Raw genomic sequence first — 448,930 nt, 5'->3', positions numbered from 1 at the left:
GAATTTTGTTGCCCATGCAAACATCAGTATCAAGTGCACTCCAAAAAAGTAATGCAAATTGTTTTGTAACCTTGGTAAATTCCCAGTTCCCTGTTCTTTTAGGTATTTTGACCAAACTTTGCATGAAAGATTCATTCCATGCTCAGGAAACAGTATCTTCGGGGCAGGATTCAGAAGATCTTCACAACAGTAATTCTCAGGTAATGTTCTGAGGCCGTCAGTTTTGGAATATAAACCAAGAGCACCATTACAAAGAGTAATGGTAATATGCATTACAAAGGGTGGATCTAGGTTTCCCTAGTTTTCTATATCTTGTCATACAAGAGTAGGTGGCCTCGGAACAGTGTTTCTAGCTAATCCCTACATTATAAATACTACTTATTCACCAAAGAAAAATCCATATGATCTCGGTCCTGAGTGGCGATAAAGATGGTTGAAGCTCTCTAAAGTATGGGCATCTGCTTAGAATCTTTCAAAAAGCTAATCAACCTCTCCCGGAGTTTCTATTCCCAATCAGGGTACTTCAGTTGTTAATTAACCATCTTTAGGATACTGATTAAAAACAGCACGCATACATCTACTGTTTTAAGTATTTAAAATTAAATTACGAATGATATTTTCATACTGCCACATTCTGTCCACTTGGCCCTACCAGGCTTTAAAGTTCAGGGTAAGGATGACCCTGTAACTATAAGCAATCTGGATTTTCCCAGAAAGTCATGACTTCAAATATTCTGGCCCTTTGTCCCCATAACTACTTCCATTCTGACCACATTTCCATATTATTTTTGTTCAGAAAATAAAATCACCACAGCCACAGCAAGATCAAGGGCAGAAAATTACATTGCCTATTTGGCCTAGAAACTACAGGGAGGATTTAATTGGAAGCAGACCTATGTCTGTAGTGCCTCTGGGGTCCAGATAGAGGTAAATACAGATTCTCCAAGGAGAAATATGGCCTCAACCTGGCCCCAAACCTCCCATAAACAATGTCATAAATATGAGCTCACAAGAAAAATGAATAAATCACAAAACACATTAGGATCAATAAAATGGGTGAACTGTTCTTTTGTTATTTGTAATTTAAATGTAAAATACATGTGAGTGCACATAAAAAAATCACAGATGAGGCTCAATTCGAAGATAAAACACCTCAATAAAAAAGTGGAGGGTGAGGTGCCTGGGTGGCTCAGTCAGTTAATTGTCTGCCTTGGGCTCAGGTCACAATCCTATCTATCCCGGGCTCAGCGAGGAATCTGCTTTTCCCTCTGCCCCTCTCCCTCCCCCTGCCCCTGCTCTCTCAAATAAATAAATAAAAACTAAAAAAAAGTGGAGGGTAAATAATTGAACTGATCTTTTATCTAAGAAGATATACAATGGAAAAAAAAAGATATACAAATGGCTAACAAGCATGTGAAAATATGCTCAATATCATATCATTAGGGATGTGTAATACCACAATGAGATATTATTTCTTTTTTTTTTTTTAAATTTTATTTATTTATGATAGTCACACACAGAGAGAGAGAGAGAGAGAGGCAGAGACACAGGCAGAGGGAGAAGCAGGCTCCATGCACCGGGAGCCCAATGTGGGACTCGATCCCGGGTCTCCAGGATCGCGCCCTGGGCCAAAGACAGGCGCTAAACCACTGCGCCACCCAGGGATCCCGAGATATTATTTCATATTCTCTAGAATGCCTATAATAAATAAGACAGCAGGATGCCTGGGTGGCTCAGTGGTTGAGTGTTTGCCATAGGCTCGGGGCATGATCCCAGGGTCCTGGTAAAATAAATTAAATAAATAAATAAATAAATAGGACAGATAATGCCTGTTGTGGTTAATTTTATGAATCAGTTTGGCCATCTCTGGACCTCTTCAAGTTTTGGTAAAACATTACTCTGTGTTTTGGATGGGATTTATATTTGAACTGAGATACTGAATAAAGCAGACTGCCTCTGTAATATAAGTGGGCCTCATCCAATCAGGTGAAGGCCTGATTAGGACAAGAAGGCTGATTCTCTCTGGAATAAGAGAATTCTTTTTACCTGACTATTTTTGAACTGAGACAGCTGTTTTTCCTCACTTTCAGACTCAAGCTAAAATATTGACTCTTTCAGTGTCTTGAGCCTGTTAGGATTCAGACTGGAATACCACCAATATATGTATCCTAATGGTTCTGTTTCTCCAGAGAACTCTGACTAGTAACAGATTTTGGAACCATGAAATGGGATGCTGATGTAACAAATACATTAAATTTTGTATAAGTGGCTTTGGAACTAGGTAGTTGATATAGACTGGAAGAGTTTTGAGGTGCATGCTGGAAAAAGCCTAGATTGCCCTGAAGAAACTATTGGTAGAAGTATGGATGTTAAAAGTGCTTCTGATGGGATGCCTGGGTGGCTCAGTGGTTGAGTATCTGCCTTTGGCTCAGGGCATGATCCCCATCCCAGGATCGAGTCCCACATCAGGCTCCCTCAGGGAGCCTGCTTCTCCTTCTGTCTATGTCTCTGTGTGTCTCATGAATAAATAAATAAAATCTTTAAAAAAAAATAAAAGTGCTTCTGGTGAGTTCTCAGATGAAATGAGGACCATGTTAATGGAAACTGAAGGAAAGATGATCTTTGTTATAAAGTGGCAAAGAACCTGGCTGAATTGTGGTCTAGTATTTTATAGAAGGTTGAACTCATAAGCAATAAACTTGTTTATTTAGTTGAGGAGATTTCTAAGCAAAATGTTGAAAGTGAGACCTGGCTTCTCCTTCCTGCTTCTAGTAAGTTGGGAGAAGAAAGGACTTAAAAAAGGAAAAATTAAGCAAAAAGGAACCAAAACTTGAAGACTTGGAAAGTTCTCAACCTATCCATATTGCAAAAATGAGAAAGCTTGTTCTAGAGAGAACATCAAGGGTGTAGCTAGATGATCCACCCCATTAGGAGATTATCTATGATTAACCATGGGGATAATCAGCTATCTCAGCAGAAGCTAGGAGTAAAGATGGGATTATACCAGCAGAGACACTGCCAGTTTGGACCAAAAGGAAGAGACTGGATGAAAGGAAGGCTTTTGGATTTCTGGGACTCTAGAAGACAGGACAACAGAGCTATTCAACATGCTTTATCCTTTAAGAAGAGGGAAGAATAACCCCAAAGGTGGCTCAGAGATCATCAGGACTGGCACTCCCACCACAGCCTGGGAGGCAAAGCTGTTTCTTCTTCAAGGTTCACAGCTGGAGAGGAATATGAATCAACATCAGTTGTCACCTATATCTGATTAGATAATATCCTGATGAGACTTTGGACTGGGGTTAATGCTAGAATGGGTTAAAACCTTGGGGGAGGGATACTGGGATGAAGTGAATGTATTTTGCCTGTGAGAAGGACATAAATGTTGGGAATCCACAGGGCAGAAGTTATGCACTGAATTTTGCTCTCCCTAGATTCATATGTTGAAGCCTGACTCGGAATGTCACTGCATTTGGAGACAGGACAGAGGTAATTAAGGTTAAATGAAGTCATAAGGGTAGGGGCCCTATTCTGATAAGATTAAGAAGAGGAAGAGACACCAGAGATCTTTTTTTCTCTCCATGTGAGCAAAGAGGAAAGGCCCTGTGAGGACACAGCAAGAAGGTGGCTGTCTATAAGTCAAGGAAAGCTCCCACCAGAAACTGAGTTTGCCAGCACCTTGATCATGGACTTCTTTTTTTTTTTTTTTTTTAAGGATTTATTTATTTGAGGAGCACCTGAGTGGCCTAGTTGGTTAAGCATCTGCCTTTGGCTCAGATCGTGATCTCAGAGTCCTGGGTTGGAGCCCCGTGTCCAGGTCTCTGCTCAGCGGGGAGTCTGCTTCTCCCTTTCCCTCTGTGTGTACTCTCTCTCTTTCTTAAATAAATAAATAAATAAATAAATAAATAAATAAATAAATAAATAAATAAATAAAATTCTTCTAAAAAATAAAAATAAATTTTAAAAAGAGTTATTTGAGAAAGAGCACATGAACACTAACGGGGGGAGGGGCAGAAGGAAAGAAAGAATCACCAGCAGACACTGAGCACAAAGTTGGCATGGGGTTCAATCCCAGGACCCTGAGATCATGACCTGGGCCAAAGTCAAGAGCAGGCTGCTTAACCTACTCAGCCACTCAGGTGCCCCTTGATTGCAGACTTCTACACCTCCAAATCTGTGAGAAATAAATAGACTGGGTGGAAGAAGCACCACCCTCACCACCCCTCCTATTTGTATTTTGCCAGGGCAGCCCTAGCTGACTAATACAATAATAAATGTCAACAAGGATGTTGAAGTGTAAGTGCAGTGCCTGACATTAAGCTTTTGATTGTTGAGGTGCCCATTTCAAAGACATGCTTCTCAAACAAACATATTACCACCTAAACAACTAGGTAAGGAGCCCGCCAACTCCATCCATGAAGTTCCCCTTTAGAAAGCCTTATGGAGGGATCCCTGGGTGGCGCAGCGGTTTGGCGCCTGCCTTTGGCCCAGGGCGCGATCCTGGAGACCCGGGATCGAGTCCCACGTCGGGCTCCCGGTGCGTGGAGCCTGCTTCTCCCTCTGCCTGTGTCTCTGCCTCTCTCTCTCTCTGTGTGTGACTATCATAAATAAATAAATAAAAAATTAAAAAAAAAAAAAAAAAGAAAGCCTTATGGAGGGACACCTGGGTAGCTCAGCAGGTAAGCGCATCTGCTTTCAGCTCAGGGTATAGTCCTGGAGTACTGGGATCTAGTCCCACGTTAGGTTCCTGTATGGAGCCTGCTTCTCCCTCTGCCTATGTCTCTGCCTCTCTCTTTCTGTGTCTCATGAATAAGTAAAATCTTTAAAAAGAGAAAACCTTGTAGAACTATGATTTCTTAAATGCCTCCACTTTTCCCTTCCCACACCTTATTTTCTGCTCTTCTGTTTTGTTGTTTTTTAATTTTTTGAAAAAGATTTTATTTTTTAAATTTTTTTTTTAAATTTTATTTATTTATGATAGTCACAGAGAGAGAGAGAGAGAGAGAGAGAGAGAAGCAGGCTCCATGCACCGGGAGCCCGACGTGGGATTCGATCCCGGCTCTCCAGGATCGTGCCCTGGGCCAAAGGCAGGCGCCAAACCGCTGCGCCACCCAGGGATCCCTATTTTATTTTTTTTAATTCATGATAGAGAGACAGAGAGAGGCAGAGACACAGGAGGAGGGAGAAGCAGGCTCCATGCCGGGAGCCCGATGCGGGACTCGATCCCGGGACCCCAGGACTGCGCCCTGGGCCAAAGGCAGGTGTCAAACTGCTGAGCCACCCAAGGATCCCCATGAAAAAGATTTTATTTATTTATTTTATTTTTTTTTAAAGATTTTATTTATTTATTCTTGAGAGATAGAAGGAGAGACAGAGCCAGAGACACAGGCAGAGGGAGAAGCAGGCTCCATGCACCGGGAGCCCGACGTGGGATTCGATCCCGGGTCTCCAGGATCGCGCCCTGGGCCAAAGGCAGGCGCCAAACCGCTGCGCCACCCAGGGATCCCTATTTATTTATTTTAGAGTGTGAATGAGAGAGAACACAAGCCAGAGGGAGGGGCAGAGGGAGAGGGAGAAGCAGAATTCCCACTGACCAGGGAGCCTGAAGTGGAGCTTGATCCCAGGAGCCTGGGATCATAACCTGAGCTGAAGGCAGACACTTAATTGATTGAGCCACTCAGGCACCCCTAAGATTTTAAGTAATCTCTACACCCAGTGTGGGGCTCAAACTCACAATCCTGAGATCAAGAGTCTCACACTCCACTGAGCTAGCCAGACACCCCATACTCCAATGTTTTAAATTCATCAAATAAAGAGCAAACCCACAAAACGCCAGCACCCCACCCTAGATCCTAATAAAGGCAGAATGCCAGGTTCCCACGCCTACCCCATCTCTCTCCTTCCTTTCTTTTCTCTTGACCTTGCTGTGTGGCCCTCAGGCATGCTGTGTACCCTCCAGGATTTGTGAGTAATAAGCTTTGTTTTTTTTCAAAGTCCCCCAATGGTTGTTGCCGAGATGGGTCTTACAATCCTAAGAACCATAAAGGTTGGTCCAGTCAAAACATTGGCTCTGGTCAGGGAAATGTCTGTGGGGGCTTGCCACAAGTAGTACAATAAATGCCAGGTGAGTGCCCCCAGGCATTCCTAGCTGATAGCACCACTATCAATAGGCTAAGACTGACACAAAACAGATGTGGCAAAACCAGAGCTGTAATACATTGCTCCTGGGAATGTAAAGTGGTGTGGTCACTTAGGAAAACATTTGGCAGTTTCTCAAAAATTTTAACAAAAATTACTGTAAGAATCAAAAATTCAACTTCTTGGTAACTACCTAAGAGAAATGAAAACATATGTCCACACAAAGCATGCATGCAAATGTTCCTAGCAGCATTACTGATGAGAAACAGACCTTAAAAACAACCTAAATATCCATCAGCTGGTGAATGAATGGATAAACAAAATGTGGAATATCTAAACAATGGATAAATTCAGCAGTAAAAAGGAACAAACTATGCTATATGCCATGGATGAACCTCAAAAACATTAAGTGAATCACACCACATATTGTATGATTCCATTTATATGAGAAGTCTAGAAAAGACAAATGGGTAGAGGTAGAGCGTAGAATAGCAGTTGCCTAGGGCTGGGAGTAAGTATTAATGGACCTAAGGGATCTCATTAAGGTGATGAAAATGTTCTAAAATTGATTCATAGTGATGTCTGTACTACTCGATAAATTTACCAAAAATTATTGAGTTGTAAACTTGAATAGGATCAATTTGATGATATGTAACATACACCTTAAAAAGCTGTTTTAAAATATACACATTAGGGATCCCTGGGTGGCGCAGCGGTTTGGCGCCTGCCTTTGGCCCAGGGCGCGATCCTGGAGACCCGGGATCGAATCCCACGTCGGGTTCCCGGTGCATGGAGCCTGCTTCTCCCTCTGCCTGTGTCTCTGCCTCTCTCTCTCTGTCTCTCATGAATAAATAAATAAATCTTTAAAAAAAATAAAATAAATAAAATAAAATAAAATAAAATATACACATTAGGAAACAAGCAGAGGGATGCCTGGGTGGTTCAGTGGTTGAGCATCCGCCTTCAGCTCAGGGCGTGATCCCAGAGTCCCAGGATCAAGTCCCACATTGGTCTCTCTACATGGAGCCTGCTTCTCCCTCTGCCTGTGTCTCTGCCTCTCTCTCTGTCTCTCATTAATAAATAAAATCTTAAAAAAAAATAAAGAGGAAAGAGAATATTTAAAGAGTTAAATGGCTGAGAATTCTTCAGAATTGATGGATACAAATCTTTAGAATCAGAAAGCCCAAGGAATCTCAAACAGAAAAGTAAAAATCTACACATAACATCATAGTTGTACTGTACAATATCAAAGCCAAAGAAAAGATCTAAGAAGAAACACATACCCCCAACCCCCGGCAAAGAAATAAAAATAAAAAAGACAAAACACATTCCCTACAAATGAAAGAAAATTGGCTCAATAGAAAAAGCCTGGAAGACAGTGGTATTATATAACCACAGGCCCAAAAAGTTAAAGGAAAAAAATAACAACAAATTGTTGTCAACCTAGAAATTGCATACCTAGTGAAATTTTCTTTCCAGAACAAGAGAAAGTTAAACATGAGACAAATATAAAAGATTCACCTCCAACAAAACACTAAAATGAAGAAAAATGACCCCAGAGGAAAAATTTGAGATGAAAAAAGAATCATAATAAAGTACTTGGCTAAATAGTAATAATAATGTGGGTAGCTCAACATCGATTCCTCAGAAGGCAGAGTCTAAAATAAGTTTAAGTGCAAGAATTTTACTGGTGTGTGTGTGATCCCAGGGAACAAGAGTGAGGGATGTAGGAATGATGTAGGGCAGGAGAACTCATTCAAGGATATGATTAATTTGGCCACAGCTACAAAGGTCTGGTTGCTCCATCACTCAGGACCATTTGAGAAACCATATGAAGTACATATCGCAACTACTTATCCTGGAGAATGTTCACGGGGAAAGCAAGTGGGATGCACGTATCCATTGATTCTCTCCTTTCCCTTGGTTGAAGGCTCACCTCAAAGAGCCTTATATATTCTAGGCGCACCATGGTTTCCGTGCTCTTCTATGCCTTGGCATCAACACAGATGCCTCAGGATAGGCAGGAGATGCAGAGGACAAACCTGAAGCTAGACATTATCAGATTCAATCTGTGTAGACCTGGTGAGTGCCCACAGAGATGTTCACCACAAAGCTGGCTATATAAGGAGAGAGAAAGCTGAGAGGATCTGTAATGAGGCATAGAGGGGTCCAATACAGTGAAGTTTAAAAAAAAAGTAGAGCCAGAAGGTTAAGAAAAATAACATATAAATCAAGAGAGGGGTAATTAGGATGAAAGCATTATAAAATTCTGGAGGAGGGTAATAATAACTCTGCACTCTGTAAGTATGCATATTAAAAATTTTAAAAATAATTTTTATTGGGGGTGCCTGGGTGGCTCAGTTAAGTGTCTGACTCTTGATTTTGGCTCACGTCATGATCCCAGGGTCATAAGATCCTGCATGGAGCCTGCTTAAGATTCTCTCTCTCTCCCTCTGTACTTCTCCCCTACCCTGCATACTCTCTCTCTCTCTTTTTTTTTTTAATTAATTAATTTATTTATGATAGTCAGAGAGAGAGAGGCAGAGACACAGGCAGAGGGAGAAGCAGAGGGAGAAGCAGGCTCCATGCACCGGGAGCCTGACGTGGGACTCGATCCCGGGTCTCCAGGATCGCGCCCTGGGCCAAAGGCAGGCGCCAAACCGCTGCGCCACCCAGGGATCCCCACTCTCTCTCTCTCTAAAAAAAAAAATAACGGGACACCAGGGTAGCTCAGCAGTTGAGCATCCATCTGCCTTCAGCTCAGGGCATGATCCTGGGGTACCGGGATCAAGTACCGCATCAGGCTCCCTGCAGGGAGCCTGCTTCTCCCTCTGCCTGTGTCTCTCTCATGAATAAATAAATTAAATATTTAAAAAATGATAATATTTTTATTGAAGTATAATTAACATACAATTTAAATTTTAATTAAAAATTGGGGTATAATTGACATAAAACATATTAATTTCAGGTGTACAACATAATGATTTGATATTTGTAGACACTGTGAAATGATTACACAATGTCTAATTAACATTTTTCACCTTACATAATCACAAAAAATAATTTCTCTTTCTTGTGATGAGAACTTAAGATTTACTTTCTTAGCAACTTTCAAATATGCAATACAGTATTATTAACTATAATCAGAATATTGTACATCCCATGACTTATTTATTTGATAATTTGAAGTTTGTACATTTTGACACTCTTCATCTATTTCTCCTAACCACCAACCCCTCTGCCTCTGGCAATCACATCTGTTCTCTGTATCTATGAGCCTGTTTTGTTTGTTTTTAAAGATTTTATTTATTTATTTGAGAGAGAACACAGCAGGGGAAGTGGCAGAGGGAGAGGGAGAAGCAGACTTTCCAATGAGCAGGGAGCCTGATGTGGGGCTCAATCCCAGGATCCTGGGATCATGACCTGAGCTGAAGGCAGACAGTTAACCAAATGAGCCACCCAGGCCCTTTGCTTATTTTTTAGATTGCACATATGAGATCATATGGTATTTGTCTTTCTCTGTCTGACTTATTTCATTTAGCATAATACCCTCCAATTCCATCTATGTCATCACAAATGGCAGGACTTCTTTTTTTATATTTGAATAATATATATGTATGTATATGGAATTGCTGGATCTTATGGATCATGTGCTAGTCCCATTTTAAGAAAGAAATAAAATGCATAAATTCCCAATCAGTATGAGGAAAAAGCAGAAAAAAAGTCAATCCAAACAAAAAGTCAAGAAAGAAAAAAAATAAATCACAGAAAAATCTGGACAAAGAGAAGGCACAAAATACATGGTAGAAATAAATCGAACAGTATTAGTAATGATGACAAATATAAATGAACTTAACTTTCCAAATGCAAAGATTATTAGGCTAGATTTAAAATACAAAATCCAGTGATACAGCATTTGATAAATATTAGAGATAGACATAAAACATAATAGAGAAAGACTGAAAGTCAAATGCTAAAAAAAAGAAAAAAGAAAAAAGTTGGTGCTGCTGTATCAACTTCACACAAAATAACTTTAAAGCAAAAGTATTATTAAAGCAAAAGTATTATTAGAGAAAAAGTGGGTCAATTAATGATGAAGGATTCTGGAGTTTTAACAATTCTCAATTTATATACACTTAACAGCATCAAAATATGTAAAACAAGAACTGATGAACACAAAGAGAAATAGAAAAATCCACCAACAAACTGGAAGTTGACAATATACATCTTTCAGTAATTGAACAAGCAAACCAAAAAAATTCAGGAAGGTTAGAGAAAACTGGAATAACACAGATCACAGGCTTTATTGGTTTTATGTGCTTGTTGTTTAACAAATATTCATATAGAGTTTATTATGTAGCAGGTGCTATTCTAACAGAACTTTTGTCAAGAACTGGAAAGACAGGGTTCTGATCTGAATACCTTCCAGGGTCAAGGTGGTATCATTGATCACTTCAGCTAAATTCAGAGACAAATTTCATAGCACTTCCTCTCACAGGACAACTCCTATTGTGAGGATAACTCGCCACAGAATCCATACAAATAACAAGCTAGTTATCTCCAAGTAATAAAGGACAGCCTCATTCTGAAGGAATCTGCAGAGATCTAAGAGCCACGTGATCTACTGGTGTTCTTATGGTGTCTTATCACTCACCATAAAGTGCAAGTCACCATGATTTGGAGAAGCAGGCAAGTTAATGCCTGGCTTCCATGTACCAAAGGTGTTCATGGTGCTCCTGGAAAAAAGAAAAAAAAAACAGCATGATTTACAATTGCTGGGCCCCCAAGTAGGACCCTATATCAGTCAGGGGTATGGGTTGACACTATCTCCACTGTGTCTTCCCCACAGGATTGTGATCCTTCTGTGTGATCCTTCTGGGTCTTAGTGTTCTTCCAAGAATTGAGTCTAGCCCTTGTTTTTGGAAGGACTGCTTGGGGTCAGTCAGTCTTTACCTGTCTACACCACCAACCAAGTGGCATTTGTCCATCCATTCAATGAAATGACTGATCGATGACTAGGGGAATGATGGTGATATCCAGAGGTGCTGATAGGTGTTTTGTGTGGAAGGGGCAGAAACTAGGACCTGCTTCTGCTTTTTCTGATTGACCCTAGCTAAGATGGAAGAGAATGGTAATGGAACGGAAGGCCACCTCAGCAGTCAGTTCAGTGTCAAGGGCTTGCAGCAGGTGGCGAGAAGCAGGGTGCTTTCCTTTATGGGGAAGGTCAAGAGGCAGTTCTGGAAGACAAAGATGATTAACATCCTACCCTCTCCTACACCTTGCAGGGGACTGAAGTGTTCCCTCCCTGGTGCCTAATTCATTATTCTCCCTCCACTCTGTTCCATTCCAGTAACTATAAACTTACTATTTGTCACATCCAGACCATTTGTCCAGAAGGATCAAGTACAAGAGGGACAAAGGTGTTTTTAAAAAATTTAAGCAGTTCTGTTCCTAATGCCTGAATAATTTCTTTCACATCAACTAGGGACAAAGGAAACACCTAACGATCCCATTATTAATTTATCAGGTCCAGATATCTTAATACATATTTATGTTGTCACCGCTGTATAGCCATTTGAAAAAATAATACACATAAATTGAAAGAAAAATAATACTGTTATTCTATTTTTAAGTAACTATCATTACTTGCTAATGGGATGTGCTAGGTGCTGTATGAGTTCTCAAACATTGGCATCAGATTGGGTACTGCCATGCTCGTTGATTCCACATTGATGTTCACCCAGTAAGTGCTTTTTATCACAGCAACTGCAGAAAATCCAACTTTGCAATGCTATGACATTATTAATAGGATAATAATCCCATGTTGCAACCACAATCCACCTTGTACTAGTAGTTCACACAGTTTCCCTCAGATGTCGAATATCACTGTGCTTCCCTTTAATATTTAAAATATTCTCTGGTGGTCCATAGGCTTGCTACTACAGCACGCTGGTGTGTGGTGGTCTGGGTCTCACACAGAATTGTTTAGTTTGGGGCACAAAATTCTTGGAGGGAAAATCAAAATCAGATTGTCATACTTGATATTCCTTAATAGTGTAAATGTTAATAAACTGTATAACAAGTTAATATTTTTATTTTATTTTTAAGATTTTATTTGTTCATGAGAGACACAGAAAGAGAGGCAGAGACACAGGCAGAGGGAGGAGAAGCAGGCTCCATGCAGGGAGCCCAGTGTGGGACTCGATCCCCGGAACCCGGGATCAATGCGTGAGCCAAAGGCAGGCACTCAAACCACTGATCCACCCAAGTGTCCCACAAGTTAATATTTTAAAAAACCTGATAATCAGCATTAAATGTGAATCTCATAGGCTCCCTTGTGGCTGGGCAGCCAGCAGAGGATGAAGCTACCAGGTCTGCTGGGGTTGCCTTTGGGAGAAAGAAAAAAACGTTGCATGTACCAGGGAATCTTAAATTCTCAAAACAGGTCTGTATAACACGCCACCTTTTCATCCTGATTAGTATCAGGGAGTGGCCAAGAAGAAATTATTGCTTTCTAAAACAGTCAAATTTAGTGACCACACTGCCTTACTAACACACCTGAACCAGGAGGAGCTGATGGAGGAAGGGTCAGAAATCATTTTGAGTTGATTTTTGAAGAATGCATTCCAAGGCTCTACAATCCCAGACGCCTGTGGATGGTGGATAGTAGGAAGGTCCATCAAATACCTTGAGCAGCTTGACAGCCCACTGCAGTCAAAGGTGCATGTGGTCAGACTGCAAATATCCGGAAAGCCAGAAATAAAACAAATAACAGTTTCAAGTGCTACAAGGAGCTAGACTCAACATGGAGGCAATATTACAGCCTGAAAAATGATCAACAGTGGTGAGCCACTACCAGTAGCCCCAGGAGGGGATCAAATGTCCCATGGACTCAACTGCCTCACCCTGTGCAAGGGGGCCTCCCTTTCCAAGAGACAAACAGTTCAACTTTTATCATGAGTGGCGGGCCTGGCATGCAGTAATGGCCAGTGCATCTGAAATAGTCTTTACCCAATGCCCAGTCTACGCCTGTGGGTGTGCTGCGTGTCTGGTTTAATGATGGGTCCAGGCAGCAAAGTGGCTGTCTGAGCCATGCAGGCTGGGTCTGCAGCTTGACTTGGGTTGGTCTCAGATGATGGGCCCTCATCATGAGCACGTACACGAGTGACCCAAACAGTTTCATCAGTAGCCATGATTTGTTTCCATGGTTCATGCTCCCAAAGAGGGAAGAATCTGCCAGTCTGTAGTTTTCCAAGTGGCAGACCAAACAGCTAGGACATTGTCAACAGCCCAAGAGGCAGTAAAAAAATGTAACAAGGTTCATCAGGGAGCACTGGCTGGAGCTGTGAGGACGGCTTTGAGTTCTGACCATCGAGAGGAGTGAGCACATCTGTTTTCCATTCCACGTATCTGGCACCGACACTGACCAGCCACAGCAGCCCAGTGGACACCATGGGTTTCAGCTGAGCCAGACCATCAGCACACTGGACCCAGGCATTTAGGGGAAGCTCTGTGGATTGAGAGCCCTGCTGAGCAAATGGCTTTGCTTCAGCTATGGAGTGGAGGGATAACCTTTCCTCCAAAGGGAGAACTGCCTCTTCTTCATGTAAAGCTGAAAATGCCACCAAGGCCAGGCAGCTGCAGACTTGAATATACCATTTCCATCAGACAAGTGAGGCCGTCAGGTCCCTTCCCACATTATTAGTTGTTGAGTCTAATAAGTTAACCTACCCTCTCAGGATAACAGTCACAAGGCCTCGATGGGAGTGTGTTTTAGCACCATCAGGTGTTCAGATCTGACAAGAACCCAAGAGATACTAAGAGCTGCTTTTCAAAAGAGGTGTACCTCTTAGCCACAGGAGGGAGGCAACTCCTGGTGGAGGCAGCCTCCCTGGAAAGTGATCAATCGGGAAATTGATCAATCAGAGAGACTTTTAGTTTAAAGGGGTCATAAGGTTGTGGAGTCCCCAAAATGCTAGCACTTCTCTGATGCAGAATTCCCAATTGATCTAATCCCTTTGGACATTTATGAGCATTCACAGTGCGTTCATGGAAAACACAAATGCCAATTACACATGCAGTAGTGAAAGCCACTGGAACAGTACATTGACTTGGCCCAAAGCCCTGCCCACAAGGTCAATGAGATCCTTTCTTCTCTCCAGAAAAGTGAGGGACATTCTTCCCTTGGGAGGAAATGAGACTTGCAAAGTACTTTCTTGCAATTGCTCAGAAATGTGGAATAATTCTTTAGCACATACAACCTACATTAGTAATAGCCATTTTTTCCTTCTTTCAACAAACATTCATTTGGTGCCTGTTATGCACAAGGAACTATTTCAAGTTCTGGGGATACAGTAATGAACAAAACAGTTTCTACTGTCTCATAGCTTACGTTCTAGGGGGGAGTATCAGGCCAGAAAAAAAAAAAAGGAAATAAAAACATGTCTGAGGGTGGTAGATGCTATGGAAAAAAGGAATCAGGAAAAGGGGCACTGGGAGTGTCAGGGTTGGGGCCTCGCTAATTGCTGTAGTGAGGTCAGGTTACTTAGTCTCAGCAACCTGAAGGACTGAGGATATGGGAGGTGAAGAGATCCAGGGAGGTGGGTTCTAGGCAGGGGCGAAATAACACCAAGACCCTAAAGCTGGAGTCTGCCAGCTTTGTTTCAAAAGTAGCAAGGCCTGTGCAGCTGGAGTTGATTGAGATCACAGAGGAAACGCGAGGATCCATGAGGTCTTGGCAGGTTGAACAGACTTGGCTTTAACTCAGAATGAGGTAGAAATGTAGCATGATATGGCACATTTTACCAGGATCTCTCTGGCTGTGTGTTGAGAACAGACTGGTGGTGGGGTGGGGTAGGGTGGGGGTGCAGTGCAGAGGCAAGCAGATTGTTCAAGAGGCAGTCATAAAAATCCCACAAAAGAGGATGCTAGTTTGGTCAAGAGTGATAATGCTGCAAGTGTGGTGAGAAGTGATAACATTCCAGATAAATTCTTTTTAAGTAAGATTTTGAAAAACAGAAGCATAACACCATTATCATAGCTTAAAAAAACTAACAATATTTAATATTATCACATATCTAGTCAATATATAGGTATACAAGATTACCTCATGAGTTTTTTTTTTTTTTTTTTTTTTAACACATTTGTTAGAAATGTCAAAGATAGGGGCATCTGAGTGGCTCAGTTAAGTGTCTGCCTTCAGCTCAGGTCATGATCCCAGGGTCCTGGGATCCTGCCTTTAGCTCAGGTACTCCCTGCTCAGCGGGAGCCTGCTTTTCTTCCTCCCTCTGCCCTTTCCGCTCTGCTTCTGCTCTTCCTCTTGTGCTCTCTCAAAAATACATAAATAAAATCTTAAAAAAAAAATCAAAGATAAAGCTGGGTATTAAAGCAGTGAAAACAGATTTTATTCGGTAACTACTGACAATAGCAAAGAGCTGAGCTCCATTCTGATTTGTGAAGAGACCACAGGGCATTTTAAAGGGAGAATGGAGGCAGGGGGGTAGAGCAGGGCCTCACGCTGAAAATTACAAAGAGTTGGTCACTGTAAATGTGATTAGGGCAGCAGTGTCAGCTAGCTGGCAGTTAGGGAAGTTAGGATTCTATCCTCCCAGAGACAGGGAGACCAAAAACTTCTCCTTTCTGATTAGACTTCAAAAAAATGGCTTTCAGGTCCTTGAAACAGATATTTGGGAGTTATAGAGGATATACATAACTCTCAAAGGGACCAGGAAGGATTTACAATTGCAAGCCCTTTTTAGTGAGTACTCAGAAAATGAGGTGGAGCCGATGTCAGGTGTTTGCTATGACAAATAGCATTTTTTTTTTTTTTTGGACAGCTCTGAGTTTTTCCGAACAGGAACTCAGAAAGGACTGGGTTGTCCTGGGGGTCAAGCCTTAAGCTACTAGAAGCCATACTGAAGTTTGGTCAATACTTTTACTTAGGGCAGGAAGTCTTCGCTTTGAGAAATTATTGCAGTTTTCAGAATCTCTATCAGATCAGATCACATAACTGATTGACATTCTGTTTAAAATTTTTTAACCTCTAGGGTCCTCCTTCATTCTTCCCTTTTATCCCTTACAACTTGTTTGTTGAAGAAACAGAGTAATTTGTCCTGTAGACACAATCAAGTCTTTGCTGGCTGGACTCTCATGGCTTATTTTAACAAGTTTCTTGCTCCTTATATTTCCCCAAAATTGGTGCTTAGGGTTGAGCGGCCTAGTTGACATACAAAAAGAGATGGGAGGGTAGGCAGTTGGATGTAAGACTGGGAGACAGGAGAGATCCAACTGTCGACAATAAATTGAAAGTCATAAACAGAGAGAGTTTAAAGCCAATTCCAGATGTGATTGCTGAGGGAATGAGAGGACAGGAGAAACCCTCTAAAGGTTTGGAGGTATGGAGGTGGGGCAGTACTGGGAAGGATGAGGAGCACGTCCAATGTGAGGGTAGTGACCCCGAACCAAGAAAAGAAGGTACTTAAGGAAGGAAGGAGTGCTCAACTGTGTCAAATGTGGTAATGGATTCCGGATTCCATCAAGTAAGGATTGCAAATTTACTATTGTTCAGTAAAGACGTCACTGGTGACCTTGAGCTGTTTGGAATGAGTTCAAGAGGGAATGAATGAGAGCAACTGGAGACAAGTAAAGACAACTCTCAAGAAATTTTACTGCAAAGGGAAGCAGAGAAAAAGATTAAGTAGAGGCCAACTCGACCTTGAAGGAAAATTTGTTGTTTTCAAGATGGATCATAAGAGCCTATATATATCCTGTGAAACTGATCTAATAGAGCAGAAAATTGGAGTGCTGTGTTAGGGGCGTTGCTGGAGCAACATCCTTGGAATAGGGAAGAGGGGATGGAATCTGGTGCCCCAGGGAAGGGTCTGGTCTCAGGGAGGGGCAAGACAGTCCATCCATAGTAACAGGAGGCGAGGCTGTGCCCCTGGACACAGATGCAAATAGACCTGTGGATGCTGTAGAGAGAACATGTGTTCTAAGTGCTTCTACTTTCTTAGTGCAGTAAGAAGCAGGGTCGTCAGCTAAGAGTGAGAAGGGGAGAGGTGTTGCATGTTTGAGGATGCAGGAATAGGGGTTAGCTGTACTCTCTCAGGAGTGAGGAAAAGTAAATAGACAAGGGAAATGTAGACTATTGGTCTTAAAATGAGACCATCAGCTTTGGCTGTTTCTCCAGCCAAGTTTAAGCTCTCAGGGGAAATGCAGTATAGGCAGAGATTTAGATTTACCTAAAAGTGGGATTTTGTCCAATTAATAAGACAGGAGAGAAAGGGCAAGGGCACAAAGACTGTATGCAAGGAAGTAGTTATAATGACCCCATGTGATATCTACACACGCAATTGAGGGTTTGCTTACGTAAGTGACGTGCCTTGGAAGCTCTTCCCTGGCACAAATAGGACTAGCAGCCATTCAGTTATAATTTTTTTTTTTAAGTGGACTCCACATCCAGCATGGAGCCCAGCATGGAGCTTGAATTTATGACATGAGATCAAGACCTGAGCTGAGATTAAGAATTGGATGCTTAACCAACTGAGTCACCCAAGGTTTCCCTGTTCAGTTATTATTACAGTAAGTTAAATAGATGTGACCGAGGCTGCTCATCATTCCACAATTTCTTGTTTCCTTCTTCCGTGATCATGAACCTTGAATCTTAGAAAGGTATATGTTTATTCAAGACGAAGACCACATTACTTGGTCTCCTTTAAGCCCAGAGGTGACTATGTCTCTACTTTTTGGACAAAGATATATAATCATCAATATTATGAGACTGCTCCCAGGAACCTCCCTAAAAGGAGATATGATACATATACATACCTGTCATTTTGCAAGGGGGGGGGCATGAACTTTTCTTTTATCTGGTTGCCTGGGGTGGGGATGCAATGACTAGAGCTCTGCTCTTCTGCTTAGAACATGAGGATGAGATCCAGGCCCAGGCACCATAGGGAGATAGGCTGAAGGAACCGTTCATAGGCCCTTAGGGCTTTGTGGCACTGAGCTACTATACCAGCTCAGACTGTGCATCTCTAAAGTTTTACAAGAGAGAAATAAAATTCTATCTGTTTAAACAATTGCTTTTTTTTGGGAGGGGGGAGTGCCATTTCTCATACCTGAATCTAATTTTAACTGATACTTTGGGGGAACATTTTTTTTTTTTAAGATTTATTTATTTATGATAGACAGAGAGAGAGAGAGAGAGGCAGAGACACAGGAGGAGGGAGAAGCAGGCTCCACGCCCGACGCGGGACTTGATCCCGGGACTTCAGGATCGCGCCCTGGGCCAAAGGCAGGTGCTAAACCACTGAGCCACCCAGGGATCCCCTGGGGGAACATTTTTAATGAAAGAAACATGGCTATTTCAAATATTTTAACTTGACACTTAGAAATGGGATATTTACTCACTGGTCTTTTGGTGTAGGGACAAGTCCTTTTCTTTGAGTAGGGTTCCACTAATTAGCATTCCATGGAAACTACACATGCCCATAATACACGGCTAAGATCACATTTCATTTTCTTCAAAAGCAGAATGCAGTGGCAAAGCCTTAGGGAATTTGTGAAGCCATGTGAATGCAGAAGTACCCTGGATGTTTACAATTACCCTCATTTTACGTCTTCCTTGCCAACACTTTAATTCAAAAGTATTTTTTATTGACTCACCTTTCCTCTTTCGTGTTTACTTTGGTTTAGGAGAACTTTGTTTTAGCACTTACATTTCATCAGTTTATATAAGATTAAATTAAATATTTATCTTATTTTCATCAAAAATATTTTCTCTTAGCCCTTATATTTTATTAGTTTATGGAATGTTTGAGTTATGTAATTACAGCAGAAATGAGCTGGAGAAAACACAACTGACTTTTGGGAAGCACATAATCAACTGTGGGAAACAGCACGTTCTTCGTGGGAAGAACCCTCTCTGATGTTTGACAGAGGGATGAGAGGGAACATCAGTTTTCTATCCTGTTGAGTAGGGGTCAGATTTGCTACTCACCATCTTTTTTTTTATATAATTTAAAACAGAATTTTGATTATACATTTAACTTTATAAATGCATGAGCAACTCTTACACATGGTTGATGGGCGTGTGAACAGGTATGAGCATTCTGGAAGGCAGTATCTATCAAAGCCCTTAAAAACATCATAGAACTAGTGTGCCTAGGTGGCTCAGTTGGTTAAGCATCTGCCTTTGGCTCAGGTCATGATCTCAGGGTCCTGGTATCGAGCCCAGCATCTGGCCCCCTGCTTAGCTGGGAGCCTGCCTCTCCTTCTGGCTCTGCCCCTGCTTGTGTTCTTTCTCTGTCTCAAATAAGTAAACAAATAAAACCTAAAAAAAAAAAAAATTTAAAGTCATAAAACTGACTCAGCAAAGCCATTTTTAATAAAGAATCCTAAGAAAATAATTGAGACATTTCCAAAAGATTTTCTATGATTATCTTGCCCTGGGGAGAGGTTTAAGAGCCACATGGAGTATGGCTAGTGTTACATACTATGTTTTCATTTGGAATAAACTGTTTTTTTGTTTTGTTTTGTTTTTGGAATAAACTGTTTTGAAGGAATGAATCAGAACTTTAGCTTTGGATTGACAGCATAACATGATCACTGAAAGCTTTTATTAAAGCTTTTGGAACCTTAAACTGACTGTGGTGAGTAGTGCCACCTGTTAACTAGGATTAGGAAGGGAATACATTTCCCCAAATCTCTTGTGCCAGAGTTCTGGATGGGAGTTCAGTTCCATGAACTGAGATGTGGAAAGTGGAAGTGCAGCTACCTTCCTCCCACTTCAGCAGTTTCCTACTCTGAAGCTGTGAGGTTGGACTCTTCTCTTTCCCTCACACCTCACCTCTAGTCTATCAGCAGACCAAGCTGGCTCTACCTTTGAAATTTAGAATCCAAGCACTTTCTGGCACCTCTGCTGTTCCCACTTTGGTCCACACCACATCTGTTGCTGGATGACTGTAGCAGCCTTCAAGTCAGAGTCTCTGCTTCTACCTTTGCCTTGACACGGCAGCTAAAGCAAGCCTTTAAAACCCAGGTAACACTTGTGACAGCCAACCATTTTACTTAGAATCCAGCCCAACTCCTCTTAGTGTCCTAAGCCCTGGCTGACCTGGACCACCCACCGCACACCTCCTCTGCTACCCTTCTCTCTCCTGTTTATGGCTCCAACCTCCAACCTGTTTCCTTTGCCTCTGCCCTTCCTGATTCTAGCTGTCCTCACTCTCTATGGATCCTGCCAGTTCACTTCCTTATCTTACTGTGACATGATGATCTAACTAGACTCCCCCCTACCTTCAAAACAAATTCATAAGCACCTGTTACCTTCTAAATACCATGTAACTTACTTAGTCTTATTGTCTGTCCCCCTCACTAAGATGAAAGTTCCGTCATGACAGAGATCTTCCTCTTTGGTCACTGATGTATCCTAAGTTAAAATGTGCCTCGCACCAAGGAGGCACTGTATGTGGGTTTTTTTTCCTCAGGTGTCCTAGGGTCCAGTCTTTAGCTCTGGGGTTCCCCAGAGGCAGTTGAAACTGGGGATTTCATTATCACTGGGCTGCAGCTATGCAGTGTTCTGTAACTCAACAGCTCCATAGCCGGATCCTCTACCCACCCAACTATGGGAGAGGTTGTAGCTCCTCTGGTGGGAGTTCTCTAGTGTCCCAATTCCTGGAGGCTCCACCTATTACTTAGTCCTCCAGCTTTCCCAAGAGCCTATAAACACTTACTTTCCTGTATTAAACTTTTCTGCTTAGAATAATTGGAATGGTTTTAATTTTTCCACAGAACACTGAAAAATACACAGGTAGTTGTCAGACCAATGATGATCGAGACTGCATTTTTTTTCTGACTGGGTCTTAGATGTAAATGAGCCAAACAGAAAAAAGCCTAGCCCCTGCCTCAGTTCTTGGGGAGTTGGACCAGTGACTGCTCCAATACAAGGGAATAAAAGAAATGCTTCAGAGAAGCTAAGTCAGAAGTTGGCCACACAAGGAGTTACTAGAGTTGGCATTCTCGCTCCATTTTTTTCGAGGATGCCCCTGAGACCCAACCACTCTCCCGCCTCTACCCTCTATTGGTGGAACTTTGACAGCTGAATCATATCTGAGGAGCTCTTAATACCACGTCTGTCACTAGCTACAGCGATCTGAAGAGGGGGAAATGCCCCTACTGTGAATGTCCTGCACTAGGATGGGGGTGGGAGCAAAGGAGGAACAGGCAGTGGATGTCATTTTTTTATATCATGCATAAGACCTAAGAAATAAGCATCTTTTCCTTTAAAGAGCCAAGTGGTAAGTGATCAATTCAACTGGACCAGGGGGTTAGGTCTAGGATAAAAGACCTTGTCTTTAATTCATTCAACTAGCTCAGACAGATCTTAAGTACAAGATGCTTATTAACAAAGAACAGTATATATTTTTAAGATAAAGCACATGATAAGACAATATTATATCTAGCTCTGTCAAAGAGACACAGAGGCAAGTCTCTTTGGGCTTCTGAAGGATATTCCTCCCTGAGAGCACAATGAGGAGAAAGTTCCTTGACTGCTATCTACTTTGCTTCCTGCTATAGCTCTGGACACTCATTTGAAAAAATGAAGCTGAGCTATAGCAGCCACTCTGCAACACTGAGGCTAGCAGAACAAACAGATCTAAGAAAATCTTGATGATGTTTTGGCCACCACCCAACTCTGGAGCCATTTATCTCTAGACTCCTCATTACAGGCGATAACTGAGCATCCTTATTGCTTATACCACTGTCAGCCCAGCTTCCCGTTACACTTATGCTGATCATACTCTGTGAGAAGCACTTTTCTGTCAGGCACCAAATAAATGCTTTATTTTCACTCTAACTTAAAAACCACTCTATTAAAAGGCCACTATTACATAATTTTTATAGAAAATAAATAAAACTGAGCTTAGGGAGGGTAAGTAATTTTCCCCAAGGTTTACCAGTGGGGTTGGATTCAAACCCAACCCTGACTCTAAATCCCACACTGTGCCACTTTCCTCACACAGTTTAAAAAATTAACGAGTCTATAGTTCTCCCTTTTAGAATCGCAAAAAAAATGCCTACACACAGATGCAGGTAGTAATAAATTTGCATGCATTTGCACTCACACATAGCAATTTTGACTTTAGGCTTTTTACTTCCATTATTTGCATTTATTTGTTGGTAGAAATGTATGCTTCAGAGACTTGGTCAAGAAAGCAGACTTGTTTCATCTTTTTTCCACACTTTCACTGATGACATCCAATCTGTGAATCAGGGATACACAGACAGGTCACAGGGACTCTGATGCAGGGTCATAATAGTTAATCCCCAAGATACTTGAGATGGATAATGTGAAAGTAGTACATGTTCTTCCCCAAGCTTTCTCGGGGGAGTCAAAGAGCTAAAGACTGCAAAAGACCAAAGAGCTAACAAGGCAGGGACTCTGAGTTGACCCAGAAAAGCAGAAGAGTGTTTTTGAACCAAAGAAACAGAAGAGAAACTGAGGATTGCAATAGAGGTGTACTGGCAGTGCTTTAGCTTCTGAAAGCAGCACGGGAGCCCAGAGAACAGAGCTCAGCCTTCGAGCAAACAGAACTTCTACATGTTCCCACAGAAGCCTTCTGTCCCTTGCAATAGGAGAAAAGAACAACACTACCAACAGAGCTCCCATGAGCTCTGAGCTACAGAAGGGACAATGTTCAATCTTCCTTCATAGCTGCTGGCTAGGTATGCAGTTTGAGGGGCTGGGCACAGGAATACCCCAGCTGTCATGAACAAAATCAGATTCACAGGACAGAAAAGTGAGACTAAAGGAAGGAATATTCATCCAAACCTCTGGGGCCACCTCAAAGTCAGGAGGAGGTACTCTTATGGAACCTGTGTGGTCCATCACTGTTCCAGAGGCGGTTGGCTAAGCTCACAGAAAAGGAAGCTGTGACATTGGCATCGAACAACCAGACACTGCTGCAGGCAGCCTTTCCTAAGCTCTAAGATGCCTCCTGCCACTGAACCAGGGAGAAAACCCAGCCCCATAGGCAAGGGATGAGGGAAGAGCAGCTGCTCCTCCAGGAATGACACACTGAAAGGATCAAGAGTGTGATGACCTGGTAAAAGGAACAAAGTAATAGACTCATGAACTAAAAGGCCACAGTGGCCAGCTGGGATTGGGATGCAGACCTGGTGATGGCAGGACAGGAAGTGGGGGGGGGGGGCTCTCAAATTCAAAACTTTTGAAATGGGAGGTCATCTCTCAAGTGTCGAATAAGTTGTTATGCAATAAATCTTTAATTGCCATGTTACCAAGGTTGTTTTTTTCAGCAGTATTTGAGTGTGGTCATAATTCTGAGTACTCACAGGATTCTTTTGGGAACTATTTAAATGGAAGCCAAAAGAGTACTGCTAGACATTGCATGGCTTGTGGGGAAGGGACAGGGGATGAGTTCTGGGGCCTTGTTTCACCAAAGGCAGGTGTAGGGTGCTGGGGGGCAGTCTCTGACTTCACCTCTGGTAGAACTATAGCTAGCACCTCACCAAGTAAATAGGCAGTACTTGGCTAAGAGTGCTCAGGAGAAGACGGGCAGGGAAGGGCCTGGACCTGTACCCTCAGAGCTTCAGGCCCAGGGGGATTGTAAGTGCAGTCAGGAGGTCAGGACAAAGCAGCTCTATTCATGTCTTTGAGAGATTCCTGGAATCTCTATTTTGTTTGAAAACAGACTCAGGCAAAGGGAAGGGAAACTAACATTTATTGAGTGCCCATTGTGTTGATCTGGCCTTGTGCAAGGAGTTTTCACCTACAACATTCCACTTAATCCTCACACCAACCCTGTGAGGTAGGTATTGTCCTCATTTTTGTCCCATGAGGAATATGAGGCTGAGAAAGGTTAGGTAGTTTGTCCAAGGTCACACAACTAGTAACTGATGGAGCTGGGATTGAGCACTGAGTCCCAGACTCAAAATTCCCAGCTCTCTCTCCAACACTGCTTCTTGGGAAAGAGGAGGGAGTAAAAGCAGCAGCAGTCCTTACGCTTCCTACCCTGAGAACAAGACAGTCAGCAAGACAGGAGGAGCCTGGACTTTTCCATAGACCCTCCCCTCTCTACCTGGGGAGGGTGCAGTCACTCGAAGAGATAAGACATAAATATAAAAATAAATAGAAGGGACAAGTCCCCCAGCAGCGAGGATGTGCAGGATCCATGCTGTGGGAAGGCCACGGTGCCATTCACAGCTGCCGTGGGAGGAAGCCATGTGGGCCCCGTGGGGAAAACTGGGACAATGGCTGCCAAAGGCTGGAGTGGGTGGGCTAAACAGGCCCCTTCTGGGTCGCACAGATTTGAGAACAAAACGTCTGGAGCAGGCAGCCGTGGGCACAGTCACCATCATCCTCCATCTGCTCATTTTACCGGTGTTTGTGATCCAAGAGGGACTCAAAATCAGGGGAACATACAAGTTTGTGCTTTATGTGTCCCAGGACTGTCATCTCACCGGTCCTACTGTCGCCAAGGCCCACGGATACCAGCTCCTGCCAATCAACAAAAACAGCGATGAGAACCAAAACCATACAGCCCATTCCTCAGCCCTATGATTTAGGAGAATCCCAAGAATGCTTCTCCCCTAGTTAGCATGGACTCCTCAGCACTCCTTACCTCTTAAAGAGCCCCTACCATGACCCCACAGGCTCTCACCTGCAGGAAGGAGCAGGCGGTTCCCATCGTCACATCTAGAGTCACCTTGCCCAGGAGGAGCTGCACCTTTCCTGACTTGCGGATGAGCAGCTTGCCAACCTGACCCTCGGTCAAGTCAGCCAGGGTACAAGCATTCTCTGCCAGCCTGGCTTCCTGCGGAGAGAATCAGAAGATGGAAACAAGATAAGGAGCTTCTTCCTCCAGCCTGCATGAATGATACCGTTTCCAAAGGAAGGGGTCAGCAGCAAAGATTAGAATGAGCTCCCTAAGAGGGCCTTTCTTCACAGCTTCCTGCCATTGGCCAAACAACAAAACCCAAAGCAAACAAATGGACAAATAGACAAAATATTGATCACTGCTGACGCTGAGTGATGATACATGAGAATTCATGTTCTCTCATCTGTGTACACACAAAATATTTCATTGTAAACAGTAAAAAAACATAACAGGGGTTGAAGTACAAAGCCTCAAGCACCTTGTGGGTGGGTGGAATGAAAGCGTATTATTCTGGCATTTCAGCTTGGGTGGCACCCCTTTGCTTCCACAACAGATGGCTGTTTCCTTTCCTGGCCCCCTCGGTGCTTCCACAGAACTCATCCATGCACATACCCGGTCTTTCTCCTGCTTTATGACCACCATCTGCCCATCCTCAGTCTGCACCTCTGTCTTGATAGGCTTGATGTCCTGAGTAGGTGGCTGGCCAGGGAGTGTGTCTGGCAGTTGAAGGAATAGCAGCTCTTCCTCCTGGGTCAGGCTCAGCTCCCTGAGCAACTCTGCCACAGATATGTCTTTTGGGAGACCCGGGGTCTTTCTGGCTGTTCTGGGAGGAGCCTTCATCTTCGCCTCCTCCTCCTCATCTCGGGGCTCCTCTTTCACTGCCCAAGGAAACATAAATGGAAGAGCTATGAAGTAGCCATCTTGCAGTACCCATCCCTTCATTCCCAACTGCTTCATTGTCACTCAGCCATGAAGCAGGAGAGAAGCACTGGTATGAAGAAGGGTCCAGGAGTTGTGTGGCTTATCAAAAAGGAGTATCTGAGGCTAGGCCCACAGATCCATGTCAGCATGAACTTTCTGAGAATGAGAATTTAGTGTCCCTGTTCAGGTCATGTACCTCACAATTGGAATGGGGGAGGACCCGCTTATGAGTCTGGGAGATTCATTCCTAGAGAGGATTCCTGGGGGGCAGCCACAGGGAAGGAGAGGAGACGTTAATGGACAGAGTACCTTTCACAACAGGTACATCCACCTCCATGTCCTCTTCCTTGGGGCCAGCCAGCCAAGGTTTAACATCTGGCTCTTCATTCTCTTCCTTAAAGAGCCACCCTGAGTGAGCCAGCGGCAGCTGCACAGGCATGTTTCGAGTGTCATTCCTCAGCCCAGGGTCATCGATGAACTACCAGGGAAGAGTCAGGGGGTCACATGGTCTGGCTAGCATGCACACATACCTGGACTGCAGCCCACCTCAGCTTTTTCTAACTGAAGATTCCTGCTGCTCACAGGCTTCTAGGACATCAGAGAGCTCTTCTTCCCCCAAGCCTGGCTCCCCAGAAGCCCACTCTGCCCAGCCTACCGGTACCTACATCATCCTTCTCCAGCATGCGCAGGATCTGTTTTGTTTCTTCGTCTGTCTCCCTCTTCTCTTTTTTGATGTTGATGATATGAGAGGGCCCCATGTCTGATACATCCACTGTCTTATCCCAGTTCCCTGTGGGAAATAACTCAGTTCACCAGGGGCATGGAAGAGGCCAACAGCAAGGAAAAGCACACAGAGAGCAGGGAAATCTTACTGCCCTTGCCCTTCTCTTGGGCAGTGTGGACTGAAATCTATGGATTCCTTCTTCCCGGAACCCCAGAAGCTTTGTACCCTTTTTCTTCATCATTTCAGCTGGGCCCTGCTCAAAGATGGAGTGGGACTGGATCACTTCTGGGCGGCCTCGGCCCCGTCCATGCCCGTCTCGCTGCCGGTCTCTATCCCTGTCACGCTTCTCTTTCTTGATGGCCACTTCTTCCTTGGGCCTGGAAAAGAGAATGGAGGAAGGGAAACTGCTCACTCACTCTGCCTCAGAGAACTGGTCTTACTCTGACACACACTCCACTCTACCCGAGCAGAGAATCAAGAGCCAGTGACTGTATCTGAAGAAGCAGAACCCAATCCTAAGTCTAGCACCTTTTCTACTTCCTTGATGGGGCAGTTTCCTTTCAGTTCACTTTACTTATCTTCTTGCTTGAGAGTATATAACAGGACTACGACTCAAAAGTTGAATTACAGAGACTGCCCCTAAATGTGGACTTCTCAGTATTGCTTAAAAGCAAAAAGACTGCAATACAAAAGAATATAAGTGAGAACTGAACACATTTTTGTCTAAATTAGTGTCTCTCAACTCCAGCCGTAAAGGATAATCATTCTCTTTCATCGCAAAAAAGTTAAATCACCATTTCCAGAGATGGACTTCCAGGCATCAGTATGTTTTTTAAAACTTGCACGTTACAATCACCTGGAAGCCAGGGTCAAAACTCACTAGTGAAAAAAAATACACAAATTTAGATTTCTGAGCCACGTACGTAGTTATTTCCCAAAAGACCCAAATTCAGAGCAATAGGGGAAAGTTGTGTTATTTTTTTTTTTTTTAAGATTTTATTTATTTATTCATAAGAGACAGAGAGAGAGACAGAAGGAAAAGCAGACTCCATGCAGGGAGCCCGATGTGGGACTCAATCCTGGGTCTCCAGGATCACACCCTGGGTGGAAGGCAGGCACTAAACCGCTGAGCCACCCAGGCTTCCCTGTTTTATTATTTTAAGAGATTTTATTTATTTATTTATTCATGAGAGACACAGAGACATAGGCAGAGGGAGAAGCAGGCTCCTGAGGACTGGATCCCAGGATCACGCCCTAAGCTGAAGGCAGATGCTCAACCACTGAGCCACCCAGGTGCCCCAAGGGGAAAGTTTTTAGAAGGCTGAGCTACTTACTCTTCCTTGATTTTCCGACTGATGATATTTGGGGTGAAGGTTTTCTGAAAATAAAATATGAGTCACTGATTTGTTAAGTTTCCCAAAGTACAGAGAAAAATGAAAACTCTCAAAAGGGATCTTGTATGGACCAAGACCACCACTCTACATTCCCTACTGTTGTAATGGTTTACAGAAATAGGCATGTGCTTAAAAGGGATGAAGATCCTGTCATGATAGCAGTGGACTTACACACTGAACAGGGCACCAAAACCCCATTTAAGCTAGTGGCCTCAGCTTCTGCCCTCTGAAAGGAGAACCCTGAGCACTTCTACAATTTATTTATCTAATCTCACTTCTTGTCAAATCATTGAATATCACAGGAAAGAGCTCTCGCAGCAAGCCTCAAGTACAAAGTCCGCCTGCACCCACAAACAGATACAGCTAGACTGCCACCAGCATTTCCCAAGGCAAACAAGTCTTTGAAAATTGGCTGCTTTATGCTTCTGCTACATCACCACCACCAGCTGCCTCCCCTCCCCAATTTCGGGACGATCTTAACATCTATAGTGATAAACACGACAGAAAAGAACACAGAGCCTCCAAGGCCCTGCCTAGAATTCATTACACTCTAGATCACAGTTTGCTCACCATAATCCATGGCAGATACAGAACTCTCTAAAATTGAGGGCAAACTTTATGCCTGCTGGCTCTCAGGGGTTTCTTAAAGGTATCCAAAACACATTTTTAAAAAGTAAATAAACATTGCCCAAGTTGCCTGCCCTTCAGCCGTTTCTGAGAACCACGTCAAGGTCCTGCACCCGGTGTCTAGACTCCCTAGAATCTGTCAGCAGAAGTCTGGGGACGGGGTTTCCCTGGGCCCAATACAGAGCCTGGCACACGGCGGGCCCCACGCCAACGTCAGGTGAACCCCAGGGTCCTGGGATTCGAGGTAGCAGGGTTTCTTCAGCAAGGCGCCGTCGGGTACCTTCTTGACTCCCCCGAGGGTGAGGTCCCTGGAGCGGATGGAGGGAAGGCGACCCGGAGTGAGTGGAGGCGCCGGCCGCCGCCCAACAAGCCCCCGGCCCCCAGAGAGGAGGGGGCGGGGGCCTCCCGGGGCGCTCGGCTCGCCCGCAGCGTTTCCTTGCGACATTTTGCCTGGGAGAAAAGGAGGAAAGGGGCAAAACAGAGTCACTCGAGGGGGCGGACACACGGACCCGGGGCGGAACCCCACCCACGTGGCCTCCCCTAGTCCGGGCGTCCCTCCCTCTCCACGTGGCAAGGCTCCCCGGACCACCCAGGTGGAGCGCCTGGCTCGCCCTCCGCCCAGGCTCCCGGCCAGGCACGAGGCAGAGGCGCACCCCAGCGTACCCGGGCGGCGGCTCCGCACCACGCGCGTCCCGACTTCACCTCCGACGCGGCCCGCAGACCGCCCCGGGTCTCTGCGCCGGGCGGAAGTCGGCGTGGCAGGGCCCGGGCGCCGCCATCTTGCCGCGGGCCGGAAGTGAGGTCAGGGGGCGGGGCCGGGCCACAGTATTTATCCGGCGGCGCCTCGCTCCCCTCCGCCTTCTCTTCCCGGTTCTTCCCGGAGTCGGGAAAAGCTGGGTTGAGAGGGCGAAAAAGGAAGAGGGGTCTGGTCTGGGTTACGCTGTGGTGCCGCGCTTTGGGGGCTTGGCCCGGGCGGAGGGGGTAGCGGCGCTCAGCTCCGGAGTCCGGGGGGGCGGGTGGGGTGGCCTCGGCGGCCGCCACGACCCAACCCGGGGATTCGCCGTGGCGGAGCTTCTGGGAGCAGTGGGGTCGCGGCTCGGGACGGGGCGAGGGGCGAGGGGCGCGGGGCCGGGAGCGAGACCCGGGCGCGGGGCTGGGGCGCCCTGGGCCCGGCCGAGCCGCGGCTGTGGGCTCGATGGTGACCTTGGAGTGGTCACTGTACTCTGGGCTGCGGCCTCGCCCGCGCTCGGGGGTCCTTGGCCCGAGGTAGGGCTGCGGGTAGGGTCCCGAGGTGGGGCTGCGGGCGCTGCGCGAGGGCAGCTGCCGCGGGCTACCTGGGTGCCTAACCGCGCCCAGCGTGCTGGCTGCAGCACGCACCCGGCTCTGGACTGCCGACCCTTGTGTGCACTCTCGTCCCAAGCCCCGAATTGAAAAATGAAGTTTGCTCCGACTGGGAGGGACGAATTTAAAGAACTTTTATGGTGGCTCCGACATTAACATTAAAAAAAAAAAAAAGCCTTTACTGTTCTCTCCACCCCCAAACCATGCTAAATAAATAAATAAATAAATAAATAAATAAATCCCACGTAACATTGCAGAAAGTTTGAGGGAAGGAAAAGCAATTCTGCTACAATTCCACGTAGAATACTACCATTAAAACTTTTGTAATATATTGCAATCGCCTTGTAGAGCTGTCCTATTGTACCACAATTTTGAAGCCCTTTTGAAGTAACATTTCTTTGTTGCCGCATCAAATGAGTAATAATTCTTGGTGGCTGTGTCATGATTTGCCTATTTTCCTGTTTGGACACTTAGATTCACCCCCACCACCACCACCCCCGCTGTTGTAAATAACGCTACAGTGAACATCTGGTGCATTTAACCTTTTTTTCTTCTTTTGGAATCCATCCCTAGGACAACTTTTCAGACTCGTGATAACTGGCCAAAAGAAGTTGTACTTTCTTTTTGAAGTAAAGTTTTTGAGGTAGTAGATACACATGCAGAGTTTGTTTTTGTTTTTTGTTTTTTTGTTTTTTGTTTTTGATTGATTGATTGATGTTTAGAGCAAGACAAAGAGAATCCCAAGCAGACTGCACTGAGCGTTGACCCTACCCAGAGCTTGATCTCATGACTCTGAGATCATGACCTGAGCAGAAATCAAGAGTTAGATGCTTAACAAACTGAGCCACCCAGGTGCCCCAGATACACATGCAGTTTTAAGAAATAGTACAGAGATCTCAAGTTTTCCCCAATAGAAACGTATCCTAAAACTATAGTACAATATCACAACCAGGGTATTGACATTGATACAGTAGAAATAGAAAACATTTCCATCAATGCAAAGATCCCTTTTAGTTGCCTTTTAATAGCCACACCTCCCTCCCTTTCACCCACCCCTGGTAACCACTAATCTGTTCTTCACTTTCATACTTTTGTTATTTCAAAAGGGGAACTCACTCAAAAATGGAATTGTTCAGTATGTGATCTCTTGGGATAGTTTGTTTTTTTTTTAACTCAGCATAATTTCTTGAAGATTATTCAAATTGTTGCATGTATCACTAGTTCCATTTTTATTACTAAGTATCCATGGTTTGTTTAACCATTTGCTCTTTGAAGGACATCTGGGTTGTTTCCAGTTTTTGGCTATTATGAATAAAGCCCCTATGAACACATGTGTACCGGTTTTTGTACAAATGTTTTCATTTCTCTGAGATAAATGCCCATGAATGCAACTGTTGGGTTGAATGGTAGCTATATGCTTAGTTTTATAAGAAACTGCCTGGGGCACCTGGGTAGTTCAGAGGTTGAGCGCCTGCGTTTGGCTCAGGTCATGATCCTGGGGTCCTGGGATCCAGTCTTGCATCAGGCTTCCCCCAGAGAGCCTGCTTTTCTCTCTGCCTCTCTCTCTGAGTTGCTCATGAATAAATAAAATCTTAAAAAAAAAACCAAAAAAAACCTCTGCCAAACTATGTCCACAATGGCTATACCATTTTGAACATGTACATTTTGTAGTTCTTCATCTGTATTGCTAAATTGCTTTTGAAAAGGGCCATGCTAATATGCATCACCACTAGGAATATATATAGTATGTAAAATATGTAAAATTTTGCCACATCCTTTTGAGTATGGGCTTTTAAATTTTTAAACTTTTTTTTGCCAATTTCATAATACATACCTATTAAGTTAACATTTTTTGTATTGGTTTCTTTTTTTTATTTTTTTTAATTTTTATTTATTTATGATAGTCACAGAGAGAGAGAGAGAGAGAGAGAGAGAGAGGCAGAGACATAGGCAGAGGGAGAAGCAGGCTCCATGCACCGGGAGCCCGACGTGGGACTCGATCCCGGGTCTCCAGGATCGCGCCCTGGGCCAAAGGCAGGCTCCAAACCGCTGCACCACCCAGGGACCCCTTGTATTGGTTTCTAACCAGACTTTTTCCAATTTCTTTTCTCTGTATTGGTTTTATGGTAACCAAACCTAACCAAAGGAAAATGCTTCCTGTCCCCTACAGAACTGACCTTCTGATTGGAGCACTAGATGAAATTGCTTTGATTTCTCTGGGCTTTGAGGTCACAGACCTTTTAAGTATCTCCTAGGTTTTTGTTTTGTTTTGTTTTGTTTTGTTTTGTTTTGTTTTGAAGATTTTATCCATTTATTCATGAGAGACACACAGAGAGGCAGAGACACAGGCAGAGAGAGGAGCAGACTCCCTATGGGGAGCCTGATGCAGGACCCGATTTCAGGACCCCGGGATTATACCCTGAGCCAAAGGAAGACACTCAACCACGGAGCCACCCAGGCATCCCTGTTTTTTTATTTTTTATTTTTTGACAAAGATGCTTATTCATTGTAGAAAATTTGGAAAATTTTAACAAGCACCCAGAAGAAAATGAAAGTCATCCATTTCATACTTGAAGTTTTTCTATGCATGTGCCTTTTTAAAAACTGAGGTGTTTTACATATGGCTCTATGATCTGCTTTTTTCTCTTAACAATATACTACAAACATTTTTTGAGTTATCGAATATTCTTCTAAATTATTTTTTAGTGGCTAAATAGTACTCCACATTGTTGTCTTGCACCATAATTTCTTTAGCCAGTTTCCTGTTAACCAGGAACCCAGTTTCTTTCCTGCAATGCTGATTGGATTTCTGCAAAATTTTTCACCCCAACAGAACAAGAAGAGAGCAGACTTAAATCAAGACTTCTATCTTTAACATTTTGGGGCTTGCTTCCTAACCACAATTACTATAATTTCCCATTAAGAATATTCTCCATGTTCCCTCTAATTAGGCTAATATGCTTTTGGCACCATTCTCCTTTATTTTCCCTTCTTTTTTTTTTTTTTTTGAGAGTGCGCACCTGCAGGGAGGTGGCGGGGATGGGAAGTGGGGGATAGAGAGAGAGAATCTCCAGCAGACTCTCTGCTAAGGGAAGAGCTGCAGGCTTGGCACAGGGCTTGATCTCATGACCTTGAGATCATGACCTGAGCCAAAATCAAGAGTTGGAGGCTTAACCAACTGAGCCACCCAGATGCCCTCCATGCCATTTTCTTTCTTTGCTCTAACACTTCCCTCTCTGTTTTCTTCTGAAGGGTGTACATTCTTTTATCTAGCCTCAAAAGAAACTAGTAAATCCTTACCAGCTGAACCCCATATCATTGCATCTGTGATTCTAACAGATCTTAATTGTTGGTAATAACATTTTATTTCCATGCATTTCATGGTAAAGGTGATAATCTCATTGTTGTCTGATGACTTTATGAAATTATTCGTCAAACTCATAAGAGCAAATATAGTTTTTTTGGTCCAAATGCAGAATTTGGAATGTGTAAACAGATTTTGTCAAAAGACTGTTTCTGTGAACTCTTGTTGGGCATTGGGAATACCAAATGAATAAGGAACTGTTTTGAATATGCATCAGTAGAATAAAAGGAATGTGTGGTATGATAATGCTATCCAAGGTCCAGCCATTACATGTTCTCTATGAGCAATTTCTCCTTTCTGTTTGCATCATTTTGCAGATCATTATTTGCTGGTTCCTCCTCATCTCCTTGACCTCTAAACATTGGAGAGCCCTAGGATTCAGTCACCAGAACTCTTCCCTTTTTCTCTATACTTACTTCTTTGGCAATGGTTCAGTTTCTCAGTTTCAAACCCTGTGCTGAATGCTGATGACTCCTCCGTGCTTATCTCAATATGGACCTCTCTGAATGCCAGATGTATATCTCTGCCTATCCCACACTTCCACTTGGATATCCACAAGGCATCTCAAACCTATGTCCACATCCAAACTTATGATCTTGCTCTTCAACCTACTTTGAAATGTTCCCCATCTCAGGATGTGGCAACCCCATCCCTCTAGCCATTCAACTCAAACATTTTGCAGTTATTCTTTCCTCCTGTCTTTCTCTCCTGTCATTTTTCTTTTCTTTTTTTTAAATATTTTATTTATTTATTCATGAGAGACACACAGAGAAAGGCAGAGACATAGGCGAGGGGGAAACAGGCCCCCTATAGGGAGCCCTGTGTGGGACTCCATCCCAGGATTCCAGGATCACGACCTAAGCCAAAGGCAGATGCTCAACTCTTAAGCCACCCAGTCTCCCCTTCTGTCATATTTTTCATCCAGTACATCAGCTTTTCCAGGTATATCCAGAATCTTACCACTTCTCACTGCATTCACTGACATGCCACCCTGAACCTGGCCACCATCTTTTTTTTTCTTTTTTCTTTTTTGCTGTGATTATTTTAATAACCTCCTGACTGATCTCCCTGCTTCCACGTGGGTCCTGTCAGTTTGGTTGCAACATAGCATAATTAACATATTTCACATCAGGTCACGTATCTGCTCTCAACTTCCCAGAGGCTTCCCATTTAAGAGTAAAACCCAAAAATTTTAGGCTGGTCTACACAGCCCTACATAATCTGTCCCTCCACCTACCATCTCTGTGTCCTTAACTCCTACCACACACCCCTCACTCACTCAGCTCTAGCTGCACTGCTCTCCTTGCTGTTTCTAGAACAATGTAGCATGCTCCCTTGTCAGGGCCTCTACATCTACTGCCTGGATGTCCTTCCCCCATGTTATTCTGCATGACTCCTCTCCTCTCTTCAGTCAGGTTGTTTTCTATCCCAAAGTCACTTTTTTTAGAGAGAGAGGCAGAGACATAGGCAGAGGGGGAAGCAAGCTCCCTGCTGGGAGCCTGATGCAGGACTTGATCCCAGGACCCCGGGATCATGACCTGAGCCAAAGGCAGATGCTCAAACACTGAGCCACTCAGGTGCCCTCTCCCCAAGTCACTTTTTCAAGGAGGCTTTCTCTGATGGCATCATTAAAAATTGTAACCTCCTCATGACATTCCCCATCCCTATTTACCGACTTAATTTTCTCCACAGCACTATCACTTAATAGACTATAAAGTTGGTTTGTCTCTCTGTCTTCCTCCCCACCAGAAAGTAAGCACCATAAGAGCAGGGACTTATTTTCTTCCTCCTCCACTACCATATTCTCACTGCCTGAAATAGTGCCTGACAGAGTCAGCACCCAATAAATTTTTGTTGAATGAACGAATGAATTCCAGTTTGTGTCGAGACCAAGTAGCAAATCCGGATATGCACTAGAGAAATAAAAGGATGGATTGTTTCTAGGTGGATTGTGCCAGTGATTTAACTTTAGCACCACTGATGTAAAAGCCATCCTAGCATTGCACATCCATATGTCTTCTCTATAGGTTCTCTATATCCAAGTTGCTTAAAGGAGTAACTGAGCAAATACTGAGTGACTGGAGGGAAGGCTTTGCAGCACGGCAGCAGTCAGTGTAAGTCTAAGTCTTGTCCTCAACATCTTGCCAGGAAGTGCCCAGTGGTATTCCATAGCTTCTATATTATACTTTTCCCCTTTTGGTATAGCTCGGTGACTACTCAGTACCATGGACTCATCCTATTAGTCCTTCTACCTCTCATTGAACTGGTGATTCTTTCTTCATTGTTCTTGGTCTTTGCCCATGAAGTTTCTTTTTGCTCCTTCAACATTTCATTAGTGTCTCTTCTCTTGCTTTTCAGTGTGCTTAAGTATAATTCAGCATTTTGCCAGTCTTAAAATTGTTAAATAGTTAAGTAAAAAACAGCTAAAAAAACCTTGAAAAGTTCAAAGTGGTGAGGGTTGTAAGAGGTCTAAATGTAATTTCAAAACAATAAAGTAAATAAATGCTGAGAAATCCATACAGTTCTTATACACAGTCACTAGCCACTCCTGTCATTGCTAACACATGTAAACAAATAAAGTGGTTTTTATGAGCTTTCTGGATGTGTCTGTATTCATTAGCCCTTGAGATCCCCACACTTAGCTCCACCATGAAGAAATATATGTAAACATTTTGAGTCTACAAAATTCACAAACAATATTAAGACTGTAGATCTTTTTCACTTACAACCTCTATTGCCTCATTCTATATCCGTTCTGTGTCCTTCTACCATGAAGAACCCAGCCCTTGCACTCAGACCTGAATTTGAATCTAGTTTTACTTCTTATAGACTGAGTCTCATTTCCCACCAGCGGCCCTTTTTTTTTTAAGATTTTATTTATTTATTCATGAGAGACACAGAGGGGAGGGGGCACAGAGACACAGGCAGAGGGAGAAGCAGGCTCCATGCAGGGAGCCCGACGTGGGACTCGATCCCGGGTCTCCAGGATCACGCCCTGGGCCAAAGGCAGGCACTAAACCGCTGAGCCACCCAGGCTGCCCCCAGATTATTTTTAAATAGGTCACAGCTATCATGTCATTCACCCATAAATATTATAGTATGTATCTCTGAAGGATATTCTTTTAAGAAATAATAATAAAATATAATTATCAGAGTATCATCGCTAAATATTATCAAATACCCCCTTAGTATTCAAACTGCCCAACTGTCACATAGTTTTTTTTTGTTTAACAGTTTAAGTCAGTATCCAAATAAGGTCCATACCCTTGAATATTTTATTGGAGATATATAATTAAGATGTGGGAAAAGTTTTGCTGTAAGAATGTCCATTTTAGTGTTATTTAGAATGGAGAAAAAGTAAAATAACCATAGTAGAGTAGGGGATTGGTATGTTACCTGACAATAGAACATACACAGCAATTTAAAACAATACTGCAGAAAGACTATGTAATGAACAGAAAAGGTATTGGTAAGTGAAAAAAAAATAACAGGTTATACGACCATATTTACACTTTTGTTTTTTTAAAAAGATTTTTATTTATTTATTCATGAGAGACACAGAGAGAGAGAGGCAGAGACACAGGCAGAGGAAGAAGCAGACTCCATGCAGGGAGCCCACTGCGGGACTCAATCCCGGGTCTCCAGGATCACGCCCTGGGCTGAAGGCGCGGCACTAAACCGCTAAGCCACCCAGGCTGCCTACACTTTCTATTTTTGTTAATAATATATATATATCTCATGTGCCTATTTCTGAATGGGGAAATGAATGATTTTAATTCTCTCTTCAGTGTTAGAGTTAAATTTTCTCATTCTTTTATAGTGATCATGTATTCCTTGTATAACAAAAAGCTATTAAAAATAAAAATGCAGCAGAAGGGCATCTTGGCGGTTGTCTGGTTTCATACAGAGTTAGTTCTATTTGGCTTGTTAAGCTTTCGTCTTACCATGTGTTTTCTCATGTGATCTGAAGAGAAGTCCTCAGAGGCAGGAAGCAGCAGAAGCCCGGCCGCAGTCTGTGCCTTTACCTGAGGCTATCACACATCTCCACAAAAGCACATTCAGATAGCTGCTGTTCACCCTTGGGACACATGATCTCATGCGGACTCCGCATGCCATCCTGGGAAGGTGGGAGGCAGAGGTGTGCTAGAACACGTCTTCCTTTTAAGAGGGAAACCGAGTTGCAGAGAACCTGACTTTTTCTCATCACCCCTTGGGTTAGCTGTAGGGTCAGGTTTGGGTCCAGATGGCTGGTGCTGGCCATAACCGTGAGATTACGTTTTGCATCCTTTCAGAATTGCAACATTTTAGTGTAGGTGTGCGAGAGGCGGGACCTGCTTATGTTTGGCCCAGGGAGTGCTTAATCCTGTCTCAGTGTAACGCACCACACTGCATTCCATGGTTCAGGATCTGACCCAACTTGCTCAGGTTCTCCACACCCATTTGGGAAGGATTGGCTTCTGCTTGTCTTTGCTTTCTGTAAAATATTTACGTTCTGTCCACTGTCACCTCCTCTACCTTTTGCCACCTGCCGATGTCTGCAGCCCCCGAGTCCTCTTGGTGAGTGTCCCTTGCACTCAGCTCATGCCTTCTATGGTACTCTGAGGCCATCAGCCAGGACCTGTGTGATCTGTCCGCTGCCCCTGCACCAAGTCCTCCCCACCCCACCCACACCGGGCTCCTGCTTCCACGGTCCCCTCTTGGCTGTGCTCTGTCTATATTCAAGCTAGTTCTGACTCTTTCTTCTCCAAATCTTTATGGGCACCCTGCAATTTAATTATTTCTTGTTCTCTACATGCACCTTCCTCTCCCCTAAAAAAAACAAAAAACTGTGGAATCCTTGCAGGCAGACGCTATCAGTAATGATGGCAATGACAACAGTTCTGATGGGTGTCGGGGTCCTTCTTGTGTACCAAGCCCATAGCCTTAGTGATTTACATAATTTCTCATCCAGTATTTATCTCATTTGGCAGATGAAGAAATCGAAGCTCTGAGAGGTTGAGTAACTTGTCCAAGATCACTCAGCTAGAAAGTGATAGAACAAGAATTTTAACCATATCTGCCTGGCTGTAAAGCCCATGCTTTTCCCACACTGTGCACTCTCCTTGTCACTGCTGTTGTTTGATTCAAATTTCCTTGAGTGCTCTTCACAGTGGCATCCCTGGCGTTTTCATTTGGTGGTAGAAAAGCCACTTGTCAATAAGAGCAGATAGTACTCTCTCTAGCCCAGATGGTTGGTTGGGATGAGAACACTCCAAGCTCTCTGTGTGTTTTTCCCACCCCCACTTTCTTGCCTCTACACACCCTTCTCTGCCCTACAACCTCTCTCTCTCCCCCGTCTCTTTTCCTGGGGCACCTGCGCAGCCAGAGGACTCTCCCTAGATGATTGGGGATCCCTGGGGCTGCAGGTCTAATATCAGTTGATAGAGTTGATAAGAAAATGGAGTCATGGGTCAGCCAAAGTCCCGAAGGAGAGAATCCAGACTGAAGATGGAACCCCCTCATGCCCCCAACTGGACTCTTTCCTGTTTCAGCCCCCTTACCCTTCCCCCAGTTAGGATCCTTGTTTTGGGGCTCCCAAGCCTCTGGGCTCAGCCCCACCCCTTTCCCAGCATCCTAAAGTTTAGGGGCTGCATTCAAGTGAGAGATTTCCAAATAGAGGTGTGTTGGAGGGACTTCTTTGGAGGCCAGCTTGTCCTGGAAGAACAGGGGAAAAGTGGCAGCCACCGTCTCTGACTCTGAGGACATCAGCGGAGCTTCCTGGGAGACCCTCTGCCCTTTCCCCTCCCACCAGCCCGGGCGAGCAGGGACCAAGCTTGCTTATTGTCACCTGACGCTGGGCAGCCACTGATCCCATTGGTGGAGCCAGATTCGGTCTGGCTCTCTCGTTCTTCCTCGCCTTCTCTGCCTCTCTCTCTCTCTCTCTCTCTCTCCTCCACGCTGCTTTGATTTCGCTCTTGCCTCTCCTTGCGCACGGCCGGGAACATCGCCTCTCCGGGGGCAGGGGGGCAGCAGCGGTGCGCTGCGGAGCCGGGCAGGAGCTGCCTGCGGGGCATGGAAGAAGCCTCTCTGGCGGCCTCGACTGGAGCGAGAGGAGCGAGCGCGCGCCGCTGCCTGTGACCCAGGCGTCGCCGCTGCCCCTCTCCCCGGGGGAGCACATCCACCCAGAGTCTCTCCCTTTCCTCCCTTCCAGGTCGTCCTCTGCAGAGCCCAGTGGAGCCAGGTGAGTGCCCTTCCTCCTCAGAGCATCCTGCTGTCAATACTGAGAGGGACTCAGGTGGCAAGGGGCTAGGAGCTGGGGGCACCTGGGGCCTGCCACTGCCCGCGGTGCCCACCTGGACTGCCAGGGCCAACGACCTTGTTCCCTGTCCCCTGTCCCCCCCAGGGCCTTGGCAGAGGGATTAACAGCTGGATCCAGTCCCTGGGGCACCACAGTTAGTCACCCCGTGACCATTCTGCTGCAGTCAGTGATGCCCACAGGGACAGTGGGGTGGGGGAAGATTTCCCCGTGGCTCGCGGGTGGCTTTTTTTGGGTGGCTTTTCTGGGTGGGTGAAGGGTGTCGGTGTGTACGGCATGGATGCACGCTTGCGAGGAGACTGGAGGTTTGCTTGCGTAGATAGTTCTGTATGCACGCACTTATGCTCTTGTGTGGGTTTCTACTGCCGTGTGGCATGTTTAGGGACATATGTTTCCTGTACACGTGAGGTGCATGTGTGGGGGGATCACTTATCTGAGTAGCCTCTGGCTTATGTGGGTGGGGGCAGTGCGAGGCAGTATATTTCTGGGGTGGACACATCACTTGTCATGTGTGTGGGAGTACATGTTGAGGGAGGGAGTGCATGTAACCAAAGGTTTCTATGTGGGGAGGGCCAACTGCAGAGCAGAAGCGGGGAGGTAGGTGGAAAGTGTGGGCAGACCCACGTAGGTGTGCAAACCTGTTGGCATGTGAGGGATCAGGGCTGGCAGAGTGTGGCTAGGGACAAACCACATTTTCAAAGTCTGGGTCTTTGATCTTGAAGAAGATCTGAGAGAGGATATCAGAATATGGGCAGAGGTTGACATATGTGTGAATGTACATGTGTGTGCAAGCTGATGTATGGGTTGTATGCCATCTGTGGAGGTAGCACACGTGCATCTTGGTGCCTGTGGCTTTCTTTTTTCCCCAAATATGGCTTGCGAGAAGGTGTGTGTGCATATGTGTGTGTGAGCCTGTGGACTTTAACATGTGTGGGTCTATGTGGAGGTGACAGCTTGTAGAAGGAAAACTGTGGGACATTCTTAAAACGTGGAAGGTGGTAGAAGTACCAGAATGCGTAGGTGAGTGCATGGGACCGAGAATGTCTGAGAACGTATGTGCAGCCCTGCGTGGCAGGTGCGGGTGGGCACATTCGGTGCATGTGTGTATGCGTGTGCACTCATGTGCCTGCCTGAGTGTGGGTGTGTAAATGCTTGTCTTGGCAGTGTGGGTGTTTCTCAGGTGCTGTCTCAACCTGTCCTTCACACCCTCACCTTCCCCACTCACCTGGCCTTAGAGAACTGGGGCTCACACCCACCCTCAGCCCACTCTGGCTTTGCTGTTCTCTAAAGTGTCATTCACGACCACTCTCCCAAGTGAGCACCGGGGAGTAACCTCAGCTCTTGTAGAACTGTAGAAAGGAGAGGAGGAACCGGGTCCTGGACGCCCCCCCCCAAACATGGCTACCCCTGTCTCTGGGGGAGACTCTAAGGAGAGGAATACTGAGGCAGGAATAGGTACCCCCCTGTGGGGTAGGCATCAACTGAATCCCGTGTGGGTGGGAGGTGGTCACTCAGGCCCTCTCTGGGGTGGGAGTGTGTCTATGTTGGTGTGCCGTGTCGGTGCATGTGTGTATGTGCATGTGGGTGCATGTGTGTGTCTTCCTGGGGAGCTCCTCACTGGGAGCCCAGAGGATGGCAACTCCCCAAGTCTCCACATCTGTCCCCGTGAATTGTAAACTGGTTTATTATCATACAGTTGTTTCCCCATCCTATTCTGCTTTATTTTGGGGTGGACCAGATAGCACCCCCATGCTTGTTTACCGTAGGATTCTCCGCGCACAAGCCACTGACATTTGGCTGAACTTCACAACAGGCAGGCTCATGCTTTAGGATAGGAAGCCAAGGTGAAGCAAGGGCTCAGGGGACACCCCAGAACAGGTAAAGGCTGTCACCCATATCCTTCCCCCTATGCCTGTCACTCAGGCAGCCCACGGATGAATTTAGAGGTACCAGGCTCACAACAGGCTTAACTGACAGGCAAGTGTGGGTTGGATCTTCTGGAAGCTATAAATAGAAGTACCTGCTTTCGAAGGCACAAGGTACCCTCACCCTTAGCGCCTGGGCAAAGAGAGGAGAAGAAGCTGAAGCGGGAGGAAAGGAAACAACATTCCAGAAAGCTGAGGTGTGCTGGGACGGGGCTTGAGAAAGAACTAGGAAAGCATGAGCTCCACGGGGCATTAAGCAAATGCCCGGGAGCAAGTCCAACCCACGTTCATGTTCTTGTCCCAGACACAGCCCCGCCCCTCCTGGTCCCTCCTCCACCCTGTTCCCCAGAGCTCGTGATCCAGGCCACAGTCAAGGGCAGAATCTGTTCTTCCTCACTGAAGCACAGGTGAGTGCCAGCGGTGTGGTCCTTTCATACCTGGAAGAACAGCCTCGAGTAGAAGCCATGGGGTAAGAGAAGAGGAAGGTGAGAGAAAATGTGGTTACTTGAAAGGGAAGGATAGAAGGAAGAAAAATTAAAAAAAGAAAAAAGAAAAATAAATGGCAATAAGACCATATACACCTACGCATATACAGATGCCACACATTTCACCCACACAACATGCACACACACACACACACACACACACACACACACTTACACACTCACATGAGGGGATACAACCTTTGCTTAATGATAAAGAGCTTGGGCTCTGGAGTCAGATATGAGTTCAAATCACTGTCTAGCTGCATGACCTCTGGCATCTTAGTATCCCCCCCCAACCTCAGTGACCTCATCTGTAAAATGGGGATAATATTAGTCCCTACCTATTGTGAGGGTTGCAGGAGATGATGCTCAGGCAATCATCACCACATATTGGCCTGTCCTAGATGCCAAAGGTAAAAGGAATTATGCAAACGTGTCAAGCAACAGAGGATCAGCTGAAAGGAAAGAGTGATAGTTGAAAAGTCACAGGTGGAAGAAGAGCTCTGGCCCACATTGCCCCCACCCACCACTGGTATATCCACGTGCATCTCTGTGGTGCTTTGGACTCCCAGCCCTGAGGCTTGGTGACCCTCCCCTAGCCACCCCTAGGCTAGGAGGGAAGCCTGAACAACCTGGCACCCTTGGCCTCTTGGCGGCCAGGGCCCTCTGCCCACCTCAACCCTCACACAGGTCTCCTCAGTGGGTGCTTCCTGCCTCTCTTACACCGCCTCATACGGTTCTCTCCACCCCCACCCCTTTCTCTTTTCACGCCTGCTGGCTGAGGGCCCCCCTCCTCGGCTCCATCTGCTGCGAATCTGTCCTGCCCGGCGTTTGCAGCATTCCCACTGCCTCAACCACCTGTCAGGTGCCGTCTGCTCGGCAGACCCCTCTGAGGAGGGCCAAGAGCCCTGCCCCAGGGGTGGGGGACACCCCATCCCACCTTCCATCCTACCTCTCCATCTTTGCGTGCAATCTCCCCGTCAGATGGCATGAGGCAGGTGCAATTAGTGGCTTCCCAAGGTTCCAGTTTGCAAGGGATGTTGGGAGCAAGACATTCCAGAAAACTCAGGTGTGGGGGAAGGGGCTAATGCTTCCTCTCCCCTCAGTCCCCACAGGAGCCAAGCCAGAGGGGAGCATGGAGCTGCTGTCCACACCCCACAGCATCGAGGTCAACAACATCACCTGTGACTCCTTCCGCATCTCCTGGTCCATGGAGAACAGTGACCTGGAGAGGGTCACCCATTACTTCATTGACCTGAACAAGAAGGAGAACAAGAACTCCAACAAGTTCAAGCACCGGGTGAGTGGAGGGGGTGCAGGGGGTATCTGGCTCATCACCTCCTTGAAGGAAGCAGGGTAATGGAATGCTTGTGGGCGATAGTCAGGAGTCAGACAGGTCTGGTCCAAACCCAGGCGGTCCTCACTGTGTAATCTTAGGAAGGTTATTGAGGCTCTCTGAGCCCAAGTCCCTTCACTGATAAAAAGGGAAGAATAATGCCAGCCCCCGCAGCTTGTGAGAGGCTTCAGTGAGGTAATGTTTGCGTAGTGTCTGGCTTGGGGCCCAGTCACCGTGAACACCATTATCGGCAGCATGACTGGGGCTTTAGACAGAGCGGGAAAACCCGAGGGGGGCCACAGACATAACACCAGGGGCTGGCGTCAAAAAGGCTACGACAAAGCCCCCAACTCAGGAAGCCGCTTTGTTGTTGACCATGTGGGCAACATGGGCTATGGGCAGGGCTGGGACCCTTTGCTCCATCCTGAGTGACTGCTCTTGGGCCCCTGTAATCCTCTCTGCCTCTCTGGCCTCTTGGTGGCTAGGTTGATGAGAGCAACATGGGAGAGTCCTCTGCTGGCTGGGGTGTCCTTTCCCTGGGTTAAAGCTGGTGTGGGGGTGGGTGGGAAGAAGGCTCCCATCTTCTCAAGCTGGCAGAGAGGAAGGGGGAAGAGTGAGGTGGGAAGGAGCTGGTTCCCACGACGACTGCATCATGTGGGTTACTCACCCTCTCTCTCTTTGGAACTGGCTCTCCCGATCTGGGTGTCTTTTGGCAGGCCAGTTGCCACGGTGACGTGAATGTTCAACACCACCCCCTTAACCCTCCCCCCCAAAGAATAAGGCATATTTTCCCTTCCTCCCTGGCTCTCAGCATTTGCCGTTGCCGTGGAGACGGCACTGCAGTGTGCAGAGCTCTCGAAGTCTCCCTCGAAAAACGGAGGTCTCGCCGCCCTCAACTTTTCGGCCTCCGCCCCCGTGGCCTTTCTCCTTAGTTCCCAAGAGAACGGGCATCAGGGGGCGTTACGGAGGGGTGGAGGCTGGGGGGCATCTGAGCGGCCTTCCCAATGGCCACTGCTTGCTTCCACGGGAAAATGGTGGCCAGGGCACTGAGCCATTGAATCTTGGAGATCTTGGCCCTCCTCAGGCGGCATAGGGGCCATCTGGGGAGTGTGCGGCCTGGTGGAATGCCAAGGTTGGGCGCGACCCCCCAGTCTGACTCTTGGCTCTCTGCATCCCGTTTCTCAGGATGTCCCTACCAAGCTTGTGGCCAAGGCCGTGCCACTGCCCATGACAGTGAGAGGCCACTGGTTCCTGAGCCCCCGCACAGAGTACAGCGTGGCAGTGCAGACCGCCGTGAAGCAGAGTGACGGGGAGTACCTGGTGTCCGGCTGGAGCGAGACGGTCGAGTTCTGCACCGGGGGTGAGACCCTGCTGTCCCGCTGCTTTCCCACATCTGCTTGAGTTACGGTCGGTCGGGAGGGGCTTCGTCTTAACCCAGCAGACACTTCTGAACACCTGCTGTCCCAAGGCACCATGCTTAGGCCACCAGGGAGGCACAGGTGGATGAGACCCAAACGGGCCCCCACCAAGCCCGCAGTCTGACACATCAGCACTACTAATCATGTGGGCAATACCACTTCCATACAGTGATGGAGTTACTTTTCTGGCTTGAGGCAAGCATACTTTTTTGAATTGTAGTAAAATACAAACACAAAATTTCCCATTTTAACCAGTGAAAGGTTAAGTAGTATTAAGTATGTTCGCATTAGTGTGCAAATGATCTTCAGGAATTTTTCATCTTCCCAGACTGAAGGTCTATCCCCACTGCACCACAGCTCCCCTTCCCTCCTCCCTTCAGCTTTTGGCAACCCCCATTTCATTTTCTATCTCTGTAACTTTGACTACTCTCCGTATCTCACGTGAGGAGAATCATGCAGCATTTGTCCTGTGACTGGAGCATTAGCTCCATTATTTCACTTAGCATCATATCCTCAAGGATCATCCATGTTGAGCATGTGTCACAATGTCCTTCTGTTAAGGCTGAATAACATCCCATTGTATGTATAGACCACAATTTGTTTATCCATCATCGGTAGATGGATGCTCAGTAGGTAATAGTAATAATCCCATTTGCTTACTTGAGCCTCCACTTAGCCTGGGAACGTGACCCCTACTCAGGGGTCCTGCAAACCCTCTTAGAATTTAGTTGGCAAATTGTGGCATGAACAAACACTGTGCTTAATGTGAACCTGGTCATGGACGACCCAGGATCTGCCCTACAAATATTCCACTCTTCTGGTGTCCATAGTGAGAAGTGCTCCAGATCTCTCTCTGTCACAAGGAAGGGGTAGGGAACATTCTCAGCCCCGGGCCTCTGAGGCTGCTGGCTCCATCCTCTGCCAAGGCCCATGCCCTAAGTCTCCTTGAGTTACCATTCTCTTTTGAGCGGTGCTTTTTCTTAGCTCGGCTGCAAAACCCCACTCTGGTGGCGCTCCCACTCCTTGTGGGGAAAGCCTCTTAGTTTACCCCCAGAACTCCACACGTAGTGGGAGTTTAACTTAAACTGGGGAGCTGGGGATGGCTGCGGTCCAGTCCCCACCACTACTCTTGCCAAACCCAACACCCTGGCCAGGGCTGCATCAGCAAGGAGGAAAGGGCACCTTTTTCTAACTTGTACAAAATCTCTGTCTTGGCTGGCAGCAGCCCTGCCTGGGCACCAGGGCCCCAGACTCTGGCCCTGGCCCTGGGAGGTGTCCAGTTTTACCATCTTGTATCCAGCCTTCCCTGCTTTTCCTGGGGTGCCGAAGCAGTCACCGCCCTAGACCCCACTCTGGCTAACCAGGCACGTCAGTGTTTTTCAGGCTTCTCATGAGCCCCGCCCCCCATAATTACAACTGGCTTCCATGTGGTTGTTATGGACAGCCTCCTACCTGTGGCATTTGCCCAAAATCCCAGATCTCCTTAGGGGACCTCAAATTCTCTTCTCTCAGTCTTTCTTTTGCTTGCTGATCCTCTTCACATGAGGATGGCCAGCAATTACAGCTTCTGGGGCCCCTGGTACAACTGTCTAACTGGGCAGCCCCTGCCCCTTTCTGACTCAGAGAGCTTGAGCTTCTGGCAGTGAGAGTACAGAGGTGATAAGGACAAACAGCATCCATCTGGGCCACCTGGCCTGTTCCTGTGTGGTCCAAATTGCTGTGACTGTTTGATGTCCCCTTTGGCTCTGAGGACAGAGGTGGGCTGGCATGCTGGGTGTGCAGTGGATGAATGTTGGGTGGATGAGGCTGTGATGTCCAGCCTGGCCCTGGGCTTACCAGCCTGGACTCTTGCAGATTATGCCAAGGAGCACCTGGCCCAGCTACAGGAGAAGGCTGAGCAGATTGCAGGCCGCATGCTCCGCTTCTCTGTCTTCTACCGCAACCACCACAAGGAGTACTTCCAGCACGCCAGGTACAGCGTGGCCCCAGCCGGGGCCGTCTTCCTCCCGGGCTCTGCTTTGCCTGTTTGGCCCTGGCTGTCTGATGTCATGCCTACCTTGTCGTTGCCAGATCCTCCCACAGAGTTCCTATAGCCTCTAATCATGGACTGGCTCTGGGGGTGCTGGCTCTGGGGGTGCTGGCTCTGGGGGATATGGCTGGCTGCTTGGAATTGGGCTCCAGGGAACAAGAGGGCTCTAGGGATGGGGCTGCCTGGGGGAATCATGCTGATGGGCCTGGATGAATAAGATCTCAGGTTTGCTCCTCCTTTGGGATAGTTCCTTTCATGGGGTTTTAATGCCAAGGGCCAGCCATCTCTAAAATTTAGGCCCTGGGTCCTAGGAGGAGGTGTTGAGGGGAGCACAGGATAAGAGGCTTCTGTGCATGAAGAGCTATAGTTTTCAAACTGTGCTGTAGAGACTGGAGCCTCCAGGGAGGTGTCTCAGCATTTTAGGGGGGTATAGAGGAGTTGTCGAGAAAATTAGGGTGAGGCTTGGTGAACCCCATACCTATCATTCTACTGGAGCAGCTTCAATTTCACTGCCTATGTATAATTTCCTTTGGGGAAGAAAGGGAGGAGCCCTGTGGTCCAGAAATATTTCATCTAGTTGATGATCTGATTCAACCCACTCAGCCTACAGATGGGGAGCTGAGGTGCAGAGAGCCAGTAAATCACCAATCTCCTGGGACACCCAGGACATGTCAAGGGTGAACCTGGGTCTGGGGTTGCCCATCCTCCCCAGGCCTGCTGACACCGCCCCAAGTCCATGTCCTTCTAAGGCTGGGCTAAGGCAACCTAGTGGTCTCACTGTCTTTGTCTTTACATTCAGCTGGGGTGGGTGGTACTCTGGCCCTATGCCAGGGCAGCAGGAATCTAGTGGGGGTCTTTGATTTTTGTACTAAAGAGAGGCAGTGAGGTGAGTGGTGAGCACACTGGCCCAGTTTAAGCTACTCTGTCGGCAAGCAAGCAAGAGACAGAAAGGGCCCATATGTGCCACGATATAAAGATGAATAAAGGCGGAGTCCCCCCGTCTTGAAAACTTCAGAGTCTATCAGGGGACAGTCCAGACAGATGGAATGTAATAAGTATGTGTGATTGCTGAGTACAATTCAGTTTCCTCACAGAGTAGGCAAAGTTCTGTTGAATACAAGTGCCTGATGCTCCTGGAAGATTTTAGAGAGGAGGGGACACCTGTGCTGGGGATGGAAGGATGATTAGGAGTTTGCCGGGCCAGGTGAAGAGAGGTGGGAAAGGCAGTCCAGGCAGAGGGAAGAGCACTGCAAAGGCACAGAGGCAGGGAAATTGGGGTTCACTTGTGACTGGAGGATGTTACTTGTGGGTGTGGGGGTGGTGGGAGGTGGGGTCAGGAAGACCAAATCTTGATGGCCTTGCTTTTCATGAAAGCCCCATCAAGGGCTTTTTAAGGTAGGGAATGGTGGGTTCAGACCTCTCCTCTGTGAAGGAGTGGGCTGCATCGGCCCATCTCCAGGGCTCTCCCAGCTCTTACATTCTGGAATGTTCTATTTGCGACTGGTGGAGGCGGCAGCTGGTGGGAGAGCTGGGAGCTGCACTGGCTCCCTTCTCAACCACACACAGCAGCCAAGCCTTAGCCTAGCTAACCAGAGGCATTTTCTTTTCCCTTTGGCATGATCCCCCGGGGGTGGGTAGGACCCACTGCGGGAACATGCTACAGCCCTACCTGAAGGACAACAGTGGCAGCCACGGCTCCCCCACCAGCGGCATGCTCCACGGGGTCTTCTTCAGCTGCAACACAGAGTTCAACACAGGCCAGCCACCTCAGGACTCCCCCTACGGCCGCTGGCGCTTCCAGATCCCCGCCCAGCGCCTTTTCAACCCCAGCACCAACCTCTACTTTGCGGACTTCTACTGTATGTACACAGCTTACCACTATGCCATCCTGGTGCTGGCTCCCAAGGGCTCCCTGGGGGACCGCTTCTGCCGTGACCGCCTGCCCCTCCTGGACATTGCCTGCAACAAGTTCCTGACCTGCAGCGTGGAGGATGGGGAGCTGATCTTCCGCCATGCCCAGGACCTCATCCTGGAGATCATCTATACCGAGCCCGTTGACCTGTCCCTGGGTACCCTGGGGGAGATCAGCGGGCACCAGCTCATGAGCCTATCCACTGCTGATGCCAAGAAAGACCCCAGCTGCAAGACCTGCAACATCAGTGTGGGCCGCTAGGGACTCCTGGGGAGCTGGGGGGCTAGGGAGAGACGACAGGAAGGGTGGCGATGGGTGGCATAGGTTCAGGGAGTTGGCTTTCTCTCCCTTGCCCCCCGCTCCCTCCACGCCACCACCTCCCCCTTTCCCACCCCTGGCTCTGGAGTCAACAGAGGGTGTTCCCTAGGTAGGCGTGGCCTATTCACCCCCGGTGGACTTGGAAAGGCTTCTTAGCCTCCGCAGGTTGGTGTAAGGAGGGTAGATTTCTGGAGATTTCCCCATTCCTGGTTTCCCTGTCCTGCTGTTTCTTGCTTCATCCCAGCCTCCACCTCACGGAGACTTGCAGCCTGGGGGCTCTCGCTGAGCAGCCTTGACTGGACGAAGCCCACGTGTGGCTTGCCCACCCCCAGGTGCACTGCAGAGAGCTGCGGGGTGCTCCTCTGCAGCCCCGCCCACCCCACTCAGGGCCACTCACAGAACACCCCACCCCAATGTGCTGGCCCTGGGGGCTTCCCACTCCAGGCCTGGCCCTGTCCCCCTATACATAGTCTCCTGCACCGCTCTGCCCCCCAGCTGCTCCCTGACCCCCAGCACCCTCTTCCTGCATGGGGAGAGCTGTCCCTCCCCCTACCTCCACCTGCCCTCTAGAAAGGGGCTGTCTTTCTCCTTTTGGCTTTGGGGGCTCCGGGCTGTTGGGACTTTGCCTTTCTCCTCTGGAGATGATGAATATCCCAGCGAATCTTCTCCTTTGCTCAGAGTACTGAGGTCTGCAACGGCGGCCACTGGGGTCGAGGAGGGGGAAAGAGACCCCTGAGACCCATAGGTACCCCTTCTCTGTCTGCCAGAAGTGGGCCTCCTCGAGCCCTGAGGGGACCCAGCATTGAACTAGAAGAGCCCTGGCACCCTGCCTGACTGTGCGCTTTGCTCGCTCTGCCTCGGTGCCGTGACTGCACTGTGCCCGCCTGTGATCTGGACTGTGGCTCCCCTGCCACCACACCTCACGCTTGCCCACTGGCACTGTCCGCTCCCCACCGCGAGCCTTTTGGCGGAGAGCCCCTTCCCTGGGGAGTTCTTGGTGAAGTCTTCCTGGGCCTCCCAGTGTTTTCACCTATTTCCTCCTTCGGTCTGGGTCATGAGGGTAATAAGGGTGGACCCCTGAGATAAGCGGACCAGGTCGGGGTCTGGTGGAGGTGTGGATGGAGGCCGATAGCTGTTTGGGGGATCATGGAGGTGACATCAGGTAGAGTGACAGCCAGATTTCCGTAATGAAGTACAGAAGGGGCCAGAAGGCCAACAAGGCCATATCTCAGTAAGAGCGCAGGTGGGACAGCTGGTCGCCTCTTGTATAGCCACAGGGAGTGGTGTGGTCAGCTGTCTCTGTGGCATGGAGCAGGTCTGGGGGCCCTGTGAGATGCATGGAGGAGAGGACACGGGCCCCTAGGCCTTTTCCCCTTCTGCTGACAGCATTGCTGGGGGGGGGGGCCCACTGCTCTCCCCTGGCCCTCTGTCTCCCCTGAGCTGGGGGCACACCTGCCTGTGTTGTGCTTGCGACTTGCATCAATAAACCACCATGGCCTGAGAGCCCCGACTCTCCTTGAGCTCTGGGAGGGGTGGGGTAGGAAGGTTGTACAGTCACAGAGGAACTCAACAGGGGATGTCCCCCAGGACAAGACATCTGGAACTGTCTCTGAGGGTGTTCGAAATCTTGCTGGGGTGGAAGGGCCCAGAAAGCAGAGCCATATCTCTAGCTTGGAAGGGACTTTGGAGGTCTTTTTGGTACTACCCTGCACTTTGCAGAAAGGGAAACTGAGTCCTCTTAGAGGAGAACCTGTAGCAATATGGAGACCTCACCAAGGTCCCCTGTTTGGAGCCCTTCCAATGCAGCAGCCTGCCACTGTGTCAGACCCAGATGCTACTGAATTTCCCTCCCCCAGAGCCCAAACGTCCCCTCCCCAGCAGGGCTCCTCATTTGCAGATCTGAGTCACCTCTGTGTCTATTATTATGGACTTATTAAAATTATCCTCTGCCAGAGTAGAAAAGCTCCAGAAAAATTAGAGTCACCTCAATGACACTGCCTGGCTCAGGACCAAATGAACATGTGTCATCCAGAGCTTGGGGCACAGCCTCCTGGGATCTGGGAAAGCTGAAGGGCAAACGACCACTTCCTGAGGTCCTACTGTGGGCCAGCCATTTGACCAAGTCCTTTCACACACAGCAGCTCATGTGGTCTGCACAACAGCCCCGCTCTGTAGTATTCCCATTTAACAGATGAAGAAACTGAGGCACAAGTTACAAGGCTTGCCCTTGTCTTACAGCTGGTAGGCAACAGTGCTTGGATTTGGTTTGGAAGCTGAACCTTCCCTTCCACTGTTCTGTCTCCCCTAGTGTAGGCCAGAGGCCACCCAATCAGTAAGACCTGGGCAGGCTGGTCTCAACCCCTGGCCTTCTCAAGGGTATCCCCTCCCCATCTCTTCTGGCTGACCGAGGCTGTGCCTTGATCCTGAATAACACCAGGGGGGGCTGTGGAGTCACAAATGCCAAGGAGCCTTCTTCTAAAGGTATAGTGGGCAGCTGGGTGGCCAGAATTCCATGGATGGGGAGTGACTTCCAGGGCCCATCCTTCTACCTCTGGTCGGGACACCCCCACCTCACCCCAGAGGGGCTTCAGAATCCTTCAGAGGTGCAGGATTTAGTCTTCTTTTTGTGAATGCTCTGGGCTTCTTAGGGAAATTTGGCTCCCAATGTCCTCTTAGTGGGGGATGAAGGCAGTTAACTGAGGTGGGGGTGGGGGTGGAGCCGCACGCAGGTTTCTCCAGAGAACTTGCTTCTCCTTACTCTGTCCAGTTGGTGGCTCTCCGGTTGCTGCAGGCGCCTGTCAGAGCTGGGTCAGGACTCTGGCTGGAATCTGCCCTGAGGTCCCTTCTGGCCTGTGTTCCTCTAATCTGACCTGGTGGAGGAAGAGAGGCCTACGTGCCAGTGAGTGCGCGCGCACCAGTGCGGGTGTGTACACACACACACACACACACACACCACCTCCCTAGGCTGGATTTAGAAGACTCATGGCTGCCACAGAGAGCCACAAAGTGATGGACAATCCTGGACTGCAGCTGCCGCTGACCAGCTGAGGGGCCCCAAGTTAGTCCTGCTTCAATGCAGGCAGGGAGGGAAAATGAGGCAGTGGCCACAAAAGGGTGCCTGCAGATTACAAGTGGGGTGTTCTGCTGTGTAGGCAAATACACAGACACACCCAACACATACACATGGCCACATGTGCTCATGCCCCCAGCTCTCTGTCTCGGCCTCTCTTCCCCTGCCTAGTCCTTCCCTACTGGGCCAACATCTTTCTTTTAATCTTGGATGAATGACAGTCTCCCCAAGGTAGTAGGAGGAGAGGTGCCAACTCTGAGGACCCTCACAGTTTCATAAGGTTTTGGTCTGTGTCTCTTCTCCATGTTAGGAAAAGAGGTGGCTGGGGTCCCAAGGAAAGGGATGAGGAGGGACCATTCCCCCAAATAGAGGGAGGCCTTCAGGAAGCTGAGCTGAGGTGATTGGCCATAAAACAGCTTGGCCACAGCATCTGGAAGAGATTGGAACCAGATGTTCCTGAGATGGGGGAGGGGAGGGTGTGGGGCCAGGAGGAGGCTGGAGCAGGAGAAGCAGGCTGGTCAGGAGGAGGCTGGTTTTGAGGGGGGGGTGGCTCGTGGCTCTCTGGGGAAAACATCTGGCTGCCCTTCTCCCCACTCCCCAAGTCAGACACTACTATTTTTGCAAACTGGAGCAGCAAATCTTTTCACGGATTCTAGAATCAGCCTTGTGTGTAGGGACAGTCAAGCACAGGGTGTGACTTGGGAGGTGCCCAGAAAGGCTACCAGCTAGCCAGAAATGTCTCCTGCTGCCTGCCCCACAAGCCCCGCCTCGCTGTGGGCTAAGCGTTGCCTTCTCTGGCAGGAGTACTTCTGCCCTAAGCTCCTAATACTTGACTGGAAACTAGCGTACTCCGAAGTTTCCTTTTTGCATAGAAAGAGAGTAGTCCAGGAACTGGAAAACTGTCTGGCAGAGGAAAGGAAAAGAAGGTCCATTTGCAGAGAGCATCGTATTTGCCAGGCGTCATGTCAGGATCTCCTCAAAGGGCATCTCATTCCTTCCTTGAAACCCTGTAAGATGTTGTCATTCCTTGTGTCTAGATGAGGAAACAGGCTCAGAGAGGTTAAATGACTCACCCAGGGGCACACAGCCACCAAATGGTAGACCTTGTGTTCGAAACCGACTATTGTTTGCATGCAAGCTCATGACCTTTTCATGACAGAGAAGCATATAGGGTTTAGGGGAAAGGGAAGGGAAAAGGAAGAAAGAGGAGTAAAGTGGCAGTGTAGGACATGTGACTTCCCTCCTACTAGAGTTGAGCCACACTTGGCCCTAGACGCTCCCCACCCCCACCACTGCTGAAGAATCCCACTCTCTGGCTGCTTGGAGACTAGTCCCTGGGTTTTCTTGTCTGCCTCAGTGGTGGCAGGAAGGGGTGCTGGGGACAGGGGAGAGGCTTAGGGAGCAGAGGCCCAGGGAGGAGACAGCTGGCCAGAGCCCCTGGGTAAAGGATGCCAGAGCCATATCTCCTGACTGCCAGGCTAACGCTGTTGTCCTGGCCTCTGTGGGTGCTCCCGGAGGGATCAGTCTGAAGCTCCAGGGTGTGCACTTATCTCAACCTGGGAGCACAGTCTGGGGCAGGTCCATCCCGGCTCTTTCACTGCTGGCCACGCACTCAGGACCAAAGAGATCCTCGGTCCTTCACTATCCTGAAGACAGTTGTAGGCAAGGATGCCTTCCTTTGACATGCAGTTGGTCTAGTCTAGAACCCTGAAGCAGCCAGAAGGTGAGGTAGGTGGAGCTCTGGGAGCACAGGAATTAAGTTCTGGAATATGTATCAATGGCCTGCACCTGGCACCTGAGCAGGCTCCACCACCCCCAGAGGCAGCCTCTGAAGACAGGCCCAGAGAAGACAGGGAGGGCGGATCAGCACAGTCCCTGAGTCATTAGAGGGGTCTGAGTCTATGGTGGTGATGGAGTCTTGGGACAGGGGACTGGGGTGGCTGCATGAGCTGCCTCTGGCTGTGGCATTACTGTTCACAGAGCCCTTATTCAGGATGGAGGACCAGGGACTGGAACCCTTATGTCTGGATGGGGTTAGGATCTTGGCTCTTTCTGGATATGTGGCTTATGAATGGCGAGTATGTCCTCTGAGCTTCAGAAGAACCTGGAAGGCTGGTGCGGAGAGGTGTTGACCACTGACTACAAATTCTGCTGTGGAGGAGCTGATGCCAAGTTGGTTGGCAAAGAGTCTGGGTGAGATGCCCGGGCAGCTCCAATGGTTCGGGGGCCTTTCCATTCTGCTCATGGCCTCCAGGCTGTCCTGAGCACTAAGGTCAGAGGAGATGGAGTAGGGAGGGGTGGCTGTGATGTCACAGCCTGTGACCTCATTGGGACAATAGGCAATAACCCCTCAGGCCATCACCCCTTCCCTTACAGGATTTTAAGGGCTCATCTGCCAGCAGGACTGGAAGAGAGAGCTGCAGCCTGACAGTGGGAGCAGGCTGGCTTCCTGGAAGGAGAGGGTCCTGCCTACACATCAGATGCCAGCAACGTGTCTGGTTTCCACTACTGCATTCTGCTTACAGGGCCCATCTGGGGTGCACCGTGCTATACTGCTGTCTGGGGGTAGGTCCCCTCCCACAGTCCAGATAGCATCTGGCACGACATGTGCCTCTGCAGTAGGGAGGAGCGTAGGGCCGGTAAAAGACCTATAGAGCCACTGAAGGATCTCAGGGAGCCCCAGGGCTTGGAGCAGGATGCCTGGCTCTCTCTGAAATAGAGTGGCCAGCCCAGGCATAAGAACCTGGGTCCCCTCTCTGCTTTCTTGCCCTTTGAGATCCTTGTAGAGAAAGGGGAGAGGTTCCTCTGAAAGGAGGGAGCAGAGATGTGGCTTCTGTCCTCCTGGCCTCTGGGAAACAGGTCTGGGCCTCACTGCCGGCTGGAGGGGGAGGAGGCAATGGCAGGAAGGAGGAGGCCAGACAAGACACAGCCTTGGGAGAGGGGGCCAGAGCTGGAATGTTTGTTCAGTGGCTGCTGAGTGTCTGGCTCTTGTCTCCATGAGAAGAGAAGGACCTGCAGGGGGCCAGCACTTGGTGTTTGACCTTCAGGAAGGCAGAGTTTCGGGGCCAGTTAGTGGATCTGTTCAGGCTGATGCCAGTCTGGCTTCTGGTGGGCTCCCCTAGGACACCCTCCAGCCCACCCACCCCTTCCCCAGACAGAGACAGAAAACCCGGATGGACACCAGCTGGGCAGACACATGCTTGTCCCCTTTTACATACCTCCCCCTCCCCGCCCCCAAACAGCCTCTTTACAGAATGTTCCACTCCTCAAGTTGTGTGGGAGGGCTCTGAGCACTGCGTGTATGCTGTACGCCTACAGGCTGAAGTGTGCGAGGCGGCTGTGTTTGTGTGTGCCCGAGTGTGAAATCACACCCTCAGGGGTCCTGGAATCGAGGGATGGAAGGGCAGCCAGCGAGGCCAGGTGTCCTGGCTGTGGGCCGGTCCCAGACATGGCAAGCCGGCACATCTGGAATGAGATGTCCCACCCCCCCCCACCATCCCAGACAGCATCTGGCACAAGACACTGGCTGTAACACTTTCAGTTTATTGGCTGGGGTGCCCTGGTGTGGCTGACCAGCCGCTGGGCCTGAGAGAAGCCCCGTCTTGTTTCTGCACCCCCTCCCCGGCATCTCCCCACCGTGGCTCCTGTGGGACTCAGATGGAAACTCACGCCCCAGGAAGCGGGGAGGTGGAGGCTTAAACAAACCAAACCGAGGTTGGAGAAGGGGTGGGAAATGTACGTTACAATGAAGATATGCCACCGGCTATACACAATACAACGCGCGTAGAGCGAGCAGAGGAGATGGGCAGGTCTGCTGACACCCTCCCCACCAGGCCAGGCCCCCAGAGAGGACTGGCCACTTCAAGTGTCTCAGTGAAAACTCTGGCTCCCTGGCCCTGGTCCCCTTGCTCTGCTGGGGGCAAGGAGGAAGGGATCATGTGGAAAGGGCTCATGAAGGAGTCCAATTCTCCTGCCTCCTGAGGTCAGCCTCACCTGGACCATTGGCCTGCAGGTCCTGGCGCCTGGGGGAAGGGGATGGGGTGCCCACCTCCCGCCCACCTCCCACTGTCCAGTCCAGGTGACTGAGGGCAGCAGGCCTCCCGTCCTGGCCCCCGTGGGAGGGCAGTGGTCATTTCCTGCTGTGCAGTGTGTCCTGGAACTTGGTGCTGGTGTACCGCAGGTGGAAGCCTTTTTTGGTGATGGTGTCATCTGAGTGGAATTTCACCAGGACAGAGTCTCCCGCCGAGTACACCTCCTCAGGAGGCTGACAGAGGAAAGAGATGGGCATGAGGCTGAGGCTGTTGTTTTTCCTCCCCAGGATCCCCCGCTCTAAGGAAGGCGGGCGGCTCCCAGAGATTCACCAGACTCCCTCAGCCCCTTGAAGCAGGAGAAAGACTATTGCCAGTGGGAGTTTAAGGGGGTGCCTGGAGGAGGGCAGGAAGTGGGGCACAGAGGGGCTTGTCTTAAGTTCAGAGTCACACTTCATTCTAAATCCAGTGCTGGGCGCTCGGGTGGCTCAATAGTTGAGCATCTGCCTTTGGCTCAGGTCGTGATCCTGGGGTCCTGGGATCCAGTCCCACATCGGGCTCCCTGCGGGGAGCCTACTTCTCCCTCTGCCTGTGTCTCTGTCCCTCTTTCTCTGTGTCTCTCATGAATAAATAAATAAAATCTTAAAAAAAAAAAAAAAACCCAGTGCTGCTATTAACTAGTTAGTTGTGAGGTCTTAGGCCAGGCTCTGCCCCTCTCTGGGCCTCATTTCCTCCAAGGGCAAAAGGGGGGAAACGCTCCCTGCTCTCCAAGCCTAGAAGGGCTGGTGGGGGCTTGAGGAGAGAGCAAAGGAGAGGGCAGCTGTGAAAGGGTTTTACAAAGAGACTGAGTTCTCCTAGACGCTGCCTTTTCACTGTCCCAGCTGTCTCCTGGAGAAGGTGGGATAGCTGGGGCCCCCAGCTAGAGGTGTGTGGCCATTCCTCGCCTGTCCCCCTCCAGTTCTGGCCATGATCAGCTTCAGATGATGCCTCTTCCTAGGCCCCTGCAAGCCCCTCCTCACGGCTGTGCACAGGCCCTCAGAGGGAGAGTTACCAGTGCATCGGTCCACAGATGCCCTGGCTCTCAGGGCATAGAAAGCATTATTTCCGAGAACCTTGGGGACATTTCCAGCAACCCTGCCAGGAAGCCCTGACGAGATTGGGTTCCTTCCCCAGGTCCCCTCCCGCTGGCTCCAGCCTGGTGGAAGTCTCTGGAAGAAGCCACCTGGGGACACCGGATTTGATGTGCAGCTCAGTGGAATGTGCCAGATCAAGGGCAAAATGGGGAGGGGGTGCTGGCTTGACAGCCAGGGGATTCCATAATGGTGAGCCAGGCAGGCTGAGAGGCCTGTGTGCTCTGCTCCTGCTCTACCTCTCCACCTCCCGACCCAGTCAGAGTCCTACAATGGCTGAAGCTCTGTTCTAAGGGCACATTCAGCTGGCTGATGCTGGGTCCAGCAGATGCTGCAGCTCTGGGAAGCTTAACCCTTCTTAGGGTGCCCAGGCTGTCCTGAAGCATGGCCATGAGAGAGCTGAGGGACCAGGGAGGTGATGGAGGGAGGGCGCGCATGTGCCTGTGTGTAATGGAGAGGGAGAGATGCTATTATCTCAAGGGGAAAAGGATTCACAAAAACAAAAGAAAGAAAAAAAAAAAGAAGCCACAACCTCTGACTGAGAGGAAAATAAATCCACCTTTGTGGTTTTCCCGTGGCCTTGGGTAAAATCCCATTGAGCAAACTTTTGCCCACGGCCTCTAAAAGTGCCATTTTTATGGACGACGAAGCAATGTTCAGCATCTGCTTGGACAGTAGCTCCAAAGGCTTTGGGACCGGCTGGCCTCCCACCAAGAAGAGAAACTTGGCAGTGGAAGAGATGAGGGTGTTTTTATGGCTCGGCCAGAACGACTGGTTAGCACAGTTCGGCTCAGGCCCCAGAATCCTGGCTCTTGCCCCAACCTCTGCCCCTGCCCCTCAGCCCTGGTAAGCTAGCTGCCTTGGGACTGGAACAAGGGATGAGGGGGGCAGAGGGAACTCCATCCTTCTCCCCAGATGCCAGCTACCCTGTAGGTCCACAAAACCAGTGCTGAGACAGCTTTGGTCAGGGCAGGGCCTGTCCCAGAGGCCACCGTAACCACAGCATTGGCCAAAGAAGGACCAGATTTCCTGGGTGGGGATGGCCCAGGCCAGAGCAGGCCTCTATGAGCCACCACCCACCAGGCCGGGTGTCCCAGGTCCTGCAAAGGGCCAGGCATGTGCTCCCACCCGTACTAGCACCCCCGAGCTGCAGAGGCAGGGCCGTGTGGGTGCTGGGCTGGGGGTGGGGGGGTCTCACCCCTGAGCCGCAGTAGCGTCCCAGTCTGGGCGCTGTGCTGTCATAGCCATCGAAGAGCTCCATGTAGTCGTAGCCACAGTCTGTCTCCTCCTCCACCTCGAAGGTCTGGAACACCAGCTCCACGCCGTAGCCTTCTTCTGCCACAATGACCCACTCGCAGTCCACCCCCCCTGGGTAGTTGTTGTCGCCAAACTGGGCGTGGGAGTAAAGATCCTTGGTCTTCACCTCTGCCCGCACCTGGCCTCCACACTCTGCGGGAGGACGACGAGGTCAGCTGCGGCTCCCCAGGCACCTCCAGGAGCTGAACCCCCGCGGCTAGATGGAAGCCCTGGGGGAGGGCCACACGGCTGGTGGTGGGTGGCTGTGGACCTGGCCCAGGACAGGGCCCACAGCAAGTGCTCTCCTGCTCCACCTCCAGATGGATGCCCGGGGACACAGGGGAGGGCATGCTTGTCCAAAGAGGACATTGCTAATTTGCTCCAGCTGATGGCCTCCATGGAAGAATGTGGGTCCTCTGCTGCCAGAGCTTCCATTCTTAAGAGAGAAGAACTACATCTGGATTTTCTGCGAACACTTCTGATTTTTAAATGTTGGCTCAAATGTGTAAAAAACACAGTGTGGGCCAAACAGAACAGGTCTGAGGGCCAGATAGAATTCCGGGCCTCCAGTCTGTGATCCTCTACTGAGGGGTGGAGGAGAGTGCACAGGGCAGGGCCTGGGTGTCTATCCTCCTTGGGAAGCCCTCTGGCCTCTGGGACAGGCCAGGGGCTTGGTGCTCATGTTTCCCTGGGGGCTTGGGGGTGGGGGGGCGGGACTGGGCCTGAGGCAGGGCCTAGGTTGCAAGGGAGGAAGGGAGGCTGTGTGCCCATCAGTCCCGGGGACTCCCAAACAGGGGGCTCGAGTCCCACAAGGAGCTTTTGAAGCCCTCATCTGACACCCCTGGTCTGATGTGCCAGGCCTCCTGAACCTGGGCTCCATCCGCTCTCTGCTGCTGCTTTGTTTCGACGTCACGGCTGTCCTCACACACCTATTGCTCAAGCCAAAGGAAATGACCTGTGGTCACCTGTATACACCCAGAGTTCTCCAGGGGTTGTGGCTGTGCCTGGGGCTCCTCCCCCTGCTGGAATGACCCTACCAACCACCTTCGGAGCTAGAGCTTATCATGTTCTATCTCATGCTGGAGTCATCTGTGCACGTCCCATCTCACCTCTGGACTGTGAGTTCCTAGGGTGGGTGAGGGGCTCATGCCTCATTCATCACCATGTGTCCCTCCAAGTCTTGCATGGGACCACAGCTCAGGAAACAGTTGTTGAATCAATGGACAAGGGATCTCTAAGTAAGCCCCTCCAGGGCTGGGATGTTTGCTTTGTTTTTGTGAGCAGCACTTACAACATTGCCTCAAACATGTTATGGGTTAATAAATATCTGCAGAATGAATGAACGAGTGACTTTTGGGGGTTGGAATGTGGGTGGGCTGCTGCATGGTCAAGTGTCCTACAGCTGGGGACTCTGGGCCTTCCCTCCCCATCCCTGGGTTCCCCACCCACTGTCGTCACTGCCCTCTGTTTTCCAAGCCTCCCTCCCCTACTCTCCCTTTAGTGGTCGCTCTCCGTTCCCCTGCCCGGTGCTCAGAACGCAGTCTCTCTCCACCCAGGCCACAGGTTCAGTCCAGCTGCCCTGTCACACACTCTTCATAACCCCCCTGTAAACCTCCTGAGCCTGGGCCTGCCTCTGAGACCAGGATCAGCAGATGCTTGAGGGCTGCCCCGTGCCCTGGCCCGAGGTGGCCTCACCTGTGGAGTGGGATGCCTGGAAGCCCTTCCTCTGGACAGAGTTGTCAGAGTAGAAGCGCAGGAACATGCGGCTGCCCGTGGCCAGGACAGGCTCAGGCTTCTTGCTCCCACAGAAGCGGCCCAGGACAGGGGCCTTTGCGTCACGTCCGTCATACACTTCCAGGTGGTCATAGGCACACTCAGGCTGGGACTCAATGTCCATCTCCATGAAGGTCTGGAGGGCATGAGGGAGGATGGCAAATTCAGAATGTGGCTGCAGGGTGGGGGGCAGCAGGTGGTCCCACATCTAGGCCTCTGGACCCCAGCTCCTGGAGACCCAGGGAAGCCGTCCCTGCTGGTGGTACTATGGGTAGCAATGAGGGAAGACCTGGGAATGGGCCATGGGAGGCACACCCCTATGTGCACTGGGGAAGGGCTGCCGTCCAGACGAGACTGGGGTCTTACTCGGATCCTCACAGGGATGACAGCCCTGTGGGCTCAGCCAGGCCACAGTCTGCAGTCTGCATCACTCTGAATTTCCTAGGGTTTTGGAGCTGATAGGAAATAGGTGGTGGCCAGATGGCAGAGAGGAGCAGGAGCACCCATGCAGGCTGGGGTGTGGGCACCTTACCAGTTTGACACGGTGGCCGGGGGTGCTAGAGATAGCCCAGGTGCACTCCTTCTTGCTGGGATATTTATCGGGCCAGTTGGGGCTGGTGATGGTGCCACTGGTGGATGTCACCTTGTGGTCACAGCCGGCTGTGGGGAAGTGAGGGGAAGGGGATCAGAAGGACCCCAGTGCTCCAATGCCCCCTGTGAAGAAAGGAACAAAGCCCTTCTCTCCTGTCCTCCTTGCTTCTCTTGCTCCTTACCTACAAACTGATGGAAGGCTTACATGACTTCTTTTCTGCTCAGTTACCTATGGCCAGGGAAATCTAGCTGCTTGCTTCCAAGCAAGGTCCTGCCCTGGCAGCTTCCACGGAAGCTACCCTCACAGGTGCCCCTGTGCAGATCTTTGGATCTTTGAGGCCATCTGGTCACACCCTGTCTGCTCTCCACGATGCTGTCATCCTCTGGTCTCCTGCCACATCTCCACAATCACAGAAGACTTTGACACCTGACTCAGTTCTCTGGTCACTCCTGCGGCCATCCTAGGTGATGTCAGCAAACACACTGGCCTCTCTGTCTCTGATCTTCTCATCTCTCCTGGTGCTTATCTTCTTCCTCTCGAGGTGGGCTTTCCATCCCCCACCATTTCCTTGTGCTTCCAGTATCACGTCTCTGTGACCACCTCCTGTTCTTTCATGGTGCCGTCCTTTCACTGCTTCTTCAGCTTTAGAGAGTCCTCCGTGGCCTTGATCCTTCCTGCTTCTCCCAATATTTCCTCCTTGGTTGACTTAACTTACTTCCCTATCTGACTGATCACGTGGCCGATCACCCAACTATCATCAACATGCTGTTCTCTACTATACCATCTTGGAAAGCCCCATCTGTGGCCCCAACCACTGGGGACCCAAACCACTAGATACCCTTGGATCTGTCCTTCACCAGCTCCACCTCTCACCTCTTCAACAGTTGGCTCTAAACAATCAGCCCTCCTCCCTCCCAGAAGATCAGCTCTCCTCCTGCCTCCCTGAGAAAATCAGGGCCTCAAATATGAACAATTTTCCCTTCCTGGCCCCTACCTGTAAACTCATTTTCCCCTTTCCTTGTTTCTAAGAAGGCGTCCCTCCTTCTGTGACCTGGAGCTCATTGGCACCCACCTCCTGGATACCCTTGAACCACAAATTATCCACTCTGAGTCTCTGTTCCAGCTCTGCCAGCCCATGGACCTTCCTAAGGTTTGCCCCATCCTGAAATAGCTCTCCCATGGCCCTACATTCCCTCCAGCTACTGCCCATCCTCTCTCCTTTTCTTCTCAGTTGACCTTCAAGAAAACTTGCTGTCACCACATTCTCACGACTGAAGGCTCCTTGATCCATTGCAATCTGCCTTCCACCTCTGAAAGCGTGGCCTCCCAAACACATTTAAAAGCTGATGCCCATTATTTATTATCATCCAGTCTGACAGGTCCCTCAGGGAAAAATGGGCAGCCTCTGTCCTGCGGGCCAGGGAGGAGAAAGGGATGGGTGGGCGCCTATGGTCAGCAGCTCACAGGAGGAACGAACACACAGCTTCGAGGCCCTGAGAGCAGCGTGTGGGCTGTGCAGAGGCCCCGGTGAAGGCAGGTGGAGCTTCTGGCTCTCTACATTGGACCTGTGGGCTATGTCCATCATCCTTCTGTGGTCCCCCATGGCCACGCTTACTGCCTGCCCTCATTTCTACACCTCTCTTCCCTCTAGCTTCTGGATGCATGCCCGCTTCTCCCCCAGCTAGATGGCAGCCTCCTTGGGGGCAGAGGGATTCCTGCCTTGAGCCCCCTGCCGAACTCTGCACAGCACTGCACCCTTGCAGGGATTCAGGAAATAGTGCCTTGTCATTCTCCTAGCTTTTGAGTGGGGCACGGTGAATGCTTCTCAAGTGACTCAACGCCACGTACAGGCTGTCTGTCCAGAAGTGTGAGCCCTCTCCCGGCTTCCCGGCTACCCAGTCAGTGCTAATGTGCTCTTTTTCTCACAGTACAGAGAGAGAGAGTGCACTTTGGACAACCTCGGAATAAGGTCCCCTCCAGCTAAAAGACGTGAAGTCCTTGTGAGTCAGGAAGTCCATATTCAGGGAGCCTGAAGGGATCGACTTGGAAGCTCTTGAGCGCTGCTGAGTGCTTAAATTCTGTATATTTTAGCCAGGAGTTTGTATGTTTATACCTTGGTCATCCACCTGATAACACTGAGAAGAGGCATTTGCTCTAAATGCCTACGTGAGACCTATAAGACTTTGCATGCTGCAAAGTAGGTCCCATTGTTTATCACCTCATGGGTGAGGAACCTAAAGCTCAGAGAGGTGAAGGGACTCACCTAAAGTCACACAGACATTCAGTGGCAGAGCCAAGTCTACGTTGTGCTACTGGGATAGTATGTTCCCAGCAGGCAGGGAACACAATAGAATTAATGACTTGGAACAGGCCAGCGTTGTATCAAGTCCAAAGAGGTATCAGATGATATTGGTGATGATAAGAGAGCTGTTTCCAAATATCTGCAAGGTTTTAGTGTCTGGGAGGCAGTGACTGTTCTGAGTGTCCTCCAGGGGTCAGAAGTGTGACCAGTACGGGTGACACACGTGACTGTGCTTGCTGTGAGCCAGTCACTACTCAGAGCACTGCGGAGAGCCCCATGTCCTGATGAGGTGGGTCTGTTACCACCTAGGGGTCACACAGCACACAGAGGCACTGGAGGGTGGGCAGCTGGCTAAGCAGCAGGGCTGCGCCAGGGAGCCTGTGCTCTTAACCGCTATGCCATCTTGCCTCTGCCACAGGAAGGTTGTTAGGAAGAGAGGGACTTGGACATTGATTTTGAGAACTAATCTGCCAAATCAGTCTCAAATAGAGGCCGAGGACAGGTGTGAGCCCCTCCCTTCCTGATGGGCACAAGCAGATGGAAGTGTGGGAGTCTGTGGACCAGGTGGGAGGTCAAACACGGTGACCTCAGAGGCCACTCAAGTCCTTGAGCCTACATGGAGCCTGATGGTGATGGTGATGGCAACTCTGCCTCCCCGTGCCCTGGTCTCTGGTCCTTGGGGCGCCCCCTCCCTAGGGCTCTGGGGGCCGCGTGGGCAGTGCTCACCTTCCTTGCAGTCGTGCTTGTTGTCGTGCAGGACGAAGCCGCTGCGACACTGGCACTCGTAGCTGCCGAACGTGTTGACGCAGTCTTGCTGGCAGCCTCCGTTGTCCTTGGAGCACTCGTCCTTGTCTGCAGGGGAGCACACAAGGCGGGCCCGGGTCTGTGCAGGGCTGGGGGCCAGGTGGTCGCCCCAGGGGAAGCGGGAGGCTGGCTAGGCTTCCTCCCCCCGGGAGCGCAGGGAGGGGTGGCCCCGGCCCAGGTGGTGGTGGTGATGGTGGTGGTGGTGGTGGTGGTGGTGGTGGTGGGGTCCAGGGTGGTGCCTCCAGCGGAGCCAGCCAAGTGGCCCAGCTGTGGGGAGAGAAAGTAGAAGTGGGGTGGACGGAGGGCCGGGGGCTGCAGCTGACCCATGTGGGCACCCTCTACCATTACCTGCTTACTGGACAGACGGACAAGTGGAAAAACAGACACACGGACAAGCAGACTGCAAGAGAAAGGGGCAGGACGCGAGGGTCCCTCTTTTACTTCACAACAGGAAATGTCACAGACACCATCAAAATGGGAGGGGGTAGGGTGGGGAAGGTCCCCTGTCCACGGGAGTGGGGACAGGGGAGAGGAGAGCACCAGTTCTGTCCGGCCAGAAGGAGGCAGGCCGGAATGGCAGAGCGGAGGTGGGGGGTGGGCGGGCACTGAAGCCCCCATCCCATTCCGTCCAAGGTGAGGTTCCTGAGTAACAAAGGGTCCGGGAGGCCTGGCAGGCCTCACTGGGGGGTCCGGTTTCTTTTCTGCACTCGGAATTTGAGCTGGTGGGGGCGTCCCCGAGGGGGCTGCAGAGCCGGCCTCTTTTCTGAAACGAGAGAGAGAAGGAGAAAAGGGACCGAGGGGTGGGGGTGGAGGGCAGGGGCCAGGGAGGGAGAGCAGTGAAAACCAGCCCGGGCCTTGGAGACAGATTCACGGGGCAGTGCAGGAAGGCAGTGGGACATACATGCAGACGGCCATGTCCGGCGCAGCCAGGTCAAAAAGGAACAGCAGGTGGGAAGAGGCACAGCGACAGGGGACACACAGGGAGATAGCCTATGGCAGGAAGAGGGCCTGGAGGGGTTTGGAGCCGCTGTCCAGGAGGTGAGAGGTGGTGCTGGGAAGGACAGATCTAAGAGCATTGAAGGTTTTGGGTCCCCAACAGTTGGGGCCACAGATGAGCATGGGGCCCCCACCCCAGGGAAGGAGAGAGACAGATCTCCAGAAGAGGGGGGCATCCCAGGGAAAGGGTGGGCCTGGCTGAGAGCTCCGCTCTCTCATTCTGGCTGCTGCCACTTAAAGTGTGCTTAGACACACACTCACACTCACACCAACAAGCCTGTGGACACAGGATCCTCTTAGGGATGCATGGTTGTCCCCACGCGGCAGCATGGACACGGACCCACAGGTACACACACACACACACACACACAGGCAGACACGGACACTACATTAGCCATCTACCCATCTGTGTACATGAGCACACAAGAGATCCACACTCCTCACTCCCCTATCTGTGTGAGGAAGCACGCACAGGTACAGAAACATAGGCACCTTCAGAGGCCAATACATGGGCACAAAGGCACACGCAAATGCAAAGACCACGAGCTCATCAGCAGATCGGTGGACTCGAGTGTGTTCACACATGCGGCTGCTCAAGCGTGGGTCAACCTGCACACATACTCTCCCATGAGAACACACATGTGTGCACTGACACACGGAGAAACACACAGTCCCAGGCATGCGTATGTCACACCCACATATTCTCTGGGCTGTCTGTGGTCACCTGGCACAGAGGCAGGCATTCAGGGTAGGTGTGTAGATTGAATGGACACCCAGAATTCCAGAGGGGAACCACAAGGTAGAAGAATGCCCTCTGGCATTGAAATGGTGGGGAAGGGGTCCCTGACAGAGGGAGCCTTGTTCCTGGTCTCCATCAGTAGAGGGACCTGAGGACCTACTTCTTGGCTCCATTCTCAGGTGGCCAGACCCGTTGGGGCCGGCAGGAACTCAGGGTTAAGAGGTGGAGTCCCCAAGTCTTTCCCCAGGGCTCCTTATCAATTAGAGCCCCACAGGGGACCCCGGCTGAGGACCTTGTGGAAGCTGCCTTAGTGCCGGCCCCTGCTGGAAGGTAGGGGTGAGGGGCACGCTATGACTCCTCTTGGAGGTTTACCCAGGAACTCGCCTGTGACTATGCTGGGAGCTTCAGAGGCCCCAACTCATGAACTGAGCCAACATTTCCCAGAAGCGTTTGGCTCTCCATGCCTTCTCATACTTGGACTCTAAATACCTAGTACAGTGCCTGGCACATAGGAGGGGTAGAAGAAATACTTGCCCGTGAATGATTGCGTGGGTAAGTGGGTGGCTGAATGGATGAGTGACAGAAAAGTGAGCCCTGCGGAAGGCCTGCTTTAGCGTCCCGGGGCAGGGCTTGGGCATGGGTGGGGGTGGGAGTGGCAGCCTCACCTCGGAGCCAGGGGAGCAGGTTGCAGGGGGGGGACAGGAGCGGGGAGAGTGGACACGGGCCCGGACAAGGAGATGGCACTCACCCTCCAGTGCCAAATGCCCCGGAAGGTGGCTGGGGTCAGACTGAAGGTCTTCAGGCTCTTTCTTCTCCTTCTTGTCTTAGGGTCTCCTCGCTGGGTGTCCCAAAAGTCCAAAGAGCCCCCCTCCTGGGGGGCCAGAGTCAGATGCCCCCTGCCCTGAGGGCTCAACCTTGATGCCCACCGGTGAGGGTCCTCTGCAGGTTTCTTGTGCTGCAGGGCAATGCCTGTGTATGCACGTGTGTGCGTGTGCGTGTGTGTGCGTGTGTCTATGCGGGGCTGAGGGGCGGCTGGCCCAGTGTCGTGCCAGGGCAGGGCAGTACCCAGGGGTGGAGAGCCCTGGGCTCTAGGCCTGACAGGTGTGGTGTTGGCCCCCTTCCCCCCTCCAAGACTGGAGCAACAGAAGGGCAGGAAGAGACGAGAGTAAGCAGGTAATGGTTTCCCCAGGACTGAGCCCACCCCTGAGTAGGTGATACAACCCCTCAGCCCTCGGGTGAGCACCTGTAGGATTTCCAGGTGGGCACAGGGAAGAAAAGGATTTGTGTTGCAAGGGGAGGGGTCTCAGCAAGCAGTGGGGCACGGGGCGGGGGGACTTTAAGCAGAGCAGGTTGGCTGGTAGTGCCAAGCAGGGACCAGTGCACAGGGGTAGTGCATGGCATCCAGGTGGGGCAGGCAGGGGTGCAGGGCCACGACATAGGGGGCTCGAGGATGCAGGACCCTGGGCAAAGGAGGGGAGAAGGAAGGCAGCGTGGACTCGGCCATGGGCTTCCTGCCTTCCTGCCACCCCATGCCCGGCCCACCAGGCCTGCTGGGGATCAGGATCCCTGGGCCACTCTCCCATAAAACCCATTACTCCAGCCACTCCCTCTGCCTCCCACTCCCCTCAACTCTTCTTCAATTTCATGGAGTTCCCACCCCACCCTATCTATGTCCCAGGTCCAACTGCCTCTGAAAGACCACCAGCCTCACCCCAGGATGAGGACAGAGGGATGACTAAGGCAGGGGAAAGGTCTCTTGGGATCCCTAGAGGTCCAGCTCAGAGAGGCTGACTACCTTCTAGGCCACCCAAAGATGAGGCCATTGAAGGGACTTGACCTCAAGCCTTCCATAGGACGGCTTGCAATAAACACATGCTGGCTGGATCTGAGTCCCTGACGGGTGGGAAGGCTTGGGTGTTGAAGAGAGGGAGGCTCCTCATCTTTTCTGAAGGCCCCGGCATGAACCCATTTGGCACGTGGAGGGTCTGATTAGAGATGTGGCCACTGCCAGATAATCTGCTCCACACAGTCCAAGGCAAACACTCTCCTCTTTTGTGTGTACCCTGAATTCTCTGTCCACAATGAACTCCCTGGTCCCCAGGCCTGCCCTCTCTGGGGCCTTGTCATCATGGCTCCTGATACCTGGAAAGCTCTTTCCTTTCATGGGTATGCCTATGTCCTGCCCGTCCTCAGGCTGCCTCCCATAGAGCCCAGAGGATTCAGGAGTAATGGGGTTCAGGAATGGAGGGGCTGGCCTGGTGGTGGAGGGCTCGTGGGGGGAGCAGAGGATAGACCCTGTGGGCCTGGCAATAGGGAGGGCTAGCTAGAAGGCATACAAGTGGCAGGGAGGAGGGGAGGCAGGCTCAGAGCTGGGGAGTCTGGGTTACCTGAGAAGAAGTGAGCCTTGAAGCCCTTTTTGGAGACTGTGTTGTCAGACTTGAACTCCACACGCATGTTGTTGTACTGGGAGGTGATGACCTCAGGCTTCTCAGAGCCACAGAACTTCCCGTGTAGCTTGGAGTCGGCTGTAAGCCCACTGCGGACTTCCACGAAGTCATACTTGCACACCTGCAGAGCAGTGCAGCTCCAGGCCTGCCTCCTCTATGTAGTTTCTCCTGACCACCCCTACCTGGGAAGGCTTCCTGTTCTGTGGGTCCTTTTGTCTTTAGTTACAAAATCTAACAACTCAAAAAGGTTCCATGTCACCCCCATTCGATCCTCTTGTGCTCTCCACATGAGCCCCAGGTCTTGTCTCACTCCTCATTGCCACATGTATGCTCCCTGGCCTTGAAGTCCTCCTCCCTGACCCTCCCCTGCTTCCTGGAATTGGGAGAAGTTTCTCCTCCTCTACATTCTTTGGGTATTTCTTTATAGGAAAGGAAGCTGGCTCCCACGCCTTCAGACCTTCCTGCGTCTCCTCAACCCAGTGGGCACTTACGTCATTGCCCTCGGTCTCAAAGAAGTCGAATTGCAGGGAGATACGGTACTGGGTGGGGGCCACCAATTGCCAGATGCAGTTTTTGTTAGGGGGGTACTCCTTGGGCCAGCCTGGGCTGGTGATGGAGCCATTCAGCTTGGTGAGGAATCCACCACAGGCAGCTGGGGGGAACAAGAGAGGAGACATCACCCACCAGGAGTCCCCACTCTGGGGAAGGGCCAGAGACATGTGCTGGGTGCATTAAGGAGATGTGGATCTTGGATTCCCTCAGCCCTGGGGCTTGTGTGTTGTCTCTCAGGAATGAGAGGGAAGCAGGCAAGGTGAGGAGGGCATCTTCAGAGTATGAGGAATTGAGGACACATATGTGTGAACACTTCTACTTTCTCTGCCACAGAACAGCCAGGACATCTGCTGAGAGGGAAGAGGGTGAGTGAGGGGCTCAGGCACGGCTGGGTCCATGGGCAGCGAGGCCTGGAAGCATGGAGAGGCGGGTAGAGAGAAGCTGCCCAGCAAGATCGGGCTGAACTGGAGGCACTGGGCAGGGAGTCCCCTCACCAGCTTGTTACCTCGGCTGAGTATTGGGAGAGGCCGAAAAATCAGTGCCTGAGAACAGTGGTTTCCAAATTGGGGATCATGACCTTGTGGAGGGTGATGAGATTTGCCAGTGGGTCAAGGTCAGCATTTTAAGTGAATAAAAATGAAAAAAAAAAAAAAAAAAAAGACGAAAACAACCCTGAGTGCATCCCACTTCTGGTTAAGTGTGTATTCCTTGTCTGCCAGTAGTGAAGAAAGTGCTAGGGAATCCTAGCTTTTGCAGGGAGGGTGTGACCAAAACATGAGAAATCTTGGCTGGAAGGCTTGGGTTGTGGGGCAGTGTCGGGGGACACTTACCCTCACAGCGGCGCTTGTCCGGAGCTAGCTCGTACCCGGGGTCACAGCTACACTTATAGCTGCCCAACGTGTTGAGACACCGCTGCTCACAACCCCCGCGGTTGGGCCGCGAGCACTCGTCCACCTCTGCCGGTTGGAAGGAGAGGGGGTCAGTGACTTCCAGGCCAGAGCCTGGGTCCCTCCTCATGCCCTCTGCTTGCGAGTCAAGTCCAGGGTCCCTCAGGCTTCCTTCCCGTCCAGCTCCATTGCAGGGGCCAGAGGTCAGCTGTGGACCACTCAGTCCCCAGGGGATCCTGCTAATGAGAGCCCCAAAGGGACAGGTGGTGGTGGACCCCACAGAGCCTTCCTCTGACGACAGTGATGCCTCTTATATACCATTCTCTGGCTAAGTGCTATTTCTTCATTTCTCCATTAATCCTGACAAGACCTGTGATGAAGCTACTGTTGTTATCTCCATTTTACAGATGAGGAAATAAGGTTCAGACAGATTATCTCCCCACTATGACACCAGTTAAAAAAAATCCACACTGCCTTCTTCTTCTCTAAACTTTCACAGCACTTTCTGCCTCTATGGCTCATTGGTATTTCTTTTACACAAACTTTTGGACTTTAAGGCAACTCCCGAATTATTATTTCAATTCATAGTTAAGCACTTATCATGTGTTAGCTACTTTTATATAAGTGTGTCATTTACTCAATGAGATATGCAGTGTTTCAGCGGGGTGGACTTTTTCTCCCCAGTTAGGCCATAAATTCAAGGGCAGGGCACCAGGGTCTATGCATCCCTCATACAGACTCTGTGTTGAATGCGTAAATAAAGAAGGCATGAACTCACTGCAGCAATATCACAACAGTCAAGGGGTAGAAACAGCCTAAATGTCCATCAAGAGGAGGATAAAGAAAATGTGGTGTCAGATGGGAAGAATTAATACTGTTAAAAAGTCCATACCACCCAAAGCAATCTACAGATCCAATACAATCCCGATCATAATATCATTTTTCACAGAGCTATAACATGTGATCCCGAAATCTATACAGAACCACAAAAGATTCCGAACAGCCAAAGCAATCTTGAGAAAGAACAAAGCTAGAGGTAGCACCCTCCCATATTCCAAAGTGTACTACAAAGCTATAATCAAAAATAAATAAATCAAAACAGGTGGTACTGGCACAAAAATAGACAAATAGATCAGTGGAAGAGAATAGAGAGTCCAGAAAAAAAATATATGGTCAGTTATTCTATGACAAAGAAGGGAAGAACGTAAAATGGGGGAAAGACAGTCTCTTTAATAAATGGACAGATCGGACAGTTACATGCCAAAGAATGCAACTGGACCACTTACATTATACACAAAAAGAAACTCAAAATGGGCTAAAGATATAAGCTATAAAACCTAAAACCATAAAGCTCTTAGAAGAAAACATAGGCAGTAAGCTCTTTGACATTGGTCTTAGTGTTATACGTGTATTTTTGCTCTGTCTCTTTAGGCAAGGACAACAAAAAGCAAAATAAACAAATGGGACGATGTCAAACTAAAAAGCTTTCACACAATGAAAGAAACCATCCATAAAATGAAAAGGTAACTTAACGGAAAAGGATATTCCCAAACATTATATGCAATAAGCAGTTAACATCCAAAATATATAAAGAATTCATAAAACTCAATATAAAAAAAACCTATTGATTTAGAAATGGTCAGAAGATCTGAACAGACATTTCTCCAAAGAAGGCTTCCAGACGGCCAACAAATACATGAAAAGATGCTCCACATCACTCATCATCAGGGAAATGCAAATCAAAAGCATGTTAGGCTGTATCACCTCACCCCTGTCAGAATAGATAGTATCAAGAAGACAAGAATAACAAGTGTTGGTGGAGGATGTGGAAAAATGGGAACCCTTCTGCACTGCTGGTGGGAATGCAAATTGGTACAGCCACTGTGGAAAACAGCATGGAGATTCCTCAAAAAATTAAAAATAGAATTACCATATGATCCAGCAATTCCACTTTTGGGTGTTTATCCAAAGAAAATGAAACACCAATTTGAAGAGATATAGGCACCCCCAACGTTCACTGTGGTATTACTCACAACAGCCAAGATATGGAAGCAACTGAAGTGTCCATCGATAGATAAATGGATAAAGAAGATATGGGATAGCCACACGGTGGAATATTACTTAGGCATTGAAAGGAATGAAATCTTGCCATTTGTGACACCATGATGGACCTAGAGGGTATTATGCTAAGTGAAATAAGCTAGACAGAAAAAGAAAAATACTGTATGATTTCACTTACATGTGGAATCTTAAAACAAAACAAGGGCAGCCCGGTGGCTCAGCGGTTTAGCGCTGCCTTCGGTCCAGGGCCTGATCCTGGAGACCCGGGATCAAGTCCCACATCGGGCTCCCTGCATGGGGCCTGCTTTTCCCCCTGCCTGTGTCTCTGCCTCTCTCTCTCTGTCTCTCATAAATAAATAAAATCTTTTAAAAAATAAAAATAAAAACAAAAACAAAACAAATGAACAAACAAGAAAAATAGAAACAGGCTTGAGTGCCTGGGTGGCTCAATGGTTGAGTGTCTGCCTTCAGCCCAGGTCATGATCCTGGGGTTCTGGGATCGAGTCCCACATCAGGCTCCTTGCAGGCTGTGTGCAGAGAGCCCGCTTCTCCCTCTGCCTATGTCTCTGGCTCTCTCTCTCTCTGTGTCTCCCATGAAGAAATAAAAATGAAAATCTTAAAAAAAAAAACAAAAAAAAAAAAACAGAAACAGACTCACAGATACAGAGAACAAACTGATGGGTACCAGACAGGAGGGGCTGGAGCGATGAACGAAATAGGTGAAGGGGATTAAGACATATGCTTTTCTGGTCATGAAATAAGTAAGACACAGGGATGTCGTGTACAGCATAGGGAATGTAGTCAACAAGATGGTAACAACATTGTAAGGTGACAGATGGTAACTAGACTCACTGTGGTGCCCATTTTGTAATGTACATAAATGTTGAATCACTATGCTGTACTCTTGAAACTAAGAGGATATTTTATGTCAATTGTCCTTCAATTAAAAAATGTGTTACACAGGGGAATATTATTCAGCCTTAAAAAAGAAGGAAATTCTGTCATATGTAGTATGGTAGATAAATCTTTAGGGCATTATCCTTTTTTTTAAGATTTTTTATTTGAGAAAGAGAGAGCATGCATGAATAGCAGGGAAGGGGAGAGGCAGAGAGAGAGTCTCAAGCAGACTCCCTGCTGAGCACGAAGCCCGAGACACAGGGCTCCATCCCAAGACCCTGAGATCATGACCTGAGCTGAAATCAAGAGACAGACATTCATCCAACTCAACCACCAGACGCCCCTTAAGGACATTATGTTAAATAAAATAAGTCAGTTACAGAAAGACAACTACTGCAGGATTCCGCGTACATGAGCTATCTAGGGTCAAAGAGGTAGAGTGGAATGGGAAGTTGCTAACCAACAGGCATAATAAAGTTTCAGTCAAGCAAGATGAACCAGCCCTAGAGATCTGCTGTACAAGCCCAGGTCAGCAATACCGCACAGAACACTCAAATGTGTTCAGAGGACGGGTGTCACGCTAAGTGTTCTTACCATAATACAATACAGTTTTTAGAAGTAAAAGAAGGAATGAAGGAGATGGATTGGCCCTGGGGGGCTGGCCAGTGGGGAACAGGGAAGGAGCACCTTTGAAGAAGTTGACAGCAAAGCCAGCTTTGTTAATGGATCCGTCGGAGACGAATTTGAGCCAGAGGCGGCTGGACGTGCTCTTGATGTCATCTGGCTTCTCGTAGCCACAGTAGCGCCCGATGAGGGTGCTGGTCTCACTGTGCCCGTCGCGCACCTCCAGGTAGTCATAGGCACAGCTGTCATGGCGCTCGATCTGAGGGTCGGGAGCTCGATCAGTTGGAGGAGCTCCGGCCGCCAGGGCCCAACACCAGGAAGGCCCCGGAGAGGTGGGACTGAGGGGTCCCTGACCTACCTCAAAGGACTGGAAAGTGAGGCCCACGTGGAAGCCTTCAGACACCTGGATCCGCCAGATGCAGACTTTGCTGGGTCGGTAATCGTCGGGGTAATTGGGCGACTGGATGTGGCCATTGTCCTTCTTCACATCTCCCCCACAGATGGCTTTGGGGACACAAAGTGAGGTCAGTTGGGGGGCTGTGCCCAGCTCAAGGGCCCCTCTCTCCCCTCCTCCAGACCTTCCCACGTCCCCCCAGCTTCTCAGTGTTCCCCCACCACCACCCCTCCGCCACCCAGGCCTGGCCAATCCCACCGGGGATCTCTGCTTCCTCCCTCAAGGGCCCTCAACCTTGCCCCTTGGGCGCCAGGATGCCCAGGGACCCGATATCTGACTCTTCCCTCGTCACTCTGTCTCCTACCTTCGTAGACAGCGAAGAAGCCCTTCCCAACCCAGTTGCTGCTGCTTCGGAACTCCACCCAGAGGCGGCTGTCGGTGGAGACAATAGGCTCGGGTAGTTTGCCCCCACAGAAGCGGCCTGTGCAGACAGTGTGGACAGAGGGCAGTGAGGCCTGAAGCGGGGTGCTCTCCCCTCCCTGATCCAGGGGCCTCAGGGTCTCTGGCCCTGCTCTGCAGTTGGCACATGATCCCAAAACCCCGCAGCTGGCCTGAATCTGGTCGAAGATCCAGTGTGGCCTTGAAGAGCAAGAGAGTACTAGACTTCTAGAGGGTTCTGTCCACTTGAGGGATGGAATATGAGTTCAGGGAGGAATAACCAGCTGTATCTGTGTTTTATTTACTTTTTTAAAAGAGCATCTTACCATCATTACTTTTCTCATTTGATCTCCACACAAACAAGTCATCACCAAGAATGAACACAGTTTTCTTTGTACATTACAAATGTTTTCATTTGATCACACGCACAAGATGTCAGAGGACCCCAAGTAAATCCTACTATCTAGTGACTGGGTCAGAAAATATCCCCTTTGAAATAAAACCAACGAGAATCCATGTAAGCAGATGCAGTTGGTCTTTTGTGGAATTCTTTGTAGTCAAGGGTCAACTGGGGATGACTTGTGTATTCCAAATAAGATCGGGTGTTTCCCAACCTTCAGCAACGGACAGAGGGTGCTGACCTAGGAATGTAAGTTATGAAAAAGAAAGTGGAATCTTGGAAACACTAGCATGTCTGCAGGAGGAAGCATTGAAATGATGGCTGCTTTGGGTGACTAATAAATATTCAAATATCAGAAACTGGGGGGAAAAGAGATGGTTAGCAATGATTCATCAGCTTGCATCAGGCCCAGGCTGTGGAACAAAGGTTCTAATGCTAATGAGCAGTCCTGGGCTACTTAGGAATTTGTCCAGATTGGAAGAGGAGAATTCATGCAGCTCCACAGGCTTGAAGCAGAAACCTCTCTTGACCCTAATTCTATGGCATTAAAGCACCTTTTGTCTTATGGTTCTGACAACTCACCCCCCGCTTACCAGTCCCCTCTCCACCAAGTGACAAAATAGCCTGTGCAAACAGGTTGGGGCCACTGGGCCAGGTAGGTAGCCCTTTGTAGTGTGGCAGGCTATATTATGGGCCAGACCTTGTAGAGAGAGAAAACTGAGCCTCTGAAATTGCCCAGATGAAGAAGAGAGCCTGGAATTGTGGAGTTGCACCTGTCTGTCTCCCTCTGTCAACCTGTACGACTCCCGAGACCCACACATTGAGAGTCACCTCTGAGGGAGGCCCAGAATCTCGTACCAAGGACCCTGAGGTCCAGATCAGGGAAGGTACTTGCCCAAAGTGCACTTAGTGATACACTTAATGATGTATCACTAAACTAGAAGGCACTAACTCCATCAGGACTCTTGGCTTCCACACCAGAGTGACCAGATCACCCTTGGCCAAGCTTTGGGTTCCACGGGAGGATGAAGAGAGTGTGAAATAAGTAGTTCTAAGAAGGAATTAGCCACATTGAAAAGCCTTGCATAGTGAGGGAAATTGTCAACAAAACAAAAAAGCAATTTACTTAGTGGAAGAAGATATTTGCGAATCATACATTGGATAAGGGATTAATAATCAAAATACATAAAGAATTTACACAACTTAATATAAAAAAATAAGCAATCCAATAAAAAATGAACAGAGGACTTGAACAGACATTTCTCCAAAGAAGACATACAAATGGCTAATGGGCACATGAAAAGATGCTCAACTAATTATCAGGGAAATGCAAATCAAAACCACAGTAAGATGTCACCTCACATCGTCAGATTAGCTAGGATCAAGAAGAAAATGATAACAGGTTTGAAGAAGCAGTGATAGGAGAGCCCTTATGCACTATTGGGGGGAATGAAAATAGCATGGAAGTTCCTCAAAAATTAAAACTAGAACTACCGTATGACCCAGCAATTCCACTTTGGGGTATTTATCTGAAGAAAATGAAAACACCAATTCAAAGAGGTATGTGCACCTTCATGTTCATTGCAACATTATTTGCAACAGCCAAGAGATGGAAGCAACTGAAGTGTCCCGCTGTAGATGAACAGATAAAGAAGATGTAGGATAGCCTTACGGTGGAATATTACTCAGCCACAGAAAAGGATAAAATCTTGCCGTTTGTGACAACACGGATATACCTAGAGGTCATTATGCTAAATGAAATACTGTATGATTTCACTTATGTGTGGAATCTAATAGCAAAACAAATGAACAAACAAAACAGACTCAGATACAGAGAACAAACTGAAGGGTGCCAGAGGGGAGGAGTGGGGGCAGACAGACTAGTTGTAAAGGGATTAGGAGATTCAAGTTTCCACTTGGTCTTAGGCAGAAGGCTGAGAAGCCATATGAGCTTTCGAGTATAAAATAAATAAGGCATGGGTATGTAAATAGGGCATGGGATATATAATCAATAATATCATCATAACAATGTATGGTGACAGATGGTAACTAGCCCTATCCTGGGGATCATTTAGTAACGTATAAAAATATCCAATTACTATGATGTCCACCTAAAACTAAGAGGATAATGTATGTCGATTAGATTGCAATTTAAAAAAACCCGAAGGGCTCAGCCGCAGAGAGGCAGGAGGTGGGTTGGTGCCAGTTACCTCGGAGGGGTGCCTTCCTCCAGAAGCCGTCTCGGACCTCCACGTAGTCATACCAGCACAGGCGGCTGCGATACAGATCCATGGACGTGAAGTTCAGAATGATCTAGAGGAAATGGGAAGAGTAGGAGGGTCACGCAGCCCCCACACCTTGCCAGCTTCACCTGCCAGCCCACGTGGCGGCCTGCCTGCCCCTACATGGAATAGCGAACGGGTCCAGAGGATGTGCTCCCAGCATAGAAACATCACTCCTCTCCCCAGCTATCTGCCAATGACAGCCAGTGTTCTTCTTGGACATCCCGGTTCTCATTTTACCGATCCCCTTAGTGAAGCCATTGCTTCCAATTACCCCTGGCTCTCCTGGCAGTCAACTGAAGTAACTCCAATCCCAGCACCTTTAGAGGGGTGAGATCTCAGTGACAGGAAGGGCCTGGGAGGCCTGTGGGTACCAGGAGCTCTGAAATGGGAATGGAGGGTCCAGAGAGGAGAGGAAGAGAAGGACCAAGTCACCTGTCATCCCATATTTAATGAATGCTGTTTGCAGGCAGGGAGTCATGCTGGCTGCTGAGGAGAATTCCAGATCTGAATCTTTCCTGTGAGTGGGCTTAAGGTCTGTCCCTGCCAAGGGGCTTAGGATTCAGGAGGATGTATACACATGAAAAGCTCACTTAAGTGAAAAAACTCAGATCCACACACACACAGGCCTGGGTTAGAATGTCACCTCTGCATTTCCTGCTGAGTCCTTGGCTCCATCACCTGACCAATCTGTCCTCAGCGGCCTCGAGCATAAAATGAGGAAAGGGCATCTCGCCCTGACGTAGCACCTCACAGCTACAGGAACTGCCTTAAGTGCCTTCTGAGCACGAACTCAACAAATGGTCAAGTAATACTGGAGGAATGTTCGACACTTTGATAAATACTCTCCCCAGCAGGTGGGCATATTAACAGGTAGAGAAGCACACTTTCCAGGCGGGAAATTGCTTTGGTAGTTTCCAGAATGCATCCCAAAGCCTTTTGTGTATTTAGAGTCCAACAAGTAGGGACTCCAGGGAATGGTTCGTGGTGACCTGAGAAGTATGTACAGAGGACAAACGATGGCCCAGAGGGCCCACCTGTTGTTAGATCTAGCTGGCTTCCCCATTGGAGAAAAGGGAGACAAGGAGATGTCTCCCCTCCGGCACGCTGCAGAGTTGGAGGCTGTCAGAGCAGAGGCAAGAACAGTCTATTGCCTGTGTCAATGTTGCAATGGTCAATGTTCAGGGAAGAGCTCTGGCTGGAGGTCACTCCCTGACACTGACCCCTTCAGAATTCTTGGTGATTTCAACATCCACCTAGACGACTATTCTGGTTTCCTGGCCTCTCCACCATGACTTCCTCTCTCCACTTCTTCTCGGCCACACATGGCACATCATGCCCTACACTTTGTTATGATCAATAACTGTGCATCCTCCAACACATAATCTCAGGTTCAAGGACCCTACTCTCCAACCACTTGCCCCAACCTCTCCTTGATCACCCACTCTATACACTGAGTCCAACAACTCTTCCAATTCACCATGACCATCAACCTGAGCCAACAAGGTTTTCCTGCCTTTTACCTCCACGTACTCACATCTCTCCTTGACTAGCTTGGAACTCACAGCCCATCCTGCTTCTTTTCTTATGACTTGTACATGAACTGAAATGTGTTTGGGGATGTGTTTATGAATTGTGGCACTCTGAGACGTACTGAGGAAGATCATGTTTAGAAAAGTGCACTATATTACTCTTGATGCTAATTATTAGTCATCATTGAGAGTTGTTATTATGAAGATAAAAGTCCTGACATTTTTTGGAAAACTGAAGTTGAAAATTTGTTCTGGCTCTTGCTCTGGAGACAGACAGTGTGTCCAACATTTCATCTTTCTAGAAAATGACCAAAGTAGGACACAGAAGAAGTAGTAAAGGCTGGGGGCAGTCACCTCACTTCAAAGCAAATCCATGGTCTACCTTTTTCATCACCTCCTAGCGTAGGACCTCAACCCTCTTGTTCCTCTTCTTCATCTGAAAACTGCATCCCTGGTTAAATTCAACTTTCTACCTATTCTATGCCTCTTCCCAGATGGTCAAAGGTCATGGCAGAGAAAATACAAGCGTGTTGATGGTCTCATTTGAAATGTGAGACTGGTGACCTCCACTGGGCCCTCTGTGATGCCAAGATACTCCTTTTACACCTTCCCCGTCTCTCCTCGAACCACCTGTTCCTCTTCTTGATTCTCAGTCCTGGCCCTGCCATCATCTTTTTTCAAGATTAGTTCAGTAGTCTCCACTCTTGATCTTGCTTCTCACCACAGCAGACCTTTCATGATGTAATCAGATCATATCCTTTAATGCATGTTACTCAGAGTAACATCCAAAGTCTTCACCGTGTCTTCTAAGGCCATCTGTGGTCTAACTCCCTGCTATCTCTCTGACTCCATCTCCCCTCAATTTCCTCCTTGCTTACTTGGCTCTGGCCACATGGGCCTTGCTAGTCCTCAAATGGACCACTCCAGCTCCCGCCTCAGGATCTTTGCACTTGCTGCCTAGAAGTTCTTCCCAGATATCTGCCCCATGTGCTCCCTCTCTTCCTGCCCATTTCTACTCCAGCTCACTTGATATGAATGAGGCCTTCCCAGACTATCCCACATGGAACAGTAACCTCCACCTCCCTCCTTTATCTCCTACTGCTAATTCCTTCATGACACTTATTACCACCTGACCTGCTGAATGTACTTTTTGTTTGCTTGTCTGTCCCCCAGCCCTGCGAAATTGTAAACCCTGTGAGGACAGGAATTTTGTTTAATTCATTATGGAATCTTTGGTGCATGGCACGTAGTAGTTGCTTCATAAAAATTTCTTGAATAGAATTTTGCTTTTTGGAATCTTTTTTACAGATATACTCGCCCAAGTGCATAAAGCTCTAAGTTTTGAGATGTTTATTGCAGCATTTTTGGTAATACTAAAAACTTAGAAAACACTTAAGTGAAACATCCATCAATAGAGACCTTCAGGTGATGGCTAAGCAGTGAAGAGAAACGGGGATGACAGCTAAGCAGCCATGAAAATGTCTGAGGTCAAACTTGACGTGTGGACAAGGAATCATGACCACAATTCACTGCTGGGGAGGAGGGGTATCCCTGGGTGGCTCAGTGGTTTAGCGCCTAGGGCATGATCTTGAAGTCCAGGGATCGAGTCCCACATTGGGCTCCCTGCATGGAGCCTGCTTCTCCCTCTGCCTGTGTCTCTGCCTCTCTCTCTCTCATGAACAAATAAATAAAACTGAACAAATAAATAAATAAAATCTTTAAAAAAAACAAACAAAAGAAAACCACCAATTCACTGCTGAATGAAAGGCAAGTTACATAAGACCATACATATCCATACACCCAGTACACACATGCTTGGAAGGATCTAGAAGGAGGTAGCAGGTTTACCAATGCCTAGTTGTCTCTGAAGAGTGGGATTTGGAGGATCCAGGGGGAGAATATTCACCTTTTTACCTTATGAATTCCTCTATTTTTCAAAATCCTTACAACATGGATATGTCATCTTTATATCTGGCAAACAACAAAAATATCTTTTAAGGAGTTGCCGGATGGAAGAAGGAATGCAAAGGGCCCAGTGAGAGCCCTCTGGTTCCTCAATTTATTCCCTTACCACTATTCCATGTGGCCCACCGAGTCTGCCAATCGATGTGCTCAGCAGCTGTGCTCAGAACAGCAGCAACTTTCCCTTCATCCTTGGAAACAACTGGCTCTGTCCAGGGCGGATGAACTCACACCCTCTGCAGAAACCACACCCAGCCGGCGCGACCCCACAGGGCCCACCAGAGACTTCCTCCATGGCAGAAGGAGCCAGGGGCCATCTTACTCAGGAGGAAGAGACCTGTGCTGGCGGTTAGGGGCATCCTCCAGGGAGGCACAGCCGTGGCTATATTGAGATCAGAGATGTCTAATTAAGAGTTGTAACAGCTCCTGTCATGTGGAGACAGCTGTGCTCTGGTGGCAGAGGCACTGCCCTTTGCCAAAGAAAACCTGGTCGGCTCCACCACTTCCTGGCTGGTGACTCTGGGCCTGTGGCTTGCCTTCTTTGTGCCTTGGCATCTTTGTCTAAGACTTGGAGGCGAACCTAAGGAGCTGGGGGATTAGGAGATACAGCGTGCAGAAGCTCCAAGTGCACTCTTCATATAGGAAGTACTCCTCACAATTGTTGGATGCCATCAAGGGAGCCATTGGGACAATACGTCAACTCCTGGGGACCCAGAACCTGGCTTCAGTCTGCCTTTGCCAGACCACCTGAGGCTCATCATTTAACACCTCTGTGCCTCCATTTCCTTATTCGTAAGATGGTAATGGTAATAGTGCCTACCTCATAGGACTTAGGAAATTAAGTTAATATACGTAAAGTTTGGAACACTGACACACGTATGTGTCACACATACAACATACATACAAGCCATGTATATATACTAAAGGGTATGCCACTCAGAAAAAGTTAATTTCACTACCAGAGTTGAGTTTGCTTAAGATTTTGAAATTTGAAATAGTTCACGCCAGAATCTGGAAGTAGGGATGCCTGGGTGGCTCAGTGGTTTGGTGCCTGACTTTGGCCCAGGGTGTGACCCTGGAGACCTGAGATCGAGTCCCACATCAGGCTCCCTGCATGCAGCCTGCTTCTCTCTCTCTCCCTGTGTCTCTGCCTCTCTGTATCTTTTGTTAATAAAAATAAATAAAATCTTTAACAACAACAACAACAACAAAAAAGAATCTGGAAGTAGAGGGAGACGGATGGGAAACCCAGGGAAGAGGACCAGGGATTACTCAATCGGGCTCCCCGATCAGTGGGGAGTCTGCTTCTCCCTCTCTCTCTGCCCTTCCCCCTTCCTGGTGCTCTCTCTCTCTCTCAAAGAAATCAATAAAATCTTAAGGAAAAAAGACTGCAGAATGATAATAATAGCTAGCGTTGATTGAACCCCCACCACGAGCTAGGCACTGCTCTAGTCACTTCACATCCATTAATTCATCTAATCCTCGTATCATCAGCCCCATGAGGAGTCACTACCAGCATAGGCCCACTTTACACATGAGGGAGGCAGAGTGGTTAAGCAACTTCCTGGAGATCGTACACGCAGTAAACAGCACAGCAGACCTGAGTCAGACCCAGGCACTCTGGCTCTTACACTTCCATCTTTAACCACCACTCCATGTGGCCTCCCTAGGCCTGCCGCTCAATTCTGCCCAACAGCTGTGCAAAGAATGAGGGTCAGCTTTCCCTTCACCCCGAGAGCCCCGCGCCCTTCAGCACAGGGAAGCAGGGACTCCAGGGAGGGTCCGGGCCGGGCCCTGTAGGGCAGGGAGGGCTTGTTTCTGCCCAGCTGTGGAACGGGAGGTGGGGGTTGAGGAAGGCATTCCAGGGGAGGCGGGATGTGGGTTGGATCCTGAAGAACAGGCAGGCTATCAGAAGGCAGGGATGGGAGTGAGGGTGGACACTGCTGGATCCAAAGGACATTTTCAGCTCTTATCTTCTTGGCTCCTCTGCAACAATAGACCATGGTCTCCTGAAATTACTTTCCTGCTCATAAGGAGCTGGCTCCGTTGCTTGGGAAACACTGTAAGTCCTTTCTGGGGCAGCTGCTAATGACGCACAGTATAGAGACGTGAGAGCCCTAAAAGAAGCCTTCCAAAGTGGCTCTTTCTTGTCTGATATATCCTTACACAACTGTCTAAGAAAAAATTTACGTGTCACTTGAACTCCTGGCCATAATCGAAGTTGAGAGCAGGGAGAAACAACCTCTCAGCATAGAAGAGACATCCAATTGCACCCACAAATGCAGGCAGGTTTACTCAAGGGTGACTGTTGAAAGAGCGTAGACTTTGGAGTCGGACAGTCCTGGAACTGAACGCTTGTTCCACCACCACTGTCTGTGTAAACTTGGGCAGATTTACTCAGGCCCTCTGAGCCTCGACATCCTCATCTATACAGAAGAGATGATAGCACTGGTGCCACAAAACTGATATGAGGAATAATGAGGTCATGCACCCAAGATGCCTGCTACTTGACTTATGCCTGGTACATAATGGGTACACAGCAAAGAATGGCTGCTGTGATGTCATGATGCCATCTTCCCTGGCTCCCCAAGGTCTGTGAGCCCTTAAAGGGCTTCTGCCCCCAGAGGTCCATCTTCGACTCACTTACAACTCTACAATTTCATCTAGGACTGTGAGTTTTACTTTTTCTACTTCTGCAACCACACACTGATGGATCTGGAATCTTTCTCTGTAGCTTCCTTTTCTCCCTGGAGCTCCAGGCAGGCCTCTGAAAAAAGATGGGGAGTCTCCTGGGAGAGGTGGAGGAAGAGGCCCAAGGCACAGAGAGCCTCCTGGGACTGGGCCATGTGTCTACAAGAGATTAGGGCCAGCCCACTCCAGCTTGGAAGCACAGGGAAAGAAACTGATCCTGACCAAGTTGCCATATCCCTGCTGACCCAGCAAATCTTCTGAACAGGAAGGACAGCAATGCTCTACCCTACTCTATGTTCCTCAGGGCCAGGACTTTCCATCCTCCAGTGCTGGGTGAGTAGTGGTCACACACGTCTGTGGACAGGCGCTTTAGCAATTGTTGCTATGGGACAGGGCTTTAGAATACACAGTATTGCAATCACGGAGTTTTGTGTCATAATCTGTTTTCTTGGTCAAGTTCCTTAAGTTTTCCAAGTTTGTTCTCTCATATGCAAAATGAAGATAACATTAGCACTGGCCTAAAATGCCCTTGTGTTAATTACAACACATAACACATAAAGAATTTAACACATGCCTGGCTGATCCTGTGCTCAATAATTGTTAGTTGTTGGGGGTTTTTTTTTTGTTGTTGTTGTTATCTGCTGTGAGATCTCCAAAAGGCTGCAGTAGTGGAGACCTTCGGCAGAGGATGAAGGAGGCCAGGACAAGTCAGAACAAGACAGGAAAAAGGACAGCAATTTTTAAGTTTGATTCTGAATTTAAAAAAAAAAAAAAAGAAAAGAAAAGAACAAGGAGGGGATGGGTTCATTTTTGAGGGAAAAAGAATGTTAACTGAGAGAGGTAATGGAATTACTCAATCCTCAATAGAAGTCTAGCACAAATGAGAATGATATTCAAATCACAAAAAATAAAATAGGCACAGTTGGAAAGGAAATGGAAACTGCATCATATTGGAGGAGAGTCAGCGAGCACCTCTTTAAACCGGCTTTTGCCTCTAGGCTCAAAAATGACATCAGAGGACACTCAAATAACTTACAGATGTGATCAGTGTCTGTAATCTTGAGAACTCAGAACAAAAGCTTTGCCAATTTTCGAAAGGGGTGTGCGTGCGCGCGCGCAGGCGCATGTTGGAAAGAGGGTTTGGAAGGAATTCTGGGAATTGCAAACCACGGAGTTGAATGTCAATCTCCAATTAAACAGATGGTCTGCCGCCATTTAGAAAAGAGATACTTGATTAACAGGAACTAGTTTGGGTTCACTTGAAACAATGCACATCAGACAAACATCATTTCCTTTTTAAAAGGTGTTTTACCAACTGGTGGAACAGTAGGTTTGATTTGGTAAGGCAATCTGTCTACATACTCAGCCTTTATCCCTGCTACTTTCTGTACCAGGGATATAAAGACGACAAAGGCGTGGTCTGAGAAGCTCACTTCCCAGTCAACAAGGTAGTGACTTGTGGCTGGATGGTAGTGACATTAAGTGGTGTCATAGCCAGGAATAACTTTGCCCAAAGTCTGCAGATGAACCGTGTCAGCTCTGAAAGGGATCTTAGATCTGCTTTGATTCATGTCATATTCAATGTTTTGATCAAAGACCAGGTTCCATGCAGCCCAGATGGCTCAGTGGCTTAGCGCTGCCTTCAGCCCAGGGCGTGATCTTGAAGTCCCGGGATCAAGTCCCACATCAGGCTCCCTGCATGGAGCCTGCTTCTCCCTCTGCCTGTGTCTCTGCCTCTCTCTCTCTCTCTCTCTCTCTCTATCTCATGAATAAATAAGTAAAATCTTAAAAAAAAAAAAAAAAAAAAAGAAAAGACCAGGTTCTGAAGACCCAGAAGACATGCTTATCAAGAGCTCGGGACAGAGAAAGGGATGGCTACCTGCTGAATGGTGGAATCGGATTCCAAATGGTCTTGTGAGCTGCTGGAATGAACACTGTGATCAGGAATAAAATCTAGCTGGGCTCCAGACTGCATTATAGTACATTAAGTACCATGTACCAGTCAAGGGAAATAAAGTGTTAAAGTTGACTCTTGGAAATGATCAAGAGGCATGGAAGGACATGGAAAGTCCAGGGGTGGGTGAGAGGTCAGGATTCGACATGAAAACCCTGTGGATGAATCTGAGGAGCACTTGGAAAAGTGCCCTGGGGTAGCAAGCACTCTGTGTGGGTCAGCCTTCCTTTACAACTCGTGGTGGAAAGCCCTCCTCAAGGTAATGCTCCTTTCTTGTGGGGTGAGTGGGTCTATGTTCCCTACATCTCCACATAGTCGACTATGCTCTCATGCTCTGGGGTCCTGGCAGAGGCGGGCATGCATGGTTACCTTCTCCCCAGGCGTGACTGAGATGCGCCAGACGCAGTGCATGTGGGCAGAGTAGCCATTGGGGTACTCAGGGGAGGAGAAGTTGCCTGTGCTGTCCTGTAGGGTCTCTCCGCAGGCTGTCAACAAAAGGAAATGACTCAACTGCTGGCTGCAGACACCCAATCCCCCCAACCTTCTGGCTTCCCTCCCTGATCCCTGGCATTCTTTGGGGGACAGAAGAACAGCTGAGGAGAGGGGGAGTCTGGGATGGTCCTGTCCATTTAAGGTCTGCTCCTTGCCTCTCACAGAGAAGCTCACACTATCTGACCTCTCTGGCCTAGTGCTGCAGGATGTCAAGGCAACATGGTCCAGAGTTAAGGTCAAGCTCCTTTGATGGCCTCACTCTACCTCACTCTCTGGGAAATGCTCTGCTGGTCCTCTTTACTGCCCCTGCTCCCTATTCTCCCAGGACCCTGGAAGGTGTGTGGGGCTCAGCATCTCACCCCCTCCCGATCCCAGCCCTGGTTTGGTTCCTTAACTAGAACACTGCCCCTGCCTGGGTGCCCACACCTCCATCACCAGGCAGCCTCTGGCCTTCTTTAAGAGTTACAGCTTTAACTTCCTCAGCCCCAGGCCCTGGCCACTGTCTGCCTCGGGCTCTGTCCTCCCCACCTCCCTGTCCCATCCAGACCTGGGCACTTGTAGAGCTTGCGGGCCTGGGCAATGTCCCCCTTGCTGAGCCGGGTCCTTTGGCCAATGGGAGGTTTCACCCCGTTGACCTCGTACTTGGGAACAATGGTGTCCAGGAAGATGCCCCTGAGGAGGAAAAGCCCATCCTGGGTGAGAGTCTGATGGAAGGAGGGGTGGGGTGCCTGTGTGTACCCAAGGTCATGACCCTGCCAGAGCCCAGACATTCCTCAGTAGGGTCAGGGACGGGTGGAGATAGCTCACCCTGTCATTATGCTGCCCACTGACCAGCTGCCACCCTGCTCCGTGGCAGCCACACTGCTGGAGCCTGGGGGAGCCCCAAGAATACTCTGGGAGGTCAGAGACACAGGTTCCACATGCCCTGGCCACCTGGTGCTCCGGCTCAGTCTGGGTCCCGTCCCCAGCCTCAGGACAGCTTGGGACCCTGAGTGAACTTTGTGTCCAGCCTCATCCAGCCCCTGCTTCTGTGGCTCCTAATGCTGGTTCAGCTGTGACGGAACTTCTCCTAGGACTAACAGGGCCAACGCTTCATCCTCCTGGCACAGGCTGCTTTTGACAAGTTCTACTGTGGCCAGACCAGATCCTGGGGACAGCACCACAACTCCCGGTCTATCAGTGTCTCCTGTCCCCCCATCCCCAGTTCCTGCTTGCTAAGTCCTGGGTGTTCCCATCTGGGAGGGGCAGCACCGAGGGGAAGCAGGCGGCTCTTCACCTCCCCAGGGCCCCTGACTCACACCCAGCTGGGTGGAACTCGGCAGGGGGTAGGGTGGGATGTGGTGGGAAGCTTCCAGGGGAGGTCTGTGGCTGTGGGGTGGGGGTGGGGGCGGGCAGGATGACCTCAACATCCTTCCTTGGTCTCTGTGCCCTCAAGTCTGGAGGCAGGGAGACCAAGGAGGGCTACTGTTTGTGGGACACAGCAGGAAGCAGATAGAGAGTGAGGAGAGAGGTAGGCATGGGAAAGGCCAGCCTGGGAAGGGAGCCTGAGGAGAAGGAAGGAGGGGCCAGTTCCTACACTCTGCTGAGGAAAAGCTGTGGGTGCGGAGGCTGGACCGCTACCTCTGAGGGTTCTGGCTATGATTTCTGGGAACGTGGGCCCAGGAAAAGGAGGAAGTGTGTGTGGGCTTGTGAGCAACGGAGAGAGGCTAGTCTAGGGAAGGAACCAACCTTTGTACGAATCAGCCAGTTATAAAAAGGCAGACCGATGAGAAAGGATGCCCCCAATTAGAAAACTGTGCCTCTTGGTGCACAGATGAGGAAAAAGCTTAGCTTCCTTGGGCTGATGTGGTTCTGCAGCCATGGCATATATATATATGTATATGTATATGTATATGTATATGTATATGTATATGTATATATATATATATGCCCGGCAAAGTAACTGGATTTCAATCCCCTGGGCCAGGTGCCCTCAGAGTACATGGTACTAACCTTCGTGAGTCCAGGCCATGCCATGGACCCACCATGGAAGGGGATAACAGGGCAGTAGCTCCTACAGGTCCTCTGCTTAGGGGCTGCAGCCACCCAGAAGCCCACTCTTATCCTTGGTGAATGCCCCAGCAGGGCAGCACAGTGCCAAGTGAGAGGCCCAAAGAGAATGGCCCACAGAGGGCAGGACTGGGCTGCCCCTGAGGAGGCCAGGCCCTATCTCTCACCTGGAGAATGTGTTCCGGGCATAGTGCATGATACTGTCGAAATCATAGGTCTCCCCCAGGGACTCCACCTCCTGCAGCTCCATCTTCAAGAAGTTATACTCCTGCCCTGCGAAGACCAGGAAAAAGGTGTGGGGGGTGGGAGGGGTGGGTCTGTGTGGGATGCAGTGCCACCTTTTCAGGGTGGGGAGTGGGGTCCTCCCTGTACTTGAGAGGTGCCCCCCTACCTGAGGGTCCAGGGAGCAGCCAAGGGAAGCCTGGGGGGTAGGGGCGGGTCTCTAGAAGAGTCTGTCCAGCAGAGGGGTAGGGTCAACGAGGACTGGCTGGAGGGAAGGCTCAGGGAGTATGGAAAGGAAGCACCCATTTCTAGAACCACAGGGAGAGGAAAGCAGGGAAGCATGGAGGAGGCCTGGGGAGGGAGGAAGGAAGCAGAGGAGGGAGGGGAGAGGCAGCCAGGAGAAACAAGAAAGAAAAAACCCTTAGAGGAGAGACCAGGCAGAGGGCAGAAGACCGGGGAAAGTGAACAGAAAGGCTGAGGTGGCATGGGGGATGTGCCAATTCCCCGCCTGCCTCCCCCACCCCAGGCCAGATGGTTTCTGTGTCCAGGACCAGGCCTCTCCCAGCCCCCCAAGCAGCTCCACAACTGATCAGTGGTCTCAGAGCTGCTCTGGGCAGGGTAAAGCTGCCCCAAGGCAGGGACCAACTTGGGCCTTGGGCAAAGGGCTGCCCACTAAGTGGACTGACCAAGAGTGAGGGCTCCAAGCAGCAGCTCCCACCCCCACCCGAGGCCCCGGAGGGCCGGCTGGGGCAGGTGTCAAAGTCAAGGTGCTACCTGGCTGGATGTTTTCACGCACGATGGACACGTGGCGGTCCCGGTCTGGCCGCGTGTGCTCGTGCCAGAAGCCGATGACGTGGCCCAGCTCATGGACAACGATGCCAAACTTGTCACAGTTCTTGCCGATGGAGATGGCCTGTGGGCCCCCGCCACGGCGACCCACGTAGGAGCAGCACCTGGAGGGCGGGGCCAGCTCAGGGGGGCGGTCCCGAGCTGGGGGAGTGCATCCACTCAGGGGCCGGGCGAGGCTGCCAGGGCGGCGGGGCAGTGAGGCGCGTGGGGAGGGATCTGAGCGCAGGATGCCCAGGCTGTGTGCAGGGGTCAAGGCCACAATGGGGGTGGTTCCTGGGGAGATGCCCCAGGATGGGGGATGGGGGAGGGGGTGGAGGAGAGACAGACGGCGCAGTGTGTCAGGCCACGTCGGGGCAGCAGCAGTGCCCAGGGCAGGATATGGGTTGGGGTGATGGCCGACGGTGCTGCGCCCAGGGGCCCCTGCTCACCCGCAGGGTCTGTAGGTGAAGACAATATAGCTGTCCTCATCAGTGCGCTCCAGGAAGGTGACACAGGTATGCTTCTCCCAGTGCCTCATGGCTTGCCGGAAGACCGCCCTCTGGCTGCCTGCCAGGACAAAGGGGGCCAGGTGGTCACAGTGTCCAAGGGCGCCCATCTCCACCCATTGCTAGGGTGTCAGCCTCTCCTTGCAGAGATAGGCAGAAGGCACCACTCATACCACCAGGCACAACCCGGCTGTCCCGCGGCCAGGCCCAGAGGCAGCTTCAGCATCACACTCACCAGTGAAGTTTCCCCCAATGACAAAGGGGATGACCCCATCGGGCCACACCCGCTCTGGTCTGGATGTTGCTGCCCGCCGGCTCCGGGACCTGCTTCTCCATCTCCCGCGGCTTCTCCTCTGCAGCTGCCCACTAGTGCTCTGGCAGTTGAAGGCAGAAGAGTTTCCTGGTGTTGGAAGACGACCACAATAGTAGTAAGTGAATGAAGGGGAGGAAGGGGAAACAGATTATAATCGATCCTCATTTTGGGGAGGATTCCATATTCGCCCACTCACTAACATTTATTTGTAACCCCCAAATCTATACCCTCAACTCTTTGATGCTTATTCGCTGACATGCACAGAGCAGGGAAAAGTATGAGTCATCCACATACCCAACCGAGGTGGAACAAGGTGATGCTTTGCCTTCTTGTTTCAGCTGTCATACTGTAAACAAGCATCTTTTTCGTAGTCTATTTAGTGCCACTTTTTTTTTTTTTTGCATTTGGGGGCTTTTTCTTGGTGATATTGCTGCTTAACATGACTCCCTACCGTCCTGACAGAGCTGAAGCACTGCAGTGCTGTCTGGTGTTCCTAAGTGCTAGAAGGATTTGATGTGCCTTATGGAGAAAATACATGTGTGTTACATAAGCTTCGCTTGGTCATGAGTCATAGTGCTGCTGGCCATAGTTCAATGTTAAACGAATCAACTATGTATTAAATAAGGGGTCTTTAAATGGAAACACACATAAGACAGGGTTACATGCTGATCAGTTGATGAAAATGTTATGACAAGACGCTAGCAGGAACTGAGCATGGTATTTCTCCTAGGAGTGATGAATGGCTCAGTATTTGTTAATTCAGTGGTCGCAGTGACTTTATAGAACAAGGTTATTCTATAGCTCTATTCATAACTACCATGGACAGCAAGAATTTACCATAAATGAAAAAGAGAACCATACTATACTCATTTCTGAGGAACTATAGGGGGTTGGTACTAGGAAATGTTCCCTTCTCACCTAATAAAGCTTCTTCCTTGTGGAGCATACAGAACTTGATGTCTTTAAGTGTTCCCAAACACATGTTCTCATGTGGACTAGTAGCTCTCTGGGATGCACTGGGCAAGTGCCACTATGTATATTTGACAGATGAGGAAACTAAGGTCAAAGATTTGCCCAAAGTCACCTGGTGGGTTCGTGGCAGGCCCAGGTGCTCCAGCTCCTCCATTCTGCTTGTACCATGTCTGCTCATCCCCCCTCAGGCCAAATAAGCCTTGCTAGTTATCAGGCCACCATGTCACCCTCCACTGCCAACTGTTCTGTGGGGTAGTTTGACCTTTACTCCATGGCTGTGCATGCCAGGATCCTCCCTCATGCTAGACAGGACAATTGCCTGGCACCAGCAGAATGTGTGCAGAATGGGCTCTAGGTGAGAATCCCCATCCTTGGCAATGGGGCATTACCTGTAGGCAGCCCCATGTTCCAGAGCAGTGATAAGGCTGGACAGAACTGAACCAGCCCATGCCCTGATTCCTCCTGTTGTCTCACCCATTCACAAGTGCCAGGTAGGTTGCCCATTCCTTAGGTCACACCTAGAGATAAGAAGGACGCATCCCTGACCTTAAAAAGCTTTGGGTCTAATTGGAAGGATAGACATAGTTTAAAAAATCATTGAAATATGCTTCGCCGAGTAAGATAGTAATGTGGTAAACAGAGAGCAGAGAGAGAGAGAGAACAAAAGGAGGTATAACCATGCCTGGATGATGACCAAGGAAGGTTTCACCACAGAAGCTCTGGAGATGGGCTTCAAAAGATACATAAAAGCTTGCAAAGTGGGAGCACGAGAAGAAGCCAGGAGGGATTGGGGTGTTGAGCAAAGAGCCTCAGATTTGGAGTAAGAAGGCCTGGGTTCCTTTCCAAGCTCTGCCACTGACCAGCTATGTGATCTTGAATGAATAGTGTGACCACCGTGAGTCTTAATTTCTGTATCTGCAATGCAGGAGTTGTCCTGACATCTAACTTTGAGGGTGGCAGGGGACAGTTAAGTTAGATAATGCTTTTGAGAGTACTTCATAAACTGTAAGCAAAAAGAATCTCAGTTCTTAGTTCCTGGGTTTGTCTATACTTGTTACTTCTCTGGGGAAGGGATAAAGATATCCCCAGGGAAGATAAGCCATTATGCTGGGTTCAAGCTCATAGCCTCTGTCCTGAGAAAGCCTGGCTGGGAAACAGGGAGATTCCTTGTTTCTCCAATTCTGGAACCCATTTCTGGGACATAGGAAGGCCAGCCTGTACCCAGTGTACCTGCAGTTTTGATGGAAGACCTGTGGGTTGTACGCTGCCTGAGATCCGCAGCCTGCTGCACCTGGAAGGCTGTCAGGTCCTCCTCATCCAGGGCAATGTCCCCAAGGAAGGCAGCTAGAGAGAAAAGAAGAGGCTGGGGGAGTTAATCCTTCCACCCAGTACTGACAGCCTCAACCCCACGGGCCACCCCCGTGGCAACGTTAGTCTTCAAATGCCTTCTGAGGAAGAAGGGAGCGGTGGACTGGCTTTGAGGATCACTTTGGAGTTGGGAATCCAGCCAAGCTGATACCCACCCCCTACCAGAGGAAGACACGGTTGTGTCACCTTTCCTATCACTCTGTAGCAAATATTTAGTGAGCCCCTTCTGTGGACCAGGTACCACTCGAGTGATTAGCAAGACAGAAGAGGTCCCTGCTTGCACAGAGCTAACCTTCGACGACACATAAGTAAACAAACACTGAACTCGAGAATTCCAGATGGCGATGAGTGCTATGAAGAAAACAGAAGGGGGTCAGATAATAAAGTGTCTACTCTGTGGTGCTATAATCATAAAGCTGTGCTGAACATGTGGTATTCACTCAACAAATGCCATTTCAATTAGATCGAGGGGAGGATGTGAATAAAAACTGGAGCAGATAGGCATATTGGGGAAACCAGGATGTAACAGGAGCTGCCCAGCTAGAGGAAGAAGTTGAACCGTACTCAAGTGACCTCTATTCTGAGACTCAGGGTCCCCTCCTCTGGAGGAAGAAAGGCCTGGGGCAGGGAAAAGCCCCCTGAACAGGCCATTTTGATTTCTGGGCCTGGGGAGAGACGTTTTTGGGGAAGAAGGGCTAAACAATCTGCCTGCCTGTTGGGAGCAAGCTTTTGTAGAGTCAGCTCTACAGAGTGAACACTCTAGAAGGAGCTCAGAGCAGCTTCATGCTGGCTGGGCTGGGGGAGGCGGGAGGCTGAGTTGGATGGAGGTGGAGCTCCGAAGCTTCCCTGAAGCTCCACCCATGGCAACATCTGCTTCTCATCCCAAATGCTACACAGGCCTGGCGGCAGCATTACACAAATTGTTTTAACCTTGACGCCTTGCACACAGGTTTCTCCTCCCCAGATGGCCTGTTGGGTGGACACACACAGACACACACATACTTCATCATACAGAAACAGACACATGGTGACATCCACAGCCATGCCCTCAAACACAGACTCTGTTTGAGTCACAGAGATAACCCCCCTCACCCAAGCAGTGCCTGCATCGCCCTGGCAGGTGGAAAGCACTCCAGAATGTTTGTCTGGGTGAAGTATTCCATCGATATTCTTTGGCCCTGCAGACACATGCCCATAGACACATACTCTGATGCAACATAGACCCGGATTGACAGAACATGGGGGTCCCTCTAGTTATCCAGGCCAAATTCCATTTTACAGATATGGGAACTAAGGCCTGGAAGGGAAATGGTCTCCCACATTGCTAGTCGTTAGAGAGGCTGGAATTGTAACTCAGGCCTCCTGATTCCCAGTCTGGCACCCAATGTACTCAAGTGCATTACCGCTGTAGAACCCATTTTGTAAATAGTTATCCACAAAAACAGACACACAGACACACAGACACACAGACACACAGACACACACACACACACACACACACACAAATACAGTCACAGGCAGTTCTAAAAAACACACATGCACAAGCTCCAACACCCACAGGCAAACTGCAAGCTCCAAACCCATTAAGCAGTAATGGTAGCAATAATGACACCTCATGTAAATGTTGAAATCCATGTGGTCCTTCCCAGTTGACAGAATGTTTTCATCTTAACAAATTCATTTAATCCTGGCCCACTAAGGGCATGCTTGTTAAGTCATATGCCACATGTGCACTTGCCTAGGAGTGTGCAATTACAAACCCTTCAAGAGAGAGTTCGAGAGTGGCTAGATTCCAGTCCACTTTCCTGACTTTAGAGATCAGAAAACATGGGCCTAAGAAGGGAAATGACTTGCCCAAGGTCACCAGAATGTCAAGTGGCCCAGAATGTCTTCTACCACATGAGATAGATTCTTTTCCGTAAACCATCACCATTGGTGGCCTTGGCCTTGGCCTTAGCAACTGATTGGACATAACCAGAAGATGTTTCTTAGATGACACATAAATGACATAAATGTCACGGGGTGAGAGGTACACTCCAAGAAGGCAGTGTTTGGCTCCTCCACGCTAGCATTCATAGAGGCACACACATGCCACATGAATACCCTCACACCTTCCCATACTTTACACCTTTGCACAGACCCTGGCACCTCCAGGCTCATGTGCCCACACCCATGGACACCATCATATACATATGCGGCTGGACATTTAGACTCATCTTTGGGCATTGCAGCAAAAAGCAAAATCTTTGCAGGCAGACAGGCCTGGCTTTGAATCCTAGCTTGGCTACTATTAGCTGACAAGTCATATCAACTCTTCAAACTTCAATCTTCTCCTACATAAAAAGGAGCTAACAATAGCATCTGTCTCCCAGGATGACTGCCTGAAATAAGGCCTGTAAATAAAGCACCCAGCACCCAGCCTGGAGCACAGTAAGCACCCACTAAATGGCCACTGTTAATACTACCCCAGTAACAGCCCTGTAAGCTCAAGATCAGCTCTCTACTTTCCAAGGGCATATCGGTTCACCGACATTGGCCTCCTGGCTGAGTGAAGCCCCAGAGTGCTCAGAAGCTGAACCTCGAATTCCAAGTACAGAGGCCACAGAACTGTGCCGGCTTGGGAGACCAGGGCAGTGTGGGGGGGTAGGGGGGGAACAGGGCAAGCGGAAGGCAGGACAGGCCCTAGGCTGGCCACAGAGCTCTTCTGCCGAGAGGGCGTCCTGTGGTGGGGATGTCATGGCTGAAGAATGTGTGGGAACAGAGTGGGGGTTGGGGAGACACGAGCGGGGGCGGGGGGGGGGGGGGGCGGGAGGGTTGTGTGTGCAGGGAGCAGGAGAGCCTTCTGGCCAGGAGCTGAGGCTGGAGGCCCTGCCCATTTGGGATTCTCTCATGTGGAAGCTAGGGAATCTGGATGCTGGAGAGTCCAGGACACCCCCCTCACCGCGCCCCATTACCCGGAAGGAAGCCCTGGGGTCAGGGTCAGGGTAGTTGTTTTCAACACAGGATCAAAAGTTTGTTTTGTTTTCTGGCTGTAAACCAGCCAGGAGCCCTCATGGCCACTCCATAGCCAGGCTGGGAGCAGGAGAGGAAAGAAAAGAGCAAAGTGGATGCCATGTTCCCATCCTCCAGGTAGGCCTCTTGACTCTGGAGTCTCCTCCCCTGGTGCATGGCCAGGCATCCCCTTCTGGGGAGCAGGAAAGGAGCTCACTGGTGTGATGGAACCCCAATGCCGTGTGTACAGGACATACACATGCCCCATCACACAAATGCAAGCTTCTAGCTGGGGGAGAACACGCTTAAGCTCCCACAAACATGTACCTGTGTTTAATCACATCTGTACGTTTCTACACAGGTGTGTACTTGTGCACACCCTTGCATATACTCAGGAGTACCTGTGTGCACAGGTGGATGCACTTACCCGTAAAGCAGGGGTACACCCACAAATGTGCCCAAACACTCTCTTGACTACTTCTTTGTAGCCCTAGTGCTTTCAAACACACAAATAATTGCATGTACACATTTCACACACCATACCCTCCAAAGAAGGGCACGCTTAGAAATGAATGGAGGGTGGAGAGAGAGAGAGAGAGACAGACAGATTAGCTGACTCTCCTGGATATCCTTAAGAGGCCCTTAGTGGCCCGAGTGACACATTCTACTCCCTCCTCATCCTCCCCCAATGTCTTCTCCCAAGATCTCTGGAGAAACTAAAATTCCTGAGAGTTCCTTCTTTCTGGATAGTCCCATTGGTCCCCTTGTATCTGGAGCCCAGGGAGATTCTAAGTCTTTTCCACCTCCCTTAGGGCACCTAAAAGAGAAGGTGACTCAGGGAGCAGGGGCATAGGTGGGTGGGTGACTCATTTAGAGTGTCTGGAGGGGGAATGTGGTCCAGTAAAAGAAGGGATTGCTTCTCAATCTCCAGACCTTATGGCTGAGGCCCCCTGAGGTCCAAACCCGGGCTACAAGGCCCCTGGGATGGGGACAGTGATGAGGGTCGGTAAGCTCCTACCCCACCTCATGCCTTAAAGCAAACCTCAGAGCTGTCAGCTGAGGCCAAAGTAAGATCTTCATTGATTCAAGGGCGCAGTCCCCATGTGCTTCTCTGCCTATGGGAGCAATTGGGTCTCTCCCAGAGCCCTGAAGGTCACTGCCAAGTGTTGTGGGGCAGCCACAGAGAGCTGAGAATCTCAGGGAAGGCCTTCCTTGATGGTTTGGCATCCAAACATACAAGAAATCAGGGCTGACTCGCAATCTCCCTGGGCAAGGGGGAGAGGAGGAGAGGGGGTGGTGGAGAGTAAGAGCTTGCATGTGCACGTGAGAGTGTGCACACCAGAGTGCAAGCTTGGTGGAACCAGCCCCCAGCACACACATAAACCAACTCTTGCTTCCCGCCTATTGTTCTAGTGTTGCCCAGAAGATCCAGGAAACTCTCCAGGGTACCAAGGGTCTTAATTTTGCCTTACTGTCCTCAATTTTGCCCTAACTCTGACAGTAACTACAGGAGATAATCTCAAATTTAGGAGTCTGGTTATCCTGAAAGGTGAGCCAGAGGAGTCAACAGGGGCTTACATTCTTGGTCCTCTGTGTGCAAGGAGAAGAGGAGAGAGCTGGAAAAGGTCAAGGGAGCAGGGGTAAGCAGGTATATCAGGTGCATCCAAAGGAGGTAAAGGCAGGCACCATCACGTCTAGCATATGGATGTCAGTGCTCAGAGGAGGTGAGAGGTCACAACAACACAGAAAAAAGAACCTGGGGACTTGAGGCTTGAGGATGTTGATGTGGGGTCTCAGGGAGTCAGGGCAGAAGTAGGCCTGGGGGCACCAGTCACACCCAGGAGGGAGGCCTGATCTGACCCTGAGTCTTGGCCTTGTCAGGCTCTGGGGCCCTCTCGGCCCACCCCCTGGCCTGGCCCAGCTCCCCACCAGCCTCACTTCACCCCGGTGCAGAGCTTTCTCCAGAGCCTGTGTTTGAAGTTCCAACTCAGCCAGCCCCACCCTAGCATGAAATCTGAGACTGGGGATCGAGCCCTCAGCCTCCTGCTGCCTCCTCCAAAAATCACTCCAAATCCATCCAGTGGTGAAACACATCAGATTGATTTCCTTCCCATTCTTCCGGGCCTTCCCTCTGCCATGAGGAACCCCCAAACCTTCCCAGCCTGCTGTGATCACTGGTTCTCTGCCACCAACCACCACTAGGACTGCAGAGGGGCCGGAGGCTCCGGGAGCCTTTAAGTCCTTTCCCTCCAAGGTGGCACAGAATGCATCTTGGTTGACACGGTCGGTTACATCCCCACGTGTCTTGTACCCCTCCTGGACTGGAAGCTCTTTGAGGGCAGGGGCCATCTTCTTCTGTATCCCCCATAACACAAAACCCAGGGCCTGGCACATACTGTTAGCATTCCGTACATCTAGATCAGCTGAATGAATAAGTGTCCCAAGGACAGGGACAGGGAGACACTCCCTTTTCCTGAAAACCAAGCCCATTCCCTCAGAAAAAAATGGAGTGTGTGAGGCACAGAAAGCAAACAGGCAAGAGAGCAAACACTTACTAAGCGCTTACTTTGCATTCATCTCTAGTAAGTGTTTTACGTATGTTCTCATATTTAATCCTCACCACCAACTCTACAGAGAGACATATTATCAGTTCCATTTTACAGGTAAGAAAAGCAAAGTTCAGAGATGATAATTAACATTCCCCAGGCAGTAGAGCTAATGAGTTGTAGGTCTAGGATTGACAGCTTAGGTCTGCCTGCCTCCAAAGCCCAAGCTCCATCCGCTTAGCCTCGTGCCCACCCCAAGCCCAGGGAGAAAGATGATGGCTAACGTCTGCTTTATCCACAGCCCAGCAAGGGTGGAGAAGGGCTGAGAGATCTGGCTTTTCCTCCTCCCACTGGAAGAAGGGTCTCCCTATTTTGGAGCTGGCTGTGATCCATCCACCCAAAAGAGTGGGGGAGCCCAAGGCCAGGACCACAGTGACCCCACCCCTTTTGCCACATACAGGCATTCCTAGAACTCTAGGGACTGGGTCACTACCCCTGGCCCCAGCTACTTGGAGACAGGCTGAAATCAGAGGCAGGAAGTTGAGGAAAGGTTCTGATACCTTATGCCCTGTGTGTTGTTCTCTTGTCCCAGGCAGCCTGTTCAGGGTCATCTGATTAGGCAAATGGCCTGAGTGCCTGGCCATCTGGTCACTCCAGGGGCAAGACCCCTCTGGGCCCAGTGGGAGTGAAAGGGTTATATTGGGTCTTCATGGACAAAGAACACACACACACACACACTCCGGGGGCCCTGAGCTCAGCTAATTAGCCTCCAATGTCTGTGGACTAAGAGAGCTGATACACAGTATTTGAATTCTCTGTTTTCCCCCTTTCCACCGCAACTTGGCCTTGGTAGGTACCTCTGGCGCATTAGGGCAGAGGTAACCCCCCTCCCTGGCTGGCTTCTCCAACTTTGACAGCTGTCTCCTCTGTGCCAGAAGATTGCTGTTCGGTGAGGGTGGTGGGGGTGGGGAGAACCATGGGATACCCAGGGAGCATGACATCAGAGGATTCCTTGGAAAACTTTCTTGTTTCACTTGGGCTGGGTGGGGGCCTCTGGAGACTCGCCCCTGGGAGCCCCAGGCCTCCCGCACCCCGTGGCAGACAGATGTGCAGCCTGGGTGCAGCCCAGACAGGCTGGAAAACACCAACGTCCTGGAGCCCACGATGGGGGAGAAGGGAAAAGTCAGGCGCGGGCACGCGCGCGCGCGAACACACACACACACACACACACACACACACACACACACACACACACGGGAGTCTGGCCAGAAAAGTTTCCTGCAGGAGGAAAAGCCTGGACCCAAGGAACCTTCCCCAGGAGCCCTCTCGGAAGAGAAGGCAGTGGCAGCAGCTTCCACGAATAGCAGCGAAACTTCAGTCCTAAAGTCCCCCAAACTCCCCCCTCCCTCTCTCCCTCTTTCTTTTGTTCCCCGCTGCATTGCCAACCAGGCAGCTCCCGGCTTCCCACACTGGACCGTCCTCCCCCAAGCGCGAACCCTAAGCAGCCCGCGCCTCCCCGCGGCGCCCGCCCGCGCCCCGGCCCCCGCGCCCCCGCGCCCCCGCGCCCCGGCCGGCCCGCGGGGTGGGGGGCGCCTACCCGCCTTGCAGGGGTCTTTGTAGTTGACGGGCTCCGAGTCGTCCTCCTCCCCCAGGTCATAGGTGTAGTCGGCCAAGTCGAGCGGCCGGCCGGGGCGCGGGAGCAGCAGCAGCCAGAGCAGCAGCGGCAGCGGCAGGCGGGCCACGCCGGGCATGCTGGAGGGCGCGGCGGCGGCGGCGGCGGGCGCGGCGGCGGCGGGCGCGGTGGCGGCGGCGGGTCGCGCCCGGGCGCGGGAGCCGGCGAGCGGGGAAGCGGAGGACTGGCGGCGAGGGAGGGCGCTCCCCTGCGCTCGCCCGCGCGCTCCCTCCCGCGGCCCCCCCGTGCGCGTCCCGGTCCTCGCCCCCCCTTCCTGTCTCCCGCCCCCTCTCCGGCCCGGCTCCCCGGCCTCTGTGCCCGCGCCTCCAGCCTTCTCCGCTCCCTTCCCGTCTTTTCCTCTTCCCTTCTCTCCTCCCTCCCGCTCCCCCCCCCTTTTAGGGAAATGAGCTCGCTGGAGGGCGGGTTTTCGCCCGGAGCTCGGCCCCCTCGGGTCCGGGACGGCGCACGGCCGGGCCGGGCTGCGCGCCAGCCGGGGGCGGGGACGGCGCGGACGGCGGGGAGGGGGCGCGGGCGCTCCCGGGGCGCGGGCCGCGGGGCCGGGGAGGGGCGCGGGGCCCCGGGGTGCCGGGCCGACGGCCGCTCCCGCGAGGGGCCCTCTAGCGGCGGCCTGTGCGCGGGCGCCGGGCCCGGCCCTCCCGGCGGCGGGACGCGCTGTGGGGTCGCCGCGCCGCTGCCGCCCGCCGCGTCCCCCGGGTCTCGGGCCGCGCGTCTCCGCCCGCGTCTCTCGGTCTCTGCCCTCGCCGGCCTCGTCTCTCTCGCTCTCTTGCGGTCTCTGGCCGTCTCTGTCTCTCCTCCTCCCCCGGGAGACACCACTGGAGGGCGCCTCAAGCCCGCGGATTGCCCGGTGCCCTGGCCGCGGCCCCCGGGTCCCCCAGCAAGCCTGGGCGGAGGGGGCAGGGGAAGCCCCTGCGCGCCCCCACCCCGGGCCCCACCCTCCCCGCCGGCCCCACCGAGGGCGGGACGAGGGCGAGGGCTTGGAGGATGGAAGAGCCGCACCCTGTATTTTTCAATCAGGTTGCTTTATTCTCTCGTGGTCGGAGCCCCGTGTGCCCAGGAGCCGCAGCTCCTGCCCGCTCCCACCTCTCCCCACAGCCCCCACTTCGCCAGCGCTGGTCCCTGTGGTGTGGGCAGGAGCAGCCTCCTGCGTCTCTGCAAAAGACCCTTTGAGCGTGGATCTTCCCTCCTCACCTGGGGCTTCCGTGGGTCCTGAGGAGCAAAGAAACACAGTGTATCGGGGGAGGGGGAGGGGCTGGGGGACAGGGAAGTGTATGACCCTTCCCTCCCCAGAGCTCCCAGGATGATCTGGCTTAGTGGGTCCCCCAGCTCCGGGTCAGCTGACATGGCAAGGTGGGGCGGTCCTGCGCGGGCCACTGCTGCTCGGTGCCGGAGGTCACACCTGCTCACCTGAGGGGTCCTAGATGTAGAAGAGGGGCACCTCACCACACAGGGTGCTCACTGTGGTGCCCAGGAAGTCCAGGGGATCCCCAGGGGATGCTGAGCCAGCATCATGGCCCTCCTCCTGTCCCAGCTTAGAGGTAGACACGGCTGGCTTGACCTAGAAAGAGCACCTGATTTGGAGCCTGGGAACGGAGTTTCTGTCTCACCTGTGGTCCTTACGGTGGGACCTTGGGCGTGTCAGGCCATCTCTCTGGGCCTTATAAAAGCCTTGCTTTCTTCACCAGTAAAGAGGGCCTGTGCTGGAGTCAGAAGCCCCCAGGTGGTGAGGTTCAGCTGAGGCCAGCAGGTTGGCACAGGTAGGGAAGGGGTGGTACAGGTGAGTCTAGAGAGGGCACTCACCTGGCAGCCCACAGACAGGGAGCAGCGCTTTACAGGTGACAAATTGCTGTCCTCCTCAGATGCTCCTCCCAGCAGCCCTGGGAAGGGGACGACCCACCTCTTCTCACTCACACACCTACCTGGAAGTCCTGAAACTTTCTAGTGAGAGCCTCAAGACTTGGGATGTTCTCTGGAGCCATCTTCATGATGTAGCAACAGGTTCCCGGGGCTGGCTTATAGGCAATCAGGAGCTGAGTACACGAACCCCAGAGTTCATTCAGGAAGGACCCGTCTTGCTCACTCCCTAACCCTGAGCCTGGGCCATCTTCCTCTGGGCTAGGCACCCGGGAGAGTCATATTGGAATCTGGGGCTCAGCCTGGGGAGGCAAAGGGACTAGGAGCCGGGGAGAGATGGGTGTGCATGAAGTGACACAGCTCGGTGGGTCCGGCAAAGGCTTGTCATTGGCCCCCATCCCCAGGGTTGAGAGGTCCAGGTGTACCCACCCGCTGGTAGTCATACACTACGATGCCAGTGGAGCCAATGGAGAAGGTGGCAGTGGTGCCCACACGCTCCTGCAGGGCCAGGCGCTGCTGGGCTTCTGGCCCCCCCATGCTCATCTCTAGGACCTGGGGGAAGTCATAGAGTGGTGGCCTGGTATTTCTCTTTCCCCACACATCCCTTTGGTGCCTACCTCCACCCTCAGCCCTCTTTACTAAAGTGCAATCCCCTCTTCCCTGAGAGCTCAGACAGGCTGGGTGGGACAGGATGCTGCAAGGAACAGGTGGCCATGCCAGCCACAAGCCTGGTGGAAAAGCCCAAGCCCCGGTTGCTACCTGGTTCCTGCTTCTGGTCCTTTCTCAAGGCACCCCCTGCCTCCTCCTCTCCATTCCCATCAAACACTTCCCTATCTGCCAAGCCCACCCCAAGCCCCTCTGTTTCACAGGTTCTGTACCCACAGCCCACTCCATTCTAGGCCTGCTCACCATCTCAGTGTGTTTCTGGCTCATGTGAAGACCCATTAGCAGAGCGCCGACAATCACCACGACCACAAGGACTATCACTACTACGATGATGAGAAGGCGTTTGAGGGACGAAGGGAAGCAGGGGATGCCGAACCGGCCCCGGGGAGCTGCTGAGTAGTCCTGACATGGTGGGGCAGGCAGGGAAACAGGTACGAGGTCATGAGGATGGTCCCTCCTCTCCCTGCACAAGCTGGGCACCCTCCCACAGCTGGACACCAATGCTATGGATGTGCAGAGGAGGGCTGAGAACAGAGAAGGCTTCTTGGAGGAGGTGGCCTGGATTCCACCAGAAATGCTTAGACGTGTAGTCTAGCGTGGAGAGACCCAAGGGAGCCTGCCTCACCAGACTCGTCTCTTGCTGTTTCCTCTGGACCCCTGGCACCCCAGCCATTCCCATCCCTCTCTATTCCCCCAAATAATCTGTGCTCTCTCACACCTCCCTGCCTTTACACACGCTACCCCTTCTTCCTGCCAGTGCTTGCCTCCTCCACCTAGTGAGCTCCTTCCTACCTATTCTTCTGGAGCCAGCTCAAATGTCATTTTCTCTGTGAAGCTTCCTGTGACTTCCCACATTGCGGCTGCTTACTCGGTGCTCTCTGCAGCCCTTTGCACTGACCACTGTTGTGCCTCTCGGCCCCTCATGTTGGAATGATTGGTTGCCATGTCCATCTCCCCAAGGGACTTCGTGGTTGGTGTCCCTGCCCTAACTTAGCACAGTCCTAGGTTAATTAAGTAGATGAAGTTGGATGAAGAAACAGGCTGAGGAGGGTTGGATGAGGCAAAGCCCAGCTCACCGACATATACACACACACAGTCATACTCACCGGCGGGCTCTCGATCAAGACCTCCTTGCTGCCCACATCCATCTTGCTGCAGGCGCCTTCCCCTCTCATCTCCCAGATGGGACCTAGGATCTTATATACGCCGGTAGGGAGAGGGGACAGAAGTGAAGGACCCAGTCTCCTTCTGCCAGCCAAGCCCTTGACTTTGAAACCTGTTTGTTCCTGGCCCTCCAGAACTGAGGTCCTGATAAGCCAGCTCAAGAGCGCCTGAGGACCCCTCAGCCCTGGCACATGAGTCCTCTTGGCCTCGGTGAGAGCAAAGCTGGGTGCGCTGAGCAAATTTGCCCTTGGGCAATCTGCACCTCTCTCCGTAGGTGTCTTCCTGGCATTGGCCGCCTTTCTTGCTGGCACCTGCCCCTGCAGTTTTGTGGCTTTCCCTGTTCTTCTGCCAGGTTGAACCTCTCAGGCATCCAGGGGTCTGACCCAATGTGGAGTCCAGCACACTTCCCGACAGAATTTTCCCTGTGTCTAGGGATGAGCTCCAGGGAGAGGAGTGAGGAGGCAGAGCCTGCAAGCCCAGGGGGCACAGCTGAAGGCAGGTGGTGCTTTGGCATCAGTGTGGGGGTTCATCATGGCCATTTCTTGAAGAGCCTCACATTTTCACTTCCAGTACGCCACCTGCCTGGCCTCCTCCCACACATCTGCTACCTAACCTCAGACTTGCCTCAGTCATTCTTTTCCTGATCCTGAAGACTCTGTCCCCTCTGGCTATAAGTTTTTATCTACCAATATGTGGTTTTTCATTCTCTGCTATGGGCTGGTTTGTAAGCTAAAGGCCTTTCCCCCTGCTTTTACTTTTTTTTTTTCCCCGCTTTTACTTTTATTTGCATCCATTTCATGCTGAATTTATTTCCAGGCCATACATTGCTGTTTCTCCAGCTTCTTGTGGGATATCTTTCTCATCTGTGCAAACTCCTCTTCTAGTTTGGGAACCATCTGCTCTGTTTCAGTAAGGATCATCTCGATATGGCAAGGAGGGCTTATGCAGGGGTTAATCTGACCACAAGCTCTGTAAATTTAGTGGCTCATTTTGGGGCTTTGTTCACCTGAATGTGCCCGATGACCAGGGAATCTACATCTAAACCCTTAGGTTTAGCATTACTCTACATCTTTAAGCCCATGCAGCAAAAATTCAGCACTCTTTATAGGCCACTGACACCATGCCCTGCCCCACCGTTTGGCCTGGGCCCACCTATCGGCCCCACCATGATGATGATGAAATGGCACACATTGCTTCTGTAAAGGGACATCCTTCAGATACTTGATGGCTTTGGGGATAGACATAGCCTTGGTGACCTGGGCAGCTTCATGAGTGTTCTTAAAATGAATGTGAAGATTTGAACTTCTGGATTTGAATGATTTTGTGGGGGTTTTTGCATCAACTGAATGGTGAACCATTTTCAGAGATCAAGCTGAAGGCTTTTGATAGCAGATTCCACACCTGACACTTCTTTCTTGTGCCCAAACAGCTCTGCATGGGCCTGGGTATGGTGACCCACAGGTCCCAATCTCCTCATTCTTGAATCTCACCTGCTTGGTGCTGCCTCTGACCCTGTTCCTCTGTGTTCCTCTTTTTATAGCCTTTGATCCTAAATTTGCCCTAAGAATGCTACTCACCCCAATGTGATCCACTTTCTGGACCTTCTACTTCTCCCTTCCATCTCTTTACCTCCTTCCTCAAAGCCACTTCTATTTCTTTGTTATACTAAGTCAAATCCATGAGTGGGTGCAGCCTTTCTCTTGGGTTTTCCTCCACTCGCCGGGTCAAGCGGTATCTACAGTGCCTTTACCTTGGAACTTTCACAGGTGTCTAAGTCAGATACCTACCCTTACTCTTCTAGGCCCAACTCCCTTATCTTCCTGCTACTTTACTTCCAACACTCCACCCCAGGTTCTGTCCCTGGCCTGGGGGCTCCCTCCCACCTTGGCCCTGCCCTGAGGTCATGAGCTGGTCCCCAGCTCTCTAGCCTTAGCCGGTTTCCCTGCCCCCACAGGGACCTCCTCTCCACCAGGAGAGCCTTCAGTCTCCGGGTTGCACAACAGCATGGCATCTGAGCTGAGAGTCCCTGAAAAGCTCAGGGAAGGGGATAGGGGAGGGAAGGGAGTGTTTGCTCCCACCATCCTCTTCACCCTCCTCCCCAGCTGCCCCTTTAAATATTTGCCAAAACCTCTAGCAGCAAGTGTCCTAGGAGGAGTGTTGGGGAAGGGTGTCCAGGGAGGAGGGGGAAACGTCCTCCTCTCAACTGTGCAGTCTCAGCTGTGTGCAGGTGCCAGATGTAGGAGACAGCTGCCTGTGGTGCCCACCCCTGCCTGCCCCCAGCGCCCCCACTCCCGCCCCAGATTGTCCTGGCAACGCTGGGATTGATTGGCTGACTCACACGCACTGGGCCTGAGCCAGGTGGGCAGCGGGCCAGTGGGAGAGCCCAGGAGGGCTGCAAGCATCTCGGGGTCCCTGCGGGCATCTCAGGGGGCCGCATGGTCCAGCTGTGGAGCTTTCTAAGCAGGCGCTGTGTGTAGGGCTTGCCATCATCAGCTGGTGCTGAGAAAGGAGTCTCTCTTGGAAAGAAGCCTCTGCTCTCTCAGGTCCTCAGTCTCCCCGGCAGGCTGCTCTTAGGCTGTAATTCTCACAAGCTTTATGGTTTTTCTTTTCTTTTTTATCTACTTGTTTTTGCCTGTTTGGAGGTTGGGATAAGAAGGTTGCCCTCAAGTTTCATAAGGGGAGTTCATATGCTAGCATCAACCTCTCTGGCACTGACCCAGTGGAGGTCTTGGGGTCCTCATCCTTGTTCTCACGAAGCAATGTGGGACCTGTAACTGGGCATGGATAGCTGTCACCTCGCTACCCCCATCAGCCCTCTGTTGCAAACTTCTCACATCTGGGCCTTTACTTAATTCCCTGAGGGCCATTTCTCCCTCCTGGAAATCCCACCCTCAATGCCTCTCCACCTCTCTGAGTGCCACCAACCCTAAAAGGTCAGACAAGAGCCAATGGCACCTGCTCTGTGACAGGCTACGGTGCCTCTTCCCTCCTCCAAAATCTCCCAGCCTCCTGCTACCCTTTCACTTGCCACTTAGCATGCACTGCTGTTCTCATCAGCTGTGAGGGTGCTTTTTGTTGCCCTGTCTTCCCTGGGACTGGCCCCAAGACCATGGTTTCCTGAGGCTTCTTTGTACCTGCTGTGGGGCAAGGAGTATGCACACAGCTAACATGTAATTCTATTCAGTGCTGAGACTGTCACCAAACATGCAGGAGCTCCTGGAGAGTGGTCAATGTTCATTCCATCAGTGTGTGAGGTCTTAATGCTTGACCGACCAGCTCTGGGACCCCGAATGCATCTTTCTTTCTGCCTTTCCAGGCTTTAGTATGTTCAGCTGTTAAATGGTACTAGTCTGCCTATCCTGTCCCCCCTCAGACAAGCTGTTATGATGATCCAACGACATCAATCCAGTTGACATGATTATCATCTACTTCGTCTCCCAAGTACCTCTTCTCACTAGCTGAGAATAGGACCCAGACTCCCCCTTTCTGTCTCTGGGAGGACCATGGGTGATGGAGAGCCCTACGGTAGCCACCCCTTCTGTGTGTACCTCCTCTTTTTCTCCTTCCAGCTCTTCAGCTGCAGTGGCTGGGACAAGATTCACTCTGCCCTTTGTGTGCTGGGCAGAGCTGTGCCAGGGACGGGTGGGGACGGTTGCCCAGCTGCCCTAGCGGCCCTCCCCACCCCCCATAGCTTTTCTTTCCACAAGCTGGCATGCAGAGGGCTGCACGGGCAGCTGGATGGGCAGTGACAAGTGAGGATCAAAGGGAAGGGGCATCCCTGGCTGAGACAACATGGACAGACGTAAGCTCCAACTAGAGAAGCCTCTGCTGGCAGAGGCTGGGGACAGCTGGGGACACATCCTAAACCCAGCAATCTATTTCCTGGCCTGATATGGAAAGAGCACTAGACTGGGAGTCCATTCACCTGACTCCCAGCCTCCCCTAGTCCTGTCCCAGAGAACCTTTGGCACAGTCAGTCCCACACACAGACCCTCAGGGAGGTAACATGGCATAGAGCAGCAGTTCTCAAACATTTTGGTTTCAGGACTCCTTTATATTCTTAAAAAATATTTAGGACCCCAAAGAGCATTTGTTGATGTGTGTTATATCTATTGATATTTACCATATTAATATTTACTGAGAAATTTCAAAGTGTCAATTAATTAATGAAAATTGTAGCAATAAACCTATTCTATTTTTAACATAAAAACATATATTAAAAATTATTTTACAAAGTCAAAAATTAGAGATTAGAGTATCATTTCTTTACATTTTTGCAAATCTCTTTATTTTTTTAAGGATTTATTTATTTAGAAAGAGAGAGAGCCAACATGTGCACAGAGGAGGGGCAGATGGAGAGGGAGAGAATCCTGAAGCCGACTCCCTGTTGAGTGCTAAACCCCACACAGGGCTCAAAACCAGGACCCTGAGATTAAGACCTGAGCTGAAATCAAGAGTTAGCTGCTTAACTGACTGAACCACCCAGGCACCCTTTGCAACCCTCTTAATTTCTGGCTTAACAGAAGATACATCATGTTGCCTCTGGGAAATTCCAGGGTACTTTGTTTGTTTTAAAGATTTTACTTATCCATTCATGAGAGATATATAGAGAGAAGCAGAGACACAGGTAGAGGGAGAAGCAGGCTCCCTGCAAAGAGCCTAATATGGGACTCAGTCCCAGGACCCCAGGATCATGACCTGAGCCAAAGGCAGATGCTCAACCACTGAGCCTCCCAGGTGCCCCCCCCCCCAGGTACTTTTGTGATCGCGTGAAAGTGAAGAAGTAAAATTATATTTTAACATTCTTAGGACAAGGGGAAGCCTGGGCGGCTCAGCAGTTTAGCACTGCCTTCGGCCCAGGGCGTGATCCTGGGGCCCCTGAAATCCCACGTCAGGCTCCCTGCATGGAGCCTGCTTCTCCCTCTGCCTGTGTCTCTGCCTCTTTCTCTCTCTCTGTGTGTCTCTCATGAAAGAAAGAAAGAAGAAAGAAAGGAAGAAAGAAAGAAAGAAAGAAGAAAGAAAGAAAGAAACAAAGAAAGAGAAAAATCTTTTAAAAAAAAATTCCTAGGACAATTGTTTGACCTCAGTGATCCCTGGAAGGTTCTCCTGGACTCCACTTTTATTTTATTTATTTTATTTTATTTTATTTTATTTTAAGATTCTATTTTTTTTTATTTTTTATTTATTTATGATAGTCACAGAGAGAGAGAGAGAGAGAGAGGCAGAGACACAGGCAGAGGGAGAAGCAGGCTCCATGCACTGGAAACCCGAAGTGGGATTCCATCCTGGATCTCCAGGATCGCGCCCTGGGCCAAAGGCAGGCGCTAAACCGCTGCGCCACCCAGGGATCCCAAGATTCTATTTATTTATTCATGAGGGACACACACACAGAGAGGCAGAGATACAGGCAGAGGGAGAAGCAGGCTCCCCACAGGGAGCCCCACGTGGGACTCGATCCCAGGACCCCACGATCATAACCTGAGCCAAAGGCAGACACTCAACCATTGAGCCACCCACGCGTCCCTGGACCACACTTTGAAAATCCCTGGTATAGAAGTACCACGGTGAACTTTGGCAGAGCGGGTTGAGATCCCTGTTCTGTGGCTTTCTTCGGGCGCTACCAGTCTCACATCTCTTCTCTGTAAAAGGGGATTCATATCATCCACTTCAAAAGGTTGGCAGCGTTAAGTGCATAGAGTACACAACACACAGTAGATGTGACATCAAGCTCGTGACTGCTTTCCTCCTCGTTTGGGCCTGTTTCCTCATTTGGGACATAGAGCTGGACCAGGAAACATCCAGGGCTCTAGGAAGGTTCAACAGTTTACGGTTGGGTAGGGAGAGATGTTCCAGAATTCCACACACTCCAACTCGGTGACAACATTCCCCTTTTCAGCGCAGAGAGAAACAAAGGCACATTCTGTTCACGGGCTTGTGGAAGCACATGTGAACACAGCTACATACGCATGTCGCTGATGGCACACCCGTGAACTCTTCTTGTTCAGAGGACGTGTCCCCTGAAGGCCACGACAGATACACGGGCACACAGAGGCACGCGGATCCACAGCGCGGAAGTGCGTCCTGGGGGAGCGCGTGCCCCCGATGCGCACAGGTGCACAGTCATGCGGTCATGGGGTGCACACGTACGCCTCGCACACCTGCACTCGCGACAGTCTCACTGCGTGCCAGCCAGCCAGGCAGATGGCCCCAGGGACCGCCCCTAGGGCCGCCGGCGGCCAGGGCCGCCCCCACCCCTTTCCGGGGACTCCCCACCCCTCCGCCCTGCGCGCGCCCCCGCCGGTCAGCCCTGGCTCGGCTCCGGGCCCGCGCAGCTCTACCCCGGCGGCTGGCGGGCGCGAGCAGGGGAGGGGCCCGAGCCGCCCGGGCCGGAGGACTCCGCTGTGCGCAGCGGGCGGCGGGGCCCCTGGCTGCGGCAGCGGCGGCGGCGGCGGGCGGCGGCGGGGAGGCGCAGCCGGCGCGGGGTGGCCGAGAGCCGCGGGGCGGGGGCCGCGGCCGGTGGCCCGGGGCAGAGCTTGCAGGCAGCATGGCGGGGCTGCGGGCCGGCCGGGGCTCCGGGCTCGGGCTCGGGCTGCTGGCGCTGTCCGCGCTCGGCTGCTGTCTGATGCTGCCAGTCGGCGCCAAGAGGCCCCCCAAGACGCCCCCCTGCCCGCCCAGCTGCTCCTGCACCAGGGACACCGCCTTCTGCGTGGACTCTAAGGCAGTGCCCAGGAACCTGCCCTCCGAGGTCATCTCTCTGTGAGTGTCCTGCCCTGGCTGGGGAGGTGGGGGAGCCCAGGGAGGCAGCCAGGCTGCAGCCGCTCCGAGAGCCCCTGGGGAAAACCCTTGCTCCCCCTCTACAAAGTGCGGGGAGCGGGAGGACTTTGGGGGGTCCTCGGGGACTGGAGATTCAAGGCATCAGCCAGGTGGAGAGTTCTGTAGTCATGCAGGCTCAGCAGCCATGGCCGGGGAAAGCAGGAGTTTGTGGCCAAGAATGAATCATCACCACCGCGGGCAACAATGAGACCTACTGTGTGCGGGGCTCTGGGCGCGGGGGGAGGGGTTGTTTACAAGGGCATGTGGGCCCCTGCCTGTGATGTCACACCAAGGGCAGAAAGGCTTTTTGTGGGGGGAGGGAGGGTGGAAGCAGGGGGAGGGGTGGAAGTGAGATACACCCACAGGGTGCCCTGGCACGGGACAGCCGCCTGGGCTTCCATTCACTCTGCGCTGGGCCAGCCAGCCTGTCACTTGCAGTCAGTGGCCTCAGGGACTAGGTGGGGTGTGTGGTCCTTGAGAGCAGGATGCTAACCTTCTGGGGTGAGCATCCCCGGTGCCCCATCCCTCAACAGCACCCAGCACAGAGTGTTTGGATGATCTTGAGGGTGTGGGTAATGGAAGCTTCTTTTGGCTGAAGGGGAAGCTCAGCCTGGGGCCACTGGTGTTCAGAGAGGCAGGAGGTGAGCACAGTGATGAAGAAGGCGATGAGTTTATGAAGGGAAGAGAAAGATAGCCCCAGGTAGGGAGCCCAGGCTGGTGAAATGGGAAGTTTCCAGGCCAAGTGTGCATAGAACCATCGCCCTGTTCACCTTGTGTGCCCCCTCCCCCAGTCCCTGCATAGTCCCCACTGTACTGACTCCAGTGTCCCCTGCAGGACGCTGGTGAATGCTGCCTTCTCTGAGATCCAGGATGGAGCGTTTTCCCACCTGCCACTGCTGCAGTTCCTGTAAGGACAGGGCCTTGGGAAGGGCCAGTAGGGGGTAGGGCAGCAGAAGGGCATGGACACCCCCCCTACCTCCATCCCCCTTCCTCAGACTGGGGAGAGAAGAGCAGATAGAGCAGATGCAGGTAGCCACTGCGGATTAATGGATTAATGTACAGGTGTCCCTTTTCTTCCCTGGATGGGATAGCCACCAAATGTGGATCTGCCTAGAGTCAGGAAGGGTACAGGGAGTGGCAGTGGGGAGAAGGAAGGTGGGGGGTTGCATGCAAAAGCCAAGAGTGGGTATTTGGGGCCCAATTAGGAATGGACTTACTTCCTCTGGAGAGCCAAAGGAATTGGGTGTGCAGTAGCTTGGGCTGATGCCAGAGGGTGGATACTGCAGGGGAGAGGGGTCATCTCAGAGACAGCTGACCCCAGGGAGCAGGGTTTGAAGAAAGAGCTGGGGGTCGACAGGAAGGGGCGTGTAAGGGTGTGGAATTTTAACAGAGCTGCTTCTGCTTGAGGCCCCAGTCGCAAGAGAGAGTACCTGTGAGTTACTCCAACTCCTTTTCACTGCAAGTTATCCTAAAACCCACAACCAGGCTGAGAGGGACTGAATGAGCTGGGGTGAGGGTGGGGGAAGAAGTGGAGACAGAGACAGAGAGACACACAGTGGGGAAGGACCCAGCTTGATAGGAGTGATCTGCCTGAGGACAGGCTATTGGCTGGTCTTGCTGCAGGGCTGCTCTGGGGTGGGGGTGTGGGCCAGGTGGGACTCTGTGGGGCAGCATGGCCTTGGAACTGTGAGGAAGCGCCAAGGGGAGGCAGCAGGCTGGGGGCTGGTATGATGGTCACACCCTTGGAAGCTCTAACTCCCCCTCTGTCTCTCCAGGTTACTCAACTCCAACAAGTTTACTCTGATTGGAGACAACGCTTTCACAGGACTGTCACACCTCCAGTACCTGTGTGTGGCAAGGAGCCGGGCAATGGCAGCTAGGAGGGAGGAGGGAGCCCCAGGCCTGGGTGCGGTGGGCTGAGAGAGCAGGTTGAAGGAGGAAGGCTGGGGGGAGAGGGGAGGGAGAGCCTTTGAATCCTCTGACTGCAGGACCCAAGCTGAGGGTCATTGCATCCATCCCTCCGCCTAAACCATCTACCTGAATGCCCTGTCACCACAGGCTTCATGTCACCAGAATCAGAATGGAAGCCTGTCTCAGGACCATGGGCAGGAATCTAGGTGGGACAGAAGGAAATAGCTGGTTGGGGGTCTGGGATCCTAAGTGGCATCTAAGATGAGTTCTCATTTTCTCCAGCTTCATTGAGAATAATGACATCTGGGCACTCTCCAAGTTCACCTTCAGAGGACTCAAGTCTTTGACACACCTGTGAGTACATCATGTCCATACACACATTGGACCAAAGTCCCATCTCTCCTGTGGCCTTTGGCCTCAGTCACAATCTTCAGGTGACCCAGGGGTCTCTCTTGCAGATCACTGGCCAACAATAACCTGCAGACACTGCCTAGAGACATCTTTCGGCCCCTGGACATCCTGAGTGACTTGTAAGGCTGAGCCCTACATCTTTTGACAATGCCACAGAAGGGTGTGTCGCTGGAGGGAGTGGTGTGGGAGTCAGAATTGGGAAGATCATAAGGTCTTGAGAGGCTGGGAGTGCTTGGGTTTGGGGATGCCTTTTAGAAGGCTAAGTAGCTACACAACGCGCGCGCGCGCATGTGTTTATAAAAGACATATATGTATGTCTTTTAAATATGTGCTTTTTAAATGTATGTTTGATTTGAACATACATTAAATACATTAAAGTCCTATAGCATGGCCACAACCATTAATCAGTATTCACACAAGAAAACCCAAACAACCCAGGATTGTAGAAGGTTTGAGGAATTGAGATGCAAGTAGGGTCTGAGATTGGGCCCCTACTCTGCTAGCCAAGCATGTGTGCATGGGAGTGTGTCTAGCCCCAGGGGATCTTTTCCCCAACCTTTGCAATGAGCAGCAGCCTTGAGTATATCTACTTCCAAAAACCTAGAGAGCCTGGGTGGGCAGAGCAGCTGGGAGCCTGCTCCTCTCTCTGTTCCCTCCATCACCCTCATGATCCAGGGACCTGCGGGGCAACTCGCTCAACTGCGACTGCAAGGTGAAGTGGCTGGTGGAGTGGCTGGCACACACTAACACCACTGTGGCCCCCATCTATTGCGCCAGCCCTCCTCGCTTCCAAGAGCACAAGGTGCAGGACCTGCCACTGCGGGAATTCGACTGCATCACCACGGGTAGGATGTGCTCCCGGCAGCCCTCCCCAGAGCAGCTCCACAGATACTGCTGGAAGCACCCCCAATCCCCAGGCCAGCCACCCATTCCCCCAACAAGCTCTTACTTACCCTTCTTCTCCCCACCCCTCACCTCTTATCCCTGCAGATTTTGTGCTGTACCAGACCCTGCCTTTCCCAGCAGTGTCAGCTGAGCCCTTCCTTTACTCCAGCGACCTCTATTTGGCTCTGGCCCAGCCAGGTGCCAGTGCTTGCACTGTCCTCAAGTGGGACTATGTTGAACGGCAGCTTCGAGATTATGATAGAATCCCAGGTACCTACCCCCAGCCTGGCTGTGGTGGCTCCAATTTAAGGAGGCAGGGAGGTGCTGGGCTCCATCGTTCCTCTCCATTGAATTCCTGTAGGTAGAGGCATAGATGAGACATGATCTCTGCCCATAATAACTTCCCAGTCTTTGGGGAGAAGCCAATACATACACAGATAACATCCATATAATAGGTGGGTATGAGGAGGGAGATATGAATACGATGCTCTGAGATCACAAAGGAGAGGCCTACCTTTGAGGTCAATCAAGGAATGCTTCCTGGTAGAGGGGATGCCTGAGCTGAGTCTTGAACGATGAGGGAGAGTCGGAGGTGATACCTAAATGCCTGGCTTAAGTAACTGGGTGGTGCCAGTGAACCAAGGAGGAGATAGGAGTGGCTAGTGAGTTCAGCTTGAGGTCCACTGAATTTGAGCTGAGTCTAGAAGGCGGAGTTCAGAGAAAAAATGTGGGAAGGATATTCTGGCAAAGATAACAGCATGAGCAAATTCAAGAAGGTGTGCAAAAGCTTAGTACATGAGTGCGTGCCTGTGTAAAAACTATAAGCATCTCATATGACTATAGCATAAGGTTCAAGGTGGAGAGAAGCAGATGAGACCCAAGAGACAGGTTATGCACAGGTTTTGAGCAGAGTGTGTGAACCAAACCAAGGTGTATTTTAGAACACTATGCTGTATGGAGAATGGCTTGGCACTGGGTAAGACATGTGGGCACACCATCACGGGAATGTGCTGGAGTCTGGGCTGGGGCAATAGCACTGGGGATGGAAAGAGATATTTAGAATGGAGGAGTGAACTGACACAAGAGGAAACAGAAAATTTAAATTATCTCTGAAAGGACTCAAAGTCCTTATAAAAAAAGAAACCCGGGCAGCCCCGGTGGCTCAGCGGTTTAGTGCCACCTTCAGCCTAGGCCATGATCCTGGAGACCTGGGATCAAGTCCCACGTCGGGCTCCCTGCATGGAGCCTGTTTCTCCCTCTGCCTGTGTCTCTGCCTCTCTCTCTCTCTCTGTGTCTCTCATGAATAAATAAATAAAATTTATTAAAAAAAAAAAAGAAAGAAACCCTTCACCCAAAAGAAGACTCCAGGGCCAGATGGTCTCCCTGGTAAATTCTAGAAAACATTTACAGAAGAAATGACAGCAATCCCCCACACACTGTCTTAGAAAGCAGAGGGGAGGGTTGACAGGACTCGAGGCCGACCAGCTGTGGGGGAGTGAGGGACAGGGAGCTGTGGGGAATGGCTCCAGGTTTCTGGAGGGGGTGATGAGTAGAGCCACAAATGGAAATTGAGTACACAGAGGAGCACACAGATATGTGCCTAGTCATGGCCAGCTGGAATTTGAGGTGCTCTTGTGAGCGTGGGCATGGAGGGTCTGAACTGCAGCTTGGGAGCTAGGGATCATGAGGATCTGGGCAGGTGGACCAAGGCTGTGGAAGGGATTTGGGGTGATTGCCAGAGCCTGAGGTTCAGCATCCGCTTTCTTGCTAGGGAGAGGTGAGGAGGAGAAGGGTGGGTAAAGCAGCACTGGGAAGGAGGAGAGGAGAGGCGATGATCCGGGACACCAGGACAGGTGAAGTGTGTCCCCATGTGCTTCGGGTACCTGAGAAAGGGCCATATCAATCTGGTTATTGAGCAAAAGTACATTCATGCAGACATCCTTGTGCATAAAAGTCCTTTCAAAAGTGGGAGTGCTTAGGAGAATGTGTTTTCATACACAACTATGCAAAAATCAAACTGACATTGGGTATACCTGGGCTCTGTCACCGGGCTGCAGATGGGATCAGACTCTTCCTCTTCCCCTGTCTGGCATCTGGCCAGCCGGCTAGCTTTGGGCAAGTCACTTAGACTCTGAGCCTGCTTTTTTTCTTTTTTAAGATTTTATTTATTCATGAGAGACACAGAGAAACAGGCAAGGGGAGAAGCAAGCTCCTCACAGGGAGCCCGATGTGGGACTCGATCCTGGATCTCAGGATCATGCCCTGAGCCGAAGGCAGATGCTCAACCACTGAGCCACCCAAGTGTCCCATGAGCCTGCTCCTTTCGATGTGAAATGGGCAACATAATAGGATTCATTTCAGAGTTGATTAAGTGAAGCGATCTGTTCACACTTAGCACAGTGACTTCACACAATAAAAATTCAACAATTGACATTATGGCTAAACAACTGGTCAATATCGAGGGGCACCTCTTTTGTGCTCAGTTTTAGCTTATGTTTAAACCTTAGGGGCAAGGGTGGAGAGACAGTGATGCAGAGACAGATGACTAGCTGTGAAAGGCGGCTGAGCTTCAGGGATGCTGTAGTGGAGAGCCTTAGTTCTGGGCCAGGGTCAGAGGGGACTGACCCCCTTTCCTGAGGGCTTGGCACAGGGTGGGGGTCTGCGGCTGCCTGACACTCCCTGATGCTGCCTCTCCTTGTCCTGGCAGCCCCCTCCGCGGTGCACTGCAAGCCAATGGTGGTAGACAGCCAGCTGTACGTGATCGTGGCCCAGCTGTTTGGTGGCTCTTACATTTACCACTGGGACCCCAACACCACGCGCTTCACCAAGCTGCAGGACATCGACCCACAGCGTGTGCGCAAGCCCAACGACCTAGAGGCTTTCCGCATCGACGGCGACTGGTACTTTGCCGTGGCCGACAGCTCCAAGGCGGGGGCCACCAGCCTCTACCGCTGGCACCAGAATGGCTTCTATTCCCACCAGGCCCTGCACGCCTGGCACCGAGACACCGACCTGGAGTTTGTGGATGGTGAGGGCAAGCCACGGTTGATTGTGTCCAGTAGCTCGCAGGCACCTGTGATCTATCAGTGGAGCCGCACCCAGAAGCAGTTTGTGGCTCAGGGTGAGGTGAGCCAGGTGCCCGATGCCCAGGCTGTGAAACACTTCCGTGCCGGGCGCGACAGCTACCTGTGCCTCAGCCGTTACATCGGCGACTCTAAGATCCTGCGCTGGGAGGGCACCCGCTTCTCCGAGGTGCAGGCCCTGCCCTCCCGGGGCTCCCTGGCCATGCAGCCCTTCCTCGTGGGTGGCCGCCGCTACCTGGCACTGGGGAGTGATTTCTCCTTCACGCAGATCTACCAGTGGGATGAGGGGCGCCAAAAGTTCGTGCGGTTCCAGGAGCTGGCTGTGCAGGCCCCACGGGCATTCTGCTACGTGCCTGCGGGGGACGCCCAGCTGCTCCTGGCCCCCAGCTTCAAGGGACAGACGCTCGTGTACCGGCACGTAGTGGTGGACCTCAGTGCCTAGAGCGGTGCCGAGTCCTCTGGGCGTTCGGGTGGCCCCTGGAGGCTAGCATAGAAGTCTCTGTGTGAGCAGCATGTGTGCCCATGTGAAGACACATGTAACCAACCTGCATACGTGCCCTCACAGATGTCCCCCGTGCCCCCCGTGAGCATGGGCACACACTGTGCACTAGCCCAGGGGAGCCGCTTACCGTAGTTGTGACAGCATGAAGATTTGTATATGCACCAGGCAAGCCGGCGGCCCTGTGCCCTCTCATGTGTGGGCACATGTCGGCCCCACACCCCTACCTAAAGGCCCCCTGGCCCGTGATCTGCCACTTTCCCATGCTCCGGCCCCAGGGGAAGAGTGGGAGGGGCAGAGCCACCCCCTCCTCCTGTTTTTCGGCTTATCTTCTCAGCTCTCTGGCCTCTCCTTGTCGGTGCTCCAGGTGTGTGTTTATCTACTCATGCTCCGCATTGCAGCCCACAGCCACATCCTTCACCCTACTGGGTTCACTCACCCATGCTGTCCTCCTTGTGCATGCACCCAGGGACGCTAATGGACACCCTCAGTTACACATGCACACGCACCTGTTGACATTCCCACTTCTGTGTGCATATGTCCAGATTCAATGTGGCCTAAGGATGGTCTCCTTCATCACCTTGACTCTTTTCTTGGAGAAGGCACACAGCACCTGCCCTCCTCTGCTCATCCCTGGTGTGCCTACCCTGTAGCTGATAAGGATGGGAATGGTGGTGCCTGCCTCTGAGTACCAGCTTGGTCTCCTGGGGGCAAAGCCCCTCTGCCCAAAGCAATAACAAAGCAGACCCTGAGTTCTTCTGGGGGCCCTCTCTGTTCTCACTGGAGTTTCCTGCTCTGAGCCTGAATCCAGCTCACCTGTGGACAGGAGACCACCTGGAAAAAAGCCTTTCAGCTCTTCTTTACTGTAGCTGCCCCAGCTTCAGACCACCCATTGGTTCAGCCCCACCTCTGGGCTGTGGTGGGTTCAAGAGCTGGCCACTCCGGGGGCTCTGCAAGTACCTGGGCCAACTGGGTGGGTGCCAAGAGTGGAATGGGGCTAGAGAGCATCTTAGGGATCCTAGGGCTTCTCCGATCCACAGAGGCAGGCCGCAGGCATTGCCTTTTATTGCAAGCTGAGCGATAGAGGGGGTGAGGGTCCGGTAGAAGCAGCACCTGGGAGCCAAGCTTCTGCTGCCCTCTGCTGTATGCTGGGAATAGACAGCTCTGAGCTGCAAGGCCAGTGGAGAAGGCATGGGGTGGGGAAATTTCTCTGCGTCTAGACTGTGTGAGGGCCTACTGGTGGCAGGATGCCCAGGAGCACTCAGGGGCAATGTGATGATTCACTGCTGCAAATAAAAATTTCCCACCCCATTACTGACTCTCAGGTGTCCAATGGCTACAGTGAGAGGCAGCTGTTTCACTAAGAACAGAGCCAGGGCTGTGCTCTCTCTGTCCCTACTGTTTTTAGGGGGCCAGCATCAGCATTCAGACCCCCTTCTTCCTTGCTTTTTTCCAGAGGTGCAAGTGGGTACCCCACGATCAGCTGGTCCTGGGGTCAGGAGTTCATGGTGATGACACTCAGGTGCAGAGCAAGTGTGACTACTACCTGAGTCTACCACCTGGGGCTGATTCATGACCCAAATGTTCTTCCTGGAGCTCCCAGTCTTGGGGCCCCACCGAGACTACAGAAGAGATACAAAGCATGCAATCCTGTCCCTCTGTCAGGTCAACTCCAACCAACATGGCCAAAGACAAGCGCAACAGTCCCTCTCCTCACCTCTCCCCTCCACTCCACTACTGCCACCCTTGCCCTAGGTGTGAGATTTCAAGCAAGTCCACTGAGTTCCGTGGCCCTTGGTTTCTCCTTCTGTGAAGTAGATAAAACCTACTCTGTCAACTCTTAATTCTGCTACTTAGCAGCGGGCGTGGCCTCAGCCATGTTATTCCACCCATTTGTATCTCCGTTTCCTCATCTATAACATGTGGATAATCAAGACACCTAGCTGACACGGTTAGTGTGAGATTTACATGCATGAAATGTATAATATATTCGTATATGGATAGCCCATGGAATAGTGTGTCTGACACAGAATTGTGACTTGTATTGGTCCTTGGGACTCCATGAGATGCAGAGGTGGCTCAGAGAAGGGTACTTAGTGGGAAAGGAGGCTGATCTTTGGAGAGAACTGCTGTCTGTGGACCTGGGTTTCTTATCCATCAGTCTCAGAGCCCCTGAGCCCTATGTCTCACCTGTAGCCTCAGGTGCCCAGACAAACCTGCCCCTGGCTGAACCTCATAATGGTGAATCTCACAGGTGCCATGTCTGGGGTTCCACCTCTTGAAACCATATCCATATGCTCTTGGCTTAGCAGGTGCCTCACAGGTCCCCCAGCCACACTATCCTGGGAATTCCTGCTCTGCTTTCTCAAATGGGGAATGGCCCTTCACTCTATGCCAGGGAGAAGTTGCCAGGGGAAGTGGGTTGAGCCTCCCAGACACATTGGCACTCTGTTGCCCGGTAGAAAGATAAACATCATTCTGACTGTCACTCCCCCTAGGACTCCTTCCAGGGGTGGGAGACACTCCTCCTCTTGAATGCCACAGCGAATGAGGCCTGCTGTATGCCTGCCTGGTCACCTGCCCTGGGGGTCATCTGTGTGTCCAGAGAGTTGCTTAGCAATCCAGTGTAGCTGGGTAACTATGTCAACATCTCATGACCAAAGGCCATGAGAGACAGAGTCCACTCACTCTGCAGAGCTGAGGATGACACCCCTCAGCTCCCAGCCGCACACCCCTCCACGCTGGGCCCTGCTCCCAGGAGCACACCTCTGATGTCCATTAGATTTCCTATGCCATCAGGAGGACCAGGAGTCTCTATGTGAGAGACCTTCCCCTCCAGGGTGGTCTTTTGGGGAGAGAGGTCTTAAAGTGGGCACAAGAGAGCTCTTCACCAGCAAGTGAGGGTAGATGCTGAGGTCAGGTCAGGTGACTCTGGAAGGCAGCCAGGGAGGACGTGGTTCTGCAGCAGGGACCAAAGGGCCCGCAGTGCACATGCACACAGCCCAGGCACCCTTATCTCCCGAGGAACGGGTGCTCTTCCCTCTACCGCAGCCCCCTGCTCCTCCTGAGCTGGCCCCCTATGGAGTTACCACATCCTTTTTTCTAGGCGCAGATTTTCACAACGTCTGTGGCTAGAGATGGAGGGTGGGACTCTGGCTCTTGGAGTTTCTTGTTCTTCCAACATAGGGTAGGAGCGAGGCCCAGGGTGAGGGGGTGGTTAGATGGGAAAGAGGGAGGCCTCAGGGAAGTTTCTCCTGTGGGTCAGTTTCACTGCTAGCTCTCACACCCCACATCACCAATAAAATGGATGATAGTAATTAAGACTACATAATTACCTTGTGTTTATTTATTCCCAGGAAGCCTCCTTTCCCTGGCCCCCATCATTATTTATTCCATCCTCTCAATAGGTGATGGGAGTTAACTATGGCTCTAATAAAAAGTAATAACTGTTCAAGTTTCCCATCCCCATGGTTCTAGGTAACTCTGCTGCCAGCCCTGTGAAGCAGGGGGGAGGCTGCGCAGGGTGAAGGGCACAGTCCCCATTGTCAGCGGGAGGAATGGGGCACTGTGCAGAAGAGATACAAAGCATGCAATCCTACATACAAAGTTCTGGAAGCCACCAAGCCTGCCTTCTCCTCTGAGCCTCCCACTTTCTTCCCCATATACACCTGCCCCTGGAGGAGCTTCTCCGTTCCCTCTCGCCTTCCAGAGCTGTGTTCAGAAGACTGATCATTCTGTCTTCATTCACCCATCATCCAGCAACAAATGCCACTAGATGATGTTACTTTTCATCAATGGTGAATAAAAGGGGGGGGGGCAATCTTTGCAAGACCTTGCACACAAAAATTAGCTACTAAGTGGCAATTGTTGATATGATTCAGCTCTCGGGGACATTTGTGTTCTGTCCTCACAGAAATAGGTGGAATTTCAAAGGTCTGGTGAAGAAGGCATGGGTGGGGGGTGGGGGCTGGGGGCTCTCTGTCCAGAATGTCTCGTGGTCAGTCCGCCCAGGTATGTGCCTCTGGAGAGGTATCCCTGAGAGAAGTCAACTCCTGAAGCCCACTCTTCGGGGTGAGTCTCAAAGGGATGATGGGCCACGCATGTGACGACAGCTCCCCTCTCCCACTTCCTCCTGCTTTCTTTCTGGGTCATCTCAGCGTCACGGAGGCGCTTATGCATATCCTGCCCCGCAGCTGCGAGACCTGGCTCGGCCCGCGCTCCGCCAAGCCTCCCTCCCCTTGTGCGTGAGCCTGGAAGCGGGATCCTGCACCCGGCCCAGGACTTTTTCCCATTTTACAGAAGGGAAAGATGAGGCAAAAGGGGGAAGCCAGGGAAGAGCCGCGAAAATTGTGGAGTCCAAGTTTCCTCCTCTGCATCTTTTTTGTTGCGGTTTCCCACCCCTTGATCTTGCCAGTGCCGGCGGGCTCCTGGGCCCGCGGGCCCCCACGCACGACGGGGAGGCGGGTCGCCCTTTAAGGGGCGGGCCCCCGGCTTCCTCGCCCTCGCCCCGCCCCCTCCGGGCCGCACTGCGCCTGCGCCGGGCGCCGGAGCCCAGGGGTTGGGCAGCGCGCAGTTCCGTGCAACTTTCAAGCGAGTTGCAAACTCCGCCCCGAGGCCGGTACCGGTGGCCCCGCGCCGCGAGACCGCGGGGACCGGGGCGAGCGGAGGCCGGACCCGCCCCGCGGCGCGGCCGGAGCCCGACACCTGTTCCCGGCGCGGCATCCGCCCAGGAGCGCGGCGGCGAGGGAGGACGCGCCCGCCCCGGGCTCCCGAGTCGGTGCCCCCGAGCCCGGCCTCCGAGCCTCGGCACCGGGCTCCCCACTCTCCGGCTCCGCGCTCCGCAGACTCAGGGGCGGCCCGAGCGCCCCTCTGGTTCCCGCGCTTCCGCCGAGCCCCGTCCCAGCCCCGCCTGAGCGTCCCTCTGCTCCTCTTCTTGGGGGATCCCCTCCCCCTTCGTCCCCGAGGCTGCAGGATGGTGTCCTGGATGATCTGTCGCCTGGTGGTGTGAGTATGGGTGCCTTCCTACAGCTGCTATCCCCAGGAGCCCCAGCGCTCCTGATCTGGAACACGGGGACATCTGATGGGAAAGGGGCTTCCTGTGGGGCTCCCTCAACACTCACCGTGAGGGTTAACGGACCTGCGGGCCTGCACGTGCCATGGGGTACCCTGGCTTGTCCTCCAGCCCTCAAGCCTCCTTGGTTTGTGGCCACCCCTCCCGCAGTCACACACACCGCAGACAGGTGTGTGGGGCAGAGGACTTCAGGCCGACCTGCAGTCCCTTAGCAAACACAAGGTGTTGTGGCACGTCATGGGCGGATGTTCCAGGTGCCTGCTTCCCTTCTGAGCAGTCACCTGACTCACCATCCTGGCCTCAGCCTCCCCATTCTGGCCTCTTCTCACCTTTTAGTACTCCATCTGGCTCCAGTATTCCTATCTGCAACCTGGCAGTGCCAGGTCTGGTGGCCGTGGACCTGATGGCATGTCCACGGGAGCGGACAGCCTGGTGCTCTCACCAACTCAGCAGCCTGCCTCCCACCCACCTGTGTGCGGCTGTGTGTGTTCCCGCTCGATCATGCACCCATAGGCCACTGATGCAGGCCCAGGCAGGCTTGGGGTGTTTGTAAACAGCAGGGTGGGGAGGTGGCCTCCAGGGCACTGACTCAGGCACACATTGTGCAAGCCAAGCGGGAAGAACAGGTAGGCCCTTGCCACTTCACATCTGTGAGGGAGGTGGCCACCTGGTGGGGCAAGGAGGACAGGATGCTGCTCATATTCCCCCTCTGTTTTATGGGCTGCTCTTCTAGGCTGGTGTTTGGGATGCTATACCCAGCTTATGCTTCCTACAAGGCTGTGAAGACCAAGAACATTCGTGAATATGTGAGTGTGGCTTTGGCGGGAGGGCTTCATTCAGGTCTGGGGGGACTTGGCAAGGTGGGAGGGTCTGAACTGGCATCCCCTGCCTCCAGGGCATAAGCAGGTGGCATATCCTAAGCAGAGTGGGTGTGGTTGGAAGGCAGGCGATTGGGGTGCCCATGCAGAATCGTGTGGGTGAAGCTTCTTGGGGGTGGGTCCAGAAATGAGTGGCAGTTTCTCAGAGGCAACTCTAGGGCCAACTAGTTGCCAGGAGAATGCAGCAGGACAGGCTCTCTGGAATCTCTGGGTCAGCCTAGGACAGGGGAGTTGGCTCTGCAGGCTCAGCTGCTGGCCTCTGACACCCCCACCCCCACCCCCAGGTCCGATGGATGATGTACTGGATAGTCTTTGCACTATTCATGGCGGTGGAGACCTTCACAGACATCTTTATTTCCTGGTATGCATGCAGGGGGCCTATGGGCTGTGGGGAGGTGCTGGCCCACTCAGCCTGGCTCCCTGCTGACCTTGCCCACCCTGTCCTCTGACAGGTTCCCTTTCTACTATGAGATCAAGATGGCCTTTGTGCTGTGGCTGCTCTCACCTTACACCAAAGGGGCCAGCCTGCTTTACCGAAAGTTTGTCCACCCGTCCTTGTCCCGTCATGAGAAGGTACTTCGGGGGGAGTCATGGAGTGAAACGTAGGGGTGGGTGTGAATGAAAGGACCCTGGACTCGGGGTTCAGAATACTGGATGATATCTGGGTTCTAATCTGAGTCCTGTTGCCCTTAGCTGTGGGACCTTGATAGAAAGTAGCCTTTTTCCTCTTTTGCGATAATCAAATGGGAGCACATGTGAATGTGCAGAGCTGGCAGTTGTTTTGGGGACAGTGGGAGAAGGCTGAGCATGGTCATCCCCTGAGGTGGGGGAATGGGTGGGTGGGGAGCCCTGCCCTTGGTGTGGTTGCCAGCGCCCTGTAGGTGGGGGTGGACAGGGAGGCACAGGACGCAGTGGCTTCTCTGGGTCTGCGGAGGAAGGATGACTCCCACTGTGCACCTGAACTCTTCCCCCTTCCCCGCCCTCCACAGGAGATTGACACCTGCATCGTGCAGGCCAAGGAGCGCAGTTATGAGACAATGCTCAGCTTTGGGAAGCGGGGCCTCAACATTGCTGCTTCGGCCGCTGTACAGGCTGCCACCAAGGTGACCTGGGCCCCAGCCCTCCAGCAGCCCTCCCACCCCCAGTGCCTTCTGGGGGAGTCCAGCTCTCTGTCAGGGAGCTGGGAGAGAGCACCAGACCATGCCAGGGGACAGGGTAGGAGGTGATGGGTGGGGTGTTGGCCAGAGGATGGAGCTGGGCCAGTGACCGCGAGCGGTAAATCCTGCTCTCTGGGCCTTCATTTCCTGTTGGCAGCACAAAGACATGGAGCTAGAAGGTTACTAAGTTGCTTTCAGTTCCGAGGCCAGGGCCCCAGTGATGACCTGCCAGTCAGTGCTTAATTTCCCTGCACAGCTGCCCTGGTTCAGACCTGGGAATAGAGGATGCTGCTAGGATCCCCTGCTCCATCCCTCCAGGTGATGCAGCAGCTCCCCCTCTCTTGCAGAGTCAGGGGGCACTGGCCGGAAGGCTACGAAGCTTCTCCATGCAGGACCTGCGCTCTATTCCTGATGCCCCTGCCCCTGCCTACCAGGATCCCCTCTACCTGGAGGACCAAGTACCTCTTCGCAGGCGACCCATCGGTGAGTAGGAGAGAGATCTGGAGCTGTTTGTTCCAAGAGGGATGCTCCTTCCATTTGAGCTGTGGCTTCCCTGGGGATTAGAAGAAGGCGTGGCTGGGCCCCAGGCCTTCAGACTGTGGAAATGCCCAGCTTTGGCTCCCTGGCCTCTCCCTCCTCTATTCAGGGTACCGGGCAGGGGGGCTGCAGGACAGCGACACCGATGATGAATGCTGGTCGGATACAGAGGCAGTCCCCCAGCCACCTGCCCGGCCCCGAGAGAAGCCTCTCAACCGCAGCCAGAGCCTGCGTGTGGTCAAGAGGAAGCCGCCCGTGCGGGAGGTCAGTGGCCAGGAAGGTGTGAGGGAGGCGGGCTGTCCAGGGACTTTGGCCTACACCTCCTCCCGTTGTATCTGCTCTCTCCCCTCAGGGTACCTCGCGCTCCCTGAAGGTTCGGACAAGGAAAAAGACCATTTCTTCAGACATGAATGGCTAGGATCTGCAGAGCCTGGCCAAGTCTTACCTCTTGCCTTATGGGGTACCAGGGACTGCTTGGAGGGGGTGACTGGGTACACATCTGACCTGCCTACACCAGCTGCTCAGGCTGTGTCCTCCTGGCTCCTGCTCTCGGTTAGGGGCTGGGGCGGTGCACAGGGATATACCTGTGATGTACCAAAGCAGGCTGGGCCCATGATTCTATTTATTGCCTTTCTCATCCTTATACCCTCTTGGGTGTGTGGGACCAGAGCCCTTCCCAGACCTCTGCAAATGAAGCCAAAAGTCCACCCAGCTGTGTTCATTCCTTCCTGTCCTTCAAAGTACTTGACAGCCTCCTCTAAGGCCCTGTGTGTGTATGTGTGTGTGTGTGTGCGCATGTGCGCGTGTTCCCTGGTTGTGTTTTGTGTTGGTGAATGAGGTCAGGTTTATGCACATTTTGGTAAATAAACATATAAAAGTGTTCTGTTTGTCCTGGTTTTATATTCCTGGTCCTCACAGTACACAATGCTAAACAGCCTGTTACAGGCCAGTCCAGGCCTAGGATGAGGGCTAAAAGGACAGACCTTTTGGGGCCAGTCTCCTGGTGGGGGCACGTAGCCATTGACATATAGTTGTGATGTGGCAAGTACTGTCACAGGAAGCTCTTGGAGACTTCTGAGAACACAGATGGGAGACTAGGGCTGGTGGTGGGGAGGACACCCCGGAGAGGGGTCAGAGTCTGAGACTATAAGCGGAGGAGATGGCATTGGACCTTGATGGGAAGCAGAAGGTAGTGGGAGCAGAGGTGTGGAGGGAACTCTGGGCAGCACAGTAGTTTCATGGGGATTAACTGGAGCTGTAAACAGTTAGGCCTGGGGAGACCAACTGCCTCCGTGGGCCCTCAGGGGTCTCTAGGAGGCAGCTCTAGGGGCATTGAGTTCCTGTAAACATCCCAGATGGCATTGGGAGCATTGCATGTCTTCGGAATGGCCGCGAGAGGGCAGCAGCTGCCAGGGTCTGGGCTGCCCCTAGCTTCCAGGTCAAGGAGGGTGGGGTTGGGAGTCTGGCCAGAGCCCTGCCCTAGAGGGGCCTGGCCTCTGGCTGGCCGGCTGGCTGGCTGGGAAACGATGCAGAATTCTGGTCTGGACTCCAATGGCCCTCTCTGCTGCTCCTTCCTGTTGTTTGTGGTCATTGGTGCCCTCTGCCCCATGCATGGAGTCTCCCCTGTTCTGAGATCCAGGCTCTTTGCCCCAGCTGACTCTACTCCATCCCCTATGCTAATCCCTGGGGCAGCCTCAATGGCTTTGCCCTCCCCTGCCCCTGGGTTCTGGTCTCACCACACTATCCCAAGGCTGCTCCCCTCGGCCACCCCATGCCTGCTCTTCCTTCCCACTTTTGATTAAGCAAAGAGGTGGATGGGAAGAGGGGAAATAGGGTGGTCACCCTGAGTGACCTGAAGAGTATGGATTAACTCTTGGTGTGGGGATTATCTGGGTTTTATTTGGGGAAGGCACTTAATCGGCCGGAGTGGTTTAGCCCCTCACATATTGGTGTTCAGTGATTTCCTATCTAGGTGTTCCCTTGCATCGTGGTGTTGTCTCATCTCTTCCTTTGTTCATTCAGAAAACCCCTATGGAGTATTTCCCGGGTACCAGGCACGCTTCAAGATACTCAGGATGTGGAGTCTAGGAATAGCTGGTATCTCAAACATGACTATCCAGCGGCTCTTGCTTGGAGCCCCCAACATACATTCACTTAATCTTCACAGCAACCTCCAGAGGCAGGTACTATTATTATAACACCCATTTTACAAATGGGAGAACAGGCACGGAGAGGGCAGGTGATCTGCCCGCGGTTACACAGCTAATAAATGGCGGAACTCATCTTCGAACCAGGCAGTGTGGCTTCATCACTGTGTGTGTCTAAGTAGATGAGAGGAGGCCAGAAGAAGGAGACAGAGCTGTATTGAACACCAGTTGTGCACCCGGCCTTGTGCTGGGCATTTCATAGAGATGGTCTCCTCGAATCTTCCTGACAAGGCTGCAGGTAGGGCTTAGGCCCATTTCACAGATGGAAAAACGGAGACTTGGAAAGATGAAGTAGCTTATGCCTGGTGAGGCTGCCTGTGCATGGGGGCCCTGTCTCATGAGGCAAGCTCGCCCAGAAGTTGCTGTGATAGACATGGAATGGCAGGATCCACACCCCGGAACCCCGGGGGTGCACAAGAGAGGAGTATGCAACGAAGGAGTGAATGAAACATAAGCCCAGAGGAAAGGGCACTGGGGGGAGGCCTGAAGCTATGGGGTGTTGACGCTGCTGAAGCTTTGCTTGCTCTCATTCTGAAGATGGGCTTTAGAGTGGGCAGCAGGGTCCCCCGGGCCCCTGGGTACAAATGGTGACAGTTTTCTTAGGCCCAAGATCTTCACCTTCCCCTCTCCCAGCCTCCTGGCTAGCCTGGCTGCCCCACAGCTCCAAGGCAGTGCCTTTCCTGACTCCTGGGCGCTCACGTAGGCACCCCCCACCCCCACCCCGCCACCTTTGCTCCAGCTGTATGAATCTCCTGCCCTCTCGACAACCTTTCTTTCCCAGCCCCCATAGCCTTCCTTAGAGACCTGCCTTCTCCAAGAAGCCTTCCCTGACTGGCTAACCCCTTCTCAAGCTCCCAAGGGTCCTGATCTCTGGCCTGCTCCCAGTCCTGGGGACACCGTGGGCTGTGCCGGTATGCCCATCACCCTTCCCTCCCCACCCAGCTGGCCTCCCCTAAACCTGACTTGCTTTGCATCTGCCACCTCTGTCAATCTATTAGCTCCATGCTGTTGCCCTCGCATGGTCTTCCTCTTCTACCCCATTCTCTGTCCTGTTCCTATTTGCCCTGTGATCCCCACTCAGACACCACCTGTCCCAGGAAGCCCTCTGTGAGCACACCCCCTGCCCCTTTGGAACTGATTGCTCATCCAGACCTCTCCATATCTATTCTTACAATCTGTTTTTGCCTTGAGCACATTAGATTTTCTCCCCCTTTCATTGTGACTCCATAAAGAACAGACTTGCATCTTACTCACTTTTGTATCCCAGCCTAGAACAAATAGTGGTTTAGTCAAAGTGAAATATTGTCATACATGCGTGGCTCAGTGGTAAAGGCTCACTTATTTATTGTCTGACTTGTGAGCCCAAGCATCCCCTCCTCTGTGAAGTGCCCCCTGTCCCGACTTCCCTGGAGTGGGACCAGAAGTACCCTGCTAACATGCTGACTCCCATAGTCGCCACATGGTGCCCAGCATGGAGCCTGACACAGAAGAGGCCCCAGCAACTGTTCAATGGTGAAAGAACAAATGCACGAATTGAGTATAAGCTCCTCGAGGGAGGAGACAACCTTGCACTTTCATCTCTGTGCACTGTGTCTCCTTGGTAATGCCAGGGTCTGTATAGCACACATTTGCCAAGTGGCTGCTGTAGTTACATGGGTTCCAGGACATTCTGAAGCCAGAGGGGAAGGGCCAAGGGGAATTATAAATTCTGGAGCATTTCTGGCCAAGCATACATGCCTTCCTGAGACTGGAACATTGGGTGTGGGCTGGGCTTCCCTTGGAGCCCCCCATATCCCTCAGAATCACTGAGACATCTGCCACCACTGACGCTTCTTCCCTCTGCAGGGGATTCCAGGCCCTCAGGCCCCAGAGGCTCTGGCTTGCCCCTGTCCCCCTCAGCCTTCCATCATCCACCGCTATGCCCAGGCAGATCAAGGCGGGGCCTCTGTTCCAACTGGCCTGGAGCACGGATGTGCTGGGCCCCCAAGCGAGCTCTGGGCACTGAGAAGGGAGATGTCCCTGGGAAGAACACACTTCTGCTTGGCCTTAGGCACGGGCCTCCATGGGTTTGCACCCTGGGCTTACCCTCCAGCTTCCCCATCCACCTTGCCTGTTTGAGGGTCTCCTCCATCGCCTCCCAGGAGCCAGCTGTGTGTGGTCCTGAATTCCTGGCCTCCTCTTTTCTGCCTCCACACCGCCCCACCTGCCTTTGGACCTCAGATGGCTCCCTCCCCCCAACTCCTTGGCTCCCTTTGGCCTGTGGCCCTTGTGTGTCCAGGTCCCCCTTCCTGCCCCCGGCCTCTGTGTGCACTCGGTCCCCACTGCCATCCTCCCTGCCACTCTTGGGCGGCAGGTAGTCAGCCTCTTGTTCCAACACTGCCCTGGCCCAGGCTGAGTTGGAGAGTCTGGACTGGCACTGCCCCGCCCATGAGGGGGTTGACAGGAGCACCCAGGCTCTCACCTCTTGTCCTAGATAGACATCAGGGGCTGACCAGGATGCCTCATAGCTGGGTAGGGGACAGAAACCCCAGCAGAAAAATGAGGCCTGCTACTCAGAAAATCCTGGGTGCCCCCCCCATCCCACCCCCCCTGCCCCACCCCGCCCGGAACTGGGTTGCTAGGCAGAAGGTCCTGAGCCTGGGGCAGAATGAGGTAGCTCTCTCTACCGGGGTGGTTAGACTGCAGGGGAGGGGAGGTTGGGGGAGGGAGGAGGGGCACTGGGGAGGTGCGGACTGAGAAGAGGAATTAGGTCAGGGGTGTGGGTGGGTGGGCATGAGGGGAGGGGGCATCTGCTCCAGAGCTTCCTCCTGGCTCCAAAAGCATCTCAGATACTTCCCTTCCTCTCCCCCTCACCCCAAGTCCTGGGAGAATTCTCCCCAGTATTCCCCCTCCCCCATGCCCCCTGGTCCAGGCGTTGCCACAAGGGTGGGGGGCGGGGTGGGGGGAGGCCAGCCTCAGCTGTCTGAAGGATGGAGGGGCTGGGGAAGTAGGGCTAGGTGCCCAGACGGCCGCGTGTGTGGGAGGGGATGTCCTCAGATGCCCTCCACCCGGCAGTCCCCGCTCTGACGTGGGTGCCCCCCCCTCTCCCCGCCCGGATTAGTGGCAGCTTGGCCTGACTCTCCGGGGCTCCTTCCCCCGCCCCCGCCTGCTGCCCTCCCCTGGGCAGGGGGCTGTTCCACCCGAGGGGCACTGTGCTTGCCCAGGTAAGGGGCTCTGGGGACAGCGTGAGGGCAGCCGGCTCGTGAGTGCTGTTGCGCTTGTCAGCACGAATGTGTGTAGCAGTGTGTGTGTGTGTGTGTGTGTATCTGTGTGTATGTGTGTGCAGGGCGCGTGAGGGGTCGGTGTGAGCCCAGGGTGGGCCCCTGCGCTTCTGGGGGTGCTGGTCAGCTTGCCTTTGTCCGTGAAGCCAGCATTGTGTCCACGCGTGTGTGGCTTTCCTTCTGTGTTTGTATCTTTTGTGTGTCTCCTTAGATCTGCTCCGTCCTCAGGCACAGAAGAGCCGGCTCCAAGGGCTCTGTGGGCTGGTGGCATGGGCTGTGGAGCAGGATGGGCAGCTGGGTGAGGGCGGCAAGGGCCTTCTCCCTCGACCCCCCCATGACCCCCCAGGCATTTCAGGAGCCTGTCCTGAGAGTCCTGTTGGGGTCCAGAGACGGTGACCTGACAAAGCAGACATGGCAACTGGGGTTGAGGTGTGGGGAGATATCTGTCCTGCTCCCCTGGGACAGTCCCCAACTCCTTTGGGGATAACAGTGACAGGCCCTCAGGGCCCAGGACTGCCCAGGCTCCCACCCTGCTCTGCCCAGCCTCATTTAGGCCCTCAGCTGATTAAATCTACCCCCAGACTCTCCCACGAGCTTTGGCTGCCAGAGGACACAGATGGGGGACCACAGGCACACCCCACCCCCCTACCCATACCCTGGAGCCAGCCTTGTGTGTGTGTGTGTGTGTGTGTTTGTGTGTGGTTGGGGGGTGGGGATCTGGGGCTTGGGGCTTTGGCATCACAGCGCTCATTAGACCCTCCAGGATCATTTCCCCTGGTGCACTCAGGTCCAGGCCACCCCTCAGGGGAGCTGGGGGAGGAAGGGAGTGTTAATAACTCAGTCATGTAAACAACCCCTACCAGCCTGCCCTGCCACAGAAGCGGCCTCTGGGGGGAGGCGGAGGGGCTGAGCAAGTCTATGCCAACGTGACCCAAGTCCTGCCCGGTGCCCCTTCTGGCCTTCTCTTCTTGGGCCCCCTCCTCTTCTCCTCAACTGGTAACAGGATTCCTGCCTGTCTTTCAGTCTCTTGGGAGACAATTCCCTCCTAGCTCTTCATGGCTCCTCTCTCCAGGGATGGTAGTGTGACTTGGGACCAGGCTGGAGGCAATTCCAAAACTCATCCCTTCCATGGGATGGGGGGTCGGGGGTGATACTGCCTCTGTCCCAGGCTGGGTGAAGGTAGGCCGAGGATGGCTTCTCTAGGGAGGCAGGGGAGTTGTAGGGTGGGAGGTGGGGGCCTGCAGGGAAGGGAAGCGCCCGTTGGGCGTGTGGGTTTCAATGTGTGTCTGAATCTGTCTGTGTGTGTTTGAATCTGTCTGTTTGTGTCTGTGCTCTGGAACCACCCCCGCAGAGGAGCCGGGATGCTTCCTCGGGTGGAGGGTGCCCTGCTTTCCCATTTCCTCTCCTCCTCTCTGCTCCCTCCCAGGAGCCACTCCCATGGGCTCCTCTCCAGTGCTGGGCCTGGAAGCACTAGGAATTGGGATGGGACGGACCCCCCGGAAGACCAGGCTGGAGCAGGTGTCGGGGCTCCTCTGGTCCCACCTCCTCCCTGGACACTTGGTGAACCCTCGGCCCTGAGAGTAGGGACAGAGGAGAGCCTAGGTCTCCTCAGAACTGCTGAGGCAGACTCGGTGCCTGCTATTGGGCCCTGGAAGGGGGCTTGTGTCTAGAATGGTGAAGAGCAGCGTGGTGGGGTGAGGCTGAGGCAGGGCAGACCTGTGCCGGCGGGGTGTGCGGGAGGGAGTGCGGGAGCTGGAGGACCACAGGCAAGTGGTCCAGGAGGCACAGGGTCGGTGGCGCGGGCCGGGCGCCCATCACTGACCCGTGAGAACCCGACTGCCCCTGCCAGCTCCCGCACTGCCCCCTCCCAGCCGCCCCGCCCTAGCACCCCGGGGGGCACCCCGCCCCACCGTGGCCCGGTCCGGCCCCTCCCGCCCTTTGCTCCAGTTCCCGGGCTTGGCACCTATAGTGGGGGTGCTGCCCGCCTGCCAGGCTCCGGGGCCGGGCCCACGGGAGGGTGGGGCGGCTGGGAAGCTGGCACGCTGCCCCGGGGGAGCCTCTCTCGGCAGGCGCCCGGGTGCCGCGGGGGGGAGGGGGGAACAAAGGGCTCATTCTCCCCCTGCGCAGCCGGTGGCATCGCCGGGGCGTTGGCGGAAGCCCCCGGGGCCCGGGAGGGGGCAGGCCCAGGCGGGGCCGCCGAATCACGGGCTCCTGTTTCCCGCAGGGTGCTGGAGGAGGAAACCGGCGGAGCAGCTTCCCCACTCTCAGTTGCGCGTCTGGCGATGGCGATGAGAGGTCCTGCTGCGCTGCCCGCCGCGCTCCCCCTCCACTAGCCGCGCCGCGCCGCGCCCTCGCCGGTGCCTCTCTCGGGACCCGGGATCGGTCCCGCGCTTCCAGGCACGACCCCCTCCCCCGGCCTCTCGGCCTGCCCCCTCTCGGCGGTCTCCCACCCGGGGCGCGCGCTCCCCCCGGCCCGGCTCCCACTCTCCCCCCGGGGGCACCCGCTCCCCAGCCCCGGCCCGGCCCTCCCCGCGGCGCAGCACGGAGTCTCGGCGTCCCATGGCGCAGCCCACGGCCTCGGCCCAGAAGCTGGTGCGGCCGATCCGCGCCGTGTGCCGCATCCTCCAGATCCCGGAATCCGACCCCTCCAACCTGCGGCCCTAGAGCGCCCCCGCCGCCCCGGGGGGAGAGCACGCGAGCGCGCTGAGCGGAGCGCGGGAGGACGCGTCCTCGCTCGCCGGCCGGGAGGCCCCGGAGCCGGCCCATGGGGAGCGGGCGCCCGGCCCCGGCCACCACGCCCGCCGCCGCCGCCCGCGCCCGGCCCGCCGAGCCCAGGTAAGCGCCCGAGGGGCCGCACGCGGCGAGGGCGTCCCCTGCGCTTGTGCGCGCGGGGCCGCGGGGCCGCAAGTCGGGGCGCTCGACGGGGCCGCACCGCGACGGCGCGGCGGCCCCGAAACCAGAGCGACCTCGGCGAGCGGCCCCTGGGCTGCCGCCCCTCTCCCCTGCGGCTTCCTCGGCCGGCCGAGGGGCCCGCGCTGGGAGAGCGCTGCGGCTCCGGTGCCACCTGTCGCCCTGGTCCCTTGCACGCACGTTCAATTTTCCCTCCTTTGCCTCTCTCTGGGGCCCAGCCCGCTTTCCCCGCCTCCTTCCCTCCCTCTGCCAGGCTGCAGCTACCAGCGGCCGCCAGCGGCCCTGGCACTGCCTGCTGGACCGGAGCAGCTTGACCTGTCCCAGCTGAGGCCTCTTAATCCCCCTCTCCTGTGCTGGCTCTCTCCTTCCCTTGGGGGCTGTGGTGGCCCCAAGCAGTTGTCCCGGACTCTGCTTCAGAAGCCAAGAAACCGTGGAGAGCTGGGAAGAGGCACCCTGGGGACTGCCCAAGTGTAGGGAGAGACACCCTGCCTGGCAGCTCTCCCCAGTGACTCCAGCCCTCCCTGCCTGCACTTCCCACCTCTACAAGCTTGAGTGGCAAGCAGCTCCCCCAGCCCCACAGAGGGGAGTGTGGAAGGAAGCCTCTGAGACTGCCAGTTTCCAAGCCCTATTTTACACAAGGGTGCTAGAGGCCCGGAGGAGGGATGTGACTTGCCCAAGGTCACATAGCAGATGCTGAGTCAGGGCCAGGATCCAGCCTTTTGGCCCCTAGTGAAGTACCTTAAACTCACCTCATGTTTTGGGTTCTTGCCCCTTGCCCTTCCCCCACGGCTCGTGACCAGGGTCCAGGCTTAGCAATGCAAGGCCATGTCATCCTAGAAATGGTGGTCTCCACTGAGGGGCTCTGGCCCAGGTGGGTTGTCAAGTCCTAGTCGTTTGGGGGAAGGGGTGACCTCCCCACGCTTGAGCATCCCATCTAGGCAGGTCCTTCGAGTTGCATGTGGGCAGGCATCGTAGAGCCTAGCTGTAGGCTGACACTTGCCTTACTGGTTTGAGCTGCCTTGGTGCTGCCAGGGCGGTGCCTACTTGGTACCGGGTGGTAGGGTGCTTGGGGCGCGTGCTTAAGACGCTCATGGTTTGTTGGTTGCGCTCCAGGGACCCCCTCTGGGAGAGCCCCATGAGGGCAGGAGAGTGATGGAGAGTACGCCCAGCTTCCTGAAGGACACCCCAGCCTGGGAGAAGACAGCCCCTGAGAATGGCATCGTGGGACAGGAACCGGATACTCTGCCTCGAGATGGCCTGCGCCGTGGGGCACTGTGCCTGGGAGAGCCTGCTCCCTTCTGGAGGGGTGTCCTAAGCACCCCAGACTCCTGGCTTCCCCCAGGCTTTCCCCAGAGCCCCAAGGACACGCTCCCGCTGGTGGAGGGAGAAGGCCCCCGCAATGGGGGAAGGAAGGCCAGCTGGCTGGGCAGCAAGGAGGGGCTGCGCTGGAAGGAGGCGATGCTTACCCACCCACTGGCACTCTGTGGCTCAGCGTGTCCGCCTCGCTATGGCCCCCTGATTCCTGAGCACGGTGTTGGCCATCCCAAGAGTGACCCTGTGGCCTTCCGGCCCTTGCACTGCCCCTTCCTTCTGGAGACCAAGATCCTTGAGCAATCTCCCTTCTGGGTGCCTACCTGCTTGCCACCCTACCTGGTGTCCAGCCTGCCCCCAGAGCGTCCGTGTGACTGGCCCCTGGCCCCACACCCTTGGGTGTACTCAGGGGGGCAGCCCAAAGTGCCCTCTGCCTTCGGCTTAGGCAGCAAGGTGAGTGTTGGCGCAGAGAGGGCACCTGGGGCCTCGGCCATGCGAGGTAGCTCAGGGACCCCTGAGCAGCCCTGCCAGGGTCATACCACTCTGCTCCTCCATTCTCACCAAAAGATAAGACAGCACCTGAGGAGAGGAGCCTGTCAGCTCAGACACAGTCAACCCCAAGCAATTCCTCCTCTGAGTGATTCCATTTCACTGAGCCTTCCCTGCCTTTGGGCCATTTTAGGGATTGACTCACTTATTGTCCACTCAGAACAAGGCCCTGGGAACTGTGGCCTCGGAATATGCCATCTCATCCTGGGGTCGGGGGGGTTTGGTGAGAGCAGACAAGGCCCTCTGTCTGGGAATGGGATGCACAGGTGTCCAAATGGCCTGTGTCTATGGCACACACACCCCTCCCCCGCAGGCAACCCACCTCCATGCCCAGGAACAAGATTTTTTAAAAAAATATTTTATTTATTTACTCTTGAGAAACACACACACACACACACACACACAGAGAGAGAGAGAGAGAGAGAGAGAGAGAGGCAGAGACACAGGCAGAGGGAGAAGCAGGCTCCATGCAGGAAGCCCGACGTGGGACTCGATCCCGGGTCTCCAGGATCATACCCTGGGCTGAAGGCGGCGCTAAACTGCTCAGCCACCTGGGCTGCCCCCAGGAATAAGATTTAAAATATTTTAAGAGCAGCCTGATGCTGGACATCAAACAATCTGAATAGATCCTTGGAGGCCCTTCTGTGGTGGCAAGCACGAAGCCTTTAGTTGCTGGGTTTGTGCGAAGGTCTAAGAAACCCCGGGGAGGGACCCTGGAATAGCCAGGGCGGTGCGGCCGGCGGGGCGGGGGGTGGGGGGCACTTAGGGAGAACCACCTACAAACCAGTATTGAGTTCTTCAGTGTTTTTACGACCCTTAAGGCCACACAGGCACACACCTGCTGGTTGTGGGTTCTGCTCGTCCTTTGAAGCATTAGGATCAAAATCAGCACTAGCTCTACCCCTTCTCCTCTCTTTAGGGCTTCTACCACAAGGATCCAAGCATTCTCAGGCTGGCAAAGGAGCCATTGGCAACTGCGGAACCTGGCTTGTTAGGCTTAGCCCCCGGTGGGCATTTCCAGAGAACTGGGGAAGTGGAACGTCCTTCATTCCACCAGAGAGACGGAGAGGCAGGAGTGGGCAGGCATCAGAATCTTTGCCCATTTCTCCTGGGGCATCCAGACGCTGTTCCCCGGACCCCCTGGCCCACTCGTCCCCCGGGCCTGGTTCATACTCTTGGCAACGTCTGGGCTGTACCAGGGGATGGGAGCCTCAGGAACCAGCTGGGGCCATCAGCCACATCAAGGTGCCCCTCTCCTGGGCCTCCGACCACCCAGGTGGGCTGTTGCTCATCTCACCCACGTGCTAGAGATGGAGGTCTTAGCCCCTGCGGGCAGTGCCAGGAGGGCCCGGACGGGGGCACCATCGGGCCCAGTGAATCCATCGAGGAAGCAAATAAGGCCTCTGGTCCCAGGGCCTGCCCACCCAGCCACCACACCAAGCTAAAGAAGACATGGCTCACACGACACTCTGAGCAGTTTGGGTGTCCAGGTGGCTGCCCTGGGGACGACGAGAGCCCATCTGCCCAGCCACATGCCCTCAAGAGGGCAAGCAGCCCTGAGGCCCAGGAAGCAGGTGGAAGCCCAGCTGCCAAGCGCCCGCCCGACCCTTTCCCGGGGAGCACGGGGCAGGGGGCCAGAGCCTGGCAGGAGATGTTGGACTCATCATTTGGGAACCAGATGGAGGCGGAACAGCGTGATGACCACAGAGGTAAGGGTGCGGGGCAGCCCCACCTGGGAGGGGTCGGCCAGGACTGGGGCTTTACAGGGAAGTGGATCATTAGGCCCTTTATGAGTGGATCACATAAGTTGTCCGGTTTCCCACCCGGGTGTGGTGGTTCTCTGGGAGTTCCTTAGCATCTACAGGCCAGAGCCTTCCAGCAAGTGGCTTCTTATTTCCATCTGCCTCCTTCCAAGCTGCGATGTGTCGGTGGCAGTGTAACAACACAATTCAGAGCATGGGCTCTGGAGTCAGAGTGCCTGGGTCCTGACTTTGCTGCCTGGTGCTTTGTGACCTTGAGCTAGTTACTTCACCTCTCTGGGCTTCAGTTTCTTCATCTATAAAATGGGGATAAAGATGGCATCCACCTCATAAAGACTGCTGCAAGATGAAATGGTCTAATTCACATAAAGGGCTTTGAAGAATTCCTGGCACTTTAGTGAGCAAGCACTCAGTAAACATTCATCTGTGTGATTGTGCCACACCTGGGGCGGTCTGAGGGACTGGCCCTCCTGAAGGACCCCTGGTCCTGCCCCAGGAGCAAACAACTACTCCCTTGGCCCGCCGGATCATGGAAACTCAGTTTGGACTCCACCAGCAGTAGGACTTGGGGCACCTCCTGGACCGTCTGTCATGCTGTGCTCTTCACGGAGGGTTCCAGCACAGCAGGCCCCAGTCTCAGCTCTTCAGGATCACTTCAGTTTCTTGGCGTCCTGGACCACTGGGCCTGGATTGGAGCTCTCAGTGGCCTCACCCAAGCACCCCTGCACCTGGCATGGGTCTGTTGGAGCTCTCACAGGCCTCTGCCCGGGGGGAAGCTGTTGGCCCCTCTCCCTTCTTGGGTTACTGCACCTGTGGCCTATGTTGAAACTCTCCAGCCTTCTCACCTTTTGGCACCCTCTGTCCCATGCCAGGATTGTCTCCTCTTGTTGACATGAGGCCAGAGGTCTCACTAAGCCCACTGCGGAGCTATCCAAAGTCTGCACTGACCCAGGGATGCCTGGCTGGCTCCGTCCGCGAAGCATGTGACTCTTGATCTCAGGGACATGAGTTCAAGCCCCGTGTTGGGGCATAGAGCTTACTTTAAAAAAAAAAAAAAAGATGTAACAAAGTTTACAGTGACTGGATCTTGCACTTGGGGACTTGGGGCAGGATGATCATCCCAGCTGCTCCAATCTTGCACAGCAGACCCCTCCTCTGGGCCGTCAGGCCGGGTCAGGGCATTCCTAGGCTCCCCCATCCAGCCCTTTTTGTAAAGTTTCTGACTGCCAGGTTCACTTTCACTAGCTCCCAATCAGGCTTTGTAGACCAGGGCCTAGGGGCTGGGCTGGCTCTGCCTCTGGGTGGCTGGGTGCTAAGGGCCTGGGGTTCACCTAAGCTCAGAAGCCCAGACTCCTGACCAGCTTCATTGTCTCCTCAGGACCCCAAGATGGCAGGGCCAGCATCCAGGACCTGGGGCTTCAGGATACACCTTGTTCGGCTCCCCTGGCAGGCATGGCTCAGTGCCAAAGTTGTACCCATGCAGCTGGAGAGGCAGGAGGGCTAGCCCGCCACTCCCAGCAAGTGCCGAGGTGAGCCTGTTGCCCCTGGGTGCCCCCAGCAGCCTCCCAGTCGAGGCTCCCTCCTTACTTTCTGGTGCCCTGTCTCCAGGTTGCCTCTGGGAGGGGAGCAGCAGCAGGAGGAAGACTCAGCAGCCAGCTCTGAGGAGGGAGGAGGGTCCAGCCCTGAGGCTGGGCTCAGCAAGGGCCTTGCCAAGCATCTGCTGAGTGGTTTGGGGGACCGACTATGCCGCCTGCTGCGGAGGGAGCGCGAAGCCCTGGCCTGGGCGCAGCGGGAAGGTGAGCAGGACCCATGGGCAGGCAGAAGCCCGGGAAGGCTGGATTCTGGGGTGACTGTCTTTTTACACAGAGCATGGGGCCTGCAGAATGTGGACCCCTCCCCCACATCAGCACCATCCATCCTGATACCAACTCAGGAGAGCTCCTGCCCTGCTTTGACCTTGTTCCTGGCTTAGGCTCCTCGTTGACATGAATTCTGAAGTTTCTTGCCGGGGCGAGGGATGTTGGGAATGTGTGAAACTTGGTCCAGTCCAGATACTTAAGAGTTTCTGGGTTTGTTGGGGAAAAGAGACGGAGTGCCAAGTGTCTTCAAGGGCACTGGCAGGTGGGGGCCCTCTCTCTGCGGTTTGAGGCTTTAAGGCTCTGGAGGCTAGTAGGGCCTGGACCCATGTGGAAAGGCTGGTGGGGTGCCAAGCACACAGCGGGTCCCTCTGGCTTCAGGCTGTCCCTCCTTCTCCCTCTACAACCCTGTGTGTGCTTTTGAAAATGTGTACACACACTTGCAGTAAGGTCACAGCTTGATTAGGGGCCCATTGGTGGCTCTCTCCTGTCCCAGAGAGTCCAGCCCCCTCCCCCTCTCCTCAGCTGGTCTAGCCTGCCACTCCCTCAGCCTGGATTCCCAGCACTCCACATCACCCGGTGGCCCATCCTCCTCACATCACCCCAGCTCGTCCATCGCCTTGGGCCTTGGCACTCTCTGTTCCTTCTGTCTGGAATGTCCTTCTGTTCCCTTTCTCCCTGATGAATGAACACTTACTCATCACTTGGGGCCCATTTGTGGAGCTGCCCCACGATCCCCACCCTTGCTCGTCCTTCTAGCCTGTTCTGCTGTAGCATCCACCCTGTGGTGCCATGATCATTGCTACGGCCATGGGACCCGTCTCCCCTCTTGGAAGATGAGCTCTGGGAGGCAGCTCTGAGCCCTGACCAGCTCTGAGTCCCCAGCATTCAGCCTCACACAGGATAGGGTGATCATTGCATGAGTAAATGATCGTGTGCCCACTACTGCGGAGGGCTTAGTCAGAAATGCTGGGTGAGGGAAGGAGTGGCCTCTAAAGTTCCTTCTTCGGGTATACAGAGTCCCCCCTCAGGAGGGAGAGAGGTAGGTGAAGGAATGTGCTAGAAATGGTGTGGTTTGGTAATACAGGGCTATGGGGAAGTCCCTGGGGGCAGGACTTGGGCAGGTGAGGCCTGCACTGTCCCTGGGAAGGATTTCTGGAGACCGTGCTATGGGGAGGTTCTTTACAGAGGCTGTCAAGTAAAGAGGAGTGTCTATAAGGGGCCTGTCTCCCTTCCAGGATGGCCCCGCAGTGGAAGCCGCTTCTACATCTCTCCATCCCTGCCTGGAGGTCCTCAGGAGGGCCCAGTGGCTTGAGCCTTCTCTGACCCCGTTCTCTCCTGTGGTCAACAGGCCAGGGGCCAGCCAGGACAGAGGACAACCCAGGTGTTCTACGCTGCTGTAGCCGCTGCCACCGTGGCCTCTTCAACACCCACTGGAAATGTCCCCAGTGCAGCCACCGGCTGTGCGTGGCCTGTGGTCGCATGACGGGTGCTAGGAGGACCAGGGACAAAGCAGGTAGGAAAGGAACATGGGGCTGAGGGTGGGAGGGCAGAGATGGGGGCCCTCAAAAGGGCTGCTCTAAGGTTTGTGGCCATTTCGGGGCTGCCTTCACCCAAGAAAGCCTGCCTCCCCAACTCCAGCCTCAGCCACCATGGCTCAATGCCCCTTAGAGCAGACTTTTCCCTCTCCTCAGATCAGAGGGCCACGCCTGTGTCCTTGCCCACCCTTAAGAGAAGTCGAGTGCCTACTCTATGCCTCCCACTTTGCTCAGCTTGCACCTTTTTAAACCTTACAACACTGTGAGGTGGGTATTGTTGCCTCCGTTTTCCAGATAAGAAAAACTCAGAGAGGTTAAGTGACTTGTTCAGGGTCACACAGCTAGTAAGTGTTGGGTCCAGGATTTAAACTCCATTAAGTCTTCCTCTTTTCATGGTTCTCAGCTTCTTCTCTCTTGGTTCCACATGGTTGCCCAAGGGCTTAAAATTTCCCAGTGTTCCAATAGAGATAGCCAAAGAGTTGCAGGGTCAAAAATGTTAGAGAACACTGTATTCCACAAGATCATCTCGGAGTTTGGCAGTGCACATAAGCATTTTATTTATTTTATTTTATTTTATTTTATTTTATTTTATTTTATTTTTTATTTTATTTTATTTTTTTCACATAAGCATTTTAAAGGCTCTGTGTTCTGCAAGCAAAGGATCCTATGTTATTCTTGAACTCAAGTGTCCCAGAAAGCCCACTGGATTGTCAAGCCCCTTGATTTAAAGCTATCATGCCCTTGTCCCTCTTTTGTGACCTTAAGCTGTGGTTACCTTGGTTTCCTGACCTGCAGCTTCTTTCTTCCTACCCCACAGGTCCTCAGGAGGAGTCTGTGGAGGAGTGTCCCCAAGAGGCTGGGCATAGTGCCAGCTCCCTGATACTCACCCAATTCGTGTCTAGCCAGGGTGAGCCATCTTGGAGGGGTGGGGCGTGCAGAGGGCGGGGAGAGCAGGGTGGGGAGAGCAGCTTCCTGTCTGGATGCGGCTCAGCCCAGTCCCATGCCCTCCTGCTTGCTGAGGCTGAGCAGCACAGGGATGGCCTCTGTCCACACTCACTACCAAACCCCGTCTCCCCTCCCCACTCACAGCTTTGGCCGAACTGAGTACCGCCATGCACGAGGTTTGGGTCAAGTTTGACATCCGGGGGCACTGCCCCTGCCAAGCTGATGCCCGGGTGTGGGCCCCTGGGGATGGAGGCCAACAGGTAAGAAGCTGAGCGCAGGACGGGTGCTGGCACTAGCCGGTGGACCCCAAGATCGGGCAGTGTGTCTGGAAATTACTGACCTTGGCAGGGTTTCGCCCCTATCTTTTGATGGGGTTAAAGGAGCTACGTAAAATCAAGCTACTTCTCACTTTTCTCCGGGGATTAGGATCCATGGATCAAGCTCTCGCACTGCCCCACCTCAGGATCTGCTTGCTCAGAGCTCCTACCCACTCTGTGCGTGTTCCAGCTTAGCACTTGCCACATCATGCTAGAGCCGCTGGCTGGCGGGTCCCATCTCTCCACTCCCCAGGCACAGGCTCCTGCAGGCGGAGTGTGGGCCCACCTTCTCCGTATGCAGGCACTCAGGATACATTTCACAAAGTTTTCATGAAGTTCATGCTTTTATGATAAAAATCATTCATTCAAGAAATAGTTTATTAAATTCAGTCTGTGAGGGATCCCGGGAGGCTCAGCGGTTTGGCACCTGCCTTCGGTCCAGGGCATGATCCCCGGATCCCAGGATCGAGTCCCACATCAGGCTCTCTGCATGGAGCCTGCTTCTCCCTCTGCCTGTGTCTCTGCCTCTCTTTCTCTCTGTGTTTCTCATGAATAAATAAAATCTTTAAAAAATAAATAAATAAAATAAATAAATAAATGCATTCTGTGTGCCAGACACTGGTACATACCCATGATGGAAAATACAAGCCCATATAAGGAAGAAAACAATAGCCTATAATACCACCCTTCTTATTTTGACATATTTCTTTCCAGTTGCTAGTCTACATATTTGTTCAGTCTGTTTTTGTAGATTTTATTTTATTTTTAAAGATTTTTATTTATTAGAGCATGAGAGGGAGATCACAAGCTGACAAGGTAGAGGGAGAAACAGATCCTGCTGAGCAGGGAACCTGACTCAGGACTCGATCCCAGGATCTTGGGATCGTGATCTGAGCTGAAGGCAGATGCCCAACCGACATCCACCCAGGCCCCCCTGTTTTTATATACTTTAAATCATACTGTGTGTGGAATTCTGTGAGCAACTTTTTCCCACCTAATGTTATATCACATAACATTTTGCTCCCTGTAAACACAATTTTAGAGTCTTGCTAATATTTGTGGGTTGGATTGGATTAAACTATGTTTGCCATTTTTAAATCTCTGGTTGGATTGGGGGGTGGTGGATGGGTTTAACAGAAGGAGCCGACAGAGAAAACTCCCCCCGTTCCACAATCTTCTTGCAACGGGGATACCAACAGGACCAAGGACATCAAAGAGGGTAAGCAGCTCCCCTGGCCCTTGCTCAGATGGTGCAGGGGAGGCTGGTCCAGGGTTGGAGTCCCCGGGATAGATTGGAATGGCCTCAGCCATCCTGTGCCCCCATAATCTCCATCACTCTTCTCAAGTCATCCCAGAGAAAATGAATCTAAATAAAGTGTAGGACAAGTGTCCTCACCCTCTCCAGTGAGACCCCCATGTGAGCCCCTCCTTCGGAGAGGTGGGGGAAGCTGCTGGCAGGCAGGCGGCGGGAGGTGAGCGCCTCCCGAGAGGAGCTGAGCCAGGCGATGCCAGCGAGGAGAGAGACTTGGCCAGGAGATGAGGGCCAAGCCTGTGGGCAGTGGAGCCTTGAGAGAAAAGGGAGGCCCCTCACCATTTTCCTCCCTGCCAGAGACCCCGGACTCCACCGAGACCCCGGCAGAGGATCGTGCCGGCCGAGGGCCCCTACCTTGCCCCTCTCTCTGTGAACTGCTGGCCTCCACTGCTGTCAAACTCTGCTTGGGGCACGAGCGGATACACATGGCCTTTGCCCCGGTCACTCCTGCCCTGCCCAGCGTGAGCAAGGGCACAGAGGGAGGCCTGGGGGCCCGGGGACAGAGGCTGGGCTGGCCCTCCCTGTGGGGTAAGGCAGGTCCTGAGTCATCCAGCCCCTCCGTCCTTCTGTCCACACAGGACGACCGCATCACCAACATCCTAGACAGCATCATCGCGCAGGTGGTGGAACGGAAGATCCAGGAGAAAGCCCTGGGGCCGGGGCTGCGGGCTGGGCCAGGCCTGCGCAAAGGCCTGGGCCTGCCCCTCTCGCCAGTACGGCCCCGGCTGCCGCCCCCCGGAGCTCTGCTGTGGCTGCAGGAGCCCAGGCCTCGGCGAGGCTTCCACCTCTTCCAGGAGCACTGGAGGCAGGGCCAGGTGAGGCTCCTTGCCTCCTGGCTCCCAGTCGTCACGGCCTTGCATACCCTCAGAGCCTCAACCCGTAGGCCCAGCCACACCCAGTCCGTCACCCAGAGTAGGCGTCAGGGTTGGTGGCCCCTACAACATGCCCCATCCTGGCCAAGTTGGGTGCCAGTTCATTCTCCCTGCATCTGTCTTCCTTTCCTCACCACAGCCCGTGTTGGTGTCAGGGATTCAGAGGACATTGCAGGGCAGCCTGTGGGGGACGGAAGCTCTTGGGGCGCTTGGAGGCCAGGTGCAGGCGCTGACCCCCCTGGGGCCTCCCCAGCCCACCAGCCTCCGCAGTGCAACGTTCTGGGAGGGATTCTCCCGGCCTGAAAGTAAGTGTCCCTGATGGGGGGTAGTGGTTGGGAGGCTGAGCCAGGTGGCAGCAAAGCCCCATGGTGACCCTGGGGGCAGCTGGAAGCAGAGCCCTGGGCAGGAACCGGACTCTCTTGCTGCCATGGGGCCAGCGTCCTCTGGGCAAGGAGGTGCCTCTCCAGGCCAATGGCATGTCTCCTCCCCTAGTTCGCCCAAAGTCAGATGAGAGCTCCGTCCTCCTGCTGCACAGAGCTCTGGGCGAAGAGGACACCAGCAGGTGTGTATGGTACCAAGGGCTGGCCCTACCTGCCTAGCCTCTGTCCAGCTCCTTGCCCTCACTTCCCCTCCTCCTTCGCCCTGCACTCCGGGATCCTCAGTGTTCCTGCTTGCCTTTGGGACTGGCCCCAGTAGCGGTGGGCTTCGAGGGGATCTGGAGCACCTGAGTTGAGCCTGCTGGGCCTGACCCCGCCCCCTCCAGGATGGAGAACCTGGCTGCCAGCCTGCCACTCCCAGAGTACTGTGCCCTCCGTGGGAAACTCAACTTGGCTTCCTACCTCCCACCTGGCCCTGCCCTGCGTCCACTGGAGCCCCAGCTGTGGGCAGCCTATGGTGAGTGCCCACTCCACTCCTGCCCAGCCCCTGATCCCATCCATTCCTATTACTTCTGGGCATACGTGTGTCTGCGCCCAAGTCCTGGAGCTGGTGACCAGCTGGTCCCTTCTCTGCCTCATGCAGGTGTGAGTCCACACCGTGGGCACCTGGGGACCAAGAACCTCTGTGTGGAGGTGACTGACCTGGTCAGTGTCCTGGTACGTGCTGAAGCCCCACTGCCTGCATGGCACCGGGCACAGAAAGGTGGGTCCTGGGCCAGAGCTGGGGTAGGGGGGGTACCATCTGCAGATTCTGATGTGATGTTTGTGCCCACCCTGGGCCTTCCTAAGCTGTTTTTCTCCCACAGACTTCCTCTCAGGCCTGGACGGGGAGGGGCTCTGGTCTCCAGGCAGCCAGGTCAGCACCGTGTGGCACGTGTTCCGGGCACAGGACGCCCAGCGCATTCGCCGCTTTCTCCAGATGGTGAGGAAGGAGCCGGGAGCCCTCCCCTTCCCCTGCGCTGCCCTCGTGCTCCCTAGAAGTGGGGGCTCCCAGCCCCCCGAAGCTCTCCCTGTTGTGCGTACCCCATGTGCTCACTCTCCCCACCCCTCAGGTGAGCTGGACAGCTGTGGTTCACAGAGAAGGCAGATTGGGATCTTGCGAGCTGTATGGTGGGGCACACGGAAAGGGCAGGGCCTGAGGAGGGACCTAAAGCCGAAACGAGAGCAGAAGCTGTTGCAGGCTAGGCACCGTGTAAGGGCCGTGGGTACGCTATCTCAGTTCATTGTCTCAACTGCCCTGCATCGCAGGCACTGCTGCTTTCCCATTATGCAGATGGGTAAACTGAGGCTGAGTGGTAGAGCTGAGACCTGAGCTTATGGTTGTTCCCACCCCCAGGTCACTGCGCTGCTCCTCCTGGGGGCAGACAGCCTCCCCAGCATTGGCTCCGGGTAGCAGAGGGTGAAGGGAGGCTCGTCCGAGATGCCCTCCTGCTGCCCCGCTCTCCATTGCTCTACATCTTATGAGGAGGTGTCTTTGGGGTGCTAGCAAGTGAGGGCAGAGGGAGGCAGCATGGGGTAGGTAGAGGGAGAGACTGGACCCAGATAAGGGGCAGGAAAGGAGGAGATGTGGGATACGCAGGAGGCAGGAAGCTCTGGGGGGCAGGGGAGGTTGAAGGCCAGTGTTAAGATTAGGGCAGGTACAGTGGTTCCAAAATCCAGCTGAACCCTGATTGTCCGGGGAAAAAGACGTCCACCAAGTGTCACCCCTGCTAAGGCACACGTGCAGACACGCAGGTGTTAACACGGCTGTCCACCGCCACCCTCCTGCCCACAGGCATGCATATGTGCGGACACACTGACAAACACAGATCTGTAGCTGCACACACAGATGCTGGAACACGCCGACAGAAGCACACCTTCACACACAGATGGCCTCCTCTAGTCTGGGTGTGGTGGCTCTAGGCAGTCTCACAATGGCCAAACCTGATGATTCATGGAGAAGGTTTGAGGGGTATATTCTCACTGGGTGGCCTGGGAAACACTGATCTAGCTCCGGGATGGCCTGTGAGGGCACAAGAGCTCTGGCACCTGCGTGGGGCTGCCCTGGGGTCCGGCCTGGCTCACCAGTCTCCTCTTCCCCACGGCCCAGTCTTGGACCGCTGAGTCCTATGCCCAGGAAAAATTGTTAAGGTTCTACTAAAGAGGTGGATTTGGCTGGTGGCCAGGTGGATCACGATGCTGGCATTCACCTCTGCAGGTACCCCCTGGGCATCTCCTTCTCCGGCCCCCTGTGAACCCCTGTCTGCCCAAGGAGCCCCCCACTCTGGTTGGGCTGATGAAGGCTCCCCTACCCCCCCATAGCATGCCTGCTTCAGAGGCCTCAGCCTGCCAGGCCGGCCTGTACATCCCCGGGGCGTCAGAGCTTCTGTGTGGCCTATGCTGGATCTGGGATCTTAGAAGAATCTGATCGATGCTTTAGGTTGTCTCCCCAGGGACATACAGCCATCTAGTCGCCTACAATTTAGCACACAATTCAGGACGTTCAAGGGACTGCAGGTTAAGAGCTCCTGGTATAAACAGTTTAGGAGTTGGGATCATGCAGTATATCTTTCTGGGGTTTTGGAGAAAGGAGCCCAGGGTCAAGGACGCAGAGACTATTCAAGGCATCTATAGCCCCAAGAAAAGTGGGGGTTTAGATCCCCAGCTTCAGAGCCCCTAATCCTGTCCTCTAAGCTCTTTCCAGCCAAAGCTCTGTTCTGCCGACCTGAGCAGCCCTTGCCCCTCACTACCTAGCCCTTTCTTCCACCCCTATGACCTCCCCTGCCCGCCCCTTGAGACTTGACCACATCAGTCCTTGGCCTTTGGAAAGTCTGTGACCCATCTTGTAGCCCTTTCCTATTTCCCCCACCTTGCTCATATTCCCCCTTTTCTTTTTTGAGGTGTGCCCGGCCGGAGCAGGCAACCTGGAGCCTGGCACCCCAGGCTGCTGCTACCTGGATGCAGGGCTGCGGCGGCGCCTGCGGGAGGAGTGGGGCGTGAACTGCTGGACCCTGCTGCAGGCCCCCGGAGAGGCCGTGCTGGTGCCTGCCGGGGCCCCCCACCAGGTGCTTCCCCCACAGGCCAGGGGCTCTGCAGTGAGCCTTGACCCATGAGGAGCAGGTGGGAGCTGACATCACAGTGCCACAGTGCTCCCCTACCCACTCTGTCCTCACCCCTCCCAGGGCCCTAAGAGCGAGGCAGGTCAGGAAGTCCCAGCCCACTGGAAAGAAAAAGAGAAGCTGAGCGGCCCGGGAGTCATCGAGTCCTACTGGGCTTCATGTCCTAGGATACCCACCCTGCCTGTGCCATCCCCTTGGCCTGGTTTTGGCCATGCCCTTTGAGGTGCCTGGTGCTGGATCCAGGGCCTCTGCTCTCTGAGAGCTGGGCGGGGGTCATTATGGTATATAGACCTTAGTGACAAAAGGAGTAAGGGAAGGATGCATGAGCCCGAGTCTCCACTGACCCCCTGCCCATCTCCTCTCTGGCATAGGTACAGGGCCTGGTAAACACAGTGAGCGTCACTCAGCACTTCCTGTCCCCAGAGACCTCTGCCCTCTCTGCTCAGCTCTGCCACCAGGGACCCAGCCTGTCCCCAGACCGCCGTCTGCTTTATGCCCAGGTGGGTGTGACACTGGCCAGGAGGATGGTTGGGGTAGCATGGCAAATCCACTCTGTGCCAAGCAAGCAGCTCACCTGGGCCTGGGAAGGGCATTCTCGGTGGGAAGAGCTCAGGAATGTGATTGTAAACACCTTGTCTTCTCTCTTTCTTCTAGATGGACTGGGCGGTGTTCCAAGCAGTGAAGGTGTCTGTGGGAACATTACAGGAGGCTAAATAGGGGGATCCTGAGTGTCTGGGGTAGGTTGGGGGGCAGGTAGACCAGGTGCTCAGTCCAGGCACAGCTTTAGCAGAGAGTGACGCTGGGGGACTTGGGGACTTTTGAGCAATCCCTCAAGTACCATTCTGGGCACAGGCAGGCACCCTGTTCCCCACTCCAGCCTCGGCCCCAAAGCCAACAACCACAGTGCCATCGAAGCTTACACCTGCCCTCGCAGGCTGGCACCTGCTCTGTCCCTGCATCCCTCTCCATGGTATCAGGCCCACATCGGGGATGAAAGACCCCTTCTGACCTCTGCTCCCCCCCTGCACCCAGGAGACAAACAGCTCTTCTTTGGGGGACCTCGGGAATCATTCTGGCTTAAGCAACACCTTCTGCTGCGTCATCCCCCTGCTGTCCCACCCGCTCCCAGGCTCTGCTTACACCATCCACATCTTCACTGGGCTCCAGGTTGGCCCTTCGCACTGCAGCCATGCTGAGCAAGGGGCCTCTGAAATCCTGCCCTTTTGCCAGAGAACAGTGTGCTGTGGGAAGGGGGGTAGCATCAGGAGACTGCCCAGGCTTGGCTGGAGGGAATGATACAGGCCCCGTCCCTGCTCCCTCTTCTCGCCTCCCTCCTTCATGATTTCCATTAAAGTCTGTTGTTTTGTGAATGCTGCTGGAGTGGTTGGCCCTGCTCCGGGCAGGCCACATGGACTGGGGAGGGAGGAGACACAAGGAAATGGAGTGTGTGTGTGGGGGGGTGGCATGATGACAGGGACCTCAGACACCCCTGCCTGCTCCTCTTCCCGGGGCCTGGATCCTTCCTTGCCACTGAGAAGCAGTTGGAACCTTCCAGGGCTCCAGAGACCCGGGAACCCCAGCCTGTACGCAAACTGCAGGCTACCCCCGCTCTCCTGTCAGACCTGACCTGGAGCTCTGGGAGTGTGGCCCAGAAGAGCTCTTGCCTAGCTGTCTGCCCTCAGTGCCCGTGGCTGGCCCCAGGCCCGCTACCCAGGGACTGGCTTGCTGCCTGTGACAGTTGACAGCCCCTCCCCACCCCCAGGGCCCTCTGGTGTGGCTCTGCTTGCTCCCCTGCCCTTGTACATCTCAGCGCCAACACGCTCCGACTCTTGTTATACCTAATTGTTCCTGCAGTGGTTTGGGGAATATTTTTTTATGAAATAAAATTTTTTATTATAAAGTTAATATACTTTCAGAACATTTAGAAAATAGGAAAAAATCACCTTAAGCTCAGCTCCACTCACCCCTAACCCAACCACTATTAGCATTTTTGGTGTATTTCCTCCTATTTTTTTCCAAGGAGCTGTTTTATACATGATTGAGTCGGTGTGTTTTGTACTCGGTTTCTTCCTTTTAACACTGCATTGGGGTCATTTTCTGTGTTGCTGCTACCTAACCTTCATTTTAAATGGCTGCTTGTGTTCCCTTCTGTGGCTTTGCTGTGATTCATATAACCATCCCTTGTTGAAAGGAAAAAAAATCGGGTTTCTTCATTGTTTGCCGAGCTAGGTCATTTTCTTTTCTTTTCTTTTTCTTTTTTTTTTTTTTTTGCTAGGTCATTTTCATATTCTCATGGGATAGAGAAAAAAGAAGAAATCAAGGAGCTCCTATACTTTGCCACTGTTCTCATTTAACCGATCTTATTTAATCCTGTTTCATGATTGTGAGGTAGATATTATTTATTTCTATTTTACAGCAAAGGTGAGAGACCGGCTGGGGTTAAGCAAGTCACCCAAGGTCACACAGCAATTTCAGTGGCAGAACTGGGGCTGGAACCAAGCTTCCTGACTAGAGCCTCGTTTCCATTAGTCTCAGCCCTGAAGGGACTTTGCAGATGGGCTTGCTGTCCTCTCTGTCCTCCTTCAACACACTTTATAGCTGATCATGTTCCATGTGGCACCGAGTGACCCATCCCTCCCTACACATCACCTTACATAGCTGTGCCATAGTGTCACCCCAGAACCCCAAACACAGGGTCCTTCCTGTGGGAAGGCAGAGATGGCCTGGTCACCAGGCCTTTCTCTTCTCCACAGACCCCTCTGCCCACCTCCCATCTCATGGCAGCACCCTCAAGGGCATATTAAGTTTGACTCTTGGGGGATCCCTGGATGGCTCAGCGGTTGAGCATCTGCCTTCGGCCCAGGGTGTGATCCTGGAGACCCGGGATCCAGTCCCACATCGGGCTCCCTGCATGGAGCCTGCTTCCCCCTCTGCCCGTGTCTCTGCCTGTGTCTCTGCCTCTCTCTCTGTCTCTCATGAGTAAATAGATGAGATCCTTAAAAAAAAAAAAAAAAAAAAAAAAAGTCTGACTCTTGCAAACAGCGGGTGGACTAAATGTTCCAGGACTGGCCCTGGGCAGGAAGAGCCAGTCCGGGTGGGAGCTGATACTGAGATGACTGGGGGGCACCTGGTGGCATTCTTGTTCGTGGAGGCTCGCCTGTCTCATCTTGGGCCCAGCACTGCCCTTGGGGCTTCTGCTTCTCCCAGCACCCCACTGTCCGCCTTCTGCTCTGGCCCCTCTCACTGGCCCACGTGTCACCCAAGTATGACTCTTGGGGCTGGAAGTGACTCTGGCATGTGGGTAACCAGTGCTGACTTTTTCTTTTTCCTTATAAAGTACATTTTGAGACTTTTGATTCTGAAATGATTTTAAATTTACCGTCGAGTCACTAGTACAGAAAGTTCCTGATTACCCTTGCTCCAGCTTCCTCTCATGTTAACATCTAACACAAACAGACACAGTGATCAAAACAAGAAATCCTTGTCTATACTATTAACCAAGCAACAGAGTTTACTGGGATTTCACCGGTTTTCCACTAATTCCTTTATCTGTTTCCAGATAGGATCCACCTATGTCTGCATCTTACAGATGACCTAGAGGGTCCATGTGGCTCCCCCAAGGCCATCCAGCAAGCTGGGGGCAGGGCACAGGCTGAGCCAAACCTCCCCCACCCTGTACCTTGGGCTACTGCCCTCTTCACCCTCCTACTTTGCAAAGGGATGGCGTTTGTTGCTCTGTAAAGGCCTCTGGAAGCACAGACGCCCTTGCCCCACCCTGCCTGCCCATCCCTGGCCCTGTTTCCAAGGTTGTCTACATTGCCTTCCTGCACATGTGCTCACACGCATGTCCATCCACGTGCTCTGAAATGGCTGCTCCAGGCTTTGCTCCCATGGGTGCTGCGAGTGCTATACTATGGATCTCCCAAGTGTGGCCACTCTTGCCCACCATGCTGTGCAGCCACCCCCACCAGCTGGTGCTCTACCCTCTCTGGGAATGCAAGAGGCAGAGCAAACTTGAACGGAGAACTTTCTTTGTCTCTGGTTCTGAGGGCTTCTCCCTTAGCCCCCCTACCTCCCTCCACCTTTCCTGTGGGTCTGAGGGCCTCTGCTGTCTCAGTCTGGTGTGTTTGGTCTTCCACCCAATGCCTTGAGAAGGTCTGCTTTCTCCTTTTCCCTCAGCACTCCCAGAAGGGCTGGGTACACTGCCTCGAGGGTCCTCTGCCTCGTGTGTTCCTCACCACAGGGGTCATTAGGTCCACTTAACAGGGGAGGAGTGCTTTTCCCAGTGATAATGGGAGCGTAGAGCCGTGGTTTGCTGCAGTCTGCTCTTCCAGGCAGTCTGGTGTTTATCTTAGGCTGCCTCTGAGGCTCTCAGAGCCCTGCCAGACATGACCTCATTCTCTCTCAAATCATCCCTGGGAGGCAGAAAGGAGTCTGGGACCAACGCTATCCCCACTTCACAGATGTGAAAAAGGACGTGTAGATACATACACACAGCAAATATGTTGACAAGTTGCTTTGTGGTCCCTGAGGCCTGATTCTCAGCCCCGCGAGTCCCAGTGTTTGGGAGGAGAGAGGCCTTGGATAGGGCTGGTGGCAGCAGTGTTCACCAAGTGCCTCAAATGCTTGAGGGTCCAGCAGGGACAGCAGGGATGCCCCCCCACCTAATCCAGGGCCCTGCCCCCGGGGAACTTGCAGTCAATTCCCTATGTGAGAGGCACCTAAGGAGGTCAGGCTGGTGTGGCTGGAATTCCTGAGACTACAGCTCTGTGGTGGTCCTGTAGGCATATTTCATGACAGTGGGCCTTTGTGTGGCGGCAACAAGTGCTGTGGCCAGGAGGGCTCACCCTGAGGGCTGGGCTGCCTGGTCATGATGACCTGTACAACAGTCTACAGAGCTCCTCCCAGGACGGTTCACCTCCCTGACAACCCTGTGGAAGAAGGGCTATTATGAGCCTACTCTACAGATGAGGAAACTAAGACCCACGACTCATCCAGGGGCACAGAGCCAGCCCGTGAGCTGCGGCTGGACATCTGGTTCCAAGTCCAGTGCTTTATCAACACGTTCCCAAAAGGAAGCCGGCAGGAGGGAAAGGGGAGACCTAACTGGGAATGAGGAGCTCCGATTCGGCTGCCTTCATAGTTTCACTCCAGCTGGCCCTGCCTTCCTGTCCTAAGAGTAGGTTAAAGGAAGCTCTGAGGAGGAAAGGTCAGTCTGGGAGAGAAGTAGGAACTCGCCAAAACAACCCACACCCTGCTCTCAGAGCGCCAGGCCACCAGGCCTTGTGAGCTCGGTGTGCGGGGAACAAAGCGGAAGGAGCAGGACCTGGTCCCTGCCCTCCCAGGGCTCTCAGTCTGCAGTGGAGAGGGCCCTAAAACTGCGTGGGACATGCAGCGGGCAAGGGGCCAGGACACCGATGAAGGTTGGGCTGGCTGATTACAGGCCCTTTCTGCCCCAAACCCCCTCCTCCCACCGCCAACCACACCTTGACCACCCCAGCCCCGCTCCCTCCCTCCTCTGAGCACCTGTCACACCTCTTGCCCAAACCAATCATTTAGCACTTGGCTTATAACCCTTGAGGGACTTTTCATTATTTGTCTATGTCCACCTCCCCAGGGTCAGAATCCCCTCCAAGGCAGGAGCTAATGCTCCCCCTGCCGTGGAGACATGCGGTACATTTTTAGCGAAGAAATAAGGTTATCTGGGAAGTGATCAATTTGGGCAACGCCACGGTAGGCGTATGAACGGTGGGTCCAAGCCGCGGCCCCTCCCCCACCCTCCGTGACGTCATCTGGCTTGTTGTGACGTCACCGTCGCCGGCTCCTGTGGCGCTCCGCAGCCCGCAGGCTGGATGACGTCATCGTCGGAACCCGCGCCGACAAGTGCTTGCTGGAGGAGTTAGGCTGGCGACTGGAGATGCGCGGAGGGAGGCGAGGGGTAACCGACAGAGACGCAGAAGCCCGGCGGCGGCGCCCAGCGCCCAGCGCCCAGCGCCCAGCGCCCAGGCCCGGCTCCCGCCCGGGTCCTACCCCGCTCCTAGCGGGCTCCCGGCCGGCCCCGCCCCGCGATGACCGACGCGAGCCAGCCAATCCGCGCAGGCCGCGGTGACGCCTAGCCAATCAGCGGGCAGGGCTCCTCGGGCGCTTCCGCGTTCGCGAGCGCCGGGCCCGGGTCGGCAGGGGGAGGGGGCGAGGGCGCCCGACCGCAGCCTCGCCGGCGTCCCGCCCTGCGCGCTGCGGCCGCTCTCCGTCCGCCGGCCCCGGGGGACCCGATGGCCTCGCAGGGCCTGGCGAGGGTGCTGGCGGCGGTGCTGGGGGGCCAGGGGGTGAGCGTGCACGGCTATGATTCGGAGCCGGCCGGGGAGCCCCCGGCGCCGGCGCGGCTGCGGAAGAACGTCTGCTACGTGGTGCTGGCCGTGTTCCTCAACGAGCAGGTGAGCGCAGCCAGCCCCGGTGGGGACGGAGGACCTCCCGGCAGGAGCCACCGCTTCCTAGTGCGTGGTGCTCCCAGTTTTGCAAAGCACTCTCACTCACACTTGCATCCGAGCCTTGAGCCTTGTGCGGCCCAGCCCGGAGCTGATCCCTTTATACAGAAGAGGAATCTGAGGCCCGGAGCCTGTTTCTTCCCTCCCAGTAGGCCTCAGTGTCTCGAGAGGAGGCCTGCCTTATTCCTCTTCTTTCCCCAGAATCGAGCACAGTGCCTGCCCCTAGAGTGCTCAAAGATGTGCCCAGGGTCTCAGAGACCTCCTCTGGGTCCCATGAACAGTAATGGCATGACCTGCACTTGTACTCGGGCCTCCTGTCCCACTGTGCGCTGCTCTTTTCTACTGATCCTTGTACAAGTTGCTGCCACGACAGCTAGAAGGGGCCGGGGCCATAGGTAGGAGTTGTATGGGCTTGGGGAGTGGGTATTTCAAAGCCTAGGCCCCAGTGGGAGGCCCTGCCACAAGCAGTTCGTAAACCACCAGGGGAGATGAGCGATCTACGGAGGCATATAGACAGGAATCAGTGCAGGACACATGGCAAAGCTCCCTGTGGGGCCTAATCCCCAGCCCCTGAAATAGCTCCCAGGAATCTTCACCCCTTTCCAAAACAGAAGTCTGAATGCAAAGAAGGGTAAATTGCAGACAGCTGCGGGCCCCCAGGCACACAAGGGCCAGTCCCCTGGAGAGCTCAACGGTTTGAGGTGTGCACCAGTAAGGGGGTGTTGGGTGGCTGTGTTTGAGATAGGATCTCACCCCCGGGGCAAGGGCAGGTTTGCAGCGGAGCTGTGGTGGGGGTGAGGATCCTCTCTCTCCCCTCAGGATGAGGTTCTACTGATCCAGGAGGCCAAGAAAGAGTGCCGTGGATCATGGTACCTACCCGCGGGGAGAATGGAGCCTGGGGAGACCATCGTGGAGGCCCTGCAGCGGGAGGTGAAGGAGGAGGCCGGGCTGTACTGTGAGCCCCTGACATTGCTTTCTGTGGAGGAGCGGGGCCCATCCTGGATCCGCTTTGTGTTCCTCGCTCAAGCCACAGGTATGGCCCACCTGGTGGCAGTGTTTGGCAGGGGGCAGTTGACACCTTTCCCCTCAGCTTGTCCTCTGGTGCGATGAGCCCCTATTCTGTCCAGGACAAGCCTGGCATCTCCAGATCCCAGCCCCCACCAATCCCATTACCCTGGGTCAGGGTTAGGATCCTTGGGTGACCATTTACTCTGCCGGACCCAGGACTTCTCTCAACAGAGACCCTTTCTCCCACCCCATCCTCGACATCTCCTCCAGGTGGAATTCTCAAGACTCCCAAGGAGGCAGATGCAGAGTCCCTGCAGGCTGGCTGGTACCCACGAAGCTCCCTGCCCACCCCGCTGCGAGCCCAGGACATTCTGCACCTAGTAGAGCTAGCTGCCCGGTACCGCCAGCAAGCCAGGCACCCTCTTCTTCTGCCCCAGGAGCTTCCCTGCAGTCTGGTCTGCCAGCGACTCGTGGCTACTTTTACCAATGTCCAGACAGTGTGGGTGCTGGTGGGCACAGAGGGGATGCCTCACTTGCCCATCACTGCCTGTGGCTTCAGTCCCATGGAGCAAAGGGGTGGCATCAAGATGGCCATCCTGCGGCTGCTACAGGAATGTCTGACCCTGCACCATTTGGCAGTGGAGACCAAGGGGTTGCTTGGACTGCAGCACCTGGGCAAGGACCACGCAGATGGCATCTGCTTGAATGTGCTGGTGACTGTGGCTTTTCGGAACCCAGGCATGCAGAGTGAGCCCCCAAAAGTTCGGGGTGAGAACTTTTTTTGGTGGAAGGTGATGGAGGAAGACCTACAAAGCCAGCTCTTACAGAGGCTTCAGGAATCATCGGTCGTCCCAATCAACAGATAGGAAGGTGCCATCGTGGTGCAAGGAGCCGGGCACCTGTGCCTCACCCCCTACCGTGGCTCTGCCTTCCTGAGGGAGGCAGGAGGTTGGCAGTCAGAAGTCTTGTTGCATTGGGAGCAGGTGATTCTCTTAGTTCTCAGGGTAATTTCCTTTTCTGTGGAACAGGTCCCTACACTGCACCAAAAGGACAGTGACTTTAACCAAACAAGGAGTTCAGAGCTCAAGGATCTAATTACTCTGTGGGCATGATGAGGGCACTACTCCCTAAGGGGAGGAGAGAACTTTCTGAACCTGAGATGGCATCTACTTATCATTTTCCATGCTCCCCTCAGTAAAGGCCTACATCTGGGTTCCAGGTTCTTAGGCACTTAGAACACAGACTGGGTGCGGGGTGGGGGTGGGAATGGGGGGGGGTCATTCCAAGGGAGTGGGCCCCTTGCTGAGTAAATAGGTGGTACTTGCTTTGCCTTCCTGCCTAAATGTGTCTGTGGGGAGGAAGTGAGCAGGAAGCAGGGGACTGCATCAAGAAGGAAGCTCCTCCCTTGGCCCACCACACCCTCCCAGCTCTTCCCAGACAGCAAGTGACTGGGGTGGGCAGGCTTCCTGCCATCCACCATAGCCTCTGTGGCCCACTGGGGCTCTCCTTCTCTTGCCTGCCTGTGTCCACATCCCCTCCAGGGTTTGGGCAGTGAGAACACTGGGAGCTTCAGGTGGGTGAGGAGCTGTAAAGTAAAAGCCAGTCCCACCTCTTTTCCCCTGCTCCTTCCCTGCATCACTCTGTGGGCCACCAGCTTCTTGCCCCTGCCTTTCTACAACTCCAGCCGGAGCCAGACCGAAACCCTTTATTCATTTCTCCTGAGCCCAGCGGAATCATGATAAAAATTATTATTATTAAAAAAAAAAAGAACTTTACTAAAATTTAAGGGAAAAATCATAGGAAGTAAACAAAGAAGATTTATCGTGTGCTACTCACTGCATGTAATACAGATTTCTGGTTCTGGGCAAGAGAACACTTGATTAGACCTTCCTTCTGAGGTAGCTGCACTCCAACACTGATGGACCAGGATAAGGGCCCCCCATCCCATCCTCTCTTGGCTGCCATAAACCCAGAAAGGATCCTAGGGTTATGAATCTGAAGCTGGAGTCTTGTCTTTCTGGCCTTAGGCTGTGGTAGGAATCCTCTTGTCTCCTCTGAGGACAAACATCTCCCACATGATGGAATCAAACCCTTTCACGTTGGTTCACTTCTCTCAGTGTCTGAGGGACCCACCAGTCCATGTCAAAGGGCAGTCTTTGCTCCCACTTTATTTAGCCTGGAGTAGTTTTCAGCCCTGCCCAAGAGAATCACCTGGAGAGCTTGAAAAACAACTTGGGACCCATCCCCCAGAGACACTGATTCCACAGGGATTGTAAAAAGCAATCCGGTGATTCTGACATACTAAGGTAAGAGCCACTCATTAGCCCTAAGTTTTCAACTTGCTCCGTTCTGGAGTTCTCTCAGCTACCTTCCTGAAAGCGTCCCCACACAAATGCACCTAAGGACGAGCTTTTTAAAAATAGGAGGCCCACTACAGCATTCGTACAGCCCACGACATAAACACCCCAAAATGAGACTCGCATACAGATGCTCCAGATGGCCCATTCTTTCCCAGTGTCTCCGAGGCTAGCTGGCTCTCAGCTGTAAGTAAGCTGGGCAGAAATAGTGTTGCTTGGCCAAGAAAGAGCCTGGTTCCTGGCAGGCACTGAGGAACATCAGATTTGCGCTGCCAGAGCCTGTCTCTATTTACCACTACCACTGCCACCCCCCCCCCCCCCCCAGCACACCACCCCCCTCCGCTCCAGTGTTGGAAAAGGAATCTTTCTTGGGGAAGAAGAAGGGCCTGAATGAGCAGTGGAGTCCTGTGCAGGAGGACACGAAGGGACGAAGGGTGCAGAACAGGGGCGCTGTGTCCATGCAACCAAATCATTTATTGCTGTGTCGTCTGGGGGGACGCAGTGCAAATGCTGAAGGGGATGGAGGAGGAGAGGATCTGTGACTCCCGGACGCTCAAACATTTTCTGACTTGGAGAGTGCAGACTTGGAGAGTTCGCCCATGAGCTCGGCTGTCCTGTCCCACGCCAACTCCCACGTGCGCGCACACGCATGCACGCACAGGCACGGTGTCCTTCAGAGCGGCAGTTAAGTCCTCCGCAGCTTGGAGGAATGCAGGAGAGGGAGAGGTCACTGAGTTCCTCCTCTTTCATGTCACCTCCTGGCAACCTGCGGCCGGCTTCTAGAAGCGGCACAGGCAGGAAAAGGAAGCAAAAGAGGCTCTGGCCTGCTCCTCCTTGCCCAGGAGCGAAGCCAGCAACTGCAGTCCTGCTGTGAGGTAATGCCTGGCGCCGCCTGTGTGTTCCTGCAGGTTGAGACAGATTCGGGCCGGGTGGGGTGGCAGCCCCAGCCGTGAAGGGCACGTAGGGAGAACAACACTACAACTGGTTGCCTGTGCCCCAGCACCTCCCCGCCAGGCCTTGGGGGCCTGGGGTCAGGTGGGCGTCCTGGCCTCGTCAGTCCTGAGCTCCCTGGCTCTCCTGGAAGAGTATTCCATCAAGGACACTGCGGCAGGGTGGAATGCTGAGGGCCAGGCCTGGCCTCCCCCGGTCTCTGAGCCCCTCTGCCCAGGTGTGTTGGACCTGCCGAGACGGGTTCAGAGGCGCCAGAGAGAAACCAGCTGGAGCCGGAGCCTGGCACCCAGCCCCCCCACACTTCCCAAGCCCTCTCCCGCCCTGGCTGCAGTTGTACCAAGGCTCTCATTAGCAGCTGCCCCCGCCTGGGCGCGGAGTAGGCTTTGGATATTTGCCACGAGGCGGTTGGGAATTTTGCAACAGTCTCTAGGAGGGCTGGGCAGGAAGAGTGGGCTTCCCTGGCCATCCACTGTGCCTTTGCCACAGGTTAAGCCAAGAAGGCAAGAGAAAAAAATGTCAAGTGTCAGCAGTGTCTGTGGCACCTACTGTGTCAGAGACAGGGCTCCTGCACCCCCATCTCTCTGGCCTGCAGTCCTGACCAGCCTCAGAACCATCACTCACTCCCCTCTGTGCCCCTGGGACTGACCATAGGTCTTGGCCCCGGAAATGGCCCGTAGACACAGAACACGCGAGGGTTTGGGCCTGGCTGCTCACCTGGCAATTACCCAGCTCCCCTGAGAAGGCCCCAAGGACACCATGCTGTCTGGGAGGCCATCTCTTTTGCTCCGTGGCTTCTGGTACCTTGGAGACCCACTCCCCGAACCCAGTCTCATGTGGCTGACAGGCCCGGGTCTCCTGGAGTGAACCTGGAGTGGAAGCCCAGGCCTCCTCAGAGGCAGAGGTGCCTGGGATGTAGAGGAGATGGAGCCGAGCCCCCACCCTGGGAGGCAGGAGGTGGCGGCAGTGCCAGGTGGGAGGCAGCTCTCGGGCAGAGGTGTCCTGTCCTGCTCCTGGCTCAGACGTGCCCTTCTCGGGGAGGGGATAGGTGCAGGTGAGGTCCATGTGGGGGGAACTTGACAAAAGCGATGGCAGCCAGCTCCTTGCAGAATTCCTCAAGAACCACCACACCCTGGAGGAGGGTCTGGTGGTCCAGCCTGAGGGAGACAGCATGGGAGTCATGGCTGGGAGGTGGTGGGAGTGTGCCCAGTATGACATCCCGGTGCCCAGGAGGCACGTTCCAGTGCCAGACTCCTCTGAGTGAAGACAGAGCTCAGCAATGGGCCACCGTCACCCCTTGGCCTGTGTTCCTCCAACTACCCTGGAGCAGTCTGCCTTCCCACCCTAGGGTCCACCCTTGGGCACCCACTGCCCTGGGTTACTTACTGTTCCCCGGGAACCTGACCCATCAGCTGCTTGCGCACCAGGAGCAGTTTGCCTGGGAATTGGGGGACCCTCTGAATTCTCTGCATCAAGTCCCCTATCACCTAGAGCAGGAATAAGACAGGACTGAGGTGGGGGCCAGTGACACTCGTGCAGGGTCCCCTAGCTCTGCCATGCCACGGTCGGTGGGTGTGTGTGCCTGTGCTTTCCCCGGAGCTGTCCGGGGTGCCCACTCCTGCAGCCCTTGCCCCCACCCTCCTTCCTGTTCCCCTCCCTTCCTGCCACCCCACTGGCACACACCCTTGGGCTCCGACATCCTTACCCTGACAAGCACAGAGAACAGACTCCTGCAGCCAGGGGCCAGGTTGATGTAGGGATCCAGGAGGTACTCGTGGATAAGGGGGTGGGGGAAGAGGGCAAGCCGGGACAGGACTGAGGTCACCTGCAGGTTCAGGCTGTATGGCTGTAGGGAACACGGTGGACAAGCCGAGGGTTGGCAGGGGGCAGCGAGCATTTTTTGCACTCCCCCAGCAAGGCGCCTGGCCAGTGTGAACGTGTGCGGGGGTGGGAGTCTCACGTGATGTGTGTGTGTGTCATGGATTCCCTGGGGCTGAGGGCCAGGACATGTTAGGGCGTGTGGGGCAGAGGCAAGACGGGGCTTCCCGCCTGGAGAAGGGGGAGGGGTGGGGGGGTCTGGAGCTGAAGCACCAAAGAGGACTCAAGCCCCAGGGCTGGGCGGCTGTCCTGATGGGCTCTAGAGGCACCTGCCTGAGTTCTCCTGCCGGCCCTCACCCTGTAGCCAGGGCCCAGGCCTGTTGGCTACCTGTTCCAAAATCCGGGACATGCGGTCAAACAGCATTCGGAGGAAGTGACCCTCAAAGAAAGGCCGTTCGGGTTCATGGGGGTCCAGGGGTGTGGGACCCAGGGGCCAGCCCCAAGGGGCTACTCGGGAGCTGCATTCCTGGAACTGAAACAGTGGTGAGAGTTGAGGAGGGAGGCCCAGTGGCCAGGAGGCACCTGCAGACACAGGGAACCACGTGGGAGGGATGGACTCGAGCTCTTGGCAGGAGTAGGGAGCACCCTGGGCAGATCACAGACGGAGGAGGTGGGGCTTATCAATGCCATGACTCTGAGGGCTGAGGAGTGGGCATGGGCACAGGCCTCGACACTCACCAGTCCGTAGGCATCGTGGACGTACGTGTCATATCCGGTCTCCTCCAGGAAAGCTGAGGTCTTGGCTTCCTCAGGAACCAGGCAGAGGAAACTGAGAGACAAGACCTGGGTGTGGAGGGGCACCGCCTGGGCCACCCGGTTCCTCCTTGCTCCACTCCAGCCCCGAAGGCGCACTCCCTCCTGGGCTGTGCCTCATCAGGGCTCTGGCCGAAGATGGAACAGACCTCAAGTGGCTTCGGGTTCCAGAGCGACTCCCTACCTGTTGACGATCTCAGTCACGGCTGTTTTGCCATCCAAGTTGGTGGGGGGGGCCGGGGGGTGCTTTGCAGAGGGTTGAAAGCTGGAGTCGAGGAAGCCGTCTGTGAAGTAGGGGTCTTCCTCCAAATCTCTGTGGCCAGGGCCGGCAAGTGGCACCAGGAATGAAGGAATGAGCGAGCGCGGGGTACTGAGGGCCGTACTGGGTCCCAGGGGTGCGGGGTTTCACTTACACGGTGTCCTCGTAGCTCTCGGGCTCGGGTGAGCCCCGGGCCACATAATGGCGGCCCTCCAGGTAGCCCAGGACCAGGCTGCGGATGATCCGCTCGTGCGGCTTCTGGAGCAGCTCCTCGAATAGCCGCAGCGTGGTGATGCTGATCTGGGTGAGAAAGGGTCAGCAGGAGTCCCTAGGAATGGCTCCCTCGGATAAGGCAAGACCAGGGGTAGCGAGTGGGTGCTGGTGTGGGAGCCAGAAGTCTGCCCCCCGCCCCCCGCATTCTGTCACCAAGCAAATGAGCCAACTGGCGCTTCTGTGTCTCGGTTCCCAGGTTTGAGAAATGAATGGAATAGCAGCCTCACCCAGCTTAGGGGAGCTGTGAGCCTCCAAAAAGCCAAATGAGTATGAGTAGGTTTGGAAGACAAAGTCACCCGGCGAATATCTGATCACAGATGACTACTATGTGACAAAAGCCGCCATGACTGTGTCATGCTTTTTGGGGGGTATGTGTTTCGATGCCTCAAGGGTAGTACCACCCGGTAAGCTAATGCAAGCAGGGAGAAGCCCTCAGGAAATCCCTTGGGTGGGGGCTGGTGGGAGCCAGAAGGACGAGGTGCCCCCCCCCCACCTCACCTCGTCAGAGAGGTGGTCGCAGTGCCCGATGAGGTGAGTGCACAGAGTGCGGGGGCCGTCGTCAGGGGCTGCAGGCTGTGGCTCTGTGCCCAGGAGGAAAGCCACGGCCTCTCGCAGCAGCGCCGGGGAGCGGAGCTGACGCAGCATGGCCGTGAGCAAGGCGGTGGAGGTCAGGACGCTCTGCTCTGAACTACAGGGAGAGAGCACTGAGCCAGGCCTCCTTGGGGTTGAGAGCCAGGCAGGGGAGGGGAGACCAGAGAGGGAGCCAGGGGTGAATGAATGTGAGGATGACAGCACCCTTTCCTGGGTTCCTTATGTCTTGGTTGGTATTTCCCTGCTTGCTCCCTAGCCCTCTGGAGGCCCTGGAGTCCAAGAGCTGGAGGCCTTCGTCAGCCCATGTGGCTCTGAGCCACGTGTGTCAGGGGCCAAACCTGGCAAATATGAACCATGGGACCCACAGACCCATGTGACTATGGCCGAGGAGACCCCCGGCCTTAGGGACAGGAGGGGACTCGGTGGGGTGGGCCAATGGATCCAGACCATGGCCGTGCCGAAGGGAACAGAGACTCACACATGCAGGAGGTGGGGCTGCAGAATCTCCACGAATAACTTCTCAGCCACAGCCTTTGCCAAGGCGTCTGCAACCACCTAGGTGCCAAAGAACATGTCTTATGCACGTTTTACCTCCATGACAGTTTTCCCCTGAGAAACAACTGTGTCCTTGCACAGTGTCTAACGCAACAGGCAGGCTGGGGGCCCTGCCTAGCTCTCAAGAGACCCCTCGGTCCTCAAGGTGGACACGGTGAAGGGAGTGGGGTGAACCGTGCGGCACCCTCCCCCGCCCCCCAGAGAGCCCTGCTGGTGCCGGCTCCTGCTCACCATGTGTGCCTCCGTGATGAGGTGGTCACAGTAATCAAACCAGCCCAAAAAGGCAGCCAAGGCCTCCTTGCCAGGGAAGGCAGCCTCATCAGATGGGGCGCTGGGCAGCCTGAGAGGGAGTGAGGGAGGGGCTATGGGGCCTGCCTCAGGTATGTTCCAGAACCTGGGCCCCTTCTCCCTGCACCCTCTATTGCGGGTGGGGGGTGAGGTGAGGGAGGTGAAGCAAAATGATGTTTCCCTGGAGGGAAAGCCCCAGAAGGATGGGTGGTGCCCTCAGGAAGAAGGTGGCCAGCAGGGGTCCCTACCCTCCTGGAAAACCAGAGGAACGGCTACCAGAGGGCAGGGAGGGCTTCTATCCCCTGCAGCTGTAGCCCGGCTCCCAGCCAAGCCCAAGCGCCTACCTCCAGCTGATACCCTCTAAAGCGGCAATGTCTGCTGGGTCCAGGAAGGTGGGCAGGGCCTGGTACAGCTGGCAGAGATGCTCGGCGACAGCAGGGCAGCAAGGGCTGCTCTGCACCAGGTAGGTGGCAGCTGCCTGTGAAGCCACACTTACCAGGAGCAGCAGGTTCTCCTGGGCCTTCAGAGCCACCCGACCTTTCTGGGGAGATAAGGGGACCGCTTCAGGGACATACATCTAACCCCCAGTCCCCTCCCAGCCACCTGCCCTCCTCACCCCTGCCCGCTCTGTCTCGGCAGCCAGCACCTTGCTCTTGCACAAGCCCATCAGGGATGTGATGAGGTTGCTGTCTGCAGCCCCTCCACCCGGCTCCTCCATCTCGGCAGGCGGCTGGGGGCTCAAGGCCCGGGCCCCACCGGAACTCCTGTCAGGAGCCTTGCTGTGAGGGTCGTCCTTGTCTTGGATGTTGGCTGCCTCTCTAGGCAGGGTGCTGGGTTCTCTGGATGACTTCTTCCTACTGACCATCTTCTTACCCTGCAAAGAAGGTCGGGTGAAGCCAGGTCGTGGTGCAGACCATTCCCCACGGTGCCCCCTTGGGAAGGCAGGATGTGCTGGCTGTCCGGGCCTCAGCGTGGAGCTATAGGGGAAGCTGAGGCACGTGAATACCTGCTCCACCCTTTGCTTCCTCAGAAGGGCCCTAGGGGCTGGCCCTGGGGGTCTGGGCCCTCCCGCTTCTTTTCCTCCGAGATGCTCACTTCCAGGATATAGGTGAGTAGAGCTGGGTCCTGTTGGATCTTTGAGCAGAGGACGGTGGTGAACTGTACCTCCTCCTTTTCTGTCTGGGATCCGGGGACTGTCCCACCAAGTCGGAGAAGCTTCTAGAAGGGAAGCAAATTAGAAGAATGAGGTAGCAGGGAAGAGATGGGGCTTGACCCTCAGACACCCCTTGGTTTCCTGGTCCTTTACCTGCACGGGCCTGTGGACATTGAGATAATGCAGGAGGGGATGCTGCACCTGGGCCAGAAGCTTGCTGAAGAACTGGAATACCTGCTGTCGCATGCCCGGGGGGTACTGCGGGGTCAAGAAGCAGGGTGCCCATCAGGTGAAGCCATGGCTGCTGCCAGGAATGCTCCTCCCCCACAGCCCACAGCACCATCCTGTCTTCTGCCACCGTGAGTCACTTGCCTCACTACAGGCACACCTTGCTTCCAGACCACCTCAATAAAGCAAATACTGTGATAAGTGAATATCCAATAAAGCCAGTAAAATTGAGGTTTTGGCTTCCCAGTGAAGACAAAAGCTATGTTTTTTTACACTATGCTGTCGTCTATTAATTGTGCAATTGCTTTAGTTCTAAAAAGCAACGTATGTAATCTTAATTTAAGATTAATTTCTTGGGACACCTGAGTGGCCTCAGTGGTTGAGCATCTGTTTTTGGCTCAGGTCATGGTCCTGGGGTCCTGGGATTGAGTCTCGCATTGGGCTCTTTGCAGGGAGCCCACTTCTCCCTCTACCTATGTCTCTCTCTCTCTGTGTGTGTCTCTCATGCATAAATGAATAAAATCTTTTTAAAAAATTAAAAACATAAAAATAATTTCTAAAAGATGCTAACTATCACCTGACTTTTCAGTAAGTTGTAACCTTTTTGCTGGCAGAGGCGCTTGCCTCGATGTTGGTGACTGCTGACCAATCAGGGTGGTGGCTGCTGAAGGTGGGGCTTGGGGGCTGTGGGGATTTCTTAAAATAAGACACCGATGAAGCTGGCCACATGGATGGACTCTTGGTTTCATGAATAATTTCTCAGTAGCAGGAGATGCTTTTTGATACATTTTACTCACAGTAGATCTTCTTTCAAATCTAGCGTCTGTCCTCTCCAACCTACCCCTGCTCTATCGACTAAGTTTACGCAATGCTCTAAATCTTTCGTTGTCATCTCAACAATCTTCCCAGAGTCTTCTCAGGAGTAGATTCCATCTCAAGAAACCACTTTCTTTACTCATCCACAAGCAGCAACTCCTCATCTGATCATGAGATGGCAGCCATTTGGTTCCATCTTCAGGCTCTACCTCCAGTTCTACTCCTCTTGCTCTTTCCCCCACACTTCCTCCTCTGAAGTCTTGAACCCATCAAAGTCATCCATGCAGGTTGTAATCAAATTCTTCCAAACTCCTGTTCATGTTGATATTTTGACTTTTTCCCATGAATCACAAATATTCTTAATGGCACCCACGTAGAATGGTGAATCCTTGCCAGAAGGTTTTCAATGGACTTTGCTCAAATCCCTCAGAAGAATCGCTATATATGGCAGCAACAGCCTTAAAGAATGTATTTCTTAAATAATGAGACTTGAAAGTCAAATGACTCCTTGATCCCTGGGCTGCAGAATGGATGCTATGTGAGCAGAAAACAACATTTATCTCAGTATACGTCTCCATCAGAGTTCACGTGTGACCAGGTGCATTGTCAATAAGCAGTCGTATTTTGAAAAGAATATTTTTTTCTGAGCGGTACTTCTCAACAATGGTCTTAATGTTCAATAAACCATGTTGTGATCTGAAGTGCCATCATCCAGGGTTTGTTGCTCCGTTCACAGAGCACGGGGCAGAGTGGACTTAGCATAATTCTTCGGGACCCTGGGATTTTCAGAATGATCAATGAGCCCTGGCCTCAACGTCAAGGCACCCGCAGCATTAGTCCCTAAGGAGGGGTTCGGGCTGTTCCTTGAGGCTTTGAAGCCAGGCACTGACTTCTCCTCTCTCTAGCTATGAAAGTCCTAGCTGGCATCTTCTCCCGATAGAGACCATTTTCTCTACATTGGAAATGTGTTGTTCAGTGTAGCCTCTTTCATCACTTATCCTGGCTGGATCTCCTGGAGAACGTGCTGCAGTGTCTACACCAGCATTGGCTGCTTTACCTTGCACTGGGTTATGGTAGAGATGGCTTCTGGCCTTAAACCTTATGAACCCACCTCTGGCAGCTTCCACCTTTTCTCCTGCAGCTTCTTCACTGCTCTCAGCCTTCACAGAACTGAGGAGAGTCAGGGCCTTGCTCAGGATAGGCTTTGGCTTAACAGAATGTCCTGGCTGGTTTCATCTATGCAGACCATTCAGACTTTCTCCACATCAGCAATGGCTTTCTTATCATTCATGTGTTCACTGTTCACTGGAAGGCACTTTTAATTTTCTTCAACAACTTTTCCTTTGTATTCACAACCTGGCTAACTGGTTGGTGCAAGAGGCCCGCTTTTGGCCTGTCTCGGCTTTCAATGTGCCTTCCTCACTAAGCTTAATCACTTTAGCTTTTGATTTAAAGTGAGAGACATGTGACTCTTCCTTTCACTTAAACACTTAGAGGCCACTGTAGGGTTATTAGTTGGCTGAATTTCAATATTATGGTGTCTCCGGGATTAGAGAGGCCCGAGAAGAGAGAGGAAGATGGGGAATGGCTGGTCAGTGGAGCAGTCTTACATGGGCACTATTTGTAGTACCCTCAATGACAACAACAACATCAAAGATCTTTGATCACAGATCACCATAATGAATATAATAACGAAGTCTGAAATATTACCAAGAATTACCAAAACATAACACTCAGCGGTTGAGCATCTGCCTTTGGCTCAGGGTATGATCCCAGAGTCCTGGGATTGAGTCCCACATTGGGCTCCCTGCATGGAGCCTGTTTCTCCCTCTCCCTATGTCTCTGCCTCTCTCTCTGTGTGTCTCTCACGAATAAATAAATAAAATCTTAAAAAAAAAAAAAAGAAACTGGCTTTCCCACACTGCTGATTCCCCTTCCTGCTTTTCTGTTCTCCATAACCCTGTCATCGTTGAATATACTATGTGTGGGCCGCCCAATTACCCACCTCTCTCTGACTAGAAGTTTTGTCTGTTTTCTTTACCACTGTATCCCCAGCATTCAGGATCCTGCCTGGCACATGCCTGGTTCTTAGCACACCTTCTCCAAATGAACCCTGACTAAACAATGGGCGCAAATCCATGACATGATGGAAACACAGGTGGACGAGCCTAGAAGTCAGAGGGCTCCAGTTTGGGTGGAAGGTTCCAGGGGCACCCCAGGGTCCTGCCCACCTCGGCCTTGCCCAGTGTGCATAGGGTCTCCAGGATTTTGTGTTGCAGCAAGTATTCTAGACAGGGCCCAGCCTCGCCAGCTCCTGTCTGCTGCCTCTCCTCGTACACCAGGATGTCCAGCATCTGCTTCAGCCGCCAGGGAATATCCGTTTTCTTGGCAGGGGTGTTTTCATCTAATAGAGATTCAGGAAATGAGGGTGAGTGGGGTGAAGAGTGGCACTTTGGCTTGATGAGGTCAAGCCCATGGGGTCTGAAGGGTGGAAGGAGACTGAGGGTATCCCTGGAGAAAGGCCAAGTTACCGGTTTGCTTTGAACAAAGACATGGGGAAGTAGAAATTTACAGTTGGTGCCTCTAAACCTAAAAAGACAAAAGATGGGGCACCTGGGTGGCTCAGTGGTTGAAAGTCTGCCTTTGGCTCAGGACATGATCCTGGGGTCCTGGGATCTAGTCTCACATCAGGCTCCCTGCATGGAGCCTGCGTCTCCCTCTATGTTTCTGACTCTCTCTGTGTCTCTCATGAATAAATAAATAAAATCTTAAAAAAAAAAACAACAAAATACCTTTGGGATGAGACCCAGGATACAGCCTTCTGACTGGGAACGTGTACATACTCTAGCACTTTATCAGAGGGAAGTGGCATCATTTTTTCTCCTAACCCTGGGGCATATAGGAGGGTACACCGCCCAGGCTTCAGGCCAGCTCTGGGCCTGAGTGAGAAGCCGTGGGCTCAAGGTTCTCTGTCATTGAATTTAGAAGCTGTCTTGGAGGAGCTTCCTGAGAGGTAAACATCCTGTCCTTTTTACACTCACAAGAGGCAGAAAGGAGAAACAACGTTTTTTTACAAAGGAGAAAAAAATCTGTGCATGACCACGGGTTTGGAGGCAAACTTGTTCCATCATGCAAAGGTCTTGATGGAGAAGCTGGAGCTTTCTTAGTGAGAGTCTCAGGTAGAGAGTATTTGTGTAAAGCAAGTTTTGGTGCTTTGGGACCAGCCTTGGAGCACCCCCTAGCTTTTCTTGAAAGCACTGGCTTTTCAGCAACAGAGCTCACCTCACTCACCCCCATACCTGTGGTCTAGGGACTGTTCTGGAAATTAATGGATTGGGTTCAGGTGAAGCCCCAGGTGGACCTGAGTCAGTTCTGGATCTTTTCCTACATCCTGGTAGATTGGGGCTGTCAAGAGATATCAGTCTAAAAGGTACAGACTTCCAGTCAAAAAATAAATAAGTCCTGGGGCGCCTGGGTGGCTCAGTCAGTTGGGTGTCTGATTCTTGATTTCAGCTCAGGACTGTAAGAGAGAGCCCTGTGTCAGGTTCTGCGCTGGGCCTGGAGCCTGCTTAATATTCTCTCCCTCCATTTCTCTCTGCCCCCTCCCTCTTTAAAAAACAAAAAACAAAAATAATAAATAAATAAATAAATAAATAAATAAGTCCTGAGAATGTTTTACAGCCTGTTGACTATAGTTAATGTATTGCATATTTAAAAATTGCTAAGACTAGATCTTAAAACTTGTCATGACAAGAAAAAAAAATTGGTAACTAGTTAGGGTGATGGATATTAACTAGACTCACTGTGGTGATCACTTCACAATATATCCATATATCGAATCAATATATTGTACACCCAATTTACATGATATAATGTCACATCAATTATATCTCAAAAAAGAAAAAAAGACTTCAGTTTAAAGCAGTTGTTCTCAACTGGGGTGATTTTGCCCCCAGGAACATTCGGCAATGTTTGGAGAAACATTTATGGCTATCGAAATGGGGAGGGGTTGCTACTGGCATCTATCTAGTCGGTAGAAGCCATGGCTGCTGCTAAACATACTACAATGCACCCCCAGAAGCCCTGCGCCACAAATAGTGATCAAGCCCAAATGTCAACTGTTCCAAGATGGAGAAACCTGGTCTAAAAGGACCGGGGCGGGGGGGGGGGGTGTTTCTCAGAAGGCGGGGGTGTTCCTCAGAGTGTCCAAAGACTGTTTTTTAATTTCTTGGGCTAGCTCAGGCTGGAAATACAGTCTTCAGGAAAGGGGTAGACTGGAATCAAACCACAATCTGAACCAGGAGGTAGAAAGCCAGGGATGCAGGACAGGGTTACCTGGCAACCAGCGTGTATCCACCAATACCAACGTACTGACTACAAAGCAGCCAATCAGATTCCACCCCCTCAATGAGTGATCCTGATGGGCCCAGATTACCCAAAGCTGGCTCCCTGAGGTGTCAGCTAGGGAGAAGGACCCAGGCACGGTACATGCCTCAGCTTCTGCTACTGTAAATTTCTATAAGGGACACGCCCTCTAAGTTAGCTCAGGGAAAAGAGGAATTTATTCCATTTCTTTTCTTTTAATCAGTAAGCCCTGAGCACAGGCACTTGGGGACTGCCGGCCTGGACAGTCTGCCTCGCTGGGAGCTAGGGGCGAGTGGAGCTCAGCCTCTGCCTTGCAGTCAGCTCAGGGACATGCACAATTTCACAGTTCCTGCTCCCACCTGACACGGTTCCTCTCATGAAAGATCAGGGTGGGGCCAGCCCCCATTCTCGACTCCTGTGCGGCTGGCAGTTGTCACCTTTTCCCTGCATCTCTGACTGGCATGGTGACCCTGCCCACACCTTCCTCCCCACTGCATGCAAGGCTCCCCCGGCCAGGGAAAATGAGGCCCCACCTGTGCTTTCAATGTAGTAGTGCGTGATGCACTTCCAATGCTCCACGAAGGCCTCTAGCAGGTCAATGCTGGGCTCCCGCTGTGGAGAGAGCAGAGACACAGCCTAAGTGGTCGTCACAGTGATTACGGGCTCTGTTGCCACTGCCACTCGGAGCAGGTGTTCCACCGTCTACCAAGCATTGGGTCGGTACTAGGCCCTGGAGGAGGCCCTGTGATCCAGATTCTCAAAGGGAACAGTAACTCATTTTCTCCAGGACAATCACTCAGCACCTCTCACAGCCCCCTTCTCTCCTGGAAATCCTGTACTCCTACTACATGTCATGATTCCATAGGGCCTGTCCTGGAAGAACTAGGAATATTGGTGGGGGGAACAGACACAGAAATAGATCCTCTCAAGATAGTTATGCTACAATAAAGGGACACAGAGAGAAAACAGGAGAGTACCCCCCAGAACAACAAAATCAAAATGATATGGATGGAAAGCATGGCAATGACAAAGCTTTCAGGTCCTTCTCAATCCGAGAGTCTGCAAAAATCTGTGTTTGAGGCCATTGAAAAGCTTCGTTCAGCCAGGTGTGTAGTGTTAGCATAATATTCATAAAGCATCTTACTTATACCATGCTTGCATCTTTTTTCCAAGGCTGCAGGCTGCCAGAGGAGCTGGGGATACACAGCCTGCAGCCCCAGGGAATTCTATTTTTGCTAGGAGCAAGCCCCAGACCTGCCCCTTTTCCAGAAGTTATCTCTTCATCTCCACCCCCAACAACTGCTTTTTCCAAAAACTCCAAGAAAGAGCATTTGTTCTCTTTCCTTGAAGAGTAAACATACACAGGAGAAAATGCATCATCAAATAGTCACCACAGGTGCTCATTTCCTCCTCTCTGTCTTTGTTCAGGCCGCTCTGCCCAGAAGGCCCTATGTCCCCCTACATTTGCCTAGATCCAAAGGCTCACCAGTGAGGCCCAGCTAAGGGCCACCAGCTCCACAAAGGCCTCACCAGATTTCCTGGACACCTCTCTCTCTAACCTCACACTTCACTGCATCACAGAACTGAGCATCTACTGATTGATTCAGGAAGTATCTTCTGAGTGCCTACTGTGTACAAGACACCATGCTAGATGCTATATGTAATACAAGGCTGCTGAACACCCAGTGCCGGGGAGAACAATATAAAAACCGCCCTGAATAACTCAGCTATAGGAAGAGGTGTGAGAACACAGGAGAGGTAGAAACTGGCCCCTGGGAAGAGAGGGCTGGAACAGAGTAGGCTTTACTGCAGTTACCCTGGAAATAAACCATGAAGAATGGAGCCCGAATTTAATCATTAGAGATGAAGGAAGTTCCTTCCTGCAGAAGGAACTCTGCAAAGAGTGTCTGGGACAAGGATGGATTGAGTGTGTGGGCTCCTGAACATCAAGTCACCAAGTCAGGACTGTTTTTTTGCAGGCGGGGGTGGGAGGGGGTGCAGCTCAAGGACATCTAGCGGTGTTTCAGGCAGAGTCCTCCAAGTCCTCTGACAGTTGCATGTAGGAGATGATGACAAGAACAGTTAGAAGGCCATTATGACAGGAGAAAGAAGCAGTACCACTGAATCAGAGGCCCTGAAACTCTTGCCCCAACCCTCAGCTGCCCAGGCAAGCTTGTCTTCTTTCATAGTTAGTGGTGCGGGGCAGCACCCTTACAGGATCAACACCAAACACACCACCCACATGGAGCCCCTGCCTCTCACCAGGTCCTGGGTGATACTATTATTGTGGGATTAGAGTCACCTCTTCTACTAGACTGTGAGCTCCCTGAGGGCTCGGATTCTGTGTTTTCTAGTTCTGCCTGCCCCTAAAGGGCGCTGTCAATAGTGACTACTCATTCATATTTACTAAGTATCTCAGCAAACTCCCTTAGACATCCTTTCCATAGTTCCTTGTTTCAGGAAAGCTCTCTGACCCTTGACAGGCACTATAATCATCTTCCAGTTCTGCGATGGGCCTTAGGATTCATTTGTAGTCTCCTAAACCCTTGAGCTGGGCTTACAGTGAAAAGGAACAATCCAGTAAGAGTAAGAGACTGGGGTGCACCAATGATCAGCAAACTGTAACAGACTGTAACAAAGTAGACTGTTAGAAGGAAGCAAGGGGAACATCTTCACCTGAATCCACTATTAGCTATTATAACTCCAGAGAAATTGTAGATGATTTATTTTTAAAGAGAAATTATTAATCTTCACAACCTCTGTTAATAATAATAAAGAATATTTTTTTAAAAAACCAGAACAATTGCTGTTCTTATTTTGTCAGAAGAGGGCAGGAAGGAGCACTCTTCCTCCTTGACAAGAAGTCAAGCAACTTGCTGGGGGCAGGGAAAGACCTATGCCCTTGATGTGGGTGGGGGTGGAGGGGAGAAGAGGGGTTCCCCTCTCTCCTGACCCTTACAGGGGGGCCAGCCAAGCTTCTGTGGCATTGTCTATATATCCTATACTCAGGAGCCAAAAGTATCTCCCTTGACCACCAATCTCTCCTCCATCTACGGACGCTGAAGTGCCTGCATTGGAAGCAACAGAAATTCACTTCTGGGGACTAAGACTCTGTCTGGCCGGACTACCAGCCCGGTGTAGGGGGTTTTCCCTGAGAAGCATGTAGCAGTTTGGCATATCACTTTCTAAGATGACAGCTGTTTTGATTGGAAACAAGGGGGAGGGGAAGGCGAAATCATTCTGGAACCCCTCCCCAGGTGGGCTGCCCTGGAAGCACCTGGATGCCAGGAATGCAGCGCTGGGGACAGGTGGGCGGAGCTTTTCACTTTCTTCACAAGTTTAAGGCTGAGACTGTTCTCATTTATAATAAGCTCGGTTTTGGCTCTGGAGCCAATCTGACACGATATTACTAAACCGATCCTTTAGAGGAGGACTTCTGCTTGGGGACAAAAGAACTGTTAACTTTACAGACAGGCTCTTGGCAGGGTTACTTTCAACAGAAGGCGTTGGGCCTAGTCTATCGGAACTGCATGCACTTTTATCTCCCTGAATGCAGCGAACCCTCCGACCAGCCTTCAACCGGAGAGAAAGCCGCAAACACGCCGAGTCTCGGCCCCAGGGCCCCCCGGAGTCCCCCGCTGCTGGCCTCTCCTGACTCAAGGTCAGTGTGGCTAAGGCCTGGGCCGTGCGAGGCCACAGCCTGGGGCGGGCTGTTTCCCGGGCCGGCGCCCACCCACCCCGCTGCGAACAGTCCCGCTTCCCGCGTCCCGGGCCGGGCCGGGCCGGCACTTCCCGAGCCGAGGCTGGGCGCACCCGCGGGACTAAGGTCCTGGGGTTGTCTGGGGCTCAGCAGGAGGCGGAAGGGCACCTCTTTTTCCAAGCCTGGTGACCAGGGGGGGAGGAGCGTGGGGGGAGGAGGAGGGAGGCACCTTGGGGAGGAAAGTGCTGGCTGACGGGGGAGCCCAACAGCACTGAGGAGTTCGGGAACCGGGAGCAAACTGGGACCGCGGAGCAGGAAAATAAACCGGAAGCCGTTGGGGGAAAAGGGTTAGTTAGGGGCTGGGCATGACCTGGAGAGGCCGGGGCCAGGGCGACGGGGAGGGAGGCCACGCGGAGGCGCAGGGAGGACTCCGCGCGGGCCGCGACCCGGGGCAGGGGAGGCCCAGAAGGGCGCCGCGGCCGGGAGCCTGGGAGCCGGGAGCCTGGGAGGGGGTCCCTCCCCCCGCGGGCCCGCGCCACCCACCCCGGCCCTCCGCCCTCCGCCCGCGCCCGCCGCCCGCCGGCTCCTCCCCCGGCCCCGCGCCCGCCCTTCCGGCCGAGGCCCCGCGCGCCCCGCTTCCCGGGCCTCACCGCCCCCACGGCCTCCTGCAGCAGCGCCCCGAGCCGGCTCAGCATGTCGGCGGCCCGGCCCTGCTCGGCTCCCGGGCGGCGGCGGCGGCGGCGGCGGCGGCGGAGCTCGCGGGCGGAGGGCGGCCCCGGAGGCGCGGCGCGGGGGCGGGGCCCTGGCTGACCCGCCCCGCCCCGGCCCGGCCCGGCCCGCTGGGGGGCCCGCAGCAGCACCCCCCCGCCCCCCGGCCCGGCCCGCTGGGGGCCCCGCAGCACGCCCCCCGCAGCACCCACCCCGGCCCTCCGGCCCGCTGGGGGCCCGGCAGCAGCACCCCCCGCAGCATCCACCACCCCCCGCCCCTCCCGGCCCGGCCCTCTGGGGGGCCCGCAGAAGCACCCTCCTGGCCCCCCGCCCGCTGGGGGCCCCGCAGCAGCACCCCCGCAGCACCCACCCCCCCCCCCGCCCGGCCCGCTGGGGGCCCCGCAGCAGCACCCCCGTAGCACCCACCCCCGGTCCCCCGGCCCGGCCTGCTGGGGGGCCCGCAGCAGCACCCCCCTCCCCGGCCCCCCTCCTGCTGGGGGCCCCGCAGCACGCCCCCCGCAGCCCCCCCCCCGGCCCCCCGGCTCGGCCCGCTGGGGGCCCCGCAGCAGCACCCCCCTCCCCGGCCCCCCTCCTGCTGGGGGCCCCGCAGCACGCCCCCCGCAGCACCCACCCCGGCCCCCCGGCTCGGCCCGCTGGGGGCCCCGCAGCAGCACCCCCCCCCCGCCCGGCCCGCTTGGGGCGCCGCAGCAGCACCCCCCCCGGCCCCCCTCCTGCTGGGGGCGCCGCAGCAGCACCCCCGCAGCACCCACCCCGGTCCCCCCGCCCGGCCTGCTGGGGGGCCCGCAGAAGCACCCCCCTGGCCCCCGGCCCACTGAGGGCTCCCCAACCCGGCCCGCTGGAGGCCCTGCAGCACCACCCCCCGCAGCACACCCCCACGCCCCCGTCCCGGCCACCCGGCCCGGCCTGTGGCCCCCGCCCCCCTCCTCTTGCGCTGTCGGGGCGGAGGCCAGGGAGAGCGAGGGGGCCCTTGGAGCCTGAAGCCTCAGCGGAGGAGGGAGGGGCGCCGCGGAGGAGCAGGTGCAAGTTCCGCAGGGGCCAGTCGGAGGAGCCAGGGGCAGCGAGAAGGGCGAGGGGGCCCCGGAGTTTCTTCCCTGAGGAAGGGGCAATTGTGTGGGTCCCGTAAGTCTCTAGATGCCCCAACCCACCCGCCGCCCCCCACGACCAGGAGAGTAGCCCCAGGCTGCACGTGGCTGTGGAGCGCTGAAACAAACGTGCAGGTCCTAACTGCGAGGTGCTGAGGGTAAAATACACGCGGGGTTCTGAAGACTTGCACAGAAAAGAAAATGCAGACTAGTTCATTCGTGGTATTGTGTGTGGATGACTTGTTGACACTGTAATGCATTAGGTCCACTGGGTTAAATGAAGCATATTACTAACATTAATTTCACTTGTTGCTTATTCCTTCTAGTGGATAGGGCACTGGTCCAGCGGTCCTGCAGAGGAAGGCACGGCTGGCCGGTTGTCCTGGCAGCACCAAGGAAAGAAACACAAGGTGGGTGACCCATGTGGAGAGGGCCCCTGCCCCAGAAGGTTGGACCCAAGAAGTAGGCAGGCAGGACTTGTATAAAAGAGTAGGGGTTCCTGGAATGTCTGAGCTACAACCACGGATTTAAAGCCCATTTCCCCTACCACCTCCACCACCACCCTCCACAATGGAAAGATCTTCCTGAGGAGAGGGCTGGTTATCTGTTCCAAATGTATTTCTGCTCAACACATGATGAGTGGGTGAGGGATCAAGGGTTGCACTAGGGAGGAGAGTAGCCTCTACTGCAAAGCTGAAGGATGGAGAGCTGTGGGGTCTTGGGGTTTCATTGCACTCGCCCTGCCCCTTGGGCTCCATTCACCCATCAGGCTGAGGCCCAGGAGGCCCCAAGCGGCCCAGAGATGGCTGTGTACCCTGGAGTGGAGCCTGGAGCCCCAACTAAGTCACCAGGGGGTGGGGACAGACAGGGCTAGCAAATGGATCTCAGTTCTGAGAGCTGCTTGAGAAAAATGAACTAAATAGACCATCTGTAAATGGGCCCCGGTGAGGAGCCCTATGGGAAAGGAGAGGAGGCTTTTAGGCCAGAATGTGTAAGAACAAAGGGAATAAATGAGCCTGTTTTATGCCTATGTTTGTGCACAGAGAGGCGACCTGGAAAGCTGGAGACCTGAGTCTAGTCCTGCCCTGTGGGTTTCTGGGCCTGCTTCCTCCTAGGTCAGGGAAGCAGCTGTATGTATTAAATCAGCTTTTCCCAAATACAGAAGTGCATCAGGAATTTATAACCTTTCATTTGGTTTCACTTAAAATTTTTTATCTTAAAAGTTCTAATAAAAGTCAATGGACACAGTTATATGTGCTATATGCCAAAATAATCAGAGCCCACTGATGTACAGTTGACCCTTGAACAACATGGATGTGAACTGCACAGGTCTGCTGATACATGCATTTTTAAAGATAAATACAGTGCAGTATTGGGTCTGTAATTTCTCTTTTATGATTTTTTTTTTAAGATTTTACTTATTCATGAGAGACACAAAGACAGAGACACAGGCAGAGGAAGAAGCAGGCTTCCCTCGGGGAGCCCAAAGTGGAACTCGATCCCAGAATTCCAGGATCATGCCCTCAGCCAAAGGCAGATAGATGCTCAACTGCTGAGCCACCCAGGCGTCCCAAAGAGAGATATGATTTTCTTTCTTTTAAACATTTTTTAAAAGTTTATTATTATTTTTTATATATTATTAATTACTTAGTAAGATCTATGCCTAACACATGGCTCAAACTCACAACTCTAATATCAAGCATCATATGCTCTTCCAATTGAGCCAGCCAGGTGCCTCTCTCCCTTATGATTTTCTTAATATTTTCTCTTCTCTAGCTTGCTTTACTGTAGGAATACAGTATGTGGTGCATATAACATACGAACTGTGTTAACTATATTACTAAGGCTTCTGGTTAACAGGCTAATAGTTAAATTTATTTGGAGGCAGTCAGAAGTTAAATGCAGATTTTCTTTTTTTTAAGATTTTATTCATTTCAGAGAACGAGAGAGGTAGAGCATGAGCAGTGCGGAGAGGTGAGGGACAAGAGGCAGAAGCAGGCTCCTTGCTGAGCAGGGAGCCCAAGGAGGTCAACGCCGGGCTCAATCCTAGGACCTTGGGATCATGACCTGAGCTGAAGGCAGACGCTTAACCACCCAGACGCCCCTACATGCAGAATTTTTACTGCATTTTCAAACAGACCCCGTGGCAGTTAACTGCCAGATAAGCTCATTTGAGAGAAGACCTGTAAATAAAGCCTTTCCTCCTGTCAATTTAAGTGAGGGCGGAAGGCTATTGCTGGGTGAACTGTTTTTAAATGCGCGAGTCACTAAGCCCAGATCCTAGAAGAGGGGACATTGACACTGTGCTAACTCAATGGGAGGAGTGTGAATGGATTTGTGAGCATTTTTAAAACACCACAATTTTGTGACTACTTATCTGTGTGAATCAGGATTTTCCCGATACTGTGCAGCCAAATACAATAGTGAATTAGCTCCTGCATTTGATAAAAGGGCAACTGTTGTATATAAATCTTGCCTTAAAATTTTTTTAGTCATCAAAGCTTCTTGGTCCTCATTCATTTTCATCATAATTAGCTATAAAATTCACCTTATAAATGTATTCCAATTACTAATAATAAGATTTTTTTTTTAAGTTTGCTACTAAAAAGGTTTGGAAGCCCCTGAACTGAGTGATCACCACAGTTTTGCATCTGTTCACATGCATGTGCCTGCGTACAAGTAAGTGTGTGTGTGCGTGTTGTGGGAAGAGGCACTGAGAGATTCTCCTAAGGTTTTGTTTTAGGGACCCAGCTCCACTTCAAGCCTCTCCAGGTCTCAAGAACTTAAAATCCTTTAAGTCTTAGCATGCAATCTGCCCCCTCAAAAGCACTTTCCAGTGACCTGTGACCAAACACGGCCGCCGCACCCTTTGATGCCCAACAGTCCGGGAGCTCTGCAGACGTGGAGGTACTGGACTTGCTACCACTGTATCCCAAGTGCTGGAACAGGGTAAGCCCTCCAAACATTGGCTGAATACCTGAAATTGCGTACAAGTATGGAGATGATTCCTCTTTCTCTCTCTCCGCCTCATCGGCTGTCCTCCCAGCTACCTCTTGGGAGGCAGCTGCTTATATTGGGGAGTCCTGGCTTAGTAGCCAAGAAATGGGGAGGTCTGTCTCCATCCCCCACTTGTTAACTTGCGTGTGGCTTTAGGCTTCAGGATGAACAGTCTCTTCTACAATGTTCTTTTTTGCTGAGGTTTCAACTGATCTGTGCTACTGACCTCACAGGTTGTTGGAAGGATAAAACAATGTTGTAGATGTATCATCGGAACTCCTACAGCTTAAAACAGTTGTTCATACTTGAGTGATTCTTAACCACTTTGCTTTTGCTTTGGCCAAAAGGGGTGGAGACTCATCCCGGGGGGTAGGACACTTGCATCAGGTCCAGTCCTTAGGTTCGCACTCCAGCTCGCCTGGTCCTTCTGGCCACATGCCTCCTCACGCGCCCACATCTAGGTTCTGAGACTGGCCCCTCCCTTCACAGGCACCCACAATCCTCTTTCCCATCTTCCAGGCAGATCTCCGCACTCCGGGTCCCTGTCTGCTCCCCCTGCGAGACCTTGCCAAGTCAATTACCCCCTCCTCTCTCTCAGCTTCCACCCCACCCATGGTCCACTAGATCTCACCCACTGTTTGTTTCTCCATTGCTTGGTTTTCCCTGCCTGCTCTTCAGCAGTTGGCTTACTGCCTGTTCCTGCATCCTTGACCTTCTCTGTGTGTTTGGCCTCCCCCAGAGAACTGGGAGTATCAGGCCCTGGAGGGTGCAATCTTGTCAGATGCTGGTGAGCTTGACTGCCAAGGTGAGCGGTTAGGCCTCAGCAGAGGACAACGGGCTTGCCCCCGAGCCGGCTCCTGTATTAGTCTCCAGCGTGACCTTCTGTCCTTCGTCCATACTTCATCACGCAGCCCCTGAAGAAGAGGCAGCAGACGGGACCCTGCTAGGCTGGCCCCTGCTTTTGTGGCCAGGGGCTGTGGGAAGGGGCAGTGTGTGATGCCGGCCTCTTCCAGCCCTCTGTGGTCCCCATTTGAACCCTCACCCCCAAGGCTTCCCTCAGCCTGGCATTTCCTCTCCCAAGTGCTCCCAGGTGTTCCAGAAAGAACAAATAGATTTGGGGACCCAATGCAACCTTTTAATTCCAAGCAGAGTCCCCCTCCCACAGCATTATCACACACACACACACACAGTGGAAAGGGGTACCAGGGCCTGAGCAGGAACAAAAGCCAGACCCCGGCAAAAATATATATATAATTATATACACATATGTATCTGTAGAGAAGAGAAGCTGGGAGTGTGATTAAGGGAGGACAGAGAGTTAGGAGAGAAAGCAGCTTGGGGGTGCCCCAATAAATTACATTCTTTAGACAGCATGGTGGGGATGCATGGAAATGGGCAGGACCTGGTGGCCAGGACACAGCCTGGCCTCTTGATCCCATCCAAAGAGAGCCTGAAGGCCTGGGTTCTGCACAGGACCTGGGTGCTTAGAGTCTAGCTGACTTGCCTGGAGGCTGACGGTGGGCCAGGGTTCTGCAACATCTCCACTCTAAGCCATGGCTTCTAGGGAAGCCACAGGGCTGGAGCAAGAGGCTTTGAAGCTTAGGGGTCACCAGGAGAGGAGAGGGTGAGCTGGAGGGCAGGGTGGCTTCATTGTTAGAGGCTGAGCTCAAGCCTGTTCCTGCTAAGAGTCAGAGAAGCCAGAGACCCAGGTGCAGGGGAAGCTGTCCTAGGTGAGGTGAGGAGGCGTGCTTGGGTGCACAGAGTCCTGGGGCTCTCCCTGCCCTCCTGGCTGCTCCCCACTCTCCCCCTCCCCCCGCAGGCCTGAGGGTTGTACCCACCCATGGGTCCAGACTGCCAACATGCCTGACCACTAAGTGCTGCTTTCCTTTCTCCTCACTCTCTTGTGGGGACCTTCCCGTGGGGGTGGGATGGGGGGAGAGGATGCAAACGTTGACTCTGTGTGTGCTGGGCTCCAGACTGGGTCTGCCCTGTGCAGTGAGGACCAAGGAAGAGGGAAGGAGGCCCCTGGCTTTTTATGGGGAAGCAAGTTCACGTCCCACACCCCAGCACTGCAGAGGTCCTGGCTCCCCCTCACCTGGGGAATGGAGACAACCCTACCTCCATCCCCCCCCCACCACCCTGCGCCCCTAAGAGACGATGCTTTGGGGTCTAGTGACCCCAGCTCTAGAGCCCCGAAGCAGCAGGGGAGAGCATCAGTCACGGAGCAGGAAGGATGGTCAGAAGAGAGAAGCCTTTTTCTTTAGTTCATTCCGCTTCCACAGGGCCAGCTTGCCAAACTCTTCAGGGGACATGGAGAATACCCTTGAGAAGTCCTCGGCTGACAGGTGTCTCTGGAAAGGGGACACCCAGAGGCAGCTTAAAGACAGGGGCTGGGGCGAGGCTGGGCCAATGACTAAGGGGGCGCTCACACAGAGGCCCCAGGTCTCCCCCACCAGGCCCACCAGGGAGGCTGCCCCTTTGGAAGCCCCTAGGCCCACCCCACACTTCCTCTGCATACCTCAAGCCTCATCCGATCCACACCTGGAGGCAACTTGGTTCTCCCCTTATTGGTCACCACCAGCATTTCGTAGGGATAGATCTGGGGGGGCGGAGGGGGGCAGAGAGGGGGCAACCTCAGGCTCATAGAGTTTCTTGTCAGTGTAACCCCCTCAATTCCCTGGGCCCCTGATCAGCCTGTAAGGGCCATTGGGGCTCATGCTGTTTTTGCCAACCACTGCCCCCAACTTCCCTGCTGCCCCTCCCGTCAGCGACCCCTTGGTGCATTTGCTTCCCTGGCTTCTCCCCACAGGCTGGCTGACCCACCCCCACTGTAGATGGTTCTGTCCCCTGCCCACCACCCCTGACTCTGCCCCTGCCCCTCACCTTCTGCTCCAGCACACAGGGCAGGGAGTTCCCCCGGTCCATCCTCCCCCTCTGGCCCTCTCCGTTCTGGGGAGACCAAAGCCGCAGTGAGCCAGAGTGGGGCAGGGAGACCTCCCCAGCCTTACCCTGGGCTTCTCTTGTCCTTGCCAGGCAACTCTGTAGCCCCACCTCCCCCAACACCCCTGTCACCCATCCACGGCTTGCTTCTGCTGCTCCATGTGTTCCCCTCCAGAAGGCACTCACCTGCAGGCCTATAGGAGAGAAGAATTATTGTCCAGAGGCGGCTCTAAGGGCAGCAGGCCTCCAAACCTGCCGGCTCAGCCTCCCAACCTCAAGCCACAGCCCTGCCCGCAGCACAGACACGGGCTGCCATGGGGCCTGCTCAGGCCCCTTGCCCAGCTCGCCTGGCATTGGGTGGCCCTGCCTCTCACCTGGACTTCCGGTCTCACTCCCAGAGGGGCTGAATTCTGTGGACTGTAGCTAGAAAGGACACGAAGGGATCAGAAGGAAGGTGGAAAAGTCTGCACTGTTTCCCTTCACTTTAAAGGTCTCTTGCTCCCCCGGATGCCCAAGCAGCTCAGCCCCTCTGAGGTGCCCCGAGGGCACACTCTTCCCTCCTAGTCTGTGATCTCTGGTCAGGGACCTTACCCGGCTCAGAGTGGTCCTGCCATAGGCGGGGAGAGAAGACGACTTGGATGTTCCTGCTTGCAAGGCTGGAAGAGAGCAGGAGGCCCTGTTCAGTGCCTTTGGTCTGACATTCATTCCTGAGAGGGCTGCCTCCCTGGCCTCCCCTGCCAGAGGCAAGGCGGTGAAGCATGGACCTGGGGGGCTCGAGGGGTGGGGGTGCCTACTGGCTCCCAGCTCCTGCCCATTACCTTCAGCAAGCGGCACTGTGCTGAGGCTCTGAGCCATCGCTCTAACCAAATACACATCTGGATGAGATGCCTGAGTGTTAAAATGGATAGTCAGCCAATAACGGCCAGACGATGAGGCTCACCATCATAAAATGACACTATGGGCTACAAAAATATGTCTGAAATTTAGTCAAAATTACTGAATCGTTACAATATTATTATTAGCAATGCTAGTAATCAAATTTCCAATATTTGTTATTTATTACAATGCAGAAATGATAATGTTCTCTGCACCATCAGCTGCTAGACTGTACCAGCAGCCAGTAGACGTCACACTTGTGGAGAGAGCATGTGACTCTTGATCTCGGGGTCCTGAGTTCAAACTCCGCATTGCATGTGAAGCTTACTTAAAATTATATATATAGACTTCACATTTGCAAGACCAGATGTCACCTTCAACTTACACATTTCATATCACTTAACTTTCTTGCACCACAGATTGTAACTCAAGAAAATTGGTTTTCAGTTAACAGGTTTTCCTAAAAAGAACTTTGTAACTAAGATTCTTAGTTTGGCCAAATCTTAAAACTCTTTCATGTCCAAATACTAGAAATCGTTGGCATTCTACGGTGATCATTTGGATAACTATTTTTTTTTTAAAGTGTATGTAAGGGCAGCCTGGGTGGCTCAGCGGTTTAGCACCGCCTTCAGCCCAGGGCCGGATCCTGGAGACCAGGGATCAAGTCCCACATCGGGCTCCCTGCATGGAGCCTTCTTCTCCTTCTGCCTGTGTCTCTGCCTCTCTCTCTTCCTCTCTGTGTGTCTGTCATGAATAAATAAATAAAATCTCTCTCTCTGTGTGTGTGTCTCTCATGAATAAATAAATAAAATCTTTAAAAAACAAAAAACAAAACAATAAATAAATAAATAAATAAAATCTTTAAAAAAAAAAGTGTATGTAAGTAATCTGTACACCCAACATGGGGCTCGAACTCATGACCCCAGGATCAAGAGTCACACGCTCCTCCGACTGAGCCCGCCAGATGTCCTGATAAATGTTTTTATTTGAAGATTTTAGCCTTGATAGATTCAAAACTAAAGGATATACAGATCTGTCTTCTTAAAACACTCTTTTAGAATCTGTGGCTTGGAAGTTTAGTGAGCATGAAATGTATTTTGAGGAACTTGTTTTTTCTTAATATTTTTAAAAATACTTTTTAATTTTGTGCAGGAAATTATCTGTTTCTACAATGATCATTCATTATTGAAGCATTTCACTTTATAAGTATACATTTATATTTCAAGTAGCTGATAGAATTTTAACCAACAAAGCACATAGGAAGATTTTCACTTCAAATTATTTTTAGAATGCTTATTTATGTTTGAAAGTCACCATTTCAATGTTACCATGAAGTTGGAATGACACTCCTGTTCATAATTCTGAAATTGTTGAAGGTGCTTGGGTGGCTCAGTAGGTTAAGTGTCCAATGTGATTTCGACTCAGGTCATGATCCCAGGGTCCTGAGATCAGGCTCCACATCGGACTCCTGGCTCAGCATGGAGTCTGCTTGGGATTCTCTCTCTCACTCTGCCCCGCCCCCTGCTCATACATGTGCTCACTGTCTCTCTCAAATAAGTAAATAAGAAATCTTAGGAAAAAGTTCTGAAATTGTTGAGGTTGATTAGCTATGACCATAACCTATGCAATCATGTGATCACTGGTCACATATAAGATCAGGGATGCCAAAAATGATGATGACATAGACATTTGGCCATTCGACTTTGCAAGGCCAAAATGGAAGTTAAAAAGCTAATTTTGACTAAATAGCAAAATCTGGTGCAACATGAAGATTGAATCCAACTCTCAGGGCATCTCTCCATCTGCTTCTTTCTTCAAACCTTCACTATTCTACATTTTCTAAAAAGGTCCTATTGTAACTCTTCCCACTCATCCTGAAATATCATCCTGGGGACTTTCAGTGACCTGTGCATGTCCATGCACATATGACCCTTACCGCTCCTTGAATCCCACATCTCAGTGGCCTTCACCTCCACCCCCCACAAGGCAGCCCCTTCAAATGGCCACCCCCTGGTCTTGTCTACACCTGCAATACCTTGATGCCTGAAGCCCGGGAATCGCACTTTGCAGCTACCATGCCATACCCTTCCTTATTTGTAACTTCTCCTCAACCTCACTCCCAGCATGTCTGGTCATCGGGGTCTTGATCTCCAACCCCCACCCCCACCCCCGACCTTCGACCCACAGTTAGGTATATCACTACTTTCTCCACCACTCAGCAGCTCCCCTGGCCTCTCATCCCTCAGCACCTGCCTTACAAAACTCTAGCCCTGAATCAGCCAGCGCCTCTCTTGCCTGCAGTCCATGCGGACTATCCTCACTACAGATGAATGCTAGATTATCCTCACTACAGATGAATGCCTTGCGCTGGTTCCCCTTCCCTGCAAATAGGTAGTCTAAAGCTTCCCCAACCCAGCCAGCCTCACCCTGCTTCCACTCAGCAGACAGCCTCAACTTCTCCTGTGATCTGCTCCCAGACCCAGGTCCCCAGCCCACAGAGAAAGAGGCCTTTGGGGCCTGACGCCTGCCTCCCATATCCTGGATCTTGCTGAGGGGAGCACTCCAGGGCATAGCTCCAGGGCTCAGCCCTCACATTTTCCCTTCCCTCTCTTCTCTGCATGATCCCATTTTTTCTCAAGGTCTTGCTACTATATAGAAGCTGAAAACTCAACTCATCCTGCAAGCTTCCAACTGAGCAAGACCTGGCTCCCACCTACAGGTGCCTCAAGCCCAGGATGTCCCAAACCAGTCCCTTCATCCTTCCCCCAAACCCAAGCCAATCCCCGCCCAGCACCCAAGCCAAGATCCCAACTCAGCTCTCCCTCCCTTCCCATGTCCAATCAGCCACTCAGTCCAGTTGACTCCATCTTCTATATATTTCTCAAGCCCACCTCCCTTCTCTGGATCTATGTGTAGTTTTAGCCCTTACCTAGACCTCTGGAAAATGTGGTGGAGTGTCTCAGAAGATGGCCTGCATGTTATCTCCGGGCCTGTGTGCCTTTGAGTCATGGTTTCCCTTGAGTCTAGGCTGCCCACTAAGCTGCTCTGTCCAACAGGACGTAGGAGGAGTGATGCTGTGTGGCTCCTGATGCTAGGCTTTTAGACGCCTCATACTTTCAGCTGGGGTTCTCAGATCTCCCTCCCTCTGCTCCAGCCTTGATGTTCTAGGGAAGTCCAGGCTAGACTCCCATGATTAGAGGCATAATACCCAGATCCCAGGCCACCTTATCTCTCTGGCTAATCCCTGCCACCCTGGGGCACACTCTGGGTTCCTGCAGGCCCTGTAAGCTGGCCAGAATGTTTCCTGTTCCTTGCCTTTGCTCCAGCACTGTCCCCAGTGTCCTCAATGCCCATCTCCACCCCCCTCCCCCCGCCACTCACTTTGTCTTTCTCTTCAAGACCACACATATCACTACCCCTGGCCCTCCGGCCCCAGGCCCTGTCACAGTTTCCTCGAAGCACTCACTGTGTGCCTCTCATGTCACCACAACATTGCCCCACTGCACTGACCCCAATTTCCATGTCAATTTCCCCGTGGACTGGAAGCTACTGACGGACAGTATATTTTTGGACTCTATAATCTCCTGTGTCACCATATATTAGACACTCAATAAACATCTGGTAAATTAAACATAATTTGCTAGTTCTGCTGTAGCTAATCCTATCTTTTATCATCTAGTCTTATTCCATGACTGGTATCCTTGCCCTAAGGAGAGCATGAGTGCCTTGAGCCAGCACAGGATCCTCTGTCCCTTGTACCACAGGAGCACAGTGCCAGCCACACGATAGACAGATTCTGCGGGTGATTCGGGGCCCCATCCATGGCACTCACAGGTATGAAAGGGTGTCCGGTCAGGCAGAGAGCGGGTTTTCCTCCGGATAGGCAGTGACTTTTCCATCTCTTCTTTCAAGATCATCTTTCCCAAGTTGGAAGTAACCTGGGGAAGGAGAAAGGAAGATGCGCCCAAGACTTCTATACTCACTTCTCATCTCCATTGGAGCTGAGTATCCACAGGCAGGACTGGGGACAGGTTTCCCAAGGGGCTGGGGTTGTGCCCCGGAGCCTGTGGGGCCTGTCATTTTGGTCTAAGGCACTGCCGTTCGGGGTCTGGCCACCCTCGAGAGCAAGGAGGCAGTGCTGCTTGGTATTTAACTGTATCTGAGTGGCCTCTGCATCCCAGGTTACTCACCCAGAGCACAAGCCCAGGCCACTGTCACTGGCCTTCCTATGACTCCTGACACCCTCTCTGCTGCCCTGGACGACAGCAGCCTGCTCTCTCCCTGCTCCTCTTCCCATGAATTTAGCCTTCCTGAATCCTGGCACTGGGTTGGGGGAGGGGGGCTTTTCTTTCCTTTAACCCTAAGTTAACTGGTGTTCCCCCCAAGTAGCATGAAGTCCTGGTGTCCCTTCAGTAGCAGCAACTTGGTGTCCTGGGAAGAAGGGGGAATCCCTCATGTTTCTACTAGGAGGTTCTTTAGGACAGAAGAGTTAGAGCCCAAGGCCTTTGGTCCCCAAGAAGACATGGGCGAAGCGAGATGCTACCTTACTGAGTTCCTCTCGTTGACGCTCCCTGAGAGCCTTCATCTCGTCCCCGGAGTCATCATCTTCTTCCTCTTCCTCTTCCTCTGCCCCCCTCCGAGAGGCCTTCCGTTTCCTCCATTCTGTCTCTGGGGAACACCGGCAAAAGCAGGCTCATCAATCAGCCATTCACGTGCCAAGTATTTATCAGGTGCTGCCTTGTGCACCTTCCAGAGAATGCGACAAGCCATCTCGTGCAAAATAAAAGTACCATTCTCTAGCCTTATGGTAAAGCTGAATTGGCGACACTCAGTCACACAACTTAAAGTCACTGGGGGGTGCCTGGGTGGCTCAGTGGTTGAGCATCTGCCTTTGGCCCAGGACATGATCCAGGAGTCTCCGGATCGAGTCCCACATTGGGCTTCCTGCATGGAGCCTGCTTCTCCATCTGCCTGTGTCTCTCATGAATAAATAAATATTTTTAAAAATTAAAAAAAAAAAGTCACTGGGGACCAGGACCTTGCCTCATTCCTCCTTCTCTCTTCCAGAGCTCCTATCACAGAGCCTGGGATGCAGGTGTTTAAGATATGTCTGCTGAGTGGCCAAATAAGTAAATGGAAAGCTAGTGAAAGACTAACAAGCAGCCACATAACCAAGACTAGAGGAATGCAGGGAATAACGGTGAGCCAGGAGGTCAAGAAGGGAGCCAGGAGGTCACGAAGAGAGCCAGGAGGTCATGAAGTACGTAGGGTGGCAGTGGGGAGAGAGAAGGTGGGTTCATGAGTTTCCACAGGGCTGTGAGGCGGTGCCCCGGGCCTCCCCTGCCCCCTCCAGCATGGTCTCCTACCCACGACGGCCAGCGACGGAGGGCACGGCCAATAGTCAGTTTCGATCTTGGCTGGCTGGTTGGGGTCAGGTGGCTGGGCCGCAGGAAACTTGGAGGACTCGATGATGAGGTCCTCGATGAGGTGCTTGCTCTGGGGGCTGCCTCCCGTGGACTCTGCAGGTGGAGGTCAGGGTCAGCCCACATCCTGAGCCAGGCCGACTTAGCCCACCCCAGCCCCCAGCTCTCTGTCCTGTCCCCTGCTCACACCTGGGACACTGTGGGTGTACAAACAGTGCACACAAGAAAGGGCATACGGGGCAGAGGTTATCTGCTGCTACGAACAGCTGTTCTCCCGTGGCCTCCCAGCCCGCAGCGTGAAGGGGCCCAGGTCACAGAGGGGAGCCCTCACCTCTCTGCTTGTAGATAGGTGGCTTCTTGTAGATGTTGGAATCTGGGCGGGTGGTCTCTGTGGACAGGGAGCAAGAGCAGATGAGGAGATGCTGATGGTGGGTGAGGCCGGGTCAGTGAAGAGAAGGGCACAAATGAGATGGTGTGGGGAATTCATGGGCTCCCGCCGAGAGCCGAGACCTGAGACAGAACCTGAGTGCCTGGAACTGTCCCTCAGGGGTTTTGGACTTTTCCACACTTTTCTGGTTGGGTGGGAGGAAAGGCTCAAGAGGTCTCATCATCTTGGGAGGAGTAGGGTGGTTTGCCTGGGGTCTGGGCATCAGGGGTGCAGCCATTCTGTGCTGAGCATATACCCCAGAGAATGGGGGACTGAGAAGCAGCAGCTTGGGTCCCTGTTAGAAAAAGAGGTCCTGGGGAAAGTGTGCAGCCACACTGCCAGAAAACCTACCAGGATGGTGGAAATGGGGTAGGCTGGTCCGGGGGGTCCCAGTGGTTCTTGGGGCTGAAGCCTGAGAGATGGTTCCAGGGGACCGGCTCTCCGCCCACACCTGCAGAGCAGAAGTGTTGTTGACTGGAGCTCCCAGGTCCCCCACCCTACCCTCTCCAACCCATGGAGACACTGCTTCACCTCACACCACCATCTCTGTCCTCCCACCCTAGCATCCCACAAGCCCCCAACCCCAGGGCAGAGGAAGGGTCTCCAAGGACTCAACTTGCTGATGGTGTATGACCCGGGGAGACAGGGTTAAATGAGGTCCTGGGTCAGACAGACAGATGCACCCAGAGCTGGTCGGCGACGGGATCAGGTCATCCCGTGGGCTGTGCATATGTGTGGGGGCGGGGAGCCGGGCAAGTGTCAGGTGTGGGGCAGACTCACCTCTGGGGATGGTGGGGGGGATGTGGATTTGGGTGACAGTGAGCGCTGCGGATGGAGAGGAGGCTGGTCAGAGCCACGAGGGTAGGGGTAAATCCTCATCCCTAGATCCCTGGAGGGGCCACTTCACCCCCCACCACCACCCAAATCTGCACCCTGGCCCGGCCAATTTCTGAGCCACGTCTTCTATGTCAGTCCTTGCCAGTTCCCAGCACTGGCCCTCCATCCATCTCCCTCTTAGTGCTCTCCTGGGCAGAGTCCTGTCTTTCTTGGGATGCACGAAGAAGCCACGGATCTTGCAGCAGTGTGTCTGTGCTCTGGGGGCCAACCGAAGGTGGCTCTGGCCTGTCCACAGAGCCTAGAGCCCAGGGGAAGGACCAGGAGCCACAAGTATCCAGGATGGAATCTGGGCTCCCTGCAGAGTAGTAAGTCTCCCCACAGCCCGCCTCCAGCTCAAGGCTCAGCCATGACACTAGCCCTTTCTGGAACATGGTTTACAGAGGAGCTGCCATGTGTTATCTCCTGCACTCAAGTACTGGGTGAGGGAGGTAGGGGGCGGATGTATCACCTCTATTGTACAGGAGGGGAAACAAACCACGCCTTCTCACAGGTCAGTCAGCTGGGACTTCAGAATCCCAGTGCAGTGTTCCCGAAGGCTTTTGGCAAATTTGCACTTTTTGTCCACTGCCAGCCTTCTCCTCCACGACCCTCCACCCCCTGCTCTGTGAGGCTGCCAATCAACCCGGCCTCCCGGCTTCTCAGCATGGAGCTCCCCTCCGGCCTCCAGCCTGTCCCTGCCTGCCCTCCACGAACACTGGGTTGACCATTGGTTGATTTCTGCCCACGGTTCCCTTTCCTGTTTTGGAGTCTGGCTGCCAGGAAAGGAAGCAGGAGAGGGATTTTGCCTCCTTCCCTGTGTGGCTGGGGGAGCCCTTCCCCCAAGTTCCATCCAAGAGGAGCCTCCCACCCCTCACCTCCCGGCTTCTGGGCAGCTCCACGTGTTCCAGGAGAGAATAGGTAAAGTGGGGCTCATAGATCATGAGGTCAGGCCGCTCGATGTCCAGGATGGCCTTGTCCTTGGGGATGGCAGCCAAGTCCTTGTAGCCCAGCACCTGGTTGTCCATCTTGGCCTGGAGGGAAATGCTAGGAATGGAACAGATGTGCCGAAAGCCTCACCTAGAATCCTGGCCTTACCAGCTAGACTTGCAATTTATCAGGAAGAAAAGGGACAGCCATTTGAGCCATCAGCTCGTATGAGTTAGTAGTGTGTATTTTTTTTTATTTTAAGGGTTTAGAGAGTCACCTTAAAAGATGATAGTCCTTCACCTAACACTTCGGGTACAATGAGGCAGGACCAGACCAGTAGAAGGTGGCGGTGGGGAACCTTCTCTGGGTTTCTGGGTTGTCTCTGCCCACCAGCCCCGGCAGGACGGTCGGTCGCTGTCGTCGGGGAGGCTCTGGGTGAAGTGCCCAGCGGGTCCCCACCCCACCCGCTGGTCCCAGCCTGAGGGTGCTGGTGGCCCAGAGGTACTCACCACGATGCTGGAGGGAGAGCCGGGAACACTGGAGCCTCGGGAGGAGCTGACGCTCCCAGGGGAGGTAAGTGGTTGCTGGGGAGAGTGAAAGGCGGGCGGTGGGGATGAGCGTGCGTGCCAGGGCCGGGCGGGGCTCTCCACCGGGCGGGGGGCCTGGCGGAGGGAGGGGGCGGGGGCGGGGGCTGCCCTAGGCCTCCGGGCCCCGGGGTGCGGCGCTGCGGGCGGCCGGCAGGTGGCACCGTCGACGCCCGCCCCCCCCGCCCCCCCGCGGCCCGGCCCCGCGCACCTTCTGCAGCCGGTCCATGCAGCAGGGAGCTGGCCGGTCGGTCGCCGCGGAGCCCCGTGCGCTCGGGGAGAGGACGCGGCGTCAGGCTCTGGCCGGCTCCTGGGCGCGGCGCGCTCGGGGCCCCGAGAGCAGAGAGTGCGTCCCCCCGGGCTGTGGCGTCCTCATGCCTCAGCGACTGTCCGCGCGTGGAGCGGGGGCGGGCCTGGGGGGCGGGCGCGGGGGCGGGTGAGGGACCGGCAGGGGCCCGGCCTCGGCGCGGGGAAACGCTCGGGCCGCGCTCGGGCCGCACTCGGGCCGGAGCCATTGTTCTCCGGCTGGAAAGGAAATGCCCGCAGGGGTCCGGCTGCCCGGGCGGCCTCCGCGCTCCGGCCCGGGGACACCTGCCCGCCCCGCGTCTCACTCCCTGGCCCGGCCCCTGGCCCACTCCCCGAGCAATCAGCTGCCCGTGGCGCCCCCTCTGCCCCGCAGCCCAGGCGGGGTTAGCAGAGGCACCTGCTCACCCTGCGAGGTGGACAGACCGGGAGGGCAGGATGGAGCCAAACTGCCTTGGCGTGGCGCGGTCAGGTCATGGGGGGGGGGGGGGGGGGACGAGGCCTCAGGGAGGAGGGAGGGGAGGCTGGAGGGAGCCCACATTCCCTGGGTCCCTGCCCCTGTCCTCTGCCCTGGGTTCCTTGGCAGGGAAGAAGGGAGGAGAGGTTGGAGGGAACCCCCAACCCCCGCGTCCCTGTCCCTGTCCCCATCCCACAGTCTGTCTCACTTGACAGAGCCCCCCTTGGGGCCCAGGCCACACCCCAGCTGTAGGCAGGCTTCTCAGGATGCCTGTGCTGACGCTGCCCTCCCAACTGCTGCTTCGCTGCAAGGCAGCACCCCTGAGGTTCAGCAGGAAGGCGTCCCAGCCCGCACTGCTCTCCATTCCTAGACAGTTGGGTCTTGTCTGCTGCAGTAGATTATGAGTTCCCTGGGGCCACAGCCCATGCCTTGGTGTCTTCACCTTCAGCCTTCATTAATTCCCTTAGCACTCCTCCCGTCCCCCCACCCCCTAGTCCTGGACCCGTAACAACCATTCAGTGAATGCCTGGCCGAGCTTCCAGCAATGGTGGCAGTGAGGCTAGCTTTCCATCTGCTGGCAATAAGCCTCCTAGAGTGAAGAGAGCTGATGGCTACAGCAAGGACGGGCAAGAGGCAGCCTAATGTAGTGGTTAAAAGCACGAGCTCTGGACCAGAGTACCTGGGGATGAGTACTGACTCTGCTACAGCAGCTGTGTGACTTTGAGCAAGTTACTTACTCTCTCTGTGCCTCATGTTTCTCATCTGTAATAATGGAAGATAGTACTAGTGTCCATGTCATGGGGCAGCTCTGAGTATTAAATAAGTTATAACATGTCAAGTGCTTAAAACACTATAAATTCTATGTAGAGTATTAGCTATTATTATTTCTATTTCCCCAAGGACTAATCAATTTAGATGTCTATTCCATAGCCATTCTTAACCACAGGGGGTAATGAAAGACTGAGGTCACTAGTGCTCCCAATCTTATCACCTATTACTTTGTATCAGGCCATTCTTTGGCTCCACCACCAAAACCACCTGCTGGCCCCACGAGCAGCCCTCATTTCCACCTTCTGCTTTTGCACATGCCCTTCCACTATTCTCTGTCCACTTCCTTGTCTCCCAGATGCCACTTGTCCTTCAGGGTCGATCCCAGCCTTCCTCTCCTGGGAGGCCTCTCTTACTATTCTAGTCCTTCTGATAACCCTTCTCTGAATTCCAGCAGGACTGAAAAAGAGGCCCATACAACAGACCTTGATTATAGGTTGCCTAACGCAGGAACATGTTTTTTCACTAACCAGAATGAGTGCTAACTTCTGGAGGGCAAAATAACAAAGCAATCACCATCATTTTTGGAATGCTCAAGCTAGGTACTTTGATAAGCACTTATTTTTAATATTTTATTTTTAAGTAATTTCTATACCCAATGTGAGGCTCGAACCTACAACCCCAATATGGAGAGTCACATGCTCCACCAATTGAGGCAGCCAGGCGCCTCTAATAAGCACTTTAAAAGGATGATTTGTTTCATCCCCTCCGACATCCCTATAAGGTAGACCCATTTTACAGATGAGAAGACAGAGGCTCAAAGAGGTTAAAAAGTTGTCCAGAGTCATGAAGCTGAAAATGTGTCTTCAGCACCGGCATGGTTCAAAGTGCCTAGCTAGTACCGTGTCAGGTGCATTGTGGGGATAGAGTAAAACCTGCTACATTTCTCAAGTCTTTTTAGAATTCTAGAGTCAAGGCTTCTCCAAGACAAGCTCCTGGGTCACACTAGGTATTTGGTGCCCGCGGAAAGACTCCATTCCAGACCTTTATCCTTCTCGGCCTTCTTAGCTCTCACTTTGTAATACTTTTATAACTAGGTGTCTGAGGATCAGAATCAACTCTAATACATATTCAAAGAGCTGTTAGCTCTCTTTCACTTCTCTCTGATCTTTACTGTATTGACAGCCATTGTCAAACTAGCTATATACTTGGCTTAGCCTTAGAGCCAAACACTCATTCATTCATGTATCTACCCATCTATCCATCCGTCCATCCTTCCATCCATCCCTTCCTCCTTCCCTCCCTCTATCCATCCACGCATCCACTCATTCCTCCACTTGTACATCCTTCCATCCATTCATCTACTCATCCATCTGCCTATCCACTTATCCGTCAATCCATCCATCCATCCATCCATCCATCCATCCATCCATCCATCCACTAACCATCTACCCCCCAGTCATATATTGCTTTACCCATCCATTCATCAAATACTTCCTGACCTTTCTGCAATAACCACAGACAACACTCTGTGACAAGTCTTATGGGGAACAGAAAGACGAGTCAAGGGATCCAAGCTGCCCAGGCAGAAATGAGGCATGTATATAGATAACTCCCATGCAAAACAGAAAATTACATATGCCAGATAAGATAATAGAAGGAGCCATGAGAGGTCATAGGATGAGGGATCACTCAAGCTGGGGTGTTGAGAAGGGAAAATAAAGAAGATTCCTTAGAGGAGGTATTTGAGGTAGGCCTTGAATGCCCAGTTTGAGTTTATGCAAAAACTAAATAATCGATTATTGATAGAGAAGACAAAATGAACAAAGGAACGGGCCTGAGGTGGAGGGGCAGCACTGGGTCTATCTAGGGAACAGCAAGTATGGCTACACTATAGGGCTCGTGGGGTTGAAATATGTTTGGGCAAGAAGTTGGGAGTCAGATTATGGAGGCCTCCAATCCAGACCAGAGGATTTAGATTGTACTTTATGGACAACAGGGCAATAGAATGCTTAGAAACTTTTTTCAAACAAAGAAGTGACAGATCCAAGCAGTACTTTGGGACGATGAATGTGGCTGCAGCCTGGGAGAGGGGGCTGGACAGGTAGGGGCAGCATGGACAGAGGCCAGCCTGGAAGCTACAGTAGGAGTCCCAGCAAGAGCTCGTGAGGGCCTTGACTTGTGTGTGCAGCCCAAGAGGGAGAGGAAGCAAATGGGAGAGACCCTAGAGGCAGAATGTGCAAAACAGACATGATCCAAAAGCCCCCCAGGGCAGGGGTAGGTGGCTGGCTCAGAGACGGAGGAAGGGGAAGCAGTGAGTTCACTTTTTGCCAGCGTGAGGTGGAGGTGGGTACAGTTGATGAGCAGGTGGGAATGTCCGGGAGGGACAGGAGGTTGAGCCCGGGGCAGGCTGGAAAGAGAGACTTGGGAGCCATTTGACTAGAGGTGGTAGTCTGCACATGAGGTTGCCAAGGCAGAAAGAAGTTCAAAACCAGAATCCTAGGAAACACCTAGGGGACTAGAAGAAATATCATCCCAGATGGCATGAAAGGGACCAGGAAAAGGAGATGGCCAGCTCCTTGGGGGCAGGGAGTGAATCTAGTGGAGGCGATTGCATTATGGAGAGACAGGGTGGGAGCAAGGGGATAAGGAAAGGTCATGAAGCCAAGAGTCTGTGGCCAGAGGAGAGAGGCACTGGAGGGAGTGATGGCTCTGTTTTGGTGGCCTCCAAGCACACTTCTAGAGGAAAAGTGAGGCCTTCTTGTCAGGGAAGGCCTGGCTAGGCCACAGGCAGGGGAGTGTGGGGGGTCGGAGAGCGACTTTGGAGGAGGCCAGATTGGCTGAAGGTGTTTCAGGAAAGGGGAGACTTGAAGATGCTTGTAGGCAGTGGGGAGGAAGTGGGGTCCCAGCAGCAGGAAGGGGTGCAGCCCAGGCTCAAGAGGAGGGCGGGCTCTGGAAGGAAAACTCAGGGCTTCCCTGGAAGGACAGGAAAGGAAAAGTTGGTATCCACAACACAGGGCCCTGTGGCCTGGGCCAGTCCCCAATGGGAGGCCCTTATTTTCCCAGGAAAAATGATAGCGGAGGCCATATGCAGATCTGACAGGTCAGTGGGACAGAGGCTGAAGAGGGTAGAAAAAGTTTGGTGGGGAGGCGGATGGCTGAGCCACCAGGGAGAACAGAGTTTCCTTGTGTCCTGGAGCCTCAGGGTGAGCCTGGCGGTGGCCCTGGCACCCTCCCCTTGAACACCAGTGTGTGTGTGTTGGGGGTATTGGGTGGGGCAATGACTGTGTATCAGAGGGGTCACTGCCCAGTCAAGGAGGGAGGGGAAGGGTCCAGGACTGGCCAAGTCACAGCGATGCGTGATCATGCTCTGCACCCACACTCACACATGCACAAACACTGCCTTCGGGCATCGCCACTCAGAAATGTGATTTGAAATAATGATGTCTCTGCTCTGTTCCCCGGACCCTTCCTATCCAGAGCTGCCTGCAGCCCCAGACCCATCCCCGGTGCTGGCTCACCCCGCCCTCCCAGCCTCAGGAACTCCTCTATCGTGTCCCCTGAGCCACACTCCTCCAGGGCCTGCTGGCCAGTGCCCAGTGCAGTAGGTAGGACACATGCTGACAAACTGACTTCTTACCCTTTTGGGGCACTGCATTTTAATTCAGGGCTTGCCTTAAGAAGTGAAGGTCCTGGCAGCCCAGGTGGCTCAGTGGTCTAGCGCCTTCAGCCCAGGTGAACTCCTGATCCTGGAGTCCCACTTCAGGCCTCCTGCATGGAGCCCGCTTCTCCCTCTGACTACTGTGTCTCTGCATCTCTCTCTCTCTCTGTGTCTCTCATAAATGAATGAATGAATGAATGAATGAATGAATGAATAAAATCTTTTTGGGCAGCCTGGGTGGCTCAGCAGTTTAACGCCACCTTCGGTCCAGGGCATGATCCTGGAGACCTGGGATCAAGTCCCACATCGGGCTCACTACATGGAGCCTGCTTCTCCCTCTGCCTGTGTCTCTCTCTCTGTGTCTCAATAAATAATAAATGAAATCTTTAAAAAAAGAAAAAAGAAGAAGTGAAGATCTTACTGGTGAAATTTTAAGGAAAAGTGTTTTGAGATAGAGTCTCCCGAGAGAGAGAGAGAGAGAGAGAGAGAGAGAGAGAGAGAGAGAGAGATGGGAGGAAGGAGAGAGGGAGGGAGGGAAGGAGGGTTTTCTTGGCTTCTCTCAAATCACATCATGCAGGCAAGTGCTTACTCCACCCTCGAGTGGCCCCCTCCCTCAAAGCTAATTTCCTCTTGAGTCAACACCCCCTGTCCCCCTCCTCCTCCAGTGCTGGCCCTCTCCCCCCTCTGGACACACCCTGTGTCACACACGTACAATGCACTGTCTCCATCCCAGCAGCCTCCGGGTGACAGAGACCAAGAGGGCAGGCTGCAGCAGGAAGGGAGGCCGGGATGGAAGGAAAGGGAAAGAAAGGCAGCAGAGGCGGCCAGCCCAGGTGGTGGGGAGGACCTCCCAGCTGCTCACTCCCATCCTCACTCCTCCAGCCCCGCCCCACCCTCCCCCTTATCTGAGCCTCCAGCCCAGCCCCGCCTCACACTGCCTGCCTGGCATCTGCGTCTCTGCAGCTACTAGACCCTCTGGGCTCTGGGTTGGGGGTGATAAGACCTGAGCACCCATCCCAGCCGGCTTCTGCCCCAGGTAGGACTAACCTGGCTGTGGCTCCCTGGACTGGTAGAAATGAAGGCTCAACAGGCAGAACCACGGCTGGAGGCCTCCAGTCCCAAGCCAAGCACCGTGGGCCATGTGCCCGTTACTGTCCCAGGGACTTCCATACGTCCCCTCTACCCTTCACACGGGCCAGTGCCCTCCCCATTCAGGGACTGGGAACCGTGGCTGAGAGCGTGACTTGCCAAAGGCCACCCAAACACAAGTCAAGCTGGAATCCTTGCCCAGGCCTGTGACGGGTCAAAGCCAATGAACATGCTTCTCAGTAGGTCCCCGAAGGTCCCACTTCAGTCTGAACAAAGGTCCCACTTCAGGTCCCCACTTCAGTGTTGAGAATGACCTGATCTGGTGGGGCCACCCAGATTTCCTGCTCACTGGCCTGGCCTGTGCACAGGGAGCAGGGGGGCTGGGGGTGGGGGGGCTTTGTGCAGCCGGGCAGGGTGCTGCACACAGGAAGCCAGTTATGAAATGAGGCGTGCGGACTGTCCAAGTGGGCCGAGGGCAGGGCGGGCAGGAGCTTGGCCCTCTCTGTTTTCTCTAGTTTCAGCCACAGTGTGGCCGCCTGCCTTGCTCCCTCCCTGTTCCTTGTCCACTCTTTCTGCGTGCCATTCCCCGTTTCTTCTTTCTTCATCTTTCCTCCCTGGGCTCTGTTTCCCTTTCACACTGTCCTGCTCCCGGCCCCACCCCTACAGTTACTGTGGCAACAATTCAATGCCAGAAATAAAGGCAGGATCCAGCTAGGTCACCAGTTCCCAAAACAGCATCCCATCCCAGGGTGGAGTGGGGAAGGGGGGGGCAGGGGCAGACCAGGAGCAGCAGGGAAGACCTGAGGGTGTGTGTGTGTGTGTGTGTGTGTGTGTGTGTGTATAGGGGGCACCCATGCTTGCCCCTAGGGACATGAAAGAGCAGGAGAGGGCTCCCAGCTCTGGGCCAGCGTTCCTGGGGCATCCCTGAAGCCTGTGTCCTCTCTCCCCAGCTCTCCTTTCTCCTTTTCCCTACCCCCATTTTTTAAATCCTGCTCTATCTGCCAGGACGAGGGTTAGGTTCCTCTAATGCCAACACTATATAGTATCCTCTCACACTCTGATGAAGCATCAGGCAGGTGTGGGTGGGCCCCAAAACTGGGTCCCGGCCTAAGAACCCACCTGCTCAAGGCCCTGCCTCATCTTTGCTCCTGGTGGCAGCAGGCCCAGGCCCAGACACCTCCTTCCACTCCTACTTCACACAAATACGCACCTTCTCATCCTGTTTCTCCTAGATCTCTGTTGGGTTTCTGTATCCTTTCTCTATACCTTCCCTCTGAGGAGGCCTCTCTTTCTGAGTCTTCCCCCCCAACTCCTCAGGCTTGCATGGTCCTCAGTATGTTCCTGCTCTGGCCTTTATTTATGGCTGGTCTGGTTGGGGGGTTGTGCTGTCACTTGTACAAGCTGGATTCATAGGGAAGATGCAAGGGTCTTGTGTCCCAAATTTAGCTTTCTGAATTCTGGGGGTATCCCTATTCTGGTGCACACACACACACACACACACACACACACACACACGTGAGCTCCAAAAGAGGAATTCCTACAGACCTGCACCCTTAGGTGAACAGCATGACTCAAGTATTCAACATATGGGGAGGCCGGCAGCACGGAGCCTCACACGTGGACACAGTGCTTCACCCACACAGGCAAGAGCCCACACTGAAACAGAGTTGCAAAACCCATGCACCCTCCTTCCAAGATCACGCCCCCACTCTCCCAGCAAGGCCCCCCCACAGTGCTGCACAGTGCCACTGACACCCACTCACCCCCACCCACTGATCCTCCCTTGGCACCCGTTCTCCACGCTCACAACCACCCGCATCACATGCTGCCATCCCCTCCCCAAGCTGAGCACATGTACCGGCACACACACAGCACCCCCCCATTTACCTATTCCCTGGGGGCTTTCCTGCTCCCTGTTCCCAAAGCCCCACCACCTTCCTTTTCTTCCACCTGCCCCTGCTCCCCTGACTCTCAAACCCTGGCAACACAGTCCTCTGGGAGGGAAACACCAGGTGCATCTGCCCAGGCAGGGGTACAGCTAACAAGAAGGCACCTCTGGATCCTTAGGGCCTGAATGTCTGCTCAGCCCCCAGCCCTTGGAGTGCTTCGGAGGCTGGTCAGGATGGAGCAGGGGTCAGGCCTGTGGCCACACCCTACCACCCAACCTCATTCTGCGTGTGGTTCTCACTGCAGCCTGGCCAGCCTAGGGCTAGAAAGGGGCTCCGGGGTACCTCCCCACAAAGCAGCACACCCGTCACCAACAGCATGCAGGTCTCTGTGTGGACTGGTCCCCTCTCTAGATCTGGGGCTCGCTGGAGGGAGTCTGCCCCCCCTTTCTCTCTTCCCCCCACGTTCTCCCTGTTATTCAGCAAAGAAAGAACAGCTCCCCTGCCCACCTCTGTCCTCCCCATGCCATCACTTGGACTTCCGCCCAGCACAGCTAGGGGAAGAGGGTCCTGGGGTGCCAGTATGAAACACCCCATCCCTTTCCCCCAAGTCAGGTTTGATGAGCTCAAACCCAGCTAGTCCCAGGGTCTGGGACCACTCTCCCACTGAACAGGGGCCATAGCTGACCCCTCCCCAGGGAGTCCCAGCCACCACCCAGAGCCCAAAGTGCCCACAGAGGGGAAGAGAGGTGGGAAACCTTGCCACCTACCTCTTCCCAGACAGTGCGGCCCAGATGCTCTGAGGCCCCCAGGCCAGGCCAGGCAGGCACAGGCCCAGATCCCTGGGGGCTGCCGCTTTTTCTCAAGAGCCAAGGTAACAGGCGTCTCTTCCAGGAACCCAGCCGCGCTTTCCCAGAGCACAAATAACAGGAAAAAAGCCGGCTCGGCTCCGGGGTAGGTGGGTGGGTGGGTGGGGGGAGCTGGCACAGGAGGGGACCTACCCTCTGGGCCCCCACCCCCTCGTCCCCACCCTGCTTCTCCCGGAGCTGGTGCTCGGAGCCTGCGTCTGGCGGGCGGGCCGCTGGCTCCCCCGCGGCACCCCCCACCTCCAGCTGATAGCGTGTGGCCGCCCCAGGGTGTGTGTGTGTCTGCTCTTCCACCTCGCTCGCTGCAGCTCAATCCGTTTCAAACAAGAGGAGCATTAACCAGGCATCATGACGAAGCAGAATCGGAAGCAGACCAGGGGAGCGGCTGGCCTTTCCCCTTTCCCATAGTCCCAACCCTGCGACGCTGCTGCTTGCTCACACACATGCACGCGCGCACACACAGACACACACACACAGCCCCTAAAGCCTCATCAGAAACAGCCAGTTTGAGTTGGGGTGGGGGCAAAAGGGGACTCTACTGATAACCGAGGGGTGACAACACCTCAACACCAGCACCTGCATCTCCTACTCGTCACCTAAAAGCAAGTGACAGAGGCCTCTGGGGGCCCTGCCTCCCTAGGGTGCTAAAGGGCACAGATGTTCAGGGGCAAGGAGAGGGCAAAGATGCCAGAATTGGTCACCCAAGGAAGGATTAACCCCCTCCTGGTGAGGGATGGATGGGAGGATCCTCAGCACCAGAGACTGGGCTGGCCCTGAGGTCACCTGGATCCCCTGGAAACTGTGAGAAGGACCCTGTCGCTCACCAGGGCAGCTGCATCAGAAGGGAATTTCCTGCCCGGTGATGTCCAGGGCCTAGCACAGAACTACAGGATGTGCCTTCCCTGAATGGGAAAACCCTCACCACTCCAGGGCCCTGCCACTGGCCCGTGGTTTTCTCTGGGCTCAGAGCAGTGCCTGGTTCATTTGTGACCCCTGGGGGTAGGGGAGGGAGCCCAGCGGGCTGACCTCAGAGGGCTGACCCTGGCCGTGGCCCCAGCCTCCTCTCCACCTCACAGCAGACTTGCCTACCTAGGCAGCCCTTGCTGTTGCCCTGGTAACCGCTGCCCACAGCCGGTCAGCTGATGGTATGAGCTGTCCTTGGGGAAATCTAGAATCTGGGGAGGAGGCTTTGGGGTCTCTGAGTGGAAAACCACAGGGGAAGGGTCTTTAGGGGGACAGGTGACAGTGTGCCCCGGACCTCCTTCTTGAAGAAAAGAGGACAGGAGGGGACAGGTAGGGACGGGAAGGGAGGCATGTTTGGGGTAGTGGAAGGCAGAGGAGAATGAATTCTGAAGGATGGGCTCCAGAAAGAAAGGAGAAATGAAGAAGGCAGGCAGCGGAGTGGCTGAGGAAGAATCGGGCTCAGCTGCTGGGGAGTGGCTGGGAGAGGGCCCTGCAGAAAGGAACCAGAAATTGTGGGGGTGGGGGAAGAAACATCTGGGGAAAAAAGGTCAGGACATGATGCAGGAGGGGGTGTACCTTTGGTGTGGCAGGACGGGCACCAGCCCTTCTGGGCAACCAGCCCGGCCCCGGCAGCCTCTCGGCTCTCCTCCCGTGAAGCCCACCCTTCCCGCCCCGGCCCCACCCGGTCGGCTCTGCACAGCCTCCTGCCACCCTTCCAGGAGCCCAGCGCCGGTGCCTTTCCATCCCAGCGCCGCAGGATCCCCGATTTTCCCCTTGCTGCCACGTTCCTGCCCTGCTGCCACTCGCCCCCCACCAGACCCCACCCCAGATTTGTCTTCCGGTGCAAGGGTGGCCAGAGGCAGGGCTGGAATGCGCTGTTGCGGGGAAGGACAGCTGTGGACAGGGGCCTGGAAGGAGACTCATGACGAATGGATCGGAGCCTCTGGGCCCGGGAAGAGGAGGACATTCTCTGCGACACGAGCACGTTGGATGGAATGGGGAAGCCAAGCAGCCAGGGGCAAGGGCAGGGGGGAGGGGAGGGCTCTCCGGTACCTTCAGGGGCCTGGGGCGTGGGGCAGGAGCACCGCGGCTTCCTCGGTGACATACACCTCCATCCCTCGGCGCATCTCCTCTCCGCCTCCCGTTGCCAAGACAACCTGCCGGCTCAGCGGCGGCGGCAGCAGGGAGGGGGGAGGAGGCGGCGGTGGCTCCCACTGCCTCCTCAGTGATGGAGGGAGGTGGCCTGAGGTCTGCCTCCGTGCTGGGGTGGGGGTGGGGGAGCTGCCGCCCGGGCCAGGGCTCCCACTGAGTCTCCCCTACCCCATCCGGGAGGCTGTGGGGTTGGCTCCCGGCGCGGTCTCCGGACACCCCTAATTCAGGGCCCGACAGCAGGTGGGCCTTGCAGAGGGACGCAGCACTGGACAGTGTCCCCCATTCCAGGAAGCTAGGTGTGGAGCTGGGCAGGAGTGATCGGAACAGGGAGGGATGACCGTGTAGAAGGGTCAGAGGGTGGCTCCCAGCAGGAGGACAAGGCCCTCTCCACGCCCCCCCCACAAGCATGGCTAGGGTGGACATGGGGCTGCGGGCCCAGAAGCCTGCCCCCCTGTGGGACCTCCGCTAGCACTGAGCACCTCCTCCCAGTCCTAAACCCTCTCTTCCCCTTGACCAAAGGGAAAGTCTTCCAATCCTGCAGAGCCCGGTCCCGCTGCCCCCCACTCTCTAGGAATGTCCTTCCACGGGGTGGGAGAGCCACCTTGTGCAGGAAGAGTCTGCCCCCAGCCAGCCCTGGAACCGAGGGGACTGCAGAGTTAGGGCTCCCTCTGTCGACCTGAGGCGTGGTAGCTGTCAAGGTCATTCCTCACTGAGAGGGATCCTGGTGTGTGTGTGTGTGTGTGTGTGTGTGTGTGTGTGTGTGTGTCTGGGTGTGTGGGTGGTGGGTGTCCACGGGGAGGGCACAGCCAAGCCAGGAGACCCTTCTCTTCGCCTGCCCTCCTCCACCTCTACCTCCCCTCCGGTCTTGCCCGATGGTGGGACTTGCTCTGCCCAGCAGCCCCTTCCTCCTGAGACAGCCCCAGACTCCTCAAGGCCAGTGGCCCATGCTCCCCAGGCCCGATGCCATTGCTTGCCTGCCTCCCCTTCAGGCTGGGGTGGGAGGGGAGGCAAAATCTTCCTCCCAGAACCGGGCAACACTGAACACCTGTGCCGGTTGTCCAGGCCTCAGGGCAGGCTCCCTGGGCACCCCTTGGCCATACCCAGCTGCTAAGGGGACTCGCCTACCTCTCAGGAGTGCCTTGAGGCCTTGAGGATGGCCCCTGCGTCCACGACCAGGGCTGGGGCTCCTGCCCCTCTCAGGCAGGCAGTCCCAGGCCCCAGACACGGAGTCCTTGGCTCCCTTCTGTGGCAGGATCACTGGTGCCAGCTGTCCTGACTGGACTCCGGCCCTGCCACCAGCCCCCTCCCAAGGCCTGCGCGATAGGCCTCTCTCCTCTGCCTCACTCCACTGCCCCTCGCCCCGCCCCATGCCCCAACCTGCTGAGACTGGGAGCACCAGGGACTCTCCCCTCTGCCTGGGCCATCTAAACATTAACTCCCCGGGAGGCTGACTAGGGCACCCAGGCACCTAAGGAGAGGGGAAAGGTGACAAAGAACTGGGCCACGGGAATAAAAGGACGGACAAGGGCCCAGAAGTGACCCTTTCTCAAGAGTTTGGAAGTCACACCCCTCTACCTCTGTGCACTGGACCCTCTGTCTCGTGGACCCCAGACCCTCACCCCCCAGCATGCTGCCATCAGACCAGCCTCTCCACCAAACCCAACCCCACAATTGCACGGTCACTCTCAAAACCCCTGCTGCTACAAAACTTTTCATAATGTGACCCAATCTTTCCTGCCTCTTCTCCAGGCAGACATGCAATTGTAGCCAAAGCCATGGGCTGCTCACTTTCCCCCGAAACACACCTCACATCTTCCTGCCTCAAAGCCCTTTTTTCTTATGCTCTTTTCCCTCTCAGTATTTTCCCTTGAATGTCTTCTCTGCTGAATGAAATCCTGCTCATTCTTTTATTTTTATTTTTTTGGAGGGAGGGACAGAGAGAGAGAGAGAGAGACAGAGGATCTCAAGCAGACTCCCCGCTGAGCTTGGAGCCTCAAGACCCTGAGATCACAACCTGAGCTGAAATCAAGAGTCAGACACTTAACCGACTAAGCCACCCAAGCACCCCTGAAATCCTTAAAGACCATGCAAGCCCCAGCCTTTCCCAATGCCCTGGCCCCATGTACTCTCTCATCCCAAACCCACCATGCCTGGCCGGAAGTGGAAAACATCCCACTCAGGCAATGAAGACAGGCAAGAATCTAGACTGTAATGCTCACTAGCTGAGACCATGGATGAGTTAATATCTCTGAGTCTGAGCTCGCCCACACATGATATGGGAATAATCTCAGCCCCTGAATAACAGGTTACATGTGAGCATGCCTTGCAGGCTGCCTGGCACATCTCCAGAGTTCTGTACACATTTGTGTCCTTATTTCCAATAGCTCCTATCTCCTTTCCCCCTCTTTTAGGATGTACCAAGTGCCTCTTTGCTATCTTAGGTGCAAGAGAGAGATTTCCACAAGTCCTTAAATTTCAAGTGCCTCGAGATCTTGACATCTTTTTTGTTAACTGAAGGGTTAGTACAGTGCTTGTACATTGTAGGGGATAAAGAAATATTTGGATTAACCGCTTAGGACCCGTCCTCACCCACCTCCACCTAAGGATGGAGGTGGAGGCAGGATTCTCGTTCTCATTCTGCCTCCAACTTGAGGGTGTTGGGCCAAAGACTTCTTTCTGGACCTTCAGTTGGTTTAATTCCCTCAACAAATACTTAATCTGTGTAATGTACTCTGCTGGGGGTTACTACGGGGGAAGCAAAGACTGACTACCCCTATACGGAGGCACTTGTTTTGTGCACAACCATTACACAAGCACAAATAAGTACAGTTCTGGACAAGCTGGGATATGTGCCATTAGGCAAGGGCAAGCAGGTGGCCAGAGAGCCCTGTGGCACCAGAGACCACCACTAGCCCAAGAGAAGGGGCAAGTCTACAGGGCAGAGCAGACAGCAGCAGTCTGGGCATGCAAGTGTTCTGGAGAAAGGTGTGCTGGACAGTAGGAACCTCATGATCCAAGACGGGCACGGGGTGTTGGCCGGACAGCCAGGGTTGCTGTTTTGCCAGAGCTCCTGGAGGGGACTTACAGGGACAGGGCTGGGAAGGGAGGTAGAGCAGGATTGCACAGGAGCCTTGAGAATCACGCTAAGGAGTCCACTGGTGATCACATAACATGGGCAGAGCTGTGGTTTAGGGTGGGGTAGGACGAGCAGAACAAACCGTGTGATGTCCTGGAGTGGGTGGGGGTGTCGGGAGGCAGAGACAGGGCTTGGAAAGCTACTGTAGTAACGGAGACGGACCCCCGCGAGGTCTGGCAATGGTGCAGAGTTTCTGAGTTTGGAGAGAAAGCAGCGGTGTGCAAGGGGGTGACAGCTGACGTGCTGCATTGCTAGGAGAGGCTCAGCAGGGAGAACAAGGCGAGGAGGGAAAAGCAGAAATCTTAGGGAATGTTTCTATGAAGAGGAGCCAGGAAAGAGAAGGGTCCCGGTGACAGAGGATGAAGAGGTAGGAAAGAGCTTCAGAAAGGGGGGGGGGGGTCCTCCACAGAGTCCAGGGCTATGGGGCTGAGGACAGCTAGGTCTGAAGCCAGAGAGGTCACTGGCCACTGAAGAATAGGGACAGGGCTCAGGAGAGTGACTTAAAAAAAAGCCAGCTTGCAGGGACCAGAGAGTGAGTGGATTTCCCCCTCTGCCTCACCTGGCTGTTGGAGGACAGGACAGAGGAGGGCAGATCAATACGCAGGCTATTCTTAGCTGGAGGTCTTGGTAAGCCCAACCAGCACAGGATCCGAGGCACCTGCTGCCCTCCCCCTCCACTTGGTCACATCCTCCCGGAGATGGATGCGCTCATCTTGCCCCAAGTCTTCCCCCACCATGTCCACCCCCATCCTCACACTTGCTTCGAACCTTCTGGCACACAGAAAGCAGCCAGGGCGGCTGCAGCCAGCTGCGGGGTGGTCTGAGGTCCTCAGGGGAGCCTTCTCCCACCGCCCCATGTTAAATCCCCTGAGGCCCCATTATCAGAGATCCATTCCTTTGGCCTCTTCCTTTCAGCATCTTTGAAATCATCCCCAGTTCAGGGGACTGAACAGACTTGCCCAGAATATGAAGAGGCCCTCTGGATGTGGAGCCTGGACTTGGCAGAGGCACTGAAAGGTGTGGTGAGAAGGTTGGGAGAGCCAAACCCGAGACCCAAGGCCACCAGCAGGCGTCAGCCCTGCCGGCTCCTCCGGGCTCAGGGCGGGGCTAGGCCCCCTCGGAGATGGCCCCGGCCTCGAGGCCGCCGTCCTCCCTCACCCAGTGCGCTCAGTGTCTCCTCACCAGGTCTCACCTCAGAAGGCAAGAAAGGAAACAGTGAGGGCTTTCTGGAGTCGGCCCCCAGAGGCCTGTCTGTGCTGGGGAGGTCAGAGAGAGGGAGGGAGGGGCCGAGAAAGGCAGAGAAGAAAGCAGAAGCAGGACAAAGGGCTCGGTCCACCTTTGAAGCTGTCTCTAACCCGAGCCAGGGAGGGTGGGGTGGGTCTGAGAGCCCGGCTGGGGGGAGGCAGTCTAGAGTTTTAAAGAATGTCTTAAATTCCTGCGGAAATCAGCAGGATTGTAAGAGCCCCCCCTCCCCAACACACCTCCTTCCCAGCCCCCTGCCCCCCAAGTCCAGACCTCCACACCTGGGGGCCCCAACCCTTTGTCCTCAGGTAATTGCTGGGCGTTGCCTCTGTGTTCAAAATCCCATTGAACTCTCCAGTTATCAGCTGTGGCTCCGGACCACCCTCCCTATCCCCCCCCCTCAGAAAACGACCCCCAACACATCTCCCGCAGTCTTCACCAGGATTAGGGCTCTTTGTGATGGGGTGGGGGGGGGGAGGAAAGCAACCTGGTGCAAAGCAATTATGACAAGCCGGGGGAGAATGTCTGTCCTGCGGCCCGGGGGACCTCCCTCTAGGCTACTGGCTTCTCAATTGCCCAGGGTTGGGGGTGTCAGGCTGCTCCAGCACCAGCAGAGGAGAGGGAGGAGAGGGGAGGGGAGGGAAGAAGAGGGACCCCCCCACCCCACCCCACCCCCACCGCCACCGCCACCGCCTAGGACTGCGGCTTCACCCACCTCCCGTTCTGACGAAACCAGGCTCCTCCCTAACTTCCCATTCGGTCTTTATTTTTAGGCCATTCTTGGGGAAAGTGGGGAGCAGGGAGGTCTTTCATCCTTTTCCGCTCTCTGCATAACACTTCCCTCCGACAACTTCCCAGAAGGAAGAAGAAGGGGAAACTGAGGCCGGGGCGGGGGGGGGGGGGTTGTCCAGCCCCAGAGGAGCGGCCTGGAGGCGGGGTGGGGGGAGCCCTGCTGGGAAGGGCTTTCCCCTCCGCGAGATTAAAAGCCGGCGCAGAGGAGGGAAGGGGCGGCCTCTATGGCCTCTTGGTTCCACTCCCCAAAAGCACACCTGGAGGCGTCTGGGAAAGCCCACCCGAGAAGCCGCGGCGGGGGCGCCCCTGCCCTCCCCCCTCCCCCCCCCCCCTCCCCTCCCCCCGGGCCCGCCGCCCCTAATTGCGACTTCCCCTCAGGTGTGGCCCCCGCCCCCGCCCCCCGCGGGGACCCAGGGAACAAGAGGACGCATTCTCGCCCCCGTCCCCCTTCCTTCCGCCCTCCCGCCCTCCCCTCCCCTCCCCTCCCCTCCCCTCCCCTCCCCTCCCCTCCCCTCCCCCGTCCTCACCGCAACGCTGCGATCCGGCTGCCGGCGGAGGCTGCGGCGTCGGGGGCTCGGGGGCCGGGCCCGCTGCTCCCCCCGCCCGCGGGCTCGGGCCTGCGTCGCCCCAACAGGTAGCTCGGGACGCGCCGCGCAGCCAGGAAACCGGAGCCCGCGCGGAGGGAGGGGCCGCCAGCCTCGGCGGCGCAGGTGCGGGGCCTTCCCGGGCCTCCCCGGGCCTCCCCGGGCCTCCCACGCCCGCGTGCCCGGCGCCCCGCGCTCGCCGCCCCTGCACCTGCCGGGCGCGCCCCGGCCCCGCGCCTCGGGGAGGCAGCTCCTGCGCGCGGCTGGATCCCTCCACTCCGCCTCCAGATGACCCGTTTGCAGGAAAATGGTTTTATTCTGGGGCTCGAAGTTGGGGATGGGGGTGCAGGCCTGGGTGGTGGAATGTGAAAAATGACCATCCCTCCTTTTTTTTTTTTTTTTCCTCTCTCTCTCTTCCCTTTTACTTTTCTTTTCTTTTTTTTTTTTTCCTGAAACACCCGCACAGACAAGTCCCTTCCTACAGTCTGGCCAGGAGGGATTTGGAGGCTGGGGGCAGACTGAGGAAGACTCCGCAGGCAGGGTTTAGAGAGGGCCCCCTCCAGACGGCGTGTGCCAAGGCCGGGAATCTGCTGCCCGGTCCACCTGCTTCGGGGAGCCCGAGTCCCGGTCCCGCTACAGCTCCTGGCCCCGGCGTCTGCCCCAACCTCCACCCCCCAGTCAGGTCTGGGGCGGCTGCCCTGAGGCCCCAGCCCTGGTCTGTGACAGTCCCGCCCCATCCAGCTTGAGGCCTCGCTGCTGCTCCTCGGTCCTCAGGGTCCCCCTTGGGGGGCTCCGGTTCCCTTCCCTCCACCCCAGCCCAGTCTTGGGATTAGGAAGGGAAGGGGATGGGAAGGCTGGTGAGGGGCCGCTGCCCCCTGTGTCCCTGCCTACGTCAGGGGCTGTGGCCTCCGCGTGCGCTTGGTCCGGCGGGTGGGGGCCGAGCCCACGAACTCGAACTGCTTCTGCCTCTCGGCGTGGTTGGGGAAGGGCAGCTGGCCCTGGTAAAGGCGCTTGATGAAGTGGGCCTCTCGCTGGTTCTGGCGGCTGCGAGACGCCTGGCGCGGCCGGCCCTGCCTGGTGAAGGCCATGAACCAGCCCTCGTGCCGTGCATTCTGGAAGGCGGTGTAGTTGTTCTCCAGCACGATCTCCGTGAACACGCAGTCCTTGCTCTTCCCGCTGGGCTGTGGTGGGGGAAGGGGGGGGGCAGTTTGTCCACCCGGCCTGTCTGGCTCATCTGCCTTTTGGACCCGTTTTGTAGGACCAAGGAGGGAGTGACAGGAGCTGTAGGCCCAGGTGAGATGGCCTGGTGAGAAGGTGCCCCTGTTGAAGAGGCCAAGGTGGGAGAAAGGAGCAAGCTTTGCGTGGAGTCAGATCTGAACTTGAATGCAGGCTTTGGCAGTGTTTAGCTATGCTGAGCCTGGCTCCTGGGACGTGGCATCAAGACCAAGGTTATTCTGCAGCTCAGTGCCCACCCCGTCGGCACTCGGGCCACAGGAGTGCTCCTCAATATGGGCAAATGGTACTGCTGGGTGCAGGGAAAGGAGACAACAGTCTTTGATGAAGGGGCAAATGTGTACAGAATAGAGACTGTCAGGAGCCACACAGCCCCCTGTTTGACCCCATCGATAACCTTGACACTATGTCCATTTTCATAGATGAGAAGACTGAGGCTTGACCAAAACTAGCAAATATTTGGTGAGAACAGCCAGAATCGGAAGCCAGGATTGACAAATGCTAAAGGAAATGGGACTCTCTCTACACGACAGGGCCGGACCTGCCACTGCGGAGTGGTCACACTAGCGGGCGGTTACGCAAGTGGGCAGTTAGTGTACCTTGTCCTGGTGGGGGATCCTGTGGACCCAGTGACCTCGGGGGAGCTTGTGGCCTCCTCTAGATGCACACTCACAGCCCTGATCAGCAATTAACCCTCAACACAGGGGGCTGCAGTATCATGGAGGTGCTACAGTGCTGACTCGTTGATGTTGGGGGCATACCCCATAAATCAGAGCCAAAGAGCCTCATGGATCAGTAAGTGTCCTCAGAGGACTTCTAGACCCACTGGAACTCATTTAAATGGAGAAAACAGAGAGTGGCTGAGTGTTGGGGGGTGAGGAGAAGCAGTCCTGGCTTGGGCCTAGTAGAGGAGAGTGGGGTGCTGTGGGGCACGCAGTGAGATTGATTCATTCAGCCACTGCCCCCCCTTTTGCTCCCAGGTCTCACCTTTCCAATGAGCTTGCCCCTCTTGTTCATACAGATGTATTTCTCACTCTCAGCACCCTTGATGCGCACACGGCTTCCAAACGTGTCCGTCTCCACTATGAGTTTGGCTATGATGGGGGAGGGGGAGAGAGACCTCTGTCCATCGGGGATGCCGGCTCAGGGCCCCCCCCCAACCAGCCTGACCTCCGAACTTGGGTGGGGGGCACCGGGAGACCCTCCTCCAAGAAGCCTCTCCCTGCTCTCCCACTCGGCCCTGCCCTGGCCCAGGATCTGGGGATGGACCAGGTTAGGCTGGCCGGTGGTGTGAGTGGCCTCTGGTGAGGGCTGGGTCTCACCAAACTTGTTGCCGTCCTCCGCGGTGGCAGAGATGCGACGCCCGGTGACCTGCACGTGCTTGCCACTGGTCCGGCTGTAGAGCTGGTACTCACGGATCTGCCGCCGGCTCAGCTGGTCGGTCATGGCACCCTGGTCCCTCACGTACTGGTTAAAATTAGGAGACGGGTGATTCTCCCCCTTTGCGGTTACCAAGGGAAAAATAGTGTCAATTTGCTTTGGGTGACACCACCACGGGGCCATCCAGGGGAGAGGGCTGTGGAGGTGAGTGTAATGGAGGCAGGCCATTTGTCCTGGGAAGCAGAGGTGCAGGGGAAGGGTATCTATGGCCATGATCTTCCCAGGCCAGTGGGTGAGCCAGTCATGATCTCTTGGCTCTCCATCTGCCCAGGCTTGGGGGACACTTGGTGGTCAAGTGTAGACCTGGAATCGTGACTCTGGTTGCTGGAAGGAACCTTCATAGTTATGGTACCCAATTTCTGTGTTCTATGGAGGAGGTGCCCTGGGTGACCCAGCTAATTAGAGACAGAAGCCCTGTTGTGCCTCTAGGTTTGGAGCTTGTCTCCTCTCCAGAACTCCAGGGTCTTGACTCCATTCGCCAGGACAACCGGATTTCTCCTTCATCCTCCCCACTGGCCTTGAAGGATCCCATGCCTGGCATAGGCGCAAACACGCGCACGCATGCCCAAACACACATGCACACACAGCAGCTGACCTGTTAGGCTTATGGGGGAGCATTATGGGGAGCATTGTTTGGGTTCCTGCAAGTTTCCCCCCCACCTCCCAGGTATTTCTTTTCAGCACTAACTGTGGAATCCTGAGCTCCTGCCTGGCTTCCCCCTGCCCCTCAACTCTGGGTGCTCAGGGCCCTCAGAGAAGCCCGTCCCCCTTTCACTGTTCCTCCCTGGTCTAGGAGTCAGGGAGGTTGAGGCTGCACAGCAAGAGGAGCCATCAGCAGTGGCCCGGTGGGCGCCAGCCTGTGCCACAATGTAACAGGCTCGTGGCCAGTGGGGGCGATGCTGTTGCCCCCTCCATGCTTTCCGGGTTCCGCCCACACGTGGTGCAAAGCCAGGACGAGTACCTTCTCCGGCCAGTCTCTCCTTCCCTATCTACAACACTGAGTGGGAGAAAAACAGACCACTTCCTGTCCTCTCTCTCCAGTAAGGTGCAGACCAGATGACATTTCTCAGCTGCTTGTGACAGCTTCAACCCTAGACTAAACTGTCTCTCTGTCCACTGGATCCTGCTGGCCAGACTCCCTCTGTCCCACGTCACTAAGGCCACCTTTATCCCAGGCCCAGTCACAGCCACCTAGGCGACCTGGGCCCAGATCAGCATCTGTTCGAGGCCACTCTTTTGTGGAGGGAGGAGCAGGAGCAGGAAGGATCAGCTTTGAGGAAGGGGGCGGTGAGTGCTTGGCTCCAGGCTGACCCTGTAACCTGCTCAGGGTTAACCCTTCGTGTGTGTCACTGCTCATTTCCGACTCCAGAGAGGCCATAGGCTGGGGTGGCCGCTGGGACCCCCACCTATGAGAGCAGGGTCTGGAGCCTCAGAGCAGCAAAGTGTGCCCCGCACCCCATCCTGGAAAAACCTGAGGCAGGCATTTGGGGTGGGGGCCTGCCTCCCTGCCAGTGGGTGGGGTCTGGCTGGCCCGGGACCCTCGGTGGGGTCGGCCTGGCCCCAGCCCCCCAGCCTCCTGGCCCAGGTTCAGGCCCTCCGCCCCTCTTGGCGGGCAGCCTCCTTCTGGCTGTCTGTTCCAGGTCAGGAGCAGGGAGGGCCCCCCCGAAGCCCCCTCCTCTCCTTGTCCCCCTTCAGGCCCTGCACAAAAGCAGCCCCACGCCCCCCCCACAGCCCACAGCCCACAAGTCGCTCTCCCCGCGGGACCTGGCCTGTCCCTTTCATGTTCCCGCTGCGGGGGCACCTCCCCTTCCACTGCTGCAGACAGCTGCTTGTCAGACGGCCCCTCAAGCATGGCTATGGTCCGGCCTGCCGGCCCCCCCTCCAGGGGGGGCGAGGGGGCACTTCAAGGGGGAAAGGACAGCTTTGCCACCTTCCCTGAGTCCTGAATGGGGCCTCAGCCAGGCCATAAACGCCCCGGCCAGCCTCACCATTGTGCTAATTCCCCTTCCAGAACAGGTTGGGCCCACCCCCGGCCCCCTCCCGGCCAGGCTGGGGGCTTTCTTCTTGCTCTCCCTGGATGTGTGAAGCAAAAGGCCTGGAACGGGGGCTAGAGCAAAAGGGGGAAGGGAGGGGGGGGAGTTGTCTCTCTCTCTCCCACCCCCCCACTGCTTCAAAGGCAGCCCCTTTCCTTCTCCCAGAGAAAAGGCATTTACCTTCAAAAAAAGTCCCCACTGGATATGAAGAGAAGCGGGCCTCTGGCCTGGGAAAGCCAAGCGATCTCTCCCCAGAGCGGTTCTGGACGAGTGCATTTTAATAGCTGCACTTTTATGGAGGATCACAAAAAGGGACCGAGCCTCGCACAGGGGGCTGAGGCTTGGGGTGGGGGTATGTGTGCATGGGGGGCTGACACGGGGTGGGGGGAGTATGGAGATGCAAACTCTGAATCTTGTCCCAAACAAACCTCTCTGGGCTTGACCTCATTGCCCTGTAGGTAAGGAGTCACCTCGCCCGGGCTGGGCATCTGACTGCCCACGCAATCCCCAGCACGGTGACTCCCCGGGGACATCCTTGTTGTGGGGACTGGGGTAGCCAGTGGACACACAAGTGGTTTTCAGGGACCTCCAAGTATAAGCCTCACCTGAGCCAGAGCCTCGGCACTGTACCTCCCACTCCAGACTCCATGCATTTAGCTTTTGGGGGAACCCATGTGGCGGGATGGAGAGAGAAGCAGAGACCCCAGGACAAGTAGGGAGGGTCATGGAGGAGGGATAGATAAAGACCTCAGTCAACCCCCAAACCTGCCTTAGCCCCTTCTTCTGGCCTCCAAAGGCTGACACCATTCCCGCCCTCCACCTCAAAAACCATCTGGGTCCAGAGAGAGGCCAGAACCTGGCTCTGTCGGCCCAAAGGAGACTTACCCCCGCCCCAGCTGGGTGGGGTGGGAGAGATGGGGGGAAGCTAGTGGGGTGGGGCGCCCGCCTACCTGGGTTTGACAGCAGAGAATCAGTAGCTGCAGGCACCTGTGTGGGAAGACAAGGCAGGCGCTGGTGTGGGTGCCAGCAGTCAGCCCAGGGCGAGCACCCAGTCACCACCACCCCCGCACCCCCCCACCCCTCCGTGTGGGAGTCCCGGTAAGATTAGGTCTGCCCCAGGCTGGAAATGGCAACAGAACTTCGGCCCAGAGAGGCAGCGCACTTACAGAGTGAGGTTGGGCAGCAGGCGGGTGGCTCCCATCGCCGGAGAGATTTCTTGGGGCGGTTGCCCCCCTGCCCCCAAACTCAGGAGCAGATATGGGCAGTTCCCCAGGGGTAGAGTCCCAGAGAAGCCAAGGTCTCTTCAAGCCACAGGTTTTCAGGGGGGAGAGGAGGAGAGAGAGGGGAGGAGGAGGAGAGAAGGGAGGGGAGGAGGAGTGGGGGAGGAGGGCGTAATTGGGAGACTGAGGTGTGAGGTGTCCACCTTCCCGGCCAGTGAGCCGGCAAAGCAGCCGCTGGCGGGGGCTCCCCGAGCACAGGGGATGGAGCTGCTGGCTAAGGAGGCTGCCCCTGTGGTCTCCCAGGTTTTTCCTGACCCTCAGACCTGGACTGGAGGGCCCCTCCTCCCCTCCCAGGGCCAGCTTCTCGCGCCCTCAGGTCTGATGCCCCACCTCCCCAAGTGGGAGCCAGGTAGCATTCCGGGGCCAGGGGTTGCTGAGTCTGGCTCTGGGGGTGGAAATTCCCAGAAGCAGCCTTAAAAGGAGGAGCCTCCCTCCAGGGGGCAGGCGGTGGGCTTGGCTAGGAGCGCCTGCTTCCACTGCCTCTGTCACCCCTTGCCCCCCCCCCCTCTGCTGTCTGGCCACCAGGATGGAGGTGTTAAGGCTGTCCCGACTGGCAGCAAATAGTGGGTGCAACAGGTTGGGGGCCAGGGATGGGAGACAAGGTGCAGGTAGGGCTGTGGAGGGACCCCGAGGAATCCAGAAAGCTGGCCTGCCGTCTCGGAAAAGACAGACTGGCGCAGTGGCACCAACTACTTGTCTCTGGGCCCGGGACCTTTTTCTCTGAGAGATGCCTCCTCACGTCGGAGGACCGCAGGAGATAACTGCACCTAGCAGACGTCAAAGGCGTCCTATGTCCTGGGCCTCACTCACCATCCGCCGCCCGGGCAGCAGCCACCCCCGGGCCTCCACCCCAGCCTGGCGGCAGCAGCAGCTCCCTGGGGTGAAGTGCCCACCGGCCTCTTCACAGGACCCCTGGTCCTACCCTGCCGGTATTACCCCATTCGACAGAGAAGGAAACTGAGGCACAGGGGTATGTAGTTTGCTCAGAATGACACAGCTAGTGAATGGTAGGTAGATCTAGGTTCCTAAAGTCAGTGCTCTTTCTATTCCACGTGGGTCTCTCTGGAGCCTGTCTGCTGTGTGCATGCCCTCCAGGCTGCAATCACCAAGGTCCTGGAAGCTGGTGACCAGGAACTCTAACTGTTCCTTCCCCACGGAAGGTGGGTGGTGGTGACTGTAGAAGCGAGCTCCTGCTTCTGGCTTTGGGGGGGATCTCTGAGGGAAGCCCCCCAACCCCGCATAGGGAAGCAGAGCTCACACATCAGCTCTGGGCTCCCCGGAGGTCTAAGTGCCCCCAGGATGGAGAGAGAAGGGGAAATGCTGGTGGTGGATGTATTTACCTAAAGAGATGAGCAGGAGGGCGAAACTCTCACCTCCAAGCCTCCTTCTCACCTTCCTGAGCTACGTCAATCCACAAAATTGTCTGCCACCCCTCCCCCCCCACAGACCAGCCCCAAGGCCACCTCCTGGCCACCTCCAGCTGTCCAGCCCCAGCACCTGGCTCCCAGCTCCGCCCCAGTGCCCTGCAGGGGCTCAGGGCCCTGTTGAGCCTGCACTGGCCTGGGGGTGCAGTGGTAGCCCTGTCCCTGGGGGAGTCCAGGGTTGGTTGGAACCATACTGGAATTATAGTGTCAGAACCAGAAGGGGTCTTAGACATTCTGCATCTGGTCCAGCCGCCTCACCCACTGGTGAGGCCCAGGGGGGTCTCGCAGCTAGTGAGTGAGTGGCGTGACTCGGACAAGCTACCAGGTGCCCAGACTCCCAGTCCAGTGCTCATCATTTTCTGAGCATGCCCCAGCCTGAGCTGCTTCTCTGCTTTCGCCCTGACTGATGTTCCCGATCATTTCCATTTTCCACATTTGTTCCCTTTGGGGCCCAATTTAAACTCTGTCTCTTCTGCGGAAGCTCCTGAATCTACGTCTCTGCTGTGGTTGGTGCTTGCTCCAGCTCTGTCTCCTGGGGAGCCTGTGACCTCCCCCACGTCTCACCAGCTGCTAGCTCCCAGGTGGGGGACTCAGGGCAACCCCCTCCGGCCCTCAGTCCTGGGATGACAGGTGAGAGAGCAAGTGCTGGAAGGACAGTTCAGGCTTGGAGTTTGGGGTGGGTGGGTGAGCTGGGGGATGGAATTAAATCAAGAGTCAGGTGTGGGGAGTGCCACCTAGCGCGCTGTCTGGGCTCCAGTCCTCTGCCCTCTGAGCCTGAGTGCCTGGTTCCTGTCGGTGGGGGAGGGGCTTGTTGTCACTGGCCAGCCCCCCAGCCCGGCCTGGGTCTCCATGGTAACAGATGCCAGCAGTCAAGCTTGGCCTTGGGGCTCAGCCAGGGGCCGGTGCCAGGGGGCTCTGGGGCATGGCTGGGTAGCCAGTTTCATGGTGCGACATCTGCTCCTTGTCCCTTCCCATTTGTGCACCTGCAGGCCTGGCTTTCTGACTCAGCTTGCTCCTTTACCCCTATGGGAAGGCCAGTGCTGGGCTCTAAGAGGCGAGGCAGCATGGAGAGTGTTCCATGGATTTTTCTCCCCATCCCCAGGTCCTGTCCTCTCCGGGCTGCGTGACCCACCGCAAGTCCCTTCACTTCTCTGGTGTCAGCTTTCTAATTTATAAAAACAAAATGGCCATTACTGATGCTGTCAAAACTGCCACCACCACGAGCATCAACTGAGGTGGACGCTCCCTGAAAAGTATCAAGTGCCAAAAGAGTGGGGGCAAGGGGCCTAGACCCCCTTATGTGGTCCAGATTCGGTTTATCTCAACTTTGACCCACTCTCTCCCTTGACTAGAGGAGCTGGGAGGCAGAAGGGTCGGGTTCATTAACATTTATGGGGGGAGGTGGCAGGAGGTGGTAAGGGAAGTGAGAAGTAGCCTGGGTTGCCTTGGTTAATCCTCACCCCCCCAGTGCCAAGTTCAACACCCCCCAGCTGAGGCGTCTCACGCCTGCTCCTTCTAACAGCCCAGCTGGTGCAGACACAGAGCCCGCAGAAACCACCTGCAGACCTGCCACTTGTCACCACCTGCTTCGACCCCAGCCCACCCTTTTCCTGTCGAAAAACAGAAGGGCTGGGGCTGGGGCTTGGGCAGGGCAGGGCACAGGGGCCCTTACAATACGGGGAGCCCTCCATCCTTGCTGTGTGATCCCTACTGCCTGCCAGCACTTGGAGATGAAATCAGCTGGTTAGCTGTTCTGGACCCCGGGCCGGGTCTGCTGGGTGGAGGCAAAGGGAAGTGCCCCCTGCGAATCCCTGCTTCGCTAGAGCTGGCTGGGGGCCGCCCCTGCCAGGGTCCCAGCTGCCCGGGGGACGTCATGCCCACTCCTGCTTTCCGCTTCTGAGATGTCCTACGTCTCTGGCTGCTGTGCGGTTCAAGACCAGAGCTGGTGGTGGACCCTGGCTCCTCCACCAGCTGTGCGGCCTTGGGGGCAAGTTGTTTTGCCCCCCTGTGCCTCACTTTCCAGGCCTGAGAAACCGGGTTACTGTAGTGAGGCACTCGGAGCAGCACCTCACTCCCAACACCTTATTACTAGAATCATGACAACTTCCTTTTTGTTCAGGCCTCCAAGCCTGCGCTTTCCTCAGGCCCTTTGCACTCTTGGCTTCTGCTCCTACGAGGGTCCTTCTGGCAGCTACTCACGAGGCCTGCCGCCCCCTTCTCGGCACTCTTCTCCTTTGAGGGACTTCCTCTGATCTCAACGGTACTTCTCCAGCCTGGAAGGGAGCCTGTTTCGTTTCCTCCAAAGCACTGGACAGTAACTGACATTTTCTTGGTGGCTTTGGTTTCCACTAGACTGTACGTGACTTGATGTGAGGGATTTGTCTACCCTGTGTCACGAGGCCATGGTGAACGCCTGCTGCCCACTTGGAGCCAGATGTGAACTGACGTCCCCTGTCACTATCTGGGCGACCCGAGGTCAGTGGCTCATTCTCATTTGTCAGAGGGGGTGCTCAATGCCTACACCCGTCTCCCAGGGTGTAGAGAGCGAGCAACAAGAATGGTTGCCCTACCCTCCTCCGTCTCTCTGGCATGAAGAGAAGCTGAAGCTGAACAGGAGCACTTGGGCCTGGCTGCTGACCTGCCTGTGCAGGCTTCAAAGAGCTCCAACCCTCTGGGGACCCTGCCTAGGGATCCTGGAGAGAGGCAGGGCCATCTCCCCATTGGCCCACTTTAGGTTGGGCCAGTGGGAGTGTGGGGGAGGGCCAGGGAGAAGCCCAGCAGGGACCCTGCAAGTACAACCCCAAGTGGGGGCTCTGTGTGTCCTGATGGGTGAATCAGGCTCCAGGCCTGGGAGAGGGCAGGAGGCCAGAGCCACGCAATGGGTCATTCACCCCCTTGCCTATCCCCCACTGCTTTCCCTGAACACTTTGGTGAACCCTGTTCCTGTGGCTCCCAGAGCTGCCCTGGGAGAGGCCTAGCATGGGAGTCCACCTCCTGTAAGAGGCCCTCTACAGCCTCTGAAAAGCCCACCTCACCTGCCCTGTCTGGGAGGGTTTCCTTGAAAGAACAGGCCTCTGGGCTCCTGCCTGACACAGATCTTCACACAAATGAGCAGGAGCTCAGCCTGAACAGGATGCAAGCCTGGAGAGCAGAACTAGCATCGTGCTTCTGAGGTTCCAGGAGACGTTCTATGGACTTGATAGTGGACAGATGTGGTTTGCACCAGGAGAGAAGATCCTGAGACCAGTCTGACAGGGGCAGGCAGCTCTGGTCCTTTGGTTTGGTCCCTGGAACACCAGCCAGCCAGAAGGGAGTGTGGACACCAGAAGACCCACACCAGCTGGGGCTCCCTTCCTCAGACCAGGGGCAGAAATTTGAAGCTGGGCAAAGGGTTGAGATACTTGTTTCCCCCCCCAAAGCTGGGGGTGGGGGAGGGTGGGAGTGGGTGGGACTTTGAGGATGAAGGAGGGAGATAAAGGAGTAGAGCAGAAGGCAGCTGGCTGGGCCCCCAGGTCGGGGTGTGCTGGCCCGTGGCCGCCCTCTACCGGGAACGCGGGCGCGCTGCAGCCAGACTGCTCGAGGGCCGGCCCCTGGGAACAGATGGCAGAAACAAGGTCCTGGCAAAGCAAACTTTATTAATGGCCCTGAGGTTGGAGCTCCAGGTCCCGCTGAACACTTGAGAGTTGGGGCGAGGGCCTCTCGTGTTGGCCTCAGCAGCTCCATCCCATTCAGACTCAGGTGGAGAGAGGCTGGGTGGGGAGACCTGGGGTCGCCGCAGCCAGGCCACTCCTGGCTCCTCATTTCTTGGATCCTGGCTTTTTAGGTTTGAGTGTGGGTTTGGCCTATGGATAGAAAGGAGGGTGCCAGTGTCCCACTCTCCTTTCCCCCTGGACCCCAGGACCAGCCCCCCTTCTTCTGATACTCACCTTTTTCACAGGACTCTGGTCTTTAAGCCTGGGTCTGGAAGGGGGCGGGGCGGGGCAGGGACAGGGGATGAGGGTGGGAAAGAGAGAGAGCTCAGCCGGACCCCAGTAGCCCAGACCCTCCTAATGCTCATGCTGAGAGCAGGGGGTTGTGGCCTGGGGAGCTGGAAGCTGCAGAATTCACCTCCCCACCTGTCACCTGCCCGGGACCGCTCTCTGTTTTATTTATTTATTTATTTTTTTCGCTGTTTTAAACAAGATGTCCTTTTCTTCTCAGGCTTCCATCTGCTTTCTTTTACTGATCACAAATAGGCCTTTTTCATGGCAAAAGTAATGTTTAACTACATTGCACAAAATACAGCAAATGGGGATTAAATTACTTATTTTCTCTACTTCCTACCAGTTCTAACATTTTGGTGTGTTTCCTTTGAGGGCTTTTTGCTTTGTTTTCTTCTAAAAACATGTGAAGCAACATGAAAATGACTTAATATCCTGTTTTTTAAAAAATTCTATAAGCACTTTCCAGGATGCCATGTTCTCATAGGCATTATGTCCCATTCCATTGGGAACATGTGACATGGCTCCATCAACTGCTATATTGGTAGATATTGAGAATGCTTCCATTTTTCACCATTACTTGAATAATGCAGTGATAAGTTTCTTAGTGCATATCATTTTACCCCTATTTTGGACGGCATCCTTCGGAAGGAAGTGCCATAAGTGGAATTAGGGCAGAAGGTAAGAATATTTTAATGCTTTTCAAAAAAGGTCATGCCAGCCAGCAGTGGCAGCACACCTGGGCACTCATACCCGTGTGCACACACGCCAGGCTCTTTGTAGCCCCATACACCCCCGCTACAAGGTGTCGGCCAAGTTAGTAGATGGAAAGAGTTACCTCACTGCCTCCTCTTCTTTTTCCATCCTTTTTTTCTGGGAACCAAACACAAGCGTTATTGGGAGGGTTAGAGGGTCAGGGGGTTAGGGTGGGCCCAGGGCTGAGCAGACGCCCCTGGCGGGTCCCGTCCAGGCTTCACACACTCAGGCACACTCCACTCGGCAGGGCTGGCCCAGGTTTCTGAGGAGCCTCTGGGGGTCCCTTCCCTCACCTTGGCAACACTTGTCTGCTTCTGGGACGCCAGCCTCTTGACTTGTTTAACAGGGGTCTCCTCTAGGGACACATCTACATCATCGTCGTCATCGTCGTCATCATCAACCTCATCACTGTGACTTTCCTCCTCCTCTTCCTCCTCCTCCTCCTCAGGGTCCTCCTCCTCTTCCTCCCAGGATACGTCTGCAGCGTCTACTAGCATGGAAAGGGGGCAGGGCCGTGGAGCTACAGCTCTCTGCCTAGCTCCTGGTCCGCCCTGGGTCTTGCTCTCAGAGCTGCCCCAGGGAAGCCAGCACCTGCCGCCTCCTATGGACCCTTTCTGACCTTTCTGCCAAAATGAAGGGTAAGGGGGTTGAGGGGCCCAGAACCCCAGAAAGCTTGGGGGTGTGCAGACGAAGGCAGGGGAAGTGGCCAGCTGCGGCTCTGGCTGGGAAGGAGTCAGGATGGTGAGGGCGGATGGGATGTGCCAGCAAAGGGAGGAACCCGAAACAGTAGCCAAGGAATTCAGATCTCATCCAAAGGGAAGTAGAGCCTGCCAGGGTTTTGGGATAGGACAGTACTCTGATGAAAGAGGCGCAATTGGACAGAGAAGGGTATGAAAGAGTCAATAGCACAGTGGTTTGTTGGGAGCCATATTACTCCTCCAGCTTCATGCTTCATGGCAGCTAACATTTTTTTAAAAAGATTTTATTTATTTATTCATGAGAGACACACAGAGAAAGGTAGAGACACAGGCAGAGGGAGAAGCAGGCTCCCTGCAGGAAGCCCAACACCTTGGGATCACAACCCAAGCCAAAGGCGGACGGTCAGCCACTGAGCCACCCAGGTAGGTGCCCCTCACAGCAGCTAACATTCTAAGTGCGGGCTAGTACTAGGCATCATGCAAACTGCTTTTTCCTGAATATCCCATTCATTCCTCACAACTGTTCTTTGAAGATGAAACCAAGTATAGCCCTGCCCCCGTGTTACAGGCAAGGGGACTTCAGCCCATAGAAGCAGGAAGGTAAAGGAGGACTTCCAGTCCAGACTACTGGGAATCATACTGCCTTTAGGGATTTTTACTAATGATTCAAGAATCTCTCTAGTTCTTGGGTACCTGGTCCCTCCTTGGCCCTGTGCTAGGCATTGTACTCTGAGACCTTCCCCAGGTCCAAGCTCCACTTACTGTAACATTCCTGGCCACTGAGGAACACAGGTCCAGAGCCAGCCCGGAGCTGGAAAGTAACTGGAGGAGAAAGCTCCAATCCCATCATGACGACCTGCAGGGGGAGGGGAGAAGGGAGGGACAAGGACAGAGAAGAGAAGATGGACTCACTCAGCCCTGGCAGCTGCAGGGGGTGGGGGTGCAGGTCTCTGGCAGAAACACTCAGAATGTATTCCCAAACCCCGAGTACACACACTTTACAGGTTCTCTGGACCACTGAGGTTATCCCTGGCCTTTCCTGTCAAGGTGGATCCTGTCGGAGAATAATGTGAATCTGATAACCCCGTTCTTGTAGAAGATCACAGACGGGCTTCCAAGCTGAGGGGCAGCTGTTAGAGAGGTCTGATTGCCACAGACTGAATTGTGTCCCCAGGTTCCTAGATGAAGCCCTCACCTCCAGACTGAGGATATCTGGAGCTGGGGCCTTTGAGAGGTAATTAGGATTTGATGAGGTCATGAGAGCTGGGCCCTCATGATGGGATTAGTGCCCTTGTAAAGACCAGAGAGTTCCCTGTGTCTCTCTGCCAAGTGAGAAGAGATAGAGCCGCCAGCCAGCTGCAAAATCTGACCATGCTGGTGCTCTGGTCTCAGACTTCCGGCCTCCAGAACTGTGACAAAATAAATGTTTTTTTTTATTGTTTGTTGTTTAAGCCACTTAGTCTATGGTATTTTGTTACAGCAACCAACCTGAATAAGACACTAAACAAATGAGAAAAGCAGACACAAAGTGATATGAACAGTACGAGTAGTGCATGGATATACATACAAATAAAGTTAGACTTCTATTAAGTGTGGACCATAATTTTCAGTGGATAGTACGATATTTTTCTTTATACTTCTCCAAACTTTCCAAATGTCCTAGAGTATCAATGATGATACTCCTATTTATTGACTTCCTACTGTGTACCAGGCCCAGTGCTAAGCACCTGCCTTATTCACCTAACCCTTCATAGCAATCCTGCAACGGAGGTGCCATGACTTTACAGAGGAGGGAGCTGAAGCTTAGGGAGATTAATTTAGAATTTTGGGCTCATACAGGAAGGAGATAAGCGAGAATTGAAACTCTGCAGCCATCAGCACTTAGAGATGCTGGATAGAATGCACTCCAATGTGGTTATTGCATGGCTGACTAGTAAGACAGAGGAAAGTGGTCCCATGATCCAGGAAGAAGGGCACCATGCACTAGGCCTGTTGCTGTAGCAGCTGGGGGGAAATGCCCCCGAAAACAGCTCTGGCCTGGAGTTTAGACACACACTCAGAGACAGGGGGCAGGGCCTGGGCTCAAGAGAGGAGCGCTGTCAGGAGCTGTTGCGTGGAAGCTAGGACCCTCCAAGGGTTGTACCTCACTAAAAAGCTCCATGTTCAGGGTAAGGGTAGGGGGCCAGAGAATTCCAAAGCAACCTAGTAGGCATCCCCACCCCCCACCCCCCACTCCAATGAAGGAAGGTAACAAAGAAATGCAAGGGTAATAAAAGAAGAGAAACTAAACCTGTGAGAACTTAAAAGCCCATGGCTGTACCTCTCACACAAAGTTTGAATTCACTTGGTGAGGACTACCCAGTCAAGAAGCTGGTCTAAAATCCCAAGCTGGTGATGACATTCCTGGGGCCAATGACAGACACCGACATGAAACTATTTTCTTGGGGCACTGTCAATTATCTTCCCATGGTATTCTTTCAGGGTAAAAAAACAAGACCCTGAAGACAACTCCCCATCTAAAATAATGACAAGACACAATCCTGCTAGAGTGAGCAGAAGGGACAAAAATGACCCCAGACTAGCACAAGCAAGAACGTGAGGTAAAAGGAATAACAGCCTGAACAATTATGAAATCAGGCTGATGAAAATCAAATAAACAAAAGTAGGAATCAGAACCATAAGAATAGGTAGTTTGAGAAATAAAAAGAACCAAATGCAGCTTCTAGACTGAACAGATGGTTAGAAAGCTGAATAAACCAGCTAAAGCAAAGGCCAGGGAATTGGGATCACGCTATGAAGAAGCTGCCCAGTACGCAGCCCAGAAGACAGATGGACAAAATATGGGAGAGAAGCTGAGAGGTATGGAAGACAGAATGAGCAGATCCAACATGCATCTAGTCACAGCAAGGGATGAGAAACAATGGAGTCAATATTCAAAGTGATAACCAAGAGCTTCTGGAAACAATCAAGGACACAGATTCTCATGTCCAGGAAACCTAAGTCCTGAACAGACGAATAAAAATAAACGTACACCTGAACATCCCATTGTGAAATGGAGGGTAGCAAAAACAAAGAGTTAATCTTTTTTTTTTTTTTTAGATTTTTTAATTTATTCAGAGAGAGAGAGAGAGAGATACAGAGAGACAGAGAGAGAGGCAGAGACACAGGCAGAGGGAGAAGCAGGCTCATGCAGGGAGCCCGACGTGGGACTCGATGCCGGGTCTCCAGGATCACACCCCAGGCTGCAGTGGCGCCAAACCGCTGCACCACCCAGGCTGCTCACAAAGAGTTAATCTTAAAATAACTTAAAATCTGTCTTTGGGAAAGACAGATTTCCCAAAAAGGGACAATAACCAGATGACAGAGGGTTTCCACAGCAATATCAGAAGCTAGAAGAATAGAATCATCAAAGTTCTGAGGGAAACTACCTCTGTACGTGGAATTATCATAGCCAAACTACCATGAAGGAATGAGGGTAAAATAAAGATATTTCCAGGCAAAGCCCAACTCCTCCCAGACCTACTCAATGAAGTCTCAAAAAGATGACAATTACACAGCCACTCTGGAAAACAGTATGTAGTTTCCTCAAAAAGTTAAAAATAGAATTATCCTATGACCCAGCAATTGCTCTACCAAGTATTTATCCAAAGGATACAAATATATGATTTGAAGGGGCAGCTGCACCCCAATGTTTAGAGCAACAATGTCCACAATGGCCAAATGATGGAAAGAGCCCAGATGTCCATCGACAGATGAATGGATAAAGATATTTATACACACATACACACACACACACACACACACACACACACACAAATATTACTCAGTCCTCAAAAACAATGGAATCTTGCTATTTGCAATGATGTGGATGGAACTAGAGTGAAATAAGACAGAGAAAGACAAATACAATATGATTTCACTCATGTGGAATTTAAGAAACAAAACAGGTGAACATAGAGAAAGGAAAGGAAAAATAAATTAAGATAAAACAGAGAGGGAGGCAAACCATAAGAGACTGTTAACTCTAGGGAACAGACTGAGAGTTGCTGGAGGGGAGGTGCGTGGGGGTGGGTGGGTAACTAGGTGATGGGCAGGGGCACAGGATGTGATGGTGAAGGAGGGCACAGGATGTGATGAGCACTGAGTGTTGTATGCAACTGATGAATCACTAAATTTTACCTCTGAAACTAATAATACACTATATGTTAACTAAACTGAATTTAAAGAAAAATTTTTTTTAAAAAAGAGGACAATTACATGGAGAGAAAAGAAATGGATACAAGCAGCAGTGATGAGCAAGCACCTTGGTCAACAAAGTAAGCATTACTGTAAAATAAAATCATTCTAGTTAATGACAAGTATGGAGTGGGTTTAAAACAAGCTGAAGCTGGGGCAGCCCTGGTGGCACAGCGGTTTAGCGCCGCCTACAGCCCGGGGTGTGGTCCTGGAGGTCTGGGATCAAGTCCCACGTCGGGTTCCCTGCATGGAGCCTGCTTCTCCCTCTGCCTGTGTCTCTGCCTCTCTCTGTGTCTCAATAAATAAATAAACTCTTAAAAAAAGAAAAGAAAAACAAGCTGAAGCTAAGACATTTCATGATAACGACATATAAGTTAAGAAGAGGGTAACTGGAAAATCTCCCTGGATTGTTTGGGGGGCAAGAATAAAATATTGATTTTAGACTGATCATGCATGATTGTTAAAAAATTAAGGAGAACCAATAAAAATCAGAAGGAGATTCAACAGCTTCCAAACTAGTAGAGTAGGGGAAAAGAAACCTTTACCTACTAAAAGAAAAAGGAGAAAAAAGAAAAACAAAACGTGAAAAAGCAAGGAATGTAGAAGCACAAAGTACAGGTTACAAACAAACCCAAGTATATTAGCATCACAGTAAACATAAGCAGACTATATTGACCAGATGGATTAAAACAAAACATAGCTACTGGGACACCTGGGTGGCTTAGCGGTTGAGAGCCTGCCTTCAGCTCAGGGCATGATCCTGGAGTCCCTGGATCAAGTCCCACATCGGGCTTCCTGCATGGAGCCTGCTTCTTTCTCTGCCTGTGTGTCTGCCCCCCCCCCCTCTCTCTCTCTCTCTGTCTCTCATGAATAAATTAAAAAATTAAATCTTAAAAAACAAAAAACAAAAAAAAAACATAGCTACTTACTGCTTATAAGATACATATCTAAAATATAAGCACACAGAAATTTTGGAGAAAAGATGTGAAAGCATATGTACCAGGTGTGGCAGAAACTTCTCATGGCTCATCCAATATCTATTCTTTCCTTTTTCCATAATAACTATGCCCTGATATTATTCAAATACTGCACCCATGAAGACTGTATCCCGGTTTCCTGTACTGGAAACACAGTTGGCTGTGGCTGTGTTATTAATTTCTGGACCAATGAGTTGTAGGCAGAATTTGGTGGGTGGTGCTTGTGTGAAGACTCTAGAAGAGGGAGACAGAGAACCTAGTAAAGTCCCTTTGGTCTCCCCCTGTTTCTTCTTGCTGATTACTCTAAATGCAAAAGTGAGAGCTGGAGCTACAGCAGCCTTCTTGGACTTTAAGACAATTTTGAGCATGGAAGTTTTGAACCAAGAAGAGAAAGAGAAGACCAAGTCTTTGGTGACCATGGAGCCAGCTTACCGGCCTTATACTGCCTATCTCTGTATGTCTTTTATCCAAGACAGAAATGAATCCTGAATGTTTTTGAGTCCCTGTATTGGGTCTCTGTGATTGCAAGCATACCTATTTAAAACAAAAATGAAGCTAGTTGTACCATCTGGTGTGGGATGCTGGAAATGGAGGAGGCTGTGTATGCGTGGGGGTAGGTGGCATATGGGAACTCTCTGTATGTACTTTCATCTCAACTTTATTGTATACCTAAAACTGCTAAGAAAAAACAGAGTCCTTACAAAAATGAAGTTAGTTGTATTCGTTAGGATTAGGTTTGGTAACAAGCAGCAGAAAACTCAATACCAGGGGCTTATACAACATAGAAGCTCGTTTCCTTGTCACATAAACTAAATCTGAAGATAAGTGGTCAGCTGTGGGTATACTGCTCTTCAATCACCAGGGATCCAGGCTCTTTGTATTGTGTTACTCCACCATCTTTAATACATGGCCTTCCACCTTCTGGGCGAGGATGGCTGCAAACATTCTAGCTATCACATCCATATTCCAGCTAGCAGGAAGGAGGAAAGGATAAAAATGACCACAAGATCCTGGGACACCTGGGTGGCTAGCGGTTGAGAGCCTGCCTTCAGCTCAGGGCATGATCCTGGAGTCCCTGGATCAAGTCCCACATCGGGCTTCCTGCATGGAGCCTGCTTCTTTCTCTGCCTGTGTGTCTGCCCCCCCCCCCCCTCTCTCTCTCTGTCTCTCATGAATAATTAAAAAATTAAATCTTAAAAAACAAAAACAAAAAAAATCATAGCTACTTACTGCTTATAAGATACATATCTAAAATATAAGCACACAGAAATTTTGAGAAAAGATGTGAAAGCATATGTACCAGGTGTGCAGAAAACTTCTCTTGGCTCATCCAATATCTATTCTTTCCTTTTTCCATAATAACTATGCCCTGATATTATTCAAATACTGCACCATGAAGACTGTATCCGGTTTCCTGTACTGGAAACACAGTATGGCTGTGGCTGTGTTATTAATTTCTGGACCAATGAGTTGTAGGCAGAATTTGGTGGGTGGTGCTTGTGTGAAGACTCTAGAAGAGGGAGACAGAGAACCTAGTAAAGTCCCTTTGGTCTCCCCCTGTTTCTTCTTGCTGATTACTCTAAATGCAAAAGTGAGAGCTGGAGCTACAGCAGCCTTCTTGGACTTTAAGACAATTTTGAGCATGGAAGTTTTGAACCAAGAAGAGAAAGAGAAGACCAAGTCTTTGGTGACCATGGAGCCAGCTTACCGGCCTTATACTGCCTATCTCTGTATGTCTTTTATCCAAGACAGAAATGAATCCTGAATGTTTTTGAGTCCCTGTATTGGGTCTCTGTGATTGCAAGCATACCTATTTAAAACAAAAATGAAGCTAGTTGTACCATCTGGTGTGGGATGCTGGAAATGGAGGAGGCTGTGTATGCGTGGGGGTAGGTGGCATATGGGAACTCTCTGTATGTACTTTCATCTCAACTTTATTGTATACCTAAAACTGCTAAGAAAAAACAGAGTCCTTACAAAAATGAAGTTAGTTGTATTCGTTAGGATTAGGTTTGGTAACAAGCAGCAGAAAACTCAATACCAGGGGCTTATACAACATAGAAGCTCGTTTCCTTGTCACATAAACTAAATCTGAAGATAAGTGGTCAGCTGTGGGTATACTGCTCTTCAATCACCAGGGATCCAGGCTCTTTGTATTGTGTTACTCCACCATCTTTAATACATGGCCTTCCACCTTCTGGGCGAGGATGGCTGCAAACATTCTAGCTATCACATCCATATTCCAGCTAGCAGGAAGGAGGAAAGGATAAAAATGACCACAAGATCTCTTTAAGGCATGCCTGGGTGGCTCAGTGGTTGAGCATCTGCCTTTGACTCAGGGCATGATCCCAGGGTCCGGGATCGAGTCCCACATCAGGTTCCTGCAGACAGCCTGCTTCTCCCTCTGCCTGTACGTCTGCCTCTCTCTCTGTCTCTCATGAATAAATAAATGAAATCTTAAAAAAAAAAAAAACTCTCTTTAAGGATACTTTACCACTTCTGCTTACATTCCATTGGCCAGACCTTCATGGCCATGCTTTATTCTCAGTAGCCTGTGGCCCACTAAGAGTCATGAATTCCATTACTAAAGAATAGAGGAAAATGAATATTAAGAGAAAACTGGAAAACTAATAGCAGATGATGTAAGCTCTAATCCACTAAGCATTTTAGGAACAAAGAACCAATGTTAGTTTATGAAAAAGATAATTGCGTAAATCATACGCACCAAGGACATAGTCTAACGTAAGAATATAGCTGCAGTATCAAGACTACAGTATTGGAAGGAGAGACACAAAGATCAATAAAACAGAATACCTAGAAATAGATCCACACAAACATGAGCAACCGATTTTTGATGCAGGTGCACAATTAGTTAAAGGGAGGGAGGACAGCTTGTTCAACAAATGGTGCCAGAGCAACTGGATGTCCAGAGGCAAAGAAGTGAAATCTGACCTAAACCTCACAACTTACACAACAATTAGCTCTAAACAGATCATGGATTTATTTTTTTTAAGACTTCTAAAAATTTATTCATCCATGAGAGACACAGAGAGAGAGAGGCAGAGACACATGCAGAGGAAGAAGCAGGCTCCATGCAGGGAGCCCAATGTGGGACTTGATCCTGGGGCCCCAGGATCACGCCCTGGGCTGAAGGCAGCGCTAACCGCTGAGCCATCTGGGCTGCCCCAGATCATGGATTTAAATGTAAAACATAAAACAATAAGACTTCTGGACAAAAAAAAAAAAAAAAAAAAGAAAAAAGAAAAATCTTTGTGGTCCTGGAACGGTCAAAGAGTTCTTAGGCTTAAAACCAAAAATCATAAAAGGAAAACTGATAAGATGGGCCTCATCAAAATGAAAATTTTTTTTCCCATAAAGGTTCATTGGAAAAGGATAAGAAGACAAGTAACTGGAGAGAAAATATTTACAAACCATAGGTTTGACAAATGACTAGTGTTTAGAATCTATAAAGAATTAGCAAAACCCAACAGGCACAAAACAACCCAAGTAAAAAACAGGCAAAAGACATAAACAGACATTTTACTGAATACACAGATGGCAAATAGACACATGACAAGATGATCTGCATCATTGGCCACTAGGGAAATGAAACTTAAAGGCACTATGAGATGTCACTGCACACATTTTAGAATGGCTAAAAACAAAATAGTGACAGCATTAAAGGTTGGTGAGGATGCAGAAAAAGGCAATCACTCATGCATTACTGGTAGAAATGTAAAATGGTACAGCCACTTTAGAAAATAGTTGGGCATTTTAAAAAGAAAGCATGAAACCACCATATGACCCAGCAATTGTACTCCTGGGAATTTATCCCAGAGAAAGGAAAACTTATGCTTATATAAAATTTTCTACACAAATGTTTATAGCAGCTTTTTTCATAACAGCCCCAGAGTAGAATCAGCTCAGTTTTCCCAGGGATGAATGGTTGAACTGTGGTACAGTGATACCATGGAATAAGACTTAGCAATAAAAAGAATACACAGGATGCCTGGGTGGCTCAGTTGGTTAAGGCTCTGCCTTTGGCTTGGGTGATGATCCCAGGGTTCAGGGATCAAGTCCCGCATCTGGCTCCCTGCTCAGCTGGGAGTTTGCTTCTCCCTCTACCCCTCTCCCCTGCTCATGCTGTCTCTCAAAAATAAATAAATAAATAAATAAATAAATAAATAAATAAAATCCTAAAAAAAAAAAAAAAAAAAAAGAATATACACAACAATTTGGATGAAACTCCAGATTACACTGGAAAAAAAAAAACACAAGCCTGTTCCAAAAAAGTTCCATATGTATGATACTATTTCTAGAACAAAATTTCAGAAATGGAGAATAGATGGTAGTTGCCAGGGGTTAGGGATAGAACAGGACCCAGAAGGGGGGTGGGTGTGGTTATAAAAGGGTGATATGAGGGATCTCTGTTGTTTCCCACAGTGGTGCTAAATATATGAATTTAGGTGATGAAATTGTATTGAACAAGATGGCCTGATTGTATCAATGTCAATATCCTCGTTTTGATGCTATATTACATTGAATGTCATATACTGCAACAATGTTACAGTTTTACAAAATGTTACTTGGGGAAAACTGGGCAAATATACCGGGATCTATTTTTTTTTTTAAAGATTGTATTTATTTATTCATGAGAGGCACTGAGAAAGAGGCAGAAACATAGGCAGAGGGTAGAAGCAGGCTCCATGCAAGGAGCCCAATATGGGACTCAATCCTGGGACTCCGGGACCACGCCCTGAAATTTCCAAATTTGATGAAAACAATGAACCTCAAGGCATTTTATAAATTGCTCAAAACCAGTGTTAAGGATAAAATCTTAATGCAGCCAGAGGGGAAATAAAGGACATTTCATACAGAGGAATGAAGACAAGGATACTAGTAGACTTATCCAAATTATGCAAGCTAGAAGGTAATGGAGCAATGTTCTTAAGTGTTGAAGAGAAAAAAGTCAACCTAGAGTTCTACACAAAGGAATGAAGAGTAGCAGAAATGGTAAATATAACAACATTTTATTCTAATTTCTATTCTCTTTAAAATATAGACTATTAGGGTGGCTCAGTCAGAAGAGTCTGTGACTCTTGATCTCAGAGTCGTGATTTCAAGCCTCATGTTGGGTGTAAAGGTTATTAAAATAAATAAAACTTAAGGGGCATCTGGGTGGCTCAGTCAGTTAAACATTTTATTCTTGATCTTAGCTCAGGTCTTGACCTCAGGATCGTGAGTAAAATATTAACACAGGATTGAATATTTTCCAGACCACAATGAGACAAACTAGAAATCAATAAAAGAATCTTTAAAAATTCCTATTTGGCAATTTAAAAGCATACATATTTCTAAACACCCCAGCGGCTAAAGAAGAAAACTATGAAATAATTTAAATGGAATGAAAATGAAAACTGTACTTATCAACATTAGTGGGATGAAGTCAGAAAGGTGCTTAGAAGGAAATCAGAGCATGAAATGGTTGTACCAGAAAAAGAATAAAGGCTGAAAAAAAAAATCAATAATGTAAGATTCTGCCTTGAAAAACTAGAAAAAGAGGAAATTAAAACCCAAATAGGGGGTACTGGGTGGCTCAGTGGTTGAGCACTTGCTCGGGGTCATGATCCAGGGGTCCTGGGATCGAGTCCCACACTGGGCTCCCTGTAGGGAGACTGCTTCTCCCTCTGCTTACGTCTTTGCCTCTCTTTGTCTCTCATAAATAAATAAATAAACTCTTAAAAAAAACCAAACAAACCCAGAGGGGGTTGGCTTAGCAGTTTAGCGCCTGCCTTTGGCCCAGGGCGTGATCCTGGAGTCCCGGGATCAAATCCTGCGACGGGCTCCTTGCATGGAGCCTGCTTCTCCCTTTGCCTGTGTCTTTGCCTCTCTCTCTGTGTCCCAGATATAAGAAAGGAAATAAAGAACAGAGATCAATAAAATACAAAAGTGAGTAAACAATAAAAGTGAGATTGAAAGCAGGTTCCTGAAAAGATGGATAAAAATATTAAACCTGTAAGCAGATTGTACAGTGAAAAGGGAGAGAAGACACAAATTACTAATATTGAAAACAAAAGAATAGAGTCTACTACAAACTTTACAGAAGAGGAAGGGAATATTATGGACAGCTCTATGCCAACGAATTTGACAACGTGGACAAAACGGAAGAATTGATCGAAAGACATAAAGCTCTCTTAAGGAAAAAAAAAAAACCCAAATTGTCTAGCTCTAGTAAAGAAATTTAACTTGTAGTTAATCAGGTTGCTTCACACGAGTTCTACCAAAACATTTAAGAAAAAAATAATACTAAAGTTACATAAATGGTTTAAGAAAACAGAAGAGGGGGACGCCTGGGTGGCTTAGCAGTTGAGCGTCTCTGCCTTCGACTCAGGGCATGATCCCGGGATCCAGGATCGAGTCCCGTATCAGGCTCCTTGTGGGGAGCCTGCTTCTCCTTCCGCTTATGTCTCTGCCCCTGTGTGTCTCTCATGAATAAATAAATAAAATCTTAAAAAAAAAAAAAAACAGAAGAGGATATCCTCCTTCTCGTTTTATGGTGCCGGTATTCCCTAATACTAAAATCAGACAGAAACAAAAAATGACAAGAAAATTGCAGTCCAATGTTGCTCATAAATATAGACACAAATATTTTTTTCAAAGATTTTAAGCAATCTCTAAACCCAAAACGGGGCTTGAACTAACAACTCTGAGATCAAGAGTCACATGCTCTACTGACTGAGCCAGCCAGGCACCCCAACACAAATACCTGTAACAAAATATTAGCAAATGGAACTCAGCAATACATAAAACTATACCTACCTTCTTGGGATAAATCCCATTCGGTCATGATGTATTATCTTTTTACTTATCGATAGATTGTGAGTGCAAGCCCCATGTTAGGCATAGAGCATACTTAAAATTAAAAAAAAAAACTAAACTAAAATGAAAAGAAATAAAAATTGAAAAATCAATACATGTAATTTGCCACATAACAGGGTAAAGGAAAAAAATAACCTCAATAGATGTAGAAAAGAATTCTTGGACAAAACTTGACATCCATTCATGATAAAATAAAATAAAATAGCTAAAATAGCTCAGGGAATTAGAAGTAGAAGGCAACATCCTCATCCTCATATAGGACATCTATAAAAATCCTTCATCGGGCAGCCCTGGTGGCACAGTGGTTTAGCGCCGCCTGCAACCCAGGGTGTGATCCTGGAGACCCTGGATCGAGTCCCGCATCAGGCTCTCTGCATGGAGCCTGCTTCTCCCTCTGCCTGTGTCTCTGCCTCTCTCTCTCTCTTTCTGTCTCTATTAATAAATAAAATCTTTAAAAAAATTATTTAAAAAAAAATCCTTCATCTGTCTTAATGGTAATAGGCTGGAAGAAGGCAAGGATAGACCTGCTGTTACCACTTTTATTCGACATTATACTCGAAGTCCTCATCAGTGAAGGAAGGCAAGAAAAAGAAATGCAGGAAGTTAAATTGACTTTATTTACAGATGACATGAATAAATCCATAACAAATTCTAAAGAATCAACAAAAAGCTGCTAGGACTTATATGCAAATTTAGCAAGGTCAGATAAGACAAAAAACAATTACATAACTATACTATTACTGAACAATGATAAAATGAAATTTTAAAATGTCATTTGGGTACTTCCTTTTTTTTAAAAAGGGGTTTTATTTATTCATTTTTAAACGTTTAAAAAATTTGAGAGAGAACAAGCAACGATGTGAGCACAATTGGAGGGGAAGGGGTAGGGGCAGAGGGAGAGGGAGAAACTGACTCACTGCTGAACAGGGAGCCCAACCCAGGGCTTGATCCCAGGATCCTGAGACCAAGACCTGAGCCGAAGTCAGATGCTTAACTGAGCCAACCAGTCAGCCGACCATTTGTATACTTTATACTATATACAAAAACAATTCAAAATGGCCCAGAGACTTAATGATAAGAATTAAAACTATAAAACTCCCAGAAGAAAATATTGAATCAAATTTTCATGACCCTTGATTAGGTGACAGTTTCTTAGATTCAACACCAGAAGTACAAGCAACAAAACATGTAGATTGAACTATATCAAAATTAAAAACTTCTGTGCTTCAAGTGACATCATCAAGAAAGTGAGAAGACAACTCAGAAAATGGGAGAAAATATTTGTAAATCGTCTGATAAGGGGCTTGTACGCAGAGTATATAAAAAAACTATGATTTAAAGACCAATATTAAAATATCAAACTCAAACACAATTAAAAAAAATGAATAAACCCCTAAGGAGACAATACTTTGAAAAAGATACACAAATGACGAATCAAAAGAGTCATTAGGCAAAGCAAATCAAAACCACATTGGGGGCACCTGGGTGGTGTAGTCGGTTAAGTATTTGACTCTCGATTTCAGCTCAGGTCATGATCTGGGGTCCTGGGATCCAGCCCTGCATCAGGCTCCTAGCTCAGGGTGGAGTCTGCTTGTCCTTCTCCCTCTGCTCCTCCCCCTGCTCTTTCTCTCTCTCTCTCTCTCTCTCTCAAATAAATAAATAAATAAATAAATAAATAATCTTTAAAAAAAATTAACCACATTGAACTGCCAGTTCACACCCAATAAAACAACAAGTCAAAATTACAGACAATAACAAGTATTGAAAGGATGTGGGAAAATTGTAATCCTCACACACTGTTAGTATTGTAAAATGGTGAGACTGCTTTGGAAAACAATCTGGCAGTTGCCCAAAATGTTATATACGGAAAGCTACCATGTGACCTAATAATTGTACTCCCAGGTACATGATCAAGAGCAATGAAAACATGTTATACAGAAATTTGTGCATGAATGTTCACAACAGTATTCATAACAGCCAAAAGGTAGAAATAAAACAAATGTCCATCAACTGCTGAGTGAATAAATGAAATGTGGTTCATACAATGGATATCATTTGGCAATAAGAAGAAAGTACTGTTGTGTGCTATAGCATAGATGAATCTTAAAAACATTATGCTATGTGAAAGAAGCAGTCACAAAAGACCATATATTTTATGATTCCATTTATATGAACTGCTCAGAACAGGCCAATCTAGAAGGACAGAAAACAGATTAATGGTGGCCTAGTGCTGCAGGGGTAGGAGGTAGGGAGTGACTGCTAGTAGGTATGGGGTTACTTTTTGGGGTGACAAAAACGTTCTAAACTTAGATTGTGATGGTTACGCCACCCTTAATTTACTAAAAACCATCTGACTGTCGACCTTCACAGGTGCAGCTTATGGCACATGAATTATCTTTCAATAAGTACATTAATGCTGTTTTCAATAGCACCCAAATGTTGGGGTAGATTTTACAAAGTATGTACATGACCAGTTCCCTGAAATCTACAAAATAATAGGAAAGTTAAGTTAAAGACATACGTTAGAATGAAAAGTGAAAGACATAAACAAATAGAGAAACATATGTTCAGTTATTAGTGACTCAAAATTGCTAAGATGCCAATTCCTCTCAAAGGAGTCCATAGACTCAATACAACCTCATTCAAAATCTCAACAGACTGATTTGTAAAGAAAACCTACTTTGAAATTTCTATGGAAATGCTCAGGACCTAGCATTGCCATAGCATTGCCAACACAAATTTGGAAAAGAACTACAAAGTTGGAAGACTCACACTAATTTTAAGACTTACTATAAAACTACAATAATTAAGTCACTCTGTTATGAGAGTAAAGGTAAAAAGTAAACCAGTGGAATAGAATATAGAAATATATGCATACATAGGCAGGCAACTGATTTGTACCAAAATCCCAACAAAATTGTATAGTGAAAGGACAGTCTTAAAAAAAAATGTGGTACTAAGCACTGGATATCAACTTGCTAAACTTGTTTCTCTATCCGTACTTTATATCAGGCAAAAAATATTATCTTGAAATGGATCATTGGGGGCACCTGGGTGGCTCAGTGGTTGAGCTTGGCTCAGGTCGTGATCCTGGAGTCCTGGGATCAAGTCCCACATTGGGCTTCCAGAGGGGAGCCTGCTTCTCCCTCTGCCTAGGTCTCTGCCTCTCTCTGTCTCTCATGAATAAATAAGTAAAATCAAGAAAGAAAGAAAAGAAAGAAAGAAATGGATCATTGACTCTAAGAGTTAAACAATAGTACTCCTAGAAGAAAATTTAGAAAAAAACATTTTTGACCTAGTTTAGGCAATGATTTCTCAGGACACACACACACACACACACACACACACACACACACGAACCATATGAGAAAAAAATTTCAGGGGCTGGGTGACTTAGCCAGTTAAGCCTTTGCTTTTGGCTCAGGTCATGATCTCAGGGTCCTGGGATCCAGCCCCACAGCAGGCTCCCTGCTCAGTACAGCGTCTGCTTCTCCCTCTCCCCACTCATGCACTTGCACATGTGCACACTTGCTCTCTCTCTTAAAATCTTTTTTTTTTTTTTGAAAAGATTTTATTTATTTATTCACGAGAGACACAGAGAGAGAGGCAGAAACATAGGTAGAGGGAGAAGCAGGTGCCCTGTGGGGAGCTCGATGTGGGACTTAATCCCAGGACCCCAGGATCACGACGTGAGTCAAAGGCAGACGCTCAACCACTGAGCCCCCCGAGATGTCCCTAAATAAAATCTTTTAAAAAAAAAGAGGAAAAAAAATGTTAAATTAGACTTCATAAAAATTAAAAACTTGTGGCCCTCAAAAAAATGATTATGAAATGCAAAAGCAAGCCATGTACTAGGAGAAAATATATGAAATAAATACATTTTTAAAGATTTTATTTGAGAGAGAGAAGAGAGCACAAGTGGGGAAAGGGATAGAGGGAGAAGACGACTCCCTGGGGCTCAATCCCAGGACTCTGAGATCCTGACCTGAGCTGAAGGCAGATCCTTAACTGACTAAGCCACTCAGCTGCCCCTGAAATAGTTTTGATAAAAGACTTGTATCCAAAGTATATAAAGAACTTCCACAGCTTAATAAGAATAACTCAATTTTAAAATGGGAAAAATATCTAAACAGGCTTTTTGCAAAAGAGGGTTTTTTTAGTCAAAAAAACACCCTAAGAAGTAATGTAAATAATAACCACAATGAGATGCCAATACACACACACACACACACACACACACACACAGGAATGGCTAAAATTAAGACTGACAATGCAAAGTGTTGGTAAGGATGTGAAACAACCGGAATTTTCATTCGTTGCTGGTAGGAATGCAAAATGGTATAGTAATTTGGAAAATAGCTTGGCAGTTTTGTATAAAGTCGAACATATGCAAGAGGATGGGAAGGCGGAATAAAGTTTAATATAGGCTGACTGTATGATCCTGTAATTCTACTGCTAGGTATTTACTCAATTCAGAGGAATGAAATTAACTCAATTTCAGAGGAATGAAAACATACATATGTGCTTACAAATACACTCAAATGCTCATAGCAGTCTTTATTCATGGTAGTATAAAACTAGAAACTACCCAAATATCCATTAACAAGTGAATGAATAAATCTCGACGTATATATGTATTTGTAGAACAGATTATCACTCAGATATAAAAAAGGAGCATGTGATTCTTTCACCAACAGCATGAAGTTCAAAAGCGTTACGCTAAGTGAAAAAAGCTGGGTATGAGAGACCACGCATTGTGTGATTCCGTTGAAATGAAATTCTAGAAACTATAGAGACAGAAAGTAGTAGATCAATGGTTGCCAGAGACCGTGGAAGGGGGAAAGGGCTGACTGCAAAGAGGCATGAGGAAATTTTTTTTGGGGGGGAGTGATGGAAATTTTCTCTACCTTGATTGTCGTGGTAGCTACACAATTACATACATCTGTCAAATGCATCAGGGGGTATACTTAGCATTGGTGAATCTTATTATATATAAATTATATCTCAAAAGAGCAGATACAAGAACTGACTCAAAGAAAGGGAAACATTGAGACCTAAAACTATGAAATGACGATAGTTTAAAATCAAACCAAAGAATAAAAAATAAAATCAAACCAGTCCCATATGGTTTGTTCACTTCCGTATTCACTAATTGTATGTTGAGTTTCTCCAATACACCAGACACTATTACATAGGTAGTGTGGCAAAAGCAATAAATAAATAGGTGGTCTTTGCTGTCTTAGAGTTTATATCCTGGCTGGGGAGAAAGACAAGGCACATATGAAGACTGAGCCAGTGACGGGTCCCATGGGGAGGAAAAGTGATTATGGAAGGATAGGAAGAGGGGGTGCTGTCTGTAGTCAGGGAAGACTTCTTCAGTGAGAGGACATATGAATAAAGTTGAACTGAAGTGGGAGGCAAGTGTGTCCTTAGCACCGGAACAGTAAATGCCAGACTCCTACCTAGGAGGGGGTATGTTTGGAATTTCCAAGGCACAGGCAAGGAAGCCAGCGTGGTTTGAACAGGGTTAGGGAGCAGAGAGTAGCAGAGGTTGAAATTGAGAGAGGTTTTTGTGGGCTAGAACATAAATGATCTTGGATTTCATCCTAAGTGAAATGGGAAACCACTGGCCTAACTGTTCTAGCAGAGAAGCAACATGGTCTGACTTTTAAAAGGATCCTTCTAGGGGTACCTGGCTGGCTCAGTCCAAAGAATATGTAACTCTTGATCTTGAGGTCTTAGTTTGAGCCCCACATTGGGTGTAGAGATCACTTAAATGCTAAAAAAACAAACAAACAAACAAAAGAACCCCACAATACAGGGATCCTTCTGGCAGCTGTGCATAGAATAGACCAGGGGTTGGGGAAATTTTTTTCTGTATTTGATACATATTTAAGGCTTATGAACCATACGGTCTCTGTGGAGATGACTCAGTTCTGCTGTTACCAAGGGAAAATAGGCAGGCATAAGAGTGTGGCTGTGTTTCAATAATACTTTATTTACAAAAATAGGCATTGGGCTGGGTTTAATCCTGCAGTTTGTCGAACCCTGGAATAGACAGACTATAAGGAACCAAGGGTTGAGGTAGGTAGACCAGATAGGAGGCCCTGCAATAAAATTGAGCAAGAGGTAATGGTCATCCAGACCAGGGTATAGAAGGGAGGTGGTCAGACTGGTGTATACTGTCAAGGTAGAGCCAACAGGATTTGCTGATGATATGCAGTGTTTGAGAAGGAAGTTTTTGTCCTGATTAACTGGAAGAGCAATTATATCCTGGGAGAGGATCAGGTTTGGGGGTGGGGGAAGAGATTATAGATAACAATCAAGAGTTTGGATTTGGATTTGTTAAGTATGGGTTATCTCTTAGATACCTATTAAATATATTGAGTTGGACAGAGGATTTGGAGCATGAAAGAGAGTGGCAGAAATAAATACCAGAGTGTTCATTTGCATAAATGGTCTTTAAAACCCTGGCAAGGAATGGTCTAGGGAAATCTCATAGATAGAAGGGAAAAAAGGGTTTGAGGGCAGTTTTACAGATAAACCTCCCGGATTAGGGACAGAGGACATTGGTCTCACATTCACTGTTCCACCACATAGAAGGAGAGAACACTACATCCCCTAGTTCAAGAGGCTAGTATCGCTTGACACCCAAATAAGATAAGTGATGTTGGCCTATAAACTCCTGAGTATATAAGGGATTTTTTTTATATAAGTTTTAATATATTAGCAAAGCAAATGTAGAAATTTATAGTATGATCAAGTAGTGTTTGTCAGGAATGCAAAGTTGGTTGAATAGTATTCTATTAATATAACTTACTACATGAACAGGTTAAAGAAAAAAGAGCTTATGGTCACCTGAATAGAAAAGCATTCGATAACCATTTACGATTAAAATGAAGAAATCCCAGTTTTAAAAGGCAGAGCAGGACTAGACTTACCAAACACGTCATACTTGGTGGAGAAACATTAGAAGCATTCCTTTCAAAATATACATATAGTGGCACCTGGGTGGCTCAGTTAGGCAGCAGACTTTTGGTTTCTGCTCAGGTCATGATCTCAGGGTCAGCCCTGCACCAGCTCCAAGTCTGCTTAAGATTTTTTCTTCCTCTCCCTCTGCCCCTCCCCACCATGCTCCCACACACCCTCAAATAAATAAGCTATAAAAATATACATGATACACACACACACACACACCCCAAGAATGAAACAAGGACATTTACCGTTATAATCTTACCCGATATTATACTGGAGACCCTAGGCAGCATAGTCAGATTAAAAAAAGACACAAAAAAATGCCATTAACAATGATGACTTGCAAAGAGAACTCATGATAAATTATTAGAAAAAATAAGAGAGTTTCTGGATGGACAATCAGTATAGAAGTCATCAACAGTGTCCTCTCACCAGCATCAAAAACTTTTTAAAAAAAGGTGATTCTGCAGAGCGGTGGACTTGCCCAAGGTCACGCAGCTAGGAAAGGGTGGGCTGGGATGGAAGTGGGGCTCTCTGCCTCCTAAACCCAGGGCTCTCGGTTATGGGCTACAGGGCCTCTCTGGCAGCGCTGCCCCCCTGCAGGAGGCCTGTACCCCCTCTTTGGGCCTGTCCATCCGCACCCTGGGGGTGAGGCCCGAGCAGGTGCCCAGGGCGGGCAGTCTCGGGAGCCGGGGGGGAGAGGCTCACCATGGGTAGCACGGAGGCCTGGAGCGAGGCGATGGTGATGGGCTTGGCCTGTTTGTCGTCCGGGCTGGCCGGGGGCAGGATTTCCACCAGGTTCACCTCTTCTGTGGCTTTCTCCCCCAAGCAAATCTGAGGGCGGTTGAAGACAGGCCCCCTCACCACCGGGGGGTCTGGTCCCGGGGAGTCCCCCTCCCCCCCCCCCCCCGCAGCTGTGCAGGCCCCTCGGGCTGCAGGCGCCGCCCTTCCCGGGGGCGGGGGGCGGGGGGGCGGCACCCACCGTACAGAGCAGCAGCTTCCAGTCCTGCTTGCCCTCCTTCTGGGGTTGGACCGTCCAGGTCCGCTTCTCCTGGGTTAGCTCACAGCCTGAGAAGGGAGAGGAGCGAGGGGGCCGGCTCAGGGGGAGGGGGCTCCCCGGCTCTCCGCCCCCCCCCCGCCCCCCCGGCTCGGGGGCAGCCGGGCCCTCGCTCACCCCAGAGCACGGCTGCGGGCGCCTTCCCGGCAGCGCTGCTGCTGCTGCTGAGGTTCATGCCGCGGGGCGCGGGGGGCGCGCGGGGCGCGGGGGGCGCGGGGGGCGCGGCGGCTGTGCGGGAGGGGCGTCCGCGGTGAGCCGAGCCGGGCCCCCAGCCCCGCTCGCCCCGCTCGCCCCGCATCCCCCCCGGATCCCGAGCCCCTGGCCGGCGGGACGCGGGGCGCTGGGCGCCTGGGCGCCGAGGTCGCGGGGCTGGAAAGGGCCGGGTCCCGCCGGCTGTCAGGAGGCCCGCGGGGCGCGGCAGGGGCGCCTCCCAGCCTTAAAGGAGGGCCCCCCTGCCGCAGTCGGCTCCGCCATCCCTCCCCCTGCTGCCCGCGCGCACCTGGCGGCCTGCTGAGGCTCCGCCCCTCCCACCTGCGCGGGGCTCCGCTCGCCGGGCTGGGACCGCCCAGGGCGCTTTGCATTTCTAACGCGCTCGCAGGTGGAGGTGCTGCTGCTGCTCCGGGCCCCGGCCGCGGGCGCCTCGTTGGCGGCCCCTGGGGACCCGCCGGGGCCTGCTGGGGGAGGCTGCCCGGCGCGGACGGCCCGGCCACGCGGGGGGAAGCGGCCGCGAGGCTCCCTGCGCCGCCCGCCCTCCCCCTCCCCCTCCCCCTCCCCCTCCCCCCAGGTGTGGGCCTTTTCCAAGGCCAGGAGGCCCGGACCCCAGGGTCACGGTCCCCAGAGAGGAAGAGCCCTGTTCCCCGAGGAGGATTTCTCCCGGGCCAGCAGGAGGGCGAATGCGTTTGGTCACAGAGGCCGCCGCGGCAGCGGGTGGGGAACGCACGACCCACACCCTCGAGGGGGGCCAGTCCTGGAGCAGCGAGCGGCGGCTCGCAGGGCACAGCGGGGCAGGCAATGTTTGCGTGGGGTGGGCGTGGTGAGGGGCAGGAGGTTTGTCATCTGCCCACAACCCCCCTGTCTCCCTCCTGTGACATCCCTGGGAGTCAGAAGAAAACAGGGATCTCTCTGATTAAGCTCTAATCCCTCCCTCCCTCCCTCCTTCTTTCCCTTAAATGAAGCATAGTTGATCTCATTGCACTTGCATCCTTCACTCCCATCCAGGAAACTTCTCACCTACCTACAGCGTTCAATGCTTTCCAATAAGGAAATGAGAGTCTTGGGCAGCCCGGGTGGCTCAGCGGTTTAGCACCGGCTTTGGCCCAGATTGTGGTCCTGAAGACCCGGGATCGAGTCCCACGTCGGGCTCCCTGCATGGAGCCTGCTTCCCCCTCTGCCTGTGTCTCTGCCTCTCTCTCTCTCATAAATAAATAAGTCTTTAAAAGAAAAAAAAAAGGAAACGATAGTCTTTGCCAAAAATGGTGCTATAGGAACTAGATATATGTCTCTGGAACCTTGACTGGAGCTTCTGCTGTGCAGGAATCAGCTCCTCCTCCCCCTTTTTAACACATCAACTTTATTGAGAAATAATTTATATACAAAATGCATTCGTTTAAAGTGTATAATTTGGGGCACCTGGGCGGGGGGATCAGTGGTTGAGCATCTGTCTTCTTCTGCTCAGGTCATGATTCCAGGGTCCTGGGATCGAGTTCTGCATCAGGCTCCCCACAGAGAGCCTGCTTCTCCCTCTGTGTCTCTGCCTCTCTCTGTGTCTCTCATGAATAAATAAAATCTTTTTAAAAATGTATAATTTGGGGTGCCTGGCTGGCTCAGTCAGTGGAGCAAGTGACTCTTGATCTCAGGGCTGTAGTTTCAAGCCCCACATTGGGTGTAGAGATTACTTATAAAAATAAAATCTTGGAATGCGTGGGTGGTTCAGTGGTTGAGCCTCTGCCTTCAGCTCAGTATGGGATCCCAGAGTTGCAGGATCGAGCCCCCCATCGGGCTCCCCTGGGGAAGACTGCTTCTCCCTCTGCCTGTGTCTCTGTCTCTCCTTCTGTGTCTCTCATGAGTAAATAAATCAAAAAATCTAAAATAAAAATAAAATTTTAGAGACGCCTGGGTGGCTCTATGGTTGAGTGTCTGCCTTCGGCTCAGGCTGTGACCCCAGGGTCTTGGGATTGGGTCCTACGTCCGGCTCCCTGCATGGAGCCTGCTTCTCTCTCCCTCTCTCTCTCTCTCTTTGTGACTCTCATGTATAAATGAATAAAATCTTCAAAAAAAATCTTAAAAAACGCATCATTTGATAAATTTTGACAAATGTATATACCTGCATAGCCACCACCACAGTCCAGTTGTAATTTCCACCTCTCTCCTAAATTTTGTTTCCCATTGCAGTCAATATCCTCACCTTAATGCCTAATTGACATCAGGCAAACACCTGTTTTCTGACACTGTGGATCATTATCGACTGTTCTAGAATTTCATGTAAGTAGAATCCTGCAGGGTCTTTTCGTCTGCCCTATTTGTTGTACAAAATTGTTTGAGACTTATTTTTCCATACTGTTACTTCCGTCAGTAGTTTGTGTTTCTTGTGGAGTAGTATTCCACAATTTGTATACCCAGTCACTGCTGGTCAGTTTCATGTGTCACCTTGGCTAGGCTATCAGAGCCACTTATTCAGTCAAACACCGATGATGATGTGGCTATGAAGGCATTTTGTAGAGGTGATTGACACCTACAACCAGCTGCCTTTTTCTTTTTAAGATTTTTATTTATCCATGAAAGACACAGAGAGGCAGAGACACAGGCAGAGGGAGAAGCAGGCTCTCTGCTGGGAGCCCGATGTGGGGTTCCATCTGGGGACCCAGGGATCACACCCTGAGCCAAAGGCAGATGCTCAACCGCTGAGTCACCCAGGCGTCCCTCCAGCTACCTTTATATAAAGATTACTCCTAGTAATGTGGGTGGGCTTGGTCCAATCAGTTGTAGGCCTCTAAGGACAGAACTGAGGTTTCCCTGTAAAAGTTCTGCTTGTGGACTGCAGCTTCAGCTCCTGCCAGAGAGCTTCCAGTTTGCTTTTTCTGATGACCTGTCCTGCAGATTTCAGACTTGTAGCTAGTCCTCATAACTGCATGAGGCCAATTCCTTAGGATACATCTCCGACTGATACACCTGTTGATGGATATTTGGGGTAGTTTTCAGTTTTAGACACATATTATGAATAAAAATGCTGTGAACATTAGAGAGCAAGTCTTTGCTTGGACATATGTTTTAGTTTTTCTTTGATAAATACCTAGGAGCAGAACTGCTGGATATATTAAACTTTATGTGAAACTGTTAAACTATTTTCTGAATTCCTGTGCCATTTTGCATTTCTGCCAGCAGTGAATGAAAATTCCAGTTGCCATACATCTTCATCAACACTTGGCATTGTCAGTCTTCTTTTTTTCCTTTTTAAAGATTTTATTTATTTATTCATGAGAGACACAGAGAGAAAGAGAGAGAGGCAGAGACACAGGCAGAGGGAGAAGCAGGCTCCACACAGGGAGCCCGATGTGGGTCTCAATTCAGTGACTCCAGGATCACGCTCTGGGCTGAAGGCAGGCGCTGAACCGCTGAGCCACCCAGGGATCCCCCAGTTGTCTTAATCATAGCCATTCCAGGGGACATATACATGTATACAGTGACATCTCCTGTGTTTGTGTTTGATGACAAGTGATGTTGAGCAGCTTTTCAAGTGTTTACTGGTTATTTGTGTACTTTCTTTTGCAAAATACCTGTTTAAATACTTTGTCCATTTTTAAATTGGGCTATTTTGGGTTATTATTAAGTTGTAGGGATTCTCTATACACTTTGGATATCTGTGTTGTGTCATGTATATGCATTACAAATATTCTTTTACTGCTGCCTATGGCTTGTCTATTCTTCATTTTTATTTTATTATTTTTAAAGATTTTTATTTGAGAGATAGAGCACATGTGCACATGGACAGGGGAGAGGGGCGAGAGAGAGGGAGAAGCAGGGGACCCACTGAGCGGGGAGCCCCTACCTGGGCCTCCATCTCAGGACCCTGGGATCATCATGACCTGAGCTGAAGGCAGACGCTCAACCCACTCAGCCACCCAGGTGCCCCTTATCTTTTCACTTTCAAGTGGTATCTTTTGAAGAGAGAAATTTTAAAATTTAACGAAGGCTAATCTTTTTTTTTTTTTTTCCTTTTATGGGGCATGGCTTTGGCATTTGACATCTTTGCTTAACCCAAGGCCGTGAAAATTTTCTTCTAAGTTTTCCTCTGGAAGTCTTGTGGTTTGAGCTTTTACTTTTACATCTGTGATCCATTTGAAGTTAATTTTTGTGTGTGGAGTTAGGTAAGGGGCTAGGTTCGTTTCTTTTTTTCTCCCAAGTGGATCCTCAGTTCCTCTAGCACCATGTATGGTAAAGACTACCCTTTTTCTATTGAAATACCTTGGCACTTCTGTGGAGAATTAAATAAGCATGTACTATTTCTGGACTTTTTTTCTTTTCCGTTGATTTGTCTGTCCTAGTGCCAGCACTATAGTATTGATTACTGTAGCATTACAGTATACCTTGAAATCAGGTTGTTGAGCTCTCCAACTCTGTTCTTCTATTTCAAAATGTTTTAGCTATTCTAGATTTTTTGCATTTCTTTTCTTTCTCTTCTTTTTTCTTTATTTTCTTTCTTTCTTCTTTCTTTCTTTCTCTTTCTCTTTCTTTCTTCCTTTCCTTCCCTTTCCCTTTCCTTTCCTTCTTCATAGAGACTTAGGGAGAGAGGCAGAGACGTAGGCAGAGGGAGAAGCAGGCTCCATGTGGAGCCGAATGCAAGACTCAATCCCAGGACCTGGGATCATGACCTGAGTCAAAGGCAGACACTTAACCACTGAGCCACCCAGGTGCCCCAATTTTTTGGATTTTCAAATAAATTTTAGGATCAGCTTGACAGTTTCTATGAAGAAACTTTCTGGCATTTTTTTTTTTTATATTTTTATTTATTTATGATAGTCAGAGAGAGAGAGAGAGGCAGAGACACAGGCGGAGGGAGAAGCAGGCTCCATGCACCGGGAGCCCGATGTGGGATTCGATCCCGGGTCTCCAGGATCGCGCCCTGGGCCAAAGGCAGGCGCCAAACCGCTGCGCCACCCAGGGATCCCGCATTTTTATTGGGATCTTGTTGAATGCATAGTTCAATTTGAGGAGAAAGACATCACAATTTTGAGTCATCCAAACCATGACCATGTTACCATCTTTCCATTTGTTTAGATTTAGATTGTCCTTTGCAGTGCTTTAAAGATTTTAGTGTACAAGTTTGTCATATATCTTGACATATATCTTGTTAAATTTATTCCTATGTATTTCATGTTTTTGGATGCTAGAGCAAATAATATGTATTTTGAAATTTCATCATTTTTAAAAAAGATTTTATTTATTCATGAGAGACACACACACACAGAGGCAGAGGCATAGGCAGAGGGAGAAACAGGTTCCCTGCAGGGAGCCCGATGCAGGACTCCATCCTGGGACCCTGGGATCATGCCCTGAGCCCAAGGCAGACACTCAACCACTGAGCCACCCAGGTGCCCCTGAAATTTCATCCTCTAATAGCTTATTCTTAGGATATAGAAATACAGTTGGTTTTTGTACACTGACCTTGTATTCTGTGATTTTGCTAAATTCAAATAGTTCTAGTAGCTTTCCGATCCCCAAACTGTGACATCTGTGACTAGTTTCATTTTCTTTTTGATTTGTGCCATTAATGAGTTAAGTGCCTATGTGCTCTCATTAGGACCTGAAGTACAATGTTAAATAGAAGTGGTAAAGCAGGTACCCTCTCTTTCTTCTTGATCTTCGAGGGAACATTCAGTCTTTCACCATTACTTCTGTTGGTGATTAGGTTTTTTTTTCTTTTTTTTTTTTTATTAGGTTTTTCTTAGATGTCTTTTAATAGGTAAAGGAGGTTTCCTCCTAGTCCTAATTTGCTGAGAATTTTTATGCTTATTAAATGTTGTCCTATGGTTTTTGTTTTAATCTACTGACTTGATCAGCCTTTTCTCTCTCATTTTATTTATATGGCTAATTACATTTATTCGTTTTTCTGAATGTCTTAAACCAACCTTGCATTCCTAGGATCATTCCCACTTAGCCATGATGTATTATCCTTCTCATATATTCCTGGATTTAATTCGCTTATATTTTAAGATTTTTTTTTTCGTTTATGAGGGATATTAGTCTTAAGTTTTTTAAGATTTTATTCATTCATGAGAGACACAGGCAGGGGCAGCAGCAGGCTCGGCGCAGGGAGCCCGACGCGGGACTCGATCCCGGGGCTCCAGGACCACACCCCGGGCTGCAGGCGGCGCTCAACCGCCGAGCCCCCGGGCGTCCCTGTTGTTTCCTAAGTGACTTGGCCTGGTACGTCCTAGAGAATGACTGGGGCGTGTGCCCCCGTTTTCCGGGGTCTCGTCCAAGCGCCCGAAGTCGGCGGACCCGAGTCGGCGCGGGCTCCCCGGGGCTCCCCGCCCTCTCCGCGGCCGCCCCCGCCGGAACCCCGATCCTCTGCGGCTCACACGCTGACGGCCACCAGGTCGGCTGACCCCGGCCTCCACCCCTAACGCCCCAATCCCTGATCGACTCCTGCGCAACAGACCCGCCAGCGGGCAGGTGCAACAGGCGGGGCTCGGGCCTGCTCCGCAGCGCAGCCTCGCAGCCTCGCAGCCTCGGGACCCCGAGGCCCCGAGCACCGGCGCGCGGCCTCCCGCGCCCCACCCCGCAACCGGACTCGCTAGTTTTGCGACTCGTCGAGAGGTCTGGGAGCCTCACGCCCCGGGGTCTCCGCGCGGCCCGGGCCCCCTCCGCACTCCCGGAGCAAACCGCGCCGCCAGCCCCCGTCCCCGCAGAGGTCTGCCTCCCCCGGAGTCCTTCCCAGCCGGGGACCGGGGCCGCGGGTCCGCGGGAACGCGAGCCGGCACCGGGCAGGCTGGGCGGGGGTCCGGGGGCCGCAGGGGCCAGCTCCGCCCTCCCCGAGAAGGACGCGCGGGACCGCAGCCCGCCAGCGCCGCCGGCGCTCACGACTGCGCTTGCGCAGGACCGCGGGGTGGGGCGGGGCGATCGCCGGCGCCGAGAGGGCCTCTGTGCGCAGACGCGCCGGGGGCGGAAGGAGCGCGCGGGACCTCTTCCGGGGCAGACGCGCGGGGCGGGGGTGAACTCTTAACCTTTTCCCTTTGCGAGGCCGACGGGTTGGTGTCCGCGGCTTCTGCTCGTTTCCTTTCAGTGGAGGCTTATGGCGACGACTGCGTCCGCTCCCCCACAGCAGGCACCGGGGCGGGGCGGGGCGGGGGGGCTGCGTTGGGCCTTCGCCGCAGTCCTTCCACGAGGTCCCGGCCCGCAAGGGCACGTTTCGGTTGCGGGGACGCGGAGGGCGAGGAGGAGCGCCCGGGACGAGCCTGCGGAGGCCGCGGGGGGAGGCGGGCACCGGGCTTGGGAGCGGGGCGCCGCTGCGGCGCTGGAGCCCGGGCGGCGGGAGCGGTGCTGCACGCTCATTGCCCTTCGACTCGAACCGACTCCGCCTCCGGAGATCGCCTTCGCTTCGACGCGGGAGGAGAGCGCGGGTTTTCGGACTCCGCGGCCCCGCCAAGGCCGCCCCCTTCCGCAGCCGGCGGCACAGCGGCCCGTCGGCCTCACCAAGGCCCGGCGTGGTCGGAGCCGGCCCGGACCGTCCAAGCATCTTACGCTGAAGACTGGGAATCAGTAGCCTTGCCAATGGTTTTTTGCTTTTGAGTTTCCTTTTGTTTCTGACCATCCAGAAGGTATTTGTCCTGAAGTGGATGCTAAGTGTTGGATGAGTGAACAGAGCAGCAGCAGTCAGGCTGCCCGGACACCCAGAGGTTTTCTGGTCCCATCCAGTCTGCTCATGGGATGGGGTCCCACTGTCTAGCAGCCGATTTGTTTAGTTGACCCGGCTCCTGAAATACACCAAAGCGGCTGACCAGTGAATTCCAGGGCATCTAAGAAACACAAGGTGGATGTAATGGGCCCAGGAGACAAGCCACAGAGGCAAGAGTTCTAGGACACTACCTGGCACTTAATTAGCGGATGTATTAATTATGGTTGGTGTGTCCACGTTTATCCTTTCAGCTGTATTTTTTGAAATATCTGAAGTAGGACTTTGAGAGTTATAGCCATTGACACTTTTCAAGGCCTTATTATTAGATTTATGGCTTTTGCAGGTTCCCTGTAATTATCTTTGCTTTCCTGTTTTGCTTTGGCATTTGGCACTGTGGCGGCATTAGAAGACAACGAGCCAAACACCCCGGGTGGGGCACGGGCTGGCAAACAGGATACCGAGAGGTGCTTTGGCTCTGTACACTCAATTCATTTTTTATTTTTAAAAAAGATTTTATTTATTCATGAGAGACACAGAGAGAGAGAGGCACAGGCACAGGCAGAGGGAGAAGCAGGCTCCATGCAGGGAGCCCGGCGCGGGACTCGATCCCGGGTCTCCAGGATCACACCTGGGCCAAAGGCAGGCGCTAAACCGCTGAGCCACCCAGGGGTCCCCTCTACACTCAATTCCTGTTACCTCATGACCACGAACATTTTGGAAGGTGGTCTGTGTCTGCACCTGGTTGAAATTTCACAAAGTGTTAAAATATTTTTCCACTTGGGAGAAGAAAACCCCCACAAGTTCTTAAAGGAGTAAGTTCATGTTTGCAGAATATAAAACTCTTATTTCTTAGTAGGCTGTCACTTGTTATTAGAAAATAAACAATTGGGTGAAAGTCATTACTTCTTAAAATCTAACTGTAAAGGTTTGACCCTGGGCCAAATTCTTCCTATTTGATTTATACTTTAGTGAGAATAAATAACCCTTATTTGGGCAGAACCAACAAAAAAACCACATACATAATGCACATAATACAATTTATGTATATAAAGACTTGAGGTGTTTTGTCAACAGAAGGTACAGTTTGTGTCAGAAAAGTCTAAAGACACTTGACCATACTGCCCAGGACAGCCCAGAAACTAATCTCCTGTTTTTACTGAAAAAAACCCCCACACGACTTCTTGGGGGAAAACCAAGGTTTAAAGATAACTGGCTTTCTAAAGGATGGATCATGTTAAATTGCTGATAATTTGACCAGAAAAAAATTTTCCTATTTGGCTGTTTTTTGGGTGCCCCCTCTTTTCACTGTCAAGAAAGGCACAGCTTCACTGTTTAAAAAGTTTGCTGTGGCTGTGGAAGATTCTACCACGGCAGTTTGTCATGACTAGACTGCACTTTGGAGGCCACCACGTATGGTGGGTTTCTCACCTCTGAAGCTCTTCGTGGAAGGGAAAAGGGGTCTGGGGCTTTGCTGATCAAGCAGCATCTCGGGATAGTTGAGGGAGAGGAGGTTCTTCAAGTACCCGTGGGAAAGTTTTTTTTAAGATTTTATTTATTTATTCATAGAGACAGAGAAAGAGAGAGGCAGAGACACAGGCAGAGGGAGAAGCAGGCTCCGTGCTGGGAGCCCGATGTGGGACTCGATCCCGGGACTCCAGGATCCTACCCTGGGCCAAAGGCAGATGCCAAACCGCTGAGCCACCCAGGGAGCCCCTCGAAAGCTGTTTTTTTTATCTTATTCACCACAGAATTAGAATGCCAGGTCACTGGGGCATGTGACTGGAATGCTTTGCATATTAATGAAGCCTGACCATTTTATATTTCTCAGGCTTAGAGATAGACTAAGATGAATCAATTCTATTTGCCTTCTAGCTATGAGAATAGAAATTTTTGCCTTCAAAATAACTTAGGACCAAGACAGTCCTGAGAAAACAGAAACAGCAAACAAAAGTAGCAGGACATCTAGCTAAGGTGGACAAGAGTGGCAGCTGGTCTGTCAGTGGAGCATCGGTGGAGCTGGGGTCATGATCTTGTGGGTCTCGGGATCTAGCTGAGCCCTGTGTGGGCTGTGCTCAGGAGGGTGGTTCTTGTCCTCTGCCTCTCCCCGCACTTACACTCTATAAAGTGAATAAGAAAATCTTTTTTTTTTTAAGTACCGCTCTAGAGCCTGGGATTCATTGGCTATAAATCTACATTAAGGGACAGATACAGATACAATGTTCCTGGTAATGAAGTTCTCATACCTAGGAACTACAAAGTATGGGGACGAGAAATAGTCATTAACTATGGTGTTCTTCATTGGTAATTCTGGCCCATTAGGGTAGTATAAGGAAAGTAGCATAGGGGGAAAAAAAACCGGATCCTTGAACTTGTCAGGGTTTCAGGAATGAAGCCCAGCCCACATAAGAGGAGCAGATGTCAGAACATTAACAAAGGGGCACCTGGGTGACTCAGTCAGCTTCAGGTTATGATCTCAGGGTCCCAGGATTGAGCCCTGAGCTGCACTCCGAGCTCAGTGGGAAGTCTGCTTGTCTCCCTCTCCCTCTGCCCTTCCCCCTGCTCCCCTGTACAAAGCTCTCTTAAATAAAAAAATTTTAAAAAAGAACATTAACAAAACTGGGCTTTCTATGATTATTACTTCTCTGTTGGTTGCCATGTTATTACCTAGTAGAGGTAGAGTGGCTTCACTTTTATAGCTGTGGACAGGAGCATGTATATCTATCTATAGTATAATCTGCCTCAAATAAAACAATCATATTTTTAAAAGAAATTGAGTCAAATTTAATTGAATGAGAAGCTAATTTTACAAGGGTGAGAGGCATCGGTCATCCACTGGCTTTTTTAAGAATGCATGTTTCAGACATTTTTTGTGTGTTTAGAGTGAGACATGGCCCTATAGACACACTAGACTTGATCGCTGAAGCCGGGTCAGTAGAAACCATTGAAGTTTATTGGCGGTCACAATGCTTACACTGTATGCAGCAAACACCCTTACAAGTCTATCCGCAACCTGATCACGCAAGAAAGGATTCACCACACAGTCGCCAGAGGAGAAGGAAAAAAAAAATTAACAGGCTTGTTTTGGGGGGTAAAGGAGAGAAATAAAGATAAAACCTAATTGATGAGTGTCCCATGGGCAAGAGCTGAACTAGAGATGCGTACAACTAGCAGCAGCAATTGTGGAAAAAGTACAAGGCAAATAGCTTTCTCCATTAATTTTCTTCTGTAGGTTAATTTTTTTTAATATTCAAAACATTTATTATGGTTTTCATTTTATAAAAATGTATATTTTTAAAGGGTTGGGAGATTGTTAAATACTTCATGCTAGGCAGACCTTGTTATTAAGAACCCCTCCACTGTAGTAACTTCCTCCAGTTCATACATTCACAAGTGCAGGGTACATATATAAATATCCACGCGCACACATCCACACACACTGCCTCAAGGGCTGGGGAAGACTCAAAGTTATTGGCCACACAACTGGGCCTCTGGTGGACTCATCCAAATGGCTCACCAGGAGAGCAACTGGCTCAATTCCTTCTCTCCGGTCTCTCCCTTTAACAGAGACCGAGAACCCGAAGTCATAGAGTTACATCCGACTTATAAAAGCAAGAGGCATCTGTCTGAGGATGAGGATAAGCAAAGTGGGAAAAAGGATGAAGCTAAGAACACCAAACACTTTTAGCTGGAGTTGTCTGTCACTGCAAGAGGTCAAGGGACCTAGGGCAGAATCTATGGTTGAAGGGGAAGGATGGTGCTCCGCATGGCTTAGAGTTCCTAATAACAAGGGTAATACAGTAACAGGAAGTGATAATTTGGGGGGCAAGGGAAGGGCAATAAGAAAAAATATACATTTGGAATTTTTACCTTTTTTTTTTTTTTTTTTTGCCTCTCTACACTGTGTCACTAAATATATCTCTGCACGTTCACACATCCTCGTCCAGTAAAGCTTCAGGCCACCAGAATACACATTTTTTCCTCACTCGCATACATAACCCCTCACATCAGCATTGGTGCACTAGACTCTGTAAAAATTTTTCAGTCACACTTTTTGTTTTTAAACTTGAGTCAATATAAACCTTGTTCAAAATGTTATGAAAAAATGTACATGTTTATACAAGGCAGGTTGTGGCAGGACACCGGGGGTTCCCCGCCCCCCCGCCCCCTGGGGTGGCCCCAGGAGGAGGGGCTGGAGTCTCACACATTTGTGTCTCTATCTCCTCCCACCACCCTTCCCACCCAACCCCCCAGGAACCAGCAGCGCCCTGCCCCCTAGTGAGTGCACTCACACCCCTATTCCCTGGGGAAGTAGCCAGTTGACTTTGCCAGTTTCCCCACACCCCTGGAGGAGGGAGCCAGGGTCAGCCAGGCCCTCTCCCTTGTAATTGTTTGCCCCTCTGGGCCAGACCAAAGGGACGCTGCTCTGTACAGGTAGAGTCCAAGGAGGTGTCAGCTCATCATGTCATTGCTATTCACGCCATAAGTGGAATTCTTCATCGAGTCGTTGACTTCTCGACGGAATGCCGACAGGTTCTGGGTGAACCTGCAGAGGGGATGCATGTAGGTTGGGGGAGGAGGGTGGGAGGGAAAGGTCTCCGCCTAAAATATTTCTGGCAGAGAAGTGGCTACTGAGAGGCAGAATATATGAATCTGCTTCTAAGGTCAGTTAACCTTAGTCTTCAGACCCTAGTGGAAAGCTGGGCTAGTTGTGCATACCTTTCTACCTGACAACCTTGTGGCAGACCCAGAGATCTGGTCAAATCTGGGCTTTGAGGGCCATCTCCGGCTCAGGCGTCTCACAGAGGTGGGAAGTAATCCTCCCAAAGTGAGGATATGAAGAGAAGGAAGTGGTCTCAGGGCTTAGTGCCAGGATGTGCGGTAGCTGCGCATGGCTACTGAACACTAGAAATGTGCTCGGTGCAGTTGAAGAACTCAGCCAAATAAAATGAGGTTAAAATTCAGTTCCCCAATTGTACCTTAATTTTAAATTAAAGTGCCAAATTTCAAATTAATTAAATACAATTTAAAAATTAATTCACAAAAGCCTGATACCCAATTCAGTTGACAGCCAGACAACTTCTAAGTGTATACAGGAATCTATTTTGTCAACTGTGTATTTTATGAAGTCTTAGTATTTCAAATGAATATTTAGCATCCTAGCTGGGATGCCCTGTTAAGTGTACAATACACAGGATCTTGAAGACTTAGTACAATAAAAAAGAAATGTTAAAATTCTCAATTTTTAAATATGGATCACACATTGACATGATAATCTGCATATATTAAATGCAATGTATTAAAATGAATTTTGTCTGTTTCTTTTTACCTTTTTTAAAATGTGGCTACTAAAACATTTAAAGTTACTTATGTGGCCTGTTCTATTGGACAGCACTGCTGTAAGATGGCCTCTAAAAGACTCTTAAGGAGTCTCCTGTTTTGATGACTTGAGAAATGGCCTAGGACTTCTCAGTAGGGCCCTCTACACTCACCTGTCTCTGTTTTTCGTAAGAAGATTTCGCTCGATGCCTTCCATCAGGTTTTCGAAACACAGATGCATAGCCTGCTGCTTCTCTGGTGGCTGGCTGTTCACGATACTGTTCCTTAGGTCAGAAAAATACTGCAGGGCAGAGTGAGACATAGTAAGGAGAGGAGATGGGGATTAGCTCTCCCTCATCTGCAGGGCTGAAAGGATGTTCTTCTCTAAGACACAGAATTATCTACCAAATGGGGTACCTTTTTTGAATCAAGTAAGTATTTGCAAGATAATGTACCTTATCTTACTTGAAAATCAAGAGTTTTAAGTGTAAATACTCTAAGGGTCACCTGATCTAGGTTCTTCTTCTTCTTTTTTTTTTTTTTTTTTTTTAAGGATTTTATTTTTCAAGTAATTTCTACACCCTAAGTGGGGCTTGAACCTACAACTGACTGTGAGATCAACAGTCACATGCTCTACCAGCCAAGCCTGCTAGGTGCCCTGATCCAGGTTATTTTTATAGAAACCTCTAGACTTCCTTATGTATGTTTGTGGTAGAGCTGGAACTAGAATTTAGGTCATAGGTGGTCTGCCCTCTAGGTATATATATGTATTTTTAAAGATTTTATTTATTTATTCATGAGAGACACAGAAAGGAGAGAGAGGCAGACAGACAGGCACAGGGAGAGGGAGAAGCAGGCTCCATGGAGGGAGCCTGATGTGGGACTCGATCCTGGGTCTCCAAGATCACACCCTGGGCTAAAGGCGGCGCTAAACCGCTGAGCCACCGGGGCTGCCCCTGTATATTCTCTCCTAATAACACTTCCTCATCCTTTGTCTGAATTGCCACACATGCTGACTTCTAACAGTTCACTGATTATGTGCTGTTCAAAAATGAACAGTGCATACTCAGAAAGTGGGCTGTTTTCTCTCTGCTTCACCATTGTGGGGTGTTCCTATAATGTTTCTTACAGTGCCTTGGAAAATGACAGCCAAACGCGTGTCTATCCATGCTTCTGGCTCTGGGCACCAGAGGCTAGCTCTCTTACCTTTTCATTAAGTAGTATCAAGCCAAGTAGGGGCCGAGACATAGACCACTGGTTCCTACAGTCTTCAAAGATGATGATGTTCAGCACCGTTGACAGCATCTGGAAATGGAGAATCTGAGGCAGTGATCTAGTGTGTAGCTACCCAAGACAGAATTATAGATTCTAAATGAAGAGTCTGTTGGGTTGAAGGCCTCTTCTGTCTAGGATAAGCCAGGCAAATAGTTTATGAAGCTTTATTTTAATCCTCTATTACAAGGTAAATTTTCTATGATATTTCCTGTCCTATTCTTTAAATTGGTTTGATAATTCCTTTAAAAATGGACCTTCCAAGTTCACCCTGATTTTTGTGGGGAATGGGATGGGTCAAACAATGATTACAGTAGGCAAAATCAATTTACACTACAGTTCCCAGGTACTTGTTTCAGAGGAGACAGTTTTATAACATTCTGAGGATATGATGCAAATATGAATTATTTCACGGTTTCTTTAGAGAACAAAACAGACAAAGATGAGATTGGTTAAAATTAATAGCTAAAAGCTAAATAATTCCATTGATCCCATTTCCTTATCGAGTTTTATCTAGTATATTTTTGCAAATCTTGCTTCTGGAAAGATGCTTCACACAAATGGCAAACATATGGTTTGATCTCTGTGTGGTCAGTTATTTCCTTTTATCCTGCATTCTTTTAAAAAAAATTATTTATTTATTCATGAGAGACAGAGAAAGAGGCAGAGACACAGGCAGAGGGAGAACCAAGCTCCATCGGGCAGGGAGCCCTATGTGGGACTCGATCCTGGGACTCCAGGATCATGCTCTGAGCCAAAGGCAGATCTTAGCCACTGAGCTACCCAGGCATTCCCCACCCCCATTTAAAAAAAATACTTATTTACTTATTTATGAGACATACACAGTGAGGCAGAGACATAGGCAGAGGGAGAAGCAGGCTCCCCATGGGGAGCCCAATGTAAGACTTGATCCCAGGACCCGGGATCACACTCTGAGCCCAAAGGCAGATGCTCAACCACTGAGCCACCCAGGCGCCCCTTATCCTGCATTCTTGTTCCCATTTTGCAAATGGGAGTACAAACTTTACAGCAATGGGTGAACACAGTCATTGTACATTGTATCATTTGTAAATTCATGGTATGCACAGAAATGAAGTTGGTTGCAATACTAAATTAAAAATTCCAAGCTGGAGAACTATTACGCCTTTTAAAGAACACACTTAAACCAACAAAAAGACCTCTTGTAGTGGACATTTCTGGGCCTGTGTGTGTGTGTGTGTGTTTGTTTCAGCATGACAGGAAGCAGCTGTTGGCATGTTCAGTGAGATAAACTGGAAGCAGAATTATTTGGACATGTTGTCATTTGTGCTAATTGTTGATTGTGCACACATGACATGTGGAAATGAACTGTAGCAGTGGTCACTCCTTTTAACAGTTGAACTCCACTATGGTGGTGATTTACCCTTGTCAAGCAAGGAAAAATGGTATTTTTTTCCTAAATAAATTTATTTTTTATCACAAAAAAAAAAAAAAAAAAGGCGTAGAGGCTTGTATGATACTTGGAAAAACAATTAAAAACTTTTTTTTCCTTCTTCAGTTTTTTTTCTTTTTTACTTTTTAAAAAATATTTTTATTTATTTATTCATGAGAAACACAGAGACAGAGAGAGACACAGGCAGAGGGAGAAGCAGGCTCCATGCAGGGAGCCCAACGTGGGACTTGATCCTGGAACTCCAGGATCACGCCCTGGGCTGAATGCGGTGCTAAACCACTGAGCCACCTGGGCTGTCCATCCTTCTTCAGGTTTTAAATATCTGATAATTACTCACCAAACTCAAAATCCATGGCAATTTTAAGGCATAAATTTCACTTCAGCAGCATTGGGCTGGTGAGGTGTTAGACTCCTCATTTTGCTTGGCTTCTCCTCTCTGAGAGGTTCTTCAATGCAAGACACCCTACATCACCTCCCAATGCTCATGTTCCTTACCTGCTGGATCATCTCTGGATGCTGCTGCATGATATGCAGAAAACGATCACTCTCCTGGTTTAGGGGTGTCGTCCTCTTCTTGGTGCTCCGTGACAGTTGCTTAAAGAGGTATGTCACGATGTGATCCAGGCAGGAGCAGCAGCCTGTGCATACCATGGTGTCTAAAAGAATGAGGGGCAGGGGTGGATTAGAGCAGGGATGGAACGGCTGATGGCAACATGGGCAACTAAGGGACTGCCCTCAGCTGAGATCCTTTAGAGGAAGAGGTACCCCAGCAGCCTGGGGACTGTCCCAGTTCAGTCAAGGCCTGTGCTTGGGTGCTTCCTGTTGACCTCTTACCTTCATCATATAGCAAGGTCCAATTCTAAGCTTGAAAGTGACCATGTGGTAATAGACAATATAAATTAGTAGTATCGACATTACTGACTCAATGTGATATGGATATAGGTCTTCTGCTTCATAAAAAATGACAAATAATTTACAACCAGCAAGTATTTCTACTGTGCCAAATATTGTGTTAAGGATTTTTCAGGTATTATCTCCAATTTATCCTCCTGAGAACTCCAGGAGGTAGGTGTTCCATTTTACAAATGAATAAACCAAAGTTTGGAGAGGTTATGTGATTTGCCTCCAGATCACACTGCTAATAACTGGACAAGCTGTGATGGGAATCCAAGAAGTCTGAGTTACTGGAGGAAGATCATTAAACCTAGCTTCCTACTGCCTAACAACATTTACAATTTGTTAGAGATACCGTATTCCTTATCATCGAAGTACTTTGCGGGGAGCGTGGAGGGCACATAGGGAGCTGCAGACTCATCTCTGCATTTTACAGAAGGGGACACTGCAGCCTGACTTGTGGACAGAACTCTGACAAGGTAAGGCACAGGCCAGAGGACTAAGGGATAAACCATTAAAGAGTCAACCATTCCGTTTCTGTTTGTGCAGATGTCCCTCCATTTTCAAGAAGCTATCAAACAGCTTTCCAAAGCAGTGTCGGATACCTTGGCTGGACTGTCCTAGGAATGGCTCTACACCCTGCTGGAAGTAAATGCCTGTCAAAGAAGGGGCGTGGAGGTGTAACCCACCACAGTGGGCAATTCTGTGTGTACTTGCAATACATTGTGATTATTTTACAGTTGACTTAATCTTCCTATTTAGGTTTGGTGTAGCCTAACATAAAAAAATGGTTTTTATTCTCTGAACACATGCATACCTACTAAGACTCCTTGAAGGTAGCTCAGAAACAAAGGAGTTGACAGGAACCAGATGGAGGAGGATGAAAACTTGTGGAGCTGTGTGAGCACATTCCATAGCCTCCTTCCACTATCCTCAGGTAAGAATCCAATACTCTAATAGGGCTTGAGGGCCCCTGTGTGATCTCCAGATTTGCCCCATCCACCTCTCTCCCCTGCTCCTCCGCACCAGTGTGCCAGCCACCTGGATTTCCCGACTCCTGCCCGCAGGTGCTAGTACTTGCTCTGCTGCTAGGAAGCCTCTTCACTAACCTGCTAACACCCGTTCAGCTTTTTGGCCTATACTTTGATATCAATGCCTTTGGCCAGCCTTGTTTGACTCAACCTCCTCAATACCAGGAGTTTAGGTATTCTTCCCAACAGCTCTCACAGGACACCCTCTGCATTCCTACTGTAGTGCATAAGTAGGTAAGTGCAGTAAATAGGCACTTATCTACATGTCTATTTCATCTAGCAGATAAAAAGCTCTGAAAGGATAGGGTGGTTATTAATTACTATATCCTTAGTGCCTAGCAGAGTGCTTGGTCCTTAGGATAGGGTCGCTAAATTTTTATGGATGAGAATGTATCCATGGGTCATACATATACCCCAAAGCAGTAACCCTTTTGGACATGGGGGCAAAACTCTCCCTTTCTGTGAAGTGGTAAAAAGCAACCAATCTAGGTGCTCACCAAGTGCAGTAAGTCCTTCAGAAATGGAAGAGAGAATATACATGATGACATGAGGTTCCAGACTTGCAATAAAGTTCATGTGGTCCTGGGTCAGGACTTCCAGTAGTGAATAGTAAGACTGGCTGAGCTTGGGGTAGTCCTGTGGGAGAAGAGGAGGATAAAAGCTGAGGCACTGTTCACCTAAATATTCAGAGAGCAAGATCTTTTTTTTTTTTTTAAGGATTGACTGATTTCAGACAGAGAGCAAGTGAACATGAACTGGAGGGGCAGAGGGAAAGGAGAGAGAATCTCAAGCAGACTCTCCACTAAGCATAAAACCTGATGTGGCTTGACTTACGACCCTGAGATCAGGGCCCAAGCCAAAACCAAGAGTCAGATGCTCAAGTGATTATGCCACCCAGGTGCTCCAACATGGAGAGCAAGATCCTAAATAAAATAGCTGACTGCCTTTCAGATGGGAAGACAAAAGAACTAGCTGGAGCTAGCTTACAGTTTCCCAGAGAAACATTCAATCATAGCGTCAGGCAAAATAACAAAAAAACAAAACCCCAAAACAAAAACATCTGATTGTGATGAGGGGCTTGGATCCTGTCAGTGAAGCTACAGACTTACCAGGAGGTCACTGTGGGGAATAGAGAGGAGCAGCTTGATGAAGGTCTGTAGAGCATTGTCCAGCGCATCATCTCCATAGAGACGGAAGACTCCAAAATTGACGTAACTCCCACTGAGGGCAGCCTTCAGCATGGAGAAGCAGATGGAGATGCCCTTGAGCTTCAGTGCATAGACCTGATCCTTTGGGACCTCTCCTAGTGTCAGGATGCGATTGCCTGAGTAGACAGATATGTGATATATACATTTATTCAACCACATTGTAACTGATAGTTTATGTCACCAACTCAACCCTCTATTCAAAGGCGCTCAGTGCCAGCTGCCTAACCTGGCTGTTGCCAGAGCTTGCCTACACTGCACACAGTGTGGTGACTGCACTGAAATTCACTCCCAAGGTTATGCTCCTCTAAGGCACTTACCATACATTGTTATCATCTTGCTGGTTTCTCTGAAGAGTAAGATGCCATTGGGGGAAGAGACATCAAATTGGAGTCGCTGAGACCTGAACAGAGAACACAGAAGCAGAGGAAGTCAGAGGCATGCTGCTGGAAGACCAGGGTACTTCAGGCTCTCATCTGAGTACTCTGGGTGATTCTTTTTGCACTAAGATGTACATAATTCCTAATGTAGATTAACCAAGTTAAAGATATTTAACCAGTGACAAAATTTCTGTATTGAAGACTGACATGCCAGACTCAGGTTCTGCTTCTCAAATTAAAAACATTTAAAAGAAACAAAAGTGAGGTAGTAGACGAAATTACTCTCTTAAAATTCTCCATTTGATTAAGTTATGGCTTGTATGACAGTCATTTCTTGGTAGTAGTAAATCACGGCCCCTCAGATATCAGCCTACATTTACCTTCACAGGTTCAGTGGCACCTGAGGGTAACAGGAGAAGGGACTGAGAATGCTACAAGAGAGAGTACATAAGGCAAGCATTTTAAACAATTTGAGTTTTGAGTTCCTGATTGTTCCTTCGACCAGAGAACCTCTTCGGTTTTCACCACCTTTTAATGATTTTCTAGATAGTCTTCTGAAGGACTCTAGTGGTTAAAGCCTCAAACCCAGGAGTCTTTCTTGATTCTTCTTTCCTTTCCTCCCCATCCTGGATCCATTAAGGTCTAGCTCTACAACATGCCCCGAATCTATCCACTTCCTATATGGTTCTTCTGCATCCACTCTTGCCCCTCTATGGTCTCATTCTTTAGATAGTACGGGTACTTTTAAGTAATGTAAACGAGGTCATTTTAATCCTGTGCTTAAAATACTTCAGCAGCTTCCCGCTATAATGAGAATGCACGCACTTTCCTCATTACTGCTGTACTAAGTGTCTCCAGAGCTGGGCCTCTGCCCACCTATTTGACTCCTCCTACTCTGGCCTCCCTCATTCACCATGCTCCAACAAGTGGCATTTTTCTGTCTCAAGTCCCAGTGAGCTCATCCCATCTCAGGACTTTTTTGCAGTTGTTTTCACTGTTTAGGATGCTCTTTCACCTTATTTTTGTAGGGCTACTAGAATCTTTCTTTCTTGTCATTCAGATCCTGGCTTAAACATCACCTTTTCTGAGAGGTCAGTTCTCTGACCCTCCTTCAATTCCTGTTATTAACTTCTGCATAGCACTTACCACTATCTGAAATGATTTTTCCATACTCGTTTTACTGTTTGTCTTTCCAAAATGTAACATCTAAGAGGGGAGAGGTTTTGTCTGGCACAACAGCTAGATAAGTGGCTGGCAGAGTAGATGCTCTCAAATATCTATTTTGTAAATGAGTAACTCTTGACTATGAGCCTCCTAGGAGAGAGACTACAGGCTCTATGAATATTACCTACCTCCTCAGTAAGGTAGTCTTAAAGGGAGTGCCATGGCAAGCACCTAAAATTCTAGTGAAGTCAAGGTAATGGATTTTTCTTTTCCTCCATCCCTAAATTCTTGGGCAAATTTAAAATTCAGTATTTTGGGAAGCCTGTCTTACTTTCTAAGTAAATCTTTACCCATCCAGCTGCAATTTGCCAAATAGACACCTTTCTTAAAATGGGGTATTCTAATGAATCTGGCATCACTCTTGTCTCTCTGAAATGTAGTGTATATGACAGCAGTACTAAATGTTAACTTTTATATATGGGTGGGGAAATCAGAATATTGGTTGCCAGATTCACCTCTTGTAAGGATGAGTTATCTTGTGACTTTCCAGAGTCACTTATTTCCTACGAGCAGCTATGGCTTTGTATGGCTGGGACACCCTTCTTTCAAACAAACAAAAATATATACACATTAACTTTTAGAGATGTTTTTCAAATTCTGATGGCAGTGAGTCTTATTATCTTCTACAATCTGCCCAAACATGAGATAAAATCTATTCTCCCAGAATTCTCTAATAAAAGGGCAGTTGTGTCCTTTGAAAATCTTCTTCCTGCTTACCTGTTATGAACTAATTCAGCCATCAGCTTGAGCACAGGTGTAGTGCAGGCTGGATCATGGTACCATAGCTCAATTGCCCGCTGAAGAATTGGCATGTAGGATGGATATCTGTAAGTGAAAAGCTAAGGAAGCATTCTAAATCCAGAAAGGTAGAGAATTGAAAATATTTTTCTGCACTGGGCAAGCACAAACTGTCAAATGGAAGTTCTCCAACTGCCTGTCTCTTGCTTGCTAATCTTGCAGTCTTTCTAACTGTAAGGTGCTAAGGTGACTGTGTGCTCCTGAAATTGTATTAGGCATCTAAAAATGCACTGTCATTTACATAATGACTTTCATCTGAAGAGCATCATGTATCTCATATTGTTATTTATTCTCTTTTCCCTTTTATGACATGAAAGGGAATCAGCTATTTCTGTTATATAACTATTGGATAAACAAAGGCACTCAGCTTTGAAAAGATTTGTTTAAGGTTATGAATTCAAGAAGGTTAGACTTTCCCATTCCTAGGAAAGCCGTCTTTTTTTTTTACTATATTGAGAGGTCTCTTTTTCTGACTGTAGCAAACTTCACGTGCAGCAGTTCTGCAGGCATCTGTATCTGGGACCCAGAAGAGAAAGTGGGAAATGACCTCATTCATTGCCCATCCCTCTGACCCAAGCAGGCAGCGTTATGCCATCACACCACTGTGGAATGGCACCTTACAAGACACAGGACAGGCCTTTGGTGGCAACTCTTTGCCTTCGTTGCTGCCTCACTAATCCTCCCGCGCTCCCTTCCCTGATGACTCCACCACTTGCAGTGGCAAGCTCCTGGTCTGTATTAGGATACATCCACTCAAACAGCATCATGAAGCTGGTCTTGGCATTGAAGGCGAAAGCTATCCCTCTCAGGTCTCTTACGAGGCCAACCAGAGTTCGCTGTAGTAGAAGGCAAAAATATATTAAAATAGAAGAAAAACCAAATCTATAACAATTTGATGGGGATTTCACAAATGTGTAACCAAATTCTTCCATCACTCAACAAATACTCCTTCCCAGATATTCTGAACTGATTTCTTCCATACTAGGATAGAATCTTTTCACTTGGAAAATCAGTTTTGAAAACTTGCTATATACTAAAGAAAAAGCAATGGTTCCTGCTCCACCACAGCAAAAACAGAGGCTAATGAAGTTTTAAAATGTGATAACTCATATGTAGAAAGTAGAAAAGTAAAAAAGCTTGACTTAAGAAGAGTTAGAAAAAAAAAGAAAAAATGGCCAAAAAGTTCACACAAGAGGCAGAAGGACTATGTATCCTAAAGGTCTGGTACCACACCTTATTACAAAGGCATTAATATCATAGGAACTCAATTGCAGACCCTGCTGGAAGACATAGAAGCCTACATGTTACTTCCCCCTTTGCCTGGGGTGTCTGGAAATAAGACTGTGTCAATTCCTGGAGCTGTAAAGTACACTTTCATAGAAAAGACCATACCCTAAGAGCTCAGATACTATGGCTATAGTTACACTGCTAGGTGGCAAGAGGGCCACGGTTAAGATTGGTGCCATCAAGACTCCAAATCCAGGGCAGCCTGGGTGGCTCAGCGGTTTAGTGCTGCCTTCAGCCCAGGGCCTGATCCTGGAGACCCGGGATTGAGTCCCACATCAGGCTCCCTGCATGGAGCCTACTTTTCCGTCTGCCTCTTTCTCTCTCTCTCTCATATGAATAAATAAATAAAATCTTAAAAAAAAAAAAAAAAAGACTCCAAATCCAATGAATGCTCTTTCTCAACAGAACTTTTACTTATCCTATGGGCCCTGAACGGCAGTAAGACTATTTTGAAAGGCTAATAATCATCAATAGGCTCAAGGCACGTTTCAGTGTCCTGACTCATTTGTCAAAAATTATTGCACTTCTGCTAACATAACAGCCCGCTTTAGGCGAAGTTCTGTTCCTAAACTGATAAATAAGTTGTTTTCAAGCCTAAGACGCAGTCACTTAAAAGACTTATTACATGATGTAACAAAGACATGGATAATGTTTGTAGTTCATGGCCCAAATGGTTCTTTTCATTAATTTTACTTGCTTTGTACTAAAGCAATGGGGAAAAGTGCTGCTAAACTAAAGTGATGAGGAAAAGGGTTACTACTCACTAATACCCCTCAATTATCCTTGGTATTGGTTGGTACTCTAGCTCAAGTAACTGATATGCTCCACACTAACCTCAGCTTTGAATAGTACCTATCTCAAGAGGAGAGAGAGCTGGATAAAGTGGTGTTGCTAACTTCCCTTGTGATTTGGAGACAGAAAACAAAGAGGCTTTCTAAAGATAAAACGGAATTTTAGAATATTAGGTAAAGCCTAGCATTTTGGGGGCAATACTTCTGGTTATCTGGTGACTGTAATTCAGCTTCAGTGTCATTATGAACACTGCAAAAATGTCCTACAAATATTAATAGTCTGGTGCTTCTGGTTTTTGTACAGAGACCTACAGATAAGGAGAGCAGGTGTGTGTGAAGATGAGGAGAGCAGAAATTAAGAAATGATAATTCTGAGAGCCAGAAATCAATAACTAAAGGTAACTTTAAAATTCCATATGTATGGAAATTCACAAACCCTTCTAAATGACTCCTGTCAAAGAAGAAATCTTAATGGAAATTAGATAATACAAAGAACTGAATGATAATGAAACATTACATATAAAAAGTATAGACTCTGGAGGCTTAGATTACAAAAATGTTAATATACTTAATGTTATTCAACTATACGCCTAAAAATGGTTAAGCTGGTAAATTTTATGTTACGTGTTTTTTTATTAAAATAAAAAACCAAACAAAACCAAACAAAACCAAAACTGACCTGTGGAATAATATACCTAACAGGGACAGTTGTAGTTTTAAATGATTATATTAGGAAAGAAGGAGGGCTGAGAAGAAGTTAGGATAAAGGAAAAACCCCAAGGAAAATACATGAAAATAAACATAAGGAGTAGAAATAAATGAAATAGAAAATGCAGTTACAGAAAATTCAAACAAAGCAAAACAAAAATTATTATTTTTGTGAAGACTAATAAGATTAGCACAACTCTGGCAGAACTGATATAGAAAAACAGAGAAAGCACTAATAAGCAGTATTAAAAATGAAAAGGGAACATAACTAAAGATATAACAGAAATTAAAAAGGCAATAGGAAAACATATATAATAACTTTATGCTACTACATTTGAAAATTTAGACAAAAAATCCTAAGTGCTGAAGAACACACTTTAACATAAAAATTAAAGACTTTTATAAATAATCTCTACTGGTTCTTCTATTTCAAAATCCCAGGAGTCCAAAGAGATTAAATAAAAAGCAAAATCAGTGGAAAATGTATGGATGAGCACTATTTTCTGCAGTGCTAGCTAATCTAGTTTCTGTCAGGGGCTGCCTAAAAGCAGAAGCTGGTCTATCAGTGGGTGAAAGACTCACCTTTGCCTCTTGCTCGTTGAAACTATTAGTGCTAAACATCTGGGCCACAGCCTCAAACGCTGCTGTGAGTGGCAGCATGAACTGCTCATACTGATCTTCATCCTCTCCTGTAAGGGAAACAACCCTTATAAACTCCAATATAACAAAGTCAAAGCTGCATATGCAAGGGAAGTAAGATGGTATGAAAGGTGAACAGACCCAAGGACAATTCAAGGGGGCCCTTTTATCATCTCCACAGGAAATAGTAGTAATTTCAAGAGTGAAATGTATATACAAAGATAATTTTTAAACTGAAAAAGGGCAGAAATCTTCAGTCCAGGGATGTCCCATATTTTTTTCAGACACTGAACCACAAAACCATAGGTTCCTATGCGTACAAGATAGTGTATTTTTATTTACTTCTCCTTAAGTGAGAGCTAACACTCAGCTGAGAAAGGACTGAGTCTAGTGTATGAAACCTGACGAGACTCATACTTGAATCAGGTGCTTGTGGAGGCTCTCTTCATATTTCTCTTTTCACTGATCTTCCATAAACCTAAAAGGTTTTGTAATATTCTAGAGTAGGATTAAACTTAAATAGCTCAAAATGAGGATGAGAGCATTGAGTTTCAGTCATTAGTTGGATCCAAACTGCTAATACCACAACAGAGCTAGACAGGTTCTTTAGCCCTGTTGAGTTCACATGTACTAGTGAACTGGGGCATGGAAAGTTCTGCTGACTGTCTTAGGTGGCCTTCATTTGGGGTGGAGGGGTTATCTGGCCAAGGAGATGCGTTTAGGACTCTCCATTCTTGATGCTCTGAACTTTCAGAGGAGAAATATGAAGAGGTTTTAAAACCACTGCACATAAAAAAATAAAAAAATAAAACCACTGCACATCAGATGAAAACTGACACATACTGTTTTTCTCTTCCAGTTACAGGGACCATGAGGGCATGATGTGTTCTTGGTGAAATCAGTCTGTTATTTCAGATAGTTCTGTTACTGTTGAAACAACAGGGAAGACCTCCCCCACTCTAGTCTCCTATGCTCAAGTAAGAATTTAGGACAGTGCCAGACTACAGCACAAGCCTCTAGGATTTATTGCAGTACCTAGATCCACCATGAGGAGACGCCCAAGTGCTGTGTAGAAAGTAGTCCGACACCGCATGTCTGTCAGATTGGACTGATTGTTAATACCCAGAAATGAAAAGTGCTCGCTCTATTGAAAAAAAGAAGACAAGTTAAAAAGATAAAGACATGGGTCACAGGCAGAAGGCAAGCCAGGAACTTCAGAATTACTGAGCCTTTTCAAGCTAATGGCTGTATCGTCATTCTTGATTATGAGGGGGATTAAAAAATTTTTTTTGATTATTGTTGTTATCTCCAACTAATTTATCTTTGTATGAGTAGAAGTAGGCAGCATCATCAAAACTCAGATTATCTGGCTCCTGAAGAGCAGCTCAGATGCCAGTTAAGTACATTCTGGCAGGGTGAAGGGAGTCAGGGAGGGGTCTCTGGCTGAGAAGGGGAGGAGGAAGAGCATTATGAACCTCAGCTGAAAACATCTCCTTCATATGGCTGAGGAAGCGTGTGTGGCTGGCTAAAGGAGAACCAGGAAGAGGTGCTAAATCACTCACCGTGTGATTGTTCAGCATGAACTGTACCGCACTAAGCTTCACTAGTTTCCTTACACTACTGTATGTGAAGACAAAGAAAGAAGGTCAAGGAAAGTGTGTACAAATGAAGAATCTTTAATGTAGAATGCAACTTTCTAGGATAAAGTAGTTTCTTTCTTATGAGTTCCATATCCAGATGATCTTATTTTCCTTAAACACTTGAATATAATACCTGCCAAATGAAAAAAAAGATGTGTTCTCTTCTAAGCAGTATTTAACCAATCAATGACAAAATTGACATAACAAACTCCTATCTGTAAGAAAAGAGATAAAACCCAGCAGTTTCCCCCAAGAATATTCTAGGGTAGCTTTTCTTGCTTCTAAGTGAATTAAGCCCTAAATCCCAGTCTAAGGCATGCATTGTGTGTGGTGAATCAAGTTCTTTCCTATGCATTTAGAATGGTACTAGCTATGTACAAACTTTGGGATGATTGAGGAAAAAGTCACTCATTTTTACAGGGTTTAGTCTCTGGCAGACCCCTGGTTGTAGAAGGCTGTCTCCGAGCAATTCAAACTTTACAGCAGATTTGGTCCAAGTCAAGAGGGAGTATAACCACTGCTTTTATTGCAGAGCCTATAATCAGGCTCCTTTTACCAAAAGGCTGACAATCAAAATCAAGATGGACTCTGCATCACTGAGGATGCAAAAATCTTGGCTACAGAGGGTATACTGATCGGACAGATCTGTTGGGTATTTCTGGATCTTAGAAATAACGAGGGATAAATCTGTAGAAACTGTGGGGTGGCTCATATTTGGAGTCTGGAATTATCCCTGGATTCTGTGTGGGTATTGCCTCTGGCTCCTAGGAGAATGGAGTACACATAAAACTAAATTAAAGTGGAAACAGCAGGAGGCCATGATTTGTAAGACAGTGGCAAGCCACAGTTCCTGCTGTGCACAGAAGCTGGCTTAGAAAAGGATATCCAATGGAGAGGTCATTGAGAAGCTGTAGTGTCTTGGAGGTGATTGGTTCACAGCGGCCCCAGTACTTCAGGTTGGTGATGCTGGAGGACAAAAAGAAGAAAAAAAGCAGGAGACACTTTTGATATGCCTGGTTTCCTTCAGGGTTGGGAGAAGAAGAATATCATCCATCAAGAGTCACCACACATCTGCATCACCAATTCACAGACATCACAACCACAAAAAATGGGTATAAAATCTCCGTACTTACATTTGGTTGACTAGAAAAATTATCCTTCAGATAATCTTCACTACTTGGTTCCAAAGCTACACTGGCCCATACCCAGGCCCTTGGAATTCTGGGGCACTCCAGGGCTGATTTCTGCAGCAAGGGTAAGAGATTTCTGCGGCAGTGATAACATGCAGACGTATGCAATTCTGCACCTGCACCATCCACTGTCAGCTGCAGAATTCTAGTAGCCCTTGCTTCCGGGTTCTTGGCTGGCAGAGTCCTTTAGACCCCCTTTGTTTTTTGCATCTTAAATTATTAACCAGCTCATGGATATGAGTGTTTAGGATTGGGATGGCTGGAAGGGGGCAAAATGTCACTTTGCACACAGCCCTGGGTAGAATATTTGGCTCCTAGCGTGTGCTTTGAGATAGTGAGCTCCAGAAAGGGGAAAAATGTGAACAAAGGGGTATAACTTAAAAAACCAACCAACAAACAAAAACAAAACAAACGAAAAAGGGCCAATTAGGAGCTCTAACTTTGAAGACAGTTCAAATAGTACTGTATTTTGCAGATTTAAGGCTCTCAAAGGGTGTGATGCTTCTTGAGAGGAAAAGCCTGTTTTAAAGTGGGGCTCTCCTCCTTGGGCAGGGAAGGGGGGCAAACCTAGTGGAAATCAGCACCAGAAAATGAATGCCCCCTCTGGGCATCCCTGGCAGCAGGGTGATTGGGTGAGAGGCTGAGCACCAATCACTGGGGAGGGAGGTCCATTTTGCTAATGCCATGACAGGGTTTCACCGGTGATTCCAGAAGCTAGAGATGAGATTCCACATGAACAAAATTAAATCCTTGCCTGTACAAGCCTGGAATGCTCTGGGGCCGGGCCATATCTCTAAGCACAGCTTGTCACACACTCAAATGCACAATTTTCTGACGCAAACGATCAATGCTGGAATACCAAGGCACTGGCAGCATAATGCCAATATCACATTTTACAGTTGCAACAGGATTGCAAGGGACTCTTGCTGATGGCAAGCCAAACACTTACATTTTTCCTATGAAGACGCTTAGGACCATAGTTTCATCATTCAAGCCCAGAACTTCTGAAAGTCGGCGGTACAGCTGGTGTTATTAAGGAAAGAGAAAGTAATCAGAAAATATGGATTAGAAAAAAATCACATCCCAACATTGTTTTTATTCTTATTCAGGGGTTAGATGTGGGAAGAAAATGGACAAAAGTGTAGAAAAAGTCTCTGTTGAAGGGATAAGCTAGTTTCTAAGTATTACTTGATACTGGAGAGATGCTGAACTATCTTACCAGTCCCCTTCAACCCTTACATTACAAACTGTCAAAACCTTCTGCTGTTTTGGACATCAATTCACGTACAGAGACCAAGAACTGCCAATGTTGAGATCAACAGATGTTTTGACTGGCCATCTGGTAAGCACGTGGAACACTAGAGAAATGGACCCAATTCTCTGGGTCCCAATCAATCTCTCAAAATTCTACAGATGAAGAAGAGACATTTGGACGCCTGATACTAAAATCTGTGTCTGAACTATTATCAGATGTTTCTCAGTCAGCAATTCCACAAGCATAAGTGAGAACCAAGTGGAGCCAAATGAGAGTCTGTTACCTTAGAGGATTTTTGCACCTGGTCCCCAATGTAGATCTTACGAAACTGTTCAAAAAAGCTCAGCATGGCCAATTCTAGCTTCTCATTACCCGCTTGAGCCAAGCGAGAATCTGTTAGGTTCATCAGCTGGAGCACCCTAGAGGAAGAAGAGCAATGATTCTCTCAACAGCAGGATATCCTGGTCATTCTAGAAGATCCGACCTACCCTCAAGTAGTCCTATGTGTCTCCTCTCCTTACCCATCCTATCTAAAGGGCATTCTCTGCAGGCTCTATGCTCTGCTGAGAGACCAAAACTCTCCACTTCTGACCCATAGGAACCACAGCTGAAGAATGAATATGAATGACTGGTTGGATGTCTAAAAGTTCCAGTTCACGGAGACTGTAGACTGAGGCAGAACTAATAACTGGCTTAAAAATAGTGGGGGAGGGCAGCCCGGTGGCGCAGCGGTTTAGCACCGCCTGCAGCTCTGGGTGTGATCCCGGGGACCTGGGATCGAGTCCCATGTCGGGCTCCCTGCATGGAGCCTGCTTCTCCCTCTGCCTGTGTCTCTGCCTCTCTCTCTCATGAATAAATAAATAAATAAAATCTTTAAAAAAAAAAATAGTGGGGGAAAAATAAAACAATACTGGCACCATGGTAATGGTTTTCCTTGAAACTTTTGGGAGACTAAGTGAAGCAATTTATTTTATGAGTCCCAGTACCGCATCTAAAAGATGAGGGAGACTAGACTAAGCTCATTCTCTTTTCCCACAGAGCCATGAAGGGAATGGATACATGAAGGACAATGTCCACAGGCAGGTAACAGTTCCAAAGACCAAGAACAGATATGTCACCCGTGACTTCATCCCTTTTCCCCATGCCTTTCCTTCCTCCCCAAAAAAGCATATTGGAATTGTGTAATACAAGTGTATAAATACTGAATGAATGTTATTACAAGTGAGTCATTTGTCATTCTGATGATGTGAGAACAGGTAGACTGTTTTTGACATATCACAAGTAAATTAGACTCAGGCATGATGTTGTAACACACAGTGTGGGAACCAGTATCCAAGACACTCTCTAAACTCAATATATATTAAGGCCGCTGCATCAGTAAGCTTATATTAGCTTTCATCCTTATCAAATCTTGGCTCACCTCTTCAAAAAATGCCAATGTGACACGGCATGGAGACTTTGGTCAGGATTAAGGTAGGTACCTAAGGGCAGATGGGCATCTGATAATAGAAAAATGAGGATTTTCAGAAAAAGAATTATGGATTGAAATGCCTGGGAATCAATCTATTTGAAGGCATCATGTTAAAATATATTTATCTCCAAGGAGAGCATCTGAAAGTTCAGAACCTTCAGGGTGGCAGGTCCCCAAGGTTGAAATCTGTTCTCACACAATCCTGTAACATGATCTGCCCTTCTACTTGCATTCCGATAGGAGGCTGCAGTGGGTTGTCCAGGGGCTACTGGATGTGTGACACCATGACAGACTGGATGCAGATGCAGATAGGAGAATCTAGCTGACTTCTGGGCTAGACGTTAAAACAAAGCCACTTTCCTCATTAAAATTTTTTAAAAAAGATTTTACTAATTTATTTGAGAGACAAAGAGAGAGAGAGAGAGAGAGAATGAGCACAAACAGGGTGAAGGGCAGAGGAAGGAGCAGACTCCTCCCCTGATGGGGGAGCCTGACTTGGGAGCTCAATCCCAGGACTCTGGGATCATGACCTGAGCCAAAAGCAGATGGTTAACTGAATAAGTCAATCAGGTGCCTCTAATTTTTTTTGAATAATACTTAAGCTTTATTTATGCTGACATGTAATGGGCTTATTATTATTATTTTTTTTTTGCAGCCTGGGTGGCTCAACAGTTTATTTTTTTTAATTTTTATTTTTAAATTTTTATTTATTTATGATAGTCACAGAGAGAGAGAGAGAGAGAGGCAGAGACGCAGGCAGAGGGAGAAGCAGGCTCCATGCACCGGGAGCCCGATGTGGGACTTGATCCTGGGTCTCCAGGATCGCGCCCTGGGCCAAAGGCAGGTGCCAAACCGCTGCGCCACCCAGGGATCCCCGGACTTATTATTTTTAAGTGAAAATTTTAAACTTAAAAAAAAAAAAAAAAATTTTAAACTTTCTCAGTTTTGCTTTTTATTTTTTAGTCATCTCACTGTCCAACATGGGGCTCAAATTCACAACCCTGAGATCAAGAGTCCCATCCTTTACCAACTGAGCCAACTAGGCACCCCAGTTTTAGTTTTTAATATAGTATCAATAGCTATATTTTATAAATGGAAGCTCTTTAAGATCTTCAATACTTTTTAAGGGGTGAATAGTCTTGAGGAAAAAGTTTGAGAACCTCTGCAGTAGAGTATTAAAAAATCCTGCCTTCTTATTTAAATTTTAAAAAGATTAGAGAGAGAGAGAGAGAGAGAGAGAGAATGTACACAAGTGTGGGGGGGGGGGGAGAAGAGGAGAGAGACAAGCAGACTCCCCACAGAGGGGAGCCCGATGGAGGGCTCTATCCTAGGACCCCAGGATCACAACCTGAGCCAAAGACAGATAACTAATTGACTGAGCCACCCAGGCACTCCCAAAATCCTGCCTTTTTATTTCTATGTTAGGTTAATTTTTAGAATTAAATGTTCACTGTAGGTTTTTAGAAAGATGGATGAGAATCACACAGATACAAAATAACTTGAAATCCTCTAGGTGGAAAAGTGTATGTCAAGAGATTTGAAAGGCTGTAGAAACTCTGTAATTCCATATTTGGTGATATTTGAAGAACCATATTTTCCTATCAGTCTTACTCTGCTATGGCAAAAGCAATCCACATTTCATTAACTCTGAGATGTCCTTAAAGATAAAAGCTACTCTCTACTCTGGTTTTCCTAATTTTGTATCCATTATTTCCTTGCTGAATTACTGCAAATGTTTTCTCAGTATAGACTATAGGTAGAATTTTTGCTGTACTTCTAAAAGTTAGACCTGTAACAGTCCTTCATTTTCATGGGCAATCAGCTTCATGAGATTATACTCTATAAGCAGGGAGGAAAGCATTAATAGAAGCATGCAAAAGTTCTCGTGGTGTTAGGACCCAAAAAGAGGGGTGGCAGTCACACCAGTGAAATGGAAAGTCTATGAGAGCACTTACCGACAGACAAGCTCGCCATCCATAGCATCTTGCTCATCAGTGCTGGCAAAAGATACTCGGCCACCGATCACTGCGCCAATGATGTAAACCAGCCACGTCAGTCTTCCTGCAACAGGAAGGAGATATATTAGTGTCCCCTATAGTGGTCATTTCATTGAAGAAACTTCCTTATGGTGAGGTGCGTTTCTTACTATGAGCTTCTGTAATCTTTAGAACACTATGGCAAAGCCATAATGTCTAACTTTTCTTACCGAGTATTGCTATTACCCTAACTTTGGTAAGGGTGATGTCAAGGGGAAAATTCATTAGATAACCAATGGTCCCCTATCAGACAAAGTCATTATTTTTAAGAGTTCAGTACTTTCTTGAAGTTAAATACATGCATATAGACACAATTTCAGCTACTCTTCCCTAGCCCTGTGGCATTTACTCACAATATTCTTTTGTGTAGAGGGAGGTAATGGATGATGGAAGAGCTCTTTTGGAGGGCAGGTAGGGAAGAGAGGTGGTAATGAGTGAAATGGTACTGACAGCACCGCGTTCCAGGCTACAGCTCCTATCCACTCACCTTCCTGCACTGCAATATCCATTGGGCTCGCGCTAGCACTCTGCAGCAGCTCCTGATAGGACTGGGCAGACTGGTCAAACAACTGCACAAGAAGTGCACATGTCTTCTCGTACTCACAACGCCCAATGGTAGACAGCTGGTCCAGCTGCTGTTGCACCAGGCCTGTATCCTCCAGAGGGTCTTCCAGGCCATCCCTATTCCCAAGGGAAGAAGAAGGAAGGTGGCTTTCTTCAAATATGCCATTGATTACCCCACCACAACAGCGCTCACTCTTCTGCATTTAGCCACCATTGCCAATGACAGAGGCCCATATCCCAATACTAACATTTACCAAGAAAAAAATACAAAAAGTGGGAAGACAGGTGTCTTCACCCTAACGTCTGTCTTCTTTAAGTATATTGTGTTGGTGTCCAGCCTTCTGATCTGAACTCCTGCTCCTGTAACATTCGTCTGCCTCCACCCTCTCAGTCCTATGCTTCCCCCCATGCTCTTGGTTTTTAGTTTCTTGCTTGTTGTTGACTCTAATAACCTTTGGGACTACATATATCCTGTCCCTGTGGTGAGGCCACTGTGGCCAGACAGGTTTTGGAATTCAGAGATCTCCAGATTTTAAAGAGTCAATATGATGCTTCTACCATGTGATACGAACCCTCAATGGACTCTGGTGTATCAAATAAAATATTCCTGTGCCAAATGTAGAACCATCATGGATAGTTATACAAAGCAGTTTTTAAAAAAACTATAAATGGTCTCTTATCAGTGCATGACAAATTTTGCCACCGAATGAGTGTTGATTCCAAACTTATGAGAAAATTTAGTTTTCACATCTTGGATGTTAGACTCGCAGATGAGGCACTATGGATCTATACCAGGTCCTAGCTTCTCTCTAGGCTCCTAGACTTAAAAAAATTGTGTCATACTCTTGAGCTCTTGGTCTATTGCTACATCACAGTATGACAATCCAACAGCTGTAGCACCACTACCATACAACAAGAGTCACAGTTGTGTGTGTACCATGGTCCATACACTGGGCCAGGATACAGTAATTTAATCCTTCTAATAACCTTGCCCAAGAGCACATGGTTATTAATTGGTTCTCTGGGCCCAGAGCCCACACCTGTAACCACTCCTCAACAATGCCTCACTGAAACCAGCTGAATCCTCAGAAACAAACTATGTAGCTGATAGAACAATGCTTTCCAGTGGTCTTCACAAATACTTGGATTCTGAAATGATTCAAGTCATTAGTAGTTGAGCCTATAACTCTTATGACAATTAAATGCACTTGACTCTGAGCCAATTAAGATCTGATTTTTAAAAAAACCCAGACCTTCAGAGTCCAAGTAAATTCCCCTGAAAAACAACCAGCAGAAAAAATATACAAGAAAGGTCCCTAAACAAAGAGTAACTTCATTTATATAGGTCATTTCTGAAAGGGTCTAACATTTCTTTGGGTAGAGATTTCTGGTCCAGTTAACAGTCAAGGTAGATAGAAACCATGCAATTGATAATCAGCTGCCTAGGATTCTTCCCTCTTCTAGTAAGCTCTGGATTGTGTCATCTTATTTATCCACCAATTTCTTCAAGAAATTAGAGCACCTATAACTTATAGATAATTCTTATCATCTATAGCTTATAAATGTTCCTGCCACGTTTAAAAGACATCATCTCCAAGGACAAAGAGAACATTGTTATATAGCTTGTATTCAAAGAGATCGCTAAGGAGGGCAAAAAAGGGGGGCTATGAATCAGGATGCTGCAGAGAAAGCCTATTCTCAGATTTTATGCTCTACCTGCTATTCGGCTGACATGAGGAAATGGCCGTTTAATATGGCGTCAGCTCCAAGGAGGCCCAAGTCAAGTGCGCTCTTAACAACTGGGTGTCTGACCTCTGTCAAGTCTGACACCATGCGGCTGTCTCAGTTTCCTTACCTCAGGATGATGTGCACAGATTCCAAACGGGATGTGATATAGGCTTTGGTGACCTCAGGAGTATAAGTTTCCAGCATGTGGGGCTCTGTGGCTTTCACGTATGGCACAGAGGCTGCCAGCCGCTGCCATAGGCTCAGGAGATAGTGCACACTATTTGGGGCAAATTCCCAGTGCTAAGGAAAATCAAAAGAGTAGGAGGCATATTCTCATTTTTTTTGTACACATTAGTCCCATTCCACTTGACTTAAGAAAAAAAAAAGGGATAAATGCTTATGGGCTTCGTTCTGTGCATGACAACTCATGTAATGTGCTTATTAGTATTTCAGAGATTAACAATCTAATAAAAAGAGCTGTTCTACGCTGGTTGTGTAAGCCTTCCCACAAGGAAAGTCTTGTGTAAGTGGTTCTCAAACATTAGTATCCATGAGAATCACCCGGAGAACCTGTTAGACACAGAGACACCAAGGATCCACCTGGACCTACTGAAGCAAGAAATTATGGGGGTAAAACACAGCACCTGTATTTTTCATCAAACTCCTCAGATGATTTTGATGCAAGTCATAAAATTTGAGAACCACTGTCCTATATTACATGACTATGAAAGAGGCCACTAGCTTTCTCTTTATTCTTCTGTCTGGCTCTCTGTTCTAGTCTTCCCTTTTTAGAGTGATAATGTAAATATTATCCTTGCAGCTCCCACATGCTGCTCTAACCAAACTCCTTGCACTTTTGTTAGGCAAATAAGCAGGCTGCAGTAACTACTCTGCAGGGTTGCCCTAAATTTATATTCATTTTTGCCTGGGGGAAGAAAAGGGAATACAGGCACATCTTGGAGATATCACTATGGGTTTGATTCCATACCACTGCTATAAAGCAAGTCAAATGAACTTTTTGGTTTTCCAGCACATATAAGAAAGTTATGTTTTACACTACAATCTAGTAAGTGTGCAACAGCATTATGTCTAAAAACGATGTACATAACCTTAACTAAAAAATATCTTATTTATTTATTTATTTTCATTTTGTTTTATTTTATTTATGATAGTCACAGAGAGAGAGAGGCAGAGACACAGGCGGAGGGAGAAGCAGGCTCCATGCACCGGGAGCCTGATGTGGGATTCGATCCCGGGTCTCCAGGATCGCGCCCTGGGCCAAAGGCAGGCGCCAAACCACTGCGCCACCCAGGGATCTCTTTTTTTTTTTTTTTAATTTATAAAAAATATCTTATTGCTAAAAATGCTAACCATCATCTGAGCTTTCAGGCAGTTGTAATCACTGGTCACAGATCACTATAACAAATAGGATAAAGTCTGAAATATGAGAACTACCAAAATGTGACACAGAGACATGAAGTGCTATTGGAAAAATGGCACCAACATACTTGCTCAATGCAGGGTTGCCATAAACGTTCAACTTGTAAAAAACATAGTATCATCTGTGAAGTGCAATAAAATGAGGTATGCCTGTATTCTTATAAGTTTAAAACCAATGAGCAAGAGAAGAGGTTCCAACGTGTAGTAAAGAGAGACAAGCAATCAAAGACAAACCTGTAGGCTGGTCACTGTGAAGTTAGCTATCAATCGGATGACCTCAGGATAGTTTTCCACCTTTACTAATTCTCCCAGTTGATAGTTACTCTTCAATCGGGCCAGTAGTCTGCAAAACTCATGGTAATTGTTTGGGTCTGATAAACTCTGGTGACAGCACAGGAGGAAAATAAAATGTAAAATGTGATGCACTATACTTCCAGAATGACATTTGGGATGGCACGAGGGGACAATCATTTAATCTGAGCTACATACCCTCACTTAGAAAGATACATCTATAGAATGGTTTAAAAACAATTTTTAAAGATGTAACTTTTAAAAGAGATGGTCACATCTATTATCTCATCTGTTCTTATCAATCATCCTGTGAGATGAAATTAGGAGCCTCAATTTAAAGTCTGAAATGGAAGCCCAGAGGGATCACATTACTTGCCTAAAGTTGTAAAGCTGATTAATAATAGAAAAGAGGCACAACTGAGGATGTGACTGGTCTGTTTGCTTCCCACTGATCAAAGATCATGAGATTTTCATTTCTACATCTGTCAAATTTATCAGTAAATAAGACTATACTTCAGTGGCAAAGTTACACAAATACTTAATTTATTTACATTATATTATCATTGTTATAATAAGTTTTAAAGATCCTATACTAGTATGTTTATATATTTACTTTATAATCAAACACTTTGGGTTTGTTTGCATATTATACCAACATATTTAACTATTTTCTTATGTTGGTCTTCCTTGATTAGCATACTTTGTTTTGTTCACTACCATATCCCTAACACATAGTAGGTGCTCTACATATTTGCTGAATGAATAAATGTCTTTTTAACAGTCTTCAATAAATGGTGTTGGGAAAACTGGACAGCAACATGCAAAAAGCCGAAACTGGACCACTTCCTTACATCATACAGAAAAATAAACTCAAAATGGACTAAAGACCTAAACATGAGACTTGAAACCATAAAATTCCTAGAAGAAAAAGTAGGCAGTCATCTCCTTGACATCAGCCACAGCAACATTTCTTTGGATATGTGTCCTCAGGCAAGACAAACAAAAAGCAAAAATAAACTATTGGGACTATACCAAAATAAAAAGCTTTTGCATAGTGAAGGAAACCATCAACAAAATGAAAAGATAACCTACTGAATGGGAAAAGATATTTGCAAATGGATATATCTGATAAGAGGATAGTATCCAAAATACATAAAGAACTCATGCAACTTGACAATCTGGTTAAAACATGATGGGAGGATCTGAAGAGACATTTTCCCATAGAGGACATACAGATGGCCAACAGACCCATGAAAATATGCTTAATATCACTAATCATCAAAACCACAATGAGATATCACCTTACAACTTGTCAGAACAGCTAGTTATTAAAAAGGCTCCATGCAGGAAGTCTGATGTGGGACTTGATCCTGGAATCCCGGGATCATGCCCTGAGCCAAAGGCAGACACTCCACCACTGAGGCATGCAGGCGTCTCTTTTTTCTTTAAAGATTTTATTTATTTATTCATGAGATACACAGAGAGAGAGGCAGAAACAAAGGCAGAGAGAGAAGCAGGCTCCATGCAGGGAGCCCGATGTGGGACTCGATCCTGCAACTCCAGGATCATGCCCTGGGCTGAAGGCAGGCGCTTAGCTGCTGAGCCATCCAGGCATCCCTCTTTTTAAAAAGATTTTATTTATTTATTTGAGAGAGAGAAAGAGAGAGAGCGTGTATGTGCTCACACACAAGCACAAGGAGGGGCAGAGGGAGGGAAGCAGACTCCTTGCTGAACAGGGAGCTCACACAGGGGCATAAAAAACAAAGCAAAACAACAACAAAAACAAAAACCCAAAACAAAAAAACCTAAAAACTTGACCCAAAAGACAAGAAAGAACAAGTGCTGGTGAGGATGTGGAGAAAAAGGAACCCTCATGCACTGCTGGTGGGAATGCAAACTGGTGTAGTCATCGTGGCAGACAGTATGGAGGTTCCTCATAAAATTAAAAATAGAAATACTGTATGATCCAGTAATTCCACTACTGGTTATCTACCCAAAGAAAACAAAAACACTAATTTGAAAAGATATATGCAACCCTCTGTGTCCTGTGGCATTATTTACAATAATCAAGCTATGGAAGGAACCTAAGTGTACACTATAGACAAATGAATAAAGAATAAGTGGTATGTGTGTGTGTATATACATCACATACACGTATACCTACATACATGCATATACATACAATGTAATATTATTCAACCATAAAAAAGACCAAGATCTTGCCACTTGTGATTAAGTGGATGGACCTATGGGGTATTATACTAAGTGAACTAAGTCAGTTAAAGAAATACAAATACCATAGGACTTCACTTATTTGTGGAATCTAAAAAATGAAACAAAAGAACAAACAAAAAAAGCTGAGACAGATCCATAAATAAAGAGAACAAACTGAGGGTAGCTAGAGGGGAGGCACTGGGGACATGGTCAAAAATGGACGAAGGGGAGTGGGAAACACAGGCTTCCCACTTATGCAGTGAAGAAGTCACGGGGATGAGGCACAGCACAGGGAATATAGTCAATGATACTGTAAAAGGATTCTGTGGTGACAGATGGGAGCTACACTTGTAAGCATGGCATAACAGAGAATCGTTTCACTACGTTGTACATCTGAAACTAATGTACATTCTGAGTCAACTAACTTCAATTTAAAAAAAGAATTATTACCAAGAGGGACAGAACTGAGTATATTTAAAAATGAAATGCTTATATGGTATTTCCTAGTGTAGAGAAGTAGTACTTTAAAAGAACTAGGCGTTGGCGGAATCTTTGGGACTGAAAAACACAAAAAGGGCAATCAAGTTATGGAATGAATACTGGAATGGGAATATCTCCCTTCTTACCTAAAAGCAGCCCTATACACTTTGGTAAATAATGTACATTAAAAAAAGGAAACAAAAACAAAACCCAAACTCTAGATTCTTAATTTCTTGGGAGAAAAATGACTAGGTCTCTCCTTATTTTCTCGTGTCAAAGTATCCTTCCCCCCAACTCCTGCATTTCTGATGCTAGAGGATACAAGCTCCCCATTTGGGTAAACACTCTCAAGAATCTGTCTACAGATACAGATTCACTTAAATCTGAAGAATGACTCTCTAGGATTTCTGTTAAGTGTGGCCTTTAGATGGATCTCCTTCTGACCCAACAGAAAGGCATATACTAATCACATACACACACACGCACAACATACATTATTTATATATGTATTCAAATAAAAATAAATTCTCAAAACTCTTACCTGTGGGTTTTCCAGTATTCGTTTAACACCATCAACAAGATGTGAGAGAAACTTGGCCCTCTCTGCATTGTTAAACAGGGATCTTCTGACTGAGGCAATCTGTACTAAGCAGGATAATACCTAAAAAGCAGGCACAACCCAAACACAACTGATTAAAAGATGATATGGCTACTCCATACTATCCCCCTCCCCTCCTATAATATTCTTCTTTACATATGCCACTAACTCTATCCTTTCAACCTCTGCTACCATTATAATGATATAGAAAGATTAGGGAAGGTGCAGCCAGCAATACTCGAAAAAGAGAATTAGATACAAGTTACCATATTAACTAGTTAAATTCATAGTCTGGAAATTAAGTATTATTCTTTGACCACACAATGGCTTCTTTGGTTCTTAAGATAGATATATTTAAGGCTTGAAAATACCATACAGTTCATAGTTTAAGTTTTAGTTTTCCCTGCTTCATTAAGACTTTTGGCTAATCAGGTTTTGCCATAATGAAATAACCGAATTAGATCTGTGTCCTGAAAAAGAATAGGCTTTACACTGAAAATATTTTACCCTTTCCCCACTGTGTTAGATATTAATATTGTTTGCCCCTCCAGATCTATCTTCTATCGTTCTCCAGATTGCTCTGTTCCCTGGGAGGTTGACTTCTGCCCACCAGTAACGTGGCCAGAGCTCTGCTGCCCTCTTGCCTCTAGTAGGCTTCAATCACTGCAAAGTACTGGGGAGAGATTAAAGGCAGGAAGAAAAGAGGCATCCCTTCTGGACCTCTGGCTGGGCCATCACTGGCAGTGTCCCCTCCCTCTGCCGTCCAGCTGTCACCAAATCACAGCTTCAGCTCTTTCCAGCGTTTCCTCTTCTTGCCCACTAGGGCTCCCCACTACTGCAACTCCCTAGAGGGTGTACCTCACCTCACCACTCCTTGTTGGATTCCCTTAGTGTTGCCCACATCTTTACCAATTGGCCTTTCACAAACTACCTCTCTTGAGTGAGCTACCTTTTCCTGAAGTAAAACTAAAGATACAAACAATACTGAATTCATGTTTCTACTAGAGCTAAGGTCTACATTTGGAAAAGTACCATAATAACCAGGGAAACAAATACTAAGCAAAACACCCATTACTGTACTGTTTTGTTTGTGTTTCGTACAGTAGCATTTTATACCAATCTGAAATACTAGGCCAGTGTCTTTCAGGACCTGGATGAACTCTGAGATTTGAGGATGGTAATTACTGTTTTAAAGGAGAAATGCATCATTCCAAGAGCTCTCGAATGTTATACAGGATAGTATACAAATGTGCCTTCCCCTTACAGTTTCCAGTTAGCACTCATGTAATACATGCCTGAAGGATATTCAAAAATTTTGGGCAGGATAATTTTTAATTAGATAATACAAGCTGAACCTCCTCTACTGTAGCCTGTGGCTGTTCTCAAACAGTACAGTATAAAGTCAGATTCAAGATGAGACCAAAAGACCCCTGACATCTGCAGCAATTTGTCTTTAGCGGGAAAAATTTAAAGAGAATTAAGACTTTACTGCAAGAATTTTTAGGTCACGAGCTTTACCACAAAAGGCTAGATAACTAACCCTAGTATTCCTAGTATCACATGCTTTACTTGTGTGATTTGGTACAACAAAATGAATGAGCGTAAGGCTCATTCACCATTGCTACTTTCTAGTAGTAGGTTAGCTTTGTAAACTGTGGGCCTGACTCACCAGAGGTGAAAATGAAGGAGGGATGGAATGATACAGGTCAAAAAACAGCTGCAGAGTTGAAGAATCTAAGAATGCTGAAAAGAGACAAAGGAGTCATTACTGAGTGCGTCTGCTCATTGCTAGCGACATACTTACAGCACTATGTATTAGGGGGCACATCCTCTGCTTTTCTCAGTGTTTATTTCCTTTCAAACTGATAAGCTAAAAGGGGCTCTTTGTTTTTCCTGTTTTCTCATTTTTTAAAGTACTAGGTTTTAGCTCCTCTAAGGAGCAGATTCATTCTTATGATTCTCAGAGAACTTAAGACAATCAGGAATGTGTTTAAAGGAAGAAGTTTGATCCTGAAGAACACAAAAACAAGTTCTTTTCTCCGATTTTATGTTTAAATCTAGAAGTGACCTGAAATGAGTAAGATCACAGAAGTCTATAGGTGATGAATGTGAGAAGGTCAAACTCACATCTGTGAGTAACCCAGTAATTCAAAGTTCTCCCAAGCTGAGGGATCTGTAAGATTCATCCAACACTCTCTTTCTCCCTTTTTCAAGACAGATGCTGACCTTCTAGGTTTTCTCTAAAAGCCAGTAAGGGACCGTCAGGGGTTCTTCAGATCGTCCTGCAGACGTTATGCAGGGCTGGGCAGCAGTTTATTCTAGGTGGCACAGTGCTATTACCTGATCTCCAGCTGGTGGGAATCTGTACTGTGCACAGGTCATCTGAGGACTCATCAGTAGAAGTGCCGATGAAATCAAAGTTTAGGCAGTTATGAGTGAGTTTGAGCAGTTGCATGAGCAAGCCATGCTGACTTTCATCATTCAAGTTTAGATTCTTTCCTGAAGCCTGTAAAAATTACCACATAATGAGGCCCAAACAATCACTCCTCTCTTCCAAGCTGGCTGCCAGACTCCTGAGAAGGCTGTTAAGCCAGAAAAGGAGAGGGCAGTATTTCAACTCAACAAAATGATGTTTCCCCTGCAAAAGATGCTGCACTTGTGTCACCTTAATGTCACTATGAAAATCCTAGCTTCTTATTTACTGTAAAAATATAAAATTGGTATTTAAAGAAATCTTCCTTTTGACATGTATTCTTTACATGTTGTACACATAGTGACCACATGGGATTCTGAAGCAATATGGGATGGGTGGGTACTCCATTCGCTATGAGATCCTAGTTAGTTCTAGATGGGGCCTTTGACTTCAGTGACTAGTTGGCTAATTATTTTTGATGGTATTGGCCAGGAGGAGTCAATCTTCAGTTTTATCAAAAGCTTCCCCACCTTAGAGGGTTCAATAGTTTTTTGCCAGGCAGCTTGCCCAACTCGAGGACTGTGGGAATTCTGAGGTAGAACTAGGCAATTGAGGAAAAAAAATGAACATCATTAACTGGGACAACACAAAGAATCCAAACTTGCTTCTAAAAGTCGAAGCATAATGGAAAATGAGACTAAGAATAAACCCCACAACAAACCAAACCAAATAGACAACCCAAAATGAAGAGACAGCCAGAAGCTAACCTCATTTAGCTTTCTATGGGGACAAGGGACCCTTAGAACAGATTGCTATCAATGTGCACGACACATAGGTGAGCATTTCCTTTCTAGTTAAACTCATCCATAAATGGACCTCAGCACCCATTTTCTGTTTTAAAACAGGTAATTTCCTTATGTGGTAACTGTCTGCCCCTTCGGGTTATGAAATCTAGATGGATGTTAAAAATTCAAAACCTACTTTTCCTTACAGATGTTGCTTGTTTATGTGCTGCCTGTAACTCAGCAGGAGGCAGGGGAGCCAGCCGTTTCAGTATGCTAACAATGCAGTCTGAACCTACTTTTAGAGCTCTGAGAATCCAAACACCATAAAGCTAACATGACTTTCCTCCATGCAGGAAGATTTTATGTGGGTATAAAAAAGCAAACAACAAAATCCCAAACTTTGTGGTAAACTAGATTCCTTGGGATACGTGTTCACTTGCTGCACTTTGCTTAGGGGAACAGTTCTGAAATAAGGCAATTCCAATCCCCTCTCTAATGTCTGTGGTCAGTGTGGCACTTCCTTCCACATCCTGGAGACAAGTGTTTCGTGAAAGATGGTGAGAGCTGTACCAACTCTTGAGAGGTCAGCTTAGAGCTGATCTTTAACAGGTCCTCACGCATTCTCATCCTTTCAAAGGGGACTGGGAAGCAGGGCCCAACCTATAATCTCACCTGTTTTAGTAAATTGCAGGAAAGTGTAAAGATATCAAATAACGATGAATCTCGGAAAGAAGAGGCTATTTTTCTGTGCTTGGTTAAAGGATGGGTGGTGTCAGCCTGTGCAGAAAGATAAGCCAATCCAAGTTTTAGAATTAATTGCAAAGAAAAATATTTCATGTAGACTTCAAATAAAGTAGGATTTCTAATAAAATCAACTTACATACAAAACACATTTTTAATGTTTAAACCACTGTTAACTGACGTATAATGAGAGGATGCAAAGGACAATAAGCTGCTAACAGCTAGCCAGGATATGTCTCTAGCTTACAGACAGAAGATGGAAAAAGGGGTAAGCATCTCTACTGCCAAGTTTTCACTTCCTCGGCACTTAGGGAGGTAAAATTTAACCAATTGCTGGCAGATAGTGCTAATTATTACTAGCATGTTATACTGTGGGTTGTCTCAGAAATAGACAGTGGCATTGGGTTTGGTAAACAATCTGCCCAGGGCTAAAGTTACCACAGCATTTCCAAAGCAGCCATTAACCGACAGTCATGAACTTATGCTGACAATAGTCCATAACACCCTCTGCCTTCTCTAACCTATTTCAACACATAGTCTCTACCCCAGAAGTGAGCACTTAATTGAAGGGCTGCATTGGTCTCTCACTTTTTCCTCTGTTCCCCTCTTCTCAGCCAAACTTTAAGGTTTTTTGTGGTAAAAGTCGGTAAGTGGAATATAAAGGGGTTTCAAGGTTACCAGGGAATTTTTATTTTATTTTTTAAAGATATTTATTCATTCATTCATTCATTCATTCATTCATTTATTTATTTATTTATTTATTTATGATAGACACAGACAGAGAGAGAGAGAGGCAGAGACACAGGAGGAAGAAGCAGGCTCCATACTGGGAGCCTGATGCAAGACTCGATCCTGGGACTCCAGAATCGCGCTCTGGGCCAAAGGCAGGCACCAAACCACAACCAGGGTTTTTTTTAGACCAACCACCTACTAAAAGCTTAAATCTCTTCTATATACCAATCAATTTATCTGAGAAGGGGTTCATTTGCTGTTGGCACATTAAAGAATACAGCAAGATTTCTGACAATCAGGTTATAGACTCTCCTTTTCTTTTTAAAGGCTTTATTTAAGTAATCTCTACACCCAACGTGGGGTTCAAACTCATGACCCTGAGATCAAGAGTCAGGTGATCTTCTGACTGAGCCAGCCAGGCACCCCTCCCCTTGATTTTATTTCGAAGTTCAAACAGGGATAACAGAAATAAGCTTTCTGATTCAAATCTGACAACCAAAAAAAAAAAAAAAAAAAAAATTTAAAAGAAAACTAAGTTTGGCAGAGGTTCAAAATACCTCCCGATTCTAGCTTCAGTGTCACTGTGTTACCATAAATGTCTTGGATAGTACGGCATTGCCAGATTATATACCATATTCCATATATAATCATTTACACTGATCATAATACAGAGAATAACTACACACATTAAATATATTACACATATTTCTATTGTTTTATTAAGAAAGACAAATAAAATTTTGGAGTTCAAAATATCAAGACTGGTGTATTTTGCCGGGGGGAGGGGGGGCTTCAAAGAGGAGAACATTAACAGCACAATCTATGTCCTCAGTTAATGCACGCTCTCCTATTACAAAGGTAACAGTGGTTACCTAGTAAATGGTTCAATAGTGGTTCAATAGTAAATTAGTTCAATAGTAAATTAGTTAAGAGTACAGGCTCCGTAGTAAGACTATATGGGTTTAAATTCTGATATGCTTGCTTGCTACCTGTGATACCTTAGGCAAATTATTGACCTTTATGTGCCTCAGGTTCCTTCTCTAGAAAATGGGATGGTGACGGAACCTACCTCCCAGGATTATCGTGAGAATAAAATTAGCTGCTATCAGTAAATTGCTTAGAACATCACCTGCCACACATCAGCAACTCAGAAGTACAAGCTATTATTATTTTGATATTACTGACCATAGTGGGGATCGCATGTGACAGAGAGTTTAAATGGCCAGAGGTTGATGCATTTAAAATAGTACTGCTTCATAGTTAAAATTTCTCAGGGTTAATATACAGATCTGCATAAATATGCGCAATAGCAACAGTGATGCCAATGTAATTCACAGCTTGCGACTGAAGGGTGAGATGTCACAACTAATATTAATAGTGGCCTGTTCAATAATTACAAAATTTTAGCTGGATACAAAAGTAAATGACTAAAAAAAAATAATAATAATAATAGCCAGAGCAAAAGAAAGCCACTGGTGTTTCCTCTGTAGTAACTGTGACATCAAGGACTACTCAAAAAATTATTTGGTATTTAGTAGAATGTTTTATGCATTCTAAAAAGATCACCAGAAAAGTCTTTAATAATAGCATATAGGAATTGAGTTTTAAAGGATTATAAACACATACTAATGTATTTAGCAGAAGTGGCACACAAATGGTTCTGGTTCCAGTTTTGTGATCCCTTTTTTGGATCCATTCTCTTTGATTAGCAAAGCAGTAATTCATTAAGGTTTTGACTTAGGACAGTTGCTCTCAGCTCTCACAATGAACATTAATACCAGCAAGGAGAGCTGGTGGAGGATAAAATGTTCTGGAGACAGAAGAGGACCAGGACATTAAGAATGAGGTAGGCTGCACTTACAGAGGAAAACCCAATGGAACTATTGTTTCAAAGGGCATTAATCACTTACCGCAAAAGCACACAACTGCCAAAAAAGATCATCCCACACATAGCAGAAAACACCAATACTAAGAAAAAATATGGCACTTACTTCAATGAGGAAGGCTGTAGCACTTACTTGATTAATTTCATTGGTTAGCTGAGATAAAATTGTGACGCCAATGATGCAGTATTCAACACTATCCTGGTAAAAACAACGTAAGGCACAGGTTGGTGCGTGTAGCTAGGTTTCAGCCACGGAATTGCAGCCACGCTTTGGAAATGGTGGAATCCTGTGTAGCTACTAAAACCGCCCAGATAAGGTAGTTTAAGGCTGTTGCTTTGCAGGACATAAAACGTTAACTGCTACATGGGAAGGCTGCTAACTTTGACTTCATCAAGACTGAAACCTTTTGTATTTAAAACATACTCATGGCATCATACCACACCCATTATACAAAGAGAAACTGGCAAAATACATCTAAGTTAAGCAATAAGTAGATGTGTAATACAATTCACAAAGAGACCAAAAACTAGATTTACAGAAGATGTAAATAGGAAGTTCACAGAAAAAAAAAAAAGTTTAAATTAACATGAACATTTGTTCTGTCTCATTCATAACTCAAATGTTGAAATGCTAATTCTTTTTACCTATTAAATATTGGAAAAATAAACAGCTGAGTTCCTAGGGTGGAGGTACAGAGGACTAGGCAAGCATTCTTTTAATTGTTGTAGGACACAACTTTTTTGAAGATAATTTGGAAATATCTTTGAAAGCCAAAAATACACATGTCCCTTTGACTGTATAATTCTAAGGCTAGGAAATCACCGTAGAAACACATACTTATTCCACGTATGACAGGTGTAATTATTTTAGGATATTCACTGATGTGTCTACTTAAAGTATAGAACCAAACTAAAGGTCCACCTATAAGACATTAGTTAATTAAGTTATGGTATTTTAAGACTGGCATAGTATATAGGCATTAGAAAAAATGGAGTTTGTCTGTGCTGACATGTAAACATATAAAGCTAAGGAACATTAAAGGTAAAAAAGACATAGAAGAGAATGTATAAAATAATTCCATTTTGTGTAATTAAAAAAAAAAAAGTAGATCACTATATAAGCACATACATGTTGCTTCTCACATTCCTACTCCATCACATATACACATCGTACCTGTAAGAACCTTGTGACGTCTGTGATTGCATTTCTGAAGACGTAGTCATCCTTCTGACAGTCAAACCAGCCCAGTTTTGTGATTCTGGCATATAACTGAATAAGTGCTTGTGTCACAAAAGTAGCCAACTTTGGCCGAGTGGCAAGGTAGTTGAGCACATAGTTCCCTACAAAACAAAAAAATCCACATAATTGGAAATCTCTGCCAGGGAAGGGCACACATCTTTAAATATATTAAACATTCAGGAAATGGTAAATTTAGCTTATTTCCCATGACTGCCTTAGTTTTCTTCTATTATTTTTTTTCTCCCTGCTTTCTAACATGGTGATATATCTAACAGTAAGAATGTGCAAGTCATAATGTAGTTTTAAGCAGAGTTGTAACTGGAGATAAAAAAGAAAAAAAGAAAACATAACCATTTCTCCTAAGTCTCCGTAATTCTTGTTTCTGTTATATTCTCTTAATTCTTAATGCAACTGAGAAATGGGACTTTGAATTTATGATTAGTAGGCTTTTCAATTCAGGATTTTATACCTGTCACAATGAAGACCCTGGAATATGGCAACTGTGAATCTACTCCTAGATAGCTAAATAACATGCTTGTGCAGAATTCAAAATTCTTAACAATATTTTTCTTAGTTAATAGTGGTAGTAGGGACCAAAGGAAAGAAACCTCCTAACAAATGGGATGACTTAGGACTTTATCTAAAAATAATTATATAAGATCCTCTATACTTTTAAAAGCCCCAAATTCCAGGAAAAAAACTAGATTCTATATATTTTGTATGCTTACCAATTTCAGAACATTATCAAACAACATACAATTATTACTAGCATATCATCAAACATACAATTTCTTGAAGAGAAAACAGATTCTCTACTTACGAATATCTATGCGTTGCTCCAATGGTAGAGGGTTGTTTGTGCGTGATACAAGCTTTGTAAGGCATGTAGCTGCCAGTAACTGGGAGTAAGAGGACTGTGGAAAGATGAGGAAAAGGACTCAGAATTCAATTTTATTGAGTTACTCAGTCACGAGGTTTTTTATTTGGAGATCTATGCTCAGATTCCAGAAATATTAATCAGTTTTGCCCTATCTGATCCTCTGCATTTTAGAGGGTCTAAGGAAAAATGAGTCCCACATAGAGTATATGTTCACTGAGCTGATTTCAGTAATGAACAAGGTACAGTATAAAGTGAATGGCCTGATTGAACTGAATCCAGTGCAGATTCTGCATCACTCAGAGGGGGCCCACTCTAGAGAAGATCATTTCAGAGAGTTATTAAGAAGACAAATCTTTAGAAGATGGATCTCTTCTTTCATTTAAACCAAGTAATCTTCTGTTAAAAGCCTTGTTACAGTGATGTTCAAAAAGTTCAACTCAAAGTATTCCTATAGTATACCATTAGAAAGTTAAAACAAAAACAAAAACGATGCAGTGTCAGAGGGAACCACTACATTGTGCAACTACATCTTTACATCAGCATGGCTATCAATCAGATCCAGTTTTGCGAGATGTATATGCTAGTTTTAAAGTGAATTTATAACATTTATGAGAAAGAAAAACCATGCTCTATATGCAAGGGTACAGTATTAGCACATTCTCCCATGTGGATTTTATGAGTTTTAAACTTATGGAGAATCAGAGCATTCCAACTGACCATAATGTATAAAAAAGAGCTATGCGCGAATTCTTCCACATGTTTCTATTATTATAACGTCCTATAACAGGGACAGACTCAGACCCACCAAAAATAATTTAATCAAAGGTCAAGGACAATTTCCTATAACATTAAAAATCCTTAAAACAGTAGGCTATCCACAGGCACTGCATAATACCACCAGTTACAAACAAAAATTTATGCTTAAGAAACAAAATCTATGATGTGACTTCGACATGTTTTTTTTCAATACCCCTGAATATGGTTTAAACTGATTAGAGCAGGTGTGTCAAACACTAATAATGCAAGAGGCTACTCTATAGAATACGACATACAACTGTAACTATACACTATACAACGTCTAGGTGGTTTTTATACATAATTTCAATAAATCTGCTAAATCAATAGAGATTAGAAGGAAGAATCCACTATAACTGTTTTTAGTACCACACCAATCCTGTTTTATTGCAGCTTGTTTTATTTACTGACTGTCAACATGAAGATCTGGAATTAACAGTGTCAGAGATGATACTGTATGGTTCCAGTGGAAGTCACCTGGAAGAGCTGGTTGTGCTTGACCTTTAGCACAAAATATATAAATATAAGTGGGTCAATCCTAAGATTAAGGGACTGGAAAGAAATACATAACATACTACATGCAAAAATGGAACAGAGCACTATATAGTCTCTGACCAGGACTCTGTAACCTTCCTATGCTTGGAAAAAGAGTTCGCTCTCTTAGCTACTGAAGGGTAATTTTTAGCCAACTGAACAAATACTGTAACACTGTCAATGAAAATTCAAACATGAAGTCATCTAGAATTTTACCTTCAAAACAAATTAACTGCTTTTGTTCTTTCCACATATCCTTCCCGTCTTAAGCAGAATGCTAGCTGCTAGTCTAGTTGGGATTCTGACTCTTTCAGGGCCCTTTCAGGATGCTCTGGTTGGACTCTTACTTAGCCTTTCTAAGACCTCCATCTTGCCCCAAATGCTAATTGAATCAAACTATGTCTCATTGACAGCATTACATTGATCACTATACTGCCATTTTTAGCTCCAAGAGGTTCTGATTCCATTTTTAAAACAATGACTTGTGGTTTTCATTGTGAATTCCTCCCCACTCCTCACACCTGCAAGGCAATAAGCAGCAGCTGTGGTATACAGGAGGCCTCAGAGACCACTGGGGTGCTTGCACAGTGACATGGGCTATGTGGGTAGGAAGGATCATTCATATACAGCTCTGTCTTGTCAGTAAAGGATATGAAGTGGTACTTAATTGTGAGAAACAGAAAAAAAGTCCCAGAAATTTGATTCAAGATGAAAAATGACAGAATAAAATGTATATTCAATGAGATTTTCCTGATGAGGCTGTGTGTCCTTTCACTGTCAACCTGGGGGCTAGCTATGGTGCTTTTTAAAGGTGAAATTAAGAAGTCAGAGGCACCTAGAAGGGTTATGGAACACAAGCTATCCCAATTCACCCTTAAACTTTGAATACACTTTCCTAAACTTTTCTTCTCCTTCAGGATTCTTCAAATCTTACGTACACTTCCTCTTTCGAGGAGTAGCTGGCACTTGCTCAGGCAATCAGGGCTGTTGGTGAATTCAACCAAGGCTTTCTCTGCCTGGAGTCGAGTGGTTGTGTCTGTTGTCTCATAAAGCTGTTTGCACAGATTCTCTAGTTGGGCCAGGCTCTGGAAAAGATCAGTCAAGGAAAAAATCAGTCCAGCCCACTCAAAGTACCATGCACAAAACCACTAGACAAAGGTAAGTAATAAGCAATGGAGAGATATTTGTTTCTCAACTCTGAGGAGAATATGGGTGATCTTATCTAATAATAACCATTTATAGCTTCTTAAATTTTATGTTTTAGAAGACAAAATGATGAAATGCCTAAAACATCTATACTTTTGTAGTCATTCCACTGGAGATCAGTCACAGATGATATATTCATTTTTCCTTATAAATACTCATCCTCCTAAAAGATTTTCAAATAAAAACTCAGAATTGACTTTTTCTGCCATCAATTTCAAAACTCAATACTGGAGGCATTGCTGTAAAATTAAGCACATAAGCACACAATATAAGCATCACGTATATCTTAATGTAGTTTTAAATATTTCCCTTTGCCTAGTAGTTATCAGCTTAAAATTATGTATATGAATAAAGATGGCCAACCACTATGAGAAGGCTTCTGAATGCATGTACGCACCTTCCTCCCTGGATCCCTCATGTTTAAAGTTCAGCAGACTCTTCTCCTGTCGTACTTTAAACTCTTGCTTCGGTTCCAAATTTAAAGTGGAAGGGTCAAAATAAATTCAACCCTAGCATATGCTCAGACAGAGATAAGACCAAGGAAACGCCCCCAAACAAACCCTTCTCTCCAAATCTTGAACCAGTTCCAGGGAGGCAGGAAGGAGATGGGTGTGTGCTTCAGTCAAAAACCCAAAGGGATGCAAATCTACTTCCACTAAACGTGGTGTTGAAAAGCAAAGAGGAAAGAAACCAGTAAGAGTTCACTTAATTGTCACCTTTCACTGACTGAAGAGGAGGGCAAACATCTGTTAGTCTTTAAAGAAACGGTTTGGACTTTAAGAAGAAATATGAGCCTATTTTCTACAGTAGCAAGTAAGATTTGGTTTAAACATTTTGAGGGATCCTACTATTAGAAATGACAATTCTGATGGGAACAGCAAGAATAATAATTATTAAACAAACTGACCTGGGTAAATAGTCTACAATTGCTTACAAAGCCTCTCTGCCCAAGGCTTTTTGTGATCACTTTATTTCATTATGGTGTTACTTTATAAATCACTGCTTTTCCACTAAGCAGGAAAGCCCTTAGGGCAGGTACCTATTTTACTCAACCTGATTAATAAATTTCAAACATTAACCTAAAAGAAACATGAAAGACAAATACTGACACTGACAAATACTTGATCAGCAAGTCTCACTTCAGAGCTCCCCAACAACAGACACAACAACCTCTACCTAAAAAAACAAAACCAACCCACCAGCCTTCAAAATATCTTGGGATTCAGATTAGCCTTAGGTTTAATTTGTTCCTCTCTGACTTTCAGGCGTCTCATTTAATACCTTCTTGAATTTAAAAGCACAGAGGAAATTGTACTTGCAAAGTCAAATCTCGGTGAAGTTGCATAAGTAGTACCTGATTTTTTCACAAGCTTATAAACACAAGGAATAGAGAGGATAAGGCAAATTTATTACATATATTCATTCCGTAAACAGCAGTGAAAGCAATATGCTTGCAATATTGGTCCATGACCCCACTGACAAATGAATAGGTTTAATTTTAAATCCCCACGTTCTTAAGCAAGGGATTAAATTTCCTTTGCAAAGTTCTGTTTCAACCTAGCAGGCTGGTCCCCCACCCCCACCCCAACCCCCCATTAAATGATTCACTTTAAAAAAAAAAAAAGGAAAAAAATGATTTACACAGGGCACCTGGCTGACTCAGTCAGTAGCACATGTGACTCTTGGGGGAGGGATTGTGAGTTCGAGCTCCAAGCTGGGTGTAGAGATTACTTAAAAATAAAATCTTAAAAAAAAAAAAAAAAAAGCAGGGCATCTGGGTGGTTCAGTTGGTTAAGTGTCTACCCTTTGGGTCAGGTCATGATCTCAGGTTCCTGGGATCAAGCCCCGCCTCAGACTCCCTGCTCCACAGGGAGTCTGCTTCTCTCTCTGCCTAGGCCTGCTGCTCCCCCCTGCTTGTGCTCTGTCAAATGAATAAATAAAATCTTAAAAAAAAAAAAAAAAGGCTAATGCTGAAGCCATCAGCAGAAAGTCACCCTAACTAAAACTGAAAATAGTTATAAAACCTGGTATTAGGTATTAGGGAGCAGTAGCCACCTCATAACTCCACAGCCACCACACACTTGGAGCTTTCCAATAGCTCAAACAGACATTCTGTACATAGTCATGCTGCTTAAGGTATAATGACTCTCCTTAAAGTCTGATCAATCAGTTCTAGTAGCACTCTCATGTGTGCATGTCTTGTTTATGTTTATTACAACAAAGTTGTTCATAAGACAATGGCTAGGCATCTGTCACCAGTAGCTCCTTACTGCTAAAAACCTACACATAGGTTATGATGGGCTTTCTCGGTGGTTGTTTTTTGATCTGTTTTAATTCAGCAGACAAAAACATACCGCAGAGTAAGTCTGTTAGTGAGTTCTCAGCTCAAGAAACAAGTCTGTGTAAAAAAAAAAAAAAAAAAAAAAAAGGTAATTTGACCATTTACACAGTTTGAAGATCTATAGCCTTGTATGTGTTTCCAGAATGAATTGGGAACAATTTTGTTTCCTAAACAATTAGTGAAAACATCTAAAACCACAGGATTATTTTATTTGGGTTACCCATGCTACCCATGGAATGAGGGAGAATGACACATTTATCTTTATGCCCTTCTGGATCCTAATGTTTACAAAGCAAATCTAACATTATACTGAATCACCTTTTTTTGGGGACCCTGAATAAAACAATTTATCCTACAATTATTTGATTAGCTTTTAAAAGTAGTACTTCACATTTAGGATAGCAACAACATATAACAGCATTTTCGCCTTTGCACACACAGTAACACCTGTATTAAACCTTCTCCCATCTACCAGTTCATACTGAGGACAACTATAACATGATGCCAGAAAAGCCTCCAGAGAAGAATGACTGCCTATTTTCTATTCCTGAGATTGTCAAATGTATAATCCACAAAGAAACTTCCATCTGGTCCCACTGGAACAGAAAAGCGCATTTGGGTGAAATACTTCACGAAACTGAAAGGCGATCTTCCACTAGTAAAGTACTGCTTTAGTACAAGAAATAAAAGATGATCCCCCCAAACGTAGACCATACTGATTTCAGCAGAGATAGTTAAGATGAAGGTACTGAAAGAAAAGTATCTTCACTAATATTGAGAAACAATATTGTTTTATCCAGTCTTTTAAACTTGAATAGGAAAAATGAAACTCCTTTAGTCTCATTTCAATATAAAGTGCAACCAACTGGGACTATAGACCTCTTAAAATATAATGATTACCTGAAGAGTTTCCTTTAGATTAGAGGAAAATGAAGACTGTTTGTGGATTAGATGCTATAGTACCCCACAAAGCAGAATACTTTGGAATTTATTTTAATTTGCAAAATATTGCTTTTTTTAAAAGCCTACCAGTATATTCTTTTAAATTAACCTTATTGCTTAAAGAAATTTTTACTTGGAGATTTCCAATCACAGACTAGTATAGTCAATTTTAGGAAGGATATGATGACCTTTCCAATAATGTTGAGTACTGAACAGAAAACAAAGATCTGACTAGTCAGATCTGTAGGTTTTCTGTAGAGCACATCTTTAACCTGACAGCCACCAGTACCACCTGAAATGATAAGAAGCCACCATCCTATTACAAAGTGTAAAGCGCAGACTCAGTCCGGAGAACTTTTCATGAAAAATATAGAACTGATTTACCAAATCAGTATCTGAATTTTCATGATTATGATGCCTTAAATATACAAAAAAGAAAAAAAAAGAAAAAGAAAAAAAAAATCAAGCCACTTCCAACTTGCTCATAAACTACATTAATTTACATCTTTAGTTAGAACTTTCCTGGGTACTAGGAAAATACTGTCTTAAGTAAATTAAAAATGCATACTGAAAGTGCCAGGTGAACCATTTTAAAGATCTATAAGATTAATAAAATATACTAATTACATATTATTACTTATCTATTCAATTAGGCATTCTTGTCAATAATGTGTACCCATTATCATAGATAATATTTTAAAACTCCTAAAGATCCGGTAACAACAGTTGTTACATTAAAAAAGCAAGTGGCAAAGCTCTATGTTAGAGTGTATCATTTGTGTATGTTAGCAAATTCAAAGAAGAAAATCTGAAGGGCTATGAACAAACCAATCATCTCTGGGAGGTGAGATTATGAAAAACTGTCAACTTCTATGTTACATATTTCTGTAACTTCTGAATTTTTTTAAAAAGACTTTATTTATTTATTCATGAGAGACAGAGAGAGGCAGAGACATAGGCAGAGGGAGAAGCAGGCTCCATGCAGGGAGCCCGATGCGGGACTCGATACTTGGACTGGGGATGATGCCCTGAGCTGAAGGCAGATGCTCAACCGCTGAGCCACCCAGGCATCCCTAACTTCTGAATGTTTAACTGCGACCATATATTACTTGTAAGCAGGAAAACACCCCAACAACTATATAGATAATTTTTTTTTTTTAATTTATTTATGATAGTCACAGAGAGAGAGAGAGAGAGAGGCAGAGACACAGGCAGAGGAAGAAGCAGGCTCCATGCACCGGGAGCCTGACGTGGGATTCGATCCCGGGTCTCCAGGATCGCGCCCTGGGCCAAAGGCAGGCGCCAAACCGCTGCGCCACCCAGGGATCCCTAAAAGTAAAAATTTTAAAAACTATGTCTCTATTTTGTTTTTTCTTACAATAATAAATGCTAATAGTTTAAATGGCCTAAAAAGAACATTCCACACAAAGATTCCTCTTTATGTTATCCAGAAGGCAGTCCTGTGGGTCAAAGCCATTATGGTTTTATACATGTATCAGCAGATCTCTAAAATGTTATTTGTTGCAGTGGAGTCAATGGGGGGAAAGTAGGTAGCCCTTCGCATGAGACTGTTTATATATGCAAATGACTGATTTTTAAAAGTTAAAAGTTTATAAAGCCAGTGTACAAGACATCCAAATGGCCAATAAGCAAATGACAAGGTGCTCAATCACAATAAATGTCAGGAAATGTAAATTCAAAACACATGAGATATCCATCAGACCGACTAAAATGAAAAAGCCAACATCTAGTGTTGCTTAGGATGTGAAAACAAGAACTCATATTCTGCTAGTGGAGCCTGAATTGGTTCAAATACACTAGAAAACTGGCCCTATTAAAGCTCAAAATATGGATACCCTATGAAGTGCCTGGGATGCTCAGCTGGTTGACTGTCTGCCTTCAGGGTGTCCTGGGATCGAGCCCCCCATCAGGCTCTCTGCTCACCAGAAGTCTGCTTTTCTCTTTCCCTCTGCTGCCCTACCCCTCGCCTGCTTGTGCTCTTCCAAAAACAAAACAAAACAAAACAAAACAAAACAAAACAAAACAAAACAACAAAAAACAGATACCCTATGACCTAGCTATCACACTCCTGTTTAAAAAGGATATGTGCTAAATCTACCAAAACAACAACAAACTAATCAAACAAAAACTCACATACAAGAATGTTCAAGGCAGCACTAAATGTAATCATTTCTAAATGGACATCCAAATGTCCATCAACCGTAGTATGGATAAATATTTCATTTCTTGATCTGGTGCTCATTACACAGGCATGTTCATTTTGAGGAAATCCATTGAACTGTACAAATTGTATATTTTTCTGTATGTTATACTTCAACGAGAAGCTTTAAAAAAAAGACTGTTGAATGCCACAGTTGTAATTCTCCAGGTATTTATCTCATATATTTCTTTCTGATATTAATGGAAAAGAAGTTCATCATAACTGGCAGGTACTCTTTAGTTTTGGAATGTTGTACTTTTATATCAATTCATGCTTTTAGAACCATAAGTTCCATCATTTTCTCAACAAATAAATAAGGTAAGGCTTTTGGATGCTTCTGGAGACATTCTATGTCTGAGAGTACTAAGAGGTTGAGTAAAACTTTTTGGTTGCAGATGCTGTGTAATGTCTACTGCCGTAAAACAAGATAAAATACGTATTTTCAGCAAGTGATAATACTATGCCAGAGCTTTGCGTGCATTAGATAAGGACAGTAAGTCTGCTAACATATGAGACTGCAGAATTCTACACTTAGCCTCAAAATACGAATCAATTCGAACTTGTAATAAACATGTAAGATCTTTGCATTGTGGGTAATAGGCAGCAAAAACACATGTAAACATGTTATTTCAAGAAGTAAACAGACTGTGCCTGGTCACTTAATGGCTTATTGACTTATAAACTCCACTCAAGTGTTTTCATTCAGCATGTCACTAAACTCTGGTTTTGGTTCTTTCTCATAGTCACTCGCAGCGCAGAGGAACGAAAGTTGCAGTGTAAGCAGAATCCTCTAAAGTACAGGTTTCAAACTAGTGGTAGCCTCAAACCAGCTGATGGACATTTTTGTTGTCTTACAGCATGGTTTTAAAGTTAGACATAGTTGCTGGTATTTCATAATATCTGTTTTTTAAGCTTCCTCTGAAAAATTCAAAGATCTGATAACACTGGGCTGCATTTTCAAATGTCACTAATCAGATGACACTTGCCTCAGGCAGGTTCTCTAGTTCACTTCAGTTCCTGCATGCCTCTGAATGCCTTTTCCCTGAGCTCTAATGTAGTTTTGTCTCCTATCAGTGGCCCCCTCAAGGATCTCGAGGGTAAAAAGTAGTGAGCATACCATAGTAGATTTGGGCTTAACTTTGGGTAACAACTCTTTTCTGAATCTGTTTCAAACAATCTTTTGAGTACAGGGGCTACATAAAGCAGGCACAGAGAAAAGACAGATTGAGAGTTCAAGCAATTTGGATTCTGGTCTAATTAACTGTGTGACTTTGGGCAAGTTAATTTCCTGAAGCTTCAGTCTGTTCATGTGTAAAACAAGTGGATTTTATTATATTATTTTAAAGATACTCTTGGGACGCCTGGGTGGCTCAGCGGCTGAGCATCTACCTTCAGCTCCGGGCGTGATCCCAGTTCAGGGATCGAGTCCCGCATCAGGCTCCCTGGGAGGAATCTGCTTCTTCCTCTACGTCTCTGTCTCTCTGTGGGTCTCTCATGAATAAATAAATAAAATCTTAAAAAAAAAAAAAAAAAGACACTCTCAGCTCCAAAATCCTGTGATTATAATATACTATTCTTCCTCTTTCGATTAAATAAAGAAATCGGATTTAAAAGTAAGCAAATATTAAAATTAAGATAATTGTGAAAACAAGACAAATTTTCTTAAGGAGAGAATTACACTTAAAAAAAAATTGGCAACACTCCCATATATCCCTCTTAAAACAGCATGGGAGCTTTACTCACAAACAACTTGAGTGACCTAGCAGAACAAGGATCCTGTTTGGAGGGTCACAGTGCCATGTAATGACTAAGACCTTACACGTCAGACAAATCCTCACTCCTCTACGTACTAGTGAGTTGAATAAGTTACTCATATCTTTCAAACTAGTTTTTATTTCTTTTAAATAGAAATACTACATGAAGCTGGAAAAGTCAGTAAGGTATTATATGTAAACTGTTAATGACTAAGTCTATTACTGGCCATTATCAATTACACTGGCTATTAAAAACTCTGGGGGTGCCTGGTTGGTTCAGTGAGTAAAGCATGGGAGTTTTGATCTCAGGATTGTAAGTTCAAGCCCATGTTGGGTGTAGCAATTACTTACAGATAAAATCTTTAAAAAATAAAAAACATTTTCAAAGCACAGGGATAAATGCATATAAAAGCTGCACTGTTTCTTCTAGAAGGGTTATAAATGCCTTTCCCTATAGGGATAGGTAGGGGGATCGGGGATATGATATACAAGTAATCGCCATTATTTGTGGATTCCAAATTTGTGTTACTGACTTGCTAAAATTTATTTGTAACCTCAAAATCAATACTTGTGGCAATTTTGTGATCATTCACAGGCATACTCAGAATGGCGAAAAATCTGAGTCATTTGATACATATTCCAGCTGAGGTGCAACATTCAGCTCTCATACAGTGAACAAGTATAAGCATCTTTTTGGTTTATTTAATGTGATGCTTTTCATAGTTTTGTGCTTTTTATTATTTTTGCCATTTATTTTTCTTTTGAGAAAAGTATTTCATTAAAATTTTTAAAGTATAGCTGACACTTCTGATTTTGTCGTTTAAAATGGCTCAAGTATTCAACCAGCTGAAGTGCTGGTTAGTGTTCCAAAGCCAAGAAGGCTGTGTGAAAATACATGTGTCAGATAAGCTTCACTCAGACATATTAAATATAATGTCTTTGAACAAAAACCAAAAAAAGCCAAGGTTACAGGTTGATTGGCTAATGAAAATACTGTGACCAGAGGTCTGCAGGAACCTAACCTTGTATATCCTCTAGGAGCAACATTCTAGTATTTCCTAATTCAGTTCTTGGTGACTCACACAACAGAACCACCATGAATAATGAGGACCAGTGACTCTATTTCTGGCACATTAGGTGGTATTCAGTACACGTTTTCCCATAGAAAGAGAACTACACTGCCACTGTTAAGAGCATTTATCTCAAACAGAGGGATTTACGAACTTCTAGAACTTCCATATTAACATCTAGAATACTAGGATTTTTGCACAATTGACTCAAACATTTGCTGAAACTGCATTTATTTTATGCATTATAGTTTTAATTAATGAGTAGTAATGAACACACTAGAGGAAAAGATAAAAGTATGCATAGTGTCTGAAACATAATAGGAGCTTCATAAAAATGTCTTGTATAAATGGTTAAGTCTAACTTTTATAGGCTTCTAAAGGGACCTTGGGTTAAAATGGCAGATTGACCAAACATCTAATTTTGTTCCCTACTCCCAAAGCCCAACTAAAACAACATTACTGGGATTTTTAAAAGTCATAATCCCACTTGGATGGGGAAGATAGGAGAGGAGACAAATAGCAACAAAATTTTGGGATACAGTAAAATCAGTGGTCACTGACTTTAACTGACTCAAGAAAGCCAAATCCCTTGCCAGTGAGATCTGAAAACCAACATGATTTATACACTCCATGCTCAGATGTTAAGATGAGGTGGGGTGGCCAAAGCAAGGAAGAACAGGGTGAAAATATTTTTGAAAGGTTAGATTCTAGGGATGCCTGGGTGGCTCAGTGGCTGGGTGTCTGCCTTTGGCTCAGGACGTGATGCCTGCCTGGTCTGGTGACTGAGTCTGGCATTGGGCTCCCTGCGAGGAGCATGCTTCTCCCTGTCTGTGTCTCTGCATCTCTCTATGTCTCTCATGAATAAATAAATAAAATCTTAAAAGGAAAAAAAAAGTAAAGTTAGATTCTAGATATTTTCCCTCACTCCATGCTTCTAAATGACTGTTCCTCTTTCTCTGGAATGGAAGATACCAAACCAGTCAAAAGCATATGGGTACCACATAGCTAACAGGTCAATTACACAGCCAAAAAGACATCAAATGGTGCACAGTCTTTCCCTACTAGGTTCCTTCTACGCAGAAATGCCAAGGTCCGGACAGTACTCTGTAGGCAGGAATTTGGAAGATACTCCCCTGAGAAATGCAATACTTAAAGATCACTGATATGGGGATTATCCAACAAATGATATAGTCAGATGACCCTATTGTGATGCTAAGCAAACAAGTCTCACTCCCACACTTAAGAGCTCTCCAATCAGTTTTGCTGTCTCCTAATCTTGATTATGAGCAAATAACAAAGGATTACTAGAAATCTAAAGAAGGTCTTTAACATGGAAGACAGTGTTTAGAACAAGATAACAGGCCCAGAATGGAGTTGTTTATGCTAAGCCCCATGTCACCAAACTGAGACATTACTAAAGGTTGACTCGCCCAGGAATGGAATCCTAAACCATGTCAATCAGGAATCACCTGATCAGCACCAGTAAAGTAATCTGCCTGACAGACCCCTGCCATACCCTAAAGGAAAGTAACTTTGCAATAACCAACCCATTTTTTTCCTCGTATGATTTCCTTGTTCCCACTTCCTTCTTGCTTGTGTTTCATTTTGTGCAGCAACTTGGAGCTCCTTTCTGTCTGCTAGATTGGACGCTGCTCGATTCTAATTAATTTTTACCCAAATAATCCTTTGCAAGTTTTAATATGCCTCATCTTATCTCTTAGCAATAGCAAACTAAATAAGCACACAAAAAGCAACCTGGAACAAATGAGTTGTGCAGGGAGAAGGAAACATGAAGAAAAAGAAAAAAAAGAGATAAGGTGGGGAGAATATTAAGCTCACCAAAGAGACAGGAAAATATACTGCAACTGTGGAATAAGAACAGGATGCTCTAAAAAAAAAGTCCAAAGAACATAAAAAGAGATCTTAGAAAATAAAAATATGATAGTAGAGATAAAATATTCTATCAGAGGGTTGGAAAATAAAGTCTTTCGGAAAGTAAAGAAAAAGGACAGAGATGAAAAATAAGAGAGCACATATAAAATCAGAGACCACGTTCTGGAGGACCAACATCTAAGTAACAGGAGTTCCAGAAAGAAAACAGAAGAGTAAAGGAGGGGAAATTATCAACAAAATAATTTAACTTCTAGAACTGAAAAATATCAGTTGCGAGAAGGAATGGGTCTACTGAATGTCTAGCACTGATTTTGGTGAAAATCAAGCCAAGGCACATCTCTGTAAAACTTCAGAAACCTGAGGACTAAAAGATTCTACAAGCTGCCCAGGTGGGTGGGAGGGTGGGAGTTGGGATAAAAAAATAAAAACAAAACCCAAGCCAGGTCACATACAAATGATCAAGAATAATCAGGAAGGCTCTGGACATCACAAAACCAATACTGGAAACAAGCCAACAGAAAAACATCTGCAAGATTCTGAAAAAAATGATCCACATAGAACACTATATCTACCCCAGACAAACAAGTAATCCAGTGTGAGGGTAGAACAAAGCTATTTCTAGCCTGCAAAGCCACAACAATCTATTAGCCATGCTCCAATGGAAAGGAAGTGCTTTACATCAAAATAAGAGTAATCCCATATAAAAAGGTAAGCATGGAATGCAGAAAATGGGAACTGCCAAGGTGGAGAGACACCAAAAAAATTCCTAGGGGGCAGTGGTGAAGGAAGATCCTATGATGATAACTGTGTCCACGCAACCAGTCTTATTCAAGCAAATTGGCTCAAGGGCCAAGCCTTGTTCAAGAAGTCACCACCAGGATTCCTCCTGCCATGGAGAATACCTGGGTGAGGATTCTTAAATTAAGATTTCACTTTAATTCATGTTGAAGTAGAAAAATCCTCAACTGACAAAGTAACCATTTTCTATTAAACTTTGAAAAGTTTTTCTACAGAACTGTGTAATCATTTTATTTATTTATTAAATATTTTATTTATTTATTCGAGAGAGAGAGAGAGATAGAGAGAGAGAGAGAGGCGCAGAGACACAGGCAGAGGGAGAAGCAGACCCCATGCAGGGAGCCTTACGTGGGATTCGATCCTGGATCTCCAGGATCAGGTCCTGGGCCGAAGGCGGTGCTAAACTGCTGAGCCACCCGGGCTGCCCTGTACTCATTTTAAACTAACATTCCAAGAAAAAGGCAGTAGTGCAACATTAAAGGACAGCTTTGAAATTAATACTGCATTGTATGGTTACTTACAGCATTTTAAAAATCTGTAATGGGCTTTAGGCATAAACATTTTGCACCCTATGATTTATAAACAGGAGTTCCAATAACAAACAAAAAAAGGAACAATATACTTGGTTTTTGCCACCTTCACTTCCTTTATAAATAAGGTTGTTTGTCTCTCAAATGCCTTTTATGGAACTTGATTCTGTCATGCTGACAGCAGTAGAAGACCAAAATGATGTACTCTGCTATGAAAATGGCTGAGTAAGAGAGTGGACTATGTAGGCCAAGCAGATCACCTTACAAAAGGAAGCCAACACCCAGCCATTTGGGAACCTAAATTTGCAATGCGAAACAACACACCTTTAAATAAGCTTTTCTGCTATATTAACCAGCTCCCTAAAACTTCAATTTTTTTCTTTTTAGTAATTTCTACACCCAACATGATGCCTGAATTCACAACCCCTAGCCTAGATCAAGAGTCACAAGCCAGTCTAAAACCTCATTTTTTAAAAAAAGATTATTTATTTGTTCATAAGAGACATGGGCAGGGGGAGGGCAGAGACACAGGCAGAGGGAGAAGCAGGCTCCATGCTGGGAGCCCGATGTGGGATTTGATCCTGGGTCTCTAGGATCACACCCTGGGCTGAAGGCAGCGCTAAACCGCTGAGCTATCTGGGCTGCCCTAAAACCTCATTTTTAAAAGCAGATCTACATAGGGAGAAAAATCATATTTATAATAGGTCAATACTGTTTAGAATGTCAAAACACAACTCTTAACAATTTAAGTTGGAATGATATTCTCTCTTGATGTTATCAAATTTTTTCCTTACAAATTTAATGATTTCTACCATATAGCAAGCATGGTCAAACATGCCTCCAAAGGTCAGAAAGTAATAGCCTATTGGTTAAAGAAGCCGAACTATTAGAGGTATACAGACTTTACCTGCATTTAGTCTGGTTTTGAAGAGTGATTTGTTTTTGAGTTATTATTAATTCAAGTTACACTGTAGAGGCATACCATTGGGCGGGTGTGCACTTATTATTTTAGTTTTGTGTTCTTAATGTCAATTTGGTACAAGATTCAAACTTCAGAGTTTTGGGTGTATTTTATACAGAATCATTTAAAAATATTTTAAAAGTGGGCTACCTAGCTAGGTCAGTCGGTAGAACATGTGATTCTTAATCTCAGGGATGTGAGTTCAAGCCTCATGTTGGGCATAGAGACTACTAAAAAAATAAAACACAAAGATTAAAAGTGCCATTTAAACCCTTAATTATATATAATAGAGGAAAGAAAGGGATCCAATGCAGAATTACCAATTACCTCTGGCCACCAATCACCAATGATTATTATGTTTTACAGTGACTAAATAAAAAAGGATTTCAGATTAAAGCATTTATACTTAGTTTTACTAACAGGCTATCCAAATGAATGTGACTGGCCTGGTGAATATTCAGGCAACTTCAGGAGTCTTAGGAGAAATATCTTTGCAAAACATATATCTGAGAAAAGACTGGCATCCAAAATATACAAAGAACTCTTAAAACTCGACAATAACAACCCAATTAAAAATTTGGCAAAAGACCTCAACAGACACCTCACCAAACAAGATGTACAGATGGCAAATGAGCATATGAAATGATGCTCCACATTGTATCTTATCAGGGAAATGCAAATTAAAACAATGATAAACTACAACACATCTATTAGAATGGCTAAAATCCAAAACATTGAAAACCCCAAATGTTGGCAACAATGTGAAATATTAGGAGTTCACATTCACTGCTGATGAGAATGCAAAATAGTACGACCACTTTGGAAGGGAGTTTGGCAGTTTCTTACAAAACTTAACATACTCTTACCATATGATCCAGCAATTGCACTCCTTGGTATTTATTTACTCAAATGAGCTGAAAACTTATGTCTACACAAAAACCTGTATATGAGTGTTTACAGCAGGTTAATTTAGAATTGCCAACACATAGAAGCAACTGAGATGTCCTTCAATAGGTGAATGGGTAAACAAACTATGGTACATCTAGACAACAGAACATTATTCAGGAATAAAAAGAAATGAGCTTTCAAGCCACAAAAAAACATGGAAGAAACTTAAATGTGTAATACTATGTGAAAGAAGCCAATCTGAAAAAGCTATGTGTGTCATTCCAACTATATGACATTCAGAAAAAGGCCAAACTGTAAAAAGAGCAGTTGCTGCCAAGAGTCTGGGGTGTATACAGCGATGAAGAATAGATGGAGCACAGGAGATGTTAGAGCACAAAACTATCCTGTATGATACACTGTATGATACTACCCTGTATGATAATGATGAATGCATATCAGTATACATTTGTCAAAACCTACAGAATGTATAATACAGTACATTCTGTTCACCTGAACCTCCCCACAGCCTGGTTTGAGTCAGGCCTCCTTGTGGAGGACCCACTGTGGGTCCTACGGTGGGGAGAGTGGCTACCTCACCGTGACTCCATCAGTGAAAGAGGTGTGCAATAACCTTCCAAGTACCTACGTGTGTGTGTAACTTATTGAGTGGCCAAATCTGGTAAAGCTGTCAGGATGAACATGTGATTCTTTCTTTTAAATGTTAAAATAAAGATTTTAATAAAGAAAAAAAATAGTTAATAACTGTGTATCAATATTGGCTCATGGACTGTAATGCAAGCTATTTATAAGAGGAGAAACTGTAGGGAAGGATAAGGAGGTATGTGGGAACACTCTACTTTCTGCTCAATTTTTTTGTAAACCTAAAAATGTTCCAGAAAAGTATATTAAAATATAAAGTCTATCAAAACCAAATCTAATTTGATAGTTTAAAAGTGCTACTTACTCCCGTTAAATTTTAATACTGTCTGGTTTACTAACCAATGTTCTATAATAAAACATGACATTTTACATCCTAGCTTTCATGCTGCTAGTTCATCTGACAGTCCAATAAAATGGTTAAAATTCCCTAGTTTAATACAAGGCATTATAACACCACTATTCACAATGAAAGATGATGTAACTGACAGTGATTTTCTGCAGATCTAAATTGATTTTTTTTTAGTTAAAAAATTTTTTTAAAGTAAGCTCTACATCCAATGTGGGGCTCAAACTCACCACCCCAAGATCAAGAGTCATATGCTCTATCAACTGAACCAGCAAGGTGCTCCTTGGCAGATCTAAGTTAGAATCCATACTGTATCTATCTGATAAAAAAAAATTCTGCTAGAGGATCTGTGTAGGAAAAGTCTTTAAAAACTAGATTCAGGGATGCCTGGGTGGTTCAGCAGTTGAGTGTCTGTCTTCTGCTCTGGATGTGATCCCGGGTGATCCCAGGTCTCGGGATGGAGTCCCAAATCGGGCTCCCTTTGAGGAGCCTACTTCTTCCCTGTCTATATCTCAGCCTCTCTCTCTGTTTCTCATGAACAAATCAATAAAATCTTAAAAAAAAAAAAAAAAAAAAAAAAAGCTAGATTTATAAGGTCATTTCAAAGGAATGCTGTTTTAAATAGCTTACTGTTACTTTTTAAAAAAGAGTTATTTGGGCAGCCCGGGTGGCTCAGCGGTTTAGTGCCACCTTCAGCCCAGGGTGTGATCCTGCAGATCCGGGATCCAGTCCCACATTGGGCTCCCTGCAGCTAGCCTACTTCTCCCTCTGCTTGTGTCTCTGCCTCGGTCTCTCTACAACCCCTCCCCTGCCCCCGTGTCTCTCATGAATAAATAAATAAAATCTTAAAAAAAAAAAAAAAAGATTTATTTATTTATTTTAGGAGGGGAAGCATGTGCATGTAAGCAGGGGGAGGGGCAAAGGAGAGAGAAAGAATCTCAAGCAGACTCCCCTGCAGAGCTAGAGCCCAACTTGGGGCTCTAACTCATGACTATGAGACCATGACATACATGAACTGAAATCAAGAAATGGATGCTTAATTGAGCCACCTGGGCACCCCAGTTACTTTTATTATCCCCTGCCACCCAAATATTATATATATATATATATATATATATATATATATATATATATATATGATCAGCAAAATATATCTTAGTTTGCCTTATGGGTCTTTTATTTTGTATAGCATGCTCTGTCCTCTCAAAATTCTGAATACACTCTGGCACATTTTGACAACTGAAAATATTTTCTCTGTAAACTGCTATAGCTAACCATGCATTTGTCTCAGTTAAAAAAAAAACAATACTCACTTCACCTGAAGAACCAAAATTATTGTAAATTTTAGAAGATCTGTTGCTACATATGAAATAACAAAATGGGCAGCTAAAGAAAATATATCCAAAAATAATGCCAATATTATTTTTGGATAGGCCTAATGTTTTCATTCACAAACTTAATGCAGGAAATGACTACTCATATTTTACCACCTCTGACATCCTAAATTGGTTATGTTTTTTGAGCTAAATTCTCAAAAGAAATAGGCCAAAAGAATGTTATTCTAGAAAGAACACAAGTGATATCTGCTAAACAGGTCATTAATACCAACGAGGAACTCTACAACAATGGGGGGGGAGATGATACTGAACAATTTTATTTAAATTTGTGGAGACTGGGTTGGGTTATTTCCAATCACTCCTATCTTGATTCTGTTGTGTCTCGATTAACTGTTGTGTCTCTGTCACCTTCTTCAAGGATTCTCACTGTTCAAACACCATCGGTATCTTCTCTTTCACAGGCAACATACAAGTCACAGTCAACTGTACACTTTATATACTTATAATCAACATAAGATCTTAATGTAAGTTCCAGTACCATACGTACCATAAATACTCTTCAAAAGCAGTTTTCCAAAAATACTGGGAAGGGAACATGAGGGTCTGAAAATACATTAGCAGTAGCTGGAGACCAAAACAATAGTTGATAACACATGTATGTGGCTCCCAGCTTCTCCAAGTGTGATCAAATGCTTGAGGGCTGCAACAATATTTTAACTACCTGTGCAGAATGGCAGACTAAAGAAAAGAACACTACTTTTGAAAGTCAGGAAAGGAGAGTTTTAACTAGAGGTTTCATGGGCAGCTCTGCTTTAGACTATTTATATGACACCAGAAGTTTCCCAACTTGAACTTCTATCACAGAAAATCAGATTCATTCACTCAATAACAAATATGTGAGTGCCTACTATGTGCCAAACATCATTCTAAATGCTTGAGATACATCAGTGAACAAAACAGACCCCTGCCCTCTTGGAGGGAACACTAAAGTGAGGAAAAACAAATCATAATAAACATAATACATTACCTTTAGGGTATGTTGGAAGGCAATAAATCTATGGAAACAAAAGGAGCAAGGAAAGGAGGATGAATAAAGTCTATATGGGATGGAGGGAGAACTGCAGGTTACAGTAGTCAACAGGGTAGTTAAGGTAGGCTTCACAGAGAGGTTAAAAAAAGAGCCAAATGTTTAGAAAGTGAGGGAATTAACCAAAGAGGGCACATCTACTTATGACTCCTAACAAGGATTCCCTATAGATCAAGACAACACACATGAGGTCCTCAAAAGGGAAAGACTATCACTTGGTTGGGTACCTACCAACTGTGTGTTAGGTCCTGTGTATGTACTTATGTCTATCTCACTTCCTATACAAATTTAAGACAGGATATTAAAATCCCATTGGTAGTTCTCTTTTTTAAAAAAAGTAAAACACAAATATAAACTCTACATGAGTTAATTTAAAGGTTACCAAAAAGAAAGATAAATTATATATATAAAAGAAATTATATATATATATACGCACACATATATAATTCACCCAACTAATGCTGTTTTTTAAAATTAACAATGGTCTACTGTAAGATACTTCCAAAAAAAGTCCATATGACATCTGCAGGCTGTAAAAGATGACCTGAAATCGACAACCTAGCAGTTGAAATAAAAACAACAGTAATAATCCCAGAAATAGTCATGATGTGACCTAAACCTCTCCATATAACCTAACAAATCTCACTTATTTGATGGGGAGTTCAATTTACTCTTCCTTTTGGGGGAACAAAAATCAACTCCTGTAGATTAGGAACATGAAATATTCCTTTATTGAATGGTACAAATGCAAATTAAATTTTCAGACAAATGTTTCTCTGAAAATGTCCATAAGAGCTTATGAAACAAATGAGATTAAAGAAATTAGTTCCAAGGAAATAAAATGACTGTAGAACTATTCAGCTCAATTGGAAACAATTATTTTAGGATATGGCTGTGAGTTAAGCAAAAACAAACCCCATATAATAGGTTTGGGTTTTATTTAAAAAAAAAAACAAAACAAAAAAAAAACCAAACCCAGGTCCCAGTAAGAATAACTGTAAAATTACCTTCTGGAACTTAAACCTGTTCCTACTTTGGTGATTAGGTTTAAGGTGAAGTGCTCCTAACTATACATTTTCAGAAAGTTAAAAGATTTCCCAAACTATAATGAAGGGAAGTTCTGTATGCATTTCCCTACCAAAACTAATCAACAGTGCTCAATAAAGTTTAGGACTGAACAATAAATGACAATGACACTCAAAGACTGAGATGGATAGCTTTTCAAGAACCTTGCCCTTGGCATGAAGAAGCTTTACCTGCCACCTGGGAGAGTTAGGAGCAGCCCCTGAAACAAGTTATTGGGGGGTGGGGGGAGGGGAGTAAGGAAGTCCTGAAGCATTTAGCCTTTACAGCCACAGTTGGCACTACTTTTTACACACCGTTGCTTCCCCCCCTCCCCCATCACACTGCTTTTAACAAATTAATTCTCAAATGTAACCTGTCTGTAACTACCCTGGCACACAAATGCACAAATATATTCTCATTTGAGTGGTGATGATGGTAGAAGTATTGCATACAGCAAGAATCTCAGAGTTGCTTGTCAGTTTCATGTCCTACAGTATGTAGGCTTTGGAGAAAGGCAGCTATGCTAGCAGTTGCCTTTGCACGGGCAATGCACTAAGGATGACATTGTGTCAGGCTTTTATAGTTACCTGAGCAACAACTGAATCTCAGAGAACAAAAGTTCATTAAGTTAGGAAGATTTGTGTTACACAGGAAGAAAAGTCACTTAATTATACATGTGAAAATTAAACTTTACAGTGTGAGAAAAATAAATTCATTTCCCTAGGATGTTAATATCTGGAACTAGTGTGTCAATGTAGGAGACTTTCTAAAAAGCATAATTCAACAGTTCAGTAGAAACCAGAAGTGGACAGAGATTAGCAAAACTTTAGAAAATTACTTTGAATTGTGGGAGCTTTCAGGACCCTGTTCCTATCTAGGGACCTTTCATTTGCTACTGCTACCAGAAGTCCCCAGGTCCAGGGGCAGTGTTTCTTCGTGGTGACTCAACAACTATGTTTGAGACCACATATTCAGTACCAGTACTCTCTGGGGTACTGGCTTTTTTTTTTTTTTTTAAAGATCTTATTTATTTATTCATAAGAGACAGAGAGAGGGGGGCAGAGACACAGAGGGAGAAGCAAGCTCCCTGTGGTGAGCCCAATGCAGGACCCCAGGATCACCACCTGAACCAAAGGCAGATGCTCAACCACTGAGCCACCCAGGTACCCCAGGTACTGGCTTTTTAAAGGATCCTGTGAGGAATTAGATGGTTTCTTTGAAATAATCCCACCATATCCTCCCATTCTGAGAGTGTGTCATTACTAAAGCCTGAGACATCTTCCAAAGTATAAAATATTAAATTCAGGAAGACTCTGGCACAGACATTTTTGATAGGATGGTGAATTCTGGCTAATACTCATTTTTTTCTGGAAGAGATGGAAAAAAAAACCACACACACACAAAAACAAAAACAAACCCAGAAAAGCTCATTCCCTCACCTTGTATTAGCTTGAGCTATACGAAAATGCCAAATATCCAATCATTCTTGATCTACAAAAATGGCAATTTTATGTGGTTCAACCTAATATATAAAAATAATACTTTAAAACACCTTCAGGGGATCCCTGGGTGGCGCAGCGGTTTGGCGCCTGCCTTTGGCCCAGGGCGCAATCCTGGAGACCCGGGATCGAATCCCACATCAGGCTCCCGGTGCATGGAGCCTGCTTCTCCCTCTGCCTGTGTCTCTGCCTCTCTCTCTCTCTGTATGACTATCATAAGTAAATAAAAAAAAAAAAAAAAAAAAAAAATTTTTTTAAACACCTTCAAAAAAAGAAAAAAAGAAAGCCTTCAAAGTACTATGAAATTTGTGTTTTGCTTCTAATTTTTTTTTTAATTTTTTATTTATTCATGATAGAGAGAGAGAGAGAGGCAGAGACACAGGCAGAGGGAGAAGCAGGCTCCATGCACCGGGAGCCCGACGTGGGATTCGATCCCGGGTCTCCAGGATCGCGCCCTGGGCCAAAGGCAGGCGCTAAACCGCTGTGCCACCCAGGGATCCCTGTGTTCTGCTTCTAATGAAGGGCTAGATTTCAACTTAAAGAGCACCTTTAAAGAGCAATTTTAAAGAGCACTTAAGGTTGTAGGCCCAACATGAGGCTTGAGCTCACAACCTGGATATCAAAAGTTACATGCTCAACCAACTGAGCCATCCAGGTGCCCCTTGATTTCAATTTCAGATCAATATATTAGATATTAGGGTGAGTGCTATTACAAATTTGGTAAACAATCTGACTTGAAATCTACCTATTCTAAATCTACTTTCCACTTATAATACAAACCCTCTGTCTCTTTGGTTTTTAAATACATCGTGCTCATTCTGGGCTTACAGGGCCTGCTTACCACTCCAGTTTTGATTCATATTCATTTCTTTCTTTTTAAAAAATATTTTATTTTTAAGTAATCTCTACACCCAATGTGGGGCTCGAACTCATGACCCGAAGATCGAGTCCCATGCTCTACAGACTGAGCCAGCCAGGTGTCCTGATTCTTGTACATTTCTGCAGATATTCCAAGTGTGTTTAATAATGTGTTTGAGGGGGCAGCTGGGATAGCTCAGTGGATGAGCACCTTTGGCTCAGGTTGTGATCCTGTGGTCCTGGGATCAAGTCTCACATCAGGCTCCCCATAGGGAGCCTTCTTCTCCCCTCTGCCCATATATGTCTCTGCCTCTCTGTCTCTCATGAATAAATTAAAATATTAAAAAAAATGTGTTTGAGTATGCCCATCAAATCCAACCTGTTAAACTTGTGCTCAAATCTTCTGCAACTTTATTCTTTTTGGCTCCTTGCCTTATAACGATTCAGTGACTTTTTTTTACTATGATTATGGATTTCTAGTTTTGCTCTATACTTCTAGTTCTCATTTTTTTAATTCTGAAGCTATTTTATGAGGTGCATACAAGTATAGGAACTGAATCTCTTGTTAGTGACTTTTTGATCTCTAAAGGCTTTTTTCCATGTTAAAGATTATTTACTTACTTTTTAAAAATTTATTCATGAGAGACACAGTGAGGCAGAGACCTAGGCAGAGGGAGAAGCAGGCTCCCTGAGGGGAGCCCAATGCCGGATACAATCCCAGAACCCTGGGATCACGACCTGAGCCAAAGGCAGATGCTCAACCACTGAGCCACCCAGCTGCCCTTACACGGCTCTTCTTATCATCATTTATTCTTGGTTCATGTGCTACCTCCTCAGGGATTCCTTCCCTGATCACAAAGAGCTACCATATATCATAGAGCTTCCATGTAAATGTTATTCTCTAAAGGCTTTTTCATTTAACCAATTACTGTTATCAATCTTTCTTGCTACTTTGTAGACTTTTTTTTAACCATTGATGTCGTTGATGAAGAGAAGTTCTTAATTTTAATAGTCCAACTTATCATTACTTTGCTTTATTAGTATTTGCTTGCCCTGTTTAACAGATCTTTTCCTAAGACAACAAACCTATTCTTTTTTTTTTTTTTAAACTTTCGTTTCTTTTTTACTTTCACCTTTAGGTCTAAAAGCAGTTGGGGGATGCCTGGATGGCTTAGCGGTTGAGCATCTGCCTTTGGCGCAGGGCGTGATCCCAGAATCTGGGATTGAGTCCCACACTGGGCTCTCTGCGAGGAGCCCGCTTCTCTCTCTGCCTGTCTCTCTCTCTCTCTGTGTGTCTCTCATGAATAAATAAAATCTTTAAAAAATAAAATAAAATAAAAGCAGTTGGAAGTGAAGTGACCATGTTGTGGAGGCAATGATCAAGCTTTACTTCTTTTATATGATTATTTTTATTCCACTCAAACTGGATTTTAACTCTGAGATTACTTAGTACTTGTGATTTCTAATGTACCCTGGACTCATTCTTCCTTCTTCCTTTCTGCTATATTTGTCTTACTTTTCTGCTTTTTCTTTCCTTTTTTCATATTTTAAAAAAAATTTTGTTAGTTTTTAAATTCTATTTTTCTCAAAACTAGTTACCACACACTCTTAAGCATAAGTCCAAAGTTAGGCAGTAGTTTATCCCTCCTTCTGAATAACACAATGGCCTTAGAACACATCTATGATCACTTCTGTGTTACGTTTGTTATTTTGGTTATGTCTTTTTAGTTTATTTTGGTTTTGTCTTTTTAGTCCTAAAAATTAGACATTACTATTATTTCAAACAATATTTAGATATGTTTATGTTTACCAATTTCTTTGCTCACATAACCAAACCCTTCTAGGATATTTTCCTTCTTAAGAATCCTTTATAATAGTTTTTAAAGATTTACTGAGTGAAAAAGTTTCTGTTTATCTAAAAATGACTGATAATGCCTTCATTCTTGAGATTCTTTTTTTGGGTATACAATCCTAAGTTAGCATTTATTTTTCTCTGTACTATCTTTTGGCTTCCATGCTGCTGTTGAGATGTCTCTCTCCCATGCTCTCCTTCAAGGTATGTTAGATATTCCAGATTCCATGTCCTTTAACCATTCATCTTTTTCCTGTGCCCATCTCCCTGGGCTATATTCTGAATAATATCTTTAGATCTTCCAGATCTCTCTCTTCCTTGCTATGTCTAATATACTAACCTATCCACTGGGTTAAAAATTTCAATGGTTATATTTTTAAACTTACATTCTACTTGATTTGTCAATTGTGCCTTGTCATTTTTTATAACTCCTTGCTTGATTTTTCTTTTAAAAATTCATTACTCTTGGGGATTTGTGGGTGGCTCAGCAGTTTAGCACGTGCCATCGGCCCAGGGCGTGATCCTGGAGTCCCGGGATGGAGTCCCATGTCGGGCTCCCTGCATGGAGCCTGCTTCTCCCTCTGCCTGTGTCTCTGCCTCTCTCTCTCTCTCTCTCCTCACTCTCTCTCTCTCTCTGTGTCTCTGCCTCTCTCTCTCTCTCTGTGTCTCTCATGAATAAATAAAGTCTTAAAAAAAAATTCATTACTTTGTTAAGCATTTCAGACATAGTTTGTTTTAATTCTCTAATGATCTGCAGTATCTGTGAGGTATCGGGGGTGGGGTGGGGGAGATGGGGGTAATCTAAAACTGTTGTTTCTAGTTTCTGCTCAAGCCTTTTCTGTGTGTGGGATAATATGAACTGCTAATTGGTCAATATAAATCTTGGAAATCTTGAGTACCTAGGTTTTCTTGTTTCTGCTAATGGCCAGGGAGTGCTAACAACTCTAGTTGTTTTCTAGGGTCACGGATTAACAAAGAAATTTCAGCATTAGCTTCTTCCCTTTGCAGTAGGGACAAGTGTTTAGTTTTGGCATTTGACCCTAGAGTGATGTTCATTCTAACACTCCCCATACTTCAGTTTGAGTGGATTCATTGAAATTAATTAATAGGGCTGGGGGACTTGGAGATTTCCCTTGTTTCTTGTAAGCTTGTCAATGCTTGTTCAAATTCTAACAGATTTACTTACATAATAGTGACAGGGTACTTCAGAAAAGTTAGTTTGCCACACAAAAGGAAATGGAACTCTAATTTTTGCTCCCAAGGGACTTTCCTTACTTTTTTGATAAAAGGTTGACTGTGTATTTAAAAGGCATTATTTTAATTTTAATATTTTACTCAACATTTTTGAGTGTTATATAGAAGAATTTTAAGTAATGTACACTGCCATTCTGTTAGAAATTTCAGTAGTCCTGTTTTCTCCCCCCAAAATGTTACACTAGATCTCTTCCATTTTATACCCATGTGGTTTTCTATACCTACTCGCAGAATGTTGCATTTATTTGTATAACATTTTTACCCTGTCAGATTTGGAGAATTTTTTTACTTAATATATTGAGATCTTTCTAGTTCCCATTATCAAACAATCCACTGCTTTACCCTGTATATAAACAGTGTATTAACTTATATTCCAAAAGTTATTTGTTTATATGATCATTTCCTTTATTACTCTTTGAGATTAAAAAATAGGAAATACCTTAATTACTTTTGATTTCTGAGCTCATGATGGAGTATATAACTCACAGGGGGTATTCAATAAGTGCATATTGAATGAATGTCCCTAAGTCACTGATAAAAATATTAAACAGGATAAGCTCATGGTCAGAGCCCTGAGCCATAGGAGGGACTTGGTTTCTAGCTATCAATGATCCATTAAATAGCACTCTTTGTTATAGTCATTCAACCTATTACTCAATTCAGTGATTCAACAAATATCTAAGACTAAGATAATTTCTTAGATAAATACCTAAGAAATTTTACATTTCAGCCAATTATCTAATGTCTATGACAATATTCTGAGAGATTTTATCAAATGCTTTGCGGAAATCCAGATATAGTCTATCTACAGCATTTCCCTTTTCTACTAGCCTTATTGACTCATCTTAAATCCTTCATGAAGCCTTTTTGAATATTCAGATCAAACTGATCTCTTTAGCACAACCTTGAACTCAGCAACACATTTTTACACTTTATGTGCTATTTTTTTGCCTTATCAACTGAGTTTATAAATTACTTTTCCATAAGTTATTTTTTGCCATTTAAAAACTAATTTAGGGCAGCCCAGGTGGCTCAGTGGTTTAGTGCTGCCTTCAGCCCAGGGCATGATCCTGAAGACCCAGGATTGAGTCCCAGGTCGGGCTCCCTGCATGGAGCCTGCTTCTCCTCTGCCTGTGTCTCTGCCTCTCTCTCTCTCTCTGTCTCTCATGAACGAATGGATAAATAAAATCTTAAAAAAAAAAAAAAAATAAATGATTTATTTTAATTAAAAAATTCTACAGTAAAAAAGGATTTTATTTTTTTATTTTTAAAAAAAGATTTATTTATTTATTCATGATAGACAGAGAGAGAGAGGCAGAGACACAGGCAGAGGGAGAAGCAGACTCCATGCCAGGAGCCCGACGCGGGACTCAATCCCGGGACTCCAGGATCGCACCCTGGGCGAAAGGCAGGCGCTAAACCACAGAGCCACCCAGGGATCCCTAAAAAAAGATTTTAAAAAAGAATATCTTCCCTCCACCTAATCCTTTGTTTCCTTTTCTAGAGTCAACCACTGTAAAACTTGTTTTTATCCTCACAGAAATTTTAACAACTGCAGAACTGTGTGTGTGCCCACAGACACAAATACCTATGTTTCTACACAAAGAGAAACAATTATCTTACACAAACAGGAACATTTTGTATTTAGTTCTAGACCTTGCATTCTTAAATTAACAATACAAATGGGTGATTTATTTCCATATCCACACATATAAATATACCTTATATCTGAATGGCTACACGAAATTCCTTTAACCTAGTATGGTGATAAAGCATACCAACAGAGTGATGCTGAGTACTCCCTGCATTCCTTAAAAACTGTTTAGGGTTTGGGACTTGTGAGATTTAATATAGTGTTAAAACAAATAGCAAACAATCAATAAATTACTGCTTTCCTAGAGCACAGTCTTTTAAAAGTGAGAAATCTCATCTCTAGTCCCACCCTTACTAGGGAAAATGGAAGGGAAGAAACAGGAAATAGAAATCCTATTTCTTCAAAGTAAAGTAATGAATATTTGTAAAAGAGACGTATTCAATTATAGAAATCCAAAGAATAAAGAAGCCTATATGTTTCTCAGATGATGTGAAACAGAATATTTTGAAGATCCACCTTAGCATACTATCACTACAGCCCTAAATATTTTATATGACGACACCCAAAGGAACTTCTATAAACTATCAAGTTCTTAATTTGTGACAAGCCTGGGAAAGCCACATTGTATGCCAATTCCTTAAAAACACAAGAAGTTATTTCATATCTTTCTCAAAAAAATAACCAAGCTGAATAGAACAGCAAGTGAAGCTAGTGAGAAACCATAAAGTTCTCTAGTTAAATGGTTCTTGAAGTATAGTCCATGGACGACCCCAGAGAGTTACTGAGACACTTTCAGGTTTATAAGATCCAAGCTACTTTCTTTCTTTTTTTTTTTTTTAAAGATTTTATTTATTCATTCATGAGAGACACAGAGAGAGAGAGAGGCTCAGACAGAGCCTCTGAGAGGCACAGACACAGGCAGAGGGAGAGGCAGGCTCCATGCCCGGGTCTCCAGGATCACACCCTGGGCTGAAGGCAGCGCTAAACCACTGAGCCACCCGGGCTGCCCAAGATCCAAGCTACTTTCAAATTAATACTAAGATGTTACTTATCTTTCTCACTGTATTGACATTTGCACAATGGTATACCAATGGTACAAAGGCCAGCGCTGGGTAAAATTACCGGTATCTTGGTACAAACCAAGGCAGATGCATCAAAGTGTGTTAGCAATCATTGTCTTCCTCATCGTCTCATACTTATTAAAAAAAAAAAAAGAGGCCAGTTTTCACTTAAGAATGTCCTTGATGAAGCAGAAAAATTATTTCTCCTAAATCTCAACCTTGAGAACGTATCTTTAATATTCTTTTATTTTCTTTAATATTCTTTATGACAAATAGGAAGCACACATAAAAACTTCCACTGCATACTAATGGCTTTTCATGTAATAAGGACAGTTCAGATATGGTTTCCATTCTATACTGCAGCTCACCTTTACAAAACTACTCCTTGTCAAAGAAGTATCAAAGAAGAATATCCATAATTATCTGTAAGGCTAATAAAATATTCTTCCGTTTTCCAACTACATATTTGTGTGAGGCTGGATTTTGTTCATATACTTCAGACAAAACAATGTATGGTAATGGACTGAACACAGAAGTAAATATGAGAATTCAGATCCACTCTATTAAGCCAGATATTAAAGAGTTATAAAAAACAAAACATAAATATGGGGTCCTGAACCAAAAAATCTGACAACTACTGGAGTTAATGAAAAACATCCTTTGGCAAGCCCTGTTCCACTTTACACACAGTAGGACTTAACTACCTGATTTTTCTTACTTAGCAAGAAATATTTTAGAATATTTCTTGGGGCACCTGGCTGGCTCAGTCGGTAAAGCATGCAACTCAGTCTCAGGGCTGTGAGATCAAGGCCCAAGATGGCAGTAGAATTTACTTAATAAAAAAATAAATAAACAAAAATAATGAATACCTGTATATTTTCTCCAATATTGCAATGAAGGACCTAATGAATTATAAGGTGAACCCTAGTCAAGTCCAGAAACAGAACTTTACCACCTACCCAGAAGCCCTTTCTCTGTTGTCCCATTCTCAATCATAATAATATCTTCCCACTCTTGTTGTATGTAACCATTAATAACCATTATCCTGATTTATATTAATCACTTCTTTGACATTTTCTTTTTATGGTGTGCTTCCCTTGACACTGCAGTTTTGTTTTGCCCATGTAAAGAAATTTTGGTGTCTTCTAGGTCTCTTTTAAGCTATAGGGAGAGCCAGCATCCCCTTCACTTCCCTATAATTTATTCAACTGAAGGACCCAGGCTATTTTACCAATAGAGTTCCTCAGGTTTGGATTCTGTTAACTGCATAGTACTGGTGTACTTCAGCATGTTCCTGTGCTTGGTATAACCTAAAAATTGACAGATGAATCCAGAAATTGGATTACATTCAGGTTTGTCCCTCTTTGGGAAGACTATAGGAGACATGTAATGCCCAATAATTTGGTCTTTTTGCGATCTTGGGAGCCACTGATGCTCACTGCCTGTATCTATTCAGTCAGTGGAGACTGTAAAATGGTGAATTTTACAATTTATTTTTAATTTATTAATTGGAATACATTTATAAAGTGATTCTTTCCCTCAGTTACTATTTGGTTATCATATAGAAAAGTCAGGGGAAATACTTGATTCTTTTCCTTTACAAGTTTTCAAGATAATGAATTGGTTTCCTATCACCCTCTGACAGTGACCAATCATTTTCATTATTACTTTTAAATATCATTAAGAATTAATGGATTTAAACATACTTGATTGATCTTCCTGCCAAATTTTCAAACAGCACTTTTAGGCCACCAAGGGCTAGATTTAAGTACATTAGATTTACAAAGATCAGCTTCACACCTAAAAAGGTAACTCTCCATAAGCAAAGACATTTTAGTTATGGAAAAGGCTGATAACTAATTAGTTCTTACACGAAAAAATTCAAGGTAGATTAAAAAATATGATTTTCTTAACATTTACGTGGAGATAAGAAGTTCAGATAAAATTTAAAAGGCTGGGAAGTGTTTGCTAATTCTATTTTTAAAAATTCTTTAATGACTTCCCCTTGATTTTCAGAATATAATGAAAGTTCATTAGCTTAGCTCATAAAGCACATCACCACTTGGTCTCTTTGGCCTCATCTCTGGCCACTGTGTCTCACTAACCCTCTCATCTTTTTGGGTAATATAAATTAAAAAAAAAAAAGTCTGTTTTGGTGGTGCTGTTTTCATGATATAATGTTAAAAAAATTATCCATATACATCTAAATGCAGTTCATATGATAATTATTTTATAAGAATCTAATTCCAATTAACTCCGGCACTAAAAACAACAACACTGCCACCCAACTGTTGGAAGTAATTATTCTAGTAATCTCTACACCCTACATGGGGCTCAAACTAAAAACCCTGAGATCAAGAGTTGCATGCTCTATTGACTGAGCCAGCCAGGCACTCCTGAAAGTAATTACTCTAATGTAATTTTAAAAATCCAAAAATAAGTTACTGCTTAAAAATCCTGAGCACATTCTATAGGCAAAGTCTACATCCACCTATCTTTAAGTTACAAAGGTACAATATAAGAATAAGTGTATGAAGTTTCCAAAAGGGAGAAGTATCATGTTTCCAATGGGGTAAAAAAATACATAAACAAAAATCTTGTTTTTACTAAAAGGACAAGATTTTTCCAAAAAGTTATTTTCCACAACACAAGGCAATTATTGTCAAAATTTTAAAGAGATTTAAAATGCGCCTCATTCTCATTAAGTACACACGAGACCTGAACAATTGTATATAACAATGTTTCTCAATCTGGGATCCTCAGAAACAGTCTTATTGTTCTCCACAAGAATTTTATAATGATGTATTTCCACTTTTCGGATTGTTGGAAAAAAACAACAACAACCCATATTTTGGATCATTTGGCTGATCACCTTTAATACTAAATGCTATCTCATGATTTTGAGCTCACATACTTGCTTGAGGTTTACCAGTGCCAAGTAGTTGTACTTTAATAATTGAGGGCTAATAAAAATGGTGCAGAGGTAGATTTAATATGTAAATGAGGTGTCCTACAAAGTAAAGGTCAAGTTATAATATAAACGAGAGTTTCCTAGTCCTTGGAATACAAAAAAAAAAATGGTGGAGGAATTGGGTCATCACATGACACCCGTAGTATTGACATGGTGAACTCAAAATAGAACTTATGGAAACTTCATAATGGGTGTGGGGTTTCTTTTTGGGGTGAGGACAATGTTCTGGAACTAGACAGTACTGATAATTGCACAACACTGTGAATACACTGGAAAAGCTGAGTTATAGATTTTAAAATGGTTAATTTTATGCTTGTGAATTTTATCTCAATAAAAAAGAAAGAACTTAGAGCACATCAGTCAGTATTACAGATATCATCACCTGATATATTAAATGTATGTTGCGAATTGGAATATAATTGATCTTATGGTTTGTTTTAAATTTGTAACTTGTTTATAATTGCAGAAGAGTGACAGCCCTATAGAATTTATGTCTAGTTTTATGTTTGTTAATATCTCTTACATTAAAGCCAAAGTAATTTAATCAGTGCTGGGGAATCGGTGACACACCATCTGCCCCCATAAGAGGGACTATACAGTAAGAAAGTTTGAGAAAAACTGTTATGCAAGATTCATAAACATCATCCACATCCTATTTCTCTGAAACTTTAGAAAGTTTAGTAATAAAACAGTTTAACACAAATGGGACTTAACACAAAATTTCTCTTCTTTATATACCACACCAAGACCTCTGAAGATTCTCGTTCACCCCTGCAACATTTCTACCGGCAAAAAGTGAATACCAATTTGAACACAGCAGCTGCTCAATGCTTTAAAAAAGAGGAACAAAGATACCAAGAATCGGGCACTGAGAAACAGAAATGGAGATTCCATGTTGGTCCAGGGTACTTCAGTTTTCTGTTGATCCTCTACAATTAAACAAAGTCACTAGTCAATAACTTCTAGTGATTTTAGCTAGCCTTTCAGTAATTAATAAACTCAAAAAAGGAATACCTTCCTTGCTTTGACAACTGGTAGGCTGTTATAGACAGGAACACTGCAGTGATCATAACAGTGATACGAACAGGAAGCAAGCAGCCAAGAGCTACTTAAGAATCCTAAACAACTAGACAAGCACAGTTTGAAAAGTATACTAAGCTCAGCTCCTATGGGGTCAAGCCAGCAAAACATGAGATATCAGTCTCTCCTATTATGTGAGTACTAAGATTTAATATTGGTAGTAGAGAGATCAAAAGTACTTCTGCCTGAAACATAACAGATCAAGATGTTTTAAAAAGCAAATAAAAAGTTTAATGACTAAACTCAAGTGTGTTTTGGAAATACATTAATAAACCCAAATAAGACTGACTGATTCAATCAATATGAATTTGTGTGTGCTCTATGGTGGTTAATTTACAATCTACCAATAATTATGTAAATTACACACGTTATAAACATTTTCTATCCATGTTGACAATTCCAGAAGATATGCAAGTTTGAAATTTTTTGAGCTCTTATTGTGCTAGGCATTTCAAATAGAGTACCATTTTGGAACTCATAGAGACTACAGGTTCACAGGTTGACGACAAAGTTAAGTTGTTTTATTTTGCTGACCCTGGTAGGTAGTAGCAATGCACTTACACAGGTGGTGAGTAGCCTAGCTACTCAACATTTACCTCTTAACTTTCATAGACCTTATTTCCTCTTTCAAATGGAAAAAACAAAAATTCTGCCTACAGAGCAGTGCATGTTCCACACTGGCTACTAACAGAATTGCATGGATAAAAGAGCTTCCAGTGACAAGTTAAACAACACGAAGAGTAGTTTTCATCTGAAGAACTTCTAAGGTGAAGTTCAGTATGCTAATGTACACCATGAATTTCTGAGTAAGAGACACTATCTGTAGTTTCCCAACTTCTAAGACCAAATAACCCTTTTGTGTATGGAATAGGTGACAGACCAGTGAGCCAAGAAATATAGTACTTAGCAAATGCTGCTACCTTGGTTTCACAAAATTTGAAGATTCATGGAAGTCTGGGGATTAATCTTTTGAGACTATCACAGAATAGGTATGATTTAGTCATTATAGTACCACACATTATCATCCTTTATACAGCAGAAATCCAGTGACCTGGATGTGATGAAGTACTGCAGATTCAAACTGCTTCTGCGAAACAAGAGGGCAATAATTGTTCTGCTGATTTTATCTTCTGGGTGTAAAGAGAAGTCATGACAGTGGAAGAAATAATTACTAGTAACCCCTAAATGACTGTTAATCAAAATCAGTTGGGGGTGTTCTTAAAAAAAATGGCACTGGTGACGTTTAGTGTATACTGCACGACTGTAGGGAATAGTTCATTTGTGGGTTTGAATTTGTACTCCACAACTTACTAGGTAAGTGAAATCGGGAAAGTTAGGTAACCTCTCTGTACCTCAGTTTTCTCATCTATAAAATGAAAATAATAACATGAACCTTTGTTGTCATGAGGCTTAAATGAGATACTGCACACTTAGCAAAGCACCTGCTATGTGAAGAGGGCTCAGTGTACACTGCTTTTGCTACTCCTGACCAGTCCTCTACTGGTGATCAGGAGTAAAGGTATTAGGAAAGAAGAGGCCTATGATGTTGTTTCAGGGGTATACACTGCATAAAAATGGGAAAGAAGGCCCCAAGGGAGAGAACAGAGAAGCAACTAACAAAACTAAGGAAAGCACATTAAAGCCCTGGGATCTGCGGAAATTGAACAAAGAAATATCCTGCTCATACAGACTCCTCACAGGGACTCTGAATGGATATGAGTGGGGCCACAGATTTAGTTTAATCAGAAGGCAGTCCCAATACCTCAGACAACATTTCACATAACAAGAAAACTACAGCTCCGACAGTGAATTTGCCCAAGGTTAGACTGCTATTAAAATTTAGATGTGGCCTCAAAGCCAATGCTCCCTCCACTAAATCAGACTGTATAACATAATAAATTCCTCTTAAAATCCTATCTATGAGAAAGAAGCAAAAAGCCACGGAATTTAGTGAGAAAGAATATACATACCAACAAATATATTTGTGTACGTCTGTTTGTATTCAGCAGAAAAGGAGTGTTGGCAAGAGACCTATACTTCGGATTTATTTTTATTTTATTTAAAAGATTTTACTCATTTATTCATGAGAGACACAGAGAGAGTGGCAAAGACATAGTCAGGAGCCTGATGAGGAACTCAATCCCAAGACCTTGGGATCATGACCTGAGCCGAAGGCAGACGCTCAACTACTGACCCAGCAGGTGCCCCCACACTTGGGAGTTTAATACTCAAAAGTTTTAATCCCAGCTCTCACTGACTGAGGCTGTGGACAACAAGCTTAATTTCCAACTAGTCTGCTCACCTGGGAAAAGACTGCACTTTGATTAAAAAAAATCAAAAGAAATCACGCATTTGAAGATACACTGCAAATTAAATTTAAACTTCTGGTTCCAGCAAAATGGCAAACTAGTTAGCTTCCAACCTTTGGACACAAACATCTAGAGCTGCTATTTAAGTAAGACAAAAATTATTTTAAATGCAAGGCTATAGAACTATATAACTAAAGAGAAGAAACCAACTAGGGCACAAAACTAAGGAAACTAAAAACCAGAGAAGCAAGCATGTCCTGTGACTCTCCCAGTGCAGATGGGGCATGCTGCCTGTTGGTCTTGGTAATCTAGGGGCTTATGTTTTGATACCAGCCCAAGGACTAGAGATGCTCTGAGCCTGCACTGGTGGGGGAGCTGGAAACAAGTCCTCAGGGATTCTGGATTCCTACCAGAGAATAAAGTAGCTCAAAAAGAGAGTGGACTAAAAATAATATTGATACTAAAATATAAGTAAAATTTGCTCACCAAACTGGGAGATAACACGAAGGCTTGTCTACCTCAATCTGAACTTTAGTAAAAGAAAAAAATATCCAAGAATCTCTAACCAAGGACTGGTGTCATACTCCAGTTTTGGAAATCCCAGGTCATGAAACAAACAAGTAATTGCCATTGGGCCAATGATGCTTTTTGGGCTGGGTGGAAATAAATGCAAAACCTCTCTGGAAGAGGACATCTTCAATCCAGACCACAGAGGATCCCCACACACAAATCTCTATTCCAGCTTAGCTCATAATCTAAGACTGAAAACACGTGAAGGCAAGAATCAGGAGACTAACAGCAGAATTAAACCTCTTAAGAAATTCACATAAAAGAATGACAGAGATGAGTACAGATGTTAAAGTAATCAAAACTTTAAGAGAAAAAGATACTCTGAAAAAAAACTGGTAGATTTCAATAAAGATGAAATGAAACTGTGAAAAAAGAAAATGTAAGTCAATTAAATCAAAAGCTTCAGTAGACGGGTTAAACAACTGAGTAATCACAGCTGAAGAATGAGTTAGTGAACTAAAAGAGAAATCCATCGAAGCTCTACATTAATAGAAAAGAAATAAAGACATGAAATATGAGGGGCACCTGGGTGGCTTAGTTTGTTAAGTGTCTGCCTTCAGCTCAGGTCATGATCCCAGAGTCTGGAGATGAGGCCCGGGATCCCTGCTCAGCAAGGGGCCTGCTTCTATTTCTCCCTTTAGACCCTCTGCTCGTGCTCAGTCTCCCTCTCTCTCAAATAAATCAATAAAATCTTAAAAAAAAAAAAAAAAAAAGACATGAAATATGAGTGTGGTTAGGACATATGGGAGACAGAACAAGAAGAACCTAATACATTTCTAAAAAGGCCTCCAGAAGGGAAGATAGAGAATGCAAAAGGTAATATTCAAAAAGTTCCAGAACTGAAAAAAAACTACAAATCTCCAATTTTAGAAAATGCAACATATATCAAACAGATAAAAAAAAAAACATCCATTTTGTAGTAAAACATGTAAAACAAAAAGAAAATCTTAGAGTGACCACATAATTTATTCTTCAAACTAGGACACTTTAGTCCGAGGTCCCCACATGGGACCTCAAGATAAAAGGAGTAAAAAATTGGGACTGTTCCTGTTTATATGTCCCAGCCAAGACACGGAGTAGTTTTATTTAAAAAAAATGAGACTGGCAGCAGAATTCCTGACAGCAAAAGACAGAAGACAATGAAATAACCTTTTCAATGGGTGAGAATAACAGTATTGCTTTTATTTCTTTTTTTTTTTTTATTTTATTTATTTTTTCATGATAGTCACACAGAGAGAGAGAGAGAGAGGCAGAGACATAGGCAGAGGGAGAAGCAGGCTCCATATAGGGAGCCTGATGTGGGATTCGATCCCGGGTCTCCAGGATCGCGCCCTGGGCCAAAGGCAGGTGCTAAACCGCTGCGCCACCCAGGGATCCCTATTGCTTTTATTTCTATATCCAGCTACAAGATCTTTCACAAGTGAGGGCTAAATAAAAACATTTTCAGACAAAAGTGGACTAAGTTTCTTGTTCAAATTGTTGAAACAATTACTACAGGATGCATATATTAGAGGAGATTCATTCCAGAAGGATAGCACAAAGATGAAAAAAATGATTTTACCAACGTTGTCCATTAATTAGAAAATTTTGATAAAATGAAAATTTAGAAAATTACAACTCACCACAAATGACTCAAGAAAGAAAAGAAAACCTGAATAGATCTACTGCTCTACCTCTGAAAACCATGCTATATGGTTTTATGGTGAATAGTACTAATCATGTAAGTACTAATACCTATCTTATTTAAATTGTTCCAGAAAAGCAAGGAAAGAAGAGAGGGAGGGAAAGATGGAAAAGAAAAGTAGGAAAGATCCTCACCTGAGTCTGAGGCTAGTATAACCTTGACACCAAAACCAGACAAAAGGAGAGCATAGTATGACAAAGGAAAATTATAGGCCAATTTTCACTTATGAACAGTTACAAAAATCCTAAATAAAATATCAGCAAATCCAATCTGATAAATTTGACAGCTGATCCTAATTCATGTGGAAGAAAAAAAGGGCCAAGAACAACGGAGGCCATTTTTAAGAAGTAGTTTGGGAGTCCCTGCCTTGCCAGAGACCAAAACTTATAAAGCTCCCTCAATTAGGACAGTATGAAGGGTGACTATCTGGCTCAGTCAGAAGAGTAACTCTTGATCTCAGGATTATGAGTTCAAGCCCCACAATGGGTACAGAGATTACTTAAATAAATAAAACTTAAAAAAAAATTAGGACAGTATGATATGGGCACAGGGATAGAGAAACAGGCCAATAGAACAGACATAGCACCTGAAGGAAAACTTGTAACTCACATGTGGCAATACAGATGGAGAAAGACTGAGTGAACAGTACAATAAGGCTGAAAACTCGTTGTGGGGGAAAAAGTCAAATTTTATCTTTATCCAAACATGAATTTCAGGAAATAAAACTGAATATCATAACAAAATAATAAGTTTTTATTTTTTCACATAAATAGCAATATATCCAAAATAGAATGATTTAACAAAGGGACACTGAGTTTTCTTCGAGGAAACATTATGATTTTCTATGAATGGGAGAATAAATGTTCCCAGCTACTTGAAACTAAATAAGGTATATGCGCACACATACATATACTATACCAAAACACAACTTTAAATGTATATGCATATAATCAGTATACTCCTTAGGCATAACAAATTATCTTGGGAAGATTTTTTTTTTTTATTTGAGAGGAGAGAGAGAGTGTGAGCATGTGCACATGAGCTGGGGGAGGGGCAGAGGGAGGAGAGGGAGAAGTAGACAGTAGACTTCCAGCCCCCTGCAGGGCACATTCCCAGGAACCCCAAGATCACGACCTGAGCCACCCAGGCGCCCTGGGGAAAGGATATTCTATTCAAAAGAGAGTCTCCATCAAAAGACAATCATATTATCTCTTGTGACTAATTCCGACAGCTAAACTGAAAATAACATAGGAAGAAAAAAAATAACAGATAATCATGATCTAATTTGTGATATACTTCCATCTTTTGCTATTCAACCTCTGCCCCTGCAACTAACAATTAGAATCAAGATACTACACCAAGTTTCACTCCTTGCTTTTTCCATTTGATTTGTGAAATGAGTATTTTAATAAATCACTTAAATCTCTGAAAAAAATCTAGTTTGAATGCCTGCATACCAACCCATCACATTCTAACGCTTCCTAATCCCTGTAGCTTTGTCTCCCTCCTTGGTGCAATAAGCTTCATATCCAGGATGGTCTCTTCTAGTTCTGAGAGGGGAGGTTTCCTCCCTCAGGGCCTTAAATATACCATATCTTTTTGTCTGGAACACTGTCTCCTTCCTTCCCTTCATATCCCCACCCAATAAGAAAAATAAGAAATCAGTACACTCAAAAGATTTCAGTATACCTTTTTCTTCCTATCACTTATCACAATTGGTAAATTTGTATTTATTGGTACAATTTCTAGAGTATCTATAAGGAAAGACCATGCCTATTTTTGTTCTTTGCTTTATCTCTGGTATTTACCACAGTATCTGACCCATAGAAGTAAAATAGATAAACCATTTTCTAAACCTATTTTTGTCTAAACCTTCTTTAGGTATGATTACTTGAACTTTTTCTTTAATTGTCCTAATTGTGTAACAAAATTAAGATTGTTAAGATTGTCATGATTGGAAAAGTTTAAATTCTTATATTATCTCTAAAAAATAATAATATAAAGCTAGTTATCCTACAAAAAGAGGATATATGAATTTTTTAAATTGTGTCATCACACTCTAAGATTCCTTCTAGCCTAAAAATTATGTGATTCTAATCCCATTTCATTAACTCACTAATGGTATCATTCTGATTACCATGGACATGTAATATAATTACTGCAGTCATAAATGAAACATTCTCAATATTCAGTTGTGTGTAAACCAAAACAGTACACCAGGTGGAGAAATGTTAACTGGCTTTAAAATGGTTTCTTAATACACCCACATAAATAAAATATAATATTAAACAGAAAGCAAACTACCCTTATACATCATTAAAATAGTTGTCTGTTTAAAAACAGGGGTCAGGACAATATTCCATTCTAAATAAACCTGTGCATGTGATTGCGGAACTAATGACTTAAAGGCTTGAATTAGAGGAATTTTCAAACTGTAGCCACATCATGGGTTAAACAACAGTAACAATAACAAACATCTTAAAACCCAGGAAAAGCAGTAAGACATTTCAACTGTTTTCTCAAACCTCAGAATGTGCTATATACACCTATAATCTCTTTAAATATTGTATTTATTTATTCATGAGAGACACAAAGAGAGGCAGAGACACAGGCAGAGAGAGAAGCAGGCTCCCTGATGTGGGATCATGCCCTGAGCCGAAGGCAGACGTTCAACCAAGCCACACAGGCATCCCCACACTTATAATCTTGGCAGTAAAATACTACAGTATACCACAGGCGAAATAATACCTTCTTATCCTATAGAAATACGTTCTTGATTCTCTAAAAGAAAATCAATGTGTATATTAAGTACACATCACAGCCAACTTTCCTTGAATGCTCTCATTTCCTATGTTATTTCTTTATACCTGTATATGCTTGTATATCACAGGTATCAAGAATGAACAACGTGAAGTTTCTGAGCCTAGCTGAGATTTACTATTCTGAGATAGGAGAGCATCTCTTCTAATCTACTGAGACTTTTGGTCTAACTCTTGATGATAAACTTTTAAAAGTTTGCCAGGAAGAATGAAAGACTTCAGAAATAAAGGTGTAAAGAGGACAGGATTTTTATTGGCCTAAAAATTCAGAAGCTTCTCAGCTCTTTTTCCCAAGAGAAAATCCCAAACACTGTATATACTCCTTTAGAAGATTCAACAAAAACAGAGCTTAAGAAACTCAAAACAACTTATTAAAGGAAAAAAGATAAAAGTAATCACAAATACGTAATCTTGGAACCCTGAACTTTGATTCAGAGAAGCAAAGAATTCAGAGTTCCATATTTACCCTCTGACAAACAAAACAAAACAAAACAAAACAAAAAAACGTAAAAAAGAAGTATTAAACTGGGTTTCTGGTTCTCTGGAATTCTAAATAATTTTTCCCTTAAGAGTTTTGTAAAATATAAATTTGCCTTTCAAGTCTACACTACTATATGATCTATGAAAAATGCTTCCCAGGAACTTATCAAGTCAGCATTATTTGGAGGACCAGGAAAGTTGCAAAACAGAAGATTTAGACGAATCTTCTAATAGAAGAAACAGGTTTTTTTTTTTTTTTTCTTAAAGAAGTTTTTCCTGGGTACCCCTCAAACACTAGTTATGATGGGGAGATAAAAACTCGTCTGTTGTCCAAAACTTAAAAACGGGATGGGGAGACACACTGGACCAAGGGCAGATCAAGTGGATTTAGTTTTAAATGCCTTAATAATAAAGAAACCTTTAATAGGTTTTGGTGGCTAAACTGCTCAGCTATCTCAGAGCATGAGACTCTTAAGAGGTATTGGTGGTCAGAGTAGTTAACATCATCAGGTTTCCTGAAACTCCCGCACTAAACGCATGCCAGTTTCACTGCTGTTTGTCAAATTATTTTTACCCCTGCTGCTGGTAACAGAATTTGAGGCTGTTTGAGAATACAAACTAGAATAAAACATCCGTTCACTCAAGTTTTGCAGTTTGTTGTAAACTAAGAAATTGATAGATGTGTACTGTGAACAGCTAACATTTTAAATGTATTTACAACATCTGAAGGTAACTGAAATGGGCTTTTACTATGATTATGTGAGTTCTAACCCAAGTTGATAACAGGTAAACACTACTAGATATCTCCATTCAAATGTATCAAATGTACAACAGCACCGCAAAATCTGTATATTTGAAACTGACCTTACTACTTCTTCAACATCTTGTTCATTCACTGTCCCCTTACCTACTCAGAAATGTGGAAGCCTGACTGTCAAATCCCACCACGTGTAACCTCCATGATATCAATCTATTCCCCATCCTCAAAGCTATAACCTTAATTCAAGTCCCAGGTACTTTTTGCATAGTTTATTTCCTACTTTGTCCACATCCAATCAGTTTTCTATACCATCATATAGTGATGCGATTATTCCATCACTTCTATTTAAAAACCTTTAACAACACATCTAAAGAACAAATTCCTTATTATGTTATAACAGGTTCTTCATGTTCTGGTTCCTTCCAATCATTAAGGTCTCATGTCCCACTTTGTTCCTCTTTCTTTTTTCTTTCTTTCTTTCTTTTTTTTTTTTTTTTTAAGATTTTATTTATTTATTCATGAGAGACAGACAGACAGAGAGAGAGAGAGACACAGGCAGAGGGAGAAGCAGGCTCCATGCAGGGAGCCTGATGCGGGGCTCCATGCAGGGAGCCCGATGCGGGACTCCATCCTGGGACCCCAGGATCACGCCCTGGGCTGGAGGTGGTGCCAAACCGCTGAGCCACCCAGGCTGCCCTCCTCTTTATTTTCTATATAACAGGGATACTTAATTGCTTTCAATTTCCTGGAATGTTCCATGAACATATATGGCTTTCCTTTTTTTTTTTTTTTTTTTAAATTTATTCAGGGGCAGAGAGAGAGAGAGAGGCAGAGAGGCAGAGAGGCAGAGACACAGGCAGAGGGAGAAGCAGGCTTCATGCAGGGAGCCCGATGTGGGACTCGATCCTGGGTCTCCAGGATTACACCCCAGGCTGCAGGCGGTGCTAAACCGCTGCGCCACCGGGGCTGCCCATATACAGCTTTCCTTATGGTATTATCTCTCTGCTTGGTATGCTTTTATTGACCTAGAGAACACTACATCTTTTTGTTTTTATTTTTCATGTCTTTTTAGATCTGGCTCAAGCACTCACCACTTTAAGAAAACTTTCCTGGCTCCGGGTGCTTGGGTGGCAGAGTTGGTTAAGCATCAGACTCTTGGTTTCAGATCAGGTGGTGAGATTGAGCCGTGTCAGGCTCTGTGCTCTGTGCAGAGTCTGCTGGAGATTCTCTCTCCCTCTCCCCTCCCACTTGTGCGCTCTCTCTAAAGTAAATAAATCTTTTTTTTTTTTAATTTTTATTTATTTATGATAGTCACAGAGAGAGAGAGAGAGAGAGGCAGAGACATAGGCAGAGGGAGAAGCAGGCTCCATGCACCGGGAGCCTGATGTGGGATTCGATCCCGGGTCTCCAGGATCGCGCCCTGGGCCAAAGACAAGCGCCAAACTGCTGCGCCACCCAGGGATCCCTAAAGTAAATAAATCTTAAAAAAAAAAAAAAGAAAGAAAGAAAGAAAACTTTCCTGGCTCTCTAAGGGAAGACTAACATGAGTATCTCATTATGTTCTATGCATACATGTGTCATATCATCTATATCATTTTACTTCCCTTACTGGCATACATTTCTAGCTATCATGGTCCTTGAGGGCAGATGTTGCACCTTATTCACCTTTATATATCCACACAACACACAATAAAAAAAATATCAGCCAAATTGAAGTACTGTTTACAAATATGCCTATTTTAGTTGTCATTTCACCTATCTTACCAATTCACCAAGAGGATGATACTCTTCTAATAACAACATTCTGTCAAATAGCAAATAGGGGACACATTTAGAGTACATATGAGACACATCAGGTCATTCAAGAATGTGACAAGAACTATGTTTGAAACCAAAAAAAGAAGAGTTGTTTAAAAATGTATCTTTCTGGAAGCCTCTAAAATACCCTTTGTTACATATTTCCTTATATCTAAATATAAGAACAACAATAGAACATATGCCACTTTCTCAGTGTGAGCTGGTACATTTAGATTTTTACTTCAGCAAAACATACATTACTAAGATAGATCATATTGACATGACCAATCAATCACAAAACTCATAAACATCTCTGTTAACAGCAAGATAATTCATCAAGTATAATAATTACATAATTTTCTTCTTTTTGCCAAAGAAGAGGATGATCATTTAGTAATATATTTATTGACTTCCATTTTACTATTCATAATCAGTTTGCCTGCCCCCAAGAGCAGAATCACACAAAAATTTTCAGTGATGTGAAGGAAAGCCTTTAAATTCCATCTTAAAATAGGCTACCTTGCCCATTTTAACTCAAAATATTTATTTTTACAGATTTATTTATTTATTTGAAAGTTAGAGAGGGAATGCCTATGTGGGAGGGAGGGGCAGAGGAGAGTTTTAAGCAGATTCTGATACCTGAGCCAAAACCAAGAGTCAGAAAGAAACCTAACCCACTGCACCATTCAGGAGACCCTCTGAATTATTTTCAAAGCTAATGCTATCATTTTGAAAACTTTTAAGGTCAATTATATTTTTAAATGAGTAGCTGAAAGAAACCAGAATTGCTAGTATTTCAAGGCTTAGCACCTTGAATAAAATGACTTCATGGTTTAATACCTTCCTCAATATTCTTCACTGTTATTTGTAAAACAGTTTCAAAATACATGGGATTTTAGGTTTGTTTTTGCCAAGTGCTCTGGATGTTTTTGTGTTAAAGTCCTTAAAACACTACTTCCTATCAATAAAGTTCTGAATTTCTTTTATGAGCTGACTTCTCACTTACAATAGAACATATCCTAGGCTCATGATATAAACAGTAAGTAGTCTTAAATACCTTAAAATAGGCATTTGCATTCGCATACCTAGGAGAATGAGTAGCTTACTTTTATATGCATCAAGGAAAGTAATTCTATAATCTATGTTCTACTTCTGCTTCCATTCCCTTTGGTTTAGTTGGCAAGTTTTTCTTACTCTAGAGTAACACTGTCCAACAGAAGTTTCTGTGATAAAAGAAATATTTTACCTGCACTGTGCTATATGGTAGTCACTAGCCACATGAGGCTAGTAAGTAATGGAAATGTGGTCAGTGTGAATGGAGGACTAAATTTTTAAATTAAATTTAAATAGCAACATGTGGCTAGCAGTTACCATTTTGGCCAGTAGAGATCTCAGAATGCGATGGTCAATAAAAAAGTATAGCCTGATCTCCTCCTATCATACTGTGCTTGGGTTAAAACCACACTAAGCTACCCCCTACCCAAAAGTCTACAAACCTTTTTGGTAAAGTGCCAGATTGTAGTTTAGGCTTTGTGGGCCAGTAAGCCAAAAGGTCTCTGTCACAACTATTCAATTCTGCCACTACAGCATAAAAAGTAGCCACAGACAATTTGTTAAGGAACTTGTATGGCTATATCCCAATGAAACTTTTATTTAAGAATACTGAAATTTGAATTTCAAATAATTATCATGTGCCATGAAATATTACTCTTAGACTTTTTTCTTAGTTATCAGGTCATACAAAAACAGGCTGTGACCAAACCACCAGCCTGGTCTGCAAACCTCTAAAATACATGAAAAGTCAGTGAGGACATGAAGAGATAACTCCACTTCCTTAGTCGTAGAGGAAATGCTAGCTAAAATCATAATAAGAGCCCACTAGAATGGCAATATCAAAGGTTGGTGAAGATATCTAACACTTGGAATTCTTATACACTGCAGGTGAGAAAGTAAAATGGTACAGTCACTTAAGGAAATTGACAGTTTCTTTGAAAAGTTATATATTCTGGGTGGCTCAGTTGGTTAAGGGTCTTTGATACTGAGCCTTGTGTTGGGCTTCATGCTGAGTGTAGAGCCTGCTTGATTCTCTTCTCTCCCCGTCTCTCCCTCCCCTCAAAAAGTAAAAATACAAATAAATAAATGGTTAAATGTACCAGAAGACCCAGCCATTCTTTTCCTAGGTACTCAAGAAAAATGGAAATTTTAGTCTACACAAAGACTAGCATGTAAATATTTATAGCCCTTTTATTCAGAGTGATTTAATACTGGAAACAACCCAAATATCCCTCCAAGGTGTGAATAGATATATACAATGTGATACATTCACATTCATACAAAGGAATACTGCTCAGCAATAAAAGGTGGCCAGCTACTGATTCTACCCAATCAACGGAATGAATCTCAAAATCACATGCGAGTAAAAGAAGTAAAAAAGCCAAAAAAATACAAAGTAAGTCTATTGCATAAAATTCCCAGAAATGCAAACTAATTTATGGTAACAGCAGATCAGAGTTGTCTGGCAGAGTTAGGAGGAAATGTTTTGTACTTTGATCATGGTGAAGGAGTCACAGGTATGTGTTTGTTAAATTGTACACCTTAAAAGGATGCAATTTACTGTGCACATAATTTAAAGGAAAATCTGATTCCACTGGCATCAGATTTACACATAACAATCTTTACGAATTGATATATTTACTTAAAAAAAAAAATAAGTGCTACTTAATTTTGAGGAGATGAGTAAGCAGGGGATAGATGCAAAGTTAGTTTGAAGTCTTATACTATCAGTTCTTAAGAGAAATATGTTCCTGGTACCTTGAGGGCACCCAAATTAAAGAGCTTTGAGGAAAGGTTTTAGAAATCTGTGAACCTAACGTTTTTCCTGTTTACAACATTCTGATCTCCCAGATTGAAACAGGAATTTTAAGTCAAACTAGAATGCAGAATTCCATCTTTTACATTACAATAGGTTTTCACTTGTAACACCTTTGGGATAATAAGTATACCCTGTTACTCAAGTTTAGTTGGTTTAAAAACATTTCATTAGGGGATCCCTGGGTGGCGCAGCGGTTTGGCGCCTGCCTTTGGCCCAGGGCGCGATCCTGGAGACCCGGGATCGAATCCCACATCGGGCTCCCGGTGCATGGAGCCTGCTTCTCCCTCTGCCTGTGTCTCTGCCTCTCTCTGAGAGATAGTCTGAGATAGTCTCTGTGACTATCATAAATAAAATAAAAAAATTAAAAAAAAAAATTTAAAAACATTTCATTATAGGTCTTTTGAAAGCTTGATGAAACATGCTTACCATGGGACATGGAACAAGTTTATCAGTTCAAAATATTAATAAAGAAAACAAGGTCTCATTTTCCATAAAGTTTTATCTATTCTTTTGAATTCTTGGGTATTCCTCAGACTTTTTTGACAAGACCCTACAGGGATTCCTCAGATGGGTCAATGATAAATTGATGATTAAAACAAACAAACAAAAACCCATCTACTAACACAAAACAAGACGCTAAATAATTTGTGGCTATACCATGGGCAAAATTTGGATTGGGCAAAATTTTTCAGCCAAACACAGATATGTGAAACATGTATCTGGCTTCCCAGATTCTTTTCAGAGATAACTGTATGTTATGGCTTCCTATAGTTAAATCAATTTCACACTTGACTTTAGATAATGTCCTTTTGGAAAAGTGAAATAAATCATCAAAATTCAGGAGTCAGTGGAGGTGAATGAGGTTAACCCAAACCCTGAAATGACTTTTGCCTTTTGAAATGATACATACTTACAAAACTCTGCAAAGAATTCTAAAGAGAATTGAAAAATATACTTTTTTTTTAATATATTTTTTTAATTTTTTTTTTAATATATTTTTTTTAATTTTTTATTTTATTTATTTATGATAGTCATACAGAGAGAAAGAGAGAGAGGCAGAGACACAGGCAGAGGGAGAAGCAGGCTCCATGCGCCGGGAGCCCGATGTGGGACTCGATCCCGGGTCTCCAGGATCGCGCCCTGGGCCAAAGGCAGGCGCCAAACCGCTGCGCCACCCAGGGATCCCGAAAAATATACTTTTAAAAACCCTGCTTTTCCTTTTCTGGCTTTAAACACAATCCTTTTAACTGTACAAGTGACTCAAGCTTTCGGGCAAATGACTAGCATACCTCAATTTGGAGACTACACACTTCAAGTGTCATAACCTACCACAGAGTACCAAGGAGATCAGTATTTGTGTCCAACATAAGTTCATACACTTAAACATTAAAAGGCCACTACGGCTATATGATCACAACTTCCTGAAGTAGCACAAGAATTTTTCATTAATCTGTTTTCAGAGGTATGTATAATAAAGCATTCTAATTGTTTTTCATCTGACTAATCTTTCTCTAAGAGAGGTTTAAATTCAGGGACTTTTTTTTTTTTTTTAAAGTAGGGTCCACATTGGATCCCAGTGCGGGGCTTAAACTCACAGACCCGAGATCAAGAGTCGGATGCTTAAACAACTGAGTCGCCCAGGCACCTATATCCAGGGACTTTTAAGTGAGAATAAATGTTTAGTCTACTAGCATCAATATCTAATAATGTCAATTTCTTGTCCCAAAATAAATGTCTTTCACTGCTTACTGTCCCGAGGAAAGCATATTTAGGAAAGATGAAGGGACGCCTGGGTGGCTCAGTGGTTGAGCATCTGCCTTCGGCTCAGGTCATGATCCTGGAGTCTTGGGATTGAGATCCACGTCAGGCTCCTTGCATGGAGCCTGCTTCTCCCTCTGCCTGTGTCTCTGCCTCTGTGTCTCTCATGAATAAATAAAATCTTAAAAAAAATAAATAAAAAATAAGAGAGATGAAACGGAGATACTAGTATGAGCATAAATATTTTAGGGAAATTCACCATACCATAAGTATGAATTGAACCGGGTGGTTTATTTGGGAGAAAATGGTAAGGATAACAACTGGAAATTTCAGCCAGAATGTTGGAAGTATAAGAGACTTAACAGATTACCTAATCCAGGCTCAAAGACACTAGAGGAGTTACCCAATTAAATGGCATAAAAGGACTTAGCAGGATGGCTGGCTAACAGATGCTCAATAAATGTTGGCATCTCCCTTTTCCCTACCCCAACCAAGATCCCATACCAGTTAAGTTTGACAATAAGTACCATCACAATCATCACTTAAAGCTTCCAATAGTTCTCCAGTCTTCCAGAGACACTAGGTCCTTTCATCTGCCTATATCAAGGAAAATTCCATTACTATAATCTCTATAATACCTACCTTATAGAGTTGCTGTGAGCATTAAATGAGACCATGTAAAGTGGCAAGCAGCTGAAAGTCCAATAAATGCTAGCATAAAGTTTCCATTTCTGCCTTCTCTCAAAGACATCTTTTCCATTTATGGTAGTAAGAACATGAGTGTCTATGCCTTTGGGTGAATGCGTATGAAGGTTTACAAAGGGGTGAAGGGCCAGGGATGAAAATATGACATACTTTAGGACCCAGTTTTTGACAATTCTCCTCCTTTCCCCATGATTTTGACCCTGCCTCCCCCAAGGCTCATTCCTTTGAGAATTCGCTGCTATAGTGAGTCACTATAAATGTGAGGCATGAGCTCAGATGCACTGGAATAGAGGGAAAAAGGAATGGAAGTAATAGCCCCCTCATTCAGAGACATGTTGAGAAAACCATGGTCTCATTACAAATTCACAACTCAATAACCTGGGCTTGTTACCTCCCCAATTAAAATTCAAGGCCCCTGAAAATAAGACATCACATCTTGTACTTCCTTCCATGTGTCTATATAGCATTAAGAACAGTACATCAGCAGATGCTTAATAGTCTCTATTAATCAGTCTTGAGAATTCAATCTGCATGTAACTCTCCAGGAACACATACTGTAACCCTGAACTACCCTATCACATGGGTCAAAAGAGAAATACTTACAAATTAGTTTCTCAAAAAAATGCAGTGAGCATTTCCATCTAAAAGAAATGTTATCTTTACATATTAGTTCTAAGGTTCATGAATGGCCTGAAACTGGAGGCAGATTTTTGTGGAGGTATGCTTTTCTTCCCTGGAGAGCACACAGATTCCATCACATTCTAAAAATGCACACACACAAAAAAATGCAAAAAACTCCCAACTCCCCCCAAAAGCTGAAGAATTACTGTTCTATACTGTTCTCCCTGGCTTTGAAGGTCAAGTTCTTATAGATAGGCCTTACTCAGCTTGACTTCTAAAAGTATATTTAAAAATCAAATGACAGAAAAAAAAAAATCAAATGACAAGATAGCAGTTACCCTTAAGAGGAAGGATGTAGGGATCCCTGGGTGGCGCAGCGGTTTGACGCCTGCCTTTGGCCCGGGGCGCGATCCTGGAGACCCGGGATCGAATCCCACATCGGGCTCCCGGTGCATGGAGCCTGCTTCTCCCTCTGCCTGTGTCTCTGCCTCTCTCCCTCTCTCTCTGTGACTATCATAAATAAATAAAAATTAAAAAAAAAAAAAAAAAAAAGAGGAAGGATGTATGGGTAGTTACTGAGGGGGGCATCAGAGGGATTTTTGAGGCACTGATTATATTATGGATTTGGATGCTGGCTACAGAAGTGTTAGCTATGTGAAAACTCATCAAGCTGAACACACGATTTTTTTTTTTTTAAACCTCTCTGAAGGTGTATTTCACTAAGAGGTTAAAAACAAAACAAAACAGTAACAAAGACTGGTCATTTATACAAAGCACACATCATGACATAATGTAAAAAACAAGTACTTAAAAAAAATTCTTTACTAGTAAAGGCCCCTGTGAAACCACCAATGAGGCCCAGTTGCCCCTAAGTCCAGCAGCCTGCAAGGAACTAAGTGGGGCACGCTCACCATCCTCACTCGAGCCCTGATACTGACTGTAGCCCTGGTTGACAGCCTGACTGCAAATGAAAGACCCTGTACTAGAATGGTCTAGGTAAGCCACTTCTTGATTCCTGACTCTGAGAAAATCTGTGGGATAATACATGTTTGGTGTTAAAAAAAAAAAAAAAAAAGATGATGCAATGTCTAAACACTACCTTCCTTATATATGTTGAAGTGAGCAAAGCAACCTCAGTAGTTGTACCTACTGAGACATTAAATTGGCAATATTTCCTTCTTGAAAGGCTGTGGTATAATACTGCTTTCCAAATCTAACCAAGAAGCGTGCCTGAGTGGCTCAGTCAGTTAAGTGTCTGCCTTCAGCTCCAGCTCTAATCTCAGGGTCCTGGGATCTAGCCCCAAGTCTGGCTCCCTGTTCATTGGGGAGTCTGCTTCTCCCTTTCCTTCTGCCCCTCCCCATCACTCTTTCTCTCTCTCTCTCAAATAAATAAAATCTTTAAAAAAACAAAAACAAAAACCCAACCAAGAAAAAAGAAAATATAACCGGTGGTTATGAATACCAATTTCTGCATCAAATGGAATTTAGTTTCTCTATAAGATGCAGAACAGGGATCTTCTCAATGCTTCTTTTTCCTACCTTCATCTAAATTAGAAATTCTACTACAATACAATGTTTTATGTTTTACTGCTTAAGTGTTTGAATGGTATCACATCCATACCTCAATTTTTCTGAAGGCTTTTCTCACAAGATGAAATATACTAAAGCCAGTTATCAAGTAAATATCTGTTCTTCTAAAATGTGGACATATCACTTACATAAATCCAGAGGAAGGAGATGGGGTGAATTAAGGGAATATAGCTTTTTCAGTATCATCCAACACAAATGTAGTATGTTATGAAATCAATGTATTAGTTCCTGTATGTGTACTTTTGAAGCCTGCCCAAAGAGAGCAGCAGAATTTGACATTTCAGCAGTCTGGCTCCTGTGTCTTTCTCAGCTCTGAATTCTCTACAGAGCACAGAACAGCAAAGGGCCTCATATATATTAAGCATTATGATATCACTGAAAAAAAGCTGCAAAAGTTACGGAGTTTTTTTCCATTTAAAATTTTCAAAAGCTGTACAGAACTCCCTTCTCAAAATGGACTACCCACAGCTCCAATCATTTCCTTACATATTTTTAAAAGCTGAAACAACTATCAATTTTGCCATAATCAGGCTAAACTTTTGCACTCTTCAATTTTAACCTGCCAGTTGTAAAGATTCTTCTAGTGACTCCCTAAAGTTACATCAGTGGTCAGTATTTAATCACCACACCTTAAATTTAAAATAAAATAAGACTATATGAAAACAGTATCTTCTGTTATTAGTCATAATGCAGAGCCCAATAAATTATACTTAAAGGATTCTGTGTAGCACCCAGCATAACAACATAATAAATCTAACAAAGCCCCAGGACCGGGATGGGACGCCTGGGTGGCTCAGCAGTTGGGCGTCTGCCTTTGGCTCAGGGCGTGATCCTGGGGCTCCCGGATAGAGTCCCACATCAGCCTCCCTGCATGGAGCCTGCTTCTCCCTCTGCCTGTGCCTGTGCTTCTCTCTCTGTGTGTCTCTCATGAATAAATAAATAAAATCTTAAGAAAAAACAAAACAAAACACCCAGGACCATCTTTCATTTACATTATAATTACTATACATTTAATATACTTAAAAATTAAGTAATGTCTATATTATACATATATGCTCTCTCCTTTTCCTTCAAGGTCCTGAACACCAGCTAGCACTATTTAAGCTAATGCCTGATTCTTCTTAGTATTTTTCATTACCACTGTACACTGAGAATTATCTTCTCTTTGCAGTAACTAGCCAGTAACTGAAGATACTGAATCCTAACTTCATCTAACTTTAGATATAAAAAATAAATAAATAAATAAACAAATAAATAATAAATAGAAGGAGAGCAACTGAAGATAAATACAAATGAATCTGATTTTTTTTTTTTTTTTTAAGTCCATGCTGCTCTGTAATCACTGCCTGCCTGGTGGGTGTTAGATAAGGTCATCTAAGAACAAGAGACCCATCACTGTTGAGATGCTTACAGTCACTCTTCTAAAGAGGCTTGACTATGACAACAATAGAGCTGAAAGACAGATCAATTATAATTTTCCCATTACTAATGTTTTGTAACACTTAAGTCATCCATAAAACACGTTATCAGAAAAGCTGCTCAGGACTTCAGCCTGAGAATCATATGACACTCGCTTAGTGTCAGTTAAAAAAAAAAAAAAAACAACAAAAAAAATCAATAACAAAACTGCTCACCCTGGTGGTTCAGAAAAGTACTAGACACAAAATGACTCAACTATTTAGTAGTACATATGAAACTTTCAAATAATCACTGTTTTGAATCTGTAACAGACTCCTTTTTAAACTTCATGTTCCAGTAATGTTATGAGAAAAGTACCACCCCTCAAAGTACTTCAGATGGGTCTTTTGTCCTTTTATTTACTCATCCCATACTGGGGAGAGAGCATCATCTTGGGAAGGTTTTTCTGCTACAATGAAATACCAGGGTAAAATCTGTGAGTTTCCAATACTAACCACTAATTTACTGACCTAACAAAGAAAAGCAACATGCCCCATTCTAGCTAAAGAGAAAAAAATTCCCTCACAAGCTAATTCTCTTGCAATAAAGACCAATTCAAACAACACACTACACAGTTCTTAAAAGTGAAATAAAACACTGGCTGGCATATTCCTTTGTCTTAAAAAGTTAATAAATTTTTAACTTTGGTAGATTTTTATTCTTGGGTAGGTGGGAGGAAAATATCACCTTATTAAACATACAGTAGACCATGCTTTGAGCAAAAAATGCTATGAAGATTGCTTTGATGCAGCTTCTCTTTCCTCTTGTGAGAGTTCCTTTTGGGTTCAAGATGTGAAGAGAAAGCATTTAGAGTTACTCCTTACAGGAGACAGAACAGGTTTTTATACATAAAAGTAAACTGACTTTCTTTGCTTTCCAAAGCATCATTCGGGAAGGCTAACCATTCAAATCACATTTCAGAATGCTCATGGACACTATGTTTTTTCCCCCAACAGATAACACCAGATCCAGAGTCAAAATGCCTTTGGTCCACTCAGCTTTATCTCACATAAATCATTTTGTGCTTTGGTTTGCCTCTAAAAAGAGAAACAGGTCTTACCTACCTACTCTTCTAGGATGGGAGAATTTTTTTCTTTTCTTTTTTTTTTAATCACATAAGATCCTTCGTGTTTCTTAGAAATGGCTGGTATAAAACTCAAGGTGCTACACTATACTATTATCACCTTGTATCGTTTTACTGCTATTTCTGAATCAGGTCATGTTATTGGCTTTAAAACACAAATCTCGGGGCACTTGGGTGGCTCAGTCGGTTGAGCATCTGTCTGCCTTTGGCTCCAGTGGTGTTCCTGGGGGTCCTGCTTCTCCCTCTGCCTATGTCTCTGCATGTCTCATGAATAAATAAACGAAATCTTAAAGAAAAACAAAAACTTAAAACACAAATTTTGTGGTCTTCCATCTTCGGTTACATTTTTTTTTTTTTTTTTTAATAATTCTGTCCTGATAACTTACCCCTCATACTCCAAAGATCTACTCCACTGATCCCTGGGCCTGAAAACTAGTGCCTCCTCTCCCAATTAAACAACTGACAGAAGCCACACCACTCTAGCTTCTTGTTCTTGAGAGAAATGGTACTGTACAGCGTGCAAAATAAGGTGACGCTCCTCATCCTCTCTGCGCTTCCCACAACACAAAATCTGTGCAGTTACCTAGAAAAAAAATCTGAAGAATTCTGACAACACGTTTGTATCAATAACTGTCATTAAAAAAAACCAAACATGGGATCCCTGGGTGGCGCAGCGGTTTGGCGCCTGCCTTTGGCCCAGGGCGCGATCCTGGAGACCCGGGATCGAATCCCACATCAGGCTCCCGGTGCATGGAGCCTGCTTCTCCCTCCGCCTGTGTCTCTGCCTCTCTCTCTCTCTCTGTGACTATCATAAATAAATAAAAATTAAAAAAAAAAAAAAAAAAAAAAAAAAAAAAAAAAAAAAAAAAAAAAAAAAAAAAAAAAAAAACCAAACATATATATAATATATATAATCTCAATCACGTCTAGAGCACAGAGAAGAAAACAACTTGACGGAGTTTGCAAGAAATAACCTGGCAGTCCTTGAGCTACGACCAGGTTTGGTGCGGGCTGTCCCTTCCTAGGGCCTGTGCCATGTCTTTGAAGAAAAGTGGCTTGGGCCCAAGGCACGGCTAGGGCAGGTCCTGCGCCCCGTGGAGACCCTCGTGGAGACCCTCCACGGCAACGTGTGCACCCACACCGAATCGCTCATTCCAGACACACCCCCCTCCACCCCGCGTTTCAGAGGAGGTGCGGGCACTCAACTCCCTCACTGTGGATAGGGGGACAGGAGGGAGGGCGGGCCCAGGCCCGAGCACCCATTTTGGAGGACTGGGGAGCTCGGCCCCAGGGCCGTGCGATCCGGAGTGTGGGAGTGAAGGGCGCATCCGCGGAGGGGGGTGCGGGGGAGGAGGCCAGGTGGGGGCGGGGGTCGTCTCTTGTATTCGGGGCCGTGAAGAGGCAGGCGGCGGGAACTACTCGGGAGAGCGAGGTTCCCCAGTGTGAGCTTTCCCTCCTGGTGCTCGCCGGAGCTGGCGAGGGTAACGGGGCAGACCCCTCGGGGCAGAGCCGGCGAGGGGCCCCCTCCCTCCCCCGTCTCGGGGGCAGGAGGACTCGCGGAAGGCCTCCTTCCAGCGGGCGGACAGTGACCGATAAGCCGTGTAAGCAGTGCGCGCCGGGGCACGGATTCCCGCAGCTCCGGCCCCGCGCGAGAGGCGTGGGACCCGGTGGGAGGGGATGGAGGAGGCCCCCGGCCCGGGAGGCGGGAAAGGCCCCGGGGCTCCGGGACGGGCGGCGGCTCCGGAGCCCCGAGTGGTGGCGGCGCGGGCCTGGCGAGCCCCGAGCCGGCTCGAGCCCTCTGGGCCGCGGGCGCCCCCCACTCCCCCACTCTCCGCGGCCGCCGCCTCCCCCCCGCGGCTCCTCTCACCTGCACATGATCCGCCATTTTGCTCCATTCATGCTCCTCTCCGGCCCCCCCTCCCCCCCAGCGCGCACCTCGGCCGGGGCCGCTGCCGCCGCCGCCGCCGTCGCCGCTGCGCCTGCGCGCTGGGGGCTCGTCGCGCTACGCTCGCGGCGTAGCGCTGCTCGGCTGCGCAGGCCCCGGCGGCCGCGGCCGCGGTTGGAGAATGCGCAGCGCCGCTGGGACGGCGTAAAGGCGCGGGCAACGTCAGCGGCCCGGAGACGCGGGGGGTGGGAAGAGGGAGCGGGCCGGGGGAGCGCGAGGGAGGGGCGCCGGGGGAACAAAGCTTTGTTTACATGGTTTTTAAAGGGGCCGCGCCGGCTGCGGCGGGCGGGCGCGCGGGCGGGCGCTGGAGCGGGACTTGGGGCTGCCTGCGGCGGGCCGGCTTGGCGGCGGCTCCGGGAGAGGGGCCGGGACCTGTCCCCGCCCGGATCCCAGCGCCTGGTGGACGCCTGTCTCCCCGAGTGTCCTTTCGACCTGCCCCTGGATGCCCGCCTCCGCACCCCGACCGTGCAAATGCTGTCCCATCCCACCCCGACGGGTCTTCGCTGCGCCCTCCGCCCGTGTGCCCCCCCCCCACCCCACACTTAGGATGTCTGCATTATTATTCACTTTCCAATGAATTTCCAATTCGACGTCGACCGAATTTATGTTTGTCTTTCTAGTTTTCTGCTGCAGGGGATCAGGGCCATTGCCCTCGGACCCGGATAGTGATCTCCCCTCTTTTCACCTCTGTCCTTTTGCTCCTCCAGAAACGTTCATGCTAATTGCCGCCAAATAGTGGTGACAATGGAAACACGCAGAAGGCACAGTTGCAATGTTCGCAAGTAGATTATTATCTTAACCAGTCCTCTAGGCTGCCTCCTGAGAGGGGTCAGATGCTGGGAAGAGGTGGTGGCGGTGGCCGTAGGGTGAGATAAAGGGTGTTTAGGACCCCTGGGCTCAGTCTGACTGGGAGGGCCAACCTTCTGGGTCAGATCAGGTCAGTCTCTTTCCCGCTGAGGCCGATTCCAATCTTTGCCACTGGGAATTATCAGTGTTAGATAATGCTGGTTTCTGTGTTCCACTGGATCTCACTCTTGCTTCCAGTCAAGGCCCCCAGATTAAATCTTCTCTGGATCCTGAGACTATTGGTCGTTTGAAGTTTACACCGACTGTGGGCTACCACCTGCAATGGAAATGAAGGTGGTAGTGAATCACTTCCTGTTGTGGACAGAGAGGCCTGGTGCTCAGCATTCATTTCAACCTGGGTCCTCCTAGTGCAATCGTTCTGATTTGCAGAGGTAGGACGCCTAAAAACTACATTACCCAGACTTCCTTGCAGCTAGGGTTCCCTATGCAAGATCGCCTCTGCCAATTAGATTCACTGAGGGAAGATTTTTGGAGGCAGAAGTGAGGCAGAAGCTTTTGACTGTTGCTTCTGGCAAGCCTAACCCCTGGGATGTCGTGTTGTGTTGTGCTGTGCTGTGTTTTGTTTTCCTAGTGTCCAATCATAAGCTCCCTGATTGTATTGAGTGGGGATGGTGAGTCAGGGGCTTCCCGACCTTGGCATTGCAGCTGCAGTGGTATATTCTTGGAGTCACAATTGCAGTGGCAATCTTCCAATTCCTTACTTGCCTGATTGGGTGGGAGTGACAGCTGTCTGTGGTCTAGGCCCCCATTTACTCCCCAACCAATCCAGCTCCCCACGCTTGGTACTCTATCCTCTCTTCATCAGTAAATGGTACCACTCTTTACCCAGTTGCTCAGCTAAAAACCCAGGCATTACCTTGATTCCTAGCATCTCAACAGTCCTTCACATCCAATCCACTTGCAAGTCCCATTTAATTTATATTTAATACGTTCCCAAATCCGGCCGCTTCTCTTCATTTCTACTGCTAACACCCTGGTCCAAGCTACATCACATTTTTCTTGAGGTCTGGTAATAGATTCCTAAGTAGTTTCCCTGCTTCCTGCCTTGCCCTGTGATAATCTGTTTTCCATACAGCTGCAGAACATTATTTTAAAATCATAAATTAGATCATTACACCCTTGCATAAAAATCCTTAAGTGGCCTTCTGTTGCATTTAAAATACATTCCCAATCTTTGGTGTGGCCCGAGAAGCCATGTAATCTTACCTTATCTCTTGCTAACAATGTTCTGTTCGTTCTGGCTTTCTTGCAGCTCCTCACATTTACGGTGATTCTTTCTCAGGGTCTTTGCATTTGGTGTCGCTTCTGCCCGGTATGGTTTTCCAGATCGTTAAGTAGCTAGTTCCCTGCTGTCATTGACTTCTTAGTGCTGTTGTTATCTCCTCAGTGGCTTTTCTCACCATTCTATGAGAGTTGTCCTCTGACCCCATCCCTGTCATACTTATAGCATTGTTCACTGTCCAGAGCTATTTACTTGCATACTCGTTTCATTGTCAGGGTCTCCAATTAGAAAGGAACCACCTTCTGTCTTGTTTATGCCTTGTACCTCGTACGCCTGTACAGAGTAGGTGCTCAATAAATATTTTTTAAAAAAGATTTTACTTATTTATTCATGAGAGACAGAGAGAGAGAGAGGCAGAGTGAGAAGCTGGCTCCTCGAAGGGAGCCGATGTGGGACTCGATCCCGGGCTAAACTGCTGAGCCACCCAGGCATCCCTCGATAAATAATTTCTGAGTTAATTAACTTATTTATGTCTCTGTCTCATTCTATGGTGTGTGTGGGTTCATATGAGAACATAAAACATTTGAAGTGTTGTGTCAACGTGAAGTAACATAATTATTATATTCTATTATAGGCCCTTCTTTTCAGAGAGTTTCCAGCATGGGGTCTCCCCTTCCTAGTACTGGGAGAAGTAAAAATACTTATTGGAGAAAGGGTGAGATTAAGAAGAAAACTTGGGAGACTGGTGTTGTGCTCCCTCCTCCACAGTCAGGAACCACTGGGTTGAGGGGAAGCAGAGGAGGATCTTTTATGACCCCAGGTCATGTATCTCTTTCCTCAGTTCTCCATCCTCCCCAGGCCCACGCAAGCTCCATGCCCATTGTATATCTTCTTTCCTGTTGTGTGCCCAGCCCTCAGTTACTGGGGTAACTGTCCCACCTGTCTGTCACTTAGGGCGGTCACCTAATCTCTAAGCCTGCCCAAGGAATCAGACACAGTCTCTGCTCCGTTCTTTTTTATCCCCAAAGACAAGCTCATAAATCCTTTTGTGTTAAGGATTTAGTTGCTAATCAGTGGTGAGAATAATAACAAAAAGTTGCAGAGCTCTTGGAGCTGTGTTCTCTGACCTGCATGGTTCCTAACTCCTGTTGAGAGAAACCAGTGTAAATGAAAGGATCCCCTGGCTTATATTGAAGCACAGATGGGGTGTGGTGTGTCCTTTCCTTTCCAATAAAAGCAAAGAGAAACCAAAGAGCACTCCAGAACCCACTTGTGCCTTGGTATAAATCACTGGGACTCTTTCCTTTAGAATGCTTTCTCTTCCCATCATTGGTGCCTGGGTAACCTAAAGCGCCTCTAATTTTCTGCCCTTCTACTCTGTCTTGGAGCTATGTCTCCTGGGTCTCTCTACTCACAGGGTTTGCCTGTGGCCAGACAGAAGGTACTGGAGTTAGAACTTCCACTGCAGGGATCCCACAAGTCCTGCCAAGGAAAGTGGGAGGCTTTTAATGTGTGTCACTTATAATACATTCCTGCTGTTCCATCTGCAGACAACAGCCAAAGAGTTTTTCTAGCTACCAGAGGCAAGGGGTGGCTTGTGGTTGGTTGTGGGGCCCAGGCATTCAGGTGTAAATAGCTATCAAGTAATCTAGTAAGCTTGGGTGCCCCCCTGTGGTTCTGAGTGGAATGTGTCCGATTTGCCTTAGGGAAAGGCGATCAGAGTCGTAGGGGGACCGGTGGCTTCTGTTTTCCTCCTTTCAGCATCTCTGGTCTCACTCCAGATCTGCCGTAACAGAATCTGCACTTTTTTTACAGGATCTACACATTAGTGTTGGAAAGACACCGCTCTGGCAGCCTTCAGGATGACTCTAAAAGCTCTCTTCTTCTCACTCCATAAGAAGATGCTGATGGCTAAAAGACCAAATGGCTCCCAGGTAACATTGCCTCTCCTTAGGGACTAGAGAGACAGAGTAGACCTTGCCCCATGTCCGTACTCCTGACCACTTCCTAAAGAGCTTTTCTCACACCAGCATCCTTGGTTTTCCCTTGATCTCTGGATCAACCTGTTCAAATGCAGGCAGCAGGGCTGAGTGCTGTGAGCTCTACATGACTCAGCCCTCTCCTCCCAGAGCTCATAACATTCATCTTTTAAAGCTGTTTTGGTAAAGCACACGGCATATACAGCAGATGGCCTGAACAGTGCACTGCTCTGCTCTCCTTCCCAAGGCAAACAAACCCCCGTGGTAGAGGAAATGGCCCGATTATATAAGCACCCATTATGGGGTTACCCCAAGAGTGCTTGTCTAATTCTCTGGTTCCCCAACATTTCTACACCATGCCTCCATCAGATTGTTCTCTAAACCATCTGTCTCTAAGTTAACTATTCTCTGGGGACCTTCAATTTTCCCCAAAGCAATGTATCTTCTTGCATCTAGGAGTCTGGATTGCATTTAGGGGCCAGCATTAAAAAGACCACTGGATTAAAAATCAGGAACCCTGGTTCTTCCTCCTGTCCCTACCAGCCCTGTGACCTCAGAACAGTCACAAATAGGTGGGTTCATACTTGCATTCCCTTCTTCCAGGGATAGATAGTATGGCTGGTAAGGTTGTGTGCCTGGAAGCTCTGGTAACTTTTGTTACTAGAATACTTTTGGCAACTATGAAGGAATACTTTTGTTTTGGCAACTATGAAGTCTTAAAATTTTTTTTTTTTTAGTATAAAAGATTGCTATTGCAACTTAAAAAGATAATGTCCAGGTGAAACTCTAGTGCCTTTACAATGCTCACAAAGACTGGAAGAACCTTCCAGTTCACCTTCTGGTGAACTTCAACTCTCTGGATGTGCTCCAAGAAATAGCATGTTTCAGTGTGGGGATGTTTCTAGAATCCCAAAGAATTGATTGTTGTGTGTGTGTGCAGTTGTCTGGAGCAGGGAGTGCTCCCTTCAGAGTGAAACATGGTTGCAGCTGTGTGTGAAAGTGATGAGCTTCTGTCTGATGTGTCATTTATGCTGTGTGTGTGTGTGTGTGTGTGTGTGTGTGGCTTAGCTCTTACTGAGCTGAGAGACCTAGGTTCTGGTTTGAGTGGCCTTCAACATGTCCCTCTGGTCTTCTGGAGCCTCACTCTACCATTTTTATTTATTTATTTATTTATTTTTAAAGATTTGTTTATTTATTTTAGAGAGAGAGGATGCCAGCAGGAAGACAGGCAATGGAAGAGGGAGAGAGTCCCAAGCAGGCTCCCGCTGAGTGTGCGGCCAGATGACTGTGATCACAGGGCTCCATCTCAAGACCTTGAGATCATGACTTGAGCTGAAATCATGAGTGGGACCCTTCACTGATGGAGCCACTCAGGTGCCCCCAGTCCATTCATTTCTACATTTGGGACTTAGGCCGGTTGATTTTTAAGTTCCTTTCCAGCTGTGTCATGCTGAGCATGCAGCTGGAGTGTGAGGGTATTTTGCTATTGGTTTTACTGTTAAATTTCATCCTGGGTCTCCTTGTTGCTACAGGTCAGCCCTTCCTCGTTCGTTCCTCGTTCCTCGGTCAGCCCTTCCTTGGCCAGCTTCTGCACCTGTGCTGTTGTTAGGTGAAAAACTGAAAATTGGCTTTTCGGAAATTATCTTACTCAATGAAAATGCAGGAAGCTTGTGCATGAAATTCATTCGTCAAACACACACACACACACACAAACCACACAGAGCAAGAAACCACAGGGCCTATCGGTTTGTCGTCATCGAGCAGACGAGCAGACGAGAACAGAACAGTGCGAAAAGTCTAGGCTGAGAGGAAATGCACTTGAGAGAAGGGGGAACACGGCAGGGAGGAGAGAAAGAGGGCGGGAGTAGGAGAGAGCTGTAGGGCTGGGGTGCCGGCATGGTGGGAGGATGGAAGAAGTGGCAGTGAAACAGGGCTTCCTGTACCTTCTACAGCAGCAGACTTTTGGAAAGGTAAGGGTGAGACTGTGCTGGAACTGGGCGGAGGGCCTGGGGTGCTGCTAGAAATTCCTGGGGAGGAGGAGGAGCCCCTGAATGTTTCAAAACCCTCATGGGAAGGTGAGCACTGTGCCACCCACCACGTTCCACCCAGGGCCCAATCTTCGGAGGGGTCTTTCCTTAGCAGCCGCTCGCTTCCCCAACCAGGCCCCAAAGTGTGTGCTTTGCAGACGGCTGTTGGGCCAGTGGGGAGGGTGTAAAGGAGGTTCTGTGACTCCATTTCTTGCCTCTTTGGCTCTCCGGTAACTTCTCAAGGGGGTGCTTGGGAAGGGAAGGGGAGGAGCAGCGGGGGAGATAATTTGGGATTGCAGTAGAGGTTCCCGTGTCCCTTTCTTGCTCCAGTGGGGTGAGTTTGGCCGGTGGTAAGCTGGAGCGAGGGTCTCTGTGGCCAGCTTCCTTTTCCTTCCTTGGTTGAGGAAGTCCTCTTTCCCTCAGCTGAGCCACGCCAGGGCTTCTCTGTCTCTCTCATGACCCAACCTGCCAAGGGATGAAGTAGGAAGGCTCAAGAGGGTGGGCTGAAGTTCCTGGCCTGGGGCTTCCTGTAGGACCTCGCGCAGAGTGAGGGTGGCCCTGGTGCCACCCTCTCAATCCTCCTCTGGGTTTCAGGGACCTGGGCTGGGCCTGCCTTGCATTCTGCCTCTGGGGGGCTCACTATTGTGCCCTCCTGCCTTCTGCACTCTACCTGCTGTCACTGCCTCTTCCTTGGTTGTGGGTGGCAGACCTGCAATGCTTTCTAGTCGCTAAGGTCCCTGTTATTCTCTCGGACTCCCTTGGCTCTCCTGTGATCTTTGCCACTCTCCTCGTCCGAGTGCCACCCCACGGCCTCCCCCGTGGTTCCTCCTCTTCCCCCTTTGGTCACCGTCTGTCCCTTTCCGGGTGGCTCCCTCTGGGCACCCCACCTGCCACGCATCTGGATTCAGAAATGGCGCCGTTTCGGGGCTATGCTGTATGGAGAGTCAGACTGCGCCTTGGCCCGGCTGGAGCTCCAGGAGGCCTCGGAGAAGCCGCGACGGGGAGAGGCCGCCAGGAAGGTGATCCGCCTCAGTGACTGCCTACGCGTGACCGAGGCCGGCGGGGAGGCCAGCAGCCCCCGGGACACCAGCGCCTTCCTCCTGGAGACCAAGGAGCGTCCGTACCTGCTGGCGGCCCCTGCTGCCGAGCGCAGCGACTGGATCCAGGCCATCTGCCTCTTGGCCTTCTCTGTGAGCGCCCCCCGGGGGGGGCGGAGAGGAGGGGGCATGGCATGGGGGGGCAGTCTGTACTTGCAGACAGGTGTGATAAGAGCCAAGGTCAGGATGCTGGGGGCAGTTGCTTGGGGGGGGCAGGCGGGGGAGCCCCAGTGCAGAATGCAGAGACAGCAGGCTGAGCGTGCTCGGGAGGGAGGCCTGGGCCGGCCGTGGGCTGGGCATTGGTGGGGGCATTGGTGGCGGTCTTGAGACCCTGGCCTCTTCCTCAGGGCCAGAGGAAGGAGCTGCCGGGGCCAGCGGGGAAGGGCAGCCGGCCCCACATGGAGGAAAATGAACTGTACAGCAGCACGACCGCAGGTGAGGGGCTGCCTCTTCTCGGGAGGCTGTGCCGGGAGGGGCTGGGGCCTCAGCCGCGGCTGACTCTTCCTGCCCTGTGGTTGCCCCCAGCCCTGGCCAGCCCCCTTATCAGCCTCTCTGCATCGCTTCCGGGAGGCCGAGCTGGGGGAGCCTGGCCTGCTCCGAGTGTCAGGCCTTCAGCCGTGGTTCAGGCCCTGTCCCCTGGGCCCCGCTGCGGGGAGAGGGCGAGGCTGGAGGTGGGGGGGTCGGGGTCAGCAGAGGAGCACCCAGTGAACCCTCTGGCCTTCTCTGTCTGAGAATGGTTTTATTTCTGGGGTTTTAAGGTGTCCTGTGGCAAGGGAGCTTTCTGCTGATGAGACAGTCCCGGTTTGTGATGTCTCGCCCACCGGGCTGGGTGTGTGTGGGGGAGCAGGTGGACAGGGGTGACATTCCAGCTCCGCCTCACAGAGGGCACTGGGGGGCATCAGCCGTGGGTGGGTAGGCTGAGAGCAGGGAGGGCTGGGACGGCCACACCTGCAGCTGTGACAGGACTTGGGAGGTGGCTGGGTGGGGACAGGAGATTAGATGGAGGGGACGAAGCTGTGGCTCTGGCAAGGGGCAGGAAGGATGTGGGCATGATGTCGGGGTGCATGTGGCTAGGGCATCATGCCGCTAGGGTAGGGGGTGGAGGGATCTGGCTTTTGGGGAGTGTGACCTGTCCTAGGGCAGCTCAGCCCCAGGCTGTGGGGTCACGGGCACATGGCTAACGCTTTTCCTGGAGGCCTCTGGCACCCTCATCTAGAACAGGGCAGAGTCGAGGCAGGTCAGCTGTTTCCCATTTACCACCTTCTCCCCCTCCCCACCCTTAACAGTAGCCCCCCGCAAGGAGTTTGCCGTGACCATGAGACCCACAGAAGCCAGCGAGAGGTGCCGGCTCCGGGGATCCTATATCCTCCGGGCTGGAGAGAGTGCCCTGGAGCTGTGGAGTGGCCCTGAGCGGGGCACCCAGCTCTACGAGTGGCCCTACAGGTTCCTGAGGCGCTTTGGGCGGGACAAGGTGAGCAAGGGCCGCCGCAGGGCAGGCTGAAGGAGAGAAGAGCTGTGAGGAAGAGCTGGTCAGGGAGAGGGCGAAGGGGCCCTCAAAAGAGGAGAGAATGGGATGAGGAAGGAAAGACAGGGATAAAAGCCAGCAGAAGGCTAAGAGCCAGGGGAAGGAGAGAGAAGGTGTGGGGTGGAGGTGTGTGGGGGAGGGGTCAGGAATAGGGGGGGCATCAGGGATACTGAGGGGGTGGGAGGGGGTAGAGGGACAGGAGAACAGCAAGAGGTGGACAGGTCAGAGGCGTAAATGGTGGCTGGTATTACTGAGGTTGACTAGGTACCAAGCTCTGTGCTTGGATGGAGGGAGGGAGAAGGAAGGGTGAGGGCTTTGCTTGTTGAGGAAAGAGCCCAGAAGGAGGAGAAGCAGTTCCTGTGGAGGGAAGTCGGAAGTGACAGGTTTGCGGTTGGGGTCTGGGTCCAGCAGAAGCGACCCCACCCTGCGGCCTGGCTAATCATCTCCCTCTCCCAACCACCCAGGTAACCTTTTCCTTCGAGGCGGGCCGGCGCTGCGTCTCTGGAGAGGGCAACTTTGAGTTCGAAACCCGGCAAGGCAACGAGATCTTCTTGGCCCTGGAAGAAGCCATTTCTGCCCAGAAGAACAGTGCCCCTCCCGGGCCCCAAAGCCAGCCAGCCACAGCCCCTCTGGTGCTGCCCCGGCCAGAAAGCCCCTACTCCCGGCCCCACGACTCACTGCCACCTCTGTCACCCTCCACTCCAGTGTCCACCGCCCAACCACGGGGCCCAGAGGGGGAATATGCAGTGCCCTTTGATGCCGTGGCCCGCAACCTGGGGAAGAGCTTGCGGGGCATCCTGGCGGTCCCTCCCCAGCCCCCGGCGGACCCTCTGTATGACAGCATCGAGGAGCACCCACCCCCACGACCTGACCACATATACGATGAGCCTGAGGGATTGGCTGCCCTGTCCCTGTATGACTGCCCACAGGAGCCCCAGGGTGAGGCCTGGAGGAGGCAGGCCGCAGCTGACAGGGACCCCAGCGGCAGCCAGCACGTCTACTCAGCGGGGCAGGACTTCTCTGCCTCTGGCTGGCCGCAGGGAACTGAATATGACAATGTCATACTTAAGAAAGGCCCAAAGTGATGCCTAAAGTGGAGGAGGTATGGATCTTATCAGATGTGGGTGCTGAAGCCTGTGGGGGCTGAAGCCTGCCTGTCCCCACTGGGGTGGGGTCAGAGGCCTATGAGAAGGAGCAAGGAGCGTGATGGAGGCACCAGGCCTCCCTTCTAGTTTCTGCTGGTTACTCCTTCTGGCTGCTGCATTCCAGGAACTTCCCTCTGTTCCTTCCGGAACCCTGGACTTGGTCTGCCTTAGTCTGGTCTGAGGACTTGTCCCTCCCAGGGCCTGCCGTATGAGTCATCATCCTAACACAGGAAGAGTGCCTAAAAGAGACACACCCTCCTCCTACCCCTTTTCTACTTCCTCTTCTTTCCCCAGCCTAAAGGAACCTTGGCATTTAGGGCAGAGGACAGAAGGATGTCAGCAGATTGCCCTGGTTCCTTGGCTTATGCACGCCTCCTGCCTCCTGGGGACAGCCCTGGCTCCAGGCACCCAGGAGGATGACTGTAACTTTCTGGAGGTTTTGGATTTCTCTGTGGCATTAAACATTTCTGGAATATTTATGTGTGGCATCAGTGCTGTGGGGTGGGGATGGGGATGAAAGCTTCAATTGGCCACCATGGATACCTCCTGTCCCAGCAGCAAGATCCTCTCTGGGCCTAGGCTGGGTCCCAAGCATTTGTCCACAGAGTGGGAGGTCTCTGAAAGTCAGGGCACCTTGGGAAAGACATTTAAGCTTCTCTAACCTTTTTCCAGCTTGGGGTCAATCCTAGGAAAATAGCGGGGAAGCAGGGTATGTGTGTGAAGAACTGTCCTGGAGGACGGGAAAGAGTTGGCACTTCCCGAGCCTCTTATGGACTAGAAGTGGGTCTAGACCTGTGTGGCCTTGGATCGATCCATTGCCTTCCTAAGACTTGCCTCCTTTGTCCACTGTGTAGGCTCTAAGATCCCTTCCTGCTTTGTAATTCCCCATCTGTCCTCAATACCCCATGTCCCTCTGCCCTGTACCCTCCCCTCTCATTAAAACCTGCGTTCAGTTGGTGTCAATATCATGCCACGTGATGTCTATGCACTTCTGCTATCAGCCGATTCAGCCGGTGTCATGGAGCACTGTCAGGCTCTTGACTACCCTGGCTTCAAGATGCTGACAGCTCAGAGGGGGCTGAGACAAGGGCATAGGTGCCTGTTCCACGAGGTGGGTGCAGGTACCACAAGAGGTAAATCAGAGTCTTGGGGGTCAGAGGAGACAACTGCTAACTGGGGGACATATGAAGAAAGACCTTCATCTGGAAGGTGGATCTCTAAGGGTGGGAAGGAATTTGATGAAGATTGAAGGAATATGTGAAGAGAGCATCGTGGGCAGAAACATGAGCGTGAGTGGAGGTATGTATGTGCTCTGGAAAGAGTTCCATGTTCAGAGTGGGGCAAACATGCAGCCATCTAGTTGGGAAGGCAGGCTCCAATCATATTGTGGAAGGAGGGATTCGAAGGGAAAGAGATGAGGCTTTTGAGCAGAGACTCCTAGAAGAGCTGTGTGTTGTGGGCAATAATCCCATCAGCCCTGTGGAAAAATGGGACTGGGGGTGGGATGGTTTGAGGCTGGGATGGAAGGAGAAATCCAGAAAAGACTGGATTCAAAAGATGTCAAGATGGGGCCTGCATATCTTGGAGTTATATTGGGTATGGAACACAGAGAAATAGGGTTTCTGGAAAGATTCGGGTTTTGGGAAGAAGGTGAGCTTGGTTTCTGGTGTGTAGAGGTTAAGATGGGTTTCTTGTATCCAGCTAGAAGAGTCCTAAAAACAGCTGGAAAGGGGCTCCAGAGCTCAGGAAGGAAATAAGATAGAGCCTCTCAGGTGTGTTGTGATCAAAGTTTTATCTCAAACCCAGCCTTTGCCCCCTTGTCAAGAGAAGTTGAGGCAATGGGTGAGCAGGCTAGAGGTGGAGCAGCAGGTGGGCTTCCAGGAGTCCTGCCTCTTTTGTCTGCCAACGGGCTGTTCCTGTTGCCACCCTCCAATCCCAGTCTCAGAATACACTGGAGGCAGGGAGGCCGAGGCCTCTAAGGGCTTCTGTCATTCCCTTCCGCAGGCCAGGGGCAGGAGTTGAGGGGCTCCTAAGCGAGGATGCCACATTTCTAATTTCCTCTAGTGGCACTTGAGGTGGATGTCCCAGTTCATCCCAGCAGGGGGCAGTGTTAGCCCATGGAAAAGGCCACTGGGGGCTTAGCTGCTGCCAGGTGTGTGGGGGCTCAGTGGTGAAGGAAGGAACTTTCTTGTTTGCTAAAGGAACAGAGGATCACCTGAGGAATGGGCACGTCAGACCTTGCCGCTTCAGATGCTCAAGCCCCACTTGGAGGCCTGCGGACGCCGCTTCCTAGCGGTGTGGGACCCTAAGCTGAAAACTGCCCCCATCCTCCCTGCTTTCTCTCTGTGGAGATCCAGGGACTTCGGACTTCTGTTCTGATGCTGGCTTTGCTCTAAAGGGAAGTGGTAGATAGGGGCCTTAGGGAAAGGTGGTGTAAGGGCTGGAGGGCAGGGGAAGTGGAGCATTTGGGGAAGTTGGGAGGGGTAATGAAAGTCCTTGAGGCAGCTGGTAAAGCACAATGACCATGCCATCAGTGTCCCTCTCAGAAGACACGACCAGGTGGGTGGGTCATCCTACAGACAGCTATGTCAGTGCCAGTGCAGTCAGCCTCAACTGCCCTGTGGCCTAGGACAGGACGTGGGCATCATGCCGTGGTCCCTGCCACCTAGGGGCCTCACCTGGAGTGGGGATGGGAGGGCCTGGGGCAATGCCACAGACCCATCCCCTGCCCTCTGGAGCCCGCACACATAGTGGCTATGCAGGAGATGTTGACTGAGTGGATTAATGATGGGGTGAGCCTTAGGGATCCATCTCAAACAGAAACACAGAGGTAAAGCCTTCCTTGAAGTGTTTCCGTGCCAGCCTGGCTGTCAGAGGCAAATTCATAGGTCAGGAAACAGACTGGTCTCCAGGGGACAGGGCAATGTAAGACCAAGTGACAGTTCTGCAGGAAAGGTTCCCTTGGCTCAAGGGTCTGCTACCTGGCAGCTGTGGATACCATGAGATGCTCTGCTGTGACCAGGACACTTAGAAACTGCTTTTACTGGCTCATCGTTATGCAGAGGTGACATCGGGGCAGGGAAGAATGGCATCACGAGTGGTGCCCAGCATAGAGATGTGTACACAGAGTCACGTAACTGCACAGGTGCACACACAAGCACACCAGGTCATTCTTCCTGTTTCTGTTCTTCTCTCTCTTGCCCTCTTTTGTATTTTCTACTTTCGAGAACATGAATGGGGTATGGTGTGTGTGCATGTGTGTATGTGTGTGCATGTGTGTATTGGCCTGTGGTCTACCCTATGAGCCTGCTCTCAGGCTCATGGTGGGGGATCCAGGGCCCCCTGGTGGGTTCCCACCTTGATGCTTCAGAATATACCAAGGACCAGATTGTCTGGACTCACTTAGACTCCTCCCTAATGGCTGCACTCAAGCTGTTGCTGCCACCACCTTTCAGCCGTGATGCTAACCAGCCTCCTGCCTCCTGCCTCCTAGGCACTGATTCAATTAGCCAAGGTGCCCACCTCCTGCAATGGCCATTTATAAAATCAGCTGGGGCAGCTGGAGACCTCAGGGAGGGCAGGACCGGGAATCAAGGGGGGAGATCAGTGATGACAGGGTGGTACAGGAATGGAATGGGGGAGGTTTTTGGGCAGGGGCATCTGATCTGATTAGGCATCAGGCTGGTTTTCCCTGGTAGACAGCTGCACATCCCTGCCCTGCTCAGATTCCTGGCTCCCAGGCCTGTCCGATGCTGGTGAGCAATAAGCAGGGCCCATCTGTACCTGCCCCCCTACCCCCCAGGCTTGCTCCTTTCTTCCTTGCCTCTCTTTTGAGGCCACAGCCCTGATCTTGACACCAGCTCCTGGATCCCTGGGCCAGACAGAAGTAGCTGGTGAGTTCAGGAGCGGTTGTGGGTGGGGGTGTGCCAGGTTCTCAGGGATCTGATGGGGAACGGGTGTCCCAGAGCTGGGGTTAACTGATTCCAGGACCTGCCTCCCAGGGACAGGGTCAGCCTTCTGCTTCCGGAGAGCGCTGGGAGGAGTGGTGTGAGCATGTGCCCCACGAGAGGACAGTAATTGGGATGATAACAATGCTCTTGAGTTTGTACAGCATTTTCTTATTTATAAATGGCTTTGGGGGCAATTTGGGGTAGTTGGTGAGGCACCCAGGCTGCAGCCTGACGATCTGCATTCGAATTCTGGCTCTGCTACTTGGGACATCTGCTCTGAGCATCTGTGTGCACATCTGTAAAATGGAGATACTAATAATACGTTTCTCAGAGGTTTGTTGTGAAGACTGAAGTGAGGGTGTAAACGCAGAGCTCCTAGAGCAGCCCCTGGCACACACAGAGCTCCCTCCAGTCTTATCCACACAGACACAGACAGGATGAGATGTCCCCATTTCATAAGGAAGGGAATAGAAGCATAGAGAAGCCCCTCCTCTCTTTGGGGGCTGAACTTGGGCTTTGTGGAAGCGGGAGGACCTGGCTGGGAAGGGCAGGTAGGATTTTGATTGGAAGGAAGAAGAGTCACAGAGAGGGGAGGAGAGCGACATCAAAGGCCTTTGAGCGCTGGGTATGTGGCTTCTCCTGAGGGGGCTCTCACTTGGGCAGAGCAGCACTGGCTGGCCCTTTTATGCCCAGAAATGGGAGAGCTTGCAAATAGGCTGCTTCATAGGCTAGAAGGCCTCTGGCTTGATATACCAGAGAGCAGAAGCCACAGGGGATTTCTCCCCCTTTAATCCTAGCCTCTGCACCCGGTCAGGGCCTGGCTGCTGGGACCCCAGGGCAGGGACAGGCTTCTGGCTGGATAGGGGGCACCTGGTGGTCAGGCTGTCATGGCCTACCAACTGGTACCATCAAAACACAATTGTGGAGCCACTGCCTGGCAGCCAGCAGAGGGGCTGTGGGAGGGAGAGGCTGAGGAGAAGGCAGTAGAAGGGACACAGACACCTCTGAAGGAGTTCACCATCTCTCTGAGGGACATTTGGAGATGTCCTCAGGGTGGTTCGTTCTTTACCTAATTTGTTGTTGAACTGCAGCACCTACCAAGAGGCCTGGTACAGGGGAGGCACAGATAACTACTTCCTGATGGAAAGAATAAATGAAAGCCACTTTGCTTGGGGGGGAACCCAGGGTGTTCCCTATGTGTCATGGTTCATGGAATCATGGAACCCTGGGATTCCCATCCAGAAACCAAACCTCCAGTGAACTCCAGGAATCCCAGCACTGGTCTTCTGGCCAGCCCTCCCTCTCCCAGCAGGCCTCTTTTCAAATGCAGAGTGAAGATGGGAGAGAGGCTTGGTCTGGACTGAAGACTGCAGGGAGGCAGGGGAGGGGGGCTGAGGGTGAGAAATGCCCTGACTCTGGTCTAGAAGAAGGGGTTGGTGGGGGCCGGCCCTCTGGTGCAGCCAAGAAACCCATCAGCCAGGCGTCCAAACGCAGGAGGCCAAGACGGGGCCAGCTTCTTAGCAGGCCCACCTCTGCCTAGAATGGCAGGCTGCCCCTGGTGGTGCCCACCTGTCTTCCTGTGCCCAACTCAGCATCTCAGCCCTGCTCCTCCACAGTTGGGCCCACTGGATGCCCTGGGAGTCGGGAACCCCCTCTCCTGTGACCTTTCGAGGAATAGAACGTCTGAGCCAGAAGGCGCCTTGGCAACCCTCTTGCCTGAGTCCTTATCTTCCACTTGAGGGAAACTGAGGCCAAGTAAATTTTTAATCCTTCTCATATGTATTTACATTTTATTAGAAATTGTTTACAGTTGTGCTTAATGCAAAGGAACCAATCGCTGATGCTGAGTCTTGTGACACCCACAGGGAGTTCATTTTTAGTCTTTTAGATGCATAGGGGAGGGACAAAGGGGGGAAAAGACTCCCCTACTCTCCTATCTCTGAGCAAAGCTGTCTTAGCTTCCCCAATGTCACCCCTGCAAGTCCCTGAGCAAATGCCCAGGGGTATGAGCCAGAGGCCTGGGTTAATTAAGGGCAGCTTAGATTGAGGCTGTTCATTTTCTGCTGGTTACTTCACTGATCCTATTCTCTATGTTCCTCCCATAACTAACCCTCCACTCCCTGCCCCCAGCAGCTAAAGGGTCGATGCAGAGGAGATGGAGGGTACACAGGCAGGTGATTGGGCCTGGCTGGATGGGACGGTGTGCACATAAAAAGGAACAAGCTGAGATGGGGACTGGGCAAAGGATGGGAGGTTCCAGCAGGATGGGGTGGGGGGATCCTTAAGGGAGCTTGCAGGAGAGCAGTTGGGACAAAGCCCCACTGCCCGGTCACAAGGTCACAAAGGAAGGCCTCAAGAAGTCATGGTCTCGAACAGCAGAGTGGTTACCAAAGCCAGTGGCACGAGGTGCCTGGGGGGCTGGCTTATTCAAACCTGGGGTTATGCCTGAGAACCAGTGAGAAAGATCCTGGTTCTCAAGGACTGTTGGCTGAGATGGAGTGGGAGCCTGGCTTGTCTTGGGGTGGGAGGTGGTGCTGGGGAGGGGTAGAGGGGGTCAGAGGAGCATGACCAGCCAGAGTGGGCTTGTTTGGGTCTGGCTGGGCATAGAGTTGGGGGACAGAGCACTCAGCAGGCTTTTGTGGGCCTGGGAGTCTGGAGAGGAGCCTGCAGGAAGTAAGAACTGGCATTCAGAGCCAAGCATCCAGTGTCTGGGGCCTGGAGTGCCAGCTGGGCAGAACTGACCAGCCAGACCCAGCCTGAACCTTAGACAGAGACTGGGTCACCTCCCTGCAGGTATTTGGTCCTTTAGGCTTTGTCAGATCCTAATAGCCAACCCATGCTTTCTGGCTTGGCTGGCTCAGCACAGGGTCCTGCTTCCCAGTAGACAAAATAGAGCTGCCTCCTTTAAAGAAAAAAAAAAAAAGCTTTGATTCCTTTGATGGCAAAGGCAACAAGAGGGGCAGCAATATAGAGGGCTCTGGGCTTGGGGTATCTCGGCTTATTCAGCAGCTCTGTGCCTTTAATCCTATATGTCTATGACAGGGACAACATGGAACACCTGCCAGAGCACTGGACTAGGAGACTTAATCCTTGCTCTGCCATGAACTGGCCATGGGATGCCAGGCAAGTCACTCCCCCTCTCTGAGCCCCTTTTATCTGGAAAATGATAGAACTGGATTAAAAGACCTTTAACGTTCCCATTGACTCTCTAGTCCTTTGTTTTAGGGCAGTTGACAAGGATAGCAGGGCAGCAGAAATGACTTCAACAAGAGGGGGTATGGGAAATATGGGTTCAAAATCTTAAACACAGAGTGGGCCCACCCACTGCTGGGGTTCAGAGGTGTTTGAAGAAGTGGTAGGGTGGGTCCTCTAGCGTGACAGACAGAGGAACTTCCTGGAAGAGACCTTATCATAGAGGAAGGAGACAGCATTGCAGCATCTCTGTGTATGATTGTACAGGTTGGGCAATGAACAATGCTAGACAGAACCATTCATAATGAAGACTCAGGTAAGCATGACAAGCTTGGCCAAGGAATAAAGGGCAAGTTGTCAGAGATGGGGTGCTTTGAGGACTGCACCCCTCTGCATGGCCACCATACACAGTGCCACATGCCGTACACTGCACAAGTCCGGGGATGTCATTCGCATACACCATGGTGGAGCTGTGCTTGAGTATCTATCTCTTGGTCTTGTCTCTCAGCACCCCTCTTTCACTTGGAGCACTGGCCGCACATTTGGGCATTTCCTACAGTCGGGGTTGAGGCAGAAAAGGGAAAGTGGGGGTTTCCTTGCTTTGCCACAGGATGCCAAGTGCTGTCAGCAGATCCAAGGACCTGGTACCTTAGGAGTTCCTGGTGCTCAGTGGACACAGAAGTGCAGGAGCAGAAGGCATAAGCGTGATGGTGCGTGGAGGTGGCGTCAGTGCTAGAAGACAAGAAAGCCAGTGCCTGGGTTAGCCGTAAACACCCAAGGGGCACTTTTTGTGGACTGAGGTCCTTCATTAGCAGGGGCCTGCCAAGGGCTGTACACTCCTGTGTCACCGTCCTCGGAAGGTGGCCTTAGAGCTCTCCCTCAGCGCAGCTGGCTTGCCTCCTTCCGGTGGTCCCAGCTAGGCTCACCCTCTCTCAGCAACTAGGAAAGCCTGTCTCCAAGTTTAATCACCCCTGACCTGAACACCTGTCTGCTCCATGCAGCTCTCTTCCATGCCTGTCCTCCCAGCCACTCTCCTGACCCCCTTTGTTCCTTTCACAAAGGGAGTCATGCGGGGGAGACAGCAGTATTGGTTTGTGGGAGTCACAATCTGCCTCAGGGGCTGCTTTGTCACACTGTATTGTATCATCTGGCCAGCGGGGGGGCTGTGGTGACCATGGCCCCTCTCCTGGGCACAGGGCTTCCTAGAATCCAGAACATTTCACAGTCTTCTCTATTCTTTTCAAAACAGTGAGTGTCGCTGTGCAATACAGATGAAGAAACTGAAGTTCAGACTGGAGACTTGATGACTCACCCGAGATCATGAGGCTCCTAAGTGGCCACGTGGGACTCAACTAAGCCCTTCCCAGAATGCCAGAGCACTCTGCATGGAGAGGTGGCACCAGGGACCCCGTGTGACTTGGGAACCTCTAAGGGGCAGTGTAGCAGAATGGGAAGGGAACTGGCTCGAGCGCTCACTTGTGCTACCTGGGGCAAGTCCCTTCACTTCTCTGAGCCTTGGTTTTCTCATCTGTAAGGTAGGCTTGGTCACATCTGTCAACCTCATGGGGTTGCCATGTGGCTTAAATAAGATGGTGTGAAGGTAAGTAGAAATTGTGTGGCTCTGTTCCATCATGAGTCCCCTATGACCTCCTATCAGCTCATATCTCAGGGACCACCTGAGCTTCTGAGAGGCATGGGATTGAGAGCAGTGTGAATGGGACACAGAACGGCCCCATGGGGGAGGGTGGGAGCTAGGAACTCTTAGATCCACCTGTCCTTGGCATGGCCGGCCAGCTCCCCCTGAAGCTTAACAGAGGCCACACAAACAACCAGACCCAGAGCAAAGGTGCTGGGGCAGAGGGAGTCTTTGGCACCTGTGGGAAGGCTTATAGGTCACCCGAGGCTTGGACTTGGCTCCTTTAAGACGCTGCCCCTTCCTGCTGATCCAGAAAGGGGGACAAATGATGGATGGCCTGAAGAGGGAATCGAAGCCACAAGAAGAAATGGGATGGAGAACTGACCAGCTGGTCAAATCTCCAGGAGATTGATGGGGACCATCTGAATAGAGAGTCTGCAATTAGGGGCCTAGCAGCCACTGGCTGGGCTCCCCAGAGCCTGTTATATGCTGCCCTGCTCCCAGAGAAGAGAGAAGTTCTGGCTGGAGGCCTGGTACCCATTCCCACCCCACCCCCTCTTTAGGAGGACTGAGAACCCTTCTCTCTTGCCTTCTCCCACGCCATGGGACTGACACTTTAAGTTGTGCCCCTGATGGAGCTGAGAAGGCGGGGGTGTGAGGGTGTACTTCTATTGCCACATCTGGATGCTGTCACATTATGAATGTCCCAGGCTTGTCACTGCTGGCAAGTGTGGACACCTTTATGTCACTGATGGTTTGGGTCTTCAGGGCCTTCTCCTGTCCCCAGAAGGTGGGACTGCAGGAGAGACAGCCCTATTACACCATCAGCTCCTTCTCCGGGAGGTCTGGACTCAATACACCCTCCCCACTAGTTCATAGCACCCCAAGAGGAATGATAGAACTACTTCAGTAGGCTGGGGTCCTCTGAGGGGCAAGCTTGGACATCACTCACATGGGGAATCTTCATAAGTAAAGGGACAATCTGGAGGACTCCTTCTGTTTTCAGGGGTCTTCCCAAGGCTAGGCCCTGGATTGACTCCCCTGAAGCAGCCCAGCCCTAGCCCGATCAGAAGTGTTGGGGGTGCTGGGGGTAGGGGACAGTGACCCAGGGTCCAGACCATTCCTCTCCTTGGCAGCCAAGCATGTGCTTTGTGCAGTCTCTGTGCAGTCTTCTGCTTCATCCATAAACATTCTGGCCTTTGCTGTTGGGGTCTGAAGCCCAGAGTGCCAGGATGCCAGCTCTTCTGGGCACCTGATTTGCTGGGCCTAGTAACACCTAATCAAAATGCCAGGGAACCTCCAAGAGCTTCAGACTGGGCCACTCCTGGCCCTGGTTGGGAGCCATGGCTCTACAGAGCCATAATCTCCTGAACTCACTACTTGCCCTGGCTGCCTAGACAAAGACAAAATGAGACCTTCTGTGGGGTGGGGTGGGTAGGTTGCGGAAGAGGAGAGAGCTGAACAGCTGATACATCTTTCTCAGGAATCAGGGAGAGCTAAACTGAACCTTAGAGGCAGGCAGCCCAGCTGTTGGCTACGTAATTTGGGGGCCTGACTCCCCACTTTGTGCTCATCTGTTTTGAGGCACTCTGAACAGGGCAGGAGGGGGTCCCCAAATATCTCCCCCATATAATCCACCATTAAAGCTTCGCTCCATTTGCTTATGAAAAGTTTTATCATTTCTAAAGGCCTCCCTTATAAAATGCAAATACCTCTATAAAGCAGTCATGCCTTCAGTTCATTATTGGGCAACATCTCAGTTATCATTTTAGCGGGACCTAGATAACAGCCAGAAATTTGGTCTGGATAGAGGTATCAGTGTACATGTGTGGATGTGCGTGTGCGTGTGTGTGTGTGTGTGTGTGTGTGTGTGTATTTGGGTTGAAGGTGGGAGATTTATTTTTCCATTCATTCAACAAGTATTGATCGAGCATGGGGGAACATGCTAAATAGTATTTTTGGTCCTGGGGATGCGGAGTGAACGGAAGACGTGAAAATCTGCCCCTGTGGCATTTATATTCTTTTGGGAGAGGGGGACAATAAACAAATAAACAAATGAAATTTATAGAATATCAGTTTGTGCTATGGGGAAGAATTGAGAAGGGAAGGGGATAGGATTATGATGGGAGGAGGGGCAAACCTCTAGGTCGGGTGCTTGGCTTTGAGAAAGAGCTGACCTCTTGCCCTTTGCCAGCACTGAGACTAGTCAGGTGTGTGAGTGCTGTGGGACCTGCCGCCTGTGCCCGCCCACCGGCTCCTCCTTCACTCCAAGCCCCAAGATCCATAGAGCTCTCAGGTCCTCACAGAGAAGACTGTGGGGAGTCAGCCCCCCTGGCAGACCACCAGCTGGAAATGTTCCCTGGGCTGGCAGGAAGAGGAAGTGAGTGGGGCTTGCTAGCTCTGGACCAGCCAAGATCAGTGAGGAATGTGGTGCTTGCTCACCTCGCATGGCTCATTACCCAGCCCTAATCTGGGCTATTTATCTTTTTTTTTTTCTATACCAAGATTTGGTGGGGATCAGGGGAGCTATGTGGAGTTACAGGGGTCACTCTGCAGCAGAAAGCCAAGGCTTAGGATAGCATTGCAGGGGTGGGCACAGGATAGGTGGGCAAGGGCTTATTTCAGAAAGTACCTGGTTTCCTTCCCACACTCCTTTCTCCCCTCCTTCCCTTTGCCCATTTCTCCATTCACTTTTCCCTCCCTCATTCCATCCTTGAGGGTCTTCTCTGGCTAGGTAAGGGGCAGAAAAAAAAAGCAAAAAGTCCTTGACTCAAGTTGTCTAGTGGGGAGATGGGGAGAGACTCAAGGTGTAGTGTGTTTAAGTGCTCAGGGATCTGCACACATCACACCAGAGTATGGGCCTGACTCATGGAAGGAGGCCCGACTCTACTTGGGTATGAGGGAAGGCTTCCCAGGGGAGGTGATGTAGCAGCTGCACCCCCAAACTGAGAGGGGAGAAAAGGATGCTGCTCTAGGCTGAGAGACTGGCAAGTTGGATTGCTGTGCTTAGAGGGCTGGCTCTGAGCCTAATGGGCCCCCTCTGTCAAGAAGGAAATTTGAGGAAGGCCATAGAAGGTCCAGTGGGCAGGGCACGGAGGGCGCCTGGAGGAGTGGCGTGCCTCAGAGAGCTGAGCTCCTCATGGGCAGACATGGTAGGATCACAGGACGCTGGCTCTAGAGAAGTGGAGGGACGATTCACTCCAATTCGATCCAATCCAGTCCCTTACAGATTATGGAAACAGGCCCAGAGGCCCAGAGAGCTGCCCAAGGTCCCAGAGCACCAGACAGGCAGGCTGCCCTCTGGGGCTCCTGAGCATGCTTGCCCTGTAGCTGTTGTCAAAGGACAGCAAGAGCCAGTGCCAACCGAGCTTCCAGTGTGCCAGACGCTGTTCTAAAAACTTTCTGTGGATTAGCTTGGGCGTCTTCACAAAACTCCCCAGAGGTGAGTGGGCTGTTACTTCCCGATTTTTCAGAGGAGGAAGCAATTTACTCCAGGTCACTCTGCTAGTGTGAGGGAGCAGGGGTTTGAGCCCCTAGGGCTTTGCTCCGGGGTCATACTCTCCCTGGAGGTAACGTGGGGAGGTGGCCTGGCTGCCCCTGCTTGAGCACCACGCTGGCATTGGTGGGGTGGTCACAGTCCCCAACCCTCCATGCTGCCCCCTGCCCCAAATCTTCTCAACTCCCCAGTTTCCCTCTTGTTTATGATTTTTGCAGACTCTCTAGCAGAGATGGGCTGATAGCTGTTGAATAACCGGCTCTGGGGGTGGGAGATGGGGAGGCCATCGTTTCTAGCATTTGCTCATTTACATGGTGTAAATATTCCATGTGGGGCTATTTCCCAGCCATCAGTTTGACGTCAGTTGGCTTGCAGAACTCCTGAAAATCTTGCCATCGGCTCTCGATATGGAAAACTCTAGCGTGCCGCAGCACCAGGCCCCCCCTCCTTCCCCACCCTGCCTGAACCCCCCCTTTCTCCCGTCTCCTGCTTCCTCACACTCAGCCTCTGATTAGACTAGGTTCACGTAAACGGGTATGATTTGAAAGTTCTCATCTTGGGAGGTTTGAAAACGGTTTTATTTCCTCTGCTCAAAAAGAAATAATAATAAAAGATTCATGGAGTGCTTCCCACTATAATCATTTCCTGGAAGGGACCTTAGTGATTTAGTTCAAATCTTGGTTTAATAGATATGGAAAGTCTGCCCCAAAAGGAGGGACCGGCCCAAAGGCACACAGCCTGTAACTCCAGAGCCATGGGGAGAAGCCAGGTCAGGCTCCTGGTCCCCTGGCTCTTTCTCCTGCCACATCTCAGCACCGTTCTGGCTTCAGCGGGGAGTGATTCATGACAGACAGTAGAAAAATGCAGGATGAAATTTGGCTTTGCCACATACCAGCCTATGGCTTTGAGCCAGTATCTTAAATGTTTTGAGTCTTAGCTTTATCATTTTAAAATGCCGATCTTATTAATACTTGCCTTCTGTATCTCACAGGGGTGTTGTGAAGACCAAAGGAGATAAATGGGTAGCAAAGTACATCTAAGGGAAAGAAATACAAATAGCTCTTAAATGTATAAAATGATGTTCAATCTCACTCAGAATAAGAGAAATACAAATTAAAATTACACTGATAAATAATTTTTTCACCTATCAGATTGGAAAGAGTCCAGAAATTTGAAACACGCTCTAATAGTGAGGTTGTAGAGAAGCAGGCACTCTCGTACTTCTCATGGGAAGATAGACGGATATAACCTCTCTGGAGGGCAACTCGGCGATGGCTGTCAACATTATAAATACACGTATCTTCTGACCCAGCAATTCAACTTGCGGGAATTTATCCTACAAATATATTTGCATAAGTGCAAAGGGCCTGTGTTTATGGCTATTTGTTGCAGCCTTGTTTTCAATGGGAAAAGATTTGAAACGATGTAAATATCCATCAAGAAGAGTCTTTTTAAGAGACTCTGGTTCACCCAGGAGAGGAGTATTATGCAGTTATAAACAGGAAATAGAAAGCGGGGTTTTGTATGATGTATAGGACATGCTGTCAAGTGCAGAAAAGCAAGATATCGAACAGTTTGTACATTATGCTGCATTTTGTGTTTAAAAAAGGTTATAAGAATATTTGCTTGTAGGGTGCTTGGGTGGCTCAGTCAGTTAATTATCTGCCTTCGGCTCAGGTCATGATCCCAGGGTCTTGGGATCCAGCCCCACATGGGACTCCCTGCTCAGTGGGCAGTCTGCTTCTCCCCCTCCCTCTGCCCCCTGCCCTGCTCATGCTCCCCACCCCCAAATAAACACATAAAATAATTAAAAAAAAAGAATATTTGCTTGTGCCTACATAATGAAACTCTGGAAGGATCTCTGAGGAACCAATAACAGGTGGCCACTTGTGGGGGATGAGGTTGGGATCTGGATGGATGAGAGATGGGAGTGTCAGGGAGAGTCCTCGCTGTTCACCTTTTAATATGTATTTTTAATGTTTTGAACCAGGTATGTGCGTTAGCAATTCAAACATGTGAATAAAACATGGCTTTGTAAAGTGCAGAGCATTGTGCAGATGCTAGTGACTTGGGCCATCACTCATATAAAAATGGGCTAAATGGCATGATAAGGACCTGAGTCTGCAGGCAGGCAAAAGGAGAATGCTTGGGGGTTTGGGAGAGGGCAAGGGCAATCGCAGTGGGGGGGTCCTGGGGGAAGAGCGGTCCTTCGTGTTACAGAGGAGGTGGCTGGTCAGTGTGACATGGTGGGCCTAGGATTGTGAGGAGGGCTGCAACCCCCGTCCAGATTGGTCAGATGCGTGGCCGTCTGTCCCAGCAGGCTGCCTCATGCATGACATTCAGTGTGTTTGGGTAATCACTAAGCCTCCATGTCTCACTCAGGAGCTCTGGCTTCAACGCTCTAGTGGAAAGAGACGTGCTGGGCCGAGGAAGGCCCAGCCTTGTGCCGGGGCATGAGTGCAGGAGGCTGTGCATCCTCTCACAATGCTTCCAGGTGGGCCCTATGATGATCACCATTTTACAAATGATGAAACAGAGGCCAAGCATAGAGGCCAAGCACTTTATCAGAGGACGGTGGTGGAGCTGGGCTGTGATTACAGGCAGTCTGGTCTGGCGAGGTCCTCCCAGCTGTATGGGACGCTGCCTCTTGGAACCAGGCCCATGACTTCCTTGCCTGTTTGGTGCCATCTCCCCAGCTCTTTGTCATTTCTTCCCCTGTGCCTAGGTCAGAACATCATTGCCAGGTCAGAAAAGAAACTCTTGATTTCTGTGAGGTGAGGACAAACATCACTTGTCTGGAGGGCCCCTTCATTCCTACTGGATCTTGTGGGTACCATCTGTGGGGCTGCTGAGCCCCGTGTCCTGCTGCTTCTGTCTCTCCACTCCGACGGGCGTTGGGGTAAGGATGGAAGACATTAGAGCACCCCCTCCCCCTTACATCTCTGACATCCCAGAAACAAATCCTAGCAGACAGAGGCCTCTTGTCAATTAGAGCAAGGCAAGGGCTTTGCTATCTGTGGCGGGATCTAACGGAGAGGCGGGGCAGCCTGGCAAAGTGAGAGCATCATGTCTCCAATTAAAGTTGTGAGGATTCATCTTCTAACTCAGACCCCCTCAGAAATTGACATTTATTAGGTTGTCAAAGCTGATTTTTCTTCCTGGCCCTTTCCTGCCCCCAACTCTGGTGTGTGTGTGTGTGTGTGCGTATGAACATGCATGTAAATAAATACCTATATTTTGCTTTTTAAAAGCTAAAATGTGGTATTTATCCCTATCAGAGATTCAGCTACCTGATTCCTGATAGAGTAGAAGGCAGCCACCCTGGGGGCAAGAGCCCCCATAGAGGGACAAAGGGGTCTGAGATGATGCTAGTCCTATCATCTGTGGGTGAAGCCAGCCTCATGTAGAGCCAGAGTTTGCCCACAGTGTGATTTTAGAGGTGCCCCATCCCACCACCCTGAAAATACCTCTCTTCCACATGCCACTGAACGTGGAATTCCTCTACTGGGGCATCATTCCTATGAATTTATTCATCCCTTTCCTGGGGTCTTTTTCAAAATGAATATGAGTCTCTAAGAGGGGAATGCATTAAGTCACTAATGTCCCAGAAACAAAGAATCCAGAGCCGGAAGAGATTCTAAAGATGGTCTTATGTTCTCTTGTAGAGAAGAAGCTGAAGTCTGGGGGGTTTGCCCAAGGTCACTCAGTATGTCAGTGACAGTGATGTGGCCATTGCCTAGATCCTCTGACTCTAAGCCCAGTGGTACCTGGTTTATCAGATCAGTCTTCTTCCAGGACAAGAGGGAGCCTGGCCATATGTAGGCCCCGACTCCTAAGTGAGGGAAGGCTGACAAGGCCAGAGTGGGTGGGGTGTGATCGAGAGAGGGTGTTGGAAGGCAGGACCCATATGAAGACAATTTTGCCGATGTGGTATTTCCTCCAATCCTATGTGCTGCCAGTTTCATGTTCTTTATTTTGCATGTGTAACGAGGGCTTCAAAGGCAGCTGTGCAATGGCTTGCTGGCCTTGGCCCTCCCTGGGAGGGTACGTGCCAAACTTCGATCACCATCCCCACCCTTGCTGGTTTTGCCATATTTTTGTGCCACTTTTGTTAATATGACAATATTTTTCTTTAAATGAACTCATTTTAAACTTAATCTATTTAAAAACAAAACTTTGTTTTACTATTGTGCAAGGAAAGCCAGTTATCACTTGCCAGAAATAGATGGTAATCATAAAAATAAATATAATGAGATCAAAACAAGGTTATTAAAATTTAGTTAGGTGCCTTTCCTGCCAAAAGCTCTTAGCCTGAGGACTGTTTTTGCTTTGTCAAAAGGAAAATTAGCAAGTGTTGGAAAGGCATTAAAAAGCCCCAGATGAGAGCTTCTTGAGGTAACCGGGACCTGTGTTAACTTCCTCAGGCTGCCCCAAACGGGGAGGCTTAAAGCAACAGTAACTTGTCCTCGGTTCTGGAGGCTTACAGGTCTGGAGTCAAGATGTTAGCAGAGCCGTGCTCTGAGCACTGTAGGGGAGTGTCCTTCCTTGCTGCGTAGAGCTTCTGGTTGGCTGGCAACCTGGCTGTTCCTTGGTCCATGGCCATGTCACTCCAGTCTTTGTCTTCTTTGTCACATGGCCTCTCCCTGTGTCTATCTCACAAGGCCATCTTTTTGTAAGTACGACAGCCATTTGGATGAGGGACCCACCCTAGTCCACTGTGACCTCATCTTAACTAATTATATGTGCAACAAACTTATTTCCAAATAAGACCACTTCCTGAAGCATTGAGGATTAGGACTTCCACATACCTTTTTTTTGGGGGGGGGGGGGGTGGGTGCAATTCATTCCATGATAGGATCTTTGAAAGAGAATTGAAAAGGGAGAGCTTTTTCATCGTGGGGTCAGTGCTATCTAATGCCTGTCCAAGGGCCAGCATAGAGACTCAAAGGGGAGCTGCGGGGATGGGAAGGCTTTGAGTCTCCCCCTGCCTCCAGGGCTAAGGAATGTGAATATCTACCAAGCTCTCAGGAGCAGGTGTTCTTGAGGCCTGAATGGGCGTTTGCTACATCAGCCCTGGGCCAGGAGGTACCCCCTGAGGACACCCCGCCCTCCCTTGGGTCACAAAATCAGCATCTTAGAGACCTCTTTGTAAGCAGCCAACATTTCCTGAGATTCTCTTGGGTGTCAAGCACTGCAGTTCCCTGGATGTTGCTCCGGAGTATCTGGTCTCATGGGCCCACCATGGAGCAGAAGGGCAAGCAAAAAGGGCCAAACATGGGGGTGAGGCGGGCGGGGGTGGGGAGATGTAGCAGAGGCTGAGGCTTCAGGTCAGAGAGGCAGCTGCAGCCTCAGGGAGAGTTTCTCAGAGACACAGGTAGGAGGACTTGACTGAGCACTGTGGGGAGGGAAGTGGAAAAAGTCCCTGCTTTCCTGAAGCTCTGTTGGAGTTGGGGGAGGGGGAGATAGACAGCTGATACACCAGGTGGCGACAGGGCTAAGGCAAAAAATAAAGCAGTCTAAGAGAACAGGGAAGAATATTCCTGGCCGAGAGCAGCAAGCGTGAAGGTAGGGGTGGAACTGCAGAGGCCAGCAGGTTAGAGCAGAGTGGGAAGAAGGAGGCGGGAAAGGAAGATAGAGACGCAGTGGGTGGCCAGGTCTGGAGGGGCGGTGCTGGTAATTCCACGTGGGTAAGGATCTTGTATTTTATCCTGAGTGTCAATGCAGGATTTTGAGCAGAGAAGTCAGTAATCTGACCTAATTTTAAATAGATCGCCCTACTGCTGTGCTGAGAATAGTCTTTGAGAGGCCAGAGTAGAAGCAGAGAGAGGCTCTCACAGTGATCCAGACAAGCTGAAGGTGGTTTAGGCCAGATGACAGTAGGGAAGGTGGTGAGGGGTGAGAAATGACTGGTTTCTGGATATTCTTTGAAAGTGGATCCAATGAGATTTACTGATTGGACCAGCTGTGAGAGACAGATGTCAAGGCTGGCTCTGAGATTTTTTGGCCTGAGAAGCTAGAAGGATGGAGTTGCCATACTCCAAGATGGGGAAGGCTGCAGGAGGTGCAGGTCTGGCAGGAAGATCAAGGGGTCTGAGTGGGCGTGATTAAAGGTAGACAAAGGTAGACGTGACTTTAAGGGAAGGTGGTGAGTGGGCAGTTGCATACACGAGCCTGGAACTTAGTGGGGAGTCTGGACTGGAGATGTGCATTTATGAGTTAGTTATTAGAGTTTGGATGGTATTTTAAAGCCGTGAGGCAGAATGAGCTCACTGTGAAAGCCAATGTTTGTAAAAAAAAGATAAGCAAAGGATTGATCCCTGGGGCACTGCAATCAGTAAGGCTAGGAGGTCAGGTCAGCAAAGACAACAGGGCAGGGCTGCTGGCCATGTGAGAGAAGAACCAGGAGAGAGAGAGAGAGAGAGAGACACACACACACAGAGAGAGAGAGAGTGGTTGTCCTGGAAGCTGTGGGGAAAAAGTGTTTTGAGGAGGAGGGGGTGTTCAGCCTGTTATTTAAATGTTGTGGGCGGGTCACTCTTCTGGGAGGGAAGACAGAGAGAGGCAGGAGAACAGATCCCATAGTGAGAGTCTCAGTGTTCTGGTTGCTTCTCTCTTCTCAGTGAAGTGAGAATCACAGGTGGAGGACAAAGGGTAAGGATGAGACATTGGAATTTTGAAGGGAGCAGAGAAGAGAGGAAGAGGACTCAGGAAATGCAGGACTGTTGAGTGGCACCAAACACCCACTTGATTGGTAGCGCCCCAGAAGTTCTGTATCTGAAGGAGTAACGTTGATCTGGTCAGAAGGGGAGCTTGACAGGGCATCTGGATGGCTCAGCGGTTGAGCATCTGCCTTTGGCTCAGGTCATGATGCTAGGGTCCTGGGATCGAGTCCCACATCAGGCTCCCTGCATGGAGCCTGCTTCTCCCTCTGCCTATGTCTCTGCTTCTTTCTCTATGTCTCTCATGAATAAATACATAAAATCTTAAAAAAAAAAAAAAGAAGAGGAGCTTGACAGTGAACCTGTGAAATGCCCATGTAAGGCAGAGAAATCTCAGTTGTCCACATCCAAAAGAAGAAGAGCTGAAGGGGTCGAAAAATAAGGCAAACGCCTTATGAGCCCCCTCAGCGTGGGTGTTACACTGGGGTGTGAGGATGGGCCTTCTGGGTGGGGTGACCCATACCGCTGAGAACCAAGCCGCCCCTCTGTCACAGGCTGTGTGCAGTCATAGCAAAGGAGTAGTGGGGTGAGAAGGAGGGTTCAGGACTAGATGGGAGTGCACCAGGTGACATGGTGGCCACACCACATCATCTGTCAGAAGAAGAAACTCTTACTACATCTTCTTACTCTCCCCTCTCAAAGTACCAGGTCAGACATTTAGGCAGATTTTTCTGAGGGCATAGCTTGCATCTCTGAGGTACCTTGGCTAATTACACACACACACACACACACACACACACACACACACACACACACGAGCTCAAACATCAAAGTAGTCATCTTGGGCCATGAACTTATTGCAAAGATGTTGCCATGGCAGAAAATACTGCTGGAACTCCTTTTTGGGAAATCCAACTGAGCATGTGACACACTCTCTGACTGTTCTCTGTGGGGGTCACTCTTTGCATTCCAAGGGTAGATTTGATTTCTGGAACAGCCTAAAGTCATTTAGAGCCAAGTGTGATGACTAAAATTGGGGATTAGATTTTTTTTTTTTTTTTGTGGCCACGGATGAGGTCTGATACGGATAGAATAAAACTAGCCTTGTCTTGTTTAAAAGGGACAATACTTCTTTTAAGGGATTTAATAAGGTATAGCGTGTGAAGTGCCTGGTCTAGTTTTTGATCCATGGCAGGCACTTCATAATTGGTAATTATTAATATTCCTAAAACAGCGATCCTGAAATGAATAGAAGCATCATTGAAGTAAATGATTCATCCCCCAAGGTGATGGCTTTGAAGGGACAGACTTTATCTAGAATGATAAATTTTGCTAAGTCTGTTAAAAAAGCAGATTTATAACTTTATAATCATATCAGTTAATCTTTATCAACCTTGCAAGTCGGAGGATAAAGAGCTCCATATCAGAGAAAAGAGCAGCTGGTGGAGATCACGGGGAGAAGAATAGTGCCAACCCCTGTGGCACCCATTAGGACCACCCACGTCTGCTGGTGGTACCTGGTTATCCAGCACTAGGCATAGTGGGTCACCAGGTATCAGAGAGGCCAAATGTGCTCTCTCCCTTCCTCATTGCTGCCCTCAATTCTTTTCTGCTGGTTTGCTGATGCCAGAGAAAAGCTCTAGGTTGAGAAATTCTTGTCTTTGGCTTAAACTTTCAATCTTTCAGTACAAGAGCAAAAAATCAGGAAGACGATAGCATGGGGATAATTTGCAGCTTTGTGTGAAGAAGACTACTAACTCCTTTCCCAAGACCAGGTCTTGATAATGTGAGAGCAGAGATGGCAGAAAGGCCACGAGTGTCTCTGCAAAAGAGGTAGAAAAGGAGAGGACATCACCGGAAAGTTAGAGACACCAAAGGCAAAGTACCTAATGCTCCCTGTTGTGCAGAGCGACTTACTCTGTCCTTTCCTCCCCAGGGAGCATGTGAAGGAGCTTCCCAGCCCACGGCTTTCAGTGGTGAAGGCTCCCATCCTGTAGGTTGCCTTTTAATTTTGTTGACTGTTTCCTTTGCTGTGCAGAGCTTTTTATCTCGATGACCTCCCAATAGCTGATTATTGCTTTTGTTTCCCTTGCTTTTATAGATGTGTCTACCAAGAAGTTGCTGCAGCCAAGTTCAAAGCGGTTGCTGCCTGTGTCCTCCTCTAGGATTTTGATGGACTCCTGGCCACGTGTAGATCTCTCATCCATTCTGAGTTTATCTTTGTGTATGGTGTAAGGTTCCTCAAGAAGTTAAAAATAGGGCTACCCTACGACTCAGCAATTGCGCCACTGGGTATTTACCCCAAAGATACTGATGTAGTGAAATGACAGTACACCTGCATCCCAATGTTTATAGCAGCAATGTCCACAACAGCCAAACTGTGGAAGGAGCCCAAATGTCCTTTGACAGATGAATGGGTAAAGAAGATGTGGTATATATACACCATGGAATATTACTCAGCCATCAGAAAGGACGAATATCTACCATTTGCTTTGATGTGGATGGAACTGGAGGGTATTATGTTGAGTGAAATAATTCAGTCAGAGACAGACAATTATTGTATGGTTTCACTCATAGTTGGAATATAAGAAATAGTGCAAGGGACCATAAAGGAAGGGGGGAACCGAGTGGGGAAAAATTAGGGAGGAAGACAAACCATGAGAGACTCTTCACTTTGGGAAACGAACAAAGGTTTGCAGAAGGGGAGGAGGGTGAAGGATAGGGTAACTGGGTGATGGGCATTAAGGAAGACACTTGATGGGATGAGCGCTGGGAGTTATACTATATGTTGGCAAATTGAATTTAAATAAAAGAATAATAATAATAAATGGTGAAGGCTCCCAGTGCTACCTGCTGCCATGGGGAGCAACAGAAAGACCTGGCCCTCATCTGAACTCTGCTGTAGCCAGGCCAGCAACTTTGATGCTCCCTCTCCGGGCCTCAGTTTCCCAGAAAAGAAAACGGCGGCCTGGGGCTATATCAGTATCCCCTTGGCTTTTTTTTTTTTAAATTTTAACCTTGATCTGCAGTAAGAAATACACTTTCCATTGAGACCCAGCATATGCGTTCATGATGTATGTGGATACACACATTACATATATACATGTACACATTATATATATATAATGTGTCAGCTTGACTGGTCATGGCCTGCCCAGGTGAAACACTATTTCTAGGTATATCTGTGAGGGTGTTTCTAGCTGTGTCTGTGAGGGTATTTGTAGAGGAGATTAGCATTGGAATCAGTGGACTTAGGAAAGTAAATTGCTCTCCCCAATGTGGGTTGACACCATCCAATCCACTGAGGGGCCGAGGGGCCCAATAGAACCAAAGGCAGAGGAAAGAGGAATTCACCTTTTTTTCCCCTCCTTACTGCTTGAGCTGAGTCATCTTATCTCCTCTTCTGACCGCAGACTGGTATTTACACCTTTAGCTCCCCTGGTTCTGAGGCCTTTGGGCTATTCCTGAATTACACCACCAGCTGTCCTGGGCCTCCAGCTTGCAGATCTTGGGACTGCTCAGCCTTTTTACTGTGTGAGCTGATGCCTCATAATAAATATTTCTCTCTCTCCCTCTTTTTCTCTCTCTCCCCCCTCCCACCTCTATACACAGATAAATGTATGTATGTCCTATTGTCCTGTTTTTCTGGAGAACCCTAACACACACACATTTGTGTATATGTATCTGTGTGCCCATTTCTTTATCTGTCTACCTACCGTCTTTCCATTTCTCTCTGTATGCATATCATCTATCTATTATCTATTTAGCTAGATAGATAAAGATTGTAAGACTTGTTGTTTGAAATACCCTAGAATAGGTGATTGATTCTTTTTTTTTTTTAGGTGATTGATTCTAATTCTGTTATTTTTAAAAGACTTTTATTTATTTATTTGAGAAAGAGAGAGAGCGAGCACAGGCACAGGGAGGGGAAAAAGCATATCCTTGCTGAGCAGGGAGGCAACACGGGACTCAAACCCAGGATCCTGGGATCATGACCTGAGCTGAAGGCTGATGCTTACCTGACTGAGCCACCCAGGCACCTCTCTAATGCTGCTATTTTAAGTTTTCTTAAGGCAGCTTTGGGTGACTCATTGAACATGCAGTCAAAGGCTACATGTCTGTGTAGAGCTCTTAGCACAGGGTTCTGCTCACAGTACATGTCCTGTGACTCACTTGTTACTTTTATTCTCACTACCTGGATTGGCTTCAGCACCTTGGAGCCCACTTCATTTCTCCCCTTTTGGCTTTTTCCTACAGGTACTCATTTCCCTCTGTGTCCTGTAATTTTCTTTCCTTTTATTTGAGTATAGTTAACAGTGTTACATTAGTTTCAAGTGTACAACATAGTGATTCAACAAGTCTCTACCTGATGCTATGCTCACAAGTGTAGCTACCACCTGTCATCACACAGCACTGTTACGATACCATCAATTATACTCTCTGTGCTGTATCTTAAATTTCCATGACCTATTCATTCCATAACTGGAGGCCTGTGACTCCCAGTTCTCTTCACCCATTTTGCCCATTTCCTACCTACTCCTGCCTCTGGCAACCATCAGTTTGTTCTCTGTATCTATAGGTTTGTTTCTGCTTTTTATTAGTTTTTTTTTAGATTCCACATGTAAGTGAAGTCATATGATATTTGTCTTTCTCTGACTTCTGTCTTTTTAAAAAATATTTTATTTATTTATTAATGAGACACACACACACACACACACACACCACATCTTTTTCCATTCATCTATCAATGGACACTTAGTTTGCTTGCATAACTTGGCTATTGTAAGTAATGCTGCAATAAACATAGAGGTTCATCTTTTTTTTCTTTAAAGATTTTATTTATTTATTTGACATAGAGAGAGAGAGAGAGAGAGAGAGAGCGCACAAGCAGTGGAAACTGCAATGGGAGAGGGAGAAGCAGGCTCCCTGTTGAGCAGGGAGTCCAACACAGGGCTCGATCCCAGAACCCTGGGATCATGACCTGAGGTGAAGCCAGCTGCTTAACCGACTGAACCTCCTAGGTGCTCAGGGTTCATCCTTTTGAATTAGTGTTTTTATTTGCTTTGGGGTAAATACATAGTTTTTGCTTTGGGTAAATACCTAGAATTATTGGATTATATGGAAGTTCTATTTTCAATTTTTTGAGGAATCTCCATAATGTTTTCCACAGTGGCTGCATCAGTTTACATTCCCGTCAACAGTATGCAAGGGTTCTTTTTCTCCTTACCCTTGCCAACACTTGTTATTTCTTGTCTTTTTGGTTTTAGCAATTCAGACAGGTGTGAAGTGATACTTCATTGTGGTTTTGATCTCTACTTCCCCGATGGTTACTGATGTTCACCATCTTGTGTCCTCTAATTTATGATTCTGAGATCATTTCCCCCCCAGCTTTACTGAAATATAATTTGCAAATAAAATTCTAATATACTTAAAGTATACAATGTGATGGTCTGATATATATTGCAAAATGATTTCCATAATCAAGAAAATTAACACATCCATCATTTCACACCTTCCTTCCTCCTTTCTTTCTTTCTTTCTTTCTTTCTTTCTTTCTTTCTTTCTTTCTTCTTCTTCCTTCCTTCCTTCTTCTTTCTTTCTTTCTTTCTTTCTTTCTTTCTTTCTTTCTTTCTTTCTTTCTCTTTCTTTCTTCTTTCTTTCAGATTTTATGTATTTTTTCATGAGAGACACACAGAGAGAGGCAGAGACATAGGCAGAGGGAGAAGCAGGCTCCCTGCAGGGATCCTGATGCGGGACTCAATCTCAGGATCACGACCTGAGCCAAAGGCAGACGCTCAACCACTGAGCCACCCAGGTGCCACTCTTAGCTAATTTCAAGTGTATGATAGAGTATTAACTATAATCACCATGCTATATATTAGATCCTCAGGACTTATTCATCTTGTAACTTTTACCAACCTCATTTCTCCTAGCCCCAGTTCCTGGCAACCATCATTGTACTCTGTTTCTGTGAGTTCAACTAATTTTTTTTTTAAATTCCACATAGAAGCAAGATCATAGAGTATTTGTATTTTTATCTCTGACATATTTCATTTAGCATAATGCTCTCCAGGATCATCTATGTTGTTGCAAATGGCAGATTTTCCTTATTTTTAAAAGGCTGAATAATATTCCATTGTATATTTATACCACATTTTCTTTATCCATTCACCTGTCATTGGAGATGTAGCTTGTTTCCATATCTTGGCTATTGTGAATAATGTGGGAATGGACTAAAAGTACAGAAATCTGAAATCATTTCTTTAGTGCTTTATCTGTAGAATTCTTTGATGTCTAAGTTTGAATTATGTTCCTCTGGAGAGGGTCTGTGTATTTGTGTTTTTCAAGCAAAACGACTTTAAAATAATTTTTTGTTGTTGTTGTCTTACAGCTGGTACAAGTTTCAGCCCCCAATCCATGGGAGGGTCATTTTTTGATTAGGAATTATCAGGGAGACTCTACCCACAGCAGAGATGGGCAGGAATCTCCACCATCTCCAGGAGTGCGGTGGACTTACTTAGGGTGTAGAGGTGTCCTGGCTTTGTGATGGGGTCTCTCAGCTGCCTCTCATTCCTCTTGAGCCCTGACTTTGTCTCTTAAGCTCCTTAGCTTTGTTTTGATCATTAAAACCCAAGCTCCTGGCTAATGGAATCATCTGATCACCCCTCACCTCAGGCTTTGGTGGGCACTTACAACCTTAAGACTGGGCTTTCTGATTATTTTGGCCTTTGAAGATTTTTCTTTCTCCCAGCTCAGCTATGTATTTATGAAATTAATTTACTTTTATTCATCATATTTTTGGTGTTCTTCACTGTGAGAATTTTCTGGACATCTAGACTATTGTATGACCTGAAATGGGAAGTCCTATTGAGTACTTCTCAACAGAGAAATCTTGTACTATGAGGGCCACCTGTCTTACAACAGGGGAAGAAGGATGCAAATCTGAGGTTTGTGAAGCACTACCTTCAACAGATGGCTGGGTAGTGAAGCTCTTCCTTTGGGGGTGCAATAGGGCGGGAGAGTAAGTGAGCAGCTTGAAAACTTGAAGATCACCTTGATTAGGAGTGTAGTTGTCTGAATTACCTGTTATTTATTAACCGTGATGGTTAACTCTGAACTTACTAAATGGCTTTGGGCTGAACCTCAGAAGTCTCTTCTGTACCATGGAGATAATATTTGTACTACCCAATAGGGCTTTTGGAAGATTAAACGCACTTAAGTGCCTAGCATGGTGCCCAGTCCATACCAAGTATTAAATAAATGTTGGCTGCTATTGTTATACTTCTTTTCTTCCTTGGTATTTCCACTCACCTGAAAAGGCTGTAGTCTCTGCACTGGGCGTCTGGGGACCCGAGTCACTGTCTAGCTGTGTGAATTGGGACGTGTCACTCCATCTTGCTGTACTCTCACATGTAAACATTCTGCTCATCTGTGACCTGAGAGGGTGTCCTAACTTATTTCTAAGGATTTTCCACCTCGTAGTCTGTGATTCTAGTAAGAGTGGTATGAAAGGAGAATGTGCCTCTCAAAACACAGCATTTTTCCAGGCAGCCCTCAGTGTACTGACAGGCTAGACTTTCCAGAGCTGATCTGTAAAAGTTGGATCTTAGGAATTTAGCATGCGTTTTCCCACAGGAGTAGGTTTTAAGTAGTGGTTAGCTTCCAGGGCTAGCTCATAAAACCCAGCTTAATCCACAGCATAACAGGAACATCGCGTATTTGCATTGGAAATGGTAGAAAATAATGCTGTCACAATTTTAGTAATTAAACAAAACAGAAAAAACAATTCCATTGAATAAGGACTCATTTTTTATTTATCTAGAATTCTGGTACTTGAAGGAAGCAGGTTAATTTAGAAGAGGAGGGGATCTATGGAAATGTGTCAGGGAGAGTCTGGGCTCTCTCAAGGGATGTAGACTGAAGCTGATGGCACCGGTTCTTTAATGCTTCATTTTGGTTAAAAGCCCAAGTTTCCCTCCTATACCACTCTTTCTTTTCCTTGAGATATCATTGACTTAAGTCTTCCTCTCTAAAGGTTTGGACTTACCAATGGAAAATGGCAAGGCAGAGATAGGAAGGGAAAACAGATAAGAGTCAGGAGTCACCCCAGCATCATGAGTGTGACCCTCAGGTGGGTCTTGTTGAGCCTCTGCCATGTTGGCCCCCCTAGTCATCATTTTTATAGTTTTAAATTTCTTATTTTATTTTTTCATCTTTATTGAGGTGCAAGTGACAAATACATGAGGTGCAAGTGACAAATAAATGAGGTGCAAGAGACTTGATGTTTTGAAATAGTATATATTGTAAGAGGATCACAACAATCAAGCTAGTTAATGTATCCAACACCTTGCATAATTCCTTTTGTGTGTGTGGGTGTGAGAACACTTAATATCTACCCTTTTAGCAAATTTTGAGTACAGATCTTCCTTATCATGATAGTGTCACATCCTGATAAACCATTATATATAAGAACATATATTAAGTTGAAAACTCATTTAATACACCTAACCTACCAAACATTGTAGCTTAGCCTCACCTACCTACCTTAAACAGGCTCAGCACATGTACGTCTGCCTACATTTGGGCAAAATCATGGAACAAGAAGCCTATTTTATAATAAAGTGTCGAATAGCCCATGTAATTTATCTAGTACTGTACTGTGAGTGAAAACAGAATGGTTGTATGGGTATAGAATGGCTGTCAGTGTATTGGTGTTTTTACCCTCGTGGCTGGCTGCGAGCCATGCTCACTGTCACTGCCCTGCATCATGAGAGAATATCCTAGCATATCATGAGCCTGGGAAAAGATCAAATTCAAAATTTGAAGTATGGCTGCTATTGAATAAGCATTGCTTTTGCACCACTGTAAAGCTCTCTGTAGGGAGCCTGATATGGGACTCCATCCCAGGACCCTGGATCATGACCTGAGCCGAAGGCAGATGCTCAACTGCTGAGCTCCCCAGGCACCCCACCTTTCTGCATTCTGACGGCCTTTCTCCTCTGGGAGCATATTGCTACAGGCCTGTGGTGCAGAGGAAGCTGTGTCTGAGGTGTGCAGGAACCCAGACCCTGCAGGCTGCTCCTGATAGGAGTGACACATGCAGCTCTCTATGTGTGTCTGTGTTCCTGTGCCCCAGAGTTTGCCTCCAGCTCATGTTGTGGAGGTGTTACAGACTGATGGTTACTCCCTCAAATTTACACTGAACCCCTACCCTTTGATGTGACTGTATTTGGAGATAGGGACTTTAGGGAAGTAATTAAGGTTAAATGAAGTGGGAAAGGTAGAGCCCTAATCTGATAGGACTCGTGTCTGTAAAAAGAGGAAGAGACACCAGAGTGTGCATGTGAGCATGCACTCGTCCCTCCCTCCCTCCCTCTCTCCCTCCTCCCCCACCCCCCTCTGCAGGAGCACAGAGGAAGGGCCAGGGGAAGGCAAAGTGAGAAGGTGGCCGTCTGTAAGCCAGGGAAGAGAGGTCTCTGCAGAAACCCACCTTACTGACACATTGGTCCCAGACTTCTAGCTTCAAGAGCTGGGACAAAACAAATGCATCGTTTAAGCCTCCCAGTCTCTGGTGTTCTGTTATAGAAGTCTGAGCTAAGCACGGGGCAATGCTCAGCACTCCTCATCCACTCAAGCAGGTAGTGCATTTATACCTAATGGATTGTCTATAAGGAATATTTAAATGTGTTTGGGTTTCAGGTGGTCACAACGAGGTCACTGTGGGCCAAGTTTTTTCTGCCTTGCTCCAAGCTTTCCCAGCAGCCTCACATCCAGCCCAGCATTGAGAGCCCCAATCCTGTGCCCTCTAGCTGCTCCCCCACAGATTACTACTCTTTGGCACGAAGATAAAAACCCAAGAAGTCAGGTGCCATTCCGGGATGATGCTGGGGTGTGCACAAAGATGAGGAGCTGCGTCTGTGTGTGGGTGTGCTTACAGGGACACTGAGCGTTCACGTATGTACAAGCGGTCACCTAGGCGTCTGCGCCATGGGGCTGTGGTGTGCTCATGGGTTTGGTTACCATGCACATTTGTTTACACATAGAAGATTAGATATGGGGTCTGGAACCTGGGTTGTAGCTACATTTTTTTCTTATCAGCTTCATAATCTTTGGCGAGATCCTTAGTCTCTTCCTCTGTGAAACAGAGAACAGAACTGTTTCCCAGAGGTGAGCGGTGAGGCCCACAGGGTGGGAGGGGGTAGCCCTGGGTTGGTTGGGGGTGGGGGAGGCGGTAGCTGCCCTTCCCTGACCCTGGGAGGCTCTGTGGCCAACCCCGCCTGCCCCCCAAGCCGCTCGCTCTCCGCCAGTCCTTACTGGCTGTTGCTTCGGGTACCCCACCCAGGAGGCGTGTGCACAGGCGGGGTGTCTGCTGCCAGGCCTCCCAGGGCCCGTGTTGTTCTCCTGTTTTCACTCCCCCCCGCCCAGCTACCTGAGCCTGGCTCACACTGGTTATTCAACAATTAGTTTCAAGTCTATAAATGAGTGAATGGCACCTTGTAGACACTCTGTACGCAATTACTGGGTGGGTGAGGTGTCCTGTGGGCCCATTGGAACGTTTTGCCTCGCTTCTCGCCAGCTGGGGCAGAGAGGGACAGAGTAGACAGGGGAACTGACATCTCCCAAGTAGTTGACTGCCCAAAACAAAGCTCGTGTATCCCCACTGGGAAGCAAAGGAAGGGAAAGGAAGCTTTCTGAGGCTGTGTTGGAGCTTGCTTCTGACCCCGGTGCCAGTAAGAACAGCAGATGGTTGGAGAACAGTCAGCTCTCTGCTACCTGGCCCTTCATAGCTCTGTTTATTGAACAGCTACTATATGCCAGGCACCATGCTGGGTGCTGGGACTGTAATTGTGACCCAAACTGGCCATTAATTATCTCACAAGAGGACATTATTTCATTTAATCTTTAGAACAGCTGGGTGATGACCAGGTGAACTATTGCTTGGGAAAAACGTTTATAAACTGTAGAGTGCTATAAAATATCAGGATTGCTATGAGGATGATTAGCTTTCCTCCCCCAGTGGCCTCCCAGCGTAGCACTGGCACGCACCTTGCCTGTCTCCTTCCTGGCTAATTGGGGAGGCTCTCCAGGCCTGATTTATGCGGACACTCACACATTCTCCCACTGAACATTATTCTAATCAGACACCTCATTATTGGAAGCCTGCCTCCTCAGGCTGCCTGGACAGGGTTATTACAGGATATTATACAGACCATTTGCATGGCCACCTTCAGGTCATTTCCATCACTTTAAGCTACTTACAGGCCCATTTTCTTCCCTATAATATTTGCCTAATTCGATTACTCCACGGCCTCAGCTGGCTCAAAATGGAATCAGAAGTTACACCTGGGAGCAAAGTCAACTGGATCCTGACACACCCTCAGTACTTAGGGCCTGTCACAACCATGCTTCCAGGTCTGAGGGGGGACTGAGGAACCTGGTGAGGGGGTGCTGGGTGGAGAAGGGCCAACTTGCCAGGTAGACCAATATTGTATAGTTCCAGATGATGCAAAGGATCCTTTCCTAATCCTGGAGTTCATCTTTCGTAAATTCATTTGGAGCCCCCTGTATGCCTCCATCATCAACCTTAACACACTTGATTGCAGTCGACTGTGTAATGTCTTTTTTCCTGCTGGACAGAAAGCTACGTTAGGGCAAGGACTCTGTTTATCCTCTTGATCTTTGTGTCTCCAACAGCTAGCACAACACCCAGTGCATAATAATCGACCAATAAATAGACACATATTTGTTGATTGCCTGATTGAATGAATGGGTCCCTCATTGCCTTCACCCTTCTGTGCTAGGAATGTATCTGTGATTCAGAGCTGGAGTCACTATTTCCATCATGTTCTTTCTGCTCCCTGGTGTCTGGTAATCAAGGCCCCAGTCTGACACTTTTGCTCGGGTACTGACACTGTGTTGGGGGATGAGTCTACATGAGTTTTGAGAGCACAAAACTCTAGAGCAGTGCATCTCAACTGGAGGCAAGTTTGTCTCCCAGGAGTCATTTCGTAATGTCTGCAGACATTTTTGGTTGTCACGAGTGAGGGGATACTGCTGGCACCCAGTGGCATGCCAGGGATGCTGCTGCACATCTTACAAACCAAGGACAGCTCCTGTAATGAAGCATTCTCCTCGCCAAAATATCAATAATGCCAATGTTGAGAGATGCTGCTGTAGAGTTAGCCCGTCACATTTAACAGAAGGACAGAAGGAAGGACAGCAGGGTTCCCAGTGGTCAGTTGGACTCTTGTGGCATTTGAGGCGGTCTTTATAGGACACCTTCTCTTCCTTGTCCCAGGTCTGAACTTTGAATCAGGCAGAAAGAGATCAAAGTATCTCCTTTATCACTGAGAGGACTGCTGGAGAATAGTGCTTTAGGCTGTTATCTGAGGGAGATTGGTCCTTCTACACTCCTGAGTTGAATTTTTTCATCTCCCTTGAAAACACAGGGCTCTTCTAGGGCCTGGCATGACAGAGAGAGAAAGAAGGCACTCACCACATCATGCCATGCTCACCCAGGCCCTCTCCCTGTACCAGGAGGTGCTTCTTTGCCTAAAATGACAGCCAGAACTGCCTGACCCAGATGAGGGGAATATGGAAGCCCCAGGGAGAGTTGACGGGGGCTCTAACCCTAAGCCTGTGGTTATGCCTGGAAGACCTGGAGCCAGATGGGCCTGGTCTCTGCTCTCCTTTGGCCTTGAGACTCATGGGTTGTCAACCTTTGACCTTTACACTCCAAATCTGCAAAACAAGGAAGATCTTAGGTATTGTTAAGTTTTGTTGAAAAAAATCTTAAGAGTCATGATTGAAAAAGTGCTTTGTAGTACAACCTGAAATCTGGCATTGTGATGCCCCCAGCTATGGTTTTCTTTTTTAAAATTCCCCTGGCTATTCAGGGTCTTTTCTGATTCCACGCAAATCTTAAAATAATTTGTTCCAACTCTCTGAAGAAAGTCCATGGTATTTTGATAGGGATTGCATTAAACGTGTAAGTTGCCCTGGGTAACATTGACATTTTCACAATATTAATTCTTCCAATCCATGAGCATGGAATATTTTTCCATCTCTTTGTGTCTTCCTCAATTTCTTTTTTCTTTCTTTCTTTTTTTTTTTTAAAGATTTTATTTATTTATTCATGAGAGACACAGAGAGAAAGAGAGGCAGAGACACAGGCAGAGGGAGAAACAGGCTCCACGCAGCGAGCCTGATGTGGGACTCGATCCCAGGACTCCAGGATCATGTCCTGGGCTGAAGGCAGGCACTAAACCGCTGAGCCACCCCAGGATCCCTCTTCCTCAATTTCTTTCAGAAGTGTTCTATAGTTTTTAGGGTATAGATCCTTTACCTCTTTGGTTAGGTTTATTCCTGGGTATCTTTTGCTTTTGGGTGCAATTGTAAATGGGATGGACTCCTTAATTTCTCTTTCTTCAGTCTCATTGTTAGTGTATAGAAATGCCACTGACTTCTGGGCATTGATTTTGTATCCTGCCACACTGCCATATTGCTGTATGAGTTCTAGAAATCTTGGGGTGGAGTCTTTTGGGTTTTCTATGTAGAGTATCAGGTCTTCGGCAAGGAGGGAGAGTTTGACTTCTTCTTTGCCAATTTGAATGCCTTTTATTTCTTTTTGTTGTCTGATTGCTGAGGCTAGGACTTCTAGTACTATGTTGAATAGCAGTGGTGAGAGTGGACATCACTGTCTTGTTCCTGATCTTTGGGGAAAGGCTACCAGTGCTTCCCCATTGAGAATGATATTTGCTGTGGGCTTTTTGTAGATGGCTTTTAAGATGCTGAGGAATGTTCCCTCTATCCCTACACTCTGAACAGTTTTGATCAGGAGTGGATGCTGTATTTTGTCAAGTGCTTTCTCTGCATCTATTGAGAGGATCATATGGTTCTTGTTTTTTTCTCTTGCTGATATGATGAATCACATTGATTGTTTTATGAGTGTTGAACCAGCCTTGCATCCCGGGGATAAATCCTACTTGGTCATGGTGAATAATCTTCTTAATGTGTTGTTGGATCCTATTGGCTAGTATCTTGTTGAGAATTTTTGCATCCATGTTCATCAGGGATATTGGTCTGTAATTATCCTTTTTTGTGGGACCCTCAACTTTATGGTCAACTAATATTTGACAAAGGAGGAAAGACTATCCACTGGAAAAAAGTCTCTTCAATAAATGGTGCTGGGAAAATTGGACATCCACATGCAGAAGAATGAAACTAGAGCACTCTCTTGCACCATACACAAAGATAAACTCAAAATGGATGAAAGATCTTAATGTGAGACAAGATGCCATAAAAATCCTAGAGGAGAACACAGGCAACATCCTTTTTGAACTTGGCCACAGTAACTTCTTGCAAGATTCATCCATGAAGGCAAAAGAAACAAAAGCAAAAATGAACTATTGAGACTTCATCAAGATAAGAAGCTTTTGCACAGCAAAAGATACCATCAACAAAACTCAAAGACAACCTACAGAATGGGAGAAGATATTTGCAAATTACGTATCAGATAAAGGGCTAGTTTCCAAGATCTATAAATAACTTATTAAACCCAACAGCAAAGAAACAATCCAATCATGAAATGGGCAAAAGACATGAACAGAAATCTCACAGAGGAAGACATAGACATGGCCAACACGCACATGAGAAAATGCTCCGCATCACTTGCCATCAGGGAAATACAAATCAAAACCACAATGAGATACCACCTCACACCAGTGAGAATGGAGAAAATTAACAAAGCAGGAAACCACAAATTTTGGAGAGGATGTGGAGAAAGGGGAACCCTCCTGCACTGTTGGTGGGAATGTGAACTGGTGCAGCCACTCTGGAAAACTGTGTGGAGGTTCCTCAAAGAGTTAAAAATAGATCTACCCTACGACCCAGCAATTGCACTGCTGGGGATTTACCCCAAAGATACAGATGCAATGAAACGCTGAGACACCTGCACCCCGATGTTTCTAGCAGCAATGTCCACAATAGCCAAACTGTGGAAGGAGTCTTGGTGTCCATCGACAGATGAATGGATAAAGAAGATGTGGTCTATGTATACAATGGGATATTACTCAGCCATTAGAAACGACAAATACCCACCATTTGCTTCGACGTGGATGGAACTGGAGGGTATTATGCTGAGTGAAATAAGTCAATGGGAGGACAAACATTATATGGTCTCATTCATTTGGGGGATATAAAAAATAGTGAAAGGGAATAAAGGGGAAATGAGAAAAATATGAGTGGGAAATATCAGAAAGGGAGAAGAACGTGAGAGACTCCTAACTCTGGGAAACGAACTAGGGGTGGTGGAAGGGGAGGTGGGCAGGGGGTGGGGGTGACTGGGTGACAGACACTGAGGTGGGCACTTGACGGGATGAGCACTGGGTGTTATTCTATATGTTGGCAAATTGAACAACAATAAAAAATACATTTATATAAAAAAAGTGCTTAATGTTAGTATGGGACACGGCCATGCTGAGCGGGCAGGGCACTATTTGAAGGCCACAGGGAGGCAGGTAGCTAGCAGTGGAGCAAAATCACCCACAGAATAAGTAACTACAACCTAGACAGGAAACATGGGAGAAGCCCGACTCTCATGGGCTGTCAGAGAAGAAAAAGCTCACACACTCATCTTTGGAGAGTGGTACGTTGGAGAAAATGGCCTTGGATTTGGGCCTAGAGGATGGTAGAAATTTTAGAAGTTAAGAATTTACTATTTTCATTATTACAAAGCCAATATGTGCTCATTTAGAACATAGAGGAAACATAGACAAATCAAAGAAAATACACTTCCTTTCCAATCTCATTGCCCCAAAATAATCACTCGTAAAGTTCTGCAGTTCGGGTAAAAATGTGCTCATGTCAACTTGCCTCCCGTATTAGTAAATCTGGTATCTCCTCCCTGGGCAACCTCCTCTTCCTGTCCCTGGAGGGTTTACTCGCACTAAAAGGGTCAACCTGACTCAACAGCCAAGCAGAGTGGACATGGAGAGCCACTGCACAGTCTGTGGGGAGTGTCCCTTGTCTGGGGTTGAGGGTTGCAGCTCTAAGTTCCCACACACACCCTTGGACATTGTATTAGTTTGTAAAGGGTCTCCTAAATACCACAGACTGACTGGTTTAAACAAAGAAAGAAAGTTATTTTTTCACCATTCTAGGGGCTGGAAATCTGAGATGAAGGTGCTGGCAAGGCCAATTTCTCTCAAGGCCTCTCTTCTTGGCTCACTGACAGCAGCCTTTGCATTGGGCCCTCACAAGGCCTTTTCTCTGTGTGTCTCTTCCTCTTCTTACAAAGGACACCGCTCACACTGGATTAGGACCTGACCCTAATTATATATCCTCACTTGACCTCAATTACCTCTTTAAAACCCTTTTCTCCAAATACAGTACCATTGTGGGTGAGGGGTTCAATGTACATACTTTTGGGAACACAGTTTAGTCCATAAAAGCCATTTCCCTGCAAACTCAACAACACAGGGCTTTAGTATGATCTTTAAAAGGGAGAGGCACCCTCCAAATCATGACTAAGATTGAATTTTTTTGTCAGCTCTAGAGAGTGGGGTCTTGTAGCCAAGTTTAGTTGGATTTAGACAAATGAGCTATGTGACATTTCTTGGATCAAAGAGGTGTGGAACAAATCCAGACCTGTGACATTGGGTGGCATCAAACATCGTGATTTTTGTCAATCTGATAGGTGAAGCTTGTCCAAGTGGACATTGTGGGGTGCTAAAGACCAACAGGGAAGAGGATCACGGGCCAACCAGAGACAGAAGAGGGAGAGGGGGCTGTGGGGAACCACACTCCCACCTGCTAGCTCTGTCCCTGTTGGGCCAGAGGCTTGGGAGTCACCCTGGCCCTACACTCGACCCTTCCAGGCTTGTAGGGTTGGTGTTGGTCATGTGAAGGACTCGGGGAGGCACACCCAAGCTTGTCTCTGCCTTGGCCTCTTGGTTTATAACCTTTGCTCCTTTGCATGCTTATACTACCTAACCCTCACGCACCCACCCTCCTTGTCTTTCAAGAATACGAAAAAATGGGGAGGATAAGAATATAAGGAACATCCATTTACCTATCACTCAGTTCTGTTAAATCTTAAGATTTGCCATTGTTGCTTCACATTTTAAAAAAAAATGACACAGCCAATAGAAGCCCCCTGAGGCCTCTTCCTCCCCCACCCCCGATCCCATGTGCGACCTTCTTCCCCAGAGGTAACTGCTTTTCTGAATTTGGAGTTTATCATCCCACTCATAATTTTAGACTTACGCTACATATGTATGTTTCCATAAACTATATATAAATTTTTGCATATTTTAAAGTATTATACTGTGTAAATCTTCAACTTGCTTTTCCCTTTCAACATTATTGAGGCTTATCCACGTGATTCTTGTAACTGGCTTATTCATTTCAAGTGCTGTATGATATTCATTGTGTGACTACACCAAACTGATTTGTCCATTCTTCTGTCAAGGAATGTTTAGATTTTTTCCAATGTTTTTCACTACTACTGCGCACTTAAGTATTCATTTGTACAGGGAGACATGGATCTCCTTATGCCATGGGTGAGAGAATTTTTCTGGGACATACATTGAGGAATGGGATTTCTGGATTGTGGAGCACGTATATCTTCTACTTTACCAAACAGAACTAAGTGGTTCTTCCAAGTGATCTCCTATCAAACTGTTTGACCATAGCTGTTTGTCCACCACCACTTGACATTGTAGACTTTAAAGAGTTTTTTTTTTTGCGAGTATAAAAGAGTATCTTCTTATTGTTTGAATTTATATTTCAAAAATTATGAGGGAGGTTGAACATCCTTTTGTAATTATTGACATTTGGGCTTCTTCTGTGAATTACCTACTCATTTTCTTTGCCCACTTTCCCATTGGGTTATTTCTTTTTAAAGATTTTATTTATTTATTCATGAGTAACACACACACAGAGAGGCAGAGACACAGGCAGAGGGAGAAGTGGGCTCCCTGCGGGGAGCCCAATGTGGGACTTGATCCCAGGACCCTGGGATCACGACCTCAGCTGAAGGCAGACACTCAACCACTGAGCCACCCAGGTGCCCTCCCATTGGGTTATTTGTCTTATTCTTACTGATATGTTGGGATTTCCTACATATTCTGATGACAGATCCATTCTCCACTGCCTACATTGCAACTATCTGCTCCCTGTCTGTGGTGAATCTCTTCGTTTGTTCAGGGAATTTCTTGTTCTGCATAGGTCTTTAATGTTTTTTAAATTCAAATTAATCCCTTTCCCTTTTCTGGGGGAAACCAGGACTCCTCAGGAATGGTGATGGGGGAGAGAAGGGATCTGGGTGCTTGGGGACGGGAGGCTCCTGGCAGAAACGAGGATGTGTGTAGATCTGGGCTGGCAAACTTCCTTCAGGAGGGGAGCTGCGTGGTCTCAGACCCCCGGGTGTGTTGGAGGCCTGCCCACAGATGGAAGGTGACTGCCCAAAGATCCTTGTCACTAGAGTGGCCATATAATTTTTCATTTAAACTGGGACACTTTTGAGATTGTAGGGACGCTATTAATAATTACAGTGGGGCAGAAGAGGTAAACTGGGACTGCCTCAGGCCAGCCAGGATGTAAGGTCACCTAGCTTCTGGAGTTTGCATTCCTAGTTCTTACATTTAGTCTCCCTTTACTGGTTACTGCCAGTCTCTGCCCACTCCTGTGCCTCCCATCCTGCTATTGCCCTGGAGGGCTTTGGGGCCCTCTTCCAGCCACCTCAGAGCCTTAACATCACCTTTTCCATAATCCATTGGAAAAATACTGTTAGAGAGACCAGTCTCCTGTTGTCCAAACCCTGCTTCATGTAAGTCCCCTGTTGGCCACCAATGCATATAGTCAACTCTCCTCTGAGTTCCTAGAGCACTTGCTCTGCATTATTGACTTGGATATTTAACTTGCAACTTTTGTGGGTATTGTCTCCCTCCATTAGCTTGCAAAGCCCTTAAAAATAGGGACATGTATTACACTTGTCTGCCACTTGTCTGCCTCAGTTCTTCCATCCTGTCCCTGCACTAAAAGTCTTCTATTTTGTTCTGCTGCTTGAGGTGGGAGAGGGGCCCTTTCTCCTTTAGGGGAGCAGGTCCTTTGTTATTCTTTTTTTTTTTTAATTTTTTTTATTTATTTATGATAGTCACAGAGAGAGAGAGAGGCAGAGACATAGGCAGAGGGAGAAGCAGGCTCCATGCACCGGAAGCCTGATGTGGGATTCGATCCCGGGTCTCCAGGATCGTGCCCCGGGCCAAAGGCAGGCGCCAAACCGCTGCGCCACCCAGGGATCCCTCCTTTGTTATTCTTTTGCAGCACATCGTGTTCCTGTTCCCCTTACCGTGGCTCATCCACACCTCCATCTTCATGGTCATCTTCATGGTCACGGTAGGCTGCTGTCAGGGGCAGTTTTCTGGAACCTGGCATAGTAGCTGGTTCAGCACATCAGCAATGAGAAGTGCGTCTTCAGGCTGGAAGATAAGCATATAGTCATAAATGCCGAACAGAGCCTCTCATTTCAGGGATGCATACATTGTGGCATAATTAAGAGGGAAGGCTCGTCCTTGGAAAAGATTTGCAAAAAGAGTTTATAATTGCAAGGACAGAGAATTAGTTTTAAGGCTTCTTGACTTTTGTGATAATCTCTAGGGCTTCTTTATCAATTTGTACCCAGATGATGTTGCTCTGAAGTCATAAGCAATTGGCTTATCAGTCTCTCTGGCATCTTGTGGTTGAGCACGGCCCAGATAGGGTTAGGTGAAGCGTCACTGGTCAGAAGTGGTGGATTATGTTTATTATAATATCCTGATGCAGACTCAGAGGTCTATAATTGCTTGACATTCCTGGAAGTGTCCTCAGGATGGTAAGTCCAATACCATGGGACATTTTCCTAGTGGAAGTTAAATTGGTTTTGCAATTGTTGCTTCTTAAGGAGGGGAAACTTGGAAACGGAGTTGCCAGGCGAAGGCTGGAGGTTGTTGTTTCCTTTTTGAGAATAAACACTTCATGGATCATGTAGACCCGGCTTTGTGGTGGGGGAGGCAGAGGTAGCAGCAATGATGGGGTCGTCTGAGAAGGTGACAGTAAGTCCAGTTTCACACTTCTCTTGTTTTCCCCAAGGACACGGATATTTGCCGAAGGTGTGGGCTTTCACAAAAACCTCTTATGAGTTTATTTTTGCTGATGTAAACATCAGGGCAATATCACAGTATGGCTCTCCGTGGGAAGGTTCTAGACGGCAGCACATGCCCTACTTGTTAAGGTGCTTAGCTCTGCTGGTATCCAGCAAGTAACGATTCTTCGCAGGGTCTCTTCAGATTTCCTCTCCATGCGCTTGGGAAGGTCCAGGAGGAGGGACGAGCTGAGTCACAGCTGGGCTAGTCTGTCCACGTCTGTATTAAATGCCTCAATCATGGGGCACTGCAGTCTCTGCAGTCTTCTCAGACCATTGGGTGTTAGCAGCAGCAATTCTCTCTGGGCTCGTGAGATGTTTTGAAGCATCTGATTTAGTGCTATCCCATGCTTTGTCTTTTCACTTTCTGTATCTTAGAGGTATTTATTTATTCAGGTGCTGGGGAGACCACAAAGAGCAAATCAGCCATGGCCCCTGCTCTCCTGGAGCCTCCAGTGGAGCAGTGGAGGCAGGTATCAATGATAAAGCATAATGAGGGCTAAGAGAGGAAAAGAAGGTAAACAGAGGACACCTGTTGCAAAGTAGCTTTGGCCTTGACTTTCCCCATAGAGGCCTGCTTCTCTGAGGCTGAGGATGTTTGTTGGCTCTAGCCTGTGATGGGGCTGTTCTGATGCAACCTGGGCTTCTGATTCCTTTTTTTTTTTAATTTGTTTTTATTGAAGTTCGATTTGCCAACATATAGTGTAACACCCAGTGCTCATCCCATCAAGTGCCCTCCTCAGTGCCTGTCACCCAGTTCTGATTCCTTTTCAAGAAGCCTTGATCCTGCCCTTTCATCTGCTCCCAGAGGGGGTCACGCTGAGGCGCGTTGCTGCCTTCAGCAGGTGCACCATCCGCATTGCGGTCTGGAATGGGCACTCAGGACCTCAGCAGTAACCGAAGGGCGGCAAGGAGAGCTAGGAGGGTGTCCTTGCTGATCCTGGAGGGGCCCTGGGCCCAGCTGGTGGCCACCTGGGAGCCACACCACTGATAAACATGACTAGAGGCACTGCACAAGCTCCTCGCGTGCACAGCTCTCTGACAAGTGAAAATAAAGACCCCTGAACGGCACCTGGGAGCCCTGGATACTTCCCTGCTGGTGCTGGAACAGCGGAGGGTCTGAGTCATCCTTCCTCTGGAGGGCTCTGATCTCCCAGCCTCAAAGCTGCAAGGAGAGGGCTGGGGTTGCTGTCTTTGGATGCAGGAGCGGCCATCTGGGCAGGCACGCCCTATGTCCTGTTGCTCCGGCCAGCAGATGCTCCTGTGCACTGTGTGACAGGGACCACCTTTGCAGCACAGGTCACTCCTGGAATGTCTGCCAGATGGGTTGTCATAACAGTAAAGCACATTTGTTGAGGACATTTTTTGTATTGGGCGCTGTGCCAAAGCTTTATGTATGTCATCTCACTTAATTCTAAGGTCCTTTGATGTAGGTACCTCCCGTTCCTTCCATTTTATAGAGGAGAACCTGGAGCCTCAGAGAGGTTAAGACATCTGCTGAAGGCAAAACAGCCTGAGGCTCATCCCAGTCCGAAGCCCAGCTCTTTCTTTCTTTCTTTCTTTCTTTCTTTCTTTCTTTCTTTCTTTCTTTCTTTCTTTTTTTAAAGATTTATTTATTTATTTACTCATGATAGACACAGAGAGAGAGAGAGAGGCAGAGACACAGGAGGAGGGAGCAGGCTCCATGCCGGGAGCCCGACGTGGGACTCGATCCCGGGACTCCAGGATCGCGCCCTGGGCCAAAGGCAGGCGCTAAACGCTGAGCCACCCAGGGATCCCCAAGCCCAGCTCTTTCTGCCACCCAGGTCGGGCCACATCCTGCCATCTCTGCGACTGGAGGCTTTCCTTGGACCTCGTAAGTGTCAAGACGGACTCAGTTAGAGGTGACAGTGGAGGACTTTACTGTGAATTCTGCGTTCAAGGGGGATGGGCAATTTATAAGCAGGAAATCGTCCAGACTGCAGCGTGGAGAATGAAGGCAGGGCTCTGAGCTGAGGGAAAAGCCAGGCCCTTTCCCTCTGACAGGATCCAGCTGCTGAGTCAGGGACAACCAACTTTAGTGGCTCCTCCCTCCACTGCCAGCGTGTGTGTCATGGGTGGGTCCCTGGGGTCCCCAGGGACCCGTGAGCTCTGGCTTTCCCCCAAGCTCAGCTGGGCATAATGGATCCCACAGTCTGGCCTTGGCAGTTCAGTTCCCCAGTGGGATGGAGCCCGCCCGAATCCTAGCCTTGTTGATCGGGTCTCTGTTTCTCTGGCTAACTTTTGCCAGCTCTTAGAGCTCAGCCTGTTTTCTGCATCTCCCAGCCCTGGCTAGGGTTGTGCTTAAACCTAGACAGAACTCCCTGAAGTCTTGAGGACTTCTGCCTGGACCCATGGCCATCAGCAGTAGCTGACTGGACTCAAGTTGGGCTCTGTGATTTGGGCCCAGGGGCAGGGTGGGGCCTGTTCCACCTCTGGGTCCCTTTCTTTGGATCCAGAATTGTCCTCCTGCCCGCTGATAAAATCCTATCGTGTCTTGCATCTGAGGCTCATAGATCCTGCTAGTCGATTCTATTGTGAGGTCCAAGCTTCTATGCAGTGAGTGATGGTTCCCAGGGTGAGCATGATTGTCATTATGCCTCAACAGTTCATTCAAAGTCCTAGTCTTCCTAAGGTGGCGCTGGGAGGGTGATGAGAGAGAAAGCCTGCCCTTTCTTTGGTCAGGAGTATAGCCTACTTCTTTTCTGGACCCTGCTGTTCCTGACCCTTTAACACAGTGTCCTCCACTGGGTGAGATTTTGCCTCCAAGGAGGGGATATCACAGCTGGGAACTTCCATTGGCATCTACTGGGGCCAGGGGTGCTGTTAAACATCCTACAATGCACAGGACAGAGCCTGACAGCAAAGAGTTATCCTATCCAAAACGTTGGTAGTGCCAAGGTACAGAAATGCTTCTGAAGGTGTGGGTGGAGTGTCTGTGCCTGAGGCAAGGGGCCCGTGTGAACCCGAGCCGTGGGTGTGCAGAGGAGTCCCCTTTGGTTCTGGTTTGTGGCACCATGTCCGCAGCTCAGCTTTGTCCTTCCTTCACTCCCTGCCCCCAACCTCTCAGCAGCTGCCCCACCCAGACTATGCACTTCCCACAATCGTGAACTTGTGCTCCTGGCCTGAATAGGTGGGCATGTCCCATTCATCTTTGTCCCTTAGAGTAAACATGTTTGATGTAAGTTCTAACAGAACTTAACAGAGGTCTAGCCTTTGAGAGAGTGATAGTCTCTTTTGTATGCAGAAAGATAAAATGAAAGCTTACTGATTATCCTGGGTCGAAGAGTGTCCCCTCCCACCCCCAATTCATGTTCCACCTGGAACCTGTGACTGTGACCTTCCCTGGGTCCCTGCAGATGGAATCAGGTTAGGAGGAGGTCACCCTGGATTAGGTGACAGATAGACGGTGTCTGTACATGAAGAGGGAAATGTGGACATGGAGATGAACATACGGGGGAGGTGGCTACGGGAAGACAAATGTAGAAATTGGGGTGATTGGTCTATATGCCGAGGGTGCTGAGGCCTGGTTGGAACCGCTGGAAGCCAGGAAGAGGCAAGGGAGATCCTACCCTAGCGCCTTTGGAGGAGCCTTTCCTGCTGATACCTTGCTTTCAGACTTCTGGCCTCCAGAAGACACAAATGGATGTGTCTACTGAGATGTCTGTTACCTTTCTTTCTTTCTTTCTTTCTTTCTTTCTTTCTTTCTTTCTTTCTTTCTTTCTTTCTTAAGATTTTATTTATTCATGAGAGACATACAGAGAGAGGCAGAGACAAAGGCAGAAGGAGAAGCAGGCTCCCTGTGGGGAGCCCAATGCAGAACTCGATCCCTGGACCCAGGGATCAAGACCTGAGCCAAAGGCAGACACTCAACCACTGAGCCACCTGGATGCCCTGTCACCCCTGTTTTCAGCTCCCAACATGTCATGGTCTGGCCCTAACTTGAGGTTAGTGGGACCTTCTCTCTCCTGGTGTCTTGGGTGTCCAGTGGTCCCTAGAGCTTCTAAGTGCCCTGTGTGTTCTCAAGCAACAAGCAGAAGCTTAGTGGGTGAGATGTATGGTTATGGGCTAGGCAGGCTCCAGCTTCTTTTGGGGCCGCCTGCCCAGGCGAGCCCTTGAGAGTCGTGTCGTTGTGATCTGTTATAGTACTGTGCCACTGTGTTTGTATGTTCTCCCTCCAGCAGTCGAGTCTAACAGACCTGGCATTTTCTGGGCCACAGACCCATTCTTGTGGTGATGGGATCCATGGTCGGGGCCGCTTCTCCCGACTCTTACTCTCATTGTCCTCTGCCCTGTCTTGCTAACCTTTCTTTTAGGCCCTTCCCACAGTGGCCTGAATTTTCCATTTTTTTCTCCCATAATAGGATTTGAGAGCTAGCCTAAAAGGACCTTGCCCTCAAGTCACCAAATGAGGCCTGTTGACTTTCTCTTCAAGCTAGGAAAGGCCCAGTTCTTAGAATCATAAGGGCCATCCTCCTCTCTTTGGAGGAGGAAGTGAAAATGCTTTCCATTTCTCCATGTAACACAGAGAAGAATTTCTTGCTAAAGAAGCAAAAACTAAAACCGAACACAAATTGAGTTCTCATGGGTCACCCAGCCGCCAAGGGTTTAGCAGGATTCCTTGTTCTGCATAAAAAGCAGGCTTCCGTTCCGTGCCTCAGAGACCATCAGGTTCAAAAGCCTCATTCTGCGTACAGGGAAGCTAAGGCCCAGAGAGCGGAAGTGACTTGCCCAAGGCCAGCCTGGTGACTGGTGCCAGGGCTGGGATCAGAAGCCAAATTCCCTGATGCTGAGGCCACTGGGGGTTGACCTCACCTCAAATCCCTGCGGATGGGAACTCGCCAGGTAGAAAAAACATTAAGAATGAATCCCAGCACAAGCTGGCACACCCAGCCTCCTTCAGCGGTGGGGAAGACACTTACCTTGTGACTCTCACACCCTGCTGGTGGCCTGTTTGGAAATAGTGACAAACCCTCCCATTTGCACAGCCCTTTGTAAGGGCTCTCACTTGCACTACCTGCTGTGATCCTTGGTTACACTGTGAGTGGGCAGGGATAGCACTGCTGGTTTTTACTTTATAGATGATGAAACCAACGCTCAAGAGGTGAAGTGACTTGCCGAAGGTCACACATTTCTTGCAGAAGAGGAATTGGAACCCAGGTCTTCCTATTCAAAATTCCTGGAACCCCTGCCCTACAAGTGAGCTAATTGGCAGCTACTCCTCTTGCCTCTTCTGCTCTGTTCCCCCCTGGGAATGCCAGGCAGACCCTGTTGGAGGCCCCTTCCCTTCCTTATGCCTGTTTCCTTCCTCTTCCTCTTCTTATCCATGGGCTAGTTATTCCCTCCCCTTCTGGGCCTTCCTTCTATCCTTTTATCCTTTGGGCCCCATGCTCCTCCTACTGCCTGATGCACGGCCCCTCACATTGGTACTGGGTCATTTGTACACTGTGGCTTAGGCTGCAGGCAGGTTCCTGGGGGGTGGTGAAGGATGGAATCCAGGATGGGGCTCTGGACCCCCCCCTTAGCTTGGGCATTAATGCCACTTGCTTCTCCACTGCCCTCTCACTCTCCATGGCTCGGTCTCAGTTCTTCCCTCTGCAGGATGGGGAGGGCTGCTCCCGGCTCCCTCAGTTTGAGGATGAATTCCACCAAAAAAGGGTTAAAAAATATAACTGAGCTTAATCCGAATAGAGGCCCGGTCTGCTCATTTGCATATAAGCATCTCCTCCGCCCCCAGCCCTGGCAATTTGCATCTCATTTTCCAGGTGCATCCTTGGTGATTTCCCCCTAGACTGGTCCTGCCAGGCTTCCGCTCTATCTCTTTTTTGGCCCTTAGAGCTTTTCTCCTGCACTCCTGGCTCCAGAGTGGCTCTTAGGTTCATCCTGCCTCCGCAATCCTGGCTTCAGGCTATTTCCTAGGTATTCTACTCCCCCTCCACACAGCAGTGACCCGGGTGCAGCCAGGGAAGTGTCCAGCCTGAACTGAAGCAAGTGTGTATGTGTGTAGTGGGAGGGGGCTGGCATAGGAAGAGGGGGTTGCTCCACCGGCCCATGTGAACATAAAAGGGACAGAGTGTGGTTGTGCGCGTGTGTACACACACACAGCATGTGTGATACATATTTACCTGGATCCCTCTGTTCTTTTGCTTCCATCCCTGGTCATCCTTATGCAGCTTCCCTTCTGCTTTAAAACAGTTTGGCATGCATTTTATGTGGCATCGACCAGGTCAAAGTTTTGGGGGAGATGTGAGGAGGACAGGGACAGGGTTTGTGTTTTGTCCCCCAGCCCTGCCTCCCGGGGGCAGACCCGGGGCTCTGGGCTCTCCTAGCCTAGCCTTGCTCTTCCAAGCACTGGTATCTTCCCAGGGAAGCCAGCCCTGTAACCTCTCCTTCAGTCCTACCCCTGAATGCAATTGTAGTAGGGGGCTGGCCACAAATGAGGGCCCTAGGGAATGAGCAATTGCGTGGAGGGAAGAGAAGACCCCCCTGTGGAAGATCTTAGGTCCACAGTGGTTTGGCCAAATTCCGTGTCTCAATAGCCCTATTTGACCTGCCCAATCAGAGGAGGCTCTGCTCCTGTGCAGGGTTGAGGAGGGAGAGGGAAACAGGCCCCCCACACTGATTCCTAAAAGGTCATGGTGTGTGCTGGGGCAATAGCACTGGGTGGTGTCAGGCAGTGACATCTAGTCCCATTTCTTCATCGGTGCTTATAGAACACCTGCCAGAGGTAGGGCCTTGTGTTGTGTTCATGCAATGACCGAGACAGACGTGTGACCACCACGGGGCATGCACAGCCTGGTGGCCACCCATGGAAAGGTCAACGAAACAGAGCTAGATACAGGTGGAGAGGGAGAAGTCAAGAGTCTGGGACAGAAACTTTGGGTGTCAAATCTGGAGATGCCGTGGTACCCAGACATTGACCAAACGCCAGTCTAGATTTCCCTGTGAAGGTAGTTTTTAGGTGAGATTACATTTATATCAGTGGGCTTGGAGTAAAGCAGATTGCTCTTCAAGGTGTGGAGGGCCTCGGAGAAAGAGGGCCTTGAGAAAGCACAGACTGAGGCTCCCCGGAGGGAAATTTTGCCAGTATGTGGCCTTTGGATTTGAGCGACATGGTTAGCTCTTCCTTGGGTGTCCGACCTGCCGGCCCCCACAGCAGATGTTTTGAACTTAACCAGTGTCCACGATTACATGAATCAATTCCTCGGTTTCTCTGGAGATCTCTGACTGATCAGAGTCCTTTGGGAGATCCTAGAAAAGGGTGGGGGGGCATGGAGGGCTTCCTGGAAGAGGCAGACTCTGACAGGTCTGCAGTTAAGAAAGAGGAAGGAAGGATCTGGAGGCAGTGCAGCAGGCGGGAGGAGTGGCACGGTTTGAATAATGCAGTAGGCCAGGCTAGCTCAGTCTAGAGTGAGTGCCGGTTCTAAGGAGCTCTGGGGCCTCCGGAAGGGGCCTCGACTTTTCTGCACCTCAATGTCCTCTATTTTGAAATGGAAAAGATAGCCCCAGCACCCCCAATTCAAAGAGATGGGGGCAGGCAGAAGAGACGCTGAAGGTGAGCAGCATGGTGGTGGTGAGCTGAGGAGCGTGAGGGGCTGCGCGGCCTCTCTGGAGCCTTGGCAGGCAGTGCGGTGGTGGCCTGGGACCCCAGGAAGCCGGGGGGGGGGTGCCTCCTTGAGGCCTGGGACAGGGGGACCAGCGGTGGTTGGCCCGGGGGTTGGCCCGGCTGAGGGGGCAAGAGAAGGAGGTTGTTCCCTGGCTTGCTGCAGGAACCCTCTGGCCTCAGTGTCTCCATCTGTCAAATGGAGGTGGGTGATCCCTTAGGGTTGTCTCAAGAATCAAATGAGATACCAGGCTGAGAATGAGTAAAGTGCTAGAGCACAGCGTGTTGTCATCGGCAGTCGTCAGGAGCAGGAGGACGGTGAGCAGGGCTGGAGCCGAGCCAGAGCGACATGAGTCACTCTGACGGGGGCCTCTCCCCAGTGCTCGCCCTGCAGATCTTGGTCCTGAGAGTCAGTGACTCCTTAACGGTGGCTCGGGGTGGGGGGTCGTGCTCACCTCTCTAGTCCAGGTGCTGGAGGTGAGAGCTGACAACATTCTTGTAGGAGAGATGGGTACTGTGGGTGGCCAGTAGGAATTTTTTTTTTTAAGATTTTATTTATTCATTCATGAGAGACACAGAGAGAGGGAGAGAGAGGCAGAGACACAGGCAGAGGGAGAAGCAGGCTCCATGCAGGGAGCCCGATGCGGGACTCGATCCCGGGTCTCCAGGATCAGGCCCTGGGCTGAAGGCGGCTCTAAACCGCTGAGTCACCCGGGCTGCCCGCCAGTTGGATTTTCATATTCTTTGAAAGGCTTGATTGATGCTTCAGCAGGTGGAGCTCTGCCCAAGGGGACAATGCTGCACTAGCTAGGGTAGCAAGTTCCTCTAACACAGTGGTTCTCGGGGGAAGTGTGTGTGGGGGTCTGGATCTATAGCATCAGCACCACCTGGGAACTTGCTAGAAATACAAATTCTTGGCTCCGCCCAGACCCCAAATCAGAAACTGGGATAGGACCCGAGAAGCTGAATCAGAAACTGGAATGCAGCCCAAGAAGCTGTGTTTTAACAAGCCCTGCAGGGGACTGTGCGAGAGCCACCTTGTGTGGACTCCGCCTCTGGCAAGGGCAGGAGGAGCCTTGTTGATTGACTGAAACAATCCACCTACACAGGAAACAACTTTCTCTTTCTCTGTTCCACCTCTGCCGCATTTCCCCCCCTCCTTTCTCTCTCTCTCTCTTCTCCCCACCCCTCTTTTTCCCCCCCAAGACGTGAAATCTCACCAGAGGTGGTTTCAAAGATTCTCAGATTCTCTGGGTCACCTGGAGAGTGGAGGCATATTTCTAACACTGCTTACCCCTTAAACAATAAGGAGCAAATGACTAACAAGTATCTGAAGAAGGTTTAAGTACTATGAGTTAGGAAAAAAAAATACTATGAATTAGGGGAAAATGGGAATTTCAACAATTGAGATTTGATGTTCAGCTCATCAGAATGGCAAAAGGCAGAAAGGTGGCCAAAACATCGAGCTGATGGGGATGTGTGAAGACAAGTCCTCTCCTGAATCACAGGTAGGGGTGTAAACTGGTTCACTTATTTTGGAAAGCAATCTGGCACACGCAGTCCTATTTATTTTTTTTCCAATTATTTTTATTGATCACACCCCACGAAGTGCTTACTGTGTTTTAGACAGTGTTGTAGGCAATTTACAAACACTGACAAACTTATTTATTTGAGGATGGCTCTGCCTCATGATCCAGAGGGCCTAATCTTAGCAATGGATCAGGAGAAGGTCTTGGGCAGCGATAAAGGGGGGGCGTCCAGAGGGTGTTGTTGGTGGCAGAGGCAAGCGGGAGCCCTTCTCGATGTCCGTGAGCAGGGCATGGACAAGGGGGAGTGACAGGTGCATCCTGAGGCATCCTGTGTAGTGCTGGGACCACCTAATATGACATCTACAGCAAAGACAGATCTCAAAAAAACAGTGCTGACTGAAAAAAACCCAAACTGCAGAATAACATTCATAACACAGTGCCATTTATGAAAATTCAAAACACATATTCATAACAATGCTCTATAATTTACAGGATATATGCATTTTTAAGGACATGCAGCAAACATACTGGAGCAGGTGCCCACGTAGAGGAGACCGATTCAGAGTGGGGACAGTGGCCAGGGAGAAATGAAAAGAGGGGTCGTGCGCAGGACCTTGCTCTAAGTGGACGCTGTATTAATGCTATGCTGTGTGCAAAGGAGTGAGATGCCCCCGTGAACCTGTGGTCAAGAAGAAGGCAGAGAAACAAAGCCCCTTGTTCCCTGTCAATGACTTAAAGCCGAAGAAAAGCAGGTCAGTGGGCTGGGCATGCAGGGGAGGGGAGGAGTTTGGCCAGAACCTGACTCAGATCTCTGTAAAATGGGAATAAAAATCAATCAATCAACCAGGTGGTTATGAGAGTCATGTCACATTCTACGGCGACTGGCTGTTAGGAGACACCTGACGGTGCCCTGCTTTTCTGCCCCTCTCAGGTGGCATTCTAGGAGGCCGTCCATCCTTGCACATCCTTGCACAGGCCCTTCCTGGGCTGCATGTGTGGGTGAGAGGCCACGGCCAGGGTAGGCCGTGCTGGGGGAACTTAGAAACATAGCCTTGTGTCCATGCTGACTTTTATTTAGAAAAATTTCACGAGGGATCCCTGGGTGGCTCAGCGGTTTAGCACTGCCTTCAGCCCAGGGCCTGATCCTGGAGACCCGGGATCGAGTCCCACATCGGGCTCCCTGCATGGAGCCTGCTTCTCCCTCTGCCTGTGTCTCTGCCTCTCTCTCTCTGTATGTCTCTCATGAATAAATAAATAAAATCTTAAAAAAAACATTTCACGAATATACAAAAGGAGAGAGAACAGTAGACCAGATCGCTGTCCCCACTGGGTTCAGCAGGTATCAACATGTGGCCGATCTTGGGGGTTTATGGATAGAGGGGACCGTAGATAAGGATAAGAATCATGCCTTACGTTTGTACGGGCTACTACTGCGTTTTGTAGGCAAGATCTTTTGCTTATAGTATTTCATTCAGTTTTCATGGTGATCCTTGACATAGATATTATTCTCCCGTTTTAGTGGTTAAAAGACTGAGGCTCAGTGTAGTGAAACAACTGAGATGGAGCTGCTGGAGGCGGAGTCTGGTGCTGGCCCTGGGCACTCCGCTCGTCCCCCCCACCCCCAGCACATGCACCGTGAGCAGCCCTTGTCAGGTGCACCCTCTTGCTCACTAGGTGGATGGCAATGGGTGGCCATGGGTGGCCCCCTCCCATCCCAGGCCCCCCCACCTTGTGGCCTGGGTAGTGTCTGCATCCTGGCCTGCCCCTCTAGGAGCTCAGTGCCCTCACTCCCTGGTGTGCCCTACTTAGCAGGAAGTGGAGCAGTGTGGAAGCAACCCAGAAAGCAGAGAGAGGCAGACCACACCCTGGATGTCCCCACTGAGGGGCCCAGTGCTGTCTTGGGGCCCATGGATGGAGAGAGGAGCCCCCAGGAGGTGGCAGCAGAGAGGGAGTGGGCTGGGATGGAGGCCCCCAGTTTTCCCTGTTTCTGCACCAGAGTTCATTTTGGCTGCTGGGGCCAGCGACTGGAAAGCAGGTGGTCCCTGAGATGCTGAGGAAGAAACGGGGAGACTTCTGCAGCATCCTCAGGGTATGCTCAGCTCCCAGTCAGCACTGAGACCAGGTTCCAGAAACAGATTACTTCTTTTTTTAACCACTTTTTTTCCCCCATGCTGACCCACTTCTGTAGCTGAGGCCCTGAGACACTCTGGCCACCTCCCTGAGTTGTTATTCTGGAGGATGGGCTCCCTAGCCGGCCCTTGCTCCCTGCACTTGCTTGGGGGGCCCAGGGCAGGACACTCAGCATCTTCTGGGGGAAGTGGGGGGCCCTGAGGCTCAGGCCTATGGAGCAAATACTTGAGGTTCATCTCCTCTGGTCCAGAGCCTGGCTTGGTTTCTTTCTTTTTTTTTTTTTTTAAGATTTTATTTATTTATTCATGAGAGACATAGAGAGAGGCAGAGACACAGGCAGAGGGAGAAGCAGGCTCTCTGTGGGGAGCCTGATGTGGGACTGGATCTCAGGACCCCAGGATCATGACCTGAGCCAAAGGCAGATGCTCAGGTGCCCCCACCCTGGCTGGGCTCCATGCACTGGGAGCCTGATGTGGGATTCGATCCCGGGTCTCCAGGATCGTGCCCTGGGCCAAAGGCAGGCGCCAAACCGCTGCGCCACCCAGGGATCCCCCTGGCTTGGTTTCTGAGACACAGATAGAAACTTCTGTTTCTGAGTCCCTGGTCACTCTGCAGGGTGCCTTCAGGAGGTGACCACAACTGGGAGAGGGAGCAAGCGACGAGGTGATGGTGCCAGGCACAAATGCAAGATCCAAGGACCAGCCACCATGTTCACATTGAGCACTCCCTGCTCATTGGGCCCTGGAGGGTGCAGATGGGCTGCGAAGCTGCGGGCACAGTTGGGGCCCCCTGGGTGTGGTGGGAGTTGGAGGTTGTGCCCATGGGGGCAGATGCAGAGAATTCTTGTGTTATGACTGATGCAGACTGGGGGGTGTGGAAACTCAGCAGGAACAGGGCCACATTACTGCCCTCAGGGATTTACAATTGAGTTGTGTACATGCATGTGCACAGACACACACTGGTAGATCAGGGTTCATGCACACGAGCACGCACACACAGAGACATGCCCACACTCTCACATAAATAAAAAGTGACACACACTCCTATACAGATAAAGGCATACATATACCCACAGTTTTGCACAAATAAATTAAGACACACACACGCACACACACACACACACACGCACACACGGAAGTCGTTCAAAACAATGAAGCACTTAGGTTCTGTCGTTGTACCTGAAGCGTTCAGAGAATGGACTAGTCCGGTTGGAACAAATGTAGGAGGTTTTGCGGTGGGAGTAGCACTTGCATCCTATACTTTGTGCACAGGGATGTGTAGGAACGGCATTCCAGGTAGAGGATCGGCATGAACAAAGGAAGGAGACTCCTACGAGCCTTGTGTGTTCAGAGATCCCTGAAGGAGACCGTTGGCCAGCGATCGTGGTGCCCCGTACACGCCTCTCAACGTGGCTGCAGAGCACTGAGTGTGGGAGGCAGAGGCGTGCAGAACCGTTTGTTTCCAGCCAGGGAGCCTGGGAGACCCCGGCTCCCAGATGCTACTCCACCTAGGTTGGTTAGTCCAGGCATCCAGGGGAAGGTTCTGAATTACTGAGTCAAGCCCAGAGGTGGGAGCAGGTGCAGCAGGGAGGCTGGGGCACTTTGGGAGCCATACTGGAACCAGTCAGGCCTCTTTCCCTCGGCTGTCATGAACTCAAGAGGCCTTCTTCCTTCCCTGTGCTTCAGGGTTGGTGACCCACCTGCCCGTCAGCTTCTTCTCCACAGACCAGGATAATGGTGGCTGCACCTCTGAGGGTTGTGGTGGAGACTGAATGGGGAGGGGAAGCTCCTTAGCATGGGGCCTGCACTCGGGAGGTGTCCACTTTCACGCTGATGCGCTGCCCATCTGGCTAATGCCTTTGCTTCCCTGAAGCTCAGGATCACCACCAGTTCTGGAGGGAGGAAGGGGGGGCTTCTGTGCTCTGCCCCACTCTGGGCACCCCTGTGATATAGCCTGAGGATCATGTGCCAACAGGACCTGTCCAGGTCTCCTTGCAAGAGTGGGGCTGTGGCTTATTGGGTCTTCAGATCCCTAGCACCCTGCACCTGCCTCTCAGGACAGGCCGAGGACTGACTCTGCATGAATGAATGAAAATGTGTAAGTGCTTCGTAAATTGTAAGAATTTACAAAAGTTACTTAATGTGCTTCTCCAGAGAGTGAGCCTTGGGCAAACGCATAATGAAGTAAACAGAGCCAGATTTCAAGGCCAAGGCCGGGTTGGAGCCGGGCCTGCGGGAGCTTCTGGGGAGGGGAGGGGGCTACAGCAGCCAACACCCTCTCCGCTGCAGGGCCCACCAGCTCAGGGCCCAGGCCCCGGTGTGCAGAGGTGTGCAGAGGGCAGCCCGTAGCAGCAACGCCTGCCATCCTTTCCCCGCCATCAGGGGAAATTTGCATTTCCTCCCATTTAATTTTCTTGTTCTGATTATAAGGTCGATCACTGTAAAGCACTCAAGCTTCTAACAGGAAGGAAATACTTAATACATTTAACATGAAAAGTACAAATTCCCTTCTTATCCACCCCTATGCCCATCAGATGGCTAGGGTAGGCTTTGCGGACTCTCTGGTTGATCCACTCACTTTGATTGATTGACTGTTTGTGTTACAAAAGCAGGACCCTGCTAAGCATAGTTTCTGCAGCTTCCTTATTTCACCCAGCAACATATTATGGACAGTGCAGGCTTTTTGGCTTTTGTTTTTTTACCTATACCACATTCTTTTTAATGGCCATATAATATTCTGACACATGCAGGAGGCACCACTTATTTAACCAGCCCTTGACTGACGGGCTTCCGGATTGCTCTAAATGGAAATTGCATTTTGAAGGAGGCCTGAGTGGTGAGAGCGGGAGGCAGGCATGATGCTCTTCTTCATCATCTCTTTCTCCTGGTGGCGCCTTTACGAGAAACAGCAAAACCACTCATCCCGCCTCCATCCCCATCCTGGGCCTTGTGCCACTCCCAGAGGGGTGTGGGGACAACTTTCCTCTGTTTATAGCTTGGCTAACCTGATCCCATCCCCTGGGTCTGTTTGTCTTCCTTCACAGGTCCAGTCACCCACCTGCTTGGTGGGGACTTGTTTGCTCAGCCTGGGGGTTTTGGGTAGTGGAGGGGTCTTGCCCCATGCCTGGGGCTTGGGGGCAAGCAGGGAAGACCAGCAGGATGAAGTGAGGCGGGTGGGCGGGTTGCTGGAGTGATGGATTAGGTTGGCAGGTCACCCTCTTCCAGGAGGGGGGCAGCCCGAGAGGACAGAGGCTGCTGTTGCTTGTGGCATTTAGGGAATTTGATGATGCAAATGAGGCCTCTGGTGACTATGAATATTCATTAGGAATTCTCCCTTCCGAGCAGTGGGAATTCCTCCAGGCTTGCTAATGAACCTGGCAAGACAAAGGGTGGGATGTGGTCGGGCTTCTGGCTTCGTGCTGCTCTTCCCCTCTCCCACCCTCTTCGTGTCCCCTCCTAACCTACGGAGTGTGGCAGACGCAGGACGGGGGTGGGGTGGGGAAGGAGGCCTGGGTTCTAGGTTAGGTCTCTAATTTGCGGATTTCAGCCTGACCTGTCTGGGCTTCGTCCTTCTCTTCTCCCATGAGAATCCTGACCAAGCCCCCCCACCCCCCGGAAAGAAGCTGAGGCGGAGAATCCGACGGAGCTGGTTGGAATCCTAGGTACTGTTTAAATAGATGGGGAGGGCAGCCCGGGTGGCTCAGTGGTTTAGGGCCGCCTTCAGCCCAGGGCGTGATCGTGGCCACCCGGGATCGAGTCCCACATCGGGCTCCCTGCATGGAGCCTGCTTCTCCCTCTGCCTCTCTCTCTCTCTCTTTCTGCCTTTCATGAATAAATAAATAAAATCTTAAAAAAAAATAGATGAGGAAACTGAGGCTAAGGATGTAAATGGCTCGCTTGACTTATAAGGCAATTGTATGACAGCATTGGGGATCTTAACATCTTCCCTCCCTGCTCGCCTCTGAGGCCTGATTAGTTCATTTGCTGAACTCCCCACATCCCTCTTGGAATTTCATTTCTTTTATTTTTTTTATTTTTAACAATTTTTTTATTATCATTATTTTTAGAGATTTTATTTATTTATTCATGAAAGACACACACACACACACACACACACAGAGGCAGAGACACAGGCAGAGAGAGAAGAAGGCTTCATGCAGGAAGCCTGATGTAGGACTCGATCCCTGGACTCCAGGATCATGCCCTGGGCCGAAGGCAGGCATTAAACTGGGATTTAATGCCTGGGATCCCCTCTTTTTTTTTAAATTTTTTTTTAATTGGAGTTCAATTTGCCAACATAGAGCATAACACCCAGTGCTCATCCCATCAAGTGCCCCTTCAGTGCCCATCACCCAGTCACCCCAACCCCCCACCCACTTCCCCTTCCACTACCCCTTGTTCATTTCCCAGAGTTAGGAGTCTCTCCTGTTCTGTCACCCTCACTGATATTTTCACTCATTTTCTCTCCTTTCCCTTTATTCCCTTTCACTAATTTTTATATTCCCCAAATGAATGAGACCATATAACGTTTGTCCTTCTCCGATTGACTTACTTCACTCAGCATAATACCCTCCAGTTCCATCCACGTCGAAGCAAATGGTGGGTATTTGTCATTTCTAATGGCTGAGGAATATTCCAGTGTATACATAAACCACATCTTCTTTATCCATTCATCTTTCGATGGACACCGAGGCTCCTTCCACAGTTTGGCTATTGTGAACATTGCTGCTAGAAACATCGGGGTGCAGGTGTCCCGGCGTTTCACTGCATCTGTATCTTTGGGGTAAATCTCCAGTAGTGCGAATGCTGGGTCATAGGGCAGGTCTATTTTTAACTCTTTGAGGAACCTCCACACAGTTTTCCAGAGTGGTTGGGGATTTCTGTGTTCCTGAGTTGACTCCACTTCTGGAAAGCCTGCCCTGTGCACCCCAGCCCACAGCCACCTCTGCTTCCAGGACCCTGCTGCCCTTCTTGGCTAAAACACTCACTCCACACTTGGCACCGATGTCCTGGTTGAGCTGTGAGCTGTTACCTTTTCAGAGGGCACCTATTTCCTGAATTTTAGGGTGGGGCCCATGTCTTATACACTCAGCCAGAGTGTATAAGGGGTGGGGGAATCCTACTTTCTGAATCCAAATCAGGGCGTGAAGCCTGGTGACTATGACCATCTTGTAGGGATCACGGGAGAAGTTGTGTGAAATCAGAACTGTCTAGGTTAGGGTAGCCAGTAACAAACATATGCCCATATATGGGATCAAAGAACGAGACAGAGAAGAAAGGAATAGCAGAGGTCACCTCTAGGCCAATGGATTTAATTTTTTTCTTTTTTTTTTACAATCACCAAATCTTTTCTTTTCAAATGAAATCTTACCTGAAGCCTGAAGAATAAAAGAGACAAAAGCAGGGCTGCTCAGGTGCAGGATGAGATGAGGGGCCCAGAGTCCCTTTGCTAACTCTTCCCCTTGTCTCCTCAGCAACCTCTGAGCTCCCTCATTACTCAGATAGGCTGAGGCCCAGAGAGAGGCAGGATTTGCTGGAAGTTACACAGCTTAGTAGCAGCAGAGGCAGAATTAGAAATCGAGTCTCAGGTGCCCCTGGTGGATCCTGTCTACCGGACCCTGAGTTTTTGAGGTCCCCTGGGATGTTTTCTGGATCAGCCAGCAGGCAAGTAGGTCTCCACTCCCCTACCCCGCCCTTGACAGACAGGGCCTTTTGGATTCCAGTGGCTACAACTTTGTCTCCATTGACATTTTTAAGAGTGGAATGGGAGAGGGTTAGAAGGAGGTGTGTGGGCAGAGAGGTCGGGAGGAAGGAGGGCACTGTTCCAAGTGGAATTAGATCTGGATAATAGTGTTCTGCCTCTGGATCTTATTCAGGAGGGGGACGGTGGGGGGACAGGGCTGCTGCTTTGTCTCATTGAGGGAGGAGTTTCTCAGAGCCTACAACCCAGCCCTGTGCCTATGCAGACTTTACTGTACCATAAGTGCAGGTGGGGTGTTATGCTCCTATCCTAACAGGGCCCAGTGGATGTTTACTGGCCCCCATGGATTGGTCCCCTCCATCGCCTCTTCCTGCTGTTTACACTGAGTGCTTCTGCTTCCTTCCTGGGCCTTTGATGGCTCCTTCCCAGCTGTTCCCCTTCTTCTAGGAATTTTGGGGCAGTTGCACTTGAAGCTCCTTCGAGGATTGAAGCACTTGGGGTTAAAGATAAAAGTAAAAGATGTGGACTGGAATAAAAGGGGAGGAAGGACAGGTGTCATCTCTCAGAGAGGTCATTCTCTCAGCCCAGCTGTGCCTTTGGGGTTTCTGGAGACCCAGAGGGCAGGCAGGGTTGGGTCAGCTGGGACTGAGGGGTTCAGGGGTTCTCTGTTTCTTGGGTTAGCCTGGAAAAATTGTCTGGTGCTACTCGGTGCCTCAGTTTCCTCACCTGGAATAAGAGTGGTATTCTCACCTTTCTTTCCTGCTTTGTGAAGCTGTTACAGGATGACTCTTGTTACTTGTAATTGCATCTGCATCATGGGGGCTCAAACAAAGCACAGCAAATGTATTTGAACATATTGCCTTCACCCCTTGAAGCAAAAGGCAGAGTATAGTAACTACAACCAGAATGGGGGGAAGGATGGCTTCACCGTCCATGGGGATTGCCCAGAAACTAGACCTGGGGTGTCCTGGAGAAGCTGACTTGGCCTGGGGCTGCAGCAACCTCTGAAATGGAGGCAGGTGGAATAGATCAGGAGTCCTTCCCAGGCAGGCTAGGACATGGGGCTGCATGTGGTTGCTTACGTGGGCTGCACAGCCAAGCTCCACTTCAGGCTGGGTGAGGAGGCTAACAGGGAGAGGGTGCAGCAGCCCCTTTCAGTGTCCTGGCGCTTGGTGGTGAGTAGTTGTTGTCTAGGGGCTTCCCTTGAAGCACATCTTTCCATGGTCCCTCACAAAGAGTCTCCAAGCAGAGGCTTGGTGCATCAGGATATAGCACTGAGTATCATCTAACTCATCTAGCTGACTGTACTCCTATATAAAGTCTCTGTGTTTCTAAAGAAATTGAGTGCCTGGGATCACTTAGCTGTGTGATATTGCATGCTGCATCCTCTCCCTGAGCCTCAATTTATTCATCTGCAAAATGAGAGGGAAGAGGAGATGAGAGGTTGGACCTTTAATCTCTAAGGATGTTCTAGTCCAATGATGAAGTTTCAAGTCTAAGAATCCTTGCCACTTGCTGGAGCGGCCATCTCCTGTTCTGGTGGCTTAGCAACTCTCCACCTGCTAGATTCCAAGGCAGCCCCTACCATCACCTCTTTCCTAAGGCTCTGCTGAGAACTAGTGGCTGGTCATGATCCTTGGATCCATGTAGATCCATTCTATAGATCTGCATGGCCTTTCCAAGCCACTTCTGTCTTCTCAGGTACACATATCATACTCTTCTATAATCCACTCACCCACCTACCCACCTACTCATCCATCCATCCCCCATCCATCCATCCATCCATCATCCATCCATCCATCCTCTATCCATCCATCCATCCATCCATCCTCCATCAATCCATCCATTTATCATCCATCCATCCATCCATCCATCCTTCATCCATCCATCCATCCCTCCTAAAAATGGTTATCTGGAGTGCCCAAGCACTCTGCTAGGCACTAGATACTGAGAGATAAGAAGGCATATCCTATACATCAAAGAACGTAACTCTCCAAGAGGCTGTGACTAGGCAATATTACAGCAACTACAATGCAAAGCACAACAGTGTTTAGAGTTAGCCCTAGATTTGATTTCTGCCTCTACCACTCACTTGATAGTCACGTGATCTTGAGTGAGTCACTTAACCTCTTGAATCTGTTTCTTCATTTGTAGAGATAATAACACTAGGCATGGTGAATATAGAGATAATTCTCAATGAAGTTACTTTCCTCTCTCGATAAGAGAGGTACAACAGAATCTTGATGAGCACTGAAAAAAATATAGAGTTATTGAATCATTATATTGTACATCTGAAAATAATATAACACTGTGTGTTAATTATACTTGAATAAAGATAAGTAAAAGAGAGATGCAACAAATGTGGCATGACCGCACAGGATAGGGAGAACTTCCTGAGGTCCAGGAGTCTCAAGAAAGACCTCCCAGAATGGTTGATATCTGGAGAAGCATTGAAGCAAAAGGAATTCTAGTGTGAGCCAAGCTGGGAGAGTGTAGGACATCACTACACAGCAAGGAGTCAGTTTGCTCAGGGATATATGGGGAGCACTGGTGGCAGACACAATAGAGAAGAGATTGGGGCCAGGTGGGGAGAGCATTGACTTACAGGCTCAGGAGGGAGCCTTGGTTAGGGAGGCCACAGGGGGTTTTTGATCAGGAGAGGAGTCATGCCTCCTGGTTCCTGGGGCAGAGCTACACTCCAAGTCCTTTGGTGAGTAAACTATGAGCTTCCTCTTGGAGCCAGAAATTGGGATCTGATCATGAGATTGCAAGGTCAGGACTAGCTGGGTGAACTTGGGTGATCTCTTGGGTGAGCTGGGTCTTAGGAGGTGAAAGTGGAGGCATGGGTGAAGTCATCCCTCCAGCTTGGCGTACCATCGTTGGTGTTTCTTCTCTAGTCTCTGTCTTGCCTGCCTGTTCCTGCTTTCCCTCCTTCCTCTCCCCTGCCTGCTTTGCCAGTCCATTTCCTGTGGGCAGAATGGAGCAGTTAATTTGCTTTCTCCTGCTGCACCAGAGCAGAGCGGGTGGAGGGATCAACACCTCCTCCTTGGGTGCTGAGCATCATCCCAGCTTTGCTGTTAGGAAACTGCTGCCTGCAAAGGCGAATTGGCTCTTGCCTCCCTTCAGTGTTCCTTGGTGAGCTCTGAGCTGAAACGGGCACCCCTTCCTGACAGGGGGCTGTGGGGGTACTGGGAGGGGCAAAGGGCCCTTGCCGCACCCAGATGGCCATCTGGCCTGGTCAGAGAGTGCCCAGCGAGTGGGCATGTGGGGGTTGTCCTGGCCCAAAGCCCCTCTGAATCCTGCCAGAGGGTGGCCAGGGAGCACAGCAGAGCTCCTCTGGTGAATGAGAGCAGTTGTTTGGCGGTCCCCAAAAGCAGGACACTGGCTCTTGGGGGAGAGGTTGGGTTGGTCTGGCTGGCAAAGTTTTCCAAGCTGGTGCCTAGGGCTGAGACTCTTCCATGGTGGGGTGGGGACTGCAAAGGCAATGAGTGATGTATATCCGGGTATCATTTCTTCCCACCTGGACAGAGCAAGTCACACAGCCAGAACTAGCTCAATGGGTATGCATGAAGGAATCTGCCCATGTGGGCTTACTAAAGCTGATAGGAAACACTTCCTGGCCCCCATATGTTTCTTGTATTACACCCTGAGCCTCCTATTAAAAGGAAGCACTCCTGCCAGGGGCCATACCTTAAAATGACATTGGCCCACACTTCTGTGGATATTTAGTGATGGCCAGCTGAGAGCTGGAGAGGCCTATGCAGATGGCAGGGGAGTAGTACCGGGGGTCTCAGGAGAAGGGAACAGAGATCAGGAGAGGTTAAAAAACGACACTGTCTCCCAACACACTCCATGGCTCCAGCCACCAGAAATTTCTCCATATCTGGTCAGCCTGGGGAGACACCAGCTTGGATTCACCCGGGGCTGAACCTACAGGCCCCCAGCACCCCCCACCCCCCCGCCCCGTGCTTTGGTGAGGGGAGTGAGAAATCAGGCAAGGCCTGGGGTCATGTCTGGCTCCTTTAGTTCCTAGCTGGGTCTCCTTGGGCAGCTAATTTATCCTCTCCAACTGCCTCCTTCTCATCATCTGTAAGATAGTGTGTTGTGCGGGATAAATGAGATAAAGTGGAGCATTTAGAACAGCACCTGTCACATAGTGAGTGCACAGAGGGACCTGGTATCTTGCTAATACTGCAGAAGAAGATTCCAGCATTGTTGCATGAAGCCTGCCTATCCCTCCGGCTGCCCGTCAGTCTATCTTTCTTACGAGGCCTCTTTTTATCTGACCTTTTTTTCTTCCCCTCGATCGCTCAGCTTATCTCTATCTCTGGCCGCTGTCATGTTATCTCTCTGCCTATCTTGCTCTCATCTCCTGCTCTCTGCCTGTCTCCATCCCTCCCCGGCCCCTCTGTCCCCATCCTCCCTCTCGCTCTGGCTATCTCCTTGCCATCTGTTTGACAGTCTGGCAAGCACTCGGTGGCTGTCCGCCCCTGCCCGTCACTATCACCTCCTCCCTGTCGCCCCCTCCTCTGGGACTTCCCTGCCCATCCCCCTCGGTTCCCTCCCACAACCCTGGCGGAGCTCCTTCCCGGCACCCCTTCCCAGCACCCTTTCCTGGCACCCTGGCAGGTAGGTGGCTGTGGAGTAGAGCAATGCAGGCGGATGAGGGTTGGATGCAGTCTCCAGAGGCGAGGGTCGGCCCTGCTAATTCCCCCGCTCTGGGTGGAGGATGCGGAGGCTTCATTCAATTATGTCACATCCACTCAGCTGCTCCACCCAGATGATGCAGTGCAGCCTGCTTGCCCTTCCCTGCCAGGACCTAATGGAGAGAGATCTCCTTCAGCCTGGCTGACCACAGGGGTCCTCCTGGAACACGGGTGGGTCCAGCCTGTCTGGCCTCAGGCTTCTCAGCTGGCCATGATTTGCCGGTCGCCCTGATTACACCCAACAACTGGCCTCTGGAGTTTGTCCCTCTCACCTTAATCATTTCGGAATTGGATCTCAGGCCTCTCATTCCATTACTGCCACCTCACCTCCCCCCGCTTGGCTGCTGCCTGCAGGAGCCAGGCAAGCCCTACCTCTCCCACGAGGTATGAGGCCCCGGGGGGAAGCAGACCAGGGAGGTGACGGAAGGGACACGGGGTCTGGGACCCAGGCCAGGGCTGCCCCTTTAGTCTGAAATACAGATACGGGCATCACCAGGGTGTTTATTCCAGGCATGAGGTCTTTACAGACTAAACCCTATCCCAGGTGCTGTAAGAGATCCCAGAGAAGCTCGAAAATTCTATCCCTTTCCTCTAGAAGCTCGGCCCTAGGAGACCAGGCCGACAGAAGGAGACAGTTAAGGGCAGTGACGATGTCACTCGCATTAGATTCGGAGAAGGGAAGATCAAATAACCAAAGAACAAGCATTTGTGGGAAATTCTTTCTTCTGCCTTGTGCTGTTTATTCCTCAGTAATCTGTGAGGAAGGGATTGTCTCCATTTTCAGGTGCAGAAACTGAGGTCCAGAGACATTGAGAGGCTTATCTGAGCTCAAGGAGCCGGCAAGTGACAGAGCCAGTGGTCAGGGCCTTGGGGCCAAGTCCTTCCTCCCTGCCCCTCTGGGCTCAGTCAGGAAAGGAAGGCACTGAGGCAGGATCTGGTAGGCGGCAGGAAGGAGGAAGGACATCTCGGGTGGGAGGGGGCCAGCTTGAGCAGGGTTCAGCTGTGTGAACAAGGATGCTAAAAGGGGGACATGAGAATGAGGACTGCTGTGGGGCCCACAGGAAACAGGGGCTTTGTGCTGGGCTGCAGTGGGACAGGCTCTCCTGCCTCCCTCTGTTATTTCCCTCTCGGGGTAGCCCCGTCTTCTTGCCAAGCCTCTGAGTAAGATGGGGCCTCCCATAACTCATGGAAGGGACTCTGGACCTCCAAGGTGAGGGGGTCACCTTCAAGAGAATGACCAGTAGACCAGTGCAATGGGGTGAATCAAGTCCCCCCAAGAGATTTGTCAAGTCCTAACTCCCTGTATCCAGGAACATGACCTTGCTTGGAAATAGGGTCTTTGTCGGTGTAATTAGGGATCTCTAGATAAGATCATTCTAGATTTAGGATTGGATCCTTATAAGAGAAAGAACAGGGAGATTTGAGACACAGATACACAGGGGAGGCTGTGTGACCACAGAGGCAGAGACCAGAGGCATAGCCACAAGCCAAGGGAACACAGGAGCCACTAGGACCTGGGAGAGGCAAGAAAATATCCCCTCCTAGAGCCTTTGGAGGGAGCAGAACACCACCAACACTTGATTTTGGACCTCTGCCCCCAGAAGTGTGAGAGCATACATTTCTTTTGTTTTTGGCCACTGAGCTTGAGGTAATTTGTTTCAGTAGCTGATGGAGCCAGGAATGCATCTGTCCAGCCCAGGAGAGCAGCCACCCTTGCAGGCTGTTGGGAGCTGCTTCCTCAAATGCTGTTTGGAGCTCCCACACTCCCCGCTGGAGACCCCTGAGACCTAGTGGGCTCCCCACTACCTGCCCTAGATGGCTCACAGTGCCAGGACTGGCAGAGAATTCAGTCTGTGCCCCTTGCCTTTGGTGGAGAGGATGTGCTGAACTGCAGAATAAGGAGAGCCCCTAGTGAGACCGGGGGAGGCAGTTTCAGGCCGCAGAGAAAGCAGGCCCCAGTACACTGAGGGCTCTAGGTACATGGAGCAGTTCACCCCTTGAGAGTGAAATCCACTTACTGGAAATAAGTAAGTGTATTTTGCTCAAACAGGCCCACTGGGGGCTTCACTCATTTTGTGGGTGATGGCTCCATGGCATGCTACGGAAGGATGTTTCAGGAAGAGGGTGAGGGCAAACACCTGCCTCACTGTGCTCCTTCCCAGAATTGACCCTCAGGGCCCCCTCCTTTTGGAGAACCTGGGCTGGCTACAGCGGGCCGTCACCTCCGGTGGGAAATCCAAGGCCACCAATACTGTAGTGAATCCAGGTCGGTAGTTCTGGAAGATTGAGTGGGTTTCCCATCCACACCCCTTCCCCACCACCCAAGGTAAGTACTCACACTGGGCTCCCCAGTGGCTCCCAGGCTCCATTCTGCTTTAAAGCTTACAGAGCAGAATGACTGAGACAGGCATGAGTTTTGTTTTGAGACAAGTTTGTGATGGACTGAGAAATCTGCATGGAGGTCGCTGCTGGAGACAGGCCTGGACGCATCTGAGAGTTAAGGGGGTGGTTTCCTAAAACCAGGGGTAGGACAAGGAAACGTAGGGCTTGAATTACCCTCCAAGGCTCCTCCTCTCCGAGGGTAGAAGTGGTTGGGTCTCCAGACATACACACCAGGGAGGGCAAGGAGATGAGGCTGTGGAGCCATTTGTTTGACCACAGCCCTCGGTGCCCGGATTGTTCCTCTCTTTTCTCCCTGCTCATGGCAGCCCTGTTTGGTTGTGGCTTTTCCCTCTATGGAGAGTGAGATGTTTTCCAGCACACCTTCTATCTGAACCATCTTCATTTACCACAGGCACTTCCTGCCTTCCCCGCCTCCCTCCCAGCTGGTCAAAGTGAGACCCAGACCACTGTTGGTGCCTGCGGCCTCCTTCCAGCCTCTAGCTGACTCTGTAAGAGGATACTCTTCCTGAGGATGACCTCAGTTTGTCTCTCTCTCTCTTTTTTTTTTTTCAGTTTGTCTCTCGATAAAATGAAAGAAGTTATACGGCTTCGTGCAGGGCTGAAGCAGGACGAGGTCCCCTATCTTCCTCTGTTGTCCCCCCTCTGGCTCTAGCTCCTTGCCAAGCCCCTTCCTTCCTCCTCAGCTGGGAAGGCATGGTCAAGGCTGGGGGACATCAGCTGTGTGTGCATGTGTATACGTGCCCACGGAGCTCCACGTGCTAGGCACACCCTGTTTCTGCCAGTGGTCCCCATTTGCAAGATGACTATCCTTCCTTACCGCAGACCTTCATCGAGCTTTCAGAGCAGACAAGCCACAGGGAGGGTTTCTGGGCAGCATCCAAACTGCACGCCCTCTCTTGCTCTTCTCAGGCCTCCCCTGCTGCTGTCAGGCCCATATCATACCCAAACCCTTACAGCCATCCCCTCCTATGACATCACTGCTGGAAGGGCCTGGAAGCAGCTGGCTAAGCCCCTTGTGTTTCAAATGAGGATGTTGAGGCTGAGCAAGGGACACCGAGCTCTTCAGAGTCAGAGTTGGGGCCTGGGCCAGTCATGTGTGTCTCTGGGCAGCTTCAATATTGGTGTCCTTCGGATTGGCTTTGTGACACCACTGTCCCCTGTTTTTTTGTGGTGGAGTAGGAGTTGGTGCCAGAGAGAAGGGTTGGGAGTTTCCCACCCAAGCCTTGTCCATTCCAGTAGGACCGGGATTCCAGTTACTGGGGAAGCTGTGTGGAGACACCTGAGTTATTTGACACAGTTTTACTTCTTTATCACATTGATGTTTCTAATGCCCTTTACAGGTTCATGCCCAGTTGACCTGTGAGAACCCGGGCTCCTGCCATACTTCCGCAGCTCACCCTTTCCTTATATGCCAGCATCTCACTCTAGGCGCTGGGACACAGGGAGCTGCAGGGCCTCCTGTCTCCAGGGGGTTCCAAGACCACCCTGTGCTCTCTCCAAGCTCCTTCCTAGTCCCTGTTACCGGCTCTTCTGCTTTTCTGGCTGCCCCTCCCTACCCCTCCCCACCCCTCTCCTACTCTCCTGGGGAACATGTGGAGTGTGACATGGGCCACCATACTTCTGCTCAGTGTGTCTGACTGCTTGAGAGACTCATTTCTTTGGCTTAAATGCAAATGCCCCCGGGGAGTGCTCACACACAGGGCCCTTGCCAGTGTTGGTATCTTGAAAAACAGGAAGGGCTTTATTAGTGAATTAGAGAGAGCATCTGAATGTTAGCCTAAGGTTCAGAATATGAAAGTGAGGCATACCATTCAGGAAACTGCAGCAAGTACAGATCGTCCAGGGCAGGGGTCTGCCGATTTTTTCTGTAAAGGGCAGGAAGTAGCTAGTCTACAGATAGTAAAATCTATCTGTAATAGTCTTTGTAGACCATCTGGTCTCTGCGGCACAGACTGAAGTGTGTCGTTGTAGTGCAAAAGCAGCCACAGGCAGTGTTACGGGCTGAGTTGTGTTCCCCCAAGTCCATATGTTGAAGTCCTAATCCCCATATCTCACAATGTGAGTGTATTTGGAGGCAGGGTCTTTAAAGGAGTGCTTAAGTTAAGATGAGGTCCCTAGGGTGGACCTTGATCCAGTAGGACTGGTGTTCTTATAAGAAGAGGAAATTTGGACAGAGATGTGCACAGAGGGAAGACCACATGAAGACACAGCGAGAAGTTGGCCGCCTACTAGCCAAGGAGAGAGGCCTTGAGAAAAAACAACCCTGCCGGAATGTCGATCTTGGACTTGTAGCTTCCAGAACCATGAGAGAATAGATGTCCATGGATTAAGCACCCCTGGTCTGTGGTACTTTGTTATGGCCGCCCTAGTAAGCCCATACAGGTGGAATGTACACAACCAAGGGTGGCTGTGTGCCAATAAAACTTTATGAACATTGAACTTTGAACCTTGTATTATTTTTATGTGTCACGAAATATTTTTTTTTCAATTTCCCCACCCATCATTTAAAAAAACATGAAAACCATTCTTAGCCCATGGGCCATACGAAAAACAGATGGTGGGCTGTGCTTAGTCTGTGGGCTGCAGCCTGCCGAGCCCTGGTTAGGGCATCAGATGTGACTGGGGTGAGGGTGGAGCTGTGACTGGGAGAGTGAGCCAGGTCCACTTTGGGCAGGCCATTCGTAGTGAGAGAGGAAGCCACGAACATTCTAGAGCCGGAGAGGGATGTGACTGAAACTGGATTTTCAGGGCAGAGATCATTCTCCTTGAGGCCGGAGGAGACAGGAGCTTGGTAAGTCTGCTTTCTCACTGAAGCCAGGGAGCTGCTAGTGCAGCTGAGATTGTTTTTGCGTTCTTCAGATTTCTCTCCTCTCTCTTCCCTGCTGGAGTACTTTGCAATCACAGAGTGAGAATCTTGTCTCCAGGAATTGCTGCCCATCTTTCTCCAACTGTCTCCCCTTTAGAGTCTCTGGTCATAGGATTTAAAAAAAATATTTTATTTATTTATTCATGAGAGAGACACACACACACACACAGAGGCAGAGACATAGGCAGAGGGAGAAGCAGGCTCCCTATGGGGAGTCTGATGCAGGACTTGATTCTGGGACCCTGAGCCAAAGCCAGGTGCTCAACCACTGAGCCACCCAGGTGCCCCTCTGGTCATAGGATTGTAGCCACATTTTCTTTAAGTGACTGGAAAGTCTGTGACACCTGCCCCTCTGCACCATTGTTTTCTTTCTGGGCTGTTCTGAGCTCTAAGACGACATGCTCACTTTCCCCTAAGCTATCCCTCAGTAATTTCTTCTTGCTGGATCAGACTTAAGCCTGAGCGGGCTGTTGCCTTTGTTACCTCCTAAACCTTCTGCGGATAAAACTGTGAACAGATGAGTCTAGAGGTTATGAACTGCACTGTGCTTAGCAGAATGAGATTGATGTGTATTGGAGTCGTTGCTAATGTGTCTCGATCCCATCCTGGGGCTGTGATCTGTATCAGGGAAGCACCATGTGTTCTGACATCTCAAACCTGTGGGGGGAAGAGTCCAGGGACACTCCCTCTCTCCCCAGACCTGGTATGTGGTACCCATTTGGCACTGATCTGGTCCTGAAAGGTAGGTTGGGGGAGGATAACGCTCCCTATTGCACAGAGGGAGGAAAATCTGGCTCTGGGAGAAGGCAATCCGCCCAAGGCTACACAGCCAGGCTCCAGGAAAGTCAGAGAGCAGCACGGTCTGAGTCTGCTGTAGTGTTCCACAGTCACCAACACCCCAGAATCCCTGCAGGGCCCGTGGGGAGCCAGGATTCCAGAGGAAGTACAGACTCCACAGCCAGCACTCACTACCTCTTGTCGACTAACTCCCTGTGAGTTCCACCCTCTAACTGCGCCTCCTCTGTAGGCAGAGAGTGTTCTCACTCTTTCCTGCTTCTGGACTTTTGCATATGCTATTCTCCCTCTTGGAATGCCTCTCTTCCTCCTGTCTTTCTAGATCCTATCAGTATGTGGGGCCCAGCACAAGTCCCAGCTCTTCCCTGAAACCCTTCCTACACGCCCAAATCTCTCCTTCCTCCCACCCCAAAGCTCCCGTCTTCTGGAGCCCTCGTTGGTGCTAACACACACATTGTCTCTTCACATCTAGTGCCTGTTGTCAGCGTTTCATGAGTTTTGTGGTTTCCTACCAAGAGATCACAAGGCGGGGAGCTAAATCGTACAGGTCTTTGTGTCCCCATCACATGTAGTGCTGCCCTAAAATGTGGAATCTGTTCAGTGAGTCCTGCAGACAGCCGGGGAAGAAGGAAGGAGGGAGGGGGGCAGAGAGAAAGGATGGCTGGAAGGAGAGAAGGAAGACAGCTCAGTGCTGAAAACCTTTGTGTCTTTGCACAGGTAAAAGTGTGGCCTCTGGGACAGGACATGAGCAGGAACTGGGGTGGGGAGTGGGTGGTGGCCAGAAGGGCATTGGCTCTAGGAGGCACGGAACCTGGATGGACCAGCTGTCTCCTGGCAGTTGAGGAATCCGAGGGAGCATGTGCCTGTGAGGGGAGGGCAGGGGAGGAGGGTCCCTTAGGCCAATCACTGCGTCTGTTGTATTTCTCTTGGTGGTAGTGAGTGGAGCTGGGCCGGGGTGCAGGGGGTAGTCATAGGGGGTGAGTGTTGATGCCTTTGGTGACAGGAGATAAATGAATCCATCCTAAAGAGCAGCTCCTTTTCTAGAAATGTAGCAGTTCAGCTCCTGACTTCACTGCCTTGGAGTTTTAATTAAATGTCAAATATAATTTAAGACTGCAGGGCTGATGGGTGTATGAACATGGAGTCCGGTGCCTCATCTTTGCAGGTCTCCCCACTACAAACCCAATTTGGGGGGTTAATTGATCATTCTTCATTTGAATGTGACATGAGAAAGCATTTGATTTCCCTTCTCTCCTCATCCTTGGTTTTGAAATAATAACTGGAAGAGTCAAAATAAAACAAAACCAAAAACTTGTGTGTGTGTATATATATATATTACATGTAGAGAAAGATGTAGGTTGGGACCTGGGTGATTTGAGACCTGTGGAAATCTGTGTATTTGACCTGCAATTATTCTTTGCCCAGTCGGGCTTGGCGTAGCAGAGTTACTGCCCCATTTTCTCTGCCGTGCCTGGTGGCCCAGGGCCTTGATAAAGCCATCCCACCCACTTCCCCTGCCCCTTTTGTGGGAGTAAAGAGGAGGGAGCCTGGGACACCTCTCTGGGTTGCTGGATGCAGTCAGCCACGGTCCCCGGAATCACTGCAAAAAGTGAGAGTGATTTGTCCACTTGCCTTGTGCAAATGAGGTCGCTGAGCCCAGAGAGGGAAATGACATGGCTGAGGTCATACTGGGTTAGTGGCAGAGCCGGAAGCACAACTGAAGCTTCTTGGTTAGTGCTAGCAGTTGTTTGAAGCAGTGAATGTCACACAAAAATAATTAGGGTAACTTTATTTCAGTTCAATTCCACAAGGATGAAATGGTGAGTGTATTAGAGGCTGTAGAGAAGCTAAAATCGCACTGGACGCTCCTCAGAGATCACCTGTCTTTCAGAGGGTGATAGGTCTTCCTTTATAGGATCAATGGAGTTTTCAAACACAACTCTGTTACTTCCTTGTTTTTTTTTTTTAATACTCCTTTTTTCCTTATTTATTTATTTATTTATTTTCCTTTATTTCTTTTTTTTACACATATGCATTTTTTTTTTAGTTGGAGTTCAATTTGCCAACATATAGCATAACACCCAGTGCTCGTCCTATCAAGTGCCCCCCTCAGTGCCTGTCACCCAGTCACCCCTACCCCCCGCCCACCTCCCTTTCCACCACCCCTTGTTCGTTTCCCAGAGTTAGTACTTCCTTGTTTGAATCTCTGCAAACCTCTCTGTTAAACTCTTTCGCATGGCAAAGCAGGCCCTTTATGTCCTTCCTGACCTTCCTCTGCAGCCTCTTCCTGGCCAACCCATACCACACACCCATCCTCTGGCCCAACCAAACCTCTCCCCAGCCCCAGGTATGGCTTCCAGTGCAGAGCTTCCTCTGCTGGAATCTCCTTGGATTGGTTAGGATGGCATTAAGCTGCTCTTATAGGATACTGGCAGAAATAGGCCTTAAATCCCCAGGACCTTCTATTTCTCATGTGACAAGAAGACAGACATTTGTGCCAGACATTTGGCTATTCAGTAACGCTGTCAGAATTCTGGGTCGCTTCTCCCTTTCCACTCTGCCATCCTTAGCTTGTTGGCGTTTTGTTGTCTTGCTCAACACCTGGTGGTCGCAAGATGGCTGTAGTGGCTTTAGGCATTGCATTTGCATTCAGGGCAAGGGGAAAGAAAGGGATAGCAACAAATCCATCTGTTCTTGTGCTCAGGAAAGCACATGCTGCCTCAGAACCTTCCCTGACAGATCTGCTTTTACTTCTCATGGGCCAGAACTGGTTTATGGGACCACTGCTCGATACAAGAGAGCCTGGAAAGCCAAGAATATGGCAAGGGGATGAGGATTTCAGGAGTGGCTTACGGCAATGGGTTGATGCCTCCAATCTCACAACCCTTAAGTGGGGATAATTTTGAGGTATGAGCTTTTCTGTGAGCTTGATCTTGAAACATGCTCTGAGGTAGCGGGCTTAGTAAAACACATCGTCTGGACAGTCACTCTCAACCTTGCTGGTGTTCTCTGCACCTCCCAGGTTAGCCACATTGGTCCTTGGCCCAGGGTGTGCTTCCAGAGTGATCCAAATTAGGACATGGTCTTAGGCATCTAGGTATTTCCAGAGGTCAGCATAGCATTGACTTTAGAGCAGACCCCCAGAAGTTCTGTGGAATGAATACCCGGGTAGCCGGGGAGGAAAGGTAGGTGCACAGAGTTAAGCATAGTTAAGTCACAAGGCAAAATGTCTCATGCAGCGTTGTGCTAGAGACATTTACTGTTCATCAAACATCTATGTGTTTCTCTGTATTTCCCATCCTCCTTGCAGTTGGAGGGAGTTGCAGGGCCTGGCCAATGACTGGGAGGGGGCGTGACACCTGTCACTGTGTCCAGCATTCTAGCTCTCTTTCCTGCCATAGTTACCTGGAATCTGTGCACCGACACAGCAGGCAGTGTGACATGACACGAGCAGCCTAGATCTCTGAGCTCTTGCTCAGAGGGCACCTGACCCAGGCTGGACTTTGTATGAGTGGGAAGCAAGCCATGTTAAGCCATACAGAGTTTCTTTTTTTTGTTGTTATTACAGGGTAATCTAGCCTGACCTGCCTGATTCAGTCATCAACACTTATGTCTGAGCTCCTGCTATTTGGTTCCGGGTGTTAGGGAGAGAGGCAAGCAGAGAGGCCGAGCCCCTGTCCTTAGGAGCTTGTTGTCTCTTACTTATGCCAGGTGGTGGACAGGTGTCTTCTCTTCCAGGTGGGAGTGGCTCTAGCTTGGGTCCCCGCCCTCCTTCACCACTTCACTCCTCACACTGGTGGAGGAATTAGGCAGATTATAGGTTTGTGGTGCTATTGAGGCTGGAAGGCACTAATATCCAATGTTTCCCAAAAAGTTTTGATTGTAACTCACAATGGAAAATAGAGTTTACATTTCATTAGTATGCAACACGTATATGCGTATGTGCGTGGGTGTGCCAGGATCAATATCATTGGCAATATATTCTGATATTTTGTATTCTATTCAATTTTGTCAAAGAATATTCATTGTGGCCCGCTGAATAGATTCCCAAGACCCTCTAATGAGTCTGCAGTTTGAAGACAATGAGTCTATACAATAGAGACTTTAGGGAGCTAGAAAGTGGTGGTTAACACTGTGGCCTGGGGATGGGTGTAGCGGTACTTCCTATAGGGAAAGGCCCTTGTCCAGTGTCCTGGAGGAGGCGCAGGTGCTGTGTCAAGTAAGGAATGTCATGCTAGGAGAGAACCCAGAGCAAGGCCTTGAAGGATAAGCCTTCATGTTTGTTTGGCTTCCCTGTAGGGGAGTGGCCATATGGGGGTTATGGGAAATAGGAAAACAGGCTGGGATGATATTCCAAATAGCTCCTACCTGGAATATCTCTGACTCCTGGAAGAACATTGCTGATTGCTTTGAGCAATCAGAACATGCACCAGCTGTGCCCTCTCACGCCCTGAGCAATGGCATCAAGGTAAGCCTGACTGTTTTTCTGGAAGTTGGACGTGCAATGAAAGGAGTTAGTTGTGAATGTGGGTGGGCAATGGTGATGGAGCTGGGAATGGCAGCTTTGGGTACCAGAAACCCTTGTGGGATGGAAAAACATGTCTGCATCACGCTCCTTTCAAAAGAACAGTCTCATTATATATTTATATGGTTCCAACCCTCTCAGGCTTCTGAACATCTCATTCCCAGGTGAGGATCCTGTCTCCTGGGAGAGATCAGGACTCCACGAAGGTCAGGGGCAGGTCGCAAATAGGAACACCTGTGCATGCTGGGGCAGACGGGGAGGCAGCCAGCTGAGACACCTGCATTCCATGTTGCTGGGCTGAGGACAGAGGGAGGCACTGGGGATGTGGCTTTAGGTCCAGCCAACAAACTTCCTTCGCCATGAGTTTCAGGATCTAATAAAGAAAGTATAACAGCATCTGCCCCGCTGACCTCGGAATTATACCATGAGCATGTGATGAGGAGCAGTTAGATATCACCTTGAAATGAAAAAGTGGTTTATGAGCATAAGCACTACCTTGGGGTGGTAGAGGGAGCACTTTCCTCCCGACTTGCCTAAGAAGGAAAATTTTTGTTTAAATAACACAAATGTAATAGAACTGTCCAAAGTACATGATTTCAGCAATGAAATTTGTGGGACCTAACTCATGGTTCTCTTAGTTTTACAACAGTGTGAAAATAATACATTTTTCATCAAGATTAGAAATAAAAACAATAATAAAAATCTAGCATTTATTGTGTGTTGGTTATGTGCCAGCAACCCTACCAGGTACTTTGCATCTCATTTGATTCTCACAACCAACTTGTGTAGTGCATACTATTATCATCTTCATTTTGCAAAGAAAAACGATGAAAAAGCTGGTATAACTCAAATGATGATCACATGGCAATTGTCCCACCTCACGAGGAGAGCTGGAGAGCTGAGAACGTGGCGGCTCCTCCACCCGTAAGCCTTATGTCATGCTATGCCTGAGTGCACAACTGCAAGGTCCACTCATTTGCCCTGTCCCCCAGCTGGATGGGGCCATCTTTCCTGCAAACACAGCCACGTTTTGTTCCCACTCCACACCCCCTCTCCACTGGTTTCTCTCTGCCAAGCCTCTTAACTTCCCAAGAGCTTCGGTAGGAGTGTGGTATATGGAGCAAGTGCTCCAGGAGCAGAACAATCCTGTCACTTTCTCTGAGATCTGAGCGATCCTCCAATTATTCTGGGACAGGGCCTGGAGAATGGGGAGTGGTGGGCAGCCATCTGGGAGCTAGACAGGGAGTCTGCGTTCCTTCTCGCTCCCATACGTATAGCTACCAATACCCGAGGGAAGCTTATGGTTCTTACTAGGTCTTCCCTGAGATTCCATAAATTCCAGGGTCTTCCCTGTGTTCATCTGCTTTTCCACATCTCTTGTCCCCCTCCTCTCCCACAATCCCCTTGGAGGTCAGGCTCCAGGCACACCTCCTCCACGAAACCTTTCTTTGTCTTTTGTACTCAGGGGCATCTTTCCTTCTTGACACCCTGCCTGTTGACATTTGGCCACATGTGGTCCTTACTGCTCCTACTGTGAAGAACACGTTGAGTTGAATGTTATCAGTGGAGACCCAAGGCTAGGACATTCCAGGAGGTAGTTTTAGGACTTCTCTCATTGGGACACTCTAATGTGTTTACAAATCCACTTAGACTTTGCTTCTGTCCATCCCTGATAGATCTTTATGAGAGAGGATGGTTTAATGAGCTTGAATTCCTCACCTACCATTTTGTATCTATATGCTGTTGGGCAAATCAGTCCATTTACTCAACCCCCAAATTAGGATAATGATACCTCAAAAAAGTGGCTGAGAAAATTAGAAATAATTATGTAAAGCACCTAGCGCAATGCCTGGTTTCAATAAACAGTTCTGAGGTAGTGGAATAAACCAGAATTGGGAGAACCAAGTTTTCATCTTGGTTCTATGACTGTTCAACTGAACTTGAACAAGATAGTTCTCTCTTTGGAGCCTCAGTTTCCTCATTTGTGTAATTAGCAGGTCTGGGCAGTATTTGAGGTCTCTTCTAGTTTTTTTTTTTCCTTTTCTTTATAAGTTTTTATTTAAATTCCAGTGAACGCACAGTGTAATATTCGTTTCAGGTGTACAATACAGTGATCAGCACTTCCATACCACACCTGGTGCTCATCACAGCAGGTGCCCTCCTTCATCCTCATCACCTGTTTGACTCCCCTCCCCACCTCCCCTCTGTAACCATCAGTTTTTCCTCTAGAGTTAAGAGTCTGTTTCTTGGTTTGCCAACCCTCTCTTTTTTGTTCTTTTGTTTTGTTTCTTAATTTCCACAAATGAGTGAAATCATATGGTATTTGTCTTTCTCTGACTTATTTCACTTAGGAAAATACTCTCTGGTTCCATGTATGCCATTGCCATTAGTGAGATTTTGTATCTTTTTATGGCTGAGTAATATTCCATATTTATCTATCTATATCTATATCCATATCTATATCTATATATCAATATCTGTATCTATATATCATATCTTCCTTTTCCCCCCTCAGATCTAGGGTTAGAGTTCGGGGTTGGGGCCAGGGTGAGGGGAAGGGTGAGGGTATGTGCCTGCTATTCTGCAGTTCAGAGTCCTTTTCAGAGTGTTAGGTTTAGGGTTAGCATTAGGGTAAGGGTTTGGGATTAGACATTACAGGTTATGGGTTACAGTTTAGCGTTAGTGTTAGTGTTAGGGTCATGGTATGTGCCTGGTACCATGCAGTTCAGAGACGTCTCCAGAGAAGGAAACCCTAAGCTTCTGTTGGGGTTAGAATAGACTTAGCAGCTATCTACTGAGCTGACACAAGGAGAGGATTTGGGCCTCTAAATGCTGTTTAAATAGATATTTAATTGCATCTCCTGTTTTTATCTCTTCCTCCATACCCATTTTCAAAAATATTACCAATTCTTAAAGGTTTGGTATCTTCCTAAGAATAACTAAGGCTGCTTAGTTTTACTTATCTTGTGTTCAGGAATTCACTTTGGCAGATCTATGGTGAGGGTGAGGGTAGGGGTGGGGTTTACGATGAGGGTCAGGGTTAGGGTGACAGTTAGGGCAAGGCTATGTTCCTGGTAACTTGCAGTTAAGAATCCTCTCCAGGGTGTGAGGCTTAGGGTTCTGGTTCTGGTACTAGTTGGGGTTATGGGTTAGTGAGGTGAGAGGCAGGCTAAGGTTAGGGCCAGGGTATGTGCCTGCTTATACTGCTGTTCTTTTACCACACCCCCCCCCCCCCCCCCGCAAAGAAAGTTTTTATTTAAATTCCAGTTAGTTAACATGGACTTAATTTTAGTTTCAGGTGTAGTGATTCATCCCTTCCATCCAACACCCAGGGCTCATCACAGCAAGTGCCCTCCTTCATGCCCATCCCCTGTTCACCCATTCTGCCTCTTCCCCTCTAGTAACCATCAGTTTGTTCTCTGTAAGTAGGAATTTGTTTTGGTTTGCATCTCTTCCAGTTCTCATGTTGTCTCTGTCCCAGCCCCGCTACCCCCCCAAGGCCCAGATGAATGAACCCAGTAAGATGCAATCGGGTTCCATGAACTGCATTTTGAAGGTGCCTGTTTTCCCAGGGGACCTGCCCGGCCTCTCATCTGTGACTAGGGAAGCTGGGGCTCTTCCCTGTGTGAGGCCTGGCTTGGAGAAGAGAGCATGGGCAGGACAGAAAGAGGCAGGGCATCTGAGAGGAGGACAGCATGACCTTGGAGTTGGAGTCCTGTCGTTAGCCCAGAAATGACAGGTTAAGGAGGGGCTCTGGCGTGCTGCTCTTCTCAACTTTAATTACTATAATTCTGAGAAGACTTGAGTCTAAGCCTTAGAATTCCTCCACGGAAAACCGTGTCTTTGCAGCGTCCGCAGACAAGGACGTTAGCGAACTGGCAGTCAACGCTCCATCAACTCCCCACGCAGGGAGGGCCGCCGCTGACAGATGGAGGTGTGTTTGCGGCATGGGTCAGAGCCTGCCGAGCACCTTCCACGTGCCTGGCTCCCCTGTCCCTGCGATCACATGGCTACTCAGCCAGTCACAATTATAGAGACATGAAGACGTCTGTTACCTCCTGGGGAGGGGCAGGCGATTCTGAATGAGGCAAAAAGAAGAAAAGGTGGGGAAGAATCAGGGACCTTGATTTTGGGTGTCTTTGTACTGAATGGCAGGTCCATGTTACAAGGGGTGGCGAGGTTCCTCTCTGTCCTGGAGGCGGGGGTGGGGGGCAAGGGGATGCCTTGTGTGTGTGTGTGTGTGTGTGTGTGTGTGTGTGTGACCATGATGGAGAGTGAGGGGCAAGGAGCAGCCCGCAGGGCTTGGAGAAGCCTGGCTTCCACTTGAGGATCTTACTCATTCGTCAGGCCCAGATCGCCTGGAACCTTTCTTGATTCTGGAAAGGATTATTCAGTAATTTCGATGTTGATTCTTGGCAAAATTCCAAAACAGATGACTGAAACCAATGATTTGTGAGTTCTTGGAAAAGAAAGGTGATTGCTAGAAGCCAGCATGAGTTCACTTAGAACAAAGCAGATCAACCCACCTCCTTTCTCTCTCTTTTTGACAGCTGTTGGATTGATAATCAGTGGCAGGGCCCCTCTGCTGTGGGGGGGCGGGTGAGGGTGTAGAGGGCAGTAGGTGAGAGTTACCTTCTCCCAATATTATCCATGTGCCCATGTGAATTAGGTACTGCAGGGTGGGTGGCTTTGTGGGCTATCCCTCTCTTAAGTCCCTATTTTTATCTTAAATATACACAGGAGTGGGGTGGTCCCCACAGAGACTAAAGAAGGCACCCCATGCCCCACATTGCCACATGGGATGGCTGCATCTAAGGCACACAGGCAGGCTCCCTGGGAGGACTTCACCTGTAGATAAGGGGGAGTCCCAGCCTGTGGCCCAGGCCTCTAAGACTGTTAGCAGGAGGCAGGGGGATGTATGTGGGGTGCATGGGGAGGTGGCTCTGGATGCCATTGTGGCCCAGGGCAAATTTAGAAGTCTGGATCTGGGAAAAGCTTTCAACTTCCCATTAACAGTGCGAAAGCTTGGGTCCTGAGTAGATTTGGTGTCCTCTCTCTCACCTTGGAGAGCCATCTCCAAGTCAGACAGACATCTCTGGCAAGGCCAGTGAGAGGACCTAGCTTCTGAGTTTCTGCTTTCTTTGAAGGTAGCAGCAGCCAGGTAGCCTTGAGGAGGGCTGAGTTTTATTTTATTTTATTTTATTTTATTTTATTTTATTTTATTTTAGGGCTGAGTTTTAGACAGGTGTACATAACCCTGGGACTTCTTGGAAATCTTTGGGAATCAGATCCTTGGTTAAGTGATTGAGGACTTAAAGCCATAGTAACTTGTGCTTGAAAGGAAATGTGACCACATTTTATACTTAGAGGCTGATGAGACCTAGCTACTTGCCTGGTCAATCTTTGAACACAGTGAAAAATCACTCGTGGCAGCCTTGGGAAGAAATGACAAAAAATGAACTTCAGCTGATAGTGTACTTGGCTGAACCCATAGCTGCTGGACAGCTGTCCCTAAAGGGGATTGCTTAAATCTCAAATCTCAGTCTACAAGGGAGACTCCTAGTATTGCGCCATAGAACTTGGTCCTAAACCCTCGTCAGTTCAATGATTTCATTGATGATGTGGGTGAAGACACAGAGAGCAGTATTATTAAATTTTTAGATGACAGTTAGGAGGGATAATTGAGGTCCAGAGAAAGAGCCAAGGGCTTGAAAACATCCTGATAAGCTGAAATGATGCCTGAAACAAACAAGAGGAAATTTAATAGGGACAAATATTAAGCCCTATATTTAGGTAGTAAAAATGAATTATGTAGGTACAGTACGGGGAAGCATGATTTCGAATTAAAATCCTGTGCCTGAGACACGTTGAGCAGCAAGCTGCCTGATGGGGGCAGCAGAGAGCAGCAGCTTAAGGACTCAGGGGGGGAGTGGACCACGCAGGTAGGGATGCTGTTCCTGGGAAGCACAAGGGGACAAGGGACAAGCGGGCTGACGTGGGTAAGGGAAGGCTGATTTGTAGCACACACGCTCCAGGTATGTGGGTTGTCTGAATCCACAAGGGAGGTGGGGTCCTGGTGCCTTGAGTCACTTCTGTCCCCAGCCTGCCGCCCTGGTCAGTCCTCTTCTCAGCTGGGGTTTGCCCAGTGTCTGCAGGGGCTTTCCATGCCCACTAGCTCCGTGGGGAGCCAAGACTGGAAATGACACACTTCTAGAGATGGAAAACAGATGAGTGACAGCCTGACGTTAGGGAGGGGATAGAGGGGCCCATGGTATCTGAGGGGAAGGACGAGGAGGAGGAGGTGACCTTTGTGGTGATGGAACAGTTCTGTACCTTGATCGCAGGGCTGGCTATGTGAATCTACACCTGTGAGTAAAAATGACACGGGGCTATACACACACATGTGCCATTGTAAACGAGTCAGTTTCCTGGTTAGCTATTGAAGCATAGTTAGGTAAATTCTAACCATTCAGGGAAACTGTAGGAAGGGTCTAGGAGGTGGAACTGTACAATTGTTTTTTTTTTTTTTACAACTTCCTGTGATCTCGAATTATTTCTTTTTTAAAAGGTTAAAGAGAACAAAACCAGAAAAACTAAGCTACTGAGTTAGGGCACTCGTCACTCTGCGATGAGTACCCTCAGATGGGGGTTAAGGAGATCTCCATTCAGTCCTGCAGAAACCAGCTGTTAGGACAGCCTGTGGGGAGGGAGGGGAGACTTGTGTGCGGGAGGTCTTTAGGGTCACTGGTGTTTGAAGAGCCCTTGGCAAGGCCCAGGACGTTGGGAATATAAAGCTTATGCAAGATGGAGATGAGGGCTACTCCCCAAACCCACTGGTGCTCCAGGTGGGTGGAGGACTGGGGACGCTTCACATTCCTGGGCCCTTGACACTGAGTTTAGTTAGTGGTTGCCAGGGAGAGATGCTTTGGGATTTTATCCTGGGAGGGACAATCAACTGTTGGTATGATCCAGTGTGGTAAAACCTGCCTCAAGTTCTTTTTTTTTTTTTTTTAAGATTTTATTTATTTATTCATGAGAGACAGAGAGAGAGAGGCAGAGACACAGGCAGAGGGAGAAGCAGGCTCCACGCAGGAAGTCTGATGTGGGACTCGATCCAGGGTCTCCAGGATCACACCCTGGGCTGAAGGTGGCGCTAAACCCCTGAGCCACCTGGGCTGCCCCCCAAGTTCTTTAAGAGCTGGAAAAGCAGAAAGTAAAGGTCTCCTGGCTTGAGAACTTAGAGGGGGGTTGGAGCCCTGGGGAGACCTGCTCCCAAGCTCAGCCCAGACCTCCTGCAGTGCAGGCTGAGGATAGCTATGAGGCTGCCTCAATGAGACCACCTTTGGGGGAGGCCAGCTCTGGTGTTTGCTCTGGGGGAGACAAGAGACAGAGAGTGCATGGTCCTGGAGGACACTGCCAGAAGGATGATCCATGGGGGCCCTAGCGACTTCCAAGGAGGTGGCTGCAAGTGTGTCCTCTGTCCTGGCTTTGCTGAGGGTTTGGGGCTGTCCTGCTATCTGCATGCTGCTCCACCTGTCTCTTGGGGCCCAGGAGATGGCAGTCACAGTCCTGTTCCCAAAGGCAGTGGGATTTGAAAATGGATTTCCCAGAGAGGACAGAAGTGCCAAGTATTTCTGCAAGGCTACCAAGAGGCAGCTCTCTCCCCTGATATCTGCGGATGGGGGCGGGTAGCAGGTGGCTTTTCAGTTCCCTCTTTTCCCCTGGGGATTGCTTACTTGTTGGGGCTCCTCCCAGTCCCCAAGACTGATGATACCCAAGGCATGGGATGCATAAGTGTGCTTCAGTGCCTCTCTCACTCTGTCCCCAGGGCTCCATTCTGAGAATCGGGCCTTGGTCTCACACCACCTCCTCTTTTTGCCAGGATCCCTGAGAATCAGGCCTCTGCAGCTGACACTTCCTCCATTGCCATCCGCTCTGTGGCAGGCCCATAGCCCACTGTGGTGATGGCATTCTTCTGGGTCCTTGGCCCTGCCCCAGTCTGTTGAGATTGGGTCTCTAAGGGACGGAAACTTTGATGCCTCCCATTCCCCCAGTCCCACAGGAACGTGCCACGTTTCTGCTCCCTTAGAGCCCATTCCCCTGGGGCCTCAGTGTACCAAGGAGCTGGCATCAAGTGGTTGTAGATTTTGATCTATGCTGGCAGCACATGCCCAGGAAGGACTCTAGACCAATTAGGGGACTTGGGGAGAGTGGGAGGCTGACTATACCCAGCTAGAGACAGACATGCATGGTGAGAAGTAGGAGAAGACCACATGTAGTGGCTCAGGTCCACTCCCTGAATCCAGAGTTATGGGTAGCAACAGGGGCCTCTTTGGGTTTGGGGGCCTGTGCTCATCAGCGAAGGGAGTGGTGTCATCTGCTATGTGCCTTTTGTATTTGGCTTTCGAGGGAGCCTGTGGGGCTCACAAATTCTCCTTTCTGAGCTGAGCTGGTTAGAGACCATGGCTTGTTAATTCTGTGTCTATTGCATATCATATATTAGAGGATGATCAAGAAGATAAAAAATGTGGGGTCCATTTGTGCCCAGGATCAGCATCTGGGCCTTAAGGCACCAGACCCTATCACCTGGGCCAGGGCCTGCCTGGCCTTGGCAAAATTATGTTGCCGGGCTTGGAGGGGCATGCAGTTTGCATTTGCTGTTCCCCCACTCCCCGTCCCAAACCCTGTGTCATACCTGAAGTTCTCTCCCATCCCTGACATCCGGAGGCTGCCCCAGGGAGCCCATTGCAAGGATGCTGTTCACAGACCAAACAGGGGTTGCAAGTTCAAAAGGCATTAAGCGACCTGATGACAATATAGACTCAGACAGCAGGGATTGATGCATGAGGGCATGTGGTGTGTGTGTGTGGGGTGGTCTGTGGGGGACTATGGAATCTGCACCTCAGCTGAAATCATTCAGACACAGATTGTTTAAAAATTGTATCTGCCGGACACTTGGGTGGCTCAGTGGTTGAGCCTCTGCATTTGTCTCAGGTCATGATCCCTGGATCCTGGGATCGAGTATCACATCGGGCTCCCCACAGGGAGCCTGCTTCTCCCTCTGCCTGTGTCTCTGCCTCTCTCTCTGTGTGTCTCTCATGAATAGATAAATAAAATCTTAAAAAAAAATGTGTCAAAGAAGATATATCTGCAGCTAGAGTCTGGCAACTGCTCATGCTGACCTTTCTCTTTCGTCCTGCCCTTACCCTAGAAGGGAGGTCTCCAGGTCTGGTTCCTCTTCGGGGTTCCTCGCACACCAAACCGGGGACTCCAAGGAAGTGGCCTTCACTCACACTCCGGGCAAATACTCGACCTCTCTTTGTCTTGCTTTACTTATCTGTCAAATGGGTATAGTAACATCCTTCTAAATCCACTTTGAAGCATTGTTCTGAGGATGAGATGGAGTAGTATATTTTAAAAATTCACACCCTGTTTCATTCCACAGTGGATTTGAGGCAGCTTCTAAAAATACCTGCGATATAAAGGATAAAAATAAATAATATGTGAAATCATTTTGCGATTGTACTGTAAACACGTTTTCCTTATCGTTCCTGGGAGCAGTGCGAAAGTGATAATAGATATATTATTTCCCAGACTCATTTTCAATTTAACCTTGGCCTTTAGGGCCTTAACTGAAAAGCTGGGCTGTGGGGGTGGGGGGCTGGGGATCCTCAGACACGGAAGCCAGCCATCTGCCGATCCCTCAGGCTGGGTTTGCCTGGGGGTGCTCGGGGGTGCGCTCAGTTCTGACTCTTCGGCCTCTTGGTGCTCTGTGCGGAGGCTTTCCTGGCGGCCCCATTATCATCAATGCCACGTCTCCCCTGAGCATCCCCTCTGTGCCCTGGCCCTGGCCTGGGTGTGCAGACTCAGAGAAGAAAATGACCAACTCCGGTCCTACCGGGGCTGGGACGGAAGGACCCTGGGAGGGAAAGTCACACTGGGCTTAGCTTGATTGGGAAAAGTTATTAATTCAATTCTTTGTCCCTATGATGGACACCATAACCCTCCTCTTCCTCCCTCGGAGCCATGCTGGAAAGATGAAATAGGAACGTGCTCTGATAAAACAAAATTGCTATGCAAATGTAGAAAATCATCATCTCTGTTCAGGGCTGCTCTGAAGTGATTTTGAAAATAATGGAGCTGTTAGGATTTTGGAGCTGACATGACCAAGGGGGTTTGCTTGAAACATTCTGCAGTAGAGTCTTTCAGGGACCGATGCAGGACTGGGAGCTCAGGCCGCAGAGATGAGCCCTTTCCCAGAGGAAACAGAATGCCTATCAACTTTGGAGCATGTTTTGAATATTTAATATGTGCCTGGCACTGAGGTAGGCATTATGAGGGGAGAGTTGTTATGGGCTGAATTGTTTCACTGCCTCCTCTCCCCCCAATTCCTACGTGAAGTCCTGATACTGAGGGCCTCAGAATGTGACTGTATTTGGAAATAAAGTCTTTAAAGAGGTAATTAAGTTAAAATGGGGCTGTTAGGGTGGGCCCTAATCCTATTTTATGAGGGTGTCTAATAAGAGGTGGACGTTGGGTCACACGCAGAGGTAACATAGATGCTCACACGCAGAGGGGAGACTGTATGAGGACATAGAAAGAAGGCGGCCACCTGCCAGCCAAGGAGGGAGGCCTGGGCACAAGCCAACCCTGCTGGCACCTTGATCTTGGACTTCCAGCCTCCAGAGCCGTGGGAGAATTTAAGCCTCGTAGTCTGTGGCATTTAGTTCAGACAGCCTGAGCAGACTAATGCAGATTTACAAAGAAAAGTACAAAGTATTCACTCTTTTAATGACTACTCAGTGAGCTGGGCACGATGTGGATGGGAGATACAAGTGTGAAGAAGAAAGATGTGGTGGGCACTCTCAGCAAGCTTGACGTCTGATGGGATATCCTGGCTGCCTTGCGATGGGGGAGATATAAGACCAGCGCTCGGAGAAAATACAATGGCATCTAATTATATGTGTATATGTGAGGTTTAAATTGAGTGGTGCTAACTTCCAGTGGTGGAAGCACAGAGAAAATAAAACTGAAAGGAGATCATTAGGGGAGGTTTTGTGGGGCGGGGGCTAGAAAGGCTCAGGGGATGAACATCTAGGCTGCTCTGGCTATTTGCAGGGGACTTCCAGGTCCAGCAGGGGTGTCCTGTCAGCACTACTTCCTTGGACGGCACCCCACCCTTGGGTGCTTCTCAGTGGGCTCTTCCCATTTGTCCCCTGGGAGCCCCTGTTGCTGCCCTCGGGCCAAAGGCTCCTGCTCTCTCCGGCGGCTGGGGCTGGGCTGGCCCCCGTGCGGTCCTTCGCTGCCATTTCTCCAGGCAGATGGGGACTGCTGGCTGTTCATCAAGTTAGCAATTAACAAGTAATTCATTAGGCGCCTAATGAACAAATTATTAACCTGGCAAGCCATGTCCAGCTGCTGACTGGGCGGGGAAATGGCTATTAATAAATGGCAGCTGTGGTTTAGTGGTTAAGGCATGGGCTGGGCAACAGGAGCTGTGGGTTCTGGACGTTTGGGCCAAATTGCGTTGCCTCTCTAGGCTTTAGTTTGGTAGTAATAAAACCCTATTAGCGGGCAAATGAAAATGTCAGAAACAGTCTGTATAAACACAGGGCATTCAAGTAATATAAACTCCAAGGCCCCTTCATTCTAACTTCTTGTGATTCCACTTCCCCAAGCCAATGTAAGGTATGCCAGGACCATCCCTATAACCCCCGTAACTGGTAAGGGTCACGCACAACTTAGTGTGTGCCTGGAGCCCTAATATATGCAAGGACGATGCAGGGTAGGGCAGATGTGAATAATGGGTCCCTGCTCTCATGGAGCTTACAATTTGTGGTTACCAGACATTCATACACAGCAAACTCACCAGAGTGCAAAGCAATTTGTGATTGGGCCAAGAGCCACAGAATTTCAGGGGAGAAAAAGAAGTGTAGGCCCAGGTGAGGGGGAGCCTTGCAGGAGGGCAGGGACTTGAAGCATGACTTCATTGTGTTTTTCTGATTATAAAAATAACATGCACTCATTCTCCCAAATCTCCAAATAGAGAAAATTGGAAAGAAGAAGATAAAGATAATCTGTAATCTCATCAGCCAGAGATAACTGCTGTTGACATTTTTGTGTGTATCTGGGGAGGATTTTGACAGGCGGAGATGGTGAAAGGATATTCTAGGTGGAAGAAATGTCTTGAGTGAAAGCTCTGGGCTGGAGGAGGCTAAGACCTGTGGTGGGGGCTTTGAGAGATGGATGTGCGGACTGGGCAGGCTGGAGCAGGGGTCCTGGACCAGAATGGAATTGGCGGCTGGAGGCAGGGTAAAGGGGCGAAGAGGGCAGAAGGGGCCAGACTGCAGTGGGGGAGGGTATGTGTGTGTATGAGAGACGGTGCCTTGTGCATCAGACCAGAAGCCCCAGCCAGCAAGCCAGCCGGCCCTCTGCTCTTCAATCACACTCCTGATGCAATGGAACTTATTGATGTAGCTGTCCCACTTAGGAGAAATACTGCAAAAACCCCGGCAGGAAAAATAAACAAATATGAAGCTGTAGCAGAGCTGCCAAGGGGAGTGTGGGACCAGAGGAAGAGGCACAGAAGACCTGCTTCTAGTGGGACTGGCTGGGGCTGTTTCCCCCGTGTGGGCACGTCTGCTCAGGGGATGAGGAGCCTGCCCTGTTTTGTCCTCACCCAGGCAGGTGGGACCTCCCTTCAGACTCCTGCCTCATCCCCCGGAGACATCTGATCCACAGATGTTTTTTGTCTTGTAAGAGCAGAAGAGTTGATAGTTGACAAAAGTCTGTTCTCTGAGATACTTTAAAGGGTTTTGCAGGAGGCAGAGCTTTTCTTTGGCCCCCACGACAAAGACATCAATGCCCAGCACACACTCCACCTTTCTCCACATCTGCCGGTCCCCGTGCTGTCAGATGGGACTGCATATTTGTTTTGACCCATGGGCTGTGGGTGAAAGTGACCCGAATCACTCTGGCCAGCTGTCTACACTCCAGCTCTCTCTGCTCCTGCCTCAGGGACAGACAGAGGAGGCCGTTTTGTTCCGGGAGGAGTGGCTGTGAAACGATAGCGTGTCAATCAGTCTAGATCCCTGAGTGACTGTGTGGAGCGGAGTCCCTGCAAACTGGAGCTGAGCACTTTTGTGAAGAAGAAAGAAACCTTCGTGGTGCAACCCTCAGAGACCCTGCAGGTGTTTTCTGCTGTAACGTATGTAGCCTAGCTTAACCCATTTTGGTTGGCTGAGGGCTGACATTTTATCTTAACAGTAAAACTAGTACCTCGCACTGGACTGCTTTCCACAGTTCATTGTAGACCAGGCTCATGCCATCATTTCAGTCCTAGGAGCAATTATATATATGGGAATTGGCCCCCGGCAAGAGCTCAGAAAGCGTTAATTCTTTATGTCTTCCTAAAAAAAAAAAAAAATGACTTCCTGACAACCCCACTGCTACACACATCCGGTTTTTAATCAATCTCTCTCTCTTCTATGCTCTAATTCTACCACTATTCAGCTTCCAAATGATGTTACACTTCTTTGTTCTTACATCTGCCTCCCCACAATCAGGGGGGAAGCTCCTTGATACTGTCTTATTCAAGACAGAAAGCATTTGTCGATTTTGTGCCTCAGTGTCTACTATGGCAGGTGCTTAGGTGATGGCTGAGTGGGCCACAGCTGTGTGAGGGCAGTATAGGCCCATCGTCACTGTTTTCTGGAGATGCAGCTAGGTGAGGGGACTGGCCCAAGGTCACGCAGCTAGTCAGTGTGTGAGCCAGTGGTGGGCCCCATCTTCACGGTGACCATCACAACCCTGTTGACTGAACAGGCGGTTTTGAGAACTGAATAAGATATTGCCAGGGTGCTTTGTGAGGCATTCTCGTTATGCTGCATTTTCTAATTTAAAGGCCAGCGTGGGGTCCCAGTGGCAGGGTCAGAAGCTGGAGAGACGTTGAGAGGACTGGGACGGGAGCCCCTTGGGGGAAGAGGCCTTGTCTGTGGTACCTTCGGCAGCAGGGCATGCCTGGAGTGAGGTAGATGCTCAATCCAGTGCCCCCTTGAAGAAGTGGACAGGAACCAGCAGGTGAAGGGAGGTGAGAAAGGAGCTGCAACTGGAATTCTGAAGGTACAGATCTGTAATGGGGGTGTGCAGGATAGGGAATGCACGCAGGCCCCATTGCTGCCTGCCCTCCAGCTGCGTGCATCCCCTGGGGCTCACGTTGTGTCTGTCTTCTGCCCCTGAGGAAATGTCAGGGCTGGGTTGGCTGCCAAGCAGGTGATATTATGTGTGGCTGGTTCATTGTTGCACCTGTGTAGTCCATTTAAGTGCTCCCAGAACACTCATTAGCAAACAGTATCAGCCATGGGGCCTCCCCTATTCCTAGCTCCTCAGTGGGGTAGAGGGGCAGAGGGGAGGCCCTTTCTCATCCTCTGGTGGCCTGAATCCCATCCAAGGAGCAGATGGATGGAGCATCCGGGTATGGTGGTCCTGCAGGGGCTGCGAGCAGCACCTCGGGAAGAAATGCCTGCTCCCTCAGGGCTGACGGCAGGTGGAAGCTCTTCTGTGGCAGGGATTGGTTTTAATTAGTCATCAGATTCCACCAGGGGCTGGTTGTTTTTCTTGGCACAGTAGGTCTCTTCCAACAGACCCGTTCCCTGTCCTTTAAGGAGTGGAAAGGGCTTTCTCTTTTGAAAAGCCCTTTGACTCCCCCAGTGGACACCCCTGGCCTGGCTGGAAACTATGGGGTCAGCTAGGGTGTGGTTTGAAGGGTGAAGGGAGCAGCTTCCCAGACACCTCTGAGAACCCCAGATCTTAGGACCAGAGGGCATTCAGAATTCATCAAGCAGCACTTGCAAATGGATTAGATGAACTTGTGTGCCCACTGCAAATGTCTGGTTATGGCTGCCTGGAGCGCTGCACTGAGAAGTCTTAGCTGCGATCAATTAACAGAATCTGCCATGGTTAGGAGAGGGGAGTGGTGCATGAATGCAGCAGATTTGCCTTCTCGGATCTCATTTGAATCTCTCTCTCCTAGTGCCTGATTTCCACCATTAGAGAACCATTACCTTACATTAAGGCCTTGTCTCTCTCTTCATATTTCTTTAAAATGCATATGTGTCAGAGAGGAGTACCGAGAAGGTATTGAAGAACTCAATGATTGATTGATCAGGATTGACTGCAAAAAAAGACTGTTATCAGTTTTGCTAGTTCTGGAAAATGCAACGCACTGACAAACTTAAAATACATGGATTATCGCTTGGGTTAGGATGTGTTTATCAGATTGTCTTCTAAAGTGGCAGTTGGCTGAAAGGAAATGGGAGAGCAGGTCATTTGGGTGGCAGGCAAGGTTGGAATCTGGAGGCCCTCCTCCCCGACAGGGTGCACACTGACGGGTGGACCCTGACTGCCCAGGAGGGGGCATAGACCAGCTCTACTCTTCTAAGTACACTCTGCTTAGAAACCCTTGGGAGAGACCTGTGTTTCTGACACTGTTGCCCATTCTCTGTTGGCTAGGTCTTCATCACCCATTGTGGGGGCGGGTAGGTTTGGGGAGAACCGAGGTTGTAGCTGCTTCATTTCTTCAGAGTAGGAATTATTAGGGTCGCTGGGCTGAAGTGCAGGGGTGGGGGATTACATGCTAACAAGTAAGAGCAAGGCAGTTCATTGTGTCGATCGGGATTCTAATGAACTGTTAACGTACTAAGTCTTTATAGAATTAGACTTTAAAGCGAAGAGTATAAGCCAATCTAGCCTGAATTAAAAGAAGTTAAATGGCAAAAAAAAAAAAAAAAATCCTTTGGTCAGATTTATCAATTTTTCCTATGGAGAAGAGAATGGGGGAGGAGAAGCATTCTATATGGATCAGTTAGACCCCAGTGAGTCCAACAATAGGCCAGTAAAAGAAGGGTTTTTATTCAGGTCAGTGATCCTGGGCCTGAGCCTCCTGCTGAGCTTAGATCAGGGAAGGGGCATCATTCATTCATTCATTCATTCATTCAATTCATTAATTCAACAAGCACTTACCTGAATACTGATTATGTGCCAGTCTCTGACCATATGGAGATGAAGAAGATGTAGGTCCAGTCTGCATAGAGCTTTGGGTGGGGTGAGGGTTTAGACAAGAAAACAGGCATTGTCGGTAGAGTATGGTAAGCGCTGAGCTTTGGAGGCCTTGCTTTTCACATCCGTGAAAAGGGGATATCCCTCTTTACCACGGAGCTCCAAGTCACTGGAGTAGCAAGGGCTGTCCCAAGCAGTGCACCAGGTGTGGGCTGCTCACTTCTGAAGCAGATGGGGAAGGGCTGCCCCAAAACATAGGGTGTTCTTCATGCACCCACAGAACATTGCTACATGCAGCATCTCATTGGATCTTTCTCCTCTGTGTGGCTGGTGGCGTAAGGGATTATCATCCCAGTGGACCTAAGGTTGCACATGGAGTGGGGGGCAGAGCTGGGGCTGAAACCCAAGTACATCCGGCTGGCTCAGTGCATGGGGTGAATAGGGTGGAAGATGGACTGGTGATTTTGGGTGGAGATGAAGAGAGGACAGAGATTCTAACAGAGACTTCTCAACTTGATGATGGTTCAACTTACAAACACTCAACTTTATAATGATGTGAAAATAATATGCATTCAGTGCAAACTGTACTTTGAATTTTGAATTTGGAGCCTTGCCTAGGCTAGTGACATATAGTACAAGCTTCTCCCATGATGCTGGACAGTGGTGGCGAGCGCAGGTCCCAGTCAGCCACGTGATCATGAGTGTCAACAACTGATACATCGACAGCCATTCTGTTTCCATCCACAGCACAATATTCAATTACGCGAGCTAGTCAACACTATATTATAAAATAGGCTTTGTGTTACATGGTTTTGCCCACCTGTAGGCTACTGTAAATGTTCTGAGCACGTTTAAGCTAGGCTGGACTGAGCTGTGATGTTTGGCAGGTTAGGTGCATTAAATGCATTTTCTCCTTATGATATGTTCAACTTAGGGCAGGTTTATTGGCTGTAACCCCATTGTAAGACAAGGAAGATCTGTAGTACAAAGGCTGCCCTTCCTTCCTTCCTTCCTTCCTTCCTTCCTTCCTTCCTTCCTTCCTTCCTTCTTTCCTTCCTTTATTCCTTCCTTCCTTTAGTTCTTTCTCGCAGCTAGGAAATCCTTACTAAGGGCCAGTTGTGTGAACTGTGCTGCTTCCAAATAGTAATGGGTTCTTTTTTTGAGAGACACAGAGAGAGAATGTGTGCATGTGTGCCCAGGAACCGGGGGTGGGATAGGTGGAGGGAAGTGGGGTTGAGAGGAGGGAGAAGGAGAGAGAATCATAACAGGGTCTATACCCAGTGTGGAATCCTATGAGGAGCTTGATCTCATGACCCTGAGATCATGACCTGAAACCAAACCAAGAATGTGGATGCTGAACTGACTGAGCCACCCTAGTCTGGAGTCCCCAGTCCCCAGTACTGGACTCTTAAAGTTGGAACTCTAACCCTAGGCTGGCCTCTTTCCACAGTGCCACACTTGCCAATTGGGGTGTTGCCCCAGGAGCTAGGTTGCAAGAGTATGGAGAAGTGGGACCATCCCAGGCCTGGGAAGATCTCAGGATCCTGAAGCTCCCACTGCTCTCAGCAGTGCAGATCCCCTCATTTGGGACCATCCAATTATGGGGAGGCCATGGAAGGTGAGAGAATTCACCTGGGGCAGAGCAAAGGAGATAGAAGTTTATTGAATACATTGCAAGGGAGCAGTGGGCAGGACAGCAAAGGATAGGCTGTCTGCCAGGAGCCAGTGGCGGGAGAGCTATAGCTAAGGGGGGGGGGGGGAGTGAGGAGGTGTGGGAATGTATGGAATTTCCCTTTTTTGGCACCTGTGCCTGGTGTAAGTAGCCCATTGGTCAGCGGTGTTGGGGGGGGGGCTATGGCTATTTCGAAATAGGTCGCCTAATGAGCCTGTTTGCACTCACTATTAGGCCCTTCTACCTTACTCAGGTTCCCATTGCTCAAGCCTGCTGCCTAACATCAGCCTCTACACCTAGTGCAGTCATCCCTCCCCTTCCAGGGAGCAGGGCCTCACCCATTTTTGGAGTAGGGAGGCAGCAGGTACCTGGACCTCTGAGAATGGCCCAACCAGAAGCCTGCTTTGTGGATATGATGATGCCTAGCACATGATGACTTGGGCTAGGGAGTAGGAGGTGGGGACTACACCTGCTGGCTTTGATGGGAGAAGCCTCTGCTTCCTCTGTTGAAAGCAGACAGCTCCCAGAAGAGGCCTGCTGTCAGGGAGGCTGATGTCAGGAGGCTGTCCATGGGTTTGTGCAGTCTGGGGGTTGGGGGGGGGAACTCCTCCACAGGTCCCATCCTTGAGGACATGGGAGTCTTGGGAGACAGATTCCATCTTGGCATAAGGAAGAATGTCTCAATTATCCAGGCTATTTAGGACTCGCAATGGGAGGAGAAATAAACCCCCTGGAGAAATGAGCACCCAGTTATGGGCAATGTCTTTGTGAAGTTGTCTTAGTTTTTACAATTAAAAAGTATTTTATTTTTATTTACTGAAGTATTTGAGCAGAAGCCACCTCACAAATAGGAAGTTTGGAATCAGTTTAGGTCTGGGTCCAAGTCCTAGGTGAGCAACTCACTACGTGATCATGGATAAGTCACTTGATATCTTGACTTTAAGTTTTTTATGTGAGAAATGCCCACCTCAGAGGCTGTTTGGGGGGGGGGTCCAAGGGAGATGAATTTGCAGAAAAAAAATCTTTGTAAACTGTTGAGTGCTATGCATTTTTGGCTTTTTATTCTGGTTGTCCTGCAGGTTTCCTTCAACCCTGAGCTCCTGAGGGCTCATGATGATTGAAATTCTACCAATAGCAATTCATTCTTTTGGGTAAAACATTGCCCGTCCCTTTGGGAGCAGCATCATCCTTTCAGACTTTCCTACTGGGGCAAGAGAGAGAATGGAGGAAAGCACAGTGCATGGGGGCAGTGGAGATAAGGAGAGATCATTTTGGATGATGACAAAAGAAGTTCCAGGATTAGAGGTCAGGGTGAGGAAGGTGGGCCATGAAGGTAAATGTGCTTAGCCGTCCAAGCTCTAGGTTGGGTCCAGGGAAGGCATGTCTGCTCAGAGAAGGACATTCTGGTCCTGGTTTTCTGTCCATAACCGCTTGTGAGTTGCCTTCCAGCCCCCTGGAGACGGACCTGGGCCCTTCAAGTGACAGTCCATCTCAGACTTAGCTCTGGTGCTCCACCCACTTCGCCAGGCTAAGCTAAATAAAGACATAGTCTCTGTGGGGAGCTGCTGGGTCTGAGAGCTCTCCTGGGGGCCACTAGCCAGCAGGAGCCGGCTCCCCACAGCTTAGCAGAAGTAATCACTGCCCCTCTCCCTGGATTCTGCCTCTGACCTTGGGTAACCTGGCAGATGGCCAGTGCCTGAGAGCTGGGGTGGGTGTGCATGCTCAGGAGAGGATGTGGGGTTGTTCCAGGCAGTTGGGGTCTGCCAAGCACAGTGCTGGCACCAGGACAACTCTGGGGCGTGGCCTGGATGGTGCCAACACAGGCGGCAAGCAGCACAGTCAGGGCCATTGGGGAGGAGGCTTGACAGTGAGCTGGGATATTTTAAGCTGACAGTAGCTCACCAGAAGGGCCATTTACCGGCTCAGCTCCTGCTGCCATTGGGGAGTTGTGAAGGGGGCAGAGGAGAAATGGGGTTTTGCAGTTTTTTCAGGATATCCGTGACTTCAGGTGAAAGAGGACTTTAGACAAACAGTCCTTCCTAGATCTGTCCTGGATGAAAGAAAGACACTGCCGAAAATTAGTGGGTGCCTTCTCCCTCTCCTCCATGATCCCCTATGGTGGAGAAAGCAGCGGAGAGGAGAGGCCCAGCACCTTGGCAGGATGGATGAATGCTTGGTTTCTGTGTTAGAAGAAACTCACTAGGTAAGAGTGAACTCACTAGACGGGAGTGTGGAAGGACCTACTTTGGAGTCCTCACTCTGCCACTTGCTGGCTGCATTGTGACCTTGACCACATCGTGGGACATCTTCAAGCCTGAGTTGGTTCACTTGGAAGGGAAGCTAATTTTGCTACGCCCTCCTCCCAGGGATGCTGTGAGGGCTTCATGATTAGGGAGGAGAAAGCCATGAAACTCGGAGGTGCTATATCCACAGAAAGTGATTCTGATAGTTCCCTGCCAGGAGTAACTTCCCATTTGCATTCCTGCATCCCTGCATGAGCAGCAGCAGCAGCAGCATCCTCCCCCTCTAATGGGTAACCCCGGGCTTGGGGACTCCCTGGCATGGGTGGGGCTGCAGAAAGTTCTGGGAGGCCCTGGGGAGAGGCTAAGTAGAGCCAGATTCCCACCTCTTGCGGTGCCTACCTCTAAAGACAATGATGAAGCACAGAGAACATTGACCAAAATCAATTAGAGAAATCAATACCCCAGAGCACAGCATGCATTTCTTCCCTCCTAGCCTGGTCCCACCCACCCTGCCCTGCAGCCCAGTTCACTCTTGGGGATCAGATGGTTTAGTTGAATCCTTGCTAGTCTCCATTCCCAGACTAGTTCTCTCCTTCTAGGCCAGGCCTTGGATCTGGAGTGGCCCTGTGGGAAGAGGATGTTGGTAAGGGGGTCCAGCCTGCCATTAGCAAGCAGACAGGTGGCTGGAGCAGAGCTGGGAAAGCCCATGGATGAGCTGGGCACTGTGCAGCTAGGGCATGTTGGACAGGATCCTTGCTAGGCTCTCCACTTGAAATCCAAGAATCAGGCCAGACAAGGGTCACAGGAAAAAGAAATTTCAGTTTTTACAATGTCTTCACACTGGTTGCTGGGCAGGGCAGGGAGAACGGGGAATATTGAAGATGCTCTGAATTGGGATGGAAAAACTTACAGGCTGGAGAGCCATCACTTGGCTTATTTATTTAGGACCATAGGTTACCAGGGAGGAAGCCTGGATCCCAACTGCCAGAGTTCGAAGTATGTTTCTGCCACTTAAAATATGACTAAATTTAGACAAGTTAAATCACTTTTCTTGCCTCAGTTTTCTCATTTATAAATGAGGCTCTTAATAGTTAACTACCCTACAGAGTTATTATAAGAATTAAAGAAATAACATGTATCTTGCCATAAAGCTGTTACTTAAATTATTTTTTGCAATTGACAAAGCCTGAGAAGTCAGGGCTGGTCACCTTATCCTGGCTTGACCACTGAGTAGAAAGCAATCTCTCTCCTCCCGGGCCTCTGTGATGAATCTGTTACCAAGAGCTTGCAGGTTTATCTTTACATTGCCTTTGACACCTCCTCCTATCCTTGCCCATCACCACCTCCTTGGCCACGCCCACCGCCACCTCCTGGCCCCGCCCACCACCCCTGCCCCGCCCACCACCAACTCCTTGTCCACGCCCACCGTCACCCCTAGCCCCGCCCACCACCTCCTGCCCCGCCCACTACCACCTCCTTGGCCCGCCTGCCGTCAACCCTGACCCCGCCCACCTCCTCCTGCTCCGCCCACCACCTTCTTGGCCACGCCCACAGTTACCTCATGGCCCCGCCCACCACCACCTCCTTGTCCACGCCCACCGTCACCTCCTGGCCCCCGCCCACTGTTGCTTTGTGCCCAGGCTTCCTCCCACCTACTGTCCACGCCCACCACCACCTCCCATCTACGCCCACCACCTCCTGTCCCTGCCCCCCACTGCTTTCTGTCCACGCCCACCGCCGCCTCCTTGTCCACGCCCATCACAACCTGCTGTTCACGTTCACTTTCTCCACCACCCTCTGTCCCGCCACCCTGTCTGTCCACGCCCACCACCACCTGCCACGCCCACCACCGTCCTTGTCCACGCCCACCTCCTGTCCCTGCCCACCGCTACTGTCTACGCCCATCGTCATCTGCCACGCCCACCGCCACCTCCTTGTCTAGCCCACCACCTCCTCCGGGTTGGTGAGACTGTTAAAATTGCCTCCTAACTGTTCTCCTGTCTCCATCCTTCACAGGGTTGTCAGATCAATCATACCATTTTCATTATGTCACTTGCCTGCTCAGAAACATTCGCGGCTTCTTGGGGAGCAAGTTGGAAGCCTTCGCTAGCTTGGTCCTCCACTGTGCATCCCAATGGCACCTTCCAGATCTTCTGACCTGTGCCCATGATTCCTCCTCACTCTTGGACTGTTTCTCAAACCGTTCTTACCACTGTCTTTTTACCTTTGCCGCCCCCTTCCCAGAGCTGTCTCCTCTGTGTTCAGCCCAATCCTACCCATCCTTCCAGTCCAGTTCAAATCCTGCCTCCCCAGCCAGTGCTGAAATCCAGTGATCCTAATTCTTTTCTCTTACGTGGCCCCAGTGTGCCTTTGGAGTGCTCACTCTTTTCATGGGTACGTGCCTTAACTCTATCTGTAAATGTTTCCATGGCAGGGGCAGTCTGTTGCTGTGCTGGGACAGAAAAGGGGTCCAATAAATCTGTGCTGGTTGATTGATTTCAGGAGACTCTGGTGGGCTACTGTCCCATGGTGGTTTCTGACATGCCTTAGCTGGCACCTTCTTTTTATTCCCGTTGGTTTTCATCTCCAGGACAAGGGAACACTCACTCAGCCTTCTTCCCTCCACTGAAAGAAAGGAAGGGGTGAGATTCTGCTGGGGCAGCACGAATCTGGTAGCTGAGCTCTGTGGCTAATGCATGTGTGCACATGCCTGTGTGTGCACAAGCATGTATGTATGTGCACATGTGTGTGTACTGCACGAGTGTGTACTGCAGTGGGGCTGTAACCCCTTATCCCAGTCCTTCTCTCTCTGCTACTGCTCTTGCCCTCCAGTGGATCTACTCCACAGGATGAGTAGGTCTAGAAAGATGAGGCCAAAGGAAGAAATTGAAGCCCTAAGTGTTCTCTTTCCCTCCCCTTTGCACATCATAACTTCTGGATCCTTAATGGTGGAGGGACAGGCAAAGTGGGTGGGTGAGCAGGAGGCTTACCAGCTGGTTAGCTCAGGGCAGCTGGGTTGGGCCCTTGCAGGTGGTTTGAAGGATATAGTACCTGAGGGCGTGTGAAAGTGCATCAGTGAGCCCCAGGGGCTTTTGTTTACACCTGCTGACTCTCCTTTCTCCCATGACTCCCTCTTGCAAGATCGCCTATTCCTCATCCTCTACAAAGTAGTCTCTTTTTCCCTTGGATCCCTGTAGTTTTTTTTTTTTTTTAATCTTCTCTTCTCATTTCCCACTAAGTTTTATGCCTTGTCATAGGTTCTCAATTCTTTTTCTGGATCCCAGAGGAAAAGGGTGACATTTTATGAATAACTTCCTATGAACCAGGCATTTGATTAGCTTCTGTGTGCACAGTATCTCATCTAATTTCTTCAAGATTGTTATTGTTGTTTTTTAATTCTCACTTTATAGAGTAAAAATTTTATAGATCAAATTGCCTGTGGCTAGGATGTGTTCATCTGTATGTCCTCTGCAGATCTTGGCCAAGGGGTGGCCTTACATATAGTACGTGCTCAGGAAATAGTGGTATGGCCCTTGGACTTTGCATATCTAAGGGCAGCTCAGGTTGAGGGCTGGGGTCAGCAGAGGGTAGGCTGTAGTGGGAGAGGTTTGTATAGACAGGGAGGAAGAGAGGGCCACAAGAAGCCAAATGTCGATCTGGCTGGTGTTGCCCACTGTCTTTATGAAGGCCTGGTGGTTCCATGTTCTGAAGGGTCCCAGCCATTTACCTCTTGCTACCAGATGCACCATGAAGGTGAGTCAGTGGGAGCCATTCCTGGGTGTCCATTGCTGCTTTTTCAGCCTCTTTCACCCAGAAGGGGCCCAAGCAAAGTTTCCACGTGTTTTAGAGTTGTCCTTTATATACCCAGCCAGGGTGAAAAGACAGCTCAACAAATTTTTGGAGGAGAAAGAGGGATATGCTAATTTGGAAGCCTGGAGTAGAGCCCCTGGAAGAGGGAAAACCCACAGAGGACACCTTAGTGTTGGGATGGTAGAGGGTATTTCATTTGGGTGACCAGTAGGCCCTGAAGTGGGGGAGCAGAGGGAGAAAGTTTATTTATAGCAGGCTCCCAAGCTTTAGCCTACAGTCCAAGCCTCCCAGCAGTGTATTTCCTATCGGCCTGTCATCCTTCCACCTATACTTTTCTAAAGCTGATTTCTTAAGTCCTCGAATTTTGGAAAAGGGGCCGGGAGATCTTGTCAGATGTGGTCTTTTTCTAGAACTAGAGAGGCCCGGTGTAAAGGCAGGGCGGCCTGCCTGGAGGAGGCGTTCCCCAGCCCCTATGCTCTAGCTTTCCTGGGCCTGGTCTTCCACTAACTGGCTAGGGCTGCGCCTCCATCGGACATCACTTAGTGGCGGGGGGGAGGAGATAGGGCTCTGGCCTACGCCCCAGGGTCAGCCAAACAGGAGAGGCATTCGGAGGAGCCCCGCGCTGTGCTTCCCGGTCTGGGGAAGCCCGAGTTCCCGCCTAAATCCGCAAGATGGAAGTTGCTCCCTCTAGCTTCTCCACTAGCGAAGGCTGCTGGTTTTGTAGTGACCCCTCCCTTCGCGCCCAGGTCGATTTCTAACATCTACTCTTTTCTGGAGTCTCGTTCATTTAAAAACGCACGGTAAAACACTACCAGATATGCCTTAGATGCAGCCCAGATCCGGTTTTGGGGTAGCGCGTAAAGTTTACAAGGCCCTGGAGGTACCCCACCCCAGCACCCCGGGTGCGCAGAGCCGAACACAGGGATGCGTGCACCGAAGCCGAGGCACGCAGGCAGCTCCGACGCTGCCGAGGATGTGTGTGTGCGCGCAGGGAGAGGGAAACTGGGGTGCCCGGCGTGCGTGGGCGTGCGCCCCCCGCGTGTCCAGGGCCCGCCGCCTCGCCCCCTCTTGCCGAGACATGCCAGGAACCTCAGCTCTCCTTCAGCCCTTTCCCAGCCAGACGCTTCCTTTTTGGTGCCTCTGGGCGTTTACTGTAAATTCCGTGACTAAAACACGCCGGTGAGCCCGGCCCATCGACAGATGGATCAATCGCCCCCTTCTCGGCTGGGGGAGGGGGACCCCACCCGCAGCCTCCGAAGCGGGCGGCTGCCGGCTGCCTCGGGAGAGCTCGGAGCCCAGCACGCCGCCGAGCGCGGGCCGCCCCGCGTGCACGGAGCCCTGGCGGGTCGGGCTCGGGCGCTCCCGCTGGGTGGGGTGCGAGCCCCCGGCCGGTGCCTCCCGGGCGCCTCGGGCTGCTCAGCGGCCTCGGAGGAGGCGGTCAGGCCGCCCGGGCACCGCGGCCTTCCTCCCGCGCCAGGGGAGGGGAGAGGAGTGGGGAAGGGGGGAGTCTCGAAGGGCCGCAACGCCGGGGCGTGCGGGGGCCGAGGGCGCGGGGGGCGTGCGGGGAAAGTTCTCGAGCTCCGCGTGGAGAGCACACGTGTGTGCGTGATGGGGGCCAGACCCAGGCAGGCGGGCTGCGCGGGGGCGCTGGAGGGGGTCCCTTCCCTTGCGCTTTCGGGGGGAAGCTGGGCTTCGACTCCCCGGCCCAAGGACGCCTCCGCCCAGGGAGGGTGGGGCCCCGCCCCAGACCCGGGCCCCCAGCCCCAGACCCGGGCCCCCAGCCGGGGGCTGTCGAGCGCCCCTCCCCCACGCCCCCGGGATGGCTGGGGGGTCCTGGACTCCACGCCCTTCGGCCTGCGCTGAGCCTCCCCGGGCCTCCGGGACCCGTGGGCCGAGGCGGCGGGGGCAGGGGCAGTGGGGGTGGGAGGGCGCAGCCCGCCCGCGGCGGGGGCGCGCTGCTGCGGGGGGAGGAG

General features: G+C 49.0%; 14 protein-coding genes and 2 long non-coding RNA genes across 41 annotated transcripts; 7 read left to right on the top strand and 9 right to left on the bottom strand.

The window, feature by feature from the left end:
- Nucleotides 1-22,288: 22,288 nt before the first annotated feature.
- On the bottom strand, nucleotides 22,289-29,271 carry POLR3D (RNA polymerase III subunit D). Its single transcript, XM_041767867.1, has 9 exons — nucleotides 29,148-29,271; nucleotides 28,765-28,934; nucleotides 27,798-27,841; nucleotides 26,689-26,840; nucleotides 26,405-26,529; nucleotides 26,049-26,217; nucleotides 25,431-25,696; nucleotides 24,822-24,974; nucleotides 22,289-24,658 (listed from the first exon to the last, which is right to left on the bottom strand). Exons 2-9 carry the CDS (start codon nucleotides 28,927-28,929, stop codon nucleotides 24,536-24,538), a joined length of 1,197 nt encoding a protein of 398 aa, XP_041623801.1. The 5' UTR covers nucleotides 28,930-28,934; nucleotides 29,148-29,271; the 3' UTR covers nucleotides 22,289-24,535.
- A 9,571-nt stretch (nucleotides 29,272-38,842) lies between these two features.
- On the top strand, nucleotides 38,843-50,410 carry LOC121496591 (phytanoyl-CoA 2-hydroxylase interacting protein). The gene is made up of 5 exons (XM_041765026.1): nucleotides 38,843-39,409; nucleotides 43,001-43,194; nucleotides 44,416-44,590; nucleotides 46,503-46,620; nucleotides 48,316-50,410. The coding sequence occupies exons 2-5, from the start codon at nucleotides 43,030-43,032 to the stop codon at nucleotides 48,848-48,850; spliced, it is 993 nt and encodes a 330-aa protein (XP_041620960.1). The 5' UTR covers nucleotides 38,843-39,409; nucleotides 43,001-43,029; the 3' UTR covers nucleotides 48,851-50,410.
- Nucleotides 50,411-55,504: 5,094 nt separating this feature from the next.
- BMP1 (bone morphogenetic protein 1) lies at nucleotides 55,505-99,092 on the bottom strand. Of its 4 annotated transcripts, XM_041766664.1 has the most exons (20): nucleotides 98,643-99,086; nucleotides 91,371-91,484; nucleotides 89,091-89,255; nucleotides 88,799-88,916; nucleotides 88,296-88,474; nucleotides 87,467-87,572; nucleotides 85,798-85,922; nucleotides 85,128-85,243; nucleotides 76,548-76,650; nucleotides 73,864-73,980; nucleotides 73,464-73,609; nucleotides 73,169-73,364; nucleotides 69,467-69,592; nucleotides 68,576-68,736; nucleotides 68,025-68,205; nucleotides 63,825-63,950; nucleotides 60,737-60,864; nucleotides 60,127-60,340; nucleotides 58,334-58,584; nucleotides 55,505-56,241 (listed from the first exon to the last, which is right to left on the bottom strand). In XM_041766664.1, the coding sequence occupies exons 1-20, from the start codon at nucleotides 98,794-98,796 to the stop codon at nucleotides 56,107-56,109; spliced, it is 2,961 nt and encodes a 986-aa protein (XP_041622598.1). In that variant the 5' UTR covers nucleotides 98,797-99,086; the 3' UTR covers nucleotides 55,505-56,106. The 4 variants fall into 4 exon arrangements, with proteins under 4 accessions (XP_041622598.1, XP_041622600.1, XP_041622599.1 ...); XM_041766665.1 differs by lacking the exons at nucleotides 55,505-56,241; nucleotides 58,334-58,584 and adding an exon at nucleotides 58,603-58,867 and having other exon boundaries at nucleotides 98,643-99,092; XM_041766666.1 differs by lacking the exons at nucleotides 91,371-91,484; nucleotides 98,643-99,086 and having other exon boundaries at nucleotides 88,296-88,511; nucleotides 89,091-89,232.
- Nucleotides 99,093-99,740: 648 nt separating this feature from the next.
- On the bottom strand, nucleotides 99,741-102,491 carry SFTPC (surfactant protein C). The gene is made up of 6 exons (XM_041767405.1): nucleotides 102,362-102,491; nucleotides 101,499-101,657; nucleotides 101,019-101,141; nucleotides 100,655-100,765; nucleotides 100,143-100,293; nucleotides 99,741-99,944 (listed from the first exon to the last, which is right to left on the bottom strand). Exons 1-5 carry the CDS (start codon nucleotides 102,428-102,430, stop codon nucleotides 100,153-100,155), a joined length of 603 nt encoding a protein of 200 aa, XP_041623339.1. The 5' UTR covers nucleotides 102,431-102,491; the 3' UTR covers nucleotides 99,741-99,944; nucleotides 100,143-100,152.
- Nucleotides 102,492-107,838: 5,347 nt separating this feature from the next.
- On the bottom strand, nucleotides 107,839-121,819 carry LOC121497992. Its single transcript, XR_005989588.1, has 3 exons — nucleotides 121,422-121,819; nucleotides 112,718-112,794; nucleotides 107,839-108,225 (listed from the first exon to the last, which is right to left on the bottom strand). It is a non-coding gene; the product is annotated as an uncharacterized LOC121497992 (long non-coding RNA).
- LGI3 (leucine rich repeat LGI family member 3) lies at nucleotides 108,786-117,332 on the top strand. Its single transcript, XM_041767898.1, has 8 exons — nucleotides 108,786-109,175; nucleotides 110,068-110,139; nucleotides 111,008-111,079; nucleotides 111,426-111,497; nucleotides 111,602-111,673; nucleotides 112,230-112,399; nucleotides 112,545-112,709; nucleotides 115,147-117,332. Exons 1-8 carry the CDS (start codon nucleotides 108,964-108,966, stop codon nucleotides 115,962-115,964), a joined length of 1,653 nt encoding a protein of 550 aa, XP_041623832.1. The 5' UTR covers nucleotides 108,786-108,963; the 3' UTR covers nucleotides 115,965-117,332.
- On the top strand, nucleotides 120,568-124,544 carry REEP4 (receptor accessory protein 4). Its single transcript, XM_041767899.1, has 8 exons — nucleotides 120,568-121,025; nucleotides 121,826-121,898; nucleotides 122,255-122,331; nucleotides 122,423-122,543; nucleotides 122,960-123,073; nucleotides 123,475-123,610; nucleotides 123,774-123,928; nucleotides 124,017-124,544. Exons 1-8 carry the CDS (start codon nucleotides 120,994-120,996, stop codon nucleotides 124,080-124,082), a joined length of 774 nt encoding a protein of 257 aa, XP_041623833.1. The 5' UTR covers nucleotides 120,568-120,993; the 3' UTR covers nucleotides 124,083-124,544.
- A 7,270-nt stretch (nucleotides 124,545-131,814) lies between these two features.
- HR (HR lysine demethylase and nuclear receptor corepressor) lies at nucleotides 131,815-149,775 on the top strand. 2 transcript variants are annotated; one of them, XM_041768036.1, is made up of 20 exons: nucleotides 131,815-131,966; nucleotides 133,155-133,805; nucleotides 134,821-135,610; nucleotides 137,040-137,190; nucleotides 137,270-137,457; nucleotides 138,869-139,033; nucleotides 139,873-139,962; nucleotides 140,145-140,260; nucleotides 141,455-141,536; nucleotides 141,927-142,090; nucleotides 142,208-142,444; nucleotides 142,641-142,806; nucleotides 142,994-143,063; nucleotides 143,265-143,395; nucleotides 143,522-143,641; nucleotides 143,745-143,860; nucleotides 145,818-145,982; nucleotides 146,408-146,536; nucleotides 146,691-146,773; nucleotides 148,453-149,775. In XM_041768036.1, exons 2-19 carry the CDS (start codon nucleotides 133,194-133,196, stop codon nucleotides 146,751-146,753), a joined length of 3,555 nt encoding a protein of 1,184 aa, XP_041623970.1. In that variant the 5' UTR covers nucleotides 131,815-131,966; nucleotides 133,155-133,193; the 3' UTR covers nucleotides 146,754-146,773; nucleotides 148,453-149,775. The 2 variants fall into 2 exon arrangements, with proteins under 2 accessions (XP_041623970.1, XP_041623969.1); XM_041768035.1 differs by lacking the exon at nucleotides 148,453-149,775 and having other exon boundaries at nucleotides 146,691-148,418.
- A 2,390-nt stretch (nucleotides 149,776-152,165) lies between these two features.
- NUDT18 (nudix hydrolase 18) lies at nucleotides 152,166-155,399 on the top strand. Of its 2 annotated transcripts, none has more exons than XM_041765435.1 (3): nucleotides 152,166-152,470; nucleotides 153,362-153,554; nucleotides 153,800-155,399. In XM_041765435.1, the coding sequence occupies exons 1-3, from the start codon at nucleotides 152,309-152,311 to the stop codon at nucleotides 154,393-154,395; spliced, it is 951 nt and encodes a 316-aa protein (XP_041621369.1). In that variant the 5' UTR covers nucleotides 152,166-152,308; the 3' UTR covers nucleotides 154,396-155,399. The 2 variants fall into 2 exon arrangements, with proteins under 2 accessions (XP_041621369.1, XP_041621368.1); XM_041765434.1 differs by having other exon boundaries at nucleotides 152,168-152,470; nucleotides 153,341-153,554.
- Nucleotides 155,400-156,341: 942 nt separating this feature from the next.
- FHIP2B (FHF complex subunit HOOK interacting protein 2B) lies at nucleotides 156,342-172,473 on the bottom strand. The gene is made up of 17 exons (XM_041765420.1): nucleotides 172,344-172,473; nucleotides 168,527-168,605; nucleotides 165,860-166,032; nucleotides 162,738-162,842; nucleotides 162,527-162,649; nucleotides 162,078-162,305; nucleotides 161,776-161,972; nucleotides 161,375-161,483; nucleotides 161,067-161,143; nucleotides 160,496-160,685; nucleotides 159,879-160,024; nucleotides 159,650-159,778; nucleotides 159,391-159,481; nucleotides 159,041-159,184; nucleotides 158,540-158,680; nucleotides 158,221-158,321; nucleotides 156,342-157,991 (listed from the first exon to the last, which is right to left on the bottom strand). The coding sequence occupies exons 1-17, from the start codon at nucleotides 172,386-172,388 to the stop codon at nucleotides 157,853-157,855; spliced, it is 2,217 nt and encodes a 738-aa protein (XP_041621354.1). The 5' UTR covers nucleotides 172,389-172,473; the 3' UTR covers nucleotides 156,342-157,852.
- On the top strand, nucleotides 171,931-175,555 carry LOC121496792. Its single transcript, XR_005989343.1, has 3 exons — nucleotides 171,931-172,040; nucleotides 173,831-173,914; nucleotides 175,427-175,555. It is a non-coding gene; the product is annotated as an uncharacterized LOC121496792 (long non-coding RNA).
- Nucleotides 175,556-177,614: 2,059 nt separating this feature from the next.
- On the bottom strand, nucleotides 177,615-205,587 carry DMTN (dematin actin binding protein). 12 transcript variants are annotated; one of them, XM_041765425.1, is made up of 16 exons: nucleotides 205,397-205,587; nucleotides 188,766-188,967; nucleotides 188,480-188,554; nucleotides 187,919-188,074; nucleotides 186,948-186,992; nucleotides 186,519-186,618; nucleotides 186,072-186,128; nucleotides 185,684-185,836; nucleotides 184,861-184,985; nucleotides 184,150-184,255; nucleotides 180,033-180,097; nucleotides 179,816-179,864; nucleotides 179,628-179,635; nucleotides 179,385-179,450; nucleotides 179,020-179,100; nucleotides 177,615-178,852 (listed from the first exon to the last, which is right to left on the bottom strand). In XM_041765425.1, the coding sequence occupies exons 2-16, from the start codon at nucleotides 188,781-188,783 to the stop codon at nucleotides 178,739-178,741; spliced, it is 1,218 nt and encodes a 405-aa protein (XP_041621359.1). In that variant the 5' UTR covers nucleotides 188,784-188,967; nucleotides 205,397-205,587; the 3' UTR covers nucleotides 177,615-178,738. The 12 variants fall into 12 exon arrangements, with proteins under 12 accessions (XP_041621359.1, XP_041621355.1, XP_041621358.1 ...); XM_041765421.1 differs by lacking the exon at nucleotides 205,397-205,587 and adding an exon at nucleotides 200,825-201,016; XM_041765424.1 differs by lacking the exon at nucleotides 205,397-205,587 and adding an exon at nucleotides 199,601-199,776.
- Nucleotides 205,588-206,340: 753 nt separating this feature from the next.
- On the bottom strand, nucleotides 206,341-211,360 carry FGF17 (fibroblast growth factor 17). 2 transcript variants are annotated; one of them, XM_041768182.1, is made up of 5 exons: nucleotides 211,326-211,360; nucleotides 211,110-211,146; nucleotides 208,009-208,186; nucleotides 207,674-207,780; nucleotides 206,341-206,634 (listed from the first exon to the last, which is right to left on the bottom strand). In XM_041768182.1, the coding sequence occupies exons 1-5, from the start codon at nucleotides 211,358-211,360 to the stop codon at nucleotides 206,341-206,343; spliced, it is 651 nt and encodes a 216-aa protein (XP_041624116.1). The 2 variants fall into 2 exon arrangements, with proteins under 2 accessions (XP_041624116.1, XP_041624117.1); XM_041768183.1 differs by having other exon boundaries at nucleotides 208,009-208,153.
- Nucleotides 211,361-216,487: 5,127 nt separating this feature from the next.
- NPM2 (nucleophosmin/nucleoplasmin 2) lies at nucleotides 216,488-239,063 on the bottom strand. Of its 5 annotated transcripts, none has more exons than XM_041765332.1 (8): nucleotides 238,539-239,026; nucleotides 238,347-238,432; nucleotides 238,073-238,198; nucleotides 219,060-219,153; nucleotides 217,893-218,086; nucleotides 217,682-217,716; nucleotides 216,790-216,823; nucleotides 216,488-216,705 (listed from the first exon to the last, which is right to left on the bottom strand). In XM_041765332.1, exons 1-8 carry the CDS (start codon nucleotides 238,717-238,719, stop codon nucleotides 216,661-216,663), a joined length of 795 nt encoding a protein of 264 aa, XP_041621266.1. In that variant the 5' UTR covers nucleotides 238,720-239,026; the 3' UTR covers nucleotides 216,488-216,660. The 5 variants fall into 5 exon arrangements, with proteins under 5 accessions (XP_041621266.1, XP_041621265.1, XP_041621268.1 ...); XM_041765331.1 differs by having other exon boundaries at nucleotides 217,893-218,089; nucleotides 238,539-238,927; XM_041765334.1 differs by lacking the exon at nucleotides 217,682-217,716 and having other exon boundaries at nucleotides 217,893-218,089; nucleotides 238,539-239,030.
- A 10,180-nt stretch (nucleotides 239,064-249,243) lies between these two features.
- Nucleotides 249,244-290,106, bottom strand: XPO7 (exportin 7). Of its 2 annotated transcripts, none has more exons than XM_041765323.1 (28): nucleotides 289,808-290,106; nucleotides 289,143-289,289; nucleotides 286,816-286,909; nucleotides 285,930-286,096; nucleotides 284,862-284,954; nucleotides 282,070-282,174; nucleotides 280,540-280,705; nucleotides 279,869-279,942; nucleotides 278,143-278,262; nucleotides 274,851-274,997; nucleotides 273,304-273,476; nucleotides 271,372-271,565; nucleotides 270,804-270,909; nucleotides 267,661-267,796; nucleotides 267,072-267,145; nucleotides 265,818-265,898; nucleotides 264,855-264,918; nucleotides 264,328-264,436; nucleotides 263,236-263,342; nucleotides 260,615-260,703; nucleotides 259,787-259,894; nucleotides 257,786-257,868; nucleotides 257,370-257,584; nucleotides 256,758-256,896; nucleotides 254,831-254,991; nucleotides 252,838-252,936; nucleotides 251,805-251,932; nucleotides 249,244-250,858 (listed from the first exon to the last, which is right to left on the bottom strand). In XM_041765323.1, exons 1-28 carry the CDS (start codon nucleotides 289,826-289,828, stop codon nucleotides 250,765-250,767), a joined length of 3,294 nt encoding a protein of 1,097 aa, XP_041621257.1. In that variant the 5' UTR covers nucleotides 289,829-290,106; the 3' UTR covers nucleotides 249,244-250,764. The 2 variants fall into 2 exon arrangements, with proteins under 2 accessions (XP_041621257.1, XP_041621258.1); XM_041765324.1 differs by having other exon boundaries at nucleotides 284,889-284,954; nucleotides 289,808-290,105.
- Nucleotides 290,107-341,444: 51,338 nt separating this feature from the next.
- On the top strand, nucleotides 341,445-352,261 carry DOK2 (docking protein 2). Of its 4 annotated transcripts, none has more exons than XM_041765325.1 (9): nucleotides 341,445-341,580; nucleotides 345,829-345,947; nucleotides 346,449-346,564; nucleotides 347,194-347,366; nucleotides 347,525-347,962; nucleotides 348,928-349,209; nucleotides 349,464-349,551; nucleotides 350,403-350,587; nucleotides 351,106-352,261. In XM_041765325.1, the coding sequence occupies exons 5-9, from the start codon at nucleotides 347,900-347,902 to the stop codon at nucleotides 351,724-351,726; spliced, it is 1,239 nt and encodes a 412-aa protein (XP_041621259.1). In that variant the 5' UTR covers nucleotides 341,445-341,580; nucleotides 345,829-345,947; nucleotides 346,449-346,564; nucleotides 347,194-347,366; nucleotides 347,525-347,899; the 3' UTR covers nucleotides 351,727-352,261. The 4 variants fall into 4 exon arrangements, with proteins under 4 accessions (XP_041621259.1, XP_041621262.1, XP_041621261.1 ...); XM_041765327.1 differs by lacking the exon at nucleotides 341,445-341,580 and adding exons at nucleotides 341,871-343,162; nucleotides 344,648-344,728 and having other exon boundaries at nucleotides 347,194-347,962; XM_041765328.1 differs by having other exon boundaries at nucleotides 347,194-347,962; nucleotides 350,406-350,587.
- The last annotated feature ends 96,669 nt before the right edge of the window (nucleotides 352,262-448,930 follow it).

The sequence above is a fragment of the Vulpes lagopus genome, chromosome 8 (assembly GCF_018345385.1).
Source record: "Vulpes lagopus strain Blue_001 chromosome 8, ASM1834538v1, whole genome shotgun sequence".
Lineage (NCBI taxonomy): Eukaryota > Metazoa > Chordata > Mammalia > Carnivora > Canidae > Vulpes > Vulpes lagopus.
This window is presented reverse-complemented; position numbering and strand designations above follow the sequence as displayed.

Bases quoted from the DNA above. Each gene is read 5' to 3' on its own strand.
- NUDT18 (XM_041765434.1), top strand. From the start codon at position 152,309: ATGGCCTCGCAGGGCCTGGCGAGGGTGCTGGCGGCGGTGCTGGGGGGC. The intron at 152,471-153,340 runs GTGAGCGCAGCC...CTCTCCCCTCAG, and splicing joins CCGTGTTCCTCAACGAGCAG to GATGAGGTTCTACTGATCCA. The intron at 153,555-153,799 runs GTATGGCCCACC...CATCTCCTCCAG, and splicing joins GTTCCTCGCTCAAGCCACAG to GTGGAATTCTCAAGACTCCC.
- SFTPC (XM_041767405.1), bottom strand. From the start codon at position 102,430: ATGAGAGGGGAAGGCGCCTGCAGCAAGATGGATGTGGGCAGCAAGGAG. The intron at 100,766-101,018 runs GTGGGTACACCT...TCGTGTACTCAG, and splicing joins TAGTGTATGACTACCAGCGG to CTCCTGATTGCCTATAAGCC. The intron at 100,294-100,654 runs GTAGGTGTGTGA...TGCTCTTTCTAG, and splicing joins GAAAGTTTCAGGACTTCCAG to GTCAAGCCAGCCGTGTCTAC.
- LGI3 (XM_041767898.1), top strand. From the start codon at position 108,964: ATGGCGGGGCTGCGGGCCGGCCGGGGCTCCGGGCTCGGGCTCGGGCTG. The intron at 111,498-111,601 runs GTGAGTACATCA...TCTCTCTTGCAG, and splicing joins CTCAAGTCTTTGACACACCT to ATCACTGGCCAACAATAACC. The intron at 111,674-112,229 runs GTAAGGCTGAGC...CTCATGATCCAG, and splicing joins CTGGACATCCTGAGTGACTT to GGACCTGCGGGGCAACTCGC.
- FGF17 (XM_041768182.1), bottom strand. From the start codon at position 211,360: ATGGGAGCCACCCGCCTGCTGCCCAACCTCACTCT. The intron at 208,187-211,109 runs GTAGGCGGGCGC...GTAACCGCAAAG, and splicing joins TTCTCTGCTGTCAAACCCAG to GGGGAGAATCACCCGTCTCC. The intron at 206,635-207,673 runs GTGAGACCTGGG...CCCCCACCACAG, and splicing joins GGGGCAAGCTCATTGGAAAG to CCCAGCGGGAAGAGCAAGGA.
- POLR3D (XM_041767867.1), bottom strand. From the start codon at position 28,929: ATGTCGCAAGGAAACGCTGCGGGCGAGCCGAGCGCCCCGGGAGGCCCC. The intron at 24,975-25,430 runs GTATGTGCATGG...TTCTCTCCGCAG, and splicing joins TAAAGCAGGAGAAAGACCGG to GAAGCCAGGCTGGCAGAGAA. The intron at 24,659-24,821 runs GTGAGAGCCTGT...GTTGATTGGCAG, and splicing joins CCGCCTGCTCCTTCCTGCAG to GAGCTGGTATCCGTGGGCCT.
- DOK2 (XM_041765325.1), top strand. From the start codon at position 347,900: ATGGAAGAAGTGGCAGTGAAACAGGGCTTCCTGTACCTTCTACAGCAG. The intron at 349,210-349,463 runs GTGAGCGCCCCC...CCTCTTCCTCAG, and splicing joins TCTGCCTCTTGGCCTTCTCT to GGCCAGAGGAAGGAGCTGCC. The intron at 350,588-351,105 runs GTGAGCAAGGGC...CCAACCACCCAG, and splicing joins GGCGCTTTGGGCGGGACAAG to GTAACCTTTTCCTTCGAGGC.
- LOC121496591 (XM_041765026.1), top strand. From the start codon at position 43,030: ATGGAGCTGCTGTCCACACCCCACAGCATCGAGGTCAACAACATCACC. The intron at 43,195-44,415 runs GTGAGTGGAGGG...CCCGTTTCTCAG, and splicing joins CCAACAAGTTCAAGCACCGG to GATGTCCCTACCAAGCTTGT. The intron at 44,591-46,502 runs GTGAGACCCTGC...GGACTCTTGCAG, and splicing joins GGTCGAGTTCTGCACCGGGG to ATTATGCCAAGGAGCACCTG.
- DMTN (XM_041765425.1), bottom strand. The intron at 186,129-186,518 runs GTAGGTTTTCTG...CCCTGTCCACAG, and splicing joins ACCCCATTTCCACCATCCTG to AGACCACCCGCCCAGATTCC. The intron at 185,837-186,071 runs GTGAGGGCTCCC...CTCCACCTGCAG, and splicing joins ACCTATCTACAAGCAGAGAG to AGTCCACGGGAGGCAGCCCC.
- REEP4 (XM_041767899.1), top strand. From the start codon at position 120,994: ATGGTGTCCTGGATGATCTGTCGCCTGGTGGT. The intron at 121,026-121,825 runs GTGAGTATGGGT...CTGCTCTTCTAG, and splicing joins ATGATCTGTCGCCTGGTGGT to GCTGGTGTTTGGGATGCTAT. The intron at 122,544-122,959 runs GTACTTCGGGGG...CGCCCTCCACAG, and splicing joins CCTTGTCCCGTCATGAGAAG to GAGATTGACACCTGCATCGT.
- HR (XM_041768036.1), top strand. From the start codon at position 133,194: ATGGAGAGTACGCCCAGCTTCCTGAAGGACACCCCAGCCTGGGAGAAG. The intron at 141,537-141,926 runs GTAAGCAGCTCC...CCTCCCTGCCAG, and splicing joins GACCAAGGACATCAAAGAGG to AGACCCCGGACTCCACCGAG. The intron at 142,807-142,993 runs GTAAGTGTCCCT...CTCCTCCCCTAG, and splicing joins GGGATTCTCCCGGCCTGAAA to TTCGCCCAAAGTCAGATGAG.
- XPO7 (XM_041765323.1), bottom strand. From the start codon at position 289,828: ATGAGGGATCCAGGGAGGAAG. The intron at 286,910-289,142 runs GTACGTAAGATT...ATCTTTCCACAG, and splicing joins TACTCCTCGAAAGAGGAAGT to TCCTCTTACTCCCAGTTACT. The intron at 270,910-271,371 runs GTGAGTGGATAG...TTCCTGTTGCAG, and splicing joins GGATATTGCAGTGCAGGAAG to GAAGACTGACGTGGCTGGTT.
- BMP1 (XM_041766664.1), bottom strand. From the start codon at position 98,796: ATGCCCGGCGTGGCCCGCCTGCCGCTGCCGCTGCTGCTCTGGCTGCTG. The intron at 91,485-98,642 runs GTAGGCGCCCCC...TTTTCTCTCTAG, and splicing joins CAAAGACCCCTGCAAGGCGG to CTGCCTTCCTTGGGGACATT. The intron at 68,737-69,466 runs GTAAGTGTCCCC...TGTTCCCCCCAG, and splicing joins GGACAAGCGCCGCTGTGAGG to CTGCCTGTGGTGGATTCCTC.
- FHIP2B (XM_041765420.1), bottom strand. From the start codon at position 172,388: ATGCTGAGCCGGCTCGGGGCGCTGCTGCAGGAGGCCGTGGGGGCG. The intron at 160,025-160,495 runs GTGAGGTGGGGG...TTTCTCACCCAG, and splicing joins GCGACCACCTCTCTGACGAG to ATCAGCATCACCACGCTGCG. The intron at 158,681-159,040 runs GTAGCCAACAGG...TGTTCCCTACAG, and splicing joins TGTCCCGGATTTTGGAACAG to CCATACAGCCTGAACCTGCA.
- NPM2 (XM_041765329.1), bottom strand. From the start codon at position 238,719: ATGCGGGGCGAGCGGGGCGAGCGGGGCTGGGGGCCCGGCTCGGCTCAC. The intron at 238,433-238,538 runs GTGAGCGAGGGC...CTCCCTTCTCAG, and splicing joins GCCCGCAGCCGTGCTCTGGG to GCTGTGAGCTAACCCAGGAG. The intron at 238,199-238,346 runs GTGGGTGCCGCC...AACCGCCCTCAG, and splicing joins GGAAGCTGCTGCTCTGTACG to ATTTGCTTGGGGGAGAAAGC.